Genomic DNA, 576,716 nt, shown 5'->3' on the forward strand with positions numbered 1-576,716 from the left:
CCTTTCCACAGTGCAGGGAGAAGTGCCCTGAAGGGCTGCTTACTGTGCTAGCCGGGTGCTCCAACCACAGCACAGGAACTTTCTGCTTTGCATCTCTGCACTGCATGAGTTTGGTGGTCCACCTTCACGTCCACTCACACTCCCTCACACACTAGCTCACATACTCACCCTCCCTCTGGTCCTGCCCGCTGCCATCTTCCCCTTGATTAACTTAATTTTTACCTGTTCCAAGATTGTGGTAGATAAAGAATTATTTCCATTTTGTAGGAAACAAGATTAACATTTAGCAAGTTTTGTTGTCTTGCTGAAGGTGATTATACTAATAACTGGTAGAGCTAAGACTTGAATGGGACTTCTGATTCTGCATCCAGGTGCTCTCTTTTCTACACAGGACTGCTTTCTGGAACAAATAGAAGTAAGTCAAACATTTCTTATGTTGGGATTTTACTTTTGGAGTATTGTCAGTGTGTAGACCATTTACACAATAGGCTGAGTTGGAAGATTAAAGACATTGTGCAAAATAGACTTACAACAGTGTAAATTAGACCTGGAAGAGATCTTAAAGATCATTCTCTAGGGTTGTGTAACCCATTTATTTTATAAATGAAGTCATAAATTCCCAGAGCAGGGAAGTGAGTACCTGGCTTAAAGCTGCAATGCCCCCCCCCCCATTTTTTGTTTAGATAGAGGGGGAGGGAGAGAGAGGAAAAGAGAGAGAGAGAAATATCGATGTGAAAGGGACACATCGAGTGGCTGCCTCCGGCTGCCTCCTGCACGCAGGACCCAACCAGGGCTGGGGACAAATTGCAACCGAGGTACGTGCCCTTAGTGGGAATGGAACCCGGGTCTCTCTGGACCGCAGGCCGATGCTCTAACCGCTGAGCAAAACCGGCCGGGGCAAAGCTGCATTGTTTGAGATTACTTTCTCCACCTTGATAGAGGGGAAAGGTAGGTGAGACTGTAAAAGTCTTTACCATTTGTGAAGTTTGCCCTGCTTTATTTTCATCTGTCCATGGTTTAGTTGAGGAAATTTTTTAGTGGCTGCGGTTTTGTGTTTTCACATGAAATGCAAGAGGACAATGAGATAATGAGATTATGTTTTGAACTTTGAAATATTATATGAAGTCAACCTAAAGATAAAGTTTTAATGGATAAATGTGTAAGTGATTCTATTTTGATGGTTGTATGACAATTTTACACAATCTGTAATGGTTAGGTAACTGATTTATCCATCAAGTGACCAGAAAATCCTGCCAATCTCTGTCCTTTATGCATGGTGTGACTTTTCTCTAATTACTTTTTCAAAAGTCCTGACTATGATAGTTGGGGCCCAGTAGTTGAAAGAAATTTTCACAATTTCTTATGTGTAGGTAGTATTTGATAAGGGTACTTTAAAGTCAGGTTATCAGCATTTGGAGGACTCCTGCATTCATATTAAGAAGAACAATCTCTGCCTGGCTAGTGTGGCTCAGTGGTTGAGCATCGACCCATTCACCAAGAGGTCACTGGTTCGATTCCTGGTCAGGATACATTGCCCAGGTTGTGGGCCAAATCCCCAGTGTTGCAAGAGGCGACAAATCGATATTCTTTCTTATTGATGTTTTCATCTCTCTCCCTCTCTCTCTCTTTAAAATTAATAAAGGAAAAAAAAAATCTAGGTACTGTACTTAAAAAAAAAAAAATCTCTTTTTTTTTTGTCGAATCTTTACTACCTGGAATTTGAGTAGATCATTGGTTAAGGGTGATGAGGTTGGATGGTATAATAGAAAAGATATCAAAATTAAATGAGCTGCCCAGGGAAAGAATGTACTAGTTATCCAGCTGTTCAGCATTTTCTGTTTAGTGCTCTTACTTATTTCTAAATTTTCTCTTAGGATGTTCTACTTAATAAACTCCTAGGAATTTCATGTAATGTTCCAAGGATTAATGAGATAGTAACATAATATAAAGTAGTATGAAAAACTTCAGCCTGTCACCACCATTTGTGTTTAAGATAGCCTGGCCAGTGTGGCTCAGTGGATTGAGCATCATTCAATGGCCTGAGAGTTCCTGGTTCAATTCCTAGTCAGGGCAACATGCCTGTGTTGAGGGCTCAATCCCCAGTGGGGGCGTGTAGGAGGCAGCCGATTGATGTTCTCCTTTTATATGGATGTTTCCTTTCCCCTCTCTCTAAAAATAAATAATTAAATAAATAAAAATAAGATAAATGGGGTTTCTTAATTACAATTTTTGGGATGGACTTAAGCAGGCAAAAATGAAGTTTCAAGTGGAACTAATTTTATAAGTTATCAGTGCTTTAAAGGAGCTACAGCAAAAGTCAAGTATATTTAGATTGATCTAGAACTTCAGGAAAATATCCATATATGAGAAGGATGTGCATACAGATATTTAAGTTGTAGAATATATAAAGTTTGGAAGAATTCTGGTCTTTGTTATATTGATTACCTTCTCTCTGAAGCTGGCCTGTGCTTCCCATGAACAGGAGCGATGTCTTCTGCTTCTTAGGGCATTCTTTGTAGTGTATATGTTATCTTGCACCAGGTCCTGTGTAAGCACAGACCTATTTTGATTTAAACTGTATAGACATAAAAAGTCCGGATGACTCGTGTGGCTTTTATTAGTAAGTGGAAAGAGAGCTTGGAACAAATAGTATGAGGGTGAGGTGAAAAGAATGGAAGTTTGGGATTTTTTGAGGTTGTCATTCAGTAACTGAACAGTGGATGAGGCCCAGAGGTCCCAACCCTGCTGCTGACTAAGGTGGCCTTTGGTTGTGGTCTCAGGAAAATGAGAGTGGCCAACCCTACTGGAGTGAATCACTTAGCATGCACATAGTACTAGAGTAAGATCTCACTATTTTGATCTTTATACATTTGGATAAAGAAAAATAATTCAAATTAGAATAATATGAGGATGATAAAGTTTAATTTATGTATCTCACTGTTTAGTCATAAGTAATATAAGTTAATGGAGCTTTAATATTGCAGGAGGTTGACTTGCATACAATATAGATTTTAAGTCATTGAGATTAATTTATTGAAGCCAGCACTATGTCGTTGACATAATCAAGTAATACTTTTCTTAGAGCTATAGTTGTACATTTCCTAGAACTTTAACGTGCAGATGATGTTTCTAGCTGGATTGTTTCTTTTGGTTAGGATTCTTTGCAGTGGGCTTGTGTTTTACTTGAGTTCTTCTGAGGTGTTCTGTGGACAGAATGGAAGGATGTTACCATTATCTAGCAATTTGGCTTCTAGGCTTAAAGAAAACTCCCCACAAATATCCTTACCTTACTAGTGCTATTGAAAACATTTTGACTGAATAAAGAGTTAATTTATTAAAACTCTTTTGAGAAAAGTGTTGAGTGGTCTCGACAAAATTCATTAAAAGAACCACCTCACTCATATTTTTGTACCCTTTATTTCATCACATCTGCTGAATTCCATTGAATTTTTGCCTCATCATGCATAATATTAAAATTCTGTAGTAAAAATGCTTACTGAAAATGAGTAGAATACCCATGCGATTTTCAGCAAACACATTTTTCTTGGCTTTAATCGTGGTCTTTTCAACGTTGAGGTTTTAGAGCTACCTCATGAACGGTGGGTTTTGTTGATATGTATTGTGCTGTGAGTTATGTCAATGGCAGCTAGTCACTATATTTTCCATCATAATTTTTCAAGTATGTGTTTATTAGAGGTGAAATATGTGGAAAGTTTATGAAACAGAATCTGTGTGTTTAAAAAGATACTGCATTAAGTGGTATTTGTGATAAGTTATAATTTGCATTATGTTTTAGTTAATTTATTAGTTTATTCTAGAAGGTGACAGGAGATATTTTGCTTTTGAAATAAGAATCTATGTAAACTCTGTATGGTATTTAACTATTCTTTAGAAAGATGTGAAGAACAATTAGGAGAAAATGAAACCTAAGAAGAAAAATATTTTTGATAGTTTAAAATGCCAAACAAAGTCTGTTTTTAGTTTATTCCAGCTTTGAGCTAGCAACTGTATCTTTAAAAAAAAAAAAAAAAAAAAAAAAAATCAGCATGTAGGAAAGGAAGTGAACAGATGGAGAAGTTTCATCATCCGTGATACAGCTTTCTTGTGCATTGCATTAGCAGAAGCAAGGTTACTCTGCCTGTATCCTAACTTTCAGTAGAGTCTGTGGTTCAAGTTGTTCTGGCCTCTGCCTTGGGGAAGGCAAGACTCACAATATGGGAAATTACTTAGATGTTAGGGAGCTACAAATGATAAATGGTCACAATATAATTCATATTAATCTTACCAACCACTTTTCTTTATTTTTCCAGATCAGAAGATAGAGCATATGATATGGAAGTTTTCTTAGCTACTATGAGAATATTTACCTTCTCTTTTTTATCATAATAAGTTCTCAACAAATTGGAATGAATAATAATATTTAAAATTTATTGAGTGCCTACTTGTGGAATGGACTGTTCTAGGTGAATACACTAACTAATGGATATATAGTGAGCCAGAGATTTGATGCATAAGGTTGAGCATATTTGATTTGGATAAGAGGATAGAATTACAAGGGGAATGAATGATTGTGATGCGTTGGGATCTTTTGTTGTAAACTCTAAGTGAGCAGGTGCTCTGAATTTTGAGAGATTTGGAGGCGAATGCTTTGAGGCCTTTGCTCATTTTAAAATTTTGTTATTGTTAAATTTTATGAGTTCTTTACATACAATTTATTCACTGTAGTTGCAGCAGTTTGTACAGTGACTGGAAAATCATAGATGCTCAATATACCTTTTCTTTTTAAAAATAAAAATTTAAAAATTGTGGTAAAATATACAAATTATAAAATTAACAGTTTTAACCATTTAAAATTTATAATTCAGTGGTATTAAGTACATTTACATTGTTGTGCAACACTAACCACCATGCATTTTCAGAATTTTTCATCATCCCAAACTGAAACACTGTGCTCATTAACTCTTCATTACTTCCTCTCCCAGTTCCTAGTGACCATCGTTCAACTTTCTGTCTCTATAAATTGGACAATTCTTGACACCTTATTTAAGTGGAATCATACAGTATTTGTCTTTTTGTATGTGGTTTATTTCATTTAGTGTAATGTTTTCAAGGTTCATTTATTTTGTAGCATGTGTCAGAATTTTTTTCCCTTTTTAAAGCTGGATACTATTCCATTGTGTGTATATACTACATTTTGTTCATCCATTCATCTGTTAGTGGACATTCAGGTTGTTTCCATCTTGAAGCTATTGTGAATAATGTTGCTGTGAACATTGTTACACAAATTTCTGTTTGGGTCTTGTTTTCATTTCCTCTGGGTGTATAACTAGAGGATCATAAGGTAATTTTACGTTTGAAATTTTGAGGAACCTCCTCTCCTCTCCCCTCCCCTCCCCTGCCCTCCCCTCCCCTCCCCTCCCCTCCCCTCCCCTCCCCTCCCCTCCCCTCCCCTCCCCTCCCCTCCCCTCCTTCTTTCCTTCCTTCTCCTTACCCAAGGACATTTTACATTTCAGTTAGAGCAGGAGGGAGAGAGGGAGGAAGAGAGAGAGAGACACATCAACTGGCTGCCACCCACACAACCCCAACTGGGGCCGGGGACAAACTGCAACTGAGTTATGTGCCCTTAGTGGGAACCGAACCCGGATCTCTCTGGTCCGTGGGCTGACGCTCTAACCACTAAGCCCAACCGGCCAGAGCGAGGAACCATCTTTCTGTTTTTCACAGTGGCTGTGCTGCTTTACATTTCCACCAGAATTGCACAAGGCTTTTCATTTCTCCACATTCTTGCCACACTTACCTTCTATTTGTTTTTATAATAGCCATTCTGCTGGGTATGGAGTAGTATGCCATTGTGGTTTGGTATTTCCCTAATGATAAGTGATATTGAACATCTTTTTGTATTCTTACTGGCCATTAATGTACCTTATTTGGAGAACTATCTGTTCAGATCCTTTGCCCATTTAAATTTTGTTGTTATTGTTAAATTTTTTTTTTTTTTTTTTTTTATCCTCACCCGAGGATATTTTTCCATTTTTTGTACAGATAGAGTGGGAGGGAGAGAGAGGAAGGAGAGAGAGAGAGAAACATCGACGTGAAGGGACACATCGAGTGGCTGCCACCCGCACGACCAACCAGGGCCGGGGACAAACTGCAACTGAAGTACGTGCCCTTAGCGGGAACCGAACCCGGGTCTCTCCAGACCGCAGGCCGACGCTCTAACCGCTGAGCCAAACTGGCCAGGGCTGTTATTGTTAAATTTTATGAGTTCTTTACATATTCTGGATATTAATCCCTTATTAGATATATGATTTGGAAATATTTCCTCCCATTCCACAGGTTATCTTTTCACTCTCTTGAAGTTTTCAATTTTGTTGGTTTCATCTATCTATTTTTTTCTATCTATTGTTGCCAAATCCAGTGTCATGAAGCTTTCACTTATAGAGTTTTATAGTTTTATTTGTCATATTTATGCCTTTGATTCATCTCAAGCTAATTTTTGTATATGGTGTAAGGTAAGGGAACAGCTTCATTCTTTTTCATGTGGATAGCTAGTTTTCCAGGATCATTTGTGAATCAACACACTTATAACCATACTTTCTATTGAGCAATAAAATATAAAAAAATTATATATGAAAGAATACAGCTCAATAGGCCGGCCCGTGCGGCTCAGTGGATTGAGCGTCTTCCCATGGACTGGAGAGGTCCTGATTCAATCCCTGGTCAGAGCACATGCCCAGGTTGCAGGCTCTATCTCCAGTAGGGGGCATGCAGGAGGCAGCCGATCGATGGTTCTCTCTCACATGGATGTTTCTATCTCTCTCTCCCTTCCCCTCTCTCTAAGAAAAGTCAATAAAAACATATTTAAAAAGTGCTAAAACAAAACAAAAAGAACACAGCTCAATAGATTTTTATAAAGTGAGCACATGAACATCAGCACCCAGATCAAGAAATAGAACTTTACCAGGACCCCAGAAGTCCTCTTTTTACTCCTGTTAATCCCAAAGCACAATGCCCATCTCACCAATGATTACTCTTTATAAGTTAGTTTTGCCTATTCTTAAGCTTATATCAGTCAAATCAGACAGAATGTATTTTTTCATGTCTGGCTTCTTTTGCTTAGCATATTGTCTGTAAGGTTCATTCATGTTCTATTTAGCAGTAGTTTAAAAAAATTTATGTAATATATATTGTATGAATATACCATATTTTATTTATTCATTCTCCTATGAGTGGACATTTGATTGTTTCTGGTTTGGGATATTAGGAATAGTGCTGCTATAGACAACTTGTACATGTTTTTAGGTAAATTCATTCATTTCTGTTATATATATATATATATACACACACACCAAAGAATAGAATGGCTAGGTCACAGGAGATGTATACATTCAGTCTTAGTAGTAGTTACTTCCAGATGGTTTTCTGAAGTGGTTGTGCTAATTTAAATGCCTGATAGTAGTAAATTAGAATTTTAATTGCTCCACATTTTATCTAGCAGTTGATGTGTTTTTCTTGTTCATTTCAACGGTTTTGGTGGCTGTATGATGGTAGCACTTTGTGATTATAATGGAATTTCCTTGATGACTACTGAAGTTAAGTATCTTTTCAGATGTTTACTGTTGATTTGTATGTCATTTTTTTTGTGTGAAACGCTCATTCAAAACTTTTGGCTATTTTTCTATGGATTGTCATCGATATCTTACTGATTTGTAGAAATTCTTGATATTTTCTGGATGAATCCTCAGTTTGACTTATGTGGTGCAGATTTCTTCTTCTGCTCTTTGGATTGCCTTTTCACGTTCTTAATGGGGCCTTTTAATGAATAGATGTTCTGAATTTTAACGTAGTCTAGGATATATACTTTACCCCTTTATGGTTGCTACCTTTTGTATACTGTTTAAAAAATCTTTACCTAAAGTCATTAGATACTTGCCAACATTTTTTTTTTTTCTAAAACCTAAATCATTTTACCATTTACATTTAGATATCTACATCTAGAGTTCCTTCTGGTGTATGGGTCAGGTAGAGTTGAAATACTCTTTTTATACCATATAAATAGCCAGTGATCAAGACCATCTTTTCTCTATTGTACACCCTATTGCAGTTTCTTATTTCAAATTGTGTCACCTTTGTCATAAATCATGTCTGTTTTTGAACTCTCTAATCTGTTCCAGTGATGCCTATTTATCTTTCTGTTGGTGTTTCCTGTCATATTTTACACTGTAGCTTTATTATGTCTTGGAATCTGGTAGTGTAAGCCATCTAGATTTTTTTCTCATTCTTAGACCTTTGTATTTCCATGTAAATGTTAGGATCTGTTTATCAATTTCTTTAAAGACACACACACACATATTAAAATTTTAATTAGATTGTATTGAATCTGTAGATCACTTTGGGGTGAGTTGTCATCTTTGTAATATTGAACTTCCCAATCCATGTTTTTATTTTCATTTACTTTAGTGTTTTACAATTATTCTCAATCATATTTTATAGTTTTCAACGTAGAGGTCTCATTTATCCTTTTTTATATTTAGTATTAGATTTTTAATATTAATTAATGCCACATAAATGACACTTAAAAATTTTATTTCAAAATTTTATTACTAATTTGTAGAGACAGAATTGATTTTTACATTGACCTGTATCTAGCAGTCTTGGTAACTTTACTGATTTCTAGTAGGTAGTGAATTCTCTTGAGTTTTGGTTGTGTGTGTGTGTGTGTGTTTGGAATTCAGTTGCCTACAAACAATGAAAGTTTTATTTTCTTTCTTTTCTGTCCTTATGCTTTTTATTTCTTTTCCTTGCATTATCACACTGGTTAGGGCATCTAGTATAATATTGATAGCGATGATAGTGGATATCTTTGTCAGCCGCATTGATTTTCTAAGCTAGATGTTTTGGGGCTTGTCTCTCTAGTGCAGCTCCCAAGGGTAGGGGTGTTAGATATGGGGCACCAACCCTTTGGTCCTTGGGGAGAAGCACCTGTCTAGTGAGATCCTTCTCTATTGTGGGTCACTGTGCTGGGGATAGCTATTATTATTATTTTTGTGTGAGAGATTGTCTCTCTGAGTCTTGTACCTGTTTCAGTGTGGTTCTTTCTTTTTTAATGTATTTTTTCTTTTCTTTTTTTTTAGAGAGAGAGAGGAAGGGAGAGAGAGATAGAAACATCAGTGTGAGAGATGTGAGAAACATCCATCGGTTGCCTCCTGCATGTCCCCTACTGGGGATTGAGTCCACAACCTGGGCATGTGCCCTGACTGGGAATCAAACCAGAACCTCTCAGTCCCAGGGATAATGCTGAATCCAGTGAGCCACACTGGCCAGGTTCAATGTGGTTCTTGTATCCTTTGTTGTGGATAGTAGTTCATTGTGTTTTGGAAAATTTTTGGCAACTTTCTCTTCACACATTGCTTTTTACAAGTTCTCTCATTCTTTTCTTGTGTGCTACATATCTTTTAAACCCCTTTTCTGTGATTTTCATTCTTCCTGTCCATGCTTCAGTTTCTGCTGATTTGTCATCCAGATTTCTGCAATGTCAATTTGCCATAAATCCATCTGTCAATGAGCTTCATACATTGTATTGCTCAGTTCTAGAGTTTCTGTTTGGTTCTTTTATTTATTTCAAATATTTGGTGATATACTCTATTTTTTCACATATTTTCCTGAACCCATTAATTATAGTTATTTAAAAATCCTTGGCTTTTAGTCCCAATATCTGTATCACCTGTTGTGGTATTTTGTTTTTTTGTGTGTTTTTGTTAAATTATCTTATATTTAGAATAAATAGTAATTTTTGATTGAATGCCAGACACTGTGTTTAAAAAATTATAAAGGCTTTAAATGTTATAAATCGATTTTATCTTGCTCTAGAGGGTGTTTATGCTTAACCTTTGCAAGGCGGAAAAATTGGGAATTGATAACTTTAATCTAGCAGAGTTGAAGTTTGCTTATAGTTTCCATAAATCTCAATCTGTCTCTGATTGGCCCCTGTTCTTTATGCATATTTCACCAGGGCTTTAACTGAGAATCTGTTGTGTTCATTCTTTCTCCTTATTGAGTCTTTAATTTTAATATTTGTCTTTACACTACTGTGAGAATGTAGAAAACTCTATGTTGCTTTCAGATGCTTATGGCTTAGCTTTTAACTCTTCACCTTGCTTCATATCAGAGTGAAATGGGTAATGTAATTAAGGGCCTTCAAGTCTTCAATTTTGACCCTGTAAGCCTCACAAGATCATGTAAACTCCACCATGGTTCTTCACACGTACAAATATAACTAGGAAAATGTTAATGAAGATCAACAGCTAACCTCTCTGAGGGTTTTTGTCATCTTAGCCTTTCTTGTTCTCTCTACATTTATACCTCTCTGATTTTTTTTTCAGTTTAGTATTTTATTTAGCTTTTCTTTATGTTACTCAACAAGGCACTGGTCTGTCATAAAGCATTTTAATCTATTTCAGTGTCATCAATAAATGTTTATTTGCAAAACTGAATGGCTTTTAGAAACACATGACATCACAGATCTGAACTATGATTTTAATTTAAGCCTTTAACATCTAAATTTGATTAATAAATTAATTGCAAAGTATTAGGAATTAAAGTAACTAAGGCTTTTTGAAGAATAACTCAAATTTGACAGAGATTTTTAAGGTATTACATTTGAGTAAAGAAACATGCATTAGTTTTAATTTGTAAACTTCTAATGATTTTAGAGAAGTCAGGAAACTCTAATACCCATTTCATTAATGTACTGTAGAAGCATATTATTTTTATCTCTAAGAGAGTAATTGATTTCTGAGTGCCTTGGTACCTGAGAAAGAGATTTTGGAGAGACAAAGGTAAAATGTTAATGGTTCAAGGAAAGGTATTAGTTCATGCTTTTTGGTATTGTCAGGGTTCTATTTTTCTTTCAATGATTTTGATTATGTCTGAACGGGGCATTTCAGAGATAAATGAAATGATCTTATTTAACCTTAAGCACAGATTTAGCAGAATAAATATTCAAAGACATGTCAACAGAGAGTTAAAAGTACATGAGCAATATTTTAAGGAAATCAGCCCATATCTTTTTGGTAATCACAAGTAAATATCCTAACCCCAGAACAAACCATACCTCCACAACTAGAAGGTAGATTTGCTATGTATGACTTTTCTAAAGAAACTACTCCATTTTATCTAATATAAGATACTATTGATTATAACCTGCTCTATTATTTTAAGGGCCAGAGTAAGAAAAAACAATGCTAATTAAGCAATTATATGGTATTTTATTGTCACTAAGAATTTACACTTTATTGAAAGAGATCTTCTATGCTTAAACATATATTTTAAATTATTTATAACATACATACTCAAACAAGAAAATATGAGTTTAAAAAGTTAGATAGTCTTTCTAAAACTTAATCACCTTCAGAATCCAAGGCTATTGAGTCAGTTTTGACTTACTCATTGTCATATTCGTTTTCCCACACATTATCACCCTGTGTGCCTTCAGGAGAGTACATGTTGAATTATTTCTTAGAAGAGTGTTTGAATATTGTCTCTGGGATGTTCCTCCAAGCAGTTGGCATACATTCGGAACATTTTGATGGTATTATCAAATGGTTTATCTGACGACAAGTAGGTCTCCTATTCCTTCTTCAAATAATCTACAAGTGTTTTTTTTTTTTTTTTTTTTTTTACCATCAGAGGGTTACAGTTGTTTTATCCATCTGCCAGGAGGTAGTCACAGCTGTGCACGAGCAGGCAGTGATAATTAGATAAGAGGTGCTACCTGGCTAGCAGCATTGCAAGAACATACTGATTTCAGGTGTGTAAATATATAAAATGTATTTTGTTAGCAATCAAATATGGCATACATTGGTATGTGTTATTGCCACTTAATAATGCCTACTCTATATATATGTGTTCTATGTCTTCTGTCAGAATGGAGAGAAAGGATGAGTTTAGTACACTGCTTGACATTAATATTTGATATTTAGGGGTTATGGGAAAGATCATTTTAACATTATTGAGTGACTAGGAACATAAAGAGGCACAGGATACTCTGAAAGTAGCTGAGTAAAAAAAGATGACTTGTTTCTATTAATTTGCCTGGGAGATTTACATGTCTCTTCCCACCCTACCCTTTTCCTTCCCCCACATGCTAATCTCTTACTCATAAACGAGGTGTTTTGTTTTTTTTACATCAAAATCTCACCTGTTGCCTCTGCATTTTCAAAAGCCATTTATTATCACTAGTATTGATTCCTACTCTTTTAAAGCTTTAACTGAAACTTTTTTTGTGTGCTATTTCATAATTTCCCTAAAATTTTAAATGCCATATTTTCTTAAATTTCAGATTGAGAGCCTTTTTGTTTTGAAATTTTTCATAATTTTATGAGGTTTTTTAAGATGATTGGAAGAGTGCTAAAACATTTACAAATCCAGATTGAATTTACAGAGTATGCTAATGAGTTAAAGGAGTATGGGATTATAACCCAAATCTTCACTGGTGTTTTAAATTGTGGAACTATGTTGAGAGCAGTTGTCCTCTTGCTGTTGTTTCTGTCACTGCAGCATTCTTGCTTTTGAAGTGTTTAGTAGTCTAGACTCTTTTAGTGGCACATTACAGAAATCCAACTCAAACTGTCTTAAGCAGAAAGTATACATTATTAGCTAAGAAAACTAAGTCCTGGTGTGGTGTTGGATTAGATATGGCTGGACCTAGGGGTTTATCACTCTCAATGCTTGGTTCTGCCTTCTTCTGTGTTGGCTTTGGTCTCAGTGAAGCTCTTTTATGTGGCGGCCTCTGAAGCTCCAGATTCCTACTAATTTAACATTCTCAGAAGAAAGGTTCTATTGTACAGTATTTCCAATCAGAATCCTAGAATTGAATCTTTTTTAAGGTTGCATTTCTATTCCTGAAACAATTACTGTGTCCACAGTAACATATCCCTTTGTACATGTGTTAGAGTTTTTCTATCTATCTAGAAAGAGCTGGATCCAATTGGCAGTTATACCAATTTAAATTTAGCAGTATGTGAGTTACTACTGCAGCATTCTGTCTGACAATTTGCCAGTCACATTCATGGGTGTAAGAGGAATTATTTTTAATATGCATTTCTTTGTTTCTACCTGATTCTGCCACAGATGTTAAATCTCTGAGCTCTGGATATTCTTCCAGCACATGTCTTTTTGCTTATGAGAACCAGAGTCAGTCTCCCTTATTTATGATTTGCATCCCCATCTTCTGTCCCTGATGAAATTTCCTTTGAGTGGAGCTAGAAATGCTAGGGTTCAGCTTATGTCCTGTATCTGTTAAACAGCATGGAGGAAGCTAATGACCCTGGTTCAGTCACAGCCTCTTCCTTGAGAAGAGCGTGGTCTGACGAAGGTGGGTAGGAGCAACACATACTCTTGGCCTATCTGACTTTTGCTAACTGCACATAGTACATGCTCAGAACGGGTCTAGTGAGATTTTTTTTCTAAGTATAAGAGAAAAGCAACAAATCCTGTTGAGAAAGGGATTTAGAAATAGAAAAAATGGACTGTTCAGTTAACAGAGAAAGTATTGTGTCCATTCTTTAACCTCTGCCAGTTTTTCTCTTATATTGGGTGACTAGGGTGCACCATTTCAAATGCCTTAAAAATTCTATAATATTTTAGCCCTGGCCGGTTTGGCTCAGCAATTAGAGTGTCGGCCTGTGGTCCAGAGAGACCTGGGTTCGGTTCTCACTAAGGGCATGTACCTCAGTTGCAGTTTGTCCCGGGCCCTGGTTGGGTTGTGTGGGAGGCAGCCACTCGATGTGTCCCTTTCACATTGATGTTTTTTTCTCTCTCTCTCTCTTCCTGTCTCTCCCTCCCACTCTATCTGAACAAAAAATGGAAAAATGTCCTCGGATGAGGATTAAAAAAAATTCTATAATATTTTATATATACAAAACAACATATTTTATATGTCAGTTATGACACATAATAGAAAAAACATACACTTGTGAAGCCAACATTCAACTGAAGAATGAAAACATCACTGTACTGTTAATTTTCCCCTCAAACTGCTATGCTGAATTTTAGTATATGTGCTGCCAAAGTGAGCACAGTGCTGAATTTTATACTGGTCATTTCCTTGCTTCTTCAAAATAAGGTTCCCCTTAAGAATATATTGCAGGTAAATGTAGTACTGGCCTCCTCCCACAGCCACATCAAAATTACAACTAAACTACAGAAAAACCATCATTCAGAACTGTCTGAAATTGAGCTGAATGGAAGTTGTACAACTATGACAATAAAGAAGAGGTCACATTGAGACTGGTAGGAAGGGCACAGGTATGGACTGGCTGCTCCCACACCCACGTGTGGCGGATAAAAATCAGGAGGGACACCTCAGCCGGGAATGTCCTCCCTGAGGAGCAAAGGGTCCCCATCCCATACCAGGTTCCCAGCTCAGGGTTCCAGTGCCAGGAAGAGAAGTCCCCATAACTTCTGGCTGTAAAAACAGTGGGAACTGAGGCTGAGGGAGGCTGAAGCTTTTGGAGTCCCAGGCAGTTCCCCTTAAAGGGCCCATGCATGGACTTACTCAGACTTGCTCCCTCCAGGCTCCAATGTGGAGGAGGCAGCTCGACAGGTACCATAGACACTCTGGGAAGAACTGAGTTGTTTGGCCTTGGGGCGAGAGCTGTAGGGCAGCTTTCTCTCAGACAGATGTACTTGTGGAGGCCATTGTTTCTTTGATGAGCCCTTTCCCCACGGTGCCAGAAGGTGGGTGCCATATTCGGGACTCCAGCCACCTTGCTCACACTGTTTGTTCTGCCCTAGTGATTCCCTGAGGCCCTGCCCCACCCAACTTTCAGGCCCACTTAAGCTGTTTCCAGTGGCTTTACCATAGGATTGGCCTGCTTCAGATTTTCTTAAATTCTCTCAAACAAACAACGTCTGGCCTCAGCGAGCCCCATACCTCTTGCTAAGCAGCCAGCCTTGGTTTACAGCTTGGCTTTGCCTGGGCACCCCTAAGCCTAGCATAAGAAGCAGCCACCTGCAGATTGCTTTGTAGCTTAGATCTTGTGGCCCAGGGTAGAACACAAGCAGTGGCCTGCTTCACAAGCAGTGGCTGATCTTGCCCCAGAGCCAGCACACCCAGTGGACAGCTTCAGACCTTGTTGAAGCACCAATACCCAACCACCTCCATGAGTGACAAACTTAAAGAGAGGACTCAGTGCCCTGCTAAAGTAAGTCTTGCTCTGTGTGGTGGGCCCTGCTCTGCTGATCCTCCAAGTTAGTCAGAGGTCAGTGGGCACAGCTAGTCCTTGCAGCTGATCGGCCTAAGTAAATCCCTCTCTTGATATAACAACAGCAATCAAGACTCAATTACAGTGGATGGGTGCATAGTTTACACAAGGGGTGCAGCTCAAGGGCCCAGCTGGGGTAACCAGGGAAGCTGTGCTACTGAACCCTACAGGACATTTACTATAATAGGCTACCCTAGAAAGCCTAGGAGACAGAGCAACACTACCTAATACATAGAAACAAACACAGGGAAGCTGCCAAAATGAGGAGATGAAGAAACATGTCCCAAATGAAAGAACAGAATAAAACTCTGGGAAAAGAATTAAATGAAATGGAGATAAGCAATCTAACAGATGCAGAGTTCAAAACATTGGTTATAAGTATGCTCAAGGAGCTTAGTGAGGACCTCAAGAGCATAAGAAAGGACTAGAAATGAAGGATGCACTAACTGAAATAATAATTTACAGGGGATCAATAGTAGAGTAAGTGAAGCCAAGACGTAAAGCATAGATTTTGAATGTAAGGAAGCAAAAAACACCCAATCAGAACAGCAAAAAGAAAAAAGAACCCAAAAAGAGGATAGCGTAAGTAGTCTCTGGGACAACTTCAAGTGTATCAATATTCACATCATGGGGGTGCCACAAGGAGAAGAAAGCAAGAAATTGAAAACCTATTTGAAAAAATAATGAGAGCCCTGGCCGGTTTGGCTCAGCGGTTAGAGCGTCAGCCTGCGGTCCCGAGAGACCCGGGTTCGGTTCCCGCTAAGGGCATGTACCTTGGCTGCAGTTTGTCCCCGGCCCTGGTTGGGTCGTGTGGGTGGCGGCCACTCGATGTGTCCCTTTCACATCGATGTTTCTCTCTCTTCCTCTCTCTCCTTCCCACTCTATCTAAGTAAAAAATGGAAAAAAAAATGTCCTCGGGTGAGGATTAAAAAAAAAAAATAATGAGAGAAAACTTCACTAACTTGGTGAAGGAAACAGACATACAAGTCCAGGAAGCACAGAGAGTCCCAAACAAGATGAACCAAAAGAAGTCCACACCAAGACATGGCATCATTAAATGCAAAAGGTTAAAGACAAAGAGAGAATCTTAAAAGCATTTAGTTACCCACAACAAAGCTCCCATAAGACAGTCAGTTGATTTCTCAAAAGAAACTTTGCAGGCCAGAAGGGAATGGCAAGAAATATCAAAGTGATGAAAAGAAATGACCTACAACCAAGATTACTCTGTCCTGCAAAGCCATCATTTAGAATTAATGGATACATAAAGAGTTTCCCAGACAAGAAAAAACTAAAGGAGTTCATCACCACCAAACCAGTATTATGTGAAATGTTGACGAGTCTTCTTAAAGAAGAACAACAAAAATATGAACAATAAAATGGCAATAAATACATATCTATCAACAACTGAATCCAGAAACAAAATGAACAAGCAGATAGAAACAGACTCATAGATAGAGAACTTTTTGTTGGTTGCCAGATGGGAGGGGGATTGGGAGGATAGGTGAAAAAGGTGAAGGGATTAAGAAGTTCAGATTGGTTGTTAGACTGATGAACCTCAAAGGGAATGGGGGAGGAGGGCAGGAAGAGATAAACCAAAGAATTTATGCATATATGCATAACCAATGTACACAGACAATAGTGTGGAGAAGGCAGGAGGGGCACGGGTGTGGGGAAGAGGGGGTCAATGGAGGATAAAAGGGGGTCATCTGTAATATATTCACAATGAAGATAAGTTTAAAAAATTTTAAAAAAATATACATCAAAAAAGAAAAGCCCCAAGTCTTGCCCGATGTGCATGTGCAGTCTGAGTTTACCCGCTCTATAGAAATCTCTACCAAGTTATTAAGAAAAATTAGTCAGGACTAAAATTTTTCCAGGGCCCAGCAGGTCAAGTGCAAAACTTTGTTCTAGAGAAGCATGCACAGGGGCCCAGGGCCACAGAGGACAACATGCTGAAGAGGCTCGAGGTTACCATTTGTGGGCAATGAAAGGAAACGAAACACATGAGAGAAGAGCAAACAAGGAAAATGGCACTCCAAAAAACTAAAAAAGTACAGAAATAAGCAACCTGAGAGACATGTGGTTTAAAACTGGCATGCTTAAAGCATAGGGCACAACAGGGTAAGAAAATGAATTTACTAATATGAAAAAGAAGTACTTTCAGAAACTAAACTTTCAGAAACTAAAACACAGAGCAATTGAAATTAAAAATCAACTTGGTTGTCAGGAAGTTATAATCATTGTTGGGGAATTGTCCATGAAGTGGGCAGAGCACACAGGTTCCTTTTCTGTAGATACAGGTGACAAGAATGTGATCACCTGAGGATGGTTGGAGAGAGCAAAACACCCAGTGGGTGACCAAGCGGCTGTATTTCAGATGCTGATAAGGACACCCAACTGCCAGTAAAGTGCTTAATTCTTTAAAAATTGAAATAAAAACAGAAAGACATATGAACTACAAAAAAATTGTATGTATTTTTAAGGTATATATGAAGTGCTTTTGCTGGGTTTGTGTTTTAAAAATGTAGTTCTCTATATAGTCTTCTGGTTTGCTTTATTCATTCAACATTATTGCTAATATTTATGTTCTTGCATATTTAGTTGTAGTTCATTCATTTTCACTATGTAATGTTATACTTCATGAATATAATACAAGTTATTTTTTCAGTTTCCTGTACATAGGTATTTGGATATTTTTTCCATTTTTCCTTCTGTTAACATGAACTTATCTCCTAATAGAGTGTTAATTGCCGGAGTCCTGGGGTGATGGGATTTGCTGGACCATCTTCACCTTTCATGTTTATGTCAAACTGTTGTTTTCCAGTGGTTGAACTGGTTTATCTTCTGCCAGCAGAGTGTGAGAATTCCATTACTCCTCAACCTTGTCAGCATCTGGTATTGTCAGAGTTCTTAATTTTTGCTACTTTAATGGCCATGAATTGGTATCTTGTGATTTTATGCTTTAGTTCCCTTATTACTAACAAGGTTGAGAAACTTTTTATAAATTTCTGTGTGAAATACTTGTTCATAGTTTGCTCTCCCCCTCACCATACAGATAAAAATCACTATACAGATTTTTATATCTGACTGATATTGCTACCAAAAATATTGCATCACAAGCCATCCCAAAACTCAGTGTTTTAAAACAACACACATTTATTTTCACATTAATAAATCTTTACGTGATTTGTGATTGAGCTGATCTAGGTTGGTCTTGCCTGGATGGTTTTAAAAGGTTTCAGGCTCTTAGTATGTTGGACTTGGATGCAGGGTGTGAATAATGCTCAGGTGTGCTCTACTTGTGTTCATTCTGGGGCCCACTCTGAAGAAGCAAAGATTAATTAAAGCATGCTCTTTAAATGGTGCATAGTTGCAATGCAATGAGGTCAAGACTAGCCGTACAAGCACATTTCAGGTCTCAGCTCACATTGCATTTGCCATTGGCTAAAGTAAGTCATAGGCCAAGCCCAAGTCGAATGCATTTGGTCCAAATGGAAGACATGGCAAGAGTAAGGATGTTTACTTCTGTTATACGAAAGTCAAGAATTCTTACTGAGAAAACTGAAGGGATGGCAAAAGATATTCCATGTAAATGGTAACCAAAAGAGAACAGGGTATCTATATTTATATCAGACAAAATAGACTTTAAATAAAAAACTGTCATAAGAGCCCTAGCCGTTTTACTCAGTGGTTAGAGCATCGGCCTATGGTCCAGAGAGACTCAGGTTCGGTTCCTGCTAAGGGCATGTACCTCGGTTGCAGTTTGTCCCCGGCCCTAGGTGGGTTGTGTGGGTGGCGACCACTCAATGTGTCCCTTTCACATCGATGTTTCTCTCTCTCTCTTCCTTTCTCTCCCTCCCGCTCTATCTGAACAAAGAATGGGAAAATGTCCTCCGGTGAGGATTTAAAAAAAAAAAAAAAAACTGTCATAAGAGACAAGAGAAAAGGGTCAAGTCACTAAGATATGTGTGTGTGTGTATGCATACATATATATGTGTGTGTGTGTGTATATATATAACATTAGAGAACCTACATATATAAAACAAACTGATAGACATGAAGGGAAAAATAGATAACAATAACAGTAGTAGTGGGACATTTTAATACCTGACTTTCAATAATGTATGTAAGATCCCAGCAGAATATCAGTAAGGATACAGAGGACTTGAACAACACTGTAGACCAAATGGACCTAATGGATACATAAAGAACATTTTACTCAATAGCAGCAGAATATACATTCTTCTTAAGTAGATGTGGAACTTTCTCTAGGATGGGTCAGATGAGGTCACAAAACACATTTTAACAAATTAAAAGACATCATACCAAGTATCTTTACTAATCACAGTGGAATGCAAGGAGAAATCAGTGCATAAGGAACACTGGAAAATTCACAAATATGTGGAAATTAGATAATACTTTTTTGTTTTTGTTTTGTTAATCCTCACTCAAGGGCATTTTTTCTATTGATTTTTTTTTTCTTTAGAGAGAGGGGGTGTGGGGGAGGAGGGGTGGGAGGATAGAGAGAAAGAGAGAAACATCGATATAAGAGAGACACATGGATTGGTGGCCTCCTGCATGCACCCGACTAGGGCAGGGAATGGAACCTATAACCCTTTGGTCCATGGGCCAATTCTCTAACCCACTGAGCCACATCAGCCAGGGCTAGAGATAACACACTTTTGAGTAACCATTGGGTCAAAGAGGAAATTAGAAAATACCTCAAGACATGAACGTACAATGTACCAGAACTTATGGGATACAGCCAAAGCAGTACTAAGATGGAAGTTTATTGTGATAAATACCTACATTAAAATGAAGAAAAAGCTTAAATAAACAAGCAAAATTTGTATCTCAAAGATCTAGAAAAAGAAAAACAAAGTTAGCAGAAGGAAGAAAATAAAGATTAGGGCAGAAACATACAAAATAGAAATATCATAGGGAAAAAAAATGAAGCTAAGAGTTGATTTTTTTTTTTTTATCCTCACCTGAGGACATTTTTCCATTTTTTGTTCAGGTAGAGTGGGAGGGGGAGAGAGGAACAGAGAGAGAGAGAGAGAGAGAGAGAGAGAGAGAGAGAAACATCGATGTGAAAGGAACACATCGAGTGGCTGCCACCCGCACAACCGACCAGGGCCGGGGACAAACTGCAACCAAGGTACGCGCCCTTAGCGGGAACCGAACCCGGGTCTCTCAGGACCGCAGGCCGACGCTCTAATCGCTGAACCAAACCGGCCAGGGCAAGAGTTGATTTTTGAGACGATAAAAACAATATAATTGACAAACCCTTAACTAAACTAATTAAGAAACAGAGAAAATGCAAATAAATAAAATCAGAAATGTCAGAGGAAATATTGCAACCATTGCCACAGAAATAAAAAGAGCCATAAGAGACTACCATGAACAATTAACATCAACAAACTATATAACCTAGAAGAAATGGATAAATTCCTGGAAATGTACAACCTACTAAGACTAAATCATGAAGAAACAAAAAATCTGGAACAGATCTATAACTACTATGGAGATTGGTTCAGTAATCAAAAAAACTCTCAACAAGAGAGCCCAAGACCAGATGGCTTCATTGGTGAATTGTACCAAACATTTATACAAGAATTAATGCCATTTCTTCTCATACTCTTCCAAAAAAACCTGAGAGACTACTTCCAAATGCCAAACTCATTTTAAGAGGTCACATTACCCCAATACTAAAGCCAAATAAAGACACTACAAGAAATGAAAACCACAGGCCAATATCCCAGATGAATGTAGATGGAAAACTATTCAACAAAAGACAAGCAAGCTGAATCAAATAGCACATTAAAAGAATCATACACCATGACCAAATGGGATATATTCCTGGCATAAAAAAAAATGGTTCAGTATACAAAATCAATTAATGTGGTAAACTACATTAATAGAAAAAGGTTAAGAATCACATAATCTCAGTAAATGCAGAAAAAGCATTTGACAGAATTCAAAACCCTTTCATGACAAAAACTCTCAATAAATTAGTAATAGAGGGAAAGTACCTCAACAAAATAAAGGCCATATATGAAAAGTCCATAGTTGATATTATACCTCTTCTGATAATGAAGTTTCATATATACCTATTTCAGGGCTTTCTAATCTGTTTCATTGGTCCTTCAGCCTCTCTCTATACAAGTATCATACTGCCTTATTAAATATATCTTAAGATATTAGGATTTGATTAGAATCACATTAACTTATAAATTAATTTCAGAATTATTGCCATCTTCATAATACTGGACCAATTTATCTTTTTTGTCTTATTAAAAACAAATTAACTTTATTTGTTCCATGTTCTTTTCAGTGACATTTTCCAATTTATTTGCAATCTTTTTGACTATCCCAGTCTCAGTCTATTCTATGTCTCCAGTTTTCTTTTTGTGGTATCAGTAACTATATTTTAAAAATACCTTTATTGAAATATAATTTGGGTACCCTATGATTCACACATTCAAATCGTACAATTCAGTACTTTTTAGTATATTTTCAGAGGCATACAGCTAATATTGCAATTTTGTCCTCTCTGAAAGACACTCCATACCCATTAACAGTCACTTCCATTTCCTCTTCCCTCCCTCCAGGTCTAAGGAATCTGTCTTTATGGATTTGCTTAATCTGGACATTGCATGTAAATGCCGTCACACAATAATGAGTGGTCCTCTGTGACTGGCTTCTTTTACTTACAGTGTTTTCAGGGTTCATCTATTTATGCATTATTTCTGAATAGTATTCCATGTTTTTTATATATATATATATACACACACACACCACATTTTGTTTATTCATTCATCAATTGATGAACTTTGAGTTGCTTTCACTTTTTGGCTGTTATGAATAATGCTGCTTTGAACATTTGTGTTCATGTTTTTCTGTAGATACATGTTTTATTTCTCTTGGGTATATGCCTAGGAGTAGAATTCTTGGTTCATTTCATTTAATATTTTGAGGAACTGCCAAACTCTTTTCCAAAGTGGCTGTATCATTTTATACCAGCACTGTGTGAGGGTTCCAATTTCTCCACATACCTGTTACTCTCTTTTTGCTTATAGCTAGCTCAGAGGATGTGAAATGGTCTCTTATGTTTTTTTATTTTATTTTACATTTCCTAATTATTAATGATGTTGAGTATCTTTTTATGTGCTTATTGGCACATCCTACTTTTTTTGGGAAATGCCTGTTTTAATCCTTTGCCTATTTTGGGGGGTTATCTTTTTAATATTGAGTTGTAAGAATTCCTTTATATTTTGTAAAAAGATCTTTTGCAAATATTGTTTCCCATTCTGGAGGTTGTCCTTTCACTTACATTGTTGTAGACCAATGAGACAGACCAGACTCAGACTCCGAACTGGGTTCAAATTAAGAGAGCTTTATTAGCTGCGCAGCGACTGTCGCATCCTACGCAGAGGAGAGAGCAGCCCCGAGCTCAGGGGGTGGGTTGCTTATATAGTTTTCTTAGCCCCTGTTAAGAAATTGGGCTAAGGGTCTGCGAGCAAGCAAGCATGTAGAGAAGCGGGTATCTGCAGTTAGCCATGTGTCTGTGGGGTAAGCAGTTCTATTGCACAATATAGTGGTCAGCTCCGGTTGATGCCTATCTCTTTCCCTCCTACCTAGTTCCTGTAATCCTCTTAGGGTCCAGGGCAAGGTCTACCAAGTGGGAAATTTTTAACTACAAGTTTTCACAGTACTTTAGCTGCATGTTCTTTATGTTTTATTGCCCTATTGTCTGTCCTTCACAACTTGATAGTATTATTTCCAGCACAGAATGTTTAATTTTGTTTGAGTTCACTTTACCTAGTTTTCTTTGGTTGCTTGTACTTTGGGGTTATAGCCAAGAAACCATTAACTAACCTAAGGGCACAAAGATTTACTGCTGTATTTTCTTTTAAGAGTTTTATTGTTTTAATTCTTATATATGTCTGTGATCCACTTTTCATTAATATTTGTGTATTGGTGTGAGGTAGGAGTCCAACTTTATTCTTTTGCATGTGAATATCTAGTTGTCACAGCACCTTTTGTTGGGAAAACTGTTCTTTGCTCACTGGATTGTCATGACACCCCTATTGAAACATTATTTAACCACAGATACATGGGTTTATTTCTCGAACATCAATCTATTCAGTGGTCTGTATGTGTATCCTCATGCCAGTACCATATTGTCTTGATTACTGGAGCTTTGTAGGAAGTTTTGAAATCAGAAAGTGTGAATCCTCTAATTTTATTATCTTTTGTTCTTGATTGCTTTCTCTATTCTGGCTTCCTTGGATTTCCTTATTAATTTTAGGATTAATTTTTCAATTTCTGCAAAAACTAGCTGGAGTTTTGATAGAGTTTGCATTGAATCTGAGATCAATTTGGGGAATATTGATATTTTTAAATTAAGTTTTCAAACCCATGAACAGGAATATCTTTCCATTTATTTTCTTCCTCATTAATGTCTTTTTACAATACTTTGTAGTTTTCAGTTTACAAGTCTTGTACTCTTTTGTTAAATTTATACTTATTTTGTTTTTAAATCCTGTTGTAAATGGAATTGTTTTAATTTATTCTTAGCTTATTTGCTTGAGTATAGAAATACAACTGATTTTTATGTATTGATCTTGTATCCTGCAACATTGGTAAACTCATTTATTAGTTATCAATAGTTTTTAGTTGATTCCTTAGGACTTATTACATATTGTCATGTATCACATACCAATGTTTTGGTTAGTGATGGATTTACAAGATTATAATGAATTATAATCTTATAATTTGTTAGCAATATTAAAAGAAAAGACTGGGTTTGATTGCTAGTTGAATTTACTACTAGTTCTGGGTGGCTCAGAGCAAGGGGGACATCGGTCTGCAGACCGTAAAAGGCCCTGGAAATCAATACTAGCTAAGATCACACACCTCACCAAATTAGTCTGGCCACATATAGCAGGCTAATTTTTAAGTTGATACTTTTGTATGGGCCTTGAATGGTGTTATAAATATCCAAATGGCTGTTGGCAGCAAAAAGGTTCCCTACCCTGGAATAGACGAGGAAGTCAGCATAGTTTTATTCTTATAATCCTTTTGATTTATGTTAAGATCATTATTGATGTAACCTCTCTCATTCTGATTTTAGTAATTTAAATCTTATTTCTTATTTTGTTTGTCTAGCCAAAATTATTTCAGGTTTGTTTATCTTACGGGCTGCACTTTAAATTGCAAAGATTTCTAAGTTTTTCATATCCAACTTTGAGAAGCCCTCAGATATTACTAATTGTGAAATGCAAGCCATCCTTGACAGTGCTTGTGTCTTATGTAGGCATATTTTGCTAAAGGCATCAAGTCTAAGCTGTTCATTTGCATAGATGTTCAGACTATTACTGGCAGCTAGGCATGGTAAATTGTATTTAAATTTACAAAATGAATTTAGTAGGTAGGTACCTGTTTTAAGGATAAAAATATTATCTGACAAGAAGCAAATGGATATGAGGTAGTGTTTTTTGTTTTTGTTTTATATATGAAAGAAAAAAGGAAAGGAGTTGTTAATTTTGAGACCTATGCTCACTCTAGTCATACAGCATTTTAAAAGGAGTTATGTATGGATCAAAAACTAATATCCACTGTACCTAAGGCGTTTGAGGCTTCCTTGTAATTCAGAGACATGTTTATGCAGTTGGAACAAACACATTGAGAGTCTGCTGTGAGCCAAGTACTATCAAGAACAGTGACTTTCAACCTGTTTTTTATGGCACACAAAAACGAATTAATAAAATTTTGCAGCACACCAGAAAATATATTTTTTGCTTATCTGAAATAAAAGTAGGTATAATTTTGATTCATTCACACCAGATGGCTATTGTGTTGCCTGTTGTTATTTTTTAATTTAACAATCTAAGGGGGAAAAAGTCAGTGCCCCTGACTAAATAGTCAGGTATTGCATGTTTTAAAAATTCTTGTGGCACACCGGTGTGCTTGCTGAGACACACTTGTTAGAAATCACTGATCTAGACAGTGGAAAATAAGGATCTGTAGTTCACAATGTTTGTCATAAAGGGGAACATATCTACAAATAAAAACATAGTGTGAAGTGTTGAATTGTGGGACAAGGATAAATATAGATACAAGGAATTTTAAGTAAGATAACACTTGGTCCACAAGTAAGCAAGGAAGACTTTTCTCAGGGATATGAAGTATCTTAGTTGAGTCATAAAGGATGAGTAAGAGAGAGATGGGGAAGTTATTCCAAGGTTGAGAGACGAGCAAAAGTGTGGCTCTGCGAAGCAGCAGGCATGTTAAGTGTTCTAAAGGACTGCAAGACTAGTCCATTACTGTAGCATACGGTTGGAGGTGGTCAGGGAGTTAATAGGAATAGAGGGAGAAGATGAATTCAGGAAATGTTTAGTAGATTACGAATCAGCAGAACCTGGTTACATAGTGTGGGGTGGGGTGTGATGTAAAGGGTTAAATGATTTTAACTACTAGGTCTCTGGTTCAGGCAAAGTCAGGGTCTCCATTAGCCCAAAAATTGTCTTTGAATTAGAAAAAGATGCATTTTCTTCCTGGCAAATGTAATAACCTTGTAGCAGGGGAAATGGCGTGTGTACAGAGCTCAAGGTGGATTTCAACTTCCATTTGCTCCTTAGCTTGGTGCTCCTGTTTAGTGCACTGTATGAACAACTGTAAGGGGCAGATAGGGGTAAATGAGTGGCCAGTGGTGTCATTAGTGCAACTAGGAGGAGAGAGTAGAACTGGAAGGAAGTGAGAGGGGACATGATGAGCTCAGTTGTGAATATGTTCAGTTTGTAGTATTTAGGGTCATTTATTCAGATGAAGATAGGGAAGAAGTTGGATATATGATTCTAAAATATTGGGGACTATAGATGATAATTAAACTTAAAAAAATTACATGTCAATTGTAGTTAAAATTATTCAGAGTGAATGACTTTTTGAATTATATAGCTCGAATGATACTTATATAGTACTTACTAGTGGTTGGTTCTTCAAAATGGTTCACCTGCTCTATCAAAAAACTCATTCCAAATAATTTGTCTGAGAATGTTTACTACTGTTTATTAGTGCACTGAAGAATGATTATGATAAATTGGATTGGTGAAAATTTTTTCATTTTCTCTGTTCCAGATTGCTGTGCTGTGCCTTGTAAGACTAATACGTCTTACCAAGAATACCTTTGCTTTGACCCTTGATGACAATCAGACCATGTGAGTACAGAAGTTGTACAAGGAGATTGCAGCAAATCCTAATTGGTTAGGTCAGCTAAGTAACAAATCAAAAAGGCCATGAGAAATTAGACCAAAAGAAATAATACCATTTCCGGTTGAGATGGCGGCGTAGGTAAATGCAGTCTCGCCTCCTCCCACAACCACATCAAAATTGCAACCAAACTACAGAACAACCATCATTCGGAACTGCCTGACATCGAGCTTAATGGAAGTCCTACAACCACGAAATTAAAGAAGAAGCCACATTGAGACTGGTAGGAGGGAGGCGAGGACGGGCTGGTCCCACACCCATGTATGGCGGATCAAAATCGGGACTACCTTGGCTGTGAATGTCCTCCCTGAGGAGTGAGGGGTCCCTGTTCCACACCAGGCTCCCTGCTAAGGGTTCTACTGCCAGGAAGAGAAGTCCCCATCACTTCTGGCTATAAAACCAGCAGGAACTAAGGCTGAGGGAGGTTGAGGCTTCTGGAGCCCCAGGCAGCTCCTCTTAAAGGGCCCATACATGGACTTACTCAAGACTCACTCCTTCTGGGCTACAGCATTGGAGAGGCAGCTTGAAAGGCATCAGAGACATATGGGGAAGAAATGAATTGTTCAGCACTGGGGTGTGAGCTGGAAGGGCAGCTTTCTCCTGGGCAGACTTGCTGTGGGAGGCCTTTGTTCCCTTGGTGAGCCCTTCCCTGGGGCAGCAGAAGGCAGCCTATCTGGGACTCCAACAACCTGGCTCACACTGTGTGCCCCACCCTGGTGATTCCCCGAGGCCTTGCCCCATTCAACCTTTGGGCCCATCAATGCTGTTTCCAGTGGCTTTACTATAGGATTGCCCTGTTTTGGATCCTGCTTCAGATTTTTCTAAAATCTCTTAAACAAGCACCATCTGGTCTCAGTGAGTCCCATACCTCTCATTAAGGGGCTACAGGCCTGGCACTACAGGCAGCCAGCTTTGGTTCACAGCTTGGCTTTGCCTGGATACCTCCAAGCCCAGCACAAGAAGCAGCCATCTGCAGATCATTTTGTAGCTTATGCCAGTGGCCCCAAGTAGAACACAGGCAGAGGCTGACCTTTCCCCAGAGCCAGCACACTCAGTGGACAGCTTCAGACTACATCAAAGCACTACCACTCAACCACCTCCACAAGTGACATATTCAAGGAGTGGACTCAGTCAGTACCAGAGCCCTGCTGAAGTACATCTTGCTCTGTGTGTTGGGCCCCTACACCGCTGATCCTCCAAGGGAATCAGAGGTCAGTGGTCAGTGGGCACAGCCACTTCTTGCAGCTGATCAACCTGGGTAAATCCCTCTCATTGACATGCCAACAGCAATCAAGACTCAAATACAACAGAAGGGTGTACAGTCCACACTAGGGGCGCACCTCGAGGGCCCACCTGGAGTGATCAGGGAGGCTGTGCTACTGGACCCTACAGGACACCTACAACAAACAATAGGCCACCCTAGGAAGCCTAGGAGACAGAGCAACTCTACCTAATACATAGAAACAATCACAGGGAAGCAGCCATAAGACCATCAGCCAATTTCTCAAAAGACACTTTGCAGGCCAGAAAGGAGTGCAAAAGATATTCAAAGTGGTGAAAAGCAATGACCTACAACCAAGATTACTCTATCCTGCAAAGCTATCATTTATCATTGATGGACATATAAAGAGTTTCCCAAACAAGAAAAAGCTAAAAGAGTTCATCACCACCAAACCAGTATTTTATGAAATATTGAAGGGTCTTCTTGATGGAGAAGAATCAAAATATGAACAATAAAATGGCAATAAATACATATCTATTAACAATTGAATCTACAAACAAAATGAGCAAGCAGAACAGAGACAGACTCATAGATACAGAGAACTTTTTGTTGCTTGCCGAATGGGAGATGGCTGGGGGGATGGATGAAGAAGATGAAGGAATTAAGAAGTACAAATTGGTTGTTAAACTGATGAACCTCAAAGGGAAGGGGGGAGGGAGGGCAGGAAGAGATAAACCAGAGAACTTCTATGCATATATGCATAACCAGTGGACACAAACAATAGTGTGAGGAAGGCAGGAGAAGGGCGGGATTGGGGAGGAGGGGAACAATGGGGAAAAGGGGGGGCATCTGTAATACAACAACAAAGATAAGTTTAAAAAAAAGAACTAATACCTGTTCTCTTTGTGATATAAATTCTGGATGCGGTGGAAAACTCATCTCTTTTCTCCATTAATGTATTGTTACTCTAGAGGCTATAAAACAAACAGTGAAATTTTTTCTAGCTCATTTATCAGAGTATTTATGGCAGACAGTTGTAAGAACTGTAACTGAAAGCATGTTTTTTGTTTTTGTTTTTGTACTTCTAAAGGAACAAAATCCTGATCTTTTTATGTGGCACTGTTTTGCAGAAGACTGATAAAGAGTGTTAAAGTGGCAATGAAACAGCCCAACAGGAAGAGGAAGCTTAGTATGGATTCCAAAGAGCATTTGAATCTGGATGGATGCTTGGTAAGATGTCAGTTTCTGGACCTTTACTTATAGTTTGTGCTCAGTGTGGGAATTCACCCTGTAATTGTATAGTTTATATAACCACAGTGGTGGTGTTTTTTTCAATCACTCAAAACTGGTTCTTTCTGGTTGAGTTTTATGGATAGTGGTATAAAATATAACTATCATTATAGTCTGGTATATCTAAAAGGTATTCCTCATTTTAAAAGTGAAAGGAGACCTTTCCATTAGATAGAATTGATCACTGTCAAGTAATGGAAAGAGATTGTGAACTGCAGAGAAATAGATTGAGTAGGAATAGTTGGCAGTCCTGTCACAATTGCTGTTCACCATTCCTGCCCCTACTTGATAATGATGAAGTATATGGGTAAGTGTATGTGTATGTATATCTCTCTCTCTCTCTCTCTCTCTCTCTCTCTCTCTCTATCTATCTATCTATCATCTAGAGAAAGAAAGAAATACTGAGATTTATTTTACTCATGAAATTCTGGGGGCTATCAAGTCTGAAATCTACAAGGCAGGTTGGCAGGGTGGAGACCCAGAAAAGGTGATGTTGCAGTCTATACTCCAAGGCAGTCTGGAGGCAGAATCTCCTCTTCCTCAGGTGAAGTCAATCTTTTTTCTAATAAAGCCTTTCACTGATTGGATGAGGTCTATCCACATTGTGGAGGGCAATCTGCTTCATTCAGAGTCTAGTTTTAAAATGTTAATCTTATCCAAAAATACCTCACAGTGACATCTCAACAACTAGAGTGTATCATGTCCTTCATGCCTCTAGTTATCTGTGCTGTTTCTTTCTGACAACTTTTTGTATTCCTACAAATTTCAAAGTGGCCAGAAGTGACCCGGAGACCTCTGTGGTAACTGTTTTGGGATTAGTGGGCCATTAGAGCCTTTTCATTATGCATGGGCTCTCGTTATTTATTTTTATATGAGTTTGGGAGTCTTCATGTGGGTTGTGGTTACACATTTACACATTACAGCTGGTGAAGTGACACAGTGTTATACATTCTTTGGTTCATTGCCAGGTTGGGTGTGGTGTGATGAACTCCACGCATTAAATGAGACATGTCAAGCAATTATGTAGTCTGGGTTGGTTTTAAAATGTTAAATATAGGTCTGTGTCAAGCTAAAGAGCTGTTTTTTCAAGATCAGGTTCGCTCACTGGGAGGTGGGGTGGTTATGTGGTGCTGCGGTCCATTTCCCCTTGAGTCCAGACTGGTTTAATCTCAGACTAGTTTCATGAGAGTTGAGTATTCTAAATGTATCCTGGAGAGCTTACTCTCTAAAAGGTTGCTTGGACCAGATTTGGGAAGGCCTACACCTATGTCAGGTTTCTGAGGATGCCATTCTTCTTAGTACTTTTGGTTTGCTGTGTCATGCTCTCTGGAGAGTCAGGGTATTTGATGTGTTCCAAGTTATTTTTAAGTAGTGATTCTCCAGCTGTGGTCTCCAGATCAGTAGCATCAGCACCCCTGGGCATTTGTTAGAAATGCAAATCCTTGGACTTCACTCCAGACCCAGTGAATCAGATACACTGGGGATAGGGTTTACAATTTATAGTTTACCCTTCAGGTGACTCTGATACATGCTCATGTTTGAGAAACACTATCCTAGGAAAATGGCTAGACATATCTTATCTACTAATAGTGCTGTAGTTATAATTTATAATGGCTGCTGCATATTTATTAATTTTTAAAAACATTCGAGACCACCTCTCCTATCCAACATATCTTCTACCTTTTCTTAGTATCATTTCTCTTTAAATTATTACTGCCCCTTCTCAGCACTTCAGTTATCTTGCCTTACAACATGAATATGTAACCTTCTGTCTCTTCTGTATTGGCACAAATCCCAGTATTCTTTCATAGCCCAACTCGGTTTCTGACTTAATGCTGATGGTTTTATCATTATTTTCATCCCAATTTGAGATTTTTCCCTTTTTTGAACTCTAGAACTGCTTAGCACTTAATGTAAGTGCTGCTGTAGTGTGATGCCTTGCATAACTGGATTTCTAAAAGTACCTGTTGAATGATGTTCCTGGTGTTTAATGACATCTTCATGCAAATGGACTTCTTTGATTAATAACAAGAAAATGACAGTTCAAAGGACCATATTACTAATTTGAGTTTTGAGGTATTTAGAACATACAATTATTTTAAAGGCTGTCCACATAGGATAATTGAAAAGATACACATTTAAGAGAATTCTGCATTACACTGTCAGTTTGGGCCTCATTGCCAGTTACAGTATACATTTTCATTAGGTAAATTTAATAGTTTGATACAGTAAGCAGGTTCACATCTGTGGCTGCATTCACTGTGGAGAGAAAGGGGTTCAATCTTATTTGAGTTCTATCACTATAATCTTGTTTGAATTTTGACTGAAATGTCAGTAACATCCTTTACTTTCTGTGTAAACTTTTCATATGATTTTATAAGTGACATTTTCAGTCAACCAAGCAAAATAGCATGGCAAATTAAATAAAACATCAAACTAATGAAAAGTTGGGAGCTTTCTAAACATCTACTTTTAAGGCAATAATTTAATATTTTGGATATCAAGTAATTTTCATATGCTGATATTAATATCTTTCAATGATATCTTCCTAGATAATATTTTCTCTGTATTTCTTCATTGAGTTTCAAAAGTATTTATTTGTAACTTTCAATGTATGGGGACATAGTTAAAAAATCAAGTAGTACACAGGTATTAAAATAATAATGTAAGTTCTTTGTACCTACTAACACATGTGCTAAACCCCCAAATCTTTCCCTAAATGTGTGACCACTGTTTACATTTTCTTGTGTATCTATATAGGAATCAAAGACAAAAAAAGAAAGCTAAAAAACCCCTAAACTTTTTTTTTTTAATCCTCACATGAGGATATTTTTCCATTTATCTTCAGATAGAGTGGGAGGGAAGGGAGTGGTGGGGTGGAGAGAGAAACATCAATGTAAGGGAGACATCAGTTGTTTGCCTCCCGCACAACCCTGACCAGGGCTGGGGACCCAACTGCAACTGAGGTACATGCCCTTGACCGGAATTGAACCCGCAACTCCTTGGTCCACAGGCCGATGCTCTAACTGCTGAGCCGGTTGGCCAGGAGAACCCCTAAACTCTTTATGCACATATTTATACATATGTACATAATATATACACATATACACATGTCCAAATGGATTCACATTCTACTTCTTTCTTGTATCTTGCTGTTTTGCACTTGAACATGTATATTTTGGAGATTCAGATGTTGTTTTCAGAGATGCACAATATTTCATTCTGTGAATGTACTATATTTTATTTAAAGAGTGAACTGCTGTAAACATTTAGGTGATTTTTATTTTTGTTGTTACACACAATGTTATAACTGTTTCTTCATATGTCTTGACATACTTTTGTAGTTGACTCACAGGTAAAATCTTATCAGTAGAATTGTACTGAAGAGCATGTACATCTAAAATTTTGATGAGCCTCTCATGTCATCCTTCAGAGAGGTGATCCCATTTATACTTTCTGTGACAGCATCTGCTAGAGTGCCTCTTTTCCTTAAGATTTCTTAACGTTTGTTTTCTAAAATTTACTGTATGGGTGAACTTCCGTTTACTGTGCTTGTCTCTGTAGTGCGGCTGCAGTTCTGCAAAGAGGTGTTGCCCTGCTTCTGTTACACTGTGTCCCATGTGCTTTTTCACAACATCCAGTACAGACACAAGTGTCATTTTGGCACCATTTCCTCACCTTTTTCACCCTCCATCTTTAGAACTGACTGGGAAAGTGCAGGCATATGAAAATGGGGAAACTAATCTTTCTGTTTTTTTTTCAAGGTGATTTCATAGATGTTTGCTGTGAATGTGGGTGTTCTGGGCATAAAACCCCAAAGTATATGTAGGCTATAAAATTGCAAATTTCCTAAAATGCAAGTTCCCCAAATAAAAAAGGAAATTTTATTTGACTCTACAAGTATAAAATATGTAGTCCCTAGTTGTGTATATAAATATCTGATACTGAAAACATGTTAGCAAGCATTCTTCCTCTCCATCTGAACCTCTTATAATCTATGACTCTATATTTAATTAGTGAATCATGAGCTTTGAGAACTAGAAATATAAGACATTATATTTTGTCTAAAGGATCTTAATATTGTTGAATAAAAGAGCACTAACTTATCTAGAATAATGCAATACAACCAAGTACTTTGTTCTAGGGCACATGCATCCTTCAGAAAAAGGGGGGATCACTGGGGACTTGTGTCTGACCTTAAAGGATGAAGAGTATATAAGATGTACATGTTTAATGCTATATTTAATTTATTAAATAAAAAATATTTATCTAATGCATATTTAATTCTGTTGTAACAAACGGCTCTTAAATCTAACTTGGTAAAATGTAGTATGAGAGAGTACAACTTACTTGCACTTAACATCCAGTGTTCTCTTTTGGCAACTAACCTTGAGAGATAAGAAAGTTGAGGGTTATAGTGGGGATCATCTGGGTAAAGGAGGCAGCATGAGCAAAGGTATGGGGTTGAAAGCAAATATGACATATGTGATATTTGACAAGAATATAATGACTTGTGTGACTGAGCAGATGTTGCTCTTGGCAGTATTGTAAACTGAGCATTGGGCTGGGGGCATCAAGATATTTGTATTTCAGTTTTTGGCTCTGGTGATAATTAGTTCTGTGACCAAGGACACATCTTTTACCAGGCTGGAGCTCAGCTTCTTTGTTTATAGAACAAGAGTCTTAGATTAGAAGATCTTTAAGGGTCTTGCCATTTCAGTAAGTCTAAGCTGTGGTACCTAAGAGATAGTAAAAATGACTGTGGTGAATCTGGGTGGCTGAGCTTAGAGGATGTTGAAGTCAGACCAGAGGAAATTATACTTGTTATTGTGGCTGCTGGACTTGATATACTGACAAGATGGGCCATGATTGGGCAGAGTGTAATGAATTTTGTATTATCTTTAAGTAGATATTGAGAAAATGTTTAGCGTGGGATAACTTTGGTTTCTTATTTTCAGTAGTTCTAAATTTTTTCAGTCATTTTTTTGCCCTGCACATGACTGATAATAGTTTGCATCAGCCAATGAAATGCAGTCATATATGGAGGAATCATAGGAAGATATTTAGAAAGCTATTTTAGAAATTTTTTTCCTTTGTTGTTTTGTATAAGTCAGCAACTACTGTTTTAAAATATATCTGGGATTTTGTTTATATTCAGATATAGTGAGCAGATCAAGAGACAATAGCTATTGAAAAGAGAGTTTGTCACCCTCAAGAGGAGGGGCACATTGCACCACGCAGAACCCTGTGTGAAGGACCAAAGTTGACCAGGAGGCAGAAGGAGTGAGGGGAAAATATGGGCAAAAGCCTTTATTGTGTTTTTTTTTGTTTTTGTTTTTTTTTCATTCAGACAGAGTGGGAGGGAGAGAGAGGAAGAGAGAGAGAGAAACATGGATATGAAAGGGACACATCGACTGGCCGCCACCCACAGAGCCCAACCAGGGCCGGGGACAAACTGCAAGGGAAGTATATGCCCTTAGCGGGAACCGAACCCGGTCTCTCTGGACCACAGGCCTACGCTCTAACCGCTGAGCCAAACAGGCCAGGGCTTTATTGTATTTTTTAAAGGAAGGAATGGGCAAGGCAGGGTAAGCAAGCTAAACCAATTTAGGATTGTCTGGTTTGAATAATTTCCTTGGGCTTTAGCTATAGGGGTTGTTTTTGTTTGAGATGATTTAGGGCAGAAGGATAGTGTCCTAGATTGCAAGAGCCTGATAAAAAGAGGCAAATGGGGTATGGGCTCTGGATTGGTTGATTTGCATATGAAAGGCAGGAAACAGGCAAATTGTTTGCTATCTCTAGGAATTAGGTCTTTCTGGGAGGAAGAATCCCTCCCCGTCCCAAAGCCTTCAAAATGTCAGAACATCATAAAATATAGAAAATAAAAAACATGATTAATACAGATACTATAGAGTGATTTCATTTAGCGACCGTAGCTATGTCATTGAGTGTTTGAACAAAATGAGAGCGTTTCCTTCTCTCTCTCTTTGCATCTAAATTCCAGTAGGGCAATGGAGAGTAATCCGTTCCTGAATTTGTATTTGAAAGGTTAATTTCATTTATCTTCAGTTTTTATCCCACATTGGATCACACCAAAAGAGAATTTGAAAAGTGGACTTGAGACAGCAGGTGAAATTCAAAGGTAGTTTATTACTGGAGTTATTAAATAGGATTTCAGTGTATTCTATAGTTCAGGAAACCAGTAGCTATCACACTCTGATCTATGGAAGAGGAACAGCAGGGTGCTCCAGAGCCCTTCAGTGCTCTTTGCTGACAGTGTAGGAAAGGAAGGGGCATTTTCTGAGGGTTCTAAGGTGATGACTTGAAGCTGTCAAACACAAATCAGTGGGTGAAAACTTTTTGTTTCACTTGGTTGGAATTTATAGTCAGGAAAATAAATGATTAATTAGAAAACAACACTGTAACTTGTAGTTAAGCATATGATGCTTCCAGGACCATTTTAGTGATTCTCCCATCTCGTGATACTCTCTTCCAAAATGATGGATTTAAAATTGGCAGATGCAAATGTACCACAGCAGAGACTTAATTTTATGTTTCTTAAATCATTATCTCCTATTTTTCAGAGCACTCTTTTTTGTTTCCCTCTAAAACTTTATTTTCGGTTTTCAGAACTAAAGTTTGAAACCTGAGAAATCATAGTAATGGTTTTATTCATATTGATTTCCTTAAATGTTCTGTCTGGGAGAATTAGGTAAACTGCTAATATTTTCTTTTGTTTTTAAAAAATTAATTCTCTATTACATTTATGAAATAATTAGCTCAGACAGAAGCAAGAATATTAAAGCTAATAGGAGCTTTGGGTAACATTTATTTTATAGACAACCCCTTTATTTTACAGACAAGAGAAATAAGGTCTAGAGAATATATGTCATTTTTTCATCAGATTCAGGGAATACATAGTACTTTATGGGTGGGTTTGGGATTTGGCCTAGTTTCTCCACCCAAACTGAGCATTTTTCTGCTCAGTGTTGTATAATATTAAATAATTTTTATTTACAAAATTCAAAAACTAGGTCAGTATATCATAAGAGAAATGTAAATTTATTCTGAAATATAAAATTATGATATGGTGTATATATGTGGTGTATATAGATATGGTGTATATATCTGTAATCTTGATACATTTAAAAAACATATGAACATAAAGAACTTGGGTAATTTAACTCTGAAGTGAAAGGTAATTTATTTTGTGAGGAATATGTTTCTTCTATCTAGGCAGAATTTCAATAGCGAATAAAGAAGTGTGAACCAAACATTCTAATCTACTAATGGAGTGACAGACAGCATATTACATATTTCTTTTCATATTTGAATGATACAGTGATTATAAAAATGCTTCAGTAGCTGTGGTGCTCACATAATCAACTCTTGAATACTGTTTTTTGTTACCATTTCAGTTCTTTGCAGTAGAACCTTTATGAGAAGAAACTTGCATTGTTTTGAATTATGTAAATTTCCTCTTTGTTGAAAAGATAAAGAGGGATGAAATTAGGGTATAGATCTATCATAAAAAATGAGATCTGATTCAGTTCATCATTTTGCATGCAGTAGAAGAGAGGTGGATAGGATTGGGTTATAGCTTTCCCATGCTCAACCCCTACCTGGTAAGTGGAGGCTGTGCAGCTCATCCTGTGGCTCACAGACCTTCAGCAGTATCATCAGCTGGGGGCTGGTTGGAGACTCATAATCTCAGGTCCCACTCCAGACCTATTGAACAAAGATCTGCATTTTAACAAGATTCCCAAGTGGTTCACATGCATGCTGAAGATTGAGAAGCACTGGGTTATATGTTTTTATCAGGATGCTACCTTGTTAGTTGCACAAAGATATCCACAGTAACTGTGAATGTGGAATCTGTCAGGCAGAACATACTATTCTTGTACCTTCAATTCATGCCTTTATTCAGCAGATATTTGTTGAGCTAGACTAGGTGTTAGGCTGTGTTTTGGGGATAAAACATTAAGACACTGTCTGCTTTCAGTAAGTTTATCAAGGCAGATGACATCAGTAGGACAGATGATGGTAGTGCAATGTAATAGGCCCAGTAATAGACCTTTGTATAGGATATTTCAAGGCTTCAGAAGGTTACCCAACTTTGCATGGGGGAGAAAACAGGATTAAAGAAAGCTTTTTGAGCTGATTCCTATAGGATAAATAGGCCTGTAGTAGTTTTGTATTGCTGCATAACAAATTACTACAAACATAGCAGCTTCAAATACTCATTTATTGTTGCCTCACCTAATCTGTAAATCAGACATCCAGGCATGGCTTAAATGGATTCTCTGCTCAGGGTCTCAAAGGGTCAAATCAAAGTATTGGCCTGGCTGAGTTAATTTTGGAGTTCAGAGGCCTTTTACAAGCTCTCGTGGTTGTTGGCAGAATTCTGTTCCTTGTAGTTGTGGGACTGAGTTTTCTGTTTTCTTGCTGGCTGTCAAGCAGGGGCCACTCTTGGTTCCAAGAGGCCCTGTAGTTCCTCTCCATGTGGCCCTCTCACAACACAGCAGCCCACCTTTTCAAGGACAGCAGGGGACCCTCTTACTCCAGTCAGCTGAAGTACAGTTATACATTGTAATGCAATTGAGAGGGTGACTATGCCTTTATCTTTGCCATATTCTGTGGTTTCAACCACAAGTGACTGGTTTCACCCCCACTCAGGGGAGAAGATTCTACAAGAGCATGGTTCATTAGGTATCATCTGAGAATCCTGCCCACCAAAAGGGGATTAAGCTGGTGGAGGAGTAATTGTGGGTAAAAGAAGCTGCATAGTGAGTTCAGGGGACTTTGAACAGGGGATGAGAAGAGGCTTCTAGTATAAAATGATGAATTAATTCATTCTGTAATTATTGAGTTTCAGGAGCTTGTAGAGCATTTAGATGAAGCTGCGCCCTGGACTTTGGATCTGTACATTGGACATTTGGTGGAGGGAGATACGGATACACTGGTTGTCATGTTTGTGCAGCTGAGAGTGGGCTGGATGGTGGAGAGGAGTGACTGAGACAGAGAGAGGGTGGGTGAGGTGGAACCTCAGAAGAGCAGCAGTGGGGACTGTGCTCAGGGACAGGCACTGAGGCAGGAAGGCAAAGGTGAGCCCAGAGCAAGGCAGTGAGAACAGGAGGTGCACTGTTATCACAGCAGGGGGTGAGAATGTAAAGGAGCAGGGAACAGCAGAGTAAACTCAGCCTTCATTTTGTCTCCATTAGTCATTTAGCAGATGCTAACCTCCTGTTAAATGATGGCTAGTCACTGCACAAACACGGGAAATTGTATTTTATGTGTATCCTTAAAACCCAGCATAATTCTTGGCCTATAAAAACATTTAATAAATGCTTTGAAATAGGTAATTAACTTGTTTAGGGTTTTAAGATTTTTCTTTACTTTTTTCATAGATTTCTTCTTTCATATATATTTGCCTATATGGGCAAATGGTAGCCTGATGCAGTCATTTTCAAATTTGTTGGTTTGCTTTACCCATCAATAAAGAAACTTTAATCACATATCTTGATATATGTGGTTTATTTGAAAGTTATATAATTTACTACTACACAAATTGTATTTTGTACCTTAAAGCCATAGACTGAAAACGAAACTAAAAAAGTATAATATAAAAATGAAATTAATAGTATTTATTTTAACTGTTAAAAATGAGTTTGCACTCAGCCAACTATTAATATGCATGATTCTTTTTTGAAAACCTAATTCAAATTTTGTGTTATCATTATCTGAAGTCTATATTTTTTAGATTTGGTTTTAATGGGTGTCATAGCTAAAGATGACTGACCATCCTGGTTTGTCTAGAATTGGGGGCGTTCCCCTAAGTGTGGGACATCAGAACTGTGACCAGGTCAGTTCTGAGCAAACTGAGATGGTCAGTCACCATAGTCGTAGCTTAAAAAGACATATCCCAAAGATATAGAGGAATAAACTGAAGAGATGATTGTCGGACAAGATTACTAAATCATGATACTAATTTTCCAGTGTCACCCATCAGTAATACAAAGTTTTTTGTAGATTTCAGTTCTGAATTTTTACCTTCTCTGGTGACAATCAGTTTTTCCTGGGAGCTAATCAAAGTATTGCATATTTAGGTTTCCAAAACTGAGTTGAAAATCCACCAAAGCCCTTCATTTGGAAGATTTTTAAGTTGGGAAAACTGTTCCCCAATTTTAAAGTTTATGATTATTATGAATTTTTATAAGGGGCATACTTTGTTTATGGCCACAAAATTATGTAAATAAAATACCTGCCTGGATTCCCATTAACAGATGTTCTTTGCTACTGTGAGTATCTTTCAGAATAGAAGTGATTCCCTTAGTCTTTGCTAAATGGCCATCTGTCCTTTGAGACTGCCATGAAAGTGTGCCTGAGGAGTTGCTTGCTCCATGGAGAGAAGCTCTGCCATGTTCTTGTTGGTTATTCTTATTGTTCTTCATGTTTGGTCTATGGTTTCTTCTCAAGAGTCTTTGAAGTTATTTGTCCATTTTGTTAAGCCTTACAAACTGTAGTAGATCCTGGTGGACCGAAGGCAAAGATAGGAGGGAGGATTTGGCTCTGGTGTGGGACTTGCCATTCCTGTTAGCCTCCCTCTTGTATGCCTGTCAGACCCAGGGATCTCGTGAGGGAGGCGCTCTTGTCCATATGAACTGTCAGTGACCTTACCTTCTCTTGTATTTTAGCCAAGAAAAAAATTAAGACAATGAGTGGTAACAGAGTTTTCCACCCCCAAATATGCCTGGTTATTTTCAAGAAACAAAAAGACTCAGGAAAAACCTTTGACCTTCCCTTTAACTGATCCCCAAAGTTTAGATAGAGGACCTGCTCTCTTTCTATAGTTTAATATGAACTGGTGTGATAGGGGGGAACCTAGCAAGGCACCTTTGAAAAAAGTCCTTCCTATTTTCACTGTTAAAGATGGTCCAGCAAACAATAAATACCAAACATTTTCTTTCCCATTTCCACGTGAATTGCCTTCCTGCCCTTTGAAGTCCCAAACCACAATCCCTCTACCCCTTTCTCTTTAGCTCAAGATGTATATAAGCCTTAACTGGCCTATCTGTCCTTGGGTCTCCAGTTTTTACGGAAACTCTCTCTCTCTATATATAATACATTTGGTTATTTTTCTCCTATTAATCCCTCTCCTATCAATTTGATTATTGGTCCTACCAGAAGAACTTAGAGGAGTAGAAGGTAATATTATTTGTCTTCTCCACAACAGTAATAAAGGGTTCCTTTCATGTCTGAATGGATTATGGTATGTCCCTCCTGGGGTTTGTACACCCACCTGGAGGGCACTGACTCCTGATACAGTGTCCCCTTCATTACATTGATTTTCATGGTGTGGCTTCCTGCAAACAGAAAAGTTAGTTTTCAGTGTTTCAAACAATAATCAAAAAATGTGGTCTAAACCATGTTTTCTGTGTTCTAGGAGCAAGCTGAAGAAGGAAGGCCCAGGGATGGTGCAGCTCCTTTGAGTCATGGTAAATATCACCACTGTTTATAGTTTTAGTTCAGCCCCAACCAGTTTGGCTCAGTGGTTAGAGCATTGGCCTGTGGTCCAGAGAGACCTGGGTTCAGTTCCCGCTAAGGGTGTGTACCCTGGTTGCAGTTTGTCCCTGGCCCTGGTTGGTTGTGCGGGTGGCAGCCACTCAATGTGTCCCTTTTACGTCAATGTCTCTCTCTCTCTCTCTCTCTCTCTCTCTCTCTCTCTCTCTCTCTTTCTTTCTGTCTTTCCTACCCTATCTGAACAAAAAATGGAAAAATGTCCTCGGGTGAGGATTAAAAAAAAACCCAAAACATTATAGTTTTAGTTCATAATGAACAACTTTTAAATGAAACTCTTATTAGATTGCTTTAGTTGCCTTAGGTTTATTAATTTAAGTCTAGAATACTAGTATTAGTTATCAACAGTGTGCTGCATACTCTTCTGTAGACTTTATCAATGTCATCTAAGATTTTCAAATACTATGTACATAAAAAAATTGAAGTTCTTATCTTTAAAACAACTTTTGATTTGTAAACTTTCCCTGTGAACAAGAAAATAAGAAATCTTACTTAGTTTATTTATAATTGTTTGCTTAAACTTTTCCCAAATTGGTTTACTCTTCTAATGAAAGCATTTGTACTCTTCTATCGAAGCCATGTTTTAGAGGAGATTGTACATTTGCTCTAAGACAACTATCCCTTATTTATAGTTATTAATACAGCATTTGAATATTCAACTAATTCTCTGATGCTTTAAATTTAAATAAAAAAATGTAGATGCTATTTCCCTGGAATATATATTTCATATATTTTGTGATTATTACTATATAAGCAGACAACTGTTATTAAACTTTCTGTAAAATGTAGTTGAATGTTTAACATTTGTGCTGTTCTCCATGGGAAGAAAGTACGTATATAAATTTGATAATTTTTCTTTAATGATCTTTTAAAGTACCTTAAAGGTTTGTTGAGCAAGTTGTTCTTGTTTAATAATGGAAAAAACTAAAAATACCTTGAAAAAATGACAAAAAATAATTTAGTTTTTTTTTTTAATCTTCACCCAAGGAGATTCCTTCATCTTTTGTTCAGATAGAGTGGGAGGGAGAGAGAGGAAGAGAGAGAGACAGGGAAACATCAACGTGAAAGGGACACATCGAGTGGCTGCGTCCCACACAACCCAACCAGGGCTGGGGACAAACTGCAACGGAGGTACATGCCCTTAGCAGAAACTAAACCCGGGTCTCTCTGGATCACAGGCCGATGCTCTAACTACTGAGCAAACTGGCTAGGGCAGAATTAGGTTTTTAAACATCATTTTATATCGCTTAGTCTTGGGACATAATATTGAAAATTTGTTGACTTCTACTTAAATGATTTTTAAAATAAAATTTTTTTTATTATAAGAAAAAATATGCAACTTTAAATTTCTTTGCTTGCTGTCACCTCAGTCCCATCATGTTTTTGCTAAAACAAACAAACACACAAAACAGAATATGGTAGTTTGATAATTATGTAACTTAATGTTCAGCTTCGTTGAAATATACTTCAGTTATGCAACACTGTAATTCCAAAAATAAATTGGACTGTACCTGGCCCTAACAGCAGGGTGGTGTTGTTTTTTTAAAACACTTATTTTCTTCTTAGAGAGAGGTTGTGATTTATTGTGCCATTGCTTATTCCCTGCAGCTATATTGTCACACTAATATAAATTGTTTTAGATTCTCTTATTCCATGGTTGCAGCATTGATTCTACCAAAAGAAAAGCAGAGTTAGGCCAACCATTTAAAAATGTTCATTCTCCAAAACTAAAATTTTTTAGTAATTTAGTATAGTTTCATTATAGCCAACTACATGTTTATCTTAAATAGTTTTTCAGTTCTAACAGAAAGTAACTTTTGCTATTGTTTTTCCATTGACTTGTTTTATAGTTAGTGGTTCATTCTCAAAAGTTCCAGTGGTTTATTCTTCTCCAAGTCTGATATTGTTGTTGCTATTTTCCCAGCTGTAGAAAATAGATAGCTCAATGTTCAGAAGAAGAATGAGATTTGGTTTATGCAGACAGACGTTACATACTGCTAGTTCAAATGCACAATGAATTATCAGAGGGGCATTTGAGGTACTTTATGTTTTTACCACTTTTAGTGAGATAAAGGGAACTATTCCTTCTATTGCCTATTGTTCTAATATTAAACTGGGGATTTTCTTATAGTTTTCTTATAGTTTGCAAGTGGCTTTTCTGTAAGCCACTTGCAAAATAAGTGATTTAATCATTAATCTTATGTCTTAAAAATAATAACAAAAGAAAAACAAAACTATTTACACATACATATTTATATGTGAACAGAAAATTATACTGAAAAACACAATTCTTGGTAGTGATTTTACAGGCAGCAAGGCATGTCTTTGGAAATCATTACAAAATAATTTATTGAATGATCAATCTGTGTCATTAACATTGACCCATGTGTTACAGATGATGAAGCTTTGAGAGGTCATTTGATTTATTTTGGGTAAACTTTGCTAGTTAGTGGTGGATCCAGGATTTGAATCCCCATTTAGCAAATTCTTTTTTTTTTTTTTTTTTATCCTCACCCGAGGACATTTTTCCATTTTTTGTTCAGATAGAATGGGAGGGAGAAAGAGGAACAGAGAGAGAGAGAAACATCGATGTGAAAGGGACACATCGAGTGGCTGCCACCCGCAACCGACCAGGGCCGGGGACAGACTGCAACCGAGGTACGCGCCCTTAGCGGGAACCGAACCCGGGTCTACTCAGGACTGCAGGCCGACGTTCTAACCGCTGAGCCAAACCGGCCAGGGCCCCATTTAGCAAATTCTAAAGCCTATGCACTTATGGTTTGTTTGTGAACTTTCTACTTTAACGTTCTCCCTTCTTTGTACTTATTAAAACAAAGATAGAAAACACTAGAATCTTACTTAGAAATGGTATGGGGAAAGTAACTGCCAATAATTAAAATACTAATGCTATAATATAGCATGTTTCCTTGGGCACTGCCTGGAAGTAGATTTTTCTTGATATAGTCATGCCCTAAAATTGATTATTTTTAGTTCTTTTGGATAGTCTCTGAGCTATCCAAAATCCTGGTCAGTCACGAGGTAATTCCAGACCTCTGCATTTGAAGTTTCCAAAATAAAAACAACTGATTTCTTCAATTGGATAAATGATCTGGCTTTTTCCCTTCTAAATTTTAAGTGCTCTTTTTAACTAATACCAATATTTGTTTGGTTAAGTGTTAGGGCAGTGAGATCTTTATAAACATAAAAACAGTAGAAGAAATAATAAAATAAAGTAAGATGTATACACATTCAAATTATACAACAAAGAACATCATAATGAACAAAATTAAAATGGAAATAGCAAACAAAATAGCACATATTTGCAACAATTACAACTGACAGAAGGTTCATAATATATAAAGGAATAAGAAAAAATAATCAGATACCCTAAGATCTCAGGGTAAAAATGGGCAAAGAGCATGAGCAGGTAATTCATGGAAGAGGAAATAAAACTGACTAAAAATAAATATATTAAATATATTTAGTCTCACTAGAAAACAAAAATATACAAATTTAAAAGTAATGTTGAACATTTTTTAACGTACCAAATAACAATTTAAAAATGCTAATACCTTTGGCTGTCAATATACTGGTCTATTTTTTGAGGATGTGTTGAAAGTATTTATTAGAAGTGTTAAATTAGCATTTACTTCAACTCAGGAATTCCACTTTTTGGAATTTCTCTTAATGCAGTATGCGTGAGCATTCAATTTATGCATATGATATTCATGGTACTTTTTATAAATGGAGAAAAGTTGAAAGTAACCTAAATGTCCAATAAATTTGGGATGGGTAAAACACTGTGGTAAAATTGTTTGTAGACAACTATGTAGTCACTGAAGTACTTTAGAAGAACTTTAAAAGGGGAAAACTTATGATAAAAAATTAAGGGAAAAAGAAAACCCAGGGGATTAGTCTCAATGATAGTTGGAAAAAAATCACATATCTATTAATAGAAAGATGTTGAGTTGTGAGATAAAAAGTATATTTTTATATTTTCCAAGTATTTTTATACAATTAGTATGTAATTGTATTACAGTCAGACAAATTAAAAAAAAGTAAATTCAGAAATTTCTAAACATTAAAAGTTTAATATTTGGAATAGAGGGTAATTGTTGGAATATCTGTTTTTAGTTTAGTTTTGTTTTTTGTAAGTAGACTTTTATTTTGGAATGATTTTAAATTTAGAGAAAAGTTGCAAACATACTACAAAGATAGTTCTATACACCCTTCACCCTCTTAATGTTAATATCTTTTACGACCATAGGACATTTGTCAGAACTAAGAAATTAACATTAGTACATCAATATTCACTGAACTGCAGTCTTTATTTAAATTTTGCTAGTTTTTTTAGTGTCCTTTTTCTGTACCAAGATCCAGTCCTAAATATTACTTTTACCATATAGTCTATTAATCTTATTCTCTCCTGGCCAGAAGTTGCCAGTAGCTTCCATATTTCTTGAGAGCTACAGTATTTCCTCACTTGTCATCCACTCATCATGTCCCCACCAGGTGGCATCTACACTCAGTCATTCCCCTGAAACTGTTTGCTCAACTCACCAGTGTCTGAGAGTCACTAATATTTTCTTGATTGAATGAAATAAGTGACCTCCTCCGTCATTGGAAGCTTTCATGCTCTTATTTGTCTTACTCTTTAGATTTCACTTAGTCAGTAAACTGAATTCGTCTTTGTTCCCTTTGTTCAATCTCTCACTCTGTAGTCAGTTAGTCTAGAATCCTGGAGACATCCTTGATTTCTTGCTCTCATTTACTGATGAACCTAGCCAAACAATTATGAACTGTACACAACCTTCTTGGTATCTCTCAGATATAGTTCCTAACTTAGAGTTGTCCCTGGTCACTTTTCATCCACTCATTCTTTTTATACGTGCTCTTCCCCAGCTAAAATTTCTCTGAAATTTCTCTAGAATATCATTAGAGGCTTCTGTAACTTGCCACTTGCCCCCCTTCCCTTGTTTTGCTCCAGGCAAATAGAACAGTCCAGACTTTTTTGTCTGAAGGATTGTTTCTTTGGCCTGGAGGGTTCTTCTGGCTTTATCCAAGTTGTTGGCTCCTTCAGAACCTCATTATTTCCTCTACATCTCCTTATTTTGTAGTAGTTCTTTTCCTATTCCATTTTTTTTCTCAGCATATCGTAAGACAGCTGGCATTTAAAAATACAGTTATATCATATGCTCTATCTCCCACTTTGTTAGACATCTCTTAGAAGTCATATAATCAGGTCCAATCCGTTCAGTAGGATCTGTTGTTTAGTATACTGGAATAATAATTTACTAAAGCTCTGAAGCATTAATTAGCTAAATGGCTTACAGAAGAATTAACACAGCTTTTAAAAGTGCTTAACTTACTTTTAGGGAGTAGTTTCTGTGCTAGGGGATGTAGCTTAGTAAGTGATTCTAAAAGACTTAAAGATGGCCCCTTGGGCATTATTCCTGTGGTCTTTTGTTAGAGAAACTAGTTTACTTTCTGAGTGTAATAACAGACGTGCTTTCTTGCAAAATAATCATATGTCAGCAGAACTAATGTCTGCATTTTTTAAACTTTGTGAGAGATCTGTTCATTCCCACCAATGTAATTCCTTACCTAAGAATGGATGTCAACATCAGAAAGGGAAAAACCAGATCCACTTACTTTAGTCAGATGAATTTATTATCATTAAGTCACAGTTAAATATTTAGGTATTCTGATACTTTGAAATTAAAGAATTACATTTTCACTGAGCCATGAAACTGTCATTGAGGATAAGCAGGAGAATTCTTTCTTAAGAAACAAACATTTTGTGGGGGAATTTCAATAATTGAAGCATCCATATGCACGTTAATAAAATGCCACTCTGTAACAAATAATTGTCAGTATATACTTTAAAATAATTTCTTTGCTCTTGATTATGACTTATAAAGGTAATCTTTGAATTGAATCAATTTAGTTGCCATTCCTCTCCTGTAGTATTCTGTCACTTCTGGGTGAATTCATGGTGGCGTGAAGAATATATGCTTTCACCAAGGAAAGGAGCACATTTGTTTTCTTCCTGGAGTCAGTCAGTAGATAATGTCAGTGAATAAAACTATATAAAGCACAAAGATAGGGCAAGAACCTGTATTCATATACCCTGTTTTATAAAGACCACTTTAATGGGCCATGCTGAATTATTTATTTTGAAAGCAGACACTTTATTAAAATTTTTACCTCATTAGAAGACTGGCTGAGAAGCCTTTGATTGTTTATGCTCTCACACTGTCCTGCAAAGGAGCCATCTAAAGGCAGCACTAAATCCTACTACATCTGTCGATAGAGGTCCCTGGTGGATAATACGAGTATTGAACTCTGAAAAGGAAACAGTACTCTGATATTTAGATTGATTTAGCAGAAGAAAATGTCACTGAGCAGCATTTTGTTCCAGTGGAGACTCCTGTTGAGCCTTCACACAGAGTTCCAAGGAGGGCCTGGCTGCCAGCAGCTTCCACAGCTCCTGCCCTGTGAAACGCCCATTCCTGCATGCCTTCCTCATTCTGCTCGGAACGCCAGAGACTTGTTGCATTTTGAGGTTGAACCAAAGGGTTCTTTCTGCTAACGTGCTTTGCTCTTTAAAAGCATATTTGGTCTTTGGTCATCATAATTACTTTATGCTACTGAGATGAAAGTTGCTACTTAGGGAGCATTTTCGTATTTGTTTCATGTGAAATATTTTATTTGGACTGTGCGCTTATTGACTGACATGACTGTTGTAGTGGCTGCTTCATTTCTCTGTGTTGTCTTAGCACTGTAGAGCGAACGCATTTTTCTTTTTAAAAATACATTTAAAAAGAACCTGTAACTATATCAAACTTAAGGAAAAGTTTAAGTACAGTACTAAGAAAAATTTTTCCTGAATTAGAGAGTAAGTTGCCAACCTGATGCCTTATCATTCCTAAATATATTAGTATGTATTTCATGCAGACCACAACGTGCTGCACAACTAAGGTGTAACCATTTAAAGTGGGAAATAAACATTCATACATTACTGCCATCCAAACTTCAGGCCACATTTAGGCTTCACCAGTTATCCCGATGATGCCCTTTATAGTGAAAGGATCCAGTTGAGAACACGTGGTGCACTTAGTTGTCCTGTCTCTCTAGTCTCCTCAGTCTGGCCCAGTTTATCAGCCTTACCTGGAATTGTACAAGCTTGACACTTTGAATATTACAGGCCAGTTAGTTTGTAAATGTCCCTCATTTTGGGTTTGTCTGATATTTCATCATGATTAGATTCAGGTTATGCATCTTTGGGGGAATATCACAGAAGTGATTTTTTTTTTTCTTCTCATCCTGTTATCTGGGTGGCACATTATATTGATTAGTTCCATGTCTGATGATAAATTTGATCTCATGATTAAAGTGGTATCTGCCAGGTTTTTCCACTGGGAAGTTATAATTTTTTCTTCGGAATTAATAAATCATTTATAAGAGGCGATTATAAGCTATAAATATCTTATTTTTCACTAACTTTCCTCTTTTCCTCTCTTGCAATATGGACTCATTATTCCTTGCTTTATTCATTAGATTTAAATCAATTTCTTTGATTATTTTGGTGCTTAAATTGACCCTACTTTGGCCAGTAGGAGCCCACTTTCAAGTTGGTTGTGGTGTCTTTTTTATAAGTCTCTTATTCTTTGAGTACTAACGTATTTCCTGCCTTTCTCACCCTATAAATGTACTTTTACACTCTGCACCAGGCTGCCCATTCAGGAGGTACCTTCCTTGCCCCATTTGGGCTCTAACTCCCCAAGGTGGATGCCCTCAATGCTGTTTCAGATTAATCCATTCCCTGCTCAGTGTCATTCTGCCACCTGTGGTGACACTTCCCTTACCCTGCTGAGTTGTGATACACTTTGGTAAACTTCCCCATGTGTGGATATTTTCTTCAAACCACACCCCTCTTTCTCCCATGTGGATGCCTACCTTATCCTGGCCCACATGGCTATAGAATAGAGTTGTTCAGAAGGGGAAAGATAGGGCAGAAAGGGAGAAAGAAGGGGAAGGAGAAGGCCAGGAGGATGAGGAAGCACATGATTTTATTCTTGAAGAGGAGAACAGAAGGAAAGAAAATTACTGAGTGGTGAGGAGTTTGATGTGGGGTCCTACTTATGTCTCCCAGCTGTCTGTTCCTTCCTTCAGGGTGAGGGATGTGTGTCAGTGGATCATAGTTGAGGCTTCTATGCACCAGGGTAATTACTTTGTTAGTAGTCATCTGACAAGTCCGCCTTTCTGTGTAAGTGGTACTTTTTCATTTCACTGTCTACTTCAAACCTGAATTCAACTGTGAACCCTCATTGACCTCCCAGGCCCCAGTGCTGACTTTCTTCCATTGCATTTTTTATATAAAGTTCAAAGTTGTGAACACAGAGGTAAGTCACATATGACAGTTGTGTTTGGGTCTAGATGCCCAGGACAAATGTGGGTCTGATACTGGAGCCTATAAAGAATGTCTGTGGATTTCTCTCAAAAGCCATAAAGAGATGGGGAGTGGTGATGTGTTCTTGCTGCTTTGCTAAAGTTGATACTTGTTTTAGTGCTTAAGGGCAAAGCTGTATTTGCACGGTAGCTCACTGTATAGAATAGACATTCACTTGGCATATTCACAACCAGAATCTTATTTTTCTACTGATTTCTATATGTATAATTGAACCCTATATTAAAAAAAAAAATAACTTCCCCCTATCATAGCATTTACTTCACAACAAAGACATTACAGTACAAAACACAGAAACTTTCCTAATGTTCAGGCCAGGGACACTTGGGCAGATAGATAAGGACAGATAGCCCAGGCCTTTGGTATTAGGCCATAGTTTTGTCTTGAGCCCAGGGTACATGTTATCTTTTAGAAGTCTAAACTTTTTATTTATTTTTTATTTTTTGGTACATGCCCCTCGCGGGAACCGAACCTGGAACTCTCTGGTCCAGAGGCTGACGTTCCAACCGCTGAACCAAACCTGCCAGGGCTAGAAGTCTAAACTTTTACTTATTCTTTCTGAACAATGACTTGATATTTTAAAGGAAGTATCAAACAGACCTTGTTTAAATTTTGATTTTTCCAGTCGACTGGCTGCTGACTTCCAATAAGCTTCAATTTTCTTCCTTGTGAAATGGTAGTAATAGGTGATATTTTGTCCAACTTTAAAACAGAAAGGTAAGTGGTTTAGTGAGAAAAACTAAGTTTATTTGGGAATAGTATAAGAAATACAGTTTGGGACAAGCAAACTATGGCTAGCCATAGACAAGTCTGGAGAATAAGGGGAGGAACATGTTTTTATAGAGGTGGGGAGGAGGATGGGAAGGGTGATTTTGATCAAAAGTTTATTGGAGGACAGTGAGAGTTTGGGGTTGTGGCAGCTTCCCATTGGCTGAGTTGTTGTGAGGCAAGGAGAAAATCTTTCTTCTTCCTGTAAGGGTACATAAAGTAAGCTTCTTCTGGCTGAAATTTGCAGAGTAAGTTAAGATGTGTGGTATGTGCATGAGAGCCCTTTCATGGCTCTTGACTCCATTCTGAATAAAGTTTTCTTTTATTTATTTTTACAATTTCTTCATAAACTCATCAGGATCAAATGAGAAAATGTTAATGATTTATTTGGCTCTTGGTAGATACTCAACAATGTTATATTCTTGAACAGTTTATATAGGAAATTTATGTATTAATTTTTTTATAATTTTAGGGTCTTTTTGGTATAGGCTGTCATATTTTACTTGAGGTGCCTAAAGAACTGCTGTAAAATTTTTACTCTAGAGCATATTAGCATTGGGTGAAGAAGCATTTTTAAAAAGTATTTTTAACCTAATGAAGAAAGAACTTATTTTTCTTTGAGGAACAGATAGATAAGTTAAACCTTTAAAAAGTCATTTGGATAATGAACATGACAGTCTGAGGAATGGGGTAGTCCCAGAGATGTGGAAGTGGGGTACAGACTGACAATCCCCAGAAGAGGGGGGGTGGGGGAGAGATAAACCACAGAACTTATATGCATGTATGCATGAACAGTGGACATGGACAACAAAGCTGGGGACAGGGCAGGGAGGGAGGGGGAGGGGGGAATCAGTGTGGGAAAAAGGAGAAACATCTGTAACAAAAATAAATTAATTAATTAATTTAAAAGTCATTTGGTTGTTCTTTTCACACATAACTGGAAGTGAGTGGCACAATATGTTTTTGACAGCATTTCCTGAAAAGCTTTTTTTGGGATGTAGCTACCTACAGAAAATAAGTTTTTGGAAAGGCATTTTGAGTGATAATAGACGATTATTGCAAATATTTTGTGACTATTCTGATGAAAATGAAGAGCATGAGAAAATGGTAGTGGCAAAGGTTTGATCTTTAGTAAGTTGAGCAGTTTTAAAAGGTATATAGCTCGGCTGGTGTGACTCAGTTGGTTGAACATTGTCCCATGCACCGAGAGGTCACTGGTTTGATTCCAGGTTAGGGCACATGCCCAGGTTGCAGGTTGCAGACCCGATTCCCAGTAGGAGGATGAGCAGGAGGCAGCTGATCAATGTTTCTCTCTCATTGATGTTTCTATCCCTCTGTTCCTCTTCCTTCCTCTCTCTGAAAAAATCAATAAAAAACATATTAAAAAAATAAAAAGTATATAGATTTATAAAAATGTACAAATGTTTAGACGGCTTGAGAAATATACTAATTATTTGGGGATAAAAGATATTATATTTGATTTAAAGTCATTCTCATTTTAACAAGGCTCAGACCTAGCAGTTCTAGAGATATGAAGAACTCCCTGGTTTAGCAGCTGGCCCACCCATCATATGCCCAAGCTACAAATTGGATGACCATCTCGACACGTTATTTTTTTCACTTCCCATGGGCATTCTGTCATCAGTGCTTCTGCTTCTGGACTGTTTCTTCAGTCTTTCTACTCTTTTAATCTTTCCTGCTACCATTTGAGTTTAAGCTGTCATTCCTGTCATCTCTTGCCTGGATGTCCCAAGACCTACTCTTGAGATGATCTTCCAGTCTCCACAATACAGCTGCATTGCTCGTTTTAAAACACAAGCCTGACATCCCTATATTTTCTTTGCTTAAAACTGTTCAAATGCTTCCTGGATAGGATATGAGCAAATCCTTACTAAGGCCTCTAAAACCTGCAGAATCTGGCTCTTTCTTGTCTTCTTGGCCTTATAGCCAGCCACATGCTCATTTGTGTCCTGTGTTTTGACAGTACTGGTGTTATTTAAAGTCTGGCTGCAATATGCCTGTACCTACTATGCTTCCTGTCTAGAATGTCCCTCCTCTCTTGTTAGGAAACTTTTCTCTGATCTCCCAGGCTAGGCTGGACTGTCTGTTCTCTACTCTCAACGTGCTGTATTCTGTGAAATCACTTAATATAGTTTATAATTATATTCTGGGTTATTGGATTCTTTCCCACTAAATTTTAAAACTTGTGAGTGAGGGTCATATCTATTTTGGTTCACTATGTGATCATAGAGCCTAGCACATGGTAGGTCCTTCATAATTATTTGTTGAGAAAGTGAAGAGAGAAAGTAGTAGATGAGGGTAAAAGTTGGTATGGGTCAGTGGAGAAGCACCCTGTATGCTGTGCTTAGCTGGTTGGACATTGTACAATAGTTACTAAAGAGATCATGAAGCTTTGGGCAGGAGAGTGATAGCCTGTCTTGTGGAGAGAGAACTCCAGGGAGATCTCTGGAGCAGGATGGGGAGAGGTTTTAGGCAGAAGATGAACTGAGATATCAATGTACTACCAAGAACTGATGAGATGGGCCTGATCATCTACTACAGAGCAGGGAGTGGCTGAGAGGAGGAGATAGATTCCAAAGCTATGGCAGGTAGGAGCCACAGGACCTGGTAACTGGCTGAGTGCAAGGGTTGAAGGAGGGATCACCGGATCTAATATAGATATCATTCACTGACTTAAGGAACATGTGGACCACATTTGAAGGACAATGCTAGGTTTTTGCGTGGAGATTGAGGACCTTCGGAACATTTGAAAGGTCTGGGTCAGAAGCTGGTAAGAGGAGTCTAAGGAACAGGTTTGGATTTGGTGGTCTTCAAGTGTGTGGGTCCTAGATGAACCTGTGAGTTCAGGGAGACCTCTCTAGGGGAGCAGTTAGCAGAGGCTGAGGATAACCTCTCAGGTGGGGAAAGGAAGAGAAGCCAGCAAGAACTAAGGTGGAGTTTTCAGAACCATGAAAGGAGCACTGGGTGGGCAGGCGCCTTGGGGCGTGCGTGGTGTGCTCTTCTCTGCATGCCCCAGGACCTGGCACTGTGCTCTCTGCCTAGTCGGGACTAGAGCGAACCTGTCTGATGACAGAGATTTTGAACTAGAAAGATCCCTTCCTACGTAAATAAGCATGAAATTATATAAAGGAAGGTTTTAGAAGTTTATTACACTGCTATTTTAATTTTGCTATATGGCGAAAAGTATTCTACCAAATATAAGCCATGGTTTGCCTTTTTTTTTTCCCCTGGGCTTTTAATTATCTGTAGTTGTTTTCACAGTGCTTAGTATCCTAGGATAAATTATTTTTCTCAGGTAGTTGGCATAATTTTTTTTTATAATAGCAAATATGAATTCAGTTCAGGATTTAATTTGACAAGGAAGCTGTATTTTATTGATGATTTTTAAAATATAGAAAGGTTCCTTGGGAACTGAAACCAGTTATTTAAATTAGTGTACATTTATGGCTTATCAAGGTAATGGGTCCATGAAATAAAACATTTATGATAAAACTAAACCTTGGGGAAATAATTTCTTTCAGCTTTAAAATGATTAGCTGATTTTTTAGGTGTCTTCTAGCCCTGAAGTTTTATGACTATATTTAAAACTGTTTTGGAGAGTTAACATCATAACCTTTCTGTATTTAAAAAAATGCTAAGGTAGTTAAGAGTGTTTGATGCTGTCTACATGTGCTATTAGAAATTAATTCCCTGAACATCAGCTTAAAGACACAGAAGAATATTAGCTATGGTGCATTCTCTTAATTATTTTATAATTCTTGTATTATCTACAGTGAACCTGTTTGAATGAGAATGCAGTACCTACTATGTGGTAACTCTTGTCCAAGCTAATTTATTATTTGTGGATTTTGACTTATTTTTTAAGCAAATTAAATATAATAATTTGGTCCATTTTCACAGTTACTAAGCATTTTGAAACTTTATGGTAGTAAATTTGAACTGTTTACTAAATATTACTTATTATTTCTAAGGCACAGTTCTGTATTTTCCTGTAGGCATGACTTAACAACTCCAACAGCAGAAATATAGGTTAGAAGTTTGACATGGGTTGCTCTGGGCTAAAGGAAACACGGGGAGGGCTCCATTCCTTCTTGAGATGGTAGGGGGAGGACCTGTTTCTTTGCCTTTTCCAGCTTCTAGAACACATTTCACTCCTTGGCTTGTGGCCCATTGATCTTCAAAGCTGGCAACGTAGCATCTCCCTGATCCTTCTGTTGGAGTCACATCTAATCACAGCTGTGAAAACTTCTCTACTTTTAAGGACTCCTGTGATTACTTTGGGCCCTCCTGGGTAGTCCAAGATAACCTCCTTATCTCAAGGGCTTTAATATATCACATCTGCAAAATCTTTTTTGCTATATGATATAACATAGTCACAGTTTTTAGGGATCAGAGTATGGACATTTTGGGGATGTCCAACCATAAGTTCTGCCAACCATAAGTTCTAACTTACAGAATCACATTGGACTTTTTGAAGGAAATGGGAATTATTTTGTACTTATTGCTAAGAGAAAAATGCCATTATTCATCTCCTTTAGCACACAGTTTAGGATTTGTTAATCATCAGATCTATAGTTATTGCACTTTCTTGTTGCATTTATACAACATTATAATTCAAGTCAGGACTAAAGAGTTCTAAAGATCTCGGCAGAGAAGAGGCTGGGGGGGACTATTGGAATCTCCAGCTGATGGCTTTGAATGCACTTTCTAGGATTTTAATTTTATGAAACTATTTTAGATGTTTTAAAAACTTTTCTTTAAACAGTGCTAATTTGTCTTTCAGCTAATGAAGCTACTCTTAGTTGCCCTAAATGGTCTGCTAGTGAATAGAAACAGTCTTCTTTTATGGTTTTTAAATTTACATTCACTGGGAATGCTTACTGTTTTAAAAGGTTAGAGAAGTTAAGATATAATTTTGGAAAATAATTTATTTAAAAAACCTTTAGTGTAAAGAGAAAAAGCAGTCTGTAATAATATTTGAAGTATGTCCATTAATTACAGTCTATCTTGAATAGAGGAAAATCTAAATTCTGATAGAACTAATTAAATTAATGAAAGTAGCAATAACAACTGGAGTTACATTATATTTAACAGATTTCATTAGATGTCTCTAGGATACACAATGAAAAAGGTCAAGGGAACTAAGTTGTTAATCACTTTCCAAAGAGAATATTACCATCTTATATAGACATACGCTAATTTGATGATTTACAGAATGGTGTTCATAGGAGAGTATTTTAATATCAACCTATAATTATATGGATCTTCTTTAAGGAATCTCAGTGATGAAAATTATTTTCATAGACCTTCCTGCCCCACATCAAGGGGGTGGAAATCAGATAACATTGGGAAATCTGCATATAAATGTGCTCTTTACTGTAACCTTCACCTGAATATTTATTCTTTTAAAATTTATCTTTATGCTTGAAAGTATTACAGATGTCCCTCCTTCCTCTCCCAGTGATTCCCTCCACCCTGATCCTGCACCCTCCTCAGGCCTTTACTGCAATATGGTCTTATTTCAATATTCAGATTTTTTTTCAGATTCCATAGTTTTTTACACTCTTCTAGTGACAGAACTAGGCCCACTCAGGAATCCTGATCTTCATTCAGTCCTGTTGTTAAAGTGACCCCTTCATCTATTTGACAGTTTCTTCTTGACTTCTTTCTTCTGTTCCATATTCATCTATCAGAATTGATCTCTCATTTGAGGTGTTGACTATTTCTTCCTCTTTACCACCTTCTTTTTCTTCTCCATCTACTCTTCCTTCACTTCTTCTTTCTCCCCCACCCAGTCCCTTCTCTTCCTCCTCCTTTGTTCTTTCTTTGTATTCTGATACAATTTGTTCTAGTTTGTATGTCTCTATGCTTTCTCTTTTATTAGTTCTTTATTATTGATTTTAAAGAGAGAGAGAGGGAGAGAGAGATAGAAACATTGATGAGAGAGAACATCGATTGGCCACCACCTGCATGCCCCCCACTGGGGAGCCCGCAACCCAGGCATGTGCCCTGCCAAGAGTCAAACCAGTGACCTCTTGGTACATGGGTCGATGCTCAACCACTGAGCCACACCGGCCGGGCTCTTTTTATTTGTTTGTTTGTTTATTTATTTATTTATTTATTTATTTATTTATTTATTTTTGTTACAGATGTTTCTTCTTTCCCCCCACTGATTCCCCCTCTTCTTCCCTCCCCGCCCTGTCCCCAGCTTTGTTGTCCATGTCCATTGTTCATGCATACATGAATATAAGTTCTGTGGTTTATCTCTCCCCCACCACCCTCTCTTCTGAGGATTGTCAGTCTGTACCCCACTTCCATGTCTGTGGGACTACCCCATTCCTCAGACTGTTATGTTCATTATAGTTAACAAATAAGTGAGATCATATGATAACTTGTTTTTCTCTGTTTGGCTTGTTTCGCTTAGGATAATACTTTCCAGGTCCCTGTCATCTCAAAGGATAAGAGATCTTTGTTTCTTGTAGCTGCATATTACTCCATTGTGTATATTACCACTACTTTTTTATGCATTCATCTACTGATGGACATTTGGGTTGTTTCCAGATCTTAGCTATTATAAATAGTGCTGCTACGAATATGGGGGTACATATATTTTTTTCTGATTGGTGTTTCAGGCTTCTTAGGGTATATTCCTAGAAGTGGGATCAGTGGGTCAAATCAGCCGGGTTCTTTTATTAGTTCTTTATTCTCTACCGTCCATTAAAGTGTTGCGATTCCCCTGTGTTTCAACCACGATTTTCTTCTCATTTTCCACTTTTTCTCCTGGTGACTTCTGTAAATTGCTGTCACAATTTACCCATTCTCCTAAAGCAGAAACCTTCCATATACATGTTCCATGTGCATCTTGACCTTAATTACTAAATGAAAAAAGAAAATTAAGTAAAGATGTGGGAGAAGTTTTGTAAAAAGTAGAAGTGAGAGAGAATAATACATATAACACATTTGAAACTCTGGGGGAACTAGATAATTTCCTAATAAACTATTATCAAAATATACTCAAGAAAAAGTTGAATATTTAAATCGGTCATACAGTAGAAGAGACTGGAAGATGAGGTGCAGCCAGAGTCACAGCTGAACTATTCTTCACCTTTAAAAGAACAAATGTTCAAACTCTTCCAGGTCATATAAAATGATGAAAATATGAAGCCAGTATATGAAATCTGAGAAACATATTATAAAAAAACAGATCTGTAGACTAAATTCATATCACATATAAATAAAAATATGAAATTCTAAATAAAAATGCTACCCTGTTATCAAGGAGGATATACTATTCAGTAATATAAAATTTAGCAATGAAATAGAACTTAATATTATAAAATCAGCCAACATAATTCATACATGAACAAATTAAAAGAGAAAAGCCATATAATGTTCTTTAACACTGAAAAAGGCTTTTGATAAAATTGAACTGCCATTCCTAATAAAAAATCTGATATAAAATATGATTAAATATACTTTAAAAATTATTTAGCAAATTATAGTAGCAAACATACTAGCAAAACATCAAAACCATTTCTGTTAATCTCATAAAGTGATTTTACTGTCATCATTGATATTCAATATTGTCTTGGAGTTTTTACTGAATGAAATATAAAAAAAATAAGTGGCATAAGCTTTAGAAAGAAGAGATAAAACTATATACATAGTTCTGCAGATGATACAGTTTTATACTTAGAAAACCCAGGAGAATCTAATTATAGGCTGTTAGAATCAATACAAGAATGTTGAAGAGGTTTGATGTATGTCAGTTATCAGCACTTGGAAACTGAAAATGGAAAAATATTGCACCATAAAAGCAAAATGTATAAAATATTTAGAATAAATTGAATGAGAAAAGTGCAGGGTGTCATATGAACACAATTAGAAAATCCTATTGGTACATATAAATATTAAAAAGTGAAAAAAACCTACCACAAAAATGTTAATTCTTCCTAAATTAATATTTATTTCAATTCCAAAATAGAATTTCAACTGGTTTTAATTTAATTCAAATAAAGAAATTTTATACTGAAATCCCCAACATTCTGGTTGTATAGTAGTAGTCTAAGAATCTGTGGAACAGAATAGAAAAACCAGAAATAGATGTCAAAATTTAATATATAAGAAGGATGGTAAATACATTCAGGTGGACAAAGCATAAATTATGCTTGCCAAACTGTCTATCTACCATAGGGTGTCCCAAAAAACATATACACATTTTTTTTTTTAATCTTCACCCGAGGACATTTTTTTGCATTTATCTTCAGATAGAGTGGGAGGGAGAGAGTGGGGAAGAGAGAGAAACATCAATGTGAGAGAGACACATCAACTGGTTGCCACCCACACGACCCCATCCGGGGCTGGGGACAAACTGCAACCAAGGTACATGCCCTTAGTGGGAACTGAACCCGGGACTCTCTGGTCCATGGGCTGATGCGCTAACCACCGAGCAAAACCGGCCAGGGCCGTATACACAATTTTGAATAATTATAAAGCCAGTGTTTATTAAAATACATTTCATTTTCAAATGTAATAGAATCTACAGGCACCCAGTATACATATTTTTTGGGACACCCTATATAAGAACGAATTCCAAATAGCTTAAATACTTAAATGTTTAAAGGAAAAAGGAAAAGTTTTACTAGAGTTTTTTAGGAGACTGGAGGAACTATCTAGGTGTGAGGAAATATTCAGTCAAGAGTGGAAACTGTATTCTGTAGAAGAACTGATAAACATCAAAATCAGTTTTTATTAAGTCTAAAATTTTGTTTTTTTTTTCACTTTCATTTTTGGGTGGATGTTTACATTCGAGGTATAATTTTTTTATTTGACAGTTTTATGGCTTTCAGTGCTTTAAATATATCATTTAATTGTCTTCTTGCCTCTTGTTTTTGTTGAGAAATCAACATATGTGAAAATTACAGATCCTTTCCTGCTCATACTGCCTAACCCATTTCTCTGCTTTATTTTCTCTATATTATTGCCATCTGATATGCTATGTATTTTACTTATTTATCTTGTTTATTGTCTGTCTTTGCACACTAGAATTTATGGTGTATAAAGGTATTAGAAGCATTCAATTAATATTTGTTGAATAAAAAATGAAAACTGAATGGCGTCTTCAAGACAATGCTGATTGTTCTGTCCACTTTGTTCTCATAGCTCTTAGTTCATGTCTGTGCAGTTGGATTTTCCTTGTTGTATAGTAGTTATCTGCTTCCCCACTAAGCTGTAAGCTCGTTAAGGACAAAACTCTCTCGTATGCTTCTATGAATCGTTACTATCTAACACAGAGTCTGTGTCATAGACCTTGTTTGTTGAGTCCATGATTCACATTGTTTTTCTCTGTCTTGTCATATGTGACTCCTCAGTCACCATTATCTCATGGCTCTATGAGCTTGTCAGTTCTGGAGACAATAATTTCCATACACAGTTCCATAGATGTAACTGTGAAAGGTGTTCTCATCACAAGGTTGGACTATTTTTCCAGCCTTTTCTCTTGATCATCTCCAGATCTCCTTGGACCAGCACCTATTCCTGTTTCCTCATAGAAACCATCCTGAGATGAAACTCACTACCTGTTCTTGATCCTGTTTCTTTGTCCAGCTTCAGATCTCTGCTTTTTCCTCCATCTTTAGTCAATCACTGTACTCAGAGTCTCAGGTAAAGACCACTAATATCCTTCCAGTTACTAAATTCAGTGGTCTTTGTTCTGTCCTCGTGTTGTTTTACATTTCTATCAAATATGATATTGAGTACTCTTTATTCTTGAAAGTATTTCCTCCCTCATTTATCCTGTTTCTCTGGTTGCCTCTTCTCACTATCCTTCTCTGATTGTTGTTTTTCTACCCACATCTTAAACACTTTAGTTCCCTAGGCCCGTTCTGGGCCCTGCCTGCTTCATGCCCTGCCTACGCTTTAACCCCCTGTACAGTGATTGCCACTAAATCCAACTTTCCAGTCCCAAACTTTCTTCTGAAAATCCTGTTATTAATGCCTTGTAGACAGTTCATCCTAATATCCTTTAGATTTCTTTAGATTTCAGAGATTCAGCATCTCTGCAAAGGTATTCACCTTGCTCTCTAAGCCTGCTCCTCTAGTTTTGTCTTGCTTAATGGCAGGCATAATTATAAACTCAGTCTCCTAAGCTATAAATGCCAAAGTCCTCTCTTTCCCATCTCATTGTCCAATTTGGTCAAGTCTCATTTGAAAATCCCTCTGAATTCTTTTGGCTTCTCTCAATCCTCGTAGCAGCTTTCTCAAATCAAGATCTAATCATCTTATGCCTGCTTGCTGAGATAGCTTCCTTTATGATATCTCTATTACTAGTCCTCCCTCCTTATTCTATTTTATCACCTCTAAAAGAGCCACTAACAGTGTGTTTAAAACAGTGTAAACCACAAAACCAACAATGGGAAGGGCAGAAGAGAATTAGGTCCAAAGCGTATTTTGGTACTTGTCTGCTTAAAAACCACTGGCTTCTCAGCACACAGATGCTCAAGACTAAAATTCTTAGCATGGTGTTTTAATTTGAGTCTTTCTTTTGAAAGGAAAACAAAGGGCTGTACTGTCAAGATACATTTTGGGGGAGGATGGAGACTCATAGAAATTCAAGAACAAGCTTTGATCAGAGCGTTCTCATTCTGCCCCTGTCTTTGGGGCCATCTGCAGCTGGAGTCTGGCCCTCAACCTAGGGCAGTGTTGTTTTGTTTTAAATTTTTTAAAAAATTAAATTTACTGAGGTTACATTGTTTAATAAAATTATATAGGTTTCAGGTGTACAATTGTATAATACGTCATCTGTATATTAAGTCAAGTCTCCTTCCATCGCCATTTATCCCTGCTTTACCTTCTTCTGCCTGTCCCACCCCCTTCCCCTCTGGCAGTCACCACACTGGTCTCTCTGTGAGGTTTTCAGACATTAGCTGCATTAGAGTCACCTGGAGGGTGTGAAAAGAGATTGTTGGTCCCACACTTGGAGTTTCTGTCATTAAGCCTGGGGAATGGCCTCTAAAATTTACATTTCTAAAAGTTCCTAGGCAATGACCACATTTGGACACCACCAAACGAGAATAACTTGCTTACACACACCTTTTTTCTCTGCTAAACTTAGATTTTCAATGTTATTTTTTTGCATTGTTCTTCTGTCAACTTGTTGCAGCATCTGAGCTTAGGATATAGATGTATGTTGAATAAATTGTTGATCCACCAAATTCTGAAACCCTTTTCTTGATCACACTCTCATAACACTCAGTTCTTTTCACATCTTCAAATCTGTGGAAGCTTTTAAAAAATAATCATATTTTGTATTTTCGATTTTCCATTGCTTCTTGTTCTCTTGTCAGTTGTTTTCAGATGTCATATGCCTCCCAGGCCAGTTGGGGTCCCTTAAACATTTTATCCTATGTTCTCCTGGCTTAGAGTCTCTCATCCACTTGGCCACTTCCTCATCAGTTCCCAGCTGTCCGCAAACTTCACCATCTGCTCCCATTTTTAGACTGCCAAGAGCTGCTGGAGAAAGTCCCTCAGTGCCAATAGCCCCTCTGCAGAATCTCCAGCTTGACTGAGTGGGGCTCTCAGGACTGCTTTGTATTTTTTTCAGTCCTTTTTGAATTTCTGTAACTCTTCATTTCCTAGTGCTCCCAACATAACCACTATAACCTTGACTCGTAGCAGACTATCATGTTGTCATTCTCAGTCTTTTTAGTCTTCATATCTCACATCGTTTCATCCTTACCTGGCACTGATTAGTAAGTTCTAATGATATATTTTACTACTCAGCAGTCTTTAATCGTTTTCTATGCCACCAGAATAAAGATCAGACTCCTCAAGCAAACTTCCAAGATCTTATTTTTGCTTTCTCCCAATCTGGTGATCCAGCCTTCTGTCTGTGTATCCCTGTGAGTTTTATGTTAATGCTTACTAAATAAGGCTCTAGTATTTGTAGGAGGTCTTCCCTTTCCAGCCTCTCTTGCTTTGCTCCTGCTGTTCTTCCCCAGATTCCTGGATTCTCTGTTAAATTTTTGTTTGTCCCAAAAAACAATGGCTTCTAGGAAGCTTTCTCTGTTCAGAATTAATCTTTCTTCATTTGTTCCCAGATACATTGTTTGGGTTTCTTAACTGGTGCATATTAGAACTCTTGCCTGTCTGTTTATTCACCAAAACATTGAGTCCTATCATATTAGGTTAGGGGTGACTTTATCTGCACTGTATGTCTCTCCTCTAAAGTAAATGCCATATGAGGACAAGAGTTAAATTCTCTGTTTATTTCCCAACATTCAGTACCTGCTTTGACTAAGATGAGCAGTGCATGTTTTTTAAGTTCAGTTATACTGAAATGAGAAGCAGCCTGAATGTGCAAATGAAAAGTGTTTTGGGAAAAGTTCTTGTTACAGTGAGAGTTTGAAAAGTGAGGTCTATTTAGGGAGCTACTACTTCAGGGGGTTATTACCCAGCAGTGATAAATTGTCAAGATTAGGAGAATTGTGTCATTTCTAGTTGGTACCACCAAAGAAGGCATTATTTATATAAGAATGTTGTAAAATCTGTTGGTTGCTACCACAATTGATTTTTCTCACATATTCTAAGGTGTTAGTTGAAGGTGTCATATGCAGTGTAACTTTTGAAGTTAAGTTGAAATATTGATGTGAAGAGTTGTTTTTACAGCACATGGAATTGGAAAGGTATTGCTCTGAGATATGAGTTTTAAGATTACATGGTTCTATCCTTAAGAAAAATAGGCCTGCAGTCCCGAGAGACCTGGGTTCAGTTCCCGCTAAGGGCATGTACCTCGGTTGCAGTTTGTCCCCGGCCCTGGCTGGTCATGTGGGTGGCAGCCACTTGATGTGTCCCTTTCACGTCGATGTTTCTCTCTCTCTCTTCCTCTCTCTCCCTCCCACTCTACCTGAACAAACAAATTGAAAGGTGTCCTCGGGTGAGGATTAAAAAAAAAATAATAATAATAATAATAATAATTTTGTCCGGCTAGTATGGCTTAGTGGTTGAGCATCGACCCATGCACCAGGAGGTTGCCGGTTTGATTCCTGGTCAGGACACATGCCCAGGTTGTGGACCCAACCCCCTGTGGGGGGCATGCAGGAAGCAGCCAATAGATGTTCTCGCTTATCAATGTTTCTATCTCTCTCTTTCTCTCATTTTCTCTCTTTCTGAAATCAATAAAGGAAAAAAAAATTTAAAAAAAAAGAATAATAATTTTGCTCTGGCCAGTTTGGCTCAGCAGTTAGAGCGTCAGCCCACAGACCCAAGAGTCTTGGGTTTGATTCTGGTCAAAGGCATGTACCTTGGTTGTGGTTCGTCCGTCTCCTGCCCAGGGTCGGAGTTGTGTGGGAGGCAACCAATCGATGTGTCTCTCTCACATCAGTGCTTCTCTCTCTCTATCCCTCCCTCCAACTCTATAAAATGGAAAAATATTCTCAGGTGAGAATTAAAAAAAAAAAAAGATAATTTATTCTTCACCCTCTGCCATTTTTAATTTTAGTTAGGAAATTACTAATAAATGGTATGCAGTTTCCTAGAAGTGGATGTTCTTTTTGCCAAAGTGAGACATTTGTACTTAGTGATGTTTAAATCTGTGCTCTCTGAGTGGGCAGAGTGTGAAGTGACCAGACTAATTCCACTTTGAGGCTTCTCAAATCAGAGCTCCTCATAGGATATCTTTGTAAGTAAAATGAAGTCATGCTAGAGAAGAATTTAAGGTTTGAAAAAAATATCATAGGACTAGGTGACAACTAGGTCTCTTTACATATTTAAACAGTATGCCATGCTTTTTATGTTTTATATTTTTATAAGAAAGTTTGAAAACAAAAATGCTAGTGTACACATATGGAAGAGTATTTATATCAAGAATTGAAATACAAAGTAAAAGATATTTACTAATTTAAGTAAACTTAATTATTCAGAACTTCACATCTGAAGTAATAAAATAGGATACAACTGTGGTTTACATAATCTAAAAAAATTCCCTCATGATTAAGGGGTATCTGGTCTGGGATATGTCATACTGAATATGTGCGCTCCTTTTACAAAGTGGATGTTGCTGCCCAGTCCCATTAGATATCGTGAGTGCTTTATAAAAGGAATACTTCCAAGGGCTAAATCTCTGTGTATCTCAGTGCTCGGTTGTCTATAAGTGCATGGTCCGGCTCGGGGAAGTGTGGCAGTACATTCATCAAGTAATGCCCATAAGCACACATGCTTAAGAAAATTAGTCAATGCCCAGCCTTCAACCCATCCAAGCATGGAACCTGCCCTTTCTTGACTTGTGTTTTGCTGAACTCCTTTGTTTTGCCACACTGGTAGATTTGTTTTTCTTAGCAATGGGTCCTCTTACTGTACTGCCAAGTCTATGGTTGAATTTTCTCTCTTCACACTGCACAGCTTGGACCATTATTTATATAGTTGATTCTCACTGTGAATGGTCTGGAGGCAGCTCTGGTTCCAGTTCTTCTCATCTACTCCCTTTCTTGATAGTTTCTGTAGGCCTATGCCTCAGGGGGTTTTAAACCAGAAAAATAATTATGGTCAATGGAGGACGCTGGTTCATGGCCATGTTTTTTTTTTAAAGGTGTGCTGCAGAAATGTGACATGTCTATGGTGACATGAACTCTTGGTAGTAGAAATAGCATAACAAGAAGCTGAGCACTTAGAAGCAATTTGTTATCATATCGTAATGTTGCTTTGGTCAATAAGCTTGGCTTCTACCATCTTGCTTTCTTGACATTTTACTTTGGCTGTCTATGCCATGTTTTCTTATGTGTTCTTTGCTTTTAATTTCTAGACTTCACTCTTGCTAGTCTGATGCATAGTCCAACAAATCTCAAGGTGTGTGTAGAAGAACAAAGTAAAATTCAGTGAGTGGTAAAGTGTAAATTTATCATCCTGTCATTTCACCAGGCACAAATTGCGACTTTTTGTGAAAGAAGTTGTAGGTCTACAAATTTGGCTGAGGCAAAATAAGCCAAATACCTCCATCATTTGAAGGACTCTTTCTTGCTTTTAGAGGAAAGGAAATACACACACACCCTACCTCATATTGCTCAGAGAAAAGAAATAGATGGCCCTGCCTATTTCAACACAAGGGAAGGTGTTGTATTTCTATTTTTTTAAAGCCAAAACCATCCATCCACTTTTGTAGGGGAATGGCTCTACCATGGTGTCCTGATAACGTTGCACATATCCAAATATGCCAGGTAGACAAGGCTTACCTGCAGGTGGTCTAAGTCTTAACAGAATGCCCTGTGATCCTCCTGGAACATGAGAACTTGGAGCTGCTGTAGGTCAGTTTTCACTTGCCTACCAGCCTCCTCGAGGAGTTCATCATGAGACAGTTTCTCATTGCCTCCTGGGGTTCTGATGAGATGGAGGCATTTTGCTTCACATCCCACCTTCTGCCCCCTTAGAATGCAACTGCAGACTATGAAACAGCAGAGCTGCAGCTTGCAATTGGCTCCTCAGGAACAGGGTAGCTGAGCGTCTACATTGCAGTATCTGGTCCCTTTTGTTCCAGTGTCACCCTCTGCTGGCCCCTCTAGCTGCTTTTGCTTTTTGCTGTCTATGTAAGTAATAAACTAAATATAAAAAAGGGCTGGGTTCTTGACTGGCCAAATCTTCTAGCCTTTGTCCTGCATTGCTGACACATCTCATCTTTAACTAGATACCTTCATTTTTTTTTTTAATAGTTTTTATTCATATGTAAACATATACTTTCTAATGCTAAAGTCCATATAAACTGCTCTAATTGTGCTTAAAGTAACTGTATTTACAAAAGTCATATTGTGTGATCTTCATAACCATAAATTATTTGGCCTCTGTTGGATATTTAGATGCCCCCCCCCCCCCGAAACTTTGTGCTGTTGTAAAGGCAGCCTTTGTTACTTTTGTATATATTTTTTAGAATATAATGTTAATGTTGGGATGAATAGATCAATGAGTATTTACACATTATTTTTGGCAATAAATATGTATTATCGATGTAACTTTCAAAAGTTTTACTTAAATTTCCAAAGCCACCATCAGTGAGTGACCTTATTAATTTCCTCACAGTCTTGATTTTATGATGCTATTAAGCATCAAAGTTATTAATAAACATTTCTGCTACATCTTGACTATGTATGCTAAAGTCAGGCAGTGTTACATAGTGTGCATGGGCTAGAAATGTTAAATCCAGACTTTTCTAGATGTGTGGCCTCTATAAGCCTCAGTTTCTTAAAATTATAAAATAATGTTATAAATACACTGTTGTAAAGGATAAATGGAAACATACAACACACATAAATGCACGTGTGCGTGCGTACACACACACACACACACACACACACACACACACACCCTAATTCGGCACCTGGTATAGAATAGGTGTCTATTAAGTGATGGATAATATAGAATCTAATACATTTATCTATTAGTAATGTTTGACAGAAGAGTAATAATTGAAATACTTTGTTGTGGCCAGTGTGTATATTGAAAAGAAAAGGAATTTAGGATTTACAAACCTGTATGTATATCCAATATTCTATAAAACAAAGGTCATATTTGTAGTATATCTGAGAAAACTGCATAAAAAAAAAAAGAGTAAGTTTGGTACCTGAAGCAGTGCTGTGTCATAGTTGGTTTCTTCCCTCCAGGAAATTGAGAAATGAGTTAGTCAAAATAAATATCTTTGAATTTATTTTATTTACTTACTTTTTGATTTTCTTTTTATTGTTGACACTATTACAGATGTCCCCCATGAAAGCCAAAAGTACTATTCTGCCTGCCTGTCTTGCCTTTAATTCATTAAGCAGATATTTATCATGATTATAGCTGTAGGGGCACAATGATGATCAAGACCAAAATCTCTTGTTTTTAGGATCTTACATTCTAATTCTAAATAAGCAAACTAGTTCATTTCTGCTAATGTTAGTTTCAGATAATGTAATCCCCATAGAAAAGAATGAACAAGGTGAAAAGAGACAACAGGGTGACAGAATAGTTTAGAACCACTGACAAGCGAAGGGCTGTGTACAGGCTCCAGGAGCAGGTGAACCTGGTATTCCATTTGCAGGCACTATATTGCTGAGTAGTTCTCTTGCTTTACAAAAATATTTAATTCATTGAAAGTTGTTATTGTTTGATACTATATTTTCCTGATAAATTTTAAAAGGTTCATTGCTTACTTATGTGATCATAAAAAAAGGTCTTAGATATGGTTTTTTTCTGGTGAAAATGATAATAAACAACAATTGAAAATATGATAATTTGAGAAATTACACACAATCTTTTTAAGAACACAGCTGTTTTAGAAAATGAGATATCTACATTTGCGTTAGAGCCAACACTGCTATAATATTTTTGTAAAGCATATAATTGTAATGTAGTAAAATGTTTATGTGAAAATAGGGATGTTGAATAATCTTAACAGATCATCTTCAGGGTTTGTAAAATTGCTTTTTCTGTTTAGTAAAATAAAATATTTCATGTTGTAGATATAGCAGCAAATCTTTAAGTGGTGTAATGGGCCAACAGACTGAGCTGTGATGGAAATCACACTATGATATCTTACTGTTTTCAAACAAAACGAGAGAAATCATTGATGGCAATTCTATCAGCCTATTTGACAATTAAAATAAAAAATTCTCATGCTTTAGAAAGTATATTGCTTAGTTATAATACCAAGTTAGTATATTGTGACTGATATAGAGTAAATATTATGTTAATGTGCATGCTCTGTTGTGTCTATTTTAAAACTATAAATTGGTATTATTTTTTTATCACCTGACTATAAAGTATTCTCTTTCTTGTTAATGATATATATAGATGCCAAAGGAATAATAATATATATTATTTATTTAGTTTTCATTTATTAGAACAGGACAGGGTTATATTTTTATTCTAGTAGGCAGCATATTTCTGGGCACATTAAGAGGAGCTCAGAAAATATTTTTTAAATTATTAAAAGTTTACATGAATTTTTCCTGCACAGCTTGGTGGATTTTTATGTTTGTTATTCCGTCAGGTTGCTTTATTATCTTGAGAGGTTTCAAATGTTTGACTCAGAGATGTATCTTACCACCTGTCACCACCAATGCTCTTGCAGATCTGACCCTCTACCTAAAAGCACCTTCTGGAGCATTTTGCAGAAAGATAAATGTAAAAATTTTGATCAGTCTTCTCCAAGGATGCATGTATGTGTATGTGTGTGAGTGTGTGTGTGTGGAAGGAGGGTTAATTAGTAATACTGGTAGATACTTTTAAAACTATAGAAAGTAACAAATAAGAGAAGAATATTTACATTAATCTCACCGACCAAGTATATAGTCAGTATTTTGCTATTTCTTTCCAGTTGCTTTTCTATGAGTGTGTTTGTATATGTGGACACACATATATGCATAGTATCTTTCAAAGAGAAGGTGCTTTATAAATATGTTGAATAAGTGAAAGTTTTAATATATGTAATTTTTATTTTAAAATTTAAGGTTATATTAAATATACCATTTTATATTCTTTTTATTTAAATTTTTGTTTCTTTATTGATTTTAGAGAGAGAAGAAGGGAGCGGGAGAGAGAGATAGAAACATCAATGAGAGAGAACATCGATTGACTGCCTCCTGCATGCCCCCCACTGGGCATTAGTCCCATAATCTGGACATGTGCCCTGACCGGAAATTGAACCAGTGACCTCTTGGTGCATGGAGTCGACGCTCAACCACTGAGCCACCAGCCAGGCTAGCCTTACTTTTTTTAAAAATTAATTTATTTACTTTTGTTACAGATGTTTCTCCTTTTCCCCCCACTAATTCCCCCCTTCCTCTCCCTCCCTGCCCTGTCCCCAGCTTTGTTGCCCATGTCCATTGTTCATGCATACATGAATATAAGTTCTGTGGTTTATTTATCCCCCACCACCCCCTCTTCTGAGGATTGTCAGCCTGTACCCCAGTTCCACGTCTCTGGGACTATCCCATTCCTCAGACTGTTATGTTCATTATATTCCACAAATAAGTGAGATCATATGATACTTGTCTTTCTCTGTTTGGCTTGTTTCGCTTAGGATAATACTTTCCAGGACCCTCCATGTAGTCTCAAAGGATAAGAGATCTGTGTTTCTTGTAGCTGCATAGTACTCCATTGTGTATATGTACCACAGCTTTTTTATCCATTCGTCTACTGATGGACACTTGGGCTGTTTCCAGATCTTAGCTATTGTAAATAGTGCTGCTACAAACATGGGGTATGTAGCCTTACTTTTTAAAAAATTATCTTTATTGCTGAAAGTATTAACAGATGTCCCTCCTTTTTTCCCCCATTTACACCCTCCTCCTTGCTCTCACCCCCAACTGCCCTCTCTAAAATGTCGTATGTGTTCATTGGTTGTGCATATATGCATATAAGTTGTTTGGTTTATCTCTTCCCATCCCCCACCCCACTTCCCTCTGAGGTTTGTCAGTTTGTTTCCTACTTTCATGTCTCTGAATCTATTTTATTTGTCATCTTATTTTGTTCATTATATTCCACAAATAATTGAGATCATGTGATACTTATCTTTTTCTGACCGGCTTATTTTGCTTAGCATAATACTCTCCAGGTCCCTCCATGTCATGTCAAAGGCTAAGAGATCTTTCTTTCTTATAGCTGCATAGTATTACATTGTGTATATATACTACAGCTTTTTTATCCCCTCATCTACTGATGGTTATTTGGGCTGTTTCCAGATCTTAGCTATTGTAAATAGTGCTGCTATGAACATAGGGGTGCATATATTCTTCCTGATTGGTGTTTCAGGCTTCTTAGGATATATTCCTAGAAGTAAGAACACTGGGTCAAATGGCAGTTCTGTTTTTAATTTTTTGAAAAAATTCTATATTGTTTTTCTCAGTGGTTGCACCAGTCTGCATTCCCTCCAGCAGTGTACTAGGGTCCCCTTTTCTCTTCATTCTCACCAGCACTTGTTTGATGATTTGTTGATGGCAGCTATTCTGGCAGGTGTGAGGTGATACCTCATAGTCATTATAATTTGCATCTCTTAGATGATTACTGATGCTGAGCATTTTTTCATGTCTCTTGGCCATTTGTATGTCCACTTTGGAGAAGTGTCTATTCAGGTTCTCTGCTCATTTTTAATTAGATTGTTTGTCTTATTTTTATTGAATTGTATGAGTACTTTATATATTTTGGATGTTAACCCCTTATCTGATGTATCATTGGCAAATATAGTCCCCCAAAGAGTGGGTTCCATTTTCATTTTGATGCTGGTTTCTTTTGATGTGCAGAGGATTTTTAGTTTGATGTCCCATTTATTATTATTATTTTTTCATTTGTTTCTCTTGCCCTGAGTGATATATCTGAAAATTTGGTACATGAGATGTCTGAGATTTTGCTGCCTACATTTTCTTCTAGAATTTTTATGGTTTCATGAGTTACATTTACATGTTTTATCCATTTTGAGTTTATTCTTGTGTATGGTGTACGTTGGTGGTCTAGTTTCATTTTTTTGCATGTAGCTGTCCAATTTTCTCATCACCATTTATTGAAGGGACTGTCTTTAGTTCATTGTATGCTTTTGCCTCCTTTGTCAAATATTAATTGAGCATACTGTCTTGGGTCGATTTCTGGGTTCTCTGTTTTGTTCCATGGCTCTATATGCTTGTTTTTGGGCCAGTGCCAGGCTATTTTGATTACAATGGCTTTGTAGTATAACCTGATATCTAGTATTGTGATTCCTCCAACTATGTTCTTTCTCAAGATTGCTGCCTTTATTTGGGGTCTTTTTTGGTTCTGTATAAACTTTTGGAGTATTTGTTCTGGATCTGTGAAATATGCCATTGATATGTTAATAGGGATTGCAGTGAATCTGTAGCTTGCTTTGGGTAGTATGGATGTTTTAATGATGTTGATTCTTCCAGTGAATGAACATGGTATATGCTTGTTTGTATCTTTCTTTATTACTTTTTTTAATGCCCTGTAGTTTTCTGAGAACAGATCTTTTACCTCATTAGCTAAGTTTATTCCTAGGTATCTTAATTTTTTTGTTGCAAAGGTAAATGGAATTTATTTTTTAGTTTCTCTTTCTGTTTATTCATTATTGGTGTATAAAATTGCCAACGATTTTTGGATGTTGATTTTGTATCCTGTTACATAGCGGAATTAATTTATTAAATCTAGTAATTTTTTGGTAAAGTCTTTAGGGTTTCCTGTGTACAGTATCATGTCATCTGCAAATAATGAAAATTTTACTTCCTCCTTTCCAATTTGGATGCCCTTTATTTTGTCTTTTCTAATTACAGTGGCTAAGATTTCCAGCGCTATAAGAGTAGTGAAAGCACCCATCTCAGTCTTCTTTCTGGTTTTATGGGAAATACTTTTCATTTTTTTCCCATTGAGTATAATGTTGGCTGTAGGTTTTTCATATATGGCTTTATTAGTTTGAGGTATGATTCCTCTATTCCCACTTTGCTGAGAGTTTTTATCAAAAGTAGGTGATGGATTTTGTCAAATGCTTTTTCATATGATCATATGAAATTGGTACGATCATATTTAAATCTTTCATTTTGTTTATGTGGTGTGTCAGATTTATTGATTTGTGAATACTGTACCAGCCTTGCATTCCTGAGATAAATCCCAGTTGGTTGTGGTGAATAATTTTCTTGATATATTGCTACATCTGATTTACTAATATTTTGTTGAAGATTTTGGCATCTGTGTTTATCAGGGATACTGCTCTATAATTTTTTTCTTTGTAGTATTTTTATCTGGTTTTGGAATTAAGATTAGTCTGGGCTCATAAAAAGAGCTTGGAAGTTTTCCTTCTTCTTGACATTTTTGAAATAGTTTGAGGAGAATAGGTGCTAGTTCTTCTTTGAATGTTGGTAAAACTGCCCAGTGAAGCCATTTGGACCACAGCTTTTGTTAGCTGGGAATTTATTGATTAGTGCTTCAATTTCCTTAGTTGTTATTCGTCTGTTTAGATTTTCTGACTCTTCCTGGTTGAGTTTTGGAAGATTTGATGAAGCAAATCAAATCATAGTATTTTCTTATAATCCTTTGCATTTTTGTGGTATCAGTCATTACTTCACTTCTTTTGTTTTCGAGTCATTAATTTGGTTCCTCTCTCTTTGTTTCTTGGTGAGTCTCGGTAAAGGTTGATCAGTCTTGTTTATCTTTTCAAACAGCCAGCTCTTGGTTTCATTGATCTTTTGTATTGTGTTTTTTTCTCTATGTCATTTATATCTACTCTGATCTTTATTATTTACTTTTTCCTATTAACTCTGGGTTTTTCTTTTTGTTCTCTAATTTTCCTTTAATCTTCTCCTGAGGATATTTTCCGACTGATTTTTAGATAGAGGGGAAGGGAAGGAGGAAGAGAGAGAAACATTGATGTGAGAGACACATTGATTGGTTGCCTCCTGCATGACCCCGACCAGGGCCGGGAATCAAACCTGCAACCAAGGTATGTGCCTTTGAATGGGAATCGAACCTGTGACCCTTTGGTCTTCTGTCCAACACTCTAACCACTGAGCCAAAGTGGCCAGGGCTCTTTCTAATTCTTTCAGTTCTAGAGTTAGATAGTTTATTGGAAATTTTTCTTGTTTCTTGAGGTAGGCTTGTAGAGTTATGAACTTTCCTCTCAAGACTGCTCTCACTGTGTCCCGTAGACTTTGTGTTGTGTGTTCATTTTAAATTTGTTTCCAGGAAGCTTTTGATGTCTTCCTTGGTAACCCATTCATTGTTTAATAACATGCTATTTAGCCTCCATGTGTTTGAATGTTTTTGAGTGTTTTTATTGTAATTGATTTCTAGTTTCGTGCCATTGTCATCTGAGAAGATGCTTGATAGGATTTCAGTCTTCTTGAACTTGTAGAGATTTAGTTTGTGTCCTATCATGTGGTCTGCTTTTTAGAATGTCTCATGGGCACTTGAGATGAATGTATATTCTGCAGCTTTGGGGTGAAATGTTCTGTAAATATCAATTAAATTAATCTGATCTAGTGTGTTGTTTAGGGATGCTGTTTCCTTGTTGACTTTTTTTTTTGTATAGAATATCTATCCAGTGATGTCAGTGGGGGTGCTAAAGTCCTCTACTATGATTATATTGTTGTCAATCACTCCCTTAAAGTCCTCCAGAAGTTTTAAAATATATTTGGTGCTCTTGTATTGAATACATATATGTTGACCCAGGTTATATCTTGTTGGATCAATTCTTTTAATGTTATATAGTGGCCTTCTTTGGCTCTTGTTATGACCTTCATTTTGAAGTCTATTTTGTCAGATATGTGTATTGCAACCCCAGCTTTTTTTGTTTGTTTGTTTTCATTTGCATGGACAAATTTTTTTTCATCCCTTTACTTTCATCCTGTGTGAGTCTTTTTTTTTTCCTGAGGTGGATCTCTCTTAGACAACATATATATGGGTCATGTTTTCTTATCCATTCAGCTATCCTTTGTCTTTGATTGGAGCACTTAAGCCATTTACATTTAAGGTTATCATTGATAAGTACTTATTTGTTGCCATTTTTATACTTTATGCCTGTGTTGCTTCTTCTCTCTCTCTTTTGCTTCTTCTTCTTACAGCAGTACCTTTAGGATTTACTGCAGTGCTGATTTGGTGGTAGTAGACTCCTTTAGCCTTTATTTTCTTTGGTCTTTATTTCACCTTCAATTTGAATAATAGCCTTGTTTGGTAGAGTTGTCTTGGATTTAGTCCCTTGCTTTCCATTACTTTGTATACTTCATGCCACTCCGTTCTGGCCTGCAGTGTTTATATTGAGATATTAGCTGACAGACTAATGGGAGCTTCTTTGTAGGTAACTTTGTATCTCCCTTGGTGCCTTTAAGATTATTTGTTTGTCTTTAACATTTGCCATTTTAATTATGATGTATCTAGGTGTGGGTCTCTTTGGCTTCTTCTTGATTGGGACTCTGTGTTTTCTGAATTTGAGTAATGTTTTCCTTCACCAGTTTAGAGAAGCTTTCTATCTTTATTTCTTCAGCAGGTCCTCTATTTCTTGCTCACAGTCTTCTCCTTGTGGTACCCCGGTGATGTGAATGTTGTTACATATCATATTGTCCCAAAGCTCTCTTAAACTCTCCTCTTGCTTTTTTAATATTTTTTTTTCTCTTTGCTGTTTTGATTGGATGTTTCTTTCTATTTTTTATTTCAGCTATGCCATTCTTCACTTCCGATTGGTTCTTATATATTGTTTCTATACCTGTTTTCATGCTGATGAAGTTTCTACTAATTTCAATGTACTTCTTACAAAGTTGTTTGAGCATCCTTATAACCATTACTTTGAACTCTATATCTGATAAATTGCTTGCCTCCATTTCATTTAGCTTTTTTTCTAGAGATTCTTCCTGTTTTTTGTTTTTTTTTTTATTTATTTTTTTTATTTTTTTATTTGGGCCACTTTTTTTATTTTTCCAGTTTTGCTCTTTGTGTGTGTGTGTTTATGTGTATTAGATAAGTCTGCTCTGCCTCCCAGTCTTGATGGGGTGGACTTCTTGTGGGACCAAATGGAGTAGTCTCCTTGATCTTCTGAGCTGGGTGCTCTAGGAATGACCCCTGTGTGGGTTATGTGAGCTCTCCTATTGAATTTAGGTCTTGTTTGCTGTTACCCATTTGTGGGTGGGCTAAGTCCTCAGGGTTGTAACTGTAAGTCTTAACTCTGACCCTTCGTGTCAACTATTATATAGCTTCTGACAGAGCAAAACAAGGCAAAACTAGACCAAAACAAAAAGAAACCTGGAAATAATATTAGCACCAACAATAATAAAAGCAACAGCCTCAACAAAAAGATGAAAGACCAACAAGCACACAAAACACACACACACATGCATATACACACAACAAATACTAGAATGCGCAAGACCAAAATAATTAGAGGAGGGGGGAAAAAAGAATAGTAAAGCAGTGAAGGCAGAGACCAGAAATAGAATAAGTATAAAAAATAGAAGGTAGATAATTAATGAAATAATTATTTAAAAATCATGTTAAATAAAATAAAATATAGAATAGGAAACTAAAACATAGGAAAAGAAAAATTGAATTAAAAATAAAAATTAGCCCGGCTGATATGGATCAGAGATTGAGCATTGACCCATGCACCAGGAAGTCACAGGTTCAATTCCTGATCAAGGCACATGCCCAGGTTGTGGGTCCAGTCCCCAGTGGGGGACATGCAGGAGGTAGCCAGTCAATATTCTCTCTCATCGATGTTTCTAGCTCTCTCTCCCTCTCCCTTCCTCTCTCTCTAAAAATAAATAAATAAAATAAAATTAAAAAAAAATTAAAATTAAAACCAAAACAGCCAAAACAACAACAAAAACGTTGGAACTGCTATTTGTGGAGCTCACTGGATTTTGCTCCAATGTTGTTGTATCTAGCCACTTGGTGTGTGAGTTCCTACCCTTTTGGGCAGACCAATGTAAATTGCTGCCCCTGGGAAACCTGGCTGAATCCCTGCAGGGCAGGACCTCAAGTAGTCCAGTGGGTGGGGATTCCCTAGCCTGGAGGCTGGGTCTGCTTCAGAGCTTGCCCCTGGAATGTACTTGTTCTGAGTTGCTTTCCCTTTTCTCAAGGAACTGAGTTCTAAGGGGTATCAGATTTGGTCAGGATGGTTCAAACAAATTTGCATTGGGGGTGGTGCTTGTAATTTACAGGAGGGGCAGTCAATCACTTCCTCTCCTTTCAATGCCTCTGCTCTGCATGGGTTGCAGGCACCCCCTGATCACCACCCTAAGTAGGGGAGGATAGAATTTAAAAAAACACGAAGGAGTAAAAACAATCCTGCTAGGCTCTAATCTTTTAGCTCTGCAGGCTTTCTTCACTGGGTGGGACTTCCAGTAAGGCTTCCACCAGGCCAAAAGTCTTAGTCCCCAGTGCTGCCAGGCCTAGCCACCAGGGTGCTGATTTCCATCCCAGAGCTGTTCCACATGTGGGTGAGGGGTGCCTCTTCTTCATCCCAGGTAGGGAGGCTTGTGCCTCTTTCCCAGGGCACTCTGACTATGCCCTGTCAAAGTTCTTTCAGTGAATAATTGGCCCCTCGGATTCACTGCTGGGTGATCTCCTCACTCTGACCTCTCCACAGATCCAGAGATCTGCTTATTGACTCCCCCCCCCCCCCCCCCCCCCGCCACACACACACACACACACACACACACACAAGGTGATTATAGTCAGCATGAGCTTCCTTGGCTGACTGTAGCCATGGACTCACTTTTAGACTGGGAGAGTCTGTCTGAGACCCCGTTGTGGGTCGAATCACCTCTGATTTCCACTGTCCAATGCTATATGGGTTCCCCTTACCTTCTCTGTTGCTCTGTTTTGGGGATCCCTGTGTGGTGCTGAATCTCCCGCTCCCAAGGGACAGCAGCTTCCCTCTGTCTTTCCAGCAGTGCTGCGCAGCTGCGCAATTTGGCTCACCCACTTCACGTCTTTTCCTGGCCCTTCTCTGCGCTCTCTGCTCCTGGTATTTCCAATCAGCTATTTTCAGGTGATTTTTCAAGTCCGGTGTTCTACAGTATAACCTCAAGTCCGTTCCGGTGCTAGGAGCAAGCGGACAGAATTTCTTTAGGCTTCAGCCAACTTGTCCCATGTTCTGTATCTTTATTTTGATTTTTACTTATCACAGAAAATTCTCAAGATATTTTATTTAAAAATATGGATTTTGATAACGTCATAATCATATATTTATACATATGTGCCATAATTTATTTAACCTTTCTCCCATATTAATTTTGCTTTGCATTTTTTCTGTAATGTTAAGTACATTTTACCAATAAGTTTTATCATGACTACTTTCTTAGCATGTGCTAATCATAGAGGAGGAATTACTGGGGCATAGAATATAAATTTAAAACAATTATTAGTCCTTTTGCCAGAGTATCATTATTTACAGATATTTTATTGAATTATAATGGATAGGTATTCATGTAGAAAATTTGGAAAGCAGAAGAACAAAGAATATTGGGAAGAAATTTTTTATAATCCTGGCACCTAAAGATGACTTCATTTAAGATTTCTATTTATATAATTTTAGTATTTTTATTTCTTTTACATATTTTATGAAAAAGGATCATTTTGTTTTCTAAAATTGTTTTTCCCCAACTTAGTTGTGTATTATTAATATAGCCTTCTTCTGCCATTAAACAATGTGCTACAATGTAATTTTACAGCCAATTACTAAAATAACATGTCTTTACAATGCATTTTATTAACTCTCTCTTAGTGGACCTTTAATTTGTTTCCAATGTTTCATTATTATGAAGAGTTCTAGGATAACAACCCTTGTTTGTCTGTTGAGCACATTGACTGTAATTGTATTAAGATAAATTCCTAGAATTTCTGGTTTCACCGATATGAATAATTTTTAAGGCTTTTGACATATGTTACACATTGCCTTCTGATAGGTTGTACTAATTGACATTCACACCAAAAAGAAGTAAAATTAAAGGAGATTATAAAAAATGTTCTGCAATCATTCACCTTAAAATGAACCATATCATCTTGTAGAGAACCTATACCTATTCACTCTTCTGTGAAAGGAGTAAGGGGGTACCTATTTGAAATGTTCTTCCTGAGGGTGGGATATGTTGAGAAGCCTGTTCTAAAACAGGAAAAGCTGAATATGGAGTAGTCAGCTGATTTTACTCAATGCTCACAGAAAGTGAGAGAGAAGGCTCTTATTGGTTTCTTGGTCTTCCAATTACCAAGTTAATTAATTACTCTGCTTCATGGGTTTATCTTCAATTATATTTTATTATTTTTTTCTGTTGTTAATTGTTTTAAGAAAATCATTGTGTTTTTTTCTCCCCCTAGTCCCTTCAGCGGCTGCACAGGACACGTGGTCTTGGGGTCAGTACTTGAAAGAACAGAAGGCTATAGCAGCACCCGTTGAACTGTTTTCCCAGGTGAACTACTGAAGATCTTATATTTTGCAAGCAATCAACACTTAAGAGAATTAATTAGAATTAAATTGTTTGTCTAGAGAGCACACAAACTTACTTGATTTTTAGGTGCTAGAAAATGACGAAACCAAGTAAATCAAAGCCTTAGTGTTTCGGAGTGTGTGCTCTAGAGCTGGACTCCTGGGTTTGAAAACCAGTACTATTACCTACCAGCTCCATGACCTTGGTCAAGCCATTCAGTGTCTCTGTGTCTCAGTTTCCTCATCCATAAAGTAGGGAACAGTACTTACTTTCTTGGGTTGTTGAAGGATTAAATAAACTATACACGTAAAGGACATAGGATACAACATGCACAGGACAAACACTCAATAAGTGTTAGTCTTTCTTTTTTTTTTTTTAGCTGATATTACTTGCATATATCCACCCAAGGATCAGGCTAGAAGGATCTGTTTTGATATGGAGGTGGAGGGTCAGGTAACATGTGAGAGGAGACAGTGAGATCCCTGAATCATGTCCTATGTGACTGTAAAGATGTCCAGAACTTGACCAAGTGACTACTGGTGCTGGGGACTTGTAGCTTTAAGGGATCATCTTTACCCAGATTCCAAACTTTGTATTGCCCTATTCTCAGTCTGTGTTTTCAGTATTTCAGGGCTAATTTATATTTAAAAATCACATCAGATTTGCATCATTATATTGCATTTTAACTAGCAGTGAGAAGCTAAAACTTTGTATTTGCTTTTTTTTTCATGACATCTCTTGAGTTAAATCTAGTACTTTTTGTTATGTGAAAGGGCTAATAATTATAATCCTAGACATGGCAATAGAATAGGAAGAAGAGGTGGCTCAAACAGGGAAAGGGAGCCCAAGTGCTAGCACCTCACATTTAAGAAACACTAAATATCCTTACTGAGTGTGAACCCATTCTTCACATCAGGTACTTTTGTGCAACTTTGCATAACACAGATGTGTGGGTATTCCTGAGACCTACTAGACTGGAACTTCAAAGGTGGAGCCTGGAAATCTGTAGCTTGAGAACCTCCTCAGGCTTGTTGCAGGGTAGAGGTCTGCTGTGGCAGGTTTTAAGAACTGTGCAATTCTCATTTGAGTCAGGTCCCTGCTACCTTACCTTGCTGTCACTTGATGAGACTTGGGGTCTTTGTTCCATCAAAAGTATATGAATTCCATAGGAAAGGGATCTTTTCTTCCTTTTCTTTCATGTTTTTTCACAGTGCCTACCTGCTCTTTTCAGTGATCTAATACGATCAGTCAATGTTGAATGACTTCCGTGGACCCTCTTCTTCTAAGTACAGTAGGTCTTTAAATGGCATTTGCAATGACTGGGGTAGGCCAGTGTAATTCTTGGCCACCCTTTTCCTCTCCCCTTGTATCCATCCTGTGACCTTGCTGCAGTGGCCACTGCTCAGCAGGAGGGTAGAGTGGGCCAGACCAAGAGCTTGCCAAAGTTGGTCAGGTACCATGACACCTGAGGGCACATGTAGCCTAGCCAGGGTTTGAGATGCAATTTCACCCAGAGGACAGAGGTCAGGCTTGAATGGAATCACTCACTGTCCAGGGCCTCAAGGCAGCCAGAAGCCATGTAGGAACAATCAGTGACTTCAGTTAGAACTTATATATAACAAAATTGGCCACAAATAATGCCGTGTCTTAGGAATTACATTATGCTGTGTCCTCAGATCAGAATCCTAGGACACAGATCCTCTCTTACCTCTACCCAGGATGGAATCTGATATTTGCGTATTAGGGATGAAGTTTATTCTAATTTCCATAGCAAGGCAAGTTTTGGCTGATGGCAGTGAAGTGTTAGATTCTCTGACTAGCTCCTGCATTCCCCCCCTCAATTCAGCCAGTCAGTGTGTTAACATTATCTGTTCCTCCTTTAAGATCCTTTAAGGTTCATTAACTAGTATAAGAACACCTACAGAGGAGAGAATTTCTCCCCCAGATTTTCTCTTGTGATCTGGTGCTAACTAAAAAAGCCACCAATGGGAAAATGTGGGATTTCTGTTCTTGAAATAAATCTTTATGGCAATATTGGATGCTATGTATTGGCTCTGGGTCATATAACATTTCTCCCTTGACTTTATAGACATCTGACCAAAGAGGTACAGGAAAGCACTGAGTGAAAGGACAGTCTTGGGACATGTAAAGACAGGAGTGGGTTCTCTTTGGAGGATGTAAACAGAGAGCCTGTGAGACTGTACATTGAGTGGAGATGAGTAGCGAAGTGGGGATATGGTCTTTGATGATTCCTTGGCTAATAATAATGACTTAAAATATGACTTTCTCAAGCTTTTGAGCTCTGTCAACTCTGATGGTGACAGTGTTAGTACATGACAAAGCAGACATGTCTGCCATGCTGGAGTACCATTCTCTTTATTCATAATTTAACAGTCAAGCTACTCACGTTTTTAAGGATGTGTGTGTGCAAAGCACCATGTAAAACCTAGACTAAAACACTAAGGAATTTATGAAAGTCTTGCCGTCTATTTGGGATATGAGGTATGTCCACAAAGCATGATAACAATATGAAGTAGAATGTTAATAGTGGAATGTACAGTAATGAGTTTACTAGGTATTCCATGGGGAGAAGGGACCTCATCCAACCCTGAGTGAGAAGAATGTAGGCACTGATTATTATCTCTGGTTTGTCCTGATGATCTAAGTAGGTGCTTGTTTTCAAGTATTGTGGTAATTTAATTCAACATTTATATTCTAAGACAAAAGTAAGTGTGACTTATAATTGAAAATAGGTTTCAATAGGATCAAAAGGCAGATACCAGCCTTCCAAGAAGCATCACAGTGAACTCAATTTTGTATGGACATTGTACTCTTGACTATTAATGTCCATTTGATTGTGTAAATATTATAATAATGGTGTTCAGGTCAGCTGAAATGGAACTCTTCAGCTTTTGAAATGTTGAAAATAACACTTAAAATAGTTTGCATATCCTGAATGGAAAACTATCAAAATACATTAAAGTATTGCTTTACTTTTAATTTATAATTTTCATACTAATATTCAAGTTTACACACACACACACACTGATCAGTTTCATCATGCAAATCAGATATATATTCTATCGAGAAAATGTGTATTTCTGTTAAGGAGAATGCTCTTATTTTATCTATATTACTTTTATATGAACTAGTTTTTACATATCTACAGGTCTGTTTTAAATTTCTTTTTGTATAAGAGAAAGTAGATTTTTTTTAATCCTCACCCCAAAATATTTTTTCCATTGATTTTTAGATAGAATGGAAGGGAAAGAGGGAGGGAGGGATTGAAAAAGTGAGAGAGAGAAAAACATCGACATGAGAGAGACACATTTGGCTGCCTCCCACACGACCCAAACCATAGCTGGGGATAGAATCTGCAACCGAGGTACGTGCCCTTGACTGGGCATCCAACTTGTGACCCTTCTGTCTACAAGCCAGCGCTCTAACCACTGAACAACTCGGGCCAGGGCAAAAGTAAAATGTTTTATATTTTATAATTCACTTTACCATCTGGGATAATAAATATACAAGGATATAAACACCTTCTGTTGACAGAAAATTTAAAACATTTTCTCTTCATTATTAGTGAAATGTGCCTATCTTGATTTGATGTAAACTTGGAAATAATTTTTCTTTTGTTTTGATATTGGTATTAAAATGTTTTCTCTCTTATCTCTCTCTGCCCATCATCTGACCATACACTGTAATTTTCTAAGGCATTCTTTTCACCCTGTTGTCCATGACATCAAGTTCAAATATGTCAGCCTGGAATCAAAGGCCCCAGTTTAACCCCCTCTGCAGAAGGGCATCAGCACAGAGCTTCTTTCATGCTTGTCAGAGTCGTCCATGCACTGGCTGCTGCTTGTTGTTGCCTCCACTTCACATTTCAGTTTCTGTCTGTGGTTGAAGGCCTCTGTCTCTTCTGAAGCCCAGATGCCTACTCCTAGTGTTGCCTGGCCGGTAGCAGACCCACATCTTCACCTCTACCAGCCCTGCACTCAGGGCGAATCACCTCTGCAGCATTGTCAGGCCTCTGCCGGAGGGAGCACAGCTTGCCCTAGCTCTAACCTGTCTGCTCTGGTGACAGCAGGTCCCCCCAACTGCACATACCTGTTGTCCTTGGTCACTGGCCCAGAAGGCTCTGCTTTTCATCTCTAGGCAGATGTTCCTCTCTCCCCTCTCACCCCAGCCAGTGTTGGATTGCAGAGTGGATATGCTAAACATGTGCTTAGGCCCCTGCAAAGCAGAGACACTTCCACACTTTTTCAAAATAACTTTGGTATTTCAGAACAAAATAAAAGTTATCATGAGAAAAGTAGAAGCTTTCTTGGGTTTATTCATATATTTTTTTATGGTTTAATAATATAGTTTTAATTTGGATTCCATATAGCTAAGGTGTTATGTCAATTTCCTTTTGTTGCTGTAACAAATTACCACAATTTTAGTGACTTAAAGCAACACAAATTTGTTATCTTAAAACTCAGAAAGTTAGAAGTTGCAGCTGGGTCAGCAAGGCTTGTTCCTTCTGCAGGCTGTGGGAAAGACTGTTTCCATGCCTTTTCTAGCTTCTAGGGGTCCTATGCATTCTTCTTTGATTTGTGGGCCCACATTACTCCAACCTCGATTTTCATTGTCATTTCTCTTCTGATCCTTCTGCCTTCCTCATATAAGGACCCTTGTGCTGACATTGGATACAGAATTTAAGGTATTCTCTCCATCTCGAGATTCTTAATCACAACTGCAAAACTCTTTTTTGCCACATGAGATACAATATTCACAGGTTCAGGGATCAGGACATGGATTCCTTTGGGGGCTGCTGTTCTACTGACCCACAAGTGCCATATCCTTTCCATTGGTGGTGCTGGCCTGCCCCTTCCCTTGGCCCGAATGACTTCTCATGGGGCGTCATCCTCCCATATTCTCCTGTGACCTTTGCAGTCTCCTACCCTCACCTGTGGTAAAACAAATGTGACACCCTCAGCAGCTCAACATATTGGTCCCTCCTTTCTCCAGCCAGACTGCATACCTGCTCCCCCCTACCCTCTTGGCCTCTGCTGCCTGAGAGCCCATAGTCCAATCTACCGGACCTACTTCTCCATCTTCTAAGGTCAGCAGGCATAGCATTCTAGTAGCTCAATGCAGGCTCATTATTTTCCTTTCATGGACACACCCAGCCCTCCTTTGAGGTCTGTGCCATCTCATCAACACTGTTTTCATTCTTAGAAATGTGTGTGTGTGTGTGTGTATGTGTGTATGTGTGTGCTCACACCACTACCCTTCTTGTGCCTCCCCTCTTCCCTGCCACTCTGCTCATGCCCCCCATTGTGTTCTCATCCTTGGACATTCCTTTGCCCACGTAACAGTCCACCTGACTCCCTAGTGTCCTGAGTGCCTCCACCCAGGGACGTTAAACTCCTCTTCAATTCTGTCTATCCGCTCCATGGTCTCACTTGTATAAAGCAGAATTGAACCTCTTCTGCAATGTTGAACTTTAAATTTCAGCATCTGATCTTGTCCACTGTCATTGCATGACACCAGTTTTTCTTTTAAGGCTTGTAGTTGTTGAATTCTTCCTTTTTCTCCCTTCTTGCTTTATATCTGCCCCTAGCCAGTCTAGGCCCCCTGGTTTCCTCATTTCAGCCATTCTCTTGCCAGTATCTTCAACTCTCGTCCCCCAGTTATCTTTTCCTAATATATGCCTGCCTAAATCTTGGCTGTGAATGAATCATGTTTGCCTTTAAACTTTCGTACTGAGGCCGTCAAGCACTGCTGGTGAAGAACCACAAAGCGCTGCAAATTAGGAGCCCTGCAAACCCGTGGTTTCCACCAAGGTTGACAGTGCCTGGCCATGCTTCTGGTTTGCCTGGCTGTCTTTTCCCTGTTTCCTAGGAAGGCAGTTCTTTTAGCTGTTTTCTGTTCGTCCCAGCAGAAGCTAGTTATTCACTCCTGTCACTCCTTTAATGGGTAAGGTGAGACCCTCTTCTGCTTTCTCCTGCAGACTGCAGGTACCACACCTACTCTCGCCCCTTCCCTGTTGTACTGGAAGTAGTGCCCTGCCCCTGCCCCTCATCTCTTTAACTGTGCTCTGGATCACTCCCATTTCTGATTTTCTAGAGAACTCAGTCCATTAATTATCTCATGTCCTGATTATAAGGTAACTTTGTTTCTCTTCTGGGCCTTTCCCTTTATTATTTATTTATTTATTTATTTTTAAAACATATTTTTTTCCCTTTATTGATTTTTAGAAGAGAGGAAGTGAGAGGGAGAGAGAGATAGAAATATTGATTGGCCGCCTCTTGCATGCCCCCCACTGGGGATCGGACCCACAACCTGGGCATGTGTCCTAACTGGGAATCAAACTGGTGACCTCTTGGTGCATGGGTCGACGCTCAACCACTGAGCTACACCGGCCAGACTGAGGCTTTCCCTTTAGAATACAAATATACTTAAGTCTATTCTATCTTTAAGAAAAAATACTGCCCATTTATTCTGCATTTTTTTCTCTAACTCAGGGATGGGGAACGTCCAGCCCACGGACCATATAAAGCTCGTGAAATCAGTACCAGTTAACATTACACAAACCTCATCAAATTAGCCTGACCAAACACAGCAGGCTAATTTTGGTTGGTAATTTTGTGTGGCCTGCGAATGATGGTATAAATATCCAAAGGCCCTTGGCAAAAAAAGGTTCCTCACCCCTGCTCTAACTCATCTCCTTAGTAGACCCAACCAGCTTCTTGAAATTTTAGACTATATTTTCTCTTGATTTTTTTAACCTTTTCTTCCTCCAACTCCTGCAGCCTGGTCTTTATTCCCACCATCTCCCGAAATGGTGCCCATGGAAGTGACCTCGGATTTCAAAGCGGACACATGTTTGGTTTCATCTTACACTCCTTCCACTCCAGAACTCTGTCCACTGTCAGTTTCTGATTGTGCTTCTACCTGGCCACGCCTTGCCAGGCTCTTCTGAAAGGTCCTTTTTATCTTCTATGATTTAATCTTAGAGCCCTTTTCTCCATGGCTCCCCTATGTCTCCTCTATCTCCTTAACTTCCATTCCACCCAGGCACAATGGCTTTCCTAATCACCTGGATCTTTCTCTTGGTCTTCTTCCTTACCTGGATGCCACATAGCTCTTGACACTCAGTACATCCAAATCAGACTCATCTTCTTCGCCCGTTTCCCTGAGTCGACTTCCCGGGCTCCTTGTTCCTGGGAATGGCTGTCTGTAATCGTCCCTTGGTGGCCAGCTTGAGCCTTTTCTCTTTCTTTGCTCTGTTTGAAAATCTAGTCTGCTCAGGTTTTACCTCTTAATACTTCAGTTTCTACTGTCTATTCTTACCACCACTGCCATAATTTTGGAATAATCTCTTGCTCTTTTTCATATCAGTTGTAGTAAAGGTTTCTTAAATCATCTCTCCGTCCAAGCTGGCTCCCCCTTTAACCATTTCTGCACACTGTTGCCATAATGATCTTTGTAAATTGTAGTTCTGTTTATCATTTTTGCATTTAACATTTTTGACCACTAATTTTTAGGCCATTCTGTGTGATTACCTGTAAGTGCATTTTGTTTCTTATTAGAATTATAATCTCCTTGGAGACTGACTGTGTTTCCTTTTTTTTTTTTTTTTTTGAACACCTACTATTTGCTTGGTGCTTTTACATATGCTGCCTCACTAAGTCCTTCCAGTTACTTACCCTTACTTTATAGAAGATGGATTCTATGATGCATTTCTCTGACCCTTAGTTTGTTTAACTGAAAATGACAGATGGTATCACTCACTTCTCAGGGACAGTTGAAGAATTACATATAATGTAAATGAAGTATTTGGCATACTATAGTATCTGACATAGAGTTCACTTTGTTAAATGCAAACAATGTTTAAAATTACTCTTCTCTGAGATCCTAATCCTTTGCTGTCCCCAAAACTTCCTCTATGCCTTCTTGAGAGCATTCATTCAGAACACTAGCCAGGGCCAGGACTCCCTGAACTGCATTGTTGTCAGAACTTGTCTTGGTTTGACCACAGTAATGCTCCTGCTTGTGACCTACCAATTGAGGGAATTTGATCTTGGTTTTATGTTCTTCTGTACTTCAGGGTCAGTGCCTAGTTGGAAAACCACCCATCATAGAGCTTCATCTGATATCTTAATGTTGCAGACATTGACATTCCAACCTTTCCTTCTCTCATGTTATTATTCCTCCTGCCTTCACAACTTGATAACTTACTGACTTTCTTCATGATGAAAACAGCGACATCTCTGCATTTGACTTTCTTCCTCTCCTAAAACAAGGCAAAACTGTTAATACAGACTTTGGTGTTTCTACTTTTCTTTCCCTGCTTCATCAGTGTCATCTTAATCTGGGATATTCCTTACTCTGTTCTTGTATCTTACTCCATCTCTCTTACCTCATTAAAATCTATTCTAATCTGTTATGATTTAGAAAGAATTATTTTGTGTCCCGATAAGGAAATTCCAGCCACTTGTGGGATGATGGGGCTGGGAATACTTGGGAATTTTTGGAAGGGGCTGGGAATACTTGGGAAAGAAAGACACCTTCCTGATTTTACCTCTTAATTGACCAAGATGGAAGAGAGCCTTATACTGAACACATTCCTGTTCTCTCAAGCTTCCTTACTTGAAATCAAAATGAAAGGAATAGCTCCCTCTCTCTTTCTAAACATAACTTCTTCATCTAGACCTGAATTTTATTTTTAAAAAATCTGATTTTTATAAACATACCATTACATTAAATAGAATTTGGAAAACCTCTCTTCTCTCTCTCTCTCTCTCTCTGTTTTGTTTTTGATAAAATCTGGATTTGTACTTACCTCTGCAGGTACAGCAAGATGCTACTATGAAAGTTCGTGTTTATTATAACCCCCTGTAAAACTGTGAGACACCTAGAGCCTTTCCAACCAAAACAGTGCAGTCAGATGTCAGGTTATTTGTGCTTTTATTGATAGATAGATAGAACATTATCTTAGTTTTAATATAGATCTTTAGACAGTACTTTAAATATTAATCATGAAGCCACATGAGCATCATGCATGGCTTTTTTCGTAGTTGCGTGAACTATAATGAAATCCCTCATTTATTATAAATTCTGATATGCTTAGAATTAAATATAGCCTCAGTCTAAATTTACTTTTTACTTGTCTAAAGGGTTTGCTTATTTGTTTACCTATTTATTTTTGTCTTCTGTATTTGTTTTGTTGTCTTCAGTTTTAAGATAACTTCATGGATGTTTAATAGTTCTTCCTGTGTGTATTGTTTGTTTTTTTTTTTTTGAAAAACTACCGTGTATTATATTTGGATGTTTGGCTGGGGTTTAAATCAGAAGTCATATCGAGGGCAGACAAGGAAGTGTGTTTTAAAACTAGAATGTGGCCTTACAATGTGAAGTCATTTAAGCTGATTAATTGCTGGGACCCTGAAGAACAGAGCAAATTCCCATTCATGTTTATTTTTCATATTCTCTAAAGCTGTAAATTCTGGGGCAAAACTGAAGATACCTCCTGATTTTATAGCTCAGACACTTTACCACTTCTCTGAAATGGTGTGATTCAAAGTACCAGGGGGACTGTGAAATGGTTTAGCAGATTTGGAGTAGTGGAGTTGGACATCCAGGTCAGGGCTGCTCTTTTCTTCTTGGGAAGGGGGGGGGAGGGGGCTTGCAACCCCTGTAAAGGCTGCTCATCTGCAGTTTCAGCGGGAAGCTGGGTGCTATGTTCGGAGCTGTTCATAGGAAGAGAAATTAAAAGAAGAAAATAGTGAAATTCATAATCAAGGAGAGATAGTTTTCATAGCTTTTCTTCTGTAGTTAAAGGAAATTTATATTAGAAGTATCCTTGCCATTTTTGCCTGGGAGGGTTTAGTCCTTCGGTAAAAAATGTGTGGGTTCAGTGTTTTAGATGCTGGACTCAGAGGTTTGTGGAATCCACTCAGTGATGACCAGTGATGTATCAGACAAGTTTTTAAGTGATTTTTAAAAGTTCTATTCGTGCAGTTTTTTATTTATTACTGTGTGGGTTCTTTTTCTTTGTTCATGAAGATCTGTGTTGGTGTAAAGATGCCAAAATTCAATAATATTTCACCCACTCTGGTCTCTGTTTTTTTTGTTTTGTTTTGTTTTTAAGACTATAATTCAGTCAGTTCTTAGGTTCGGATGACTGGATGTGTGTGTGTGTGTGTGTGTGTGTGTGTCTGTGTGTGTGTCTTACTATTACTATTAATAGGTCATTAGGTTCTGGAGAAATGAGAATTTTTGAATCTGAGGTTGTAGTAGAATAGATTTTGAAACAACAGTAGTAATTACATTCACTGGCTTGCCAAAGTGTACTTTTGTTATACTATGAATTCTCTGTTCTCTCTATTTGTAGAATGCTTCTTGGTATAATTTTGGCAGCAGTTTGGGATTCAGAATTAATTTATGAAAAATGTTCAAAATAACGAGGAAGTACTCTAAAATGAGAGTTTAAAAATACACAATCAGCCATAGTTCGCTGCCACCTTAACTGAAGCTTTGTAGGGTTTTATGTTTAATTATGTAGGTGATGATTTCTCCCCATTATGTTAACAAATGGCAAGATTAGGCGTCACTTGACAAAAGCAGAATTTGGACATGCCTTGCTGCCTGGTGAACAGCTGCAGGGAACTGCTGTGTTCTACTTATTGGCGTCTCCTACATATGTTTAGTCAGTGGATTGATTGATGACAGATTCCCTGAAGGAATGACCACGTGGTTCTTAATCTTTTTTTGGGTCTTAGGTCCTTTTGAACATCTAATGAAAGTTATTGGCAATCTCCTTAGAGAAGTGTTCATATCCATTTGCATACAAATTTTATATAAAATTCAGGAGGTTTCTGCAATCCCTGAAGAAATGGGGTCCCACCCATTTCATTATTAAAAACAGATATATTAAGGTGTAGTTTAAACAGAAATAGAAAAAAAAGTATATATATGTGAATGATGTGTGCTGTGTATTTTAAGTTCTTCATTTTCTCTGTGATTAAATTAAGAGAAAGCCAGAAAGAGTTCTAATATTCTTGGTATATCCCACTGTTAGCTCAGGTGAAATCCTAAAGCTTCTTGATGGAAAAGCAAGGAAAGTATTTTATAACCTCTTGTAGTTTTCTAGTATTTTGCAGTGAATAGACGTTATGATGAAAGATTCATTGCAAGAGACCTGGAGAACATGCATCAGAAAGTTGGAATTGAAAAGTAGGTACAAAAATATAGTTATAAATGAGCTGTCCATAAGGTCCTTGAAAGTATCAGTAGGTTTTGATAACATGATAAAAGTAAAATAATTACATTATGGAAAATTGGAATTTTTTTCTAAGCCTCAGAGCGGGTGTCAATTTAAACTCTCCACCTTCTTCATCATCGGCATTCAGCTAGTCATTAACTACTGCCCATTTTACCTCCTAAATAGCTATTGAATCTGGCCTCATGCCTCCATTCCAGTTCTTCGTGCTCTGCATTGGTTGAGCTCCCCATTGTCACGTGTCCAGACTCTTGCAATGTTCTGGAACCTAATATAACTTTGCAGTTAAGCACACAGAGCAGGTTTGAATTCAAGTTCTAGGTTTTTACTGACTAGTTGTGTAATGGGAGCATTTGTGAACTCCTCCTCCCCTTAGCCTCTGTTTCCTCATATGTCAAATAGAGATTGTTATAGTTCCAATACAAAGGATTTTAAGGCATAAATAAGCTGAATTTAGATGTTGTACATGGCACATGAGAAGTTCTCAATTATTGGTAGATATGAAAAGCCTTCTTGGCCATCAGTTCTATTTCTAGTCTTGCTAATTAATTCTCCACACTGCCAGTAATACAATCTTTATAAAATGCAAGGATGGTTTATTTTTCTCCTCTGCTTAAAAGCTTTTTCTAGTATTTGATCAACTAAGAATAAAATAAAAGGCCTTTATCAAGACATGTAAGCTTTCTTGTGACCTATGTCCTGCCTACTTGTGTAGCAGCATCATCAGTTGATTGCATGTGTTGATTAAAAAAAAATTACAATACCATTACAATTTTTTAATGAGACAGAAGAGTATAAAAGTAAAAGAGCTTTCTTTCTGCAGGTTTCCCTTTCTGGGTGAACCACTCAAAATAATTTTATGTGTGTACTTCCAGATCTGTTTAAAAGGTTGTTATGTAGATATGTGAATAATGTTCATGTAAATAGTTGTGTTTTACTGGTTTAATGCTCGATTTGTATACATCAGTGTATCATGGCTATGATGCCACTTGAGCAGAACCAGGTCTGTGTCTTGCTCTTTTTTGTTGTTGTTGTTAATCCTCACCTGAGGGTATTTTTTCCATTGATTTTGAGAGAGAGTGGAAGGAGGAAAGAGAGAGAAACATCAGTGTGAGAGAGACACATCGATTGTGTATGTTCCAGTCGGGGCTGGGGATTGAACCTGAAACCCAGGTACGTGACCTTGATCAGGAATAAACCCAAGATCCTTTAGTGTGTGGGCTGATGCTCTAACCACTTAGCAACACCAGCCTTGGCTGTCTTGCTTTTTTTTTTACTTTTTTTTTTAACGCACCTTTATTTTTGAATGTATTATAGATGTTCCCTTTTTCCCCCCCATTAAATCCCTCCTCCCCAATTTCATCCCCCCTCCAGCCTTCCCCACATTATTGTTGGTGTCCATTGTTTATGCATATATGCACAGAAGTTCTTTGGTTTATCTCATCCTGCTCTCCCTCTCCCTTCCCCTTTGAGGTTCATCAGTTTAACAACCAATTTATACTTCTTAATTCCTTCACCTTTTTCACCCATTTTCCCAGCCCCCACCAATCTGGCAAGCAACAAAAAATTCTCTGTCTCTATGAGTCTGTTTCTGTTCTGCTTGCTTATTTTGTTTGTAGATTCAATTGTTGTAGATATGTATTAATTACCACTTTATCGTTCATATTTTTTATCTTCTCCTTCAAGAAGACCCTCCAACATTTCATATAATACTGGTTTGGTGGTGATGAACTCCTTTAGCTTTTTCTTGTCTGGGAAACTCTTGATATGTCCACCGATTCTAAATGATAGCTTTGCAGGATAGAGTAATCTTGGTTGTAGGTTGTTGCTTTTCATCACCTTTAATATCTCCTGCCACTCCTTTCTTGCCTGCAAAGTTTCTTTTAAGAAATCAGCTGACAGTCTTATGGGAACTCCCTTGTAGGTTACAGACTGCTTTTCTCTTGCTGCTTGCAAGATTCTCTCTTTGTATTTAACCTTTGATATTTTGATGATGATGTATTTTGGTGTGGTCCTCTTTGGGTTTATCTTGTTTGGGGCTCTCTGTGCTTCCTGGACTTGTATGTCTGTTTTCTGCAGCAAGTTAGGGAAGTTTTCTGTCATTAATGTTTCAGATAGGTTTTCAATTTCTTGTTTTCTCTCTTCTCCTTCTGGTAGCCCCAAGATGTGAATATTGGCATGCCTGAAGTTGTCCCAGAGACTCCTTAACACTATCCTAATATTTTTGGATTCTTTTTTCCGTTCTAATTGGGTGTTTTTTGCTTCCTTATATTCCAAATCGATGGTTTGCTTCTTGGCTTTACCTACTCTAGTATTGATTCCCTGTAAATTATTTTTTATTTCAGTTAGTACATCCTTTGTTTCTGACTGGTCCTTTTTTATGTTGTTGATATTCTCACTAATTTCCTTGGAGGTCTCCTTAAGTTCCTTGAAGGTCTCACTAAGTCCCTTGAACAACCTTATAACCTTATTTCCGAACTCTGCATCTGATTGCTTATCTTCATTTTGTTTAATTCTTTTTTTGGAGTTTTGTTTTTTTCTTTCATTTGGGACATGTTTCTTTGTCCCCTCATTTTGGCTGCTTCCCCGTGATTGTTTCTATGTATTAGGTAGATTTGCTATGTCTCCTAGGTTTCGTAGGGTGGCCTGTTATTTTAGGTGTCCTGCAGGATCCAGTGGCACAGCCTCTCTGATCCACCCAGATGGGCCCTCAAGGTGCACCCCTAGTGTGGACTGTTTACAGTTTACAACCCTTCTGTTGTAATTGAGTCTTGATTGCTATTGGCATGTCAATAGAGGGATTTACTCAGGATGATCAGCTGTAGGGACTGGCTATGCCCACTGACCTCTGGCCTCTGACTACCTTGGAGGATCAGCTGTGTAGGGACCTACCACACAGAGCAAGATTTACTTCATCAGGGCTCTAGTATCCACTGAGTCCACTCATTGAGTGTGTCACTCGTGGAAGTGGTTGGGTGGTGGTGTTTCAATGTTATCTGAAGCTGTCCACTGGGTGTGCTGGCTCTGGGGCAAGGTCAGCCACTATCTATGTTCTATCCGGGGCCACCAGGCTTAAGCTACAGAGTTATCTGCCAATGGCTGCTTCTTGTACTGGGCTTGGAGGTGTCCAGGAAAAGCCAAGTTGTGAACCAAGGCTGACTGCCTCTAGTGCCAGGCCTTGGCTACTTAACAAGAGGTATGGGGCTCGCTGATTCCAGATGCTGTTTGAGAGATTTTAGGAAACTCTGAAGCAGGATCCAAGACAGGCCAATCCTGTGGTAAAACCTTGGGAACATCTTTAGGTAGGCCAGAAAGTTGGGTGGGGTAGGGCTTCAGGGAATCACCAGGGCTGGGCAAACAGTGTGAGCCAGGTTGCTGGAGTCCCAGATATGGCAGCAGTCTTCAGTCTCAGGGAAGGGCTCACCAAAGGAACATTAGCTTCCGCCAGCAGATTTGTTCAGGAGAGAGCCACCTCTCCAGCCCTTGTCCTGAGGCCAAGCAGCTCAGTTCTTCCCTGTATATCTCTGGTGCCCCTCAAGCTGCCTTCCTTCCAAGCTTACAGGGTGCATGTCCAAGTAAGTCTGTGTGTGGGTCCTTTAAGAGGAACTGCCTAGGGCTCCAGCAAGCAGAGCCTCCCTCTGCCTCTGTTCCCCCTGATTTTCCAGCCAGAAGTGATGGGGACCTTTCTTCCTGGCACTGGAACCCTGAGCTGGGCTCCTGATGTGGGACAGGGACCCCTCACTCCTCAGGGAGGACCTTCCCAGCTGAGGTGTCCCTCCTGATTTTTATCTGCCACATGTGGGTGTGGGACCAGTCTGTCTGCGCCTCCACTCCTCCTACCAGTTTCAGTGTGGCTGCTACTGCTTCTTTAATTTCATAGTTGTAGGACTTCCGTTCAACTGGATTTCAGGTGGATCTGAATGAGTTTGTGTTGTAGTTTAGTTGTAATTTTGATGTGGTTGTGGGAGGAGGTGATACTGTGGTTACCTATGCTGCCATCTTGACTGGAAGTTTGTCTTGCTTTGTAATAGCTGCATTGTATTGTCTATTTTCTTTCCATTTAAAATTATTTTTATAAAGAAGAGCGCTTGGGAGAGATGGCGGCAGGCAGGACAAGAGGTAGGGTGAGTGTGTGAGAGAGTGAACTAGTATGTGAGAGAGTGTGAGTGGACGTGAATGTGGGTAACAAAACTCGTGCAGTGTACACATGCAGAGCAGAAGGTTCCTGTTCTATGAATGGGGAGCAGCCAGCCACCGCGGTAAGTGACTCTTCAGGGTGCTTCTCCCTGCTCCGTGATTGTCCCACCATTTTGGAAGATCCCAAAATGGAGGAGGAAGTGGGAGTGGCTAGGGCCAAGTAACCTGAGCCCACAAGTGCAACTGGCACCATCAGACCAGTGGACACCCTGTGTCAACACAGACCAGTGCACAGTAGTGGAGCTGCCAAGGTACCAGTTGCAGAAGCCGCAAATGGCCGGAAGTCCAGCACCATCCCACACAATAGCAGCCCAATCAGAGTTGAGATATATTCCCAGCAACAGAGGCTGGGGAGTAGACATCTATCCCCAGGCAACAGAAGCACAGACCAGCAGCCGAGACCCATCCCCCAAAACTACAGCAAGGGCTGAGCAGGAGCTGAGCCCCACGGGGCAGCAGCTCTCACCAGCTGTCAGCAGCAGGATCTGGGGCCCCACAGAGGCCTGTGCGACCCAGTAGCCCACAAGAATGGTGGGAAGCTGGGTCTCGAAAGGGACCAGTGCAATCCAGCTGCCCACGGGACCTGCTGGGAGCTGGGGCACCAGAGAGGCCTGTGCGACCCAGCTGCCCACAAGATAGGCGTGGAGCTGGGTCTCCAAAGGGACTGCGTGATCCAGATGCCCGCCAGACCTGCTGGGTGCTGGGGCACCAGAGAGGCCTGTGTAACCCAGCTGCCCACAAGATAGGCGTGGAGCAGGGTCTCCAAAAGTACTGTGTGATCCAGCTGCCTGCGGGATCAGCGGGAAGTCTGGGCTCCAACGGGGCCTGTACAATCCAGTTGCCCACAAGATCGGTGAGGAGCCAAGGCTCCAGTGAGGCTTGTGCAACAAGCTGCCCACGTTAGGGGCAGGGAGCGCAGCTCCAACAGGGTCTGAGCTATACAGCTACAGGTGGCACCAGCAACCAGCTGGGAACACAGCTCCAGAGGGGCCCACATGATCCACAGCAGCACCTACCAAGACACACCAATACCAGCCCCCAGTAGTCAATCCTCCAGGATACGCAGCAGGCAAGAAGCAACACACAAGAAAACAGTCTGGGAGGCACAGTAGCCTTATTTGATATGCAGTGAACAGCCTACAATCCAAACATCCCTCACTGGGTCTAGAACTACCAGACGGCTAAAATGAGGAGACAAAGTAACAACACCCAAAATAAAAGAAAAAGAGGAATCACTAGAAAAGGAACTACAGGAAATAAAAAAAAAGCAACTTGTCAGATACAGAATTCAAAGCAATGATTTTAAGGGTGCTCAAAAAATTTGGTGAGAACTACAAGCAACTTAGTAAGAATTTTGAAGAGCTCATTGGGGAACTACTTCAGCTTAAAAAAGAGGTAGAAGCTATGCATAAAAATCAAGAGGAAATAAAGAATGACATAATGGTTTTTAAAAATACCTTAGAAGGTTCAATAGCAGATTAGAAGAAGCTGAAGACTGAATCAGCGATTTAGAAGACAAGGTAGAGAAAAATACCCAAATAGAGCAGCAGATGGAAAAAAAAAAATTAAAAAACAGGAAGAGAGTTTAAGGGAGCTGTGGGACAACATAAAATGTAACAACATTCACATTACAGGGATACAGGAAGGAGAAGAATCAGAGAAAGGAATAGAGAGCGTGTTTGAAGAAATAATGACAGAACACTTCCCTAAACTGGTGAAGGAAAAAGCCACACAAATCCAGGAAACACAGAGAGCCCCAAGCAAGATGAATTCCAGAAGACCCACAGCTAGACACATCATAATAAAAATGGCAAACATTAAAGACAATGAATCTTAAAAGAAGCAAGAGAGAGACAAAAATTTAACTACAAGGGAGCTCCCATTACACTGTGAGCTGATTTCTCAATAGAAACGATGCAGGCCAGAAGGGGGTGGCATGAAGTATACAAAGTGATGCAAGGCAAGGATCTGAATCCAAGACTACTCTTTCCAGCAAGGCTGTCATTCAAAATTGAAGGAGAAATAAAGAGCTTCATGGGTAAAAAAAAAGCTAAAGGAATTTACTATCACCAAACCAGCAATGCAAGAAATGCTTAAGGGACTGTTGTAAGAAAAAGAAACAGGGAAGGGGAAAAAGAGAGACGGGGGGGGGGGGGGGGGGGGAGAGAGAGAGAGACAGAGAGACAGAGAAACACAGACATAAAATTAAAATGGCAACAAATAACAATCTGTCAATAATTACCTTAAATGTAAATGGCTTAAATACTCCAATCAAAAGACATAGGGTAGCTGATTTGATAAGAAAGCATGACCCATATATTTTATGTTGTCTACAAGAGACCCACCTCATAACAAAAGACTCACACAGGATGAAAGTGAAGGGATGGAAAAAAATTTTTCTAGCAAATGGAAATGGAAAAAAAGCTGGTGTAGCAATATTCATATCTGACAAGATAGACTTCAAAACAAGGGCCATTATAAGAGATAGAGAAGGTCACTACATAATTTTTTTTTTTTTTCATCCTCACCTGAGGACATTTTTCCATTTTTTGTACAGATAGAGTGGAAGGGAGAGAGAGGAAGAGAGAGAGAAAGAGAGAAACATCAATGTGAAAGGGACACATCGAGTGGCTGCCACCCGCACGACCAACCAGGGCCAGGGACAAACTGCAACCTAGGTACATGCCCTTAGCGGGAACCGAACCTGGGTCTCTCCGGACCACAGGCCGATGCTCTAACCGCTGAGCCAAACCTGCCAGGACACTACATAATATTAAAAGGATCAATTCAACAAAAGGATATAACCATGCTAAACATATACGCACCAAATACAGGAGCACTATAATATATTAAAAAGCTTTTAGAGGGCTTCAAGGGAGAGATCAATAGCAACATGATCATAGTGAGTGATTTACTTTTTTATCCTCACCCGAGGACATTTTTCCTTTTGTTTAGATAGAGTGGCAGGGAGAGAGAGGAAAGGGGGGGGAGAGAGAGAGAGAGAGAGAGAGAGAGAGAGAGAGAGAGAGATATTGATTGAGAGAGAGAAACATCAACGTGAAAGGGACACATCAAGTGGCTGCCACCCGCATGACCAACCAGGGCCGGGGACAAAATGCAACCGAAGTACGTGCCCTTAGCAGGAACCAAAACCGGGTCTCTGTGGACTGCAGGCCGACGCTCCAACCACTGAGCCAAACTGGCCAGGGCCATAGTGGGTGACTTTATCACACCACTGACACCACTGGATAGATCTTCTAAAGAAAAAATTATGAGGACATAGAGTCCTTACAAGACAAACTAGATTAGTTGGACTTCATTGATATTTACGGAACATTTCACCCCAAAGCTGCAGAATATACATTCTTCTCAAGTGCACATGGGACATTCTCAAAGATAGAGCTCATGTTAGGACACAAAGCAAGTCTCTACAAATTCAAGAAAATTGAAATCATATCAAGCGTCTTCTCAGATCACAGTGGCGTGAAACTAGAATTCAATTACAATAAAAACACACAAAAACATTCAAACACTTGGAGGCTAAATAGCATGTTATTAAACAATGAATGGATTACTAATGAGATCAAGGAAGAAATTAAAAACTTCCTGGAAACCAATGAAAATGAACACACAACAACACAAAATCTATGGGACCTGGTGAAAGGTGTTCTGAGAGGGAAGTTCATAGCACTATGGGCATACCTCAAGAAACAAGAAAAATTCCTAATTGACTTTCTAACACTACAACATAAAGAACTAGAAAGTAAACAAAAAGAGACTTTCTAACACTACAACATAAAGAACTAGAAAGTAAACAAAAAGAAAAACCAGAGCTAGGAGGAGGAGGGAAATAGTAAAGGTCAGAGCAGAAATAAATGACATAGAGACTAAAAAAAAAAAAAATTCAAAAGATCAATAAAACAAAAAGCTGGTTTTTTGAAAAGATAAACAAGATCGATGTACCTTTAGCCAAACTCACCAAGAAACAAAAAGAGAGAATCAGGTAGACAAAACCAGAAATGAAAGAGGAGAAGAAACAACTGACACTACAGAAATACAAAGGATCATTGAAACATACTATGAACAATTATATGCCAACAACCTAGGAGAAATGGACAAATTTCTAGAAACAAACAGTATCCCAAAACTGAACCAGGATGAGATAGAAAACTTGATCAGACCAGTAACAACAAAGGAAATTGAAGATGTAATTAAGAAATTCCCAGCAAACAAAAACCCGGGCCCAGATGGCTTCATGGGGAAGTTTTACCAAACATTCAAAGAAGATCTAATACTCATTCTCCTCAAACTATTCCAAAAAATCCAAGAGGACGGAACACTTCAAAACTCATTTTACGATGCCAGCATAATACTAATTCCAAAACCGGATAAAGACACTACAAAGAAAGAAAACTACAGGCCAATATTCCTGATAAACACAAATGCCAAAATCCTTAACAAAATATTAGCAAATTGGATCCAGCAATACATCAAAAAACTTATTCATCATGACCAAGTGAGTTTCATCTCAGGCTTGCAGGATGGTACAATATTCACAAAACAATAAATGTGATACACCACATAAACACAAGGAAAGATGAAAACCATATGATCATATCAATAGATGCTGAAAAAACATTTGACAAAATCCAGCACCCATTTCTAATAAAAATGCTCAACAATGTGGAAATAGAAGGATCATATTTCAACATAATAAAGGCCATATATGAAAAAGCTACAGCCAACATCATACTCAATGTGTAAAATCTATAAGAATTTTTCTTAAGAACGGGAACAAGACAGGGATGCTCACTTTTGCATCTCTTAATTAACACAGTACTGGAAGTCTTAGCTACAGCAATTAGATATGAAGGAAAAATAAAGTGGATCCGAATTGGAAAGAAGGAAGTGAAAATGTCATTATTTGCACATGACATGATATTGTTATACATAGAAAACCCTAAAGAATCCATCAGAAATCTACCAGACTTAATAAATGAATTTGGCAAATTGACAGGATACAAAATTAACATCAAGAAATTGACGGCATTTTTATACACCAATGATGAAATCACAGAAAGAGAAACTAAAAAAACAATCCCATTTACCATTACAGCAAAAATTTAAGATATCTAGGAATAATCTTAACCAAAGAAGTAAAGGACCTCTTCACAGAAGACTGTAAGTCATTGAAAAAAGAAATACAGGATGATATAAAAAAGTGGAAGCAGATAACTTGTCATGGATTGGAAGAATTAATATCATTAAAATGTCCATACTACTCAAAGCAATCTATAGATTTAATGCAATCCCCATCAAAATACCAATGACATATTTCACAGAACTAGAACAAATACTTCAAAAGTTCATATGGAACGAAAAAAGACCCCAAATAGCCACAGCAATCTTGAAAAAGAAGAACAAAGTAGGAGGCATCACATTACCAGATATCAGGTTATACTACAAAGCTACTGTAATCAAAATAACCTGGTACTGGCACAAGAATACCAGATAGATCCATTGAACAGCAAAGAGAACCCAGAAATGGACCCAAGGCAATATTTCAATTAATATTTGACAAAGGTTGTAAGAGCATACAGTAGAGTGAAGACAGTCTCTTTAATAAATGGTGTTGGGAAAATTGGACAGCTACTTGCAAAAAAATGAAGCTATACCACCAACTTACACCATACATGAGAATAAACTCAAAATGGATAAAAGACTTAAATGTAACTCGTGAATCCATATAAATTCTAGAAGAAAATACAGGCAACAATATTTTAGACATCATACGCAACAGAATTTTTACTGATACAACACTTAAGGCAAGAGAAACAAAGGAAAAAATGAACACATGGGACAAACTCAAAAGTTTCTGCACAGCAAAAGAAACAACCATCAAAACTGAAAGGGATCCCACTATATGGGAGATCATAATAACAAATGATGCATCAGATAAGGGTTAATTTCCAAAATATATAGAGTGCTCACACAACTCAACAAGAGGAAGACAAAGAACCCAATTTAAAAAAATGGGCAGAGGACCTAAATAGACACCTTTCCAAACAGGATATACAAATGGCCAAGAAATACTCGAAAAAATGGTCAACGTCACTAATCATCAGAGAGATGCAAATTAAAACAACTATTTGATATCACCTCACACCTGTCAGAATGGCCACCATCAACAAATAAACAACAACTGTTGGCTAGGGTGTGGAGAAAAGGGGACTGTAGTACACTAGTGGTGAGAATGCAGACTGGTGCAGCCACTATGGAAAACAATATGGTGTTACGTTAAAAATTCAACTGCCATTCACCCCAGTGATCCCACTTCTAGGAATATACCCTAAGAAACCTGAAATACCAATCAGAAAGAATATATGTACCCCTATGTTCATAGCAGCACTATTTACAATAGCTAAGCTCTGGAAACAACACTACTGTCCATCAGTGGATGAGTGGATAAAAAAGCTGTGGTACAGAAGAAGATGGCAGCGGGCTGGACCAGAGGGAGAGTGAATGTGTGAGCGAGTGTGTGAGAGAGTGTGAGTGGATATGATGGTGGACCGCCAAACTTGAGCACTGCAGAGCCACAGAGCAGAAAGTTCCTGTGCTGTAGACTAGAGCAGCATTCTACCATGGTAAGCGGCCCTTCAGGGATCTTTTCTTTGTACCACGGGGAGGTTCCACCGTTTTGGAAGATCCTGGGTCTTTCCTGGGAGGAGGCAGTGGGGGCCACTAGCGCCCAGCAACCTGAGCCAACCAGCACACCTGGCATCATCGGACCAGTGGACACTGTGTCAACACAGACCTGTGCACAGTAGTGGAGCTCCCAAGGTGTTGGTTGTGGAAGCCTCTGACAGCCCGGAGCCTAGCACCATCCCCCTAGTAGCAGCCTGATCAGAGTCAAAATATACCCCCAGCAACAGAGGCTGGGGAGCAGACATCCATCCCCAGGCAACAGAAGCACAGACCATCAGCTGAGACCCATCCCCAAAAACAACAGCAATAGCATAGCCAGAGTTGAGCCCCATGGGGCAGCAGCACTCCCCAGCCAGCAGCTGCAGGACCTGGGGCTCCACAGAGGCCTGTGCGGTCCAGTAGCCCACAAGAGCAGTGGTAAGCCAGAGCCGGAGAGACTGGTGCAATCCATCTGCCTGCCCGTGGGAACTGCAGGGTGCTGGGACACCAGAGAGCCCTGTGGGACATAGCAGGGACATTACAATCCAGTTACTCCTGAACCTGCAGGGTGCTGAAGCACCAGAAAGGCCTGTGCGACCCAGCATGGACTGTGTGATCTAGTTACCCATGGGACCTGTGGGGTGCTGAAGCACTAGAGAGACCTGCGGGACCCAGCAGGGACTGTGCCATCCAGTTACCCTCGGGAACTGCGGGGTGCTGAAGCATCAGATAGGCCTGTGCTACCCAAAGGGATTGTGCGCTCCAGATACCTCTGGGACCTTCAGGATGCAGGGGCACCAGAGAGGCCTGTGAGACCTAGCTGAGCACAAGATAGGCTTAGGGGATGTGAAAATGGAGGCGGAGTGAATGGAAGCTGCACAGATGATCTTCTAAGACCAAACCGGAATTACAAGTAAAATAAAGACAAATCCTTGGTAAAAAGCAACAGAAAAGCAGTAGGGCAGGACCATATAACCAGGGACACTGGTAGGATCTGCCGAGGCATGAGAGGGTGGCGGGCTGGGAGCCCAGGGACAGCAGCAGTCTTATCTGTGAGCAGCACCCTTGGGGAATAAAGACCAAGCCCACTCCACAGCGCAGAGAGCCTAGACAGAGTGCTAAAATAGCCACAGCCACTCACCTGGGGGCTACAGCAGAGGGAGGGTCGACTGGGTTGGAACTCTGTGGGAACACCCATAATTTGGAGGGCACGCAGAGTTTTTGCTGAGTTGTGGACACAAAGGACGGTGGCCAGTGTGCTCCTTCCCTGAGCTGTGGGGAAAAGCAACAGCCTCCCACTCTCACAGATTCAGCCTTTCCCACATGAGGCAAAGAAATGCAAGTTGAGGCTCATTAACAATCAGCATCTATCCCACCCTCTGGAAATCCTCTTATGCAGAACACCAGGGCTACATTCCAAGGCACTGAGTAACTGAGACAACTAGCCACCAGGAAAAAGCTAGAGATAACTGAACCTTTCCTGTGCTTGCAAATCTATCCAGGAAAGTAAGAATTGACAGTGGTGTTTAATCTGGGCCCACCCAGGCTCATCCAAACCCAGTAGAGGGAATCAAAAACAGCAGAACACCAACACCCACAGGGAAAATTTGGCAGGATCCAAAACCTACTGAGAAAGCCAAAATGGTGAGACAAAGAAACAAATCCCAAATGAAAGAACAAGAGATCTCTATCAAAGATGAGATAAATGAAGATGAGATAAATGAGATGCAGTTAAGCAAATTATCAGAGGTATAGTTGAGAGCCATGATCTTGAGGAAGCTCAAGAGCAGAAATTAAGAACACATTGGAAGGACTAATCAGCAGAGTAGAGGAAGCTGAGGACCAGATCAGTGAATTAGAAGACAGGGTAGAAAAAATCAACCAATCAGAAAACCAAAAGGAAAAAAAAAAAAAAGTTAAAAAACAGAATGACTGCTTAAGAGAACTGTGGGACAAATGGAAACGTAATAACATTTGCATCATAGGAGTCCCCGAAAAGGAAGAAAATGGGCAATGGTTAGAGAATATATTTGAAGAAATACTGACAGAAATCTTTCTTAACTTGGTGAAGGAAGAAGGCATTCAAGTTCAAGAAGCACAGAGAGCCTCAAGTAAGAAGAACCCAAATAGGCCGACACCAAGACACATAGTAATTAAAATGCCAAAAAATAAAGACAAAGAGATAATCTAAAAGGCAGCAAGAGATAAGCAACAGGTTACCTACAAAGGAAACCACATAAGGCTTTTAGCTGACTTCTCAACAGAAACACAACAGGCCAGAAGGGAGTGGCATGAAGTACTCAAGGTCATGAAAAACAAGGATCTGAATCCAAGACTACTCTATCCAGCAAGGCTATCATTCAAAATAGAAGGTGAAATAACGAGCTTTTCAGACAAAAAAAGGGCTTAGGGAATATATTAACACCAAACCTGCACTGCAAGATATGCTAAAAGGACTGCTGTAATTAGTAGAAGAAATTGGAAGAAAAATATAACCACACTAAACAAAAATGGCAATAAATAAGTACATATCAGTTGTCACCTTAAATGTGAATGGTTTGAATGCACCGATAAAAAGACAGAGTAGCTGACTTGATAAGAAAGCATGATTCACATATATGTTGTTTACAAGAGACCCACCTCACAACCAAAGATTCACATAGATGGAAAATGAAGGGATGGAAAAAAATCTTTCAAGCAAACGGTAAGGAAAAAAAATCTGGGGTACCAATACTCATATCTGATAATGTAGATTACAAAATGAAGGCCATAACTAGAGACAAAGAAGACCACTACATAATATTCAAAGGCTATATCCAACAGGAAGATATGACCTTGATAAACATATATGCACCCAATATAGGAGCATGAACATATATTAAAAATCTTCTGGCCCTGGCGGGTTTGGCTCAGCGGGTGGAGCATCACCCTGTGGTCCAGAGAGACCCGGGTTCAGTTCCCACTAAGGGCACGTACCTCAGTTGCACTTTGTCCCCAGCCCTGGTTGGTCGTGCGGGTGGCAGCAACTCGATGTGTCCCTTTTACGTCGATATTCTCTCTCTTCCTCTCTCTCCCTCCCACTCTATCTGAACAAAAAATGGAAAAATGTGAGGTGAGGATAAAAAAAATATATAATATATATATATATATATATATATATATTCTGGCGGATTTCAAAGGAGAAATCAACAGCAATACAATAATAGTGGGGGACTTAAATACCCTGCTGACATCACTGGATAGATCTTCTAGAAAAAAATTAACAATAAAATACAGATTCTAAATGAAGCGCTAGATCAAATGAATTTTATACATATCTACAGAGAATTACACCCTTAAACTGCACAATTCACATTCTTCTCAAGTGCACATGGGGCATTCTCAAAGATAGACCACATGTTAGGGCACAAACTAAGTTTCTACATGTTCAAGAAGATTAAAATCATATCAAGCATCTTCTCAAATCACAATTGCATGCAAGTAGAAATCAATTGCAACAACAACATGCAAAGACATTTGAAAACTTGAAGGCTAAATAGCATGTTATTGAGAAATGACTGGGTTACCATGGAGATCAGGGAAGAAATTAAAAACTTTCTGGAAACCAATGAAAATGAACACACAACAACACAAAATCTATGTGATGCAGCAAGAGCAGATCTAAGAGGGATGTTCAGAGCACTATAGGACTACCTCAAGAAGCAAGAAAAAAATTCTAATAGACTATCTAACCTCACAACTTAAAGAACTAGTAAGCAAACAAAAAGAAAACCCCAGAGTAAGTAGAAGGAAGGAAATAGTAAAGATCAGAGCAAAAATAAATGACATGGAGACCAAAACAACAATTCAAAGGATAAATGAAACAAAGAGCTGGGTCTTTGAAAAGATAAACAAGATTGATAGACCCTTAGCTAGACTCTCCAAGAAACAAAGAGAGAGAACCCAAATACACAAAATCAGAAATGAAAGAGTAGAAATAATAACTGACACCACAGAAATACAAAGGATTGTTAGCAAATATTATGAACAATTATACGGCAACAAATTCAACAATCTAAGGTAAATGGACAAATTTCTAGACACACATAGTCTCCCAAAATTGAACTGGGAAGAGAGAAAACTTCAGCAGACCAATAACAACAAAGAAATTGAAGATGTAATCAAAACTCTCCCAGCAAACAAAAGCCCAGACCCGGATAGCTTCATGGGGAAGTTTTACAAAACATTCAAACAAGATCTAACACCCATTCTCCTCAAACTATTTCAAAAACTTCAGGAAGAAGGAAGACTTTTAAACTTGTTTTATGAGGCCAGCCTAATTCTAATTTCAAAACCAGAAAAAGACACTACAACCAAATAAACCTACAGACCAATATCACTGATGAACATAGACGCCAAAATTCTGAACAAAATACTAGTAAATCGGATGCAGCAATATATCAAAAAAATTGTTCACCACGACCAAGAGGGATTCATTCCTGGGCTGCAACGCTGGTACAATATTTGCAAAGCCATAAATGTGATACGCCACATAAACAAAATGAAATATAAAAATCATATGATCATATCAATAGATGCTGAAAAAGCATTCAACAAAATCTATCACCCATTTTTGATAAAAACGTTCAGTAATCTGGGAATAGAGGGATCATATCTCAACATAATAAAAGCCATATATAAAAGACCTATATATTCAATGAGCAAAAATTAAAAGCATTTTTCTTAAGAACAGGAACAAGTCAAGGATGCCCACGTTTGCCACTCTTATTTAACATAGTACTGGAAGTCTTAGCCACAGCAATCAGACTGGAAGAAAAAATAAAAGGGATCCAAATTGGAAAGGAGGAAGTGAAACTGTCATTGTTCGCAGATGACATGATACTATACGTAGAAAAGCCCAATGACTCCATCAAAAAATTACCTGACTTAATAAATGAATTTGTCAAAGTAGCAGAATACAAAATTAATGTCAAGAAATCAATCGCAACTTTACACACCAATGATGAACTCACAGAAAGAAAAACTAAAAAAAAATCCCATTTACCATCACAGGAAAAATATTAAGATTCCTAGATATAAACTTAACCAAAGAAATAAAGGAACTATTTGCAGAAAACTACAGGACATTGAAAAAAGAAATAGAGGAAGATGTAAAAAAGTGGAAGCATATACCCTGTTCATGGATTGGAAGAATTAACATCATTAAAATGTCCATACTACCCAAAGCAATCTACAGATTCAGTGAAATCCTCATCAAAATACTAATGAAATACTTCACAGAACTAGAACAAATACTTCAAAAATTCATATGAAACCAAAAAAGACCTCAAATAGCTACAGCAATCTTGAAGGAGAACAAATTTGTAGGGATCACATTACCAGATATCAGGTTATACTACAAAGCCACTCTAATCAAAACTGTCTGGTACTGGCACAAGGACAGGCATATAGACCAGTGGAACAGAACAGAGAACCCAGAAACGGAACCAAGGCAATATGCTCAGTTAATATTTGACAAAGGTGGCAAGAACATACAGTGGAGTAAGACAGCCTCTTTAATAAATGGTGTTGGGAAAATTGGACAGCTACATGCAAAAAAAAAAAAAAAAATGAAACTAGACCATCAACTTACACCCTACACAAGAATAAACTCAAAATGTATAAAAGACTTAAATGTGACTCATGAATCCATAAAAGTTCTAGAAGAAACTATAGTCAACAAAATTTCAGACATCATACATAGCAGAATTTTCACTGATACATCACCTAAGGCAATAGAAAGAAAGGAGAAAATGAACACATGGTACTACATCAAACCCAAAAGCTTCTGCACAGCAAAAGATGCAATCATCAAAACGGAAAGGCTACTCACTGTATGGGAGAGCATAACTGCCAATGATATATCAGATAAGGGGTTAATTTCCAAAATATATAGAGTGCTCATACAACTCAACAAAAGGAAGAACAAAAACCCAAGTAAAAAATGGGCAGAGAAACTAAATAGACACCTCTCCAAACAGGACATACAAATGGTTAGGAGACATATGAAGAAATGCTCAACATCACTAATCATCAGAGAGATGCAAATTAAAACAACAATGAGGTATTACCTCACACCTGTCAGAATGGCCACGATTAACAAATCATCAAACAACAACTGTTGATGAGGGTGTGGAGAAAAGAGGACTCCAGTACACTGCCAGTGGGAATGCAGACTGATGCAGCCACTATAGAAAACAATATGGTGTTACCTCAAAAAATTAAAAATTGAACTGCCATTTGACCCAGTGTTTCCACTTCTAGGAATATACCCTAAGAAGCCTGAAACACCAATCAGAAGGAATATATGTACCCCCATGTTCATAGCAGCACTATTTACAATAGCTAAGATCTGGAAACAGCCCAAGTGTCCATCAGTAGATGAATGGATAAAAGAGCAGTGGTACATATACACAATGGAGTACTATGCAGCTGTAAGAAAGAAAGATCTCTTATCTTTGAGATGACATGGAGGGACTTGGAAAGTGTCATCCTAAGTGAAACAAGCCAAACAGAGAAAGAGAAGTATTATATGATCTCACTTATGTGTGGAATATAATGAACATAACAGTCTGAGAAATGGAGTTTCCCTAAAGACGTGGAAGTGGGATACAGACTGACAATCCCCAGAAGAGGGGTTGGTGGGGGAGAGATAAACACAGAACTTATATGCATGCATGCATGAACAATGGACATGGACAACAAAGGTGGTGACAGGGTGGGAGTCAGTGGGAGAGGGGAATCAGTGGGGGGAAAAGGAAAAACATGTGTAACAAAAATAAATTAATTAATTAACAAAAGAAAAAAGAAAAAAATGTGGTGGTACATGTACACAATGAAATACTATGCAGGTGTAAGAAAGAAAGATTTCTTATCCTTTGAGATGGCATGGAAGGACCTGGAGAATATTATGCTATGTGAAGTAAGCCAAGCATAGAAAGACAAATATCACATGATCTCACTTATTTGTGGAGTATAATGAAGTAAAGAAATGGATGAAGAAAATGGAACCAGAGACATAGAGGTGGAGTACAGAATGACAAACCTCAGAGTAGGGGAGGTTGGCAGGGGGGAGATAAACCACAGAACATTATATGCATGTATGCGTGACCAATGGATATAGACCACAAATCTGGGGATGGGGTGGGCAGGGGATGGGGAGGAGGCTGTCAGTGGGGGAAAAAGAAACATCTGTAACAAAAATTAAAAAAATAAATAAAGGAGAAAAATAAAAAAATATATATTTTTATAAATGCTGTTGTGATAGAAATGTAATTTCATTTTTCTCTCCAAGTGGATAACCATATGTCCTAATGCCATTTATCTAGACTCTCCTGACTTACAATGCCACCTTTATTTTGTATTAAATTTCCTTGTATAGAGGTATGCACTTTCTTTGGCACTGTTTTCAAACTTCTGGCATCCGGGGATCATTTATCGTCATAGACCACCAATACTCAGATCACCAATTCTGGATAATTAAAAAACTCATTCTAAGTTTTAACTATAAAATAAAAGCTTAAAAATTATGAAGTCTTTAGTCAATGAGTGGGATAATGTTGTCCTTAACCTTTCATAACAATCTACCAGAGTAACTAACAACCCATATGCTAAAGCCAGACACAGTGGTGTCTCAGCACATTACATAACCTTTTATGCCCCAGTTTTATCATCTGTATAATATATGTAATAACACCTATTTCATAGAGCTTTTATGATTATTTAATGCGTTGATACTTGTAAAGTGCTTAGAACAGGATCTGGCCTAGATTTAACTGCTTCATAAATGCTGGTTGGATAATAGTCATCTTTATAAAGGTTAGCTCAGGCTCAATAACCATTTCTTCTTATTCCTTATTCTTCATTTCTGTTTAATGAAAAAATTGTATCTAACTATTATAGGTTGTCAATATGAGAGTAAATGTTTGGTGATTCCTCAGATAGATCTGGATCATCCTGAGTATTCAGATCAAACATAAACCAAGACTCTTTTTATTTCATCAAATGCCAAATCAAGAAAAATATCACGCTCAAAACTGGGTGGGCTAATTTTGTCTACTATAGAGAGAGCTGCAGATGCATTCATAACTTTCTCTTTGGTTGTATTTGTTTCAGAAAAAGGTTTCTTTATGTTCCTTTCTGCGGTAATTGGATTAGTTTTAGGCTACCAATAACATGATTGATTTTTTTTTTTTTTTTTTTACACGAGTAGAGAAAATCATCAAGTGTTGACAGAGTTAAATTCTCTGTGGTCAAGCTGTTTCTTTCACAGTTTGCTTACATAAGACTTCCTGATACTCTCACCTTTTACATTTAAAATTGTGACATTTTAGCCCTGGAGATACACATTGAGACCATTTGAGATTCTAAAGATGTTGCTGAGATTAATCATTTAAGAAGGCCACTAAACTCAAGGCAGTGGATTTTGGTGTTACAAGAAATTTTGTTCTTAACATCTGCATATCAAATTCCTATGAACATCTTTCCCTTTGACAGCCATTACATGAAGGTTTGGAAACCTGTGGTACTTGCCCAGTTTTTTGCATAGCATACTAAAAATATGTACCTCAGTGATTGTGATTCCATTCCATGCCCAATTTTTTTCATTTATTTCAATATTGAATTAAGATAAGGAAAATATTGTTGACTGCCAGCTCTTGCCTGTGAATAAAATAGCATGCCTATGGGCATTCAGATAGAATCTTCTACTTAGCATACTGACACTCTTCTGTAACACACCTATCTGCTAGCTATGATGGCCACCAACCTCTTGTAGTCTGTATAATGGCTCAAAATAATCATTGCAAGTATAATCTCTCTGCTCTTGTAATGGGGTTCTGAGTGGTAAACAGGTAAGATGATGTTCAGAATTTCTCACACCTGTCTGTCAGGTGTCTGAGAGCTGTTCATGCTGTACGTGTGTGCCTTGGTCCCCCCATGGGCCAAAGATCTGCTGGCACACACACATGATAGTAAGTGCCCTTATGCATTATAATTCATAAAGGAATTTTGCCAATAGCCTACCTGGTTTACTCTTGGCATGGTGCTTTGTTTTATATATTTTTTCTTAATGTTCTGACTCATTTTTAAATAATAGTATATAATTTGTACCTACTCTTGCTCTGAGGTATGGAACATTGAATAATCCTTCTCCATTATTAGTGACAAATTTATCAATTTTATACTAGAAAGCATTATTTTGCAACAATTCTTGAAAAAGACGACAAAACAGAACACCTTAACTTCTGTACCTGAGAGCACATGGCGCTTCCTTGGAAAGGTCCTTGAGGCCTTCCATGGCCTGGAGCCACATTTTGTTTTGCCTGTGTTGTTGCCCTGGCTGTCTTCTTATGTGGAACAAATGGTGGTCAGGCTTTCAGAATACTTTGGTCCTCAGTGATGCTCTGCTGCCAAACTGGCTGTGTGGCCTTTAGAAAGTCACTTACCTCTCTGGGCTTGAGTTAATTTATCTTAAAAGTTTTAGTCAGGTCTGCAAATCGTATGATTTTTGTGACTGAATAAACTTAATTGTTTGCTTTAAGTGTGTGATTTCAGTTTCATTTCTTCATCATAAAATATAATTTTATAAATACAACTATCAAATTATGTTTATATAATATAAGATTTTTAGAAGGAAAAAACCCATTAAATATCCTGTGAAAAAAACATTTATCAGAAAGGAGATGGATGAAGGCAGTGCTATTTCTCACTAAATATTGTCTTTCAGATTGTTAAAAATGTTTTGTTTTTTATTTGAAATCCTCAAAAGAATGCTCTGTCTGTTTTAGCCATATAGTATTCCTTGCAACATTATATAAGGCTCCCAGATGTTTAATTGAGAAACCATTTTGAAATGCTGACAAGGGTAATGTTGATTATTTTAACTCTCAGCTATGAATTATTGCCAGTGTTTTGAATTTGTTCATATGTGATGAGAAGGTATAGTCTGCTCAATACAATACTGGTTTCAGTTTTGTATCAATTTTGTTGAAACATGAAAAATGTTCTCTCAATTTCTACAGCTTCTTAAATTTTTCTTCAGCACTATTAATATACTCCCCCAGAGTTCTCCTCTTCCCTTTTGCTTTCTTATCAGTGTTGTGTGTATATTTATGTATATGTGTATGAATGGATATGTGTGTGTGGTGCTTTTGAAATTAACTGAGAAATTTCAAAGCAGTGATAGGAAAGAGTAACAAAAAACTTGTTAAATACAGTCTGCTGGAAAACAGAGTAGATTTGAGAAGAAGGCTGAGAGAGTTAAACACACAAATGACATTTATTTTTGTAGAAATAAAATGTTCCTGAGAAATCACTCATTCTTGTTATTTCATTTTTGGGTTTTGTCATCTTTGAGGTTTTTTTCCTTGGAAGCTTCTAAAATAATCTGTGAATGTAAGAAAATTTTAAATGACATTTTACAAGCCAATTCATAAATATTTTAAAACAGTTTCAGTTTCTATAAAAAAGGCATGCACCCAAGTATAGAAGGAGGTTGAATAAACTGTGGTACCTACCTGCAGTTGAGTACAATACAGCTATAAAAAGAATGTGGACAGTTGTTGTGATCTGACATGGAGTGGTTTCCAAGGGACATTAGAAATAAAACATCATGTATGGTGTGCTACCTTTTATAAGAAGGAAGGGAAAATTACAAAAATAGTAACTTCTTATTTTTACAAACAGTAACCCAGGAAGGATAAACCAGAAACCAGCCAGGTTGGTTATGCACAAGAGGTAGAATGGAGTGGATAGGATATGGGAGAGAGAGAGACACTTCTTTGAGTACCTTTTTATATAGCTTTAACTTTTGGAAGCATGTTAATATTCTACATATTAAAATATAAAAATTGTTAGGTACTGAAAACAAATGGAAACAAATGAACTCAACTGTATTTCAAATGAATACCATAACTGCATTGAAGAAAGAAAGAAAAAAAAGAATATACCTTATTTGTAGATGACAGGAGAGCAGGGAGGAAAAATTGCAAACAAATCCTGAACTCTTTTGTAGGTTTATTTATTGTAGTAGTGTGGGTAAAATCATTCTGAAACTGTAATAGATACATTATAGGATTTAGCACATGAGTAAGTGTGCTGCCCTTGTTATAGGGGAAATACAAATATGGATAGAAAAAGGCAGAACAAACCTTTTGAGGATGTTTGGAATTAGATGGATCTGTTTGAACTTACAATTTATAAAAATATATATGTATGCATAGATTTACCTACATGTATACATGTTTATGTATGTATGCATGTGTATGTGTGATCTGCATGTAACTGTATAGTGAAGGAATTGGACAACACTGTAGTGTGATCAAAATTAACATCACTAATGAGGGGACACACGAGCATCATGTTGCTCCAGATGTGATATCCTGAGAAGGACACATCATCACCTATGTAGTCTACTGGCAAAAGAATGCATAACCTGAAACTAATCCTAAGGAACCATCAGACAAATCCAAAATGAGAAACCTTCTATTTTAATAAAATGGAGGAGGAGAAAGACTATGCTGTTTAAAAATATCAGTGTTATAAAAGACAAAGAAATGCTATGGAAAATGTTCCAAATTAAGGAAGACTAAACAGTCATGTCAGCTAAATTTAATGTCTGACCCTAGAATGAATCCTATTCTGGATGAGGAAAAATATTGTAAAAGTCATTTTTGGATAGATCAGATTAATTGGAATATGAATGGAAGATTAGTTAAAAGTGTTGTATAAATATTAAGTTTACAGAGGCTGATAAATTAGCTATTTTTGTGAAATGGAATGTTTTTATTATTAGGGAAAGTACACAGCTCTTCAGGAAAAATATTTAGTATTTAGAGGTAAAGGACCCATGAATGATTCAGAAAAAATCATATGTACATATATGTATATGCATATCTGTATATCTATTTCTATATACACACAGACATGAGAGCGAGGGAGCAAATGGAAATGATAAAGCAAATGAGGTGGAATGTTAACCTAGGAAAAGACTATAAGTATTCTCTTTATTGTTTTGTTCTTGCAACTTTTAAGTTTGATATTTTCAAATGAAAAGTTTTTTTTCTTTTTAAGAATAAACTTCACTTTAAAAATAGGCATTCATATGTTAAGCAGTAATAAATAGTAATAGCATTACTGATTAGAAAGGTCCACTTGAACTAGATTTTAATCATCATTTTCAATTAATGTACTTATAAGTTTATTTGCAATTAAGAGTAAATTGACTAGTAATGCTGAATCTGCTTGAAACTGTCTGCTCAAAACTAATAATAATTCAACAAGACTGTGGGAAATAGGACCAGTATTATACTGAATAATAGTGAATGAGAACAAATTAGAAAATCTATTATGAATTAGATTTCATTTACAATAGCAAAAAGTACTAAAAGGTACACAGAAATAAGCATGACAAAGCATTTTTGTAGTCTGTGTGAAAATTTAAAATATCTTGGACAAATCAAATGATTAAATTAAATGGAGGACAAGTTATTGAATTATAAAACTCAATGTAATTAAGATTGCTCTCCAGATAGACTCATTATATGTAAATAAGCCAGTGAACAGAATAAAAAGGCCAAAAATAGACCTACAAATATGTATCATAGAGATAACTTTGCAGGTCAGTGGACTATACCAAATATTTTTGTTCAATACTTGTTTTTCCATATGAAAAAATAGACCCCTACCTCACACCATTAAAAAAAAAAATTTCAGTTGCATTTAAATATGAAGAACAAAATTTTAAAAGATCACTAGGAGAATATCTGTATAAGTTCAGGGTTGCTGGGGATTTCATAAGCTAGATGTACAAACTGTACAGGAAGTAATTGATATTTTTACTATATTAAAATTTTAAAAAATTCTCCTACAACAAAATCATCATAAAAAAGTGAAGAGCCAAGTCACAGACTGGGAATAGGAAATAATTATGATCAACAAAGGATTGTTTCCAGAGTAGGAAGAACTTCTTCAAATCATTAATGAAAAATGAGCAAAAGGAATAAATGGGGAATTTACAGGGCATAAGTTTTGTAGATGACCTATTTCAAAGCACATAAAAATGATCAAACCATCTTTCAGGGTCATGTAAGAGCATCTTCTATCTTTAGCTCTAGTAGTGAGTTTCCAAACTAGTACAGTAAATTCTTAATTGTATGTATAGCCACATCGAGTGTTTTAATATCAAATTGTGAATATATTTCAGTGGCTAATGTTATATCATGAAATTTCATAGGACCAATCCTTTCCAGAGTACGAAAATGGTTTTCAGGTTGGAATGAGATTAGAAGGCATTGACCCCCGACATCCATCTGTATTTTGTGTGCTTTCTATAGCTGAGGTAAGAGATGGTGTTATCATCTTGAGCTAATTGCACAGTGAAGTGACAGAAGAGAATTTTCTAGAGAATAATGAATTGAGTACTTTCTGTTCTAAACAAGTTTTAGTACATTATGGATTTATTTTAGTCAGTGATGGGTGAAATATGTTTCTTAATGATTTTTCCCCCTGAAGATTAGTTTTTTAATAAGTTCTTCATCCCTAGGAGGTGGTCTTGATTTAATTGGCAAATAGTTTACACCTGAGGATGGTAACAACCAGTGAATTCCATGATGTTACTTTTGTCTATTAAAGGAGACATAATTATTAAAGATTTAGCTGAATTAATGAGAAATGCATATGAAAATATACATGCATATGAATTATATATTTCTATAAATATATGCATTTTTTGAAAATTACATAAAGTGAAGAGCCATTGATGAAAGTAAATGGCTTATAAAATGTGATATTTACTAAACATTTTATGTTACTAGGTTGATAAAAGACCTGTATATTTTTAATAACATCAAATGTAGAACACACTATTCACTTAATTTACTGATTGATTATAGCTATTAAACTTATATAGCAAGATGTATTTCTCAGACTATTTTATTATTTCATATATTAAGTATGCTGGAATTATATGTTAGAATTGAAATAAGGCCACATCCATTTGAGATTTGCTTTGTACTTTAACTTATTCTATCTTGAGATATGACTCTAAGCCAGACAGTAGGAGATGGGGTTTCTGAAAGGAATATTTGACAGGTATTGAGTCAATAAATAAACACATTGATTAATAGACATATATATTGACCTCAGATTCCTAGACTGAGTAAAACGGTAATTATTTTGGCAGAAAATGTTTTAGGTACTTGAAAGACAGTGTATTTTGTCAATGTTTTGTCTTCTTTAGATGTTGTCTATAAACTTGTTCTTTAATACAAACACATTATATGGATGGATTGGTTCACATATGTGCATAGCATTGACAGAATGTATGAATATTTTGTTAATTTTTGTATACTTCAAATACATGACACAATGAATGATTGCAAACATTCCGTTTTGCAGGTGTGTGGTTATCGTCTAAGGCTTCATTTTGATGGTTATTTAAGCTGCTACGATTTTTGGACCAATGCTGGTTCCCCTGACATTCATCCAATAGGGTGGTGTGGAAAGACCAAACATGAATTGCACATCCCTAAGGGTAAGTGAGGATGGAAAGAGTGAGTTGTTACTTCAATTTTATTTTAACAACATTTCATGAAATAATGAGAGCCTGGTATGATATGGTTTCCAAAATGTAAGTTTCATCCTCAAAAAGTAGTAAATCTGTGAGGATACAATTCTTAGAAATAAATGTCTTTAAAAGAAAAGCATCAATGACTACTTGAGCCATATATTCTGATAAAGCAACTAGGGTAGAATTAAAGTTTTATGAAAGCATTTTATTTTACATAAAGTTTATTAAGCCTTGCAGGGAGTGAAGAAATGAATGTTAAGTCATGATTGAAATGAAATATCTCAATCAGTGATACTGTCCAGTTTGGAAACTTGACTCACTGTCATTTGTTTCCAACAGAAATCTTGGAGAACAGGATATATGAGTGAACACAATTTCACTGTTTTGTTTTTGTTTTTGGATGAGAAATAAAAATCTCATCTTTGTCTTTTGTTACATGCTAGAGGAACCTGGGACTGGCAAATGTGACTAAAGGCTTTTGTATTTGTTGTGTGTAGTGAGGTGAGGATTTGACCAGTTGAAATGCCAATGGTCTCATTTCTTTGCACAGTAAACTTCTGTATAAGTTCTCCTGCTTGGATATGAGATGATTTAGTTACCGTGGAAAATTCTAGAGTTAGTATCTAGTTATCTTATTCTTAGTAACGAACTCAGGGTATCCTTGGGGATCTGTCACTGAGTCTGTTGGCAGAGTTCCTTAAAATTGCCGAATTTCATGGAAGCTGGTAACAGGCCACACATAGGCTCATTCATGTGGTAGGTATTTTGGGAGCCCATACTCTGTGCAGGCACTGGGGATATAGCACTGAATAAAATAGACCGTGTCTGTCTTCATGAGGCTTTCTTTCTTCAGGGATGAGGAATAATAAACAAAGATAAAGATTCATTGTCAGGCAGTAATGGGATGGGAGGATTAAGAACATCACAGGGACACTCTGTAACCAAGTGTGGTGAAGAAAGGCCTGAGAAGGTGACATCTGATAGATACATGGGTAAAATGAGAGTGAAAGCAATGTGGCCACCTGGGTAATAGCACTTGTCACAGAGAAAACCAAGAATAAATGTGCCAAGGCCAGAGTGTGCTTGGTACAGTTGAGGAACCACAAGGAGATGAATGTGACTAGAACAGAGCAGCAAAGGCGAGAAGACAGGAGATGAAGTTGGAGATGCAGCCACAGCTTTGACGTCTGTAAAAGGAGTTTTGACTTTTATTCTGAGTATAACACTGACTCAAAAAATAGTTATTGAGCCCATTTTATGTGGGTCAGCACCCTGTGAGCCACTTAAGGGCACATGGATGGGAAGATAATACGTTTTTGTTTTGTTTTTTAATGGGAAACTTATAAAGCTATGGATCAGAAAGCTGGAGCTGCTGAATGGTCTTTGTATTGTGAAAGTGTTTCTGTAATTTACGCCAGGTGTCTGGCACCCAGGATTGTTACACCATCAGGACCCCTGATGGCCTCAGTAATAACATGGTTTCTTCAGGGGTGATGATGAACTCAGGAACTTTTGTAACCTTCCTTGCCCATTTTTAAAAGTCCTAATGGGAAAAGAGACACCCATCAAGCCACCAGAGTACCAACTCCATATCTTAATGAATTAAAAAATATTTGTAGGGAATGATATGCATGATGGGAAAACACACTCAACAGATTTGAATTTCATATAATAAAAATATTGCAAGAATATAGGGGTTTTAATTTAAATATTTTATGTTCTGCTAAAGGACATTTAATTTATGGAAGAAGACTGAATAAGAATTATATATTTAGTATGCATATGGTTATATCTTGTGGGTATCTTGAGTAACCCATACATTTTTTTAGGTTATAGAAAAGATAAATTTGTTTGGATGAATTATTTGAAGGCTTGCAAACTGCAAAATGCTCCCAAGAAATTATTCAGAAACAGAAGTCCTGTAAGTATTTTCTGCCTCAGTATAAATTAGATTTTTCCTTGAGCTTAAACTTGTAAAAATTCACTATATAGTTTGTTGTATTTTAATTTTTTAAGAATTCTTAGCTTCCTGTTGACTTTTCTCATTTAATATGTTAGTTTCTTATGAGCACATCTTTTTATTCCCTTTAAATATATAATTAAATACTTTCATTAAATGGAGAGAGTTGAAAACTATATATAAAGCCTACTAAAATTTAAAATGCCTTTAAAAAATGTTTTTTCTTTTTTCTTTTTCTGTGTTTCCAGTGAGGTAGTCATTTAAACTTAGTTTTGGTGTTTTGAGATGAGTAAATACCCAGGTAGACTTTGAATATACCCATCCTAGTTGGATTTATGTGTAATGACAATGAGGGTGACATTATATACAGATTCAAGGGGTATATGACAATTTGGGTAGAACACACTTATACCATCTGTGTTCCCAGAAACAGAACAAGTCTTAAGGACAGAATAAGGATAAGTTGTAGCCCCGCCTCCTCTGAGCCCATGGGCCCAGCTGTGAGGTCACACATCAGTAAGAGGGGTGCAGAAGTCAGAGTCAGAGGTCAGCCTTGCCCCCTGTGGGTGTGCCCCTGTGTAGGACAATCACCCAGCCTTTCCAAGCTTTAGTGTCCTGATCTCAATATCAGTGTTATACAATTTCTCTATGTGGTTCATAGATTGTATCAAAGAAAGAAATGAGAACATTCTTTGAAAAATGTAATGTGCCAAAGGAAAACAAAAATTAGGGATCAGTATAGTTAGTAAAGAAGTAGAGAAAAATAAACCTCTTCTAGTTCCCAGATATTGTATGTATATTTCCTAAATCCCAGGGCTGGCTAATTATAGCTATACAAAAGTGGAGTTTTGTCACTGTAATGTTATTGTAAATCATAGTCCTTGGTATTTTTTAATACTAAAAATGTGTGCAGATAATAAAAAAGCACTTGGATTTTTCAACTATAAATCTATTTGTGAATTAGTATGTGTGTTCCTTAAATATTGAAAAAGCCACTATTTTCAGATCTTATCAAAGCAAATAGTTTTGGTGCTAAAGAGCATATCTTTAGTACTTTTCCAAAACAATGGTATTTGGAAACTATTCAAAAACCTATAGGAAGCAGAGGAAATTGTTTGATACTAATATATTCAGTAAATATAATATTTTTAAATTAATCCAAATTACTCTAAAAACTGAAGAAGAGGGAAAAGGACAACGATAAGGGAAATAAAGCCTACCTGGACAAAGAAAGACAATGTAAATGTCACTTTCTTGACCTTTGTTCTGAATGTAAACTTCCGAACAGTTTGTTGGATTATTTTTACTGGCATTTGCTGGCTTCGTTCAGGAGGGTAAGTGTTGACGTCCATAGACTTTTCTGATGCTAATGTCATAGAAGTTTTGACAGTGGCTCAGTCCTGTTTGGTGTCCTGTTTCTTTTTGTGCCCCTCTCTCCTGGTGCTGTGTTAGAACGGGCCAGTACCTAAAGAATTTCAGGTTGGAATGAAGCTGGAGGCCGTCGACAGAAAGAACCCTTCATTGGTGTGTGTGGCAACCATAGCAGATATTGTTGAAGATCGCTTACTAGTGCATTTTGACAATTGGGATGATAGTTACGATTACTGGTGAGACACCACTGTGCGTTTTATTTTTGTGTGTTCATGTTTGGTGTTAAGAATTCCTTTTCATTCCAGTACTGTCACTGCTTTTACTCTTCTTAAAGTTATGAACAACAGGAATTCAGTGGCTGAGAGAGTACCTAATGAGGCCTCATCTGAATTAACATGATCATTTCAGGGCACTTCACTGTATTTTTGTCTAGTTTGTGGGGGAAACATTTTTGTGAAGAGGGAGTTAAGAACTTGCAGTATTTTTTTCCCCATGAAAAATGTTGAACTAAACCCTGTCATATTTTTAAAAGGAAGATTCAGGAAGAATGGAGTGAATTATTTGAAAGCCTTTGGGGAGCAGAGAATGCTACATTGCCATTAAACTAACATTGTACGAGTTAAAGGGTTTTCTGGGAAAAACCTAAAATATGAAAGAGGGCATGGCAAAAATAATTTTAGTAGCATTTCTTCATAGTATGTCCTGATACCGGAAAAGTCTCTGCCTGAGGCTGTGGTTATTCATGTGCATGATGGGTCCCTGTTTTCCTCTTTGATCTGTGAAGCAGGGCCAAGTCAATTGTTGCATGGGTCTTAGGTAGAATCGCCTGCATTATTTGAAAAGGAGACAAAAGAAATATGGCATCATGGAGTCTGATTGGGCTGCCCATAAATTTGGGTTGGCCTATTAATACTTTTTCTTGCTGCTAGCAAGAAGTGGTAGAAGAGGTTTATTAAAATGTCCATTCTTTAGGCAATTCACTGGCAGTTTCTGACCTAGTCAAATACTTTTTATTTTATATTTTTAAATTGCAAGAAGGATATATAAAAGAGAAGTTTGGATGCTCGGCTTAAAAAATATAGTACTAAAATTACTTCTAATTCTCTTTAGCTGTAAAATAATGTTTTAGCTATGAAGTAATATTTTCCATGGTATCTCTTAATATCCAGAATGTTCATTACTCTTGAATTCTTTCTCTGGCCTTTAGTAATATGGAATCTAAATTGAATCCTGTTTTTGCAGGTGTGATGTAAATAGTCCTTATGTCCAGCCAGTTGGTTGGTGTCAGGAGAATGGAAGAACTCTGATAGCACCCCAAGGTGAGTAGACTGACTTAGTGTTCTTTGAGATCATCGTGTGGGAGTGGCAATGGCCATTCTTGTTTTCATTTATATAAACCACATTTAAATACAAAGTGTATGATGATATACTTTGCAAAGTTCTGTTGATCACCAAGTAACCCAAATGTCTGAAATCTGTACACCCTTCCCCATAAGGAAAATAGACTGTGTTTATAAAGATGAATTAGGCAGTCATTAAAAAAAGTTGCTAAAATGTTTTAATCCAATGAAATGTGTATCATTGCTCTGTTTCAACATTTAAAACAAGAAATTTCTAGCTACATAGTTTATCTTATCACTTATGTTAATTTATTAATTGAACCTCAGATTATTAACTATACTTAGCTTTGGAGTTGAATATAAGAAATCTAAGAAGTGAGAATTAACAAGGAGTCTCCAGGCTTGCCAGACCCTTCACCAACCAACTTAATGACAGCTAAATATTGAAATAGGGACTCTCTAGTTATTATATGTTTTTTATTACAGAAATATTAAGAAACATTATTTAGAGATTTGCTGTATCAAATCCATCATTCTTTTATTAAATTTATAGGGATGACATTGGTTAATAAAATTATATAGGTTTCAAATGTACTGTTCTAAGGTACATCATCCCTATGTTGCATTGTATGTTCACCACTCAAAGTCAAATCTTCTTCTATTACCATATACTTGGCTCCTTTACTCTTTACTCTCATCCCCTTCCCTCTGGTAACCACCACACTGATGTCTGTGTCCATGAGTTTCCGTTTTTCTGTTTGTCCTGATAATTTACCTGTTGCTTTCAGTTTTATATTCCATATATGAGTGAAATCATATGGCTCCCAACCCTCTCCATCTGACCTACTTTACTCAGCATGGTATTCTCAAGATGCATCTAATTTTTAATTTTAATTTTAGTCTTTAATTTTAAAATGACTTAGATATGGTGGCTGTGGAATATTAACATTTTTATAACAAGTGTTCCAGGAGAAACCTATTTTCTTTTAATAAAAATTTGTACAGAAAGAAATACAGAGTAAGGAATATGCCAGAACGGAGCAGATGTTTGCCTTTTAATTTGAATGATTCTGGGTTTTGCTATTTTTAAATATTTTTTTTCCTCTTAAATATAGGAAGATATTAGGATTCCTCATCAGTTTCTTGAATTTAGTGAGAACAGTTCAAGAACTAAAGATAATCAACAAGCCAAGCAAAACAAACAACCACAACATATTAAAAAATATTCAACTAGTCTCTAAAGGTTTTATAAAATATGTAGTATCTTTTCAATATCTTATTTTGATTCACAGATAGTTTTAGACTTGTTTGTCTTATTTTTCTGTAAAATTGGCTAAAGCTAACTTTAGATAGAGTTCTTTGAGATCTTTGAGATGGGGTGAAATGTTGGTCAGATCTCAGAATGTGGTTTGTGTTGGTGTGCCTGCAGACCCCTGTCCGTATTCCTCCAGGGACATCACTGCTGTGCTGCTTGCAGCTTGCTCTCACTAGACTTCGCCGATGGACTCGGTGTTTAAGTCCCTCACCCTGTCTCTTGGCGTGTGTGAGTCTAGGAAGGGTCTGGGAAGCATGTTAAGAATTAAAGGTCCAGAATCCTTCTGTCATTAACATGTACCAAGGACTGAGGGGGAGCAAACTTCCCACACCCCAGGTGAGGCTGAGGCATAAGGCTCTGATTGGATGTGATGAGGAGGCTATTTTGTTCCTGAAGTCAATAAAGTAACAGCACAACTCAATCTAGGCTTGTAGTTTTTACTTGTAGAATTAATTGCTTATTTAAATATTGTCACCATGCTGAAATCTGAGTGACAGTTTTAACCACAGACTAATTTAGTGATGGAAATTTTTCCCTGCAGGATCAAATTATCTTCTCTAAGAGTTCTTAAAATTCTGAGGATTTTTTTGTCCTGACATACAGTGTTTAAGCAGAATCTTACAAATAACCTACCTTTAAACCTCACGTACTTGTTAGTTCTTCTTTTACTAATTAGAATATTTTTATACATTCAGGTACAATTTTCTGTGCAGACATGTCTTCATTTCTCTTGAGTGTAAACCTAGGAGTGGAATTGCTGGGTCATATGATAATTTTACCTTTGCTATTTTGAGGAACTAAACTGTTTTCTGAAGTACCTGTGCCATTTTACATTCCCACTAGCAATGTATGATGGGTGCTGTTTCTTAACATCCTTGTCAACATTTGCTATTTTCTGTTTTCTTGATTAAAACCATCCTACTGGATGTGAAACAGTATCTCTCTCTGCTTTTGATTTGCTTTTCTCTAATGATCAATGATGTTGAACATCTTTTTATATGGTTATTGGCCATTTGTACATCTTCTTTTGAGAATTATCTATTCAAATTATTTGCCCATTTTTTAAATTGGGTGGTTTTTTTATTATTTAAAAATTAGTTAAGTATTATATTCATTTACTATTCATTATTATTAATGTAAGAGTTTTAATATATTCTGGGTATTAAGCCCATATTGTATAAATGATTTGCAGGTGTTTTCTTCCATGTAGATGTATTTTCTAAGTTTTAATGTTTTTTTAATTTTTAAAATAATTTTTTCTTAAAAAATTTTTTTTTCTTTATTGATTTTAGAAAGAGAGAAAGAGAGAAAGAGAGAGATAGAGAACATCCATTGGCCGCCTCCTGCATGCTCCCCATTGGGGATTTGGTCCACAACCTGGGCATGTGCCCTGACCTGGAATTGAACTGGCGACCTCTTGGTGCATGGGTCGACCCTCAACCACTGAGCCATACTAACCAGGCATAATTTTTTTATTTTTTCAATTACAATTGACATAAAATATTGTATTAACTTCAGATGTTCAACATAGTGATTAGAAATTTACATAACAAGTGATCATCCCATAAGTTTACTACTCATCTGACACCATACACAGTTATTACAATGTTATTAACCATATTTCCTGTGTTGCACCTTATGTCCCCATGACTATTTTTATAACTGGCAATTTGTACATCTTAATCTCTTCCCTCTCTCACCCATTCTCTCAAACCCCCTCCCATCTAGCAGCAATCAAAATTGTTTTCTGTAGCAATGAGTTTGTTTCTGTTTTTTTTAAATGTACATTTACTTTGTTCTTTAGATTCCACATATAAGTGAAATTACATGGCATTTGTTGTTCTCTGTCCAACCCATGTCAGTTAGCATAATTCTGTCTAGGTCCATCCATGTTGTTATAGATGGCTGAGTAATACTCCATTGTATATATGCACCACTTCTTTATCCATTCATTTATTGATGGACACTTAAGTTGCTTCCATATTTTGACCATTGTAAACAATGACACAATGAACGCATATGTCTTTTCGAATTAGTATTTTCTGTTTCTTTGGATAAATAGCCAGAAATGGAATTGTTTCTTGTTATAGACTTTGTTTTAAAGTCTATTTTGTCTGATATAAATATTGCTACACCACCCTTTTTTTTTTTACTGTCATTTTTATTTTCATGAAATATCTTTTTCTATCCCTTTACTTCTGGTCTGTGTGTGTCTTTCGATCTGAATTGGGTCTTTTTTAGGCAGCATATGTATGGGTCTTATTTTATTATTTATTCAGCCACTCTATGTCTTTTGATGGGAATATTTAATTCATTTACATTTCAAGTTATTATTGATAGGTATATATTTATTTACAGAGTTTTCTTTTGTTCTTTCATTTGTGACATGTTTCTTTGTTCCTCATTTTGGCTGCCTCCCTGTGTTTGTTTCTATATATTAGACAGAGCTTTTATGTCTCCTAGTCTTGGTTAGAGTGGCCTTATGTAGTGGGTGTCCTGTGGGGTCCACTGGCACAGTCCCTCTGGTCACCTGTGCTGGGTGCTACAGATGTTTTCTTTGTGTGGGTTGTGTGTGCCCCTCCTGTTGTAATTGAGCCTTGATTTCTGTTGGCACATCAATGGGAGGGATTGACCCTCAGGCTCATTGGCTATGAGGACTTGTTGTGACAACAGTGGAGGAGCTGTGTATGAGGGCTGACCCTGAGGAGCAGGATTTGCTTTAAGGGGCTCAGGTGCCAAGTTTGCCTTTTGGGTGTGCATTTGTGGAGGGGGTTGAGTGGTGTCTGGTGTGGTCTGAAGCTGGCCATAGGGTGTGTTGGTTCTGGGGCCTCTTGAGAAGGGCTTTGGTACAAGCCAGGGTCAGCCACTACCCCTGCCATGCCTGAATCACCTGGTATGTACAAAGTGATCTGCATATGGTTGCCACTTATGCTGGGCTTGTAGATGCCTGGTAGAGGCTAAGCTGTGAACTAGTATCAGGCTTGGGGCTCCTTAGCAAGAGGTAAAGGGTACACCAAGATTGCCTGTTTGGGGTTTGTGAACCTTTGAGAGATTTTAGGAATGTTTACAGCACTATCTAATATAGGCTGTTTGTATGGAAAAGCCACTGGAGGTGGGTTCGGTGGGCCTGCAAGTTCTGTGGGGCAGGGGTTCCGGGAATCACCATTGCTAGGCAAACAGTGTGAGCCAGTTAATGGAGACTCAGACTTGGTGCTTAGCAGTGTCTGCAACAAGGAGCAGGGCTAAATAAACTAAGTATAGCTTCTGCCATCTCTTCTTTCTGGGAGAAAGCTGCCCTTTTAGTCCTTTCCCTGAAGCCAAACAATTTACTTTCTCCTCATATGTCCCTGGCTCTTTTCTTGCTGTGGCCCCAGTGCTGGAGCTCAGAGGGAGGGAGTCCCGTACTGAGTAAGTCTATGCAAATGCCTGCCACTCCAGCAGCCCTGTTTCACGCAGCCACAACCTCTTCAGCCACAATCCCTGCTGGTTTTCATAGCTAGAAGTTATGGGGACTTCTCTAGCTGGCACTGGAACACTAAGCTGGGGAGTGGGGAGCCTGGTATGGGGCTTGGACCCCTCACTCCTCAAGGGGGGCCTCCACAGTGGAGATATCCCTCCCGATTTTTATCTGTCACATGTGAGTGTGGGACTAGCCTATTCTGTGTCTCTGCTCCCCCTACAAGTCTCCACAGGACTGCTTCTGTATATCCTTCATTATAGGGCATCTATTCAACTAAACTTCAGGTGGTTCTCAATGATGGTTTTTCTGTAGTTTAGTGGTAATTTTGATGTGGTTGTGAGTGGAGGCGAGGACAGTGGTTACTTATTCCCCTATCTTGACTGCAAGTCCGCCAGTAGATTGTATTTTCACATTATTGACAATGTCCTTTGATGTACAATAGTTTAAAATTTTGATGAAGTCCAATTTATATAATTTTTCTTTTGTTGTTTGTACTTTGGTGTTGAATTTAAGAATCCATTGCCAAATCTGAGGCCCTGAAGATTTATTTTTTTGTTGTTTTTCTCTGTGGATTTTATAGTTTTAGCTCTTGTATTTCTGTTTGATCCATTTTGACTTAATTTTTGTATGTGAAATGAGGGAGAGGTTCAACTTTATCGAATTTTCCCAGAAGCATTTATTTTATGTTATTATGTATGTATGTATGTATGTATTTATTTAATCCTCACCCTAGGACCTTTTTCCATTTTTTGTTCAGGTAGAGTGGGAGGGACAGAGAGGAATAGAGATAGAGAGAGAAACATCGACGTGAAAGGGACACATCGAGTGGCTGCCACCCGCACGACCAACCAGGGCCGGGGACAAACTGCAACCGAGGTACATGCCCCTAGCGGGAACCGAACCCAGGTCTCTCTGGACCGCAGGCCGATGCTCTAACTGCTGAGCCAAACCGGCCAGGGCTATGTTATTATTTATTTATTTAAATTTATCTTTATTGTTGAAGGTATTACAGATGTAACCCTCTTTTCCTCCTACTGACCCCCTCCTTCCTGTTCCAAGCCCCACCCCTCCCGTTTTCATTACACCATGGTCTGTGTCCATTAGTTATGCATATATGCATACAGTTCTTTGGTTTATCTCTTTATATCCCCCCTCCCCCCAAGAGAGCATTTTTTCCCCCAGCAAATGGTCTTGACACTATTGTTGAAAATCAACTGGTCATAGATGTTTAGACTCATTTATAGATTCTTGATTCTATTATGTGCCTGCCACACTGTTTTTGTTTTTTTAATCCTTTATTCTTTTAGAAAAATTCAAAGTTCACAACAAAATGGAAGGAAGGTACAGAGACATCTCATATACCTCCTGCACCCACACATGAATTCCCTCCCTAATTATCAACATCCTCCAGTACAGTGATACATTTGTTACAATTGTTGAACCTAAATTGCCACATCATTATTATCCAAATGTAGATCATTTACTTAGGGTTCACTATTGGTGTTGCATATTCTTTGGGTTTGGACAAATCTATAATGATATGTGTCCATCATTATGGTATCATACAGAGTATCATCACTATCCCAAAACTCTCTATGCTCTGTCTAGTCAATCTCTCCCATCCCCAAACCCTGGCAACCACTGATCTTTTTGCTATTTTCATAGTTTTGCCTTTTCCAGAATGCCATGTAGTTGGAATCACACATTATGTAGTTTTCTTAGATTGGCTTCTTTTACTTAGTAATATGCACTTAATGTTTCTCCATGTCTTCCCATGCCTTGATAGCTCATTTCTTTTTAGTGCTGAATAATATTTCTTTGTTTGCATGTACCACAGATATTTATCCCTTCCCCTACTGAAGGGTATCTTGGTTGCTTCCAAGTTTTGGAAATTATGAATAAAGCTGCTATTATAAACATCCATATACCGGTTCTTGTATGGATATAAGTTTTCAACTCCTTTGGGTAAATATCAAGGAACATGAATCTGGATTATATGGTAAGAGTATGTTTAGTTTTGTAAGTAACTGCCAAATTGTCTTTCAAAGTGGTTGTACCACTTTACATTCTCACCAGCAATGAATAATAATTTTTGTTGCTCCACAACCTCACCATCATTTGGTATTGTCATTGTTTTAGGTTTTCAGGATTCTAATAGGTGTGTAGTGGTATCATTGCTGTTTTAATTTGCATTTCCCTGGTGACATATAATATGAGCATCTTTCCACATGTTAGTTTGCCATCTGTGAATCTTCTTTGGAGAGGTGTCTGTTAAGGTCTTTGGCCTATTTTTTAATCAGTTTGTTGATACTATTATTGTTGAATTGTAAGAGTTTTTTATATGTTGAATAAATCCTTTGTTATATATGTCTTTTGCTAATATTTTCTTCCAGTCTTTGGCTGTCTTTTCATACTTTTAACAATGTCTTTAACAGAGCAGAAATTTTTAATTTTAATGATGTTTATCTTATTAAGTTCTTTCATGGCCATGGCTGGTTTGACTCAGTGATTAGAGTGTTTCCCCATGATCAAAGTTGTGGGTTTGATTCCTGGTCAAGGGCACATACCTATGTTTCAAATTTGATCCCCAGCCCCAGTTAGGGTCGTGTGGGAGGCAACCAATTGATGTGTGTCTCTCACATTGATGTTTCTTTGTCTCTTTCTTTCCCCGCCCCCCCTCACTCTATCTAAAATTCATTGGAAAAATATACTTGAGTGAGAATTAACAACAAAAATTTCTTTCATGAATCATGTTGTTGGTCTCATATTAAAAAGTTATCACCACAGCCGGTGTGGCTCAGGGGTTAAGCATCAACCCATGCACCAAGAGGTCTCTGGTTTGATTCCCGGTCAGGGCACATTCCCAGGTTGTGGGCCAAATCCCCAGTGGGGGGCATGTTAGGAAGTGGCCAATCGATGTTCTGTCTCATCGATGTTTCCATCTCTTTCTTCCTCTCCCTTTCTCTCTCTCTCTAAAATCAACCAATTTAATTAATTACTTAATTAGTGAAAAGTTATCACCAACCCAACATGATCTAGTTTTCTTCCTATATTATCTTCAAGGAAATTTATAGTTTTGCATTTTACATTTTAGATCTGTGGTTCATTTGGAGCTAATTTTTATGAGGAGTGTAAAGTCTGTGTATAGATTTATTTTTTTGCATGTGGATATCCTGTTATTCCAGATCTATTTGATGAGACCATTACTCCATTGTATTGCTTTGCTGCATAGTCAAATATCAGCTGAATGTATTATATGGATATATTTCTAGGCTCTTTATTCTCTTCCATAGATCTCTTTGTCTATTCTTTCACCAATACTACATTATCTTGTTTACTGTAACTGTAACTGGTGATGTTTAAACTTAGGTGATATCAGTCTTCCAGCTTTGTTACTCTCCTTCAGTATTGTGTTGGCTGTTCTGAGTCTTTTGTCTCTCTACATAAACTTTGGAATCCTTTTGTTATTATCCACAAAATGATTTGCTGGGATTTTGATTGGGCTTTCATTGAATCTGTAGACCAATTTGGGAAGAACTGCTATCTTGACAATATTTCATTTTCCTATCCATTAACATGGAATCTTTCCATTTATTTAATTCTGTGATTTATTTCAGCAGACTTTTGTGTTTTCTCATGTAGGTCTTGTACATATTTTTTTGCATATTATATTTTATTATTTTGGGTGCTAATTTAAATGATATTGTGTTTTTAATTTCAAATTTCACTTATTCATTGCTGGTTTTAAAGGAAAGTGATTGAGTTTTATATATTAACCTTGTAATTTATAACTTTGTTATAATTGCTTATTAGTTCCAGAAATTTTTTTTTTTATCAGTTCTACTGGAGATCCTACACAGACAATCATGTCATCTGTGAACAAGTTTTATTTCTTCCTTCCAAATCTGTATACCGTTTGTTTCTCTTTCTTGTATTATTGCACAAAGCTCTCTGTTTCAATTACTGTAGCTTTGTAGTCAGTTTTGAAGTCTGAAAGTGTGAATCCTCTAACTTTGTTTTCCTTATTCAAGATTATTTTGGCTATTTGTGGCTCCTTACAGTTTTATATAAATTTGAGCATTGGTTTTTCTATTTTTGGAGAAATGATACTGAGATTTTGATAGGATAGCAGTGAATCTGTAGATTACTTTAGAGAGGATTGCCATTGTAACAATTTTAAGTTTTCCAGTTCATGAACATGGGATGTCTTTATACTTTTTGAAATATCTTCTTTAATTTTTCTCATCAGTGCTTTTTAGTTTTCAGTATATAAGATTTTTTTTAATCTCTTTGGTAAAATTATTCCTAGGTATTTTATTCTTTTGTAAATGAAATTGTTTTATTTATTTTCTTTTGGAAATGTTTATTTCTGGTATAGAGAAACACAATTGATTTTGAATCTTATAACTTTACTGAAATAATTTATTAGCTCTTATAGGTTTTTCATGTGGATTTCATGGTATTTTCTTAAATAAAATTGGGCAATCTGTCAAAAGAGAAAAGATTCATATTTCCATTTTGAAGGCCTTTATTGTTTTGGCTAGGAATGTTGAATGGCTGTGGTGAAAGCTGGCATCCCTGTCTTTTTTTAATCTTAGGGTGGAAAGATTACAGTCTCTCAACATTGACTAATGATGTTAGCTGTGGGTTTTTGTTTTTTGTTTTATAAATGCCCTGTAGCATGTTAAGAATGCTACCTTATATTCCCAGTTTTTTGTGTTTTTATCACAAAGGAGTGTTGACTTTCTCCAATGCTTTCTTTTTCTTTTTGCATCTATTGCGATGACCATGTGGGAATGATTTTCCCTTTGTTTCATGGCATATAATCTTTTTAATGTGCTGTTGGGTTCCATTTGCAACTATTTTGTTAAGTTTTGTATATTCATAAGGTATATTAGTCTGTAGTTTTCTTGTAACATCTTTAGTCTATATTTTTTATGCTATTATAAATGAAATTTACTTAATTTCATCTTTGAATTGTTATTTGTTAATAGAATAAGTTTATTTTTGAACACTGATTTTTTAAATTAATTAATTTATTTTTGTTACAGATGTTTCTCCTTTTCCCCCCACTAATTCCCCCCTCTTTCTCCCTCCCCGCCCTGTCCCAAGCTTTGTTGTCCATGTCCATTGTTCATGCATACATGCATATAAGTTCTGTGGTTTATCTTTCCCCCACCACTCCCTCTTCTGGAGATTGTCAGTCTGTACCCTACTTCCACATCTCTGGGACTACCCCATTCCTCAGACAGTTATGTTCATTATATTCCACGAATAAGTGAGATCATATGATACTTGTCTTTCTTTGTTTGGCTTGTTTCACTTAGGATAATACTTTCCAGTTTCCTCCATGTTGTCTCAAAGGATAAGAGATCTTTCTTTCTTATAGCTGTATAGTACTCCATTGTGTATATGTACCACTGCTTTTTTATCCATTCGTCTACTGATAGACGCTTGGGCTGTTTCCACATCTTAGCTATTGTGAATAGTGCTGCTATGAACATGGGGGTACATATATTCTTTCTGATTGGTGTTTCAGGCTTCTTAGGGTATATTCCTAGAAGTGGGATCACTGGGTCAAATGGCAGTTCAATTTTTAATTTTTTGAGGTAACAAACACCATATTGTTTTCCATAGTAGCTGTACCAGTCTGCATTCCCACCAGCAGTGTACTGGAGTCTCCTTTTCTCCACACCCTCACCAACAGTTGTTGTTTGATTTGTTAATGGCGGCCATTCTGACAGGTGTGAGGTGATACCTCATTGTTGTTTTAATTTGCATCTCTCTGATGATTAGTGATGATGAGCATTTCTTCATATGTCTCTTAACCATTTGTATGTCCTGTTTGGAGAGGTGTCTATTTAGTTCCTCTGCCTATTTTTTACTTGGGTTCTTTGTCTTCCTTTTGTTGAGTTGTATGAGCACTCTATATATTTTGGAAATTAACCCCTTATCTGATCTATCATTGACAGTTATGCTCTCCCATACAGTGGGTAGCCTTTCCATTTTGATGATTCTATCTTTTGCTGTGCAGAAGCTTTTGGGTTTGATGTAGTCTCATGTGTTCATTTTCTCCTTTGTTTCTGTTGCCTTAGGTGATGTCACTGATCTTTTTTAAAAAAAATATTTTTAAATTGATTTTTAGAGAGAGAGAAAGGAAGAAGGGGAGGGGGTAAAACATCAATGTGAAAATGAAGCATCAATCAGCTGCCTTCTGCATGCCCCCCACTGGGTGTGAAACCCACAACCTGGGCATGTGCCCTGACCAGGAATTGAACCAGCAACCTGTCAGTACATGGGACAATGCCCAACCACCTGAACCACACTAGCAAGGGCTTGTACATTGATCTTGTATTCTGAATTTTGCTGATTTTGATTTATTAGCTCTAATAGTTTCTTTTATATACATATGTGTGTGTGTATTTCTTAATATTTTCTATATGCAAAATTATGTCATCTGCAAGATGAGATACTTTTACTTCTTTTTATTTTTGATGCCTTTTACTTTTTCCTTAATTCCTCTTGTTAGACCTTTCAGTACACTGTTGAATAGTAGTGCCAATATCAGACATCTTTTTCTTGTTGCTGATCTTAGAAGAATGCTATCTTTCCTCATTAAGTACAATATTTGCTGTGGGTTTGTTGTAGATGCCTTTTATGAGATTGAGGAAGTTCCCTTCTATTCCTAATGTGTTTTATCATCAAGGTATGGTTCTTTGTTCTGTTAATATTGTGTTATTACTGTATGTTGATTGCTTTTCTTATGCTGAACCAATCTTGTATTCCTGAGATAAATCTCACAAATTTGTGTGTGTGTGAGACACACACATATTTCCAACATGTTGCTGCACTTGGTTTGCTAATATTTTGTTAAGGAATATTGCGTCTATATTTATAATCTCATCCACTTTTTAAAATGTTCCTATTCCTGATAGAGTATCTAAGGCTGCTGGGAGTGCTAATGAAAAACAGTACGAAAACTGTGTCAAAATTTTGGCTATTTATAATGTGCATCCACAGTACTTGTCTTTATGGGGGACTCAGCTGTGTCATAAAGGGGTTTCCCCTTATGGTGTTGACAGGGGTTGACCCTTCATGGTATCTTTCATTGTACCCCAGGGCACTTCCCATTTGATATGGTGATATGTAAAGTGAACAGGAGAGTAGAATATAATGAAAATATATGCAAAGGAACTATGAGCAAAAATTGAGTTAAAGCAAAGTTTAGCAATAAAAAATTTGTTTAAAGCTTGTGATGAGTTATGATTATTCTGGTCTATATGTTTATATGAAAATATTAGTGCACTGCCTGGCTGGTGTGGCTCAGTGGTTGAGCATCGACTCATGCACCAAGAGGTCGCCATTTTGATTCCCAGTCAGAATACATGCCCCAGTTGTGGGCCAAATCCCCAGTGAGGGACATGCAGGAGATGGCCAATTGATGTTCTCTCTCATTGATGTTCCTGTCTCTCCCTCTCCCTTCCTCTCTCTCTAAGATCAATAAAGAAAACAAAAAAAAAATATATGAGGGCACCAAAGATGATACGTCCCTATTAACTGGAAAAGAAAGGAAGAATGTGAAGTCATAGATAGTAGAAGGATCCGTGAGGCAGGTTAATAGAATGCCGTGTACATAAGTAGTTTACTATATTTTTATATATAGTAAAAAATAAAGAGAAATTAATATTGCCTGTTTGAATTATTTGTTTCTGTTAATAATTTGGCTCTAAAATTTGTTAGCCATAGTTATTTTAAAGTGAATTTATATTTTAAACATCATTTATGCCTATAGATTATTGCATTATATTTTATTTTATGGTTTTATTGCTGTCAGAAAAAAATGTATTTGCTATATTCGTCATTGTGTGTGTGTGTGTGTGTGTGTGTGTGTGTGTGTGTGTGTTTGTGTGTGTATGTATAATTGCACTTCTGAGAGCAGTTAAGGCTTTTGAAAGTAGAACAGCATGTGTTATTCTGTATAGTTGCCCCTGGTGTATACTCAGGTTCTCATAGATTCCAGATTAAAGAGCCTCTTCAGAGATAAAGAGGAAGAAAAAGTCCACTTCTTCTATAAATTATAAAATGCAAAGGTGCTTTTCACTGATATAAATTTAATCCAAGGTGTTACATACTCTATTCAGTATCTTTCTAGAGAGGGCTAAAAACTATGGCAGGGGCTTCTCCTCTTTCAGAATCAATCTCCTGGAATTTTAGCTGAAGTTACAAAATGACAAAAATGTATTAGGTAGACATATAGAAAACCCTAATAACATAAATGTTAGTATTTGAAGAAGAGAAGCTCCTCTCTAGAAGGGTTGTTGGACCTCATAGGGAGATCTTGATTTTCATTTGTGATGGGCAGGTGACGACTAGTTAAGAATCACCTCCTTACACATGTGGGTAAATCTGATCCTTATGTTAAAGTAAAATCTAGTAGCACAGTTTTAGGTGGTACATAGTATAACCAGCTCTGTACAGTTAAAAATCAGGTCTGTCTATTAAATAATATTAAATATTTGTCAGCTGAAAGTTGCATTTTTTGCTTTTTCAGTTTTTATGAATGGCATTGCTATTTTAAAACTAAGTCAGATTGCTTTATATGTGTATTAAATTTCTAGTTCTGTATACTGCAGTATTGCTTGGAGTGGCTTGTTTACCAATAAACACAGTGTTACAAAGACTGTTTTACTGGCATTCTTCCATGTGTGAAAACCTGTTCTCTAGTCAATGATGAGTCCTCCACCCCAGACAGCCTCCCTCTCGATCTGGACAGGTGGACAGGAAGCCCTGCAGAACCATGATGATTGTCAGGGCTCGTCTGACTGATAGCAGGATCACGTCCCTTAGGAAGGATGACATTCTTGCATAGAGTGCCTTTCCAAATGTAGATTGCTGTACACATTTGAAGTGTTGATTTCACCTAACTTTAAATTCAATTCAATAAACATTTCCATAGTGACTTCTGTGTTTATAGAGGGAGGAACCAAATAAGAATAAAATATGATGCTTGCCTTGAAGGAAGGAATCATTTATGTTTTTATAAAATCCTTTTTTGAGATGTAATTCACACACTATACAGTTCATCCATTTACAATGTACAATTCATATTTTTTTAGTGTATTTACAGAGTTGTGTAACTATTACCACCATCAATTTTAGAATGTTTTCATCATCCCCAAAAGAAACCCTGAACTATTTAGCTATTATTTCCCAATTCCCTATGCCTCCAGCCTTTGACAACCATTAATTTACTCTCTGTTTTTATGTATTTTCCTAGTCTGAATATTTCATGTAAATAAAATAATAAAATATGTGGTCTTTTGTGTCTGGCTTCTTTCACATAGCATAATAATGATTTTAGAGTTCATCCATGTTGTAGCATGTACCAACATTACTTCTTTTTAATTGTAAATAATACTTTATTATATAGGTAAACCACTATTTATTTATCCATCAGTTAATGGACATTTGGATTATTTACATTTTCTGGCTGTTTTAAATAGTGTTGCTATGAATCTTTGTGTACAAGTGTTTGCATGAATATATTTTCAGTTCTCTAGGGTATAAATTTAGGAGTCGAATTCCTGGATCATATACTAATTCTACATTCAACTTACTGAGCAGCTGTCAGACTCCTTACCACAGGAAGTGCACCATTATACATGCCCACCAGTAGTGAGTGAGGGTTGTAGATTCCCTATATCATTGCTAATACTTGTCTGTGTTTTTGTTTATAGCCATTAGATGGAGTATAAAGTGGAAATGTAGTTTTGTACCTCATTTTTTTTATATTTAAAAATGAAAATATTTTTATTTCTAAGTTATTTGGTATATATTATTTTTTAAATTTATTTTTTTATTAATTAATTTTTGGTACAGATATTTCCCTTTTCCCCCCACTGATTCCCATCTCCCCCTCCCTCCCTACCCTGTCCCCAGCTTTGTTGTCCATGTCCATTGTTCATGCATACATGCATATAAGTTCTGTGGTTTATCTCTCCCCCACCACCTCCTCTTAAGGGAATTGTCAGTCTGTACCCAACTTCCACATCTCTGGGACTACCCCATTCCTCAGACTGTTATGTTCATTATATTCCACAAATAAGTGAGATCATATAATACTTCTCTTTCTCTGTTTGGCTTGTTTCACTTAGGATGACACTTTCCAGGTCCCTCCATGTAGTCTCAAAGGATAAGAGATCTTTCTTTCTTACAGCTGTGTAGTACCATTGTGTATATGTACCACTGCTTTTTTATCCATTACTGATGGACAATTGGGCTGTTTCCAGATCTTAGTTATTGTGAATAGTTATGCTATGAACATGGGGGTACATATATTCTTTCTGATTGGTGTTTCAGGCTTCTTAGGGTATATTCCTAGAAGTGGGATCACTGGGTCAAATGGCAGTTCAATTTTTAATTTTTTGAGGTAACACCATATTGTTTTCCATACTGGCTGAACCAGTCTGCATTCCCACCAGCAGTGTACTAGAGTCCCCTTTTCTCCACACCCTCGCCGATACTTGTTGTTTGATGATTTGTTGACGGCAGCCATTCTGACAGGTGTGAGGTGATACCTCATTGTTGTTTTAATTTGCATCTCTCTGATGATGAGCATTTCTTCATATGTCTCTTAACCATTTGTATGTCCTGTTTGGAGAGGTGTCTATTTAGTTCCTCTGCCCATTTTTTAATTGGGTTCTTTGTCTTCCTTTTGTGGAGTTGTATGAGCATTCTATATATACTGGAAATTAACCCCTTACCTGATATATCATTGGCAATTATGCTGTCCCATACAGTGGGTAGCCTTTCCGTTTTGATGATTGTATCTTTTGCTGTGCAGAAGCTTTTGAGTTTGATGTAGTCCCATGTGTTCATTTTCTCCTTTGTTTCTATTGCCTTAGGTGATGTATCAGTGAAAATTCTGCTGCATATGACGTCCAAAATTCTGTTGTCTACAGTTTCTTCTAGGATTTTTATGGATTCATGAGTCACATTTAAGTCTTTTATCCATTTTGAGTTTATTCTTGTGCATGGTGTAAGTTGATGGTCTAGTTTCATTTTTCTGCATGTAGCTGGCCAATTTTCCCAGCACCATTTATTAAACAGGCTGTCCTTACTCCACTGTATGTTCTTGCCATCTTTGTCAAATGTTAATTGAGTATATTGCCTTGGGTCCATTTCTGGGTTCTCTGTTCTGTTCCACTGGTCTATATGCCTGTTCTTGTGCCAGTACCAGGCTGTTTTGATTACAGTGGCTTTGTGGTATAACCTGAAATCTGGTCATGTGATTCCTTCATCTTTGTTCCTCCTTTTCAAGATTGCTGTAGCTATTCGAGGTCTTTTTTGGTTCCATATGAATTTTTGAAGTACTTGTTCTAATTCTGTGAAGTATGCCATTGCTATTTCGATGGGGATTGAATTGAATGTATAGATTGCTTTCGGTAATATGGACATTTTAATGATGTTAATTCTTCCAATCCATGAACAGGATATGTGCTTCCACTTTTTTATATCGTCCTCTATTTCTTTTTTCAATGACCGGTAGTTTTCTGCGAATAGGTTCTTTATTTTTTTGGTTAAGTTTAATCCTAGGTATCTAAATTTTTTTCGACGCAATGGGAAATGGATTGTTTTCTTAGTTTCTCTTTCTGTGAGTTCATCATTAGTGTATAAGAATGCCACCGATTTCTTGACGTTAATTTTGTATCCTGCTACTTTGCCAAATTCATTTATTAAGTCTAGTACATTTCTGAAGGAGTCTTTGGGGTTTTCTACGTATAGTATCATGTCATCTGCAAATAATGACAGTTTCACTTCCTCCTTTTCAATTTGGATTACTTTTATTTTTCCTTTCTGTCTGATTGCCGTGGCTAAGACTTCCAGTACTATGTTAAATAACAGTGGCAAACATGGGCATCCTTGTCTTGTTCTTGTTCTTAAGGGAAATGCTTTTAGTTTTTGCCCATTGACTATGATGTTGGCTGTAGGTCTTTCATATATGGCCTTTATTATGTCTAGATATGATCCCTCTATTCCCACATTGCTGAGCGTTTTTATCAGAAATGGATGCTGGATTTTGTCGAAGGCTTTTTCGGCATCTATTGATATGATCATGTGGTTTTTATTCTTCATTTTATTTATGTAGTGTATCACGTTTATTGATTTGTGAATATTGTACCAGCCTTATATCCCTGGGATGAATCCCACTTGGTCATGGTGGATAATTTTTTTGGTGTATTGCTGGATCTGATTTGCTCATATTTTGTTCAGGATTTTGGCGTCTATGTTCATTAGGGATATTGGCCTGTAGTTTTCTTTCTTTGTTGTGTCATTTTCTGGTTTTGGAATTAGAATTATGCTGGCTTCATAAAACAAGTTTGGAAGTCTTCCTTCTTCTTGAATTTTTTGAAATAGTTTGAGGAGAATGGGTGTTAGTTCTTCTTTGAATGTTCAGTAAAACTCCCCCGTGAAGCCATCTGGGCCTGGGCTTTTGTTTGCTGAGAGTCTTGATTACATCTTCAATTTCTTCCGTTGTTATTGGTTTGTTCAAGTTTTCTATCTCTCCCTGGTCCAGTTTTGGGAGACTGTGTTTCTAGAAATTTGTCCATTTCACTTAGATTGTCGAATTTGTTGCCATATAATTGTTCATAGTAGTTGTTAATGATCTTTTGTATTTCTCTGGTGTCAGTTGTTACTTCTCCTCTTTCATTTTTGATTTTATGTATTTGGGTTCTCTCTCTTTGATTCTTGGTGAGTCTAGCTAAGGGTCCATCACTCTTGTTTATCTTTTCAAAAAACCAGCTCTTTGTTTCATTGATCCTTTGAATTGTATTTTTGGTCTCTTTGTTGTTTATTTCTGCTCTGATCTTTACTATTTCCTTCCTTCTACTTGCTCTGGGGTTTTCTTTGTGTTTGCTCTCTAGTTTTTTAAGTTGTGAGGTCAGATAGTCTATTAGAGATTTTTCTTGTTTTTTTGAGGTAGGCTTATAGTGCTATGAACTTCCCTCTCAGAACTGCTTTTGCTACCTCCCATAGATTTTGTGTTGTTGTGTCTTCATTTTCATTGGTTTCCAGGAAGGTTTTGATTTCTTTCTTGATCTCCTCGGTGACCCATTCATTGTTTAATAACATGCTATTTAGCTTCCAAAAAATGTCTTTGTATATTCTTCATGCAATTGATTTCTTGTTTCATGCCATTGTGATCTGAGAACATGCGTGATATGATTTCAGTCTTCTTGATCTTGTAGAGACTTAGTTTGTGCCCTAACATATGTTCTAACTTTGAGAATGTCCCATGTGCACTTGAGAAGAATGTGACTTCTGTAGTTTTGGGGTGGAATTCTCTGTAGATATCTATTAAATCCATTTGGTCTAGTGCTTCATTTAAGGTCTCTGTTACCTTGCTAATTTTTTGTCTAGTGGATCTATCCAGTGATGTCAGTGGGGTGTCGAAGTCCCCTGCTATGATTGTATTGCTATCGATTTTTCCTTTGAAGTCCTCCAGAAGATTTTAAATGTATTTTGGTGCTCCTATATTGGGTGCATATATGTTTATCAAGGTTATATCTTCCTGTTGGATAGATCCTTTCAATATTATGTAGTGGCCTTCTTTGTCTCTAGTTGTGGCCTTCATTTGAATTCTATTTTATCAGATATGAGTATTGCTACCCCAGCTATTTTTTTCCTTTCCATTTGCTTGGAAGATTTTTTTCATCCCTTCACTTTCAATCTATGTGAGTCTTTTGTAGTGAAGTGGGTTTCTTGTAAACAACATATATGTGAGTCACGCTTTCTTATCCAATCAGCTACTCTGTGTCTTTTTATGGGAGCATTCAATCCATTACATTTAAGGTGATTATTGATATTTACTTATTTATTGCCATTTTTGTTTAGCGTGTTTCTATTTTTTTCCCATTTCTCCTGCTAATTACAGCAGTCCTTTTAACATTTCTTGCAGTGCTAGTTTGGTACTAATGTATTCTCTTAGCCTTTTTTTGTCTGGGAAGCTCTTTATTTGACCTTGTATTTTGAATGATAGCCTTGCTGGGTAGAGTAGTCTTGGATTCAGATCCTTGTTTTTCATGACCTTGATTACTCCATGCCATTCCCTTCTGGCCTGTAGTGTTTCTTGTGAGAAGTCAGTTGAGAGCCTTATGGGGTTTCCTTTGTAGGTAACCTGTTGCTTATCTCTTGCTGCTTTTAGGACTCTCTCTTTGTCTTTAATTTTTGGCAGTTTGATTACTATGTGTTTTTGTGTGGGCCTGTTTGGGTTCTTCTTACTTGTGCTTCTTGAACTTGAATGCTTTCTTCCTTCTACAACTTAGAGATTATATTCTCTAACCCTTGCTCATTTTCTTCTTCTTCTGGGACTCCTATGATGCGAATGTTACTACATTTCCAGTTGTTTCATAGTTCTGTTAATATGTATTCCTGTTTTTTAATCGTTTTTTTCTTCCTTTTGGTTTACTGTTTGGTTGATTTTTTTCTACCCTGTCTCCTAATTCACTGATCCAGTGCTCAACTTCCTCTATTCTGCTTTTTAGACATTCCAATGTGTTTTTCATTTCCGATATGTCATTCTTTATTTCTTCTTTGTGGTTTTTAATGTCCAACTGGTTAATTTTCAACATTTCTATGTCTTTACTCATGGTGCTCATGTCCTTACACATGCTGTTGAGCTTTCTCAAGATCATTGCTCTGAATTCTAGTTCTGTTAACTTCCTTAACTGTACCTCATTTATCTAATCTTCGGCAGAAATCTCTTGTTCTTTCATTTGGCTTTTGTTTCTTTTTTTCACCATTTTGGCTATGATAGTGGGCTTTGGAGTCTGCCAAATTTTTTCTGTGGGTGTTGGTGTTCTGCTGTTTGTGGCTCCCTCTCCTGGGTTTGGATGAGGCAGGGAGGACCCACTTTAAACACCACTGTCAAGTCTTAACTTTCGTGGTTAGAGTTGCTAGCTCAGGGAATGGTAGTTATCCTCTAGCTTTTTTGCCTGGAGGCTATTAGTAGAGGTCACCTGAAGAACCTTGGTTTTTGAGTTGCCTGAAAAACTCCCTCAGGTGCTCAGTGTAAGAGGATTTCCTGAGGGTGGGGCAGCTGCTGGTTGTTAATGGGCCTCAATTAGCATTTCAATGGCCACTGTGTGGGGTTGAATCTCCAAGGGAGGGGCTGCTGCCTCTCCCCAGAGCCTTAGGAAGGAGTAAGATGACCACAGTCCTGGGTGGCTGCACTCAGCAAAATCTCTGAGCACCCTCCAAAACCCGAGTGTCCCCACACAGTTCCAGTGCAGTCTGCCTTCCCTCTGCCGGAGCCCAGGGTGAGTGGCTGCTGCCAATTTAGCCTCTGTCCTATTCTGCATCGTGGACCCACCTGGGACTTTAACCTGAGGGCACTCCTACCTGCATAGGGCGACCAAGGCTGCGGCACCAGCCGAGGGCGTAGCACCCAGCCGAGTTTGCAGGACCCAGCTGAGGGAGTAGCACCCAGCCCGGCCACAAGACCCAGCAGCGGTCGCCAGACGCAGCTGAGGTGGCAGCAGCTTCCAGCAGAGGCAGCTGGACCCAGCCGAGATCGCAGCTTCTAGCCGAGATCGCAGCTTCTAGCCGAGTCCCCTGGTCCCAGCCGAGTTTGCTGGTCTTAGCCCAGGCCGTGTGGACTGTGGGCTCCCTGCCCCCTCTCGCATCTTTGCAAGCCTACCAGGATTGAGTCAGTGTCCCTGGTTATGTGGTCCTCCAAGCTGCCTTTCGGTTGGCCCTTCCTGATGATTTGTCTTTATTTTCGTTGTAATTCCAGTTTGGTCCTGGGAGATGGTCTGTGTAGCTTCCATTCACTCCGCTGCCATTTTTTCTCCCCTCATTTTTCTTAAATGACCTGTATGACTTCACACATTTAACTGTGTTCATGGCAACTTTGTGAAGTTTTGGTCAATTTTTTCAGTTTCATAGTTGAAGAACTGAGGTCCAGAGATATCATGGACCTCTCATGTTGCATGTTGGGGATTTGGTAGTAGGCCCTGTTAGTTGTCTTCAAGAACTTCTTTGCTGTTTCATCCTCACTGTGCTGATTTATGTCCTGTTTGTGATTGTAATGGAAGGAAACTTTCAGTAGAGCGCTGAGAACACAGGAGGAGGAGACATAAATTTCAACTTTATACGTGGACATCTTGATATTGGAAGCAGTGTTTGTAGTAGAAGGATATGCAAAATCTTCACTGAGATGTGGGGTGGAATAGAATATGTAGAAGTGACAGTATACACAAAAGCAAGATGGCAGGAATTTCCTGACAAACAGGATTATGGGCATTTTGAGTAATGTGCTGGGCTGCAGAAGTGACTTAGAACATTTGGCTCAGACTGAGTTATGATTTGGTGAATGATTTTACTTTATGTAAAATTTGAAATCATTTTAAAGAATCAGAAATTATAATAGCAAAAACAAAACAAAAACTTAAAGCAAATCATTTGAGATGAAGTTGCCAACCTAAAAGTCTTTTCAGTCACCTAATAATATCCTCTATGAACAAACAAATAAGAATACAGAAAAATAAGCAGGTTTAATCTGAGGCCAAATATTGTATTTGTCATGTTCCTGTAGTGTCCTTCAATCTGTAACAGTTCTTTAGTCTTTCCTTGATTTTTATGAACTTGCCACTGTTGAAGAGTAGAGGCCGGTCCTCTGGTTTTTCTGATGCTTCCTCGCATGATGCACCTGAAAGAGCAAAGTCTCAGAGCGGTACTGGGTTCTCTTTGCATCCTTTCCATGGTGCAGGATTTCGGGCTGCTTAATTCCTGCTAATGTTAACTTTGGCACTTGATTCAAGTGCTGTGGCCAAGTTTCTCCACTGTAAAATTACTCCTTTCCTTTTGTAATGAATACCTATTTGCCGGAGAGTTATGTTGAGGTTATGTAAATATTTTATTTTTCATTAAACTTTCACCCACTAGTTTTTAGCATATGTACATGTTCATCAGATGAATTATTAGTACGACATTTACCAAATGGTGATTTTCTAAATCCATTGTTCTTTCTATATTTATTATTTTATAATCTGTTTCTATCATTATGTAGGACTTTGGTGTGGGAATATGGGATAGAAAGGTCGGTGAGCAGCCTTCCTTGAGCTCAGGGAGCTGAAAGTCTACTAGGGACTCTTTGGTGTGTTTATAAATAACTGTTATAGTCTGGCCATTGTGGCTCAGTGGTTAAGCATCGACCTATGCACCAAGAGATTGCCAGTTCGATTCCCGATCAGGGCACATGCCCAGGTTGTGGGCCTGATCCCCATTGGGGGGCATACAGAAGGCGGCCAATCAGTGTTCTCTCTCATTGATGTTTCTATCTCTCTCTCTCCCTCTCCCTTCCACTCTCTCAAATCAATAAAGGAAAAAATATTTTAAAAATAACTGTTATAGATGATAGCAAGGAGAATAGTTAAGAGCATGAAGTGCTTCATGGAGAAAATTATATGATTGTGTACTGCTTGGTAACAAATTACCACAAACTTAGTGTTAAAACAACACAAATTTATAATCTTATACTTCTGGAAGTCAGGAGTCCAAACTGTTTTAGAGCATTAATAAAGAATTAGTAGGATGGGTATATTGAGGCCATTTTATAAAAGATCTTTAAAAGTGAGAGTAGGGAGAGGATAGTGAAATCTCCGCTGTAACCATGTTTAGCGAGCATTTATTTGACAGTAGTAGGTCAGGTTCGCAAGGTGGATTAAAAGACTACTAGGGAGATTCATGATATGTGAAAATAAGGTATAGGCCTTCACCAGGGCTGTGGGAATGAGGCTAGGAAGAGGTAAGATGCTTTACAATGGCTACTTACTTGATTTGGCAAGTGACTGAATGAAAGCATGAATATGCTCTTTATTCACACTTTCTTGCCATCTGGAGGGCTCTGAATAGATGGGCCAGGGAAGTAAATTTGGTTCCTGACTTTGCAAGGATCTCTGTTCTTGTAAATATCATGTTCTATAGTAAATGCAATTTACTGTGATAACAAAAAGGCACTCAAAAGGAGAAAACAAATTAAACTTGCACATTTTAATAAGTGTGGGACCGTTGTTTTGTGGCCATTTGATACAATGTGCAATATTGTTTTATGTTATGTATCTATGCCTCAGGTAGTCATTCTACCACCCTAGTCCCACATGATATTACTGAGACCCCATCAGTAAGTGATCCTATTGTTGCAGCACAAGTTATCATTTCTTTTCTCTTGTTCTTTAACTTGATTGCAAATCATAACACCATTTCCCCAAGGCATCTCACGCAGAGTGAATTCCCAACACATTAAATAGTCTCACTGTAAAAGGATAGCATTCTCTTTTGCTGTCAAGAGTGCTCAGTCAACTAAATTCTACTCTTTATGAATCAAATTTTGTTTTAGCATTGAATCCTATACATAATGACCAATGAAGTGAAGCAGTGCACTTCTTATAATTAAACATTTTTAAAAATAGGTTAATTATATAGTTTTATTATTATAAAACTGTAGGAAATGTGTAAAATAAGAAATGGTATAATGAACAAATTAAAATATTAATCTCACCACTAGACAGAGCTTGTCATTATTATGCTCTTACTATTTTTCAGTGTACATTTTACTTGACCATATATACGTATAAAAATTAGAATTGTGATCTTAGTATTCATACCGCTTTTAAGCCTTTTCCCCATTTTACTTGAAAATACAACTTTCTTTAAATAGTCTTTGAGAACTTAGCTGTCAATGATTGCATACTTATTTATATTATGACAACAATACAATTTATTTAGGTTTTTCCTTTGTATTGAACATTAACTTTTTCCAGTTCTTAAATCATGATGGAAGACATACTTTTAAAGAAATGGTTATATATATTTGCTATTTCTTTGTGGTTGTAAGTGGAATTATTGAATTACAGCGTATAGAAAAAAAATTTAAGCATTTGATAAATATTTTTATATTGTCCTCCATGAAGTTATCTCTAACCATGTTACAAAATTCAAATGTGAAAAATTAAAATTAAACAAGACCAGATTTCTCAAAATATAGGCAAAGTTTTCTGTGAATATGATGTTAGCATAGACTGTTTATTTTGCTCACATTTTATCCACAAGTCTTGGTATATAAAAATATACAATAAATGACATTTCTTTTCAAAAATATTTCAAATAAAATAATTTATATATACAGATTTAATTAGTAATAAATAATCCTTGGACTTGATGATTTCACTCGTCAATTCTATTAAATACTCAGTACCATGAACTAACTAGCATAGCAAACTGCTCCAAAAATGTAGTTTGATTGTAGTGCCTTGACACATTAATAATTGATTTCTTGCTCCTGTCATAGGACAATGATGGTCAATAGGGATTAGTTCTGTTCTATGCAATTATTCTGGGGCTGGGTTTTTTCCAGGTCCTCTGGAAACTTTCAGTTAAGTCTAAGACTGGGCAAAGAACTTCTCGTTGCACAGGGGAGAGCTTTAGGGGCCAAAGTCGAAGTGGCTTCTTGCATCATTTCTACCTACATACATGGGCCAGAACTTAGTTACATAACTGCATTTCATGGCACAAGGGTCCAGGAAATGTAGTTCAGCTATTTGCCCAAGAGAAAAAAGGAAAATAGTTTGAACCACTAGACATTTTATGCTATACATATTTTTTTAATTCCCATACAGTTGCATATATATATACACATACACACTCATACACTCATATGTTCATACACTCATATGTTCCTTTTTAAATCCTTGTTTGTGCTATAAAATGAGATTATATACATATTTTTCATCTTTTTAATCTTGTTTAATTATGTTTCATTGCATATCTCTTTTAATTTATTTAGTATAGTTCCAATTATTTTTTAATAAAGACTACACAATTTTCTATGATGTGTTGTATCAAAATTAATTTGGCATTTTCTCTATTTATAAGAAATTACTTAAAAATGTCTTTATTGATATTCTGGTGGCAATTTGAAGGGAACAGAACTAAATATTTATGCTTATCTTTACATTTTAAAAAAATTTTTATTTATGTAATAATTTTTTTCTCTTTATTTTACAGAGAGAGGAAGTAAGGGGAGAGAGAACTAGAAATATCGATGAGAGAGAACATTGATTGGCCGCCTCCTGACCAGGGGGGATCACCCACAACATGGGCATGTGTCCTGACCAGGAATCGAACTGGCAACCTCCTGGTGCATGGGTCGATGCTCAACCACTGAGCTACACCGGCTGGACTTATCTTTACATTTTAAATGGGAAGTCTAGCATTCAGATTTTTTGTGAATGACTGCCAAATGCAAGTTTAGTTTCACAGAATAAAGCTATAATAATTAATATTTTGGGAGGTAATGAAATGTATTTTGTAGGAACAACAGCTATTATTTTTTTTAGATTTTCTAGACTCAATTGGCTGGACATACTTATCAAATATTCTAGATGTTTGATGAGGACACAGAAATATTTTAGCAAACTAATGTTTTGATAATTTAACTTTACTTAATAGTTTCCTTGCAAAGCTAAATTACATTAGCAAAATTTATAGTATAAACATTTTATTTAATTATAGCATTAACTATTAAGTTTGTTTAGGCACACAAAGAATTACATATTTTAAATGGCATTGTGCTATTTCCTATAGAAAAATTCTATTGACATAAGCAAGTAGGAGTTCAAAGAAAATTATAAATTACTAATTAATTAATTGAACAGATATTAACTAAGTGCCCACTAAGTGTGAGGCACAGCTAAGAGCTGAGGACATAACAAAGAATAGAAAAGACAACATATGAAGATCTTTAAGTTAGTCATAGAAATTTCTCAGTGGAATGTTATGTAGTAAGTGAAATTGAGAGAAAATTAGAAGCAAAATAACCAGTATGTTTTTCCATACTGTTGGTTATTGATAGAGAAAGAGAGAGAGAAGCAGATAATCACTCCATCACAGACGCTTGCCAGTTCCCAAGCATTGAGTTATATTAGGTAGTGTAGGTGCCATGACCTTTTCAAAGACAGTTCTGCTCAGAGCTCAGCCATGTAGCACAGATGGTTGATTTCTGGTGATTTCACTAGACATAGAAGAGACTCTGTTTCCATAGTCTGTTCTGAATACTCCTCATTACAGCCATATTTTGAGCAAAGTAATCAATTACAGAATGAGCTCTTTGGCAAGTGTCTGAGATACTGATAGTCCCTAGATCAAAGAGTTATTCCTGTGCTTTCAGACCTGATTTATGATCAAGTAACAAACATGACATCCTGTTATAAATATTAAGGGGTCTGACTTGTATTACTTTTCCAAAAAGAATATTTTAACTAATTGTGATGAACTGAATATGACTCCAAAACTTCTGCCATCTAAGGTACCATAAATGTGAGGGCAGTTTCTACATATCTTTTTAAAAATAAAATTGGATAGACCTGAATTAGGCTTAACAGTGGTTAAAATAACTGGTTGTCCTTTTATATTTCTTCTGTCTTGTACTAAATAGTACACCACCATCTAACATAGAATAATTAGTGATAACTTGATGCTGAGATCATTTTCATAAAGAGCCTCTCTGTGTGTGCAGAACCTCCAGAGTGGAGTGCAACATACCATCAGTGGGAACTTTCCTAAATCTTTATCATGGGGAGGCCTGGATTTTTAGATGAATTACTGCTCTGCCTGGAGAGAGCTACCCAAAACAGAAAATAATTTGTTTCTGAGGGGCTTTCTTAGAAAATCCAGGCTCTTAAAATATTGGAAAAACTAGTGAGAGCTTCACTGGAACTAATTGGCCCTCATTTCTCTTCTGATGCTTTCTCTTGGCCTTAGAGCCTGGCAGCCTGCAGAGCACTCACTGAACATCAGAATGGATCTTTAGAAATCTTGATTTCTAAATCAGGTTGCTGGTCAGAAGACCTGCGTTCTAGTTTTGATTCCATTATTAGTTATCTTGCCTTGGACAATTTACTTAAAATGCCAGGTCTTACTTTCCTCATAAATAATGAGTTAGATGAAGTGTCCTCTTAAGTCCATATAGCATGTGTGTTTATGATCCATATTCTGTCTATTCTGATTGAACTTTCTTCTCAGTAAGATTCTTATTAGATCCCTTTTTATTGCTGGTTATTAAATGGGACTGTTGTCCATTACTTAAAAATTGCTTGTCCTAGGACACCCATGATTTTTGGTTTTTGGATTGGCCACTGGTATAATTACGATTGTCATGCTTCTTTGGGTTCCCTGAGTTAGGTTGCCCAGACCAGGATGTCAGGAACTTAAGGACTTGTGCTATTTATTCATGATCCCAGATCTTTAGAAATAATGTTCCAGTGGCAAAATTATGTTTCTGCTTACGTTATTGTTTCTGGAGGGGAAATAATGGAGGATGTTGTTATAAGAAGAGCTTATAACCAATCTCACACTTAAGTTGGCCGGTCTTATATGGAGCAAACAGTTGAGGAATATACATTTGCCTTGCACAGATGCCACAGATCAGGTGGCCATCTCTTGGCATTATCCAGTCTTTAGTGGTGTTTGGAACCTTAGTGAGTTTTGATATAGGAGTATCATCTTGTTCTAATACCTCTGAGACCACCAGCACCAGCAGGCAAACAACTTTATATCATAGTTCAATTCAATATTTTGAAACTAGACCAATATCAGTTTGGCTCATACCTCTTTTCACTGTTGACCACCACAATGTTAAATGCAAACTTTTTAGGAAATACATTTTTTTCATTCAAAAATATTTACCAAATATTTATGGAGTGCCAACAATCTGTGAGGTACTAGGCTTAGAGGAAATAGTAGTGAAGTGAACAGACATATTTCTTTCTTTCTTTTTTATCCTCACCCGAGGACATTTTTCAATACTTTGTTCAGATAGAGTGGGAGGGAGAGAGAGAGAGAGAAACATCGAAGTGAAGGGGACACATCGAGTAGTTGCCACCCACACGACCCAACCAGGGCCGGGGACAAGCTGCAACTGAGGTACATGCCCTGAGTGGGAACCGAACCCAGTTCTCTCTGGACCACAGGCCAATGCTCCAACCGCTGAGCCAAACCAGCCAGGGCCAGACATATTTCTATCACAAGGAAGCTTGTGTTTTAGTAGAGTAAGAGAAACAGTAAATATGTAAAATATGTAATACATTTAGTGGTGATAAGTGCCATGGAGAAAAGTATGGCAGGTAATGAATTTAGGAAGTGCACATATATTCTGGAAGGGGAGAAGAGGAAGGTCCTATATTGTCCAGGGAGTTCAAGGAAGGACTTACTGAGAATGTGACATTTGCACAATGACTTAAAGGACATGAGGTAGGGAGTCTGGTGGATCCACAGACAGATCTTTCCTGGTAAAGGAATAGCAAGTGCAAGAGCATGGGGAATGAAACAGTCTGCTGTGTTCTAGTTAGAGAAGGAGTGGAGTGAAAGGGAGGTGAGATCAAGGCAGTAATGGCCACATTTTGTAGGGGCTTGCAGGTCATTATAAGGACTTGCTATTTCCCTGAGTGATACTGAAATCCATTGGAATGATTTACATTTAACTTGGTATTGTTATGACAGATTTTTTTACTGTCGTAACTAGCTAGCTAATATTAATAATAGGAAAGGAGCAAAGAGGGGAGGCCAGATATTATAAGCATGGTCCTCTGGGCAGCTGCACCAGGAAGATGAAACTTTATGCTCCACAGGGAAACCACCAGTCCATTCCCTGAAAATCACTGGGGGAAGGAGTGCAACAAAGGGAGAAATGATGCATGTGCAGTGAAGTCTGGATGACATAGGAAAGGTGCTTGCCTGTCAGTCTAATCTGGGAACAAAGGTCATTGGCTAGGAGGGTGGATCCCAATGAAATCCTGCAAAAAATTGGGAACACATAATCTCCAGAAAAAGGAATTCATGTTCTCTTATTCCTCTTGCTTTTCTTCTGCTTTCTTGCACTTGTTTTATGACCCATGCCAGCCTGCTGTGTGGCCCTGGAAGCTGCATGGCCCATGGCCATGCTGACCCCACACACAGTGGACTGAAGCTGGGAAGACAAGCCAAGGTAGCCAGAGGCTGGATTGGACTGTGCCTCACATGGAATGGAAACTGTTGACAGTGGCTTCAATCCCAGCTCTGCTGAAGACAAAAGGGGACTTTTCCCATGGACATATGGAGGGAAATGGGACCCTGAAGGGAAACCCCTTTAATGTTACATAATCAGTAAACCTTTCCACAATACCTCATCCTCCCATGGAAGCCTAAGGAAATTCTTGTTCCCTCGGCACCCCAAGAAGCCAACTTCCACCAGCAACAGGTAGGGACATGGAGGACACCTCATTGATAACAGTTTGACCTTTAGTTTCTTTTTTTTGTACCCACCCCACATTTATATCCTGTTTAAGGACATTTTCTTGACAATAAATTCTTTGAACTCAAAGCTCTGGAATTGGCTTTTATGTACCCCAGATTTTTCACACAGGGCTCCCTCTGTGGCCCCTCTTGAGGCCTCCACTTCCCTCAGCCCATGAATAACATGGCATATTTGCCATAGCCCAAGTAGTCCCACTGCTTTTTCTAAAACGGTTCTCAGCTGTTTAGAAGGTTCCACCTCTAGAAGCTCTTCTACTCCACCACACCTCATCTCTCCTCTTGCTGCCATCTAGTTGCCTTCTAGTTATTCTCTGACATGAAGGAAGATATTTGTCACTCAGATCTTTTTCTTCTCCCAGAGAACTGCTGGCACCATGGGGAATTACAGGGGCTGCCTGGCTGATGCCCTGCTTTGTAGTTCATTGATCCCAGTGCCTGACCCTTTTCCCTTGTTTGGTTTAGCTACCTGTGCCCATGGCTACAGCTTGGACTTCATTTTTCTTTAGATATTCTTTATTTCTGCAGTTTTAAACTCTAACCAGTGTGGAATGAGGTAGGACATGAATAAATAGGTTTACACTTAGTATAATGCAATCTCCAACCCTCTCACCCTGTAATACTATGTGCTGGCCTCCAGGGGCGCTCATACTCAGTCCTGAAATGCAGAAGGGATAGATCACTTTGGTTCCGGGATGCTGTAGGTTATAGTACTGGGGGTAAGCAGTGATTAAGTATGTAGGTAATGGAGTCAGATTTAATGGTTCAAATCCCATTCTTTCTACTTAACTGTATAATAGTTGGAAAAATGCTTAAGCTCTCTGAATCTCACCTATAAAATGAGGATAAAAAGATATACCTCACAGGTAGATGTGAGGAACAAATGACATTGTAAATGGAGTACTTAATACATTGCTTACCAATAAATGGAAGCCAGTTAGAGGTTGCTTTTCTTTGAGACAAATGAAAAGGTTAAAGGATATTGTTGTTCCATGTATTGGTCTCATATATATATTTTTTTGTTTTAAGTAGGAATTTAAATTTTTAGAATTTGAACTTCTCTTGTGGTATTGCCATGCAGCTGTGTGAATGGGTCTGTTCCCTAGCCCTTCCTCCATTTCCCTTCTTTGGCCCCACTAAATCTAGCAGAACTCAGGTCCGAGGCCAGGAGGAAGAAAGCGAGAGTAGATGACTTTGCAAACCTCCTTAGGCTATAAGACATTTTCCTGTTCCTTGGGTTCATTGAACAGGGAATATATACATAACACATGTTTTGCCTTTTTTACACATGCACAATTTTACACAATTTCTAGAGATTATATAAAGGCAATTATTGCTTAAGACTTATTTGAAACAGCCACAGCCTTGTATTTTTATTTATTGATGACAAAAATTGGAGAAAAGGATACCGTGGCTGGTTTGGATGAGCGGTTGGAGCGTTGGCCTGCAGACCAGAGAGTCCTGGGTTTGTTTCCCACTAGGGGCATGTACCCCCCAAAAAAAAATGGGGAAAAGGATAATTCTCATAGCAGCATGCTAGAGCAGGACTAATTACTTCTTCTTTTACTGACTTTGCATTTATTCCTTAATGCACCACACTGTTTATTTTCCCACTGTTCCATTGAATCTACTAGTCAGGCTCCTGAGTGAGAAAGCTGGAGCAGCAAGGAAGAGACCCCATCACTGAAGGGGCAAGGTATGAGCATATTTAGAACCTATGCAGACATGTGGAGATTCAAAATACAACAATTGAGATTGGACAACTTTTTAAAAATATGAGCTATAAAAATAAATGCAAGTGCAGAAATAATTATTGAGACATAAGGAATATAACATGACTCATATAAAAAAGGACAAAAAAGCAAAAGAAACCCTGAGAGCTTTCTAAAATAAATCTAGCTTAAAAAATGATTACAGAAGGTAGATAAAATAAATCAGTTAGGAAACTAAATGTAAATGATTTTTAAACTCATTTAGAAGGTGTTATAAAAGCTACACCTGGAACAAAATAATATGTAAGTAAAAAAGAAGGGCAAAATTTTATCAGGTACACATAAACAGAAAATAACAGGATGGCATTTTTAATAAAAGGAATTTGAGGCAAAATGTAATAAATGTCTTCAAAGGGAAATTCTCTCTATAAAATACAAAGTGCAGTTAATAGTGAACATTATATGTGCTTTTAAAAATTCTTTATCTTTATTATTGAAAGTATTACAGAGGCCCCCCCCCCCCCATTGATACCTTCCTCCCTGCTCCTACCCCTCAACCTCCACCCCCGTACCTTCACTGCTCTGTTGTCTGTGACCACTGGTTATGCATATATACATATCAGTTCTTTGGTTTATCTCTTTCTGCCCCCCACCCCCCTTTCCCTCTGAAGTTTGTCAGTCTGTTCCCTACTTCCATGTCTCTGGATCTATTTTGTTCATCACTTTAATTTGTTCATTAGACACATGTGCTTTTTTTTTTTTTTTTCCTCACCCGAGGATATTTCTCCATTTTTTGTACAGATAGAGTGGGAGGGAGAGAGAGAGAGAAACATCGACGTGAAGGGACACATCTGGCTGCCACCCGCACGACCAACCAGGGCCGGGGACAAACTGCAACCGAAGTACGTGCCCTTAGCGGGAACCGAACCCGGGTCTCTCCGGACCGCAGGCCGACACTCTAACCGCTGAGCCAAACCAGCCAGGGCGACACATGTGCTTTTATATGCTAAATAATATAACATCAAACTATGAAACAAAATATCCCATGATCCAGCATTCATTCCAACCAAAATCTATATTTCTGGTCACCAAAGAGAATTCTTTAGGCTGTTCATAGCAACACTTTCCATAATAGCCCCCAAATAGAAACTGCTCAAATGACCATCACCAGTAGAATGGATAAATAAATTGTGAGACTCACTAATGGACTACTGTACAACAATGAAAACAAATGTTCTGCACACAGCAGTCTATATGAACCTCACAGTCAGAATGTAGAACAAAACCCATCAGTGCCTGTTGTTTGATTCCATTTATACAAAGGAAAAAATAGAACAAGCAGAACTGATCTCAAAGATTAGGAACCAGGATAGGAGTTTCTCTTTGAGGAAAGTGGGCTTGTGGTTGCACAATAGGAGGGTGTGTCCTGGGTCCTGGTGACACAGGTATGCTAATTTTGTGAGAAATTTTCATGCTGTCTACTTGGTTTGTAATTTTTTCTTTAAATATGTTTTATTTTAGCAATGTTTAAATATGAAGAAAAAGGATCAGAAATGTTGGAGAACTGTACAGAAAAATTATTTCAGCGATTTTAGCATACCATTTCAGGCTTTTGGCTTCCATAAGAAATAAACAGATTTTTATATAATATAGCTATGTAGATTGAATTATGCATGTTGATATTATACCTTAAAACATAGATACCTTCAATATGTTTAAATGTTGTTCCTATATTACACCAAAAAGAACTAAGGTCTTTCAAACAGATTGTACAGCCAGTGTCACATTCTGAAACTGCCATGTGAAAAACTAGTTATTATTTTAAATATTTTACAACCACAAAAATTTAACATTTGGGATATCTCCTAAGTAAATATCTGGTAAATCATTAAATCTAGATGACAAAGATTATAATTGGTTTTTAGAAAGTAAAAGAAAAATATTTTTTGTAAAAGTTTGTCTAAAGGTCTAAAGCTGTATTCGGGGACAATGATGATAAGTTCGTAGTCTTAAATGACTCTTTTATCCAAAAAAAGAAAAGAAATTATATTTATAGTTCAATTTGGCAAGACAAGTATAAAATAAACCTAAGGGAAACAAAGAAGGAAGGAGTAAGAGTAAAAGCAGCAATGAGATAATTAGAAAAGACAAAGAAAACAATGGAGCTGATGAATAAATCTAAGTACTTATTTCTTGAAAGGAAAGAGAAAAAAACACAACAATGTTGACAGTCCCCTGGCAAATGTAATTAGGAATAAAATGACACAAAAATAGAGAAACAAAAACCCAATTAGATGGAAATCTTTAAAAACAATAAAGTGCTTTATACAATTTTTCACCTATACATCTTTAAATTGCAAAGATAATAGCAAACCTTGGAAATTATAATTACAGAGATTTAAATATGAGAATAAAACCCTAATAAATGGAGCATTATTAGAGGAATTAGATTTTCAGTTCATGGTTTGATGTCAGACTGGGAGTTTTTTCACACTTGCAGGAGGCCTTCTGGATGTGCCCTGGCTCTGCCAAATACTCACATCACCATTTGGTCTTGGCCAACGTGTCTCACCTTGTTGAGTGGATGAGTGCCCATGTGCCTCAGTGGGGCAAAACAGCCCTCTCAGAGGTCATCACAGACTTAGATTAGGTAAATATGTGATATTCTTAACATAGGGGCGACTAAAAGTGAGCATTCAAATAACTGTAAGTGTTAGTATTATCAGATGTCTTATAGTATATGGGAATCAAAATACCAATGAGTAATCTTTTGATATTTATATATATTTTTCAGGTTATCCTGATCCAGAAAATTTTTCCTGGACAGAATATCTGGAAGCTACCCAAACTAGTGCTGTTCCTGCCAAAGTATTTAAAATGGTAAGTTTGTATCCATTTACATTCTCAACTTTAAATAATGTCCATGTTGAGTCATGCCCTTATTTGACAGTTTTAAATTATTCTAGATTTTTTTTTAAAACTGAAGTGTTATTTTTATGACCAATTTACCTTGTTTTAATTTAAAATTACAAGGGAGGTGACTAATTTACTATTGTTCCGGTACATAAATGTAGGTGACAGTTTCCCTCCTTCAAAAACACAGGAGTGCCACACTAGTGCCTTTGTAAGCCCCTTACCAACCTCTGATGAGTGGGTCCTTCATTTCCGGTTTTATAAGTCCACAACTTTCATGTCCTGGGAATTGTTGGAATGTCAGTGGTGTCATAATAAAATAGAGGAATTGTTTGTAGCCTGAGCGTTACGTTTTATGCATTTTGAGGGAAATATTGCTGTTAGAATTTGTTAGAATACCGATTTTTAAAGTTCAAATTTGAATTTGCTTATTTATTCCAGGATTGACCTAAGTATAAATTACAGTTCTTTGAAAAACAAAGTGCATTGATAGTATAGTTAGAAAAATATACTTTCTTCACCAGTGGTTTTCAACCTTTGTTCCCTTTCAACTCTAATGGTGTATTCCCCAGCTTGTCTTTAATCAGAATTTTATATAGCAAGCTTCTACATGAGATTTCATTTACTGAAAGTTTCTGGGGATCAAAAAGGGTTTAAAACAAAATGCTGTTTCATTTTTTTAAAAAAATTGATTATACTAGGCTGGATTTGGGGAAAGAAGTATAATTAATTTAAGAAGGCTAGAGGTTCTGGAGTATTAGAGAGGGTTTTAAGAATTCTAAAAATTAAGTTAGCAAAAATACCAGTTGCTTGTAGTTTCTCTCTCTTGCTTTCTGTCAAAAAATTCATTTTTGTTTTCCAAAAGGAAAATTACAGGAAAATAAAATTATGATAAAATTTAGCTAAAAAGGCAATTTCCAGACTCTGGTATTATTTTGGATTTACCTCAAACTTTAGCATCTGCAGTACAAGCGACATCTTTGTTGTCAGGCCAGTGACCTTAGGAGAACAGAAACATTTTCAGGGATCAGAGACCTAGTTAAGTCAGTATACTGTTTAGTAGATTTGATAATGCATTTTAGAAAGAAAATGTGTTTTCACAAAAGCTGGAGAGAAAAAAAGAACAAACAGATATTGAAGAAAGATTTAACTGTTTATTACTCACATATTATGAGGATTTTATTTTACTATTGCTATTTCTAGACTTAACGAATTCAGTACATTTTTAGTTTTAATAAAGTCAACTGAGCACCTTTATGTTTAGTAGCTTTCAAGTGAAACTTTTTGCCAGCCTATAAATACTGTCAGAGATGTCTTTTGACTTTGATTTCGTTAAATTTTCTTAGTTTCAGTATAAGTCCTGGTATATTTTTTCTGACTCGATTTTCTTTGTTATTGTCTGAGTGTTCATCATTATAGACTCCTGGTTCCTGGCATTTTAAGTCTTGGAAGAAACCTTAAATTAATAAAGTTTAACATACATATATCACAGATAAAGTAACAAAAGTATACCTTTTGTATGGCTTTAAATTACATTGTGGTATGATTTTATATTAGTTTGACAGTTGAAATTATGAAGGTTTTATCTAAATATTGTTTCAAAATTTAAATTTATAAAGTACTGTGGTTATCCTTTCTAAATACTTTTCCCTTCTGGGAAATACACTCTGCAACTAGGTAGTGAGAATAGTCAATAATTTATTAATTTATAAAGTTAATTTTTGAAAAAAAGACTAAACCAATAGATAAACTATGATAAGATCCTTTTAGAACCTTGGTGTGATCATTAGTGAATTTATTATTTAATCTGTCTTTGTCTTTTTAGCTGTCTTGAAAATGATCAAAAAATTCTTTCTCCTCACTGGATTTTATGAAACTGGATTAAATAATATGCATAAAGTCCTATGTGCTCTTAAAACTAAATTCCATTTGTACTAAAGATCTGAATGTAAAACTAGAGAATTAGTATTTTAGGAAAAATTTAATAGTATAACTGAATTGTTGAAATTTGCATGACTTGTTGAACTTGTAATGTTACAGCGGTTGCCTCATGGTTTTCTGCCAAATATGAAACTTGAAGTTGTGGATAAACGAAACCCCAGGTTAATTCGCGTTGCTACGATTATAGATGTTGATGACCAAAGGCTAAAGGTACATGTTTTAGATTATTACATTATTACACTGGCATTTCCCCTCATGTTTTCTGCCATGCTGGCTTCGGAGGCTCTGATTTCTCGGCACAGTCGAAGAATAAAACTTCGACTGACTTCTGTAGTTAAATGTCTTTGGTTAGAGAGATTTTCAGCTGAGGTGTCTTGTAATATGGAAAATCTAAGATCAGACACAACTAACTGACTTTGAGAGGGATTCTAATACGTTCCTGTTTGGATTGAATGTTTAGACTTTATACGTTTTTCTCTTTTTTATTTCTTTTTCTTAAGCTCCTTTTTGCCAAGATAGGATTTTTCTTGAAATTGTTGTCATTTAACAGCTTGTCAAGAACAATTAAGTCTTTGTTGTCAGATCAAAAATAAGTAAATAAATATATTTAGTTACTATAACTAAAACAAAAGGTTAGATTTTGAAGTAAGGATTTGATTAACAGAATTCTATACTGTCCTTTTTGTGACATCTGTTTTTATAAAAATACTTATATCTTCAAAATTTTCCTAAAATTAAAGCTTTTTCATATTTTTTTGTACAGAGAACTAAAAAGCATTATGGAATTCAATAAATCTTTTACAGCATATCATAGTTCAAAAATTATTTTCTATCCTAGCACAATTTCACAATAATAACATGATTGAAGTGAACTAATTTTAATCGGTACTATCAAGAAAGGTGTATACAAGTTTGAAATAATTTAAAAGAAATCTCATTTGCTATGTGCCTACTTTGAAAACCCTTTTTAATTCATATCATAGAGAATAATTAGTTCATATATTTTAGTAAAATTTAGAGATGAGTATTTGGCTTGGTCATAGATTATCAACAGCAGATATTGTCAATATCCTTTATTCTTCTGACAAGTGAAAACAAAAATGTGCTAAACACTATTCAGGAATAATATGTTATAGGTGTTTTCTTCTATATACCTTGTTATTAATACTTTATTTTAAATTTAATTTTAAGTATATTGCTTACATTTTTATATATGTGTTTTGTTTTTTGTTTTTTTCTGTTCTGACTCTGATGACACCTATTGTGGGAATAACTTTTGGATTGCAATTACTTTATAAATTTTATTATGGAAATTAGCATCAGGGGTTTTTTTCTCTGAATTCTCGTTTAATTCTTTTTTTATTTATTTATTTATTTTTTATTGATTAATTTTTGTTACAGATGATTCTCCTTTTTCCCCCCACTGATTCCCCCCCTCCCCTCCCTGCCCCTTCCCCAGATTGTTGTCCATGTCCACTGCTCATGCATACATGCGTATAAGTTCTGTGGTTCATCCCTCCCCCACCTCCCCACTACTTAGGGGATTGTCAGTCTGTACCCCGCTTCCACGTCTCTGGGACTACCCCATTCCTCAACTGTTATGTTCATTATATTCCACAAATCAGTGAGATCATATGAAATTGGTCTTTCTCGCCCTGGCCAGTTTGGCTCAGTGGTTGGAGCGTCGGCCTGCGGTACAGAGAGACCCGGGTTCGGTTCTCGCTAAGGGCACGTACCTCGGTTGCAGTTTGTCCCTGGCCCTGGTTGGTCGTGCGGGTGGCAGCCACTCGATGTGTCCCTTCACATCGATGTTTCTCTCTCTCTCTCTTCCTCTCTCTCCCTCCCGCTCTGTCTGAACAAAAAATGGAAAAATATCCTCGGGTGAGGATTAAAAAAAAAAAAGAAATTGGTCTTTCTCTGTTTGGCTTGTTTCACTTAGGATGATACTTTCCAGGTCCCTCCATGTAGTCTCAAAGGATAAGAGATCTTTCTTTCTTACCGCTGCGTAGTACTCCATTGTGTATATGTACCACAGCTTTTTGATCCATTCGTCTACTGATGGGCACTTGTTTAATTCTTATTATAAAATTATTGCATTTATTTGAAAAGCTCAATCTTGAGTACATCAAATCTTATTTAGAATTTTAATGGACAGACTATTTTCTTGTGATTCCTAAGATGAGTAAAATAGTATCCAGTGGTTGTTGCCAGAATGTTATGTGATATTGGATTAGAATATCACCTTAAAATATCATTTGAAAAACTTTAGCTATTAAAGTGAATTTATTATATTTACTTACCATCTCAGCATTGATCTTTTTACATCTCCAAGATTATAGCTGGTCGTTCCAAAGATATATTCCATGTATCTACTTCTTAGTCTTTTTCTTTTTTGTTAATAGCTTTGTCCTTTATTAGAGGAAGAAGAGTTGAAAAGTATCCTGTACCTCTGAACCATATGAGTTACCTCTGTGGTTTAGACATAATGGAAATCCCTCTAGGATTTTAGGGCTTAATTAAGATGTGTTTATGCAAATGACAATCTCTACCATGTGAAACAGTGCTTCATAAAATGTGAAATGAATTGCTTCCACATACCATTCCATCTGTCAGAATATATCAGTCTTGAATGGACAGAAATATTTTAAGGCTTGTGGAATACTTGAGGTCTCACAAGCAGCTTCTGCCCTTTCGAAGCTCATTCCTGGGAGATCCTGCCTTGGACTCTCCGCTCTCCGCTCTCCACCCTTCCCTAGTCATTTCTGCAGTTGGGTAAATGCTTGTCCTGCCCCATGAGGAAAAATTGTCTGTGGGACAGCAGTTTTCCTGAATAGCACAAACTACAGAGAAGATTTAGTAGTATGGCTTAAAATTTCATCCATCAGTTTTCCCAAGGAGAAAAAGGCAATGAGAATGAGCATCAGGTTTTTTTATCTGAATTCTTGATTAAGGAGGTCGAAGGTAGTAGATGGGACTATTGGGCAAGCAGCTGATCTTTTCTTATATCCTCTTTGCCCAGTAAATTCATCTATTTATTTATTAATGTGTTAGATATATACGTGTGTGTGTGTGTATATTTATGTATACACACACACACATATATAATTGTTGAAGTCTTTTAACATCTTTAAATATCTTTGAAAGACTATTTTTTATCACTGGCACATAATAGATGCTTATTATACTTGTAAATGAATGAGTGAATGGCATTAAATGTATTTTGGCATTCTGTTATTTGATTGTGTGGAATGATTATGCTAGTCAAAAAGTGCCCTTCCCTCATTTTTTATTTATTTCCCAATTACTCTTCCACGGGAAATAATTTACTGGAAAGTGCTATAGGACAAACTGATCTGGTTTTGAATTCCAGCCCTAGCTCTTATTTAACTGTGATATTAACTTGGTGGTTACTAAATTTAATTGAATGTTTCTTATCTATAAAATGATTGGGTTAATAATGCCTACCTCATAAGCTTGTTGTGAAAATTCAGTGAAGTGATGTATGTAAAACTTGAAACTGCCTGACTCTTTCTGGGCACTTCAGTGGTAAATGCTATTATTAGTACAAATGCCCACTGCTGCTCTCCCTGGGTGCCTTTATTTTCTTTGTTATTAAAGGGGCCTCATGGAGCTACATGTCATCAGTAGATGGAGAAGGAGAAAGTCCATACTTCTTGGTGAACAAAACAGAGTTTGGAATTCCCCTGGGGAAGGCTAATCTGAGCATATGTGATTGAAAGGCATGGTGGTGTTTGACCATTGAGAGTAGAGTTAGTCTGTTCAACAATATTGATATTAGTAATGGTGATATAACTGTGGTAGCACTTAGTTTCTTCAGACACTCTTCTAAGGGCTTTACATGCATGGTGTATCCTCACAGCGTTGCTGTAACATAGGTACTATTGTTATATCCAATTTATAGTAGAGGAAAGTGAAGTCCAGAGAGGTTAAGTAATCAGTCCAAGGTGACACGCTAGTATATCGAGAACAACATTTTAAACCCTGGCTTTTAAACAGAGGTTTTCAACTTGAGAGCTTATAGTCTTCCTACTCCTTCTACCCTTCTACTCTTATGTTCTCATTTTTACTGTAAATATACTACTTCAGAGTGAGATAGCAGATGTCTGGGATGGCAAGCAGAGTTCACTTGTAACCTTACCTACTTTGTCTTTTGTGCTGAACTGCATTGCTCATTCTGCCTGTACGTTTGTGGGTGGTACTGGCACTTCCTGGCAGAGAATAGCATATCCAGTAAAGACTGACTTTATTCCTTTCTGCCATTCTCCAAATATATAGTTGCCCTTATGTGATTGACTAATTATATTTTTATAACAGCTTTTTGGGGAGTAGTTTGAGAAGGATAGCTGTTAGTTCTTTAAATGCTTGATAAAATTCCCTTGTAAATCCATCTGATCCAGGGCTTTTGTTTTTTGGGGACTTTTTTGTTTGTTGTTTGTTTTTTTTTTTTAACTGCTGCTTCATTTCACTAATTATAATCTGTCTATTCAGATTCTCTGATTCTTCCTGATTTAGTTTTGGAAGATTGCATGTTTCTAGGGATTTATCCATTTCATCCATATTGTCCAGTTTGTTGGCATATAGTTGTTTGTAATATTTTCTCACAATCCTTTCTATTTCTTTTGTGTTAGTTGTTACTTCCCCTCTTTCATTTCTGGTTTAATTTATTTGAGTCCTCTCTCTCTTTTTTCTTCGTGAGTCTGGTTAAAGGTTTGTCAATCTTATTTATTTTTTCAAAGAGCCAGTTCTTGGTTTCATTTTTCTTGTGTATTGGTTTTTTTTTTAGACTGTATTTCATTAATTTATGCTTTATCTTTATTATTTCCTTTCATCTATTTACCCTAGGCTTTGTTTATTGTTCTTTTTCAAGGTTCTTTAAGTTTGTTTGAGCTTTTACTTGTTTTTTGAGATAGGCTTGTGGTGCTATAAATCTCCCTCTTAGGACTGCTTTCCTTTTATCCAACAGATTTGGGGTTGTTGTGGTCTCATTTTCATTTGTTTCCAGGAAGTTTTTTATTTCTTCCTTAATCTCATGTTAACTAATCCATGGTTTAGTAACATGTTATTTAGCCTCATGTCTTTGTGCATTTTTCTGTTTTCTTCTTGTGACTGATTTCAAGTTTCATAGCATTATTGTCAGAGAAGATGCTTATTTCAGTCTTCTTAAATTTATTGAGACTTGTTTTATTACTAACATGGGATGAAATGCTCTAAAGATATCAATTAAACCCATTTTATCTAGTGTTTCATTTAAGGCTGCTGCCTCATTGTTGATTTTCTGTCTGGAAGATCTATCCATTGGTGTCAATGGAGTGTTAAAATCCCCTACTATAACTGTATTACTGTCACTCTTTTCCTTTGTTTCTATCAAAATTTGCTTTACATATTTAGGTGTTCCTATGTTGGATGCATAAATGTTGCAAGGTTGTTGAATTGCCCCCTTTATCATTATGTAGTATCCCTCTTTGTATCTTACTATAGCCTTGGTTTAAAAGTCCATATTGTCAGATGTAAGTATTACTACTCCAGTTTTTTTTTCCCTTTCCAGTTACATGAAAAATATTTTTCCATCCCTTTACTTTTAGTCTGTGTGTATCTTTCATTCTGACGTGGGTCTCTTGAGGACAGCATATACATGGGTCTTGTTTTCTTATACATTCAGCTACATTATGTCTTTTGATTAGAGCATGTAAGCCATTTACATTTAAAATGATTATTGATCGGTATGTATTTATTGCCAATTAATTTTTTTAACTCTGTTCCTCTGTTGTTTCTCTTCTTCCTTACAAAGCCTTTAACATTTCTTGTAATAGTGGTTTGATGGTAACAAACTCATTTAGCTTTTTTCTTGTCTAGGAAGCTCTTTATTTTTCCTTGAATTTTAAATGATAGCCTCACTGGGTAAAGTAGCCTTAGATGTAGGTTCTGGCTTTTCATCACTTTGAATATTTCATACCAATCCCTTCTGTTCTGAAGTGTTTCTGTTGACAAATCAGCTGACAATCATATGGGAATCTCCTTTTAGGTAACTGGCTGCCTTTGTCTTGCAGCGTTCAGGATTCTCTCTTTGTCTTCAACATTTGCCATTTTAATTATGACATGTCTTGGTGTGGGCCTCTTTGAGTCCATCTAGTTTAGGACTCACTGCGCTTCCCGGACTTGTATGTCTTTTTCTTTCACCAGGTTAGGAAAGTTTTAAGTCATTATTTCTTCAAATAGGTTCTTGATCCCTTGTTCTCTTTCTCTTCTACTTCTGGTACCCCAATGATGTGGATGTTGTCACACTTCATACTGTCCCAAAGGTTCCTTAAACTTTTCTCATTGTTTAAAATTCTTTTTTTTTTTTTTAATCCTCACTCGAGGACACTTTTCCATATTTTGTTCAGGTAGAGTGGGAGGGAGGGAGAGAGAGAGAGAGAAACATGGACGTGAAAGGGACACATTGAGTGGCTGCCACCTGGACGACCCAACCAGGACCGGGGACAAACTGCAACTGAGGTATGTGCCCTTAGCAAGAACTGAACCCGGGTCTCTCTGGACCACAGCCCAACGCTCTAACCACTGGGCTAAACCGGCCAGGGTAAAAATTATTTTTCTTTATGCTGCTCTGATTGGGTGTTCTGGTCTACCTTGTCTTACAAGTTGTTGATTCAGTGTTCTGCTTCATCAAGCCTACTGTTTATTCCTTCCACTATATTCTTTATTTCAGATATAGCATTCTTTATTTCTAACTTTTTTTTTTTAATATGGTTTCTTTGTTCTTTTTATGTTGTTGAGCACACTTATAATCATTACTCTGAACTCTCTTATCTGATAAATTGCTTACCTCCATTTCATTTAATTCTTCTTCTGGAGAATTCTTTTGTTCTTTTGTTTCTTTGTCTCCCCATTTTGCTGCCTCTTTGTGTTTGTTTCTATGTATTAGGTAGATCTGCTATGACCCCCTGTCTTGGTAGGGTGGCTCCATGTAATAGGTGACCTGTGACACCCAGTGGTACTGTTTTCCTGCTCACCTGAACTGGTGCTTTTAAGAATGTCCCATGTTCATGTTATGTGGCCCTGTCTGTTGTAATTGAGGCCTAATTTCTATTGGCCCATTTGTGTGTGGAATTGACCCTCAGGCTGGCTGACAGTGAGACTCAACCCTCAACACCACATTTAACCTGCTGTGCTCCTCACATGAAATGGAATTCCCCATAGCAGGGTTTGGTGCCTGCCAAGATCTCCTTGTGGATATACTTCTTGTGAAGCTTATTTGATATTGCTCTGTTTTTGTATGAACATGGCCATTGGGAGTCTTGGTTTGGGGCCTCTTCAGAGGGACTGTGGGTAAGGCCAGTGTCAGACACTGTGTGACTGGCCCTGGGAAACCTGTTTGGAGCCAATTTATAGTTTGTGACTCTTTTTTCTGGGCCTGGGTATATGTGGGAAGGCCCAACCTGTGCAGCAAGGCCAGCTTTTACCAGCACTGGGCCCAGGGGCAGGTCAGCAAAAGTCTCAAAGCACCCAGAGATCCTTCTCTGCCTTCAGGCTGTTAGTCTCAGTCATTTAAAAGCTTTGGGCTGTACTCCTCAGCAAGGCTTAAACTCTGCAGGGTGGGGTAAGAGGGATTCCAATGGATGGGCTATTGTTTCTCCAAAGGCTGATACTTCCGAAAGGAGAATGCTCTGCCTGAGAAAGATGGCTTCTGCAGCTTGGGGGAATGGTTCAACATGGGTATCTTGGTGGCTGACCCTTCAGCTTTCTCCCCAGAGCCACCAACCCTAGATTCTCTTCACACAGTTCTAGTCTACTCTGCTGTCCCTCTGCTGGAGCCCTGGGTGAGTAGCTGTGAATAAAACTTCATGTTTTGGCTTTTAAGAGGATGCCTGCATTTCTAGCCATCTCTCCCTGGTGGACAGAAACCCTGATGCTTTTCACAGCCAGATGTTGTGTAGGCACCTTTTCCAGTTCTTGTGTTCTGGGCTGGGGAGCCTGGCTTAGGGTTTAGACCCCATACTTCTAAGTGGGAGTCTCCCACAGCCAATATATCCTGCTGGAACTTCAGCTGCTGCCCATGAGTGCTTGAACATCCCTCTCATTCCTCCACACCTGCTACCCATCTCCATATGGCCTCCTCTTTACGTACTTATTTATAAGGCTTCTCTCTAGCCAGTCTTCAGACAGTTATTCATTATAACAGCTTTTCTGAGATATAATTCAGACATTATAAAATGTATTGATTTTGAGTATATTCCCAGAGTTGTGCAACTGTCACCACTATTTAAGTATAGAACATTTTTATTCTCTCCAAAGAAAGCTTGTATCCATTAGCAATCACTCATAAATGTACACTTTCATCCAGACCCTGGCAATCACTAATCTACTTTCTATTTTTATGGATTTGGTCTTCTGAATATTTCACATAATAGGGCATCTCTTGTATCTGGCATCTTTCACTTAACATGTTTTCAAGGTCCACTTGTGTTGTAACATATATTAGTGCTTCATTCTTTTTTATTTTGGGATAGTACTTCATTGTAAGAATGTACCACATTTTGTTTATCTTTTTATCATTGATAGACATTTGTGTGGACATATGTTTTTGTGTGGATGTATGTTTTTATTTCTCGGGTATATATCTAGGAGTGGAATTGATGGATTATATGGTAACTCTTAAACATTTTGAGGAACTACCACAGTGTTTTCCAAAGTGACTGTACCATTTTACATTCATACCAGCAGCATATGAAGGTTCCAATTTCTCCATATCCTCCAATAACATTTGTTGTCTGTTTTTATTTCTTTTTAATTTTAGCTATTCTAATAGGCTTTGCATGTTCAGATCAAAGAGTCCAAGTTGTTATAGTTTATATGTGATCCCTAATAATATCTTGGCCAACAGGAGTGGGATGCAGTCACTTTTGCTTAGTGCTTGCAGTGGTAGAGGTATTACCAGTAGTCGATGTAGTGTTGCAAGTCTCAAATCACAGAAGTAGAAATAGTAGAATAAGAAGACCACATTACTATATATTGACTTTGTTCCAGGTATTTAGCTAACTGTGTTATATATTGCAACTTTTCTTAACAATAGTTCTTTTTTTAATTTATATTTTGAGATTCAGTTGACATTTAACATTATATTAATTTCATTTGTACAATATGATTCAGATGATCACTACAATAAGTCTAGCTACACAACAACTCTTATAGGGAGGTGTTATTTCTTCTTCACAGGTGACATGGAGAATTTATGTAGTTTTACCAAGGTTTTACAACCAGTAGTGGAAAAGCTGGGTTTTAAACAGAGGTAGTTTTAAATCTAAAGCCATTGATCTCTTATTTTAGCAATTACCGTATAACTGTGATAATCCATTGTAATTAGTGACTGTGAATTGTCAGTGTTGGGATGTGGAGCAGAGATAGTCTGATGCAAGATATTCTACACTCTAGCTCTCATAAGTCCACTCGTAATAATCAGGCCAGATATTCTGATGTTCACAATGAAAATATTAATTTGGTCCTGTATGTTTCATTGGTAGGTGAGTTGTGAAGTTTTTTTTTTGCCACGGCAGGGTTTTAATATGCTGTTTTTCCCCTGTGTTGATTACTGTGTTTATTATTTACCATGGTTACTCTCTAATAAATATTTATGATGACTCAGCATGCATCTTGTTTAATTTATAGCCAGCTATTATGTTTAATACTTATTCTTTTGTTTGGTTGCACAGTGTACTCTGTATATCTGGAAGCCTATTACTGTCACCTTATCAGGAAATGTACATTAAATTACAATAGATGGATGAATGCTTTTAGGAAGTTTAGCATTTATTTGGAAAAAAATTTATTCTTCTACAAATAAATATTAAGATAGTAACATTTGATAAATATTTGCCATGTGGGAACTGCAGCTAAGATGTGAAATGAATTATAAATGAATTCCAAATTGATGCTTTAGGAAGTTCTACTGAATCATTAATAAATTGAGTCTCTTTAGTGACTCTTTTTATACTTAATGCATTAACTGGATATATTTGTGGCATTTCTAAATGAAATAAGAGCATCATGACAAAGAGGAATTGTCATGATAAATTGTCTACTTGTACGACTATAAGCTACTTGGAATTTTAACTCAGACTAAAAAGTTTAAAGCTTTGGTTGAAAAAACCTGTAGGGCCCGGCCACTATAGTTAGAGTGGTTGAGCATCGACCTATGCACCAAGAGGTCACTGGTTTGATTCTTGGTCAGAGCACATGCCCAGGTTGTAGGTCAAATCCCCAGTGGGGGGCATGCAGGAGGCGGCCTCTTGATGTTCTTCTCTCTCACCAATGTTTCTGTCTCTCTCTCCCTCTCTTTTCATATCTCTCTAAAATCAATAAAGAACACACACACACACACACACACACACACACACAGACAAACCCTGCAGGTGGATTAGTACAGAGCAGGTCCAAATGCAAGTCATGAATGAATGTTGTGCTTTCACTGACTTGTGTCAGGGTTACGGTGCTTCAAGAAAGTCACTTGACCCTCAAGAGTCCTAGTTTAGTTATCTGTCAAAAAGGGAACCAAATCTGGAATATATCATTTACTTGCCACTGTCTCTAACCAGGATGCATTTTTTGAAATCATTTTTATTTTTCAACTAGAGTTGACATACAATATATATTGGTTTTAGGTATACACTCCAGTGATTAGACATTATATAACTAAGTGATCATCCTGAGAAATCTCATACTCATCTGACACCATTCGTAGTTTTTAGAATATTATTGACTATATTCCCTATGCTGTATTTTACATCCCTGTGACTGTTCTGTAACAACCAATTTGTACTTCTTAACCCTTTCCCTTTTTCACACGTCTCCAGTCTTTCTCCCATCCAGCAATCATCAAAATGTTCTTTGTATCTATGAGTCTGTTTCTGTTCTGCTTGTTCATTTATTTTGTTTTTTAGATTCAATTCTTGATAGATATGTTTTTATTACCATTTTACTGTTTCCATTTTTTATCTTTTTTTTTCTTCTTAAAGAAGACCTTTTAATATTTCATGTAATACTGGTTTGGTGGTGATGAACTGCTTTACCTGTTTTTGTCTGGAAAGTTCTTTATATGTCCTTTTTATTCTAAATGATAGCTTTGATGAGTAGAGTAATCTTGGTTGTAGGTCTTTGCTTTTCATCACTTTGAATATTTCTTGCCACTCCCTTCTGGCCTGCAAATTTTCTGTTGAAAAATAAGCTGACAACCTTATGGGAGCTCCCTTGTAGGTAACTAGCTGCTTTTCTCTTGCTGCTTTTAAGATTATTAGTCTTTTAAGATTATTAACCTTTTGCATTTTAACTATGATGTGTCTTGGTGTCAGTCTCTGAGTTCATCTTGTTTGGGACTCTCTATACTTCCTAGACTTGTATGTCTGTTTCCTTCACCATGTTAGGGACGTTTTCTGTCATTATTTTGTCAAATAGGTTTTTAATTTCTTGTTTTCTCTCTTCTCCTTCCAGCACCCCCATGATGTGAACGTTGTCCCAAAGGCTCCTTACACTATCCTCACTTTTTGTATTCTTTGTTCTTTTTGTTGTTCTGATTGGTTTTTTTTTGCTTTCTTATATTCCAAATAACTGATTTGATTCTTGGATTCATCTGCTCTATTGTTGATTCCCTATAAATTATTCTCCATTTCAGTTCATGTATTCTTTATTTCTGACTAATTCTTTTTTTATAGTTTCCATGTGCTTTTTAATGTCGTTGAAGTTCTCAATAAGTTTCTTGAAGTTCTCTTGAAGGTCCCTGAACATCTTTTTTTCTATTGCTTTGAACTGTATTTGGTAGTTTGCTTGCCTCCCTTTCTTTTAGTTATTTTTCTAGAGACCTGTGCTGTTTTTTTATTTCGGACCTCTTTCTTTGTCTGTGCATTTTGCCTGCTTCCTTATGTTTATTTCTACGTATTAGGTTGAGCTGCTACGTTTCTTGGACTTAGTAGAATGGCCTTGTTTATGTGGTAGGTGTCCTATAGGGCCCAGTGGCACAGCCTCTCCAGTTACTCAAGCTGGCTGCTCCAATTGCACTCCTGTGTGGGCCATGTGCACCAACAGGTTGTAGTTGAGCTTTGATTTCTGTTCACATCACTGGGAAGGATTGACCCCCTGGCTGATCACCTGTGAGGACCAACTGTGACTACAGTGGAGGAGCTGCTGTGCAGGAGTCGACCTTACTTGCTTTAGTGGGGTTTTCATGCTCACCGAGTCCACCCCTTGAGTGTTTTACTTGTGGAGGTGGTAGGGTAGTAATCCAGTGTGGTCTGAAGCTGCCCAGTGAATGCACTGGCTCTGGGACCTCCTGGGAGGTGCAAGGTCAGCCACCACCTGTGCCCTGGTTGGGGCCTTCCACATGAGCTACAGAGCATCTGCAGATGGCTGATACTTGTGCTGGGGTTGGATGTGGCAAGCTGCAAACCTAGGCTGGCTGCTGCTAGTGCCATGCCTGGAGCCATTTAGCAAGAGGTATGGGATATGCAGAAGCCAGATGCTACTTGTTTAAGAGACTTTAGGAAAGTCTGAAGCATGAAGCAAGAGAGGCCATTTGTATGGAAAAGCTACTGTAAACGGCTTGGGTGGGCTGGCAAGTTGGGTGGAGCAGGCTCTCAAGGAATCACCAGGACAGGGTGAATAGCCAGGTTGATGGAGACTTAGATATGGTGCTTACCCACCAGCCTGTGGGTGGGGGAGTGTCTCAGAAAACAGTGGCCTCTGCCAGCACTTTTGTCTGGCAAAAAGCTTCCCCCTCAACTCTCACCTTGATCCCAGATAATTCTTGTATGTCCCTGGTACCTTTCAATCTGCTGCTCCAGCACTGGAGCTCAGAGGAAGTGAGTCTGAGTAAGACTTTGTGTGGACCCTTTGAAAAGAACTGCCTGGTACTCCAGAAGCCCTCTGTCTCACTGAGCCACAATCCCTGCTGGTTTTTAATAGCCAGTAGTTAGGGGGACTTCTCTTCTTGGCACTGGAATCTGGGGCTGGGAGGCTTGGTATGGGCCTGGGGCCCTTCACTTCTCACGGGGGATCTCCACAGCCAAGATATATATCTTGATTTTTACCCACCACATGTAGGTATGGGACCATGTCTCTGCTCCTCCTACCGCCAGTCTTGTGGCTTCTTCTTTATGTCTCTACTTTTAGGACTAGATTTTTAGGAGGTTCTGAATGACAGTTGTTCTGTAGTTTAGCTGTAATTTTGATGTGGTTGTGGGAGGATTTAAGTACCGTATTTACCTATGCCACTATCTTGAACGGCAGTCCAGGATGCATTTTTTAAAATGGTTTTGGAATATGAGGATAGGATAAGATGTCTTTCGAACTAAACTTTTAAATAATGGTCATTCCAGTGCCACGGTGATTGATTTTACTGTTTTCATTTTGGAAGGAGACTGGGACAATTTTCAAAAATATTATGACTAATTAATGGAAAAATAATTTTTAGAGTAGGTAAAAGTATGAATTAGTGTCAGCCATGATTTTTAGGAAAATACATGGTAGAATGCTTTTCCTGGTACAGGTTCATTAATATAATTACAGTAACAATAAACTACAGCAATAATTATAATATCAGTGATGACTAATTTGAATACGGTACCCACATGCTGCTGTTTTCATGCTTTATATATTTTCTTACTCTCTTAATCCACTCAGCAACTCTATATGGCAGGTATAGGTGAAGAAACAGGGGCAAACAGCTTAAGCAACTTGCCAAGGTCACACAGCTTGTAAGTGGTTGAACCAGGTGGGAACCAGATGTCATGATTCTTCATCCTGAGCTCTTAATGCATAGGACAGCATGCTTTTCTCTAAAGGGCCAGAGAGTAAATGTTTCAGCCTCTGTGGGCCATATGGTCTCTGCAACAACTGGTCAGTCTGTGGTTACACCCCAAAGTAGTCATAAACAATATCTAAACAGATAAGTGTGTCTGTGCTCTTATAAAACTGAATTTCATATAATTTCCATGTGTCATGAAATACTCTTCTTTTAATTTTTTTCAGCTGCTTAAAAATATATACCATTTTTAGCTAGTGCGATGGTCCAAAACAGGTGGTAGGGTTTTATTTGGCCTGTGGACTATAATTTGCCAATTCCTATCTTCATAGACACACTATACTGATTAGATTCTGAGACGAACTTATTAGGTTGTTACCTTTAGTAGAAGTTGTTTTGTATCCTTGCTTTATTTTTTCTAATATTTGATTTTTGAACTAAGCCACATTTATATTTAATTTTCACTTTTGTTTTAGATACTTAGTAAAAAGAAGTAGAAGAGATGACACCTACCATATAATTAACAGCTTCTAGAATTAAAAAAATAATGTTTTCCTAGTATTAATTGATTACCATCCATTCATTTGATTTTCATTGTGAATGTAGTCAAGCCCCAAAATGATGTATGATCTTTCACAGAATAAGCTTCTTTGGGTTTAGGTTGTATTCCCCAAAAACTGTAAGTGGAGACTTACCTCTTCCATTTTTTATAGTCAATATATCCAGAACAGAAACACAGGCCCACCAGCACAGCAGTGAAAAACAGCCTTGGCGATGAGTCAGATACCCTATTCTGAAACCACTGCTGGCAATCCTTAGGTAATCTTTACCAGCCCTCCGATTACCAGCCTGACTTGTGTGATCTGATGGGATCCTGACATGCGATTATTTGGCTGGAGGCATTGGTTTAGTCAAGAACTAGATATACTAGAAATAGAACATTTCACAGTTTTCATGCACAACACTGTCTGTGTAGAAACCTCTTTGATAAAAGATGACTGTTGTAGAACTAGTTGTTCTTAACCCTGACTTTGGGGTTATGTGTTTCTTTGAGTGTCTGAACAATGCTACAGACTGCTCTGCTGCAAAATGCACTTACATGTTATACAAATGCTAAATTACATTTGTGTTTCAGGAGTTACAGGACTTTTGAGTGCGGACTTGATCTCCATACTCTTGTCACTTCATTCAAAGCTTTATATTTACTCAGAAAGTATGATATCCTTTCTTGCTGTTATAAGGAAGCCCCTGGTTTCCCAGACCTTCAGTCAGATAGTATAATATGGACTGACTGTCTTATTTCAGAGCTAACAAGTGAATCTGTTGAATTTTCTTAGCTTTGGAGAGACATACACATTCTCTGCTGTTTCCTGAACAGAAGTGAACTATTTCTGACCAGCTGCAGATTTGACATTCCAAATGCCCTTACTAATACTGATACTTGGCTAATTATGCTGAACATCATATCTTTTCCTTGTGTTCTGCTTTATAGGCACTCTCTTTTTACCACTGGAAGTATATCTATCAAAAATAAATCAGTGAATGAAAATATCCCAGAATAAATTGTTCCAATGTCTATGTCATTTCTTATCATATAAGAAAGGGTGGTGGCCCTGGCCGGTTTGGCTCAGCGGTTAGAGCGTCGGCCTGCGGTCCAGAGAGACCCGGGTTCGGTTCCCGCTAAGGGCATGTACCTCGGTTGCAGTTTGTCCCCGGCCCTGGTTGATCGTGCGGGTGGCAGCCACTCGATGTGTCCCTTCACATCGATGTTTCTCTCTCTCTCTCTCTCTCTCTCTCTCTCTCTCTCTCTCCCCCTCCCGCTCTATCTGAACAAAAAATGGAAAAATGTCCTCGGGTGAGGATAAAAAAAAAAAAAGAAAGGGTGGTGGACTCAGGGAAAGGAGATTCTTCAATGAGAAGGGAATGAGTAGATCTTTACATCATATTAATTTATTTCCAAAATATAATTGTATTATTTTCCTTTTGCTACTGTAACAAATTACCATAGATTTAGTGGCTTAAAACACACATTTGTTATGTTACAGTTCTTTGGGTCAGAAGTATCAACTGGGCTAAAATCAAGGTTTCAGCAAGGCTGCATTCCTCTTGGAAGCTCTGGGGGAGAATTCATTTCCTAGCCTTTTCAAGCTTCTGGAGGCTGCCTCTATTTCCATACTCCCCATATATAAAGCCAGCAGTGTAGCATCTTCAAACCTCTTTCTGACATTCCTGCCTCCCACTAATAATTACCTTGGACCCACTAGATAATGCAGGATAATCTCCCCTGTCTCAAACTTATTGACCCGATCATAACTCTGAAAGCCCTCTTGCCATATAAAGTAACATTTCACAGGTTTCAGGGAATGGAGCTGAGTAACCAGGAAGTGCAGGTTTATTGAGGGAAATACCTGTAGGGGTGCCTCCAAGTAGAGTGCAGCAGCTGGTTAGTACAGACTAAGGGTTTTTAAACTTAGGGCTGGGGTGGGGGGTTGCCCCGCCCAGGCGTCGCGGCAGTACTTGATTGGTCAGGGCTGGGGTCTTTCCGAGAGTTGTTCTTCTCGTCCAGCATCCAGCGGCTGTTTAGGTTTGGGTGGGGGTTTCAGGATACTGTTCCGCCTGGCCAGAGCGATAAGCTTTGGTTTTTTGGAATAAGGGGCATGGGGCGAGGTTAAACAATAAGAAGCTGGGGGTAGTAAAATGGAAGTTAAAGTTAACAAAAATGTGTGCATTTTTGAGAACCATCATTCTGCCTACTGCAGGAGTATTAGGTAAAATTAATGTATTTGTTAAAAGAGGTGAGACCTCTATGTAACAGACAGCTTGTATTTACTGAACATTCCTAAGGTACAAGAGACCATTTTGACAACTGTGAGTGTTATGATAAGATTAAGACTTAGAATTCACAAATCTAGTTGGGAAGATAGGTTAAATTACAGTTCAAAATATAATGTATGGCACAAACCAAAAGGTACTGTAAATATTCATTGAAAATACAGTCAGCTTTGAAAATACAGTCAGTAAGGATGGTGAGGGGCAGATGGCTTTTCAAGAACAGTTTCTCTTCTGTTAGAAAAAGTATATAACATGCTTTGTTTTATTTGCATTTCCAAACACCAAATGCCTTTATTTACTGTTATGTAGAGACAAAGGAGTCTTCCAATTTAATGTTTTATTATATGTATATGCATCATGTATGTATGTATGTATGCATGTATCTTTGGTTTAAATTGAAAGTCTCTTGGGCAGGTGGTCTATATAAGAGTGTATTTGGACATGTATGCAGAGGACTCTTGGGAAGTTGCAAGGCTGTAGGAAATATCAGGGCTTAGCTGTGGGAAACAGGGAACAGCAAGTTGTGGGCCTGCAGCTTAAACAGTTGTTATGGATCTTCTTTTTTCTACTAGAGGCTTATTTCTTGCACTTTCTATACCAGGCCTCCACGTGTAATGTAGGTGTCCTTGCTTCCTTGGCAAAACTAGTACTGGGCCATGGAACCATCAGGAGCAGGCCACACTCAGGGGGCTTGTCTTCCCTCAACCCTAAAGGGGCCTGATGGAAAAAGAAGGGCTGTGTGGCTCCTGTACACTAAGAGGATTGATTTGTGTTTCAGGGTTATAGGACCAAATGGGAGGAAATCTAGGTTGAACCAAAGATGGGGTCCAGAGGTGTAAACTGTGCAGGATGATAGCCCCAGTGCACAGGTTGATGATCTGGGAGGCCATCCAGGCACAAACTTGAAACAGGGAAGCTGAAAGTATTCAAGTAAGATTGCACATCCTGGCTTTAGGGCAGACTGGGCATGGCATTTTAAGGGTTTAGTAGAGGTGAGGGGTTTCTAGAACAGCAGAATGGAGATTTATCATCACCTGGGAGAAATGGAGACTCTCAGGCCTCACCCCAGACCTGCTGAGTCAGAATGTGCTTTTTAACAAAAGCCCCACATAGTTGTTCTCAAACACAAGCAAGGAATGCTTATTGTCCTCTGCCCTACTTTTTAATACCTTTATCCATATGGGTAGAGGAGAATGTTAGGTGTGCTGCCCTCCACATTGACTCTGAATTCAGCAAACATCAGATCATCAAAATCTTGGTGGTTCTCTGGGAATTCCTCCCACTTGTGACACTGTTGTAGGAAAACTAAGTCTACTAATTAACTCCTTGGAATGTATGCTTCCTAATTTGGTGGCCAATGCAAGGCTTTATGTCAGAGCATTGAGAGGCCAACGCTTGGTCTTTGGATTCCTAATGGCATGATCAGTGTTTCCCTGTCTGTCCTCTTCTTTTGGAGGATGTGGGGTATTATTATTGTAGGTTCTATGCAATTACATTTGCCTTGTTCTTCTCTGCTTCTTTGCTCCCTTCTAGTCTTCTCATTGGCTTCTCTTCCTAATCTCTTGCCCAAGGCTTGGTTCTTTTGTCTTTTCCTTTCCACACTGGTGGCTCTGAAGCCTGATTTACTTAAACCAGCATGGTCCTTTGTAAGCTCTCCCAGGTGATGTTAAATCTCTGCCTGGGCTGAGAACTTCTGTTGGGTTCTCTTTCCCTGAGTGAGCTCATCTGTTCCCTTGGTTGTCAGTATTTTTTATTTGCTAATACAGTGAAACCTTGGTTTTGGAACTTCTCCCATCTCCAATGGTTCGGTTCTGGACCAAGTTGTTCAAGGAAAAAATGTCTTGGTTAACTTTCATTCTCTACCTGACAAACCTTTCATGCTGACATATCAGCATGACAAAAAGTGTCCCTCAGGCAACAATGGAGAAAACGGGCCAATATGAGTCAGTTTATATTCGCTTGTTAACATCTCAGGAAATTGTGCTGTGAATATTTTTGTGTGTGTGTTTGCTTTTTTTGCTTTTGTTCCTGGCAAAATGAACGATTAGCACAATTTTAGAACATAAGGAGACCATCAATAGTGCTAATGTTGCTAAGGGTGTGAAAAAAACAATGATCACAAGCAATTGAAGAGGTGGAAAACTTGTTGATTTGGATAAACAAAAAGCAGTTAGCCAATGACAGCATTTTGAAGGCAAAGGTATGTGAAAATGCGAAGAGGCTGGATGCTGACTTCCTGAAAGATACCCCTGGAATGAGTATTGAAAGTGATTTGCTTAAGGCTCGCAGGGTTGGTTTGATACATTTAAGAAGTGTTTGTTCATGGACTAAACAGTAAATTAGACATGTACTGTATATAAGAAAGGTTAAAACCTATTTAGGGGTCTGGAACAAATTAATTAAATTTACATTATTTCTAATGGGGAAAAAAATGAATCAGTTTCGAACAAATCTAATTAAGTTTGAGAACTGAGGTTCCATTGTAATTTTCAAATTTGTGTCTTTTGCCATGGCCTCTCTTCAGATCTCCAGAGTTACATATTTAAGTGCTACTTGACATCTTTTGTATGTTCCATATTAACATGTCCCATACTGAACTCCTTGATACACAGACAAAACTTGTATCTTCTCTAGGTATCCTGAACTTAATAAATGTTAGCCTTATCCACCAGATTGCTCAGATCAGACACCCGGGAGTCATTTCTAAAGTTTACTCACCTCTGAACAACCACATATAGTCAGCCACTGTATTCTGTTGATTCTAAATCAAATACTATATCCCTAGTCTTTTTACCTCTCTCCATCTCCATGAAAGCCAAAATAGCCTCTCACCTGAACCACTACATTTGCCTCCTCGCCTGGATCCTTTGCATCTACTTGCGACCCTGTCTATCCAAGCTACACAAAATGCCAAACTGATCTTAAAAATGTGGCTGGAACCACATGACTCACCTGACCCTGCACTGTCTTTCTGTTGCATTCTGGTAAAAAGAAGAATCAACTCTTTTAATGTACCCTACTATATTCTGCATAATTTACTCTCAACTTACTCCTCCATCCTGCCTTATTCTGTCCTTTATCACATTCAGAGACCACTGTAAAATAGGGGGAAAAAATAGAAAAATACCAGGATTTGGCCAGTGATACTGATTTAGTTTTAACAGTTTCTCTTTTAAGTTGAAAATGATGCTTGCTTCATTCTCAACTTTCCGTAACTGGGTCATATTCTACCCTGTCTTCTGCTTTTGAAAATACCATAATCCTTTCTTGGAGAATTGGTTACACCTAAAATCATATGAACAATAACAGCTATTTCATTATTGTCTTCTAGAATTGGCAGCTGGCAAAGTTCTTAAAATTGATTGTAAGGTACATCTTGATTTTATACTTACCACCGTGGTACATGATAGAATGTGCATGATAGAATCGGGGAAATCGAAGAAATTTGTTTTTCACGTTTGTTTGTTTTTTTGTTTTTGTTTTTGTTCAGCAAAGCTTTGTTTTGTGATGTCAACAGATGGGTTTTTTTCTACTACATGGAAGTTGTATTCATTTTATGTGAATGTACCAAATGTATAAATGGGCAGTGAAGTCTGTCAACCAATGGCCATTGACACCATGAACACCAATAGGAATCCCCAGTTTGGGGTGTGATGAAGAAGGAAACTATTCAGTGTGAATAACTCAATTGTGATACAACACAGCTGTGAGAACAGCTCAGTAGTGTTACAGATAGATTATTAATTAGCAAGGCTATGGAACAGCACTGTAGCAAGGTAGCTCTGGGGAGAGGCCCCTGTCCATCTAGGCAGCTCTGTTCTGCTTCAATCTGCTCCACCTGCTCCAGTTTGGTCTGCCCCACTCCACCCTGTGCTGCTCTGCTTTGCTCTGCTCCTGCCTTGGTCTGCTCCACTCTGCTCCTTTGAGACATCTTTGGTGTTTCAGCTCAGCCAGGACACATAATCTTCAGTCCTGTGGAAAGGGACAGTGCACTTCCATAGCTAGAGGGGTGCTGAATTATATAGATGGAAGTCCCCACCCTAGGTCCGTGATTGGTCCATCCTCATGCAGCTGAGGACTCCAAGTCCTCAAAGTTTCATTGGTCCAAAAGGCACTGTCCTGGTTGGTCAGAATAGATCCACTGTGTGCTCAGTGAAAATGTTGATGGGGATATAGCTGCGCAGCTCCAATTGGATGGGGAAAGTCTTGGTCCTATTGGTTGAAACAGGATTCCAGGAACTCCTTTATAAGGGCTGGCTCAGATGGCAGATACATAGTCGGAGCAGGCAGGTCAGTGCAGGAGGCAGGTAGTTTAGTGCAGGCTTCTCCTGAAGTGCAGATTGCATGGGAGGCCCCTGTGTAGAAATGGCTGCTATGAGCTGTTTTTTAAAAAATTTGAGCCCAGTTAAGCCACTGAGAGCCCCTTAAGTAGGTATCTTCTTTCTCAGGGTTTACAAGTCTAAAGAAAATATGTACTGTATTTGTACATATGAGCCACATGTAGATACTTTTGAGGACATTCAAAATTAATAGATTTATGGGCTGACTTCAGAGGTTTTGCATAAAGAACCTCCAGTGGAGCAGCTAGTGTTACGTGTTTTCGACAAGTGCTGAGTAACTGCATTGGTTCCTCCTTCCGAATGGGCTTTCTCCTTGTGCTTCTGGTCCTCTAGCTCCTTACTTCATGAGGAATGTAATTTTTGCCCCTTTTCATATAATTTTTGTACCTTTTCATATAATTGTCTTTTTACAAATTTCTGAGGCCAAATTGAACCCTATGGCTGAAGAAAAATAAAGAGCCTGCCTGCCCTGCCTCCCTCCCTCCCTCCCTCCCTCCCTCCCTCCCTCCCTCCCTCCCTCCCTCCCTCCCTCCTTCCTTCCTTCCTTCCTTCCTTCCTTCCTTCCTTCCTTCCTTCCTTCCTTCCTTTTTTAACGTGCCCCTAGCGGGAACCGAACCCGGGACTCTCTGGTCCGCAGGCCGAGGCTCCAACCGCTGAGCCAAACTGGCCAGGGCCTGACTTTAAATTATTCTCCACAAATGTCCAAGTGAACCCAAAGTTGCTTTTTGTAATGTTAATGCTTTTACCAAACCAGTTCTCATTCCCATTCTACTAGAAAACTGTCCCACACATTCTCTCTCCTCACAGCCTTCTCCTCCTTCTCCTCTCATAACCTTGCTTCTCATTCACTGGAGAGATAGAAGAAATGCAAAATAAAACTGTTCATGTCCCTATGGCCAAATCTGCCTTTCTATCAATGTCTGAACACACACACTCAGAATTTTTTTTGGTACACGCCCCTAGCGGGAACTGAACCCCGGACTCTCTGGTCCGCAGGCTGACGCTCCAACCACTGAGCCAAACCGGCCAGGGCCAGAAGTTTTACTTATTGCAATGGGAACATTATTTCTGCTATCTACAGCATTTCACTCTCTTCTTACATGAATTTAATTTTTGTCATTGGATTAATGGCTTTTTTATGGTTGTGATCACATATTTGTTTGTTTCCTTATCTGCTTTGCCACCAGAATGTAAGCTAATGTAAGAAGCACTTTTTTCTCATGATTACCCATGTACTCCTGATATCCCCAGAACCTATACAGCAGTACCTAGCATTTCACAGGTGCCAAATAAATTATTGCTGAATGAATGAATGTGACCTGTCCATAAAAAAATGTACAGATAGGTTATTTATTGGCAGTAAATTACTGTTTATTAAGGATTACTTATCAAAACAAATATGCATTAATCCTTGGTATTAACTAGATACCCTCTACATATTCTCTTGCAAAACAGTAGCTATTCATAACACCACATGGAAAATTGGTTTCATTGGTGCTTCTGTATTACTTATATACCTTTAATAAGCAACATGGTGACTATAAACCTGACTAACAATGTTGTAGTGTTTAAATAATTGAAATCATGCATTGTTTCAATGTATGTAATCGTTTCTCTTGGAATATTGACATAATGAATCATGGCAGTTATAAGAGTGTCAAAGAAGCAAAGCTTGTCATGGGGCCATTATGCTAATAACATGACAAACAGTGAGGCTGTTGAATTGTAATGGATACATAATGGATAAAAAAAATGGTTAGAATTCGGAATAGCAATGGTTGCCAATGATTTTCTAGTAAAAATAATCTCTCTCTTAAAATGAATGTAACTTTAATATCAAAAACTGCCAGCAGGATGAAGGGTCCACATTGCTTTTGAGGGTGACCCACTTCACTTGGCTTAAGCCTCTCCATCCAGAAACCCAAGTTAATCTCTCTGTTTCTCAGCCTGTGAGGCAAGTTCCTCTGATAATCTGGGTCTACAGTATTAAAACGTCCCTCCACTAGTATTAGCATGGTCTATCTTAGTAAGTACAAAACCCCTAAACCTCAAATTGATATATATACAAAATATTGTTACGTCTTCTCCTGTGCACCACACTATTTCTCATGTGCATCAAGATTCCTGAAAGAACAAAGAACTTGACACCACGGTGTTCTGGGCTGTTTTTAGGAAACGTGCAGCCTTGAACTCTGCAGCATGCTTCCTGGTGTCCCGTTCACCATTCTGCACTGTCTCTGAGGTTCCATGGTGGCTTTGAGGCAGCTTTCTCCTGCCAGGGTTGTCCTTCACTCTGCTGGCATTCCTGCCTGGCGCCTTGCTTTCCCAAACTCTGAAGTTCTTTAGTTGCCTTGAGGCTCAAGTATTGCAGTGAGAGCCTAGAGACACATTTGTTCTGATCATTAATTATAATTCATCTATCACCATCCATGAGCCAATTTGATGCTAGAACAGTGATTCTCTTCTGTAGAAGCTCATTTTAATGTTTCCATTTCATTTGCCTCTAAAACCTACATTTATTCAAGGATAAGGTCATAGAGATTCATTCCCCTGTGACCCCAAGTGTCTACCCTTTCTCCTTCAGATTTCCCATTCTACTTAGAGCTGTGGAGAATGTGGCTGAAACCTCCCCTAATTCTGCAATTGCTCCCATTTCTTGGCAAAAGGGCTTAGTGTCCCTTTTTCAAAATGTAATTGCCCACTTGTCCAGATGGTAAGTTGTATTCCTGTTTACTCCAATAGGCACTGTGTGGTAATTAAATCATCTAGGGTAGCGCTGTCCAATAGAACTTTCCAAGATGATGGAAATGTTCTCTCTCACTCTCTTCAGTGAGGAAACCACTCACTACATGTGATTGTGGAGCACTGGAAATGTGGTGAGTGTGGTTAAGAAAGGTTAATTGACTTAAATGGAAATAGCCACACATGGGCAGTAACTGTTGTATTGGAAAGTGTAACTCTAGGGTCTTCAGTAGTTTAGCAGAAGAAGTTCCCTGCAGGGCAGAAGGGCTGATTAGCTGTCCCCAGGAAGCTGATTCTGTACTGGATTTGGGAATCATCCATATCTGATCCCTGCATCTTCTTTGTCAATTTGTATCTCAAGATGGGGATTCTGCTGTCTGTTTAACATTACTAGCAAATATCACAAACTTAAAAGGTTGAACAGATTTTTCCTGTTTTGGAAATCAGAAATATAATTTAGATGAGAGAAGAGAAACTGGTTAAACATTTGGCAAAATTAATAATTACTCAGTAATTAGTTGTCAAGCTTGAAAATTGCCTAAAAATTTAAATTGACCATCTCATTTTTACAGTAAAATAAATTTTTGGGATTGTGATCATAATAAATAGATGATACCTCACCAGACCAAGAGGATTGTGTCCATAGTTCAGGACTTTAATAATTATTCTTCAGTAGTACATGTGACCAGCCCAATGTTGTCAAAATTTATTTATTTATATATTTTTAATTAATTAATTAATTAATTAATTTTTGTTACAAATGTTTCTCCTTTTCCCCCCACTGATACACCCTCCCACGCCCTCACTGCCCTGTCCCCAGCTTTGTTGTCCATGTCCATTGTTCATGCAAACATGCATATAAGTTCTGAGGTTTATCTCTCCCTTATCACCCCCTCTTCTGGGGATTGTCAGTCTGTACCCCACTTCCACATCTCTGGGACTACCCCGTTCCTCAAACTGTTATGTTCATTATATTCCACAAATACGTGAGATTATGTGATATTTGTCTTTCTCTGCTTGGCTTGTTTCACTTAGGATAATACTCTCCAGGTCCCTCCATGTAGTTTCAAAGGATAAGAGATCTTTCTTACAGCTGCATATTACTCCGTTGTGTATATGTACAACAGCTTTTTTTTTTTTTTTGGTTTTTTTGTTTGTTTGTTTGTTTTGTTTTGTTTTGTTTTATCCTCACCCGAGGACATTTTTCTATTTTTGTTCAGGTAGAGTGGGAGGGAGAGAGAGGAACAGAGAGAGAGAGAGAAACATTGATGTGAAAGGAACACATCGAGTGGCTGCCACCCGCACGACTGACCAGAGCCGGGGACAAACTGCAACCAAGTACATGCCCTTAGCAGGAACCGAACCCGGGTCTCTCAGGACCGCAGGCCGACGCTTTAACCACTGAGCCAAACCGGCCAGGGCTACAACAGCTTTTTTATCCATTTGTCTACTGATGGACATTTGGGCTATTTCAACATCTTAGCTATTGTAAATAGTGGTGCTACGAATATGGGGGTACATATAATCTTTCTGATTGGTGTTTCAGGCTTGTTAGGGTATATTTCTAGAAGTGGGATCACTGGGTCAAATGGCAGTTCAATTTTTTTTTTAAACCTCACCCAAGGATATTTTTCTATTTTTTGTTCAAGTAGAATGGGAAGGAGAGAGAAGAACAGAAAGAGAGAGAGAAACATCGAGTGGCTGCCACCCGCATGACCAACCAGGGTCGGGGACATACTGCAACTGAGGTACGCGCCCTTAGCGGGAACCGAACCTGGATCTCTCGGGACCGGAGGCCATTGCTCGAACCACTGAGCCAAACAAGCCAGGGTCAATTTTTAATTTTTTGAAGTACTATATTGTTTTCCATAGTGACTGCACCAGTCTGCATTCCCACCAGTAGTGTACTAGAGTCCCTTTTCTCCACACCCTCACCAACACTTGTTTGATGATTTGTTGATGGCAGCTATTCTGACAGGTGTGAGGTGATTCCTCATTGTTGTTTGAATTTGCATCTCTCTAATGATTAGTGATGTTGAGCATTTCTCCATATGTCTCTTAGCCATTTGTATGTCCTGTTTGGAGAGGTGTCTATTGAGTTCATCTGCCCATTTTTTAATTGGGTTCTTTGTCTTTCTTTTGTTGAGTTTTGTGAGCTCTCTCTATATATTGGAAATTAACCCCTTATGTGATATATCATTGGCAGTTATGCTCTCCCATACAGTGGGTTGCCTTTCCATTTTGCTGATTGTATCTTTTGCTGTGCAGAAGCTTTTGAGTTTGATGTAGTCCCATGTGTTCACTTTCTCCTTTGTTTCTGTTGCTTAGGTGATGTATCAGTGAAAATTCTGCTGCGTATGATATCTGAAATTTTGTTGCCCACCATGTCTTCTAGAATTTTTATGGATTCATGATAAACATTTAAGCCTTTTATTCATTTTGAGGTTATTCTTGTGTGTGGTGTAAGTTGATGGTCTAGTTTCATTTTTTGCATGTAGCTGTCCAATTTTCCCAACACCATTTATTAAAGAGGATGTCTTTACTGTATGCTCTTGGCCCCTTTGTCAAATATTAATTGAGTATATTGCCTTGGGTCCATTTCTGGGTTCTCTGTTCTGTTCCACTGGTCTTGTGCCAGTACCAGGCTGTTTTGATTACAGTGGCTTTGTAGTATAACCTGAAATCTGGGAATGTGATCCCTCCTACTTTGTTCTTCTTTTTCAAGATTGCTGTGGCTATTGAAGGTCTTTTTTTGGTTCCATATGAAGTTTTGAAGTACTTGTTCTAATTCTGTGAAGTATGCCATTGGTATTTTGATGGGGATTGCATTGAATCTATAGATTGCTATGGGTAGTATGGACATTTTAATGAAGTTAATTCTTCGAATCCATAAACAAAGTATGTGTTTCCACATTTTTATATCTTCTTCTATTTCTTTTTTCAATGACATGTAATTTTCTGCAAACAGGTCCTTTATTTCTTTGGCTAAGTTTATTCCTAGGTATCTTAATTTCTTTTTCTTTTTTTTTTTTTTTTTTTCCGCTATGGTAATGTGATAGTTTTCTTAGTTTCTCATTCTGTGAGTTCATCATTGGTGTATAAGAATGCCATCGATTTCTTGATGTTAATTTTGTATCCTGCTACTTTGCCAAATTCATTTATTAAGTCTAGTAAACTTTTGATGGAGTCTTTGGGGTTTTCTATGTATAGTATCATGTCATCAGCAAATAATGACAATTTTACTTCCTCCTTTCCAATTTGGATCTCTTTTATTTTTTCTTCCTGTCTGATTGCTGTGGCTAAGACTTCCAGTACTATGTTAAATAACAGTGGCAAAAGAGGGCATCCTTACCTTGTTCCTGTTTTTAAGGGAAATGCTTTTAGTTTTTGCCCATTGAGTATGATGTTGGCTGTAGGTCTTTCATATATGGCCTTTATTATGTCTAGATATGATCCCTCTATTCCCACATTACTGAGCATTTTTATCAGAAATGGATGCTGGATTTTGTCAAATGCTTTTTCAGCATCTATTGATATGATCATGTGGTTTTTATTCTTCATTTTATTTACGTGATGTATCACATTTATTGATTTGTGAATATTGTACCAGCATCCCTGGATGAATCCCACTTGGTCATGGTGGATAATTATTTTGGTGTATTGCTGGATCCGATTTGCTAGTATTTTGTTCAAAATTTTGGCGTCTGTGTTCCTCAGGGATATTGGCCTGTAGTTTTCTTTCTTTGTTGTGTCTTTTTCTGGTTTTGGAATTAGTTTATGCTGGCTTCATAAAACGAGTTTGGAAGTCTTCCTTCTTCTTGAATTTTTTGAAATAGTTTGAGGAGAATGGGTATTAGTTCTACTTTGAATGTTCGGTAAAACTCCTCCCATGAGGCCAACTGGGCCTGGGTTTTTGTTTGCTGGGAGAGTCTTGATTACATCTTCAATTTCTTCTTTTGTTATTGGTTTGTTCAAGTTTTCTATCTCTTCCTGGTCCAGTTTTGGGAGACTGTGTTTCTAGAAATTTGTCCATTTCGCTTAGATTGTCGAATCTGTTGCCATATAATTGTTCATAGTAGTTGTTAACAATCTTTTGTATTTCTGTGGTGTCAGTTGTTACTTCTCCTCTTTCATTTCTGATTTTGTGTATTTGGGTTCTCTCTCTTTGTTTCTTGGTGAGTCTAGCTAAGGGTCCATCAATCTTGTTTATCTTTATCTTTTCGAAAAACCAGCTCTTTGTTTCATTGATCCTTTGAATTGTTTTTTTGGTCTCTATGTCATTAATTACTGCTCTGATCTTTACTATTTCCTTCCTTCTACTTGCTCTGGGATTTTCTTTTTTTTTTTCTTCTCTCTCTAGTTCTTTAAGTTGTGAGGTTAGATAATCTATTAGAGATTTTTCTTATTTTTTGAGGTAGGCCTGTAGTGCTATGAACTTCCCTCTCAGAACTGCTTTCGCTGCATCCCATAGATTTTGTGTTGTTGTGTCTTCATTTTCATTGGTTTCCAGGAAGCTTTTGATTTCTTCCTTGATCTCCTCAGTGACCCATTCATTGTTTAATAACCTGGTATTTAGCTTCCATGTGTTCAAATGTCTTTGTATATTCTTCTTGCAATTGATTTCTAGTTTCATGCCATTGTGATCTGAGAAGATGCTTGATATGATTTCAGTCTTCTTGAACCTGTAGAGACTTAGTTTGTGCCCTAACATGTGGTCTGTCTTTGAGAATGTCCCATGTGCACTTGAGAAGAATGTGACTTCTGTAGTTTTGGGGTGTAATTCTCTGTAGATATCTATTAAATCCATTTTCATGACCTTGATTACTTCATGTCATTCCCTTCTGGCCTGTAGTGTTTCTTGTGAGAAGTCAGTTGAGAGCCTTAGGTGGTTTCCTTTGTAGGTAACCTGTTGCTTATCTCTTGCTGCTTTTAGGATTCTCTCTTTGTCTTTAATTTTTGGCACTTTGATTACTATGTTTTTCGGTGTGGGCCTGTTTGAGTTCTTCTTACTTGGGGCTCTCTGTGTTTCTTGAACTTGAATGCCTTCTTCCTTCACCAAATTAGGGAAGTTTTCTGTCACTATTTCTTTGAATATATTTTCTAACCCTTGCTCATTTTCTTCTTCTTCAGGGACTCCTATAATGTGAATATTATTCCGTTTCCAGTTCTCCCACAGTTCTCTTAAGCTGTCTTCCTGTTTTTTACTTGTTTTTTCCTTTTGGTTTTCTGTTTGGTTGATTTTTTTTCTACCCTGTCTTCTAATTCACTAATCTGGTCCTCAGCTTCCTCTACTCTGCTTTTTGGACCTTCCAATGTGTTTTTAATTTCTGATACGTCATTCTTCATTTCTTCTTGGTGGTTTTTAATTTCCAACTGGTTGATTTTCAACATTTCTATGTCTTTACTCATGGTGCTCATGTCCTTACACATGCTGTTGAGCTTTCTCAAGCTCATGGCTCTAAATTCTAGTCCTGTTAACTTGCTTAACTGCACCTCATTTATCTCATGTTCGGTAGAGGTCTCCTGTTCTTTCATTTGGCTTTGGTTTCTGTTTTTCACCATTTTGGCTATCACAGTGGGCTTTGGAATCTGCCAAATTTTCCCTGTGGGTGTTGGTGTTCTGTTGTTTGTGGCTCCCTCTCCCGGGTTTGGATGAGCCCGGGAGGACCCACTTTAAACACCACTGTCAAGTCATAACTTTCCTGGTTAGAGTTGCTAGCCCAGGGAATGGTAGTTATCCTCTAGCTTTTTTGCCTGGAGGCTATTAGTAGAGGTTACCTGAAGAACCTTGGTTTCTGAGTTGCCTGAAAAACTCCCTCATTGCTCAGTGTAAGAGGATTTCCTGAGGGTGGGGCAGCTGCTGGTTGTTAATGGGCCTCAATTAGCACTTCAGTGGCCACCAGGTGGGGTTGACTCTCTGAGGGAGGGGCCACCGCCTCTCCCAAGGGCCCTGTGAAGGAATAAAATGACCACAGTCCTTCGTGGCTGCACTCAGCAAAAGTTCTGAGCACCCTCCAAATCCCGAGTGTCCCCACACCGTTCCAGTCCAGTCTTCCTTCTCTCTGTCGGAGCCCAGGGTGAATGGCTGCTGCCAGTTTAGACTCTGTCTAAACTCTGCGTTGTCGTGGAGCCGCCTGGGACTTTTAACCCTAGGGTGCTGCTTCCAGTGGCTGTGGTACCAGCCGAGGGTGTCGCACTCAGCAGAAACCACAGTACTAAGCCGAGGTTGCGGGACACTGCCAAGGTGTCAACAACTTCCAGAAGTTTTCCTTGTCCCAGCGTGTCCTTGCTGCACCAGCCAAGGGTTTAGCAGGCAGCAGAGTTCGCAGGACTCAGCCGGGGTTGCAGCCGAGGCGGCAGCAGCTTCCCGCTGAGTCCCCTGGTTTCAGTCAGTCCATGCAGCACCAGCTGAGGGCTTAGCATGCAGAAGAGTTCACAGGACTCAGGCGAGGTCGCAGCCGAGGTGGCAGCAGCAGCTTTCCACAGAGTCCCCTGGTCCCAGCTGAGTCCGCTGGTCCCAGCCCAGGCTGCTGCGGACCGTGGGCTCCCAGCCCCCTCTGGCTTCCTTGTAAATCTAACAGGATTAAGTCAGTGTCCCTGGTATGTGGTCCTCCAAGATGTCTTTCGGTGTTCCTTCCTGACGATTTGTCTTTATTTTCGTTGTAAATCCAGTTTGGTGCTGGGAGATAGTCTGTGTAGCTCCATTCACTCCCCCGCTATTTTTTTTCTTCTCCTGTATAAGAGGATTTCTAGAGGGTGGGATAGATGCTGGTTGTTAATGAGCCTCAATTTGCATTTTTTGCCTCATCTGGGAATGGCTGAATCTCGGGGAGGAGGGGGGGCTGCTGCTTTCCCCACAGCTCTGGGAAGGAGCATACTGGCCACTGTCCTTTGTGGCCACAATTCAGCAATAATTCTGAGTGCCCTCTAAATCCAGGTTGTCCCCACAGAGTTTCAGCCCAGTCTACCATAGCCCCCAGGCGAGTGGCTGTGGCTATTTTAACGCTTTGTCCTGGCTCTCTGCACTGTGGAGCAGGCTTGGGCTTTATTCTCCAAGGGAGATGCTCACAGGTAAGATTGTTGCTCTTCTTGGGCTCCCAACCCACCACCCTCTTGTGCCTCAGCAGATCCTACCAGTGTCCCTGGTTATATGGTCCTGTTCTGCTGCTTTTCTGTTGCTTTTTTTCTGAGGATTTGTCTTTATTTTAGTTGTAATTCTCGTTTGGTCGTGGGAGATGATCTATGTAGCTTCCATTTACTCTGCCTTCATTTTCACATCCTCTATGCCTATTATGTGTGGAGCTGGGTTGCACAGGCCTCTCTGGTGCCCCTGCACCCTGCACCCTGCAGGTCCTTTAGGTAACTGGATTGCACAGTCCCTTTGGGGACCCGGCTCTATTCCTATGTTATGGGCTGCTGGGTGGCACAGGTCTCTCTGGTGCTTCAACACCCCACAGATTCCGTGGGTAACTGGATGGCATAGTCCCTGCTGCATCACGCAAGCCTCTCTGGTGCTTCAGCACCCTGCAGGTCCTGAGGGTAACTAGATGGCACAGTCCCTGCTGGGTCGCACAGGCCTCTCTGGTGCCCCTGAACCCTGCAGATCCTATAGGCAGGCAGGAATCCCAGCAGTCCCTCTCAGGCTTCAGCTTTCCACAGCTCTTGTGTGCTGCTGGACTGCACAGGCCTCTGTGGAGCCCCAGGTCCTGGAGCTGGAGGCTGGGGTGTGTTGCTGCCCTGTGGGGCTCAACTCCAGCTCAGCTTTTGTTGTAGTTTTTGGGGCTGGGTCTCAGCTGCTTGTCTGTGCTTCTGTTACCTGGGCATGGGTGTCTACTCCCCAGCCTTTGTTGATGGGTGTATATCTGGACTCTGATTGGGCTGCTACTATGGGGGATGGTGCTGGGCTCCTGGCTGTCTGCAGCTTCCGTGACCGGCACCTTGGGAGCTCTACTACTGTGCACTGGTCTGTGTTGACACAGAGTGTCCACTGGTCCAATGGTGCCAGGTGCGTTTGTAGGCTCAGGTTGCTGGTCCCTAGCCGCCCCCCCTGCTCCTCCCAGGGATGACCCAGGATCTTCCGAAATGGTGGGACCTCCCCACAGTGCAGGGAGAAGTGCCCTGAAGAGCAGCTTACCAAGGTAGCCGGCTGCTCCAGTCCACAGCACAGGAACCTTCTGCTCTGAGTCTCTGCACTGCTTGGGTTTTGTCTTCCACGACATTGTCAAAATTTAAATTCCTTTTCAGTTAGACACTGGATGCCATGTTCACTTTGAAAAGGCTGAGAGACCTTTATTTAATATTTCTTACAACACATGATAATTTCTTTTCAATTTTGACTGATTTGTGGAATTATATAGAGTTTAGGCTTTTTTGGAATGTCATTGAATTTGCTGAAGCTGAAAGCAGGTGGGATCCAAGGGAGAAAAACACCAAAGAAAATATAAGCAAAAAGCACAATAGAAACTAATGTTTTTAGACTCATGGTTACAATCATTTCTATAAAAACATCTACTATATAACCAGTGGTCAGAGTATGACTCAAGAAGCAGAAATGAGGTAAAGATTCTGTTAGACTTGAAAAGTCAATAAAGATTACAATAAGTGAAGTATATTGAGAGTAGAGCAGAATTTCTGGGTTTTGAAAAAATGTATTATTTTTTCCTGATATCAGAAGTCTTATAAACAGAGTATAAATCAAATTACCAGGTGGGGAAATGAAATAGACAAATGTACATAACTGCTTTATTAATGTCAAGTGTGAATAGTTGCAGCCCTGAGGTAAGCTTGGTGCAGGTATTGTGTTATATCCAAGTTATTTTCCTTGCATTTTCATTGTGAAGGTATCTCTACAATGAATAGTATGATTTTTTCTTCAGCAATAAAATACCTGCACTGACAGACTGAAGAAAGATGAAAGCATTATTTACATTAGCTTGAGAGATCACAGTAGCATTAAGAAAAAGAGAGATGATAATCAAGGAAATAAGCTGAATTAAGAGGTACTGGAAATAATTTTTTCCTTTGGTTCTCTTGCCCTAGGTGATGTATCCATGAAAATTCTGCTTCATCTTATGTCTGAAATTTTGCTGCCTATATTTTTTTTCTAGGATTTTTATGGTTTCATGACTTATATTTAAGTATTTTATCCATTTTGTATTTATTCTTATATATGGTGTAACTTGATGGTCTAGTTTCATTTTTTTTTTTTTTTTGCATTTACCTGTCCAATTTTTTCAACACATTTATTGAAGAGACTGCCTTTACTCTATTGTATGCTCTTAATTCCTTTGTCAAATATTAATTGAGCATAATGTCTTGGGTCGATTTCTGGGTTTTCTGTTTTGTTCCATTGATCTATATTCCTGTTATTGTGCCAGTACCAGGCTGTTTTGATTATAGTGACTTTGTAGTATAACCTGATATTTGGTATTGTGACCCCTCCAATTTTGTTCTTTCTCAAGATTGCTGTGGCTATTTAGGGTCTTTTTTGGTTCCATGTAAACTTGGGGTTTTTTGTTCTAGCTCTGTGAATTATGATGTTGGTATTTTAATAGGAATTGCATTGAATCTATAGATTGCTTTGGGTATATGGACATTTTAATGATGATGATTCTTCTAATCCATGAGCATCATATATTCTTCCTTTTTTTATGTCTTCCTCTGTTTTGTCTTGTTTTTGTTCCCCTCCCCCCAATGTCCTGTAGTTGAGTAGGCACTGGAATAGGTGAATAGAGAAGGGGAAATAAGGTGATGTCACCCTAGACCTGAGCTCATCTGACCTGCACTTGATAATAGATGCGCCTGATGCATGCTCATTAGCATTGGAGCTTTACCTTCCTTCCTTCCAATACTAGAGGATAGCAGATGAATTTATACCTGTAGAAATTTGGATCTGGCTATAACCCTAAATGGAAGTCCGGGTCACTACCATGAAAAGACAACAGAAGCATCTTCAGTCTAAAGCTTCATAACCTGAGAAAGGCCAATATCAGCCACTTGGGACCATGAACGAGGTATTGTTAATACTGTCGAGCATAGTTTAAGTACCAGGACTTTCTCTACCAAAGTTAACTCTCAACAGCTGTTTTGAGGTCTTATTTTGTAGTGATATCTATAAGTTACCCAGGGCCCTTCTTGGCCATGCCTTTGGATGGAACTTTTAATTTTCAAGGGATTGCTTAAGTAATATATATTAAGGTTCCTCTGTTGCAAGTGAGATAAATAGAGGGCTAACCTAGCACAGGTTAAAAAAAGGGGGGCAGGATTTATTGATTCACTGGGATGGGCGGATGTATGTAGACCTGGTAAGGAGCATCGCTGAACCCAGTGTCTCAAACAACATTGTCAGTCTTCCTCCTGCTCCCTCACTCCTTTTCCTTCAGATCTTTTTCTCCAGAACTTTCTCTGTCTTCGTCTCCCACCTTTCCTTCCCAGTTCAGGTGTTAACCTTTCCTCCTGAAAATGGACTTTCTCCATTTAGAGGTGGCAGAGCTGCCAGCAGTCCCATCCTCACATTGTTCCAGCACAGTGACTCCCCCCACTCATGGCAATAGTCTTCCCTATTCAATCAGAGAGATCAGAAAAGTCATGGGGAGGGTCTGACGGGATCAGGAGCCAACCCCTAGACCCATCATTGTTGCCAGAATGTACAATCTTCTGAGTGGCCCATTGTTCCCTCTGGGGAAGATTTGGAATGGGACTGAGTCTTGCTATCTATTGTTGTAGAGGTCGAGACTTCCAAAGGAAGGCGGCTCACTGGTCAGATGAAATATTGTACAGTCACTATAGCACCACTCACCCTATTATTAGAAACCGTCTCTGTCTGTCTCCAAATCACCAGGATAAAGATCTGAAGTCAGAGCCATTTCTTCATCTCCACTGGGACATACTTGGGATGATGATGATGATGATGATGATGATGATGATGATGATGATTTTAATTTTAACACTTAGCCTAACCCTAATTTGGGCTTATTGTTGAGGCTGTCAAATGCTCAGAAGATTCAGACTTTGCATTTATGTCTCTCAACTCCTCTTTATGCATTTTTCACCTGGAGAAGATTTGATACTTAAAAGACTTTGAACATTTTCTTTTGGATAGATAGTTCCATAGGAGAAAATGTTTTTTGTAAATGATTTGACTTTTCTAGTGATTAATCTATTTAGAATTTGAACCTAAGACACAAATTTTAAGAGTAAGAATTATGTGTATTAAAGTCAAATTAAGATTCCAAGGTTTTATTTAGGAGGAGCTCCAGGTTAGGGACTAATTAGGGCATTTCTTGCACTTGGTGGAAAATAGGCATCGGTGAAGTCATCAGTGATATGGACATCGCCTATGTGTGCTAGGTGCTGTAGCTAGTGACTCTATGACTGGGGGATGGAGATGAGAGAGAAGTGTGCGAGCCAGGGAGAGGGAATGAGGGACGGCATGGGTAAGGTGAGTAGGGCATGGAATAGAGAAGACCAAGGAGCAGTGCCCTGGAGACTGGAAGCACATTGACTCTGCTTCTCATCTGCTGACCATCCATGTCCACCAAAATGTGTTATTACATTGTTGGGGTTTGTTTGCAAGGAGTTATTCAAAATTCCATTTTATTTTTCTAGCACTGGAAAACAATGAAAAAAATGACAAATTTTGGAAGTGACAATGACACAAAATTGTATTGCTACGGTGGGGACTAGCTAATAAGACCAATCAGATAAGCAATAGGCATCTGCAGAAGTTAAACTTAGCAAGAGTAGAGATTATATGGAATTTTTAAGAATGTTTTTTGCTAGGTACAAAATACTTTATTCCTAAAATAATGTTTTCATAATAAAAATAAATGTCTTCCATTTTTAACTGCAAAAATTTTGGAGAGGCTTTTCTGAGTTTGCCATTTGCATACATTTGTGTTTATGTTCCTCAGATAGTCTGAGACTTGTAAGAGACTAATTTTCCCAGTGTGTGAGTACCCCAAAATGGAATGTGTCACCTGATACACTGCAGCTGCTCTCAGCCACAGGTAACTCCAACACTGAACAGAAAACCCTGACAAATTAATTAGCTCTTAGTTTTACCAAGCAATTACGTAGTCCCCTATAGGGGATGCGATATTTGATGCCCCATATTTGGAGTGCACAGGCTCTGGAGACTTCCATGCAAGCAAGTGAAGGGAAATTCTGAGACCAGGTGAGAACCTGCCTCCCTTCTTTGGACCACCCACCACTGAGGGCCTGGACCTCCTAGCACAGCTCAGGAGGGTTTGCTGTCAGTGCCAGAACACACACTGATTGCTCATCAACGAGAACCTCCGACCATGGTTTCCTGAGGAATTGTATTGCTCCCACCATAGCAATACAATTTTGTGTCACTGTCACTTCCAAAATTTGTCATTTTTTTCATTGTTTTCTTTAAAATTTTTTTCTTTATTGATTTTTAGAGAAAGAGGAAGAAGAGGGAGAGAGAGATAGAAACATCAATGAGAGAGAACATCAATTAGCCCCCTCCTACATGCCCCCCACTGGGAATTTGGCCCACAACCTGGGCATGTGCCCTGATTGGGAATTGAACTGGTGGCCTACTGGTGCATGGGTCGATGCTCAACAACTGGGCCACACTGGCCAGGCATTTTTTTCATTGTTACATGATAATATCATCATTCATGATGGCCACTTACTGATGCCTCCTCTGCATCAGGCACTTCCATATGCTACAAATGATAGTTAGGAAACCTTGCACTTAGGCAAGTTTGGCATCATTACCTCCTTGCTATAGGTGAGGACGTTGAAGTTTAAGCTACATAAGTATCACACTCGGAGTCACTTGGCTAGCAAAAGGTGACTTGGCTTCCCTGTGTCTGTTTTGGAAGGACTCCGGTGTTTCTACCGCCCTGCACTGTGAGGAGCAGCATGTCTGCAGTGAGGGCTCTCCTCTGCCCCACTGACATAGGCAGGGCTCTAGTGCGGAATGGAGATCAGGGTTTCTCTCTAGCTCTCTGTGTCCACTGCATGTGCGTGCAGACTTTTTGTCTTGACCCCAGGAAGGAAAAGGTGCTAGGGCCTGTGCCCTTACTGACCCTTGGGCAGTCTCAGTGACTTTCAGTTCCAAGTTCTAGACCATAGCACATAGAGTGGGGAAATGGAGACTTTTCTGTTAGAAGTTCTGGTTTTGCTGGAATAATTGTGAAGTCTAGGCTGCAGAGCACATGGGCTATAATTAATTAAATGGGCCACTTCCTACTGTGCTTGCTTTTAAGTTGGTAATAACTATGATGCTATAGTTGTCACTTTACTGAGAAAATATTTGTAAAGGAAACAGCAAAGATGACTATGATGGTGGCATTTAGCAGCCTACATGTGGCATTTGTTCAAAATATATATGACATTTAGGCTAGTTTTCAGAGGCAGGTGGCTGTTGTGCCCGTCACGCACCCCCTTCGAGAGAGCAGGCTCATTCAGAGTTCTTCACTGAGTCACTTTCCTTAGCTGAATTGTGAAATATTTACCTATTTCAGGGCAATTTGGGCAAGTGTGCTACTGAATTTCATTAAAGCATGAAGCTGATCACTTTTTATTAGAATTTAACACTCACTGGTACTTAAAATTCTTAAAACTGCAGTTTCTTTGAATTTTTTCTGGTAGGAAGGATTTAAATAGGCTCAAATCTTTTTTCCTTTCCTGAATTTAATTTTGGAAAGCTTGACTGGAGGACATTTAATGGGGTATAGCTCTTCTTCCCTTCAAAATACTACAGTGAGCACCAAGAGCTCCAGCAGTGCTTTCCTGCCTATCTGCAAGGTTGGAGGACTTATTTGCCTTCATCAGTCCCAGGTGTGCTTTTGGCCAAACAGGAGGAGTTAGGGGCCATGCACTGAATTTCTGCTGTGAAAGAGTAGTTATTAAGTGTATTCAAGAGTGTCCCATATTCTGGGAATATGACCAATCTCCTCATTGTACCTCACCTTTATCCAAGAAGCCAAAAAGAAGGCTCGGTAACCATTCTTCAACCACCCCCCAATCCCCAAGCCTTGCCACTGCTCACCACTTGATTCCACCAGGAACTGTACTCTTCTTCTTCATTGTTTACGGCAGCTTGATCAAGAGGCCCAGATTCCCCAGTCACCTCTCAACGCGTCCTTATCCCTAATTGCCGGTCCTTGTTGTGTGCCCTCTGGAATCTGTTTTCTGAACATTCCCATCACTTTTCTACTTTAGACAAAATCTGGCTCCCTCTTCTGCAGGATTCTCCATCTGGGGGCCCCATAGGGACTGGAGCTGAGAGAATTGTGTTCTTTGCTTCTCATTGTTATTTCCAGACCTTCTCCTTTTCCCTCCAGCTTAGACTCTTATGTCATCAAAGATCTTTTCATCATTACTACTCACAGTTAGTCACCTACCAACGCCCCTTCATTTCTTGGTTATTTCAGCTGTCGATTTATGACCACTCTCACCAACGCTACCTCAGACTTTATTCTTCTTGATGGTTTCAATATACACATAGATGATCCTTCCAATACTGTCTTCTCGGTTCCTTGGACTTCTTTCTTTTCTAGGATTATCTTGTCCTCCACCCTACCTCAATCACTGGACCCTATTGTCATGCTTTAGTCCATGCTTTAGCACGTTATTGTTAATGACAATAATTAGTATATTTATTGTAATATTATCATATTTTAAGTAATTATAATGAATATTGTTAATGACAATAATGTGACTCTTATAATTACAATGTGTTTGCATCCAACTTTCTGACCACTACCATTTTTTTCCTAGGTAATTCCCTAAATACCTCAACTTCTTGCCACTAAATACCCTATCATTCTTGAAACTCCTCAGGGCCTATAATTCCTCCATCCTACCAGTTTTTCAGTGTCTCTCACTTTTTTATATTTTTCCCCCTCTTTTTTTTTATTTATTTTTATTTATTTTTTATCCTCACCCGAGGACAGTTTTTGTTCAGGTAGAGCGGGAGGGAGAGAGAGGAAGAGAGAGAGAGAGAAACATCGATGTGAAAGGGACACATTGAGTGGCTGCCACCCGCACGACCAACCAGGGCCGGGGACAAACTGCAACTGAGGTACATGCCCTTAGCGGGAACCAAACCCGGGTCTCTCGGGACCGCAGGCCGACGCTCTAACCGCTGAGCCAAACTGGCCAGGGCTTTTCCCCCTCTTTTAATAGCATGAATTCCACAGTAGTCTCAATGCAGCAGGCAGACTGATTCTTGTAAAACACGGTTCAGCTATGTTACTCTTCTGCATAAAACCCAGTACTTCTCTGTTTCTCCCAAGAGTAAAAGCCAAAATCCATAAGGCCTACCTGATATGGCAGCAATGTCACCTCTCTGACCCCAACCCTTACTATTTTCTATCTTGCTCACCCTGCTCCAGCTAAACTAGACTTCTTGCTAAACCTAAACATGGCAGGCTGCTGCCTAAGGATCTTTGCATTGGCTCTTCTCTTTATAATATTCTTCCTTATTTATCCAAATCTCTAATGCCTGTAACTCTTTTAAGCCTCCCTGTGTCACTTTATTTAAAATTGCAGTAACTCTCAACTGGCACGCTCCTAATCCCCTTAACTCTGCTCTATTTTTTTCCAGCTTTTACCACCTTTTAACTTGCTGAAAAATTCACTTATTTGATTGTTTCTAACTATCTCTACTGGAATGTAAACTTCAAAGGCAAGGTTTTTTTTTTTCTCTCTCTCTTTTGTTCACCGGTATATTCCTAATACCTAAAATAGTCCTAGAAATGTAGCAAGCACTCAGTTATTATTGGTGTATTGAATAAATAAATGAATGATTATTTTAGAGCTCTATCAATTCTGAATCTGTCTCATTATCAGGTTAGTAAGCATGTCTCAATGGAGTAAATATTTGTGGACCCATTCCTGTTGTTTTAAACTAAAGGATAATTTATCGAGAGTAAAAAGTACACATCTTAAGTATACAGCTCAGTACATTTTAACATATCTGTCCACCCTTTCTCTCTCATAAGGACATTATCCAGGTCAAAACAGACAGCATTTCTTATCACTCAAAAATGTACTATTAAGCTCCCCTTAATCAGTACCATCACCTCCTTCCATATATCTCTAGAGGTAAACATTATTCTGAATTCTATTTTACCAAGGTTAATTTTTCCTGTTTTTTGCTTCTTATAAATGGAATCATACACTGTGTACTCTTTTGTGTCAGACTTCTTTGATTCAACATTTTTATTTTCAACCTAATTCTCCTTATAGACTTAAGCAGATATATAACAGATATAAAATCAGAAATAGTTGCATCTTGCTTTCTATTTAATCTGGTAATCTCTGGATCTTTCACTTCATTTTCAGTTTGACTTGATGTGTATTTTTTGCTTTGTATTTAAAATATAAATACTTTCTTTGTATTTTACATGTTTGAAATTGATTCAGTTTCTTGAATATGTGGGTTGATGCTCAACATAAATTTTGGGAAAATCTCAGCCATTAACTCTGCAAATATTGATTGTATTCATTTTCTGTCTCCTTCTGGGATAACAGTTACAAATGTACTAGAATGAGAGAATCCCAAATCTCTCAAGATCTGTTTTATTTTTATTATATCTTTTTGTTCTTGAATTTAGATTTCTGTTGATCTTTTTCATATATCTTGTTCTTTCAACTGCTGTTTTTAGTCTGATGTTAAGCTCCATCAATGAATTCTTAATTTTAGATATGGAATTTTAAATTTTAGAATATTTATTTTGTTCTTTATAGATAGTATACTTTTCTGTTGAATTTCTCCATCTTTTCTATCCATTTGCTTACCTTTTTTTCTATATCATTTAACATATTTAAAGTAATTACTTTAATGTCCTTAACTGCTAATTTCAGCTCCTGTATCATCTGTAAGTTTGCTTTTATTGGTTGTATTTTCTTTTGATTATGAGTCATATTATCCTGTTTCTTTATCTATCTTACAGATTTTCATATATGCTGTATGTTGTGTATAGAAGAATTATAGAGACTAAATTATTTTCTTCCAGAGAGGCCATGCTTTTTCTTCTATTAGGCAGCCAGTGTGAGGGATTTTAGTGTATTAAATGGTAGCCCCCAAAATGATATAGCCACCTCCCAATCTCTAGAACCTGTGATTGTGACTTTATTTGGGAAAAGAGTATTTGCAGATATAATTATGTTAAACATCTTGAGATGAGTTTATCCAGATTGTCCACATGGGCTTTAAATGTAATTACAAGTGTCCTTATATGAGAGAGAAGATGCAGAGACAGTGGAGTGAGGCCAAGGTGAGGAACACTTGGAGTCATGGGACGCTGGAAGAGGCAAGGGATGATTTTCTCCTAGAGCTCTCAGAGGGATCGCAGCCCGGCCAGAACTGCAGTTCCAGACTTCTGGTCTCCAGAACTGTGAGAGAAGACATTTCTGTTGTTTTAAGCCACCAATTTTGTGATAATTTGTTATGACAGCCCTAGGAAACTAATACAGGGACTGATCACTTTTATTTTGTTAGAAATTGAACTGGGTTTGGGACAGGCTGCAGGGTTAGTTTTAGTTCATGTCTGGTTTCAATGTACTGAAAGATAACTCTTCCTTGTATGCATTACAAGGCCCTGTCTCTAGTGATTTGGGACCAGGAGATTGCAGGAGATCTCTCTGCTTTTCCAGCCCTCCCCAGAGCCTCCCATTCCCCAGGCAACACTCAGGTTCCAGAGAACCAGCTCTGGGTCTAGAGTTCTTCCAGACTCCAGTCCACTTGGCCAGTTCACATGCTTCTAACAGCTCCACTGGCTGCTTTTTCTTCCAGCCAAATCCTGTCACCTATATTAGGTTTGATCCTCTCCTTCTCTGTGAAGCCTCTGATGATCTCTGTTCACTTAGGAAGGGGCCCTGCCTTGTCAGGTATTTAGATCATTTAGACTTCTTTGCATCTACAGTTGATTAAACAAGTATGGTTTTATAGTTTTGTAGTAGTTAGTTTCTAGATATTTTCTAGTTGTAATACTTCTAATTGACCTGTCCTAATGTATACATCCTCCCCAGAAGCAGAACTCCCTAACATACCTATAGCAGTTTTAAATTATTAATTAATAAATAATTAAACTTTTGATAATATTATATTATACAGTATATAAACAAATGATACATATACATGTATGTATAATTATGTTAAAATATATTTGTACATAATTATACATGTAATTCAAAATATAATTAGTTTGTTATTAATACCCTTGGGTATGATCTGTGTTAGTGGGACTGTTAGTGGACCAATAGCTGCTGATTTCACATTCTAGGCTGTAGTCTTTTAAGATGGAAAAGTGGGAGAAAGGTATGGAATAAATGGATAGGCATAAATACTTAGGAACATATGTACTGAAACATTGGAAATAGTTTCTGGCTGAATAATAATGATATTTTTTGGTTTTTATCTAAAATAAGTAGAGGACTAGTCCTAGATTATTAGATCTTTGTATGATGTGTTTAATCTTCATTGTACTTAGCTGTCATGACATGCCAAAGTTTAGAGGGCAAAAGCCAGGTTTTGACTAGTTTTATTTTTTCTGTACCAATTATTTCACCAGAACTAATTTAGGCTTCTGATATTGAATTATGAACCAAAATGTAAGAAAACATTAGCAAACATGTTAATTACAAACATTCATTCTCCTCTGTTGTTTGAAAGGTATTCACTAGCTTGGACATTATTTATTTTTTTGAGAAATTTAATCCATTTTCAGAATGCATTGTTCTGGTTGAGATAATTGCTCAGTTAGACATGAACAGAGAAAGCTCTTGCAGTCAACTGGATGAATTACCTGTTTCAGAAGGCATGGTGCATGAAAACATGAGCAGTTTATTCAGAATTTTAAATTCATAACATGATTTTGAGCTCCATCTTCTTGTTTGTTAGAAGCAATATTTTATTTTATTTTATTTTAATGACGGGATGTACTTCATAGGGCATAATATAATCATTATGTAAATGAAATCTACTAAATATAAGATATTGTTGAAATAAAACCAAGATTTTCGTCTATTATAATTTGACTTTTTAGATGAAAATCTTTGAATTGGGTAACGTTGTAGTGAAATACAAGATTTGTTTCTTAAAAAGAGGCTAAACAGTTTATTTTGTTCATTAGCTTTCACATATAAGTGAGATCATGTGGTACTTGTCTTTCTCTGGCTGGCTTGTTTTGCTTAGCATAGTATTCTGCAGGTCTCTATCCATGCTGTGACCTGAAGCAGGGAACAGACTGACAAACCTCAGAAGGAAGGGGGATGGGATGAGATAAATGAAAGAACTTACATGCATATGTGCACAACCAGTGGACATTGACAATAGTGTGGTGAAGGCGGGGTAGGAGGAGGTGGGGATGAGGGGGTCAATGGGGGAAGAAAGGGGACATCTGTAATACTTTCAGTAATAGATGTGAATTTTAAAAAAGAGGCTAAACTATTATAAACAGTGATGCCTCCAGTATATTTGCTAAAAATAAGCATCCAGGTTTGACAAGCACTTACTCTAAGTATGAATAGGTGGTAATTTAAGTTTTCTAAGTGGACTTCTGTTTTCACCACGTCATTGTAACCCACATTGGATCAGAGAAGGCAAAGACTGCTGATGCCAAAATCTTGAGTATCATCTACTTCCTGCCCCCTAATCCCATGTCTACATTTTGGGCTGTGGCATCACACATAACAGCTTCCTTTTTAAGATTTTAAACTCTTGAATCACAGTTGCTCATCAGAACCTTGTATCTGTTTAGCTTTCCCTGTTGCTTCTTGCACTACAGCTTCACCCGGACCTCAGTCCCCTCACTGTCCCCTCACCAACTCTCCAGGTCTGCCAGCCTCCCGGGGCTGCCCTCTCCAGAGCACCCTGGGAGCCCATCATTCAGGTGCTCGCCTATGACCTCTTGGGTCTTTCTCAGTGCAGTGTCTGTTTGAACCTTGCCCTTCCTCAGACTTTATCCACAATAAGAAGAAAACTTCAGCTCAAAGAATAGTGCCTTTGCCAATTTATAATTTGCTCTCCCAGCTTGCCTTTCTGATCTTGTACCACCCTCTATTTCAGCTGATGACTTTACCTCTGATTTTCCTGAGAAATTAGAAACCACCTTGTGTTAAAATCTCAACTTCTCATTCCTCTCGCTTTGCCATATTGTTTGTCTTCCATGCTTCGGAGAAAGCAGCCACTTTTTGTTTCTGAGAAGGTTTCACTTGTTTATCTCATCCACTCCCATCTTCAGTCACTCTCTACAGGGTATTTCATTTAACCTAGTATTGTTTCCGTAGTCCTAACCACCTCATTCCTGAGGAAGCTCCACCACTGTTCTTACCATTGCCACAAGATTATTAAAGTGTGTTTTACATTTGTTTCCCTTCTTGCCACCTCATCAGTCCTCAGATTGAGCCAGTCAAGATTCCGTTGCCCTGTGCTGTTGCTGTGGTTACCTGGGCTTTTTAAGTTCTCTTGTGTCTCTTCTGGGGCCATGGCACAGTTGACCACATCTCCCTTGTTGAAATAGCCTCCCTTGGCTTCTTGACCATTCTGTCTTCATTATCTACCTTGTTATCTTTTTTTCCCATTGATTTGAGAGAGAGAAAAACATCAATTTTTTTAATTCCACTTATTTATGCATTCAGTGGTTGATTCTTATATGTGCCCTGACTGGGGATTGCACCTTCAACATTGATGTATCAGGACAACACTAACCAATTGAGCTACCAGGCCAGGGCTCTACCTTGTTTTCTTAAGGGATTTTTATTGTTTCTCATTCTTCCAGTTTTGTAATAAAATTCCTCAGAATTACATGGTAAACTTATTTATCAATCAGGGTCTTGCTAGAAAGAGGTGGCACATTGTACATACCATAGTAGGGGGCTCTTTATGACATCTTGGGTAGGGTTGAGAGAAACCAGTGAGGAATGAGGCTGGGCACACCTGGAGAGAAGGGGAGCTGCAGGAGAAGCTCTAGGGCTGGAGCATGGCCTCAGGTAGGGAACTGACAAACAGCTGCTGCCAACATGCTCTCTGGTAGGAAAGGAGGCCTGGGAATAAGCCCCTTACCTGTCTTACCTATCTTCTTTAACTCTGCTGCTGCTTTTCATTAGCCAAAATTCATCTATTAACCTAAGGGCAAAGGACATTGATGCCATCTACAAAGGTCAGTTTCCTTGGCACAATGTGGATCTGGAGGGAAGAAGAGAATATTCTACCTAACAGTACTTATTTTCCTATCCATTTTTCACTTTGCTTCTTTATCAGCACATATATTCCCATGGCTTCACCTGCCAACTCTGTGTTTGTGACTCCTAACTCTGTGCCTTATCTTTCTCAACCAAGATCTAGGATCTAATTTTCATTTGTCTGTGAGACTTGAATATCCTGTAGTCACTTCAAATTTAATATGATCAAGATGGAATTTATTATATTCCCCCTTCAAGAAAAGTAAATCAACACAGAATCCAAACCCTGTACCTTTCCCTGCATTCCTTATGTTGCAGTGACACAGCCATTAACCAGGTTGCCTATATTAAAATCTTTGTTTTTATTCTTTTCAGAGTTATACTTACACAAAGTGAAAAAAGTTTTGTTATAGAACACTTGTCCCAGGACCTCCTTCTACCACATTTCTCCTCTGTAGAGACAACCACTTTTATTTATTTTAGCTAATTGCTATGGAGTTTATATCTGTGACTCTAACATAAGCTTGTTGTATAACGTAACTTCTGTGTGGAATTCTCACTATGTGAATGGAATTCTCTTCCCCCCATTTCCTGCACATATACACGCTCTTCACCCCATCCATCTTCTCAGTATAGACAGATCACAATTTTAGTTAGATCAGAATTTTTATTTACCCATAACACATTGGTTATTATAACCAGGAGGAACATGTGTCCACTTTTGTTTTCTAAAAGAAAAAATGACTTAAAGAATTTCAGGCACTTTCACGTGTTTCTATATCTTATTACTTGGAAGAAAAAAAAGTTGGCAGTTTAGAATATAAATCTGTAAAATAAATGGGTAAATTAGTAGATTTTGGTTAAAGTTAAATGAGTCCTTTAGATATATTTGTTTGATAATGTTTACATACTTTAAATGGGCATATTTGAATTCATCATTAATTTGCTTGTTCATTTGTCCAACAAACAGAGTTCTGTGCTCCAAATATCATCTGGTTCTGGTGACAAAAAATTAGTAGAGACTTTCAGTTTCCAGTTCCACATGTAAGGAGCTTGGAAGTCACCACTCCATTCCCAACAACAAGTAAAAAAGCTGAACAGACTGAAAAATTGACAACTCTTCTTGGATCTGATAGTGAGGGGAGTTCACAGGGAAAACCACTGCCCGTAAACTGGAGGGACAGATGGGAATACAGAGAGTTATGGCTGACAGGGACAGAGACTCGGGAGCAGAGACCACTGTGGGAAGAAGCTGCTGGGTAGGCCAACCTAAACATCAGTCGATGAATTGTTGGAGGCTCCACTCCATAAGGAAAACTCAGAGTTAGAACTCTAGGGCACCCATTCATAAAGAGGTCCCCCACAATATTGTGAGATTTAACTATAGCAGGTTCAACCAGGAGCTCAACCATAGTACATATCAGAAATCTTCTTTCTTATATCTGTCTGGAGGTAGGAAAAAGAAACCATTTTTAAATATACTGGAACTCTACCTTCTTAACAAACCTGCCCCCAGGAGAAAGTAGTGAATGAGAGCCTGGGTTTTTATCAGAGCCTAACTGATGAGGGTAGGGGGGATACCTAACTCTAGCCAGCTCTAGCCAACCTATCCTACCCAAGGGAGGAGGGCAGAACTGCAGAGCTGAGAAGTACTTGTGAAATTCAGTCCAGAGGCACAGGCTCACTGGAGAATGAGATCTAATCACAGGACTGTAGAATGTGCTCCCCCCCCCACCCCCCACATGCTCTCTCCACACACTACCACATTAGTAAAGGACTATTTACAGCAGTTCCTTTTACCCTGTACCTCATAGCTGGCTATCAAGAAAAAAAGTTATAATGCATACTAAAAGACAAGAAAAACACATTTGAAGAGACAGAACAAGTATCAGGACCAGACATGGCAAGAATGTTAAAATTATCAGATTTGAAATTTAAAACAACTATGGCTAATAGGCTAAGGATCCTAATGATCCTAATGGATGAAGTAGATAGCAGAAGAGATGGAAAGTCTAAGAAAGAACCGAAAAGAAATGCTAGAGATTTTTAAAAAAACCCTCAACATGGTAACAACAATGAAGAATGCCTTTGATGAGCTTATTAGTAGACTGGACATCTCTGGGCTAGAGGATATCTCAATAGAAACCCCCATAAATGAAAAGTGAAGAGAACAAACAGAAAAAAAGAACAGAATATGCAAGGTTACAAAAGATGTTAACATGTGCATAATGCAAATACTAGAGGAAGAGAGAAACAGAAGAACTATTTGAAACAAAAACAACTGATCCAGGAAACACAGAGAACATTAAACAGGATAAATTAAGAAAACAAAAACAAAAACTCCAATGAAGCAACTAAGCATGTCATTTTCAAACTACAGAAAATCAAAGTTTAAAAAAAAGTTCTGAAAGAAACCAGAGTGGGAAAGAAATACCTTATAATAGAGGAGCCAAGAATGATATCCAGCTTCTCTTTAGAAATCAAGCAAGCAAGAAGAGAATGGTATTAAATATTTACAAAGTTAAGAGAATAAAACCACCAACCTAGAATCCTGTGGTATGCAAAATTATCCTTATGAAACAAAGGAGAAATAAAGACTTACTCAGACAAACAACTATTGAGGGAATTTGTAGCCTGTAGACTTAGTAAGAAATGTTAAATTCCTTAGAGAGAAAGAAAGTGATAGAATTAGAAACTTTACATAAGAGAAAGGAAGAGCATTGAAAAAGGAATAAGTGAAGATGAAATATAAACTGGTATTTTTCTTATTCTTTCTTAAGAAATGTGTTTTTATTGATTTTTATTTTATTTTATTTTTTAAGAGGGAGGAAGGGAGAGATAGAAACATATATATGAGAGAAAACATCTATCAGCTGCCTCCTGCACGCCCCCTACTGGGGATCGAGCCTACAACCCAGGCGTGTGCCCTGACCGGGAATCAAACCGGGACCTCTCAGTCCTTGGGATGATGCTCGATCCACTGAGCCACACTGGCTGGGCATATTTTGCTTATTCTTAAATGATCTGACAGATTATAGTTTGTTCAAAATAATAATAGCAACAATATATTCTATTCTGTGTGTTCATATACATGTTTATGTATGCTTATATATAAGTCAAGTGAATGACAGTGATGATATTGGAGATAGGAGCAAGGAATTAGTATTATGTTCTTATTATCAGGTACTCACATTGTCCATGAAGTGGTAAAGTATTATTTGAAAGTGGACTTGGATTAGTTTTAAATGTATGTTGTAAATTCTAGGTAGATCAGTAAAAAGGTTAAAAACAAAATAATTGATATGCTAAGAAAGAAGAGAAAATGGAATCATATAAAGTGCTCATTTAAGTCTACAAAAGCAGAGAAAGTGTGAAAGACTAAAAGAGGTACAAAGAAAAAAACAAAAGATACAAAACAATTAATATGGTAGTTATCAATTCACTTATATCAATAATTACTTTAGATGTCAATGGTCTAAATACACCAATTAAAAGATAGAGATCGTCAGTGTAGATCAAAAAACATTACTCCAAATATATGTTGTCTACAAGAAACCCATTTTAAATATAAATACATGTAAGGATTAAAAATAAATGTATGTACAGCCTGACCAGTGTGGCTCAGTGGCTGAGCATTGACCCATGCACTAAGCCGTTGCTGGTTCGATTCTGGGTCAGGGTACATGCCCAGGTTGTGGGCCCAATCCCCAGTGTGGGGCATGCAAGAGGCGGCCAGTTAATGTTTCTATCTCTCTTTCCCTTTCTCTTCCTCTCTCTCTAAAATTAATAAAGAAAAAATTTAAAAATATCAGACATCATACGCAGCAGAATTTTCACTGATACATCACCTAAGGCAACAGAAACAAAGGAGAAAATGAACACATGGGACTACATCAAACTCAAAAGCTTCTGCACAGCAAAAGATACAATCATCAGAATGGAAAGGCAACCCACTGTATGGGAGAGCATAATTGCCAATGATATATCAGATAAGGGGTTAATGTCTAATATATAGAGAGTGCTCATACAACTCAACAGAAGGAAGACAAAGAACCCAATTAAAAATGGGCAGAGGAACTCAATAGACACCTCTCCAAACAGGACATACAGATGGTTAAGAGACATATGAAGAAATGCTCAACATCACTAATCATCAGAGAGATGCAAATTAAAACAACAATGAGGTATTGCCTCACACCTGTCAGAATGGCTGCCATCAACAAATCATCAAACAACGAGTGTTGGTGAGGGTGTGGAGAAAGGGGGACTCTAGTGCACTGCTGGTGGGAATGCAGACTGGTGCAGCCACTATGGAAAACAATATGGTGTTACCTCAAAAAATTAAAAATTGAACTTCCATTTGACCCAATGATCCCACTTCTAGGAATATACCCTAAGAAGCCTGAAACACTAATCAGAAAGAATATATGTACCCCCATGTTTGTAGCAGCACTATTTACAATAGCTAAGATCTGGAAACAACCCAAATGTCCATCAGTAGACAAATGGATAAAAAAGTAGTGGTACGTATACACAATGGAGTACTATGCAGCTGTAAGAAAGAAAGATCTCTTATCCTTTGAGACAACATGGAGGGACCTGGAAAGTATTATCCTAATCGAAACAAGCCAAACAGAGAAAGACAAGTATCATATGATCTCACTTATTCGTGGAATATAATGAACATAACAGTCTGAGGAATGGGGTAGTTCCAGAGATGTGGAAGTGGGGTACAGACTGACAGTCCCCAAAAGAGGAGGTGGTGGGGGAGAGATAAATCACAGAACTTATATGCATGTATGCATGAACAATGGACATGGACAGCAAAGCTGGGGACAGGGTGGCGAGGGAGGGGGAGGGGGGAATCAGTGGGGGTAAAAGGAGAAACATCTGTAACAAAAATAGATTAATTAATTTAAAAAAAAAGAAAAAACATTAAAAATAAATTTATGGACCATGCTGACACTAATCAAAAGAAAGCAGAGTAGCTTAGCTATATTAATTACAAACAGAGCTAACAATTCTTAATATGTGTGCATATATGCATATAACAGCAGAGCATCAAAATACATGAGACAAAAACTATAGAACTACAAGGGGAAATAAATGAATCACTATCATAATAGAATCACTATCATAATTGGAGACCTTAACATCCCTCTTTAAGAATTGGACTGATCTGGCAGGCAGAACATCAGTAAAGGTGTGGTTGAACTCAACCATCATTCAACTGGATTTCACCCAACAACAACAGAATACACATTCTTAAACTCACATGAAATATTCACCAAGATAAGACCACATTCTGGGCTATAAAACACACTTAAAAATTTAAAACAAGACAAACCATACAATATCTGTTCTCAGACAATGTGGAATTGAACTAGAAATTGAAAGCAAAAAGATAACTGGAATACCCCCAAATCCATGGAGATTAAATAACATACTTCTAAATAATATATGGTTCAAAAAGGAAATCACAAGAGAACTTTAAAAAAAAACATTTGGAACTAAATGCAAATAAAAATACAACTTACAAAAATTTGTGGGATGCAACAAAAGCAGTGCCTAAAGGAAAATTTATAGCACTGAGTGCATGTATTAGGGAAGAAGAAAGATATAAAATCAGTAATCTTAAGTTTCTACCTTAGGAAACTAGAAAAAGAAGAGCAAATTAAGTCCAAAGTAGTAAGCATAAGGGAGGAAAGAATAATTAAATAATAATAAAAATGATAATAGAAGTCAGTGAAATTGAAAACAGGAAATCAGTAGAAATCAAGGAAACTAAAACCTATTTCTTTGAAAGATGATAAAATCGATAACCGTCTAACCAGTCTAAGAAAAAGAGGAAGGACACAAATTACTAATATCAGAAATGAAAGAAGGTACATCATTATAGATCCCATAGACATTGAAAGGATTTTGAGGGAATAATATAAACAACTTTGTGCCCACAGATTTGATAACCTAAGCCAGCTATAATGTACAAGGTAAAAGGAACTGCTATAAATATCCCTTTACTAATGTGGTAGTGAGATGTAGGAGAGACATGATCTGCCAAAACTCATGCAAGAAGAAATAAACAATCTGAACAGGCCTATATCTATTAAATAAATTGAGTCAACAATTAATAACCTCCAAAAACAGGAAGTTCCAGGCCCACATGTGTTCAATAGTGAGTTCTACCAAACATTTTAGAAAGAGATTATACCAGTTCTCTGCAATCTCTTTCAGAGGATAGAAGAAGAGGGCATACTTTCTGACTCATTCTGTGAGGCCAGCCTTAGCCTTAATACCAAAACCACACAAAGACAAGAGAAGAAAACTACAGATCAGTATCTGCCATAAACATAGATGCAGAAATCATCAACAAAATATAAGAATATCAAATCCAACAATGAATAACAGAATCTATACACCATTATCTATAGGATTTATCCAAGCCATGCAACTCTACTAAACATTAGAAAATCAATTAATGTAATACAGCACATTAACAGACTAAAAAAAAGAAAAATTACGTGATCATTCAATAGATGTAGAAAAACCATTTGACAAAATTCAACACCTATTCACGATAAAAACTCAGTTGTTTATACGACTAATTCAGAACTTGCTGTTAATAAAACTGATGTACTAATTAGGTAAATTATAAGAATGGGTAGGATATATATATAACCTACTCATGGTTTCAGAAACTTTAGAAATAGTGGTCATTTCCTAAATATACCTGTATGTGTGTTTATATTTACATTTTCGTTTTGCTGATCCCACCCGTGTGGGTTGTGTAGTTACATAAATCATCTTTCATACACTACATCATGTTGTCATTGTGTTCTTCAATGTTCCTATATAAATGTCTGTACAATTTATTTCTATAAGTGACAATTTTGTAACTTTAGACTAACTAGTGTGTTTTTTTCACATTATAATTGGATTTGTATAATATTTTCCCTTTGCCATTGGTTTTATGGGAATTCTTTATTTACAGCAATCATCCTTAAACTATCAAGAGTAATTAAATATCAATGACCTACCTGGGATTAGTCCTGGATTATGCCTATTGTAATTGTGTAATCATTAATAGTACTCTCTCTTATCCTCAAAAATGTCCCATTTGGACAATATATTAAATAGTCCTTCAAGATATAATCAGCCTTCTTTTTCATATGCTTCATGTCCTACTATTATTTAGAAATTCTATCTTCGGTTCCTGTAAGCAGCTCAAGTTCTTTTGAGTTGGTGGTTTATCAATAATAAGTATAGCCCTGGCCGGTTTTCTCAGTGGTTAGAGCGTCGGCCTGCGGTCCAGAGAGACTTGGGTTCAGTTCCTGCTAAGGGCGCGTACCTCAGTTGCAGTTTTTCCTCAGCCCTGCTTGGGTCGTGCGGGTGGCAACCACTTAATGTGTCCCTTTCACATCAATGTTTCTCTTTCTCTCTCTCTCCCTCCCACTCTATCTGAACAAAAAATGGAAAAATGTCCTTGGGTGAGGATAAAAAAATAAAAACAATAATAATAATAAGAAGAAGAAGAAATCATGTATGATTTAGTAGCAAAACCTCAATGACTTGATGAACTATCCAAAGTGGAAATTCAGAAAGTGAGGAGATATGGAGAGCACATGTTGGAACAATGTCTCCTGCAAGCGCCGGTGTCCTGAATGGAAGAGGAGAGCAGCAACCTGGTGAATACTCAGAAAGGAACTGGCCTTCCTATTAACAGTGATTGTGTAGCCCATGCTGCTTCCATGCTTAACACTCTATAAATCTTACGGCAGAACTTATGAAGATATTTATGTTAGTTATAACTATAAACTGATTTTGAGATTGTTTGTCCTCACACTACTTATGAAGAAAGTTTTTCTTCCCAAGATATTACCCACAGACATGTGGCCATGGAGCTCTGAATGTGGCTATTATTATGCCTAACTCTGATAAAATATTTAAGGATTTCTTAACAAGAAGTAAAGCCCTGGGGATTCTGTTAGAAATGTGGAATTTATATTTCTTGTGGGGATCTTTATGGGGAAAACATTTCTTAAGGGAAAAACTAATTGCATTTGCTATACCAATAACCATAGAAAGAGAGAAATGGAAACTTATTTAGACATATTTATCACAAATGGAAACATTTGGAGTTGAATGTTCTCTGTATTAGGCTTTCAACCAGGTTTTTCCTTAGGCTCATTGTCTTTCAAAATTAAAAAAGAGCTGATTTACACCTGGTCAGTGTGGCTCAGTGGTTGAGCATTGACCTGTGCACCAAGAGGTTGCTGGTTCGATTCCCAGTCAGGGCACATGCCCAGGTTGTGGGCCCAGTTCCCATTGAGGGACATGCAGAAGACAGTCAATCAATATTCTCTCTCATTGATGTTTTCCTCTCTCTCTCCCTTCCTCTCTCTTTAAAAATAAATTTAAAAAATTTTTTAGAAAAAGAGCTGACATAAAAAAAATAAGTTAGGTTACTCTTGATTGCTTTATATAGAACTGTGAATTTGATGGAAAGTTCATTTAACAACCTTGTTGCTATGGCAGTAACCTAAAGAAACATTTCAAACAGTTTTATCTGAAAACCACTTTCTGCAGAATAATCTTAGGATGTATAGTTTAAAAAAAATGTAATTTCCAGGCATCACTCTGACACCCCCGCCCCCTTCTCAAAGAATTAGAATCCTGGTGGTAGCAAGGTATGGTTGATATTTTGCTTACTAAATTTTGAAAACATTGCCCAAGAGATATGATTAATTTGGGCAGTAATGTTGAAAAGTGAAAATAATTTTAGAATAATTGTAGTGAATACTATTAATTTTCCAATTTAGAGATTAAAAGATATTTTTTCTAAAATACTTATAGGAGTGGACTAGAAGGAAGACAGAGCAATTGTATTTGTTGAAAGAGCAGATGGGCTTTTGGGTAGATTAACAGGGAAGGAGAATTGATATAATTTACCGAGTGGGTGTGGAAACAGTGGGAAGGAATGTGGGGGCCTTCAGTTCCAAAACTGTAGGCTCATGGCCGGGTTTTTAAATTACAATGACTTGGAAATGGCTGCACATTTTTCAATCCTTCCTGTCTCAGTAGCTTCATATGTAAATGGAGATAACATATGAAAGTAAAATTTAAAAGTATATATACCCTTTTCTGTTATAATTTCTTTCCTTTGTGTTCTCTCCTCTTCTGTTCTTGCCTGGATAGACTACATGTAAACAGATTGACACAATGTGAAATTCATGTTTAATATGCAAAGTAGAGGTAGTTCTGGAATGCAGTCTTGTGTTATTCCATGTTATTTTATTTTCACTAGGAAAATGCCTTTTTGTATTTAAAAATGTAATTTATCTCTGCTACATTAGATTCTTAGATGTAGTAGTCCCAAATATCTTCACAGGCTAGCATCTTGTATGGCTTTCTTAGTAAACTGTTTTCAGCTTAAGTCTGGTTTTGCCATTTACTGGCTGTGTGATTTTGGCAAACCTTTAAAAAAGTTACTTTCATCATCTATGTAAACAACGTATTGTAGACATTAAGTGAGAAATACATATATTTTATTTTTTTCTTTATTGATTTCAGAGAGAAAGGAAGGGAGAGAGAGATAGAAACATCCATGTGAGAGAACATTGATTGGCTGCCTCCTGCATGCCCCCCACTGGGGATCTGGCCCACAACCTGGGCATGTGCCCTGACTGGGAATCGAACTGGTGACTTCTTGGTACATGGATCGATGCTCACTCACTAAGCCACACTAGCCGGGCAGAAATACATATATTTTTCAACTAAGCCTGGAATGTTAAGCACACAATAAAAGTGAGTCCCCCTGCCATACCCAACATTTGCTCTTGGATTGTGGTGGTATTTTATGAAGGTATGACCTACAGCTGAACAGATGTCTGGCTTCAGTACTATTCCTGGATCCCCCCCCAACACCATCCCACAATAGAGCCCTGCATCATAGGAAAGAAGATTTACCGTTGTCTTATTAGCACCAATGATTATGAGTGAGTGGTGTTGGGATAACATATAAAGGCTCAGTTCGTCATTTTAGAATGAAGTTTAAAGCTAAGTTTAATTAATGGAAAATGTATTCAATTAAATCTAGAAGAGTTCAGGTACAGTCAACCCTTTTTTAAATAAGTTAACATCATATATGTTCTTATAATGCTTTCACCATAAGCCTTTAAAATAGATGGGAGGCCTCTGACAGTAAGATACACATATCCAATAATCCTGATAAATGGAAATTAAAATGTTAAAAACTATATAGGCGGAACAAACAAGTGTACTAATAACTTAAGCCAATAAAAGTGTTGTTATTGAGCATTAAATTTAGCTTCAGTGTTCCTAGATAAATAACTGCATATTTTCCATCTGTCAAAAGGAACAGCAAGGAGTGATGACCATTATGCATCTTATTGAGCCAATGGTTTTTGAAGTCTGACTATGTAAGCCACAGTGCTAAGAATCATGCAGACAGCAAAGATGACTCTGGCAAAGTGGTAAAGCTCACTGGAAAGAAAGTTCCTGGTGTCAGTGTTGATCAGTAAATAGGACAAAACAAGAAGGAGTCAGTCCAAAGGATTGACAGCTTCAGATTTACACTAAGGAGTGTATCTTGGCTTTTTATATGCTGATCTAGTTCTTAAACGTCTAAGTTTTTTCCCAGTCATTAATAACTCATACATATAATATTACTACCATCAGGAAGCATCACTGTCCACTGAAGGATAAAAACTTGGGACAGCAGTTAATTGTTATTTAACCTTTGCATTCCAGTTTATCAAAATTTGAGCAAGAAGGATCTATATGTTAACTCAGGTTTATTCAATCCTAAATATGAGAAAAAATATATAAATATTATGAAATACAGTGCTGGAGACGATTTGGTTTTCAACATGATTCTTTGCTTTGAAAAAGGACTCTGTAAATATTCTTAAAATGCCAATCTTCTTTATTAACTTGACCATCTGGTTAGAATTCTCAAAATTGGATTTTCACCCCAGAGATATAAAAATTCTAAGATAGGAAAATATCTTTCATAATGCTCTATCTGGGTATGATTTGCATTATACACTGCAAGTTTAGATTGCATTTGCTGGAATGGGGAGCATCTCATTGTTGGATTAAGGGGATATTTTTAATTCCCATGCTTTCATTGTAAGTAGTTAAATACAGCTTTGGAAAGGACAATTTAATATTTCTTAATGAACAAAAGGAAAAATGTTGAATGGAGTACATAAAAATCTTGTATCAGCTTTCAAAAAAAAATTTAAGATGTTATCTTTTTACTTTTTCAATTTTAGACTCATTTTTACAGCAGGATTCCCAGGAGCAGGCTCTGTACCTGAAATGAAAGGCCTTGCTCTAGAAGCAGAATCTTGCTGGACCATGTGGCCCATCTTGTTTGTGCTTACAGGGTGCTTACTTGCTTGCTTTTGAAATATAAACAGTTGCACTGCAGACTCAAAAGAGAAGGATATTGAAATTAGATAGGTTGAAATTTTAAAGCTTGAGAAATTTTTCTTACACCATCCATTATACAAACTTACATCAACTTCTTTCTTTTGGCAAATCCAAAGCAACCAACATTTTTCTAGAAGGAACGCAGGTTTTGCCTTTTCACAACTGGAATATTTAGTTGTCTGGTAATATGAGGCAGGTGGCTATATCTAGAGTGCTGAAACATCATAATAACTAAAATATAGTAATAGATCTGAAAAGACCCATATGAAAGCAGCTGAATGTAGAAATGTTTTATTTTATTTTTTAAATTAATTAATTTATTTATTTTGTTACAGATATTTCTCCTATTTCTCCCACTGATATGCCCCTCTCCCACCCTCCCCACCCTATCCCCAGCTTTGTTGTCCATGTCCATTGTTCATGTATACATACATATAGGTTCTGTGGTTTATCTCTTCCCACCACCCCCTCTTCTGGGGATTGTCAGTCTGTACCCCACTTCCACATCTCTAGGACTACACCATTCCTCAGACTGTTATGTTCATTATATTCCACAAATAAGTGAGATCATATGATACTTGTCTTTCTCTGTTTGGCTTGTTTCACTTAGCATGATATTTTCCAGTTACCTCCATGTAGTCTCAAAGGATAAGAGATCTTTCTTTCTTACAGCTGCATAGGACTCCATTGTGTATATGTACCACAGCTTTTTTATCTATTTGTCTACTGATGGACATTTGGGCTGTTTCCAGATCTTAGCTATCGTAAATAGTGCTGCTATGAACATGGGGGATACATATATTCTTTCTGATTGGTGTTTCAGGCTTCTTAGGGTATATTCCTAGAAGTGGGATCACTGGGTGAAATGGAAGTTCAATTTTTAATTTTTGAGGTAACACCATATTGTTTTCCATAGTGGCTGCACCAGTCTGCATTCCCACCGGCAGTATACTAGAGTCCCCTTTTCTCCACACCCTCTCCAACACTTGTTGTTTGATGATTTGTTGATGGCAGCCATTCTTACAGGTGTGAGATAATACCTCATTGTTGTTTTAATTTGCATCTCTCTGATGATTAGTGATGTTGAGCATTTCTTCATATGTCTCTTAACCATTTGTATGTCCTGTTTGGAGAGATGTCTATTTAGTTCCTCTGCCCATTTTTTAATTGGGTTCTTTGTCTTCCTTCTGTTGAGTTGTATGAGCACTCTCTATATATTAGACATTAACCCCTTATCTGATATATCATTGGCAATTATGCTCTCTCATACAGTGGGTAGACTTTCCGTTTTGATGATTGTATCTTTTGCTGTGCAGAAGCTTTTGAGTTTCATGTAGTCCCATGTGTTCATTTTCTCCTTTGTTTCTATTGCCTTAGGTGATATATCAGTGAAAATTCTGCTGCATATGGTGTCTGAAATTTTGTTGCCTAGAGTTTCTTCTAGAATTTTTAGGGATTCATGAGTCATATTTAAGTCTTTTTTCCATTTTGAGTTTATTCTTGTGCATGGTGTAAGTTGATGGTCTAGTTTCATTTTTCTGCATGTAGCTGTCCAATTTTCCCAGCACCATTTTTTAAAGAGGCTGTCCTTACTCCACTGTATGTTCTTGCCATCTTTGTCAAATATTAATTGAGCATATTGCCTTGGGTCCATTTCTGGGTTCTCTGTTCTGTGCCATTGGTCTATATGCCTGTTCTTGTGCCAGTACCAGGCTGTTTTGATTACAGTGGCTTTGTAGTATAACCTGAAATCTGGGAATGTGATCCCTCCTACTTTGTTCTTCTTTTTCAAGATTGCTGTGGCTATTCGAAGTCTTTTTTCATTCCATATGAACTTTTGAAGTACTTGTTCTAATTCTGTGAAGTATGCCGTTGGTATTTTAATGGGGATTGCATTGAATCTATAGATTGCTTTGGGTAGTATGGACATTTTAATGATGTTAATTCTTCCAATCCATGAACAAGGTATGTGCTTCCACTTTTTAATATCTTCCTTTATTTCTTTTTCCAATGACCTGTAGTTTTCTGAGAATAGATCTTTTATTTCTTTGGTTAAGTTTATTCATAGGTATCTTAATATTTTTGCCATGATGATAAATGGGATTGTTTTCTTAGTTTCTCTCTCTGTGATTTCATCATTGGTGTATAAGAATGCCATCGATTTCTTGATGTTAATTTTGTATCCTGCTACTTTGCCAAATTCATTTATTAAGTCTAGTACATTTCTGATGGAGTATTTGGGGTTTTCTACATATAGTATCATGTCTTCTGCAAAAAATGACAGTTTCACTTCCTCCTTTCCAATTTGTATCTCTTTTATTTTTTCTTCCTGTCTGATTGCTGTGGCTAGGACTTCCAGTACTATGTTAAATAATAGTGGCAAAAGTGGGCATCCTTGCCTTGTTCCTGTTCTTAAGGGAAATGCTTTCAGTTTTTGCCCATTGAGTATGAGGTTGGCTGTACGTCTTTCATATATGGCCTTTATTATTTCAATATATGATCTCTCTATTCCCACATTGCTGAGCATTTTTATCAGAAATGGATGGTGAATATTGTCGAAGGCTTTTTCGGCATCTATTGATATGATCATGTGGTTTTTAGTCTTCATTTTATTTATGTGGTGTATCACGTTTATTGATTTGCGAATATTGTACCAGCCTTGCATCCCTGGGATGAATGAATCCCACCTGGTCATGGTGGATAATTTTTTTGGTGTATTGCTGGATCCGATTTGCTAGTATTTTGTTCAGGATTTTGGAATCTATGTTCATCAGGGATATTGGCCTGTAGTTTTTTTTTTTTTTTTGTAGTGTCTTTTTCTGGTTTTGGAATTAGTTTATGCTGGCTTCATAAAACGAGTTTGGAAGTCTTCCTTCTTCTTAAATTTTTTGAAATAGTTTGAGGAGAATGGGTGTTAGTTCTTCTTTGAATGTTCAGTAAAACTCCCCTGTGAAGCCATCTGGGCCTGGGCTTTTGTTTGCTGGGAGAGTCTTGATTTCATCTTCAATTTCTTCTGTTGTTATTGGTATGTTCAAGTTTTCTATCTCTTCCTGGTCCAGTTTTGGGAGACTATGTGTTTCTAGAAATTTGTCCATTTTGCTTAGATTGTCGAATTTGTTGCCATATAATTGTTCATAGTAGTTGTTAACAATCTTTTGTATTTCTGTGGTGTCAGTGGTTACTTTTTCATTTCATTTTGTGTATTTGGGTTTTTTCTCATTGTTTCGTGGTTAGTCTAGCTAAGGGTCCATCAATCTTGTTTATCTTTTCGAAAAACCAGCTCTTTGTTTCATTGATCCTTTGAATTGTTTTTTGTTTTGTTTTGTTTTTTTGTTTTTTGTTTTGGTCTCTATGTCGTTTATTTCTCCTCTGCTCTTTACTATTTCCTTCCTTCTACTTGCTCTGGGTTTTTTTGTTGTTGTTGTTTGCTCTCTTGTTCAAGTTGTGAGGTTACATAGTCTATTAGAGATTTTTCTTATTTTTTGAGGTAGGCCTGTAGTGCTATGAAGTTCCCTTTCAGAACTGCTTTTACTGCATCCCATAGATTTTTGTGTTGTTGTGTGTTCATTTTCATTGGTTTCCAGGAAGTTTTTAATTTCTTCCTTGATCTTCTCGGTAACCCATTCATTGTTTAATAACATGCTATTTAGCTTCCATGTGTTCAAATGTCTTTGTATATTCTTCTTGCAATTAATTTCTAGTTTCATGCCATTGTGATCTGAGAAGATGCTTGATATGATTTCAGTCTTCTTGAACTTGTAGAGACTTAGTATGTGCCCTAACATGTGGTGTATCTTTGAGAATGTCCCATGTGCACTTGAGAAGAATGTGAATTCTGTAGTTTTGGGGTGTAATTCCCTGTAGATATGTATTAAATCCATTTGGTCTAGTGCTTCATTTAAGGTCTCTGTTTCCTTGCTATTTTTTTTGTCTAGAAGATCTATCCAGTGATGTCAGTGGGGTGTTGAAGTCCCCTGTTATGATTGTATTGCTATCGATTTCTCCTTTGAGGCCCTCCAGAAGAATTTGTATATATTTTGGTGCTCCTATATTGGGTGCATATAGGCTTATCAAGGTTATATCTTCCTGTTGGAAAGATCCTTTCAATATTATGTAGTGGCCTTCTTTGTCTCTAGTTGTGGCCTTCATTTTGAAATGTATTTTATCAGATATGAGTATTGCTACCCCAGATTTTATTTCCTTACCGTTTGCTTGGAAGATTTTTTTCCATCCCTTCACTTTCAACCTATGTGATTCTTTTGTTGTGAGGTGGATCTCCTGTAAACAACATAATGATGAGTCATGCTTTCTTATCCAATCAGCTACTTCTTGACTTTTTATAGGAGCATTCAATCCATTTACATTCAAGGTGATTATTGATTAATTTATTGCCATTTGTGTTTAGTGTGATTCTTTTTCTCTTCCCATTTCTCTTGCTAATTACAGCAATCCTTTTAACATTTCTTGCAGTGCTGGTTTGGTGCTAATGTATTCCCCTCGCCTTTTTTTTTGTCTGAGAAGCTCTTCATTTGACCTTCTATTTTGAATGATAGCCTTGCTGGGTAGAGTAGTCTTGGATTCAGATCCTTGTTTTTCATGACCTTGATTACTTCATGCCATTCCCTTCTGGCCTGTAGTGTTTCTTGTGAGAAGTTAGTTGACAGCCTTATGGGGTTTCCTTTGTAGTTAACCTGTTGCTTATCTCTTGCTACTTTTAGGATTCTCTCTTTGTCTTTAATTTTTGGCACTTTGATTACTATGTTTTTCGGTGTGGGCCTGTTTGGGTTCTTCTTACTTGGGGCTCTCTGTGTTTCTTGAACTTGAATGCCTTCTTCCTTTACCAAATTAGGGACATTTTCTGTCACAATTTCTTTGCATATATTCTCTAACCCTTGCTCATTTTCTTCTTCGGGGACGCCTATGATGCGAATATTATTCCGTTTCCAGTTGTCCCACAGTTCTCTTACGCTGTCTTCCTGTTTTTTAGTCGTTTTTTCCTGTTCGTTTTCTGATTGGTTGATTTTTTTCTACCCTGTCTTCTAATTCACTGATCCAGTCCTCAGCTTCCTCTACTCTGCTTTTTAGACCTTCCAATGTGTTTTTCATTTCTGATAGGTCATTCTTCATTTCTTCTTGGTGTTTTTTAATGTCCAACTGGTTGATTTTTAACATTTCTATGTCTTTACTCATGGTGCTCATGTCCTTACACAAGCTGTTGAGCTTCCTCAAGATCATGGCTCTGAACTCTAGTTCTATTAACTTGCTTAACTGCACCCCATTTATTTTATCTTTGGTAGAGGTCTTTTGTTCTTTCATTTGGCTTTAGTTTCTGTTTTTCACCCTTTTGGCTATCACAGTGGGCTTTGGAGTCTGCCAAATTTTCCCTGTGGGTGTTGGTGTTCTGCTGTTTGTGGCTCCCTCTCCTGGGTTTGGATGAGGCAGGGAGGACCTGCTTTAAACACCACTGTAGAGTCTTAACTTTCCTGGTTAGGGATGCTAGCCCAGGGAATGGTAGTTATCCTCTAGCTTTTTTGCCTGGAGGCTATTAGTAGAGGTCACCTGAAGAACCTTGGTTTCTGAGTTGACTGAAAAACTCCCTCAATTGCTTTGTGTAAAAGGATTTCTCGAGGGTGGGGCAGATGCTGGTTGCTAATGGGCTTCAATTATCATTTCAATGGCTACCAGGTTGGGTTGAATTTCTGAGGGAGGGGCCCTGGGAAGGAGTAAGTGGACCACAGTCCTGCGTGGCTGCACTCAGCACAAGTTCTGAGCACCCTCCAAATCCCGAGTGTCCCCACCCAGTTCCAGTCCAGTCTGCCTTCCCTCTGCCGGAGCCCAAGGTGAATGGCTGCTGCCAATTTAGCCTCTGTCCAGGCTCTGCGCCGTGGAGCCACCTGGGACTTTAACTGGAGGGCGCTGCTCCCAGCTAAGGGCTGCTGAGGCTGTGGCACCAGCTAAGGGTGTAGCACCCAGCCGAGGCTGTTGCAGCATCCAGCCAAGGAAGCAGCTTCCAGCCAAACCCGCTGGCCCCAGCTAAGGTTGCAGGACTCAGCCGAGATCGCCGGATCCAGCCGAGGTGGCAGCAGCTTCCAGCCGAGGCCACTGGACCCAGCCAAGGGTGTAGCATCCAGCTGAGGTCGCAGGACCTAGTTGAGGCGGCCGCTGGTTTCAGCCGAGGCCACAGGACCCAGCCAAGTCCTCTGGACCCAGCCGAGTCCGCTGGTCCCAGCCTAGGCCACTGCGGACCATGGGCTCCCGGCCCCCTCTGGCGTCCTCGCAAGCCTACCAGGATTGAGTCAGTGTCCCTGTTTATGTGGTCCTCCAAGCTGCCTTTCGGTTGCCCCTTCCTGACTATTTGTCTTTATTTTCGTGGTAAATCCAGTTTGTTCCTGGGAGATGGCCAATGTAGCTTCCATTCACTCTGCCACCATTTTTTCCTCTTGTAGAAATATTTTAAATAAGTGAACTTAAATGAAATCTAATTTACAAATGATAAAATATACAGATTTTATGTGTCCATTTTGATACATGTAAATCTTAGAGAACCATTACCCCAATCAGGATTTGAAATATTTTCACACTGCAAAAGTTTCCTTAATGTTCTTTGTAGTTAGTTCCACTCCCCACCCCCTCCCAGATAACTATTTATCTAATTTTTGTGCCTGTTGTTAAATTTCATATAAATGGAATCATAGAGTATTTATTCTTTTGTGTCTGCTTCTTCTCAACATGGTCTATTTTATGATGCATGTTTATGTAAGTATAAACTATTTTTTTAAATTGGTGAGTAGTATTCACTTTATGCATATTGTATACTTGTTTGTAAATGGGTATTCACCTGTTGTTGGGCATTTGGTTGCTTTGGGGTTTGGCTATTATGAATGGAACTACAAGGAACACTTGCTTACATAGCTTTATAATTTCATTTCTTTTGGATAGAATGCTAGGAGTTATAGACTTGGCACATATTTAAATTTATAATGAATTAGCAAAACACTTTCTAAAGTGGTTGTATAATTTTACAGCCTCCCTCCTCAACATTGTATGAATGTTCTGGGAGCCCCACAGCTTTACCAATAATTGATATTGGCAGTCATTTAATTTAAGTCATTTGAATGGGTGTACAATAATGTCATATTTTAGTTTCTTTGATGAGTAGTGGTGTTGACAGTTTTAAAATTTGCTTATCGACCATTTATGAGCCTTCTGGTTTCAAAGAATTTATCAACCTTCCGCCTATTATTTGTTGAGGTTTTTTTTTTTTCTGTCATTTTTATTTTATATATTTTGCGTTTCAGTTCTAGAACTTCATTTGTTTTTCTTTATAGTTTTTATATTTCTGCTGAATTCACTATTCTGTTCACTCATTAAGACCATTTTTCCTTTTAAGTCCTTGAACATATTTTTGTCAAATACATTACAAATGTCTTTGGCTTGCTTTTCCTTTTTAAATGATAATTTGAAGAACACAAGTTTTTGATTATGAGGAAAATTGAATTTATCAGTTTATTTTTATATGGACAGTGCTCTCTATATGTTTCGATGTTCTCCTTAAGCTTGCGAATTGGCTTTTTTGGCCAAAATAGGGAAATTTTTTTACATTATTCCTTCATCTTTTATTTAACCTCTATTCCTGCTTCATTCTTCTTCTTCTTGACTCCAGGTACCTATACATTAGTCCAGTGGATATTAGCTCACAACTCCCTGAAGCTCTGTTCATTTTTAAACTGTTTTATTGTGTGCATTTTATATTTATTTATTTATTTATTTTATTTTATTTTATTTTTTATCTTTACCTGAGGACATTTTTCTATTTTTTTTTAGATAGAGAGGGAGGGAGGGAGGGAGGGAGGGAGGGAGGAAGATAGAGAGAGAGAGAGAAAGGGACACATTGAGTGGTTCCCACCTGCACGATCCATCCAGGGCCAGGGACAAACTGCAACCGCGGTACGTGCCCTTAGCGGAAACCGAACCCGGGTCTCTCTGGACTGCAGGCCGATGCTCTAACCGCTGAGCCAAACCGGCCAGGGCTATTGTGTGCATTTTAGATTAATAATTTCTGTGAATCTATTTTTATGTTCACTTACTCATTTCTCTGTCATCTTTAATCTGTTTTTAAGCCCATCCAGAAACATTTTTTTTTATATATTTTGCTTTTCAGTTCTAGAACTTCATTTGTTTTTCTTTTATAGTTTTCATATTTCTGCTGAGATTCACTATTCTGTTCACTCATTAAGACCATTTTTTATTTTAAGTCCTTGAACATATTTTAAAAGCTACTTTAAAGTCCTTGTCTGCTGATTACAACATCTGAGTTGTCCTAGGGTCTCTTTCTATTGACTGTATTTTTAAGTTTTTTTTAATGATTATATTCAATATAATATAACAATAATAATAAATTATAATTTAATATCTTTTAAAAACTTTTTTCCACTGCATAAAATCGTGTTGAATTGCTTCCCTTTTCCCCTTATATACTCTTCATAATGATGTATGATTTTCATGGCCACAAGATATCCTTTCATTGGATATACTATAATATAAGATAAAGACTATTATTTATAATATTATTGCTTTTAAAGTTTTATTTTGTATAAGTTAAATTTTATTTTGTTTAAAACCTTAAAAGCTGTAAAAATATAAATATACATCACATTTTTGACAATTGATGCCTCTCAGCATGCAATTCAACTGGTACATGTCTCTCTGTTTTCATAACTGCTCAAAGGCTGTGAAGAACCAAGGAATTAGACACTGCACCGGGATACTGCACTGGCATTTCAGGTTTTATCTCAAGGGTCCGCCTGAAAGTGACAGCATCTATACTGTCACACATAGATAACTGAGTCTGCTTGTGAAGTTCACATGCTGAACTTCTATAAGCTGTAAAACAGAGTTGATGGGTTTGACTGCATTTAAAAAAATTAACTATGGCTCACATTTACCTGCTTATTTGTGTGTCCAATAAATTATTATTCTTTATTAGACATTATAAATGACATAGTATACATAGTTGCAAGTATTTGCCTTCCTTTAAAAAGGGAGAGTTTGTTTTATCAGACAGTTAATTATTGGGAATTCTTCTTAATCTTGTTGAAGCTTGATTTTAGCCTTTTTAGGGCTGGTCTACAGTAGCTCTTACAGTGGCGTGGTTCCTACTCCAAAAATATGACCTTTTTGGTGTCTCAGTCAAATTCTCAAGGAATTATTGAGATCTTTACATCCTAGTCTCTCTATTCTTCGAGGAATGTGTGACCTCTAGTATCGTTGTTTTACTCTCAGCTCTGCATCAGGTGCTCTCTGCTTGGCTTCACCGGGTCTTTCCTTAAACATGTGTAGTCCAGTTTTTGACCAGGGTCTTATGAATAATCTTCATAGACTTTTAGATAGTAGCTCTGTCTTCTCTATACTTTGTCCTCCAATTTCCAGCTGCTTCATCAGCTCTGAACTGCCATCTCTGTCTTCTCAACACAACATAACTGCTTTATTTATGCTTTTCTTCCCTGTGCTGTTATCAGGAAATTGTCTCCATGCTGATATTCTGAACTCATCTGGGATACTTAGGGATTATATTTATGTGCTGCCTATTGGCCAATATCTAAAAGCAGTCACTTCATATATTTTGTCTCCTTTTGTAATTATTACTATGAAAGAGCACTCTGTCATGTCCAGAAGCCTAAATTTAGTGGAAATATTCTTTTGAAAGTGATTTCTAAGATCATTGGTTCTCAAACTTTAGCATATATTGTATTCATCTGGAGGACTTGTTAACACATAGGTTGTTAGGTCCCACCATTTAGAATTTCTGATTCAGCAGGATTGAATTAGGGCCCAAGAATCTGCATTTATAACACGTGCCCAGGTGATGCTGATGCTGCAGGTCTGGGAACCACACTTTGAGAACCACTTGCTTAGAAAGAGGGATTGTGAGAGAAATTTTGGGACTTAATACACACTATTTTGTTTCTTTCTTTCATTGCTCTTATGCCCTACATAACCAATTTATATTTCAGTTGGTTTATTATAATGCTAGACATCTTTCTCTTTTTATTCAAAGTGTGATCTTCTAAAAGTTTTGAGTTTTTGTCAATTGAAAAAAATAAGCTTTTTATTTGTTAGTCAGAAAAAGAATATATGAAAATAAATAGATAAAAAAATAATGAAATATTATCATTCTCATTTTTTGTCTGAAAAAATAAATTTTTAATCCAATATGAATTTTCTAGAATGTGGAATTTGATAATTTTCAAAAATAAATATTGGTTTTTGGTTTCAGAAATTGGATTTTATTTTAATTTAATTATTCTCAGACCTGTATCTATATGTGTGTCATGGGTGTACATGTGTGTGCATATTTTGCAGGTAAGATGCAAAACAGTGATAACCAGTAGGATTGCTGGACCTGGGCCTTACCTCTTCCTCGGGTTTTCTGAAAGCATATGCTTTGGGGTTTTTTTGTTTTTTGTTTTTGTATGTGCCCCTAGCGAGAACCAAACCCAGGACTCTCTGGTCGGCAGGCCAGTGCTCTAACCACTGAGCCAAACCGGCTTGTACTGATGTCAAATGGTGACTCTTACTGATGATGTTGACATGGCTCTTGCAGGGGCTTCCAGGACAGGGAATATGCTTACAGTATTTCTTCGTTAAGAAAATGGATTGGTCTTATTTCTTCAAATTCTGATCAATCCTGACAGATTCTTTTCTTTACTAATTTCTTTAAATTCTTGGGGGAAAAAATGGTACAATAGCCTTTGGTGGCTAGAGTAGAAGGCTGTTTGATAGCACATTTTAAATGTTGTTTTGGTATAATGTGTGATTCATAAAATTTCATTCTCAGTTTTAGAGATCTGTTTTCCATTATTTTGATACAGGGTTAGTGAAACTAATTACTACATACTAATTATTCAACAGGTTCATTTTGATGGCTGGGACCACAAATATGACTATTGGGTGGATGCAGACAGCCCTGACATTCACCCAATTGGATGGTGTGATGTCACAGGGCATCCGCTAGAAGTGCCATATCGTGAGTATTTTGTCTTTGTTGTTGCTTTTAAAGCATTTGGCCTGAATTCCTACCTTAATGCTGTTGTTTTATGTCATTATAAGTACTTGAAAGCTAAATATCAGAAAGGTGAATTGATTAATCATCACTACAGCTACACTGAAAGCCATTTACTCCCAATTAAGCTTCAAAGGGCATGCTTCATATAAATCAAAAGTTATAATCATTAAGAAATAATTTTGATAGTGTTGTCTAAAAGAATCTTTATTTTTTACATTTTAGTTTGGAAAATGGAGCCAGGTCTAAACCCATGTAATTTTGGCCATTGCTTTTAGCTGAAGTATGTTTTGTTTTGTTTTTAAACATTTTATCTTAATTTTTTTTTATAAAGTAGACTTCAGATTGTTTTAGAAAAAACATATTTTAAATTTCAGCAATTAAAAAATAGTAAAAATTTTATAAAATCTTGATTTTATTGGTATGTTTATTATTTGTCTTTCAAGCTACTTAAAGTTAAGGAGGAAATTAATCATTTTAAATTCTAATGAACCTTGAACTAAAGTATCTTAATGTTTTGTGTGAAGGATTCTTCTGATCAGAACAGGCTGCTGTGACTATTCCCTGGTTTTAGACACATGTGCAGGCACTCTCCATTCCTGCATGTTTTGTTCTCTCACTGCTTCTGCAGCCCTCCTTGTGGCTTCTTGGGATGAAGCTAGTAAGTTATTCTGTTAATTAAGGTATCTTACATTGAGCCAGCCCAATGATGCTTGAACTTTGAAAAAAATTTTTTCTTTATTGATTTTTAGAGAGAGAGGAAGAGAAAGGGAGAAATAAATAGAAACATCGATGAGCGAGAACAATGATTGGCCTCCTCCTGCATGCCCCCCACTGAAGATCAGGCCCACAACTTGGGCATGTGCCCTGATCGGGAATTGAACCAGCGACCTCTTGGTGCATGGGTCGATGCTCAACCATTGACCCACACCGGCCGGGCGATGCTTGAACTTTAAATCTAAAAGGACTAACTATATCTTTGAAATAATTTTCTAACTTTTTATAGAAATGAGAAGAATCCCTGAAAATATGACAGGCATTTTTATGTTTTGCTAGGTTCTTCCAAAACCACAAAGTTAGCAAGGTGCAGATCTTCCGGTAACTTACAGTGCTTTGTCAAGCACAGGGTCTGTACACAGGGAATGTAACACAGGGAGCCATGCTTAGTACCAAGTTGGGAGAAGAAGCATTTGTGCTTTGTAGTTTCTTTGATCCTACTTTTTATTTTAGCAGATTTCGCACTCTAGCATGCCAGGGAAATGGTTCTCATTTTATCTAAACCTCCCCCGCCACACACACACATGCACACCTCAGTCTCTCATCCCAATAACTTTCTCAAATAGGAATGATTTAAACAGAGGTAAGGATGGATCAGCATTTCAGGTATAGGGACAGCTTTCTTCACTCCACCTCATCCATTGCCTGCTGTTTTGTCAAGCTGATTAACTGACTTCTTGACCTGAATGTTTCATAAGCATCCCGAAGCCTACAGGATGCTTATCCCAAACCTGAACATCATCACAGACCAAAAACTTGCTTTTCTGTTGTTATTCCTACTTGCTTTCAGAGCTCCTACTTCTTATTCAGAGTCATTCTGGACTCCGCTTCCTCCTTATTCCTTCCTCACCCCACACATACAACCAGTCATTACTTCTTGTGGATTCTGTTTTTTCTCTAGAATCCATCTCTGACCTGCACTCCTCCCTCCCTAGCACCATTGCATTAGTGCCACTCTTATTATAGAAATGATTGTATGGATGAGTTGCACAGATAATTCCAAAGAGCCTAGAATGGACCTAAAAATACAAGTTCTAGAGGCAATATAGCCTAGTCGTTAAAAGTGTGAGATGTGAAGTCAAAGTACTTGGATTTGAATGTAAGTTTTACTGCTTGTAGAGCTGTGTGCCTCTCTGGGCCTCATCTATAAAATGGAGATAATATAAGTATGTCTATCTCATCTATTATAATAATGAAATAGGATAAATATATACATAACACTTCAAAAACTACCTGACCCATAGTATGTGCTCAATTAGTGTTAGCTACTATCAAGAAATTGCATAACATTCCATAGATTATCATTTTTATATAAAACTTTGGAAATTATTAAGGATCACAAAATTTGAAATTATGCTAAAATTAGTGTCTGACTAGAATTTTCAAAATATTTTAATTCATTATTTTCTGAAGTTTGACTTCCATTTGTTGGCAATATTACATGATTCCTGTTTTGTGTACTCACAATCGGGATAGGAATACCTATAATTTGGGGGGAAGATAACTTGTACTTGGCTGTCTTCAGTTGGTCATGATATTCTGTTAGTGCTGTGCTTGCATTTTTGTTATAAATTTGTTTAGGTTAATCGTTATTAATATAGTTTATTATACATTGTTCAGTTAATCCTATGGTTTATAATTGTTCATCATTAGTCTTGTTAATGTTTAAAACTTTAAGACATTCTTGTAATATGGTTCAATATATATTATCAGTGCAGAAATACACAAAACTACACATACACAAACATACCCCCACACCCCCACACACACACGAGTTCTCCAAATTTTATTTATTTGTCACTGAATTATTTTCCCACTGGAAAGTAGAAACAAATGGTTGGTCTAGGTACTGCAACAAAACAGAGTTTGAAAGTCTAGCATTGACTGTTGTAACAAGTTTATGACTGCTTTTCTTGTTTCTTCCTTATAATAATTTTATATAAAATCCAATTTTGTCAATAATCATAATATTCAATAATTTATAATATTCAGTCACTAAGGCCTAAATATAGAAGTTTTTGAAATAATAACTGGTCACTGTGAAAGCCTCTTAACCATCAAAACTTGAAATGTTCTCCTTCAACTGGAAGAACACCAGTTTGTATGGCCAGGTGGTGACAATTTCCTCTTAGCTTCTATTCCCAGCCACTGATGCTCACCTGCAGGTCGCCCTGTATCCCATAGCCAGGTGAAACTGTCCTGTTCTCATGCCACATGGGCACAATTTCTCTCTCTCTCTCTCTCTCTCTCTCTCTCTCTCTCCTTCACAGTGGACCTTTTCTACATTTAGAATCAAAATTAAATACTTAAGGTGTAGCACTATTAAATTGTCAAGATCTTTCTATCATGCTTTGCATTCCATGAGTATCTTTAAAAAGATATAAAAGTATCGGAACCAAAAAAGCCATGCTTACATTGGTCATCTACTTAATTCTTTTGTGATAATCTTTTTAGTCACATCATTTGGAAACTGTGATCCCACTCACATTTGATGTTAAACTTTTTGACATAGAGCACATTTCTTTTTCTTTATTGTTAGTTATCCACCCACTTCAATGGGCACTAGGATGTCCAATATCTCTTGTTTTGGATATTAACCACGCTTGAGAATGTGATTGACTTTGGAGTTAGAAAATCTTGGATATAAATTCTGTTCTGTTCTGACTGACTTTGTGCCTTTGGGACAGTTACTTTACCTCTGGGACTTGCAGGCTTGTGAGATCAAATGTCTGAATGGCTGCCTTTGGTTACTGGAGACACAGTGGCCCTTCAGTAAATAGTGGGGCTGGGGAAGAGCGCAGGAGCATTGGCTGCCCATACCACCGTTTGTTTTCATTGATCCAGAAAATTGGGAGTTGACTTTATTTCCTAGAACTTGCACAGCTAGTGTGGCTTTTTCCTAGGTACTTGTTATAATCGTGCTATACATAAAAGAGTTGCTGATCTCTGAACAAATATTGAATAACATTTAGGACATTTCAAAACATTTAGAATTATTGATTTAAGCTTAAGATAAGCAGGCCCCATTAAACTAAGAACTAAAGAACTATATTGTTCTTTTAAAAAAAAATCTGAGTATATCATTGCAATTCTGTATGGGTTTTTCCTCACACCACGAAGTTCTCTGACACCAGCTGGATGTCCTACAATTCAGGTCCATTCTGATGCTATCTACCTGAAGACAGCATCAGATTCCACAGGTGAAGGGTTCAGTGTCACAAGACTGCCTCCACTTCAGATATCAATCATAAGTCCAAGTTGTTACCTTTGCTTGTGAAAAACTAACTCTAAATCATAGGTTTCCATGACACCCTTCTTGGCTTCAATTAGTTTGCTTGAGCAGCTCGTAGAACTCAGGAAACCATTTATGAAAAAATACATAGGGTGAGGTCCTGAACAAAGGAGGCTCTGTCATGATGTTCAGGACGCAGCATGGTGGCACATGGGTGCATTCTGATTCACTAACCCTGTCCTCCTGGGTTTTTATGGAGGCTTTATTATATAGGTGTTATAAATAAATTATTGTCCACTGGAAATTGAACTCAATCTCCAGCCCCTCTCCCCTCCTCAGAGGTCTAGGGTGGGGCTGAAGGTTCCACCCCTTTAATTACATGGTTGACTCCACAGGCAACCAGCACTCATTCTTAGGAACTTTCCAAAAGTCATCATCTCTTTAACATAAAAAAGACACTTATTACTCTCATCACAGGAAATTCAAGGATTTTAGGAGTTCTGTGCCAGGATGGGGATATATTTCTTATTAAAATAACAATATCACAATTATAAATATACCACCAGTGAAATAAAGTTATTCTCAGTGAATCGTTCAGTGGCATTCTAGTTGTCAGATCAAATAGATATAACCCGTTCTAATAGGAGCCTTCTCTGTGAAGCACAATTTACTGTTTCTTTCTCCCTGTTTTAGGCAGCAGTACTTTTCTTGGGCTCCTTTTGCCTCTCCTCTGAATCCATACTGAGGGCTCCTCTGCCTCTGGGTACAGTGTGTTTTCCCTGTGCCTAATCCTTCTAGCATTTGGGCTAAGAAGATGAAGTCATTTGCAGTTAAGAGTCACCTGGTCTCCAAAACTCTGTTTGATGTCCTCAGGAGATGACTTTTCTCTTTATCCTCATCATCCTACAGTATTGTATTCTCACTTCTTCCTTTTGTTAGAGGTACTTTTTTTGTTGTTTGTTTGTTTTTTGCCACTCTTGTGCCCAGAACCCTCCAGTGGTTTGTTCCAAAGATCTTCCTTTCACCCAGTGGCCCTCAGCAGTGGCCCCGAAGCTCCTGGCGAGGTTTTGTACTCTTGTCCTTGCTCACTCAGGGCGGCAGCACCCCCCTGGCGCTCTCTCCAGCACCCAGCATGCTTCCACTTCTGCTTCTGCCCTCCCGTTCCGGGACTTGGAGCCATGTGATCCCAAGTCTTGTCCCGCGATGCCTTCTCTGTCGAGCTGTTTACAGACAACCGCCCTGCCATTCTTTAGCTCTTTCAGCTGCCTTGTGTTTCTGAATGGCCGTTCTACAGGTGGACATGATACAATAAGTGTATTTGTTTCTGTGCTCACCCCTCTCCCGTACTGGAGTGCTTCTGCCATGGTGACCGGCACCTTGTGTGGCCCACTTCTTCCTACGGGCTGCGGGCTAAGCCTGTGCTCTCCACAAACAGCAAGCCCTCGGCGAATATTTATTCAATATGCTTGTTTTTCTAACTTCCTACATTGTATAAATGTAATTTGTCTATATTTATTTCACCCTACCTACCCCTTCAGCCCTTGTTTTAAACACACTTTTATAAATGATAGTTATAAAGAATAAAATATTCGACTGCATAGAAATGTTTTGTTAATGTTTTCAGATAGGGATAGAATAATAAAAATATGACAGGCCCCGCCCTGGCCGGTTTGGCTCAGTGGTTAGAGCGTCAGCCTGCGGTCCGGAGAGACCCGGGTTCGGTTCCCGCTAAGGGCACGTACTTCGGTTGCAGTTTGTCCCCGGCCCTGGTTGGTCGTGCAGTGGCAGCCACTCGATGTGTCTCTTCACGTCGATGTTTCTCTCTCTCTCTCCCTTTCTCTCTCTCCCTCCCACTCTATCTGTACAAAAAATGGAAAAATGTCCTCGGGTGAGGATAAAAAAAAAAATATATATGACAGGCCCCAGTGCCTCTATTAAGGGAGATATAGTAAGAGACAAAAAAAGAAAACAGAACAAAACCAGAAAACAGTTTTTAAATTGAATGTAGACTCAGGTGCATCACTTGGTAACTAATAGACTTTTCTCATCAGGTGTGTGTAGAGTGTTTTTTCTGAAATGGCAAAGAACTGACGTGAAATGACAAAAGCTGGTGGGGGTGAGGAGTGACATAGTGGACTGCTCAGCCCTCCAGGTAGAGCACCCCATGAAGGTGCCATTTGTCAGAGGAGCCTGGCCTGCCCATTTGTGCCATGAATACCAAGCATCACATACTTGAGAGCAGCAAACTGCTCTTTCAGCTTAGGTATGAAAATAAGTAGATGTAAGAGAAAGGATTTGATTCATATTCTTGAGAAGTCCAAGCCTACCTTTATCCTTGGGAGACACCAAAGACGTGGATGTTGAGCATAAAACTGACAGAATCCTCTGAGCTCACCAGGTCCCAACATGTCATTCAGAAACATATAGGCATAGTGTTTGCCCAGCTTGTTGGAGGCAGAGGTGAGTCTTAGGCCCTAGTCAGAATGAACGTCCTGATATGCCAGGACCGTACAGTGTGTACATACTTTTATAATCATGTGAGGCTACTCTGTCACCCCTTTTTAAACAGAGAGGTGGGTGATCCAGCTGGTATGAGGTTCCAGCCTTGGAGAAGCCTGTGGAAGTACTGAGTCTTGGCTTCCAAAAAGGGGTGGCACCTCTATTGTGCATCATTAGCAGAGTTGCATGAGGCATGATGGGAAAACGGTATGAAAAAATTAGGTAACATTGCAGCACAGCCTCATGCCAAGAGAGTCTGAATTAACTGCACATCATTTGTACTGATTAGCAGCTCACAGGGTGCACAACAATTTTAGGAAAAGGGCTGATTGAGCCTTACCTTTCCATACAGAGGAATCCTTAGTGGGCCTAGGAGGAGTCCCCTGGGTTCATTCTAAAGATAGTTCCCCCAAGTTGGGTGGTCCTAGCTGTTTGCTCTAGACCCCAAATTTCTCTTTAAGGGGCTTTTGTATCTTTGACCTTAGGCTTTGCCTTACCTATCAGTCTTTTCAGAGACCTCAAGTCTCTTACTGAGGCACAGAAGAACTTCTGATTCCTTCTGGGTCCCATGCAGTTGTGCCGAAGCAGAAGTATAGCCACGGGCTCATTGACTTGGCCACTGGCCACTGCTGCGTCATCACCTCCTGCCATGTGGGATCTAAAGGAAGCAAAAAGCTGGTCCCTGCCCCAGCCTCATTTGGAGGCTTCTTCTTAATAAATAAACGACCCCCTCCAATATTATCCTGAAGAAGGGGGTGATGAGAACAGAGGGAGAAATTCAACAAGAGAGGAAGAATGTGAATACACATACCTTCGACCTGTGTGTCTTCCTTTCACCTGACAGCTGCTTCACACACTCCTTTCAATTTCTTAAATGCAAATTTCCTTCCACTCAGGGTCTTTGCCTATGTTATCTTTGTCCAGAATGGTCTGTGTGCTCTTAGAGAAGAGGACCTTTTTCTCACCCTGTAGAGTTCATCCCAAATAGTTTCTTCTGAGGAAGGAAGGCCTTCCCGGGGCACATTATCTAAAAGTAGCCACCACCATTATAATCCATTTCACAACTGCCTTTTCTCACAATATGTAACTATTTTAATTGTCTGTTTCCTAGCTTTTTGACTGTAAGCTTCATGAGTGGAGGATCGATGAGTGTTGTGTCTGTCATCATTTCTCTAGTGTTTGGCTTCCAGTAAATATATTTTAGTATATTCATTTCTCTATCTAAGAGCTGGTTCATCACTTATGCCAAAACATGCATCTCTAGAGGCCACTTTGGACTCTTGCCTGTGACCTTTATGGAATGAATTCTTGAGTAGTAGCTATTGAATTAGTCTAGTCAGGACTAGTAGTAAAGATGTGGGCCAAACACTCCTCATTAATTACTGACAAAGGAAACTTTCATAAATAAAAAGTTGACAGGCAGAAAAAGGAAATTTTCTAGCTGGCTTCTGTGTCTAAATAATTTGGTCATTGTGCTTTCTATAGCTTCTATCTGATTTGTATTTAGAACTAATTATGATGCTTGATTACAAAGTAAGTTAAATGAAGCATTATTATGAAGTTAATGTATATATTAGTATAATAGCAATAAAAAGTAAAATAATATACATAGTTTTGATAATTAAAGACTTTGAGAACATGGTCCATTTATTTAACTGTTAAACATAAAAAGTAAAATAGAATATAAGTTGATAAAAGATAGAGTGAATTTTTATCTCATTTGTTTCTTTACACAGCAGATGTATAATAGAATGATTTGTAAATATACCCTATGACCTAATACATTGTGTATCCTGTTAGGTGAGATAAAATTCATTCATCTACATTAAGAAATGAATAATTAATAAAGCCCTCTTTGATGAACATTTGGGATCCTGTTGAATTAGAAAAGTTTTATTCCATCAGAGATGGAAATTCACCTAGATTATAAAATAAGAGTCGATTTCTTACAGCCTGGATATGGAATAATAAATATGATGGATACCTGTCATTCTAAGGAAATAAATGAAGATTAACTTAGTCAGATAACAGCACATTTTCAATTTTGCTCTATTTTAAAGACAATTTCATAAGGAATCTTTAGTACTTGTTCTTTCAAAATACAGCAAGCACATAATCAGCAGTTTTAAGAGTCCCTAAGTACTCATTGACTTAATAGACAATTACAGCACATTGTGTTTTTAAAAAAGTTAGCTATTTTAGAAGTCCCTAATTACAGATTTACATGATAGACTTATCAAGGAAAAATAATACATTTCAAAATGTACTTATAGTCTTAATGATATTATCTATTTTAAATAGCCCTTGTTGAAGTGCTTATTCTGTGCACTCTGCCTTATGGAGGTGTGAGGGCAGAATTCATTTACATTGTTCTAAAACAGTCTTTGAGATCCTGGTGGCAGCTCAGAACAATTTTACAGATTGTTTTCCCATCATAGCTAGATGACTTTGTTCGCTGCTGGTCAGTTGAGGTGTAAAAAGGTGGCTATTAGCCCTGACCGGTTTTCTCAGTGGTTAGAGAGTCGGCTTGTGAACCAGAGTTGTGGGTTTGATTCTGGTCAAGGTCATGTGTCTCAGTTGCAGTTTGGTCCTCAGCCCTGGTCGGAGCGTGCGGGAGGCAGCCAGTTGATGTGTCTCTCTCACATTGATATTTCTCTCTCTCCTCCTCCCACTCTATCTGAAGATAAAAGAAAAAAATATCCTCAGGTGAGGATTAAAAAATTAAATTAAATTAAATTTTTAAAAAGGTGGCTATTCATCTTTCCATTACAAACATTGGTAAATTGTATCTAAACAAGGTTTAGTTCTGTGCATAATTATAGACATTTTAAACAAATACACACTAACTTCTACAAGTCTCAACTAACTCAGTAGTTTGACAATTAGCTGAAACAGGTTCTTATCCTGTCACAGTTTTGTGGCTGGACATATCTGGCCAGATTTGTAGATGGCAGCGTGTGGATGTCCAGTGGAGATCCTGGGTTGGGCAGGAGACCTTTCAGGATTTCTCTGTTTTAACCTTATTCAGAAGACTATATTACCTTCAAGGGAAGGGGGAAAGGATGAGATGCGATTAGTATACTCCTGCCCCTACATTCCTGTACAGGTTCTGATTCATGGAAACCTTGAGTGATCCACTGAGGGCCTGAAAATAGTACTTGAGAGGAAGGGTTTTACCATCTTGGAGGGTAGTGTTGCTGTTGTCATTGAATAAAGATTTACTTGGTATCTTGAGTATACTGAGCACTGTGCTTTGGACTTAGAAAGTCCTGTGGGGCTTTCTGCATTGGTGACAGTGATGATGGAGCTTGGAGAGAGAGATGGCCCTGTGGACAGGCACTGAGGAGGACCTTGGTGGAGGTCATGCAGACATCAAAAGACTGCTCCTGGTGCCACAGACATCCCCAAGATGCTCTCTCCTATTCACACTGAGCTCTTCTTTCAAACTTGAGGATTGGAGTGGGAATGGAAAGTTAAGGAAGGCAACTCTGGGTGTTGCTTTAAAGACAGGCTTAGCTATATTAGTTTCTTAAAGATATTTTGTTCATCTGTTTTCCATGATTTTAGAAAGATTAAAAAATAATTGTCAGTTTTAATTTATAAATAGTTATATCCTTAAGTGACTTTCTGGAATGAAGATAGAATCAAATATCAAATATTTTATTGTAAAATAAACATACATTTGCATAATGAAAGAAGCTGTTTCTCTTTTTTTTAGAAAGATTTTTTAAAAGTGGACTTTTAGAAAGAGAAGAAGGGAGAAGGAGAGAGAAACATTGATGTGAGTGGAACATCGACCAGCTACCTTCTGCATATCCCCTACCAGGGATTGAGCCCACAATCTGGGCGTGTGCCTTGACCTGGAAACGAACTGGCAACTGTTTGGTGCACGGGACTACGCCCAACCAACTGAGCCACACTGCCAGTGAAAAAGAAGCTCTTTCTAGATTTTTTTTTAAACTTTTTTCTTCTTTATTGATTTTAGAGAGAGAGGAAGGGAGAGGGAGAAAGAGATGAAAATATTGATGAAAGAGAACATCGATTGGCTGCCTCCTGCATCTGCATGCCCTTCACTGGGGATTTGGCTCAAAACCTGGGCATGTGCCCTTACTGGGAATCAAACTGGCAACCCTTTGGTGCATGGGTCGATGCTCAACCACTGAGCCACATTGGCCTAGCTGTTTTGTTTTTTCACTTTGGATTTTAAGCAACCAAGAATCAACAAGTTGAAAATATACACAAACCTACAATTCAGTGAACACTGCAAATGGCAGACTTACAGAACTGAAAATTTTGTAGCATATTTAGGAGCTGAGACTCCTTGGCTTATATGTTACTTTAAAAATATTTATATATAACATGTAATATTTATTTATATATTATATATATGTATATGTATATATATATATATATATATATATGTGTGTGTGTGTGTGTGTGTGTATATATATACACACAGAGAGAGAGAGAAACATTCATCTGTTGCCTCCAGCATGTACCCTGTTCAGGGATCACACTGGCAACCTGGGTTTGTGCCCTGACCAGGAATTGAACTTGCCACCTTTTGATGTATGGGATGACACTCCAACCAACTGAGCCACACTGAGCCAGGGCATTTTGTTTCACTTTTTATACATGCTTTGCTATTATTTCAAACCAAAAAGTAAAAGTTAGAATTTTTTTTCTTACCAAAACAGAAAGTTTCACTTCAACATATGAGATTATAGTGAGGGCAGAATACCATGCACAAGTCTTTGGACTAACAACCCTGCACCTACACATACAACACCAATGACCATAGATCTTTCCTTCATGACCTGCTCACAGGTGGACATATTTTAGAGCTCCTCACCCTAGGGGCTGCAGTTGCAAAGCCAGAGGTGCTTGGACCAGTCAGAGTAGCTCCTCCCTATTATATTTGAAGGGCTGCTGGACTGTCTTCTGCTGCATCTCACCTGCCCTGCAGCATTCTTTAGAACACTCCTAATTTTACTTTAATCGTCCCTTCACAAATCTTCTCTCTATGTAATGTTATTTCTATAATCATCAAGTAGTTGAAAGCCATTAGTGGTAAGAACACAGTGCTGATAGCATACTAAACTGGCACATGCATCCAAGTAATACATACCTTCTACATAACTGACTACTCCTGACCATTGAAGTCTTTTATGGCCTAAGGAACTGTAAAACAGAGTAAAAGAAATACAGTTTTTGCATGTTTTTCTTCTCTTTTTAGTTTATTTTATTTACTAAAATTAGCATTGGTTAATAAAATTATATAGGTTTCCACTGTACAATTCTATAACACATCATCTATATATTGCATTGTGTATTTAGCACCCAAAGTCAAGTCTCCTTCTGTCACCATTTATTTTGCCTCCTTTATATTTACTACCTCCCCCAATCACCTTTCCCTCTGGTAACCACCATACTGCTATCTGTGTCTGTGAGTTTTTGCTTGCTTATTTGTCTTGTTTGTTTATTAATGCTTTCAGTTTTATGTCCCACATATAAATGATATTATATGGTTCTTGACTTTTTCCATCTGACTTATTACACTTAGCTTGATATTCTCAAGATCCATCCATCTTCCCTGACTTCAGATTACACTACAGAGCAGTAATAATCAAAACAGCATGGTATTGGCAGGAAAGCAAATTTTCTTTCTTTAATGTGCAACTTGTATAATATCCCCGACTAAATTTTATACAATGCCAGGCTGCCATGGAAACTTTAGCAACAGTGGGGTCACATCTTAAACTAGAGTTAGCTTCTGAATTTAGCAAGGAAGGCAAAAAATGTGTTTAATCACAGTTACTGAAAATTGTGTCTCAGTAAGCCCAACACAGAGGGTTATCCGCTGTCATTGAACTAAACAGTCAGCACGTGTTCAACATTAGGTGATGTGATGGCAAGTTGAGGGTCATGCTATATGAAAACAATATCGTATTTGAAATATTAGGACCACCCTGGCTGGTTTGGCTCAGTGGGTAGAGCGTCAGCCCATGGACCAAAGAGTTGAGGGTTCAATTCTGGTCAAGGGCATGTATCTCAGTTATGGTTTGGTCCCCGGCCTTGATCAGGGTTATGCGGGGGGCAACCAATTGTTGTGTCTCTCTCACATTGATGTCTCTCTCTCTCTCTCTTTCTCTCTCACCCCTATTCTATCTGAATATAAATGGGCAAATATCTTTGGGTAAGGATAAAAAAAAGAGAGAATAAATAAATATATAAATACTAGGACCATTGCGAGCTCAGAGATCTACTCCCATTGGGAGGAGCACATGAGGACTGAGGAGAGGAGTGATAGTCTCTGACTCCGTGCACATGCTTTTTACCATGTCCATTGCTGAGTAGTGTGATGGCATCACCCAGACTTTATTCTGTTTATTGTGCATAGTTGACTACCTTGACATTCATGGCTACCCTTGCATCCTTTAGAGTTAGAGTAGTGGATTAAGAAATTTGTGTACATAGCCCTGGCCAGTTTGGCTCAGCGGTTAGAGCGTCGACCTGTGGTCCTGAGAGACCCGGGTTCAGTTCCCGCTAAGGGCGCGTACCTCGGTTGCAGTTTGTCCCCGGCCCTGGTCGGTCATGTGGGTGGCAGCCACTCGATGTGTTCCTTTCACATCGATGTTTCTCACTCTCTCTCTGTTCCACTCTCCCTCCTACTCTACCTGAACAAAAAAAATGGGAAAATGTCCTCGGGTGAGGATTAAAAAAAATAAATAAATAAATAAAAATAAGAAATTTGTGTACATAGACATATAAAAGTTTCAATTATAAGCAATTATAGCTTATTGAATAGCATAGCCAAGTGAAAAGAGCACAAATTTGCAAGTTAGGAACCTTGAATTCTTGTGCTAACCACTAAAATATGATTTATGATCTGGCACAGATTATTTAACCTTCTAAAACTTTATTTTCTTGTTTGAAAAAATAAGTGGATGGACTAGGTAAGTAGTTCCCAAACTGCATGGGTACTAGGTTTGTTGGGGTGATCACTTAGTAAGTTATATAATGTCCAATCACTCACTGGATTATACACATGAAACTAATGTAATATTATATGTCCACTGTAGTTGAAAAATAAAGATTACATTAAAAAAAAAATAGAAATGAGATTCATAAGCTTACCTCCAGAATTCTGATTTTGTGGGATCTGAAAATTTATATATTTAAACATATTTGAGTCCTTCCTGCTCTGTATGCCAGTCACGGGACCTCTCTCCTTCTTCCAGTAGACTCTCAGGCTCCCATGTCCTCTGGCTTTGCAGAGCCTGGTCTATTGCTGTCCTGCTGCTTTGGATTGGACTGAAATGGCAGTCCATGGGGTCCATGCTACTCTTGGTGTCACACAGTCATAGGCAAGTTAATATTTAGATGGTTTGTCCCTATGATGGGAGCTTTCCCTGAATGGGGTACCTTTATTCTGTGATGAATGTGAACATTGTTATTTGCCGTTTTGGTCAGGCAGCATGTAGGTAATGTAGTCTGTGGTATCTCCCTGCATGGAGTTCCCTCGGAGCAGCACTAACCCTTATACTCAGGCCTTGTCTTTCTCTCTAAAGTCCATTCCAGACTAATTCAAAGCCATCAGTGAAGAAACTGGAGGGAGAGTGATCTGCCCCTTTCATTTCATCCAAGCATTTGTTACAGACTTTCTTCCTGTTAGAAATATAGCAATTCAACCAAAACTATTTAAACATCATTCAATATGGGAATGCCATTAATTGTAGAGTAAGGTTTAGAGTAGAAGCCCAAAAAAATGTAATTATTAATTTTATATACAGGTTGGGACAAAAGTACATTTGCAGTTGTGTGTATGGAAAATAATACAATAATTAATAAAGAATAATGCAAGAATGAACTATTTCATGTACTCACAACTGTAAACCTACTTTTGCCCCACCCTGTACACACCACACACAACATATATATATGAACTTCTTAAGCAACTGTCAACAGTTTCTATTAAGAATGACCAAAAGATTATTGGTAATGAAAATTCTTAATATGGCTATGTCAAGGCTAATTTGAGGGGTATTATGAATGTCATAGGTTCTGCTTTAGATGTAATTTACAGGCTGTTGGAAAAATGTTATAGTCATCTATCCCACTTAAATTTTTATATTTATATATGTTGTGTTAGGAGGACAGATGACATTTTTGTCAGCAACTAATTTGATTTTTTTTGTCAGCAAATTATATGTAACACTTTCAATGAAAATTGAACTTTTAACAGAAAAGCATTTTAAGGACTGGGGAACCCCAAAAACAATTCATAAGGGACCATGATATACTTACAGTATTAGGACTGTCCCTTATCTTCCTTCATAGGAATAAGAAAAATCCTAGGAATAAGAAAGTACTAAGTTGCCATAGTCTTGGCTTCTATTTAATATCATGTTGCATGAGGTAAAGTGGGAAGGAGGGAGAGTGGAGGAGAGGGAGAGAGAGAGAGAATGATTGAGGAGAGTTAGGGTGGTTTTGCAGCATTTTCATTTAAATTAGATGGGGATAATCTATTTACATAAACCTAGTACCAAATCAGTCATTTTTTTTTTTAAAAAAAGTTGATTTTATATAAAAGACAACCTATATTCATAGCAGCACTATTTACAATAGCTAACATCTAGAAACAACCCAAATGTCCACCAGTAGATGAGTGGATAAAAAAACTGTGGTGCATGTACACAATGGAGTACTATGTAGCTGTGGGAAAGAAAGATCTCTTATCCTTTGAGATGACATGGAGGGACCTGGAGACTATTATGCTAAGCAAAACAAGCCAAGCAGAGAAAGGCAAATATCACATGATCTCACTTATTTCTGGAATATAACTAACTTAACAAACTGCTGAACAAAATTGACCTAGAGACATAGAGGTAGGGTACAGACTGACAAACCCCAGAAGAAGGGGTGTTGTGGGGGGAAGAGATAAACCACAGAACTTATATGCATGTATGCATAACCAATGGACATGGACAACAAAGCCAGGGACGGGGCAGGAGGGATGAGGTAGAGGGTGTCAATGGGGGGGAAAGGAGAAACATTTGTAACAAAAACAAATTAATAAAAATAATAATTTAAAAAAATTGAACTTCCATTTGACCCAGTGATCCCACTGCTAGGAATATACCCTAAGAAGCCTGAAACACCAATCAGGAAGAATATATGTACCCCCATGTTCATAGCAGCACTGTTTACAATAGCTAAGATCTGGAAACAGCCCAAGTATCCATCAGTAGACGAATGGATAAAAAAGCAGTGGTACATATACACAATGGAGTACTATGCAGCTGTAAGAAAGAAAAATCTCTTATCCTTTGAGGTGACATGGAGGGTCCTGGAAAGTATTATCCTAAGTGGATGAAGCCAAGCAGAAAAAGACAAATACCACATGATCTCACTTATATACGGAATATAATGAACATAACAGTCTGAGGAATACAGTAGACCCAGAAACATGGAAGTAGGGCACCTACTGACATCCCTCAGAAGAGGGGGTGGGGGGGTGGGAAGAGATAAACCACAGAACTTATATGCATGTATGCATGACCAATGGACATGGACAACTAAGCCGGAGACGGGGCGGGGGTGGGGTAGGGAGGGGGGTGCCAATGGGGTAAAAATGGTAAAATATCTGTAACAAAAAAATAAATAAATAATTTATAAAAACAAAAACAAAAAAAACAACCTGAAGGAGGTTCAGAGCAAAAGAAAGTAGTTTTAGGTGGTTGTGGGTTTTTTTTATGATCTTTGAGACAGAATTGTATAAAAGTTAAAGTTTAGGAAAAAGTACATCTGTTTTGATTTCTTTTTTTAAAATAATGAAAAAATGAGATAAGACAATCTAGTGAAATAGTATTTGTATTAATTACTTTTAGATGCAATATTACTCTCAGTTTCTCACAATAAAGTTATCAGTTAGATATAGGTTCAATTCTATTTAGTTTAGTTACATGTAAACCAATTTGTGTGTGTGTGTATGAGCCAATAATCCCTAAAGTGTTTTCTACTCTTACAGTTCTGTACTTCAGCATTATGTCTGTGGACCCCTCCTAGTTTTTTCTGCATAAATTAGGAGTGTTGTTTTCCTGATTTTTTTTTTTTAAGTTTAAAAACTGGGCAACAAAACAGATTGGCAACTTATGAAGTCCTATTCTATTTAGTAATATAAAAAGAGCCCTGTTTTTTGTATTTAAATAATTGTGGTAAACTTGATGGTATAAATCCCTTACTTTAAAATGCTAATATGACATGTTTGAATGAGAGATATCTCAGTTTAGATCTATGTTTCTTCTTTTCTGCTTCATTGTCATTACAAACATATATTGGTTAGCACCATTCACGCATTTCTCACAGTCTTGTTCCTAGTCCTTACAGTGGCTTATACAACCAGATCGAAGATGTTTTGTCCAAATACCCAGGTTGAGTCATCCCTTTTTCCAGCAAACCTTTGATCTCTCTGATAGTGTACCCATATTACCTATGAGGTGCTCTTTTTCTGGGATCCTTGTATAATTATCATACCCACCATATTATTCTTTCTCTGTTTAAATTTCAATGTATGATAAATGCATTTTATCATATTTGCTAAAAAAAAAACCTCTTTGACAGCTGCTCTGCTGTCTTTTTTTAAATACCGAGGAAAGCCCAATATACCATGTTTCACTTTTTATCATCACTGCCCAGAAGCTCTGTCCAATCTATGGAAGGGACATCTAGAAAGCTGTCCATTGCTTTTGGACTCTTTTCTTAGTATGTTATTGTTTCTGTGTGGTGGAATTAGCATCATTTTTGTATTCACTGGTCCTTCAGGACTCTAGCACATTCCTAAATATTTTCCTCTGTTAGGTAGATGGTCAATTTACCTTCCTCTACTAATGTCTCCATTGCTATACTTTAGTGGTTTTTCTGTATAATCACATAAGTATAACATTCACATTTTTAGTAACCTTTTAAAAATTGTTTTTCATTTTTATTTGAGAAAGTAGTTATTCTATTTTATCTATATATCATGAAATCTGACAACCTGAAATCTAGTACAAGCAAACATGGTGTTTAGTTATACTATTTCTTTCTGCTTTTGAGAAACTCATTATGGTATCACAATGGGTATTTATTGTCCCTAATTTTATTAGGAGATGGAGAATAAGCATGATTAACCTATAATTTTAGTTTGAAATATATGCTTATTATTCACATTCTCAAACATTCAAGGGTAATTATTTCATTAAATCTTCTTAACAAACTATAATATAAATTTCCTGAGTGCGGGGTAGAAAAGAAAACAGGATGCTAATCTAAAAATTTCCAGTTCAAAACAAGATAGTGAAACCTTAATTATTTGAAGTGAGAACATATGCATGTTTGAATAGTTTACTTACTTATTTTTTATTCCTAAGTTTAATATTGTTGCATTCCTTGCTTTATTCTTAGTCTCAGATGATGCTCTTACTGCCTATTTTGTGAGAAAATAAAAGCTCTCAGGGGAGAAATTGGTCACCCCCACACACACACCCTGATCGACTTGGTACACCCTCCTCTGTACACATGTGCTTTGCCTCCCCTGCCGCAGGCGAGAGTCCCTGCCCTGTCAGAAGTCAGTCCGGACTGCCCACCAGCCTATCACTTTGGGGCCATTCAAGGACCTTTTCCTATAATTTCACCCTCTCTCTACATTTTCAAATTTTCTTTCAACTGAAACATTCCCATCATCACACTCAAACATAAACAGTAATAAGAGTGTCCATCAGTTAGACGAGTAGATAAAAAATCTGTGGTACATATACATAATGGAGTACTATGCAACTGTAAGAAAGAAAGATCTTTTATCCTTTGAGACACCATGGAGGAACTTGGAAAGTATTATTCTAAGTGAAACAAGCCAAGCAGAGAAAGGCAAATATCACATGATCTCACTTATTTTCTGGAATATAATGAACTAAACAAACTGATGAACAAAATAGACCCAGAGATATAGAAGTAGGGTGCAGACTGACAAACCTCAGAAGGGGGGGAGAGGAAGGGATAAACCACAGAATTTACATGCATGTACGTATAACCGATGGACATAGACAACAAAGCTGGGGACAGAGTGGGAGGGGATAGGGAGGAAGGGAGTCAATGGGGGGAAAAAGGAGAAACATCTGTTACAAAAATAAATTTAAAAAAAAACATTTGCTTGATGACAAACCCACTTCTATACCACCTTTAATATAAAAAGCTCCTCAGAATAGTTTACGCTATCATTTTCCCCTTTTTCCTCTGCCATTCTTCTTTGAATGTCAGTCAGGTCTATTCAGGTCTGTTCAGTGAAAATGTTCCTATTCCAGTCACCCCACCCTGCACACTGCCACCCCCAGAACCACTGACACCCTGTCTTTATGTGCTCCTCCATGAAGGATGTATTTTTCTTGGCTTTCCCCTCGCTGCTCCTTCTTGGCCTCCTTTTTCATGCTTTTTAGTCTTTACATATTGTGTTTCCCTGAGTGCAGTCCTCAGGCTTCTTCTTTCCCCCATTGACACTAATTCACTATGAGAGCTCATCTAGTCCATGGCTTTAAATAGCAGGTAGGAAGTCATCGCTACATTGGCACCTCTAGTTCCAGCCACAATGCAGAGCCTGTCTTAAGACCTTTACCAGTTTCTGGTAGAAGTAAATGCTTGTCAAAGGACAGGACCCCAGTATTTCCTCACTGATTCAGTCCTTCGCCATACTTTCCAGTGTTCCCACTCTGACCCCTATGATCTCATCTCTTGCCCCTCTCCATTGCCAATGGGGCTCCGGCTACACTGGCCTTCCTTCTGTTGTCTGTTGTCCCAGATGTCTCATGCCTTCCCTTCGTGTAAGATCCTGTTCAAATGTCAGGACTTTTTCCCCGACTACTCTGCCTTAAAGAGCATCCCATTCCCCTCTCGTCACTTTCTCTTCTTCACTCACTTTATAGATCTTCCTACAACCATCACTGTCTGACATTACATTCTGCTTCTCATTTCATTGTTTATTTTGTCTTTTGCACCAGAAGGTAAGCTCCAAGGGACGGGGCTTTCTGTTGGGTGTGCTGCCATAATCCTAGCACTACTGTCTGGCATATGACAGGCACTTAATATTTCTTTAAAAGAGTGAATAACCCTTATGGTTATTTTTTAAATAATAACAATAAATCAATTATTTTAACTTATCTGTTATCAGTGACATTTAAATTTGTTCCACTTTTCTGTTATGTCCTCTAGACACAATGCGAATGACATTTCTCTATAAAACACTTCCTAAATGAATCAAGTTGAACTGAATGCTTTTTCAGCAGAGGGTAAATAGTGTTGAAATAAGAATGCTGCTGCTGCTTGGTCCTTATTTTCTGATGCTGATCAACACCAATCTGAAGCTCACATAGTCTATCTTAATTTGCTTCAATCAGTGTTAGTATTGTCATTATGCTCTGGGTCAGCTCTCTACCAAATAAAATAACAATTATAAGAGGAAACTGCTTTCTGCTCAGAAGCAAGGAGATGATCTCAGCTTCCAACACATTCTGGGTGGGATAACAGGTCTTTCCATACATATCACTCATAGTTGCCCGTTGGGCCATGTTGAATAGACAGTTCACTTTCTTATTTCCTGGAGAGGAGTGCAGTCTCTTTATTTCTTGATTTGCCCTTGATATCTTACAGCATCTTCATATGACAATAGGTCTAATACCCACATGCACTTCTAGTCTTTGTTTCAGAACAATTACTTGATTTTACAAAATAAAATTGCTCTTTCATCATAATGGTTTAATAAAAAAGAGTTATTTTTTATCCATGACAGACACGGATGTGGGAGGTTCCCCCAGGCGTGTCTTGGGTTCAGGCTCAATCTTCCTTTATTCTCTGCCTTCTTCAACACTTCTACGTTGGTCCTTGTGCGAGTCACCTCGTGAACTCTTACATTTGTGTTCTGAAAAGGTCAAAGAAGGAGGAAATGGGCAAAGCAGCACCAGTGTCATCTCTACCCTTTTAATAGGAAAAAAAAATCATTTATAGACATCTTCACATTGCCTTTCCCTGAGGTCTTATTATCCAGGACAATGTCAAATGACTATGTCTGGATGTGAGAGAGTCTGGGAAAGCCAACATTTTTAGTAAGGCACATTGCTGCCCTAAATCAAGTCAGGGTTCAGTCAGCAAGAAAAGAGGGAATGGACGTTGAGTGGGTAACTACAGTGTCTGTCCTGGCTGCTAATGGCAACCGTGTAGTTCCGTGTGACGGGGCATCCATGAGGACATTTTACTACAGTGTCATGTTAGTGTGAAGCATTGTTCATTACTCAGATAATTTCCAATTTACAAGCATATTTTCCATTTCTTTGTTGTCCTGGCAGTAAGAAGTCTGCAATTAGATTAACTCCTGCCTGAGTACAAATTTTATAGAAGACCTGGAATAAATTAGAATTTATTCATGCTGCCTGATACAGTGAATAGCTCTTAATATTTTGAAATAGAAAACCAGATTGATTTTAGGCATGCTAAGGTCTGAATGAGAATCAAGTAGTGATTATTTCACAGCATTCTGGTCAGGATAAGCCAAAATAATACCTACAAGTGTTAATTGTTGTTGTCTTTCTGATCTTTATTCATTCCAAACACATACTTATTCCATATCTCTTATGTGCCAATTACTGCTGTGGTTGGTGCTGGGAATGCAATGGTAAACAAATTAGATAAGGTCAATGCCCTCACTTTCATGAAGGGAGACAGGTGATAAACTGGGAAAATAATTTCTAATACAGTGGTAAAAAGAAAACAAGAAAGGGGACTATGGTCAGGGACAGTCTCTCTGAAGAAATGATTTCAAACATTCTCAGTGAAATTCAGTTATTTTCTGGAGACCTATGATAGAAATTAGTTTTATTTTATTTCCCTTTATCCTAGAGACAATAGTATGAAGGATTGTAAAATTTACAGGTTTCCTTTTCCCACAGATGGCTCTCAGTCTTATTCACCATTGAGTTAACCTATTAAATTTCATACAGACTTTACCAAGGAAATTGTTAGATTCCATGCATTTGTGTAGCGTATTTTTCTTGACTCTTTTGTTATGTTCCCTTGATACACTTTTAATGTGATAATTCTCCCAATAGTTGAGGTCATACCTCTTCTTACAGATCTAACAGAGAGAATCATGACATCCATCAGAGCTTTGGATAAATATTTAAAAGATCACTTTAAACCTTAATTTAATCTAAAATAGTCTAGAAAAAAAAATGCCAAGTAGCATTCATTGAGAATTTACTGGAATATTGTTCGCACAGAGTGACATCTGGGCTGGCTGATGAGAAGTCTTTGTCTGTTGTTTGTTCTGTTTATGGGTTTAATGTTCTAGGCCTTTGTGATGGTGGGCTTGGTAGTGTATAATGAGGTGCAGTTTGGAGAAGAGTCTGTTTATATCTATCTATGTTTCTTTTCTCACAGATTCTTTTATTTACTGACTAACACAGGAATACTCCTCAACTAGGGACTTGTTTGCAATTTTTAAACATCAGTTCCTTCGATTAGTTTAAAAATTGATTTTTTAAAAAGCAGTTTCCAAAAGCTACCTTTGAATCAGGAAATTACTATTTCTTTATATTTATCCCTCAAGGTATTTTGTGAAGTTGTAAGAGAAAAAGTGTGTACGATATACTTTTCTTATTTTTTGATAAATTTAATAAAAAAATTTTCTGATATTTATTCTAATATCACCACACAGTGGGACCCAGTTTCAGTCAGTATTTTTGTTCAACATAGTCACACTATAATGCAAATGTCTTGGTATTTTTCTTAATCCTCACCCAAGGGTATGTTTTTATTGATTGAGAGAGAGAAACATCGATTGGTTGCCTCCCACTCGCACTTGAACTGGGGATCTGATCGCAACCTTGGCTTGGGCCCTAACTGGGAATAAACTTCAGTCTTTTGGTATACAGGACAATGATCTAACCAACTGAGTCAATCGGCCAAGGCCAATTTCCGGTTTTTACATAAGATTATTTTCTTGACCAAGAGCATCTTGAGGGAAGGACTGTGGAATACTCATATGTTTATTTAATAAGCATTTCTTGAGCACCAACTATGTGTCAGACTAGGTCTGATGACACAAGAATGAAATATCAGGCTTACAGCTCATATTCTAATAACAGAGATAAACATTAAACAAATAATCATTCAATTTGTAGTTTGGGAAATGTTATATAAAATGGGAATCTAACATACTCTGGGAAGGTAGCCTGAGGAAGTGGAATACAAGCTGTGGCCTGAAAGTAAATAGGAGTCATCCAGGCTTAGAAATAGGAAGGTCATTCCAACACACACATGCCCTACCTTGTGGAAGAACCTGGTAGGTTCAAGGAACAGGAAAAGACAGTTTCGATGTAGAATATTGAATATGGAGGAAAATCAAGTGAGCTAATATGTCTGACGAGATAGGAGTCAGATCAGGTAGGCCAGGCTGAGGAATTTGGACTGAATCCAAACAATGAAAACTCTTTCATGGTGCTAAGAGGAAATGATTAGATTTGTACTTTGAAAATGTCACTCTGATTGCAAGAAAGAGAATAGATTGGAATGAGTAAAGAATGGCTACAGATGCCCAGCTGGTGTAGCTCAGTAGATTGAACATCGTCCCATGCACCAAAGAGTTTGCTGGTTCGATTCCTTTCAGAATACATGCCTGGGTTGTGTGTTCAATCCCCAGTGGGGGACATGCAGGAGGCAGCCAATCAGTGTTTCTCTCTCATTGATGTTTCCATCTCTCCATCTCCCTTACTGTCTCTCTAAAAATCAGTATTTAAAAAAAAAAATGATGTGTCCTCCCAAATTCTGGGAAGATTAAAAAGAAAAGAATGGCTACAGAAATTCTCCAAGGAGAAGATGATGACTTGGGTTAGGGCAGTCACAGTAGTGATTTAAAAAAATAGGCAGTATTTAAGAGATTGAGAGTCAATAAGAAGTTGAGGCAGAGTGCAATTGGAGAGAGATGTAAAGAATTACTTCCAGGTTTCTGGAATGGAGTGTGATGTGATTTATTGGGATGAGCATCTCTAGCAGAAAAGAAGGTTGGGGGACAAGATGATGACTACAGTTTTGAAAAAGTTGTGTTTGAAATGCCTTTGAGAGATACCATTGGAGGTGTATTGAAATTGAATATATCGAATTGGAAGTATTGGTCTGTAACATAAAAAATTTCTGGGCTATAACCTATGAGCATCTGTAGCATACAGTTGGTAAATAAAATGTTGAAATGGATAGCCCAAGAACAAAACATGGGGCTCTCACATTTTAAGGTTAACTAGAGGAGGAAAAGCTGGCAAGGAAGATAAGAGAATGCTCATATGCAGCAGGGAAATTGTCAGAGTATGATGTCACCAAAGCTGGTGGACAATAACAATTCAAGGAGGAGACAGTGATTGATAGTACCAAGACAGCAAATATGATGCATACTCTGCAGTGCATATTGGGCTTAATGCATAAAGGTTATTACTGACCTTAGAAGATAGACTGATGTGGTTTGAGGACTGAGATGTGAGGAAATAGAGACATCTTCTTCAGAAGTTTGGCTATGAGGGAGAAAAAGAGTGAACAGCAGTAAAGGGAAATGTGGATTTTAAGTAGAGTTTTAAGCTTTTGTTTTCTGTCTTTGTTTCTTTTTATAATGTGGGAGGCTGGAGTAGGTTTAAATGATGGTAGAAAGGATTTAAAAAGTCCAGGAGTGATAAGAATATCCCATAGCCTAAAGATGCTGGAGAATGAAGTAGCTAATACCCCAACATAATGGTGAGGGGTTTGCTCTGGAGAGGGAATTCTCCATGCGTTGTGATGGAAGGAGGGAAGGAAATGATGGTGCACAGGGGAGAAAGCTCCTGTTTTCTCAGCAAAGGAACAGGTACGTGGCATTCCTGAGAGCCAGTCATTGGAGCTGGGTGGAGAGTGTAGAGGAGTTCAGGTGATATTGAAGACAGTAAGTAGTTTTGGTAACAATCTGCACTGTTGTGTAATTTTTTCCCCAGGAGAACTTAGTTACACAAAACAGAGCAGCAGGATAATACATTTGATCCATGGTTGGCTTCACCCCCTCCCCCCATAGCCACTTAAGATAAAAGATCAGAGAGGAAAGGGAATTGAAATTATTTGCAATAGAGGGTCAAACACTGGTTGATGGACTCTAAGACGAGGGAAGAGTTATGGCAAGAAGGGACTGATGACTGATGGTGAGAAAAGAAGGGAAATCAGTGGCCTGGAAATCCCAGTGATGTTGGGAACATCATCAGGAGTTGGGTGGGATACCTGAGCAAGCAATCTGGAAGGTCGGGATTCTCTAGTCTGAGGGGCTGTTTGCCTAGTGATTTTAGAAGCAATGTCATTTTGGTGATGACAAAATCCAGAGGCTCAGATGGATTCAGGGAAGAAGCCACTGGAGATGAGTTGGTTCTGTGAGGGCAGCGTAGTGGACAGGAGGATTGTGTGGGTATTGAGGATGCCTTGGGTGTTGCTGGAGTTGGGTCAGAGTGAAACACAGTGAGTGAGGGCTGAAGCCTTTTCTGGGTGACAGGGGTGACAGAGGCAGATGGGTGCGAGCAATGAGAGGGCCAGTGCTGAGGATGCCCCATGGCATCAGCCTCAGAACAGGAGTATTAAAGAATAGGAAAGAACTGTAGTCTAGAAGAGATGCTGTGAGGAACAGCGGGCACTGACTTCCCGGCCAATTCTGAGATATGTGGGGTGTGAGAAAATGAACAATTTCTCTTGAAGAAAGCTGCAGAATGCCTTCTCTTCAACTGACTGCCAGATTAAGTTAGTGCTAGAAAATGGAGAAAATATTGAAATGAGGGCAGGAAATAGGAAGTTTGCACAGGAAATGAAAATGAGAGAGCTGGGGAGAGAGGAGGAAAGTGTGGGATTGTCAGGGAAATGGGCCCAGACGGTATGACAGTATGGGATAGAACATTCTAGGAGCTGCTGTTGATGGGGAAAAGGGAAAGTGAGGAAGAGCAGACTGAGGAGGATCACAGAACAGAGAAGGGGGTTTAAATCTTCATGCACTTTGTAGATGGATTGCCTCTGGTGCTTGATAGAACCCATCTTTGGCTGGAAGTGGTTATCCGTGGTGTGGGGGGTGTGGTATGCATGTGGTATGTGGGGTGTGTGGCGTGTGTGGCGTGTGTGGCGTGTGGCAGGCAGTGCTTTCTGCAGCTGGCTTTGACAGCTGAAGAGGAAGCATGGGCAGGGCATGCTCACTGTCTTTGGCATGCCCAATTACTAGCCCAGTTTCTGTCCAGTATTTGGGGGGACCTTGCTGTGGTTTAGTGGGAGTATAACGGGAAACTACAACCCACACTTCACCCCCTCACTTTCTCACTTCATGGCTGTATTGCTTTTGCCAGTATTATCTTCTGAAAGAGATAAGTGAATATTCTCATATCTGTTTTTTTTTTTTTTTCTTCAATGTTGATTTATTTTGCTCTGCTTCTGGTATTAGTTGCTAATGGTGTTATCTATTACAGCAATGATATTTTCTGCTAAATCATCTTATAAAACATCACAAGTACTCAATAAGTGTTTGTTGGTGATAATTTGTTTTCAATTTGTAAAGTCTCAATGAATATCATTTACAGATTTTAGTCTTTCCAGTTCGTTTTTACTAAAGGTGTTTTCAAGTTATATTCTTTTACTTCCTGAAGGAGCAAATGATGTGAAAATCCTGCCAGGTCAAGCTGTCTGTCCTACTCCAGGGTGCCGAGGAATAGGCCATATCCGTGGTCCACGGTATTCAGGACATCACAGGTAACTTTTTTCTTTATTAAATTACTTCAGGAATAAATTAAAACATTGTGCAGATTAGCAGCTATAGGTAGCATCATACATTACTTACTTGGAGCCAGACCTCTCCCTAGCGTACTGCCTTCTCTGTGCCCAAAGCCTTCCCTGACATTACTACTGTCTGCTCACCTCTGCTTTCCTAGAGCCTCTGGGACACCTGCAGCCCTGCCCAGACCCAGGTCACTTTTCAGGGCTTCTCCTCTGTAACCATTTTTTTAAGTGCACCTCCATAGGCTACACTTGCCACTCTAGGTCCCACCCCGTCGTGAATTTTCTCCACATAATTGCTGAGTCTTGCTTTCTTTAGAGAAATTCCAGAACCTCTTGCCTTTTTCCCTCTTGTTTTCACCTTGCCCCTATTTCTTTTTCTGTGTTTTTTATTCACTTGGAGATAAGTCTTTGATAGAATAGAAAATAATAAGTGTGAAGTTATATTTCAGAATATACCTGTGTTTTAAATATTTGATAACAGTATGGGAAGTATAGTGCTTATAACAACAACACAAAACAAATAAGTACAAAAAAAAGGTATATAAGCTCTTAATGCTTTTTTTTGTCCCATCAATTGGTAAAATGATAGATAGATGAATTATTTATATTGGTAATCTAGTTATAGAATATATAAATTTAGATATCTCCAACAAACAAATATTTTGTCTAACAAACAAATATTTTTAAAAACATCTCAGAGAAGTATGAAGAGAAAATAATAAATCATATAATGTGTGAAGCAAGAAAACATTTGTTTGAATAAAAGAAATCTAAATAGAAGTACTTGTTTTATCAGGTGGTTGCAGTTCTGGAAACCTGTATTTGGAACAGTTCCTAACAAATCAAAACAAGTGTTAGTATAAAAAATAATAGTACACACTCCCAAATAGCATACAGGAATGTTATATATGTAAATTTATATTAACATAAAAAAGAAGAATATAGTATTCATAGGAAGAAATAAACTGAAGACATGCAGACACCTTGCTTATTTGTGCAAAGGCGTAGGAGTTGTGGATGAGAGTGAGGCTGGACCTGGCGGAGACTTGCAGTGCTTTATGAGGGAAGGAGGAGAAGAGAGGAAAGGACCTGTAGAGGATGAGAAGGAGAGAGGAGTGATCACCTCACTGGCAGAGTGGTCTGTATTAGGTGAGGACCCTGTTGGACTTGATAGAACCACTTTCTGGACCACAAGGGGTATGTGGCTACAGATACTATTTCTCAGGCTTTTACTGTGTGTGTGTGTGTGTGTGTGTGTGTGTGTGTGTGTGTGTGTCTTTGTTTTCTTTTGTTTTTAAATTTAAAACTGCAAAGTCCAGTATGGTAGTCACTAGTCACGTGTATCTCTTTAAATTAAACAATAATTAGAATTAAATAAAATTAAAACTTTAAATCCTCACTTAGTCACATTTCAAGTGCTCAATAGCCACATGTGGCTAGTGGCTACCATACCGGAGAGCACAAAAAGTTCCCCAGGACAGCTCTAAGGGAGTTTACCATGTCTACCTTCTCATGATAGATTTTTTGAGTGCACGTTTTTCCAGATTAAATAACTGTTTATCTTAGTGCCTCTTCAAAACTTGAATCTTATCCTCAAGGTTAGCCACACCATAATGCTTCAGTTGGCCTGTCCATTAGCACTCTCTGGAGTTTCTTCTCCGGTAGCACTGGACCTGAAATAACAATAGCATCTCCTTAAGAGTGCCCAAGTAGCTCACTCAGGGCCCCTTCTTCCACTTCACCACAGCCGGTTTGCCCCACCATACTGCTCTTGTGTGTAGCTCATTCTCCTTCACCTGCTTGGATTCTGAAAACATTGTGAACAAAGTCACAATGGGCATGTTCCACCTTGTTCCAGCAGCTTTCCTGAACTTTTCTTACCCAGTATAAGGTCTGACTGCTTATACTTATAGTATCTAATTATGAATAATATTGAGATTTTCTGATATGACTTTTTTTTAACCAAGTGGCCTTTAATGGTTGACCTCAGAACTTCTGAAGAAACTAGAATGTAAAAATAAAGAACAGTTTAAAGAAAGGCATTCTATGACACTTAGGAAAGAAAAGGAAACACCAGACACATGTAGTAATGGGGAGAATGGGACATTTTAAGGGAACCAGAAGGCAAAAGGCATTATATCTCCAGACCTCATGATTCACAAGGCTGCTTGAGGTGACACCTCTGTGATTCGGGCATGGCTCCCCCCTGTCCTAGACTTTGCAGTGATATAGAGCAGGGCTCATGTAAGAAAGAGGCCTGTGGAACTCCTTTGGGCTCTTGACTTCATAGACCATCTTCTGTCATTCTTAGAAGTAGCCTTTTCTCTTCAAGAATAACATCTCCTCCTTCCTCCTCCTGCTTTTCAGATGGTTTTGAGAGACTGCTCTCTCATTGCATCAGTGCAACCTTGGAACACAAACTGCTCCATCTTACTTCTGACCATTTCAGCCCCGCGCTGAGGCAGGCTCAGGCTCCGGCTTAGCTATCACTCAGCTCTTCTCAGCTGCAGTCGGACAGATCTAGTGGTCCAGTAACCAACACCTTTCCAAAGCAGATGACCCTCCTGGAGCCTTCTGTCCTCATTCCCCCGGTTCCCAGTCTGAACTGGCAATTTCAATGCACAAAAAGGCTTGTTCTTCCTTATTCATTCTTTGGTTCAATATGGAAACTCACGTCCTTTATTCTATATTGTTTCTTCAATATGCCCTCTTTCCTATTTGCTCTGCTTTTTCACACTGATACTTGGATTTTCTCTCCTAGCATTAAACTTCTTATATTTTCTTCTCTTCTATGGAATATTTTCTCAATATTTGATTGGCATTTTTAATTATCCTATGATTGTATTTTCAGTTTCTGAAAATGAATCCTTATTCTCTAATTTTTCATTGAATCTGGTTCTTATTTGATTAATTGTGTCTTTTCTTAACTCTGACAATTGTTGAGGCTTTTGTTTTTCTGCTCCCTGGATCAACCTTTTTACCAGGTACTTGTGTTTTTATTTGTTTTTTGTTGTTTGTTTGTTTTTGGTTAAGTTGGTCAGCTTGTTTCTATCATATTAAAGGCATTTCTTAAATCCTGGCATTCTTACTACCAGAAAGCTGGTGGTACATTTGGGTCTGCCAGTTTGTGAGCTTCATGGATTGTGGTCAGGCAAGGGACCTGGCCATCACCAAGGATCTCCTAGTCCCCAGTGATAGGCCTCTTCTTCTGAGTAAGCTCTATTCAGCAGAGTTGATCTTCCAAATGTTTCCTGTTATATCTTTATGGCATCCTCTCTCTCAGACTCTTGCCTCTCAGCTTATCTTATCCATTTTCCAGTTTCAAAAGTGTGTTGAATTATTGTTTCTGCTATCATGTCTTCTTTCATGCTTTGTCTTTATGCATTTATGCCCTTTCCTTCACTTATTTATTTTTTAATAGTAAGACAGAGGATCTTTTATTAAGGAGAAAGAATAAGTTCATATTTCCAATCTGCTAAATTTTCTCTACCTTATTTTTAAAACTTTGTTTACCCAAAAATAATAATTCAGTTAATAGCATATTACTTTATGTCTGATTCTCTGCAGTTCTTCTAATCTACCTCATAATAGCAACTTGTTGGGAGAAAGCTCTAAAAGTCTAAATTCAGGATTGATTCTGAAGAACTAACATGTGGCCTTATTCTAATTCATAAGAACTTTAATAAAAGAAACTTACATACACAGGCGAAGCAGCTGCACTTCCAGTCATGAGCAGTAGGGAAGAATCCACCCCCTCCCAGGACAGGGTCTCTTTTTTCATAGAGGATTAATAGTAAAACCATATGTTAGGTAGTCACATAGATCACCAGAAAGAACAATGCATTCCTAAATTAACAGATAACATCAGGCAGTTATTATACTCCATACACTCATTAACCTCCTTCCTGGGAGCATGATGTTTACCTTTGGACAGCTTTCCTGAGTAGTCAGCCAAGCCTGAGGCTACAGAGAGTTCAACAGTTACAGAAGGTTAAACAGAGGGTCCAACATTTCCAGACGACTTTGGGGGTGGAGCCATATTGCACCTCTAAGTGAGTTCCCCTACACACCTTCTTCCTAATATACATAGAAAATAAAAGATTTTGTGTAATGACTTGTTTGTTTAGTTTGGCTCTGTAAATTTTATGAAATTACAATGGCTGATTGGAATACTATGTTGAAAGGATTCTCAAAGACATGGTTTTCATTTTATATTCACAGTACTTCTTAATTTATTTCATCTTCAGTTAAAACTTTTAGTGTGCCAAGAGGGTTCCTTAATGACATGTGTTCACATTTATCTGATTTCTTTGTCATTTGGCCTGTCATTTTTTTTGACATTATGTTACCACATAGTGAAATTGAACTGGGTGGAAATTTAAAAATAAACTTGCAGATGTATTTTTACTTTAATAAGTCAAAGGAAAAAGAGTATCTGACTTCAGATAACACTTTTAATTCTCAAAATGACATGATTAATTACCCAATTTAGTAAAAGCTTTGATGAGGTAACAAAAGGCCAGCCATAGGTCTTTAAATCACTTCTACCCTTTACTATAAAATTCTTGAAGGTTAATGTATATGTCTGATTTTACTGAACTGGGAAATAATAATGTAAGAATTCTCAGGGTTTTCTTTTTTCCTACCTTTAAAGAAGATTACATATGGAATGCTTAGTTTTATAACAACTGAAGTGTTCATTTTCAAAGACACTATGTTCTTTGACACATTCTAAGGATTTTCCTAAGTACAAAATTCCAGATTACAAGAATTTCCAAGACTGTAGAAGCCGAAACTTATTTTGGTGAAAGCAGATGTGACTTTGGTTAATGTCTGTGTAAGAACAGTTTATAGCAATTAACTGGAGGCCAAAATGATATCTTGTAATTTTAAATCACCTTAAAAACCAAAATCAAAGTAAAATATAAACCAAGAAAATGTATTCTCTTAAAAAGAAGAAATATTGCCCCGGCCTGTTTGGTCCAATGGTTAGAGTGTTGGCCTGCGGACCAATGAGTCATGGGTTCAATTCTAGTCAAGGGCACATACCTCGGTTGCGGTTCGTCCTGGCCCTGGTCAGGGTTGTGCAGGAGGCAGCAAATCGATATGTCCCCTCTCACATTGATGTTTCTCTCTCTCGCTCCCTCTCTCCCACTCTATCTGAAGATAAATAGAAAAATATCCTTGGTTGAGGATTAAAAGAAGCAGAAATATTGCCCTGGCCAGTGTGCTAGAGCGTCAGCCTGCACACCAAATGGTTGCAGGTTCCATTCCCCGATCAAGGGCACGTACCTTGGTTGCAGGTTTCATACCTGCCGCTGGTTGGGGTGCCTGAGGGAGGCAACCAATTGATGTACTTTCTCGCATTGATATTTCTCTTTCTCTCTCTCTCCCCCACCTTCCTCCCTTCCACTCTCTCTCTAAAAAAAAAAAAAAAAAATGGAAAAAATATTCTCAATTCAGGACTAACAAAAAAAAGTAGAAATATTACCATGTACATTATTTAAAAATTGATACTATTTTATTACAAAATTAGTCTATGTATGGTCAATAATAAAATTTTGGTTAATATTTGAAGTATTCAAAAATAAATAAAAAGCACTCATACTCCAACTACAAAGTGATATGCTTTAAATCTGTTTCATTTTTCAGGCTTTTCTCCCACATATATACGTTATATTTTTCCACAAGTAGAATCAGACAGGACATACAATTTTTTGTTATTTGTTTTCAATAAAATATGAAGTAGTTTATTGTCTTGTATTTTTCAGATACATAATGAGATATTATATGGTTGATAAGTTTCATGACCTTGAGCCTATGTGTTATGGATTCTATATTAGTTAGAAATGACTTTTACAGTATCTTAATTTTTTTTTATCTCTGCCTTGTCTCATATTAATAATGGCAAACAGATTTTTTTTTAGTCTTCCTAAAATCTTTGCCTATTCCATTCTTTTTAGCTTTTCATGTCATTTTATTTAGGTATTCTTTATGTCAAAAGCATGTAAATCTCTTTAAAATAAAATCCCATCTAAGAGTCTTTTCCTGTTTATAACACAGTGACCCATTTGTAATAATTGCTATAATTATTATATAAATTGTACATATTCCAACTTGTTTTATTCCTTAAGCATTTTGTTTTTATTTTTTTTTTTGAGGGTAGTGGGCAAGGAAGAGGACCTTACTTTTACTCTACTTCCTTCTTTCCAGAACATTTTGTTTGTTGATAACTTCTAGTTAAGAAGGAAGGCTTTTAATTATTCTAATGATTATTCTAAAGTTTTTCTGGATGCATTTGGAAACCTACATTTACTTAACTATCAAAGCCATTAGGAGAACATTAATCTTTGGCTTTTTTTTGTGTGTGTGACACTTGAAATGCTAAATATCCCCCCCACACACACACACCCATGTATCATACCCACTTGTATTAATTGAATTTGAGGTTATAGATCTTATGATTTGTTTCTTTCCACTTTGTTTGTTTGTTTGTTTGTTTGTTTTCTCACCCGAGGGTATTTTTCTATTTATCATCAGATAGAGTGGGAGGGACAGAGAGAGACAGAGAGAAACATCAACATGAGAGAGATACATCAACTGGTTGCCTCCCGCACAAGCCAACCAGGGCCAGGAATGAATTATAATTGAATCCATGACTCCTTGGTCTGTGGGCCGACACTCTAACCACTGAGACAAACCAGCCAGGGCTCCTTTCCAATTTTTAAGCAATAGAGATCTACGAGTTTTGGAAAGGAAAAAAAGGGGGAGGGCAATTAATTTGGCAAACATGTCTAAAACAACAATGCAGGTTATATATATTTACTGGTCCTACTGGTAATCTCAGTATTTTCCAGCCACAATTCCCTCGTTTTTTGATTTAGTATCTCTCATTCCTTGTTCTGACACAGCTGTTTACAGGTTTGTTTTCATTTGTCTATGGTGCCTGCATATTATATTTTAAATCTTTGCATATCAGAAAATGTATCTCACCCATTAGGTATTTGAGAGGAGATAGATGTTTTAAGTCTAGATTGAAAGGTAAAAGTTGGTGGTTCGGTTCACCAGCAGGCTAAATAGCAATCCCAGACAACAGATACAAAATCAGATTTATTTAAAGTAAAGGGGGCCCGCCCCGGCCTGCGGACCAGAGAATCCTGGGTTTGGTTCCTGCTAGGGGCACGTACAAAAAAAAAGAAGAGACTTTTTGCCCTGGCCGGTTTGGCTCAGCGGTTAGAGCGTCGACCTGCGGTCCAGAGAGACCTGGGTTTGGTTCCCACTAAGGGCACCTACCTCAGTTGCAGTTTGTCCCCAGTCCTGGTTGGTCGTGTGGGTGGCAGCCATGCGATATGTCCCATGTCCCTTTCACGTTGATGTTTCTCTCTCTCTCCCTCCCTCCCTGCCTCCCTCCCTTTTTTTCCCTCCCACTGTATCTGAACAAAAAAATGAAAAAATGTCCTCGGGTGAGGATAAAAAAAAAAAAAAGTAAAGGGGGCCCTGGCCAGTTTGGCTCAACAGTTAGAGTGTTGGCCCATGGTCCAGAAAGACCCGGGTTCAGTTCCCGCTAAGGGTGCATACCTCAGTTGCAATTTGTACCCAGCCCTAGTTGGGGTTGTGTGGGTGAAAGCCAGTCGATGTGTCTCTCACATCGATGTTTCTCTCTTTTCCTCCCTTTTTCCCTCCTGCTCTATCGGAAGATAAATGCAAAAAAAAAAAAAAAAAAAAAATTAAATGTCCTCGGGTGAGGATTAAAAAATAAAGTAAAGAGGTAGGGGATGGGGATATCCAAAGGGAAGTCTACACAGCACTGAGCCATGGGGTGTTGGGTAGATGATGGCAGCCCCTAGGAGCTGGAGTTTCATCCTTATATGCATCCCCTGGTGGGGAGCTTTTGTCAGTCAGTGGGTTTTGAGGTCTTGGTTGGTGGGTTTGGGCAGGGGGTTTGGTCTACAGGAATGCGGATGTGCAGTTGGGTACATCTTTGGTTCTTGGTGTCCAGTGGCCTTTCCTGTCTGGCCAGGTCTGGCGGGAAGTTTGGTCTGTGTTCTCCTGTGGGGGGAAGTTTAGTCCTAAGGCCATTGGGAATTATATTGCTCTATAAGTCCCCAAATACAACTTTTTCTTTCAGAGTTTCATCCTCATCCCTTCATATCCTTTCCTAGTTTTTATTGTAGTGTTGGCAAAATCTAATGCTGGCCCTACTTTTATTGAGGTTCCTATTAAGTACTTTTATATCTCTACATATACATGTGAAATCCCCTGCGTATGTCTAGATACAGTTTTTTTTTTCTTTGAGTTTACCTGTAATTCTATATTCTCACAGTTTTTAGGCCAAAGTCCTCCACATCAGGTAATTTTTTTCTTCAAATATTTTTTAAAGGTTTTTTTATATTCTAACTATTCTTTTCTTCAAAATTGTTATAAAATGACATTAGGTCCACTTCATCTGTTGCAGGAGAAATAATTGGGCCAGATTTCCCCATTGCTCATGGGAGTGAGGTTCTTGGGGCACTGCTGAAATAAGCATTTTCAGAAGCCTCATGGGAGAATGAGATGTGGTAAAAGATTTTATTTGTATGTGCTACATTCTTTGGGTTGCAAAGTCCCATGTCCCTTAGTCCAGTTCTGGAAAAGGGGCAGCTGTGGATTCAGAAGAGCTAGAAGCAGGCCATTGTCCAGAGTTTTTGTTCCATGTTGCAGCCAGGTCCAGTACAGCATTAGTCCATTTTATGGATGGCCATGGGCCAGGTAGGAGAATGCAGGGTAATGCTCTTCCTACAGCTGGCGAGCCAGGAGCTCGGGCAAGCAAGAGAAGGAACCAAACGCGAGAGCTGAAAATTCCTTTGTCTGGAAGTTAAAATACTCAGGTTTTGCTTCCTTGCAGTGGCAACGCCTGTTCTGGCCACTTACCTGTTCCCAGGAATGATTGACAAGTAAGCACCTTCCTACATCACCCACATCTTATTGGGCATACATCTAAATTGCCTTTGTTTAGTCCCTTTCCCCATCAATTTGCAGGGAATAGACCTGGAGAGAGATAAACTGCAGCTTTCTAGCAAAGCTGTATAAATGGCAGGCCTATACCATCTAGTCTTCCCTCTGCTCCTTTCCTGTTAATAATAACCAGGTTATTACAATGCTAGCACTTCTACACCTCATGCCTCTCCTCTATTCTCTCATCATTTTCACTTTTCATCCTTTCCATCTGGCTACTGGGGGATTGCTTGAAGATGTGTTCTAAATGGCTGCTTGGGTCTTCTGCGCCTCCCCTGAGCGTCTTCCCCATGGTGATCGCATCACACTTCCTTGCAGGCTTTCCTGACCTCTCATTTCTTGCTGTCGCCATTTACTACTAAGCAGATAGCATGAGAGATTCTAGAGACAAAGGTCTTGGTCTATCCTAACACATAAACATCCCTACAGTGGAAAGTATCATTTCTCCATTTATTTTTTTCAAAATAAAAAGTTTCAAGTGGGCTTAGCCCTTAATTAAAAGGAAGTTAAGAATATTCCTTGTAATTTCAGGTGGATGGACAAGGATAAGTTTATATCATCTCTGGACCTCAGAGATGATATAAACTTTGCAGATTTTTCATTTGCAAAATACAATGATTAGACTAGGTGATTTTTTATTTTCTAATTAGATACAATATATATGATATTGTTTAAGAGATACATATGAACGTAATTCTCTTAAACTCTATAGCATACTTCCTGCACAAAACTTATTTCAGTTGCTGTTAACTTACCCATATGTAGATTATACTATTTATTAAAATTTTCAGGATCTATATTTCAAATGTAAGGTCCATAACTGAAAGACTGATGCTAGCAAAAGGAACTGAGTTGGAACATCCCTGTTCCTGAAAATACCTCAAAAATCAAGATGAACAATTCTTCCATTATCTGCTAGACACAGGAAAAAATTATAATTCTATAATTAACTTGTTGTTAATTATCTGGAGTTACTCAAATTTTTGAAGAATTTGTCCTAACTAATCCAAATGCATAGGGACTCAGTAATGGAAATTAAAATTGATTAGTTTTCCCAAGAGGTAACATCCTAAGCTTAGAAAGTTTGTCACTCTCTATACAGTTTTTTCTTATTTACATATTAAACTTAAATATATCATTATTTTGGAGCCTCTGTTTTTAAATTTTTTAAGTAAATATCATTATTAAAAGGTGATGGGTAAAATCCCAGCAGATAATGGAGTGAGGGCCAGTCTGCCTTCTGTGAATGAGAATAATGTTGATAGTACAATTTACAGTCATGGGTCATGTAACAACGTTTCGGTCAGCAAAGGATCACACATATGATGGTATTCACATCAGGTTATAATGGAGCTGAAAAAGTCCTGTCACCAGGTGACATCATAGCAATTATAACGTTGCAGCACAATGCATTGTTTCATGCGAGGTGCAAACACACCTACTACGCTGCTAGTTGTGTAAAAGTATAGTATATACATTATATACAAGTAAATAATATTTGATAATGATAAACAACTATGTTACTGGTTTATGTATTTACTGTATTATACTTTTTATCATTATTTTAGAGTGTACTCTTTCTACTTATGAAAAAAGGTTTGCGGTAGAACAGTGTGCCATGTTATGCCAGTGGCAGCTTAATTCATCTCATGTTTACTATGTCTTTTCATTGCATCATTTCCTCGTATGCTTGTTTATATTTTGTGTTGTTTTGCAAAGTAACATACTGTACAGGCTTGTAGCCTTAGAGTAATAGTCTCTATCATGTATCAGGTATAGCCTATACCAGGTATTTGGCTATATCACCTGGGTTTGTGTGGTATACTCTGAGGTGTTCGCACAATAATGAGATCGCTTAATGGCACATTTCTCAGAACGTATCCTCATTGTTAAGTGGTGCGTGACTATTTTCAGAAGTTACTTGTAGACAGACAATAGGGTAGACTAAGTTTGATACAAAATTTTAATGATTTTTTCTTTTTCAAAGAGTCTTTTACAAGATAACAACAATCATAGTATGTTTTATTTTCATACTATTTAACCAGTTACAGAATGTTTTCACATGCATTATCTTAATATACAGAGCAGCCCTACAATATAAGTTTTAAAATCTGCCCTGGCCAGTTTGGCTCAGCGGTTAGAGTGTCGGCCCGTGGACCAGAGAGTTCTGGGTTCGGTTTCTGCTAAGGGCATGTACCTCGGTTGCAGTTTGTCCCCGGTCCTGTTTGGGGTCACGTGGGTGGCAACCAGTCAATGTGTCTCTCTCACATCGATGTTTCTCTTTCTCCCTCTTCCCCCCTCTCTCCCTCCCGCTCTATCTGAAGATAAATGCAAAAAAAAAAAAAAAAAAAAAAAAGTCCTCGGGTGAGGTTAAAAAAATAAATAAAATCTTTATTTTTTGAATCAAAAACAGTGAGTCTTTGACAAATTGTATCTTTTCATTACAGCACAGTTAATAAGTGACTGATTTTAAAGACAATGTCTTCTAATTATTTGTCTGGTGCTCTTTCTTCTACTGGCAGAAAGATATGTGTCAGAAAGAGAAATTGGTACTAAACTACATACAAGCCTGTTACACCTGGATAAGCAGCTGATAAGGAGACTATAAAGAAAAGTTTTCTCACTTGTGACAGAGATATTACAAAATGATCTTCAGGATTCATTTCAAACTACACACTTTGATTCCTAGCTCCAAAATAAATGAGAGAGAGAGACTCTGTAGTTCTTACTCATAATTTGTTATAGAAAGTGACAAAGAAATAAGTTACCTAAATGTCTACTTCCACTTGGGTATGTAGACCTGTTAAAGTACATCTTGTGGAACATGAACTGTCAATAAAAAGCCGACAAATACTCTAAGTGAAATAAATCAGAGAAAGGCAAGACCATACGATTTTACTTATATATGGAATCTGAAACAGACAAACACACAAACAAAACAGACCCATAGATATAGAGAACAAGCTGATGGTTGCCAAAGGGGAGGGAGGTAGAGGAATGGGTGATATTAAAAAATAAAATAAAATAAAATAAAAAGAGCCTTACAAATCAGAAATCTGAAATAAAAGCTTTAGTTATGAAAATATGAGGTTAGGTATGATAATTTTTATTATCCCTTGGTCTCGATTATTCTCATTTTGATGATATAATACAACATCATATTCCAACTTCTGCTGTTATAATCAGAACCCACATATGTCAGTTTTAACATTTACTGCCTGCCTTTATATGGAGCCAGATGGAAAGAGGTGTATTACCTGTTTATAAGAACTAGCTGTTATTACTGAATATTCCAAATACCTCAGTGATAATGGTGCAGTTGAAGATGGTTTAGAATTATATTATAAATTCCAGAGCAATAATGCAAAGTAAATAATGTGGTACCATGTATCTACAAACCATCATGCTGATTATTAAGATAGGTACAATGGCATTGACTTAGTTATAATAATACATGCTTCAGAAGGTTCAAGTATGAATGGAGAACCAATAATTATGCATGTAATAAATGGATTTTTGTCTTAGAGACTTTTTATAGAATGTTTTAAGCATAAATTATGTAGTACCTACCTAAATTTACTTAGAACGGTATAGCAATTCCATTCCAAGTTAAATGCCCAATAGAAATGTATGCAAAACTTCACTAAAAAACTTGTGCCAGAATTTTCATAGCAGTACTACTTATAATAGCCCAACCTGAATCTACCCAAACACCCATCAACATCGAACAGATAAATTGTGTCATATTCATACAGTGGATGCCAGCTACACAGCAAAAACTCTACAGACAATACTGGATGGAGCTCACAAATGTAGCATTGGCTGAAACATTTGAGCCAAACATAAAGTAGTAAATACTGAATGATTTTTTTAAAAATGGGGCACAAAAACAGGTAAAATTTACTACTGTATAAAAATTCAGGACTCTGGTTATCCTATGGGAGTGACTGGAAGAAAGGGAATGGAGAGGTTTCTGGGGCAATATTCTGTTCCTTGATCTGGTGCTTGTGCCGAGAATGTGTTCAGTTTGTGATAAGTTTTAATCTGTGCATTCTGTATGTGAAGTCTACTTCAATTAAAAAAAGTTTTCAAAAATTTAAAAGGGTGTTGAAGTAGCCTTCCTACAAATTTAGTAGACCAAGCAGCAGTCTGACACGACACCAAGCCAGAAGGAAGCCCTCCAGTCTCACTTGCCTCTCATGTGCAAAGGCCGTGAATGACCACAGTCAGGCCACTCTGTGGCCTCAGAGTCACACACTTCAGTGAGGTTCAAAATGTACCTGTGCTATTTTAAGCCATTGGGGTTTCACAGTCCACAGTACTCATTTTAGGTTTTAATCTGCCTTGCATGCCTCTGTCATGGATTAAAAATGAGCGAACAGAACAGAGTAAAATGATGACATTTCCCTTCATTAGGAATTAGGATCTCTCACTTTTTAGCCTTGTGTGCTGGAGTACATTTTCCAGCTGTCGGCCTGTTTTGCTCCCTTTGTATTTAATGTTGGGTAGGTAGAGAAATGGCTTTTCCTTAGACAAGACAACAAGTCACAGGTCTTACAGAGAGGCATATCAGGATAATTAAAGCGACCTTAAATTCCTTCCAGTAAAATTTATATTTCATGAAAAACCATGGTTTTATCTTGGAATTAAGCATACACCTCCCACACACATGAAAGAGGCATGTAGTCTTCTGTCAGGTGGCACTTGGCTGGGCTTCTGTACTATTTAAACCAGCCTGTGACACGGATGATAAAACTGAAGGAGGATAAAGTAGCCTGTACCACTACTTTGAGTATTGCCTGAACAGTGAACTGCAGGCTCACAGGCTGGCCCTATTTCTTTCTCATCCCCGCCACCCGTATGTTTATCTGAGAATTTTTTGCTGGTAATTCAGACATGAAAAAAAAAAAAAAACTTTTAAAAAAAGAACTAGAACGATGTTTTGCTGAGCAGCAAACTGCGGTTATACCCCGAGCCTGAGGAGATTGCGGCTGGCGCAGCACCTCTGTGGCCGCCAGCGTATGGTCAGCGATTCCATGGCCCTGCAGCTGTTGCGGCTATAGCTCCTTGGGACAGTAGCTCCAAACAGGTCCTAAATTTTGTTCAGAGACATAAGTACTAAGAACTTCAACACAGTATCCCTAACTATCATATTTCTAAAAAATCAAGCAAGCTCCTGGTGGCAAAAGAAAACCATGTTCTCTCATTTTCTGTGACTTCATATGACTAATATTGTTAGTAACTGGCAGAAACTCGGTGATAGGCTGGCTGTGTGCCACCGTTGGACACGTGCAGACCAGCCTCATAAAGAAGGTGATTTGAAGAGAAGGATGTTATTCTGGGAACAAACCAAACTGTGCCAGATTCATTGGAAAAGACTGGATATAAATTTAGATATGTAACTGTACCTTGATGTGAACATTTGTGTCAAGAGTCCTGCTCTTCTGTAACACATGGAAACAAATGGAAAGCCCCTAAAAGAACAAAGCACTTGGTGTTCATTCAATCAATTACTTCTGGTGTTATTTTTTATTTAAAATAAGGCCATATAAGTAGCCAATAAAATTTTTGTGTCTTAGGGGTCCTTGTGAATGGAATAGCTAGGAACTTCAAAGAAAAACACTCAAAATTTATAATTTAAAAATAGTTAAAACTTTGCATTTGTGTCTGTAATTAAAATAATTATTTGTCTTTAACAAAAATATATCACTTAGATCCATAGGATGGCTTATGTTTCTTTTCTCATACAGTTCTCATCCTTTCATGAACAAATACATACTGAATGCCTTTTATATGCCAAGCATTGTGCTATGTATAAGATCTATTCCTGTTTCTAGAAGCTCACAGTCTGGGGAAGGAGATGAATAATACCTATGCTATTAATTAAATGGCATGAGAATGGTATGTTTGAGAAGCTATGTCTGAGTGGTCATATGAGGGGTCTTGATCTAGTCTAAGAGTTTCAAGAAGTTTTCAAGAAAAGGTGATATCATCTCTGACTGCAGAAGGATGAGTAAGATTTAACCAAGCAAAGGGGGAAAGGAGGGAAGGTGCAGTAAGAGAGAGTAGCTAGGACATAGAGCAGCGTGCATGAGCGCGTGCATTCATGTGCGTGGTTGCACTTAACTGTAAATACCCGAGCTTGGAGTTGGGTGGTGATAATGGGGGAGGAAGGTGACAGATGATGCCGATGAAGTGACCAGAGCTTCTCCCACTGTAGTCCTAAACCTTTCTAGCCTTCCTGGCAGCGCCCTCATAGCTGCTCATATAGGAGTTGAGAGGACAGATATACCATCTTGCATTCATGTCTGAGCCTGTGCACCCCTGTGGTTGACTTTTTCTCAGCTGCCTGTGCTGGTGGCTGACTGATGTTCTTTATAAGTACATCTGATATAGCAAATGTAAGGGCTAGATTTTTCTTCCAATTTATTAAAACAGCATATTAGACATTCTTTCCATGAGTATATTCAGCATTCTCCAGCTAGTCCAGGATGTGGACATGGAGAATACATCTTTTGTAGCAGTGCAATTGTGGTATAGCAGTCTCATTGTTATTCCATTGAGAACTTTTTATTTTGATTAATCCTTACCAGAGAATATTTTTTTCCATTTATTTTTAGAGAGAATGGAAAGGAAGGAGGGAGAGAGGGAGAAATAGAGAAAAACATTGATGGGAGAGAAACACACCAATTGGTTGCCTCCTGCACACTCCCCAAGTGGGTCTGGAGAACTGAAGCTGCAACCCAGGTACATGCCCTTGACCGGGAATCGAACCCATGACACTTTGGTGTGCAGGCCAATACTCTAACCACGGAGCTACATCAGCTAGGGCAAGAACCTATTTTAATGACACTTCAAAATTGGGTTTCTACTGCTGTGTGCCAAGATATTTATATATGCTGTATGTAATTATCACAACAAATATTTTGTAATAGATATTATAACCATATTGTAGATGAGGAAATGGGTTGGTTTGGGAGGATTAGCTATCTTACTGGCTACCAGTAAGTGGCAGAGCCTAAGCTTTGTATAGGTTGTTCAAGCTCATCATTGCACAGTACTATCTCCTTCCCCTGATGTTACTGAGGACACCTGTAGCTGCAGAAGGACTTCTTACCCAGGTGGTGTGTCCTCACTGCCCTTTATCTCCAGACTCTGGGGGCTGCATTCAGGCCCTGCCGCCCCTGCCCAGGCTCAGCGCTGTCTGGGAAGTCTGGGAACTCCCCTAACAGTAGCTATTTCATATACTTTCTATGTTCCCTCTCTTCTCTACTCCTCCTCTTCTGCTCTCTTCTCCAAAAAGAGAGCTCCTACCTCACTGAAAAAATAGCCACCTGGTTGTAACTATTTTCCTCCCACAGGACAGAGGAATCCTTCTCCTGCTCACTGCTCCTCTCTGAACCCCACCCACCCTTGTTACCGCATCTGTAAATCAGTATTCTCCTTTCTGAATGCATCTTCCCCGCAAGACCTGAACATACCCTTAGAACGTCTATGTACAGGAAAACTAAAGAGCAGAGAAAGCGGGCAAACCACAGTCAGATACAATGACATAGAAGAATCTCACAAGCACCATGTTAAGTAAAGAAGCAATACCAGCAGCACCGGTGGCCTGACACCATCAAGTCAGGTTCTGCAGCCGCAGAGACAAGCGCTGCGAGGGGCTGTGCTGGACCCTGCACTGTTCACACAGGCAAGGAAATGAGGGCAGGAGGAAGGGGCAGCGCACACCAAGAGGTCCCGAGTGGCAGTGAGGGTGGACATGCAGCCATTTGCTTTATATTGTGTTTTAAATAGATTATGTATGTATTTTTCCCTTATATATAGGATATATCCAACAAAGAAAAATTGAAATATACCGTAATCTCTTACATTAAAAAAAAATCTTTTTGCAACTCAAGTCCCTCTATAACTTTTTGCATATCGCCCCTCCTGCCTTTCACCTGAGACATCCTGTGGCACCATGTGTCCCCTGCCCTTCACCTGAGACACTCTGTGGCACCATGTGTCCCCTGCCCTTCACCTGAGACACCCTGTGGCACCATGTGTCCCCTGCCCTTCACCTGAGACACTCTGTGGCACCATGTGTCCCCTGCCCTTCACCTGAGACACTCTGTGGCACCATGTGTCCCTGCCCTTCACCTGAGACACTCTGTGGCACCATGTGTCCCCTGCCCTTCACCTGAGACACTCTGTGGCACCATGTGTCCCCTGCCCTTCACCTAAGACACTCTGTGGCACCATGTGTCCCCTGCCCTTCACCTGAGACACTCTGTGGCACCATGTGTCCCCTGCCCTTCACCTGAGACACTCTGTGGCACCATGTGTCCCCTGCCCTTCACCTGAGACACTCTGTGGCACCATGTGTCCCCTGCCCTTCACCTGAGACACCCTGTGGCACCATGTGTCCCCCTTCCCTTCACCATAAACACCCCAAGGGGTGGGGTGCCCTTTGCCAGCCTTTCAGCACTCCTCAGTGCCCTGTCATGTGGCTTCTGGCCACAGTGTCTGTCACCTGCTGCCCCCTTGCTACTGAGCCCTGTGGTAATTTCTAAACACAGGTTCTGCTTTTCCACATCACTTTTGGTATCAAGTTCTCTCCCATTTCACTGCTCCATTAGTTGTTATTGACCTTTCCTCACCTAGTGTCCATGACGTTACCTCCTCTTTTCCTTTTCTTTCTCCTAGTCTTCCGACAGCTTCTTAGGTGACCTACTCCTAAAATGCTCTTCCTTTGGGCCCTTCCCAGGACTTCCTCTCTCCCCACTTCACTGGTGCAATATAATCACTCGGTAAGCTTTGTACAAACACTTGATGCCTGGGCTCCGCTTCCCAGAGATTCTGACGTTACCGAACAAGGTAGACCCAGGTGTCAGGGTTGTTTGATAGTTCTCCAGCTGGTTCTGTGCACAGGGCAGAAAACCACTTCTCTTCTGCTTACTCAGAAAACTCCTTGGGTCATTTCATGGATTTGTGTGTTACCATGACTTCAATGACACCTCAATACTCATGGCTTCCAATAGATAACCTCCAGCCTAAGTCACTCCTGAGCAAGGGCCCCAATATCCATCCATCTGCCCCATGAACATCAACTCTTGGAAGCTTGCTCGGCTCCTCAGTCTTGTCACAGTCAAAGCTGAACTCATTGCCCCACCAAAATTTTAGTGAGTAAGTAGTATGATCATTTATCCAGTTACCCAACCTATAAAGTGAGAAATAATTCTTAACCCATTTCCCTTCTTTCCTTCGATCACCCAAGCTTATTAATAGATCCTACTTCCTGAATGGTCTGGAATGTGTCTGTGTGTCTCCACTTTCATTGCTACTGTAGTATAGTTCATACCATTTTTCTCAGTGAATCATTCAGTACCCTCCTAGTTGGAGCACACTCTGTTTCCCTCGCTGTAGTCAGACTGGTATTTCCCAGATGTGAAGTTGACTGTCTCACCTCTCTGTTTGAAGCACCACTTAGTGGCTCCCATTTCTTGCAAATACATTAAAACAGCCCATCTGAACTTCAGGTGTATACAGAGCCTGGCCTCACAGTGCTTCTCCTGCTGTTGATCATCTTCTTGCAATCCTGTTCCCAAATACACTTCACCTGGGTGAGCCCCATTCATTGTAACACAACTTTGATACCATTCTTAGATTTCTGTGGTTTCCCCTCTCTGGTGGGACCTTATGTTTACTCCCAAAGCATTGTGTCCCCAACCCCCAGTATACCAGTGACACCCTTGCAGGTCCATTGGCCTGTCTTCCACTAGCACTGGACAGCATCCCTGAAGGTGAGCACTGTGTGCTGACCACCACTGGGCCCTGTCTCCTAGCTCAGTGCCTGGCACGCTTGTGATGGGAAGTAATAAGATAGCTTTCAGAATTTTTTTAAATTTAGAGTTACAATATAAAATAAATAAATAATAGAAGAAATTTTCTCTAAATAAAACAGCAAATATTTATTGAGCATGAGAGATGCAATTCTCAAAATGCAATTTTGTTCAAATGATATCCTTTACTGTCTTAGTCTGTTCAGGGTACTATAACAAAATACCACAGACTGGGTAGTTTATGAATAACAGAAATTTATTTCTCCTAGTTCTGGAGGCTGGAAGTCCAAGAGCAGCAGAGTCATGTTCTGGTGGAGGCCTTCTTCCTGGCAAGAGCCAGGGCCTTCCCCTTGTGTCCTCACACGAGATGGACAGGGAAGCTCCGCGAGTGTCTTAGGAGAGCATCAGTCCCATTCTGGAGGCCTCCACTTTTATGACCTAAGCACCTCCCAAGTCCCCCCTCCTAATACCATCTGGCAGGGATGTAAGATTTCAACATATGAAGGGGGGATGGGCACAAACATTTAGTATGTAACATTGACTAATTATTTATTCCAGAAACATTGGCTGAAATATGACTATGTCCAAGGACTATAACAGAAGCCACAAGAAGTAATAAAAGGAGAATATAGATTCTCAAGGAGCTTGTAGTTTAATAAGGTTGAACATATATGAAATATACGAATACAGGTGATTTAATACAAAATAGAAAATGAAGACTATCTTAGAACAAGCACAGATAAGTACCTAGGGTTTGGGCAGAGGGAGGGATTAATCTGCAGTGGCACCGTGGCAAAGTGATGTTCACACTGTCCAGCAAGCGCACTGTGTGGAGGAGGAGGACAAGGAAAGGAAGTGTCTGGGTGAGGGAAGGCTTGGCTTGTCCCTTCCTTCCTTGGAAGTTACCTTGGTGAGGACACACCCATACACGTGTGTGCACGGATGTGGTATTGTTCACTGCAGTATCTTCAGTGCCTACAACAGTTTCTGGCATATGGTAGGTATTCAATTAATATTTTGGGAAGGAAGTAGGGGAGAAAGGAAGAGAGGAATTCACATTCGAATTTGGTTTTAATCTCTGAGCAGGTAGATTGTGGATCTTGCAGAGGTGATGCAAATGTACTCCAAATGGCGGGACCGCCCCCCCCCCCCATACTTTGCTTAAGTGTACATTGGACCAACTTAAAACACCTTATTTCTCCCTGGCTGGTTTGGCTCAGCAGTTAGAGCATCGGCCTGCGGTCCAGAGAGACACAGGTTCAGTTCCTGCTAAGGGCACGTACCTCAGTTGCAGTTTGTCCCCAGCCCTGGTTGGGTCGTGCGGGTGGCAACCACTCAATGTGTCCCTTTCACGTTGATGTTTTTCTCTCTCTCTCTTTCTCCCACTCTATCTGAACAAAATATGGAAAAATGTCCTTGGGTAAGGATAAATAAATAAATTAATTAATTAATCACCTTATTTCACATTTACCTTTATCCAGGATTTAAATATTTGGTTTTTGAAAAAATAATTATGACAATAAACTCAAGCTGTCTTTGAGTTGTCCATTATTAGTAGGACATGAAGAGAAAATTGTCTAGGCATGGAGCAGAGGAAGGCAGTGGGTTGGTACTCTTGAGACAAGTGAATCAGTGAATGTATTTGAGCGATCCTTTTACATTACTATTGTCTACATATACCAAACTAAAAAGTAACCATTGGAGGACTCCAGGCAACCAAGGCAAGCCACTATTAAATACTTACTTGTAATTCTTTCAACATTTTGGAAGTAAAGTGTTATATAAGTTCAAGGTAATACGCTTTGCTTTTTATTTGCTCTTTTCCCACATGTCCCTCCAATTACATGGTTTTACTTTAAATGCAACAAAGCTTCATCAGTTTTTGTGGTTACACAATATAGCTTTATGAACTCTTTTGAATATACTCTTTTTTTTTAAGTCTTTGTTCTCTTCCCTCACAGTTTCTGAAAACAGAGAAAGCAGTTTCCATTTTCATGTATGAGTATGTTAGCCTTCAGTACCAATCAGATAATACATAGACATGAAGAAAACTGGAGAGTAATTTTTATTTCTCCAAAGACTCCTATCCATATCCTTTGTTTTGTTATCAGTATATCCAGTTCTGAAAAGTATTTTCTCATAATTTTATGTATCTTGACATTGCTTTTTGGGAAACATTGAGTGAAAGATGCAGTATGTAAACAAATTGCATAAATATAAAAAACAGAAGATTTGGACTCTGTTCTTCTGATGTACTATCAAGTTAACCAAGCCCAGATAATTAACATTAATGGAAAAACTCATCACTTACCATGTGCATTCTGAGATATTGTAGATAATTTCTCCCTCTAATTTCTACATAACTTGATTATTTTTAAATGTACTAAAATTTTAAAAAGCTATTTTGTCAATCATGCATCTTAAAGATTACTTCTTATTAATTTAAATTTGAATTTGATTAAGAACAGATGTTCTTTCCCCAAACCATTGTTTTTTTTCATAAATACCTCTGTGAAATCCTAGACATTATATTTTTCTTCAAGTTTCCAAATGAGAGTACATACCTGCCATATTTTTGTTTCCAATCCTCACTTGAGGATATATTTTTATTAATTTTTTAGAAAGAAAGGGAGAGAGAGAGAGAGAGAGACACCAATGTGAGAGAAGCATTAATCAGTTGCCTCCTGTGTACACCCAGACTGAGGATCAAACCCACAACCTAGGTATGTGTCCTGACCAGGAATTGAACCTGCAACCTTTAGGTATATGGGACCATGCTCCAACCAAATGAGCCACCCAGCCAGTGCTACCTGCCATTTTTTAATATAAATTACATTTTATTGTATTTTAAGTACTGCTCAAGATTTTTTTAAAAATTGTTTTTCTCCATTTCATTCAGTAATCTTTATGGCATAAAGATTTCCAAAGGACATTTCCTCTATATATGAAGATAGGTTATTCATCAGCTCTCTCTATGTGGAACCAAGTGAGAAAGAGGACATAGCAGGGAGAGCCTTATATGTAATCAAAGAGCAACCATTTCCAGAGTGGAGCCATGAGTTAATTTACTGTTCCATCATCAAGTGTCACTTTATTTTATTTTTTTCTTTATTGGTTTTAGAGAGAGAGGAAGGGAGAGGGAGAGAGAGATAGAAACCTCAATGAGACAGAACATAGATTGGCCTCCTCCTGCATGCCCCACACTGGAGATCGGGCCCACAACCTGGGCATGTGCCCTGACCAGGAATCAAACTGGTTACCTTTTGGTGCATGGGTTGATGCCCAACCACTGAGCCACACTAGCCAGGCGTCATGTGTCACTTTAAAAAGTGGCCCATCACTGATCTACAAAGAAATTGATCATTTATCAAAGACAAGCCAGTATGTAATACTACTGAGAAGAAGATTTCATGTTGTAGACTACAAAGAAATCCTGATTTACCTCCACCAAGTTTCCTTCTTCAGGTCTCTCCAGACATATACATGGGGCATAGATTCAGTCCCTTGAAAGCCTCACTACACCATAAAAGAAGTTGGGGATGTTCTCCCAGAGTCTCAGAGGAAAGGAGTGGAGCAGCTGGTGCTGCTGAGCCCCCACGCTCTAGAAAAGCCCACCTGCCCTGAAACTGACTCAGCTTCAACTAGTTCTCACGGATAGACTCCCAACCTATGACTCTGGCTGTGAAATCCAGTTCTGGAAATCACACCGAGAGAGATTTATGGACCTGAATAATCCATGCTCCTGCAAACTAGACTTAGTTTCAGCTTTCTTAGATTGCAAAACTAACACATCTGGAGAACTGAAAATGCCAGCTTATCTAGGTAGATTTGCCAATAAAAAATGTAAAACTGGAACATTTTTTTGAAACCATTTTGGTACGAGCAAGTTTTCTTTTTAATGGTAATTGATAAAATTAAAGACAAAAGAAACTTTTTCTACCTTTTTGAATTTTAGTTACCCTCAGTGCCACACCTGGAGTCTCCCCTGCTATACCAGTGATGCCTTTCTTGTCTGAACAGTGCACCTTATCACGAGAGCACACATCCTTGTTCCGTTTTCACCTCTATGAAGAATGTCCCCATCTTTTACAACTGCAGGCCAGAGACCACCACACAGGGTGCTCCTGCTATACCTGGCATAGCAAGTGGGGTGCGGAAGGGCTGAGGGTCTACCTGCTCACACCGGAAGTCCTACAGTGTGATGAGTGATGTACAGGGTGGGAAACCTGTCACATCATGTCCTTCTCTTTGTCATGTCATGAGATTATTTGGGGGGTTCAGTGGTTAATCCAGTGACCCAAAAGAATTTGTCACCAGGCAAAGTAAGCAAGGTGAAGTGGGCAGTGTAGACAAAACCTTTGGAGATTTCCAGGCAACAATGGGATTTTTCAGGCAACATTAATGGATGCACAAAACGTAAGCAGCAGACAGTGTGTGTATAGGCTGAGCCATGGAGAAGGCATCCATCCTCAGTTTAGGTGGTGCTCTTAAAGTCACCTTCCGGTCTGACTTCTCACTCTGGGTGGTGTCTGTCTCTGCTCATCTGCAGAATTGTACTGTCAGTCATGCAGTTTACAATGTTAGAAACAAAGTACATTGTCCTTCAAGGGAGGAAAATTTTAGAAAGTAAAAAATAAAAAACAAAAAACAAAGTACATTGTCTGATCCCTTAAATCAGCAACTCTACCTTACCCAGCTTTATCACCACACTTAACAAATTTAAACTTCAGTGTTTCTTTAATAATTACCCAATTTAGTAAGTCTTCAAGTCTCACTGATAACTTTTCTACAATATGTGTAGGAAGGAACTTCTCTGTTCCTGCTGCTCACATCCAGACCCTCATGCCTGCTGTCCAGATCCTGCCCCTGTCCCCCCTCAGGCCAGTCCTGTTGGCCAGTGCTGCCACAGTGGCCTTCCAGACCTTTATCTAATGCATTTCTGGATTCACCACCCACCCCAATCATGAGCAGGTGTTGCCCACAGTCTTGCTCCCAGCCCAATTGGTCTTCTCCTGACATCTTTTTGTCTGTGTCCCCACCCCTGGGACTGAGGCCAGTCCTATTTCAAGAACTTGCCCCAATACCACCCAGGGTTCTAATTTAAGAAACAGTAACAGCAATAGCAAACACAATTTTCTGAAAACATCCCCTTTCTAGATTTTATTTATTTTTTGAAATAATGCATGTAATGTGATACATACTTATCATAATGCCTGGTTACTATATTAAATGTTTGATAAGTATATATTTCAATTTCTATAATTATATCATTGTATATAAACACACATATATACAGTAAACCAGAACATTCACTAATTTTGCTTTGTATGTTTTTAATTTGCTTGCTTGGTTTTGGCCTGGGAGGTTAAAGACCTTTGAAATAGAATCTTTGCTATAATTTGGGTTACCATAGTGCCTATAGAGCTGTGCATGGTCACATTCTGTAAAGATTTGTGGATGGAATTAAAAGGCAGCAGCTTTTGCAGACTACTCCTGGCCTCCACTAAAACAGGACACTAATTGGATGCTTGTGTGGCTGTAGTGGTAGAATGGTGCATTTGACCCAGTCGATACTACCTTAGTGTGTATATATTTGGGAATGAAATATTTAAATTCTCATTTAAAAACATGCTAGGATGGAGTTTTAAAATATTTTCTTGGCTAAAAGTCAAGACTATCTCTTCTCTATTTTCTTGTTCTTTCTCACAGTCTTATAAATTACAGCTTTTCCCAATAAAAAAATTATCCAGATGGCCAGTTCTTCACATTACATTTTATTCCATGCAGAGAATGCACCTTTGTTTCTAAAGAATTCCTTTTTTGCCACATGTTCTACTTTTGCAGCAACTCAATCAATTTCAGGATGAAATTGAAGAACATGGCCTGGCCGGTTTGGCTCAGCGGTTAGAGCATCGGTCTGTGGTCCAGAGAGACCCAGGTTCGGTTCCCGCTAAGAGCATGTACCTCGGTTGCAGTTTGTCCCCGGCCCTGGTTGGTCATGCGGGTGGCAGCCACTTGATGTGTCCCTTTCACGTCGATGTTTCTCTCTCTCTCTCTCTTCCTCTCTCTATCTGTGCAAAAAATGGAAAAATGTCCTCGGGTGAGGATATATATATATATTCAACAGTTTAAATTCTTTCAAAGTATTCTAATTTCCCTGATTGGTCTTCTCTCTATATAATCAACATGGCCAAAGAGGTTATATAAATATACCATTATCATCAGTATCTATTTGGTAAAGCATCTAGTATGTGCAAGGTATTATGCCAGATGTTTCATCATTTTTATTTTCTCTAATGTATTCAAAGAAAACTCTAATCCAGAGGCATTTGGGCATAATATTTAAAAGTCTGGACCCCCAAAGTCAGGCTACCTGAGTTTCAATTCCATCTCTACAACTTCTTAGCTATGTGACCCTGATTGACTTATTTAACCTATCTACCTCAGTCTCTTCATCTGTAAAATGCAAATTATAATAATACTTATTTCATAGGGATATTGTGAGAACTGAATGATTTAACATAAGAGAGCTTAAATCAGGGTTTAAAACAGAATGAAAACTATAGATGCATAACCTGTTATTGATAATATTATGAATATTAGACTAATCAAATTGTTTTGATGGCATCTCTCTTTAATTTTTAAAATAATTTTACTACCTAAATTTAGCAGGATAAAAACTTTTGTATGAATATTTTAGATAGCCCAATCATCTTTTATATAATATTTTACATGTTGATTCTCAACAGTTGGTTAAAACAAATGACTTGAATAATATTTTAGAATAATTTATGGTAAGAAAAGTAGTTCTGATCATATTTTCTTGAAAGACATTTATTTCTATCCACAATTACCCTGATGTCCCAAGTCTTTAATATCTCAGGGTTGTTTACTAAAAAAAACCAACCAACCAAACAAACAAACAAACAAAAACCCACACGTTTTAAACAGCTCCCTTCAAGATTAAATGAAGGATTCCTATTATTGGTTATTTCTAATTAGGATAATATTGCTTTACACATGCTAAATTACAGTACACAGCCTTTGGGTGTTAACTAATTTAGAGGAAAGAGAATTAGCAATCAACTTCTTTAATAGAAAACCTGCCTATACATATTTGAACCTGCAAATGAGTTTTTATTCGCAGACTTGTAAAATGATAAAAGGCCACCTCTATCCAAATGTATGTTTCTGTAGTATTGCAAAAGACTCCCTAGCACATCACTTGGTGAGGAGGAAGGGATAGTAGGACTTCTGTAGACCCTCTTTTATCTGTTAGTGTTTGGGACTGCTTAGCTCAGGCAGCTGAAGGATGCTTTACTATTTGACCTGGGCTGGTTAGGTTTTCCTTTTTCATCACACAGACTGTAGTCCTAATCTTAGCTCATAGGTTGGTCGAGTTGACTGTGAATTTATTACTTTAAGAAAGAATATCCCAAAACAACATCTAAGTGCCCTGTTGACATTGGGTCATTATTAACATTTAACACAAGGGTTAGATGTTTTGGGGTATATATTAATATATAAATATCTACACATATCTTTATGCATATCCAGATATATTTTTGCAATATTATTTAAATTAAGTATATTGAATTTAAAGTCATCTAAAGATGGATTTATTTCATTATGATCCATAGCCAAATAAATGTATACCTTTAGCCTTTGATTTTAAAAATTGTGCTTGGAGCATTTTTTACTTGAGTTTTTCTCCAGGTGCCCTTTGGGCAACTGTCCAGAAAATGCTTTCACTTCTGAGTGAAATTTTGTTTTAAAACAATGCATATTTATAAAAAGGTGAAAATATATTTTAAAGACCTTTGCAGAAATTAAGGGTATTTCAAGCTAGAATATTCTAAATAAAAATGCACTTGCCCATTTAAGTTATAAAATTCTCTATGGCATGTTCATACCACTTTACCAAAATGTTAAAATTAAAATGGTGAAAACAATTTGTACATAGTTACAAAAATGTTCATTGCAATAATATAAACATAGTTATTACTGCAGTTTTGTTTTGATTGAATTAATAATGTAGCATATTAATTACTTTATTTGTTTAATTTACTGCTTAATGTTAACTATGTAGAGAGTATGCTATTAGAAAATTTAAAACTGCAGACTCTATTCATCAGATCTTATCCAAGCATAGATTATACAAATTACTTACTTAGTATACTAAGTTGGTTTCAGCATAAAAATTTAAAGGTCATTAGTGTGCTACTCAGTATACTATCACATTTCCTCAGAATAATTTATACCTTAGAAGTTTCTGGTAATCATGCACTAAGATACTTGGCAGTGGTTCTCAACCTTCCTAATACCGCGACCCTTTAATACAGTTCCTCGTGTTGTATGTGGACGTATCTGCATGTGGGCGGACCCGCCTGGAGATGGATAGAAGAGCGGTGTCCCAGTTCCTAAGACCATCAAAAATATGTGTTTTCCAATGTGTTTTCCAAAGGGGTCACGACCCACAGATTGAGAACCGCTGCTTTAGAGGAAAGAGTACACACACACACACACACACACACACACACACAACACATAAAAACTTCAGCCTTTATTCTTGATGCATTTTTTTTTCCCTGCATAGTTTCTGAAAATATTACATATAACAGAATAATAGTTCAGATAACATTTTGTACATGCTCAATCAAGGAGTATCTCCTAGTGCATACCTAGTAAATGTCATATGTTGGATTTGACTTTTTGATATTAGAACAGACATTAATGAAATTACACTAATAAAACAAAAATAAATAGAAATTGCATTTAATTATTTTCTATTTCTGTGTACACCAATAGAGTTCACATTTTTGGCATGTGTTCTAGTCTTTATCAGTTTCAAATTTATGAATATTTTGAAAACCACATCGGAATCCTAGTAGATTAAATTGTGATAGGAGCTAAATCTCCAGGAAGGGGCTGGGTCTCCACCTCTGCAGTTGGGCCTTTATTGTGTCATCTAAACAATGGGTAGAGATGGCAGAAGGTAAAAAAGGCTAAACTAATTTTTCTATAAGGAGGAAAGACTCCATCTGGGAAAGTTAATTAGGATGACTGGAGACAGAAGAGCCCACTGGGCTGAGTTTGGGCACATGTTCTATGCTGATTGAGATAGTCAAGTCTTTTTTCTGGGGTTTATGCCTGAAATCCAGCTTGGCATCAATCCAAGTGATATCCATAAAAGCAATTACATGTAGGATATATGACTATTATTATGACTGTTACTTCTTTAGAAATTGGTATGCTGCTGAGGTCCTGAGATTCAAGACAGCCAATTTTACTCAGTTCACACTGATATGAACAATTATGGCCTTTGATTTTAAGAAACGTAAAGTATACAAGATAGATATATACAAATAACAATATGATGAGACAAGTATTCATAAAACTTGAAAGTGTGTTTTAAATCCAGAGAGCATCGCCCTGGTCAGTTTAGCTCAGTGGTTAGAGCATCGTCCTGCGGTCCAGAGAGACCCGGGTTCGGTTCCCGCTAAGGGCATGTACCTCGGTTGCAGTTTGTCCCCGGCCCTGGTTGGTCATGTGGGTGGCAGCCACTCAATGTGTCCCTTTCACATCGATGTTTCTCTCTATATATATTCCTCTCTCTCCCTCCCATTCCACCTGAACAAAAAAAAGGAAAAATGTCCTCGGGTGAAGATAAAAAAAAAAAAATCTAGAGAGCATCAATTGTTCTGATGTAACCAGAGCTTAGGTTCTGTGGGTAGTGAAGCTGGAGATGACTTGAAGAAGGCAGCTAGGGTCAGATCGAGGGGTTCTCTGAATGCCATGCAAAGAATTTCGGTTTGGCTCTAAGAGCATACAGTTATAACAAGTAGAAGGAAGGAAAGAAATAATACCTTCGTTTTCTAAAATTCATCTGCAATGTGAAAATTGAACTCCTATAACTAACAGAGTATTATGAATTATAGAGAGATAAATTAGGATTAGGAAGAAATAGCTTTTATTGAATGTATGTAGGCCAGGTATTATACTAGCATTCTGCATCTAATGTAATTTTTACCTTGACACAGTGAGTAGAACTCACTAGAAGAAAAATCAGGGAAAAGCTCCTTGATATTGGTCTTGGCAATGATTTTTTTTGTCTATGACACTACAAATAAAGGCAACTAAAGCAAAAATAAGTAACTAGGACTACATCAAACTTAAAAGCTTCTGTACAGCAAAGAAAACCATCTGCAAAGTGAAAAGACAGCCTATGGAATAAAAGACAATATTTTCAAACCATATATCTGATGAGGAGTTAATATCCAAATATATAAAGATCTCACACAACTCAGTAGCAAAAAACAAATAATCTGATTAAAAAATTGGCAAAAGACCTAAATAGATATTTCTCCAAAAAAGACATACCAAAGGCCAACAGGTACATGAAAAAGTGTTCAACATCACTAATCATCAGGGAAATGCAAATTAAAACCACAGTGAAACATTACCTCATGCCTATTAGGATGGCTGTTTTTTAAAAGTAAATAAATAAGGGTTGGCAAAGATATGGGGAAAAGGGAACCTTTGTGCACTGTTGGTGGGAATGCAAAATGGTACAGCCACTATGGAAAAGAGTGTTGAGGTTCCTCACAAGTTTAAAGATAGAACTACCATATGACCCAGCAATCCGACCGTGGGTATGTGTCCAAGGGAAATGAAATCAAGATCTCGAAGAGATAGCTGCACTCCCACACTCATTACAGCATTATTCACAATAGCAAAGATATGGAAACAATCTAAATGTCCATGAATGAATGGATGGATAAAAAAATGTGACATGTACATATAGTAGAATGTTAGTTACTTAGCCCATAAAAGAAGGAAACTCTGCCTTTTACAACAACATGGATAAACCTGGAGGTCATTATGCCAAGTGAAATAAGCCAGACACAGAAAGACAAGTAATGCATACTATCACTCGTGTGTGGAATCTAAAACAGTCAAACCTATATAATTTTATTAACCAATGTCACCCCAATAAATTCAATAAAAAAATAAGTAATTTGTTAAAGAGCCATTAGGACCATCATATCTAAGGGATATCTTTGACACACAGTAAAAATGTCTTTATTAGGAAAGGATGCAATAAACTTCTCTTCAAAATATAAATTAATTGGTTAAATAGACTCATAAAAGCCCAGCAGAAGGGTGGATGCCAGGGTTTGCGGGGAGGGGGTAATGGGAAGGCGATGGTCAAAGAGCACAGAGTTCAGTTATGCAAGATAAGTGAGTGCTGCACATCTACCATGCAGCATGGTGTCTGTAGCTAACAGCACTGTTTTGTAGACTTAAAGTGGGCTGAGAGGTAGTTCGCAAGTGTTCTTACCACTGAAAAGTAAATAATAAAGGAGGACACTTTGACAGGTGATGTATGTATTTATGGCCTTGATGGTGGCGATGGTTTCACAGGTGTATACTTATCCCCAAACGTACCAAATTGTATATATTAAATATGTGCAGTTTTTTATAGGTCAGTCATATAACAATAAAGTGCTTTTTACTATGCACATTAAATTTTCTGAAACTTTAATGACAATTAAGTGAAGGTGGCAGCTATTTTATGGACAAAGTTACTCAGAATCAGAGAAAATGTATCCTTAATATATTGGGAAATCTCATTTTAAAGTCACAGGAATTTGAAAAAAGTTGACCCTGAGACCTTATAATCTCATATGTACCAATTGGGTTTTGCCCATCTCTGTGTTCAAGAACAATATAATAAAAATTGTGTTACATCCTCAGTAGATATTAAAATACTGTGATGCTTCTTCCTTCCTGGTCTTTATTTCAACATGTATCATTTGCACTTGCTATTAATCCTTTTAGAAGTAAAATCAGCAACAATTTAAGTCACATATTAGCTTTTAAAAATTTATATGAAAAGTATTATAGGTAATAGCAATAATCTGCATTTCAGTATTTATTATGCCATTTAGTACTATTTGGCCAATCAAATAGCTCCTAAGAATAGAAGGTGTTTATTTAACATTCTTATACTGTGTAAATTTAGACTACCCACATATTGACTGCAAAGGAGTGAGTTATACTTATAAATTTAAATGGCAATGAGAACAAACAGTCTTCAGTCTACTGGGAACCAACATGGGGTGAGGGGAGGGTGCTGCTTTTCTTATGGGACAGGTGTCTTATGATGTGGGCAGCAGCCAACAGGATGGGGCTGGTGTTGCCATTAGGGCCTAAGGCCAAATTGCAAGGCAGGCAGCATTTATTTATCTTTTTCTCTCCCATTTTCTTGCTTGAATCTCTTTCTCTGTGGAGTCTCAGCACCCTCTCTTAACGATCTCCCAGAGGTAGCCATTCAGCACTTCATGAACTCTTCCAAATGAGACGCCTGCACCCACACCCTCCAGCAAGTGATTCTTTGTGCTTTTAAGAAAGGTGAAGAGATTTTCCGAATCTAACCTCACAGCTAAGATATGAATCTTCTATGTCATCTTGTCTAGGTCTTAGAAGAAAAGGAATATAATTGGTTTGTAAAAAAAACTGAGACTAGAATATACAATACATCAGGCTTCATCAGGCTGGGTTAGGTGCATCAGAGAAGAGCTCAGAGTCTAACTGTATTCCTAACTTCAGGCTATATGAGAGCACATTCCTAGATCAAGGATCCTCCTGGGAGCCACTTGCCTATTTTGGGTGACTTCACTTTTCAGAACGAGGAGAAAGGTTGTCAATGGTTTGACTCTTCCTGAAATACTACTGATCTGTTTATTTTTATTTTTTATTTATGTTTTGACATATAGCACTCAAGGGGCTATTTCACATTTGCCATTCTGCTTAAATTTGTAATGCTTCCTAACCTTTTAAAGTCCTGTCATAGAGAGAAAATGATAATCAGTAAGGGATTTAAAACCTGGAGGGGGCTGCTGAGGCTAGAAGGACTGGCCTTCGACTCTGGTGCCCCAGGCTCCTCCTGGCCACCCTGAGGGCGTAGCTGTAAACTGATGGGAAAGCTACCATTAGGTATGTTGTGACAATTTAGGTATAAACCTTGGGGTCCAAACTGTCCATCTCTTAGGATTTGACAGAAATGGCCTATTAGTTTCAGTAGAGCAGGGTAGTTAGAGAGGAGGAACCAAATTTGCTGCTTGGGTATAATGAACATGTTAATTATACAAGATAATAATATAGATGTGTGTGAAAAATGTGGTGTCCAAGGGGTTTGGCAAATTAGAAAAATGCAAGAAGGAAGGGATCCCAATTAGTGGGCAAAGTGCAGTAATAGGGAATAATTCAGGATGAGAAGCACATGGCAGACTGGCCAGCTTGTATCTGGGAAGTGGACCATTGCTTCCTAGGTTGAAATTAGGAGAGAGAGGTCTTGTCATAGGAAGGGGCTGGCGAGAACAAACTAGGAACACAGAGTTTCCATCCTAGCAGGGCCCTGAATTCTAGTCATGCCAGCAAACGGCATTTAGGAACAAGGACTAAGGCAGATGCCAAGCTATAGGCCCTGCAGCCTACAGTGCTGAGTAGGTCTCATGAACAAGGCATGAGCACAGGTGTCCAAACTGGGTACTGCTTCAGGTTTGGACCTTTGGGCTTTAGAATGAACAAGTGGATTTAGCAATTTACCTCCAGCCTCAGATCAGATTGGTCCTGGGAATATGGGGAAACTGCACCAACCTAGAGAGTCAGGTTTCTTCCTTTCCTTCCCTGAAAGGGAGAAATGAGCAATCAGAAGCTGGGCCTGACCCAAAAAGCAAGGGATTCAGTATCACCTGTTCATACCACTGCCTCCGGCCCCAACCTTATCACAACTCGAACGCGGAGCATCAGTCAGAAACGCTGTGCTTCAAAGGAGGAATACAGGGCAGATTTTTAAGGAAAAAAATATACTGACAGTTTACTTTTACTTTTCCATTTATCCTCAGATATTAAAAAGTATACTAAATATTCTGAAAAGCAAAACCAATATTTTTAATTGCAGTCATTTTTATGTTTCCTTCTATTTATGAAGTAAGAGGGCTATTAGGATCTCCGTTTTAGGATCTGTCAAAAAATCTCTTAAAAAGTTTGCAACTGTCTCGAAGCTTTTTGCATTTACCCTCTGTTCTCCTGCTTTGCTACTGATGAGCTTGGGGCTGACATTGTTAAATAAATTATTCAGTTGAATCATATGAAATTCCTGGTATTTTACTGTCTCAGACTTTTTTAAACTACAATTTTATATGGGTCAACATAATGGTTCCTGCTGTCTCTTCTTTCCTTGAAAACTACAAACAAGCTGAATTAAGGAGAGATAGGAAATGGTGTGCTCAGTCCAAAGAACCATGCCTCCCACAGGACATTGCTGCTCAGGACTTCAGCCTGAAGTGTTTACACTTGCTTGTCTCCATCTATAATGAGTGCAATTTGAATATGCTATTTCTTTCTTGGTCAGAAATTGACATTTTACCTTGATCGACAGAGCTTTAAGTCATAGAAATTTCCACTTATGTCATCAATTTTCTAAAGAGATGATGTCTTTAGAACCATTTTCCCCAGTATTTGCCTAATAAATTAAAAGTAAATTTTAAATGATGTATCACACCTAGGAATATAACTTCAGTTGGGTTTTTCTGTGTATAGATTTATGCAGAATCACGCATGCTCTTCCATGCGTGGGCAGATCACATACACACAAGGGTCTGCATTTGCAAGGTCGGGCAAGTGTTTGTAGTGTTCTCTTTAACACAACTCTGTCTGCAAAGAATGCAAGCAAGCACAATGTCACCATACAGAAACTTGTTCACCACAGACCCAGCCTGAAGCCTGCAATTATATCTGAAAGCCTCCTCATCCCCGCTTCTTTTGTACATTCTTTTGTATCCCATCATTATCTTCTTTTAAGTTCTTTTCTAGCACTTCTTCTGAAAAATAAGTTTTTATCATTTAATATATTCTTTTGAACTTTACACTTCATTGTGATTCATATAATCTGGAGATAATGTTTCATACCCCTTGCCTCTCAGCCTCCGGGAATATTCCATTCTAGTGATGCTGGGAGAGTTCCATCTAGTTTTCATGCCTTAGCACCCAAGTGACAAAGAGGAGCTAGAATGAAGTTAGGAAATAGGCGAGTGATTAAGTGATAAAGGGGCTGATTTATGAATAAAGGCAAAGGCAACAAAATATCTCCCAACTTAAGCAAGTCCTGAGCAAGAGGATCTATGGTAGCAGTCTGCAGTACGACAGACAAGCCCTAGGGAGAGACAGCATTGGCACCGTGCAGCACGCATTATGTGGGGTGATGATATGGAATTACGGACATTCACAGTTAATGATCATTTTAAAAAATCTCAAATTGAGAGTATATTTTATATGGTCAGCAAAGTTTCTGAGTAATAATAGGGTCCCAATGAAAGTTCAGCAGGGCTTCAAATAAACATTTCTCAATCTCCCTTAGATGAGTCTTTCAACTTTTATCGGCAGAAAGTTCTTTCTAAAATCTCCCTTAAGTCTTGTATGCTGCATCTTAACCAGATCACTCCTGCTCTGTTGTTACTGGAATTAGCACTTTCTCATATCTCCACTCCTCACAGAGGACTAGTATATACTGTCATATATCCCTCTAGCCATGAACCATGGCAAACCAAGTACTTGCTTTACTCTGTAAATACCTGCCTCAGCTCTCTTTCTACAAGAATTATGCCACAGTTTCCTTTATGTTCTTTACTTTAATTTTTGGTGGTGTTAAAGAACTCATCCCACTTCTGGCCGCCTGATTGGTGCTAATAATTAAGTGATCAGTATTAGGGCTTCCCAAGAATGTGCCAGGAATTTTTAGGAAAGTTGCTTATGCTGTTTGAGCCTGTTTTGTCACCTGTAAAATAAACAACATTAACACCATCTTTGGGTATTTAGTAATGAATTTTAGAAATAACATATGTAAGACAAATTGCGTTATAATGGACCTATAGTATACACTCAATACGGATAACGTTTTTTTTTTCTTATTATATATTGTATTTATTGGTATATTATTCTTTTCTTTGCTAGATTCATATTTTCTAAAGTGCCTAGCATGTAGCAGATGTTCATTTAATGGGTTTTTGAATCAATAAATGAATAAACTAATAAATCATTGACAGTTATTACAAGTGATAGAAAATGCATGTAAAGGGGCACTTCTCTCTGTAGCCAAGGCTGCTGATCCACTATGATGTCAGTACAGATTTCCCCAGACATGATGGGCTCCTCTGGTGCCATCCTAACCGATTCATCCCAAGTTCCAGGTATAGGTTGGTACTCCAATCCCTCTGAAGCTAGGTTGATTATAGACCTTCCCTGGAAAACTCAATCTACTTTATAATAGAGGAAAACTGCATTTGTCCCTGATTTTATCATGACCTTAAAATAACAAAAGAAAACTTTCACACATTCATAAAGAATTTATTATGCACCATGTATCAGCAAATTTACAGTAAATAGGAAATGAATTCCTAAAAAAGAACCAACTGTCTAAATATTAATGCACTTAACATTGTGCTTCCATAGATGTGGATGATAACACTGTGATAATGATAGCAGCTACCATAATGCTCTATGTGTGGGGTTAGGGGAGGGGGAGAGATTTATGGTCACAACAACTGTAATGAGTTGGATTCAATTTTGTTTCACTGGAGAGAAACTGAAGCCTGAAGCCCCAGCAGGAAATATTTACCGAGGGTTGTGTGCTGGTGACCTCCTGTGGCACCTGTGCTTTCACTGACAGCGGAGGGCCCCTCCTAACAGCAGCAGAGGTTTGGGGCCTCTTTGCAGACAGGGATGTGCACACAGAAATCTAACAGGGACAGTCAATCAGCCTATAGAAAGAAACACCATTTGTCCTGGCCGATCCTTCTGCTCACGCCTGCCGTTAGGCTCCAACCACATCCAGGGTTCAGGATTCAGCCTTGACTCCAGTCTCTCCTCTTTCACCTACAGGCACCCCTTCCCATTCAAACCCAAAACATCCTAGCGAGTTTCAGGAGGATTAAGCATAATCCAGATATAATATTTTTGGATATATGAATGTTAAGAAACAATAGCATAATATTCTCTGATACTGGTAAACATTTTAGTTACCTATAATATTTTGTGATATGAATATTCAAGTTGGGGCTTACATATTGGAGGAAACTTTGAGTCATGTTTATATAATATTTTCATTGCTTCATTTGAAGCACATCTTTATATTATTCTTAAATTTTTAAGTTTCCAAAATTATAAAAACTATATATTCTGATGACTCTACCTACAATACTCTGCTGACCAGTGTCTAGAATCTGAAAATTTTCTCCAGACCGCAGGCTAATGCTCTAACCACTGGGCAAAACCGGCCAGGGCTAGAACCTGAAAATTTTCTCAAAGGACAATATGAAAAGGAACTTATTTGAGTGTGTTTAGTGAAAGAAGAATGTCTACTCAGTTTTAAAATACTGGATGTAGGTCTGTTCCAATGACATTGGTCACTGATTTATCACTATGAACTGACAACTGTGCCCTCATTTTATTACAAACTAGTGCTTTTGGCTGCCCATATTCGGACATGAACTTGAAAAAGGAGGCAACGCTCCATGATCGTCTGAGAGAACAAACACAGGCAAATTTGGAACCAGACTCTTCACATTTAAAACTGAAAAGTGTCTGTACTTTGAACTTCAACAGAAAACATGAAAAGGCAAACAGTCAGCCCAGGTAAGGAAGTTTTTGAAAATGTGAAGCAGAAAGTAAACCATGTAGAACAGTAAAAGAACAAATTTATTAATAGTAATAATTTGTTGTATTTCTTTGAAGTAATTATTTTTTATTTCTGGGAATTATTATGATCACTGGCTCATAGAATTCATTTAAGCCTTGATCTTCATTGAAAAAATATTTTGACTACTTCATCAAAAATTTGAATTTATTTTTATGTAAATGTATATATATTATATGTAAGCAAATAGAAAGCATAGCTCATTTGTAAAATTTTATAAGATTTCCTTTTACCTTGAAAACTTCTTTATTCTTTGGAATCATTTTGTAGAAATTATTCTTTGGGCATATGGCCGAGTATCTGTATCCAGCCAATCATATCAGGGTTTTCTCTTTACCTGTTAACTTGTCTCTGTCATCTTTAATCCAAATGTCTCTCAGATACAGATTTCTCCTGACTTTGAATAGTTTCCAATTTGATTTTTTGATAGCACAGCATCCTTTTGTAAAGGATGTAAATGTAAATTTACATTTTAATTATCAGGTAACAATGTTTATTTACATATAATCATTTTCTAAAGAGCTGCAAATGCAACTTTATTTGGTCTTTTTTAGCCTAAATTAGTAAATATTCTCAATAACATCTTTTCTATAAAAGAGCTTGATTCTTCATGCTGTGAAGAATAAATACAGAAAAATCTAACACTAAGTAAATAATCGGAGCCCAGACAAAGACAGAGCCAAGAAAAGCTTCACACTACAGATAGATAGAGAAGAGAAGTGGTTGTTTTTCGGACCCATCTGCAGGCAGAAGGCAGTCATATTCAAGCCCTTGAAAGACACTAGACCCTCTGCCAGCTTTGACAGAGCTGCTGCTTGAGGGCAATTGTATGTTCTCAACCTCCAAAGCCTTGCCCTTTTCATTTGGCAGACGCGCAGGGAAGATGTGCGTGCTTCTCTGTGGGAGCAGAGTTTGCATTGGAACAACTTTATGCCCATTTACTTCTTCGGTCCCAATAAGGGCACCCCTTTACTCCCAAGGGGAGACCTATTCATTGGGAGGGTACAGTTTTCACATGGATTTTATATCCAGCAGATTTTTGTTCATTTTTTCTTCATGAAAATGTTATACAGCATATCATTTTTGTTAAATAGCTTATTTTGATTTTTTTAAATTGATTTTTAGAGAGAGAGGAAGGAAGAGGGAGAGAGAGAGATAGAAACAATAATGAGAACATTGACTGGCCGCCTCCTGCATGACCCCTACCGGAGATTGGGCCCACAACCTGGGCATGTGCCCTGACCGGGAATCAAACTGGCGACCTCTTGATGCATGGGCTGATGCTCAACCACTGAGCCACACCGACAGGGCAGCTTATGTTGATTTTGATGGTTGTGCACACGACTGTGCAGATTTGCTCTCCTCCATTGCATGATCTATGTCCTATGGATGTGTACAGTCGTCCCTCGCCACTTTGCGCTTTGACTTTCGTGGCTTCACTCTATTGCGGTTTTTTCAAATACTATACTAAAAACTGCGATAGAGTGAAGCCACGAAAGTCGAAGCGCAAAGTGGCGAGGGACGACTGTATAAATAAAGAATCCTACTTTGCTGAAATTCATTTATCGCCGTAGAGTCTGGAACTGATTAACCGCAATAACAAGGGCCAACTGTATGCCTCTCTGTTTCTGTAGCTGCAGCTTGTATTTTTATTATTTTGTACACACCCACTATTCTTGTTGAATCTTCACAAGGTCTAGTTGTTCTTTCCTGGGCTTCACACCCACACTGTTTACAACTCTAAGTAGCTGAGAGTGTGAACATCCTTTCCATTTCCTTTTTGAGGGAGAATTTTTTATATTATTATTATTTTAAAATATATTTTAATTGATGTTTTAGAGAGAGATAGAAACATCGATGTCAGAGAAAAACATCAATCGGCTGCCTCCTGAACACCCCCCACTGGGGATCAAGCCCACAACTGGGCATGTACCCTGATTCGGAATTAAACCAGGACCTCTCAGTCCACAGGATGATGCTCAATCCACTGAGCCACACTGGCCCCATGAGGGAGAATTGTTTTAAAACTTTTCTAAGGAACAATGTTTGTTTATTTCCATACATGCATTTGCCCTTACCCTTGCTGTTCTGTTATCTTTTTTCCAAATAAAAACTCAGTCTCTCTTGTAACTTTCATCCTCAATGCCAAAAGTCATAGAGACTAAGCAGATCTTTGAACTGCTCTAAAAAATGATTACATGGTTGTATTTCTCAGAGGTCAGCTAAACTTTTCTTTTCAGCACAAATATATGGCTTCCCCTGCCTTGAACTTCTCTTAGGAATGTGCTCTTTTCAATATACTATTATGGGCTTTATCATTTTAAAGGGGCTTTGCATTGAAATGTATCAGATAAACATAATTACTATAGATAAAAAGAGAAAGGAGAGAAGGTGAGTTGATAATTGAGCAAAAAGTCACACATGATCCTGTTCTATCAAATCCTATTTCCTGTATGTACAGAACATGCAAGTTGCTGGATGGGGAGGGAAGTCACGGCACACGTCTTGAATTCTTAAACTTTCTTTTGCTTTCAAATTTCAGGCCCAAAGCCATCATTGCACTCCAGTCTCTATCCACTTCTATTTTGAACCAATCATCACAACAGTGTTTAGATAAGTAGTACTGGCAGTCGTGCCCACTTTGTACCCCATCTCCATGACATCCTGTTCACGGTCTAGAATTCCAGTGGGAGGTAAAAAGAGGACATCAACAAAGAATAACACGTCTAATTATGAGTAGATGAAAAGTTTCCTTGTACTAATTTCCTGAGTTTGCCTTTCCCCTAATCCAAATCTTGACTCTTAATCTTATAAGATATCAGATACAGGTAGAGAGAATATTTAAATCCCATCTGTTCTACATGATAAGAAAAAATAATTTTTACTTGATTCATGTCCAATCGTAAGCATGGTGGCTAAATTAGTGTAAACTAGATTTATAATTTCCACTGGCCTCAACCTATCCCTCCATCACTGGCTCTAGATAGGCCTTTTGTAATTTCTTACACAAGCAATAATTGTCACCTTAGAATCTCCAGACTTCTTGCAATTCATGTACAAAATATAAACTTCACTCTTGACATTCTTCCAAAATCAATTAGATGATGCCCGACAATTTTAGGAATTTTGTCTTTTTCTTAACTGCATCCCAGTTTTGTGTTTATTTTTAAAAAGTATGTTTGTTCTTTGAAGAGGGAATTATTAGTAAATATTTAGCCTCCATAATTTTGTAGTAGAAATAGTCTATTTACACTCACGTTTTCTTAGTAGAGAGTCAAATTTTAAACTTGAGTGGATTATATAATGATAGATGTTTAGAAAATTAACCTTCATAGTAGTAAGATTACATATTAATACAACTTTGAAGAGTCAGGTTCACAATAGGTCACCATTACTGAAAAACTATTTAGATATTTATTTTCCCTTGTACAATAGAGTAGTAGTATGTTTATGCTGCTTTAAATAGAGGTATATGACCTTCTACTTGAGTGTCCTTCACTTTGGTATATACTCTAGAAGGGAAAAAAGCCTTTAATTTGTTTAACAGTGTATAGTTTGCAGAAACATTACCTTTGGAGCTCCCATAATCTTGTGATTTAGGCAAAGCAGAAACTATTATCATCATAGTGTTGCCATTAATAGATAAGGAGTAGAGATCCTTACCAGTAGCTGACCTGGGACCCAAACATAGGTCTTTTTATTAAATTCAGAACATTCCTAGTTCAGTAAACTAATAATAATAACACCAAAAATAGCAACAATAATAATTAACTAATATTAATATTATACACTTACGTTGTGCTAAACAATTTCTATACATCATCCTGTTAGTTTTATTTCATTGTCACAACCACTTGGTTAACTCTGATTTTTATAATGTGGGTACCTTAAGATTAGAGAGGTTAAGCAAAGTGTTCGAGATCACACAGATAATCAGTAGAAAGTTGGAATTAGAATCCAGAACTGCCTGACTCCAAAACCTATGCATGTTTCAACGACGTTAGGCCAGCAACGGAAACATCAGTTTAGGACTTGGAAATGCATGGCTGAGTTTATAGGTGGACTGTTTTCTATAGCTGTCTAGGATTCTCAGGGTCATCTCATAGGCATGGATTTCTTATTTTGTGAAAATAGAACTACTGAAGGGGAAGAATCTTACTTATGTTTTCACAAAACTGTTCATTCTTATTTATACTATATATATTCCACATTGAATATACTAAAGGCTTTCATTTCTAATAAGGGAATAAAATTATACTCATTAAAAGTTTTATCATAAAGAAAATTACTTTGAAATGCAACTCTTCCAACTTCCCCCTGTATTCTGTTAGCTAGCTTCTTCAGGCCAAAGTAGGACATTTTTTTTTCTGGCATTTCCAACCCACATAAGTATTCTTTAATAACTTCTTTTACCTCTCTAAAGCAGTGTTTAATATATTTTAATTCACACAATTGGTAGAACCATCATTAGTTAAAATACCTGTCATATTCAATCATTACTATTAAGAAAATCCAAGAAAATGCCTAATAAAACTTACTTTGTTTTTCCTAATGCCTGCCATAATATTAACTTTATGCACTTCCCTAAGGCCTATATTGATGATGAAAATGGCTGGGGAAAGTTATGGTGATCAGAGAGAATTGCATGTAGTGGAATCATTCTTTAATGATTCTCATAATAAATTGCACAGCCCTGCCACGAGCCAACTAGTTTATTTCCACTACTCAAATTAACTGCAACATAAATACCTTCTTATGAGGTCCAGTCTCAGAATTAAAATAACGTTAGTGGGTCGTTCCACATTAACTTTCCAAGTTATAAAATAGATTTTTTTAACCTATCTGTCTTTTCTCTCACTCCTTCTCACATAAATTCACTGCTTTGGGGATAAAGGCTACCCAGTGTCCCGCTCACCCCTGTCATCATCACAATGTGGATTTTATTCCTGAGCTGGTGCCTTTGTTCCCATTCCTACCTCGTTTATTCCTGCCTATATCTTCTCCATTCTCCAAAGCTTGTCTCTGTCTTGAAGTTTTCTATAGCAGCTCCAACCCATGTGAGCTTCTTGAGGTTAGAGATTGTGTTTTGCACGTCTCTATATTTCTAACACCGAATATAATGCCAGACAGCTAGTAGGCACTCAGTACGTTAGGTAGTTTGAGCAACGGCTGTGTGCCAGGGACTGTGCTAGGCCCTGGGATATGGATCAAGTAAGAGATAATCTCATTTCTTGTTCATAGTTTATGTATGTGTGTCTACATGTGCCTTTTTAATACTTGTTTAGTGTGTGCCTTGTTTTCTCAAAAAAGATTGGAGGCTGGGAAAGAGTAAGAACCAATTTCCATTTTGCTTTTGTTTTTTTCTTCATTAATTTTCCATTATAGTCTTAGTAAATCTTAGTTGACTGATTCAGATATATACATTAGTTTTCCTCTTAGAATCTCAATTTCTTCAACTGTAAAGATAAAATATGAGGCTTAGATTTTGACTACAGGTATATAGATATAGATAAATATAGATATAAGATAGTATAGTTGTATAACTGGGCCTGGCACATAGTAGAGACTGTTTAAAGAGTAGTTACATATCTTTTTTCTTTTTATAAAAATTGTTGATTTTAAAGCCTTGCAATTTGATCAGTTCTAATTATATATACATACCACACATCTTTACACCAAACATAGAAATTCAGACCTTTATTTATCTGTAATATTACTCAGCATCTGGAACTACATTAAACCCTTAATCAGCTGAGCCGTGATCAAAGTACGAAGACACCCAGGCTCCTCCTGAGCATGTAGAGGACTGTGGCTGGACAGAAAATCTGCAGGCCATCCAGACAAGTTCCCTCCCTGAGGACCCTGAGGAACCTCTAACCAGGTGTGACAATCCTGGAGCTTAGCAATGGGGAAGGACCCAAAAGGTTATCTAATCCAGCTTTTTCAACATAGAAATAAGGATATCAAAGCTAAAGAATTCATTTTCCTGTTGATACTGTCATTAATTTCAACGTTTCAAGCCCTCTGACTTCCAGGTCATTGCTCTGCTCACTATTTTGTACCTCCTCCTACCCCAGAATTAAGATTCAGCCAGAAAAGATTGATTTATGGCATGTGAATACCTGAATGACACCTACCTTGCTGAATTCAAGATTCTGACCATAGCCAGGTTCTAAAATTGAACCCATTCATCCATTCAACATTTATCCATTGAACAAATATTTAGAAAGGTTCTATTCCAAGTCCTAGTGATACAGCAGTGAACAAAACAGACTAAAATCCATGTCCTTTTTCAGCTTTCACTTAGTGATAAGAAAATCACCCCAAGCTAGAAAGTGACAGAACAGATATTTGTACTTAAGCAAGATGACTCTAATCCCTGCAGTCTTGGCAGTGGGCGTGTTGATTCACTCATTGCATCAGCATTCATTCATTCATTCAGCAGATACGTATGGAGCTTCTACTGTTGCCATGTGGTATGTCAGTGGCAGGAGATATGGAAGTGAACAATATAGTCCCATCCCTGCAAGGAGTATATCTCAGGTAGAGAGTGAAATACAAGTAAACCATAATTAAAGAGAAAAATCACAGATTGTAATGTGTGCCATGAAAGAAGGAGAAGGGTAACACTTAAAATGCATTCAGCCATTACCCATCTTAAAGTCCTAGGGACCATAAGCAGATCCAGGCCATGAAGAAAAAAGGGGGCAGGATTCTGTTGAATATTTTGCAGATTTAAAATGAAATGAGGGCCCGGATGGTGTGGCTCAGTGGTTGAGTGTTGATCCATGCACCAAGAGGTTGCTGGTTTGATTCTTGGTCAGGGAACATGCCTAGGTTGTGGGCCAAATCCCCAGTGGGGTATATGCAGGAGGTGGCCAGTTGATGTTCTCTCTCACCGCTGTTTCTGTCTCTCTCTCCTTCTCTCTCCAAAATCAATAAATAAAACAATATTAAAAAAAAAATGAAATGAGGTGTGTCAAGATCAACTCAGGAGTGTAGACAGAAACCGTGATGAGGAGAGTACCGGGCCCTCTTTCACGTCCACTTGTCTTAGTTCCTTTGACACTTCCATTATAGCCCTGTGGTTCCTAAACAAAGTTACCATTTTGCTGAAATGTTATAAACTAACCAATGTATGCCTTAAAAACTTTAAAAAATACTTTTCTGAACTGATTCTCTTAAGGCATTTTATAATTTATTGTGAATTTCTGGATTTCTGGAATCCTGGGTTAGCCCCGGCTCTTAGTAATCAAATCCTATCTACTTCTGTAGAACAGTGTGCTAAAATATTCATGATTCTTTGCAAAAGGAAACATTGGTGTTCTTGAACCCCAGATAAACAAAAATTTGTCAACCAAGCACCAGTGGATATTTTTTTCTCATCTACATACTTAATCTAGCTTTACAGTAATTATTTCTCATTTATTGCAAAAAGTAAAGTTAGGACATTTAACATGTTTTTTTCTCCATAAGTAAAGCAATGCTTGTGTATTATAGGAAAATGAGAAAATATAGATTAATATAAGTAGAAAAATTAAAAATATTAATAATACCCAGACCTTTTCCTATCAAATAGCAGAAGTTAAAGGCTTATAAGAATATGACAAAATTCCTAGCAATAAATCAGGTAATATAGAAGTTTTAAAACAATAATAAATTCTCACTCCCCACTCCTCAACTCTGACGCCACGTCCTGAGATTATATGTGTGAATAGATTGTCATGTTGTCTTTTACACTTTTTCTGTATGTATGGATACATACAGATATGCAGAAATACACTCATTCTTTTTGTAAAAAATTACATTAATTTTCTGTTAATGCTTCTTGGAAGGTTAGCTTGAATCGCTCTGGGTAGATTATAATATAACCATGTTAAATATTGGGAAAGATGCTGCATCGCTGAAAGGGTAACATGAGAACAAATCTTGAAAGGACGCTGACATTAAATTCTGAGGCTTTAATAAAATACACACACATTTTATTCCAAGTGTATAATGGTAGACTAAATGAGGCACCCGTGAGTAAATCCACACTTCTGACCAGAAGAAACATAATCTGGTCTTGGACTTTTATTTTTATATGGAAATGTTGTAAAGACATAGACAACTAAGTACCCACAAAGAATAAGGAAATTTGCCTTATCCCTTATGGACAGCCTGTGAAACCGTTGTTTGCTAGCTCAAAGAAAATCTGACGATAAAAGATATCAGCTAAATATATTTCATCTATTTAACAATACATTGTAGATAATTTGCTATAGCAATACAAGTGGATTCAGTGCATTATTTTTAATAACTGTATCATATTCCATAGTGTGGACATACCTTAACTTATTTTACTCATTTTCCTATTGACAGGTATTCAGGCTGTTTCCAGTATTTTTCCTCTTATAAATAATGCTGCAGTAAACATTTTCATATGTGTTATTTATTGATACTTTATAATACAGTGTTCTTCAAAGTTTAATTACTTTTTATTTACAAACTAATTATATTGTATGAATCCTTCTTTAGATTGATAGTCTTACAGGTCCTTGATCCATTTTGCTTTACTATAAATACATTCACATATACAAATATACATACATACAAGCATGCATGCAGTATGTATATCTGTAGGAAGCTTTTGCAGCCTTCGTAATCTGCCCCCAGCCTGCACATCTGCCTCATCGCACACCACGCCCCATTACTAATTCTTCTCACCCCTTCCTCCACATGTCTGTGCCTTCGCTTTGTGCCTCTCAGTACTTCCCATAGTAAAATTTCTTTTGAGGTTCAGTTCAGACTCATTTTCTCCTGAAAGGTTTTTGTAATCTCTTGACTTTGAAGCAGAAAATCCCTCTCCTGTTTGTGATCCCATAGCACCTTCTGCATTTCTGTGTTGTTGCCCTTTTCCCAGCCTCCTTCGTGAGAACGCTGGCAGTGCACACAGCTGTGTCCTGTTAGATGCTCAGTCTCTTGACACAGGCTCCATCTTGGCTGAATGCAACGCCTACATGTAGGAAAAGCCTAAAGAAATGTTTATTGGACTTGGACAATGTACCTAAATGTCAAAGGTGGTCAAACCCCAGTATTTGCCTTTTAAGCAAATAAGTCAATACAGTTATTAAGGCAATTTTGGGGAAATAGCAAAGTAAAACATTGACATGTGGGATGTATATTCTGGCCCTAGGGACCTTTTACTTTACTTCTAGAACAGGGGTCAGCATACTTTTTTTGTAAAGGGTCAGATAATAAGTATGTTAAGCTCTGCCAGATCTCTGCTACAATTACTCAGCTTGACTGTAGTGTGAAAGCCGTCTTGGGCGGTGAGTAAATGAATAGACATGGCTGTATTCTAGTAACCCTCCATTTACAAAAACAGGCAATGGACAGGATCTTATGTGTGGGCTACAGTTTGCCAACTCCTACCGTAGAAGGAGTCTAGCTACATTTACACTGAGTTAAATTCAAATTCTGGCTCTCTTACTTTGACTCGTCTGCTTATTATGTGACTTTGGGCAAGCCATTTACGCTGTCATTTTCAACACATAAATGTAAGGTTCATAGTACTTCCTACATGTTAGGTATCTAGTTCAGGGCTTATCATTTACTGAACACAGAAATGGTAGCCACTAATTTGCCACATTCAAAGTAGTGGAAGCATAGAAAGAGGGTCGGAGAACACGCAGTCTCTCTTCTTTGTTTTTCATCTGAAAGTAGCAAAATCCTAAGGAAAAGACAAGAGGAAAAACAGTGGTAGCAGAGATTATCAGATGATGGTGGCAGGTCTCACCAAAAGAAGCAGTAATCCTCTAAGTCATATATACTCTAGAATGCGTCAGGACAGACAGACAAGTAGCTTGACACCTGCTGCAGCAACAGCAATACTATTAATAAAAGATTTTGAATATTGCTTAGAGTGCCTGAAGCTCTGAAAACTATACAAAATGTATAAGCCAGGCTTCAAGAATTGTTGGTAAAATAGTGATACCTGCAAATTTCAATGATACTATCTTTTTAGCTAAAATACAAACATTTCAACTGACTATATGCAGTAGGCTTTTATGATGCAACACTTCAGTGCCTTTTCCCACTGCCATCAAGATAAAGCCCAGACACTTGAGAACAACATGCAGACCTCTCCACAGCTTGTCTCCAACTTATTCTTTCAGCCTCACTTTTGATCTTTTCTTTCCTTGCACAGCACAGATGCTTCATCCAAATAAGTTGATTAGCTTATTCCCGTCTCCAGAACACTTCCCCCTCCCATTTTGCTTATGCTCGTTCTCTTCCAGTCTAATTCCCTAGACTTTTGCAAACCCATCAGTCATCCACATCCCCATTCTTTCTGGACCAGATACAGCTGAGTCCTCTTCAAAGTAATCCTACTAGTCTAGTGCCAAGCAATATCCTCCCTCCAGCTTCCAGGGACATTCTTATTATTCTCTCTCCTTTTCTTTTGCTCTGCTTGTGACATCTCCTTGAAGCCTTCTGTAAATGCTCAGTAAACCCTACATCGTGTGTCCACTAGAAAGAAACTTGGAATTTGGAGTATGAAGGCTTCAGTTTATGTCCTGGCTCCACCATCATCTCACTGTGTGCCCAAGATGGGCAACTGGTTTAATATCTCTGAGCCTCAATTTCTTTATTAATAACAAAGGTCCTATACCTACCTTATAGTTTTTGTGAGAATGAAATGAGGTTAAATGAAATCTAGAGTTCCGGGAGTGCTTGGAAGGTACCTACCTCATTCAGGAAATGTAACTGAATCTGAACTGTTTGCAGGGTTTGCCTTGGTTTAGCTCTATAGCAATGTCATAATTTTGGAAGCACAAACTATATCAAAACATATTTGTGATTAATTGCAGTACCTGGCATATTAATAAAAAGCCACTCAATACATTTAGTGGATTTATTTTTATGTTTCTTTTTAAAATCCCCATCACAATTATGTAAGGCATACTAACTTCTATCCTTTAATTTTGTAATCTAGAACCAAGCTCTTCATCAGCATATATTGCAGAGGGATGCTTTAAGATGGTCTAAAAATCAAATCAGTTTTATAAAATGTTTAAAGCTTGGGGGAAAATTACCAAGGTTTTCCAGAAATGTGTGCACAGAGCTAAAATATTTTTCCACCTTAAGTTTTGCAAAATTACTACTTTGTGCACATATTATGCCTCCAGCATTCCATGTTGACTAGCTCTCTCCACCAGATGCTCACTGCTTAAATTTAAGCCCTCTTTCTGTAGTTTATATTTTTCCTTTAAGAATGTAAATAAATCCTGATGATATACACAAAGAGAATATAATGAAAATTATCTATAATGAATTAATGAAATTATTCCACACATTTTTATGCATGTCCATGATGCATAAGAATTTGTAGCCTATTTTATAATATATTGCTTCACTAATTGTTCAGAACAAACCCTGTAAGGCAAGTACTATCTCCATTTTGCAGATTGGGAAGCTGAGACCTCTAGAATTTACACCTGCACCCTGGGTCACAAACTTAGGACACAGGTACTAAGCCATGGAGCCAGGTCTTCCTACACTAAGTGTGCTGCTCTTTGCACTGCACCACAGGTGATTAACTACCCGGAGTTAGTATGCTCAACAGTAGCTATGTAGAGCCTCCTCTTAAAGCCCCAAAATGGGATTTCAGTAATTATTTTTCAGTTTCTTGTTGTTGTTTTTATGAGAAAGTAACAACAACAATAAAAAAGTCTTAATTGTTAAAACAAATCTAACTGATAAATTGAATATGTTTCTATCATGATATACATGTTTATAGAACATATAGATAAAATTACCTCAAATATAGTACAAGTCACTTATATTTCCATGTAAGGTTTTAGTAACTGAATCAGATTCCTTGTCTAAATCAGAAATGGACACAGTGCAGGCATGTCTGCCTACCTCAAAGGCTTGTCTGTGAGCATGAGCCAAGAGAGTTGCTCTCCAAGTGCAATCACAAAATATATTTGCAAAGCAAGGTATTATAATTTTCATTAAAATCCTAAATATTACAGATAAGTTAATCAACTATCTTGAGTTCGCTCTAAAATTAATTATTAGTTAATTAGCAACATTGGGAAAGTTTTATTTTAGAACCTACCATATCCATTACAAACTATGAGCCTCAAATTTTTATGAAGTTCCATGCAAGTTACAAAATTAGTCCTTACTGCATACTGAAACATTTAAAAGTTAATTAACTCTCTGACATTCAACAGTGTTACCAAACTACTTTATACAGTTGTTCGAGCACAATGTATATAATCTTCTGATTAAAATAAGGGCTAAAATTGTCAGTAGCAATTATATACCCACCTACAGTCCCTAATAGCTCCTCCTGAGAATCTGAAGAGATTATTCTCCAGGGAGTTTTACAAACATTGGCAATAATAGAAGAGAGAGGGCCTTTTAAGTTTTGATTTCAGAGTTAGAGTTTCTGAACAAAAATGTATTGTTAAATATTAAATTGAAGAAGTTTTCTAACAATTTTCTGTGGAGCAAAATACTAGCTAATTCACCATTGTTTACTCTGTGTGTTTTTTTTGTGTGTGTTTTTAATGTAAGTTGTTTATTAATCAACCCACTTACAAAGCAGGTGGCTTAATGCAAGCTTATTGACATCTTCACATATAATCCATGGGAACATGTCTTCCATATATAGACAGTGATGTTACTGACTGATGCATTTGCAATCTGGGACATATTAAGCATATTTAAACAAATAAAAGTAGGCTATCCTGTATATAAAAGTATCTTGATAATATGCATCCTAAAGTGAATTAAATCTTTCTCCAAAGGAGAAATGTTAGTATGTTAACTTAACCTTATATTCTATATGTGGTTTCCATTTAAATGTGTGCTGCTGTCATGATTTATTCCTGCCTCACAGGATAATCAATCTAAATTTTATTTCTGTTCTTTGTCCAGACTTGTACAGCAGGCAAAGTGTTTGAAAATCAAAGAAAAAGAAGATCTTGACTTAGACAATCTCTTCAGAGGTAAAAACAGACTATACTTTTTGTTGTGAAGATGTTTTATTTGTTTGTTTGGTTGGTTTTACGGTTGCAGTGGGGGATGACGGGAAGAACCTGCCTCTAAGTCGAGAGACTTGCGGTCTAGTCCCAACCTTAGGAATAATAAGTTCTGTCACTTCACTGCTCTGAACCTTAATTTTCTCATTTTTAAAGTGAAAGGACTGGGATTTCTGTGGTACTCACTCATGATAGGACAAATCTAAACCTGTGGAAGTAAAAGTCTCAGTGGTAAATCTTTTTCTGCCATCTGCAGAGGGCACAGAGGGAAACCAGAAGTGTCTCATTGAACTTTTATAAGTCAGCGGACCAGGAAATGTACCTCATTAGTAAGACAGGCAAGAAGATTATTGTAAAAAAGTTTAATTATTAAAAGCTGGGGGATTATTAGAGTATAGGAAAAAGAAGTACATGTTTTCATTTAATTATGTTTCTTTCCAATTAAGGCTCAATGTAGACAAAAATTTCATCTATAATTTTGGGATTATATTGTAGCAAGCCAAGGAATAAATTTTCCCTTGGTTGTGTTAATTTAGTGCAACAATTTTTATTTGGTCAGATTGAAACATAGGTAATTTTTAATTAGTATAATTATGCCTTTAGCCATAGTAGTTTCATAGGTTTGTATCTCCCAAAACATGATAGGAGGTCTGTTTATCTTTTAGAGAAAAAGGAAATTAGTGAGTTTTCTGCTGACTTGGCCAAAAGTACAACGAATTAGCCCAGTTTGGTAGCACTGCACGTCATCTCCATTGCAATTACTCATTCTACTTGTCTTAAGGGAAAAGAGTATACTTGGCAGTCATTGAACAAAAGGGCTGTGACTTCCATGAGCAAAGCTAACCTGCTCAGCTTGTGGTTGGAAGAAATCAGCCACAAAGGAAGGAGTCATCTTTTCCTCAGAAAATAGAGGGCAGTTAAGTTACTTTGGTTTCCTTGTGCATCTACACATTTCTTCCTAAGCAGAGGAATCTCTGTGTGATGTAACTGGTTCTGAACAGCACTTTGCAGAAAAGAAAATAAATAACTGATACTTCAGAAACCGCCTCATACAAATGTAAACAACATCTTTTGGAATGCTACATGGAGCCCTAAAAAAGTGTCAGTGTGTTAATTCATATTTTGACACTTTTGAAAATATCTCCACAGAGTAATTATGTATATGTTCCTGTTAAAACAGATACACAATTTTGTAGTTCACATAGTAAAAGTAGTAATGAGGATCATCCATGCAAAAATAGAAAATATCACTAGCAAAATGCATGTGCATGATATGAAAGATGAAATCCCTAACTTGTTTAATATGCACTTCTTGTTTTCTGCATCATTTTTTTTTATATCCTCACCCGAGGACATTTTTGCATTTATCTTCAGATAGAGTGGGAGGGAGAGAGGGAGGAAGGAAGAGAGAAACATCAATGTGAGAGAGACATCGAGTGGTTGCCACCCTCACAAACCCAACCTGGGCTGGGAACAAACTACAACTGAGGTATGTGCCCTTAGCGGGAACCGAATCCAGGACTCTTCGGTCCATGGGTCGATCCTCTAACGGCTGAGCCAAACAGGCCAGGACTGCATCATTTTAAAAAAAGATTATAACCACATACATTTATTTATTCATGCATACACTGTGCTTTTTAATCAAAACATTTTGATTTCCTCACGGTAAAAGTCTCTGTTCACAGATACAGAGCAGTAATAACACAGGAGCCTTCCCGGAAGCACCCTGCCTGATGCCCAGCACACAGCTAGCTGCCTGGGGCCCATAGCCTCTCTTGTTGAGAAAAGGCCTTCAGGGATCTACTCTAGCCCAGCAAAATTGACAGGATGTATTTAGCACCTGCTTTCTCTTCTAGCCTTTGTCACACAAACTGGTTCTTCCTCATATTGGCCTAATCCTCATTATTATAACTAAGCTCGTTTTCTCTGTTTGTAACCTGCATGAGACAAAATAATGAGAGTATATCACTGTTGTGATATTAAATGATTATTTAATATTTTCCTTTTATTTTTAGTAAGTCCATAAATCTAAGTATAATTTCTAAATCTTTGCCTTTGTTTTTTGTGTGTTTGTTTTTTGATCTGGTATAGATTTGGATAAACACCTTCTTAATTCATTAGGATTATTATTATTATTTTTTTAAGGAAAATGGACTAAAATTTGTTCTCTATTTTTCCCATGAGGGAAAATAGTATACCTTTGATTTTTAGAGATTGTATACACATGTATACACAAACACAGGTAGCTTATAGATTTCATGTGTTGGGTATCTTTTCAGTTTTTGGAAACATTTTTGTTGTCTAAATTATTATATTTAAAAATATTAAAAAGTCTTTAAAAGGCTACCTATTATTTTTAAGTATTTTATAAGTATACTTCATAGAGATTCAACATTGTTTCTTTCTCATAACAATGAATAGAAGTAAAATTGGATGACAGAAAGGTTTTATTTTAATATGTTTTTATTGATTTGAGAGAGAGAGAGAGAGAGAGAGAGAGAGAGAGAGAGAAACATCGATGAGACAAAAACATGGATTGGTTGCCTCTTGCACATCCCCCACTGGGGATGGAGCCGAAACCCAGGCACATGCCCTGACTGGGAATAGAACCAGGGACCTCTTGGTGCACGGGACGACACTCAACCACTGAGCCACACTGGCCAGGGAATAATTAATTTATAATAATATAAATTGGTTGAGGAAAACATGATTATTTAAAGGCTGTTTAGTAGTGAAATTGGAAGAAGTAAGTTGGAATTTGTCTTAATAAAGGTTTACAGGCAAGCTCATTGAGTGTCACACCTAAGACATGGCAAATGGTAGTTATCCTTTGTGCCTTCTGTTCAGTAAATAATGCATGAACATATAGTTGACATGTTTGGCAGTACCACGTCTCTTCTCTGGGATTGAGCTGGGCATCTGTGCAGTGGCCTTTCAGGTTTTTACCTTTGCTTAATGAGTGTTCCACAGGGACTTCACAAAATTTCCTTTGAACATGAGTGAGGCTAATGAAAGTGATTTACATTAAGTATAAAGGACCTGTTCACCTACGTGATCTGCCCTTATGCCCGCCAAGAGAACTCTAGAACCAGAGCATCTAAAACTCAGCCACTTGGTACCACAGACAGTAATGCTGTCAGGGCTAACACGTTGTGCCACCCCAGGGAACACCTTTGGAAGTGTGGCATGGTTAACTAGAAAACTGTTTCTTTATTACTATTGGTTATTTTGGACTCAAATGTGTAACTAATGCTCACTTCCTTAAAAATACAAAGTTTTGTAAAACAAAAAATGAAAGAGATAAGCATTGTTAATAAATGGCTTATAGATTTATTTTGGATGTAATAATTCACCTTTTTGTTTTTTCTACCAATATAGAATCATATTATATTTGATAATCTACAATTCACTTTATTTTTCTACTTGCTGATATATCATGGTTAGCTTGCTGAGTCAGCACATATACACTGCTAGATTCTTTTCTTTTCTTTTAAGTAAAAATTGTAGCCAAGCACACAACAGATCACACTCATTTAATCATCACTTAGGTCATGAAATACAAGCTGACTGGACTCCCACCTCATGCCTTGCAGTTTCTGCCTCCTGCCAGGGCAATTATTCTTCTGATTTCTGTCACTATCAGTTACTTTATCCTTATGCTGATCATTTTATAAGTGAGATCATACATTATGTACCCTTTTATGTCTGACTTCTTTTGCTAACATTATGTTTGTGAGATCCATTCAAAGCATGGTTTGTTTATTCTCATTACTGTATATCATTTAATTTTATGATGATATAAAAATGTATTTATCCATTTTAATGTTGGTTGTTTGTGCAGTTTTGCCCTCTATTTTACCAATGTTACCACTAGGAACATTCTATTATGTGAGTTGGTGGGTATGTGTATGCATTTCTATAGGGGATATACTTAAAAGAGGAATTTCTGGGTCAGTGGGTTTGCATAAATTCAACCTCAGGATTTGGTGTCAAATACTCTAGCAAAGTGGCTGTAGCAGTCCATTTCTCCCATCATGGATTATAGATTACAGGCACTCTGCATCCTCACCAGCAGTTACTTTTTGTCAGTCTCTATAGTTTTAGTCATTCTTTTGGGTTTACAATAGTATTTACTTATGCAATTAATTTTGCATTTCCCTGGGCTTAATATGCTTGAACACATTTTTATGCTATTGCTATTTGAATATCTTATTTTATGAAGTATCTTTACCATTTGTCTTTTAGGCTTTTTTTTCTTATTGATAGTAAGGAATTCTTACTATCTATAAATGAGTCCATTGTTGGATAAATGCATTGCAAACATCTTCTCCATTCTAGGATTTGCTTTTTCATTCTCTTAGTAGTGCCTTGTGATGAATAGAAATTCAAAATTTAAATATAATTTATCAATCATTTCTATTTTGGTTAGCACATTTAGTGTTCTGTTTAAAAAGTTTGCCTATTGCATGTTCATGAAGATACTTTGGGTGTTTTTTTAATCCTGGAATCTTTATTGTTTTTTTTGTTGTTTTTTTTTACACTTAGATTGAAAGTGCATCTAGAAATTATTTTTATACATGATAAAACATAGGGGTCAAGATTCACTTTTATATGAATATTCACTTAATCCAGCACCATTTATTTAAAAGGCCTTCCTTTACCCAATTGCTTGTCATAAATTAAGGCGATCAGCACTGTCCTTATATTTCAGTATGTCTTTTGTAATTGGCATATGATATTAACTTTTATATCCAATCTGGTGATAGTAGTCTTTTAATTTGAGTATTTATTTATTTATTTATTTATTTTTCTTAAAATTCTCACCCAAGGATATTTTTCTATTTATTTTCAGATAGAGTGGGAGGGAAGGACAGACAGGGATAGAGAAAAAACATCGAAGTAAGAGGGACACATCGACTAGTTGCCTCCCACATGACCCCAACCAGGGATGTGGACAAACCACAACCAAGGTACATGCCCTTGACCAGAAACAAACTGGTGACTCATTGGTCCATAGGCCGATGCTCTAACTGCTGAGCCAAACCCAGCAGGGCTAATTTGAATACGCAATACATTTGTGTGCAGTGCTATTGCTGTTAAGTTGGGATTATAGATATCATTTTAATAACTGTTTTCTATTTTTCTCAACAGTTTTGTGTTTGCTTTTATATTTCTTGGTTTATTTTTATTAACCAAGAATTTATTTTATTATATTATTTTCCACATATTAGCTTGTTGGTTATGCATGTTAAATATTCTTGTAGTAGATATTATACCTAGTATAATATACATCATTGTACAGAATCATCTTTTTTCTCTGTCTGAAAAACTCCTTTTTGTATTTCTTTTAGAGTATCTTCTGTGTTTTTAAAAAGTTTTTCTTTGTCCAGAAATGTCATTCTTTTGCCTTAACTTTTGAAGAATATTTTTTTTATGGTTATGGAACTCTGAATTGACAGTTAATTTTGTTGCAGGCCTTAAGGATGAATTCTCATTGTCTTCTGATCCAAATGGTTTCCTTTGAGAGGTCAGATGTAGCTTTATTGTGTCTCCTTTGAAGGAACTGTGTCTTAGAGTATATCTTATGTTCTCTGCCTGCTTATAAGATTTTACTATTGCCTGTTATTTTTAGCAGTTTTACTATAAAGTGCTTAATGTACATATCTCTATATTTGTCTTTTGGGGACACATAATGCTTCTCAAGTTTATGTGTATGTATTGTTCTTTACTTTGAGATTTTCTTGACCATTATCTCTTCTACTATTGCTTATGCTCTGTTCTCTCTCTCTCTTCTCCTTTTTTGAGACTCCATCTACAAATATATGAGACTTTTTCTTGTTTATTTATTTATATACTATATTCTATAATTTTATTCCTTTTTAAATTTTTTTTCTTTATTGATTTAAGAGAGAGAGGAAGGGAAAGGGAGAGAGAGAGATGGGAACATTGATGAGAGAGAACATCGATTGGCTGCCTCCTGCATCCCTCCACTGGGGATCGGGCCCACAACCTGGGCATGTATCCTGACCAGGAATTGAACCAGTGACCTCTTGCTGCGTAGGTTGATGCTCAACCACTGAGCCACACTGGCTGGACTAGTTTTCTTTCTTTTTTTAATTTTATTTCTTAACATCAACATTATTTTGTATTAGTTTCAGGTGTGCAGCATAGCAACTAGACAATTATATACTTTACAAAGTGTTCCCCCCAATATTTCAAGTACACACCTAGCACCATACATAGTTATTACAATATTATTGACTATATTCGCTATGCTGTACTTACATCCCCATGACTATTTTGTAACTACCAATTAGTACTTCTTAATCCCTTCACTTTTGTTACCCAGCCTCCCATCCCCCTCTCCTCTGGCAACTATTAATCTATTCTTTATATTTATAAGTCTTTGTATTTTGTTTGTTCATTCATTTTGTTTTTTAGATTTTACATATCACTGAAATCATATGTTATTTGTCTCTGTCTGTCTGGCTTATTTCACTTAGCACCCTCTAGGTCCATCTGTGCTATGGCAAATGGTGAGATTTCAATATTTTTATGGCCGACTAGCATTCCATTGTGTGAATGTACCACAGCTTTTATCTACTTGTTTATTGTTGGGCAGTTGGATTGCTTTCATATCTTGACTATTATAAATAGCACTGCAATGAACACAAGGATGTGTATATTCTTTTGAATGAGTATTGCAGGTTTCTTCAGATGTATACCCAGAAGTGGGATCACTGGGTCTTTGTTGGGAATGCAGATTGATGCAGCCACTGTTTTCCTTCCTTTTTGAGAACTACCTGCTTCAATTTTGATTTTTGCTACTGACCTTTTTTCAAGATTGTTAATGCTCTCTTTATCTTTACTTAATATGGAATTGAGTTTGATGAGGAGTAAGGTAATTTTATAACAGCTTATTGTTATTTTTTAAAATGTTTTAATACCATTTTAAAAATAATTTATTTTTTTATACTAATTTAAATAATCTCTATATAGGAAGTTCTGTTGTATACTTGAAACATAAAAGTTCTGTCATTGATGGTATTATGTGTGTGTGTCCAAGACTCTCTTCACACCTAGAGCTATGGTGCCACCTTCTTCTGGAAAGATCTGAATCCAGTGGAGGAAAGACAGTGCTGTGGTATCATCAGAAAGTTAGAGTCAGGAGAAGCTGAGGAAAATAAGAGCAAGCAAATAAATACTATCAAACTAACAGGAAAAAGAAAAACTATAACTAGGGAACCAAAGAATGAATACAAGATGGGTTTAAGCATTATATCAAAATCCACATTTACGGGCCTTGTCTGTAGGTTTAAAAGGTAAAAATCTTGGACATCTTTTTATTTCACTTAGTTCTCTGTGGCAGGTGAGTTAACAAAAACCTACTAATTTTACACACATGTTAAAAGCCCTCTGGGCATCTAATTACCAGGAATATTTAATTAATAGAATTATGATGCAAGTCTATGTGATGGTAGAAGTTAGTGCTTTCCGTTGTATAGTATATCACAAATGTTTCTGTGGCTGCTTAAAGATCTTTAATCACCATTGAATTAATAAATTGTTGCTACTCATCCTGGAACATGCTACATAGAGTTACCTATGAGAGAATGAGGTTAGTTACAAATTGATACCTATATCTGCTTTTGGGGGTTGTCGGGGGAGACTCGTTTTTGAAATCAGTGCTTTGTCTGTCCAAGGAGTCTATCTTACTCTGTGTGGCAATGACTTCAGACAGGTGATGACCCTGATTGCAGCTCCCCAAGCAGTGATTGCCCAGCTTTTGGAAGGGCCTCATGATCCCCAGCAATGACCCTCGGGCTTACTGTGTAATTTCTCCCTTAGGGGAGAGTCTGTCACTGACGTGTTCTTTCAATTTGCTGAAAATACATTCTACCATTTTTAGTTTACATAATAAAGAATAGAGAAACGTGGAAAATTATGAATGGTCACACTATGTACTATGTTATTTAGAAAACCGACTTATGTTACAACCTATATGTATACTGAATTTTAAGGGCCTTTTCAGGGCTTATGTCTGAAGGACTTGCTCTCACAGGGAACTGAGGCAAAAAGGCTTTGTGCAGGCTTCTTCCTGACATCATTTGCTCATGGGAATCATTCAGTTAAAAAACGAATGTTGGTTAGGATTCTGACATGTAAAGAGTTTGTAAGTCATCACTTCCATCCTCACAGCAGGAAAAAAGCTGAAAAAACTGAAAATCAGCCACTCTTCTTAGATACGTCAGAGAATCGAGGTCCTGCCCTCAAGGGAAACTACTTTACCAGGAGTGTGTCCTCTGGGAAAGGCAGTCAGATAGCTTCAGTGCCCTTCAGCCATATATCTCACAGTAGGGAAGGAAGAAAGAAAGGCCAAGAAACTCTTCTGAAGTTCACAGCCAGGGACTCAAGCCTGTTAAAAAGAAATTGGGTTTAATCATAAAACTCTAACATTTCCCCTCACCAATAACCTTGACCTCCACATCAGTTAGGGCCCCAATATAATAACAGTATATTGTAATAGAGACACAGACTCTATTTAAGAAGGAGTTCATTCTTAAAATTAAAAATTTTAAGTTTCTTCAAAAATTTAAAAGTTGAATTGCCATTTGACCCAGTGATCCCACTTCTAGGAATATACCCTAAGAAGCCTGAAACACCAATCAGAAAGACTATATGTGCCCCCATGTTCATAGCAGCACTATTTACAATAGGTAAGATCTGGTAACAGCCCAAATGTCCATCAGTAGACGAATGGATAAAAAAGCGGTGGTACATATACGCAATGGAGTACTATGCAGCTGTAAGAAAGAAAGATCTCTTATCCTTTGAGACGACATGGAGGGACCTGGAGAGTATTATCCTAAGCAAAACAAGCCAAACAGAAAAAGACAAGTATCATATGATCTCACTTATTTGTGGAATATAATAAACATAACGGTCTGAAGAACAGGATAGTCCCAGAGACGTGGAAGTAGGGTGCAGAGTGACAATCCCCAGAAGAGAGGGTGGGGGGGAGAGATAAACCACAGAACTTATATGCATGTATGCATGAACAATGGACATGGACAACAAAGCTGGGGACAGGGCGGGGAGGGAGGGGGAGGAGAGTGTCAATGGGGGAAAAAGGAGAAACATCTGTAACAAAAATAAATAAATAAATAAATAAGAAACTTAATTTTAATGCAATCAAAAAAAAAAAAAAAAAAGGAAGGAGTTCCTAAGAACTTTCTTTAGGAAACTCAAAGACAACAGGGAAAGGTAAGAGTATACTAGAGGGAACTGAGGCCTCTGATACCTGAAGGCATTGTGCATTTGTCAGAACTCCTGGAACGACACAACACAGAGGGTGAATCTTAATGCAAACTGTAGACTTTCGTTCAGAGTAATAATATGTCAACATTGCTTTATCATTTGTAAGAGCTATGCCACACTAATGCAGGATATTAAGGGAAACTGTTGGGGAGGTTGAGGAGTAGATCGGGTATGTAGGAACCCCTCATTCTGTCTGCTCAATTTTTCTGTAAACCTAAAAGTGCCCTAAAAAATAAAACAGGAATTTTTCAAGCACCTTTGTAATGACTCAGCGGTATTTGGTGCAGTAACATGGGCCATATAGAGAGACGGAGATAAGCTGGAGTTTTTAGGAAGAGGAAGGAAATTATTTGCAGTGGGCTAAAAGATGATTCTAAGGGCAGGAGCTTGGTACCCACAATTAACTCAAGGAGAATAGTCTGACAGTTAAGCATAAGGAGACGGATAGCATAATGAAAGTATGAGATAAATAGTCTCAACTGTAGTCTAGAAAAATATCGATAGCCCTGATAACATCTGTAGTGCCATAAGACAACATACAAATGTGCTGGTTCTTGTTGACTGTAGAGACTGCCTCAAGGCTTATAATACCTCCATGCAGGCCCTCTACTATTTTCTCTAGGTGTCAGCTAAAATATTAATAGTAAGACTTTTCAAGAAAGAATAGAATAGAGTAAACATTTCTCATTAAAAAGGAGTTAACTTTATTTTGCTTAAAAAAATAAGTGACAAAGAACTTTATCCCAAGTTAGAGGCTGGCTGAGATTAGGGGTGTAGAGTTATAGATTTTGGAGGTGCTGAGATTTGAATGACTAGTTTATTTCCCTGCCGGATGCTCTAAACACCTACGCCCCCAGGCCTGCTGGAAGCTGCCATCACGTAGCCCATAGGCTCTGAGAGTCTAGGGAGTGAGTGGAGGGCTCTGGGATGCCTGTAACTTCCTTTCTAGGGTATCTTGAGTTTTTGGGTTTTTTTTAGCTTGGTGTTTAATCTATATTATCTTTCCAAAAATTCCCTTTGCCCTTCTTTTCATGTAAACTGTTTTTCTGTTAAATTCCAGGAGAACATGAAAGTGAGAGAGCCAGTTTTCTTGTTGGAATTAAGGCATAGTTTATAGGTTATGGATTTTGAAGAATTATAAGTGTTATTGACAAAATATTTTGAAAATCCAATTGTAAAGAGAAGTAATAGTGCAAGAATGCAAAAGTCTAAATAAAAATAAATCTGCTTTAATGAGTAGGTACTTATTTTTAGTTATAAGTCTTGAGGGACTGACAACTCTGAAAACTAAATTCCGCAGCACCAAGCCTGGTGCAGTGTGGGCAGCCATGCCATCAGCTTCCTCAGAGTATTCCAAAAGTAACCCTCTTGAACTGGAACCTGCCTCTGACACATCCTCTTCTCCACACTGACACTGTCTCTGGTGATATCAGAATACAGCTTTACCTAGTTAAATCACTTTAACAAAACTTTGTTAAAGGATAGTGGCCAGACACCTGTGGCTACCCTAAGGGTCCTCTACTTGTTTACTGTTCAGAGTTGTGGAAGAGTGGACAACCCAGAGACAAGAGAGAAACAGATCATTTTTCTGGAATAGAATTAAGCTTTGTGTTCCAATACTGCACAGTATTCTTTGGGACCAAAATGGGATTCCTAGATTTATCATCCCAGGGAATGTTCTAGGGAATTCTAATAATTTCAGCTTCTTCCCATTGTCAGATCTGAGGAATGTGGACATTTCCCTCTTAAAGTCTATCAACATGTAAGAATCGTGTGGGTGTACAAGGGTAGAGTGGTTCCCCAAAAGTAAACCATTTCTCTCCTTTATTCATAATTTCTCCCAGGGCGTTGCCAGGTTTCTCTTCCATGTCTCCAATTTAAATGCTAGTGGGAAATACCTCAGACTACAGCAGAGAACTTTTACCTCCAAAATGTACCCAGGATCAAAGAGAGGGAGCCCCTCTTCTCTCCAACAGGTCAATGGTGTAAGACACTTTTTTGTCTTGATGATAGGTACCGAGGACTTGGGGGAAAAAAACTGCCCTAATACTCAGTATTCTTGGAGAGAACATGCCTGTTCTTTGAGAACAGTTTTTTTAACTTGGGAATTACACTCCATAAATATATAGTCAGTATAGAAGAGCTCAGGGATTGTTCTAAAGGATACAGCAAAAGATTGGATAGAAGATTCAAAGGACTGGAATAATTGAGAGAATGAGGGAGTAGAATTTGTTTTCTTAAAAGGTCTTCAGCCAAAGACTGTCTGGATTTCTCTACCCAGACAACACTACTATTTTGATATTCCATTATTGCAGAGAGAGAAGATTTTTAAGTAGGAGTGTCAAACACCTTATTTCTAAATAATCAGGATTTGATGTCTTAAATATATGTAAATGATTCTTAGCTATTTCATTGGACAGTTGTTTTGTTAGATGTCTAAACCAAAATTCTTCAGACTTAAAAGGCATTAATGAGAAGTAGGAAATGAGTGTTGTTGCTGATCCTAGTACACAGGTTATTTTTATAAGTTATGTTTATCTACTACATAATTTGGGAGACACAGAAATTTTCATCCCTTTATAAATTAAAGGAGTAGCTACTAAAGTGAGTAATTTCACATAAATAAGGGGCATAAAATAATTTAGTATCATAAGAAAATATACATGAAATATATTTAATATATTAATTAGGTCTTTGGTTGAGTGACTCTGTGTACATTGCAACTCTTCTTGTTGCCACAGTTACCATTGCCTTATGGGGGTATATCAGTATCATTTTTGTCTTAGACTTTATTTATTAGCAAAGACAACAGTTTTTTCTATTATTTATATATTTCTCCCTCCCTCATTGTTTTGTTATGCTTTTCTAAATTGATTTATTTTTCTCTTTAAAATAATTTTATTTTATTTTTTTATTTATTAATTTGTTTTTGTTACGGATGTTTCTCATTTTCCCCCCATTTTTTAGATGATGCCATTTTCCTTCAACATTTGACTGCCAAGTGGTTTTAATATGCAGAAAATCAGATTATAAAATAATTATGAGGAAGTAAATAATAAAATAACAAGTATTTAAGGAAACTAGAAACTAAAAATACAGGTGAGAGTATTGAGTTATTCTGGATGTAGCTACTCTGATAATACTGGCATCAAATACCTATTTTATTAATGTGCTCCCTATGATAATGATAACAACATATTCATCTAGCAGCTCCCATATTATAAAGCAGATTCATATTTACTGGCCCATTTTCTCTCCAAAGGATTGTGGTTACCATTTTCTTGCTGAGGTGGTTGAGTTGCAGGATAGGTAACTTGTCCAAGGTCACACAGCTGTTACAGCTTAAAGATACAGTTTAGATTTTTCTTGCAAATTCAAAACTTTTTCCTTTGGAAGCACTATTTTGTCATGACACGCTCACAGGCTCAGTCACTGTGTGCTTCAGTTGAAGGTACCATTAGAAGAAGAGCTGGGCCCTGACGCGGTTAAAGCGTCGACCTGCGGTCCTGAGAGACCCGGGTTTGATTCCCGCTAAGGGCCCGTACAGTTTCCCTTGGTTGCAGTTTGTCCCCGGCTCTGGTCAGTCGTGCAGGTGGCAGCTGCTCAATGTGTTCCTTTCACATCGATGTTTCTCTCTCTTCCTCGCACTCTACCTGAACAAAAAATGGAAAAATGTCCTCGGGTGAGGATTAAAAAAAAAAAAAGAAGAAGAAGAAGAGCTGGGAGACCTGTCTCTAAGCCCAGCCACAAACTCGCTGCCTGATGGGGCTCAGCCATTTAGACTGAATGGAGACCATTTTTCTACCTCTGAAAGTGGCAGTTGAGAGGGTCAGAAGAGAGAATTAACATGAAAGGTTGTTAAAAATAAAGCAATATATGAAGGTATGACCATACTCAAACCTTTCTCTGTAAATTCATCAGAGGTGGATCAAAAACACCTTAAATTTGACCTCCGGACTTGGGTGGTGGGTGTGTTATAGATGCTGTGTGACTTGCTTTCTCTCTGACCATTGCTAAGTTCTCATTTAAACATGAAAGCAAACTTGTGCAGAAACTTTGGTAATTTTGCTTTGTGTTGAAAAGGTTGGCATTGAAGTCTGAAATCAGAAACCATGTCAGTGTCTCTGACATTCTTATTCTGTGTGATGACAGTCTTCCTTTTGTTAAGAAGAGTGCCTTTCTTCTTGGCCAGAAATTTCTCCTTGGAGATGACAGAATTGCTGTCTTACCATGAATGAATTTTACAGCCCGAGTCTTTTTTATTTTAAAGAAATATGGACATATCTACCCAAAACCATGCTTTAGTACAGAAATAGGGGAAATTGCTGCTTCCCTAAAATACCAAGGTGTTTCAGCCTTGCTGATAAGTACACCTCCAGATAATCTCCTTCTGGCCACTTGCAGAAGCAATTACTTTCACAGTTTATATTGGAATGTTTAAAAAAAAAAAACCCACAGAGTTGCCGTATACAGAGAAGAGGCTGAAGATAAAATTTAGTCATCTGTGTTTCACACACACATTCTGGAATGTAGCGGAAAGATCCTTCCGGTGTGTCTGAGAATCTGGGTGTGGCCACCATTTTCGTAGCCTCGGGCAACACCCCCCCCCCCCACACACACACACACACACACATCTGTCAGATGATGGTTTGCATTTGGCTAAATTGCAGGGGCTTATTTCATCATTGGGTCTCTATCAGTTATTTTTTCTCCTGTCACCATAGGTGTTGAGGAATAAGAAGCTTTCAAAGCAGGCCTTGCTTGAGTGCCATTTACTGGTTAGCTTTAAAATTAAGAATGTTTTCTGAAAATCTAAGTCACCTCTGCCTGCCCCAGTTCTGCATCTTGAACACACTATCAAGTGTGCTTGCTCACGCAGTGGTTTACTGGGTATGGCAACATGGAGTGAGCTGCTTAGAATCCTACACCTCCAGGCAGTGCTTAGCAACTGTGAAGCCTAGTAATTTAAAGATATGGGTGAAATGACCATAATATTACCAGATGTCACTAATCAATAGAAATTAATCTTAGAATGAATGCCAAAATCCTAGAAATTTTCTGTGGGGGCTTCATTCCAGCAAAGCTCAAAACCTCTTTAACTACCTCTAGAAAACTCCTTAGAGAAGTTGAAGTATTTAAAATGGTTTCTTTCATGTAAATATTAGGGTGAGGTAACTATTCACTGAAAATAGAGATGTGCGTTTTGAATTGTATCTTCAATAGCAGACAGTGTAGAGCTATCTAGTCAGATTGTCTCATAGATTCCTGAGGTAAAAAAAATGTAAGTCCTTGGAAAGAATTTTGAAAACAAATAGTTTTTAAACTATATTTTAGTGTCTTCCAATGGAGTCATGAGGGGAGAGGGGTAACCTAGAAGTAAACAAATAAAAGCCGAGCTGCTGGGAGGGGAAAGAGGCTGAAGCCTACCCACGTGGGGCTGCCTCCCTAACCGTGCAGGGGCCTTGAGGCATTTCCACAGAGCCGCTTCTTGGTGCCACACCATGGTTCATTTGGCCATTGAACACAGTCTTTGTGTATGCCCAGCATTAGACTAGGCCTGAGGGGACCACAGTGGACAAGAGCAGAGCTGGTCTTAGTTGTTATGGAGCTCAGCTGTCCTAAGTGCCAGGGAAGAGCAGTATGGGATGCCAGAAGACCATTGAGGACTTCTCTAAGGCAATGATGCAGGGGCCCACATCTGCAGAGTGAGGAGATGTGCATCGGACATCGGGGAGGGCAGGGCAGAGGGCAAGGGGAAAAAGAAGGCTGGCTGACTGTATCCATTAGCTTACAATATGAGTACTGTGTGTGCTAAATCATTTACTGGGATTACCTGGTATAAGAGTCTTAGTCCTATGTTGGAGGTTCCCTGTTTTACAGATGAATGGACACTAAGGTACAGGAATTGAATCATGTACCCTTAGGTTCACAAGTAATGATGATGGAGCCAGGGTTTGAACCCAGGTCTTACTTCAGAGCCCACACCCTGGGCTACCTCCCTGTGCTGCCTCCTAACATGAAGGAGCTGGAGTGAGACAGTCTGTTCGCCGAAAGGGTCATAAAGATGCAGGCTAGTCAGGTGCCTCAGCCCATCACTTCTCACTCTGAGATGCACAATGCTGTAAAGATGGAGTTTTGAGAGCCGTTAGTGGGAAACATGTCGCTAAGAATGGACAAACACAGTGTAGCACTGAGAACATTTGTCTCCAAGGTCGGGAGAGAGCAGGGACTTAAGGAGCAGCATCAGAAATGAGGCAGTGCCTTTGCCAGAGGTCCCATCAGACAGGCATGAGTGTGTGAAGGACAGGACTAGGGGGGCCCGGCAGGCAGACTGTGCAGGGCATTTGCACGTGTGCTTCCTCCTCATGGCTTCTTGCACAATGCTGAGTTCCCTGCCCTTATTGTACATGGTTATGTGCCCGCTAGACTTTGAACTTCTCATAGGCTGGGAATCTGCTTATTTTTGCATTTTCTGGGCCTTGTGCCAGTTCTGCAGTGGACACTCAGTACTGAATGAATTTTGTAGCATTTCTGAAGCCATGCTCCTTGCCCCTTTCTCTACAGTGTTTATTGCCTTATCAAATTTATATTTCAGCTATGCAAGCAGGTTTATTACTAATACACATAAACAAATTATAGATCATCTTAACTATCTCAGCATAGTATATTTGAAAGAGCTCACACCAGCTGGAAATATATAAGAAATCCCTTTATAACATTTAAAAATAGGAGGACATAATTAGCAAGGATAGGATGATAATCACATGTTCAAACATTGGACTTGTTCTTCCAAATATTAAATTTGTTGTGGGGAGTATAAATTGACAGACTGTGTACTGGAGTTGTGATGGTTTCTGCCTAGCCAGTCTAGTATGTGCATCTGGGCAGTGAATTTGCATAGCCCGGTTTGGGGCTATTGCTGTACATTTTCCAGTTTGTTGAGTTGTTCTTTCTCTAAAAACTAACGATGTCAGAATTCTTTATGCCCATTAGCCTACTTGCTCACTGACTCTTGAGACAGAAAATTCTCCACTATTGGCAAAGTAAGAAAAGAGTCAGCTATTTGCAAAACTGAAATTGAGATTCTCTTTTGCCTCAGAAGGTCAGATGTAATAAAATACATACGTTTTCAACCCACTGCCCTTTCAGCTGCAAAGCTCAAATAAGAGTGTTTGACCTTTTTATTCTTGCCATTGCTTAAATGTGTGGAAATTGGTGTTTATTATTCCACAAGAGGCATATAAAGTGGAGTCCACCCTATTGTTCATTTTGACCAGCATCTGGCAAGGTGTAGGCATGATTCATATTATTGTAACTCAATATATTAATTAGTTGAAAGTTAGCTATATGTCAACTGCCATACTCTGTATATTTTAATTAATTTGATACTGAAAATATGCTAAACATATTGTATTGCTTTATGATTCAGAAAGCACTCCAGAAACTTTATAAACTTTTGAGCCATTACCTAACATCATTTAAAATTCTGTTGATGTGATAGTACCAGTTAATAGGAATTTCTGATCAATAACATGTTCTCAGTATCTATAGTTATTATTTTTAAAACAAAACATCAAAGAAAAATTGTTTATGAAATTGAATTAAAGAAAAATTTTTAGTCATTGCCAGATGTTTCTCTAGGTTCTTACTTAGTAAGCTTTGAAACTACCTCCAATTGCTTTCCAAAGAACTCCCAAATAGCCATTGAACAGTGTGGTATTTGAGAAGCTACGAGGGAAGTCCATCCATAATCTAGCACAGAGTTCAGTGGCCAAATACATACCCTCAACATTTAATGAGAAGAGTGGTTAACTGATTGGAAATATTGTAATACCCCTCTGGGAATTCTGCGATACCTACTGCCACTTTTAATTATCCACACTATTAACACTTATTCTGCAAAGCCAGGAATTTTTAATGTAATATACTGGAAGCCATTGTGTGGCATTCCTCAGGAAACCTTTCATAAGCACAGGTGCCAAGTCCTTCAGACTCCCAGCAAAATACAGTAGTCCCCTGTTATCCATGGGGGATACCTTCCAAGACCTTCAGTGGTTCCCTGCAACCTCAGATAGTACCAAACCCTATTTATACCATGTTTTTTTTTCTCCTATAGATACATACCTATGATAAAGTTTAATGTATAACTTAGGCACAATAAGAGATGAATAACAATAACAAATAATAAAATAGAACAGTTATAATAGTATACTGCAGCAAAAGTTACAGGAATGTGTTCTCCCTTTCAAAATATCTTATTGTACTGTACTCACCTTTTCACTTAAATGAAGCACTTTATGGCTTCTCTTTGGCACCTCTAAATAGCCAATATCACTCTTCTTTCACTTTGGGGTCATTATTAAGTAAAATAAGCTTACCTGAACACAAGCACTGCAATACTGAGACAGTTGATCTGATAACTGGGATGGCTGCTAAGTGACTAATGGTCGGGGTGTGTACACAGTGTGGAAACGTTGGACAAAGGGGTGAGTCACACCCTGGGAGAGAGATGGTGTGAGATTTCATCATGCTACTCAGAATGGTGTGCAATTTAAAACTTATGAGTTGTTTATTTCTGGAATTTTTAATTTAGTATTTTTGAACTGCTGTTGCCAAGAGTAACTGAAACCACAGAAATGGAAACCTGGATTGGGGGAACTACTATACAGGAAGATATTCTGCTCCCCGGGATGAGGGTCAATGTCTCCATCAAAGTTACAGAATAAATTAAATTCACTTCTGAAATTTTCAAGAAACAGCTGCATTCATTCACTGAATCCATCCTACCAAGAAAATACACCAGGATTTCTACACAATTATTTTTTTATTTTTTTATTGATCTTTTAGAGAGAAAGAGATAGAGGGAGAAACATCAGTGTGAGAGAGAAACATTGATTGGTTGCCTCCCTCACACACTCCTACTGGTGATCAAGCCTGAAACCTTGGCTTGTGCCCTGACTGGGAATCGAACTGGTGACCTTTTGGTGTGTGGGAATATGCTCAACCAACCAAGGCACACTGGCTAGGGCTCTACACAATTCTTAAAGATACTGTGTAGACTGTGATGGCCTCAGTGACATCTTACTGCTCTAGCTAGAACCAGTAAAATTTTAATCAGAATTCTTTTACTCTGACAACCAAATTAGTTTGGGGCTGTGCATTCTGCTGACTGGTATATATTGAAGATGCAGCAGGAATAAGAGCACAAGAAGTTCCACAAAGGACACTTGTGCTGTGTGGCAGGTGAGAAAGAGGCCCCAGCTCAAAATCAGGGCTCTCACAGCCAAACCCTGAGCCCAAAGCAGTTGCCACCACTTCCTTTCATATCTGCTCCCTGGCCCCCCACTCTGAGACCTGAGGCAGAAGAATACATGTCATAGCATAGATGGAGACCAAATAGGTTACCAGCTGTGTTGATGTCACATGGCCGTGGTTCTTTAATATGAAGCATATTCAGAATTTAAGAGCAAATCAATACACGTTCCACAACAAATTTGCTTTTAAATTTTTCCCCTTTATGAACAGATCACCTACTGGGAGAAAAAAAAATCCTTCTCTTTCCTTTTTTTCTCCCTTTCCAAAGCTCATTTCAAATCCACTGCACTGTGAGAAAAAAAAATTCCATTAAAAACCAGAAGTTCTACCCTTCACAGCAGTAGCCCATGTAGCTACTAGGGGACAAAGTGGAGCTTATTCGAATAACAAATCTGAGCACTATTGTGCACACTGAAATCAGATTTTATTTGCATTTTGGAAAATATTAGGCATTCATTTTGTTGAGTTGCTTAAAATTAGATACTTTAGAAATTAGTGTGCACAGGTATTAATGATAGCATCCTCATTTATAATGACTGAGGAACTTTGCTCTTAAATCGTACAAATTGCACAGTGACATTGTTAATATTTTTATCATTTTGAAGACTACAGGTTTATTACTTTTCAGAGTGGTGAAAGTAACTAGTTTTTACACAGTTTCTACCTAAAGAAAAAGGCTAAGACTAGATGAGCTAGGATTTTACATGTTTCTAAAGAATTTCTCTGACATACTGTAGGGAAGCATGTGGGGAAAATAGGATTTGGTGAGAGGTTAGATTATGCAAAGTTCTTTATCTAGAAGAAAAGAGTATAGAGAATTAACTTTGAGCCCTTCTTTTGACCTCCAAATATTGCGTTACTTTCTATAGCACTTATTAAATAATGTCCTGTCTACGCACTTTGTAATGACCTTTGAAGTTTGGTCTCTTAATAATTATTTTATCAAATTAAGTGGCGTGAGTGCTGTCAATAATTGTTTTTAGCACTCAAAATATTGTATTTACTGTGTTCCTGAACTGATACCTCTGGTTTTTTACAGCGTTTTGCTAGCTAACATCTTGAACAATTAAAAAGTTTTTTTTTAATCTTTATTGTTGAATGTATTACAGATATTCCTCATTTTTCCCCCATTGACCTCCTCCTCCCCACTCCCACCCCCACTTCTGCCTTTTCCCACACTATTGTCTGTGTCCATTGGTTATGCATATAAGTTCTTTGGTTTATTTCTTCCCAGCCTCCAACCCCTCTCCCTTTGAGGTTTGTCAGTCTAGCAATGAATTTGTACTTCTTAATCCCTTCACCTTTTTCACCCAGTCCCCCAACCCCCCTCCCATCTGGCAACCAACAAAATGTTCTCTGTATCTATGAGAATGTTTCTGTTCTGCCTGTTCATTTTGTTTGTAGATTCCATTGTTGATAGATATGTATTCATTGCCATTTTGTTTGTTCATATATTTTATCTTTTTCTTCAAAAAGAACCATCATCATTTCATATAATAACAGTTTGGTGGTGATGAACTTCTTTAACTTTTTCTTGCCTGGGAAAGTCTTTATATGGCCATCAATTCTAAATGACAGCTTTGCAGGATAGAGTAATCTTGGTTGTAGGTGGTTGCTTTTCATCACTCTGAATATTTCTTGCCACTCCCTTCTGGCCTGCAAAGTTTCTTTTGAGAAATCAGCTGACAGCCTTATGGGAACTCCCTTGTAGGGTAACTAACTGCTTTTCTCTTGCTGCTTTCAAGATTCCCTCTTTGTCTTGAAACTTTTGCATTTTGATGATGATGTGTCTTGGTGTGGGCCTCTTGGGGTTCATCTTGCTTGGGACTCTCTGTGTTTCCTGGACTTGTATGTCTGTTTCCTTCACCAAGCTAGGAAAGTTTCCTGCCATTATTGTTTCAAACAGGTTTTCAATTTCTTGTTCTCTCTCTTCTCCTTCTGGCACCCCCAAGATGCGAATGTTGGCACGCTTAATTAAAGTTGTCCCAGAGGCTCCTTACACTATCCTCATTTTTTTGGATTCTTTTTTCTTTTTGCTGTTCTGATTGGGCATTTTTTGCTTCCTTATATTCCAAATCGATGGTTTGCTTCTTGGATTTACGTACTGTACTATTGAATCTGTGTAAATTATTCTTTATTTCAGTTAATGCCTCCTTCATTTCTGACTGTGCATCCATCATTTCTGACTGGTCCTTGTTTATGCTCTTGAGGCCCTCACTAATTTCGCTGAGGTTCTCACTAAGTTCATTGAGCATCCTTATATGCAGTATTTTGAACTCAGCATCTGTTAGGTTGCTTATCTCCATTTCACTTAGTTCTTTTCCTGGGGTTTTGTTCTGTTCTTTCATTTGGGACCTGTATCTTTGTCTCCTCATTTTGGCTGCCTCTCTGTGTTTGTTTCTTTGTATTACTTAACGAGCGGTATGGGGCTAGCTGAGACCAGATGCTGCTTGTTTGAAAGAATTTATGAAAAACCTGAAGCAGGATCCAAGACTGCTGGTTAATCCTATGGTTAAGCAAGTGGCAACAGCTTGGGTGGGCCTGAAAGTTGGGTGGGGCGGGGCCTCAGGTGATCACCAGGGCAGGACTACCAGTGTGACCCAGGTTGCTGGAGTCCCAGATATGAAGGCTGTCTGCCGCCCCAGGGAAGGTCTCACCAAAGGAACAAAGGCCTCTGACAGCAAGTTTGTCCCGGAGAAATCCCCCTCGCCAGCCCTCGCTCCAGTGCCAAGCACCTCAGTTCTTCCCTGTGTGTCTCTGGTGCCCCTCGAGCTGCCTCCCCTCCAAGCTTAGAGGGAGTGAGTTTGATAAGTTCGTGTGCAGGCCCTTCAGGGAGCTGCCTGGGGCTCCAGCTGAGTCAGCTTCCCTGAGCCTCAGTTCCTGATGGTTTTTCCAGTCAGAAGTTATGGGAACTTCTCTTCCTGGCACTGGAACCCTGAGCCGGGCACCTGATATGGGACAGGGACCCCTCAGTCCTCAGGGAGGACCTTCCCAGCCTAGGTGTTCTCCTGATTTTTATCCGCCACATGTGGGTGTAGGACCAGCCCATCGCGCCTCCGCCCCTCCTACCAGTCTCCATGCAGCTTCTTCTTTAATTTTGTAGTTGTAGGACTTCCATTCAGCTTGATTTCAGGCGGTTTTGAATGATGGTTGTTTTATAGTTTAGTTGTAACTTTGATGTGGTTGTGGGAGGATGCGATAACCGCATTTACCTACGCCACCATCTTGACCGTAAGTCCCGATTATAAAGTTTTATTAACAAATATAGAACATAGTAGAATTACATAGGTGTTCTGTATAATTACAAATTGGGGTTATTGTGCAATATTTTTTCTGTAGCCACTTTAATAATACAAGATGAAAAGTTTTTATTGTTGTTTTTGCTCCCTTCTTTTCCAAAAAATAATCAGGATAATGGATAAAGAAAAGATGCAAAGCTTGCCAAGCTACAGTGTGGTTGTCAGCTAGATCTGCTGCAGGTGCTCTGGGGGCTTATTAAAACTCTTAGAAAGTCTTCTGGGAGGTGTAAGTTCAACTCACAGGCAAAACTATTGTCAAGACAAACTGTAAATATATATATATATATATATATATATATATATATATATATATATATATATATGTAATTGGAAGCAAAGCCAATTCTGTGTTCTTTCTGTGCAAAACTTACTCTTCTGATGAACCACTTAAAAATGGAAAGAAACCCAGCTGGTGTGGCTCAGTGGTTGAGCATCGACCCATGCACCAACAGATCACTAGTTTGATTCCCAGTCAGGGCACATGCCCAGGTTGTGGGCCTGATCCCCAGTGGGAGGCATGAAGGAGGTAGCCAATCGATGTTCTCTCTCATTGATGTCTGTCTCTCTCCCTCTCCCTTCCTCTCTCTCTAAAATCAATAAAGAAAAATTATTTAGAAAATAAAATGGAAAGAAGATTGGGTGAAAACGAGGAGTGATCACTGTGTGCCAGGTTCGAGCAGATACTTCTCTCACTCCCCACAATATTATTATTATTATTATTGTTGTTATTTATAATTATTGAGAAAATGCGACACACAGAGTATAATTAACCTTCCCAGGGTCACACAGTTAACAAACAGCTAAGTGGCACCAGCACTAACTTGGTTGTTCCCCTGAAGGCAGCATGGTGGGATAATGTCCTGATAAATAGTGTGGCAGCAGAGGCTGGGATCTCCAGCCTGTGCTAAATCTGCATGAGAAACACCTTCCTGTGTGCCAGTTTGAAAAACAAGAGATGGATTGGCCAGCTCCTCACCACATTTATTTGTGGTCTTAGACTCAACTGAATTATGTGTGTATTTTCATCAAAGGTTAATGAACTGGCAAAGTGTGCTCACTCTGCTTTACAGAACTAGTGCCATATGTAAGTATCAGTGTTCTCATATTGCATTCTTATAGGGATTTTTCTTAGCAGCCATCCGAGCCCCTGCATTCCAAACACGTTGAAAATCTTGCCAACTCTAAGCATCATCTAAAAACAAAAGCACTTATCCCTTACTAGTGCTCTTGAGGAAACATCCAACTTTGATTCAATGACAGTCAATTATAATAGAATGAACAAACGTTGTATGGAGCAATTACTCTGTGTCCAGCACTGTGAGTTTCCAACAGTCAGCCAAGCTGTGTCTACATCAGAGGAAAGAAATACAGAAGCAAGTAGTTTTTTAGTTAATAAGCTCTAGAAAATCCTGATTATTTTGGAAGTGAGATCAAAGAATTTACTGTTCTGTAATTTAACTAAAAAACGTATATTTCTATTTGTGTTATAGTTAACAGCACAAGTATTAGAATTCATTAATTTATTTAATAAACATTTATAGATAGTCTACTGCTTAACAGTCATTGTTTTAAACATTGGAGTACATTGCTTACCAAAACCAGAATCAGTTCCTACCTTCACTGAATATTGCATTACATTCTAGCTGGGAAGGCAGAGTAATCAGATGACCATATTTTAAAAATATCAACCTGTACTTGTGGCAAGTTCTATGTAGAAGAATTTATATGAGGCTTTTATTATAAGAAGATTTGATGTAACTGAGGAAACAAGATGACGTTACTGAAGAAGGGAAATTTCAGCGAAGCAGTAAGAGATGAGCAGAAGACAACACGGCTCAGGGAGGGAAGAAGGAACAAAGCAGCAGGGGCAGAACAGGAGTACCGGGGCCTGAAAGAGAGCCAGTGTAGCTTGAGTGGCGACAGTGGGTGGTTGTGAGGGCAGCATAATTTGAGATGATCCTGGAGAGGTAGGATCTGGTTGCAAGGCACTGGTGAGTTTAAAACAGAGAGTGTGTTATAGGGAACTGGGCAGAGTAGATACAAGATTAGTTGGAAAACTGCTGAAGTTCCCAGGATGGAGATGATAATGGCTCAGAGCTGTGTAATGGTATGGAAGAGATGAAGAGAATATATTAAAGATGTATTCAAGAGGTAAACATTCACAGGCCTTGGATATTGGGGATGAGATGGGATATTAAGTACAACTGAAAAGGTAGTGGCTCCTTTCACTAAAATTAGGAAACTTAAAAAGGACCAGATTTGGGATTTGAGGACAGTAGGGGCAGGAGTGAAATGTGAAGTTGTAGAATGTGGAGTTTTGAGTGTGCCAAGAAGAGATGTCAGGTAACACATAGATAGGTCTGGAGCTCAGAGGTGACATTCAGGCTGCAGATTCACCTTTCTGGGTAGTGTGGAAGAAGGACTCCCAGCACTGAATATGCTGAGGGGTCAAGAAAGATGAAGACTGAAAAATATATATGGGACTTATGATAACGTTCCTTAGATTGAATGATGTTGAGGTCATTGAAGGCACTAGTGAGAACTGTGGTGGAGTCAAGGGTGAGATTCAAGTGCTTGAGGAGTGAGTGGAGGACTAGAAATGAAGACAGCGGGTAAGACCACTTATTCAGGAAGGTTGGCTGAGAAGCTCAGGAGGGAGAGAGGGTGAGGACTAGAGACAGATGAGGTATCTGTTAGTTGTTTCATGTGTGTGTGTGTCTTTTTAATGAGAAGTGCTTGAGATTGTTCCAGAGCCAGTGGAAGAATCCTGGTGAGGCAGAATGAATTTACGGGAGGCAGAGGGATCACTGGTCACGGTATCTGAGAAGGCTCAAGGAGGTGGGATTAGCCCCAGGTGGGACTAGAGACTGCTTCTGTAAACGCAGGTTGGTGAAGACTAAGACATTCCAGTTTGTGGCTTCTATTTTCTCTGTAAAGTGGGTAGCCAGATCATCTGATGGGAAGGTTCAGGGATAGGCAACAGTTGGGGAAACCTGAACAGGAGGATGTAAGGAAGTGGAGGTTTGAAATGGTGTTCCCAGAAAGTGGAAAAGCACGTGAGCCAGAGTGCCGTGGGCTGTGGGCAGTACTGAAGGCTTCTTTGAGCTTGGTGGTTATGAATCTACAGTGGAACCAATCTACCCTATTAGGATGTCTCTGAAGGCATAGGAAAAGCAGGTACCATGGTTCTTCCCAGTTTTGACCAGATGGTTGTAATGAAAAGGCAGAGAAAAAAATCAGAGTTTGCAAGACATAAAAATACAGTGTCTACAAAATCTAAGCAGAAAAAGGAAGGAAGTGAAGAAAGAAGGTCAATAAATTGGGAGAAATTAAGGGAATGAATTATTTGAAGATCCTTATGAGGTCCAGGGGCTCACTTGTTGGAAGCTGATTGATATAAAAGAGGGGTGACAGGTTTGATGGATGCAGTCCCAGAACTCACAGAAGCTGGTTATCCCTGAGGCTCATGGTTGGAGAACTGTCCCTCTCCCCTGGAGCATGACGCTGGACCCAGAAGACTCGGGCTCCAGAGGCTGCACCCACAGGACAGGGACCCCATGGTGCAGGCTGACCTTCTCCCTCGATGGCAGTGGCCTACGAGTTCTGCCGTTTATGACCAAATATATGGGGCAAACTACTTTACTTTCACCCCAAACCTCAGTTTGCTTATCTGAAAATCGGGATTGGCAATGCGATCAGTCTATGGCTGGGAGGACAGAGTAAACTTAGGGGTGTAAAATAGCATAGTACCTGACTCTTGATTAGGAATCCATAAAAGGTGTCAGAAGCTACTACTTTTTTCTTTTTGACACATTTTCTAGGCAGACCACAAGTTTTGTTGTTGTTTTCTTTAATTCTAGAAGTCAAGGCAAAAAGGCATTTTGAATTTTATAGAAATGGTGTGATGTGTAACGATACTATTATGTCGACTTACTCTTTTCAACTGTGACTGTGCAGCTGCAAGTTGAAAGCCAGCAGAGCATCTGTGGAGGTGCCAGATGAATGTCAAGCTGACCCTAAAATAGGGTGTCTTGGGTGCTTGCTAGCCTTGGGTGGCTCTCTTTTAAAAAAAAATGTTTTCATTGATTTTAGAAAGGAAGGGAGAGGGAGAGTGAGAGAGAAACATCAATGAGAGAGAGAAGGGTGGTTCTCTTTTTCAGACTAGACTAATTTAGGTTCTTTTCATAAACCATAAAATGAAACTTTCAGGCACTGAGTGACTTAGGCCACTCAAAGGATTCCTTTTCTCAAAAGAGATGTAAGTAAAAGTTCATTCATTTAGAGTTATTTGCTTATCTGTAACCCACAGATAAGAGCCAGGGTCACAGTTTTAGTGATTTAAACTTTTATTGGCTTCCCTCTAAACTCTGTTTAACATTCAGAGAGAAAAAAAATGCTTAAATTGCAGAAGTTTAAAATTACCCAGTTTAAAATATATGGACTATTACTGTAATACTGAGGCTGAGCATGTTTTACTGTAGTCTCATTATCTGAAAATTGGTTATCTTGTGAGGAATGAAATAATTTCCTTTCTCCTGTAATGTCATGCTCCTATGTGTTACTCGCATGAACATTATTTACTGTGGGGCACTCATGGCACTTAAGACTCCTGGGTGAAGAAGTGCTGATCATCTTACTTTTATACAATTAAATTTAACACAGGGTGAGGAAAATCAATGCGAGAAGTTATGAGTTTAAACTTAGCTCAGAAATCAGTTTGTTGTACAACCCTTGGCAAATTATTTAACCCCTCTGCTTGGATATTTTCAGTTTTTGGATGTGACCTTTCATAAATATTCAATTAATATTAAATATTATTTAATATTAGATATTCAGCCACTTATTTGTAATCATACTCTGCACTCATTATTATGAGACCTCACTGAACAGCCCTTGTGTTGGTATTCCTCTTCACTGCGGTTACTTGTGGTCCCAGTATGGCATTTTAGATGAGGAAACGGGGTGGTTTTCATGACTTCTCCCAAGCTCCTTCACACTGCAGGAGCAGCTAGGGTAAGACCCCACAGCTGTAAGTTTTTAACCAGCTGCTGCCTTTAGTTTACCACAGACCCACCAGACTGCCTCCTTGCATTGTCTACCACCTTCTCAGAAAGTTGATAAGGGTTGACTCTTGCCCCTTGTTAAAGTCAGTGCAAATTGGGCAAGAATATAAATACAAATAACCCTCCTAGGGATGAGACCCTGGCACTGAAAAGCACTGTGAAGGTTTACAAAATACTTTAATTAAGAAAAGTAAACCCTATTTAAAATAATAGTCAAAGGGTGCACTGACCAAGACTTCCTTTAAATTATTTATATCAAGTCTTTTCCTTTCCTCTAACCAAGCACACTAGTATTTGTCTCTTGTGTTAGCTGTATTTTTTTAAAGCTTTTTTATTGCTCTTCAGTGAGAGAGAAAGGGAGAGAAAGAGAACTATCAACGTGAGAGCTGAACATCCATCAACTGCCTCCTGCACACCCCACACCAGGGATGGAGCCCACAACCTGGCATGTGCCCTGACCGGGAATGGAACCAGTGACCTTTCAGTGCACAGGAGGGCTTTTTAAATGGTGACCTATTTTCTACATCCCCTTCCAAGAGTAGAAAGAAGTCTATTGCAGAAAGGGCAGTAGGAGGAAAAGCCTGTGACTTACTGAGTTTGTGCTTATCTGCAGCTGCTGTGATTTAAGTAACCAGCAGTGGGTGTCCTCCCAGACATCAGGCAGAACGTCCACCAACACTTAGATACGGAGAAGTCTTGAAAGTCCTGATGAGCAGAATGGAACTCCTCATAGTAAAGGTGTAGAAGAGGAGATGTTTTTAGAAATAGGAGAAACTGGAATATAGGCATATGCAAATGGGCTAATCAGACACTGACAGCATGAAAAGATTTAGGTTTGTCTTGAAGTTATGGTTCATTTTGAAAAGACCAGATGCAGCTTGGGTTCTATTAGATGGGTGAGGGCTGTGGGGAGGGGGCACCGACCAGTGAATGCCCTGTCTGAATTTAGAGATGCCCCCCTCCAAGGAGATGCAAAGCTACGCTTGTTCTTTTCTTAACCAAGCAGCAGTGCGTTAAGGTGGATTTGTTTTTCAAATTTACCTGAAAGGTCAGTGCCGCAGATATCCAGTGATGCTTAGCTAGATATTCTAGTTCTGGAATGTCATTTTTCTGGGCTTTTGTTTTATTTTGCTTTTTACGAGAGTCAAACCAGAATTTTTGTTTTCTGATGCCCTCCACAAAAGTGTAACATTGCTGAGGCATTGGGAAGGATCCCATAAGTATGATCACCCAGAAAAGAGGTGCTTTTTTTGTTGTTGTTAATCCTCACCTGAGGATATTTTTTCAGGTATTTTTAGATGGAGTGGAAGGAAGGGAGGGAGAGAGAGACATTGATGTGAGAGAGACACATTGATTGGTTGCCTCCCACTTGACCCCAACTAGGGACAGAGATCCAGCCTGCAAGCCAGGTACATGCCCTTGAGTGGGAATTGAACCCGAGACCCTTCAGTCTGCGGGCTGATGCTCTAACTATTGAGCCAAACCAGCCAGTGCAAGAGGGCTGCTCTTGGTGGGCAATCATGAGTAAACAGGGACAAGAAAAGCCATTTGGAAGAGTAGAAATTATTTTTAAGCTCCCTCTGTGATTATTTGGCTAAATGTAAGAGGTGGACTGAACTTTGTTTTCAAGTATGTGACCTTTCCACAATCATGAGCTATATGCTGGAATGTGCCACAAGGTGCAAAAGTTTTAATTAGCCACCCTATCATATAAAACCAACAACCAAACTGATTATGAGGGCTTTTTAAAATACCCAATGATTTAAATAATTAGAAAAAAGAATTGTAAGCAACAGTCTTCAGCTGAGCTTATCCTGGCCTTTTTCATTTTAACAAGAGCAGAACAAAAAAAAATTCAAGTTATACTATTTGGCTTCATTTCTTAGTTGAGTAAAAATGACTATGGCCAGCACTAATTAATTAGCAGAAGTGCTGTTTAAGTAATGGCATCTTTCAGCCAGTGTACCTTTTAAGGGGAAAGGTAGGCGGTTTGTGTTATTTTGTCTCTGTGAACTTTAGTGACTATAATTTAGCAAGGCAATATCCTGGAATATATTAGGAAATAACAATGCCAGATTTATTTTGTATTCTGTGCCCTGAAAAGCCATTTTTGTAAATGTAAATGCTATATTTGTGATATAAAAATACTTGGAAATTGCTAGCTGCTCAGTCAGTGTTTGTGAGATGATAGGAAAGGGAAAATTGGGAATCCCCTACGGTGTTGTAATTAACTCTATATTAATAATGCATGCTATGCCCCATTTTAAGGAATTCCAATAGGTGACCATCCAAACTTCAAAATAAATAAATCAGGAGAGTTGCAAGAAAGCTGTCAAATAAGAAAACAGCAGGAACTTACAGCAGAGAAACAACAGTTACAAATTTTATATAAATGAGAAGTTGAAGAGTTAATCTCTGAAAAATCTATGGTATATAGCAACAAAAAAATAGCACTCTATTAAGAAAATGTTGATTTATGGACAACTTGTCAGGGATACATCTATTGCATAAAGTGGAGATACGTTTATTTTTAAGCTCAGTATGACTTTCTCCAATGTGGGAAATAGGATATAAATAAACCACACTGGTGAGTTTTTAAAATGAGAATAGCAGACTTTTTAAAACGGCAGTAGTTACATATTTTCATTGTATTGTGTGGGAATGGAGAGCACTCTGCGTTCAAGTCATACATCTGCCACTTTTAAACAACATAAACTTGGGCAAGTTGCTTGAAGCCTTTGAGCCTCAGTTGCCATGTAGTAAATAAGTGATAATCACATTCCCTAGCGTGACTTACAGCCAGTGAAATAGGTGAGGTCCAGTAGAGCACTCAGCAAACAGTTTATTGTTATCATCGTATATGAAAATGGTTTTCTGTTAAGTATTTCTTCCAAGCAATTGTAGTAAATTACAATCTCTCCTCCCCAATTTTAAGTATTTCCCATAATGTCCTGTATAGCTCTTGACAAAAAGAGGTACCTAATAAATGCTTGTAGCATATTGAATTATTTACCTCCTCATTTCTTAGAAAGTGAAATTATTTCACAGACTATAAGCCATTTATATCAACATTTTTCACTGGAATCTTCCCCATTGTATCAAAAGGAAAGAGAAGCTGACTCACTTTCTGTAGATTTTTACTGTCTTTTCTATTTGAGGCTTAAGGACTACAAAGCATGGAGCTTTCTTTTATCTTTCTGCACATCTTGAATCTCTGCACTCAGCTGCAAAGACCATTTCCCACTTTAATCATCTTTTCCAGTTTTTATTGTCATCCCCAAAGCTAATAAGAGCAATTGTTCCAGTGTATTCTCTCCCACGGAAGTTAGTATGGCTAGCCACATAAATGATTTCTTTTAAACTTTCAGTATAGCCACACCTTTGCCGGCAACCAGGAAGGTAGCAGGTCCAGAGTCCAGGGAGTGACCTTACCTATCTCAAGGCTTGACCACCTATCAGGCATTGCCACCTAAGAACTTCACATCTGTAATCTCTCTGAATACTCAAGATATCCCATATGATCCGGTTTTGCTGGCAAGTAACTAGAGGCCTAAGGGGTTCAGAAATGGGGGCACTATCACCAGGCCAGAAATGAGGATGGCAAGAGTCCAAACAAGCAAATGTCTTAGGAGTCACTGCTGTGCATAGCTGCCTTGCAGTGACAGCTACACTCTCCCAACAGAAGGCACATGTGTTGACTTTAGAGAAGTGAAAAACAGTAAAATGTTGTATGTGAAATATATACGCTCTGTGTTTGTTTGACTCCTGGCTTACTGTAGCCCAGTGACCCTAAGCCAAATCACTTAATCTACTTGTTCCTTAACTTCTGCAAAACAAAAAAGTTTGGTACGTACCTTACAGATATGTTGTTGGGATTAGATGTGACAATCCATACAAGTACCACAGTACCTGGCACACAGTGGATGATGAGGTTGTATTGATTTTTAAAGACCTTTTGAGCAATGCTAAAGAGCTTCAACTATAACCTATTGACAGTTTATAAACTTGCAGGAATCACTGAAAGTTTATAAACTTCTTCAGGAGACACATGATCAGGTTTGTGGTTTCCACCAATGAGCTTTAAAGCACTATGGAGGATTTAGGAGATTCCAAAATGGTGGAGAGTGAGTGGAAACTACACAGACCAGCTCCCAGGACCAAACTGGAATTACAACTAAAATGAAGACAAATCATTGGGGAAAAAGCAACAGAAAAGCAGCTTGCAAGGACCATATATATAACTAGGGGCACTGACTTGATCCTGGTAGGATTGTGGAGGCACAAGAGGGGGGCTGGGAGCCCACAGACAGCAGCAGTCTTGGCTGTGAGCAGAGCCCTCGGGATTAAACTCCCAAGCGGCTCAACAGCACAAAGTGAGGACAAAGCACTAAAATAGCCACAGCCACTCACCTGGAGCTCCGGCAGAGGGAGGGCGACTGCACTGGAACTGTGTAGGGACACTCGGGATTTGGAGGGCGCTCAGAGCTTTCGCTGACTTGTGGTCAGCAGGACAGTGGCCATCATACTCCTGCCCAGGGCTCTGGGGAGAGGCAGCAGCCCTTCCCTCAGAGATTCAACCCCACCTGGTGGCCATTGAAATGCAAATTGAGGCTGAATAACAACCAGCATCTGCCCTACCCTCTGGAAATGCCCTTACTCCAAACACCTGAAGGAGTTTTTCATTCAACTGAGAACCCAAGGCTCTTCAAGGAACCCCGACTAATAGCCTCTAGGCAAAAAGCTACAGGATAACTGAACCATTCCTGGGCTTGCAACTCTGCCAAGGAGAGTAAGACTTGACCAGTGGTGTTTAACATGGGTCCTGTCACACTCAACCAAACCTAGGAGAGGGAGCCACAAGCAGCAGAACACCAATACCCACAGGAAAAATATGGCAGGCTCCAAAGCCCACAGACATAGCCAAAATGGTGAAACAAAGAAACAAATGCCAAATTAAAGAAAAAAGACCTCTACTAAAGACGAGATAAATAAGGGGCAGTTAAGCAAGATAGAATTCAGAGCCATAATCTTGAGGAAGCTCAACAACATGAGTAAGGACATCAACATCAGGAGTAAAGACATAGAAATCTTGAAAATTAATCATTTGGAAATTAAAAACCACCAAGAAGAAATCAAGAATACATAGCAGAAATAATACATTGGAAGGTCTAAACAGCAGAGTAGAGGAAGCTGAGCACCAGATCACTGAATTAGAAGAAAGGGTAGAAAAAAATCAACCAATCAGAAAACAAAAAGGAAAAAACAATTAAAAAACAGGAAGACAGCTTAAAAGAACAGTGGAACAACTGGAAACGTAATAATATTCGCACCAAAGGAGTCCCCGAAGAAGAAGAAAAAGAGCAAGGGTTAGAGAATATATTTGAAGAAATAGTGACAGAAAACTTCCCTAATTTGGTAAAGAAAGAAGGCATTCAAGTTCAAGAAGCACAGAGAGCCCCAAGTAAGAAGAACCCAAATAGGCTCATGCCAAGACATATAGTAATTAAAATGCCAAAAATTAAAAACAAAGAGAGAATCCTAAGGCAGCAAAGGATAAGCAGCAGGTTACTTACCTACAAAAGAAACCCCATAAGGCTCTCAGCTAACTTCTCAACAGAAACAGTACAGGCCAAAAGGGAATGGCACGAAGTAATCAAAGTCATGAAAAACAAGGATCTGAATCCAAGACTACTCTACCCAGCAAGGCTATCATTTAAAAAGAAGATCAAATAAAGAGCTTCCCAGACAAAAAAAAAGGCTAAGGAAATACATTAGCATCAAACCAACACTGCAAGAAATGTTAAAAGGACTGCTGTAATTAGTAAAAGAAATGGAAAGAAAAATAGGACCACACTAAAGAAAAATGGCAATAAATAAGTACATATCAATAATCACCTTAAATGTAAGTGAATAGAATGCTCCGATAAAGAGACACATAGTAGCTGATTGGATAAGAAAGCATGTCTCATATATATGTTGTTTACAAGAGACCTACCTCACAACAAAAGACTCACATAGGTTGAAAGTGAAGGGATGGAAAAAAATCTTCCAAGCAGACGGAAAGGGGAAAAAAAGCTGGGGTAACAATACTAATATCTGATAAAATAGATTTCAAAATGAAGATGATAACTAGAGACAAAGAAGGCCACTACATAATATTGAAAGCCTCTAACCAACAGGAAGATATAACTTTGATAAACATATATTTACCCAATATAGGAACACCAAAATATATTAAAAATCCTCTGGAGGAATTCAAAAGATAAGTCGACAGCAATACAATTATATCAGGGGACTTCAACACACCACTGACATCACTGGATAGATCCTCCAGACAAAAAATTAGCGAGGAAACAGAGACTCTAAATGAAGCACTAGACAAAATGGATTTAATACATATCTACAGAGAATTACACCCCAAAACTACAGAATTCACATTCTTCTCAAGTGCACATGGGACATTCTCAAAGATAGACCACATGTTAGGACACAAACTAAGTCTCTACAAGTTCAAGAAGATTGAAATCACATCAAGCATCTTCTCAGATCACAATGGCATGAAACTAGAAATCAATTGCAACAAGAACATGCAAAGACATTTGAACACATGGAGGTTAAATAGCATGTTATTAAACAATGAATGGGTTACCGAGGAGATCAAGGAAGAAATTAAAAACTTCCTGGAAACCAATGATAATGAACACACAACAACACAAAATCTATGGGATACAGCGAAAGCACTTCTGAGAGGGAAGTTCATAGCACTATAGGCCTACCTCAAGAAATAAAAAAAAATTCTAATAGACTATCTAACCTCACAACTTAAAGAACTAGAAAGCAAACAAAAATAAATCCCCAGAGCAAGTAGAAGGAAGGAAATAGTGAAGATCAGAGCAGAAAAAAATTACATAGAGACCTAAAAACAATTCAAAGGATCAATGAAACAAAGAGCTGGTTTTTCGAAAAGATAAACAAGACTGATGGACCCTTAGCTAGACTCACCAAGAAACAAAGAGAGAAAATGCAAATACACAAAATCAGAAATGAAAGAGGAGAAAAAATACTGACACCACAGAAATACAAAAGATTGTTAACAACTACTATGAACAATTATATGGTAACAAATTCAACAATCTAAGCGAAATGGACAAATTCCTAGAAACATATAGTCTCCCAAAACTGGACCAGGAAGAGATAGAAAACTTGAACAGACCAATAACAACTAAGGAAATTGAAGTGGTAACAAAGAATCTCTCAAAAACAAAAGCCCAGGCCCGGATGGCTTCATGGGGAAGTTTTACCAAGCATTCAAAGAAGAACTAACACCCATTCTCCTCAAACTATTTCAAAAAATTCAAGAAGAAGGAAGAATTTCAAACTCTTTTATGAAGCCAGCATAATTCTAATTCCAAAACCAGAAAAAGACACTACAAAGCAAGAAAACTACAGACCAATATCCCTGATGAACATAGATGCCAAAATCCTGAACAAAATACTAGCAAATCGAATCCAGCAATACATCAAAAAAATTATTCACCATGACCAAGTGGGATTCATCCCAGGGATGCAAGGCTGGTACAATATTCACAAATCAATAAATGTGATACATCACATAAACGAAATGAAAGATAAAAATCATATGACCATATCAATAGACGCTGAAAAAGCATTCTACAAAATCCAGCATCCATTTCTGATAAAAACGCTCAGCAATCTGGGAATTGAGGGTTCATATCTCAACATAATATAGGCCATATATGAAAGACCTACATATTCAATGAGCAAAAATTAAAAGCATTTTCCTTAAGAACAGGAACAAGACAAGGATGCCCACTTTTGCCACTCTTATTTAACATAGTACTGAAGTCTTAGTCACAGCAATCAGACCAGAAGAAAAAATAAAAGGGATCCAAATGGGAAAGGAGGATGTGAAGCTGTCATTATTTGCAGATGATATGATACTATATGTAGAAAACCCCAAAGACTCCATCAAAAATTTACTAGACTTAATAAATGAATTTGGCAAAATAGCAGGATACAAAATTAACGTCAGAAAATCTATGGCATTCTTATACACCAATGATGAACTTACAGAAAGAGAAACTAAAAAAAAATCCCATGTACCATTGTGGCAAAAAAATTAAGATACCTAGGAATAAACTTAACCAAAGAAATAAAGGACCTGTTCGAAGAAAACTACAGGTTATTGAAAAAAGAAATAGAGGAAGATATAAAATAGTGGAAGTACATAACTTGTTCATGGATTGGAAGAATTAACATCATTAAAATATGCGTATTACCCAAATCAATTGTAGATTCAGTGCAATCCCCATCAAAATACCAACGACATACTTCACAGAACTAGAACAAATATTTCAAAAGTTCATAGGGAACCAAAAAAGACCCCAAGTAGCCCCAGAAATCTTGAAAAAGAAGAACAAATTTGGAGGGATCACATTACCAGATTTCAGGTTATAATACAAAGCCACTGTAATCAAAACAGCCTGGTACTGGCACGAGAACAGGCATACAGACCAGTGGAACAGAGCAGAGAACCCAGAAATGGACCCAAGACATTATGTTCAATTAATTTTTGACAAAGGAGGCAAGAGCATACAATGGAGTAAAGACATCCTGTTTAATAAATGGTGTTGGGAAAATTGGAACAGCTACATGCAAAAAAAATTAAACTAGACCATCAACTTACACCATACACAAGAATAATCTCAAAATGTATAAAAGACTTAAATGTGACCCGTGAATTCATAAAAATCTTAGAAGAAAATATAGGCCACAAAATTTTGGACATCATACGCAGCAGAATTTTTACTGATACAACACCTAAGGCAACAGAAACAAAGGAAAAAATGAACACATGGGACTACATCAAACTAAAATTCTTCTGCACAGCGAAAGTTACAATCATTAAAATGTAAAAGCAACCCACTGTATGCGAAAGCATAATTGCCAATGATACATCAGATAAGGGGTTAATTTCCAAAATATATAGAGTACTTGTGCAACTCAACAAAAGGAAGACAAAGAACCCAATTTTAAAAATGGGCCGAAGAGTTAAATAGACACCTCTCCAAACAGGACATACAAATGGCCAAGAGACACATGAAGAAATGCTCAACATCACTAATCATGAGAGAGATGCAAATTAAAACAACAATGAGTTATCATCTCACACCTGTCAGAATAGCTGCCATCAATAAATTATCAAACAACAAATGCTGGCGAGGGTGTGGAGAAGAGGGGACTCTAATACAGTGTTGGAGGGAATGCAGACTGGTGCAGCCACTAGGGAAAACACCATGGTGTTACCTCAAAAAATTAAAAATTGAACTTCCATTTGACCCAGTGATCCCACTTCTAGGAATATACCCTAAGAAGCCTGAAACACCAATCAGAAAGAATATATGTACCCCCATGGACGTAGCAGCACTATTTACAATAGCTAAGATCTAGAAACAGCTCAAGTGTCCATCAGTAGACGAATGGACAAAAAAGCAGTGGTACATATACACAATGGAGTACTATGCAGCTGTAAGAAAGAAAGATCTCTTATTCTTTGAGACGACATGGAGGGATCTAGAAAGTATTATCCTAAGCGAAACAAGCCAAGAAGAAAAAGACAAATATCACATGATCTCACTTATTTGTGGAATATACTGAACATAACAGTCTGAGGAATTGGGTAGGCCCAGAGACATGGAAGTAGGGCACAGAATGACAACCCTCAGAAGAGAGGGTAGTGGGGGAAGAGATAAACCACAGAACTTATATGTATGTATGCATAACCAATGGACATGGACAACACAGCTGGGGATGGGTGGGAGGAAGGGGAAGAGGGTGTCAATGGGTAAAAAAAGGAGAAACATCGGTAACAAAAATAAAATAAAATAAAAATAAAAAATAATAAAGCATGATGGAAGATTTTTGGGCAGGAGAAAGATGAGAAACAAGGACATATGGTTGGAGGCTTTTCTGTTATCCAGTCAAGATGGAATGCAAGTTGGAAGTAGGACAGGGTGGAAGAAACTGGTGGGCAGACCCCTAAATACTCGAGGGGTTTACTTGAAGGGATTGCATTGCCAGTTTAACATAGGGTAACGAAATGGACTAGTTGTGTGTGTCTTTGAGGACTCTCCCAGCCAGGTGCAGGGTGATATAATTCACCAAAACTAGAAAATATTAAATGAGAAGTAGATTTTGTGGTGGAAATAAAAATGATAGTTTGGGACATCCTGAATTTTTTATTTTTTACCAAAATATCTGAGAGAAAATGTCCATCAGTAATTGGCTCAGGGGTTCAGAGCTACATCTGAGACATGGGAGAGGGTGGCAGATGTACACCCGGAGTAAAGAACCACCAGTTGATCTTCTTCAATTGTAAAATTACCATCCCACTATACAGCTCTTAGGAGGTGGTCAGTAAATCTTCGTAGAAGAAAAGGCAGGAAGTAGGAAGGGAGTGTCCAGAAAGAGAGTGCAGTGCCAGACAAGAAAGGGCCGGGAGAGCAGAGAGAGGTGGGGTTGGGAGTGCAGTCAATAAAGATGGTGGAGAAGCTACACTCACAGGAGAAGAGAACCAGGAATAGCAAGTGCCAGGGCAGGCTTTGCTCTCAAGTTACCTCCATTTGTCTCTGTTGAATGAGATTTTACAGATACCCTAAAGATCAACGTTTTCTCCTTTGTTCACACCTCAGAAATAGTCCCAGTACTGCTTTCAGTCAGGGAGTGCCATGGAAGGCAGCATCTCCCCACTGGAGAGGAGCTCCTGTTGCAGGTGACAAAAGGGAACTGCAGGTAAGGCACTGTGCTTGCCAACAGATGGTCTTTGAAAATAAATGACTCATAGTCCTAGCTTTTTGTCTTCTTTAGTCCAGTTTTCCATTGTCCTTTTCTGAATTTGCTCACCAAGCATAATTCTACCGTGCAGATAGACCTGTTGGCAGCATCTCCCTCAGCTATGTGGAAATACGTTCAAAAAGATGAAACGGAAGTTTCATTATAGTCTGTATTTCATTAGGAGACCTGGGTTCAAGATGCATCTTTGCCACTGACGAGTTCCTCCCACTAAGTCCTCAGACCGCAGTAGACTGGCTTCCAGTGTAGCCGTGGCCCTGGCACTGTCTCCTCCAGGTGGACACTGACCTCCTCATTGTAAAGTCTATTGAACATTCCAGGGCTTCACTTACTTGACAAAAGAAACGGGGTTTGGCTCTGGGAGACCAATCCTACCTTCTTGAAAATTTCTGCTCTGGCTTCCAAGACATGTCCCTCTCCTCATTTTCTTCTCTCAGGCTTTGCCTTCTTTACCAGATCCTTTGCTGCCTCTTTTTTTCTCTGACTTTAGGTATTATTCCATAGAACTCTTTTCTCCACTGACCTCTGACTAATCTCACTTACTGATGGCTGATGACTTCCAAAGTTCCATCTCCAGCTCATAACCCACTCTTGACCTCCATCTACTTAGCACATCCACTCCATACATAAAACTGCTCCATGACTAAACTTACCCTCCGAGCTTAAATCAGAAAGTGGCTTCACTGTCTATCTCCTTACCCAAGCCAGAACCCTAGGACCATCCCTGGCTCTTCTGTTTCACTAATTACCTATATCTAATCAGAAACCAAACCTATGGATTCTGCGTCCAAAGTCTTCTCTTCTTCTATGCTGCCATCACCCTCATCCAGCCTCCAGAATGTCTCACCTTGACACCAAGACCGTGTCTTCCTATCTGGTCTTCCTGCCTCTCTGCTTCCTCCTCCACGTTTCATTCTCCCCTTTGCAGTTAAAGTAACTTTAAGTCCAATCCTACTACTCAAAGCTCAAGTCCCTTTTGTGGCCTTTCCAATAACCTTACAAGAATAAGCTTTCAAGGACCTTCACGGTCTGTCCTTGCTCATGTTTCCAGCACCATCAGTCCCCACCACCTTCCCTCTTATTTTTTCTTTCACCTTTTGATTTTGCACATACTGTTTCCTCTCCCAAGAACCACTTCTTTCTTCTTCTCACCTCCACTCAACACCTCATTAAATTAGAATCAACTCTGTCACTTCAACCGAGACACCCTCACTCTAGTCACTACCACCACTAGCTCCTTTTCTATGCTTCCTTCACCCCAGTAAAGCAGGTAGCCCTGCACTTTAATCTCACAAACCCTGTAATCCCTGTGCCTTTCCTATTATAGCATTATTATACTCTCATTTTAATTGCTTGTTTAACTGTCCATTTGTCGCCTAGAATGGCCCCTTTATTCTTCTGTCTGCAGTCCTAATTTAGTGTGTAGCACACAGTAGGCATTCAAGGATGAGGGAATAAGGACTGCTCCCTGGGATTTCATAGATGGTCAAGATGATACGACTCTTGTCTTTAAGGAACTCATTACCTTATAAGGAGGAAAGCTTGTAAATAAGTATCACATAAAAGCTACAATCAATAGAAACGATATACCAACCAAATTAGCACAGAAAAGGGAAATACTAACTTTGTCTAGAAGACTTGAATTGGTCTTTCAAAACTGAAGGATGGCCCTGGCCAGGTAGCTCAGTTGGTTAGAGTGTCATCCTGATACATCAAGGTTGTGGGTTTGATCCCCAGTCAAGGTGTGTGTGTGTGTGTGTGTGTGTGTGTGTGTGTGTATGAATCAGCCAATGAATGCATAAGTAAGTGGAACAACAAATCAGTTTCTCTCTCTCACTCTCTCAAATCAGTAAATAAAAATAAATAAAATAAAAACTGAAATGAGCCCTGGCCAGTTTGGCTCAGCGGTTAGAGCGTCGGCCTGCGGTCCGGAGAGACCCGGGTTCGGTTCCCGCTAAGGGCACGTACTTCGGTTGCAGTTTGTCCCCAGCCCTGGTTGATCGTGCGGGTGGCAGCCACTCGATGTGTCCCTTCACGTCGATGTTTCTCTCTCTCTGTCTCCCTTCCTCTCTCTCCCTCCCACTCTATCTGTACAAAAAATGGAAAAATATCCTCGGGTGAGGATAAAAAAAAAAAAAAAAAAAAAAAAAAAAACTGAAATGAGTCAGCAAAAGATGCTTCACCTTTGGACTTAGCTCTGCCACTAATTAGCCTTTTCATCTTGGTTAAATTACCCATCTTCTCTGAACCCAAATTTCCTTCTGTAGAAAAGTGAAAATAATAATACCTAACTTTGCAAAACTATAGGGAGGATTGAAAACATGGCACCTAGTAGGTACTCAGTAGATAGTAGCTGTTTTATTATTTGAATTAATTGAAATGTGTTTATTCAATGCTTATTGAATGAATATACCTGAAAATGAATGAGAAAAAAGGAACCTATTTCTTTAATGTGACTAAAATTACAACTTCAGCCTGGGTCTACATGAGGAAAGTTGCTGAACTATGGCCTAATATATAATTTATCATTTGCCTCCATTAAACTGTAATAAACTATTAAGAACCAAAGGGCAGCCTTTATACTAGAAAACTCCTTTTAATACAACTCCAGGGAATCATTTGCATTTGTGCCTTCACGCACAGAGGAGTTTACTGGCACTGGGTCGCCTTTATCCATCCACAATTTTGATTCTACATAATATTATATAATAAGCTCCTCTTCCCTGGACCTCAGCCTTCCCAGCCTTGGATATTTAGGGATACTTTAAAAGTATAAAATCTGTGGCTGTCTCCTTAACAGTAAAAATGCATTTAAAGTCATGTGCTATGAAATACAGTTCTGAGAAAAAACTGTAGGTAGTATCCATGTATTACATTTTCTTTCCTTGAGGAAATAACTGTGTCCTTTAAGTGTATTCTGTATGTTACTGGTGATCTAAAATATCTGAGTACTTTCTAAGAGATAATATTACAAAATATCAGCTGCTTCCACATCACTTTAAGAATACCAACAAGCCCTGGCCAGTTTGCCTCAGCGGTTAGAGCATCCAGAGAGACCTGGGTTCGGTTCCCACTAAGGGCACATACTTTGTTGCAGTTTGTCCCTGGCCCTGGTTGGGTCATGTGGGTGGCAGCCACTCAATGTGTCCCTTTCACATTGATGTTCTCTCTCTCTCTGAACAAAAAATGGAAAAATGTCCTTGGGTGAGAATTAAAAAAAAAAAAAAAAAAGAATACCAACAAGTTGCCCTGGCTGGTTTGGCTTACCGGTTAGCAGTTTGTCCCCTGCATCATGTGGGAGGCAACCTGTCGACGTGTCCCTCTCATGTTGATGTTTCTCTCTTTCTCTCTCTCCCTCCCACTCTATACCAACAAGTTGATTTCTGTTAGTTTGGGGGTCCCTGAGATAAGATGTAATCATTAATTAACTTGAATAGGTTTAGGCAGCTTTGCAGGAATCCTTGCAGTGGTCTCTTTTGCTCTGCTAATCAAAATCTTTGTTCTCAGGGTTTTTCCCCCCCAAAACCTTCACTCTTTTGGAGAGCAGGCAGGCATTGGTTTGAAGTTCTCTAAAGAAATTATCCAGTTATCTAAGAATTAGTTTTCTAGTTAAATGCTTAGAAGGGTATTTACAGGAAGAACAAATTCCATTTGCCTTCAGAATTCAGGGCGAGAAAGAAATGGTAGGGTCTTTTCTTGTTTTAGCACTTTTTAAGAACTGCATTCCATTCTCATCTCTCACTTTTAGGTATAGTAAATGGCACTGAAATTTTTATGAACAGTCAATGGCAATTGCCAGTCTAGAATCTGCCAGTATTCTGTGTCAGGACTTGTATTTGGCTGTCTGTGGAAAACAGAAGGACCTGGATCTGATCTTTACTTTGGAATCTCCGTGGTTGTACGTGGCCTGTGCGGTGGTACGCACCTGCTGTCAGTCAGAGTAATCTTTGTAACCTTTTTAAATGCACATGCTCATGCCTCAGCCCCAAGGAGACTATAATTTGGAAATTTTGGAAAGGGAACTGGACATGTATGTATTTTTCACTTCCATGGGCAATTTGGAAATGCAGTGAAGGTCAGGAATCACTCCCTATGCCAGAGAGTCAAGGGTCTTTACAACCAGCCTTCAGTCCCACTCCCATCTTCCTCTGCCTCTGTGCATCTAGGACTTCACCATATCTGTCCCTTCCACATTTCCATCTTCCTGGTCACTAGACCCCAATTCCCTTTACTCATCTACTGAATTCCTACTCCTCTCTTAAATGGTGGCTCCTGAACCGTAACGTCCATAAGAAAAACCCTGGAATGTCTGAAAAAGTCCTGTTCACAACACTCCCATCCCAGAGATTCAGACTCAGTAGGGCTGGAATGGAGTCCAAAATGGAGCATTTTTTAAGCTCTCTTCTGCTCAACCTTTCCCTGTTCCAACACTCAGCATCAATTGCTCCTCCACTCCCACAGCCCTCGACCCATCCCACTTATGTAGCCTCTGCATGGTATCGGGCTGTTTTCCCAGGTCTGTGTCGGGCAAGGACCGAGTCATCTTCACCCTGTGTCCCTGCCCTACATTCTGTGCCCAGCACAATTCAGAAAATGTGTGTTAATAGACACTAGTGTTTTCTGACATACATGTATTTGTCATTTAAAACTATAGTGTAAAATCTATAAAAAATGAACAAAATCCACAGCTGCTGCTCCGTGACTCGGTTTTTCCTCTTGTTGGGGCTGCACAGGGCCAGTGTCACTCACTGTCACTTCTCCAGGATTGTTCCATCACCGGAGGCCCAGAGCTGTTTTCACTGAAACTGCGTTTAAATCCATTTTACATGTGTCTTTCAAAATCAGCTTTTGAAATATTTTTCTAGAGGGTGGGGGAATGCTATCTTCTGATGAGCACATCAAGTTCTTGTCATTTCTTTCTTTCTTCTTGCCTAATTTCTAGTATAGGCAGGACTAGGATTCGGCTCAGAGTGTGTTTTCACCTTATACCCCATGGAATCAGTGGGCTTCACCCCCCAGATAATAACTCAGATGTGCTCTTTGCCCCTCTATCCACACTGTGCCTCAGCTCTGCCCAGGGGAAAGTGGGAGGCGATAGAGACCCCGCTTAGCCTGCCTCTTCACACTGCAGCCCCTAACTGCAGATTGCTTTACAAGAAATTAGAGTCATAATCACATGGATAACATTACACAGATAAGAGCTGAATGGTGTCCAACGAGTCACAATTATAGTTGGCTTCCATCATCTGTGGCTTAAAGTCCAAAATCCCAGCTGTCTTTCAAGAACCACCTCCACCTGGACCCTTCAAATGCTCTAGCCATGTCCCTTGCTGTTCTCCTACAAGAGTCCCCTTTTCCAACCATGTGATCTGTTGATCTATTCCTTGTTTTCCAGATAAACTATGCTGAGTCCCATTTCCACACCATTGTGCCCACTGATAACCCTGCCTAGAGTATACACCTTATGCTGTTTTTCTAAGTCAAACCTCCTCTCAGTGAGGCCTCCTCTGACTGCCCCAGAGGAGCACTCCTGTGACATTCATAGGACATGCAGTGTGAACTTCACTCAGTATAGTGTTGTAACCCAGGAGATCGACCACACTCAGACTCAATCCTTTAGATTTGAAGGTGCTTTATTATGCTAAAGCCTGCATGCAGGGTCTGCTGTCTACGGACGCAGCCGAGAGCAGCAGCCCCGAGAAGCTAAAATGGCTAAGTTTTATAGGGGGCTTGTGGTGCAAATTGCAAGCAAGCAGGATATACAGAAGCAGATATCAGAGGTTAGCTGGCCTTGCAGAAGCATTCTTGGCATGTACACCCTGCAGATGGTTTTCTCAAGGCTCAAGATGCTCTCAAGATGTCCTTGGAAAAAAGCTAGGAAAGGGAGGAGGTTTAACTAGGAGACAAGTGGAAAATTTTCTTTGGCCCTTTGTTTGGCCGTGAAGGTCTCTGGGAGACTCGGGGCACTCTCAGACTCTAACAATAGGTATGACTTATTTTTACGTAAATACTCTCTCTTCTCAAGGATCGTACTTTATGTGTTTTCTAATTCCCAATGTTCAGTGTAGATGATAGCATCTCAGAAATTCCAGAGCGGGGCAAAGTAGGTTGACAGTTGTGAGTACATGAAAAAGAGTTTATTCTTGTATTATTATTCATTAATTTTTGTATTGTTTTACATACAAATAACTGGAAACCTACTTTTGCCCAACCATGTATTTGGAGATGGTGGTCACTTCTGGCTGGAGAAGTCAAGGAATTCTCCCAGAGGACACAACATAAAGGAAGGCGTTAAGGGTGCCCCATCTCTCCAGGGATATAGAAATCCAAGTTCCACATTTTTGTCACAGTGTTTAGAAACACACCTTGCTTTAGATCTTAGTTCTGGGCCGCCCTCAACATGATTTATACCCCACTCCCTTGGCAGCTTTATCAGCACCAGCTTTTCCTGGCTCCCCTCCCACAAGACCATCACCAGCCCCTCAAACTTCCTTACAGAGTCATCTTCCTCTGCCCCTCATTAAGGTTCGAGTTACTCAGGGCCCTCTCCTTTTAAAGGATCCCACCTCTCCTTTCTTTACACATTCCCTCTGAGGAATATCATCTATTCCATGGCTTCAGTTAGCTGTCAATGTGTTGAACACTTTGAATCTACCTGTGTCTTCAACCCACATCACTCTCCAGACCCAGAAATGTAGCTGTTTGCTGGACACTCCATTTGTATGTCTCTGAGAACCTACACATTCTCACTGCTCCCCAAAGAGCCGCTCTTTGTCCAGGCTCTGTGTCATATGGCATCCCCTTCCACAAATTGAAGCCAGAAGCCAGAAAAATAGCAGTGCTTTTTCTCCCTTTTACCAATATCACCCTATTGTTTCTGAGTCCTGTTCCTTTTTACATCGTCCACTTCTCTCCATTCCTACTGTGACTTCCTGAAACCAAGCCTGATCACTGCAAGGGCCACTTGTTGTTCATTCTGTTTTCACCATGGCCCCCGCTAACCCATTCTTGACACTGTAGACCAAAATCATATTTTTGAAAGTCAAATGTAATCATGTAATGTTTCTACTTGAAGCTCTTCAAAATTTCCTCATTGCTTTTAGGATAAAATCAAGCTGTCTGAATAAAACCCTTCATCATCCATTCCCTTCTAGCCTCTCCCTCTCCCTCTCCCCTCTCCCCATGTCCTTTCCCTGCTCCCACCAGCCCTTCTGTTGTAGATACCTCTCTGCTCCTCTCCCCTCTGGGCCTCCACATTTACTTCTGTCCAACCCCACCCACCACCCTCTTTGCTGTCACCTGCATGCACACCCTTCACCTACTAACTCCTGAGTCCAGATTTAGAGCTCAATTTTGACTTTACTTGCCTGGCAGCCTTCTCTGACCTCATGGTCTGGCCGGGGAACCCTTTCCTGCTGTCATGGCAGCTCCTACTTCTCCTCTCATTGTACTGTATTGTATTGTTTGTGTTACTTTGTGCTCACTAACCATTTTCCTGGAGGGTGGATGGGTGGATGGATAATTTGTTTACTGAAAAGGTAGCTTCTGTGAAACTATATCTCCTTTAAAGAGAAAGAAACTCATTCAAGGGAATTTGGTAATGGTATGAGAAATTATAAAAGATGGTAGAAGTTCCATGAAGTGTTTTATTTTCAAAATGCACTATATTTGTGTAACCATATTTTTATACAGCACTTTTAAAGATAAATTTTGCCACACTAACAGTCTCAGATAAGTCAGTAGTCCTATATGAGGCAAAAGGAGCAAAAGCTTCATTTATTAAAGGGGAAATTGAGGCCCAGAATATTGAATTCTGTCTCTTTAGGTCACACTGGATTTGTAACCAGTGACTAAAAGAAAATCTACTCAACTGGCTCATAGACCACTACCCCAGGCTGCCTGCTCTCAGGCTAGTTTTTTGGGTTTGTTTGTTTGTTTGTTTGTTTGTTTGTTTTTAAGTCAAGGAAAGGCCATTGCTCCCTGTTTAAACAATGGCCTGAGCTGCTTTTCCAATTCCCATTGCTGGTAAACTTTGCTTCTGGATAGAAAACAGAGTAAGTCCCTGGCTGGTGTGGCTCAGTGGTTGAGCATCGACCCATGCACTAAGAGGTTGCTGGTTCGATTCCCAGTCAAGGCACATGCCCAGACTGTGGGCCAAATTCCCAGTGGGTGGCATTCTCTCTCATCAATGTTTCTATCTCTTCTTCTCCTTCCTCTCTTTCAAAAATCAATTCAGAAAAAATAATTTAATAAAGAAAACTGAGTAACCTTCTTTTCTGTCAGGAAAGTCTTAGAAGAAAAAGAGAATATGGTTCAGAGAGCATATCATATATATATGACTAATCCCTTTTATTTATTTAGCCATTCAGCAAATATTTCTAGGTGTTTAATATGTGCCCGATGCTAGGAATTGAGTGGTGGACAAAAATGAAAGCCTTGTCTGCCTTATGTACTTAGAGTGGGAGAGGAAGACTAATAAAAAACATGAATACAATGTGAAATGACAGCTGTGGAAGAGCTATGGAGGGAAGGCGTGCATGTGCTTCAACACCAGGTGAGGGGGATGTTTGACCAGTTCAGGAAGGTTTTAGACACAGCGTGGACCAATGGGTGTTTACTGTGAAGGGTGGGCCTAGAGCTGGGAAAGGCATGAGTGAAAGGTGGGGGTCAGACCCTGAGCAGGAATCACTAGTTGCTTGGAAGTTTAAGGAGCAGAAGAAGAGCACAGATCTTCATCATCATGGAACAAGTAAGGCAATAAAGTATTTAACTTAAAGGTTTTAAACACTCTGTTCTGAGTTAGTACAAGACTGATGTTCCAGCGAAGTGTAGCTGAAAAAGTAGATGAAAAGATAGTGTTAAGAAGCTGGAAGGAGATAAAGCTGGCACAGAACAAGAGCAAATGAATTTTCTCTCCACTATTATGTTCAACCTTTAAAAAACTGCCTCCTGTTGCCAATAGGCAGGTGTTTGCCTGCCACTACCTGCCTCTAGGTACTCATTGAAAGTCAGCCCAAACTAGGACATTTGCTCCTAGCATCTGAATTGAACCTACAGGGGCCCGGCGGGTAGTGGCTGCGGAAGGTTTGCTGATTTGGTTCCCCTTAGAAGAGTGAACGTGTACAGAAGTGATCCACTTGATCACTCTGATCCTTTAGGCCTGAGGGACTGTGCAACAGTGAAGGCCTCTGGCTGCCCATTGGATGAAAAGATGGGAGGAGGGGAGTCCAGTGCTGGGAGAGTGGGTTAGAGGTGGGACAAGAGGGACAAGCCTGCATGAGAAGTAGAGTGCAGCTTATCTAACAAAGTGCACAGATCCCCGAGGGACTGCATGTGTTCTCATGGGTTTTTAGAGTTTAAAGTGAAAAATGCCAGGATTTTAGTGTTTAGTATTTGCAATATATTTTTATTGGCATTGCACTAATCAAAAGAGAAAAATGGTCACTCCTATTGATTTCTGGCAAAACTGACTTCAAAATCAGATGCTTGCATATCTTTTCAAAACTTATTTTCTATGCTAGGGGCTTGAAATCTGTGTTTCTTTTTTATTACCTTTCTGACAGTTTGCCTTGTTTCACGAGGTTTCCTGTCTCCTCCCTGGCAAGTAAATATAACTTGAAAAGTCCCAGTGCCCTTGCCGTGTCTCTTCCATACAGCTCTTCAGGATAGCTCTTCCTCAACTCTTTTTTTTTTTTTAAATCCTCACCCGAGGAAGTTTTTCCATTTTTTATTCAGACAGAGCGGGAGGGAGAGAGAGAAACATCAATGTGAAAAGGACACATGGAGTGGCTGCCACCCTCACGACCCAACCAGGGCCAGGGACAAACTGCAACCAAAGTACATGTCCTCAGCGGGAACTGAACCTGAGTCTCTCTGGACCGCAGGCCGGTGCTCTAACCGCTGAGCAAACCAGCCAGGGCTATTCCTCAACTCTTCATCTTTATTCCTTTATGATCTCGACATCGTGTTTTTGCCTCTTCTGTCACGTGTATCTAGTTTATAGATGTTAGTATACCGCACTGCAATGCAGGCACCTGAACCAGCACCTGCAGTGTCCACCTGCACACATGACCAACATATTCTGTTTTAAAGGAATACTTGATTTTAATGTGCTTCAGGCTAAAGGACCAAAAAAGAGAGGTTTCTATCCAGAAGCAAAGTTTACCAGCAATGGGAATTGGAAAAGCAGCTCAGGCCATTGTTTAAACAGGGAGCAATGGCCTTTCCTTGGCTTAAAAAAAAAATTCTTTAACAATTCTCCTTCACCCCAAATTCTGTTATTTTGTACTATGTATTTGTGTTATCACAAGAAATTATGAACACAGGGAAATAGTGTGGCCTCTGTTTTCTCTAAGGGGTTCATTGAATTTCTAAAAAGCCACTGTATTGAGGTTGTGCAGTCTACCAGGAACTGATGGGCACTTGCTCGCTGAAGATGGTGGGGTGTGGCAGGGGTACCGATGGGTTCCACCTTCACAATGGTAAATAAATACTGGCCAGAAGAGAAGGGGGAGACAGTGGTTCATTTTGAATAAATTAAGTAGGAAGTTAAAAAGCCTTGGCGACCAGGAAATATGGAAATGGATTAAAGAACAATTCAGATGTAGATCAGTCAGAACACAAGATCAACTTGTCACCTGTCCCCTCCGAATTTTCTCTGAAATTATAAGAACGATCTTTGTGAGGTTTCAGTCTGCAGAAACTTTGACCTCACCAGCAAATATGGCAATTATTTTGAAATGTCAAAAGAATCTACTACCACCTCTTGATCTTTCCAATTTCTTATATCTTTCCGAATATACAATTATGGCTGACAGACTAAATGAGGACTTGTCATATGCCACTTTAGCTTCTTGAATATTTTCAGCCAACATTAAAAACACATATAGTAATAATTAAGTCTTCTTTAGAAATCATTTTTTACTGGTAATGTGCTCTTAAGTTCCCTCAATGAGACACCATAATTTGATCAATTCCTCTGTCAGAAGCAGTAACAACAGAGCCTGCATAACTGAAAGCCCTTCCCGTGCTGGTACTTAGCAAAGTGATTCACCAGCCCGAGTACCTCCCTCTGGAGTAAGGAGGCCAGCATGAGCAGGTTTCAGAAACAGTCCTCTGTCTTCTGGGAGGAGTCACTAGGCACTTGACAAAGAGGCTCTGAAGGGACGGGGAGCCCTGGAGAAGCAGCCGTGTGGCTCTGGTGCCTCAGTTCACACTGCTTTTACTGCGTTGGGGTGGGCATGAGGCCCTGTTGGGTTTAAAGCTAAAGAGAACATCCTAAGTTTCCCTCTGCAGTGAAACATTTTGCATTTACTTCCATTTTGTCTTTTTTCTAAAAAACTTAGAATTATTCAAGGAAAAATATTATATAAATAAAAGGAGACAGATGGGTTAAAGGGGGGAAAGAATATTTCCATTTTAGCTCAGCTTTGGAAATCTAGGCCAACATTGATAAAAATTGAAGACACACAGATTGAAACCAGATTTGTCTTGCTAAGGAAATGGCACAGAGTTAAGACTCCACAACACAAGCGACTGACTAGTGACACCATTTTCACAGGCTTCAGAGAGGTTGCTTTCCAATTACTTGTGCGGATTTGATTTTTTTTTTTAATGATTTGAGTCATTACTGATCAAAATGAATCACAAACTATTTGTTATGTAAAATTCGGAGGACATTTAAAAGGCATAAAATGGATCATATCAGAGTTGCTTGACACTCCACATTCATCCTGTGTTTCTTATTAGATTAGCAACATTTTAAAATCTAAACTCTCACTTGGTGACATTTTCATTGGTACATCTTATTTCATGTTCCGGCTTTTAAGTTTTAATGCCTGTCTTATAAAAAAAGAGAGAGTAAAGGTTTCTTATAAGAAATGTATTACCTTCAGTTTACTATCTTAAAAAAATCGTGTTGAATAGCTAATCATAACTATAATTCAGATGAGGACAGAAAAGGCAAATACAGATTTTGAAGAGCCACAAACAAGAACTGTAAAGGGGGGGAGGGGTAGGCTGAAGTACGTTTTTAAATCCTAAATAAGAAACTAACTAAAATATGATTCGTAGGCCCATGGCTGAGTCATATAAGAGATGGTAGTCAGCTTTGTTCTTCATTTTAGTTAAAAATAGAAGTAAATGAAATAAGTTTGAACATTAAAGATAGAGGATGCACTAGGAATCCTTGTGTACCTGTACTTAAACTGGCTTCTAGAACCTTGACTTGTCTGCGCACTTTGGAAATACCAGAGTTATAATTTCATGAGTTAGAGAGGCCTGGAGGACGGGGAAATTGGGAGGCTCCTGGGGAGGTCTATTTGGCCTTGACCCCAACTTCTTCACCCAGTCCATTTTCTTGCTCTGGGGAATTGGGGGCTGGCCTCATACTGGGCTGATTTTTACTCCTCTAAAGCACACACTGCTACTGACAGCCTGAAGCTTCAACCCTGAAATCACTCTGCCACCCTTCACTTTTATTTTTTTTATTTTATATTTTATTTTATTGTATTGTATTTTATTATTTCTTAAAATACCTTTCTTTATTGATATTAGAGAGAGAGCAAAAGAGAGAGAGAGAAGCATCAATGTGAGAGAGACACATCAATTGCTTGCCTCCCTTAGGACCCTGACCAGGGCCGGGGATCAAACCTGCAACCCAGGTACATGTCCTTGACTGGGAATCGAACCTACAACCCTTAGTCTGCAGGCTGATCCTCTAACCCCTGAGCCAAACTGGCCAGGGCTGCCACCCTTACTTTGTAAGTTGCCCAGACCTCCAGTCCTTGACTGCCCAGTGGCCTTTCTGTAACCAGAGAATCTCCCCAAGCTCTACCAGGTCCCCATACTTGCCACACCTGTATGCCATCCCAGTGTGCCATCCCTGCCCTAGAATTTCTGCTAAAAACAATCACTAATGTTTCTGGCTGTGCAAGAAGGAATTCCCAGCCCCCTGAGAGCTGTTAAACCCTGAAATAGGTTCCTAAGGGGTCTGCAGAAACAGGAGAGGTGCTTGTGTGTCGGAATGGTTTCTGTCAGAGAGTACACAGACTAACTTGTGCCTGGTCCTTAGAATTAGTAAACTTCAGGTTTTATAAAGGCATTGGCAAAAGAGAAAGGCAATTGTAACAAACAGTACCTAGTTTTGGAATTTATGCAGAATCCAAACCCTTGGATAGAAATTTGCCTCACTTTGTATCCTTTTAATTATCTGACATGTCTGTGTCATATACAGATGGACCATCCATTAAGTGTCCCCTGCCCTTGATATACCAGAAACCAAACCTAGGGCAAGGCCACAGACTTCCTGGGAGGGAGAGGAGGCACATGATTACAGAGAAGGAGCAGTGTCCCCAGAACCCCAGTTAGAAAGGTTTTACCTATTCCATGAGATAATCCTGCTATGTTTTCTTCTAGTACTTTCATTGGTTTTTATTTTTTACATTAAATCTTGTATTCATTTGCAATTTACCTAATGTGTCATGTCAGCTATGAATTTAACTTTATTTTATTTTATTTGGTTTTGATTCAGAGGGCTACCCAGTTGATTCAACACTGTTTGTATTATTTCACTAATCTGAGATGCCATTTTAGCATGCACTAAATTTCCATAACTTTGGTCTATTTATAAGCTTCTTACTCTGTTCAATTAGTGTGTCTGTTAGTGTACCTGTGTCACATCATTTTAATTATTGAAGTTTTATGATATCTGGTTTGTTAATCAAATTTCATCACTGTTCTTATTTGTTTGTTGGTTTTATTTTCCATATGAACCACAGAATCAGTTTGTTGGTATTTTTATTGAGTTCTAAAATGTATGAGATTAATTTAGATAGAAATAAGAACTTTATGATGTTGATTCTATTTATACAGAAACATGCTGAGATTTTTAAGTTCTCTGGAATCTTCTTTTGTGTCCCACAGTAGTGTTTTAATTTTTTCTTCATATAAGTCTTAACACACTTCTTATTAAATGTTTTCCTAGGTATTTGATTATTCTAAATGGGCTTTTCCATTATATCTTCTAACTGGTGGTTATCTGTGTATATGAGCACTTTTGATACAGTGTTTTACCTTTGTACCATGCTAATTTACTAAATTTTCTTATTTTTTGTTGGAATTTGTTACTTGATTCTCATGTTTTTCTAGGTTTACAATTACACCATCTGCAGTAATGATGGTTTTAACTTCTCCTTTCCAAGGTTACTTCTCTCATATCTTTCTTTTGTCTAAATGTATTGGTATAGCCCCCTGTAGGACAAGTATGCCTATAATGAGTAATATTGGTGATAGGAGGCATCTTCCTTGTCCACATATTTGTTTGAAATTATTTTTAGTGCTTTGTCAATAAGCATGAAGCTAAGTTTTTAACTAAAATAGAGATATTTTATCATATTAAGCAACTATACCAGTCAGTTTCTTTATTGAGTGTTTTTATCAGTAATGGTTGTTGAATTTCAATAAATTTAGCCTTTTAAAAATCAAGCAAAATAAGCCAGTTAGAGAAAGACAAATAAATATCACAATCTAATGAACAAAGTAAATTAACTAACAAAATAGATCCAGAAACATGGAAGCTTAGAACAGATCTCAGAGGGGAGGGTGTGTGTGTGGGGGGGGGCAGAGAATAACCAAAGAACATATATGCATATATGCATAACCCATGGACACAGACCATAATGCAGTGAAGGCCTGGGGTCAGACAGGAGCCAGGTGGAGGGGGCAAAGGGAGGCAAATGCAGGACATCTGTAGTATTCTCAACAATAAAAATAAATTTAAAAAATAAAATGAAATGAAAAAATTTATAGAGATAATCATATACTTTTTCTTTTTAGACTTGTTGATATGAATAAATTTCCTGTTTCTGCATTCTTGGGATAAAGCTCATATTGTCATGGTACATGATTTCGCATGCTAATAATTTATTTAGGATTTTGGCTTTGATATTGATAAACAAAAATGGTCTGTTGTTTTCTTTGATGTGTATGTGTGTGCAGTCCTTGGCAAATTTGGGGATCAGTATTATAACACCTTCATAAAATGAATGTGGGAGTTTCCCTTTTTCCTGTGCTCTGAAGGAGTTTAAATAGCACTAGAACATTTTGCTCTCTAACCACTTGGTAGGAGTCCCCTGTGAAACCACCTGGGTGGCCCTGGCCGGTGGTTAGAGCGTCGGCCTGAGGTCCAGAGAGACCTCGGTTCGGTTCCCGCTAAGGGCATGTACCTTAGTTGCAGTTTGTCCCTGGCCCTGGTTGGGTCGTGCGGGAGGCAGCCACTCAGCAGCCACTCCATGTGTCCCTATCATGTCGATGTTTCTCTCTCTCTCTCTCTCTCTCCTTCCCACTCTATCTGATCAAAAAATGGAAAAATGTCCTTGAGTGAGGATTTAAAAAAAACACCACCTGGATAGACCTTTTTAAGTACACAGATCAGTGACCTGGAGCACTTGTGAGAGTGTACTGTGAGGGAAGATTTTCAGTACTTTTGTCTCTTTCATCTATGAAGAAAATACTTCTGTTTAAATTTTTTATTTTCTCTGGGAGCAGGTTGGAGAAATTATATTTTCGCAGAAAATTATCTATTTAATCTGCGTTTTAAATGTATTTACAGACTTGAAATAAGTAGTTTTTTGTAAATTAATTCTGTTTCTGTGATTACTCCCCCCCCCCCCCAGCATTTCTTATTTTCTATTATCTACTTAAAGTCTTTTATATATGATCTGGTTGCTCTGACATTTTCATATGTGATTTTTTCAAAATTAAACAAGATTTGGTTTTTAAATGCTCACTATTATAATTTTAAATTTATATAAAAATTTTAGCTTTCTTTCTCTTGAAAGGACGTCTTCTACATGTTTCCTACTCTAAGCCATAAAAAATCAATGTTTACTCCTCCTCCCCTTCACACCAGATTTTAGTCAGTAATATTATCTTAACTGATATTTATCTTTGTACTGTTAAACATGTGTGTACTTCTATTACTTGATTTATTGTCTTTAAGTGATATCCTTTGACTCACAGTTCTTATACACCTAGCAAACAAAGAACTTATTCTACCTCTTATCTTATTCCCCCTTCCTTTTCCAGTGTTTTCTACTGTCTAGCACGTTTTATAAACCATTCCATCACCCTTATCCTCTTTTAGATCTAAAGTTAAATATAGGTGTGGCTCAGCACCAGTCCTTTGATTGTACTTTTCCTCTTCTGGTGACATTTTTAAGAAGAACTAGTGGGAAACATATTCCCTGAGTTCTTGCATGTTCAAAACTGTCTATAGCCTGTATATTTGAAGGACACTTTAGTCAGGCATAACATACTTTCCTGGAGTGTGTCATTGATGTAGCTCCACTATAGTGTTTAAAATTTTTATTGTGATAAAATATACATAGCATACCATTTATTGTTTTAACCATTTTTAAGTAAACAGTCCAGTGGCATCAAACATGTTCACATTGTTGTACAACCATCACCACCATCCCTCTCCAGTAATTTTTCATCATCCCAGCCTGAAACCCTGTACTCATTAAATAACACCCTTTCACCTCTCCCAGGCCTCGGGTAAACTGTTCTGCTTTCTGTCTCTCTGTGTTTGACTACTCTAAGTATCTCAAATAAATGGAATCATACAATATTTAGCTTTGGAATCCAGCCTATTTTACTTAGCATAATGTCTTTAAGATTCATCCATGTTGTGGTATGTATCAGAATTTTGTTTTTTAAGGCCAAATAATATTATACTATATATATACTACATTTTGTTTATCCATTCGTTTATTGTTGCACAATTTAGAATTTCTTTAGGGTTTCTATATATAAATTTTTGTTGTCTGCAAACAGAGATAATTTTACTTCTTTCCAATTTAGATGCCTTCCTATGAATTAGAAAGTATTGCCTCCTCTTTAAGCTTTTGTGAAAGTTTGAGAAGAGTTTATGTAAGATCTTTCAGTGTTTGATGGAATTCATCAGTGACACCATCTGGTTGAGGGGTTTTGATTACTGATTTAATCTCCTTACAGTTATAGGTGTATTCAGATGTTCGATTTCTTCATGATTCAGTCTTGATAGGTTTATGTTTCTAAGAACTTTTGTACTTTTCTGTGTTTTTCAATTTGTGGGCATAGTTATTCATAGTACTTGATTTTAATTATTTTTATTCCTATAGAATTGGTAGTAATGTTCTCACTTTTATTTCTGATGTTAGTAATTTGAGTTTTCTCGTTCTTAGTTAATTTAGTTAAAGGTCTGTCAATTTTGTTAATCTTTTTGAAAAACAAGCTTTTTTCCTGCTTGCTTTGAGTTTAGTTCACTGTTATTACTTCCTTGTTCCTTAAGTTGTAAAGTCATTGTTGATTTCAGTTTTTTCTTCCTTTTTTAATGTAAACATCTACAACTATAATTTTTTTTTAGCGCTGCTTTCACTGTATGCCGTAAGTCTCAGTATGTTGTGTTTTCATTTAAATTTGTTTCTAAGTATTTTAGAATTTCCCTTGCAATTTCCTATTGGACTTCTTGAATGTCTCAGAGTATGTTTTTTAATTCCACATTTGTTAATTTTCCAGTTTTCCAGCTCTTACTGATTTCTGATTTCATCCTGTTGTAGTCACCAAAGATACTCTGTATGATATTTATCTTTTAAAATCTATTGAGATAATTTGTGTCCTAATATATGGTCTATCTTGGAGAATGTCCCATGTGCACTTGAGAAAATGTATATTCTGTTGTTGAGTAGCATGTTCTGTATATCTCTGTTAGATTTAGTTGATTTATTGGGTTATTCAAGTATTTTCTCTACTTATCTTCTTATCTGGTTGTTCTATCCATTATGGAAACATTGGTATTGAAGTCTCCCACTGTTATTTTAGAATTGTCTGTTGATCCCTTTAATTCTGTCAGTTGTTGTTTTATATATTTTGAGGGTCTTTATTAGGTGTGTAAATGTTTATTTTGCTATGTTTTTTGCTGTATTTAACTTTTTATTAATATATAATTCTTATTTTTCTCTTGTTAACTTCTTTAATATAACGTCACTTTGGTCTGGCAATAGTCTGGCTACTCCACTTTCTTTTGCTTACTATTTGCATAGACAATGGTTCTCAACCTTCCTAATGCCGTGACCCTTTAATAGAGTTCCTCATGTTGTGGTGACCATGAACCATAAAATTATTTTCATTGCTACTTCATAACTGTAATTTTGCTATTGTTATGTCTTAGGCGACCCCTGTGAAAGGGTTTTTCGACCCTCAAAGGGGTCGCGACCCACAGATTGAGAACCGCTGGCATAGAATGTCATTTCCCATCTTTTCACTTTTAACCTATTTGTGTCTTTGGATCAAAAATGAGTCTGTTGTAAACAGCATATAGTTGAATCATGTGTTTTTATTAATTCTGATGATCTGTCCTTTGATTAGGGAACATTTAAAGTAATTACTGATAATAAGGGACTTCTGCCATTTGCTATTTGTTTTAATACCTTATAGGATTTTTGACCCTCATTTCCTACATTATTGTCTTCTTTTGCGTTTAATTGATTTTTTGTTTTGAAACATTGTAATTCACTTTTCATTTTTCTTTGTGTATACTCTGTAGCCTTTTCTAGTTACCATCAGTATTATATTTAACATTCTAAAGTTATAACACTCTAATTTGAATTTATAACAGCTTACCTTCAATAGCATATAAAAACTCTGCTCCTACACAACTTCATCATCACGACCTTTTAGTTCTTACATATATATATATATATATACACACATATATGTATATATTTGTTGTTGAAAATATTACAGATGTCCTCCCCCCCCACTGACATCTCTTTCCCTGCTCCCATCCCCCCTCTCAGTTCTCAATATCACAAATTACATCTTCCTGTATTCTGTGTCCAAAAACATGGATTAATAATTGTTTCATTATGTGTTAGTTTTTTAAATCATATAGAATATAATTAGAATTAAACCAAAATTACAATAATACTTATTTTTATATTTGTATTTATCTTTACCAGAGAACTTTATATTTTTGTGTGCCTTTGAGTTACTGTCTAGCATTATTTTATTTCAACTTGAAGAACTCCTTTTAGCATTTCATGTAGGGCTGGTTTAGTGTGTATCCCTTCAACTTTTGTTTGTCTGACATTGTCGTAATTTCTCCCTCATTTTTGAAATACAGATATGTTGGATATAGAATTCTCAGTTGAGTTTTTTTCTTTCAGCTTTTTAATCCATCATACCACTGCCTCTATCCTAGGTTTCTGCTGTGATATCTTCTGATAATCTTCTTGAGGAGCCTTTTACATAATGAGTTACTGTTCTGTTGGTACTTTCAAGATTCTCTCTTTGTTTTGGCTTTCAGTAGTTTTATTAAAATGTGTCTTATTGTAGGTCTCTACTTGGAGTTCAATGGGATTCTTAGATTTGTAGGTCCTTGTCTTTCCTGACATTTGGGAAGCATTCAGCCATTGTTTCTCTTAATAAAATATCTGCCTTTGTATTTCTCTCTTTCTCTCTCACTTTCCTTCTTTCTTTCACTTCCCCCATAATACATATGTTGGTCCACTTGATGCATCCAACAGATTCCTTAGACTCTATTCACTTTTATCTTTTTTCTTTCTATTTCTCAGTTAACAATTTCAAGTGTCCTACCTTCAAGTTTACTAACTCTTTATTTTGCCTACTCAAGATGTTTTTAATTACTTTAGTGAATTTTTTATTTCAATTATTATACTTTCAGTTCCAGAATATTTTAGTTCTCTTTTTATGATTTCTGTCCTTTTATTGATGTTTCAGTTTGTTCATATATTCTTTACTTGACTTTGTCCACATTTTCTTTAGCTCTTTGAGCATTTTTAATTTATTTAAAGTCATTGCCTAGTAAGTCTGCCATATGGTGTTTCTTAGAGACCATTTCTATGTGTATTTTTCTGTTGAATAGGACATAGTTTCCTATTTCTTTGTATACGTTGTGATTTTTTGTTGAAACCTAGACGTTTGAATCTCATAATACAGTATCTCTATTAATCAGGTTTTCCCCTTTACCACAGTTTTGCTGTTTTGTTTTTGTTATTGTTTTTAATTGTTGTAAGGTATTTCTGTACTAGGGATCAGCCTTAAGTATAAACTTAAGGTCTTCTCAAGTCTTTTCTGAGCCTGCATATTTCCCTGGGCAGTGACTTTCTAAATTCTCCTTTATATACGGTTAGTTGCTCTAGCTTGTCCTAATCCTCAATTCCTGTCTCCAAGAGGGGAAAGGGAGAAAATTAAGGTAAAAAAAATTTAAGGCACACTCTTTAAATACCTTGGAAGTCACTTCAGCCTGTGGGGATCACAACAACAAAAGTGGCCTCTGTTCCTACACCTCCACAGTCAGAAGCAGCAAATAGCAATAAAATCATTTTCTTGATATTTGAAGGACAAAGTCCTTATTACCTACTTTCAGCTCCTGAGAGTCACATGCAAGACACTCCAGGAATGTTGGCACAGCTGCCTGCCATGGGGCTGGTGGGTGGGAATGGATAGCTATTGCCATGGTAAGAGCCAAAAATGACCAAAATTAACTGTGATGTAACCTTCTTCTGGAAGCTAGAAGCCTTAAAATAGAGTCCACAGTTCCAAAGTAGTTACATCAGACAGATTCTATCAGTGCAATTGCTGTGTATAGAGGGAAATGGATTCCTGGTACTTCCTATTCCTGACATAACCCTTCTGTTCTGTTTTTGAAGGTTTTGAGGAGATACCTGAGGCATGCCTGGCTGCCCAAATGAGTGTTATCTTTAAACTCTAATAAATTTACTAAGATATTTCTCATTATTGAATTATGATTCACCTCATGTGGTACATGGTCTACCCTTTCAATATATAGATTCAAGTATATTCAAGCATATACATTCAAAATGTTCAAGAAAGGATTGTTTTTATTGTTTTTGTTTTGTTTTGTTTTGTTTTGTTTTGTTTTTGTTGTTTTGTTTTGTTTTTAAATCCTCACCCGAGGACATTTTTCCATTTTTTGTTCAGGTAGAGTGGGAGGGAGAGAGAGGACTAGAGAGAGAGAGAGAGAAACATCGACGTGAAAGGGACACATCAAGTGGCTGCCACCTGCACAACTGACCAGAGCCGGGGACAAACTGCAACCGAGGTACATGCCCTTAGCGGGAACCGAACCCGGGTCTCTCAGGACCACAGGCCGATGCTTTAACCGCTGAGCCAAACTGGCCAGGGCTGTTTTTATTGTTATTTAAATATTTTGTTTCAGTGTTTTGTTTTTTCTCAGAGATGCTCTATGCATTTGCTGCATCATTTTCTCTAATTTTTTAAAATTCTTTTTTAAATTTAAATTTCATTTTGCCTGCATTTCTCATTTTTCATCTTTTATATTCCTTGCTGTGTATTGTACACAATGTGTTATCCCTTTTTTGTTCCTTTCAATGTCATCTCCATTCCTGTGATGGTTTTCTTCTTTTACTTCTTTCTTGAGTCCTGCCTCTCTTCCTGTCAACTTGCTATATCTTCCTTGAATTATTGAATTTCTATATTGTATCCTTCATTCATAGAGCTAGGTCTTTCACTAAGCTTTGTTTTGTGTTTCTAAATGCATGTCAACACATATGATCACTCTTTCTATCTCCTCAGTGACAACATATTTTCAGGGTGCATTTTCATAATAGATTATGCTGGTCTCTTCTACATTTTTCTCATGACATTTTTGCACAACAGCATATCAATTTCTTTTCTTTTTTTCTTTTTGTTGTTGTTTGTTTTTAGATCACTTATTATAGATTGTGTTAGATTTTTGCACATATCTGCAGAGTGATGGGAATGGGCCCAGACTTCACACTAAAGGTTTTCTCCCTCTTGCCTGACACAGACCAAATAATTCCTGCAGATACAGCTTGTCTGGATTATCCTTTATGTAGCTCTGACTCCTCTAACTGAAACAAACTAAGTCCAGGAGGGCATCTTCCACTAACCCTGCTCACCCGTTTCTGCCCCCATTTTTAGAAGCAAGGAATATGTTTGCATTCCAGAGTTGGGTGATTACAGAAATATGCCACCACTGGGTCTTTCTTTTCCTCACATTTCTTTGTATAACTTCTGGCCAGTTAACAGTTGCTCCTGGCCCCTTTGCAGATATATTGGAATCTAGGGAATATATCTACTTCCTGGTGTCACTGAAAATGGAATTTGAGGTGTTTTGTTTATTTTCTTCATTGTTTTTGTGTGATTCTAGGAGGTTAAGAGAAATGCTCACAGCCATATTCCTTACTGATTAGCATGTTTTAAATGACTGTAATAAAACCATATTTTATTTTTTTCTTCATTTCATTCAGCACATTTCATTAAATGCTGTATCTTCTGTTAATACCATGGGGAATATACAGGAAAAGGAGAAGTTGTCCTTTAGTGAGGTCCCAGAAGGGGAAACAATTATTACAGACACAACGTAATATGTGATAAATGCTACTTTCACAGGTTCAAACTAATAGTTCAAACTAATTCTGGAAGAGGGCAAAAGAGTCTTTCTCTGTGGGAATCAAAGAAATTTTCAGGAGGAAATAGAATTTGAACTGGGTCCTAAATAGTGGGCAAAATGTCAACAAATATAAATATGAGAAAAGAGATTCCTAGAGAGAGAAAAAGTCATGGTGAGGCAGTCAATGGGGTCATGAGAGCCAAGGGTCCTGAACACACTGCTAAGGAATGTTTACTTCATCCTAGACTTAATGGGAGAGAGTTTGGGAATTATTTTAATTCAGCATATTGTTTGAATTTGTTTTTATTTTAGGAGAGTGACATTATTAGATTTATGCTGAAGAAATTCCTGAAGCGGGTTGGAGGAGATTTAGAAATAGAAGAGCCTGGAGGCAGAGGCCATCGCCTGCACTGCAGGAAGTAGCTGGGTAGGAGGTGACAGTGAGGACAGAGAGGGGACAGGCACTGCAGTGTGGACTTTCTTTTCACCTGAGCCCTGTGCTCCTGGGAAACAGTAAAGCTAAGAACTCTCCCACACTTTGTGTCCTGGGAAACAGCTTACAGCAAAGCACCGCCCTTTGCCATATGACTTAGAGAGCACTCACTCATGGGTGCCCCAGTGTTCACATATGACAAGGCCATTCCCAGACCCACCAAATTCCTATGATTGCCTCATAATGGATTAGTTGAATTGGAAGCAAGAGGCTTGTGAACCAACCTTTGGAGAAGTTTCTCTCAGTCCCCAGGCCTCTAAACTATGGGTCACCCTCAGCCTGAGCCAGCAGACAGCCCCTCCCTAAGGGCCCTCCAGGAAAACGAGCTGAGCCGCTAACAGGTCCTGTGGTCCTTCCATCCCACCTCTCCACATCCTGTGCCTCGTATAATCTCTTTTAAAGAAAAGCCCTTTTTGCCTAGCCTTCAAGAGCTTTATACCCTTTCAAATAATCCTTTTGAATAAAGTCTCTTTTTGTTTTTATTTGACAGTATCAATCATTTAGGATGAAGCATCAACCCAACCTGGTCATTGATTGGATAAGAGGAGTTTAGGGCAGAGGAATTAAGCAGGGCAGAGATTTGGGGCCAAGATAGCCAACTGGGAGAAACACGCCTTTGCCTTTTTGTTGCTGTTTTGTATCTGTGGTTTTAATTTTATTTATTTTTATTTTGTGGGGAGGGATAAATTCTCTATTTAAACTTATGAAAGAAATACATAACTGGGGAAAAATATTTCTAAAATCTGTCCCACCTAGGTTAGTAGTTTTCCTTCCCATCTTTTAAATCTCCATTTACCAAGCATTTAAATGAGTTTTAATCAGGAGGGAAAATAAAATATTATGAGCTGTTTATAATATTGGTGATGTTAGCTTTATTTCCTTTTATCCATTTAAAAGATTCATGAATTTAATATCTAAAATAATGTCGAAGTCCTATTCCTTTAAGATATTCCTCCTACCCACAGTACCCTCCCCTCAACACTCTGCTGTCCCCAGTGTGCTTTCTGAAGCCTCCAGATTGTTAATCAGTAGTCTTTTTTGACAATTTAGAATATTTTAATCTTAGAATATTTTAATATTATATTTATGCAAGACTATATAATATTGAAAATTTACTAATATGCTAAATTATATTAACTGAAATTTAAGATTTCAATTAACTCTTTGTTTTGTTTTGTTTTGTTTTATCCTCACCCGAGAACATTTTTGCATTTATCTTCAGATAGAGCAGGAGGGAGAGAGAGAGAGAAATATTGATCTGAGAGAGACACATCAAGTGGTTGCCACCCACACAACCCCAACCAGGTCCGGGGACAAACTGCAACCGAGGTATGTGCCCTTAGCGAGAACCAAACCTGGGACTCTCTGGTCCGAAGGCCAACGCTCTAACTGCTGAGCCAAACCGGCCAGGGCTCAATTAACTTCTTTAATTAATTTTTTTTTTTTATTACAGATGTCCCTCCTTGTTCCCCTGTTGACACCCTCCTCCCTGCCTTCATCGTACTGTTATGTGTGTCCACTCCCCTTGCCTCTGAGGTTTGTCAGTCTGTTCCCTACTTCCATATCTCTGGATCTATTTTGTTCATCAGCTTATTTTGTTTATTATATTCCACAAATAAGTGAGATCATGTGGTATTTGTCTTTCTCTGATTGGCTTATTTCGCTTAGCATAATACTCTCCAGGTCCTAATCAATGGTCTTGAAATGCTTAGCTCTTAGCATCTTCAGTGTGCATCATAATCTCTACTTATATTAATCCATAGCTACTGGACACAGTCAGACTCAGCCATTTCAGGTAGAAAATTTCCTGGCTTCATTTTCAGGATGATTACAGACAGAGCAAGTGCATGGGGCCCAGACCCCAGCCTGTGCCTGAGAAACCTGCAGTGGCAAGTGTGCCCAACACCTTCACTGGGCTCCGTTCCAGGTCCGTGTTTCCCATGGTGTTTTAACCTTGACATGTGTGATACCCAAGAATTTCTTCCTTAATGGGGATTCAGAATAACTGAAACAGCAGTGCTCGGAATAAGAGGTACCACTGGATGCCCCATGCCTCCCAGCCCCTGCACAAGCCCTGCACATTATATGTTTGTTCCTTAGCTCTGCTTTCCTGTCGCTGCCCTGGTTCTTACAACCCTGAAATCTGTCTTTTAGGTTCTCCCTCTGCTCTCTCTGCCCAGCTGTGTCTACAGACATGTGAGGTGTGCCCTAAGTGACATGGGAGAGATGAGTATTCAAACTTCAGGGAAAGTTATAAAAGCAAAGCTAAGATACACATCTAGATTTTATAACAATGCATTTCCTTTATCTTCACCCTTGCTGAATTCTGAGTTTCTATTTCTCTTAGTTTCATAAATAAGAAAAGCCACCCTGTAAATAACTTTTCAAAAATAGCCTCTCTGTAATGTGTTGAATTTTAAAAAACCAAGTCTCAGGTTTGGCCTTCAGCATTCACTCCTCGTGGTGGTGAAGCTGGAGCCTGGTGGAACACACAATGGTGAGACGCTGGATTTAATCAAATCCAGGGAGCCTGCTGCGGTTTTGTTTGAGAAGTCCTGAATTGTGTCCTCGCCCTGCACATCCTGCATGGCCCGGTTGCCCTGTGGAAAGCGCAGATGGTGACAGTCAGGGCCTTGCATCAAACCCACAGCCCCCTGGATACAGCCATTTCTCTAGCTGGTGTTCTCCATGTGGCTATTTTCCTACCATTTTGAAAGTTAGCCTTACATATATTTTTGAAAAACCACATTTCTCAATGCAGCCTCTTCTAATAATAGCAGTTTCACTAAATCAAGATGATGAAAAGGAGGCTTATCTCAGCTTTGGGGGAAAAATCTGAGTTGTGAGCTGTTTGTAAGGGCATACAAAGGTGTGACATATACATGTACAATAAGATCATGATTTTATATGTCGAAGAGAAAATGGACTATTTCAAGGCAATTCCCAAGAGCACAACTGGGACTAATGGATGGAGGTATAAGGATGCAATTTTACTTCAGCCTAAGAAAGCTCAGCCAGCATACCCAGCCAGGCTTCATCGCAGCAATTTACCTCATGGGCTTGATGTTGTTGCTAGGGTGGCTGGCTGGAGATGGCTTCTGCCTCAAGAGAAACCCCAGGTCCCTTTCCCTGCAAGAGGCCAGCACAGCAGAGTGGGTGCCCACCCCAAGTCTGAGTCCACACTGCCTGGCTCCAAATCCTGTTCCTCCTACTGTGACTGTGCAACCTTGAACACATTACGTAACTCCTCTCTGCCTCATTTTTCTCCCCTATAATGGGGTTGGTCATTTTGAGGAACTGATATTAGGAAAAAAATTATTAGACTTAGAACAATGAGTGACAGGTACAAAATAAGCACCATGTAACTGTTTGTTAAATGTAAGTTAGGAAAATATTTTCTAAGGTGTCTGAGAGTCTCCAGAAAATATCTTTTTGAGCACCTCCTTTGTGCTAAGCAGTAAACCAGAAGGACTCAGGCTCAAACTCCACGCAGTTACAGCTCATGCTGGACAGAGAGACAGGTGGCCAGGCCGGGGCCTGGAGTTGTCCATGACAAAGGAAGCTGGGGCAGGGGGCTCCCATCTGTGCGTAGTACTCAGAGGAATTACTGTGGAACAGGGAGGGAAGGAGATGGTGGGAAATGTTTCTGGAAGAGGAAGAGGCATGAAGCCAAGGAGCTGGAGCCTGTGATTCTTCTCCAGGTATCCTAGGCTGCTTCAGTCACTGGGAGGCTCTGCTAATTTCTGTTAGGTCCAAGTTTGTTTCGTTTGTTTGTTTAATTAATTTATTTATTTTGTTGCAGATGTTTCTCCTTTTTTCCCCACTGATACCCCCTCTTCCTCCCTCCTCGCCCTGTCCCCAGCTTTGTTATCCATGTCCATTGTTTATGCATACATGCATATAAGTTCTGTGGTTTATCTCTTCGCCCCCACCCCCTCTTCTGAGGACTGTCAGTCTGTACCCCACTTCCACGTCTCTGGGACTACCCCATTCCTCAGCCTGTTATGTTCATTATATTCCACAAATAAGTGAGATCATGTGATATTTGTCTTTCTCTGCTTGGCTTGTTTCACTTAGGATAATACTTTCCAGGTCCCTTCATGTCGTCTCAAAGGATAAGAGATCTTTCTTTCTTACAGCTACATAGTACTCCATTGTGTATATGCACCACCATTTTTTATCCATTCATCTACTGATGGACATTTGGGCTGTTTCCAGATCTTAGCTATCGTAGATAGTGCTGCTACGAACATGGGGGTACATATATTCTTTCTGATTGGTGTTTCAGGCTTCTTAGAGTATATTCCTAGAAGTGGGATCACTGGGTCAAATGGCAGTTCAATTTTTAATTTTTTGAGGTAACACCATATTGTTTTCCATAGTGGCTGCACCAGTCTGCATTCCCACCAGCAGTGTACTAGAGTCCCCTTTTCTCCACACCCTCGCCAACACTTGTTTGATGATATGTTGATGGCAGCCATTCTGACAGGTGTGAGATGATACCTCATTGTTGTTTTAATTTGCATTTCTCTGATGATTAGTGATGATGAGCATTTCTTCATATGTCTCTTAGCCATTTGTATGTCCTGTTTGGAGAGGTGTCTGTTCAGCTCCTCTGCCCATTTTTTAATTGGGTTCTTTGTCTTCCTTTTGTTGAGCTTTATGAACACTCTATATATATTGGAAATTTACCCCTTATCTGATGTATTATTGGCAATTATGCTCTCCCATACAATGGGTTTGCCTTTCCATTTTGGTGGTTGTTTCTTTTGCTGTGCAGAAGCTTTTTAGTTTGATGTAGTTCCATGTGTTTATTTTCTTCTTTGTTTCTCTTGCCTTAGGTGATGTATCAGTGAAAATTCTGCTTCGTAGGATGTCTGAAAATTTGTTGCCTACATTTTCCTCTAGGATTTTTATGGGTTCATGAGTCACATTTAAGTCTTTTATTCATTTTGAGTGTATTCTTGTGTATGGTGTAAGTTGATGGTCTAGTTTCATTTTTTTTTTCATGTAGTTGTCCAATTTTCCCAACACCATTTATTAAAGAGGCTGTCTTTACCCCACTGTATGCTCTTGCCTCCTTTGTCAAATATTAATTGAGCATATTGTCTTGGGTATATTTCTGTGTTCTCTATTCTGTTCCATTGATCTATCTGCCTGTTCTCGTGCCAGTACCAGGCTGTTTTAATTAGAGTGGCTTTGTGGTATAACCTGAAATCTGGTAATGTGATCCCTCCAACTTTGTTCTTCTTTTTCAAGATTAGTGTGGCTATTCAGGGTCTTTTTTGGTTCCCTGTGAACTTTTGAAGTATTTGTTCTAGTTCTGTGAAGTATGTTGTTGGTATTTTGATGGGGATTGCATTGAATAAAAATACGGAACACTTCACGAATTTGCTTGTCATCTTTGCGCAAGGGCCATGCTAATCTTCTCTGTATCGTTCCAATTTTAGTATATGTGCTGCCAAAGCGAGCACGGTCCATGGTTTTTATAGCTCCTGACTCATTCATTCATGTATTCACTTAACTTTACTAACAGGTAAAAATCTAGACCTTCTCATTGCAAAGATGTTATTTTTAATTACCAATAAGAATTATATTTAGTTAGAAGTATACATAAGTGTGTTGAATTATTGCAAATTCTATTCTTGTGCTATATGAATAAAACTACTGGGGGAAAAAACAGTATTTATTCACATTGTGTCCTTATAGGAAAGAATGGCTATAATTACAATTCCACTTTTTAATTATTTTACTGCAGGGTTTGAAACAACCAAGAGAATTGTATAATTATTATTATAATGCATAATTTTATAAAATTTGTGTTTGAAGGATCTCATGGTGGAATTATTTTCTTTGGTGAGCTACAAAAGGTACTCATTTGGTGTAATTAACAGCACTGATTGTGCCTAATCCTAAGAAAATTGAAAATAAAATTTAAAAAAATACAAACATTTAATGCTCTCAAAGAGCTTATCCAGGATGGCTTGTCATTACACTGTGTATGTGTGTGTGTGTGTGGGGGGGGGGGGTATTAAAGTTTGGAAATAAAGGGTGAAATATCAAAAGCTGTTTTCTTACCCATGACAATGGGCATATTCTTTTTCAAATTCAATGGAACGTCCTGAAACCCTATTAGTTCAGTTCGCAGAGACCTGCCACGGGCTCTGTGCAGTCAACATGTGGTTGTCCCTGGATTTACCTGCAACATTCATTTCATTCAGAAAGACAAAGGTATCTATTTAGAAAGCACTGCTCGGAGGCCTGGAACTCTCTAGTGAGAAGTTTATATGGAGATGATGTAGTATGGGAAACAGAACCTTGTCATGAGGTCTTCCTTACACATCACAAATGTCCTAAAACAACTTTGATATGAAAAGCAGTAAAGAGAAAAAAGCCCTGAGGCCTCCAGAGCACCTTTCTCAGAACTCTTAGACACAGTGGACTACCTAAAATGCTCATCTGCTTTGTTTCACAGTCCTTCAACCCATACCCTGTCCTCAGAGTGACCTTTCCAGAACCTAAATCTGATAAGAGTTCTCCATGCATAAAACTCTGCCACAGCTTCCCAGGAGCTTCAGGGAAGTGTTCACAGTGCTAATGTGGCTTAGGGGGTCTTACTGTCTGCACACACTTTGCTCTCCAGCCTCATATCTCATATCTTCTCCCACATCAGAGTTCACTGTTATCATATCAACTTATGGTGGCTCCTCAAATATGACATGTAGTTCTGTATCTCCTTAATGGAGCCACATGGCCCTCTTTCTGGCAGGCCCCAGACCCCTCCTACCTGGTGAGTGTCTGTTGGCCTTAAGACCCAATGTGAGCGTTTCCTCCCATGACCCGCCATCATTCCTTCTTTGTCTCATCCTTGAACTCAGTACATGACTCTGTCATTGCATTTACTGCACTATCTTAACTAATTCTTTGCAGCCCTGCCTTTCCTATTGATTATTAGTTTTGAGGGTGAAAAATTATTCTGGTGTATTTTTGTCTTCCAAGCGCTTGGCATAGCTTTGGATGAATGAATGCATTGTTGATAAAAATCTAGTTCCCACGGTTGCAGTTTGTCCCCGGCCCTGGTTGGTCATGCGGGTGGCAGCCACTCAATGTGTCTCTTTCACGTCGATGTTTCTCTCTCTCTCTCTCTTCCTCTCTCTCCCTCCCACTCTATCTGTGCAAAAAATGGAAAAATGTCCTCGGGTGAGGATAAAAAAAAAATCTAGTTCCCAGAAGCCCCTGGATAAAAGGAAGGGAAAGGAATAGAACTATGAGAAAGTGCCCTGCAAATAACATGGGAAAAAGCAAGCCAAGGATGCTCCCCTTCCCATCTCTCAGGGTGGCCAGCTCTACCCCAGACTGAGATAGCCAGTGGTGAATAATATTTTACAGATGACATAATATTTTACAGTTAAGTAGGATTCCAGTCCCAAAGCATTTCCCCAAAAATTCTAATGTGACTAAAGTTGATACTTTAAATTTTTATTACAGAGATTTTAAAGGTGGGCTAGCTAAAAATAGGGCATTGTTATAATTCCTTGCTATTTTAAATTTGTTAAAACAATTTTTGACACGTCTGGCTGTGTATCTGTTATTGCTTTACTTCTGTCTTCCTCTTTCCCCTCTCTAGTTATAGTAGTTTAATATGAGAATAAGTAAACAGGTAAAAAGAATGGGCAGCTCTGGTGTAGACAAAAGATATAAATATCAAATAACTAATAATGTGACTTGTGCAGAGTCATTTAAAGTCAGCCAGCAGAACTTTTAAATGTCTATTAACCAAAAACTCCTGTACATCTTGGGATACAAATGAGAAATAGACTCTGTCCTAGAAAATCTTAATATTTATTCACTCATTTAATATGTATTTTTTATTTTTTCATTGTTGACTTTATTACAGATGTTTTCCCATTCCCACTCCCTTTGCCACCCTCCATCCTGCCTTCACCCATCCTAAGTCTTCACCACACTATTGTCTATTTCCATGGGCTACACATATACACATGTATATTCTTTGGTTGATCTCTTCCTGTCCTCCCTACCGTTCTCTCCTCTGATAGTTGTCAGTCTGTTCTATTTATCCATGCCTCTGGTCCAATTTTGTCCTTTATATTCCACATATAAGTGAGATCATTCAATGTTTGTCCAGATGTAAGTGAGATCATGCAATATTTGTCTTTCTCTAACTGGCTTATTTCACTTCACATAATACTCTCCAGGTCCATCCATGCTTTCTCAAAGGATAAGAGCCCCTTGTTTCATACATCCATGTAGTATTCCATTGTGTAAATGTACCACAGCTTTTTTGTCCACTCACTTACTGATGGACATTTAGGCTGTTTCCAGATCCTGGCTAGCATAAATAATGCCGTTATAAACATAGGGGTACATATATTCTTTCTGATTGGTGTTTCAGGATTCTTAGGATATATACTCAGAAGTGGGATCACTGGGTCAAAAGGCAGTTTCACTTTTAATTTTTTGAAGAAACTCCATACTGTTTTCCACAGTGGTTCGACTAGTCTGTGTTCCCATCAACAGTGCACTAGGGTTCCCTTTCCTCCACATCCTCGGAAGCACTTGTTTGTTGATTTATCGATAGTTGCTGTTCTGACCAGTGTTAGATGATACCTCATTATAGTCTTAATTTGCATCACTAATTATTAGTGATGTTGAGCATTTTTTCATATATCTATTGGCCATCTGTATGTCTTCTTTGGAGAAGTGTCTATTCAGGCCATGCCTTTATAGTCAATTTTTATTCAACAAAGGAGATAAGAACATACAATGGAGTAAAAACAGTCTATTTAATAAATGGTGTTGGGAAAATTGGACAGATACATGCAAAAAAAATGCAACCAGATGACCAACTTACAGCATAAAGAAGAATAAGTTCGAAATAGATAAATGACTTAAATGTACGTCACAAAACCATAAAAATCCTAGAAGAAAACATAGGCAGCAAAATCTCAGATATATCTTTCTCAGAGCAATATTTTTTTGTTGTTACATGCCCTTAGCAGGAACCAAACCCAGGACTCTCTGGTCCACAGGCTGTCGCTCCAACCACTGAGCCAAACCAGTCAGGGCATCAGAGCAATATTTTTGCTATGTCTCCAAGGGAAAGGGAAACACAGGGGAAAATAGACAAATGGGATTACATAAGACTAAAAAGCACCCTTGCTGGTTTGGCTCAGCAGTTAGAGCATTGGCCTGCGGTCCGGACAGACCCAGGTTCAGTTCCTGCTAAAGGCATATACCTCGGTTGCAGTTTGTCCCCGGCCCTGGTTGGGTCGTGCAGGTGGCAGCTACTCGATGTCTCCCTTTCACATTGATGTTTCTCTCTCTCTCACTTCCTCCCACTCTATCTGAACAAAAAAATGAAAAAATGTCCTCAAGTGAGGATTAAAAAAAGAAAAAAAAAAAAAAAGACCAAAAAGCTTCTGCAAAGCAAAAGAAACCATCAACAAAACGAAAAGGATTTCAAAATGGCGGTGGAGTGAATGGGAGCTACACAAACCATCTCCCAGGACCAAATTGGAATTACAACAAAAATAAAGACAAATTGTCAGGAAAAAGCAACAGAAAAGCAGCTTGTGAGGACCATATTACCAAGGACACTGATCAATCCTGGTAGGATTGCAGAAGCACAAGATGGGGGCTGGGAGTTCACAGACAGCAGCAGCCATATCTGTGAGCAGTGCCCTTGGGGTTAAACTCCCAATCAGCTCCACAGTGCGGTGCAGGGACAGAGAGCTAAAATAGCCACAACCATTCACCGTGGGCTCTGGCAGAAGGAGGGCAGACTGGATTGGAACTGTGTGGGGACACTCAGGATTTGGAGGGTGCTCAGAGCTTTTGCTGAATTGCGGCCACGCAGGAAGGTGGTCATCTTACTCCTTCCCAGGGTTCTGGGAAGAGGTGGTGGCCCCTGCCTCCGAGATTCAACCCCACCCGTGGACCATTGAAATGCAAATTGAGGCCCATTAACAAACTGCATCTGCCCCACTCTCAGGAAATCCCCTTACCCTGAACACCTGAGGGAGTTTTTCAGTCAACTGAGAACCCAAGGCTCTTCAAGAAACCTCCACTAATAACCTCCAGGCAAAAACCTAGAGGCTAATTAAACTTTTCCTGGGCTTGAAATTCTACCCAGGAAAGTAAGACTTGACAGTAGTGTTTAATGTGGGTCTCCCACATTAATCCAAACCCAGTAGAGGAGGCCACAAACAGCATAACACCAACACCCACAGGGAAAATTTGGCCCACTGAGATAGCCAAAATGGTGAAAAAAAGAAACAAATGCCAAATGAAAGAACAAGAGACCTCTGCCAAAGATGAGATCAATGAAATGCGGTTAAGCAAGTTAACAGAGCTAGAATTCAGAGCCATGATCTTGATGAAGCTCAATAGCATGAGTAAGGACATCAACACCATGAGTAAAGACATAGAAACACTGAAAACCAACCAATTAAACATTAAAAACCACCAAGAAGAAATGAAGAATGACATAGCAGAAATAAAGAACACACTGCAAGGACTAAACAGCAGAGTAGAGGAAGCTGAGGACCGGATCAGTGAATTAGAAGACAGGGTAGAAAAAATAGACCAATCAGAAAACAAAAAGGAAAAAAACAATTAAAAAACAGGAAGACAGTTTAAGAGAACTGTAGGACAACTGGAAATGTAATAATATTCGCATCATAGGAGTCCCCAAAGAAGAAGAAAATGAGCAAAGATTAGAGAATATATTTGAAGAAATAGTGACAGAAAACTTCCCTAATTTGGGGAAGGAAGAAGGCATTCAAGTTGAAGAAGCACAGAGAGCCCCAAGTAAGAGAACCCAAACAGGCCCACGCAAAGACACATAGTAATTAAAATGCCAAAAATTAAAGACAGAGAGAGAATCCTAAGGCAGCAAGGGATAAGCAACAGGTTACCTACAAAAGAAACCCCATGAGGCTCTCAGTTAACTTCTCAACAGAAACAGTACAGGCCAAAAGTGAATGGCATGAAGTAATCAAGGTCATGAAAAACAAGGATCTGAATCCAAGACTACTCTACCCAGCAAGGCTATCATTCAAAGAAGAAGATCAAATAAAGAGCTTCCTAGACAAAAAATGGCTAAGGGAATACATTAGCATCAAACCAGCACTGCAAGAAATGTTAAAAGGACTGCTGTAATTAGCAGGAGAAATGGGAAGAAAAATAGAACCACTTATCAATAATCACCTTAAATGTAAATGGATTGAATGCACAGAGTAGCTGATTGGATAAGAAAGCATGACTCATATATATGTTGTTTACAAGAGACTGATCTCACAACAAAAGACTCAGGTTGAAAGTGAGGGGATGGAAAAAAATCCTTGATCTGTTCGGTAACCCTTTCATTGTTTAATAACATGCTATTTACCCTCCATGTGTTCAAATATCTTTGCATGTTGTTGCTGCAATGGATTTCTAGTTTCATGCCATTGAGACCTGAGAAGATGCTTGATATGATTTCAATCTTTTTGAACTTGTAGAGATTTAGTTTGTGTCCTAACATGTGGTCTATCTTTGAGAATGTCCCATGTGCACTTGAGAAGAATGTGAATTCTGTAGTTAAAAACTTCCTGGAAACCAAATGAAATTGAACACACAACATCACAAAATCTATGGGATGCAGTGAAAGCAGTTCTTAGAAGGAAGTTCATAACACTACAGGCCTACCTCAAGAAACAAGAAAAATTTCTAATAGACTATCTAACCTCACAACTTAATAACTAGAAAGCAAACAAAAAGAAAACCTCAGAGCAAGTAGAAGGAAGGAAATAGTAAAGATCAGAGCAGAAATAAATGACATAGAGACCACAACAGTTCAAAGGATCAATGAAACAAAGAGCTGGTTTTTCGAAAAGATAAACAAGATTGATGGACCCTTAGCTAGACTCACCAAGAAACAAAGAGAGAGAACCCAAATACACAAAATCAGAAATGAAAGAGAAGTAACAACTGACACTACAGAAATATAAAGGATAATTAACAAATAATATGAACAATTGTATGCAACAAATTCGACAACCTAAGTGAAAGTGACAAATTCCTAGAAACACATAGTCTCCCAAAACTGAACCTGGAAGAGATAGAAAATTTGAACAGACCAATAACAACTGAAGAAGTTGAAGAAGTAATTAAGTCTCCCCCAACAAACAAAAGCCCAGGCCCAGATGGCTTCACCGGGGAGTTTTACCAAACATTCAAAGAAGAACTAACACCCATTCTTCTCAAACTATTTCAAAAAATTCAAGAAGAAGGAAGACTTCCAAACTCATTCTAAGAGGCCAGCATAATCCTAATTCCAAAACCAGAAAAAGACACTACAAAGAAAGAAAACTACTGGCCAATATCCCTGATGAACATAGATGCCAAAATCCTGAATTAAATACAAGCAAATCAGATCCCGCAATACATCAAAAAAATTTTTTACCATGACCAAGTGGGATTCATCCTGGGATGAATGGTACAAGAGACCGACCTCACAACAAAAGACAATATTCACAAATCAATAAATGTGATACACCACATAAACAAAATGAAGAATAAAAACCACGTGATCATATCAATAGATGCTAAAAAGGCATTAGACAAAATCCAGTACTCATTTCTGATAAAAACATTCAGCAATGTGGGAATAGAGGGATCATATCTTGATATAATAAAGGCCATATATGGAAGACCGACAGCCAGCATCATACTCAATGGGCAAAAACAAAAAATATTTTCCTTAAGAACAGAAACAAGTCAGGTATGCTCACTATCGCCACTCTTATTTAACATAGTACTGGATGTCTTAGCCACAGCAATCAGACATGAAGAAAAAATAAAAAGGATCCAAGTTGGAAAGGAGGAAGTGAAACTGTCATTATTTGCAGATGACATGATATTATAGATAGAAAATCCTAAACACTCCATCAAAAATCTACTAGACTTAATAAATGAATTTGGAAAAGTAGCAGGATACAAAATTAATGTCAAGAAATTGACGGCATTATTATCCACCAATGATGAATTCACAGAAAGAAAAACTAAAAAACCAATCCCATTTACCATCATGGCAAAATAATTAAGATACCTAGGAATAAAATTGACCAATGAAGTAAAGGACCTATTTGCAGAAAACTACAGGAAATTGAAAAAAGAAATAGAGGAAGATATAAAAAAGTGGAAGCACATAACTTGTTCATGGATTGGAAGAATTAACATCATTAAAATGTCCATATTACCCAAAGCTATGTATAGAGTCAATGCAATCCCCATCAAGATACCAACAACATACTTCACAGAACTGGAACAAATACTTCAAAAGTTCACAGGGAACCAAAAAAGACCCCAAATAGCCACAGCAATCTTGAAAAAGAAGGACAAAGTAAATGGGATCACAATACCGGATATCAGGTTATACTACAAAGCTACTGTAATCAAAACGGCCTGGTACTGGCACAAGAACAGGCAGATAGATCAATGGAATAGAATAGAGAACCCAGAAATGTACCCAAGACAATATGCTCAATTAATATTTGACAAAGGAGGCAAGAGCATACAGTGGGGTAAAGACAGCCTCTTTAATAAATGGTACTGGGAAAATTGGACAGCTACATGCAAAAAAATGAAACTAGACCATCAACTTACACCATACACAAGAATAAACTCTAAATGGATCAAAGACTTAAATGTGACCTGTGGATCCATAAAAATCTTATAAGAAAATGTAGGCAACAAAATTTCAGACATCATACGCAGCAGAATTTTTATTGATACCACACCTAAGGCAAAAGAAACAAAGGAAAAAATGAACACATGGGACTATATCAAACTGAAAAGCTTCTGCACAGCAAAAGATACAATCATCAAAATGGAAGGCTACCCACTGTATGGGAGAACATCAGTTAAGGGGTTAATTTCCAAAATATATAGAGTACTCGTGCAACTCAACAAAAGGAAGACAAAGAACCCAATTTAAAAAATGGGCAGAAGAGCTAAATAGACACCTCTCCAAATAGGACATACAAATGGCCAAGAGACATATGAAGAAATCCTCAACATCACTTATCATCAGAGAGATGCAAATTAAAACAACAATGAGGTATCACCTCACACCTGTGAGAATAGCTGTCATCAACAAATCAAACAACAAGTGTTTGCGAGGGTGTGGAGAAAAGAGGACTCTAGTACACTGCTGGTGGGAATGGAGACTGGTGCAGCCACTATGGAAAACAATATGGTGTTTCCTCAAAAAATTAAAAACTGAACTGCCATTTGACCCAGTGATCCCACTTCTAGGAATATACCCTAAGAAGCCTGCAACACTAATCAGGAAGATTGGGTCGGGGGGATGGGGAGGATGGTGTCAATGGGGATAAAAAGGAGAAACATCTGTAACAAAAATAAATCAATAAAAAAAATTTTTAAAAAGAAAAGGAAAACCAGTGTAAGGGAGAACATATTTGCCAACAATTTATCAGATAAGGGATTAATCTCCAATATATATAAAGAACTTGTACAATTCAATACTAGGAAGACAAACAATCCTATAAAAAAAAAAACAGGTAGAGGGCATAATATGTATTTATTAAGCCCTTAGTGTGTGCAAGGCACTGGGCTAAGCACTAGGTGTACCGTAATAGTGAATACAGATATACACATATTTAAGTATAAAGTATGAGTATAAGAATAAAGAGGATAATATATTATCAGACAAAGTGAAAGCAATGTAAAGGATTGAGAAGAACTTAAATTATATTTGGGAGTCAGAAAGGGCCTGCCTGTGGAAGTTCCATTGCATCTGGTCTAAGAGTTAGCCAAACAAAGAGAAGGGTGGGGAGCATTCCAAGAGGAAAGGGACTGAAAGGTCTTCTGTAGCTGGAACATGGGAGCAAGGTGAACAGGGGTATGAGATGAGGTCAGAGGCAATGAGATGATTAAATTATGGAGAAAGAAAATACTATTCAATCCTAGCTACCATGTATTTTATACATATACTTCCTTTAATCTTCATGATCACCCTTTACTGTTACTATCATGTAAAAAGGTACCGCTGGTGGATAATGGAACAGAAAGGTACATCTTTATTCATTGGAAAAAAAATAAATAAATAAAGTGAGCCCGGCCTGTATGTATCAGGGATTGAGCATTGATCCATACACCAAAAGGTTCCCAGTTTGATGCCCTGTCAGGGCATATGCCCGGGTTGTGGGCACAATCCTCAGTAGGGGGCATGCAGGAGACAGCCAGTCGATGTCTTCCTCATCATCAATATTTCTCTCTCTCTCTCCCTCTCCTTTCCTCTCTCTGAAATAGAGAAACATACTAAAGACTGATAGGAATTCTCATGGTATCTACTGGATTTTCAGGACTCAGCTGTCTAGGTTGAGGTGATGACTATCTTTGCTGTCTCAGAGGAAATGACATTTTATAGAGAAAGAAATGTGAGGTTTTGAGAGGTTAAGTGACATGCCCAAGCTCACACAGCTTGACTCTGGAATAGCTGGAATTGGAACACATATCTCTTTGACTCTGAAACCTATGCCTACTCTTACCACAACAATATGCTTCAAACAAAGTAAAATAAGTATTCATTGTTGTGGCAAAACAGAAAGAGTTACTTTATTTAAGCAAAGAAAAAATAGGATAGTGTTATAGGACCTTCATTACAGTGAAATGAGTGGGGCAGACAAATGGTATGTTAGCTCCTTCTACCTCCAGAAAGCTGTGGTTTTGTGAAAAGTCCCTCTGTCCTTCTAAAGGCAGTGGCTCTGGCTTATATTGTTCATAGCTCTACTTGAGTTCATTTTTATTTAATAAATTTGATAAATTACTATATATGCCCATAGACAAAATTTATAATGATAGGATGTAGGGAGTAGGACATGTTTCTTAATAGCAGCTCTTTTTCATAGGCAAACAGCTAATTCTGGCATTTTGACTAAATTTTATTTGTTTGTAGATGAAATTGCTCAGTTTTACTAAAGGTAAGTTGCATTTATTCTACAAGATACTTTCAGTGTATCCTGAAGTCTCTCGTGTGACTTAATAGCAACCAAATATTGCCTTTTCTTTTTACTATTGTTTTTTTTCAGGTTTAGTTCTTGTAAGGAGACATAGATTTCTTTAGGTAAAAGATTCTCTGGAATCTATAACTAGGCATTTAAGCAAGAGCAGAGTTACAAAGCAGTTTCCATTTTATATTTGTTTTCTGTAGCAGGAATGGAAAATTGATGGCACAGCAGCTAGCAGGACAAGTAACCTTTCTACTATAATACACTTGATTTCTAATCTAAGGGTGTCTTCCTAGCAACCCTCCATGGATCACTATCAAAATAATCTGCTTAAAATCTTTATTTCATCCTCTTACTTCCCATTTTAAGAGCCTTTCATGCCTCCCTATAGCCAAAGGGATAAAACCCAAACCCCCCTGGTTGACATTCGAAACTTCACCCTTGAGCTTCCATTTATCTTTCAGGTGCTATCTCTGATGGCTCCCATGTTAGAAACTGCAAACTGAACTCACCTCCACTTGTCTGGATGGTGATAGTTTTTCCTCCAAATGGACTGTAAGATCTTCTTTACTTGCCTGTCTCCTCATCCTACCACACCCACCTCCTACAGCATCTGCCCAGCACTTTGCTTGCCCTGTAGTAGGAACTATCCAAATTGATTGTTCACTGAGATGTTCAGCAAGTGTTTATTGAGCTCCTAATATGTGCCAGGCATAGTGAAAAAAAGGCTGCTGCCTTCAGGGAACAACTAATCTTATTGTTTGGTAAGTCATGTGATTATGGTTAGCCTATGTGATTTAAGGCTTTGCTTCTCAAAGTATGGTTCTTAGGCCAGTTGTATTAGCATAATCTGCGAGCTTGTAACAGTTGTAGAATCTCAGCTCTCCAACCATCCATTCTCTATTAGCAAGATATCCACATGATCTTCATTGCACGTCAGAGTATGAGCTCAGCTTTAAGATTCACAGAGAGAGGAGAGGCAGTCAAATTAGTGAAGATGCTGAACTCACCCCCTCTCATGGGCACACAAAATTAAAACTACATATAGAACAACTATTGCTGAGAAAGACCTGACTACTAGCAGAACAGGTTTTTTACAACTAAGGATATAATGAAAAAGCCATATTGAAATGGGTAGGACTGGCAGAGATGCAGTCTAGTCAGGATACATCACTCAAGTGTGGTGTTCCACAGGCAAGAGGGATATCAAAACCGCAGAGTTACTTCCTGAGGATAAAGGTGTCCAAGGTTCACATTCGGCTACCTAGCCCAGGTGGCCTGCACCAGGAAGAGGAGCCACCACAACATTTGGCTTACATCCAGGAGAGCTGAAGGCCTATACGAAACTTAGAGTCTGTTCTTAAAGGGCTTATATATAAGCGCACTTCCTCTGAGTCCCAGCAAAGAGGCAGTAATGTGAAAAGCTCTAGGGTCATACATGAAGGAGATGCAATGACTAATTTCAGGGTGAGTGCCGGTATCTTGGAACTTTTTCCAGGCATGGAAGTGCTGTCAGGCACTTTTTTTTTTTTACTTTTTTTTTTTTACTCTTCTTCCATCTATCTGGCCTGGTGCTAGCAGATGCCATATTTGACACTTTCCATTGACCTCTCTAACACTATTTTCCCTGCTCCAGTGTTTTACAGAGATCCTGCCCTTCTCAAGACCCTTCCAAAGTGGTCTTTGCTTCACCACACTCAGTAGGCTGCCTTGGCAAGGAGTGGTGCCTCCCCAGGTAGATCCCACTCTGGGGGACCAGCCCCACCCACCAGTACACTTACCATTGCAGCGGGGCCTCCCAGTCAGCCTGGGAACCAACTGTACTCACCAGTACACCCAGAGCAATTAAAACTTATCCACAACAGGTGGGAGTGTTCAGTCCACACAGGAGAAGCTCCTATAGCACCTGACTCGGGTGACTGGGGGACTGAGTCACTGGGCTCCACAGGACACCTTCTGCATAAGGCCACTTTTACAAAACTGGGAGACATAGCTGATTTACCTAATACACAGAAACAAACACAGAGAGTCAGGCAAAATGATGAGACAAAAGGGATTTATTTCAAAAGAAAGAATAACACAAAACCCCAGAAAAAGAACTAAATGAAACGGAGATAAGCATTCTACAAAATAAAGAGTTAAAACGTAATGGTCATAAAGATGCTCACCACATTTGGGAAAAGAATGGATAAAAACAATGAGAACAACAAAGAGATAGAAAATATGAAAATGAACCAACCAGAACTGAAGAATATAATAACTGAAATGAAAAATAATAGAGGGAATCAATATCAGATTAGATGATACAAAGGTACAGATCAGTAATCTGCAAGACAGGGTAGTAGAAATCACCCCAATATCAGATTAGATGATATAGAAGAACAGATCAATAATCTGGAAGACAGGGTAGTAGAACCCAATCAGAACATCAAAAAAGAAATGGATTTTAAAAATGAGAATAGTTAAAAGGACTTTTGAACAATAAGCGTATTAACATTTGTATTATAGGAGTCCCAGAAAGAGAAAGAGAAAGGGGACAGAAAATCTATTTGAAGATGTAATGGTAGAAACTTCCCTAACCTGGTGAAGGAAACAGACATTGAAGTCATGGTAGTACAGAGAGTCCCAAACACTATGAACCCACAGAGACCCACACCAAGAGACACAAAATTCAAATACTAAAAGTTGCAAATAGAGAGTCTTAGAATCATCAAGAGAAAAACAACTAGTCAGCAGAAACATTAGAGAACAGCAGGGAGTAGTGTGATATATTCAAAGTGATGAAATCGATAAACCTACAACAATTAGTAATCTACCAGGCAAGGTTATCATTCAGAATAGAAGAAGAGACAGAGTTCCCCAGACAAGCAAAAACTAAAGGAATTCTATACCACTAAATTGACACTACAAGAAATGTTAAAGGGACTTATTGAAAGGGTGGGGGGGAGTCCAAAACTAGAAAAAAGAAAATATATGAAAGAAAAATCTCATTGATAAAGGCAAACATAATAAAGATAGATCAATGACATATAAAGCTAGCAGGAAAGTTAAAAGACAGAAGTAGTAAAATCATCTCTATTTATAATAATTAGTTAAGGGATATGCACAAACACAGCGAAAGTATATAAAATATGACATCAAAACCTAAAATGTTGGGGGTGGGGAATGTATTGCTTTTAGAATGCATTTGACTTAGGTGATCATCAACTTAAAATGGACTGCTATGTAAATAAGTTGTTATATGAGAAATTTGTGGTAACTACAATAAAAAATCTTGTTTTAATTTTAATTTTTGTATTTGTTAATCCTCACCCAAGGAGATTTTTCTATTTATTTTTAGAGAGTGGAAGGGAGGAAGGGGCGGGGGGCAGGGGGAGAGAGAGAAACGTCGATATGAGAGAGACACATCGATTCGTTGCCTACCACAAAACCCTGACCAGGTCTGGGAATCGAACCTGCAACCCAGGAATGTGCCCTTAAACTGGAATCAAACCCATGACCCTTTGGTTCACAGGCTGATACTCCAACCACTGAGCCAAACTGATCAGGGCAATCAAACACCTTTTATAATAGACACACAAACTGTAAAGAGAAAGGAATCCAAACATAATGTTAAATAAAATAATTAAATTACAAGGAAAAGAGCAAGAAAAGAAGAAAGGAACAGAGAACTACAAAAACAACCAGAAAACAGTGAACAAAATGCCAATAATATATATCAATCATTATTTTAAACTGATAAGCACAAATACTACATTTGATCTTAACCAAAACGCTGAGAGGAGATCAATAATTGTTTCAAATGCAAATGGACTAAATGCTGCAATAAAAAGAGAGAGGGTGGCTGAATGGATAAAAAAAAAAAAAACAAGACTGATACATATGCTGTCTACAAGAAACTCACTTCAAATTTAGACTGAAAGTTCAAGGATGGAAAAAAACATTCCATGTGAATGGAAATGAAAAGAAAGCTGAGGTAGCAATGCTTGTATCAGACAAAATAGACTTTAAAACAGAGACTGTTACAAAAGACAAAGAAAAGCATTCATTACATAATGATAAAGAGATGAATCCAAAAGAGGATATAACACTTATAAACATCTATCCACCCAACATAAGAGCACCTAAATACATTAATATTAACAGACATAAATGGAGAGATTGACAGTAATATAATAACAGTAGGGGACTTAAATACCTCACTTACATTAATTGATAGATCATCCAGAAAGACAATTAACAAGGAAACATTGTCATTAAATGTCACATTAGATCAAGTGAACTTAGTAGATGTATACAGAACATTCCATCCAAAAACAGCAGAATACACACTTTTTTCTATTGCTCATGGAACATTCTCCAGGATACATCACGTGATAGGCCACAAACAAGCCTCAATAAATTTTAAAAGATTGAAATCATATGAAGCATCCTTTCCAACCACAACAGTATAAAACTAAAAGTCAATTATAAGAAGAAAATTAGAAGAAAAAAAACAACCACCACAAAGGTGGAGGCAAAACAAAATACTACTGAAAAACAATGGGTAAACAAAGAAATCAGAGGAAATTTAAAAAAATATCTTGTGACAAAGGAAAATGGAAGCATCTTTCCAAATGGAACACAGCAAAAGTAGGTCTAAGAGGGAAGTTTATAATGAATCAGGCCTACCTCAAGAAATTAGAAAAATCTTAAATAAAGAATCTAAACTTGCACCTAAAGGAACTAGAAAAAGAACAAAAACAAGGCCCAAAGTTAGCAGAGGAAAGGAAATCATAAATATCAGAGGAAAAATAAATGAAATAGAGACAAAAATAGGTAGAAAAGAATAATGAAACTAAGAGCTGGTTCTATGAAAAGATCAACAAAATTAAACTATTAGTCAGAGTCGTCAAGGAAAAGTAAAGAGAGAGGGTTCAAATAAATAAAGTCAGAAATGAAGGGAAGTTACAGCCAACACCACAGAAATACAAAGGATCATGAGAGAATACTATAAACAATTATATGCCAACAAATTGGACAACCTCACCATTATCTCATTTCCAAAAAATCCCTAGATAAATCAATTATACAATCTCCTTCAGGGTCTCGTTCAAGAGAGCCCCTTGAAGAGAAAGATGATGTCTTGTAAAATGTCCTACCCCACTCAGTGCTTGCATAGTACATTATCCCCACTGGGTAAATACAGTCTGATATTTAACAACTGGGTGGTGTGTAAGAGGCACTCAATAAGTATTTATTGAATAAATAGAGGAAAAATAACAATGTACTTTTTTAGAGCTAGCACAATCATTCATACTTCAGCATAAACTGTAAAGACCCGGTGCCTCTTGTACCTATAAAATTATCTTTCTTGTATTTGAAGACCCTACTGAAGTCAACCCTTAGCCTTCTCTACGCTGGACTAAATCCCCCTTCTTTTAGTCCGTCTCCATAGGTTTTTAACTCTGACATTTTCTAATTTTGCCTCTACTGTTAATTTTTTTCTAATCTTTATTTCCAGTTAATCACAGTCTTACCTGTCCTTATCTGGGCCTGCCTGGCCCCTGTAGACAGTGGGGTCTGAGAGCCCACGCTAGGACCTGCCTCACGGAGTTTGCCCCTTTATTGTTACCTTCAGGGTCTTTGTACAGAAGCAGCCCCCATGAGAGGAGAGAAGGGAACATACCTTTTGTGAGGACAGAGATGAGCCTAGGCTAGCGATTTTCAACCCTGCTGACAGGAACTTGTAGAAGTACCAGTGCCCACTCCCCATCTGCATCCCCCAGGAATTCCAACTTAATTGGTATGGGCATTACCAGATTTTAAAATCTCCACAGATGATTCTTATCTGACTTAAAAACCACTGATCTAGCTCATCTACATGAAAAGAAAGTGAAACACAGCAAAGGGCAGGGGAATGTATATATACATGGTGGGGCAAAAGTAGGTTTTCAGTTGTTCCTATGGAAAAATAATACAGTAATTAATAAATAATAATACAAGAGTAAATTCTGTGTTTCGCATACTCACAATTGTATACCTACTTTTGCCCACTCATACACACACACACACACACACACACACACACATATATATATATGCATGTGCATAGATACATACACTGACAGGATTTACACTGAAGCCTCATTGCTCTGGATATTGGTGATTCAAGATGTATGATAGATAGTTTTGTGTAGTGGCCTAACATTCACCTTTCTCATCTACAGAAAAATGAGTACTATAAGCAAGATTGTTTTAAAACATTTTATAGAAACTACATTGTTTTACTAAGGATTTAAGTTCAAATGCTAACTTAAGCTAAATACAATTTACATTCCCTATTACAGAAACAAAAATTTGGAAGACACCAGCAAATACAGTGAATGTATCATACAGAGCCCCTCCTCTATCAATCATAGAATTGCTTTTATTACCTTGTCTATTATCACATATACTAAAATTTTATTAATACTTTAATTACTTTAGAATAATGCTTGTTACTGTTGGAATTCAGCTGTTTATGCCATAGAATTGTTCTTACAAGGACATCATTAGAAGATAATTTTCTCTAATGCAGGGCTTCAGTAGGACCACTGTCCCTCCCAGATCCGCAGATTTGCTGATGCATTACAGCAGCAGGTTTCAGCCTTTTCATCTCCTGGCACACAAACTCATTATTAAAATTCTACAGCACACCAAAAAATATATTTTTGCCAATCTGACAAAAAAAAATATGTATAGTTTTGATTCATTCACACCAGATGGCTGTTGTAGTGTTGGCTGTTGTCATTTTTTATTGGACACTGTAAGGGAAAAGAGGTCAGTGCCTCTGACTAAACGTCAGGGGCTGCATGTTGTAAACTTCTTGCAGCACACTGGTTGAGAAGCGCTGCGCTGCAGTGTTCTGGCAAGTGAAATCCTGCGTGTTTCGGGGAGATTCTCTTGATTAGGGGTCTGACAATCACCAGAGTAATTTATGTGATGGCTTTATGTAAAAATATTTCATTAATTCTAATAGCTTACAGTAGTTTAATAGTTTAATGTAATTATGCTTAATTTTGTATTGCAATGTGGCTTGGCTAGTCTTTGGATCTGGGTCTGCGTAAAATACAGCTAATGGAAAATTTTCCTCAGGTTTTCTTAAACAAGGAATTAAGTCTGAAAGTGAAACTGAATGCAAATCTAACAAGCAGTCTCTTGCCAGAGAAAATATTGGCATAATTATATTTAAATTGCCTAGTATATCAGTTCATTTGGCTAAATCCCCACATCCCACAGTGTTTTAGAATTATTTTCAAAGTTCTATTTCTCACCTTTCCACTAACCTACTTTTAGTAATTTCTGTTGTGTTGGGTGAAATTTTACCAAAAGGCAGCCTGAGTGAGGGAGATGTTGGGAAACATATCAAATAATGTTATTTATTATGATCACCATTAAAGGTAGAGAGGAGGAGGGAGTTGGAAGTAATGGCCAGGATGAGGTTTGGGATTTCATTTATCTGTGTTGCCCATTGTGGTTTGATGCTAAAGATGGACATAAATAGCAAGAACTAAAATATAGCTCACTTCTAGTTAGTAGGTCCGCTTGCTGCTCAGCTGTAATGCAGTGCTTCTGATCACATTTCCACTCTCCTGAGGTTTGTCTGCAGTCAGGGCCTGAGTGGGAGGGCAGCGGGGAAGTGTTCAGGTTAATGTGAATTTGTTAAGGCTTAAATTTCATTCCACTTTGAGAAATAAACCAATTCTATAGGCCCTCCCCTCTCTGCTCCCTTCATTCCACTTTTCACTTCATAACACCTTTTCTCCTCCCCAAGGAAGTCAAGACAGACTGAAAGAAAGGGGCCACATGAGGGCCACTCAGACACCTCCCATCCTGAGCCTTTCTAGAAGCACGGAGGCAGCTGCTGTGCAAGGGCCCCCTTGAGGTGTGGTTACCTGGAGCCTGACAGCGGACATGTAGGCCTCAGCAAAGCACAAGATCTCTAAGGCGTCATAAACAGACAGTTCCAACTTTCCACTTACGGGTGGAAATACCTACTTCCTGACCTGGAAGGGAATGTAGAAAACAAAAAAGGGCGAGAAAATTCCTAACATTTATACGGTGCTATCCCATACAAGTGATTTAATTCCCTTAACAATCCTTTGTTACTAACTCTATTTTCCAGTTGAAAAATGGAGGTTCTGAGAAGTTTGACAACTAGATGAAGTTTACATAGTGAATGCACAGTGCAGTCCGAGTCTGACCCAGTCTTCTGCCCACGTCCAAAGTGCTCCCCACTGCGCCACTGCGTCACAGCAGCCGGAAGCACACTCAGGGTTCCCCAACATGGGACAGGCTCTCTGGCACAGCACTGCTCATTTTGCTTTTAGCAGAATCTAACGATGCCTATTTTGAAATCTTTCTTAAGGGCACATATTAAAATTTAGTCAAGGGAAAAATACTTAGCTACCAGAGGTGAGGCAGGGAGATAAAACCTCCCTCTGGGTCTATTAAATGTTACCTCATGTTACGACGATGTTGAATGTGAACACTGACATGACACCTCATAGAGATAAGAAAACAGCACTAAGTTAATGGAAAGCGCAGTGAGATGGGAAGTCAGGTGCGGGTTTGACTCCCACCTCTGACATTTGCTAGCTCTGTGGCTTGACAAATCGGATGAATCCTAGGCAACCTGCAGTTCAGGAACAAGGGTATCTCACAAGATTGTTGTGGAACTCAAATGCCATAGGATGTGAACTGCACTGAACCTGTAAAAGACTTTACAGGTAGAAGGTTTCCTCGTTTGTATATATTTACTGGTCTGTAGTCAGAGTAGAGCACGCTATGGACCAGTAAAGGCATGCCTCTCTGTCTGCCTCTCTCAGCACCTTATTATATTCCCAGGTGACCTAGCTGCTTCACTTGTACAGTCTTTGTGGATTGGTTGCTGTCTTTGACCAGGTCACTCTTAGTTGCAGACCTAAACCAAGACTACATTATGCACCCTTTTGTTCTGGCTGGTCCTAGCTATGCATGCTCAGTCACTCTCACACTATGTCCCGCTCCAACCCTTACCATCCATCCCCAGACCCTAACTACAAAGTCTGTCCACTGAAATAGCCTGTCTCCTGGTGTGCCATCTGTAGTGTCCTCCCACCCCAATCCCCTTACTCCATAACCTGCTGTCTGTGTTCTGTGTCCTAGTCCATGGGCTCTAAACTCCACTCCGTAGATACCGTACCTCAAGGCCTGACTCCTACCTCCCAGGTAGGTAAATAACTCTTCAGCATGTTATCTTCCTAAACCCTCATCTCCAGACCATTTGCTGCCTATATGTTGACTATATTTTTTATAACTTAAATACCCATAAGTTCCTTAATAATAGCAGTATAATATAGTGGTCAAGAGCACAGACTAGGAAGCCAGACAGTCTAAAAGATTTCTTAGGCAAATTCATCTCTCTCTCTCTCCCCCCCCCCTCCTCCTCTCCCTTTCCCTCTCCCTCCCTCATTTGCTTCACCTAAAAGATTAAAAATAGTGCCTGGCACCCAGTAAGTACTACATGAGTGCTGGGCCTCAGGACGGGCTCATCTTGGGAAGGCAAAGGGAAAGAGGACTAGATTTTCATGGTAATCAGGAACAGAACAAGCAGAACATGTTACCCAATAGTTAATAACACACTCTTTACCTGTAACGTTATCCTCCCTCCAAGGCTGTTTCAGCTCAACCTTGACTGAGATCCATCTTCTGGTTTCCCACTGACTCCCTAGTTCCTCTTTGACATTGTTGCCTTTGGTTCGATCCATTATGTACTCCGTCCCAGCTTGTGTTGCTCCTTTGTGTCTTCACTCATTTGTCTTGCTCTCTCATTTGAACTTTTAGTAGGTAAGAGCTTTTTACTTAAATTTCAAAACAGTTTATAAATAGGCTGCTTGGTTTCAGCCAGCAGGTAAAAGCTCTCATTTAATTGTTCCTCCTTCCCGAAGTGCTGTTATCTGAGGCTCCCAGAAAGGAAGAGTTGAGGACGTTTTCCTAGTCATTAAGGAAGCAGTTTTGAGGCTCAGCTGCAGTCTTCTTTTTCCATCTAGAACTGACCAATATGATTTTGACCAGTAATCTACACCTATACTTTCTTTTCCTCTGTGGAAAATTCTCCTGAAGACATCTAGATCGCTAACCATGATTCAGGGAAGCCGGAGTCGAAAAATAATTCAGAAACAAGGTTCAGATTCACTGTGCAAGCAAATTATTTTAGTATCAATTAATTTTCTCACCAAGAAAGAAATGGGAACACAATCAGCAATAGCTAACTTTGATAGAATAAATTAAATGAGGGGTATGGGGACTACCCATAAACCTCCCTTTTCTGCTCAAAATCTGAAATGGAATTACCTCAGAAATATTTTGAAATCACATTTCTGATTTTTTTTCAAATATTCAATTATATCAAGTATTTCTTGCATTGTTGCAGTTACACAATTATGTTTAACATTTTATTGGGAGATGTATTCATCTCTCATCATCTTCAATTCCTAATAACAGTGGAAACCACTAAAAAGAGGAAGCCACTAAAACGACTGAAGAGACACCATTTTTAGTGGTATGTAAGAGTTGTAACAATAGATTTGTGGTGGAGAATGTTCTAAAATCAGGATTCATCAGTACCATCATACTCAGAAATGCAGCCACAATCATTTTCCTTGCATTCCCCCCAAAGAATTACACTAGTGTGTCCTAATAAATTCATATGGCCTTAAAAATGAGTTTCAGATGATCTTGCTATTTCTAGGGTAGAAGAAAATTTGATACCATGAAGCCTCACTATGTAATTGGGATATTCAGTCTGAGGTTATCAGCCCTAAGGAAGACTGGAAAATGAGGGCAGTCTCATTCCCTGAAAATTCACACGTTCTCAGGAGGGGTTGTCTGGCCTCAGAAACTAACTGTTTTTTTATTTATTTCAAGCACATTTTTCATTGCTGCCACTGTATTCCATCACCATTCCAACTTTTTCTCAATGTTTTCTCTTTCAAGTGGTTGATTAGAAGCTCTGTAGAATGTTTCTAGAATTACCCGTTACAACAAACAGGGTTTCAAGAGGGTGGTGACAGCTTACCTGAGGCAGACTTTTTCAAACACTGGCTTCATTACAGTTCTCTTCTTTTCAAACAGTTTTTTTTTAACCCCCACTGACCCACACACATGCACAGACGTTAGCAGCCTGTCTCTTATAGTTGACAGCGAAGAAGAGGGTTTTGTTGTTGTTTGGAGTCTGCTCCCACCATGCTCCTCTAACCCACGGACAGTGGTCCAGCTCTCTCCTGACTGAAGAACCCTTCAACATGACCTTGTTTCAGTACTCCACTTCCACAGAGGTGTAGAACAGAGTTTTATATACAAATATAATTTACTTCAGAAAGAGGCTTACTATGGAAATAAAGGCCTCAATTTACAGAAGTTTGTGTTTCCTTCTGATGTGAGAACATTGAGGCTCCCAGCAAAGTCCTGTCCATTTTTCCTTTCATTATAGAAGTGCAGAAAGAAGTAAAAAACCCAAGGAAATTATATTTCTGCTGAGGTGATACAGCCTTCAGCCCATTTCCTCAACTTCCCCTTAATTGCTACTTGAATTTCTGATAGGATAGGTTTGAAGTGGTTATGAACAAGTTACCTGGAAATTTTAGTAGTTACATTTACTAATACTCATAAAAGTGTAATTTCCAAATTTCACATCTTTTGATATATTTACATAAATGAGAAACAATAGTCAACTAATTCCAGGATAAGTCATACTATATCTTACCCCACCACATCCCCACCCTTCCCCACGTGTGTGTGATAAGTGACAGCTTCTATCCAATCTCTTGCATTTTTTAAAAATGGAAATTGGACTGTCATTTTTGCAAGATATTATGAATGTGTAAAATTGGCATCTGAATCAAATATGTACTGTAAATATGAGAGGATCACAAACTTAATTCCTCTGAGCTTTACTTTATCCTAGTTGGTTTTTAAAACTGCGCAGAGCCTATTTTTCTATCTGTATTTTCGAAAAGCTTGCTGATGAATTGTGAGCTGGGCATTTTCCATGATGTACGCAGCCTGGTTCCTGAATGGTTTGGTGGTAGTTCCTCTGGTCCCACAATTCCACACAGAATCCCAGTGGAAGGATGTGAATTTCAGGCAACAGAGATACTGCTTCAGACTAATTCAATGTTCTCAGCTCCTTGGTAACATATATCATCAAGGAACAGCCTCTGACTGTTCACAGCTCAGCGAATCTGAGAAGTCAGCTCTACACTGAGCAGAGAACCCACTGGCTAAATGAAAAGAATAGATTGCTCAAGGCAGGTCTTCACAGGGCATGTCAGAAAAATGTGAAAAGGGCCGGGTGGCAGAAAAGGACCACGGTGCGGAGGGTGGGTGCCTGTGTGGGAAGAGGGCTGCATGGGTCTTGCTAAGCTGAGAGTTGATGTGTCCATCACCCAGATCCCGACTTTCAAAGGCAGGCTGGAATGTGGAATGTGGCGGCTGATTTGATTCCTTCATTTTCTGTTTGCTTAGTAATTTGTTTTTAATTTGGGCCATATACTTGTTCCTGCCATTTAAAAATTTGGAGTTTTTTTTCTCCTTTCCATTTTTTTTAAAACACACACACACTGAGAACAGCAAAAGCTTCTATTTTCTTGAACGCTAATAAACTGGAAGAGGTCAGATATGTTATCTGTTTGTATTGGCATCACGTGATGTTTTAGGAGAGAAAATAGATGGCTGAGGAGAATAGGCTTAGAACCCAGTTTCTCACAAGACTTGAATCATGTAACAAAAAGTATGGTGTCTTTGCATGTCTTATATCGATCCAGGAGTCAGTTTTCTTAAATGTAAGTGTAATTTAGCATTTTCAACAAAAGAAAGGATCACAAGTAAACAATGTGGTAAACACCTAATGTGGGTGCTCAGTTTGAATTCATGAGGGGCAACCTAGCTTTCGCTAAGTCCTGCCTCTCCCAGGCCCCGGACAGGATCCCCAGAGCAGGAGGGGAGGCACCAGCAGGGCTGTACTGTGCTGGAAGAGTTCCCCGGGACCATTTGCAAGCAGGAACAGCTCCCCTAGGGCGGATGGCGTGCCCAAGCCTGTGAAAACATGTTGGCTCCCAGGACACATAGCTCAGTCACTCCTACCTCAGGGCGTCCCATGGTACAGGATGCTTTCTCTAATCCTGTGAGCATGTCGGCATCTCCATGAGCAGAGTTTTTGGCACTGCCTGAGAGCCAGCATCTGTGCTGAGCTCCTTGCCAAGGGAGGAAGCAGCTTTCAGTGCCAGGGTTGAGGAGAGCTGAGCAGCAGCGCTGTGTCCCAGGCCCTGCTAGCACCCTTGGGACCTCTGCTTTCTCCCCCTGCCAGGCCCAGCGCAGGGTCCCTCTTCTTTCCTGAGCCCACAGTGCTGCTTTGGTCAAGTCTGCGTGGGTCCCAGGCTGAATCCCTGGAAGCATGTGTACTTGGAGATAAATCTGATGGTACTTCCAAAGATCTGCCTGGGTCATAGAGGCTTTCCTTATTAAAGAAGAGGCAGCTCCTTCTTTCCTGAGATTATTAAGCCATACACAGCCCCTACCCCCATGTGTCACTCTGCCTCCAACCCTTTAGACAGCAGTGTGCAGGCAGCGAGGGAAAGAACCCACCCTTGGAATGCCCCCAGCGTGGTGGCCGCCGGGTTCAGCCTCCAGCCCTTCCCCTTGCCGAGTCACTTAGTATCTCTGAGACCACTGCATTATCTGTACAGGAGGGCTGATACCACCCCTTCTGAAGACATGTGAAGTAAAATAAACAGTAAGAGATGCCTAGTAGACATTTGTCCCCTTGGTTTTCAGCTAGCCCGGAAGTCCAGACGCTGCCGGCAGGGCTGTCTGAAGCCCCTGTGGCACTGGCCGCTGTGCGTGTTCCATTTGATGCAGGTCTCATCACTGGGGTCGAGTGCTCCTGGCTGGCAGGCACAGTGCTGTACCCTGGGCCAGCTGGGCCTCACTGAGCCTAGGAAGCCGTGGGTCTTGTGATTTCTCTGATCAGGTCGAGCACCCAGACTCCTTGCTCAAAGAATGTGTCCAGTGGTTGGGAACAGGGCCATTGTGAGAAAAAGGAAGCACAATCCAGCAAGGCACGAGCACAGTGGGGAGCTTCAGGCCTTTCAGGAGGGATGCATTCTTCTGCCCTGTTGTTTGTCAACAAACAGCTGCTGAGCACTTCCTATGTACCAGGTGCAATATGGGGAGACAGGGGTTGAAAGATAAATAACATGGTGTCTGCTCCCCCAGAGGTAGGCTGTGTAGGATTTTAAGGGTTATGACTTGTATTCATTCACTTGCTCCTCCCAAACACTACATTAATGGCTGAGCAAGTTAAGAGCCTGACACACAGACTTGTCTTGGCTTCTGTACCAGTCACGCTGGGTGCCCACACACTGCCCTTAACTCAAAGGGATTTGCTTCCAAATCCATTTGCTCAAAGATGGAATGCTCCTTCAATTTTTAACCCAGTACCACCATCCAAATGCTGGAGTTAATGTAGAATTGAACTGTTTTTTCATGCCTGGTGGTGTTTCCATTTGTATCATTGGCACATGTAGAGACGGTAGGGCCTTTCCATTTGTGACTGTTGACCCAAACATGGCTTGTTTTCATAGAGCTGCATGTGGAGAGCCAGGACGGGAAGTGACTAGGGAGAGGGGCCCGCCTTGAGAAGAGCTACTCCAGTCCCTAGTCAAGTTGACTCTGGTCTTTGTTCAGTTACAGTTTCCCTTTCACAAGGGAAGAAAATGGTCTTGCAGAGGATAGAAAATACATGCTGGGTGATTGGTTGTGGGGTTCACTCAAAAGAAGGTAATTAATGATGTCTCAAGCTGTGTGAAGCAGATATGAAACTGAAAGGCTACTCTTTAGCCATTAGAAAACATTCTGCACTCTAAGTCTTTCATTAGATGACTAATATATAAAAAGTTAAAATGGATGTTTTTGCATTTTTGTTAAAATGAAGCCAGAGGATATCTGCCTCTTGAGTATCAAATCGAGTAGTCAGATTCCATGTCATAAGCAATTCCCAGCCTTTTCAGGAATAAATGTATTTAGCAAACGAGAGCCCACAGCATGGAAACTCACTGTTTCACGGGCATGGACTGAGTGAGCATTTCCACCGCATTATTGGTCTCTGCGGTGCCATTGCCCAGGTGGCTCTGCGGCCAGCGGGCGTCACGCACCTGCACTGCGCTGCGCCCCCACTGGGACATGAAGGTGGACTGGAGATGGCTGCCCTGAATTTGTACTCCACTGACAGAGACTGGAGCATAGACAGACAGTTTCAGTAAAGGGCAGCAAGAGGTGGGGGTCCCATAGGAGCCAGCCTGAGAAGGCATGGCTCACCCCCGATGGGCTGGAGAGGGCTGTAGCCATGATGAGGCCTGAGGGCCTCTGCAACAGGGAACCCTGAGTCCCTGGGTTTGGGAACCTGCTGGATAGGTGCCTGGGATTAGGGACCCCTTAAAAAGGGTATTTGTTGAAACTAAAGCCCTGCCCTCAGGAATAAAAACTGGAGGCGAAACTGCTTCACGGATTAGGAGACTGAGTCCCATTCTCGGATGTGTGGGTTATTTGCCATTTGTCCTGATTACTAAATGACTTAATTCATTGTTATCCTGTTGTGTTGGGGACTTAGGGAGCTCCCATGAGGAGGCAGCAAGGCAAGGGAAGCCGGGAAGGCTGTGTCCCTCAGGCCAGCAGGCATGGGGTGGGTAGAGAAGCACCCTGAGGACCAAGGGACGTGGGGGCAGCCTGAAAGAGAGAGGAGCAGGCTGACGGTCCTGGGGGTGAGGACAGAGGCATGCAGGGGGGAAATGAAATAGCCTGGTTTCTAGCAGGGGTGTGGATAACCCTTGGGTGCCCGCCAAGTAGGGGCTGTGAGGGAGAGGCTCCTCCTCAGGAAGACCAGCGGCAGGCTGCGGGGCCAGATGCTGCCCGTGAGGACTGAGGAGCTGTGCTTCTGGGCCTTCAGACACAGGACTGTGAGCTGCAGCAGGAGGAGAACCAAGGGAAGGCGCCCACCTCTGTGGGGGGCACATGGCCCAGAGGGAAGGCACTGCTGGAGTTGAGAGGGGCCATGGGCTGGTTCATTCATTCTTCACTGAACGAAGGAGCATGTACCTGAGAAGGGGTAATGAACTGTAAAGCCCAGAAGGAAGGGACCTCAAGGGAGGCCGGGCTTTTCCTTGATTGAAGAGGACTGCATGGAAAATGGCAACAGGGAGTCTAGAAACGTCAGATCTTTTGTTGCCTAACTCCTCCCCCTGGTGCTCAAGCCTTGGTGAAGAAAGAGAGCAGCTGGGTTGCCACGAACCCCATTAGGATTTAGTGATTTGAGGGGGTGAAGCGACACTGTCAGAGAAAGTGGCCCTAAATCTAAATGGTTCCCAATCTGATTTTGAAAGTCATTCTTTGCTTCCACAGTAATCAGACAGTTCCTGCTTTCCTGACACAAGTGTTCATTCTGTCAGTCACGTGCTCATCCCCTCAACAGACATGGACGGAGCTGTAAGTGCATGCCAGACAGACTGTGCAGCTCCACAGCTAATCAGCTGTGGAGCTGACATGAGAGCTCAGGTAGCCACGATGGGCTGCCCAAGGTCCCAGGTGTCCCTGTCCTCTCCCACTCTGGGGTTGCAGGGGCTGTGTGGAGTGCAGACCACCGGAGCCACACGGGCATGGGAGTCATGCTCATTGGACCAGCCACCTCTGGAGAGAGGCCATGGCCCAGCACTCTCCCAGACCATACTGCCTGATAGAAATACAACTCTAGCCACATACAGAACATCACATTTTTCAGTAGCCACATTTAAAATAATAGAAAGATGACCAAAAGAAATCCAGAATCATGGAAGTAGGGAACAGACTGACAGACCTCAGAGGGATGTGGGGGGTGAGAGGGGTGGGAATAGATAAATCAAAGAGCTTATACGCATGTATGCACAACCAGTCGACATAGACATTAGGTTGGGGAAGGCAGGAGGGGGTTGGGGGTGGGAATGAGGCGGTCAATGGGGAAAAAAGGGGGGATATCTGTAATACCTTCAACAACAAAAAAATAAAAGTGCTTGGTAAACTAGAAAAATAAAATTAAATGATAGAATGAAACAGGTAAAATTCATTATAATGATATTTTATGTAATCCAATATATCCAAAATAACATTTTAGCATGTAAGTCAAGATTTTTTAACGATTGAGATATTTTACAATTTTTTTTTACTAACTCTTCAAAATTCAGGACATATTTATACTTACAGCCCGTTTCAGTTTGCTCTATTCGCATTGCAAGTGCTTCTGGCTACGCATGGCTGCTGGCTGCTGTGTTCTTCATTCAACTTGTGATTCTCTTCATAGCCCCCCGGGAAGTTCCTGGGGAAACCTGTCTCTATTGTGCTTCCATCTCCCACATTTAAATAAAACCAGGAAGAAACAGGCTTGTGATGAAGGGTAATTAATAGCTACAATCATAAAGCACTCTATAGATGTTAATTTTGAATTCCAAGAGATACGGCTATGAGAAAATAAAATGCAGCAGAGCAAACGAGTCACCCACTAGTTTTGTTATAGAGTGATGGAGCATGTAAGAACCAGAAGTGTGCCAAAGACTGTAGGCTGGTCTCATGGAGCCATGGAAAGTTGTCTTCCCATAATGTTTGCACTGCTTGCTATCTTTCACTTTTGTTTTGAGGAACGTAGAGGGGGAAAAAATGAAAATAAGGACAGGACTAAGTCCAAACCCATCAAAATCAAGAGAAGATGATGCAGCATAGAAATGACACTCCAACCATATTAAGTACGAAGACTTTGAAAACAGGTAATCGTGGGAAGAAAAAACATCACCCAGTGCAAAGCCTGGTCTGAACATTGTCTTGCTTCACCAGCAGAATTCGTTACTGGATTGTAGCACCGCCAACAGCATAACTTTCCAGTAAGTGCTGCATAGTGATGACAGTCAGTCAGTGACTGTCGCAGACTATACAGCAGGCAAGAAGAAATCACATAACTGTATATCGGAACCGACTACATTTTTATTTTTTTCCTTTTTTATGTTTGGAGCTGAGGACAGCAGAATCGCTACCCCTTTCATTGAAAGGAATGTTACTTGTGAAATGGGTCTCCATTTTTAGTGGGATTAAAAATAACTCGAGGCCCACTCATGAAGTCTCTGGTTAGCATTTATGACTCACTTGCTTCAGTTTTGTTGCATGAATTTTTGTGAAGAAACAGCCATATTTTGAAAGAACATTTCCTTGAAGGATTTGTAGAGTATGTGTGGGAAGGACAAGTGAAAGGGCTGGCAGAGAAGAAATCTGGGACCTACTTTCATAATTTTCAGGTGAATTAAAGACCTTTAGTAGCCAAATGCTTTTTTAGTCTGTGGCATTGGGAAGCAGAGGGTCCTGTACACCACTTGTTTGGCTATTTCACCTGAAGGCAGCCCCAGAATCACATGCCACCCATAAGTGGCCCAGCCTGGCGGTCCCAGGGACTTGGAGAATATGGTCTGCATCTGGCCGGGGTTTTCCACATTCAACCGTGGACCCAGGCAGCACTTACCACTGCAACTGACATCAGGGAGTCAGTTTGGTTCCAACAAGTTACCGCCCTGCAAGAAAGATAATGACATTTTTGGAGATGAAACTATGTATTTGCTCCTCTTTGAACAGACTGAACAGACTCAGACCTGTGGCAAGCCTCCGGGTGCTCCAGGCCAGGGCCTCCGCGGGTCCTGGAACTAGTCACGGGCTGAAGACCCGCCTCGGGAATGTGCCAGTGCTCCCGCTGCTCTCCGCGCCGGACTGAAATCGTTTGACACTTCATCCTGGTTTTACAAGGTATGGAAGCCAAAGGAAATGCCCAATGAGAGAAAAATCACAGCAGAAGAATTCTTCCAATAAAACTATTCTACAAAAGGCAAACCACAGAGGTGACAAATATTTTGTGTATTATTCTGTTTTCTGGAAGGATAAAGCCACTTTCGATGTAGCGATAGTCATTAATGTCACTCTCGCATTAGTGTTAGAGGCAAAGCCAGGAGTATATGCGCATTTCATTTTCTGGCCCAAAAGGCATTTTTATTAATTAAAACATTAAAACTTCCAGTAGAAGGGCTGCTTTTACAGGCTAAATTTCCTTGGCCAACTTTTAGGGGAGCTGGGTCAGAATCATTGCTGTAGTGATGCAGCATATCTAAGGCGCAGCTCGTGTCCCTCGGCTGTGTTGGGTGGAACAAATACAGAAGTTACCCAGCTAAAAAGACCCTTTCTGCTCTCTGCTCGTGGTAGATATCCTTTTCTAATCTAGAAGACTCTGTTTATTTAAGGTGTCCCAAGATAGAATAATCTGATCCTTTTGGTTCAATGAAAATGGTTTCTGAGAACAGTATACCCCTTCATCAAAGGCTTATGCTGTTGAATTCATGAAAAACTATTTAGCGAGATCTAAATAACATGAGCTGTGCTGGCTTGGTAAGAATTAAAATCAGTGTGTTCACATTAGATGAAAATGTATACAAAAATTTAAGTGGATAATTTCAAAAGTCTAATTTTGTGCACAGAATTAAAAATAATGCAAATCATCCCACATTTTAGAAGTCTTCAAGAGCCACAGAATTTCAGAGCTGGCAGGCTGAGCATGTTTTAACCAGGTTACATGGGTGCTGCATGTTGGCATCTTCTGCCTGGGAAACAGATGCCTTGCACTGCATTGGCTTCGCCCTGTGAGTTCCCTCATTTCCTTCTGCTGAGCCTTCTGCAAATGATTTTGGTGACCACTGCACAGTCATTCCAGGACCACTTGGGTGTGAAATCTGAATGCGGCCGTGGAGATACCAAGTTTTAGTCTGAATTTCACTGTCATGAATTTTAGGCCAGTCTGGCCACACTGGCTTTGGAAATAGTATATGTTCCCATATTCACTATTGTTACAATTTACAATATCTGTGCATCTTATAACAGTAATGTAATATTTAACATGGACTGAACACTATTAATGTACCAGGAGCTGTTCTAATCCCAACCACTCACTGAGGTATAATATTATTACTGCATTTTAAAGATGGGAAATCGTGATACATAGGAGTTAAGTATTTCACCCAAGGTCACTCAGCAACTACATAGGGACCAGAATTCACAACCAGGTAAGCTGGTGTGGATCTCCCCCTACCCCTGGTGGCACAGTCTTTCGAGGGAAGCCTATCCCAGCGTTCTTTCAGCCAAACCTGAAGATTTCACCCCAAAACCATTAGCTTTGGAAGAAATTACGCATAGTAAATGATACAGAGAAGGCACAGCATCCACTATGAAACACTCTCCAAAATGCATTCCCTTTCTTTGTTATTATTAGAAAATTAGTCTTGCATTGTGTTAATTTCTAATTAACCCTGACCTCAAGGAGCTCACAGGCAAGGTTAGAGTAGCACCTACTATTTAAGTGGTTACAGTATGCTGGGACCACACTGAGTAAGCCCTTCTGCACATTCTCCTCCCCCCTCTCACCAGTCCTGCTGGTAGGTATTAGCAACCCAGGCATGTCTTAGAGATGACATACTGGTTATCAAGACTCCCTACTCAGGGACTCTCTCTAACCTAACTCAATCTTTCTGAGCAGAAAAACTCAACTTTCAGGCTTTCCATCTCATAAATTTGATACAATAAAATTGATAATAATTTAAAAAAATGATTTTCATGTTCAGTGCTGACAAGCATTCCCCAGAACCTGAGGTTGCAGGTAAACAGACCTGGAGAACTTGACACCAGGCAGGAGATCTGCAGTTTAGCAGGTGGTTGCAGACCTTTCCCCGCTGCCCTTAGCAAAAAGGGCCTGTTCCTGCTAAGTTCTCTTCATCCTTTGAAAACTCTAGATTTCACCTTTATTTAAAAAGATAGTTTGATTTAATAAAGGACACAGTTAACAGAATTCGGAGCCATAGAAAGCACAGAGCCAGCCTGAGTTCAAGTGTGCAGCATGAAGCTAGAGCTCCCAACTTCAGTTGTAACCTAAAGGTCATCTTGCTGCTTGTGCTGACTGAAGTCCCTGGTCTCCCAGAGCTCAGTTTCTTTCCAAGTGAATGTCTCAGCAGCCAAGGCAATTTGCTTCCAAAACTATGGTGTGGAAAATCTTATTGCTTGGGAGCATAATGGTTTTATCACATACTTTCAGCATTTATTTGTGAATTATTAGAATCTTACCATCATCACTCGACATTTCTGTACCTCCACAGCACAAGATTCATCAATTGTGTCTTTTCAGAGTCCTGTACACTTTGATACTATACATAATTGATTTACAAAGGGCATGAGTTAGAGATACCTACATGATTTTTTTTTTTCTTTTAAGTCCATGTTATTTCAGCCAAAACAACTGATTAGTTGATTGATACAGTGATTCTTTTCCAGAATAAAGCCGGCTTTGGCTCAGGTCTTAATCCCTAAGAGTACATAGCTTTAACTCTTGGTTCCCCAGGAAGGCCCTTGGTAAATCTCCTCCTTGGTGGTTCTGCATAGCTGGGGCTGCAGACTGCTCTGTGACGCTCCCACCCTAGGTTTTCGGGGCTTGTTTTGTACTTGCTCCTTTTCCAACCCGACAGCGTCATTAAAGAACTTTCACATTTGTAAACATGCTGGCGTTTCGAAGATGATGTGATGTTTCCCTTCAGAACCTGCAGCCTTGCTCTGTTGGCTGAACTACACTACAGGGATGGAGATATCTATTTACATACTAAAAAGGTCAGTGTTGGACAATCAGCATTTAGAGACAAATTTGCTGCTCATTGCAACTGGAGCATAAGAATCTGGGAGGAGGCCGAAATTTTGCTGTCTCTATCTGTGTAGACAGCAAGCCTTGGTAAATATGCAGGACACCTGTGCAGGGCCCAGGGCGGGGAAGGAAGGCCCAGGGAGTACAGGCACTCTCTGGTTACCATCAGATACCTTGCAGAGCGCAGGTCAGCCTCACCTGCTAAAAACTGTTAACTAATTTGAGATGGAAATTTTTGCATAGTAGCTTTTCAGACTCTGTTAGTAAAACACAAATAATCAAAAGAGACTTGAAATCATGTGGCTATTGCTTACTTAACCTTCCATTTGCATTAGGAAAGGCAGGTGTTTAGAGGGCTTAAAGTACTTCTTTTTGTGGTCTTTCTCTTTAAAGTCTTTTAAAATATCAACAACTTTATTTTGCATTGAAAGGATTTTAAAAAATGTATTAAAGGCATGTGTTTTCTCTGAAATTACTATAATGTATAATGTTTTTGCTCCTTACCTATTTGTACATTCAAAGCAAAATAATAAGGGAATTGAGACCCATGGTGCCACCTAAATGTTGGATATAACATAAGAATAGTCACCCTTGAAGGTGGAAAACAAGTTCAGAAAGGCTGGGGAGAAGTATGAGGCGAGAGGAAGTCTGTCTTGTTGGTGACAGCAGCCAATCGGGCAAGCAGCAGCCATTGCTCCTCATGCCATAGGCCCAGGCGGGCCGGGCGGGGGCAGGGGCACAGCTTTGCTCTGGAGAGAGAGCGGCCTCTAGGGGGTGCCTGTGCCAGGGCAGTCACTGCCCTGCTTTCCCAGAGTCCCGGTGAAGTCGCTGTGGCTGAGAGCTACAGCAGCAGCTGCCCCCAGGTTCTCAAGGGGACCCTGGGCTGCAGTTTCCCCCAGGGGACCTGTGAGGCCAGATGTGGACCTGGGCTTGTTCCTTCTTTGGAGATATGTGAAGCAGCTTCCAGGTAGAAATCCTGTGTGTGCACCTCTGTGTGCCCATCCTCTTCACAGTCACATCAGCGAGGCTCAGTGCTCCCTCTGACCCCTGGTTTAGGGAGGGAGAAGCCAGTGGCAGTGGGAGCCTGGCTCCTCGTTGGCATCCAACAGCATTTCGTGGACATTCTGCGAACTTGTTTAGCCACAGTCTTTGGGGCTGCGCTCGGACCGCTGGCAGTGCTGCTGTGTGGCCAGTGACCAGGCTCTCCACTGGGTCTGCACTTCGTGGAACCTGCCTCTGGCCTCTGCGACGGGAGGCTGACCTAGATGCTGGTCACTAATTCGCCCTTTCTGTGCTTCCAACCCTGCCTCCCTTAGAGTACTCGGCGGAGCGGACGCAGCAGGCGCTGCACCACTCGGTCTTCATGACGTCCTTGTCTGCCCAGCCTTTCCGGGACCTGCCCCTCGGCAGGGAGCAGCACTGCAAGCTGCTTCCCGGCGTGGCAGACATCCAGGCCGGCCAGGTGGCCCGATGGACCGTGGACCAGGTGAGTGGAGCTGCCCCGTGGCCCCAGGATAGACGTGCCCAGCATCTGAGAATTCCTCTTAGGCTCTGGATTCACGGTATCAAATGTAAGATCCACATTTGAGGGAGAAGACAGCATGATTTTGAGGAAATTTGGAAATTTGCCCTCCTCTCCCCAACCGTATCTCAGCACCACAAGCCCTGTGCTCATTCAGCAGAGGGGCCAGGCCTCCAGTCCCACCCTGCAGGTGGAATTCGGGGAAGCCCAAAGGTGAGCCTGTCAGCCTGGGGTCCTGACAGCCCCTGTCCTCAGCAGCATCTTCCCTGGGAGAGCGCCCCCACAAGGCCCTGAGGATCCGGTGTTCTCACCACTGAGCAGCTCTGTGCTGCCCACTTGGCCATCCAAAGTCACAGATTTTAAAGTAAATTATATCACAGCATTGCACAAGATGCTGTGCCTGAGAGGAAACAGGCTGGTTTTATATCAACGTGCCTTACAGTATTGGTTTTTAGTAAGGACCAGGTAAGCCCATCGCTTACTATAATGCTGTAGAAATGCTTTGCACTAAAAAACAATTATCATTTGAGGAAGATGATGTCTTGGAATGACATTCCTTTTGATAAAGGTATCATTTTCACTAGTCAGGCCTTAATTAATTTTTATAAATAAAGGAAAATCCTGATTACTCTAAGAACAAGATTAGAGTCCTGCCAGTTTGGCCCAGCGGTTAGAGCTTTGGCCTGTGGACCGAAGGGTCACGGGTTCTATTCTGGTCAAGGGCACATACCTTGGTTATGGTTCAGTCCCTGGCCCCAGTCAGGGTCATGCAAGGAAGCAACCAATTGATGTGTCTCTCTCACATCGATGTTTCTGTCTCTCTCTCTCCTTCCCTCTCTCCCTTTCCTTTCTTTCCACTCTCTCTAAAAATCAGTGGGAAAATATCCTCAGGTGAGGATCAACAATAGCAACAACAAAAAAACAAGATTAGAGCAGGAGTTGAATGTGTCACAAAACGCTCATTGAGCACTTAACTGCAGTCAGCCTGACTTATCTTGGTGTAATTCTTGCTGTCCAGCCTTGGACAGTCGGTGGGTGGTGAAGGCCTCCCCGATGTGGAGGTCTGGAGTGCGCCCTGCTCCCTCCTCTTTTTCCCAGGCACCTCACAAAATCTGCCCGGTGGGTTCCCCCTGCCCAGCATTCCTCCTCCACATGGAGCAGAGGGGCTGACGTTTTCCCCAGCACTCCCTGCCTGCCCACCTGTCCACCTCGCCTCCCACTCCTTGCCAAGGGCCCCGTGCTCCTGGTAACCGGGGGTAGATTGAAGGCACCAGGAACTGGCCGGGTGCTTGGGGAAATGACTAAATGTGATCCTGCTGCTTCAAGAGTATGCAAAGTATGGCCCTCTACCCTCTTTATGAATTTTTACCAGTTTACAAAGCATGCGCCAACTTCATGACCAAGCCAACTGAATTAACATCTATTGCGTCTATAATCAAATCATGTACGGTTTTGCCCTTGAAACAACACTGAACACAATGGGGAGTTCAGCTGAGGACATAATGGCAAGTTATTCGTTCCTGCCTTTCAAGCTATTCATCTGAAGTTTTACCTTTTTCCAAGACTGAGAGTGGCTGTGCTCTGGGCCCCTCATGCCGCCACTGTCCTGCTCAGAAAGATGTCGTTGGGAGGGCAGCTACCTGGATCCAGCCCCAGCCCTACTGTGTGTACAGAGCAACTACATCCTGAGAATAAATGAGTGAGGTGGAGAAAGAATTCCGGGTGTGTCTCTGCCCAACTTAAAACAGGCCCTGGCTCCCTAGCAACCTCTTCTACATATTCTAAGCCCTGCATGGTCTGTGCTTGCCTGCGTTTTCAGTCTGACCTCCCACCCTGGCCCACGTGGTCTTGCCACTTGGGGCTACAGAATCTGCTCCTCCCCAGCCCCTTTATGTTGTTCTCATATTTGTCGTTGCTACACTGCCTCAAATGCCACTCCCACTCTGCCTGCTGCCACCAGCAGCCAGCAACTCAGTGCCCACTTCCTGCAGAAGCCTCTGGGCTGGGTCAGATATCCTCTGTGCTCCTGTTTCATCTGCATCTTCTGTCTGCCCTGCATTGCTTGTCTGATCCATGCCCACGTGAGTAGAGACCTGAGTTCACTCACTCAGTGTGTATCTTGAGAACCTCTTGCTACTTCCAGCACTTAGTAAATAACACAGTAAATGTTTGTTGAGTGAATGTTGAATGACAAGGGCACTATGAACTAGATTTAGAAACCAAAAGTGAGATATAGCTAAGCAGAAAAAGAAGGGAAACCATTCGGGCTCCCATTCCAGGAGGTTGCATGGGAGAGAGCAGGCCACACCAGGACTGCCGGTACACACACACCCTGTACTGACACTGATAATGGTAGCAAACAGCATTAATGTAATGGTAGTAAGGCAAGTAGTCTTATTTTGCCCATTTTACAGATAGGGAAATTGAGGCAGCAGAGACTAAATAACTTCGTAAGGTCGCATAGTGAGAGTAGGTCTGCATCTGATGTGTTCCCTGCCTTGCACACTGCGGACTGGATGGAGAACCAAGTGACCCAGGAGGGGGAGATGGGCCTGGCCTCAAGCCTGGGCATGTGTGTGTCAGTGGGCACTCTGAGCTGTCATGGGTTCGTACACAGAAAGTCATGTTGTGAAGATGAGAATGTCAAAGATCTGCACAAAGAATGAGAGAGAGACGAGGCCAAGGAGAGGAGCACAGCCAGAAGCCACTGCCATGCTCCCGTGTGGAATCATAACTGGGACCTGGACTGCACACAGCCACGAGAGGATCCACCCAGATCCAGTAGACATTGGAAAGTCAAAATCATCAAAACCAGCGATCGATGCTGAGATGACGAAATGAGCCAGATGAGATTCCATTCAGTCTCAGCACTACTTAGGACCTCATTAGGATAGTAAGGTGTGAGAGGACAGGGCCCGAGAATCCATCTGAAGGAACAGGAGATAGTTCCTCAGAAGAAGTGAAACTTCGAGAAAAGGATCTAGTTGGGGGCAGGAGGATACGGTGATGAACTTAATAGGGACAGTTTGAGGTAGAGACCCCTGCGGATGCACCAGTGGATGGAACAGCTGTTCAGTGGCACAAACACAAGATGACCGGGAATGCTCGCCCAGGAGGTGGCCGCCAGGGAGCCACAGGAGGGGGCAGCAGGACCAGGGCAGGAAGTGCAAGGCGAGCGTCTGGAAAGGGTGAGTCCAGAGCACACAGGTCAGGGGAAGCCCCTGGGAATGTCCTATGCCTGGGCTGTGGAATTGGGCCTCAGGATTTGGAAAAAATTTTGTACAAGGTATATTTTTCCCCTTAAGAAGAGGGCCAAAAATAATAACAGTTTTATTAATGTTTTGAAAAGAATAGGAATGACTGTGTGAGGAACCCTAAGCAGTGGATAGGACTCTGCAGCGGCCGCGCTGACAGCTGCGAGTCGCACTGGACAGGAGCAGCAGGTGAACTGGTCCAAGGGCAGGTCTCAGGTTAGAGAGGCTGGGAGGAGGAGGCTCCCTGTGCCCTCGGGGACCTGGGAAGAGGAGGGTGCCGCTCCTGCATCTCTAATGGGAACATATGGAGCCCCAGCCCTTTCTCTGGAAGAGCCCTCAGAGATTTTCTAGGTTAAAAATGAAACCACCATCAAAGAGGCTGTCTTCACTAAGTGTTCCTGCTCCTGATTCTTCCCTACCGTGGCCTCCTGTGGAGATGCATCCCGGAGAACACTGCTTGGGCAGCTTTCCAATTCATAGATCTCAGTCTTGACAGCTACCTAATGAGGTGCTCTTGAGGGCCAGGACCACATCCTAAGTTTATTCACTATCCTTACACTCTGTAACCCACTTCCTGGCCCTGGCCAATTGGGTTCAGTGGTTAGAGCGTCAGCCCAGGGACTGAAGGATCACAGTTTGATTCCCAGTTGATGTGTCTCTCTCACATCAATGTTTCTCTCTCTGTGTCTCTCTCTCTCTCTCTCTCTCCCTCCCTCCCATTCTCTGTAAAAAAAAAAAATCAATGGGGAGAAAAATACACACACATACATATAGCACATTTCCTGGCACCAAACTAGGTCCTCAAGAAGAATCTGACGAGTGGGAAGTGGGCTTTGTGATGGTTCTGTGTGTGTCATTGAAAATCAGGCAGTCCTCAGAAGGGAGCTCACATAGGGGCATTCCAGAGGCACCCACAGCCAAGTGCGCGGCTGTTGTATACTACATTAAAAATGGCGTGCAAGGGCCCTCGCCAGGCGGCTCTTAGATGGAGGGTCCCACACACCAAAAAGTTTTGGGTTCAATTTCCAGTCAGGCACATACTTAGGTTGTGGGTTCGATCCCTGGTCAGGCGGTCAGAGGATGTATGGGAAGCAACAGATCAATGTCTCTCTCTCCTTTCTCTTCTCCCTCTCTCCCCCTTCCTCTCTCTCTAAAATGATGAGGATTTATAAAAGAAAGGGCATGCAGGGTAGTGAAGACTTGAAAAGGCAGTTCAGGCTAGCAGGGGAATGGGAGGAGGGGTGTTTGGAGCTCCGTCCCCACTGGAGAGGAAGCCCAGCAGGCAGGGGCAGGTGTGTGGAACTGGACTTGAGCGTCTGTGTGAGGGCCATGCGGCCAGGCTCAGGGAGGGTGCTGTCCATGCTAGACGGTGAAGCAGCACATTCCCTTCTGTCTGCCTTCCTGGCCAGGAGCAAGGCCTCCGCTCTGCTCCGTCACCTGTGACGAGACCCAGCCCTGGCAGGGCCTTGTGACATTCTCCAGAGCATGGGAGCTGGCTTTTACCTCCTTTGTCACTGAGGCTGTCTCTGCTGGAGTGGTGCTTGTCAAAGCACAGGTGGGCTTTCAGGTCAATTTGGTGGTTCTGAAATGAAAGACAGGAATAGATGAAAGTGTGTAATTGTAGGAAAGGTTATTGTTTTGTGAGACCTTTATTAGACATGGGTGGGTGTGAGCACAGACTCAAGATATGGTCAGTGTGAAGTGTATTTCTTACTCTGGATCATGGAAATATTCTGTAGAACACTATAGGTGTTTAAGAGTAGGACTAAAATATCTTTATATCTTTTTACATTTTTATAGCAAACTGTCTTGCCCAGATTAGGTGTCTGACAAATGAGTGAGTGAGTGAGTGAATGAATGGGCAGGTAAATTGTATGCAGTACCCTCCTGCCAGGTGTCTGTGGCCACACGAAGGCTGCATGTGACATGTTACATGCACATTGCACCCCCCAAGTATCACTCAGGTATGTTTGGCTCACATATGGGTACTTGTATTTCTTATTTTCAAAATGCTTTTCGGAGCAGCAGCATAAATCGCACCAGGCTCCAGTAAGTGTTCCCTTAATGTCCATTAACTTTAAAGATGGCCATCTTTACACAGGAGGGAGTGTTCTGAAAAATTCAGGGTATTGCTAACTAAGCATAACAGCCTTATACCATCGAGCAAAGAAGGGGGGGTGGCATATAGCAGCTCCTCTGTTAAAAACCGAGAGCCAGTCTGGAAACACGGTCCCCAGTGGACTCGGAGCCGGTGCAGTCAGGCCACGGCTGCAGGCTCAGCAAAATGGAAAACACCACCGCTTGGGCAGGTCTAGGGAAGCTGCTCCCCACCGAAGAAAACAAGGCTGCTGGCTCCAGAAGGATGCCAGGAAAGGAGGACACTGGGGGAAGTAAGTCGGGGGAAGTGAGGGGCTCATCTGAGAGCCTGCAGTGTCATCCTTTGTAGTCTCTTCCAGGCTGCTGTGTCATCCTGAGAGGCCCTTTTTCACTCGGTGTCCTTCACAAACGAGCTGGGGCTCGAGCTGTGGGACCTGCTCTCAGGACCTCAGGGAGCCGCCTGCAGGGCAGCACACACCAGGTGTGCTTCCCGAAGCCACGGCCAAGGTCCTGGCCCACTCCAGCAGAGCTGCCATTCCCTGGGAGAAGCAGACAGGCCCACACAGCCGTCTTGGGTGGGTGCCAACGGATGGCAGCTTCCTCATTCACGGAGGTCACGCCCATCTCTGAACCATTCTCCACATTGACCACAAACCTGAAGGAGAAAAGTTTTTAAGGAGAGACTGAGAGGGAAACTCTCCAGTACTACTCTGTGGTGTGTTTAAGTTCATCACTTTACATTTGGAAATTTGTAGCAAAATGGGCTTTCTAGTAAAGCTTAAAATAGAACTTCCTCTTGGGAAACTAAATACTGACTAACAATACTGAATAATGACACTGAATAATGATCAAGGCCTTTGGATAGTTTAAAATTCTGGCCAGAAAAATCTGCCCCAATATCTTTCATGGAACTTGTTCTGCACTTTGGAAAAAGAAAAACAGAATGAAATCAGAATCTCTTTGGAAAAGACAGAATTTTAGACACTTGGTAAAGCAAACTAGATGCCACTGCTGCTGACTGAGGCCGGCTGAGTGAGGGCAGGAGGTGGGACAGGGAGAGGTACACCAGTGCCACCCTCAGGGCCACCTTGCTCAGGAGCTCTGGTCTGTTGACTCTGGTCTAACACATCATTCATTCCCATTTCAAAATACTATCTTTAGCCCAAGTGTCCATCAGTAGATGAGTGGATAAAAAAGCTGTGATACATATACACAATGGAGTACTATGCAGCTATAAGAAAGAAAGATCTCTTGTTCTTTGAGACGACATGAAGGGACCTTGAGAGTATTATGCTAAGTGAAATAAGCCAATCAGAGAAGGACAAATACTACATGATCTCACTTATTCGTGGAATATCATGAACAGGGTGGGCTGATGAATGAAATAGACTCAGAGACATAGAAAGGTGTATGGTTCAGACTGACAAACCTCAGAGGAGGGAGGCAAGGGGGCTGGATGAGATGAACCAAAGAACCTATCTGCATATATACATAACCAATGGACATAGACAACAATGCTGTGGGGGTGGGAGGGCAGGATGGAGAGGTGGGTGTCAGGGGAGGGGAGGAGAAACATCTGTAACAAAAATAAATAAAAATCGGAGAGAAGAAAATGAATAAATAAAACTACAATCTACTTTTGCCAAGGACAATTCTTTTTTGGCTAACAATACTAAGAAGAGGAAATGTGATCCTTTATTTGTTTGCTCAGAAAAGGACATTTTAACCTATGCAACCTGTCAACATGCAACTCTTGTGTTGTGAGCAGAAGTTCCTAGAGTGTGTATTTAGAGGCCATCTCTCCATGCACTTCCCTTTGCCTGTAGCCCAGGTGTGGTCAGTGGAGACCCATCAGTGGCTCAGGGCTCCCTGGGACCTGCTAACAGGAGCTCAAAGGTACTCTGGAGACCACAGCCCTCACGGCCTTTCCTGCCTCCCCTTCTGCTCTGCAGCTGTAGCCAAACTGGACTATGCTTTTGATGACACACAAGCCAAGCCATGCACCCTGCTTGTGACCTTGGTCCTGTGATGCTTAGTGCCGAGGTCTCCTCTACCCTGCCACCTCGCATTGCCCCATGGAATACCACACAGCCAGCAGTGCCTGTCTCAGCTGCCACCTGCTGGGGTATGCCGCTGAGTCCCCACCTGAGACGCCATCTGTCCCTCCTAGAAGCCCATAGCCTTTCCACCTCCCTCCTGGATGTCAGCGTACTGGGCAATGCACACGGTGACTTGTAAGTCATCCTTGACTAGCATTTTCCCGCTATCCTCCCACCACTAATCACACTTTAAACCACTGAAAGCTCAGACTCCACCTGATTACAGGCCCAGCCTTCCCAGAACCCAGCAGAAGCCTTGCAGGAAGCTGTGGTTGGGACATACTTGGCCAGAAGAATAGCCTGGGGAATGAGGGGACTACCCCTCAGTGTTCCGAGCCCCAGAAACACTGTAAGCCCTGCCATCTCCTGCCCCAGTGTCCATGTGTCTCCAGCTTGACCATCAGTATTCCAAGTCTTCCCTCAGCTCCCTGAAAAATGCCAAACACGTGCTCCATGCTTCCAGTCTGTCCAAGAACAAAAAACCGTATTAACTCAGCAAACAGACTGGGTTTTCCGGGGGCCTGGACTGCCAGAGCTCTGGACGCAGGTGCAGTGGCTGGGGATTGTGAGAACAAAGGAGGCCAGATGAAGGCCCACTGACACCTCCCGGATGCCCCTAAGGCTTAAAGATGCCATTGTATGGCAGCAAAGTGGCTGGTTTGAAAAGACTTTTTATAATTCTCATCATCCCACACTTTAGGGTGATCATAAATGACTCACGATAAAATGTACTTGCAGTATCAGAGGTAAGCAAAGCAGATGGCAGCATGCTGATGGCCCCTAAAGAGAGGTTCTGAAATCTTCACATTAGACTGACTAAACATCGCTGTGACGCGACAGGAAGAGCTCTAGGGAGCATGCGCATGGGTGTTGGGCCCCAGGTCACCCTGTGTGTTGGCCTGGGCCACTCTGTAAGCTGAGAATAAACCAACCCTACAAAGCGTGGGGAGGGGCCATTCTGGCTGTCAGGAGTCTACACTCCACCACATCTGTTCAGTCAGCTCCCCAAAAGTATCACTTGGGAACACTCAATGGCTTCCTGAACTCTTAGCCAGATCTTTGCCTAATGGCTCTTATTAAACAGGGCAGGGGGCAGGGGGCAGGGGCGGGAGGAGGGTGTCAATGGGGGGAAAGGAGAAAAATATGTAACAAAAATTAAGTAAAAGTAAATAAATAAAAATAAAAAAGAAATTAACAGGGCATGTGTGGATGGAGGAAGAGGGAAAAGGTAAGGCTGGGAAATTCAGCCAAAGAAACTAATTTTTCAAAACTCTGGGTTAGGAGTCAGAAAACTTGAGTTCCATTGGGTTTGGCATTTAATGGCCATGCATAACCTTGAGTAAGTCACTGAGCCTCTTTGGGATTCAACTTCATGGTTATTTACGTGGAAATTCATTTTGCATAGATTCCTTTTGTGGGCCAGGTGCTGGGTGAGAAACTGGACACTTGGATGAATGAGATGGGACCTGAGCCTCGGGTCTGCCCAAAGGCCAGATTAAGACCACTGACACCTCCCGGATGCCCCTCCCGGATGTCCTCATCTCTGACAGCCATCCGATGAGTGCCATGCGTGGGCCCCTCCCTCCTGCCCTCCTCTCTTACCCCACAGGATGGACAGGAGGGTCAGATGAGAGAAGGTTCTAGAATGCCAGAGCTCCTCACAGATGGAGACTGTCATTGTCATCATGTAGGTCAGCCTGGAAATAAGAGGCCAGAAAAGATACTAGAGGCTGATCTAATTTCTGAGCTGGCAAATGCTACTGTGGCTCGATAGTTATTATTTAAATCCCAAGAGTCTGCGGGATTTGAAGTATGTTTCAGCCCAGTGTTGAATTATAACCCAAGAAAGTGCATGTTTTAAGTCGGGCTTTCACCTTGTGCTGCAGGTGGCTGAGTTCGTACAGTCTCTGCTGGGCGGTGAAGACCATGCAAAGTGCTTTAAGAAAGAGGTAAGAAATGTAAAATTATATATCTATTTCTGTATTTCTAGACCTAGAAGGGTTTTGTTTCTGTTTACTTAAATATAAATAATAGCAGTTTGGGAGGCAAGAGAAAGGGGTCCCGGCAGGAAGGAGCCCAGCAGTACAGCGCAGCGGGCCAGCCCCTGGCTCTGGCTCGCGTGTATTTGCTGTGCTCTGGCTCACGCAGCATGCAGAAGAAATAGACGATTTGAACACGTTAATGAATACTCACAGGTGTCCTGAAGCCTCTGCACTGTGGCTATACTGGGGGCAGGGAGGAATCCCACCTTGTGACTGCCCCGGAGAGGAGAGGGGCTTGTCTGCTGCAGAGTGAAGGTGGGACCACCCTGTGAATCTGGGTCTTCGGCGGCTTCAGGGGGAATGCAGAGAAGCTGTAAAATCCTCCTGCAGGGCTTCTCTTCCTGCTTCCTCTCAACAGAATATACCAAACTGCTTACCATTTGTCCTGGAACTAATATTTATTGCTCCAGGGGCCGCAGCAGAGACTGGACCAGCTACAGAACAATAATGCAAATAGCAGTGACAATTATTTCTTCCGTGGGCTTGCCACGTGGCAGCCCTGTGCACACCCAGCGCAGCCATTGTCCTCGGGTCCTCACAGCTCTCAGGGCAGTTCACCAGAGACGAGCCTGAGGCATCAGGAGGAAAGGGCAGCCAGGGTCCAGCCCACATCCATCTGATTCCAGAGTCTCCATCACTGCTCTAGAACTCTCCAAGAAAACTGCATTCCTGGAGGCTCTGGGAGGCAACACACTCTCTGTATCTAGAGTTCGGGGGCATGTATGGCTTGAGAAATACTCTTTGCGTTTGGGGTCCTGGACCCCTCAGAACCCAGCAAGCCCTGTATTTCCAGAGAACTCAGCATCTGTGTCACTAGGGTGTCAGTCTGGGTAACTGCTAATGGCAACCTCGGCTTTTCCTGGTTCTGCCTGAGCCCAGAACAGTGTGGACATAGCTGGCCCAGCCTCACACAGACAGGCCACTCTGCATTGAGCAACACACAGGACCCACCATGTCCATACAGCTCTCTGCAGGTCAAGTCACTCAAGCTCAGCACTTATGACCAGTGGTGTCACCTTTGTAAGCACGGAGTTCTGTGAGGGGCCTTTAAGAATTAGGATTAGTATGTTTACAGTACCTGGCCCAGCTCTTGTCCCAGAGTTGGAGCTTAATAAATGGCAGTGATATAGACCAGTCTCCTCTGGAGACCAACACGCCCTGCCTGTGAGCCCAGCATCGTCTCTCAGAACCTGTGTGACCTCAGTCATCAGGCTTTTTACCTGCAGGTGTTCTCGCCCACCTTATGGGGTGTTAGACAAGCACGTAGAGGATATTAGAGTATAGCTCCATACACATCAACTCTTATTGTCATCACCATCACCACCATCGTTACCTTATTCTTAGTGACTATTTGGCCAGTAGGTGTTGCCTGAAAATGCTGGAGCTGAAGCCAGGTTCGGGTGTAGAAGTAGGGAGCTCCTTTTCTCTACTGTCGGAAATACACTTGGGAAAGGTGTTCCATTCTCTAAACGGATAGTTTTTCATCAGGCAATACAGCATACATGCACAGGAAGCTTTTCAAAACTTTAACCCTTCACCAGGGATTCATGGGTGACCCCTTCTTCAGTGACACAATAATACCAGGGGTTTGTTTCCTAATTAAAAGGAGTTAGAACCAAGCTAGGTTCTTGGAAAGATGTTACTGTAGAAAACCCTTTCATTCTGTCCTCTTGGTTCTGGGACCAGTACTCATTCTGAGCCAGTCTGTGTAACTAGGTTACCTGGGTGCAGGACCCGCCCGGTCTCCAGAGGTCAACCTCAGGTCACACTGGGCCCCTGGAAGCTGCGGGGAAGCAGCTGGCATGGTGGCCACTCGCTGTCACGTAAATTTCAGGAAAGCTATTACATCTCAGACCACAGTATGCTTTAAAAGCAAAAAATAAAACATTTATATGTATTCATACTGATTATGCCATTAATCATTGAAAAAATTAAAATGCAAGAAAGTTAAAAGGCAAAATAAAAACCATCCACTATTCCACCAGCCAAGGATAACTTCCCTTAGCATTTGGTACAAAGATTTTAAGTAGTTTAACTATGGATATGTCTACATGCGGTCATGCACATTTAACTTTACAAATTAAAACATATCTTTTTATATCATCATATCATGTTCTGTGCTTAACAAGTCATGAAAAATATCCTAAATCATTAAGTGTTTCACTGAAACATGAATTCTGGTAACTACCTAGTACCTAGTCCTAGGTGAGACAAAATGTGTTTACTTCAGCTACTTTGTGATGCTGGGCTGTTTTCAGTAACTCACTGTGATGAATAACACCAGCGCGCACACATTGCACCTTGTTCTCTCGGGGAAATTTCTGGAGATTTACTTGGTGGATGAAAATGGGTTATTTTTAAGGCTCTTGATACAAATTCAGGCCAAGATATTTAAAATGTTACAATAGAAATTCAGCCTGGGAGCAGTTAGTGTATATTGAATTCATATTTAGCAGAGTGAACCCCTTTTTCATTGAATTTAGCTTCAGAGTCCTGGGGGAAAGGGGCTGAGCAGTGGCCGGACCTCAGGCTTGTGAGGGCGGCCTTCACTGCCGTGGCCGAGCTCTGCAGGGAGGCCGAGGGCTCAGGTCAGAGTGCACAGCTCAGCACCCAGCGGTCCCTGCAGGGCGAACAGGCTTCACGGGCTCTCACTGTCACTTCTGTTTATTATTTACCTGCAGCAGATTGATGGCAAAGCCTTCCTGCTTCTGACACAGACAGACATTGTCAAGGTGATGAAGATCAAACTGGGCCCAGCACTGAAGATTTATAATTCTATCCTCATGTTCAGGAGTTCCCAGGACTTCACTGAAGAAGATGCTGTCTTAGGCCAAGAAGCCAGAGGCTAACCGCACCACCCAAGCTGCCGCCACACTGGGACTTGGTTCTTTCAGCAATAAAGTTGGCCCACATTGATTGGATTTTAATGTCCCCATGGTCATATCCATATTTAATCTGGACCTTTTAAATGGCTGTGGCTTATACACATAGAGGATTTTGATGACTGACCAGTGCCAATGACACAGAGGCCCAGGCACCTGCGTGGTCTGTGTCTTTACCCTCACGGGGGTCATTTCAGCTCTGATGTGTTGCCACAAACAGACCAAAGAAGGCCACACATACCCCTTTATTCTTCTCCCTCCCATAAAAGAAGCCATTTCCCAATTTGAAATCATAAAATTCTCAAGTGGTAAAATGTTAGAAAAATAGAATTCATAAATACATTGCTAATGTTTTCACCAGAACATCTGAGCTTGGCTCAGATTTGCCATCTGGGTACAATGAGTCTAAGAGACAGGCCGGGTGCTTTAAATAGATTTCATGAGATTTTTGTGTACTTGACTCAGGAAAGTGTGAATCTTTAAAAAATAATAATAATAAGCACATGTTTTCATGATTCATTAATTCTTCTTGTTCCATTAACCGAGTCTTGGTTGTGCTCCCAGGAACGCAGGAGAGCAGCCTGGGCGTTTGGCAGAAGCTGGCCAGGCCCTCCACCAGCTGTGCCCTCCAGGCTGTGGGGCTGCGAGGAGACCTCGTCCTGACAGCGGCACTGGCTGGCGGGCCAGATGCCCACCTGCACCACAGTGCTCCTGGCCGGCCGGCACTCTGAGGGCTGCAGGAGAGCTGGTGTGTCCTGCAGTCTGTCTGAGTGAGTGTGATAAGGAGCTGAGGCACCTCTGGGCCTTGTGTACCTCTTTCCAGGGACACATCATTAAAAGGGAAGATCTCTAGTGCAGGGAGCCTGCTATCTATTATTTGTTTGAACTATACTGATTTGTTATCAGACCTTTGTTTTGTGTAAGTGACTATATCTGGGACTTAAGTTACCCACTCGGAGCCAGTCCCACAGTTTTAAAGACAGCGCCTCTTTGTGTACACACCTATAGTGAGAGCTACAAATGGAAGTGGAGCACCATCATCTTTTTAGTGGGGAGAGGAAAGAAATGGATAGAAAAGACTCAGTTATGACCATACCCATTTGGTTCGTTAAGAATCTTATGGTTTAAAAAAATTGTTTCTGCTTGGAGAATTTCTGAAATTGTAGGTCGCTGAAAAAAAATCTTCTCTAAGAGGTGTTGCAGATATTACATTTCTTTAGATCTTTACTCAAATGGGATTTTAATATATTATTGGTTGATGTAAATTTTTGTTTTTGTGGAGCTTTGTTTTGTTTTCGTTCTGTAGACTACCGTTCAAATTAAAATTCTTGCTTCTCTATGTTAAAATTTTAATATATTTTAAATGATAATAAACAGATAAAATAAAACCTTTACCTCCCTGCCTTAATGAGTATGTATTGCAGCCTGCCCACGCCTGGAGGCTGCCTTCACCCTGGCTGAGTGGCTGTGCTGCCTGCTTTCGCCGCAAAGAAGGTGCCATTGTTTAGCACTTGGGGTATATTTCCTTAGGGAAGTAAATTTAGCTGTTAATAACTTGAGAGATTTAATTTAAAACACTCAAAATTGCTCATTGTAGAGGTTCCATGGAAGACACAAGATTTGGATTTGTATACTTAATACACGTCATTTCAACAGAAGGATCTGATACAGAACAGTAGCAGCCAAGCCAGATTAGGGTAGAACTATTGTGCTCCCAGAAGACGTGATAGAAAGAGCTTGAGCCAGGTATCTAACTACCTGCTGGATTTTCTCACTTTGTCACCCAAAACCTTAACCTTGACATCTTCCAAAGGCACCTCAGATGGCCCTACCCCAGTACCCCTCACCTGGGTGAACATACCATCATCACAGTAGTTGCTCAAGCCAGGACACTAAAACCGTTGGTACCTTTGTCAATTTCTGAGCTATAAAGTCTTCTACCAAGACGACACCACTGAACATGGAGACAGAAGAGAGGTGCCCAGTCAGCTTGCAGGCGGTTCTGCTGGGCCCAGCACCCTGAAGGCGATCATGCCTTGACTTCCCGCCTTTCCTCTCTCGATCTTTTCTCCACACTCACCTTTCTCTTGGGCCCCTCTCACCTTTGTACATGCTGATCCCTCTGGCTGAGGTGACCTCTCCCACTCCCCCCTTCTTCAGTAGTCTTAACAGCTTCACTGTTAGGCTCCCACTTCCTGGCCCACAGCAGCTGAGCCTCCCCATCTTACTGCTCCTCACTCTTCATTGTTACTGCTTGCCTCTTCCCATTAATCCAGTGAGGCTGTGAGGACAAAGACCATGGCCATCTTGTTACCACTTAATCATCTGGCACTTTATCGACATATGATAAGTTGTTAGATCAATAAATGAAACAAACCAATCCAACTCAAAGCCAAATCTCAGCTCTGCAACTTCCTAAACAAGGGTAACTTCTCTGTAAAAGAAAGTAATTCTTACCCCAAGGGGGTTTTTTAATTTTATTTTGTGGATGTGTGCATGTATGTAAACGTAACTGACATAACACGCATGTAAGGTGCCTGATGCTTTATGGTAGCCATTAAATAGGTGTCAGGAAAAGAACAGCAACAGCACTCCATTTCTTGAATGTTCTTCTAGGAATCCAGCATATAAACCCTGTTCATGTGCATCAAACTTGACCCCAAGGGGCCCACTCTTCTTAGTGTGTCTATGTCTTAGGGGGCCCAGGAGCATGCAAGGCAGACCCTGGTTGGAGGTGTGGGATTATTGTGCTGACTCAGCTTTTCATACCCAGCTTCCATGCCACCCTGCTCCCTTCCCTCTCCCCATGCTTCCAGAAAGACTTGGAACACTATTAGTTGAAATCTTTGGTTCAGAAGCCAGGCAGTATCCAGAAATGCCCCAGATAGTGTGCAGGCCTCGGCTGCCCCTAGGCACCAGCCTCAGCCTTTTAAAAAACTCTCCTCTTTTCTGATTCCCACCCGTGGAATATGAGTGAGTTGGAGACAAAGTAAAATAAACTTCTGAGTTATTAGAAAGAGTTCCCCCAAAGGACAATACATCATAAGTACACATCATGATACTGGAAATGAGATCATTAGCAAGAATCCTAAGGGAGCTTAGGACTTCTGAGACCATTGTCTGAATGCTTGTAATTTCAAACAATTTTTGCAGAAATAAATTTCTCACTTTCAACAACCAACATTCCAGGAAAAATCTGTCTCCATCAGCTCTGAACATCTGTTTTCTCCCTCTGTGCTGACCTTATGTAACCCACATCCATACAGTTTCCAGGAATGACAGTGCAGGAGAACTGTGGGCCGTGACATCTTTCCCTTGCTGAGTGTCAACTCTCAGACATCCCCGGGAGCTCCTGGTCAAGTCGCCTTTGTCTGACATCTCCATCTGCGGAGGGAGGGTGGGAAGCTGGGTTGTGTAGGGGAAAGTGCCTGGGTTCACAGTGAGGCCCAGCTTGGATCCTGAGGCCTGTGCCTACCCAGGTGCCTAATATTCATTCTTCATGAATATTATCTCTTATAAGTAAATTATTTTTGAAAACTTATTCTCCACATTAGGAGAATAATAAATTTATTTAAATTTAAATGTATAAGGAATTTATTCATTAATGGATCTTTGAATATTCAGAATCCTTATATATTCTTCCTATGAATAAATATAGTAAGTATATAAATATTCACAAGACATACTTCTTTAAAGACATATCCTTGCTATACTCTCCCTGCCCTTCAGTTTAGCTGCAGCAGGGAGCCGGGACGTCTGAACTCCTTAATGTGCCGCTGGGAAGACAAAAGGAAACCTGGTCAAGTGAACCGAGTTACCTGAGTAAACGAGCTGACTGGGCCACTTGCTGAACTGGAATTCCCAACTTGGTTTCTCAGGGAGGGTGCCTGATCCCAGTCTCTGCACCCTGATTCCTTGTAGGCAGAGGATGAATTTTGAATCCAGTGATCAATAAGGCACAGCCCAGCTGCCACTGCCGAGTGAGTGCCTGGGTGCCCGAATGCCCGGGCCAGGATGCACAGGAAGTCCAGAGGGCCTGCTGGCAGCCACGCAGACTCAACTCCTGAGTGATGAGGGCAGAGGGCTATGGGCACATTGACAGAGGCATCGTCCCTCCCTTGGGGACCTCTGAACGTTGAGGGACAAAGCTTTGATATCCTGATCCCTGCTTGCTGATTGTGGTCATAGGAATAAAACAGAGATGGAGAAAAGTGAGGCAAAAGGATTGTGGGGTTAAAGAAATAAAAAAGAACCACCATTAAATAACAGAAAACAAGAGGTGCAGAAATGAGACTTGGAGTTTTAAATATTGAGAGTTTATCCTCCAAATAGTTTTTTCATGGGATCAGACTAGTTGAGTGTGTTTTTTCCTGCAAGACATCACCCATCAATTTCCCATTTACTTCAGTTTGAAATTAGATTGTGTTCCGTTTGTTTGAGGAATCTAGACATCAAGGCAAATTGATGCAGGATGAACACAAGGTGCCAAGAAATCCCAGGTTGAACCTTGAGCCCAGATGTCCCCACAATGGATTTTCACAATCGTTGAACAGCAACTGATAACAATTGTATTAAATACCCATGGGGACTGTTTGGAAACACAGGAGCCTGTATTTATTGTGAAATGCTGGGGCCTCAAAGGTCTTTTAGTAGGAAAATAATGTCAAGAACTACTGGTTAGTATGAGCTCAATTTGATTAAAAAATAAAAAGTGTGTTTATAGGGTCTGTTCTCCAAGAGGCGTGAGCTGCTCCACCAGCTAGTAGTGTGGATGGTGGGGTGTGTGACATGTCCCTCCGTGGAGGCGGCTGTTTCTCTACATGTTCCATGATTTGAGGTTCGAATCTGCTCTGACAGTTTGCTTTAGAAGGCAATGAGGATTTGGTTTGGTTTTGTTCTTTCCAAGAAGTCGAAAATCAAATTTTATTTGGCCTGGCCTCTCCAACAACAACAAAAAAGTTAAGCCAGTAAAAAATTAGTTATTAAAGGAAAACACAGTCCAATAGGTTACTTGGTATTGGTGATGGATTCTTTTTTCTTTCGCTTTTCAGCCAATTTGCGAAGTTATCCTCCAGAACAAATAGTTTACTTTATTTTTTTAGAAATAGATTTTTTTTTTCACAAGCCTGTTTAACTATTAGTTTGAAATCAAAGTTGTTCTTTCTGGGATTTTAGGCTGGGAAAATTAAGTCTATGAGTAGAAGGAAACAGATCACAGATACACAAATCCACATTGATTTGTAAATTTTCTTCAAATGAGTCAGCAAATTCACCAGAGCAAATGTTCTTGTCTTTGTCCATTGTGGAAATGACTAAATCTATTCATTCAACAAATATTTATTGAGAGCTCAGTGTGTGCCAGATACTATGGCCATTTTAGAATGCATCAGTGGATAACTAAATTAAAATATTTCTTTTTGTGGAGCTTGAACTCAAGTTTGTGGAGACAGAGAATAAACCATAAGCATAAAAATATGAAGATGAATAGGAGGGGATAAGGGGACAAAAGTCAAGGGTCTCGGTAGTGGAAGTGTGACCTTGCTGGTTACAGATCTCATAAATAACCTGGTCAGGTGGTACCGATGGGGGAATTCTCCTGGCATGTCGGTGTGGCTCACAAGGCACATACTTGCACAGGTGTTGCTGTGATCTTTCTACATCTGTGTTCTTGCTCTGTCATTGCAAACTGCAGAGACGGTCTCCTATCTCCCCACTGGACCTAGAGCAGTCCTCTACCCAGGGTTGCTTCCATACATATTGCAAACTGGCTGGCTCGAGGTTGGGAAGGTTATTTTGACAACCAGCTTGATATTGGCAATTTAAAAATCTGTTACCTGGAAATTTCTGGACTTTTTTACCTCTAGATTCTATGTAAGGTTAACCCAAAGTAATCAGAGATACTTCTAATGTAATTAAGTAAAATTGTCATCGGGCAGATAATCGTAAATATTGCCAGGCTTTAAATACAAACTCATTGATTTTAGCTCAGTCATGTTTTAATATTTATTATACATAAATAAATTTTAAATATAAATAATTTTCACATTGCTATGCTAAGTAATCCTGCCACCCCCAAATTTTATTTAACTAATAATTCTAGCAGCAAAAGATGAATAATGTCATTTGCTAGTGCCATATTGAACTAAAAGGCCTAATGTCTTGGTGAAACATGTCTGATAAAAAGGTGGAAAGACCTGAGCTTTTGTGAGTCAACAATATCACCTACAGCAGGTTTTGTTACAGTGTTTTAGGTGCCTCCTAATGAGCAAATTTTAAAAATTAATCATCTTGGTACATTTTAATTTGGAAATTAATTAGCCTTAAAAGATACACACTTTTAAGAAAAGTAATATTCATTCATTCATTTATTCAGCTCTGAGTAAATTCTCTTAAACTGAAAAGTCTACAACAGTCTTTTCAAGATCTGAAGGTGCATGTCTGGGTGGCTGTGTGAAGCTTCAAGAGTCATTGGAAACGTGTGCTCACTCAGCAGCCTGGGACTGAGAAACTTAGCTCATAATCAATGTATATCCTTGCAGGCAATTATATTATCTTCCTTCAGAAGGAAATAAGAACTCACTGATTTAAAAACATTAAACTCAAACTTATGTACTCAATTTATTAGTAATATTAAGCTGGTACAAGATATTTGTTCCCACAAATCCTTTTTGCCTTCATTTTCCATTTTCTGTAACAATAAATAATTACACACACCATCATCAGAAGCAACTTTATAGCTTTCTCAACCTTGAGAAAGATCTGAAAATCAAATAATAGATAAATAGAGAATGACTTGAATTGTTTGGTCACGTGATTTTACTTACCTTCATTATCCCATTTCCAAAAATCCCTAGTTAAAGCACTTACACAGTCTCCTTCAGGGTCTCATTCGAGAGAGCCCCTTGAAGAGAGAGCTATGGATGAAGTTCAAATAAACTCATGTTTACAGGACTGAATCTTCCTAAGAATATGATAGGTCTTTTCACTTATCCAAAATTATTTTTTATGTCCTGAAAGAAAGTTTTAGTTTAAAAAAAAAAATCTAGATCTTGTACATACCTAAGTGTTTTATTTTTATTTTGTTTTTTAGAGAGAGAGGAAGAGGAAGGGAGAGCGAAACATTGATGTGAGAGAGAGACATCGATCAGCTGCCTCTGCCACACATCCCAACCAGAGATCAAACCTGAAACATGTGCCCTGGACATGTGCCCTGACCAACTCCTTTCAGTGTACAGGATGGCGCTCCAGCCGGCTGAGCCAGCACACCAGCCAGGGAGTGTTTTATTTTTACACAATTATAAATGAGATAGTTTGCCGTATTATGTTTATTGAAATGCTACTGAATGTGGATATTAACCAAATTATTGTCTGTTGTTAATGAAACTCCCTCACATTGATTCTTTTTTATTTTCTTTGTAAATAACTACATTGTCTAAAAATAGTCATAATTTTGTGTCTTCATATTTTTCTCTTATCTAATTGCATTGACAAGTACTTTCAAAATGAGTTTTAACATGAGATAATTCCAGAAAGTAACATCTATAATATTAATGACTGATAGCTAAAAATTATGCACAAAATATAAATAAGCATTGTAAAACAGAAAAATACAGAAAACTTGGTAAAATCGCTTTCAATCATTTTTTTCAATTACTTTTTTCATCAAAAGTTTGTCAGTTTTGAGGAAAAATGTCATTCCCCTATATCTGTTAAAATCACTGTTAGGTTTTGTCATGTACATTCCTAACAGATAAGCCTACAGTTTTTTTACTATCATCAAATTTGTTTTCAGTGTGTTGCAACTTTATAAAAATAACTTAGGAGCTATTAATCTTCTCTTATGTTTTGGAATAGTTTAAGTAGAATTTAAAGTACCCTTTGAATTAGATTTGTATCATTCACTGAGGACATCTTAACTCGGTTTTTCAGCCTTTGACAAGTTCATGTTTCTCCTTGGATTTATCTGTCTTAATGGAGCTGCCAGATAAAATGCAGGACATAAAATTTTAAATTAAGTTTTAATTTCAGAAAACAACCACTAATTTTTTTAGTGTAAGTATTCTAAACATTGCATGGGACATGCTAAAAATAATTCTTATTTATCTGAAATTCAAATTTAAGTGAGGTCCTTTTTTTTTTTTTTTTTTCTCCTCACCTGAGGACATTTTTCTATTTTTTGTTCAGATAGAGTGGTAGAGTGGGAGGGAGAGAGAGGAAGAGAGGGAGAGAGAGAAACATTGACGTGAAAGGGACACATCGAGTGGCTGCCACCCACACGACCAACCAGGGCCGGGGACAAACTGCAACCGAGGTACGTGCCCTTAGCGGGAACCAAACCCGGGTCTCTCTGGACCGCAGGCCGATGCTCTAACCGCTGAGCCAAACCAACCAGGGCCTATTTTTTAATTTGCTAAGTCTGCTAACCCCAGTTATTAGAGTCTCCTGTGGTGTTAAAGTTCAAAATAAACATTTTCCTAAAAATTTAATTTTTTGTTTAAGTTTTCAGAAGGGTAGACAAGCTTTAAGCAAAATGGCCTCTTGAAATATTTCTTATTTTTAATTTTGTTTTCTCTATTGGGCCAGTTAATGGTTTATCTATTTGGTTAAATGGAAAACAGTTCAATAAATCATTATTTGTTCTCCTACTTTTCCAGTTAATAGATTAGAAATGTTTATGTTGTTATCTGTAGATTCATTCCTTGTCATTCTTTTGGTAAATTTTCCCACTCCTTGGTTAGGAGACATTCAGGCTGGAGAGGAAATTATGATGTTCCCAGAATATACACAGTTAACACCTGCTGAGTGAGTAAGAGCATGAGAAGAGAAGGGGACCGAAATCCCAATATTTACAGACCTGGTAGAGAAGATACATTTCAAAAGGAAGCCTGAGGAGCAGGCAGATGAGTCAGGAGAATATTAAATTTCAATCACTCGAAGTCTCAACTTATTCATTCATAAAATGAGAATAACATTATCTGCCTCACAGTCTTAATGATGCATGCAACATTTGCAACACATAGTAGGTGTTCAAGTACGATTATTAACAGCCAGTCCCTCCACAGTAGAAATGTGATCTTCTGGGGCCCGCGTCCAAGTCTGAGTCCTTTGTACTTGTCCTCACTCTCCCTGGTTCTGACCTTGTTTTGCTTCTTAGTTTCAGAGGTTCTCTGACTACACTCTGCATTTACTTACTTAACGCTCCAGCATTATTTCATAAGGACCCACTATCCTTGGCTTAGAGGGTTCATTACTGCAGCTGCTGCCCTGCTCTTGGCCATCTGCACATTTCCCTGGGGCTCACTGGCCATGAAAACAGCCTTATGACCACTCCAGTGTTCATTCCAATGCTCTGTCTCTTCGGGCTCAAGGGCACTCTCACTCACCCGAGGTCTGAAAACGTCCCGTAGTCATCACTTCAGAATCCTAAAATACAATTTTTATCCTACCCTGAGATTTGGGAGCTGAAGGAAGGGCTTCTAGGTAGAAATATTATTTATGCTAAGAGAGAACGTACTTTTGTGTTCTGATGTGGTCTTGACCTCTTTCCTCTTTAAGAGTAGACCACTAGAACTTCCGGTCAAGATGGCAGCATAGGTAACCGCGGTATCACATCCTCCCACAACCACATCAAAGTTACAACTAAACGACTGAACAACCATCATTCTGAACTGCCTGACATCGAGCTGAATGGAAGTCCTACAACTACGAAGTTAAAGAAGCAGTCATACCGAGACTGGTAGGAGGGGCAGAGGTGGAGGGGCTGGTCCCACACCCATGTGTGGCGGATAAAAATCAGGAGGATTCCTCAGCTGGGATGGTCCTCCCCTAGGACTGAGGGGTCCCAGTCCCACACCAGGTGCCCCGCTCAGGGTTCCAGTGCCAGGAAGAGAATCCCCGTAACTTCTGTCTGGACAAACCAGTGGGAACTGAGGCTCAGGGAGGCTGAGGTGGCTGGAGCTCCAGGCAGCTCCTTAAAGGGCCCGCGCATGGATTTATCAGACACACCCCCTCTAAGCTTGGAGGGGAGGCAGCTCAAGGAGCACCAGAGACATACAGGGAAGAACTGAGCTGTTTGGCATTGGAGCGAGGGATGGAGAGGGGGCTTTCTCCAGAATAAATGTGCTGTCAGAGGCCTTTGTTCCTTAGGTGAACAAAGGAACTTCCCTGGGGCAGCAGACAGCCGCCATATCTGGGACTCCAGCAACCTGGCTCACACTGGTAGCCCCACCCTGGTGATTCCCTGAGGCTCCGCCCCACCCAACTTTCAGGCCCACCCAAGCTGTTGCTAGTTGCTTCACCATAAGATTAGCCTGTCTTGGATCCTGCTTCAGGTTTTCCTAAATTCTTTCAAACAAGCAGCATCTGGTCTCAGCTAGCCCCATACCACTTGTTAAGTAATACATAGAAACAAACACAGGGAGGCGGCCAAAATAAAGAGTCAAAGAAACAGGTCCCAAATGAAAGAACAGAACAATACTCCAGGAAAAGAACTAAGAGAAATGGAGATAAGCAATCTAACAGATGCTGAGTTCAAAATACTGCTTATAAGGATGCTCAATGAACTTAGTGAGAACCTCAGCGAACTTAGTGAGGGCCTCAAGAGCATAAAAAAGGACCAGTCAGAAATGATGGATGCACAGTCAGAAATGAAGGAGGCACTAACTGAAATAAAGAATAATTTACACAGATTCAATAGTAGAGTAGGTAAAGCCAAGAAACAAACCATCAATTTGGAATATAAGAAAGCAAAACACACCCAATCAGAACAGCAAAAAGAAAAAAGAATCCAAAAAAAGAAGGATAGTGTAAGGAGCCTCTGGGACAATTTCAAGCATGCCAACATTCACATCTTGGGGGTACCAGAAGGAGAAGAGAGAGAGAACAAGAAATTGAAAACCTGTTTGAAACAATAACGGCAGAAAACTTCCCTAACTTGGTGAAGGAAACAGACATACAAGTCCAGGAAGCACAGAGAGTCCCAAACAAGATGAACCCCAAGAGGCCCACACCAAGACACATCATCATCAAGATGCAAAAGGTTCAAGACAAAGAGAGAATCTTGAAAGCAGCAAGAGAAAAGCAGTTAGTTACCTGCAAGGGAGTTCCCATAAGACTGTCAGCTGATTTCTCACAAGAAACTTTACAGGCCAGAAGGGAGTGGCAAGAAATATTCAGAGTGATGAAAAGCAAGAACCTACAGGCAAGATTACTCTATCATTTAGAATCGATGGCCTTATAAAGATTTTCCCAGACAAGAAAAAGTAAAAGGAGTTCATGACCACCAAACTGTTATTATATGAAATGTTGAAGGGTCTTTTTGAAGAAAAAAATAAAATATATGAAAGAACAAAATGGCAATGAATACATATCTATTGACAATTGAATCTACAAACAAAATAAAGAGGCAGAACAGAAATATTCTCAGATACAGAAAACATTTTGTGGGTTGCCAGATGGGAGGAGGGTTGGGGGAATGGGTGAAAAAGGTGAAGGGATTAAGAAGTACAAATTAATTGCTAGACTGACAAACCTCAAAGGGAAGAGGGTTGGGGGGTGGGAAGAAATAAACCAAAAAACTTATATGTAACCAATGGACACAGACAACAGGGTGGGAAAAGGCAGGAGGGGGGCGGGAGTGGGGAGGAGGGGGGTCAATGGGGGAAAAATGAGGAACATCTGTAATACATTCAACAATAAAGATAAAAAATAAGTAATTAATTAAAAAAAAATAGGAGTAGACCACTATTCTCACAGCAGAAAAATGAAGCAAAAAGGTCATCCCAAATATTCAAACAACATAAGTTTTGGATATGTTCTTCTTCCACTGCTGTGAAAGACAGACGTTGCTCCCCGGACTTTCAGACCTTCTCCTTCCCTGTGCCCCCCTGTGTGGATGACACGCATTCAATCAACACTAAGCATGCGTGCCACCCACAACGCTGCTCTCCACACCAGCCAGCACTACGGCTACTTAAATGTAATTAGTTAAAATCTAAAAGTGGTTAAATTAGTTTTAATTTACTTAGTTAAGTTTAAATAACCCAGTCCTCTGTCACAGGAGCCACGCCTTCGGTGCCTGGTGGCCACATGCGGCTAGTGGCTGCCATGTATTCAGCACATCTTAGTCATCAGCCTCATCGTCACGGAAATTCTCCTGGGCAGCGACGCCCGAAGCTACTAAGGTGGGCAGCTGGACAGACATGAGCAGGGCAAGGACGATGGACCAGGTGCAGAGGTCATCAGGGTGGAAAGCCTTGGGTGCCTAACAAAGGACAACTGTAGGGTGGGACCTCAGCCCCAGGGTGACCTTTCATATCGCTAGTCATGCTGTTTGGACCTCTGACCTTTCCACCCTAGAGATAACATCTAGGCTTCAGTTGTATGTCAGCTCCAGGCCCAGAAAAGTAGCAAAACCAGACAAGTGACCCTATTGCTGACCTCAGGACCAGCTGCATTGACTAATGACCTCCTGCCCTCTCACAGACCAATCAATCAATGGAGACCAGACCCTGAAAGAACACACCTGAAAAGCTGCTGAATATTCTTTTGAGATCTCCCCCTGGGACCTTCCCTAAACTCTCCACCCTTAAAACCCCTAGGACCGAGGACCCAGCATTCTCTCCCTCGGGAGGAGAGCCTTCTCCCTCCCCCTCCTCTCTCTTTCCCCTCTCCCTCTTCTTCGCCCAAGCGAGTTATCATTACCTTCCTCACTCCCAAGCTCCAAGGGCCCTTCCATTGCCTCTATAAGTTGTTTTCTAAGCCCATTTCTTCTATGAATTACTTCTTCCACCTCTGTGACTTTATAAATAAATGTTCTCTTAGAGTTTGAGTCTTGGCTCTGCACTCTCTTCTAGCCAGAACTCAAGCACCGAGGTTGCTGAACCCAGGTCCAGTCTGACCCCACCGGTCTAAAACCTGGTGCTGTTCCTGCCACCGCCAACAGTATCACTCTGGACATAGAACCAAGAACTTCACAGTCATCCCTGAAAAGGCAAATCAGGCGAATTAATCCCCTGGGCGCTGCTCTTCCCATTTCCAGGAATGACAACAGCTCACTGCCACTAGACATTAGAGAAACACAAAGATGTCAACCCAGAAAACTCATCTTTTACTTAAAATATTTTTGCGTGGTAAGAAAAAAATCACATGGTGTCTAGATCATGGTTTCAGGGTTACTTTCATATTTTAAAAGAAAAAAACAGAGGAGGCAATCATTACTGTTTTCTTTCCATTTTCCCCCTCGGTCCTCACTGTGAAACAGGGTTCAGAACACTGCTCTTTTCTCTGCATCCTGCTCACCTCCCAGCTTACAGGATGGGAGGGAAGGACAGATGGAAACAAGACCAAGTCACCTTATTCCTTGTGAAATACTCGTTTAAAGCTATATAGACCACATGTCCACAGCAAGGTTGCGCTGAGAGGCAGCCCCGCCAGACTGGGCAGGTCAGTGAGGCCACTCCTCCAAGGTGGGAGAAGACACCGAGTCCCTTTGCTTCCCTCTCGCCTCTCTCCTCTCTCCTCAGTTCCCTCTTTTGCAGAAAGCTGACAAAGCTCCCTCTCTCCTGCCCACCAGTTCTTCCTCCTTGGAGCTAGACAGCATCACTGTGCTGCGGGGAGGGTAACCTCTGTCCCTTTAGGAAAACAAAAATAGCAAAGTCCCTGTCTATGCACGAACAGAGTCACCATCTGCCTCCTGCCTGGGACCAAGAGACTTCTCTGGGAAGTTCAGGCTGTGTTGATTCACAGACCAGAAAGCAGAGCTGTGACTGCCTGGAGTTTTACAGGGTCCTCCGCCTTCCCGTGGAGACCCCATAGGACTTGGTGGCTGCTGCTGCCCCTGCCACTTCATAATAATAATAATAGTAATAACAAAAATAATAATAACATAGCCCTTTTCACTCATCGAATTCTTTAATTCTCACAGAACTCTGCACAGTAGGTACTTTTACTATTCTTATTTCACAGATGGGAAAACTGGCCCAGGAAGGTTATTTCATTGCTCAAGGTCACACAAGTAGGATTTGATTTGAATGCAAGTATTCTGGGTACATGGGCCACACCACCCAACAACTATGTCAGCAACACAGCAGCAAAGTGGCACTGAAGAAACAACAAACAGACGGAGAAAAACCACCAGATTCGCCACTGCCCTCATTCTGCATTCCAAATTTTTTTCTGATGATCTCATCCAGGTAGTTGCTAACACACCCTTTCGGGATCAGTCAACCTCGCAGAGTGACCACATAAAGAGACATCCATTGCACTGCCCTCCCAGCCTCACCAAGTAACGTCCCCTGAGGTGGGACAGCGTACGGAAGGTGTGGTCCAAACCCTTGTGCTATTAGGGGGTCGTGAAGTGCACACCGATGAATAGTACAGTGCTTGGTTTCAGAAAAGACATCCAGGTCTGTTCCTGTGTTGACAAATATTGGTTGAGCACTCAGGATGTATGAGGTCTGGTGCTGGGATTTCTGGGTAAGGACAGCCGTTTCCGGTGACCAGGTGCTGGTAGTGAGCCTTGGTGCAGGTCCCTGCACACCTGTGTGAATTCAGTCCATGGGCCTCTCATCTGAAGGTTCTTCCCAGCATGGTCTCTACAATTACTTCACCCAATCAAACCATGTCGAGCTCTGGAGCAGTGACAGTGAATCGCACAGGGTTGGTGCTCAGTTAACAATTTCAAAATAAATGAATGACTAAGTGAGCAGCAATGGCTCAGTTACCTCCATCGTGAACAATAGTGCCCCAGGATTTTTTGGTAGCAACTACACTGCCGTCCATCACCACCCATTCTCCTCCCACCACGATGAGCTGTGGCGGAGCCTCCGCCTCTTGGCTTTGAGAACTGCAGAGCACCTGGAGCTGCTCCCCCCGCACCACATTCAAGACAGGAAGCCACAGGCATCCAAGTGCGCCTTTGAAGGGCTGACCACGCTGTCAGTCCTGGGCCCAAGCAGCAGGTGATGGCCTTGTGGCTTTAAAGATTCCATGGCCTCTGAGCCCCCAGGCCTGTGTCTGAGCTCTGTCTGTGAGCCTCCCTGCCTTTTCCGCAGGGCACCCCCACCCCTCCACAGCGGTGTCCGTTGGCACTGGGCAGTGTGAAAGCCAACACTGTGATGATTTTCAGCTGTGGGATCGCAGCGAGCCTTCCTCCCTGCCAGGGGATGCTGGTTTTCCAAGCCGGCTGGGCGTCTGCAATTGTGTTCTCATAAACCTAGTACCAAGCTGTGTTCACACTGGTCCCTGGGTAACACCCCCTGGCCCGTAGCTCAGACTGCTGCTGCTCACTTCTCTGTTAAAATGCAACAATCCACTGGAAAATTTTATAACATAAAAATAAAAATAGTATTATATGTTAAAAGCAGTGATAAAATTAACCCTGGAAAACATATTTACTCCCAATATAAATGCGAAGAGGTTATGATATATAAATATCTCTTCAAAATGAATAAGACAATAATGAATAGCATAAAAAAATATGTCAAAGGGCATCAATAAAAGTAAAAGTATGCCCTGGCCGGTTTGGCTCAGCGGTTAGAGCGTCGGCCTGCGGTCCCGAGAGACCCGGGTTCGGTTCCCGCTAAGGGCACGTACCTCGGTTGCAGTTTGTCCCTGGCCCTGGTTGGTCGTGCGGGTGGCAGCCAATCGATGTGTCCCTTCATGTCGATGTTTCTCTCTCTCTCTCTTCCTCTCTCTCCCTCCCACTCTATCTGAACAAAAAATGTCCTCGGGTGAGGATAAAAAAAAAAAAAAGTAAAAGTACACATAACCATAAGAGAAAATATTCAACATTACTAGTAATCAGATAAAGGTTCGAAGTTCAAATAAGACAACACCGTATTTTGATTCAGAAACATTTGCAAAGTGATACACAGGCCATGGCTCAGCGGCAGTGAAGCGGCGTGTTCCCACTCGTCGCCCCCACAGGAGGGGAAGCTGTTGGAGGATATGTGGGCCTGCCTGGCTTTCTTTCCTCACCCCCATAATACATGTTGACACCGGCGGTCTGGCATTCTCCCTGACATTTCTCAGAATCTGTGCTACCAGACACGACCACACAGCTCCTTGTGGTTAAACTCAATGCAAACTCTTCTGTCATCATTTTGCCTGATTTACCAGCTGCTCTGTGCACTAATACCAACCCCTTAGTTTTATGCCTGCATGCCTTCTGCCTCCCTGGCCACCCCTTTGCACCCACTTTCTCTGCCCATGTGTTCCAGCCTCCCCACCACCCTGACCACAGAGAATGGCGCTGGGTCATCTCATCAACCTGGATGGCAGGCTGTGTTTGAGGCATTTGCTGCAGGATGGCTACCGATTGGCGCCTCTTCAAACAAAATACTCACTAAAAAATTGTCCAACATTTATTTAAAGGCAAAGTTTGTATGGCCCACACAGAAAAGCCAAAAACCCTACAATTGATCAGACATCCTCTTCAGAAAAACTGATTGTCAGAATATTCCTCCCTGATTAGAGTTTGTGCAAACTTAATTGTTCTCTATCTTGTTGGCCGTGTTGAGCCCTCTTTCTGGGTTGGGGTCCTGGATGACTAACTATTGACTGCCCCTCAGTCCACCTCAGTGATTTCTGAACCTGTTGTCTTCAACCTATTTTCATGCAGACTATGGATGTGAGAGCTCACTTTGCTTCTACTTGTATTTCCTCTTTAAATTCAGGATACCCCAAACTAAGCTTAAGGCACTCAGTCCCTGCTCTCTGCCCACCTCCAGCCAGGCCCTCTGCCCACAGACCCTTTCTACCTGGCTGGCACCACCACCCACCCAGTCATACATTGTCAGACAAACTCAGGACCTTCTATCTGCTCTGTACTCATCCACTTTCCCTGTGTCTAACCGGTGACTGAATCCTGTTGGTTCTACTCCCTATCACCTGGGAATAGTTCCCCCGACTTTCACTGCTACTCTCTTAAACAAAGGACATTTTCTCACCTCGAGTACGTGCACAGCCTCCAGGCTCCTCCGCCTTTCATATGCTCTCCACCTCGAAGCCCCAGAAACCTTCACACAGTACAGATTTGGGCACTTCCCTCTCCCACTGAAGATACTCCTTTGGCTCTTTATTGTCCCCAAGATAATGACTAAAACCCTCAAATGACTTAGAAGATTCTTGTAATATGGCCCTGCTGGTTTCTACAGACTTCTCTCTCTGATACCTTATAACCAGCATTATCGTGCTCCCTTCCACAGTTTTCAGTAACTTGCAGGCACTATTCTCTCTCCCCAAAACTTTCACACCCCACTTCACTGCCATACAGTCTGTCTCTCCCACTGCCCAGTGCTCCCGATGCTCCTTACCATCCTCAGCCTGAGCTTGCACATCTCCCCTTCATCAAGTCTTCTGGCCCCCAGTGCAGGGGTAGGAGCCCTGGCTGCTGTGCTTTGGCAACACCAGGACCTTCCCACATCTTGACATGTGGGGCACCATGTTCTAAGCACGTATCTCCCTCTGTTCCTTGTGAGCATGTGAGCTCCCCAGGGTTTCTGTCCAGTCCTTCCTCCTTCCTCAGTAGACACAGAACCAGTATTCACCAGAAGGTTAGAAGAAATATAAAACAAACTACTAAAATGTGCATGTGCTTCAAAGAATCTATAAAAGTCAGAAATATGATTTCTGTTTTCTGCACAAATATGTGTGTTTAAAAATTATAATAGAAAATATGGGTAACAATATAAATGCACAACAGAGGAAGAATGTTCAAATTAATTGTGATAAATCTATGTTAAAAATGCTAAGTAGCCATATTATATTTCCTTTCATATATGTGAAGGGAAGAAAAAAGTAGGGTAAAATTGTACATTGCAATTGAGTAATATTTCAGATCTGTATAAGAAAAGACAGAAATGGTATTTGGCAAAATGTTAAGTTTTACCTATAAGTAATGAAATTGTGGGTCGTTTACATTTTCTTCTGCATACTTTTCTATATTTTTCCAACTTTTCCAATGGACACTCAGGCATGCAGGCTCCAGTATCTAAAGCTCCAACTCAATGGGTAGAACTTTGGATCCCACTTTGCTTTTGTTGTTTTATCCTCACCTGAAGACATTTTTTTTTTTTTTGCATTTATCTTCAGATAGAGCGGGAGGAAGAGAGAGAGAGAAAGAGAGAGAGAAACATCACATGAGAGAAACATATCAAGTGGTTGCCACCCACATAACCCCAACCGGGGCCAGGGACAAACTGCAATTGAGGCACCTGCCCTTAGCAGGAACCGAACCTGGGACTCTCTGGTCCACGGGCTGACGCTCTAACCACTGAGCCAAACCAGCCAGGGCTAGGGTCCCACATTGAAAGTAACTGCCAAGGGCCAGCTGTGATGCTGCAACAGGACGTGCCCACCACACCACAGTTCTGCCGAGCACCTTCTCTATCAGTATCTTAATCCATCCCTATGCACCTGAACACTGAGGGCCTCTGTCCCTTCTCACAAAACCTTCCTCCTCGTTTCCAGTCAGCCTCATCCAATGTTCCCCAAGTTCTCAGCCTTCTCCTAAATCAGACATGCCTTCTCATCAGATTTTTACCTTTTGGTTATTCCTTATGCACACAACCTTCTGCCCTGAATCTAATAATAAGTAGCTAAACTGTGTGGCTGGCTAAGGGGAGAAGACTCTGAGAGCTAAAAGATCATCTGTATCAATCCCCTATCTTATAAACAAGGGCGTGAAGGCCACACACACCTAAGAAAGAGCAAAACTTAAGCCAGGACAGGTGTCTGGGTCATATCTGCTGACATAGTATGTAATGGTTTTACAAGGTCTCTATGTTTCCTTTGGAAAGTTATGTGATTATTTTAAGAACTAAAACTTTAACATATTGATGAACTGTGTGTCATTAACTCAGAGAAAAATGGAGTATTTCAGGGCACTCACACTGATGTTACAGTCTACAAAGACATTCATAAAAAAGACATGTGTGGCCCTGGCCGGTTTGGCTCAGCGGTTAGAGCGTCGGCCCGCGGTCCAGAGAGACCGGGGTTCGGTTCCCGCTACGGGCATGTACCTTGGTTGCAGTTTGTCCCCGGCCCTGGTCGGTCGTGCGGGTGGCAGCCACTCGATGTGTCCCTTTCACGTCGATGTTTCTCTCTCTCTCTCTCTCTCTCTCTCTCTGTTCCTCTCTCTCCCTCCCACTCTATCTGAACAAAAAATGGAAAAATGTCCTCGGGTGAGGATTAAAAAAAAAAAAAAAAGACATGTGTGGAAAAGCCTAACCGGCCCCCCACCCCACCCCACCCCGTCCTCTAGAGGCATCCTGGGACATTCCCCATGAGTTCTCTTGGTTAGTCTGGGGCACTGGCCTTTTTTTGCTTCCCAACTCCAGGTTCCATCATGCAAACCGTCAGTTACTCCTGCTGTGCCTGCCAAAGGCACCAGCTGCCAACCAGAGCCAGCACCCTGCGAGGTCTGCCCGGCCTGCCCTGATGTCTGGTACACAGTGTGTCTCATGTTGAAGCAGGATCTCCTGTCTCAGCAAAGCTGCTGGCCCAGCTCTGATCCCTTCTTCTTCCATTTTCACCTGTTCTTTTATCGTAAACTGCTCTCCTCAGGATTCCCACATGGGTCCAAGGGACCTGGGTCAGGGGGCAGTGCAGAGGCAAATATCCTGTCCTATTCAGAATCACCCCACCCCTCCAAAGCTTTCCTGGTGATTCCCATCAATGTGTCCTGCTCGATTCTTCCTTCTCTCTGCTTTTCCAGGGTTCTCCTTGGTTCCTCATACAGTGACATTTAGCAGTTCTCTCTACTCCAGGACTCCAGCCCCAGGTATGTTTAAATCCTGAAGTGATTCAAGAAAGAATTCTTGCTGCATCGTTATACCTGTGATGAGTCAGCGTTCTAAGTGCATGCGCGTCCTCACATCCCCCTCACCTTCTAATAAGGGCTCTGGCACTCCCACCAGGCGCACGCTCTCCACCGGCCCTCTCAGGAGAGTTCTGCTTTTGCCAACTCTGTCCTTAACCTTGTGTGATACAGAATAAGGAGAAAGGGGACAGAAAAAAGGAGGCATCCAGGTTGGAACTGCAAAAAGCTTATTGATGGTTGAGAAATGACAAACAAAAATTGTTGCTGCAGGCATGAGTTATTTTAAAATATGTTTGTTATCATGGTGTGTTTCTTTATGGGAATAATCTTTCATATACTGGGTCATGAGTATTCTGTGTGGATCATGGCTTCAATAGGGCTGCATTGAAAACAATACCAGTGAATACAGGAAATGGTTTACCCCTGTTTCTTTCTTAAAATGTATCTGTCAAAGAAACATAATAATATGCCAAGTCTACAAAATTATCTGAGTTTGAGGGAAACATATTAGAAACTAGGGTAGAATGAATAACCTTCTTTTTAAAATCCCTAACCCTTTTGCATGTTAATCATCCTAAAAATGCTACACAATATATCTGAGAATTGAACTTTGAGGCCAGCTCCTGGGACCAGCATGTGGTTCAATGTGGTCTTTTTATTCTCATCAGTCAAGAGGATCCAAGTCATTAATAATTACATAAAGATTTCCAGTTTCCAAGTGATTTCTTACATACTATTTAATCTCGATGTTCAGAACAGCCTGGGAAGACATGGAATGTACCCTTAACTCAATTAAGACCTGACAAAACTGAGGTCCGGGAAAGTATTAAACAACTTGCTCAGGGTAATGTGGACAGAAGGAGCTGTGGCTGATGATGGAAAAAGTTGTCATGAATCCAGATGAGCCAAACATCCCTGAATCCCTGATGAGGTTTGGTTGAATGATTAAAGTGCCTTTTGATACTGTCAGAGTGAGAGGACTTATTGGTTGTTAGCAGGAAAGAAGCTATTTAGATTATTATAGATGTTCAGGCCCAAAAGTGAAGGAATCAGGTTGCTGTTAACTTAATGACTTCATACTGTGATTCCCTAATACTTTGGACTCCCTGTGTCCCAAGCTGACAGCTCTATCATCACAAAGACATAGGAAAGTGTGAGGATCACTGAAGTAACTTTCGTTCTTCATAATTAATGACTCATAATGGTGGAGCAAGACTTCCAAACTTACCAGCCAGGCTGGAGGAGGAGGAGGCTCAAGATTCTCAAGCCAGGAACTGTGCAAAGTTGTCAACAATAGAATCTGCTGCTGAATTGCCTCTCCACACCTAAGTCATTTGAATTTGCATTGACAGGAAGAGGAAAAACTGTTCTAAAAATTTCTCTAGTTGATTGATACAAAAATGCAAAAAAATACCAGTGAATGTGGTAGCTGATGGTTGTGATCTGATCAGCCTGACAGCGCCACTGTCCCATCAGTTATTAAGGTTCATGCATAAAACTGTGCGCAGCCAGGAAAACCCATGCGTATCTTTTCTCCAAATACACTGTTGTCTTAGAACTATTTGGAAAAACTTTTCCACTAAATACATTGGCAGTTAGATCCCTGCTTAAGATCCAAATATCTGAGGACCCTACTTTATACTAACTTGAAGATGTGTTTAAAATCTATCTGTCCTTAACTCCGTCTACAGGAAACACGGATGACTCCTCCTCTTTGGGGAGAGGACACAGTGGTCAAGGACTAAGGGTCACTTTGATAATGATAACCTATAAAGCAAGAGATAGTTATCTGCATACACCCGGGACACTGACTGCTCCCTTCACTGGGTGACTGTGAGCCCACCTCCTAGACTTGCCAGAAACAGCACAGGTGAGAAAAGCATCCCACCGGTCCCTCCGCCTCCTGTCTCTCCATTCTGAGAACTTCTCTTCACTGTGACTCTCACTGAAGCTTTTCCACCCCCAAAATGATCTTTTTGTCTTTCAATTTCCTCTGAATCTAAAATTCCCTACTCCTTACCCCGATTTCAAATGTTCCTTATACTAGATGAATAGTTTTATTTGTGGTAGAAGCACATGAAATCATATGAATTTACAACCTCTCTCTCCTTTCCCTTCTAAGGAAAGTTGATCTCCCAAAAGACCTTTGTTTTGTCAAAGAATCTGGAGGGTGGGAGTGTACCATCAGCACCTGGTCTGAGAGAGGAGGATAAAGAAAAAAAGAGCAGGAACAGGAAGAGGAGAGGCATAGATGAATACTATGAGAGTATAATTCGGGGAAAGACAAAAAATAATCCAAAATGATGTTTAGAAAATTATACTTTATGGTGTGAGATATAATTCCTGCCTCTGTTTTCTGGCATCCACCTTTCAGAAACCTTTAATAAGAATCTTCAAAAGAGGTGTGTGTGTGTGTGTGTGTGTGTGTGTGTGTGTGTGTGTGTGATGTACCAATGTCTTAAGACTGACCTTAAGATGAAAACTTTCTGGATACATTCAAATTATACAGCATTACAGAAATTCTGTTACATAACTTCTCATGTGTTCATGTCTTGCTTCTCTAAATTATATACTTCTTAAAGATAATAATTTGAGGTTCTACAGTTATTCTCTGTATCTAGCATATTACTTATTACTGTCTTACATATGATAAATACTTATTAAATACTTTATTCTTTAATTGACAGGAAAAGCAAGAATTTTTATAATTTGATGTGGTGAGGAACCAATATTTTACAATATGAAAGAATCAAGATCTTGGGTAAAAGGACACATTTTTGTTAGGATTTTTTTTTTTTAAGATACATAACTGTGTTCACATTAACCTTGAGATATAAAGCTTAGTACTCAGTCTACGCTAAGAGAAACATGAATGCCTATAAGCCACTATATGCAACTGATGTCATTATTTTCCAGTCAAATTATTTCCAGTAATTGTTATTACTTTTCATCAACTTTCTAAGCAGAGCAGTCCTTCAGAGAACCCTGCCTCAGGCTTTGGAAGGTTGTCTTATAGGAAATAAACCATGGGCTAAGAGAATTCTGAGCAGTGGAATGCTGATAAATCTTTAACAACTGGCTTCAGGAAAGGGAAAAAAAAAAGCCCTGGTCTGTAGTGTGTAGTGTGTGCCAATTTCCATGGTGTAAATACTCTCATCATGACAGGTTTCAGTCTACCAACCTGACTTGGCTGAATGAGGAACCGGAAAGAGATGTGGAAAAGCAGCTCTTCCGAGCCAGGACAGGGCAGCCCCAGCAAACCACGGATTCTGAGGCTGTCTGTCCCCTCACGGACATCCAAAAGCAAGTCTGCAAACTGCAGGGGAAGGTGGGGGTTTGTGTGTTATTTTTCTTTCAGAAGCATGAGGCCAAGACTCAGAAAAGTTGCACAAGGAACCAAGAATTGTTTTTAAAGCATGACAGAAAAAAACAAATATATGGAATACAAATATAAGGCAATCGACCTGCTAATAAAATACAACTCTTTTTTTTTTTTTTTTTTTATCCTCACCTGAGGACATTTTTCCATTTTTTGTTCAGATAGAGTGGGAGGGAAAGAGAGGAAGAGAGAGAGAGAGAGAAACATCGATGTGAAGGGACACATCGAGTGGCTGCCACCCGCATGACCATCCAGGGCCGGGGACAAACTGCAGCCAAGGTACGTGCCCTTAGCGGGAACCGAACCCGGGTCTCTCTGTACCGCAGGCCGATGCTCCAACCGCTGAGCCAAACCAGCCAGGGCTAAAATACAACTCTTATAGTGTTATTTTTCAAAGACTTCTCAAATTTTATCACCACCAGACTACTGTTAAGTGTACCAAGAGAGCCAGAACATCAGAATTACAGACAGTTAAGACCTTAGCGATCATTCAAATAGGTACTTCGAGGCATGGACTTCATTCTGATAAGTATGAAACAAGAAATGCTCCAGCATCTGAATTTGGGTCAACCATCTGAAGATTTCTCCTCTGCTTGGCCCCAATTCTTTTGCATCTCATGCTGCACTAGAACCTCTTCTGTGCCCTGTTTCCCCAGGATCTACCTTAGATGCAATAACATACAGTGCTCTAATGACCTACAAAACGGAACAAGCTTGAAACACCCAAGAGCTCGTGACAAGTCAATTTAGTTTGTATAAATCTATCTCTTTCTGGTATGTGTATGACAAGTGGTGTAAGTGTGTGAGCAGGCACTACCCGCCACCTGCTCTCCATTGTCAATGCCTGGCTACTCCTCCTCAACCCTGAGCCTAATCCCTGTACCTACCACAAGGAGAAGAGCTGGGTTGGCTATGAGTTCTTATCCGTTCCAATCAACTGAACCTTTTCTAGTTAATTAGTTAATGAAAATGCCTACCCTAAAAGTTTATAAACACCTAAATGCTAGGACTCATGCACAATAATAATTCTTATGAAAGCTGCAAAAAAGCTTCCAGATTTGTGTGCATTAACCTGGTGAAGTACACAATAATGTTCTTTCCATTTAAGGCAAGAGGTCATGGACTGAGCTGAGTGAGGGGAAAGTGCTGTACTTGACACGCTCATTCTATTCACATTTCCAGTGAACGCTGTTCGCCTTACCCCAGGTGTCGTTGATGGAGAACTTGTTGGATTGTCAGAGTTCAGCCTCTCAGAGGAGAGATCTTGATCCTGGAGCTCTAAATGAGCTACTAATGAGCATTAATAACAGTACCAAGGGGTCACACTGGATGAACGCCTACAGTTTACACACTTTCATTGCAGTCAGTTGAATAACGTAAGCAATGTCAATCTTGTGTCAGAAAGAAGATCCAGAGCAACCCGCTGCCTTTGACGCTGGAACAAATTTAATAGAAGAGTTCGGTTGCCCTCTTTTAATTATAACATTTTTAATTAAGAATGTTCAAAAACAATTTTTAAATGACAAATTTGGCTCTCTATTTTATTTATCTAACTGAATTTTGTTGACCGAATTTATTTTTTTCAGCCAAGATATACCGTATCGGCCAAATTTTAACACTAGTCATAAAAAAACATAACTTCCTCGTAAGTCTGAACTTTAAAAGTTCAAGAAGGTGCTTAGCTAAGATTGAATAAAATTTACTTAATTGAATAAAAATAAAGCCCAAGGACATAGTTTTATAAATACTAATCATGCCTTTTTTTTCAGCCCTAATATTTATTTATTTTCAATGTCCTGTAGTTTATTTATCTTTATTGTTGAAAGTATTACAGATGTACCTCCTTTTTTTCCCCATTAACACCCTTCTCCCCACTCATGCCCTCTACCCCTCACCTTAACCACTCAGTTGTCTGTGTCCATTGGTTATGCCTATATACATACAAATTCTTCGGTTTATCTCTTCTGGCCCCAAGCCCCTTCCCTCTGAGGTTTGTCAGTCTGTTCCCTACTTCCATGTCTCTGGATCTATTTTATTCATCAGCTTATTTTGTTCATTAGATTCCACAAATAATTGAGATCATGTGATACTTGTCTTTCTGACTGGCTTATTTTACTTAGCAAAATATTTTCCAGGTTCATCCATGTCATGTCAAAGGGTAAGAGATCTTTCTTTCTAACAGCTGCATAGTACTCCGTTGTATAAATGTACCACATATTATTTATCCACTCATCTACTGATGAACACTTAGGCTGTTTCCAGATCTTAGCTATTGTAAATAGCACTGCTATGAACATAGGGGTACATATGCTCTTTCTGGTTGGTGTTTCAGACTTCTTAGGGTATATTCCTAGAACTGGGATCACTGGGTTAAATGGCAATTAAATTTTTAATTTTTTTTTTAATACTCTCCTGAGGATATTTTTCCATTTAACTTCAGATAGAGTGAGAGGGGGAAGGAGAGAGAGAGAGAAACATCGGTGTGAGAGAGGCACATCGACTGGCTGCCTCGCGCACGACTCCGACCGGGGCTGCAGACCAAACTGCAACCAAGGTACATGACCTTGACTGGAATTGAATCCGTGACTCTTTGGTCTGAAGGCCGATGCTCCAACCACTGGCCAGGGAAAATTTTAAATTTTTTAAGAAAACACCAAATTGTTTTCCATAGTGGCTTTACTGATCTGGAATCCCACTAGCAGTGTACTAGAGTCCCCTTTTCTCCACACGCTCGCCAGCACTTGTTGTTTGAGGATGTGTTGATGGCGGCCATCCTGGCAGGTGTGAGGTGACACCTCATAGTTGTTTTAATTTGCATCTCTCTGATGATCAGAGATGTTGAGCATTTTTTCATATGTGTCCTGGCCATTTGTATGTCGTTTGGCGAAGTGTCTATTCAGGTCCTCTGCCCATTTTTTAATTCCATTGTTTGTCTTCCTTTTGTTGAGTTGTATGAGTACTCCACATATTTTGGATATTAACCCCTTATCTGATGTATCGTTGGCAAGTATGTTCTCCCAGAGAGTGGGTTCCTTTTTCATTTTGATGCTGGTTTCTTTTGCCATGCAAAAAATTTTTAGTATTACATAGGCCCATTTATTAATTTTTTCCTTTTTTTCTCTTGTCCTAGGTGATATATCAGTGAAAATTCTGCTATGTAATATCTGAGATTTTGTTGCCTACATTTTCCTCTAGGATTTTTATGTTTTTACAGCTTACACTTAAATCTTTTACCCATTTTGAGTTCATTTTTATGTATGGTGTAAATTAGTGGTCTAGTTTCATTTTTATGCATATACCTGTCCAATATTCCCAACACCATTTATTGAAGGGACTGTTTTTTCTCCATTGTATGCTTTTGTATTCTTTGTGGAATATTAATTGAGCACAATGTCTTGGGTCAATTTCTGGGTTCTCTGTTCTGTTCTATTGATCTGTATGTCTTCTTGTGCCAGTATCAGGTTGTTTTGATTACAATGGCTTTGTTGTATAACCTGATATCCAGTATTGTGATCCTTCCTACTTTGTTCTTCTTTTTCAAGATATCTGTGATTATTTGGGGTCGTTTTGATTCCATATACACTTTTGAAGTATTTGTTCTAGATCTGTGAAATATGCCGTTGGTACTTTAATAGGGAGTACACTGAATCTATAGATAGGTCTGAGTAGTATGAACATTTTAATGATATTGATTTTTTTCGATCCATGAACATGGAATATGCTTCCACATCTTTATATCTCCCTCTATTTTTTTTTTTTCAATGTCCTGTAGTTTTCTGAGAACAGATGTTTTACCTTCTTGGTTAAGTTTATTCTTCCATATCTTAATTTTCTTTTCTGCAGTGGGAAATGGGATTGTGTTTTTACTTTCTCTTTCCAAGTGTTCATTATTGGTGTATAAAGATGCTATCAATTTCTGGATGTTAATTTTGTATCCTGCTACTTTACCAAATTCATTTATTAAATCTAGTTTTTTGGTGAAGTCTTTAAAGTTTTCTATGTACAATATCATGTCATCTGTGAATAGTGACAGTTTCACTTCCTCTTTTCCTATTTGGATGCCTTTTATTTTGTCTTCTTGTCTGATCACTGTGGCTAAGTCTTCCAGTACTATGTTGAATAAGAGTGGCAAAAGAGGACATCTCTGTCTTGCTCCTGTTCTTAAGGGAAGTGCTTTTAGTTTTTTTCCCATTGAGTATGATGTTGGCTGTAGGTTTGTCATATACAGCCTTTATTATGTTGAGTTATGATGCCTCTATTTCCATTTTGTTGAGTTTTTATCAGAAATGGGTGTTGGATTTTGTCAAATGCTGTTTCAGCATCTATAGATATGATCATATGATTTTTATCTTTCATTTTGTTTATGTGTTATATCACATATATTGATTTGCAAATATTGTACCATTCTTGCATCCCTAGAATAAATCCCATTTGGTTGTGGTGAATATATATATATATATATATATATATATATATATATATATATATTGCTGTATCAGATTTGCTAATGTGTTGTTGAGGATTTTGGCATCTACGTTCATCAGGGATTTTGGCCTGTAATTTTCTTTCTTTGTAGTGTCTTTATCTGATTTTGTAATTAGGATTTTGCTGGCCTCATAAAAAGAGCTTGGAAGTTTTCCTTCTTCTTGAACATTTTTTTGGACTAGTTTGAGGAGAATGGGTGTTAGTTCTTTGAATGTTTAGTAAAATTCCCCTGTAAAGTCTAATGGGCCAGGGTTTCAGTTTGCTGGGAGTTTATGGATTACTGGTTCAATTTTCTTAGTTGTTATTGGTCTGTTTAGGTTTTCTGACTCTTCCTCAATAAGACTTAGAAAACTGTATGATTATAGGAAGTTTTCCATTTCACCTAGGTTGTCCAATTTGTTGGCATATAATTGTTCTTAGTATTTACTTACAATCTTTTGTTTTTCTGTGATGTCAGTTGTTACTTCACCTCTTTTGTTTCTGATTTTATTAATTTGGGTCCTTGCTCTTTGTTTCTTGGTGAGTCTGGCTAAGGATTCATCAATCTTTTTTATCTTTTCAAGGAACCAGCTCTTGGTTTCATTGATCTTTTGTATTGTTTATTTAATCTTTATGTCATTTATTTCTGCCCTGATCTTTATTATATCCTTTCTTCTACTTTGGATTTTTCTTTTTGTTCTCTTTCTTATTCTTTAAGTTGTAGGGTTAGATAGTTTATTAGACATTTTTCTCTTTTTTGAGATAGGCCTGTAATGCTAAGAACTTCTCTCTCAGGACAGCTTTTTGCTGTGCCCCATAGATTTTGTGTTGTGTGTTCATTTTCATTTAGTTTCCAGAAAGATTTTATTTTTTCCTTGGTCTCATTGGTAACCTATTCATTGTTTAATAACATGCTCTTTAACCTCCATGTGTTTGAGTGTTTTGGAGTGTTTTTATTGGAACCTATTTCTAGTTTTATGCCATTATGATCTGAGAAGATGCCTGATATGATTTCAATTTTCTTGAACATGTAGACTTAGTTTGTGTTCTAAAATGTGATCTACCTTTGAGAATGTCCCATGTGGACTTGAGACGAATGTATATTCTGTAGTTTTGGGGTGAAATACTCTGTAAATATAAATTAAATCCATCTGGTCAAGTGCATCATTTAAGGCCCCTGATTTCTTATTAATTTTTTGTATAGAATATCCATCCTGTTATATCATTGGAGTATTAAAGTACCCTTTTCGTGATTGTACTGCTATCCATCTCTTTCTTAAAGCCCTCCAGAAGCTTTTAAATAAATTTTGGTATTCCTATATTGTATGCATATAGGTTTACCAGGTTATATACTCTTGTTGAATTGGTCCCTTCAATATTACGTAGTGGCTTCCTTTGTCACATTTTAAGGCCTTCATTTTGAAGTTTATTTTATCAGATTTGAGTATTGCTAGCCCAGTTTTGTTTTGTTTGTTTGTTTTTTATTTCCATTTGCATGGAAAAATATTTTTTATCCCTTCATTTTTATCCTGAGTCTTTTGTTCTGATGTGGGTCTCTTGGAGACAGCATATGTGTGGGTTATGTTTATTTTTTTGTTTTGTTTCTTTAATAAATTCATCTTCCCTATGTCTTTCTATTGGAGCATTTAATCCACTTACATTTAAGGTTAGTATTGATAGGTGCTTATTAAAATTTGCCATTTTTATTCATTATACCTATTTCTCTCTGTATATTTCTTATTATTACTACAGCAGTCCCTTTAGCATTTCTTGCCATGGTGGTTTAATAATGATGGTGATAAATTTTTTTATCCTTCTTTTATATGGGAAGCTCTTTATTTCACCTTCTATTTTCAATGGATAGAGTAGTCTTGGTTTCAGGTACTTGTTTTTTATTACCTTGAATATTTCATGCCATTCCTTTCTAGCCTAGAGTGTTTCAGTTAAAAAATTAGCTGACAGCCTTTGGGAGGTCTTTTGTATGTAATCTGCTGCTTTTCTCTTACTGCCTTTAAAATTCTCTTTTCATTTTTAGCATTTTAATCATGATGTGTCTTGGCGTGAGCCACTCTGAGTTCTTCTTGCTTGGGATTCTATGTGCTTCCTGAAGTTGTGTGCCTTTTTCTGCACCAAGTTAGGGAAGTTTTCTGCCACTATTTCTTCAAACAGGTTCTCTAACCCTTGCTCACTTTCTTCTTCTGGTATTCCTTTGATGCAGCTGTTGTTATGTTTTATATTGTCCCTCAGCTCTCTTAAACTGTCCTCCTGTTTTTTAATTGTTTTTCCTTTTTGGTTCTCTAATTGAGTGATTTTTTTCTACCCTGTTATCTAATTCAGTGATCCAATCCTCAGCTTCCTCTAATCTGCCGTTTTTTCCTTCCAATGTGTTCTTTTTTTCTGCTATAACATTCTTGATTTCCGAGTGGTCATTTTTCATTGTTTCTATATCTTTTATCACAGTGTTGAGCATCCTTATAATCATTACTCTGAACTCTATATCTTATAGCTTGCTTATCTCTATTTAATTTAGCCCTTCTGGAAAATTATCTTGTTCTTTCATTTGGGGCTTATTTGTCTCACCATTTTGGCTGTGTGTTTGGATTACATAGATCTGCTATGGCTCCCAGACTAGGTGATCTTATGTTGTAGGTGATCTGTAGGATCCAGTGGCACAGTCTCCTTGATCACCAGACCTAGATGCTCTAATAATGTTACTTGTGTGCTTTTTATGGGTCTTCCTGTTGTGATAGAGTCTTAATTGTTATTGATCCATTTATGCACGGGCTAGACCATCTGGCTGGCTGACAGTGATGCTCAACCCCTAATACAGTGAGTAGCCTGCTGTCCAGTTGCTATCACATGAAATGCAGTTCATCTCATGAGGGTTTGGAGCCTGCCAAAATCCTCCTGTGGATATCAATGATGTGCAGTTTGTGTCTCCCTCTGCTGAGGCTGGATATGCATGGACCAGACCAAGCTGAACACTAAGGTCTAGTTTTACTCTCCCAGGACAGAGTCCAGTCTCAAGCCCATCAAAGATTTAAAGCACTCAGAGATCAGTCTCTGCCTGAAGTCTTGCTGTTCATTTCAGTCACTTAATGCACCTCAGGTTTTAGTCCTCCTTTAGATATAAACTCCACCCAGTGGGCAGGGTGAGAGAAATTTCAACAGGTGGGGCAATTGCTCCCCCCTGGGCTAATGCTACTTTGAAGGGAACACTCTGCCTGGGAACGATGGCTTCTGCATTTTGAGGGAATGACTCAGCACAGGGCTCCTGGTGTCTGCCTTCCCAACTCACTCTCCAGAGCCCCAAATCCCAGACTTTCCTCACACAGCTCTAATCCACTTAGCTCCCCCTCTGCCAGAGCCCAAGATGAGTGGGTGTAGATGATTGAGTGTGCTGGCCCTTCAAGAGGGTGCCCTGTTTTTAGTCATCTCTCCCTGCCAGACAGAACCTCTGGTGCTTTTCACAGCCAGATATTATGTGGTTTCCTGGTTCCATCACTCTTGGATGGGGTGCAAAGCTTGAGATTTAGACCCAAGACTGCTCAGGGGGAACCCCCCTGCAGGTGAGACATCCCTTGGGAACTTCAGCTGCTGCCTGTGGGAGCCCAGCCAGCCCTCTTGCACCTCTGCAATTTCTATCAAACTCAATGTGAGCTCCCCTTTTTATCTTCGATTATAAGGTTTCTCTCCAGCTGGTCTTCAGTTGGTTATTCATATTGGTATTTCTATATTTTAGTTGTAATTCCAGTTTGGTCCTGGGAGAAGATCAGTGTAGCTTCCATTCAATTGACCACCATTTTTTAAAAGTCATTTTTCTTTGTTGATTTTGGAGAGAGAGGAAGGTAGATGGAGAGAGAGATAGAAACATCAATGAGAGAGAACATCAATTTGCTGCCTCCTGCATGCCCCCCACTGGGGATTGGGCCCACAACCTGGGTATGTGCCCTGACTGGGAATTGAACCAGCGACCTCTTGTTGCATGGGTCAACGCTCAACCACTGAGCCACACCGGCCGAGCACAGCCACCATTTCTCTCTCTCAGCCCTAATATTTATATTTAAAACTTCACAATTTTTACAGTTTTGATGTCTGATTATATACTTTGCTGCTGGTATATTCTTTAATGATTTTTCCCTTAAATTCTATTTTGCCTAATAGTAATATAAGTATAATATTATACTAGCTACAGCATACTTGCTATCTTTTAAATTTGGGTTAATAAATATTTACCTGATGTATTATTTTTCTTGTCTTTGTTCTCTACATAGCTGTATCATTTTGTTTTATTTATGTCTCTTGAAGGCAGAATATTGTTGAACTTTGATTTTTACTCATTCTAATAGCCTCTTCCTTAAACTAATAGGTGTTATCATACTTGTAATTACTCATATTTGAACTAGTATCTGCATCTCACATTGTGGTTTCTTTTATTATCCTTATTACCCACTTCTTCATTTTCCTCCTCCTATCTTCTACTGCATTGATAGAATTTTCAGTATCTCCAACTTTTGTCTGCCATGGAAAGTTTAGAAACAAGATATTATATTTATGTTATTTTTTATAGTTACATTTAAATATGTAACTATAAAACTTCACTGAACATACACCAAATAGTATATTTGTCTATTCAGGAAACATTTTTTTGCCGTACTAAAATCATACCCCTGCATAATCTATTGTTAGTTTTATTTACTAATATATTTTATTAATCCCTGTATTTTTGTTGCATTTTTTTTCTATCTCATGTCTTTCCTCGACTTTTCTTATCTTCTTGATAAGATGTAAACTTTAACAGTGAAGGTCTATGACTTCTGAAGATCTATGTCTTCATATGTCTGAATATTGTATTTAACCCTGAATGATAGTCTAGATGGGTATAAAATTTAAGGCTAAAAATGATTTCCATCAGTATTAGAAGGCCACTGTTTTCTGAAATCTATCAAAGTCCCTCTCATTGCCATTCCTTTGCCAAAAATCAGTCTTTTCTTCTTGTCCATGAATTTCTTTTTGTTTTTGATATTCTATATTTTTGCTCTGATGTCAAGTCATAGATTTATTTCAATTTACCTTTATGAGCATTTGGTGAGTACTTTCAACCCAAGGAAACTTATCTTTCTTTAGTTCTGGAAAGTTTTTAGATCTATCAGTTTATCCACCATGTATCTGAACTTTTGGCATTCTGCTGTAATTCTTCAGTACTATCCTCCAGTCCATTATTCTCTTTTTGTGTCCAGTCTACTATTTAAATTACTTATTAAGTTTTTCATTTTAATAACATCTTTTATTTCTGAAGTTTTAAATTGATTTTTAGTCATATCTATACATGACCTTGTATTTCCGCCTGATTTTGTTTCATATTTTTAAGTTTCTTATTATAAATACCATTTCTGTATTTAACTCTTTGAGCATTCTAAACATGCCTAATGTTAATGTGTTTCCCAGACTGAAAGCCTATTTTAACTCCTGAACTTCAATCATGCTAATTATTTATTTTGCTTTCTTTCTTACTATCAAATATCTTTTTGGGTTTTATAAACAAACAAACAAACAAACAAAAAACCTTTTACTCCAATAAGTTTGCAGGATAATTTTGAAGCATTTATTTGTTTGTTTGTTCTGTTTTTATTTCTCCCTTCTTCTGTGTTCCAGACTCCATGTCCAGAAGTTTGGGTGCTACCCTCATCCATCTGCCTGCACCCACTGCGCAGGGTCAAGTCTTGTATTATTTTTAGCCCTCTGCCACAGTGAGATGATCTTAGCCTCACTGTCTCTGTCAACAGGGAATCTCATGGGGCTCCTTGCTGCCCCACCATTTCTGCTCTCCCGTGGTCTACAACTTTCTTTGTTGGCAGAAATTTTCATGCTTCTTCTTATAAAGGACAGCTTAGTACTGTGTCGCTCGCCCCAGGCGTCAAGCGGCAAACCTGGTATGGGCTGCTCTTGCAGTGGGAAGCTTTAGTTTTCTTGCTCTTGCAGGAGCCAATCTGCCTCTGCCCTTGCCTACCTCCAGTTCTGGAGCTCCACTGGCCCACATCTCTAGCCTAATCACTGATCTGCATTGTTGTTACATTTCTTGTCTGGGGGGAGGTTTATACTGAATGTTAAGCCAGCTGTGGTTGTTCACTTTCTTTTCTTTTCTACTTTATCAATCATTACTGTATGCTTGGAGCATGTTAGTACTTCAAAATGTGAATTTACTGCACCTTCCTGTCCATTTACAACAATAACAATGCACATTTGTTAAATACTTATGTGCCAGGGAGTCTGCTAAATACTCATAACTTACCTCATTTAACTCTTAAAATACTTCCATGAGGCTGGTGCTATTCTGGATCTTTTACGCAAGAAGGAATCAGGACTCTCTGGAGTTTCAATAACCTGTTCTGTGACATGTACTCTGGCAAGTAGCAAAAATGGGAGTAGAATTCAGGTATGTCTGACTCCAAAACCAGAGCTCTTGACCTTAAAATGGTAGAAGTAAGAAAATGTAACCTGATATTACCAGCTTTGTGATCCTAGAAAAGAACACATAGGAGGAGGAAGGGTATGGACTGGGGTTCTATGGTAGTGGTTTCTAGTTAGAATTATTTTACTAACAACCAGAGTAACATTGGGAAGTCACTGAAGCAACATAGGTCTTTATTTTATTCATAAAATAGAATAATTAACAATTGATCTTTCTTTGTTTCTTTATGAAGGTAAAAAAAAAATAGTGGATCAAAAATATCATTTTAAAACATAAACTATTATAAGATTTCAAACAATCAAGAGGTGCCATAAGCAAACTTTGTATTGTTTCCTTAAGCATATTGCTTTACACTTGCCATGCTAGAGCTCATTTGCTATTTCTCTACCCACACATGAACCCTCCTGAGATCTTACTATGGTTTATTTCTGTCAGTTTGACAGTTCACTTCCATCTTTAATTTGGTAGATCTCACTGTGTACTCTCCAACCCAATTCACTTATAAAACTATTAAATAAACTCAAAAATTTTCCATCTGGAGCAGCAACTATTTTCATCTACCTTTTTATTTCCTGTTATCCAATTTTTTTATCTACAGCAAAACAAATACTACTCCACTTCATTCCCTGACTCCTGGTGACCGTGTTGCTTGTTCCACAATTTTTGATCAGCATTCCTTCTTTTATCAAGGGGGAAACTTCATACAATGGAAAGACCAGATTATAAAGCGAACTCACCTGCTTGGCATATACAAGGAGCCTGACTGGGCCAGTTACTTAGCATCCTTGAGCTGCAGTTTTCTCATCTTTAAAGTGAAGGCAGCCTATCAGCCCTAAAGAGAGAATGCATTGATTTTATAACATCACATATACCAAATGCCAAGTACAGTATCTGACACATAATAGCATTTCAATAAATGCAAATTATATTTATCAATATTAGAAGCCCAAAAGCATTTATTTGCAGCAAACTTGTTTCTTAAAAAAATAAACTAGATTAACCATACTCCAGTGATACAAATAATCTGCTTTTTTTATTGTTTTAATCTTTTCTTAAGCATATGTTTATTGATTTTAGAGAGAGAGGAAGGGGAGGGAGAGAGAGAGATGGAAGATGAAAGAGAAACATTGATCAGTTGCCTCCTGTATGCACCCTGACCAGAGATACAACCCAGGTATGTGCCCACCCCTGGAATTGAACCCACAAATTTTTGGTGTATGGGACAATGCTCCAACCAATTGAGGCACCCAGCCAGGGCTGATTTTTCATTTTTATTGCACTGTCAGATTCAATAAATCAGAAATATGCCTTAATGTTCAATGTCAATAGATAATAATGACTCATTTCAAACTCCAACTAGCATGTAGGCTTCATTTTCCAGATAAGTGGTGATCCCTTTCATAGCTACTCTGAAGTTTTTGCGAGGAAAGAAGTGTAGGGTCTTGAGCAATGATGCTGAGTGTGATGAAGCCTGCAGAAGTGTTAATTTAGCTCTGGGTGCATCAGAGCTGTCCTTTACAAACCATGAGCAAGCTGTTTGTGTGAATCACTGCAAAGTGCTGTCCAGCCAAATGCTATTCTATACCTGAGAAGTCACTGACCTGCTCCACCTGAGAGGGACAAGTCATTGGGAATGAGTTTCACACCCCTTTGCTGGCATGTTTTATAACCTGTGGCTCCATGGGTACTAGACAGAGAGTTTCAGTGTGAATAAAACTTAAGAAATCTCTGAGGTTTCCTAGGCTGTGTAAATGCAGGTGTGTGTGTGTGTGTGTGTGTGTGTGTGTGTGTCCAATTAATTAGAGATCGTGGAAAGACAAGGGAGGGAGGCGTGTAGAGAGGGGATTAGCAGGGAGTCTCATCACTGTCTCCATTTACTTCCATCTTAAGCAGTGTACCCACCACCATATATAAGCTACCTTGCTAACTGCATCTTTCCAGAAAGCTACACTGTCAGGATCAATAAAGCAACAGTATTCTCTAACTTTCAATGTTGTTAGATAATGATGACTCATTTCAAGCTCCAACAAACACGTGAGCTTCCTTCTTCACATAGACAGTGGTCCCTTTTAAAACTAACGATCTAACTGCATATTTCTAAAAATTTTCAGAAAGTCATACAGATTCATATTATTGTCATTGTATATCATAAGAAGTAGAATGATTTCTTCCTGGAGGAAAAGAGATACAATTGCAGCCTAGTCTTTTGTAACTATGTTTGTTTGCACAGTAGATTTCTCTCCAAGTAACTGAGTCATATCTTCCCAGACAGAAACTTAAACCTTCTTTTCTTTTATCAGGAGAATGACATTCTAATATAACATTTCATAATAATGTTTTCAAAGGGAACATTTAAAATATATGAAATGTATGTGAAATAAAGTCATTGATAACTGGAGATATTACAAGCCTCAAGCTTGTCTGGCTTCATAAAGAACCACAGTACTTTACAGAATAGAAGTTCAGACTAAAGCCTAGAATGACGTATCTCTCCCACTTTTCATGCAACTGAATTCTAATATTTTCTGGTGCTGCCCCAGGAAAAAACCTTTAAGCAGATTACTTCAAAACTGTTTTATATTTTCAAAACTATAAAAGAGTGTAGTGTGAAATAAATAACATTAAATTTAAAATATAATGACTTCATATTTGTTATAGCTGCCGTTCATACCACTTTGAGTTTGGCATAGTGCCAACAATTCCAACAAGTGCTTGAAAGACTAATACCTCTGTGTTCAGCACTTACTGTTATTTCTCAAATGATTGTGAAACCTTGATCCTATCACACTACATGTTTCTTCAGTGAAACTATTTTTATGTTTCCATTATCCAGAACATATTCACAGGTAAGAATTTTGTAAAACTATAATGAAAACTGTTTTGGTATTGGTGTGCAGCATTAAAAAGTCTGTTCTCCAGATAATGACGTATAAAACAATAAGAGAAAAACTATGGCTTCCCAGATAAATGTTATTCTCAGCCAAGCACCAGCAACTTTTATTATTAGACTACACTAAAACAAGTCCTTCACTACTTTCTCCCACCACAAACCCCTGGATGCTTCTAAGGAGTCATAGCCCAAACGTCACCACGGCTGTCCAGACTCTTAGGGACTCTATCAGATTAGGTTGAACTCCTTGTGGAAGTATAAGCCAAGAAACCTATGAATTCCTGAAAGTTTTATGTTCTTGTGAGCACTTTTTCATTTGTTTTGCTAAACAGATGTGAAATTCAGCTTCTTCCTCAACACACACACACGCGCACACACACACACACACACACAAAATGCTGGCTTTATTGAAGGTTGGAGGATCATGAGAAAAAGTCACATATTCAGCCCTGGCCAGTTTGGCTCAGCGGTTAGAGCGTCGGCCTGCGGTACAGAGAGACCCAGGTTCAGTTCCCGCTAAGGGCACGTACCTTGGCTGCAGTTTGTCCCCGGCCCTGGTTGGGTTGTGCGGGTGGCAGCCACTCGATGTGTCCCTTGTCCCTTTCATGTTGATATTTCTCTCTCTCTCTCTCTCTCTCTCTCTCTCTCTCTACCCCCCCCCCCACACTCTATCTGAACAAAAAATGGAAAAATGTCCTCAGGTGAGGATAAAAAAAAAAAAAGTCACATATTCAGTGTATTTCAAATGGCAGTGCATCTCACAGTACATATGTCTGCCCTTGCCCTTAAATATATATCTTTTTGGCCATAATTTGTTTACCCTCTCCTATCAAGTTTTCTCACTGACCCTTTCCCCATGTAGTCCCACCCTCCTCTCTTCATTCCACTCCTGTACTTCCGGGACCTCCCTTTGCATTCTTCTCCCGATGTTCCCTGCAGGTTCGCAGAGCAGTTCGCTCTCCCCGGGTCCTCCTCCCAGATGTGCTGATGTGCTAGACAAACAATAGCACCACTGGGTCACGGGGATCCCTCCTAGAAAGACAGTACGGTTATGCACATTTCCCCATCACACAGTATATATTTTTTCTACATTTTGGTTTTGACATTCTACATCTTTTTCACTTTCTGTCAGAGATCATCAAATATTTTTGCAATTTATAAGGTTTCAGTCTCACATTTTATTGATATAACAAGTACACTTATTTGCTCTCCAAATGGAAATTTTAGAGAATACAGTCTCTTTCACAATGTGAGTGGTAGTTAACTAGCCTGCAATAAGACTGATAATAATGTTTTTTTCTTTACAGCTCCTGATTATGTTGCCATGCTTTCTTAAGTCCTGGTGAATAAATGCAGCTGTGTGTGGCTTTGAGAAGCTTAGAAAATCAGGTTCTCCCACATTTCCAGGACAAAGAACTACCATTAATTAATGCCTAACTCTGCCCTAGGTATTTACATCATTATAACATTAAAGTCACTATGCAGTTAGTTTTGAGAAATGTTCTAAACATATATGTTTAATAACTATGTCAGGATATACTAGTGGTATCATATTTAGTATCAAGTAGCTTTAAAAAAAAAAAAAAAAAAAAGTAAGCGCCCCAATTTAACGGTTATTTTTTCTTTCATACTGGAATTCATCCTTTTTGCAACTTCAAGTATCAGGATCAAATGTTATTGTCAAACACTTTTATGGACCACTGTTAATTAAGAAAAAAATCCAAATGACCAAAACTTATTATACCCTTAGCAACATTTTCAAATTAATATGCTTTTTGTTGCTCACAGTGCTAGTTACAGCCTCTGAAGATGGGATTGTTAAGAGAGGCCTCTGCGGAGGTGACTGCCGAGCTGAGGCATGAAAAGGCTGGCACGGGAGGATCAGAGACATAGCAAGTAGAAAGGTCTTGAGGTGAACACGGGCCTGGGATGTTCAAAGGAGGAAAGAGGCCAGTGTAGCCGGGTATAATGAGCAAGGGTCAGTACTCAAGAGGCTCTCAGAGACCAGACACCACAGGGCTTTGAAGTCAAGGTAAGAAAACGGGCCCGGATTGTAAATGTGTCGGGAAATCGTGGAAGGATGTAAGCAGGGATTTGCACTGATCTGATTTCAGTTTTTACAGGATCGCTTCAGCTGCTACGAAGAGAAAGATTGTAGGGGCCAAGGAGAAAACAGATGCACTGCCCTAAACCAGGTGAGAAATGATGGGGCGTGGCCTAGAGTAGGAGAGAGGAGGGCAGAATGGGGCATATACCATACATATGTGTACCACACAAACCCGGTACCAGGTTTGTACCAAAATAATACTACATGCATGGCAACAACTATGCATTGGATGTTTTTGGTTAAATGTATGGAAGCACCATGGCTTTAAGGTACTGCAGTAGAGCCTGGCTGGTGTGGGTCAGTGGAAGGCTCGTCCCCAGCAGGGGCCATGCGGGAGGCAGCCAATCGATGTTTCTCTCTCTCCCTTCCTCTCTAAATAAATCAATAAAAACATATTCTAAAAAGTAATAAAATTTTGCAGTAGAATGTCATATCAGGAGGGGGATCCCTGAGTTATATAGTTGATATAATATTGAATGTCAATTGTTACTGAAAGGTAAAATTTTTTAACTAAAATATTGCAAAAGGCATAGTGGGAGACGTTTCCTCCTTTACTTCATTAGGTGAACCTTTGAAGTATCACATGAACTATTTTCATCTGCAGAATATTGGAGATAATGCTTTTCCATCAGTGCCTGATGAGGCTTAATTAGTTAATACTTACCGGATGGTGAAAATGAAAAATAAAAAATGTTTAAATGTCAGCTATGACTCTAATTGTATTGTAAGCATTTAGTTTCAAAGCTTGCTGAGAATTCCCCTTCCAGCCGACAGCTATTCTCTGGGGATGGTAAGAAGGCAGAAGCAGCCTTTCCAACTGCAATAAAAAGTCCATCTATCACTTCACACCATTTTCCAGAAAGCATATAGGAATCAAGTCCCACAGAGAGGTCCTTAATTATCTTCTAGAAAAGCCACGTCAGAGGCTGATCTTTATGAGAGGAATAGACTTTTTTTTAAAAACACCGCACTATTCAATATCATTATAAATAAACCTTTCCCGATAACTGTCTACCTTGAAACATCAAATCATTTTTATTTTAACTAATTTTGATAGTTATCTGTCTTGAATGTAGAGCTCACCTCCCTACATTAGGCGTGACAGTCTTTTTCCACATTTCAGGGTGGTGATTCAGTGAGTGTCATGCTCTGATGTAACCGAGTGATACCTCCAGGGGCTGTCACACCCTTGAGCATCTGGTTACCACTAGTTTGCCTCCTGTGACTTTCCTGTGTGTTTTCTTTTTTTTTTTTCACAGGCAAGGCATTCATTATCACATACTGTAGCTGTCATTATTTGTGCTCCAATAATTTATCTTTTGTTATTTTTAATCTACTGTAGGCTGATAACTAGTTAACAAAGATGGGAGGATTGTTAGTAAAATGAAGAGTGAGGAGATTCTAAGTGAGAGAATGAAGTGGGTCTGTTTTGAGCTACTGTGCTATGACTTTCATGACCTCTATCAGGACCAGGCAGATGACTTTAGAACACCAGCGTACTTCACAAATGGAAAGGAAAACGGAGAAGGGATGTATCTTTGCCACCCACTCTCACTGTACTAGTTTCCTATTGCTGCTGAAGCAAATCACCATAAACCTATTGGCTTAGAAGAACACGTATTTATTATCCTAGCATTCTGGAGACCAGAAGTCCTAAACCATCAGGGCTGGCTCTTTCTGGAGGCTCTAGATTAGAGGATAGTCTGTTGCCTTTTCTGGCTTCTAGAAGCTGCTGTTTTCCTCAGCTCATAGCTTCCTTCCATCTTTAAAGTCAGCAGCAAAGCATCTTCAGATGGCTCTCTGACTCCCACACTTCAGATGGCTCTCTGACTCCCACACTCTGCTTTTGTCATCGCCTCTCCTTCTCTGACCCTTACAAGGACCTTTGTGACGACATTGAGCCCATTTAGATAATCCAGGATAATCTCCCCATCTCATTGTCCTTAATTTAACCACATCAGCCATGAAAGGTAACCTATCCAAAAGTTCTGAAAGGCATTAGGCATTGAGGCTGCATTATTCTGCCCATCACATCTGCAATATGGGTGGGTCTCCTTAGTATTGTGTTAGACATGTAAACTGGTTATATATATATAACCAGTTTTATTAGAGCTGAAAAGGACCTAACCATCTAAACCACTTAAGGAAACGGAAAGGCTGATTTCCTTCATGTTTAAGTCAGGATGGAAGAATTCACCTACACTTCCTGTCAGGACTAGAGATTCACCTAGGTTTTCCATTAGGGTTTAGGGACATGGAGGGCTCTATTACATCTTTGGAGGTCCACTCAGGGAGTCTCATCTACACACAAGTGGCCATCGTGCTGTTTGGAGTGGATCCCAGAAGCACAGCCTTTACTACCTGCAGAGAGAACGGCACGCTGGGCATGTGCTCCTTCCTTCAGATGATCAGCTGGCTAGAGGCACCTGCATCCTTCTTTCAAGTGATATATGGCACCTTGTTATATCCACATGTGGTACAGAGACAGAATGTGCATACCTGTGTTAGTAACCTTGTTAATTGCAGAACGAGATTCTTTTGTAAGTTGGGTACTTAAATAAAGAGGTACTTCAGATGTACTCAGAAAGAGGTCAAAAATTCAGTTACACAAATTTAAAACTACACTTTCATTCATTCACATATTTGTGTGCTGGGGAAATAGAGATGAACCAGAGAGATGAGCTCTCTACCCTTAGCAGGTTTCTAATGTCAGATGGAAAGGCAGACTCAAGTAAGCAAAACCAAAAACTTAAAAAATGCTGTTGGAGATTGCCATCAGGATCATGAAATAAATAAACACGTTGGGTTGCTGAGTAGTTGAACTTCAGGGAGAGCCTCTAACATACGGCAGTTACTCAGCTCTGAAACACCAGCAGACAACCATGTGAAGAACTAGGCAGACTGTTCTAGGCAGAGAGAAGAGATGCAAAGATCCTGAGGTAGAAAGGAGCTGAGCACATTGAAACAATGATTAAAAGGTCAGTTTGGCTGGAGGATAGAGGGTGATGGGGTAAGGGTTAAGGGCAAGTGGTTTTTGCCTTATTTTTATTGCCTTATATTGTTGGTTTCAGTTGTATTTGCAGATAAATAAAAAATCATTAAAGTTTCAGGCAGATGAATAATATGAATAAATAGGAAATCATTATATAAATAGCAAATCATTAAAGTGTCAAGAAACTGACGTTTTTCTATGGCCACACTGCCTGCTGTATGGAGATTAGACAGACAAGAGCAAGAGGGGAAGCAGGAAGGCCACACAGGCAGCCCACGCAGACCCGGGGAGACGGCGCTGGCGCCCGTGGAGACAACCTGAAGGGGATGTAGCCAAGATCCTGTCCTAAAGGTGGAACTGATGAAAATGCTCATGAATTAGATGTGGTGGGTGGAAAAATGGAAGAGTTCAGAATGATTTCTCCTTCTTTTTGGCTTATACACTGGATGGATGGTGATGCTGTTTATCGAGAAGAGGAAGATTAAAGGGAATGCAGTTTTGTGAGAGAAAGTGAAGAATTCTCCTTTGGAGGCTTATTATCGCGAAGCCTGTTAGACACACAAGTTGAAGTGTCATGCATGTTGGTGGACACAGCCCTTAGCACAGGAGGAACCACAGACAAAATAGTATCTGCTATGACCCTGTCTCAAGTTCAAGTTTCTCCCCAGTCACTCTGCCTGGAGGAGCTCCTAACAAACTTTTCCCTTTCTTGGGGTGACTGAGGTTGCTACTTGATGAGGAAATATCCCCGAATGTTCAGAATCTATTCGGTGTTTGGACCTCATTGTCTGTATCAGTCACCAGAATTAATGAACACCCCAAACCATCATTGGGTACTTATGTATACAGTACTTAGAGTGCAACCAGAAGAAACTACCGAGTCCCTCGCACAGAGGTACATAAAGGCTTGTTGAATGATTTTCTTTATTTTTTATTAGAGTGAGAATGAGATTAACAAGCATAAGTCTAATTTCCCTCAGTGGGGAAAAAAGCTAGTTACCAGTTGCTAGACCAGTGCTTCTCAGCCCCTAATGTTCTGTGAACCAATGGGGTCGTGTTGAAACGCAGTTCTGACTCGGTCAGTTTGCGGCGGTGCCTGAGATGCTGCATTTCTGACAAGCTCCCAGGTATTCCTGGAGCAGCTGGCTCTCGTGTCACACTGTGACTAGCAGGGGAACATAATCAACCCAAGTTCTGCGGTCTCACCAGGCAAACTTTCATGGAACGGACAAGATTTAGTGGGCAAGGCTGTCGCTACCAAGCATGACCAAACGGCTGCTGTCTCCTGTGGCTTTCTATAGCAACTGTTTTTTATTTTATTATTTGACACTCACTATTTATTGCCTTAAATTGCTAGTTATCATTTTATGCTATCTGTCTTATTTTCCAAACAAAACTAAAAGTGCCTAGAGATAAAAAACAAAGCTATATAATCTTTGTATAATAGCCCCAACACTCAATTTCCATTTGTTGACTAACTAATGGACTTTCCTAGTAGGAACTATGGACCCATTAGCTTTAGTTAGACTTATACAGAGATGGCAATATGGCTTTTGTCTTAAGGCTTAAAATTGAAATCAGATAGGTTTATAGTTATATTTACATGCAATACAGAATGGATATGTCTGAGTTAATAATCTGGGTTAATTACATAACAGGATTCTTCTAAAAGTTGGTAAATTGAATAAAAAAGTATTTCAGAACACCTGAACCTCTAACTGCTTCTCAATTACAAAAGGATTACATAAAACTGTACATCCATATTAAAAACAATTAAACAATAATCATGAATATTATCCGAAATGATAACATAACAGTGAATAGCTGCTTGAAGTGAATTATCAGGAACATTTTCATGATTGTTCTTTAATTAATTGCTCCATAATCTGAAAGCTTCTCTGTCTCTCAGTACACATGGCAACATAATATTGTATTTCCTTCCCCAGAACTCACTAAGAGCTGAACAGTTTATTTAGTATAGTATGCCACTGAAAGGAACATTTAGTTATATGGAAAAGTTATATGTGGCTGCCACTTGGACTTCAGTACTGAATTACAGACTGCAGTTAATATGAATGAAGAGCATTGTCTGAATGACCGCCATCTCTCCAGGGGCCATCACTCCTCCTCTGTGCCCACTGGAAGAGCGTTCTGGGCACAGATGCAGAGCAAGGCCACTAGAACTCTGAAGATGGCCAGCTCTGATCTCCGTCCGCAGCATATCTCAGAGATTCTGCTCTAACTGGTGGCCCCGTCCCAGTAGCAGCCGAGAGGAAATGTAACCACAGCTGACTTTTCATTTTTCAGAAGTGTCAATTGCACAATAGTCATTCTTTCATAAACCCTCCTAAAGCAGATCTCGGTTAAGTGCTGTGCTTGGCTCTAGGTAAAGATACAGGGATAGGATCTCTCTCTCTTCATGAGCTTGCAATCCACAAAAATGTATCTCTGAGAGGGCTGGGCCTTCATCTGGCTTGTTCGCCCTCTATCCTCCAATCCAAGTGAACGCTTGGCTTATAATAGGTCTTCAAAAATATTTATCCAGTGGATAGATGGATGGAAGGATGGGTTTAGTGGGGAGTGCAGACACACAAATAACTTTTGGTTAGTAAAGTACTTATATCAAGTTATACCAAAGTTAAATTTTATAGAGTTTTCAATAAGCCATGTGCCAGGCACTGTCCTATGAACTCTGCCCATTGACTATTGTAATCCTTACAGTCACCTCTGAGCAGCTGTTGAGTATCACAGCATTGCATGTGTGAGGACACGGTGTGAAGAGCGCTGTGCACTGTGGCCGAGCTCGCTCTGCTCTGTGTTCCTGATAAAGTGAAACACAGGTTCACGGCACTATATGTCTCTCTCCCCCAACTTGCAAAATAGCCAGGAGTTTCTGAATTGTGGGTCCAAATATCAACAGGAAAAAGGCAAAACGGCGAGTAATTTTCTGCCATGAGACACGCTAAATGTGATAGCAAAAGCAATCTTTATCCTGTTGTTAGATTGCTCTACTTTCCTCAGGGTTTTCCTACGGCTGAGCATGAAGAAGAGGCAGGAAACAGACCTGAGCTGACTCATCCATTGGTTGGAAGAGTCACGATGACAGAACTTTCCTTGGAGAAAATGCCTATTTTCATCCGCAGGCTGAAGTCAAATGGTATTCCTTCAAGACATGCCACAGTGGAAAACTTCACCAAGATCACCTTTTATTATCAAGAATCTGCTACTGATAGCAAAATTAGAGAATGGTGGGAAAAAAGTCAAGGTTTTTAAGAAAGTCATTTCTCAATGCAGTAATTTCCAAATACTGCAACATACAATCCGGTGTTAAATGACAAAGGAAACAAATATGCACACCATAAATATTTGAATGCATCACAGACTTTACATCTTTTTCTTTATTGATTTGAGAGAGAAGAACAGAGAGATAGAAACATCAATGAGAGAGAACATCAATTGGCCACCTCCTGCATGCCCCCCACTGGGGATTTGGCCCACCACCTGGGCATGTGCTCTGACTGGGAATCGAACCCGTGACCTCTTGGTGCATGGGTCAGCACTCAACCACTGAGTCATATCGGCCAGGCTACAGGCTTTAAATTTTGAGAACTTACTCTTCAGAGTACTTACCCACCACTTAGTGTGGGAGGTGATCGTGGAGCTGTGGGTGTGTTGGGGAAGGTCTCTGTGGAGAGCAGACCTTGGGGACACTGAACAGTAGGAGAACCCCCAGAGTGCTGAGAACTTGGGATGGCAGGGAGATGAGAGATGGGACAACATCCAAAATGAATTAATCTCTCTTAAAATTTTGCTAAGGACTAACCAACATATTTTTTTAATCCTTTTTCTCTACACTTCTAAACACATGCTAAGGCATTTCCCACATTCTGTTCAACTCCACACATTCCTCTCCTGAAGTGGAATGGCAAACATTGAGGAGTGTGTCTCTCAACACTGTATGATGGACCAGGACCGGCTGTGCTGGGGAGCAGAAGACGTATTTAATATATTTAATAAAAACAGTTTGGAGCATTGGTTCTCAAAGTCATTCCCAGATCAGCAGCATCCACTAGCCCAGAGGTCTGGTAATGTTTTCTGTAAAGGGCAAGAGAGTAAATATTTCAAGCTTTATGGACCAAGAGGCAAGATTGAGGATATTTTGTAGGTACTTATATAACAAAGGAAATAGAAATTTCACAGTCTTATTGATGAAATTCAAACTATAATAGTATAATTTTCTTTAATACAGACCTACTGATGAGAAGAACGTAATTCTTTTTGCTAAGAACAGCATTTCACTTAACTGGGGCACAAAGTTAGTGTTTTCTATTATGGAATCAATTGCAAAGGTTCTTCTGTAGGAACTATTATTAGCTTCAGGCCTTACAAAAACAGGTGGCCACAGAGATGTAGCCCTTGGCAAGACCTGGGGACTTGTTAGAAATGCAAATCATAAGGTTCCACTCCAGACCTACTGAATTAGAAAACCTGGAGGTAGGGCCAGTATCCTGTGTGTCAGCAAACTCTCTAGGGAATTCCCATGCACCTAACATTAGGCCAGGACTAGCCCCGCCCACACTGTTATCACCATAGTAATGGTCATTTCCCAATCCTAGTCTTCAACCCTATCTTCCTACTGCCATTATTTTAGTCAGTTTGCATATACATTTTTATTTCAAAATAACCTTGTAGGTCTTAACCAACTCGTTTAAGAAACATGGCACACCATGTCAGCTCCCAGATTTCTAAGTGGAGGGGCAGGTACGCCTCAGAAGAGGCTGGAGGTCTGCTGAGAAAGAGCTTACACCCTGGGCCAGAGGCTACACTCAGACACCTGTTCTCACTTGGTAGCTCTGGAGACTTGGAAATGAAAGTTGTGACTTTTCACCTTTTTAATTGCTACCTCTGGCCAATGGAAACTAAAGGGGGCTATAGCACAGGTGCTGTTTCTTGACCGAATCAGTGGTCTCGGTGCTATAATCACTTCACACAGTTCATAAATAACATTTTTTAAACAAACTTAGAGGGAAGAAATATGGAGACTGTCCCTGGGTTAATTTTCACTCTCATTAATCTTTTTCTCTTTAAAATGCTGCCTCAATTTCTCCATGTGTACAATAGAAATAAATCAAACCCTACTGACAGGGTTGTCTTGAAAATGAACTTAGTTTTGCGAAGATCTCTGCGGTTGACAAATGCTGAGAATTATTATTAGATATTATTGTCCTAACAAACTGACAAGATGATGTTTATGCTGACAAAGAGAGTACAGAGAAGCCATTATTCATGCACTATCTCTCCTGGGCTAAACAGACTGCTTCATTGTCCTCTGGCACCTCTCAGGCATACGAAATTTTTTGCTAAAAATTCAGATAGGTCTTTAGACCCAGGATGTCTCTGCAAACTTTAAAAATAAATCCCCCAGCAGCCTGACCTCATCTATACCCACCATCTGAAATTCAGATCAGTTGAGTCACTGTGGGGATTAGACTGCAAAAGAAGCAGCAGGAGGGAGGGGTGCTGTCTCCAGGGGGCCTCGATAAATCTTCTAAGAGCAGTGGTTCCAGCTGTTTCCTATTAGTGTCAGTTAATTGATCAAATTAGCTGGATGACACACCTAGAAAGTCATAAAGAGGCAGATCTAAGGATTTTAACTTTCCTGTTTTAGAATTACGGGATAAAACCAGAAGGCTGTAATGTTAGAGGAGAGCCCTGTTTCTTCTACTTTTAAATTTTTGCCTAAGACAAGCAAGGCACTCAATGTATTCTGCCCCCTGAGTCTTACTCAAGCCCTAGCTTTAGTGCAATGGATGCAAAGGAAAGATGCAGACGCCCAAGTGTGCAAGTGATGTTGGTGGGTTGGTTGAAGGCAGTGTTTGTTTGTTTGTTTTTAATCCTCACCCAAGGACATTTTTTCCTTTTTTCCTCAGATAGAGTGGGAGGGAGAGAGAGAAAGAGAAACATTGATGTGAAAGGGACACATCGCGAGGATAAAAAATAAAAAGAAAGGGACACATCCAGTGGCTGCCACCCACACGACCGAACCAGGGCCTGGGACAAACTGCAACCGAAGTACATGCCCTTAGCGGGAACTGAACCGGGGTCTCTCTGGACCGCAGGCCAATGCTCTAACTGCTGAGCCAAACCGGCCAGGGCTGAAGGCACTTTTAAAAGAGATGGAACAGAGGAGGTGAAGAGCTTAGGAAATGCATCCTGAACCAAGTATTCTGCTCTGAGTCTACTTTAAAGATCAAAATCAGGCCTGGCTATTGTGGCTCCGTGGATTGAGCATTGTCCTATGGACTGAGAGGTCTCTGTTCGATTCCCAGCCCTGGATGCAGCTGGATCCCCAGTGAGGAGGCAGCAGGAGGCAGCCTATCCATGTTTCTCTCTCATTGGTGTTTCCATCTCTCTTCTCTCTCTCTCTAAAAATTAATAAAAAACATATCTAAAAAAAATCAAAATCATAACAAGACAACTCTTATTTTTAAGAGGACAACTCATTTTAACTCACAATGGAGCATAGAAGAAAACAATAGGAAAACGCATTGATAATGGGAAGAAAGCAAACCTTGTAAAAACTTCATAGAATCAAGAGGACCATAAAATACTTAAAAACAAAAAAATAAAATGTGTATGGGGATGAACCTATAACTGTCTCAAAAACCTTTACCTTAATTCTTTCTAATCCTCACTTCAAGTAGTGCTTGGTATTTGGATTGTTTGTAGTGTTGTGGTTGTTTGTTTGTTTGTTTGTTTTTAAAGAATAGAAGCATGAAAGCATGAATGCCCTCTCTTTGCCTTGGTATGGGTGGTTGGGAGTGGCTTCTTTTTTTTTTTTTCTTGGTACGTGCCCTTAGCAGGAACCAAACCCGGGACTCTCTGGTCTATAGGCTGATGCTCCAACCTCTGAGCCAAGCCGACCAGGGTTGTTGTGTATGTTTTTTATCTTCTATTATTTCATTATGAAGCCAATCATTTTAGAAGAAAAAAAATACATCAGTCTAGTCCTGGAAGTAATCCAGGTGGCTTTTAGATGTTAACTTACTGAGGCCAGTTCTATCAGGTTGTAAATGGTTCTAAGACTCTCCCAGCCCTGAGCCTCAGGTAAGCAAAGCATTGACCATTGACAGATAATAAATGATGCATTTGTCCTAACTTATTTTCAAGTGGTGATAGAGACACTGGTTAGAACTAACTTCTAGAAAAACGCTTTTGCTGGAACTTCTTCTCTAGAAATAAGTTCTAAACACAAGACAAGTAAGCGTTGCTTCTTTCCCAGCTTCAGAATCCTAAAAGGACTTGGACTATATGACAAAGTTTTATGTTCCTCCATTTCTTTTTATTTATTACTTTTTTAGGTTTTAAAGAATCTTTTTATTTTTAAATAATTACAAATTCACAGGAAGTTGCAAAGAAATGTTTAGAAAGATTCTGTGAACCCTTCCCTGGGATCCCCCCAATGTTAAACATCTTGCATCAGTATATTATGACTTCAGAACCAGGAAACTAACATTGGTACAACGACAGAGCTTATTTAAAGTTCACTGGGTGTAGATGTACTTACGTTTGTGTGTAGCTGTACGCAGTTTTATCACACATGTAGCTTCAGGTAACCACTATCACAATCAGCATACTTAACTCCACCTTACCAGAGGTTCCTTTATCCCGCCTTGTAACCACCCTCATCCCCACCATCTCTAACCCCTGAAACCACCAATCTGATACCTTAGAAAGAAAAAAGCCCTGTCAGATTTTTACTGGAATTGCGTTATGCTAAGGGAATAACTGGTATCTTTACAATATTGAGTCTTTACATCCAGAAAAATGGCATGTTCCTGCATTTATTCTAGAGTTAGAACCCCCTTCTAATTCTTCTACTTATATAGGCTCTTTGGTTAATGAGAGGCTGTCTAATATTTCTAATTTAGTTTTGTATACTTTCCTTTTGCCCATTAATCCATTCACTGTATGGAACATGGAAAGTGTGTGATAAATCTTGCCAGAAACTTTCTTTGGGGTTCAGGATGCTATATTTCTATAATTATGTCCATTTCATCATTTGTAAATGGGTTTGTCATTTCATATCTCATAATTAGTTCAAGAATTTCTTTACAAAATATATGTGTATACACACACACACACACACACACACACACAGGGTGGAGCGAACGTAGGTTTACAGTTGTGAGTACAGAAAACAATTTATTCTTGTATTATTATTTATTAATTATTGTATTATTTTATTTTTATCTTTATTGTTGAAAGTATTACAGATGTCCCCCCTTTTTCCTCCATGTATTATTTTCCATACAAACAACCATAAACCTGCTTTTGCCCCACCCTGCGTGTGTGCATATATATAGTATAATTACACAAAGTATCCACGGAAACTTTGGAAATGTTTAACAAAAAAAAATATGCAAAGAGAATAAGTAAAATAATATTAGCAGTGAAGTTCCACCACTGAAAATATAAGTGCTGTGAGAATTTGACACTCTTCTCTTTGTTTTCCTCGATTCTAGTCTCTGGCAAATAGAAAAGTGAAGTCCTGAGAAATCAGTATTTATCCAAGGCAAAATTCTGAATGTACAATTTCCTTCCATTTTGTATGAAATAAGAAATGCTTTTGGATGCACCCAACTAATAATGACTTAATCATATTCGGAATTTTTTGCTTTTGTTTTTCTCACATATAGGACATTGGCAGGGTAGAACTGGGACATTGGCTCAGGGATGCACCAGGGACTCGGGCTCTTTTTTGTGCTCCACTATCCTGAGCAAGTTGGATATGATCCCCAGGCTTGTAGGTATCCTCTCGTCAATAACATAAAAGCTTCCTCGCAGACCATCCTTCATAGACTTCTCCTTAACTCCTTTCGGCCAGAACTGGGTCACATAGCTCCATGCTGTAAACTGCAATGATAAATACTTCTCTCCCAACTTCTAGAGCAAATACAGCAAAAGGAGTTTAACAACAACTTTGAAGAGGGAGACAGCAGTCTCTGTTGCACACTTCTATCGAGTTCCAAAATCATTTGTATTTGTATATGTAAATTTACATATATATTTAAAGTTCTCTCCTGCTTTTTTCACTTTACTATAGTATGAACAGTTCAGATCAGAACTGTAATGTAGTTACTCTACAGCAGAGGTCAGCAAACTGTAACCTGCAGCTAAAGCCCACTGCCTGTTTTTGCAAACAGTCCCTGAAGCTCAATCACACGCCTTCCTCTGACTACTGTCTCCTGCTGCTTTTGCGCTCAACAGGCTTGACTGCTCTGACAGAGACCATGGTTGGCATGACCTAAAATATTTACTCTTTGGTCTTGACAGAAAAGTTGCCAGCCCTAACTTGACTGCAGCATTATTGATGGATGCTGGTTTTCCACACAATGATGGATAGCCCCTAAACCCCTACATTATCTAACAAAGTCTCTACTTTCTAATATTGAAGTGGTTCTAGTTTTCACCATTTTATTTTATTTTTGTATCCTCACCAGAGGACATTTTTCCATTTTTTGTTCAGATAGAGTGGGAGGGAGAGAGAGGAAGAGAGAGAGAGAGAGAGAGAAACTTCGACGTGAAAGGGACACGTCGAGTGGTTGCCACCCGCATGACCAACCAGGACCGGGGACAAACTGCAGCCAAGGTACATGCCCTTAGCGGGAACCGAACCCGGGTCTCTCTGGACCACAGGCCGATGCTCTAACTGCAGAGCCAAACCGGCCAGGGCTAGTTTTCACCATTTTAAAGCAAACACCGATGAACATCTATATACTTATTTTTTTTTTATCCTCATCCTAGGATATATTTACTGATTTGAGAGAGAGAACGGAGTGGGGGGTTAGAGGAAGAGAGAGAAACATCTATAGGCTCCCTCCCATATGCACTGGGAATTGAACACACAACCCAGGTATGTGCTCTGACTGGGGCATGAACCTTTTTGGTATATGGGATGATGCTGCTCCAACCAACGGAGCCACCCGGCCAGGGCATGTACTTAATATTTGCATGTATCTCTAATTATTTTTATAAAAAGAGAGGAAGTATACTTTTTTACTTAACAAACAGCATGTTCTCTGGAGCTTGACTGCTGTGTTCAAATCCTGGATTTAGCAATCGTTGCTATGTGACCTTGAGTAAATGATTTAACCTCTATGAAGCTCAGTTTTTTTATCTGCAAAACGTACCTTAGGACTGTTGTGAGAAGGTTACATGAGTTCATGCACGGTGCTCAGAGAAATGCCGGGTATGTAGTAAGTGTTGTATATGAGCTGTGTTGTTGTTGTTGTTGTTTTGGCATTATTATCATTAGTAGTAAATTTAATCCCTAAAAGTTGAAATGCTCAATCAAAAAGTAACAGATTTTAAAACATACCACACTGCATGCAAATATGTTTCCCTCATTTCTGAGTAACAGTGCATATTATCTTTTAGAAAAAAGATTTCTTTTGCCATTTTCATAGGTGAATAATTGTATTGAAATACAATTTTTATTCTTATATTTGCTATCCTTTCATTGTTAGTGAAATTAACCATTTTCTTGTCTATTTGATATTCGACCTTCTTATTTTATGAATTGAGATTTTTTCCCTCCATTTATTATTTCTTCTTTTTTTTTAATCCTCACCCATGGACATTTCTCCATTTTTTGTTCAGATAGAGTGGGAGGGAGAGAGAGGAAAAGAGAGAGAAAGAGAGAGAAACATCGACGTGAAAGGGACACATCGAGTGGCTGCCACCTGCATGACCCAACCAGGGCCGGGACAAACTGCAACTGCCGTACCTGCCTTTAGCAGGAACCGAACCCAGGTCTCTCTGGACTGCAGGCTGATGCTCTAACCACTGAGCAAAACTGGCCAGGGCTATTATTTCTAATTAAGATTTTTTAGGTATTGAAAACATTGTTATACATTAAAGATTTCAACTCTTTGTTGCCTATATACAATTTTTTCAGTTTTTGCTTAAAAATTTTTTTATATTCATTAAATACAATGTTTAAAAGTTTTTATGTAGTGCAAACTATCATTTTTTTCCTTTATGATTTTGACCTTCGATTCCTGGCTGGAAAGAGTTTCACTATCCTATGATCAAATATATATTCACTCATATTTTCTTGACTTTTTCTAATGGTCTCAATTTTTAACTTTTAAATGTCGAATCCACCTGGAATTCATTCTGGAGTGTAGTTAAAAGCAGGAACCTAAGTTAATTTTTTTTTTTTCAAATTAAATAGCTAACCTAGCAAGATTTATTTTAAAAATCTGCCCTTCTGACAAAAATGATCACCTTGACATGTTAAAATCTCTTTCATGATTTACCCATCTGTATATTTTTAATTATTTATAGTTTTTAAATTAAAACTTTAATAATTTACTCTAATTATTATATGACATTTGTACCGGTATACTTTTTTTTTTCTTTACCAATTTTTAAACTTTAATTTTTAAATAATTGTAGACTCACAGGAAGTTGCAAAGGTAGTACAAGGAGGTTCCATGTACCTTTCACCCAGTGTTTCCCAGTGGTTACAGTTTGTACAACTGTAGTACAATATGAAAACCAGGAAAATGACATTGGAACATTGTGTGTATCCCATTTTATCACACGTGTAGATTTCTGTAACCACCATTGTTATCAAGTTGCAAAACTGTTCTATCACCACAAAGATATCCCTTGTTCTACCACTGTGCTTTTAAACCCAGCTCCCTTCCTCCCCATCATCCTGAATCCAGGCCACCATCTGTAACCCCTAAAACCACTTATCTGTTTTCCATCTCTATAATGTTGGCATTTAGAGAGTGTTATGAATGGAATTATATAATATGAACCTTTTGAAATTGATTTTTATTTTCATTCAGCCTAATGCTCTTGAGACCCATCCAAGATGTTGTGTCTATGAATAGTTTGTTCCTTTTTATTGTTGAGGACAGGCATGCCTCATTTTACTGTGCTTTGCTTTATTGTGTTTCACAGGTGTTGTGTTTTTTACAAATTAAAGGCAAGACCCTCCACCAGCAAAATGGTTACAACTCTCTTTATTGCTATACGTGCTTTATTATGGTATTGTTACCAAACCGTCAACATCTCTAAGGTATGCCTGTAGTATTTTATGGTAAAAATGTACCACAGTTAGCTATTCACCTCATGAGGCACATTTTGGTTGTTTCCAATTTTTGACTATTACATATAAAGCTACTATAAACAATTGTGTACAGCATTTTGTGTGGATATAAGTTTTCTTTTTTTCTGGGATAAATATATGGATGTGTGAATGCTGGGTCATATGTTATGAGAATGTTCATTTTTTAAAAGCTGCTAACTTATTATTTTAAGAGTGACTATACAATTTTGCATTCCCAACAGCAATGTATGAGAGACCCTATTTCTCCTCATCATCACAAGCATTTGGTTTTGTCATTATTTTTTTTTAAATTTCACCTGTTTTAGTAGAAATGTAGTTAAAGCTCATGACTGTGTGTGTGTGGTGGGGGGTGTAGAAGAAGGCATAAAGGGAATAAATGGCGATGGAAAAAATAAAATAAAAATGTTCGTAATTTGCATTTTCCTAATGGCTAGTGATGTTGGACATCTTTTTGTGGGCTTATTTGTCATCCATACATCCTCTTTGGTGAAATGTCTGTTCTTGACTATTACCCATTTTAACTGGATTTGTTGAACTGTTGAGTTTGAAGAGTTCTTTATGTATTCTAGCTGTGAGTTGTTTGCCAAATATGTGGTTTAAAAGAATCTTCTTACAGTCTATAGTGTTTGTTTTCATCCTCTTAATAAGATCAGTCTTTCAAAAAACAGAAGTTTTTCATTTTGATGAGGTCCAATTTATTGACTATTTTTCTTGTGTGGATTGTACATATTTAAGAACTCTTCACCAAGACCAAATCTGTCCCACAAGTATTTTTATATATTTTCTTCTCAACATTTTATAATTTTACAGTTTACTTTATAAGCAAATATATATTTTGGTTACTTCGTATTTAAGGTGTGAAGTTTTGATCCAGGTTTGTTTGTTTGTTTATTATGAATGTGGACTCATGGGCTCTTATTTTTATTAAATTATTGTTATTTATTTGTGTATACCTTTTAATCCAGAAATTCTTCTTCTAAAACTTTTCCCAATGGAAATAGTGTCTCATCACTACTACTTTTTTGTTTGTTTGTTTCAAAAATGCCTTGATTTCTATAGCTCCCTATTCTCACTTGTAAACTTAACCTATTGTGCTTTATTGAGATATAATTTACATAGCATAAAGTTTATCTATTTAAGTGTACAATTCAATGTTCTTTTAGTATATTTACAGAGGTGTGCAACCATCACCACAGTCTCATTCAGAACATTTCTATCATTCCACGAAGAAATCTTTGCATATTTGTAATCACTCCTCAATCCCATTCCAAGCCCTGGGCAACCACAAATCTACTTCTCTCTGTGGATTTGTCTTTTGAGACTTTTCATATAAACGGAGTGATGGATTACAATATAGCATCTTTTGTGGCCCATATTTTCACTGAGCATAATGTTTTTTTTTATAGTTTGTCAGAACTTTTTTCCTTTTCAGTGCTGGATAGTATTTCACTGGATGTATGCCCCACATTTTCATTATCCATCCGCAAATGATTGGTATTTGAGTTGTTTCCATTTTTTAACTATAATAAATAATGCTGTATGAACATTTTTGTACAAGTTTAACGTGCAACCATGTTTTCATGTCTCTTTAGATCCGTAAAATAATATTGATACATTAAAAAGCAAATCACAGGTCCAATTTTTATTGGAATTGCATTATATTAAGGGAATAATTAGAATCTTTACAATATTGAATCTTTACATCCAGAAAAGTGGCACGTTCCTGCATTTATTCTAGTGTTAGAACCTCCTTCCAATTCTTCTACTTATATGGGTTCGTTGGTTAATAGGATGCTGTCTAATATTTCTAATTGATTTTTGTATACTCCCGTTAGTCCATGAATCCACTCACTGTATGGGACATGGAAGGTGCATGATAGATAACTCGCCAGTCACTTTCTCGGAGGCTCAGGATGCAGCAGTGAACGAGACTAAGTAGCTACTCTCAGTGGGCTTACTTTCTAATTGAATGAGGAGACAATTTGCCTGATATCTTAAAATAGCTGATAGAGTAGTAGAGCGGTGACAGTATTCAGTGAATGAGAATGAGAAATGAAGTAATAATGCTCCAGGTTGAGTCCAGGGCCATTTTTCCAACCTGCAATGTCTGTGAGATGCAATGGCCCACCTTTTTGAAACTAGCATGCGCCTAAGACTCTTCAGACCTGTCAGACCGGTGTGGCTAAGTGGTTGAGTGTCGACCCATGCACCAAGAGGTTGCCAGTTTGATTCCTAGTCACAGCACATGCCCAGGTTGTGAGCCAAATTCCCAGTGGGGGAGGGAGGCATGCAGAAGGCGGCCAATCAGTGTTCTCTCTCATTGATGTTTCTATCTCTCCGTCTCCTTTCTTCTCTCTCTAAAATCAATAAAGAAAAAAATTAATAAAAAAAGACTCTTTAGACCCACAATGCTGAGAAGAGGGGTTATGACAAAGAATGGATCTGTGCAGTCATTCCTAATTGTAGGAAAGGAGGGGGGAATGGGTGAGACATATTCTCAGAAATAAAAGAAATCCAATGAGACTCCCATTTATGGTATTACCAGATTATAAGATCCTGTTATTTCTATAAATTCCTCAGATATACATATTATGCAGGCTATTGGCCCATGTGATTGACAGCATAACTCTGAAAATTGTTGGTGCATTTGTTTGAAGGGTATGAGAAAGGTAGTAGACAGAAAGAGACATCCCATTCTGAGGATGAGTTTGGGGAGAGAAAAACCCGAGGAGGAGATAGATGGTGGTGGTGGCTCCTAAGAGAAGGCAAGTGGCATCCCTGGGGCCGCTGAGAAGAAACAAAGTAAAGCCTGGAGAGGCTGTGTAGTGAGGGAGGGACTCTGGCAGCGGAAGGAGAGCTTCCCTCCGAGGCACAGGGCTGCTGACCCGAAGCCTGACCCTCCCTATGCGAGTGGGGGAGGGGTGGAGGAAGGATCCCCCTGGAAAGCCTCCTACAGATTTTTGCAAACAGCCAGTTCATCATTATCAACTTCACACAGAGATACTATGATGAAACATTGTTAGATCATTTATTGAATGAACACTTTTGGTCCAATGCCAATAGAAATACAGAGAGGTCTTTGAATTCAACATAAGCTTATTTATTACCTGATTTATGTGAAAAATAGTTTATAAAATGTTTTTTCAAAAGTGAACTCAAAGTGGGTTGAACACTTTTTTCTGTCTTAAAACAAAACAGGCTGCTAGGTATTTATCCCTTTGAGGAGAGTGAGGGCTTAAATACAAATAACCAGAAGAGAATTCCCCTGGTGACCCTGTACCTTCTGCGAGTTCACTAATGATGAGAAGGGAGTAAACAGCACCCTAACCAATGGTGAGACAAAATGAGGAGGAGTCATAGACACCCATAAGGATAGAGACATGATAGCAAAGAATTTGCTTAGAGAAGTTACACTAGGGAAAAATATGTGAGTCAACTGAGGGAAAGTGCCAACTAATATCTCTGGGGTATTGCCCAGAGAATCAAGGTAGTTAATGAGCTACAGAAACCTGAAAAGCAGCATTGCTCAAAGAGGCCAGGAAGAGAGAGAACAAGAAGACAAATAAGTGTTTGCAATGCGATCCAGATCAGTATGTCAAGTGGCAAAAGCAAAAATGATGGCCGAAGACAGAGATTCTTAGCTACCTAACCATCATGATAGCTAGGACCACGTTTTAAAAATGATACTTTTTTTAATGTACAAAATTACTTATTGAAACATTTTAATGAGAAAAATAAAAACACCCTGAATACCTACAATAAAGATTTGACTAAATAAATCAAAGAATGCTCATTTGGTGGAATCTGTACCTCATTAAAAATTCTTTTAAAAATTATATTCTGAAGAATATGGATGTTCCATAACTAGGTCAAGGTGTGTCACGGCTCAACTGAATGATTGTGTTCTTTTCCAATTTGTAGGGGAAAACTTAGGTAAAGGTTCATAGTTTTAAGGTGTTCTTCCTTAAATATTCCTGAAATATTTGATACTCACTATATTTCTATGTAAGAATCTCAATCCAAAACCATACATGAATTTATTTTAAGTTCGGTATTTCAAAATGTTCCAAGAAGAGCTCTGAGATTTGAAAACATCCCACCTCCTGAAGAAGTTTAATAATCACTAATCCAAGTGAGGGCAAAGTTTAGAGCAGTTATAATACCAAACCCAATAGCTTCTCTATGCTTTGGGATGCTGTCATTTTGCTTTGTTTTGTATAAACCAGTGTTTCTAATTATATAAGTGAAGTAGAAAACAAAGTGGCCTAATAAACATTATGTAAATGACCTATCCCCAGTTCCCACAGTTTTAAATGAGAATACTAGAGCTCAAAGACAGGAAGGAATCTTTAAAAGTCATTTGTAGTTTCTTTGATCACATCATCCAATACCAACTATTTTGTGTCACTTAAATAGTACATTAATATGTATTGTGTCCAAGAGGTTATGCAATATGTCTTTAAGGTTTTTATGGCTGCAAAAACAAAAAGGGAATCAAATTATGTAGTTTGACTTTCTACATCCTCTAAATAAATAGGACAACTTCAGACTCCAGCTCACCTGGTGAGGTGAAACATCACTCAGGAAAGAGTACAAAAACTATCATTTGACATCGTTTAGAACCCACCTTGCTCAGAGACAGAGAGACTAACTGACTTTTGGATGTCTCTACATGCCAGTAGAAATGGACACAGAAAATCAGAGAGCGAGTTCTTTTGATGGAGTCCTGGAGCCTCGTAGCTACCTCCCAGTTGAGAAGCATGATTGCTTACCCCACCAGACCAACACCCCTCACCTATGCCCTCAGCTTTAGCAGGTGCCTGGAGGAATTCCTCTACTGCCTATAAAGGTAAGCTGCAGATATTCTCTGATATCTAGCACTTATACAGCAAGCCATTAAATATACACCCTAATATGTAAGCTCTTCCTTAACAATTTTTTCTTTATTGTTGAAAGTGTTATAGGTGTCCTGCTTTTTAAAGCGACTGCTACTAATTACCATCTTTTCTAATTCTCCTCCCTTGGGTGTGGATTCTCAGTCTTGATCATAATATATTTATCTCTGAAAATGGGAAAAACATCATTTCCTTGGCAAAGAAAAAAAAAAGTGAAGCTGTAACATTGATTGATACTCAATTTCCAGAAAGTATAATTTCCTATCATTTCATTAATATTAATGTCATCAAAAGCCAGACATTATAAGTGATTGGGAGGAATTTGAAGGAACTATAACAGCTTCACTTTTGCGAGGTGAATACATTAAGCTCTTAGATGATTCGCTGTAAATACTTAGAGCCCTACAGATTTTTCTGCAGCCAAACCCTGATCCTTGGAAGAGTAGCTTCAAAGAATAAAAAAAAAAAAGGACTATTTTGAAACATTATCTCTGCTTCTTCTGTATATCAATTTCCAATATACCATACCAATATTTCACCTCTATAAGAAGCTGTGTGATCACTTTACCTGTCAAGAAGTAATGTTTGCATCTTTCTCACTGAAAAAAATAGATCTGTAATGCTTTTCTGATGTGATGATACTTCAATCTGCTCCTGTACAAAGAAGCCAGCTCAGATTATTGTCAGTAAGATTTTATAGAAATTCAAAATTAAATTTAGTGTGCAAAATGCTGTGCATATTTTCTCTTTAGAAAAATATTATATTAATGTTACTTTGAGCCCATTTTAATCATGTAACATCTTTCGTGGTTCTGATATGATCAGAAGAGTTTCATTGGGTAAAAATATGCTATTAGTGTTGATTTGTTGGTTTTATGTATTAGACATAGTTATGCTTTGTGATGGTAATTTGGGGGAGGCAGGTTTTTTTTTTTTTGTTATGACTATTTATACCCATGAAGAACATAAATGTATTATAGATGTTACTATGGGATCATCCGAAAGGTGTGTGTAATAAAACATAACTGGGTGACACCCTTTTCAAATGTGTCGTTAATTACTCTTTATGGTCCCTTGGCTCCTAACAATCTTGAGCTCCAAACATTAAGATTCTATAGTTACATATTCAATAATTCAGCAATCAGGATTCCGAAACATTGTGCGGTTATGAGACGCCCCACCACTTGAATTCCTAAATAGTGGAGCAAATTGTGTGACTGACATGATGATCCCAGTAGCATGAGATTGAGGAAACTCAGGCTTACTTCCAAACATAATGAATCTGTAAGAGTGTCACAACTCAGAAGATAAGGACGTGAGGAAGTGGAGATCAGGAAGCCACTGCCACCTAGCTGGGACTCACTCAGAACTACAAAGCAGTTTGGGGAAACTCTTCCTGTCTCCTGGATTGGACTTCATAGGTCGCTTTTGCCTTCCCTTGCATCTTCGATACCCAGCCTAGTGCACACAATGAGCACTATAAATATTCACCACGTTTATCACAACCACTAACATCTGAATCATGTTGTACAGGCCTCAGTGCTTGTACCCCAAGCAACACTACAGTAGTGGCTTCAAAAGTTTTAGCACAGGCTTAGGAAGAGTGATGTGGTGGGATGGGGAACATAGCAAGTACCTAGTCTTTACTTCTATATGTCCATTCAGGGGGACTTTTTTGGATGGTGGAGTTGATGGAGTACTAGATCACCTCTCCCGCACAGCTACTCCTTCAGCCACTGATGATGAGCCCATTTCTCCCTCACAACTACCTTACCAGAGAGAAGTTATTACTCATCCTTTGTAGACAGTACAACTACATGCAGGCAAATAACTTGCTCAGTATCACATGGCTAGAAGGACCAAAATACTTGAGTATAAATGGTCTGAATCCCAATAGTAACCCAAGAGCAGAGTAAATTAATTAATTAACTAATTAATTAATTTTTATTGTTGAAAGTATTACAGATGTCCCCCCTTTTTCCCCATTGACCCCCTCCTCCCTGCTCCCACCCTCCTTCTGTGTCCCCAGCCTAGTGTCAGTGTTGATTGGTTGTGCATAAATGCATGTAAGGTTTTGGGTTTATCTCTTCCCACCCCTCTCACCCCCATCCCTATAGAGTAAACTTTATCTTTTAAAAAACTGCATTCAGAATTCAAATCCACCAAACCCATTTCCTATACAGATGCATAAACCTGCAAAAGGCAACCAAGTTTTAATTTTCCTCTTCTATTTGAACTAAAACCCATGCTGCTGCCTAGGTAAGAAACATAGATTTGGCCACAAATATTATACACTTCTGGGGCCACTATTTGAAACAAACAGTTAAAAATAATTTTTTTTCTCTCTCTCTCTTGTGCATGCATGCAAAAGATGGAGATCAGGTGAATTCTATTCTTTCATTTCCCGAATGAGAGGATTGGACTGGAGCATGGTTTTCAAGATTTAACATGCCACAGACCATCTGGCATCTTGTTAAAATGCAGATTCTGATCCAGCAGGTTTGAGTGGAGCCTAAGATTCTACACAACTAACAGGCTCCCAGGTGATGTTGATGCTGCTGGTCCTCAGACCACACATTGAAGGCCCCTTCCCATTCTCAGCATCTTAACATCCCTGTGAAGGTCATTGTTGGCCCACTACTCCCTGGGCCTCTTACACCCATCAGAGAGGTTATGTCCACATCATTACTGCTCACGTGCCCAATTCTGTGCCTGCACACCACATATCCAAATCTGTTCTGGGCCAAGGGTGGGATCCACATCCATGAGGTATTCCTTAACAGTTGACCCTTGAATAACACAGATTTGAATTGTGCGGGTGCACCTGTACTCGAATTTTTTTTCAGTTGACCCTCACAGCTCAAAGCCAAGTTGTTCAAGGGTGAGCCAGCTGGCAGTTGGGAATCTGAGTATGTGGAGGACTGACTTAAGTTATAGGAGAATTTCGACTTTGGGGGTGGTCAGCACCCCTAACCTCCTATTTGTTCAAGAATCAACTGTAGTTTTCTCTCCCCACTGGTCATTTTATTCCGAAGTCCTCTAGTACTTAGAGATTAGCCTTCTGCCTTGCATTTGGTCACTATTTTAGTTAGATTTATTAAAATCTAACTAAATTGTAGGCTAATAAGGCCATGTTTCTTCATTCTTTTCTATTCTCTGGAATACTTTCAAATGGTCAGCTCCTTTTCAGTCATTAGTTCTCAATGCACATCACTCCTTGGTGAGAGCTTCCTGGACCACCCAATATAAATTATTCCCTTTTGCGACCCCTCTAGCCAGGCGCAGCACCCTCTTTTAATGTTTTCATATCACTTATCAAATTTTTAAATTTTCCTGCTTATTCATTTACTTGCTTGTTATCTGTTCCCTCGTGTGAGAGGGACTTTGTTTATTCTGTTCACCACTCTATCTCCAATGTCTAGAATGGTAACTAACATAGAAGGTACTCAATAAATATTTGTTGAGTAAATAAATGCAAGAATCAAAGAGCTGGGTATACAAGAGGTGCTTAATAAAATGCTTATTAGATGACTCAGACCTGTCACCCAAGCATTAATCTTGGAATCTTTTGTTTCTTTATTTTTGAAAACTAGTTGCTTGTCTGTGTGTTTCTTCTTTCCTGCTAGGTACTCACAGCAGCTCACATCACAATTAATTCTGAAAGGAGATCAGACATGTGAGTTTCTATTAGTTCTCAGTAGGACAAGTCATTTATCCCCAGTGCCTGTAGATTTTAAGGAATAATAGAAGCGACCTAAGTGTGGACATAGAGCAAATGTAGCTGTGGGTCTCCTCTTGGCTCTTCCCTTGATGGAGCCCTCTCTGCAAAGCCCTTCCCAAGCTCAGCTTGATCTGCTTCAGGCCTGCCAAGGAACCCTAGTTTCTCATCTCAAATCTCAATTATTTTATAAGGCGCACAATGTAGCTTTGATGGTGTACATAGAAAATGGCAGAAAAATGAAAGCTACACAGGAAAACTGAATGTACAAAAACAAACTCTGATCGGTCTCTAATTGGGAGCCAGGTGATTTGTAGTATAAGAAAGAATGGGGCTGAAGGCAGAGGTGAGGGCTGTCTTGGCCACATGCCATTTATCTGGAATGGAGGTAGAAGCCACTTTCTGATGTGTTCTAAGAAAGGCTCTTCAGATTTTTCATCATTTCCTTTCTCTGTGGTAAAAGCATTTGGGCTTGTACTCCTTGACACCTTTGAGAAACACAAGAAACAGGCTTGATCATGACCATGACACTAGCATGAGTTTACCATTCATTTCCAAGCTGAAGTTCTTGAAAATGATGCTGAATTCCACCTCTTACAGGTTCATTTGTGGGACCCCAGGGAGTGGAGGCACCGCCGGCGCCAGCCTCCCTTGCATGGCAGTGTTCCACGGGGAAGGGCTGGAAACACCAACCATGTGACTAACCTCTAACTATGAGAAACCCCAAGGCCAGCGTGGCTCAGCTGTGAAAGTACTGTTCTTGGACTTCTAAATTCTATTGCTCTACCCAGGTTCTGCTCAATGTTTGTTTGTTTTTTTTCCCTTGCCTGTTCTGTTCCAAAAGAAATTTAATGAGGTCTCAATCCATTGTTGCATTTCTTATTTTCTGGTTTTTTTGTTTGTTTGTTTTGTTTTTTCCCTGCTGTTTTGATCCTTTACATGTACCATGAAGAATTGTAAGACCACCAAGGTATATTGTGGTAGGGATGCAGATAAAAGACAGATGCCTAGTGAAATCTGAATTTCAGGTAAACAACAAATCATTTTTCAGTGTATGTCCCAAGACATTATTTGCTGCATCTAGTGCTTAGTTTTTTGTTTTCTTTTGCCATGTTTTTGTTTGTCATGTTGCTATTTTTGTTGGTAGGAGTACAAAGGAGTAACAATGTAAGAGGAGGAGAGAAATATTTTATGTTCTGTTTTCAACCTTGGAATAATGGTTTCCTTCTTCTATTGTAGAGATGTCATAAAAAGGGTTGAGAGTCCTTCCTATGAAATCCTCAAACCTTCAGTCTAAAGAATGTCCTCTTGGTTGTGTTTTTGCAAACTTCTAATTTGACTGGAGAGTGACATGAGTTTGAAATCTGGGTTCTCCAGCACACTGAAATTAAAGGGCCTTGGTGAATTGCCAAATGAGTGAAGTAGCATATACCATGTGGACAGGCACAGTTCAATCATAGCAGCTGATCCGGTCACCTCATTTCAGAGAGGTTAAGTACAAATGGTCCCACATAGATCCTGGCGAATATGAACAGAATGGGAGAGTGAGGATAACAAGCTGGGAGAAGATGTTAGGACTAATAAGGACTATAGCTATATTTAATGAGCTACATTACATGAACTAAACTGATGTACTCCTCACAACAATGCTGTGGGGTAGGTATTAGTGTCTTTGTTTAATTACAAATGGGGAAACTAAGGCAGGTAAGGTTAAGTCATTTACTTACTTAAATTGAATGGAGGATACACACTGGTTCCAGAACATGCTAAACTACTTCTGTTTCTGCAACCTGGACAACCCGAGCGCAGGGCATATGGAGAGGGCAGAGCTGCTGAGCTGCGGACAGAAGTCTCTCTCCCACTGCATGCTCTTGGAGACCAAGAGGCCTGAGTGGGCCCACAGTGGCCGCTGTCTCCTCCTGAGCAGCCCTAAGAGCACAGGCAGGTGAGCCAGACAAAGTGATCAGGGGAAGTAAATGGATTGTGAATAAATTATGAAACTGATAAATCACATACGGATTATTTTTAAGAAAGAGCAAATGAAAGGTTTCAGGTCAGAGTTTAATCCAACTAAAGGAGCTGATCTCCCCCCCCTCCCCCAAACCCCAAGGCCTTCATTGTTGTCTTGCAAGGACATGTTTGGAATGCTGTCCTGAGCTCCGGGTGCCTGAGACACTAGTGAATTATTATAATTAGGTGACCTTAGCCCTTTGGTTCTCAGCAGGATGAAAATGGGTGTCCCATAATCACAGAAACCTTCCAAACTGAACAGCCAGTGAAACTAGAAGGAAAATAACTCCAGGAAGGCCAAGAGCATTACTGTTCCTTTCAAAAGAATTGTGTATAACTTGGAAACCCCCGAGAATGTATGTTGTTACTATGTTATTATAGAGAGCATACAGGACTATTGGAAACAGATATGATCTATCTGATTTTTTCTGATACCCTGAGCTGAAAACAAAGAAAATTACTGAAGGTGCTAACACTCTGGTTAAATAGAACAGTTCAAAGTTCCAAAGAGCTCAGTTTGGAAGGAAGCCTTTGATTAATAAACCATAAATCTTATTGTAGTCATCAACATAAGAAAAAAATAGCTCTGTCCCAAAGCTTGTTTGTCTAAAAAAGAATTATTTTCTTCTCCAAGTCCCTCCAATGAGTTTTAGATGTGCAAGTAATGGCTATAATTTATGCAGAAATTTTAAGCCATCAGTGGCTTTATTCACCTAAAATCCTAATGAGGTTCTGCAATATTCTTCCAATTTTTACAGGTCAGTAAATAAAGGCCCACAAAGGATATAAGTTGCCATCTATAGCCCCTGACAGCCAGCTGTGTGATGAGCTCTCAGATTCCATCTTTGTATAAAACACCAGATTATTACTGGGATTCAAGAAGTCTGGAAGCTCTGAGAAAACACACACACACACACACACACACACACGCACGCACGCACACACACACACACACACACACACCCCTTTAAATATGACCACAAGACGCAGTGGTTTTTCCTTTGCAGTGATTTCTCTAAAAGGAAACAATCCAATGAGGGATTTACAACTTTCCCTTTATGTGGCTTGTTTTCTAGGCTTCTGCATCTGAGTAGGATGAGGCAGGTGGAAGGAAGGGGGTAGTGAACACCCTGATCCTCATCCAGATTCATAATTGGCTTGGAAAGGGTGACAGGGACCACTTTTCAAACAGGCAGGTGCAGGGGTTCCTTTTGGGAAACATTTCTCCTCCATCCCTTCCTGTCTCCCCACCACCTCCATCCCTACCTCATATATTATTGTCCACATTTATCTCTTTCAATTTGCAAATGTTTGTGTTTTAATTGTTCTTTTTTGAAAAGTGTACACTTTAGCCTTAAACACAGGTGAATTCTGTGTACATGGAGGAACGATCTTGTGACTGGAACTGTGGTCACCAAAGCCCTCCTCCTGTGTGGGTTCTGTGGCTTCTTAAACAGCAAAACTCCGAATATACAGCAGACATTCCTCACACACATACACCAAGATATTTCTGTCTGGACCCCAAAGTTCACACAGCACTTGCTTCATCTGCTCTTCTGTTGCTTCTGAATCCTGGCTGCCTCGTTTTAATAGATGATTGAAATCTTTCTTACTCTCTCAATAACTCCATGGGGAAATTCCACTTTGAAATTCTCGTTTCCTTGTCATTTTTACTTTACAATTGAGAGGCCAGGGATGATCTGGGAAAGGATCTCTCTCTCCCGTTCTTAAAATGACGTAGGGAGTTTGGACATCCTCCCTACCCCCACATCCCCTCTTTGATTCTAACCCTGATTCCTGCAGAATTAAGGTTTTCCTTTTAATGCTTGCTGATTACTGCGCGCGGCCGGAGCAGGAGGGGCTGCCCAAGGAAGAGCCCAGAACAGATTCTAACCTCGGATGAGCCCCAGCCGCCCGCGCATAGCGGGGAGGCCGAGGTCCCGGGGTGGCCGGTCACAAAGCCCGGCTTCACTGAAACCTGGGGACAGGAGACAGGCTGCCATGAGTCCCGCAGGGGTGGCTCCACTCCGGACCTGAGTTTGCTGGGGGACAACTTACTGTGTTCGCTGCGCGTCCACACTGCAAACTCCCAAATTGGGGCGGGGGGGGGGGGCGGTGCTCAGCAAAGGCTGAGCAGTATCCAAGAGTAGAAGCAACAAAAGAGAGAAGAAGGGAGGGAAGGAGATGGGGCACTACCCCTCTCTCACCCAAGAGCGTCCCTTGGATGCCGGTGGGGAGACCCTCGGGAGTGGCGGCCCTTTCTCTGGGCCCTCTCCGGTCCGCTGCTCAGACAGGTAGTTGGAAGAAAAAGAACAAAGCTCCCGGCGAAGGCGAAGGCGGTCCCCGGGAGCCACGGGGGCGGGGAAGGCCGAGGCCGGGGCGCCCGCGCCCTGTGTTCCCCGCGCGCGTCCTCCGACCCCGGGCCCTCGTGCCCAGCGCCGGCCCCCTCCTCTGTGTGCCCTCGCGCCTTCGGGTCCTTGGGGAAGCAGTTCTTCCGAAGGGACGCGCGGCGGGTGAAGAGAAGTGTGTGGTTGAGTGGGGTGCGGAAGGAGGCCGGGGAAGGGGGGGCTCCCGGGAGGAGGCGGGGGGCGGGGCGGGGGGCGGGTGCGCCCCTGATGGGCGAAGTCGGGCCGGGTACCGACTGCCATCCTGCAGCAATTTCCCTGTGTCATGGCTCCGGTCTCTTAGCAACAGCTGCCAGTCCGGCCGCCCCGAGCCGCGAGAGCCGCCTCGGGCTCCACTCCACCCGGCGGAGCCCGGCGCGTCGCAGACACACAAAGAGGCGCTGGGGCGGCCGCGGAGCGCGGCAGGAGGGCACGCGCGGGGGGCGGAGGAGCGGCGGCGGGGAAAACGGCTCGCAGGCACGATGCAGTATGCGGAGGACCTGACACTTCTTGGAAACTCTTGGAAATGGCTCCCGCCACAGCGCCGGAGGGGGCTGCGAACCTGGAGTGGGCGCTCACCCCCGCGGGGCTGCTGAGTCGCGCTCCGATGCGGGGCCCCACGGCGCTGTCCCTGCGCTCTGAGGCCGGTTCGGACTGAAAAAGTTTCTCCATGGTTCCTTTGTGTCGCCTGAGCGCTCGATCGCTGGCTCCGAACTGCCTCAGTCTTACCGGGTAAGTGAGTGATATTGTTTGCTTCTAGTGCTGCCATTTTGAGCAATTCTGTCTGTCCTCAGCCCCGAGCTGCCCCTTCCCACCACTAATGCCCGGAGCCTGCACCCCCGACCGGTGTTCGGGGAGAGTCATTTTCCTGGGCGGGCTATTCGGGATGCGCTGCCCAGAAAAAGCGAGTTCAGGATTGCCCTCACTTCTCTCCTGCCTGTCTTCTTTCCAGAGGCGGACTCCCAGCTGCTGCACTCATGTGACTCCAACATAAATAAGCAGACAAAAAAGAAGGGCAAGGGGCTCGCTGCCCTGCCAATGAGGGAGCGGGGGTCGAGGACCTGGGTTGAGTCCCGGGCAGGGCAGGGCGCTCCCAGCCTGTGGGCTCTGAGCCTCTCACACAGAGTGGGGCTTAATCCATCATAAGCCCAGAACTTGAATGTCTCTTGGAAGCAGTTGTATTTTTAGACATTTCCCTATCCTACATTTCTTAACCATGGAAAGACCAGCACCGATTTCGAGGGTAACCATCCTCGACTGCTAAGTTGGCTTTCCTTCATCCAGCCTCAAAGGTGGATCTTCTGTGACATCTGACCCTCGTCTATATTGCATGTCAGGGGATGGTACATTAGAAGAGTTCAGCCTCCAAAAGAGCTGAGGAATAATAAACTAGGGAGTTAATTAAACTCATTTTAAAAAAATCTTCTGTAAACGATGACAGAAATTTATTCCCGTCTTCCTTACACTCTACCCAGAGCCAATGCTGATTTCTGAGGACAAAAGTCCTGGGGGCCTTCCTCCCCCAAATGCCCAGCATCCTGGTGCACCTTACCAATGCCCAATAAAATGTTAGCCATTCTCTATCTGGGAGAGCCACCTGCCAACTGAGTCCGGTTTTGTTTCTAAAATGTCTGGCTCCTAAATCCTTCTTAAAATAGCTACAGATCTTCAGATAAGATGATAGAGTCTAGAGATCACTTAGAACAGCAGTCTCTTTGTTACAACCACATACTAAACATGCTTACTTAAGGGGGTGTCAGATGGACAGTAAGCCACTTTTTTTTTTTTTTTTGGTAACAATCTTGTACTCACTGGTGCAGCTTCTTAAGAGAAAATTATAAAGGGCCATAGATGTATTCTCTCTACTGACCACTCTCTAACCTACATAGTATTTTTCCTTACTGAAAACCTACTAAATTCCAAGGAGATAGTGATTTGCAAACATTGTAAAAAGCTGATTACCATTTGTTTTTCCTCTGGTGGAGAAAAGGTCCTGCCTATATTGATATCATGGAGGGAATTGAGGGTCAAAGCTCTTCACCCAGGCACCCATTAAGAGCAAAATTCTACCTAAGTTGTCCCACATTTTGAAAGGGTAATTAATTCTAAAACATGAATTATTTTGTAAAGGATAAAATGTCAAAAGGCTTGTGAGTGATATCTAAGCCTTTCAAATTCATGCAATCTCCTTAATTTTATCATCTCTATTATAGGAAGGAACACTATCAGTGGAACAAAAAATGTCTAACTCTGGGGATCCAGAGGGACTGAAATTTTTAGAAGCTAACAGATATCCACAAAGACATATCTGCATTTATCTAACTTCAGCTTTATTACAAACAACTAAATTTCCACAGATTGTTGTCACCCTCCCTTCCTAAAAATGACCTCATGAGAAAAAGATGAAGAAAAGAGTTCCCACTTGGGGAAATGTCATTTTACAAGGCATCATTATTATGCTGTACCTAGTTAATTGCTTACTCATTTGAATTTTGGGATTCTTAAAAGTGTTGCACATTAATAAGGGGTCAGAAAGCTATTATGGCAGACGGGTAAAAAAAAATTTAAGGTCGTAATTTTCCCACAAGAGCAAGAGATCTTTCTCTTGGAGTCTAGGACCTCTCAAATTCCCTGAGGAGATCTTGCATATGATACTTATAAGGGAGTTCCTCTGAGGGAGGAGAGGAGGCCAGAAGGAAGAGCTCAGTTACATAACCAGTTACCTCAAACTAAATATTCCACCCCAAGAAGCTGTCCAGATGTTGCAGAAAAGAGATGATGAAAGGCTGTGAGAGGGATCTGCTTGCCTTTAGCTGTAGGAACAGTAATAGGTGGAAGACGACTTTGTGCAGCTATTTATTGTCAGAACATTGGCACATCTCTCTGGTGTTCTCCCAGCAATGGACTCTCTATTAATTACCTGAGGTAAATAAGCTGTCTGCCTGCCAGCATATGTATGACCTTTAATTTTCATCCAGTGCAATGAATTCCTTTTGTCTTTATACCATAGTAACTTTTGTAGCTGTTTTAGTGACTTTGGACCTAACCTTGACAAATTCTTGGCTGAGGCAGAGAGTTGAAATGCCTGTGGCAGCTCCCTTGGGCATTTTCTGATTCTAGTAGGACAAAGGGAATGGCTTTTGCCTGGAAATTCCTCAACGACTACTTTGAATCCCCACATTTAGTTTCTACTAATGGTCAGAACTCTGTTGGCAGCCAGCAAGGAGGGTTTGAAATGGACAAGCTGGAATATTACCTATAGAGTGTGTGTGAATGGAGCCATGGGGGAGAGAAGGAGGCTTCTCTCAACGTGTTTTTATCACTTCCTATCAATTGTTGCTACAAAGCTTCCCTTTCCTAGTCCATCTACCCCACCCTTGGTTTCTCTATGCCTCACTTCGTTAGTAGGTGGAGGCCCTGGGGTAGGGGACACACTTGTGGAGGAATGGGGGAGCGGGACAATTGCAGCGCGTGGCATGTTGCTGCAGCCAAGTCTATACCCTCTGACTGTCTTCCTCTGCTTTGCAGCAGGAGGAGGTGGCGGAGCAGCTAGTGGGCAGCTGGCACCCCCCCTGCACAAGCCTCCGCCCTAGGGGCTAGCTCCGCACTCCACCGGCTCGCCATGATCGCCACCGGCGGCCTACTGAGGATTTCCGCCAGAAAGCAGGATCCCCTCCGCCCCCCTAGCCAGGTTCCCAAGCGAAAGCGGAAAACCAAGAAGAGGCGCAAGAACGATGTGGTGGTGGTGAAAGGCAAGCTGAAGCTGTGCTCGGTCTCTGGGCTCATCGCCCTCTGCGGGATCTTGGTGCTGCTGGTGGGCATAGCTATGGCAGTGGTGGGCTACTGGCCCAAAGCCAACGGGGCCAACAGGGAGGAGGGCAGGCAGCTGCTGCCCTCCAGCAGCGGCCACCGCGTCCCAACCGCAGCCAATAGCAGCAGCAAAAACACGTCTAAGGGCCTCCTGGGGCCTGTGGAGGGTGTCAACTCCAGTTCCGTGGGCGTGCCCAGGAACACACCTCCAGCGCGTTCCACCGCCCCTTCTCCATCTTCCTCCAAGTCGGTGAGTTTCTTCTTTAGCGTCTTCTCTGGCTACCTGAACTCTGACAAGCTCAAGGTCTTCGGGCCCCTCATCATGGGTATCGGCATCTTCCTCTTCATCTGCGCCAACGCGGTGCTCCACGAAAATCGAGACAAGAAGACCAAGATCATCAACCTGCGAGACCTCTACTCCACGGTCATCGACGTGCACAGCCTCCGAGCCAAAGACCTGGCCGCCGCCGCCGCCGCAGCCGCTGCTGCTGCCTCCTCGTCCTCGACCCCCGCCTCGGCGACCGCGGGGGCCGCGCCACTCAATGGCTTCCTCAGCTACGTGCAGTCGCGGGGCCTGGAGCTGAAGCCTGGTAGCTGTAGTGGCGCTGGGGACGCCTTCGGGGCGACAGCGATGCTAGCCAGGGGCTCGTGGCCCCACCCCGCAGCCCTGGGCGGCGGCGGCGGCGGCAGGGCCAGGGACCTAGTGTCCCCATCAGACCTGGCCTCGTCCTCCCGCTGCCTGCCGGAGCCCCCGAGCCTGGCAGAGGCCGTGTACAGCATTTACCGCGAGCGCTCATGCGTGGTCGGCCGTCGCCGGGCTGCCGCCACCGCTGCTGTGGCCGCTGCCACCACCCCCGCCGTGGCTGCCAGCAGCAGCAGCACTCCAGGGCCCTCCAGCCCACCCGAGAGCTGGGGGCGCCAGAGCACTGCCAGTTCTCTCGTGGACTCCTCCTTGAGCGCCTTCGCGCTGCTACCCTTGCAAGGGAGCCGCGACGGGGACGGAGACTCCGAGGGCGCGAGCTGCAGCTGGCAGAGACCGCCTGGGGAGCGCGGCTCCCGAGAGATTCCGCGGGGTGAACTCGACCTGAGCTTGACCGACCTCCGCGGCGACCCTGGTGGCGCGCACTGGGCGCCCAGGCAGCTGGAAGAGCCCGGGGGGCAAGGCGGTCAGCTGCCCAGGACTGGCAAGTATGGGGCCCTGCGGCGCCGCAGCACCAGTGGGCTCCCCGACTACCGCGCGCCGCTGTCTCCGGAGCCCCCGCCCTCTCCGTGTAGCACGGACTTGGATTCGAACCTTCTGGCCAAAGCTGCCTCCCCTTCGCCCCCACTGCGACCAGCGGACTCGCCCCCTACCAGACTGGGCTCACCCAGCTCTCAGTCGGATGACCTACCCTGCAGCAATAAGGGCTACACCCCGCTGCGGGAGGCCGGCACGTCCTTAGAGTCGATTGTGGACGCAGTAGCCAGTAAGAGTCAAGACTGTGAGGCCACCTCCTCCCAGGGCGCAGAGGAGCAGAGCCCTCCAGAGAGCCCCCCGGAAGATCCCAGCCAAGGGCCACCCAGGGTCCAGCCATCTCAGACAGTGCAGAGGCAGTTTACAAACAAGGAGAAACTCTTCATGATTTCCAGGTCTCATGCCATCGGGGTAGAGGACGGAGAACTGGAAAGTACTGGCATTTAGGGAAAGAGGGAGCCGGGAGAAGGAGTGGGATAATACTTCCACCTGAATCAGTGGATTTAACAGTTCCCTCTTTCTTTGTGGACTCATCCTAGGAAATCATCTAATACCCAAAGAGCTGCAGAATGTTATCCTTGAATTGTGTTCACAAGATTCCTGTAGATAACTCCAAGCAATTTTTTTAAAAAAGCAAACTAGTCTTCTATGTCCGATGGTGATTGTATGTTCCATGAAAACCAAATGTATTAAAAGGTCAGCAATCTAGTTCATTAGATAAAATGCTCTTACTTTTCTTAGAATCAAAATAATATATTTTTGACAGTAACTGCACTTTAACTTTTTTTGGAATCCCTAATTTCCTCAACCCTGTACTCTGCTGCTGGTTTTGTCCATAGCTGCTTGTGAATGACAAGCTTTTTTTCTCCTATGCTTTTGCGGGTCATAGAAGGGTTTGATTCAGTTCTCTCAGAACTGATATTACTAGATGAAGTCAAAGCCAAAAGCACGAGTATGTCAGGAAAGAGCACTTTCCTTGCCCCATCCCATTCTGCTCATCCAACTGCCCAAAGGCCTCTCTATTTTTTAAAAGGATATTTACATTTTGCTACTAGGGTTGCTAATGGAGAGGGAGGGAGCCAGCATCTAGGTGGACTGTTACATTCCTAAATTCACTATATCAAGTACACAATACTTTATTGAGTATTATCACACCTGTATTGAAAATGGCATTAATATTAAAAATCTTTTTTAATAAAAAAAGTTTCAAAAAAAAACAGTTAAATATAATGTTGCCTCATTTTGCCTTGGAACTAATGCTTCTAACACACTAAACATTTAACAGTTTAGCTAATAAATCTAAAATATTTTGCTAAGACACTGCTACTATGATTTTAGTTATTGTCCCCAAAGTGCTCAGTGCCATCATCACTCAAACAATTTCCAGTATATTTTTAACTTTTAAATATAGATAGTATTAACCATTTAGGAATGTCTCTTTCTAATAGAACTAAGCATTAAATACATCGTAATTTTTAATAATACTTCCAGTTTAACTCAATGTATTAATTTAGAGAGCACCAGGCTTAATATTCCATTTCATCCTCTTTGAGTTGACTATTTTTTATTTTTTTATTTTAAATTCATAATCTTGAATCCATGGTCTACAAGGGCTAAAAGATAATGTTCTAATAAGTTAGTAGGTTCTTACACTTGATTTTATTAAAAGTCAGTGAATTAATTTTCAAGAACGATAGACAAACAATGTACCATTCTGATACCGTCTTCCTTTGAATGCAAGCTAATATTGAGAATGGTATTATTATTATTTTTCAGCCACTTGGATACAAGTTCTGCAGTTGCACACAGCAAGGCTATCATTGCAAGAGGTTAAAATACTGATTTCAAAGGAAAATCCATCACAGCTGTGGCCATGCTGGTCCCTGTGGGTGAAGCAGTGGGTCCAATGAAAAGAGTGGAGATGCAGGGGTGAGATGGACCCCAGCTTTCAGCATTTGCTAGCTGCATAGTCTTGAACAAGTCGCAATGCTGAGTCTCATTCATTTGATCTATGAAATGGAAACAACTAAACATGCCTCACAGAGCTATGAGGTGGGGGCCAAAGAGTACTAAGTACAGAGCTGAGCAGAGTACTTGGCTCAGAGTGTGTACTTAGTAAACAGTGGTTATTATACTAATTATCATAATCTGTTGTCTGAATGCATGCTGTAGAAGAGTGGGACCACCCTCAATTTGAGCTCAAGAAAGCCTCTGCTAAACTCTGGACTATCCACTTACTCTATATAACCTTAGTCAACTCACTCAATCCCTCTGGGCCTCTGATGGATGATATCTCTATAATTCCCTTCAGCTCTGGAAGCTTTACCTAAACACCTAAAGGGGTTTGTTTTGTCCCGGATATAATCATATCATATTTCTATACACAGCTCTACAAAGTGAATATACTTAATAAACTACTATTTACTGTAGCATTCTATAATCAATTTAAAACACGTACTTCATCCCCAGATTGAATCTGTAGTAAGCTAATAACTCTAAAGCTATGGATTAATTTACTTGGCTCTTCTATATAGCAAAAGTGAGTTTTCCCTAGTAAAAGTGACAAGCAAGTGTAATCAGACTTCCAGGTGGTGTTAAATTTTAAGTCTCAATTATTTTATTCCAAGTACAAAAACAATTCAAATTTCCTTAGTCTTTCTTCTATATTACCTTGCATGCTGGGTAATTTATATACTATATGATGAGTTGTTTAAATTACTGAGTAATTAATATACTGTATTGATGAGTTGTTTAAAAGGAAAAACAGGTTCTAATGCTCTAAAATGCTGTTTACAGTCCTCAGAAAATATACTGTAAAGACATTTAGTAAATAATAAAACCACTACCTCTTTAACTAAAGAGGAGGACACATTAAATCTATCCCTTACAAATGCTAGAAAATCCAGTCCAACCAATAGACTAGACTTAATGATACTGATTGCCTCATTAATTTAATCATGTTAAATAAAAACTTCTAGCTCATATTGATCTTGTGGACACAAGCCCTCTGAAATTAAATAATTCACCAAACTAATATAGTTCACTATCAAGTCATATCTATCTTTACCATTGAGTAATTTAAGTGGATTTTTATTTTTTTGCTCCTGAAGATAAAAAGGATTAACCCAATTTTCCAAATCTTGGAAGACTGGGCTTTCATTAGACCTTAGAAGAAATCCTCTACAACTATGACAATAGTTGGAATTCATAATTTTCCCCTTCTTAGGAGAAAAGGTCTTCTGCAATAATAATGCTAAATTTTTACTCATTACTTACCGTAGGTCAAGGACTGTTGTATATGCTTTACACATTATTTTAATTTCTCCTCACAGCAGCTCTACTGAGGTGGGATTATTATTATTCCCATTTCATAGAGAAAGATGCTCAGAGCAGAATGATGGCGGACTTGCCCAGGTTACACAGCTGTTGAATGTTGGAGCCAGGAATTACAGTGTGGATGATTATCTGGACCTATTGGCAGATGCTGAGCTGAAATTGGCACCTCTGGAGATCAACAAAATAATTTCTGTATTTGTAGCTTACTGCTAGATCCTTTTCCTGAAACCATTCTTGGAGATGATGCACAGTGTTGGAACATATAGCCAGTTTAAACGCTGCGTTTAAGTCTTCAGACAGGCATAAACAAGATTTTTTTTCTATGTGACTTTGCAGAATTTGTTGTAGCAAATCAACAGGAAATATTGGAAGGAATTTTAGAGTTCATGGAATCTTCCCACTGCCACCCATTATTTGTAAATGAGGTGGCTAAACATTAGAAAGATGGAATAATTTGTTTGAAGGCAAACAGTAATGGTAGAATGTTAAAATAATTGCAATAATTTACATATGCATTCCACACACACACTCACCCCTCAATTTTTTTTTTCTATTGCACTAGCTGGGTGATCATGGGCAAGCTACTCAACCTCTCTGTGTCATAATTCCTTCCCCATACGATGGGAACAATAATAGTACCTACCTCACAGGGCTGGGGCAAAGAGTAAATGAATTAATGCCTGTGTAGAGTGCTTACAACAGGCTTGGCACATAGAAAGTGTTATAAAAAGTTTTCTAGTTTTATTGAAAATAGAATCAATTGCTAAACCAAATCATTACACATGGCCTTTCTTTTTATTAAAGGAATAATGTTAGGTTTAAATCTAAAGTATAAGGCAGCATAGCATAGTGGTTCAACGTGCGACTCGGATGCCACTGTACCTGGGTTTCCACATTTGTTAAATGGAGAGAATAATAACATCTGGCTCATGGAATTAATTATTTTAATGAAGACTAAATAAATTAATATACTTAACTTAGAACAACTTCTGTGAAAAATAAGCCTTCAGTAAATGTTAACTCCTATTATTAAGGCAAAATACAGGAAAGTAATTAGTAGGCTAAATTTACTACTCAGTTTTTAGAGACTACTATAAAAGTTCTGCACTGAAAAGTTTTTATAACTTAAGTGTACTAGAGAGAAAAAAAAAGACCTTAAAAATGAGGACTTAGGCCGCCACAGTGCCCCCAATAGAACATGGAACTAATGAGAGCTAGATGTATGTTCCCCATAGTCCCATAATCTAAATACTATAATACTGAATGACTGCCCAAGCTGGCCTGGTTGGCTGTATTTGGCCATGATGATTCCATTCCCATTTACTGAGGCTGGTCACGGCAGGAAGGCCAGGCTAACCCCTAGATCCCAGCCCCTTTCTGCCAGAGGAGCCAGGCAGAGAGAAAGGTTCTGCGGAGACCTGAAGTGAGGAGCAGGTGCATGTTGATTTATTTAAATTATCTGGACAAAAGGGTTTTTGTTTGTTTTTTACTAGTTTTCTCTTTAGTCATTTTGGGGTCTTTTTAAAGAAGCAATTCTGAAAATATTTTTGAGTCAGAAAACTTAAAAAACACCCAACAACCTAAAATCAAAACAAACTAAGCATATGCATTTGTATTTTGATCAGAAAAGTATTTTTTGTCAAGATATAAAAATAATTTTACAGTCAAATAAAGAATAGAATTGATAGTTGTAGAGTTTGTATTCTATAGACCCAGACTATTATTTTATTTATTTTTATTTTTTTTTGCTAAAAAACCATTGGATAAATATGTAGATTGAGTTTTCAAATGACTAACACTGAAGAGCATTCTAATCATTTTCAAAATTAATGAATTTAAATGGATGCGAAAGTTATGTTATGTTATTTATTTATTTTATTATTATTATTTTTTTTATCCTCACCCAAGGACATTTTTTGCATTTATCTTCAGATAGAGCGAGAGGGACAGAGCAGGGAAGAGAGAGAGAGAAACATTGACCGCCTTCCACCTACACGACCCCAGTGGCCGGGGACAAACTGCAACTGAGGTATGTGCCCTTAGCAGGAACCCAACCCAGGAATTCTGGCCCACAGGCCAATGCTCTAACCACTGAGTCAAACTGGCCAGGGCAAAATTTTTAAGATTTTATATTAAGTCACCACACGTTGGGTAGTCCATTTGCACCAACAACTTTAGTCAACAACTACCTGCCTCTCTCCAAATACCTGATGAGCAACTTATTTTGTGTGTGCCATCTATTTTTCTCTGATATCAGAAAAGCACTGGTCCCTATGGGTATGAACCACAGTAGAAGTATCAATGGCTGCCACCTTGGAAATTAAGCCTTCACCTCAAGCAGGAACACTGTAGAGTTTCTACATCTGAACTATATTTATTCAACTTTAAACTGGCTCCCAACCCTTACTCCATCAACAATGCTAGCCTATGGTGTGGCCCAGCATGACAAGCAGGGTGTCTAGCTGATCCATTATTAAGATAAATTTTTTCCATCATAAAGTTATGGTTAGCAGACTCAAAAAGCTTATACAGATTCACCAGGAGTATCACAAAGCATGTGTCTGTCTCAATAACCCCTACTGGTTTACCTGTGCTTCTGACTCCATACTGCCACCGGTCCCATCAAAGGCAAGAAGGTTGACTGCCAATCACAAGAGAGGAAAACAGGGTACAGACCCAGAGGTGGAAGAAACAGAGAATCCCTTAAAAAGAGACAAAAGATTATTAGGCTAGAGTTGCTAGGGAAGCTTTTAGCTTCACAAGTGAGCATGGGGTTACTCATATTTCCAGATGATTTGTATGTAGACAGGTGTCATAAAATGAAACATTGCAGTAACTTGTATTCCTTAGAAAATATCCTTTCAGAAAATGCATGGTTGGACATTAATTTGTATCTTTTTCAATATTTAAGAAACTTAACACAACAGTGTATTATTGACACAAATCCACTTGATACTACAAACTGCTAACCATCAATAATGTTTACATAATGTAAAAGAATCTTATGGGCAAATTTATAAAGAATTACTTTTATGTTGAGAAACTCAAATATTTTTAAACTATATACTTTGAAAGGAAGAAAATACATGTTTATTAGTCATAACTGTTGTATTAGGTCAATTGAAGCAAGACAGGCCAAAAAACTACTTTGTCTCAATATAGGATTTTGGCCATTTTTTTTTTTCTTTCCTTTTTTTGAATAATTGCCTTATCACTCCATTTATTTATAGATAGAACCTAAAAGAAAATAATTTCACGTGTATGAGTAAACATCTTTAGGTGAAGCTGCTGTCCTCTTGGTAAAATAGATCATTTATTTGTAGATTAGTTCAAGATATACTTTTAATTGCCTACTGTGAGTCAGGTAGGCGGAAGGGATTAAACTATGAGCAAGACACAATTCCAGGCCACAGGATCTTACAGTAGTATTGTTGTTGATATAGGCACATAACCAAAAATTTCAACAGTGTAAAAATTATGAGAGAGTTATGATATGGATCCTGCAGCTGAACTTCAGAAATGAAGAAAATGTGAGCTAGGTACACAAAGGTGGCAAAGGCATTTTGAACAGTGAAACCAGCACAAGCAACCACAGCAAGGCAAACAGTTTCACAGGCTAGATCGTCGTAAGACAACTTCTATTTGTTATTTTTTCTAATATCCCCACAATTGCAGATAAAGTGGGGTGTTTATTTTGAAAAAATGAAACACACACAAATAGCTGTCATCTATCTATTTATCTATCCATCAATAGATAGGTATCTTCTTTTATTAGTAATGGAAGCATATTTGAAATTAAGATTAAAATAATTTGGTCATTAAAATACTCAATATATATTCTCTACCATTATATATTTAATTATGCCCCTTTTATAACTGACCTCAACTAGCAGAATTTAACTGAGACGTGTCAGTACCCTTTGAAGTACTAAGCTAACTTTATGAGCAAGAATGATTTTTGCCGAATTATTTATTGCTTTAAAATAAGTATTTAATCTCTATATGGGATATGAAGGGATAAAACTAGGCAGAAATCTGCCACTCGACAATGCTGTTTGTATGTTCCCAGCATGGTGAATGATGTTGTGTTGATTTCCCATGCTATGAGGATTTATTAGGATGCAGGGTACTTTTACAAAATACAAAATGTGGCCTGGCTGGTGTGGCTCAGTGGATTGAGCGACTTCTCATCGGCTGAGAGATTCTAGTTTGATTCCCAGTCAGGGAACATGCCTGGATTGTGGGTTCCAACCCCAGTAGGGGGTGTGCAGGAGGCAGCCAATCAATGTTTTTCTCTCACAACAATGTTTCTATCTCTCCCTTCCTCTCTCTCTAAAAAATCAGCAAAAACATATTAACAAAACAAAATACAGAATGTATTTCTACAATAATTTGTAACAATTTATATCTGAGCAAAATAATATATCTTTGTTAATAAAGCATCTCATTCTTATTGTTTCTCACATCCATGTGTTCAAGGCAAAAGGAAAGGTTATTTAGCTGCAAATATGTATGAGAAATGTACAAGTATTTTTTACCCACTGGCAGCAAAGACTATGATTTTTAATTTCTAAATAGCCAGTCATTCAGGGATCTTCACTGAGACCAGATTCAGCTAGAATACTTGTTTGGCACGATGTAAATGCATGCTACACTTCTTTTACATACGAAGGTGCAAACTAAAATATAGGACAAAAAAAATCTACTTTTCAAGAAATATTTTCTATTGAAGTACAAAAATTGTAATATTCTGTTTTCTTGAATGCCCCACAGTTTGATTTCTTTGAAATTGTCTTAGTGCATATACATAGTCAAGGCAAAAATATAAAATGTATTTTTCTTTTTTTTAATCCACAAAGGTGAGAATTTTGCAAAAGCACTTTTCATTACAGATAAAATTCAACAGATTATGAACTGCAGTTTTACTACCACAGCCACTAAATAAACCTTTCCAAAGAGAGACATTTATTGGTAAGAAGTTTAAAATTTGGAAATACTGGTAGATAAAGTGCTATGGGTAACATGACATGGTAAATTGTGCCAGGTGGCAAATAGAATCCTTGACAGAGCAAGCAAATTCAAGACTAATCTAGTGACCTAAATACTAATACTTCTGCATATATAACCACACATTTCAATGTGTTTGGAGCACAAAATATTACTTCAGTGTTTGTACATTTGATAGTATAATTTCTTCCATTTGTAGACCTAATTTCATTTTAGCCTCATGCCTGAGAACAGTTTTTAATTTATAGTCTTCTCAGGATTACTACTTAAGAAAAAATTAGTTCATTTATAAAAACAACAACAATAATAATAACAGGGTTAAAGGAGACCAAAAGTAATTTGAGTACTTTACTAATGTAGTAATTGTTTGCCCCCCATTTTTAAATATCTTTTCAAGTAGAGAGTAAATTGAATGATATCTTCTTGAAACATGTGCTTCCAAAAAGCCAAACACAATTAAAATTCATGTTTGCAAATCCTCATTCCTTAAATCCCATGGATGTTGGACACTAAAAACTTGCTTTTACTTTTATGGTATATTCTGACTAAATTGAGATATGGGAATAAATGCTTTCCAAGATTTCTTTTGTTATAAAATGAATAAAAAAGAAATTTAATGATGCTATAACTTATTTTAAAAATGCCAGCTTTGATTTAGTCGATGGCAATTAAATATGACACAAATAAATTGAACAGAGCATCTGGCCAGCCTGTAAGTATGAATCATCTTCAATGGAAGTACCAAATTATAGTACAATAAATAAATAAGTAAAGTGATATGAAAAGAAAAAACTTATTTCAGGCATGATTAGGACCATGAGTAAAAATAATTCAAGTTGATGTGTGGAAATTTCTAACGCAACATAATTTTAGAAAATTATTTAGTGGTTGTATAAATGTGACATGTCTGAGAAATGTTAATTAAACTGGTTTATACAATGGTTGAGATGTATAATTATTTAGCCATGCTCCCACATTGAAGAAAATTGTAAGTTCCAATTCTAATAAACTGTTTTGAATTCCAGCCCCTGGAGCTGGTGGTTGAATGCAGAGCCTTTTCTATCCACTGAAAGCTACACTGTCCCAGAAGTGCCACAGTCCTGCCTCATCCTTCTCTGATTTCATTCACGCACGTTAGGAAGACCAACTTCAACAGCAGGAAAGATCTATATTTTAATGCTTTCCTCCTTTTGCCCAACATCATTTAGCATACTTTCTTCATGGAAGAAAATGATAAGATAATAGGTTGAATCTCAGAATGAATAATCCAGCCATTATATCTTTTGATTTGTAAGCACTCCATACAATCTTAAAAGCAGGAGAAGGGGAGATTGTTGAGATGAACTGGAGGGCCTCTTAAAATCTGGACCATTTTTACCATAATGTGCTGAAACTGATATGAGTGCCTGGGATTGATTTCTGTGTCTCAGCCTGGAAGTACAGATTTGGGAATCAGGCTGGTGAAATAAAAATTAGGATTGATAATGGAAGTAAGTAGTAAGTGGAAGGATACCTGGGACTTTGTGTTTCCATTTACTGACCAGAGATCTGAGATGTGTGTTTAGTGTGTGCACATATGTGCACCAGTGAACCCACTGAAACGTAAAGCAAGATCATCTTTACAGCTTACTGCTTCGGTGTGAGGTTTGTGAACAAAAATAGCACAGTGTTAAGAAAGCATAGCATAGTAAGGAAACTCTTGCTTCAAAGTAGGTCATAGTCATTATGACATAAACTGCAACCTTAAGAAAATCAACAAATACCAAAACTTAATTTCAGTATCATAAAATTTGATCATAGCCCAGGCTTAGGAATAAACTTGCTCAAATGACTATTTCCATGGTCATTTTTTATATTGTATTTTGCGTTTCATATCAAATAGTACATATTCTCATTATGCCTACTATTATCAATATTATGAGCATATGTGAAGAACTGAATGTTTTGGAGCTCTGGGCCTTGCCAGGTGGGCTTAATGAGACTGGAAAAAAAACACAAAAAAAGCTCTGAAAATGAAATGAACCACACAAATGTCAACTTTACAGGCACTGGAATTAATTTCAGGCAAAATTTGCATACTTAAATGAAAATAAAATAGGAATAATTCATTATGCAACTAAGTTGTTCAGTTTGACAATAAAGGCTGCCTTCCCCCTCAATGCTAACTTAAAAATTCAGAGATGGTCAGAATGATTTTGAAAAAGCTTATGTTTGTTCTGATGCCAGTTGGGGTATTTTTAAGAAAATATTTTCTATGGAGAGTATTTAAATAACTCTTGTCAAAGTTTAACACCATCAACATTTGTTTGTAGAGCTGTCTGTCATACACGTGAAGTGAACTTGATTTTCTCTGGTCTTCATAGAACTAACATATGAACTTGTTCTTGAATTTTAAGGCAGAATATAAGTCTTATTCACAAAACAAGCAAACTCATAGCAATAAACATGGCAAAGTTTATCTTGTTACACTGTAGTATGTCTAAAATGTTTATACAAATAGTATTATTTAAACAATATTTTCACTTCTATCTTGGTTTTTCATAGACCCCAATGAAGGGTTGAAGCCTGTGTCTAATTAGCATATGGTGGGAATTTTACCACTGTCAAAGGACGAACCAGTTAATTTAAGTTAAAGACAATGTACTGTTTTTTTTAATCTTCCTTGAACTGTGAGCTAGGATGCTACAGCTCTAGTGAGCAATTTCAAAATTATTTCAAATAGAAGTCAGCATTTAAATACATCAACACCCCATTTGCAGACTGCTTTGTGTAAAATCACTTTCTCATGCTTTTATCCCTAGATGATTCAGACATCCGTATTTTTCGTGTTCTAATATTTTAGATTTCCCTGCATCTTGCTCCCCCTATTGTTGAATAGATATATGTACTTCTTAAAGTAAAAAAAAAAAAAGGCTACGTTTCAAGATATCATATTCCCAAAAGATGAATACTCTCTCAGACTGCCCTTTTCCCCAGCCCCCAGTCAGTGTGTGAGTTAATCTAGATAATAAACCTTCTTTTCTATCACCATTATTCCCATCAATAGCATAAGCTCAATCTCTGTTGTTTCTGAGTTCTTTCATGCAGCCAGGCCTATATCCTGGAAATGTGAACCAATGTCCATTGCAAGAGTCAGTGCCAATTTCTCTCGACCAGAAGTACTAATGCTGGCCACATCTCCAACCACTGTTTCTTTGCTTTATCCATTTATTCAGCTTATTATTACTACTAGCCAATAATGGCACTGTAATCATAGCAATTATCTAGGTTTCCTGGAGAAAACACTCTTCCTTCAATCACTCACTACTCAAAATACCTTCATTTGCTTTGATATAGCATTTAAATTAGTCAAGGTCCAATCAGAAAGGAGAAACACTCAGTTATGCAACATGGGATTTAGGACGGGAATGGGACCTTGCACAGTTGTAGGTTGGAGCTGGGGGAAGCGAAGGTCCAGGAAGGAATTTGGAGTATCAGAGAAAGAGACCAACCCAAGAAGCCACGCATGTCCAGCCATGAAGGTGGGACTACAAACTGAAGTCTCCCACTTCTGTGCACTACCAGCTTGGTGGGTCTACCACGCTATGGGTGTGGGCCTGGGCTGCGGCTTTCCCAAATGGTCATCAGTCAGGAAGGAGAGCTGGATGTGGGATGGAGGACAGCAAAGGCGAGTTGGACCCCCTGCACCTCTGTGTCTGCTTCAGCTTCACCTGACCTTCCAAGAGCCATCACTGCTGCTTTGCTTCCTTCTTCTTCACATTGGACTTTGGGCCAACTTTAGCTCAGAATCATCGAGGGTACTGAGAAAAGTAGATCCAGCCTAACTAGGTTAAAATAAACTCTAGAGTCCATCTGCTGTCAACTTGGCATCCATATACACCCCATAACCATATTTAACTTCCAAATAGAGAAAATCATGCTTCTACCTAATGTGTTACAACTATCTCTCACACAATGAAAAACACACTAACACCCTCTCTCCAAAAGAAAATATAAATTCAGTGTATTCACCTTTTAATGATGGTTATTCCTCTTATAGCTAAGTCACATTCAACCTTCTGCCATTCTGTATCTTAAACATTGAGGTATAATAATGTTAACCACATTTTTTAAAAATGAAAAAAATTTTTTTTCTTTATTGATTTTAGAGAGAGAGAGAAGGGAGAGAGAGAGATAGAAACATGGATGAGAGAGAAGATTGATTGACTGCTTCCTGCATGCCCCCCACTGGGGATCATGCCCACAACCTGAGCATGTGTCCTGACCAGGAATCAAACCAGCGACCTCTTGGTACATGGGTCAACGCTCCACCACTGAGCCACACTGGCTGAACTTAATGACTTTTAATGTATCTTAAGTTAGATAAAAGAAGGGCTGGAGGGGGAATAAAGAAAGAAAAAGTTTTCATATTTTATATTCCTTTCACCTTCAGCCAACACATTGGCTGATTGTAATTTCCTTCTTGGTGGTGACCCAAAGCTTCATTTCTGAAAAGTCTATGCCAAGAACAATCTTGCTTGTCAGGTCGTTGTAATTTTTCATTATAAGACATGGGAATTCCAGCAAGAACCATCAGGATCTCTTTCCCCCATGGTGTAGTAGCAAACCTACTTCCCCTCGGCAATCAGAATGAATCACATCAGTGAATGCAGTAGCTCTTTTCTTTGCCTGTGCGTTCACTGGCACACATAACCTAAAGAGGGCACATGGCAATCTCACCTTTCAGCTTGATGAAACACTGTGTCCATTGGTGGAAGCATTCCTTCCTTGGGAGGATAAGATCTTTACACCAGCAGAGCCCAATGCTGCAGTCTACTGGAAGCAAAAATTTTACTAGTAAGTCATCAGGGATAATAGTGAGAGGAACTACTCCCCTTTCCATCCCTTGATTACTGGACACATGAATCGTGGCTATGGGAGAACGGCAACACGTGTTGTTTGTTGACTCAGAATATACCACATTCTAGAGAACAATGCACCAGCCTGGCAAAGTGTTGCTACACAGCAGTGCCGTGGCTTAGTCTTCAGAAGACCAGTTTACTGTTCTATCAGGCCAGCTGTTTAGATGACTAAAACTGGTGAATTTGGGGTGTGTGAGCTACATTACGTTTGCTGTGAACTTAGTTATATTGTCAGAATCAAAACTATGGAATAGCCTAATGGTGGAAAAAGCCCACAAATAGTGGCCTGGGCAGAAGCAGTTTCAGTAGGGAAGGCAAATCTATATCCAAGATAAGTTTCTATTTCTGTGAGATTAAAACACGGTTCTGCTCATGACAAAGTGGTCCAATTTAATCCATTTCCCACCATTTGAGGGGCTTGTTGTCTCTGCTGTCATAATTACTTTGTTCATTAGCCCACTGGACAATAAAGGCAGCAAAGAAAAGAACATGACTAAAATTTACAAAATAGGTCATCTTGTCTACCTGATTATTAAAATCTTCCTCTTCCAAGCCTGTTCTTTGGTGAATATTAATATGGGACACAAATATCTTTACCTTCTGTGCTCATTCAAATAGTTCTATTAATAACACCTCTTTGCCAAGACCCCTGGTCACAAATTCTCCAAGTATGTTCTTTCTAAGTCCTGACACTTAGCCTCTGAGTAAATGCGGAGTCATACTTCCGGGCATTCCTCCTCCTGGGCAAAATAAACACCTGCATGTACTCTACCCATAGGAGGATTTCCTTTCAGCAGTATTCTTCCAGGACACCCTGGAGTGGGGCAATATTGCTGCCTTTCAGCAAAGTTTCATTTTATACATTCTTACTTCTTTTGTTAATTCCTAAGTATTTTATTCTATTTTTTATGCTATTATAAATGGAATTGTTTCCGTAATTTCTTTTCTAGGTTGTTCATTGTTTGTGTGTGTACAGGAAAGCAACTATATTATTTGTGTGTTGACTTTGTATTTTGCTTCTTTGTTAATTCATTTACTCTAATAATTTTTATAGAGTTTTTAGGATTTTTAACAAACAAGATCATATCTGCAAACAGAAATCATTTTACTTCTTCCTTTCCAATTTGAATAACTTTTATTTTGTTTTCTTGCCTAATTGCTCTGGCTAAACTTCCAGTACTACATTGACTAGCAGTGGTAAAAGTTGGCATCCTTGCCTTATTTCTGATCTTAGGGGGAACACTTTTCTGTTTTTCACCATTGAGTATGAGGTTCACTGTGGTGGGTTTTTCATATATGGCTTTCATTATGTTGAAGTATTTACTTTCTATTCATAGTTTAAGTGTTTTTATTATAAAAGGATGTTAAATTTTGTACAATTCTTTTTCTGTATCAACTTAGATGATCATATGGTTTTCTCCTTTGTTCTGTTGTGTGGTATATTACATTAATTGATTTTCAGATGTTGAATCATCCTTGCATTCCTGTAAAAATCTCATTAGTCGTTTATATTTCTTTTAATATGCTGCTGAATTTGGTTTGCTAATATTTCATTGAGTTTTCTTTTCATCAATGTTTATAAGGAATATTGGTCTGTAATTTTCTTGTAGTGTTTTTATCTGGTTTTGTATCAGAGTGCTGATGGCTTCACAGAATGAGGTAGAAAGTGAACTCTTCATTTTTTTTGAAAAATGTGTTAGAAAATGGTATTATTTCTTCTTTAACTGTTTGGTAAAATTCACCAGTGAAGCCATAAGGTCCAGGATTTTCTTTTTTGGATCATTATTATTATTATTATTATTATTATTATTGATTCGATCTTTTTACTATTTATTGGTCCGTTCAGATTTTCTATTTTTTCATGATTTAGTCTTGGTAGGTTTTATGTTTATAAGAAACCCTGCAAACTTTTGTATTAAATCTGTATTGTAATTTAGCTTCCTGAAAGATTAGACTTTGAGTTTGGTTTTTAAAAATTCTAATTCTGCAGTTAAAGGAGACAAATGTTTCTTTAAGAACACCCATAGCTCCTTAAAAAGCTGGAAACAAACCTAAAGTCTTGAGCTCAATTTTCTTTTCTTAAACTCTCTAGCATGCTTAAAACAGCCAACAAACATTATTATACTCTTTATTTTTACTAAAATGTTTGATGGCAACTGTTATTTGATCACCTAAAGCCTTGTCTGTTAGAGGCAATTGATTACAGATGATTACAAGTGATAATTTAAGTAACTGCTTTGACATTGAATGCTGTGGACTGCCAGTGCCCTCTTTACTTCTAGAAACATGTCATTAATTTCTTTAAATCTAATGCAGTCAGAGAACCTGTTTCCGACTCCCATCCTTTAGGTTCTTTTCTCCTGAAGCCTTTTCAGTGCCAGTAATCATCATTCAGGGTTTGATCAGAGAGCAGAACTACCATGAGTTACAGAACAAAGTACGTGTGTAGAAATTAGATCTTATACAATGTGAGAGTAGTTGGGGGGAGTGCACTTTAGGAAGTAAATTAGAAGGTCGGAGGAGGCACCACCCTGTCAGTCCGAGAAACCAGGCATTTCCAAATGCCGCGATGGGACTCAGAGGGGAGCTGTGCCTCTGTTTAATTACTACCTCCGTAGGTCTGTCACCAACCACCCGGGGCTACTATTGGACAGTGAGGTCAGCAGTTGGAAAGAGAGCCGGACAGGTAGTGGAGAAAATCTGTGACAAACTGGATCCTGCTCACATCTTTAATGATCTTTCACGAGTGGTGGTAGATGCTTCGCTTCTGCACATGGGTCTTTAGGCTGCTCTGACTTGAGCCATGCATGGGAGAGAATCCTAGAAATGTAATTCCAGTTTTACAAAAGTGACATACTACTAGTTTGTGATCATGAAGATAGTTCTTACTTCAGACCAACTAAAAACTGAATTTCAAACATTGTACCAAGTTGACCTCTTTTGTCTTAGGACATTTGTAGGTTTGTTACCTTTTCCAGGAGAAGAAATAGTCCAAATTTTTCAAGAGCAATTAGAGCACTGGCAAGAACCATTCCTTTGCCATCAATCATAACACACAGAATGAGTCAATGAACAGTCTGAAATATTTTCTTTTAAAAAGATTCTTTTAATTTTAAAGAAAATTTACAAAGCATTTGGTTACTATGCAAGAAAGAAGGAGCTAAGTGAGTAATAATTATACAGTAAAAAAGTTGTAATGTATTCTCACATGAAGATTATAAATGATCAGATAAAATTATTTTAGGTATCTTGATCTATTTGAATCTTTTCTCCCTTATGCCATAATTGTAGTGACAAAAGAAATCCAACTACAGTAAGGCTGTGTTACCAGTTGAAAAGTATAAAAACAAGCATATGTAGAATACACAGCCCAAAGAGATGGAATAGATAGTGGGTGGAAATAATTGGCAGCAAAGGAATGTTTAATTCTCTTATTTCCCTTTCTCCTCAATTTGTCCCGAAATTTCATGACTTGAGATAATTTTCTCTGACTTAAATTGACACACTTAAAAATATATTAAGCAGCCCTGGCCGGTTGCTCAGTGGTTAGAGCGTTGGCCCATGGACCAGAGAGACCTGGGTTCAGTTCTGCTAAGGGCACGTACCTCGGTTGCAGTTGGTCCCAGACCCCAGTTGGGGTTGTGTGGGTGGCAACCAGTCAATGTGTCTCTCTCACATCCATGTTTCTCACTCTCTCTTCCTTCCTCTCTCCCTCCCACTCTGTCTGAAGATGTATGCAAAAATGTCCTCGGGTGAGGATAAAAACACATATATGGCATGCACCTATTGTCATGGCAGAATTACTCACAATAGCCAAAAGTTAAAAGCAACCCAAATTTCTATCAACAGATGAGTAGATAAACAAAATGCAGCATATACATACAATGAAATATTATTCAGCCTTAAAAAAAAGTACATTCTGCCCCTGGCTGGTTTTGCTCAGTGGTTAGAGCGTCAGCCTGTGGTCCAGAGAGACCCGGGTTCTGCTCCCGCTAAGGGCATGTACTTCGGCTGCAGTTTGTCCCCGGCCCTGGTTGGGTCCTGCGGGTGGCAGCCACTCGATGTGTCCCTTTCACTTTGATGTTTCTCCCTCTTTCATTTCCTCTCTCTCTCCCGCTCTATCTGAATAAAAAATGGAAAAATGTCCTCGGGTGGGGATTTTAAAAAAAGGACATTCTGAGACATGTTAAACATGGGTGGACCCTGAGGACATTGTTATAAGTAAAATAAGCCAATCACAAGAGGACAAATAATATGTAATTCCAATTATGTAAGTTACCTAGTATAGTCAAATTCATACAGACAGAAAGTAGGTTAGAGGTTAGTAGGGGCTGGGGAGAGGGGTGTGGGGAATGGGAAGTTATTGTTTAATGGGCAACAGAGTTTCAGTTGGGAATGTAAAAGAGTTGTGAAGATGCACAGTAGTGACGGTTGCACAACAATGTGCATGTATTTTATGCCACAGAACTGGAAACTTAAAAATGGTTAAAATGGGCCCTGGCCAGTTTGGCTCATCAGTTAGAACATCAGCCCACAGACTGAAGAGTCTTGGGTTCGATTCCTGGTTAAGGGCACATACTTCAGTTGCAGATTCGATCCCCACTCCCCACCCTGGTGGGGTTTGTGAGGGAGGCAACCAATTGATGTGTCTCTCTCACACTGATATTTCTCTCTCTTTCATTCTCCCTCCCTTCCACTCTATCTAAAAATCAATGGAAAAATACACTAAGGTGAGGATTAGCAACAAAAAATAAAAGCACCCAGGGATTGTCTTCACCTTCGTAGCAAAAAAAGAAGAAAGAAAAAGAAAAGGTTAAAATGGTAAATTTGTTATGCATATTTTACCACAATTTAAAAAATAAACATATATTAAGCAAAGAGCTATCAGTTATTTACTTCTCAGTATTAATCAATTCAGATACATTCTTATAAGTACTGAGCATTAGAAATGGCAGTTATGAATGAACAGGGGAAACACAGTTTGCAAAACCTGGAGCAGGACTGTAGAAATGAATCTTAAGGAATGTGTCATTTATCAAAGATTATATGGAGAGTCTTGGGGAGTAAAATGAAAAAGGAGTATAGTAAATTCCACTTGAGCTAGCTACCTGACTTAACAATTCCACCCACCATAGGAACATCCCTAATAGTGGGGGGTCCCCAGTGTGGCTTACTCGACGTGACATTGATTTCCTGGCCATAGCTAATTGATCCAGGGTAGATGCCTGTCCTGAGATTGGCCAGTCAGATTCTCTGTTGTGAAGGAGGAGAACCAGACAGGAGCCAGCCCTAGCGGTTGGGTCACCTTGTTATCAGTGGCGCTGTGGACAGAAGGCGCCAGGAAGTGTGGTCCCTGAAGTTCCCTGGGCTGCCTTGACTCCTGCTGTGTTAAGCCTGTTTTGTTTTTTGCTTCTTTTGTTTTGTTTGTTTTTTGAGTATTCCAGTTTCCATTCCTCTCATTATCTGTTTTGTTTTATGTTTGCTAGTTAGCTAGAGTTGGCTATTGTGCCAAAGACCTTCTACTAACACAGGGAGGTTCAGAGGCCTCTGTGTGCACCGCCATCAGCATCACAATGTCAGGGGGGACGAACACATGGTGGAGACAATGTGTAGACTCAACTCCCAGTTAACAAGAATTTTTGACAAATTGATACCGCTAATCTTTATAATGAAGTTGTTTACTAATATATTAAGTATTTTCACAAAAATTCCTTCCCAGCAGAATCAATGATCATTGAGTTAGCAAGTGATATATAACTCTTATAGAACAAAATAGTTTACACAGTCATTTCAATTTTACTTGCAATAGAATTTGACCCTACTGGCTCTTTCTTTGTCTCAGTAGCTCAACATGTTAAATAGTTATATTTTGTGGAATAGATACCCTATATAAATTAAACTATCATCGTTAGCTTATAGATACACACTTTTCTTCTTTAGGTTTATATCTATACATAAAGAAAAAAAAAGTAAATAGCATATTTGTAGATCACTTATCTCAAAGAGAAGCTCTCACTAAATGGAATTTCAGATTTCTTCATACTGGATAGGGCCAGCCCTCTCAGCAACCTCACTGAGGGAAATCTAATCACAACAAAGTAACCTTTTTTGGTATCTTTTTTTTTTTAATTGTTGACACTATTCAGATGTCCCCCAGTCCCCTCCCCTTTGCCTACCTCTACCCAGCATCTGCCCCTACTCCCTCCGCCTTCACTACACTGTTGTCTGTGTCCATGGGCTATGTGTGCATATATGTTCTTTGTCTAATCCCTTCACCTTCTTTCATCCAGTCCCCCAAATCTCCTCCCCTCTGACATCTGTCAGTCTGTTCATGTATCTAGGCTTCTAGTTCTGATACCTTTTAAGATATATTCTACCTCAACAGAATTCTAATTTAAGGTATAGATGTATTTTTAAATAATATGTCTATTCTCTTTGCTGTGGTGAGCAAAGGTAGCTGAGACTAGAGCCAGAGAATGAGATGAACTAATGATTAGTTCCTTTTGTTTCAGTGCCTTAGATCAATGGCTTTCAAAATATGGGCCCAGACCAGCAGCATCAGCATAGCCTGGAAAGTTGTTAGAAATGCAAATTCTCAGCCCCAGCCCTGTCTACTGAATCAGAATCTGTGGAGGTGGGGCCCAGCAACCTATGCTTTGACAAGTTTAACAACACTTCCGGGCAATTCTGACACCTGCTCAAGCTTGAGAACCACTACTCCAGACTCTACTATTAATTCTGGTTAGTCACCTTTTAAATATATTTTCCTTTGGTTCTAAGGAGGTGCAGACAAGAGAATGTGCAGGGATGAGGAAATGGTCACTCAGAGAAGGAAATAACAAAGCCGAACACGCACACGTTCTCAGGACAGAGGGGCAGTTGTAAGGGGGAAGGAAGGGAAAAGTTGGAGAGAGAGAGACTACTATTAAATCACCCACCCTGGCTGGTTTGGCTCAGAGGTTGGAGTGTCGGCCCGCAGACCAGAGAGTCCTGGGTTTGGTTCCCGCTAAGGGCATGTACCTCGGTTGCAGTTCGTCCCTGGCCTCTGTTGGGGTCGTGTGGGTAGCAGCCACTCGATGTGTCTCTCTCACATCTATGTTTCTCTCTTCCTCCCTCTCTCTCTCCTGCTCTATCTAAAGATAAATGAAAAAAAAAATTACCTGAATTCCAAGGCACCTTATTATTCCCATCAGGGACTCAAGGGAAACGCAGACTTACCTGAAGTATAGGCCAGAATGCTAAGGGATTTGAGATCATACCTACCTTCTTGCTTCAAGGTTAAGAACCACAGCCTCATCACAACCACTGTGAGTAGCCTTCTTCTCACTGATATTCATCACCCTAAGTGTGCCAATATACAGTAGACCATGCCCAGTATCTGAGTTTGCTAGGGCTTCTATTATAAAATACCACAAACTGGGTGGCTTACACAACAGAAACTTTTAATTCTCAGTTCTGGAGACTGGAGGTCCAAGACCAAGGTGTGGACAGGTTCGGTTACCTCTGAGCCTCTCTTTGGCTTGTAGATGGCTGTCTTGTCCCGGTGTCTCTACAGGGTCTTCCCCGAGTCCCTCTCTGCCCAAACTCTCTCTTTTCATAAGGATACTAGTAAGATTGGTTTAGGGCCTACCCAAATGGCCTTATTTTAACGCAATCACCATTTTCAAGGCCCAATCTTCAAATACAGTCACATTCTGAGGCACTGGAGATGAGAGATTCAACTGTGAATTTTGGAGAAACACAAATCAGCCCATTGCACTCAGAGAGAATGAAGTTCTGTTTGGGCCACCTTCAGTAAAGTCTGTTCTCAACCAACTTTTTACTCCAGGCACCAAACTCTTCCCTGTCCACATCACATATTTGTTAAAACACCAGCAGGAGCTCTAACTTGGGGCTTCACAAAGACAAAAGGTAGAGAAGAATTGATCTTATTCAATTCAATGAGAATTAAATAGACTTTCCAGTTTACATAAGTATAGTTACATATATGTATACATTCTTACATATACACATGTAAAAGTGTTATGTGATAAAGGTCCAGTTTAAACACAACCTAATAAAAATAGATGAATCTTGAAACATTTGTGGCTAAGTGAATGGTTGCTCTCTGGGTTCTGTTTCTCATTATCCAGGTAGAGCTTCCAGCTCTCATTGTCTGTTGGCCATGCCTTTTGTTAGGGTCTCCTCTCCACACTGGGGGAGCACCTTTGGGTGTACCATGGCTCCAAGCACAGCTCACTGCTAGGAAGTTTTATTTTACCAGGAAAATGCTTATTCTGGTAAACAGAATGCAAAATGCCTGCATCAGTTGTTTGTTAGCCAGAGAGGGTGCCCCTCTGTTTAGGTGTTCATCTAAACCCTTCTCGGGCTTTGTAATGCTGTAGGGGTGAGAGGGTCATACAGCTCAGAAACTTCAGTTGACTGGGTGACTATCGTGGCCCCGGTAACCCCGTGAAAATAGAGACAAGAAAGTGCATACAGATCCTTCATTGCCCACAACACAACTGCCCTCCCAGCTGAGGCTGCTGCTCTGAGCACCCTGATGTGCAGGTTCCGGAGAATTGGCCTCACCTGCCCAAGCATTAGACTCCTAACCCTTCTAAAGGCACAAACTGAAAACTGAAGACGAGGGCTCCAGCTCTGCCTGAATATCTTTAAATGTTAAATTATGTTCAGTTAACATATTCTCACTGGCACTGGTCCTCAGGTTCTCCAAATATTATAAGATATATGTGGCTTTCAAGCAGCCAGTCTTAACCCCCGGATCTAATGTGACCCCTGATCTCAAGGGCTTGCAGTTGGGGTAAATAACATGTGCATACAGCACACAACCTCGGAGGAGGTGGAGAACACCCGTGTGGTGATGTCAATGATCTAGGATGCTCCTGTCCCATAGAAAACAAGGACTTACACCAATACGTCACTGAAAGTGGAATTCTGAATTATAGACACCAGAACTTTTAAAACCTAAGGCAAACTATACCATAGCCCAGCAATGAAGAAAAACAGAAGTGAGCAAATACAGCATTGACAGAATTACAAACCTCGTTTATGAGACAGTTTGGGGTACAAGGAAGCAGGGATATGAACCAACAAGAAAAGTTGATAAGGAGTAAACAGAAAAGAGAGAAAGGAAAGATAAAAGACTTTGCAGCTTTCCAAAGGAAGTTCTTATTTGCTGTCACTATTTCCATAGCTGCTACATTTCCTCTGTGTTGTGATTATTTATAGACAGTCAAAAGAGTCTCTTTTTCATGTGTAGGTTCCAATTAAAATCTGGCAGCAATTCAGCAAACCCGTGAAGGCAAGGCTGCAACTGTGTTAGCGTGCAACCTGGCTCCACTTCCCCAAAATCAGATTCTTTTCCAAAGAAACACATTTTTTTGGAGTTCTTTATCTCTAAGGTAAGCAGTGAAAGGGCTTAGCCATGGGATAAAATATTTCAGCAGAGTCTCCATGGTGGTCTTTACTCTTGGCTTCTCCATGTGTCCAGTCCCATACGCAGAAAGGTCTACCCAATAGTATGCTCCTTCTTCACTGAGCAAAAATATATTTTCTGTGAAATATGAATTTCCGTCAGCTTCTCACAGTTCAGTGATTTCTGGCAACATCAAAGAACTGAGATGACAAAATGGGATGCTTTCTGAACATAAAGATGCTGGGTCCTTCAGTCTCTTTCAAGAAATAATGGTGTCAGAAACACCTCTCAGCTGAGATTCTCACCATCACAAACAGCCCTGATGAGCTGGAAAACAACCTGGTTGTTAGGGTATGGGTACATGTGCCCCCTTTTAAACCAGAAACACATCCAGCTTGTGGAGATGTTAAAATTTCCTGTTATTTTGCAATGATGACTGCAGCTCTGATATAAGGGGGAAGGAACACTGAAGTATAAGAAAACTGAAAATTAATAATAGCTTGGGAAGAAATGACTGTTGAGATAATAAAGAGTAGCCACAAGAAATGCTACTTCACAAATATTTTCCCAAAACTGTGACTTAGGAATGTTGCAGGTAGTAGATTTTTCGTTTGTGTGTGTGAACAAAAGGGAAGTAACTCAGGTCCCAGTGAACGGTAGAATGCCTCTCCTGTTCCCATCCACACACCGAGCCTCTTCTTCCTCATCTTTGAAGTGGCCATCCCTGGCCTGTCCTGGCTCCACAGGTCCCGACAACAGTCAGTGCATGTGGCTGTGGATTGCTTCCTAATGCTTATGAATGTCACGTAGGATGACGTACTTCACGTTGCTCAGGAGGGTCACTGAATGCGTTCACAGACTGGCATGTGAACTCATTGTTCCAGCCAAAGGAGCTATTCCAGATGGGATGTTCATTTACACAAGCAGATCTGAGTCAGTGTTGTTCCCAAAAAATAGGTGCTGATACTAAGTAACAGAAAATTCTCCTTTAAAAAAAAAAAAAAAATCAACTCTTGTAGCAGATCCATGGTTCTCTACTGGTGGCAACTTTGTGCCCTTAAGGGACATTTGGCATGTGTAAGAATATTTTTGGTGTTGAGTGTGCTCCTGGCATCTAGTGGGTAGAGCCCAGGGATGCTGCTAAACACCCTATTTGCACAGGACAGCCCTCTCTGCCTCCTCTCCACCCCACTCAACAAAGAATTAATTTGCTCAAAATGTCAATTGGTGCCCCGGATGAGAAATGCTGTGATGTATTAAATATGGCCACAGATGTTTTGCCACTTCTTCCATCAAGAGATGGTCTGTTTCCCCACCGGGGACTTGCCTTAACTAACTGAGCACAGAGGAAGGAATTTCCAGGTTCTAGAGCTGAGGTTTCCAGGGGTCTTTTTGACTCTGCCCCTGTTCCCTGAGCCCATCTACCAGGTCATCTCAGGATGCTGCCCTCAGGCATCCTGCCTTGAGAGATCAAGTAGCTACGAAGACCCAGTGGTCTCAGCTGCTCCAGCAAGGTGAGCAGACAAACCCCGGTCACCACACAGCACCGTGAGAAATAGTAAATGTCTGTTCTTAGTGACTACGGTTTGGGCTGGTGTCTATGCAGCCACAGGTAACTGAACCACTTGGTAAGAGACAGTTGGTGTGGATAGTGCCAACTTTCCCCAGTGTTCTCCACTTTGGACCCACAAATCTCTCTAACAGGCCTACTGGAAGTGGTCCCAGAAAATGTGGCATCTAAACCTATTTCTCTACTTCTTCCAGCGACACAACCAAATCAATGAAATTCTGCAGAGATTCCTGGGGAAATCACCCTTTACTAGTGAAAATGCTCTATCACTGGGCCTGCTTTCTCTTCTTGCTGTTTGAGTCAGTAGCAGACAGAATATGTTGAGGGAAAGAGAAGAAGATAAGGAAAAAAAAATAACAGTCGAGATAGGAGAATCCCTGTTAAAAATTATGTGGTTTTTATTTTATTTTTATTTATTTGCACTCCACATGTGGCTCTCTGTAAAACCCAGGAGAGACTGCGGTTCTACTCTTCAGTGCTAGTGGAATGAGGGGATTGCATTCCTCAGGGTGTTGTCCTCTGTCGTCACGCACACCAGGTGTAACCTCAGCAAGATGCCAAGACCGAACCAGCCAGAATGCACATGAGGGGCTTGGGGATGAAGATGAGGAAAGCCCAGCCAGTCTTCTCGACTCTGTTGGCAGAGGGAGAGGGCCCGCAGGAGCTGGTGACCTCACTCTCCATCTTCACCCTCACTTCTCTCTTCTTCCTGCTTCCTGAGCAGTCACACTCTCTAAGCCGGCCTGCCTGCCCCAAATTGTGGAGCACAAGAACTCAGAGTGCAGGGGTCCCCGTCTAGGCAGTGTTCTCTGCTGGGCAAAGCAGGGCTTGTTGACAACTGGCTGTTCAGCAGTCAGTGGGCAAGGCACTTGCTTCGTTAACAGGACTATCCTCCAGGGCTGGGGAGTGGCAAGAGGAAGCCTCCTTACGTGGAACATCTCATAAGGAACTCGTGAAACATCTGAAGGAGGCAAGGTCGACTGGTCTGTGAGGACGGTGGGCCCTCCAGGTCCCCGCTGCCCCCAACCCCACCCCCCAGCTCTGTGTTCCCAGCTGATGGAGGAGACCAGGCAGCCTAGGGCCTTCCCAGAGAAGGCGGAGGAGGGCCTGGGAAAGGAGGGACAGGGGATCACTGATGTGGAGTAGGTGACAGACGAGGGCCCACCACTGCAGCTGGACCTCGTCTCTGAGGGAATGAGAGCAGCAGTCATACCTCCTCTCAATCCCTGTGGCGCCCGAATTGCTTTCAGTTTCTTTACGCATCCGGATTGTCAACCCTGGCTGCACATTAGAATGATCTGGGAAATAAATATTTATTTTTTAATGCTGAGTCTGATACGAATTGTGTGGGATGGGATCCTGGCACCAGTAGCTCCTGATGTGCAGGTATTTGTTCAGGGACTGGAAAGTACTATTTTTTTTTCTGTCTATGGGTTTAGGCTTTTGTCTCCTTCAGCCCCTGGACAGCTCGTTGTGGGTTCCACCGTCAGCGTTAGCGCCCAAAGAAACTCACAAGCGTCAGCGCCCTCTGCTGTCAGCCAGGACGCTGCACCGTTCCTAAGGAAAACATTCTGATAGGCAGGTCAGAGCTGTTAAAGAGAAATGAGAAGATACACATGTACAAGAAGAAAAAAATATGTAAATAACCTGCACTCTTCAAAGTTAACAATTTGTCTATATATTCACAGAATTTTTTTGGTAAATTTTGTTCTTTACAAAAATAGAAGTAGGCTGTATATGCTGTTGATTGCATTTTGATGCAAATAAATTGAACTTGATGTTATTTTAATTGCTTGTATAATTGAATGGTATTTCACATGCAATAGTAGTAAAAATATCTAATATTTATTAAGTCTTAATATATGCCAGAAACTATGGGAAGTATTTGGCACTGATAATTTCATTTTATATTCACAACACCCCTATAAAATAGGTATTATAAATATTCCCTTTTTATAGTTAAGGATATTGATGTTATAGAGGTTTGACAATGTATCTCAGTGGTGGAACCAGAATCAGACATAAGTGTTTTACTCTGTATTTCCAGGTATAAGATATGAATTAAATCCATTCCTTATTGTTACCATATTATTGTTTCTCTCTCTCCTCTCTTCAATAAAGTTACATGGAAATATGTTAACTTTATTTTTTTTTCAATATTACTATGTATTTATTTCAAGTATATAGCATGATGGTCAGACAATCATTATATTTTACAAAGTGTTCCCTCTGATATTTCAAGTACCCACCTGGCACCACACATAGTTATCACAATATGATTAACTATATTCTTTATGCTATACTTTATATCCACATGACTATTTTGTAACTACCAATCTGCACTTCCTTTTTTTTGTATTTTTTAAATTCATTTATTTTTATTTAATTAATTAATTTATTTTGTTACAGATATTTCGTCTTTCCCCCCACACTGATTCCCCACTCCCCTTCCCTCACCGCCCTGTCCCCAGCTTTGTTCTCCATGTCCATTGTTCATGCATACATGCATATAAGTCCTCTTCTGGGGAATGTCAGTCTGTACCCCACTTCCATGTTTCTGGGACTACCCCATTTCTCAGAGAGTTATGTTCATTATATTCCACAAATAAGTGAGATAATATGATACTTGTCTTTCTCTGTTTGGCTTGTTTCACTTAGGATGATACTTTCCAGGTTCCTCTATGTCGTCTCAAAGGATAAGAGATCTTTCTTTCTTACAGCTGCATAGTACTCCATTGTGTATATGTACAACAGCTTTTTTATCCATTCATCTACTGATAGACATTTGGGCTGTTTCTGGATCTTAGCTATTGTAAATAGTGCAGCCAAAACATGGGGGTACATAAATTCTTTCTGATGGGTGTTTCAGGCTTCTTAGGGTATATTCCTAGAAGTAGGATCACTAGGTCAAATGGCAATTCAATTTTTAATTTTTTGAGGTAACACCATATTGTTTTCCATAGTAGCTGCACCAGTCTGCATTCCCACCAGCAGTATACTATAATCTCCTTTTCTCCACACCCTCTCCAACACTTGTTGTTTGAGGATTTGTTGATGGCAGCCACTTTGACAGGTGTGAGGTGATACCTCACTATTGTTCGAATTTGCATCTCCCTGATGATTAGTGATGTTGAGCATTTCTTCATATGTCTCTTGGCCATTTGTATGTCCTGTTTGGAGAGGTGTCTTTTGAATTCATCTGCCCATTTTTTAATTGGGTTCTTTGTCTTCCTTTTGTTGAGTTGTATGAGCACTCTATATATATAGGAAATTAACCCCTTATCTGATGTATCATTGACAATTATGCTCTCCCATACAGTGAGTTGCCTTTCCATTTTGATGATTCTATCTTTTGCTGTGCAGAAGCTTTTGAGTTTGATGAAGTCCCATGTGTTCATTTTCTCCTTTGTTTCTGTTGCCTGAGGTGATGTATCAGTGAAAATTCTGCTGTGTATGATGTCTGAAATTTTGTTGCCTACAGGTTCTTCTAGGAATTTTAGGGATTCATGAGTCACATTTAGGCCTTTTATCCATTTTGAGTTTATTCTTGTGTATGGTGTAAGTTGATGGTCTAGTTTCTTTTTTTTTTTTTTTTTTTTTGCATGTAGCTGTCCAATTTTCCCAACACCATTTATTAAAGAGACTGTCTTTACTCCATTGAATGCTCTTGCCACCTATGTCAAATATTAATTGAGCATATTGCCTTGGGTCCATTTCTGGGTTCTCTATTCTGTTCCACTGGTCTATATGCCTGTTTTTGTACCAGTACAGGCTGTTTTGATTACAGTGGCTTTGTAGTATAACCTGAAATCTGGTAATGTGATTCCTCCTACTTTGTTCTTCTTTTTCAAGATTGGTGTGGGTATTCAAGGTCTTTTTTTGGTTCCATATAAACTTTTGAAGTATTTGTTCCAGTTCTGTGAAATATGTCATTGGTATTTTGATGGGGATTGCATTGAATTTATAGATTGCTTTGGGTAGTATGGACATTTTAATGATGTTATTTCTTCCAATCCATGAAAAAGGTATGTGCTTCCACTTTCTTATATATTCCTCTATTTCTTTTTTCAATGTCCTGTAGTTTTCTGCGAATAGGTCTTTTATTTCTTTGGTTAAGTTTATTTCTAGGTATCTTAATTTTTTTGCTGCAATGGTAAATGGGATTATTTTTTTAGTTTCTCTTTCTGTGAGTTCATCATTGGTGTATAAAAATGCCATCAATTTTTATGTTAGTTTTGTATCCTGCTATTTGCCAAATTCATTTATTAAGTCTAGTAAATTTTTGATGGAGTCCTTGGGGTTTTCTCCTTATAGTATCATGTCATCAGCAAATAATGACAGTTTCACTGCCTTTTTTCTAATTTGGATTCCTTTTATTTTTTCTTCCTGTCTGGTTGCTGTGGATAAGACTTCCAGTACTATGTTAAATAAGAGTGATGAAAGTGGGCATCTGTCTCTTGTTCCTGTTCTTAAAGGAAATGCTTTTAGTTTTTGCCCATTGAGTATGATGTTGGCTGTAGGTCTTTAATATATGGTCTTAATTATGTTGAGATATGATCCCTGTATTCTCACATTACTGAACGTTTTTATCAGAAATGGGTGCTGGATTTTATCGAAGGCTTTTGTGGCATCTATTGATATGATCATGTGATTTTTATTCTTCATTTTATTTATGTGGTGTATCACGTTTATTGATCTGCGAATATTGTACCAGCCTTGCATCCCTGGGATGAATCCCACTTGGTCATGGTGAATAATTTTTTGTATTGCTGGATCCAATTTGCTAGTATTTTGTTCAGGATTTTGGCATCTATGCTCATCAGGGATATTGGCCTGTAATTTTCTTTCTTTGTAGTGTCTTTTCCTGGTTTTGGAATTAGAATTATGCTGGTTTCATAAAATGAGTTTGGGAGTCTTCCTTCTTCTTGAATTTTTTGAAATAGTTTGAGGAGAATGGGTTTTAGTTCTTCTTTGAATGTTCGGTAAAACTCCCCCATGAAGCCATCCGAGCATGGGCTTTTGTTTGCTGGGAGAGTCTTGATGACATATTCATTTTCCTTTGCTGTTATTGGTCTGTTCAAGTTTTCTATCTCTTCCTGGTCCAGTTTTGGGAGATTATGTGTTTCTAGAAATTTGTCTATTTCACTTAGATTGTCGAATCTGTTGCCATATAATTGTTCATAGTAGTTGTTAACAATCTTTTCTATTTCTGTGGTGTCAGTTGTTACTTCTCCTCTTTCATTTCTGATTTTGTGTATTCGGGTTCTCTCTCTTTGTTTCTTGGTGAGTCTAGCTAAGGGTCCATCAATCTTGTTTATCTTTTCGAAAAACCATCTCTTTGTTTCATTGATCCTTTTAATTGTTTTTTTTGGACTCTATGTCATTTATTTCTGCTCTGATCTTTACTATTTTATTCCTTCTACTTGCTCTGGGGTTTTCTTTTTGTTTTCTCTCTAGTTCTTTAAGTTGTGAGGTTAGATAGTCTATTAAAGATTTTTTTTGTTTCTTGAGGTAGGCCTGTTGTGCTATGAACTTCCCTCTCAGAACTGCTTTCGCTGTATCCCATAGATTTTGTGTTGTTGTGTGTTCATTTTCATTGGTTTCCAGGAAGTTTTTAATTTCTTCCTTGATCTCCTCAGTAACCCAAATGTCAATAAATAAATACATATCAATAATCACCTGAAATGTAAATGGATTGAATGCTCCCATAAAAAGACACAGAGTAGCTGATTGGATAAGAAAGCATGACTCATCTATATGTTGTTTACAAGAGACCCACCTCACAACAAAAGACTCACATAGATTGAAAGTGAAGGGATGGAAAAAATCTTCCAAGCAAACGGAAAGGAAAAAAAAGCTGGGGTAGCAATACTCATATCTGATAAAATAGATTTCAAAATGTAGGCCATAACTAGAGACAAAGAAGGCCACTACATATTGAACCAATCTATCCAACAGGAAGATATAACCTTGATATCCATGTATGCACCCAATATAGGAGCACGAAAATATATTAAAAATCTTCTGGAAGACTTCAAAGGAGAAATCGATAGCAATACAATCATAGCAGAGGACTTTAACACTCCACTGACATCATTGGATAGATCCTCTAGACAAAAAATTAGCAAGGAAACAGAGACTCTAAGTGAAGCACTAGACCAAATGGATTTAATAGATATCTACAGAGAATTATACCCCAAACTACAGAATTCACATTCTTTTTAAGTGCACATGGGACATTCTCAAAGACAGACCACATATTTGGACACAAACCAAGTCTCTCTACAAGTTCCAGAAGATTGAAATCGTATCAAGCATCTTCTCAGATCACAACATGAAACTAGAAATCAATTACAACAAAAACACATGGAGGATGAATACCATGTTGTTAAACAACAAATGGGTTACCCAGAAGATCAAGGAAGAAATTAAAAACTTCCTGGAAACCACTGAAAATGAAGACAAAACAATGCAAAATCTATGGGACCCAGTGAAAATAGTCCTGAGCGGGAAGTTTGTAGCCTTACAGGTCTACCTCAAGAAACAAGAAAAATATCTAATTGACTTTCTAACCCTACAACTTAAAGAATTAGAAAGTAAACAAAAGAAAAACCCAGAGCAAGTAGAAGGAAAGAAATAGTAAAGGTCAGAGCAGAAATAAACGACATAGAAACTAAAACTCCAAAACAAAACAAAGCAAAACAAAAGATCAATGAAACAAAGAGATGATTCTTTGAAAAGATAGACCAGATTGATGGACCCTTAGCCAGACTCACCAAGAAACAAAAAAAAGAGGACCCAAATACACAAAATCAGGAAAGGAAGAGGAGAAGTAACAACTGACACCACAGAAATACAAAGGATCATTAAAAAATACTATGAACAATTATACACCAACAAATTGGACAACCTAGGTGAAATGGACAAATTTCTAGAAACACACAGTCTCCCAAAATTAAACTGGGAAGTGATCGAAAACTTGAACAGACCAATAACAACTAAGGAAATTGAAGATGTAATCAAGAAACTCCCAGGAAACGAAAGCCCAAGCCTGGACGGCTTCATGGGAGAGTTTTACCAAACATTCAAAGAAGATCTAAAACCCATTCTCCTCAAACCATTCCAAAAAAATCCAAGAAGATAGAAAACTTCCAAACTCATTTTATGAGGCCAGCATAATTGTAATTCTAAAACTATATAAAGACACCACAAAGAAAAAAAAACTACAGGCCAGTATCCCTGATGAACATAGATGTCAAAATCCTGAACAAAATATTAACAAATCACATCCAGCAATACATCAAAAAAATTATTCACCATGACCAAGTGGGATTCATCACAGGGACGCAAGGCTGGTACAATATTTGTAAATCAATAAATGTGATATGCCATGTAAACAAAATAAAAGATAAAAATTATATGATCATATCAATAGATGCTGAAAAAGCATTTTACAAAATCCAGCACCCATTGTTGATAAAAATACTCTGCAGTGTGGGAATAGAGAGATCATATTTCGACCTAATAAAGGCCATGTATGAAAAACCTACAGTCAACATCATATTCAATGGGCAAAAAACTAAAAGCATTTCCCTTAGAAACAAGAACAAGACAAGGATGCCCACTTTCACTACCTTTATTTAACATAGTACTGAAAGTCTTAGCCACAGCAATTAGACAAGATCCAAATTGGAAAGGAGGGAGTGAAACTGTCATTATTTGCAGATGACATGATATTATACATAGAAAACCCTAAAGACTCCATCAAAAATCTACTAGATTTAATAAATGAATTTGGCAAAGTAGCAGACTACAAAATTTATATCAAGAAATCAATGGCATTCTTAATATACCAATAATGAACCCACAGAAAGAGAAACTAAAAAAAATCTCATTTACCAGTGCAGTAAAACAACAAACAACAACAACAAAAACCAAAACCAAAAAAAAACCCCTAAGATCCTTAGGAATAAACTTAACCAAAGAAGTAAAAGACCTGTTCTGAGAAAACTACAGGACATTGAAAAAAGAAATAGATTAAGATATAAAAAAGTGGAAGAATCAACATCATTAAAATGTCCATACTACCCAAAGTAATCTATATATTCAATGCAATCCCCATTAAAATGCCAACATCTTTCATGGAACTAGAAAAAATTCTCCAAAAGTTTATATGGACCCAAAAAAAGACCCTGGATAACCACAGCAATCTTGAAAAAGAAGAACAAAGTAGGAGGGATCACAATGCCGGGTATCACTACAAAGCAATTGTAATCAAATCAGCTTGGTACTGGCACAAGAACAAGCATATAAATCAATGAAACAGAACAGAGAACCCAGAAATTGACCCAAGACTTTATGTTCTATCGATATTTGAGAAAAGTGGCAAGAACATACAATGGAGTAAAGACAGCCTCTTTAATAAATGGTGTTGGGAAAATTGGACAGCTACATGCAAAAAAATGAAGCTAGACCACCAGCTTACACCATACACTTGAATAAACTCAAAATGGATAAAAGACTTAAATGTGACTCGTGAATCCATAAAAATTCTAGAAGAAAATGTAGTCAACAAAATTTCAGACACCATATGGAACAGAATTTTCACTGATACAACATCTAAGGTAAGAGAAACAAAGAAAAAATTACGTGGGACTACATTAAACTAAAAAGCTTCTGCACAGCAAAAGAAACAAACATGAAAATTGAAAAGGAACTCACTATATGGGAAAGTATAATTGCCAACAATCAGATAAGGGGTTAATTTCTAAAATATACAGAGTACTTATACAACTCAACAAAAGGAAGACAAAGAACCTAATTAAAAAATAGGCAGAGGTCCCAAATAGACACCTCTCCAAACAAGACATACAAATGGCCAAGAGACATATGAAGAAATGCTCGACATCATTCATCATCAGACAGATACAAATTAAAACAACTATGAGGAATCACCTCACACCTGCCAGAATGGCTGCCATCAACAAATCATCAAACAACAGATGTTGGTGAGGGTGTGGAGAAAAGGGGACTCTAGTACACTGCTGGTGGGAATGCAGACTGCTGCAGCCACTATGGAAAACAATATGGTGTTACCTCAAAAAATTAAAAATTGAATTGCCATTTGACCCAGTGATCCCACTTCTAGGAATATATCCTAAGAAGCCTGAAACACCAATCAGAAAAAATATATGTACCCCTATGTTCATAGCTGCACTGTTTGCAGTTGTTAAGATCTGGAAACAGCCCAAGTGTCCATCAGTAGATAAATGCTGTGGTACATATATATACAATGGAGTACTATGTAGCTATAAGAAATAAAGATCTCTTATCCTTTGGGATGACATGGAGGGATCTGGAGAGCATTATGCTAAGCAAAATAAGCCAAACAGAGAAAGACATATATCACATGATCTCACTTATTTGTGGGATATAATGAACAAAATAAGCTGATGAACAAAATAGAGTCAGAGACATAGTAGTAGGGTACAGACGGAAAAACCTCAGAAGAGGGGGATGAGGGGAAGGGAAGAGACAAACCAATGGACTTATACAACAATGCTTTGGGAAGGGGGGGTGTGGCGGGATCCAAAGGAGGTTGTCGATGGGAGAAAACTGAGAAACATCTCTTACAAAAATAAATTAATAAAACATATATATATATATATAAACAAAAAAAGTATCAGCTTTAATTTCTAATTTAATTTCAACACACACACACACACACATGCACACACACACACACACCTTTTGATGGTCTCAGTAATCTTGAGAGTGCAAAGGATTCCTGAGACAGAAAAGCTGTTCGAGTATGTCTCTGTGAGTGGTGCTCCATCATCCCCAGCTCTTATCCCTCCTTTTGGTCCATGGACTCTCCCTTGGCTGCCTGGCCACTCTCTCCCTTTCAGTGTTTTGCATTTTCATGTTTATCCCTCCCTCCTTGTGTCAAACCCAGGGATTCTGTCAGCAGTTGGTCTAAATTCCATGTGTGCTGCCATACCTATAGCAACCATGTAGTCCAACATTTCCAGAAAAAAACCTGTTCCACCCCCTCCATTCCTCCCTCTCCTGCCCCAAGAATTCTGTGATGGGGCACCTGTGTCATGGGATGGGAGACAGTGCTGTGCAAAGAGAATTGGTTTGAATATTACCTCTCTTTGATATCACTGTAGTTAAGTAGCTATGGGTAAGTTATTTAACCTCTCTGATCTTAGTTTTCTCATCCATAAAACATGAGAACATTACCTATGCTTTTAGGGTTCTTAAAATTAAATTAAATAAATTAAGTAGAGTATCTAGTACCAAGCTTGGCAGAGAATAGGAATTTATATATGTATAAAACTTTTGTAAATAGCATAAAACTATATTTAAAATGTCCAATATGATGATCTCAGTCCATTTTGAGAATTTAATTCATTTAGATTTGTGATTCTAACATTGTTGGGATTTATTCCTTTAAATTTCTAATGTGAACTATGCCACATATAAAAAGAATATAGAAAACAAATCTGTATGGTTAACAAATAATGAAATCATGTGCTAAGTACTTGGGCGAGTAAAGTGAACTTGTCATTACTGCACATACCCCCACCCCAACTGCAACTCTCCTTCCCACCTCCCCTGGTGACCACATCATTTTTGTTTAACCACTGACTTGCATTTTTTTGTTTGTTTGTTTTACCACCTATGCGTGTATGCTTTTTCAATATATTGTTTAGTCTTGTGTTTTTTAACTGATAAAAATGCAATCACACAGAACTGATTTCTTTATAAATTTGCTTCTTGTAAGCACTCATCATTATGTTTTTAAGATCATCCATGCTATTATGCAAAGATACAGTTTATTCAGTTTCTTTCATCTTGTGAATATATCAAAATGTATCTATTCGTTGTATTGATGGACATTTGCATTACCTTCAGCATTTGTTTGAGCTTATTTATCTATACATTCATTTATTCATGCTAGTATGATCAATGCTCCTATGAGGATGTCTTCCAGTGCACATGTGCAGAATTTTCTCAGAGTAGAATCACAGCCCACAATGCACAATCGTGTTGCTTGACCAGGCAAGGCCACGCTGCTTTCCAAGGGGTCATACAATGTTCACCCCCATTACAATTGCTGGACGTTCCTCTTGCTCCTATTACTTCCAATTTGCCTGATTAATAATAAGGTTGAGTATCTTGTCACTTGTCCCTGATCTTTTGTATTTCCCTTTTGGTGAAATGTTTGTTCATGTCTTTAGCCCATCTTTTTAGGCATGAGCTAAACATTCTGGATAATCTTTTTTTTTTTTTTTGGTCTATGATGTATGCGGGAAATTTACTTTTACAGTCTCTGGTTGGTATTGTCACTCACTTTTTGATGTCTTAACAGAGTCAAATTTATAAATCTTTACAGTATCTGTTTTATATAAGGCATTCTTCCCTATAAGTAGATGTTTTCCTATATTATCTTCTCAATATTATATAGTTTTAACTCACTCATTTCAGTCTTTAATTCGTGTGGAAATTATTTTGTGTTTGGGGATCCAATTTTGTCAATGTGGATAATCAGTTATCTTCCCATCACTTATTGAATAGCCCATTACCGTTCTCCATGGACCTGAAAAAAACTATTTATGTAGGTTGTCTTTAACATTTTTCAATAAACTTTTATAATTTATCCACATATTTTTATACATATTTTATTAGATTCAATGTAAAGTATTTTAATTTTACTATTATAAATTTTAATATTTAAAATTTTTATTTTCTGATTGCTGCTTATATGCAGAAATACAATTAACTTTCATATATTGATGTTGTACCTAGCAACCTCCCTAAACTCTTACTAATAACAATCATTTCTGTAGATTATTTTTAATTTTCTTTGACAATGCTACCACCTGGAAATGAGTTTGTATTTTCCTTTTCAAACATACGCATTTTTTTTCACTTGCCTCATTGTATTCATTGGACTCTCCTGTATAATGTGGAATATATGACAGAGGGAATTTTTGTTTTGTTATTAATTGTAAAGAGAACCTTTCCAATATGTCATTAAGAATGATATTTCCTACAGGTTTTTATTTTTCAATGTCCATTATCAGGTTATAAAACATTTGTAGAACATTTTGTCATGGAAGTAAATTTTTTGAAATATTTTTTTAATATATTTTTTTAGAGAGAAAGGAAGGGAGAGAGAAAGAGATAGAAACATCGATGTGAGAGAGAGACATCGAATGGCTGCCTCCGGCATGCCCCCTACTAGGGATCAAGCCTGCAACCCAGGCATGTGCCCTGATCAGGAATCGAACCTGGACCATCAATCTATGGGACAATACTCAATCCACTGAGCCACACTGGAGGGCAAGAAAGTTTGTATTTAACTGCTTTTTCCTCTGTCTATTGAGATGGTGATAAGATTTTCTTCCTTTCAATTGTTAATAAGAGGATTTCAATGAATTACCTTTCTAATGTTAAACTAACCTTGTGTTACTGAAATAAACCCATCTAGGTCATAATCTAATATTTATTAATGATTATTTATGCACTGTTGGATTCAGTTTGATAAAATTATTTTAAGAAATTTTTTCTTTTTTTTCCTTTTCTTGTAATAAGGTTTTGGTGTCAAGATTATACTAACTTTTACTTTCTGGAAGAGTTTGTGTAAACTTGGAATGAATGTTCCTTGAATTTACCTATAATGTTGAATGTGCTAAAATTTCATTTAAAGAAGATTCTTGTCTACTGATTTCATTTCTGTAGTGATTATGAGAATATTCAGATTTTCTATTTCTTCTAGAGTCAATGTGGCAAGTTTTATTTTGAAAATTAATCAATTCCATCTAAATTTTTAATTAATGGGCTTAAGATTCTTACTTATTAAATCTCTGAAGTATCTGTAGTTGAGTCCTCCTTTCATTTTAATATTTCTAGTCTTCTCTCTCTCTCCCCTCAACTTCTGCGGAGGCTCATTTGTTCTATTCATCTTTTTCAGAGAACTCATTTTTTGGCATTAATTCTCTTCTTTATGTTCGTTTTCTATTTAATTAATGGTGGCTATTGTTTTTATGATTACATTCCTTCATTCTACTTCCTTTCGGATAAATTTACTGGGCATTCTTTTGTTTTTGTTTCTTATGTTGGATGCTTAGTGTCTTAATTTTGATTCTTTTCCTCTTAGATGAAAGCATTAAAGATTATAAATTTTCCTGTTAGTACCAAAGCATTTCACCATTTCTGACACAGTATTTTTGTTTCTCCTTTGACCCATGACTTGTCTATAATAATTTCCAAACATGGAATTCTTTTAGTTTTTATTTATTTATTTATTTATTTATTTATTTATTTATTTATTTATTTTTGTTTTTATTTTTAACTTAGTTGCATTTTGGTTAGAAAATATGGGTTCTGTGACAGCAGGCCTTTGTTTCTGTTGAAGTAGATTTATGCCTCTGGGCAGTCAATTTTTGAAAATGTTCCCAGGTGTTTAGAAAAATATCCATTCTTTTATTGTTGCATGCAATGTCGCATGCATCTAATCTTGTTAATCATGCTTTTTACACCTTCTATATCATTATTCAATTTTGTCTGCTTGAACTATTAATTTCTGAGAGAGATGTGTTCAAATCTACATGTATTTGTTTTCTCCCTGCAGTTGTATTTAAAAAAAATTAAATTATGCTGTTACAATTTTGACATTGCATATCTTCCTGATGAATGACTTTCTTATCAGTTGGAAGAGAACCTTTACCACTAGTAGTGGGGTTTGTGTGAAGTGTTTTTGTTTTGTTTTTTTCCACTAGCTATGTCAACTCTCTTCTGGCATATTTAATGAAATTTTACATTTTTGGTTGATAAATATCTGATATGTCTTTTTCTATTCTTTGCATTCTTGTTTTTGTTATAAATAATGTATAGCCAGACTTTCAAAAATCGACTTAAATAATTTTTTTTAGTGTTTATTTTAGTGAGAGTTTTTGCTAGAAAACCTGGGAAAACATCAGTTTCAGTGTTTTGTTTTGTTTTTAATTTTGCCTTTAGCCTTGAAAAACGTTTTCTGTGCATATAAAGTTTCAGGTGGTCCGGTCTCACCACCCCAGAGCGATTGTCTCACGACCATCTGGCACCACTGTACTGGAGAAGCCAGAGTCAGTCCAATAGCCAGTTCTCTGTAGGCCTTAGTTTTACATTTTCTCTCTGGCTTATTTAAAATTCTCTTTTTGATATTCGGAAGTTTCATTATATGTCTAGATGTTTATTTTGTCTTTTAAGTCAAATATCTTGTTTTTTTCCACTGGATTTCCTGGATCTGATATTCTCTTCCCAAAGAAACGGACAAATACAATGGATTGTTGCTGAGTTACAGAGGTTTCTGAATCAGCATTTTCAAAATTGGAATTAGGTTTATATAATGCAAACTTGTCTTGACACAACTGCCATTTCAGATTCGAGGGACAGAATTTGGTAGAGGAAGCTGCACACACTTGAATGTTCTCCACCGAGGCTCCAGCGATGCCCCTCACGCGCTGCTTCTGGGCAACCGCCCTGCCAGTTCTCATCAGAACACCCCCAGCGTGAAGGGGAGCCGGCTCTGTGGCTCCCAGGTTATTTTCTTCCTCTTTCTTCCCCTCCTTTCTTCTCTTGACAACTGACAAAATTCTATCTAGATCTTAAAATTAAATTCCAAAGGAGTACCAACCATTAGGAATTGAAAGGGATTCTTGTCCAAGACTCTTAGGCCCTCCAATATCAGAAGTTTCTGAGGCAGAGAAAAAAAGAACATGCCTTTTTAGTAGGAACTAGGCCGTTTGGAATTGTTTTCTAAGTGCTAGAATAAAGAATCCATTTGATGTCCTCATAATAAAGTGTGCCTTCTATTTTCACTTCTCTAAGACATGAATTATTAAAGACTCATTGTTCCTCTGTAAGTCTTGTATATAATGGAGAACTCATCTTGAAAAAAAGGGAAGAAAAGAAAAACTGGAAGTAGCAGAAAACAATGTATCTCGAGCTTATGATTCTTGCCAAGAGTAAAATCATTTCTTGTACTTTTGTTCAAAAATGTTTTCTCTATATCTTATTTCCACCTTGTGCACAAGGTAATTACTCTTCTGAGGCACCTATAGGGAGAGGCTATGAGAATGTCTGATCTTTTTTTTTTTTTTTATCCTCATCAGAGGACATTTTTCCATTTTTTGTTCAGATAGGGAAGGAGAGAGAGGAAGAAAGAGAGAGAGAGAGAAACATTGACGTGAAAGGGACACATTGAGTGGCTGCCTCCTGCACGACCCAACCAGGGCCAGGGACAAACTGCAACCAAGGTATGTGCCCTTAGCAGGAACTGAACCTGGGTCTCTCTGGACCACAGGCTGATGCTCTAACCGCTGAGCCAAACCAGCCAGGGCATGTCTGATCATTTTTAACATGTTTGTCTCTACATTTTCTTTCTGACATTCTACTAAGTAAGCACATCTGCTGTGGAACATCAGCAGAGGACGACTTTGTTAAATATTCAGTGTTGTTTTCTGCCATAGCAAGTGTTTGTCCCGTACAAATCCTCCAGTAGGGAAAGTGCATAGGGGGGCAACCAGACTCTTTGTGAACCACTGACTGCTCCTTGCAAAAGGCAGCCCACTGATACACTGTTGGCTTCTTATGAGCAGTTAGCCACCTGCTATTTTCCACTTTGAACAATTGCTCTGAACATCCCTAAATTACTGCTTTAATGGAAGCTTGAGACAATATATTTGTGGATTAGAAACAATCTTCAAGATTTTTAAAACTCATTTGTTCAATAGTCAATAATAATTCAACATGAGAGAAAAAGCAGAATATATCATAAACCTTAGTCTGCCTTTTCCAAAATCGGTTCCTTTGCTTTTCCATATGTAATGGAAATAGAGTTTTAAAATTTGTTTTTACATTCACTCTGAAGTTTACCCTTCTAGACTCTAAAAACCTGAAGACTGCTGGCTTTCCCGCTGGTGCCATCTGCTGGTTCAGACACCCTGGCTGCTTTGTAAGCTTCAATGTCTGAAGGAAAACTTCGAACAGATTTGTAAGGCAATAACAAATCTTCACTAAGAAATTTTGTTTAAACATTTTTATTTCACATGCCCTTGATATTTGTCATATTTGAATTCACAGATCTTTTTTACCCCCAAAGCTATAATTACCATGCTTTCAAGTCATTCATATATATATATATATATATATATATATATATATATATATATATATATAATATATATATATATAATATATATATATAATTTTACTTTGTATTGTATGTAAAAAGCTGACAGGTTGACGTTTCTATTTCCCTTGATAGTTAAGAAATTTTGGAATCTTAACATTTATGTTCAATTATATGATCTCTAGGAAGAAAATGTCAAAGCTACAAGATAAAAAATTGATTATTTGAGCATTTTATGTGTGGTTTAAATGAACTCTTGCCACCCTCAGAAAATAACATTTACACTTATTTCAAGCACTTTAAAGGGGTCGATTTAGAACTTGTGAGTCTTGGATACTTTCTTACAAGTATCTAGTTATATAGATATTTATACCTAGTATAGATATATTAGTCATATTTAGATATCAGCAATTTTTTTCCTTCTGGTTGTCTATAATCCATGATTAATGTCTTCCAATATCCAAAATGTTCATTAATTTTATTTATTGTGTTGTTTCAAATAGATTTCTATGCATGATTTGTAATCCAGATGGCTTTCTGACAAAGGGGCACCTCTCTACCTTTGTACTTGCATCCAGCGCTGAACGATATCCAGAGGTTTGCTTGCTGTGCTTTGGCGCGCTCACCACCTCAGTGGTTAGCCAAGCGTTGGAACACATCATTTTCTCTTCTCACTGATGAGATATAATTTATGTTGATTCAACTCTTCACAAATTGCCATCTGTCAGCTTTGCTTTCTCTATCCCTCATCTCCTTCCTTGACTGCATTTGGTTGAACTGGCAGAAGCTCGGGTATTGGCTTAGAGCAAAGTCTCTCCATCAATAATAAAGATCTCATTTGAAACTAACAATCTCAACTGTAACAATATTTTCATTTGACTTTTCATTGTCCCCTGCTACGCAGGAAATAGAGTGGCAGCACGCATTGACATTTCTGGCTTCTGGGACTGAATTGAGAGGCACTTGGGCATATCTTTTATATCTTCCAAATAATCTATCTTTGTTGGTATTCTGTGGCCTTGCTTTATGCTTCCAGGAGCTGGATATATGAAATATTCACAGCGATAGTACCCAGATTCCTGACTCTTCTTGTGCCTGGAGCACAGATCAATTTTACTGATGATTTCTCTTCCAAAGGGACTGTCATCATATTCTTTATATAGATCAGAGCAAATCTTTTTATAGCCATGAAATGTAGAAAAAGCTATTTAATGCTAATTAAAACGTAGGCAAGCATTATTTAATTAATAGGAATATTAAAGCATGATGAAAATCTCTATGTAGACAGAGTAAAATTAAGCATAAGTAAGAAAACCTTAATGTTTTTAGAAGTGCTATCCCTAAATCAAGACTTCTCAACCTGGACACTACTGACATTTGAGCCAAGCATTTCTTTGCTGGGGGTGGGGCCTCACGTGTGGTCTGGGATGTTCAGCAGCGTCACTGGCTCCTGTCCTCTGGATGCCAGCACTGCTCCTGTCCTCTAGGTTGTGACAACCAAAAGTACCTCGACATTGCCTTGTACCCATGGAGGACCACAGTCACTACATATGAAAATTAATGTAAGAAAAACACTAAAATGAGAGCCATTATCCAGAAGTCCAGATGGTTTTAAATAGCTTGCAAATGATCTCACTGTAAGAGAAATGTCAAAGGAACTCAAACATGACACAAAAACATAGAACTTAAAACTGGAGGGAAATATGAAAATGTCAGTGGAGAGCTAGGGTGTAGCTCACGATCATGGACTCTGGACATTGTCCCAGCAATGGGAGAGAACAGAGGCCCCAAGTGTCAAATGTTCTGTCTGAGGTGTTCCCCAGTTTCCATTTCTATCTGACAGGAAAGTAGGAACCTGAGGAACTTTCAGGGATCACTGCTAGTGGCTATCTACTTTCTGACCCACTGATCTGATGAGTAGATTCTGAGCGACAATAGGAGGGGAAAGTCTATAATGAGCTATGTTGTTATGGTTCTTGGCCATGAGCCTTCTGAATATACCCTCACTAAGGGCCTGTCTGTTCTTGAGCAATAAACATTTCCTGGAATCTCTATTTCCTGAGTGCCTATGCTCAAAGTATCCATCAAACTATAATATATGGTAGCTCTGTTGCATACAATGTTTTTTTTTTTTTTTTAATTATAACACACTTTCCTTGTTTCATAGAGTGGGGTACACCACAAGCTAAATCATGCCCCTAAAATATGAAAAAAAAAATACAGTAAAAATCTAATATAACATGGTTAGTTCTGAAACAGAAGTATAAGTTCAACCAAAACCTTTGAGCTGTTAGAGAAATTACATTTTATACAACCTCTCAGGCTGTATGCCAATTACTTTAAAAATGCCTGGCTCTGCCCGGCTGGTGTGGCTCAGTGGTTGAGCATCGACCCATGCACCATGAGGTCACTGGTTCAATAATTGGCCAGCGCACATGCCCAGGTTGCAGGCATGATCCCTAGTGGGGGGCATTCAGGAGGTGGCCAATCGATGTTCTCTCTCATTGATGTTTCTATCTCTCTCTCCCTCTCCCTTCCTCTCTCTTTAAAATCAATAAAGAAAAAATATTTTTAAAATGCCTGGCTCTGAAATGTTGGGCTAATGGAATCAATGCCCACCATGGTGGGTAAAGGCTAGATGTTATTAACATGGGTGACAAAACTTTGCTAAACCGCAGTTTCTACATCTATAAAATGGTGGGTAATAATAATAGTTCCTGTGCCTCCTAGGTTTGTTTTGAGGGTTAAATAAAATACTACATATGAAATATATGGCTTACTATTTGGTCCACAGCAAGAACTCAATCACTCTTAGTGGCTAGTACTTTACTATATAGTTATACAACACATATTATCATTACAGGGGCTACTAGTGAGAATGGTACTCTCTTCTACTTCAATAGAGTTTTCTTAAAAGTAAAACTTGAAAAATTTACCCTGAAGAAAAGAAGTTAGCTGTCCTAGAAGTAAGTCAAGAAATAGTAAATGCTTGATAGAAGAAATTGGTGCCCTGGCCAGTTTGGCTCAGTGGTTAGAGCGTTGGCCTGCGGTCTGGAGAGACCTGGGTTCGGTTCCCTCTGAGGTCACGTACTTTGGTTGCAGTTTGTCCCCGGCCCTGGTTGGTCGTGCGGGTGGCAGCCACTCGATGTGTCCCTTCACGTCGATGTTTCTCTCTCTCTCTCCCTTCCTCTCTCTCCCTCCCACTCTATCTGTACAAAAAATGGAAAAATGTCCTCGGGTGAGGATAAAAAAAAAAAAGAAATTGGTAAATTCTAATTGGGATAACAGTTACTACAGTTATGTAAAGAAATGTGATTTAAAAGAAAAGGAATCAACATATTATATTCTAACCTGAAAGACCAACAGAACAACCAAAGTCATCTTGAATGAGAGAGAGAGAGAGAGAGAGAGAGAGAGAGAGGAGAAGAAGAAAGGCGGGGGAGGGTAGGCTATATAGCATGGATTTCAGTTTCTTTCTAATAGTGACCAGGGGTCAAAGTGCCTTAACAAGCACACAGGCCATTTCACATCCCTCTGGAGGGCAGACAGTGTACCAAATGACCATAGCTCAATTATTGAGTTGCTAAGATCTGCTGGCGTTTCAATTCCTGCTTGCCAAGTCATCTTCTGAGAATAATCTGACTTTCCATGTCGATTTCCATCTGGGAGAACATGGACTGGCACAACCAATACGTGGTCCACCCGAAAGCTATACGCCTCACTGTCAATGCCACCTTTGATGCTTCGAGGGTTTGGTAAGTATGAGACAGTTTGGCAAATGCCTGAAGAATGAGAAGCACATGCAAAACTAAGGAGTGGGCCTATGAAGAGTGAAATGCCTTGATGTACAGCTGGCTGCTGAGCAGGACAACTGAATTTAAACGATCTGTCAGTGCCTAAATACTTTGCTCTTTGACACTTGTTTGAGATTCTTCTATGCTAGTCTAACTTGCTGATAACTATAATAATTCACTTATTTAGTGAAGATTTTTGGTTTCTGAATAGGGTTGGCTCTCTCCCTTAAACAGTAAAACACTTGGTAATTAATAATTAAAAATATATATAAATCTGCATATAAATTCAATGCATTCCAGGAGAACTGTGAGAAAATTCTCTGTCTTCAGAAGGTGAAAGTTCCTAGAAGTATCAAAAAGCTATCTGAATGATTTTTCTAAATCATAATTTTACTCCAGTACACACTTATAAAATCACTTTTATAATTAAAATTATAAACTTTTATTAATTAAAAAATTAATTAACTTTTATTAATTTTTTAAAAGGTTGTCCTGGCCAGTGTTCTCAGTGGTTAGAGTATCAGCCCATGCACCAAAGGGTCATGGGTTCAATTCCTGGTTAAGGGCACATACGTGGGATGCAGGTTTGATCCCTGGCCTCCGGGGGTGGGGGGGGGCATATGCGAGACGCAACTAATTGATGTGTCTCACATTGATGTTTCTTTTTCTCTCCCCTTCCTCCTTCCCTTCCACTCTCTCTAAAAAGCAATGGAAAAAATATTCTTGAGTGTGGTTTAACCAAAAAAAAAAAAAAGGAAAGGAAAAGGTTTACCACAAAAAAGGTAGCAGAGAATATAAAAAAATATTTTGAACATTTTGATAATGAGAAAATTAATATAAAATAGAAATGTAGGAATTACTAGTTGTTAATCCAGAAGAAAGATTTATATAATGTGTATTGTTATTAGAAACTGACATGGAGATTTTTAAATTTAATTGTTTATTTTTATTGAGTCATAATTCAGATGGCATAAAAATATTCATTTTAAAGTGCACAGTTCAGTGGTTTTTAATGTATTATAAAGATTGTACAACCATCACCACTATCCAATTCCAGAATATTTTCATCAACCAAAAAGGAACCCATGCCCATTGATGGCCACTTTCCATTCCCCCACCCCCTACATTCCTGTCTCTAGTTCGCCAACCACTAATCTACTTTCTGTCTCTATAGATTTGACTTTCTGGATGTTTTATATAAATAAAGTATGAAATATGTGGATTCCATTCATTTATCATATCAGTACTGCATTCTTTTAATTGCTGAGTAATAGTCCATTGTTTGGATATTACATATTTTGCTTAGCTATCTTAGGTTGATAGATTATTTCTACTTTTGGCTACCATTAGCCATCACTTAAAAAAAATCACTAAAGGTCCCACTTGTCATCAATTTAAAGTAAGTCCAGTCAGCATTCTTATGCATTTTTCTTCAGTTGTTTGATTTGCTGGGGAGAAGAAATGTACAAAATATGTATTCTGATTTAGTCCGCTATCAGAGGAGATGTGATGAGACCAGAATGGGGTCAAAGAGTTGAGTGCATGGCACATAATCACGGTAAGATGGAAAATAAACTATGAAAGGGATGAAGGACAGTAGAAATAGGGTCAGATCAACAGTTTCGATGTACCTCATTGTGTTAAAGCACTGAGATTTGGATTGGTATCTTTTCTTGTAACATAACTATAATTATTTCCCAGAAACTCAGGGCCTATAGAGTAGTCTGGCATTCTTCCAGAAGTATGTTGGTCTTAAAAGCAAAGTCATTATGTTAAAAAACACCCCAAAACTTAAGAATTTACTGGTAGCCTAAAATGAGGCCAAAATTACCTACGTCATAGGTCAAAGAACATTTGTCTCAAGACTTCAGCCGAAGTCAAAGGAATAGGGGGCTGTCACTTGATATTCTTCCAAAGGTTGCTTACTGCCTTAAATTTTGGGAAAAAGCAGAGCCTGAAGACTAGGAGAGGGTCGAGCCAAGAGGATTTCCGTCTGGCTACACATTACAGGTTTTAAAAAACACCAGTGCTTGGAGACATCCACATCCAGGCTTTACATCCATGGAGCGGCCGAAAGAGAGGGGTAAGGAGAGACGAGCTGTAAGTCTGCTGGGGTTTCCAGAACAAAGTTCCATATGATGGGTGGCTTAAACAACAGAAATTTCCTCCTAGTTCTGGAGTTCAAAGTCTTAGGTCAAGGTGTTGGCAGGGTTGCTCTCACTTTGAGACCTCCCTCCTCTGCCTTCAGATGACTGTCCTGCCTCTGTCTTCACGTGCTCTTTCCTCTGCACAGACATGTCTGTGTCCAAATTTTGTCCATTTATAAGGACAAGTTGAATTAGATTAGGGCCCACTTTAAGGACCTTATTTTACCTTAAGTACCTCTTTACAGTCCTCATCTTCAAATACATACACTTTCTGAGATATTGCATGTTAGGGCTTCAACATACAAATTTTGTGGGAACAGAATTCAGCCCATGACACCAGTCCAGTTCTTAATGAACTTTTAATAACCACAAGTGGGCAAATTTACATAATACAAATTCCAAGAGTCATGACCACAGAACAAAACTTTCCCCACCTACAGCTTACTTTCATAGGTCTTCACTGAAAACTCGGTGGTCGTGCACCTATTTCCTGTTGCTGCAGTAACAAATTGCCACAGAGTAATTAGCTTCGAAGAACACACATTTATAGTTCTGTAGGTCAGAAGTCTGACACAGTCCTACTGAGCTAAAACCAAGAAGTTGGCAAGACCGCGTTCCCTTCTGGAAGCTCTGGGAGATAGTCCATTTCCTTGCCCTTTCCAGCTTCTAGCGGCTGCCTCATTCCATGGCTGGTGGCATCTTCCTCCACCTTCAAAGCCAGCAGCCTCTGCCTCTCTCTTTCACTTTTAAGGACCTTGTGTTTATACTGGGTTTGCCTCGATAATGCAGAATAAGCTCCCTGTCTTAAGGTCACTTGACTGGCAAATTTAATTCCACATTCAATCACAATTCCCCTTTTCTATGGAACTTAACATATTTGTGGCTTCTAGGGATTAGGATGTGAACATCTTTGAAGGACCATTATTCTGTGCACTATAGGTAGTATGTCAAAGACTGTGGCAGTACCAAAGAGCTGAGAACCATACTCTTGAGACATGAAGTGCCTCCCACAAGTACAAGGCAGTTAGTTGCCCACCAAAGGAGATGGAGGGCAGGGAGCTGCGGGGAACTCCTCTAAGGCATGGGAAGCCTCTGCAGAGTTTGAGGTGGCACTAGGCAGCATGGCAGGATTGCTCTCCAGAGGTGCAGAGTATGTGTGTGAGGGAGGCATGGCTGGAGAACAGAACCTCCCCAAGGATCCAGTTGGAACAGAAAGCAAAGAAAAGCCTCTTACCATCAAGGAAGCTGGTGGTTCTGTTGTCAAGGAAAAGAGTTCTTCAGAATCCCAGCAGAGCTTGTGTTCCAGGCCCTCCAGAAGAACAAGCCCTGGTCCTGCATTTGAAACTGGTGATGCACTGAGTCAAACTAAAGCTGCCACATAATTCAGACTCAGCTCAACTCCAGACCAGACTGAATCAACTACCCCTCTCACTCTAGCAGCCCCACCCAGGAGGAACAAACCTTTTTATCTCAACCATTCTGTTATTAAAAGTATTAAAATAGCCTGGCTGGTGTGGCTCAGTGGTTGAGTGTGGAGCCATGCACCAGGAGGTCACTAGTTCGATTCTCAGTCAGGGCACATGCCCAGGTTGTGGGCCAAGTCCCCAGTGGGGGGCATGCAGGAGGCAGCCAATCAATGTTCTCTCTCATCGATGTTTCTATCTCTTTCTCTCTCCCTTCCTCTCTCTCTCTAAGATCAATAAAGAAAAAAAAATTTTTTTAAGTATTAAAATAAAAACAAATATTTTAAGATGTACAAAGGGGCAAAAAACTGTGACGTATTGTCAAAAATAGGAGCAGACTCAAATGTCCCAGACTTGGAATGGCCAGATAGGAGCTTTAAAATAGCTCTGCTAAAAGTGCAAAAAATAAAGACACAAAGCACAGCACAAAAACACTGAACTCTGTTGGTTTCTCACGGGGTTGACTTTTCTTCAACTTCACATGGGCACTAGGTTTGAACAAATAAGAAAATATATTGCAGATAATGGGAGTCAGGTTGCTCACTGTCAGAGAAAGATTTCCACACTAGGACAGTTAGGAGGCGAGAGCGAGCCTGGAGGTGTTTGATTAGAGTTGGAGACCTGGGTACAGTGTTTGTGTGCATTAATGTGTATTTGACAAATGGATGTGGAAAGTAGAGAGGGACATGTATGTGGGGTTAGTACACAACAGCTACTTCCAACTATCCACTGAGGGGCTGGACACCATGGGCCGCAGCTGCAGTGAGCATGCCCAGAGCCCAGAGCTTGGCTGCTACACTTCATTCTTGTAGGGAAGGAGCCAGGGCTTCTACCAGAACAGATGGACTCCAGAGGTGGGCGGGGAGATACCAGATAAAACTGGAGCATCTTATGAAAAAATGTTCTGGAAAGAGGATGGGATATGTCAGAAGGTATAGACACCAACATGAAAATGTTCCTAGTGACCAAACAATTTGAGGGGAAAAAAAAGATAGTACTTGGTTATAACCCATAGAACAAAATAAACACTCATGAATCCATACTGACATAATAAATAATGAAATAAATAAATGGGGAAGAAGATGCAGCTCTTTTTTACAGAATTCCAATTCATAAATGTAGAAAAATAAGAGAAATATAAAATTATGCCCAGAAAACCACAGCTAGTATCGTTGCAGGGAAGATTCACGCTGGTCGCTAAAATTAGCACATAAGTGTTTGAGGAAAAGTAGGATATTTGCATAGTCTCAGTGTTTCTCACCAAAGTGTTTATTAACTACAAAGGGAAGAATAATAACTTCAAAGTGGAGAAACCCAGAAGACACCTCCTTTACCAAGTGATCAAGGTTAACATCACCAGCAATGTAAAGCATATCAACATTATGTACCCCCTGTTATAACATGCTGCGAAAAGCTCATCACTTCTGTAGTGTTTGCTAAAAAGGCAGAATGTCAATCTAATGAGACAAAATCTGACAAACCCAAATTGAGGGACTATTTACAAAACCCCATAATCTTCAAAAGTGTCAAGATCTTGAAAAACAAAGGAAGGCTGAGGAACGTCACAGGGTGGTGAGACTAAGGGACATGACAGTTAAACACAAGGTGAAATCCTAGATTGGATTGTGAAACAGAAAAAAAAAAATGATTCCTGGAAAATCTGGTGATATCCACAGAAAGTCTCTAGTTTAGCTAACAGGTACATGCCAATGTTGACATTATGGTTTTGCTCATACTGTGGTTTTGTGCAATGGGAACATGAGAGGAAGCAGGCTGAAGGGTTTGCAGGTTCTCTCTGTGTTGTTCTCTGAACTTGTCTGAATGTCTAAAATGATTTCAAAATAAAATTAAAAAGAAAAAATGATGCCCAGTGATCTAGTGGAAAAGGTTAACAACATACCTAAAGAGAAAGACTACTACAAAGTCTTAGAAACTGTTAAAGGAACCAAGTGTAAATGTCAGAACCAAAAGGAATGCACCTGGGGCTTACACAACTGAAGTCCTAATTTAGTTGTTCTAAGGCAGAACTCCTGGAGAGGCATGTGTGTGTGTGCATGTGTAATTTCCCAGGTAATTCTAATTTCATGATTATAGCCACGGTTAGGAACTACTGGGCTAGCCTAATCAAATTATCATTAAAATATAAAGAAACTATATAGAGTGTGTCAGGGGTTTCTAAGACCACCCCCACGTTTAGAGAGTCACTAGAAGGACACAGGAAATCAGCATATAGTTTTATTTAGGGCTAAGATGATTTGTAGCCAAGATATACAACCAGTTGTTAAAAGACAGTAGAGTCAGGAGGAACCCCTGCGCAGGCTCTCACCCTTTGTCCTCCCTTGAGGGGGCACACTTGAGCATGTTCCCTTCTCCAGCAACAAGTGTGTACTGTTTCTGCCCAGGAAGGTTAGAGAATGCAAAGTGCTCTTTAGGAAAGTCTAAGGTTTTTGCTGGGAGCTGGTCACGTGGATACCCTCTGCTTAATACAAACCAAAATTCCAGACTCCCAGAAGGAAAGCAGGTGATCCACACAAAATCACATACTCGTACAAACAACTGAGGCATAGTGAGCCACTCTTGTCAGTTCAGAAGTTTTATATCATTGTCAGAAACTGTTTACCAGTCAAGTTCCCAGCTATGAGCCGGGAGGCCACCTTGCAAGCAAGCCTTCCGAAGGACAGCAGCCTCGGGCCTGCACACGCAGTGACCCAGCCCATGGCTCATGTTTGCTGAGCTCGCTGAACTGGAGGTGTACACACATCATCTCATGTGATCCTTCCGACAGTTTGCGAGCTCAGTTTTGTCTTCATTTTACAGCTGAGAGAACTTGATGCTTAGAGAATTTTCACCCCAAGAGATAACTTACCCCAATGTCACGCAGCCAGTTAATAGCTGTCATCCGAACTCCCAGTTCAGTTCTTAAGCATTCTGTTCTGAATCTTCTCCTCCACCCCCCTGACATTGGAAATAAATAATAACTCTCTCTCTTTACCATAGAACATTTTTGAGGATAAATGATAATGCCTCTAAAAGTACCTAGAAATAAATGATATAAATTCTGTGGTTTTTCCATTGTTAGCACCAACATAAGAAATTTTAACAAAAAGAAGGGTCTCGAGTATATCAATAAATGTGGCATTTGAAAAATGACCTTTAGGGGTTTCCTTAACTTCTTCCACATTACAATAGTATATGAAAATATCACTTTACCAAATTCTTATTAATTGGCTTATTTGCCTTTCTTTTCTTTTACTTTACCTTTTTTTAAAAAAAATATATTAAGACAGATGGGTTTTTGCATTTCATATATTTCTGACTTCTTCCCTTTTTGGATCCTCCTATCCTTGGACCATGTGAAGTTTTTGGTAAGTGATCACACTATGCACAAATCAAAGCTACTGACACCTCACCAACTTATTGCAAACATGGGCCTTGGTAGCCTCTCTGGAAGTTCCAGTTCAGTAAACATTAAGTTTAATTTTATTACTGTTCCTACATGTATTTCAGCAGGTAGAAACCACAAGGTGAAAGAGAAGGCCCCTCTGCCCTGTTCAGGAACAAAGCCCCCTTCACTATGCCGTAGAGGGCACCATGGAGTCCACTGGGAGCCCAAGGGCAGGCCAGCCTGGGTTTCCCAACCAGGAGGCTGTCTGTGCAAACTGAAAAGGGCAGAGGCAATGGTCTTTTCTTGGTGGACTGGTCACTTGCAGGGCAAGCTATGGCTGTTGCAGCGTTTATGCTGACTGAGGCAAAGATGCTGATCTAGAACTTGAAGCAAAATCTAGCCTTAATGAAATAAAGAATCTACATTTCTAGAACAGGAGTAGGCAAATGTTATGTCAAAAACCCATCAGTAAATATTTTAGGGCTTGGGGGCTATACAGTGTCTGTCTCAATGACTCAGTTCTGCCTTGCAGGGCACAAGGAGCCTTAGGCAATGTATAAACAAATGGGCACGGACATGTTCCAATACAATTTATTTACGAAAGCAGGTCAGGGTTGGATTTTGTTTGCAGGCTGTAGTTTAACAACCTCTTGTCTTAAAACATTAGCAGAATTTGCTATATGTAGTTTTCCCTCTAATTTAAGATACTCAGGAAACTTTAACTCTTATTCATAATGCACTTTTTTATTCTTACCTAGAGCATAAGTATAGGCTCCATACTCCAATGCTAGAATTTACAGACGTGAAGTGCATGTATATTTGACTTTCTTTATACTAGTTACAAGTACTAATCATTATTAAATATAGAAATGCAGATGGAGCTAGTGTGTGTTAATCAATGGCACAGAAGCCATCTTAGTAGGCACACTGCCACAATCTATATGAAGAACAGTTAGGATCTGACTGGTTTTTGCAAAATATACTAAGGTACCATGACAAAAAACTATATCCAGATGCCTGTACATGATACTTCATCTAGAAAGAAGGTAGTTTGTAGAATCCATAGCAGTCAGATGGTCCAACCACACAGATATTCCTGGGAAACCATAATTTACATATATGAGTTAAAATCTAAGCAAGCTGTTAAGTTCACAGCAGCTTTTTTCTAAATGGACTCTGATTTTAAAAATGTACCTATGCTTATCTAGTGATTGGTTTGCACAAAATGACTCTGTGAACACCATAAAACACTGTTTGAATTTTAGTGATAGGATCCTGACCATTCCCCCTCTGCATGGCCAGTTGTGTCCAACAGTAATTACAACCAGTAGATGGCATCTAATAGCTAGAGAATATTTTAGATCTATTTTTAACATCAGACTTGCTGATTTATGAGTGTTCACCCTCTATGTTATATATATTGGATCCTTTAAATGTTTAGTCCTACTCATCACAGTTGAATTTTTAAATTTCCACTTAATAAATTCATATAAAGGGCTAAAAAGACCCCAAAAGAGTGCCCCAATTTGAACCCAAGGGTTCTACTGCATTTCCACATAACAGGCAGGCTAAATATTTTGAATATTAAAAATGGATATATTTAAAGACATTAAACACTCAACACAGACATTTCTGATAGAGTTAGTTCTTTATGATTAAATAAGGCCAAGTTGCTAATTGCTAACCCAGTACCAAAAGATAAAATAAATGTAACACCAAACACACTCTAATTTGGATAAATTCCATGAGAATCAATTGAGTTTAAAAGTTCCACAAATAATTAAATTACTGACTAGGATAGACCAGAAGGAGAAAACCAATAGATTGAATTCTGTTCCATAAAGCTCAATTTGCTTTTTAGCCAACTATATTTAGCTATTTGCAATAGCAACAAAATGAAGTCATTAAAAATCCATCCATTTTCTTATGCAACCGCAACAGAGCATCAATGGATTTTACCACATGTAGATAATAATACTTTTTAAAGAGACAGAATTTGCAAGTCTCAACTCTTTCTTTTCCCTGCAGTGCTTATCAAAGTCAATAGCTTAGATTATAAATAATTTTGGGTAAAAAAACAAACAGAATATTTCTTTTTATACATTTTCTAGGTTGTGATCTACATTCTGGTGTTTGAGTTAGATTGATTGCATAAATAAGATAGGATTCTTGGAAAAGTGAAGGGCAGGGGTCTGCTGGGGGAAAAGAATAATCTAATCAGAGACTTGTTTCTGACTTTAACCATGAGCCATAAAAACAGCCAAATCCCACGTCATGCTGCAGTAAAAGTTACATCCGCACTTCATACAATATTTATAGTGTAAATGAAAGAAGCCCTACAGTCCTATGACGTTAATCTTCCTGCTCTCTTTATCACTTACCACCCCGCCCCGCCCCACTCCACTCCTACCCCTCCCTGCAGTTAAATGTGTGCCCTGGGGCCATTCTGATAATGGAGGTAACTAACAATAGAAAATTGATGTAACAAGAAATTCAGGCCACTGAACAAACAAAGAATCATAGTGGATCCTAGGGAGGTGCCTTTAAGGAGGAGAACCAACCATCCCAGTTTGCCCCAAACTGAAGAGTTTCCAGGACAGGTTGGTGAACTCATTTTGAAGAGGCATATGGGCACTCACTTGGGCAGCACATATACTAAACTTGGAACGATACAGAGAAGATTAGCAGGGCCCCTGCGCAAGGATGACATGCAAATTTGTGAAGCGTTCCATATTTTTCGGTTGCAGTTTGTCCCTGGCCCTGGTGGTGTCATGTGGGTGGAAACCAGTCAATGTGTCTCTCCCACATCGATGTTTCTCTCTCTCTTCTTCCCTCTCCATCTGAAGATAAATGCAAAAATGTCCTCAGGTGAGGATTAAAAATAATAATAATAAAGAGGCATATGGCTTTAAGAAAGCTTCATTCAAAAAATATTTATTACATTGTCATCATATAAGAAATTATCATGGGTCAGGCATGACACTGGGCTCTGCTACTTAAAGCCTGCTGCTACTGAGACAAAGGTCAGGGTTTCATTCCCACAAGAGCCAGAGCACTTTTCTGTAATCCCAGACTTCATCCTTAATGTCAATCATCTAGGCTCCTAAGCTTAGGGAGGGTGGCACAGGGCTTTAGAGAGTTAATAATTCCAGGAACTCACTACTATTTGGAACAGCATCTCAAAGCATAGATCATACTGGCACTCTTTTTTCTGTGGTATTGCCCATTTTGTAATTCTCAAAAGAATAAATCAAAGCTGCTGAAAAGGAGCTCAGTCATAATGATTCAATCAACTTGATTATCATTTCTCTGCACCAGGCTGCTCTGGATAGCTTGAGGATTGTCAGGTGGGATGTAAAGCCTTCGCCGCCTGTACCGGCTACATTCAATGAAAAGCTCTCTCCAGGACTCCTGGTAAACAAGTCATTTACAAACAGTTACTGAAATGGGGTGCAGGGCTGTAGGAACACATTTATTCCAACCATCTAGGCAAAGGCAACCTGATTAGCAATTGAATAGCCAAAGGTATTGAAAGGGCCCCTTGATTATGTACACTGAAAAGTCAAAATTAGCATTGCTCTATTTAGTATCAATAGTGTCACATAGAGTGACTGTTATATCACCTCTGATTAAGGCATCCTCACCTTATAACATGTGGAGAAAGCAAAAAATCTCCCCTTTAAGTCTTTATCACATACCAGGTACCCCATTTCTGCATTCTTGCCTTACATTTCCTCACCTACCATCACTAGCCTTCCTCAAGATCAACACCAGTTCAGGGACTTTTGCTCACAAGTGTTTTATTGCTTCTCAGTTACCTATTCTTCAGATGGCACCCTTGAGTATCTCTATTTTTCGTGAAAAACCAGATTGTGGGACCCCCAGCCCGCGCTGTTGTGCACACCTGGCCTCGCCAGTAGAAGCCGCAGGCTGGCTGTGTAGGCAGAAGTGTCATGGAACATGCATGAGTTGTGTGCAGCAAAAGAGGCTTCTAGGTTCAAAACCAGAAATTCTACCCTGAAGCTAGCATTTTTTAAAAAGTAGATAGAAAAAGGTACAACAACAAGTTTTTCTTATGAAAAAAATGCCTCCCTCCTAACAAATCTGAAGTTTCTACAAGCAATAGGTCAATGGTGTCTTCTTAGAGAGCCTTCAGTAGTTTGAGAAAACATTATCCTGCAAAGGTAATGAGTAGCAACTTATTACATATAGTTATTTCAGAGTTCAAAGGAAAGATAGAACAGGTGGATAAATTTTGACTTCAAGTTGATATAAATAGGTATTTTAAAATAGTCACAGGTAACTGACTACAAGGAGATTGTGAACAAAGATACAGGTAATGGACCTCACAATCTTATCAAAGGTCATCAGCACTCTTTCTCTCTTGCCTTTCTTCCCTGTAAGAGATGGGAAGGGCTGACCCTTGGTATAGACTTGCTAGTCATGCTGCCATGAGGACTTAAAACAAATTGTGCCCATCACTTATCTGAATCTATTTAGAAGACAAGGAAAGTGTTTAAAAATGGCTAAATACTACCAGAAATTTTTTTTTTTATCCTCACCCGAGGACTTTTTTCCATTTTTTGTTCAGATGGAGTGGGAGGGGGAGAGAGAGAGAGAAACATCGACGTGAAAGGGACACATCGAGTGGTTGCCACCCTCACAACCCAACCAGGGCCGGGGACAAACTGCAACCGAAGTACACCCCCTTAGTGGGAACCAAACCTGGGTCTCTCTGGACCATAGGCTGATGCTCTAATTGCTAAGCCGAACTGGCCAGGGCCCAGAAATCATTTTAAACAAAGACAGGACTCATAGATTTAGATACCTGCAAAGAAGATATTTGCAGTCCAGTAATTTTAAAACCAATCTACCAGACTCTTACTTATATTTTTTTAATAGGAGAGAAGGCATTGTCATTCACCCTTTCCAGAAGTTAAACCACTTAATGAAAGAGGTACGGTGGAATGATTAAGAATTTAGACTCTGAAGTCCTATCCAGAGTTCCAATCCCAGTTCCACCATTTGTTAGTGTTTGTGGCCCACAGCTATTTATAATTTAGTTTGTAAGATAGAAATAACACTATGGTGGTTCATACAAGCTAGGGTTGTTTGAGTAGGAGTCAATATGTGCCTAGGTATAAAAATTCTTGTTAGTTGTACTAATCATTTTTATTAAAATCACTACACTTTCTGAATTTGGGTGGAAATTTTTGCTAAGAAAACAAGAGAAAGAAATATTCCTTTATCTCAGACCTGTCAGAATGGCTGCCATCTACAAATCATCAAACAACAAGTGTTGGTGAGGTTGTGGAAAAAAGGGGACTCTAGTACACTGCTGGTGGGGAATGCAGACTGGTGCAGCCACTGTGGAAAACACTATGGTGTTACCTCAAAAAATTAGAACTTGAATTGCCATTTGACCCAGTGATCCCACTTCTAGGAATGTACCCTAAGAAGCCTGAAACACCAATCAGAAAGAATATATGTACCCCTATGTTCATAGCAGCTCTATTTACAATAGCTAATATATGGAAACAGCCCAAGTGTCCATCAGTAGATGAATGGATAAAAAAGTGGTGGTACATATACACAATGGAGTACTATGCAGCTGTAAGAAAGAAAGATCTCTTATCCTTTGAGATGACATGGAGGGACCTGGAAAGTATTATCCTAAGTGAAACAAGTCAAGCAGAAAAAGATAAATACCACATGATCTCACTTATTTGTGAAATATAATGAACATAACAGTCTGAGGAATAGGGTTAGACCCAGAGATGTGGAAGTAGGGTAAAGACTGACAACCCTCAGAAGAGGGGGTGGTGGGGGAGGAAAGAGATAAACCACAGAACTTATATGCATGTACCGCATAACCAATGGACATGGACAACAAAGCCAAGGACGAGATGGGGGGTATGGGGAAACGGGTGTCAAAGGGAAAAAAAGGAGAAACATCTGTAAGAAAAATAAATTAATAAAAATAAATTTAAAAAAATTAAATTAAATTAAAATTAAAAAATTTTTAAAAATCTTTCTTATTTCTGAAGGAAGGAGGAAATGAAGCCGCAGTAATTGTGTTAACTGTCTTGAGTGGGAAAGTCTTCAGTAAACGGATGTTGTACAAGTCATTGGCTATATTTATTGCTTCAGCGACAACAAATCTTAGCTTTTCTGGGATTATTTTTTTTGACATATTCTATTCCTATATTGTGACAAACTTCTGGAATTTCTCAGAAGTTCCAAAATTATGGCATCTTCCTGATGGCTTTTTCAAAAACCAAATTCCTGTAAGCCCTCCTGTTCTGATTTTATGTTTAAAATGTGGTCACCTTAGCATTTTCAATTCGCACCTCCCTGGTCTCTGGCCAGCTCCTTTTTTTTTTTTTTTTTTATCCTCACCCGAGGACATTCTTTGTTCAGACAGAGCCGGAGGGAGAGAGAGGAAGAGAGAGAGAGAAACATCGATGTGAAAGGGACACATCGAGTGGCTACCACCCGCATGACCCAAGCAGGGCCGGGGATAGACCGCAACCAAGGTACATGCCCCTGGCGGGAACTGAACCCAGGTCTCTCTGGACTGCAGGCCGATGCTCTAACCGCTGAGCCAAACTGTCTGGCCAGCTCCTTCTGAGTCACACAATTCCAGCTCATTCTGATGAGGAAACTGTGCTCATATATTCTTAGGAAATTGAAGTCTATTTCTGGCACTGAGTAAGCACAGAATGTTGGATCTTTGTCAGAAAGCTTCTAGAACTAAAACTAACTTCAATAGAACATTCACAAAGGCAAAAGAATAATTTCAAATGAGATCATAGTGTGTCCATATGGAAATATACTACTTTGTTTTTATTGATTTTAGAGAGAGAGGAAGAGACAGAAACATTGATCTGCTGCCTCGCGCACACACTCTACTGGTAATCAAGTCCACAACCTGGGTATGTGCCCTGACCATGAATCAAAAAAGCATCCTCTTGGTGCATGGGATGATGCTCACTCAACCAACTGAGCCACACCATCCAGGGATATACTGTACTTTATTCAAGACCTAACCGAAATGCCATCTACTTCATTAACCTTTCTCAATTCCCCCCATCATTTTGTTCCCATGTTGAAGTTGACAGTACTCTAGTAATACTTTCATTATGGCATTTGTCATGTTGTAACTGATTTATGTACAAGTCCAACCCCTTTCTCCTTTCCAAACCCCCTTTTTTCCCACAGTGTATGTGTCCTCCAGATAAGAACTCCCCTTAATAGTCTCAGCAACTACTACAACTTAGCACAGAGCCTATGTCCCAAGCGCTTGTTAAAAACAGCAGACCTTAGTGCTCACCTACATCAGGTTCTTCGCTCCTCCTCAGTACACAGAAGACCATGAATCCTAGACCACTTGGGCACAGTTCTTCCTAGTCAATTGGGAGCAGAAGTGATGAGTGTTGCTTCCGGTTGATACCTAAAATGTGTGAGATCCCAACATTGTGGCAAACACTCCACGTCCATGCGGTTGCACCTCCAGCAGCCTTGTTTCTGGAGTGAGCTGCCTGCTGCTCAGTTGGGAAATGATTGAAAAATAAACCTTTGTGGTTTAAACCACTGAGATTTAAGAGGTTTTGCTACCAGAGCCTGTCCTACCCTATCCTGACTAACACACAATGATGACAAATATTTTAATTTCATTAGATTCAGACATCAGATTGGAAGCATCACAGTGTCAAGAAAAAGCACTCCATTAGGAGTCAGAAAATAAGATGTGTACATGCATACATGTTTGTGTTTTAACCACTGACAAATTCTCAGTGATTTTACTCCCTTGGGTGTATAACAAGGGCACCGAGCTATGATTTGGAGGCCCATATACTATGATTCCATGGGTTTGAAGAAGTGATAATGACCTGCTGGGTCGAATGCTCAAATTTAAGAAATTATTGCTGCATGGGCTATAGGCCAGAAAAGGTCACTGTTCACTACAAATCTTGAGTGAAATCTCATTTATACTTCAGCCAAGTGTTTTATAGGTGCTTAATAAGAACACTTCCGTGTAAGAGCCACTTTCAGAAGATAATGATTTCTATACAATTATATCTATTCATCTGAATTATCTGATGATTAAAGACAGATTTTTGTCTACAATTGGCATTGCAGAATCAAGAGCTCCTAAGAGGCTCCTAGGGTTAACCTGAATAGAACAAACCATCAGAAGGAACATATCAGCTATGGAGAAGAATGAGATTGTAGTCCTAGCCAGTTTGCTCAGTGGTTAGAGCGTCAGCCCTTGGACCAGAAAGCCCTGGGTTTAATTCCCACTAAGGGCACGTACCTCAGTTGCAGTTTGTCCCCGGCCCTGGTTGGGGTTGTATGGGTGGCAACTGGTCGATGTGTTTCTCTCATATTGATGTTTCTCTCTCTCCCGCTCTATCTGAAGATAAATGCAAAAATGTCTTCAGGTGAGGATAAAAGAAAGAAAAAAAAAAAAAGAATAAGATTGCAGGTGTAACTCAATGGGCAGGTCTAATGTGGCAGCTTTTCATTTAAGCAGGTGGCTTTGAAGTGATGCAGGCAAACCTGTGAACTCTGAGCTGAGCTGATGAAGGCCCATTAAATGCATTTAAGCTCTGGCACCTTCTCTGGATATTTGCAGTGTTTACACCAGGGGTAGCTGAGGTTAGGATCCCTCCTTCACTAGGGATATGCTCACTGAGGCATTTCACCAAGTAAAAGAGCCAGGAACTCACCATTGGTCTCATGGGAACAATGCTCATCACCCAGGAAGTATGCCCAGGTTCTGAGCTGTCCTTGACTTGTTCTTTGGAAGGCAGCAATGAAAAGCAATGGAGCAATCCTCTACTTGCTTGGTATAGACATGGCCCATTGTCCTGCTGAAAATGAGATATTCTCACTACTTACCCTGTGGTTCCCAGCTGGGCTGCTCACCTGAAACCACCTAAGGACCCAACCTGAGCACTGCATTGAGCAGGCTGGGAGGGGCCTGGGTCTCTGTATTTCTTTCAGCATCCCAGGGTTGAACAGTTGGCTGAGTACCAGGGATTTGCTCTATGGTAAGTTAGAATAACGCCCCTTGTTTCCCTGCTCCAAGTTACCATTAGGGTAAGCTATGAATAAGCCAGATAGAGGCTGTTAGCACTGAGGCTCTCTTCTCTTTTTAACAGAGGGAGCTTCAGTAGCATTTTTCATTCTTGGGGCCCCAGGGCATAGTTTTTGCAGAGACAGCTGCAGCTCTGGGTATACACCAGTACCGTTGTGGCCTCCACACAGGCAATAGCTCCTGGAGAAGCCAAGGAGCTTGGGTCCCATGTGCCTTATAGTCCTGAGTGCTGAGGAACGCATCCACAAAACCTAAGGCAAAAGCCAAAAACCTAAGGCTGCTTCTGACCACCTTCAACAATGTCTAGGGAATTGGGATCATGATTTAGTTGCAAAAGTATTTGTTTTTTAAAAAGGAACCTTTATTTTATTCCCTAACAATTTCAAAAAGACTTTTCACATTGTTCCACCTCTTGATAATAAAATTTGCCTCTGGGTCTCTCAATTTTGGGTACATCTTGGGGCTTAGAGGAAAGAATAAAGCTATGCCTATGGTCTGGACCCAGCTCCCAAACCTTAGCCACCTCACCCTGCAGCCTGCACATATTCCCATCACTCAGCACTGTCCTGGGGAGGCGAGTGTGGCTAAGGTATTAATACAATCATCAAGTTCATTTACTGGGCATTTGCTTTGAGTCAGGACTAATCAAATTTAATCTTTTAGAAATAATCAAATTTAATCTTCACAATGATCTTTATGACAGGGGAAGAGAAGGCAGCTCAGAGAGTTTAAGGAGTTTGCTCAAGTTTGCTAGGAGGTGGTGGAAATGAATTCACACCATATCCCACTGACCATATCCATTGAACCCAGGGGTATTCAGATACAAGCTGTGGCACCCTATACATAAAGCAATAGGGGAGCAATACTGTAAACACAGTTCAACAATATGTGAGACTATTATCCATTCCATTTCAGAATGGGCAAGGGTAGTGGTTAGGCACTGAGGACTGAGGGACTCACTGGTTGACTCTTCCCAGTTGCTTCTGACTTTAGGGCAATTCATTGGACTGCTTGTTTCCATTCATGATAGTTGGTTTTTTCTTAATGGTGTGGGGGCAGGTGCAAGGAAAACATTCCATTGTAATGTTTTTCATAGATGAGATGGCTTTGGAGACACCAACATGTCAACTTTATTTATTTATTTATTTGTTTTATTTTTATTTTTTAATCCTCACCTGAGGATATGTTTATTGACATTTTTTTAGAGAGGAAGAAAGGGAACGAAACATTGATGTGAGAGAAAAATATCAGTTGGTGGCCTCCCATATGAGCCCTGACCAGGAAATAAACCAGCAACCTAGGTATGTGCCCTGAGTGGGAATCAAACACACAACCCTTAGGTGCATGGGATAATGTTCCAACCAACTGAGCCACACTGGCCAGGGCACAAACATGTCAACTTTAAAAAGAAAATTCAGATTAAAAATTACTAGAATGTAAGCCTTGGACACAACTGATCATTTGTGGTAAAGATATTGAGAACCTGTTTCAACAAACCCTCCTGCAGTGCCTGAGATAAGGCCTCAACATGGTGGCCTCTCCAGCTCTGGGGAGAAACTGGTCCCTCTGAGTAAAGCCAGCCTGCCTCATGGACCTCCTGGGGGCTCTGCATGGCCACTCCCTAGAATGCCCATTTGAGGCTCAGTGTTGACAGGTGGAAATATAACTTCCTGTTAAAAGTCATCCCACTATGTGACTTTAATCATTTGAGTTTGGAAGCCAAATATTAGAAGAAGTTTTTTTTCTAAAAAGAAACCTAATATACACATAACAAAAGAGGCAAATGTGAGGATTAACTTGTGAGGAGAGATGCTGAAGAGAGGTTAAGAGAAATGATCTTTATTATTTTAAGTGCAAAACTTCCATGTGGCATCTTTTGCCCTTGAGTATCTCCTTCAGTGCCAAGGAGGTGAAGGCACAGAAGGCCCACTGAAAATCAAGTTCTGAATCTGGAGCTCAGGGCTATGTTCCAGGAGGATGAAAAGGAGCTGGAAGAAACTGTACTTGAGCCATAATCTTTCCTCTCTTCTTTCTCCTGTACCAACTTGGCTTAGCCTGGGGTTTGTCTTTGATGCTTTAGGGGCAAGAAGAAATAATGTCAAGAAATGCCATGGTGGTGATATATTATCTTCTCTCTCCCTACAGCCTTATAAGTGCCCATCTCATAACCCAGAGCCCATCCTGGGACGGTGTTCTCGCCAGTGTGAACTGAGGACCAGCAAAAGCAAACGTTCTCTGTTTATCTGCTTTGGAGCCACAGCTTATCCTGAGAATAAGCCTTCTGGAAAGAAGAGGTGGATGAACAGCTTGCCCATAACTTCTGGGAGCCACTCATTGGAGTCCTCTAAAGGAGATTTGGGTCGTACTTTCTACTATCCAGATGATGAGTCCAAGGTACCAAGTAGAGTTCTAACTTACTTCTGAGGACTGTTTTAGTCCCATCCAATATAGCTGCTCCCTGGGGCATTAGTAGCACAAACCTACCCTGATGTTCACTAACAGGATAAAAAAAAATCACTTCCCCTCTCTGTGGGGTAGGTGGCTATTTAGGGAAAACAAATAAAACATTCCAAGTTAATTATTCACTCTCAAAACAGTAAGCAGCTCTAGGAGAGTAAAATGTGAGTCACTGCACCCAACTAGCAAAAGGCTTTCTCCCTCAGCTAAGTGGCTCTTCAGAAGCCCATGGACAGCAGCCTTCACAGAAGGTGGCCAAAAGCTGGATTTCTCTGGCTTTTGATTTCTCCATGGATGGAAGCTCTGAGGGATGGCCACGACCTGAAGTGGTTTCCACAAGGAAGGGAGGGGAGGGGAGAGGAGGGGTGGGGAGCATGAAGATCCACAGTCAGCAGCATCTCAGGTAATTCCCCAGAACACTGGGGAAATGGACAGCTCCCTTCTGTTCCCTATAAAGATACCTTAACTTTTTTCTCCAGAATGAATATTACATAAGGGCATGATCACCAAAAAATATTTAAACATATTTAAGGTCATAGATGAACCAAGACTGACGCTGCAGTTGACAGCGCAGTGCCAGGCACGCTGCCTGCAGTCCTGCCAGTGTCTGCTGTTCTCCAGAAGCCTTCGCATATCCCACTCATTTGGGAAAGTGGCCCCCCCCCATGATGTCATATTAACTAGTTTACCTTGTGAAACCCCATCTGCTTTAGTTTTGCTCTGTTCCAACTCCAAAACAGCCCTGGGGAAAGACACATACCAAAGGAGAACCATTAGATATCTGAAGGCTATCAGATTGCCCTTCCTTTCTGGGAGACAAAGAAAAACAAAAGCTCATTAAGGTCCCCAGGGCTAAGAAAGGAGTTCTTATCCTTAGAGAATTTATGAAAACACCCAGTTGTAATATTGTGAATATGCCCAAGAACAGCAAGTCCTCTTGCCTGCCATGCCCAAGTCCCCTGTCTTCGATGTACAGTGTTTCACTACAAATACTGCTACCTTCTCCAAAGAGGCCAGCTGCCATTTGCCTATTAGTGAAAGGAGGCGCAAGTCACTAAAGACTGGAGATAGACCAGGGACAATATTTTCTAATCAGAACTAATCCCTGCAGGCATATAGCATTTGATACAGCAAAAGCTTAGTGTTTGATACTTCAAAGACCTTCTCAGTAATTCTTTTGAGGACTCAAAAACTATGCTAATGAATATATGAGCTCTGTAGTTTTAAATACTAACTTTTTTCTGGTTTGGGATAAGCTTTTCATAGCTTTATTTATTGAGAAAGCATCTGCTTATGTGCTATGATTTAAAATAATCTCAGAGAAACAATTGCTACCAAACAACTTCCCTGCCAGTTTGCAACCCCTATATTAGTGAATCTCTTAGGTTACGTATTTGAGGACCCCATTAAAATACATGTTGCCCTAGAGACAGAATGGATAAAATGCAGTCATCCACTAATATGCTAGAATAGACTCGTTTGTCCAATTAGTTCATCTCTTGCTTAGGTGGCATCAAAAGGTTGGGCCCTAAACAGATACACTCTGATGGGCTTGATGGGCTGTAGAGGGGTTATTACTTGGGATTTTGGTCACTGGAATAAAGCAAAACACCCAAGGAAGAAGGAACAAAGAAGGACAAGAGGAATAGGATTGCTGGAAGCAAGATCCTGAACTATTCTTCACAGGATTCTTGATTTGAAGACTGAGAATAGGGTTTTGAAGGAGACCTACCTTTTCTCCACCCACCCTAATTATGCTGCTGAGTGTCAATCTAACTCCTCTGGGCTCTAGGTTCATGTCTTCCATAAACTTTGTTACAACACTAATTATATGGCATCACTCCTTTTGTTCACGTGACTACCCTCTGCTGCCTACAGTGTAGGAAGGACCCTGTGGTCTCCCAAGCACCCAGTCTAATGCCTGGCCCTCAGGAGGCCCTCAAAGTCTTTATGAATAAATAATTATTCAGTGAATTCATAAATCCACACAGGACTGAGATGATTTTGATCTCCCTTCCATTTCAACTTGAATGAGGGTGACTTCTTTTTCTTTGACAACAGGGGCTTCTCAGCCAGACCTCCACCTGCATATAACATGCATTTATTGAATTGTACCTCCTGGGTGGACAAACAGCAAACAGATGCCCCTTTCCTCCTATCACGTGGTATGGCCAGTTGAGGGTTGGATGGGTTTCAGCCCACACACTTCCCCCGCTGGGCACTTTTGGACCATGTGCACTATGAATGGTACACACAGCCTGCCTCTGGCTCACCTGTTGCATTGGTTCATAAAGAAACCACTAATCATCTACCAGACCACATTCAGTTTCACATAAACCCCTGAAGAGTTTTACCTATATCCTTTATTTATTTATTTTTAATTTAATTATTATTTATTTATTTTTGTTACAGATGTTTCTCCTTTTTCCCCCATTGACACCCTCCTCCCCCTCCCTCCCCACCTTGCCCCCAGCTTTGTTGTCCATGTCCATTGTTCGTGCATACATGCATATAAGTTTTGTGGTTTATCTCTGCCCCCACACACCCTCTTCTGGGGATTGTCAGTCTGTACCCTACTTCCATGTCTCTGGGACTACCCTGTTCTATAGACTGTTATATTCATTATATTCCACAAATAAGTGAGATCATATAATATTTGTCTTTCTCTGCTTGCTTGTTTCGCTTAGGATAATACTTTCCAGGTCCCTCCATGTTGTGTCAAAGGATAAGAGATCTTTCTTTCTTATGGCTGCATACTACTCCATTGTGTATATGTACAACAGCTTTTTTATCCATTCGTCTACTGATGGACATTTGGGCTGTTTCCAGATCTTAGCTATTGTAAATAGTGCTACTATAAACATGAAGGTACATATATTCTTTCTGATTGGTGTTTCAGGCTCTTAGGGTATATTCCTAGAAGTGGGACCACTGGATCAAATGGCAATTCAAGTTCTAAATTTTTGAGGTAACACCATATTGTTTTTTATAATGGCTGCACCAGTCTGCATTCCCACCAGCAGTGCACTAGAGTCCCCTTTTCTCCACACCCTCACCAACACTTGTTGTTTGATGATTTGTTGATGGCGGACATTCAGACAGGTGTGAGGTGATACCTCATTGTTGTTTTAATTTGCATCTCTCTGATGATTAGTGATGTTGAGCATTTCTTCATATGTCTCTTGGCCATTTGTATGTCCTGTTTGAAGAGGTGTCTCTTTAGATCCTCTGTCCATTTTTTAATTGGGTTCTTTGTCTTCCTTTTGTTGAGCTGTATGAGCACTCTATATATATTGGAAATTTACCCCTTATCTGATGTATCATTGGCAATTATGCTCTCCAATAGAGTGGGTTGCCTTTCCATTTTGGTGGTTCTTTTGTTGCGCAGAAGCTTGTAAGTTTGATGTAGTCCCATGTGTTCATTTTCTCCTTTGTTTCTGTTGCCTTAGGTGATGTATCAGGAAAATTCTGCTGCGTATGATGTCTGAAATTTTGTTGCCTACATTTTCTAGAATTTTTATGGATTTACAAGTCACATTTAAGTCTTTTATCCATTTTTAGTTTATTCTTGTATATGGTATAAGTTGATGGTCTAGTATAATTTTTTTTCATGTAGTTGTCCAATTTTCCCAACAACATTTATTAAAGAGGCTGTCTTTACTCCATTGTATGCTCTTGACACCTTTGTCAAATATCAATTGAGCATAATGTTTTGAATCCATTTCTAGGTTCTCTGTTCTATTCCATTGATCTATGTGCCTGTTCTTGTGGTAGTACCAGGCTATTTTGATTGCAGTAGCTTTGTAGTATGACTTGATATCCAGTATTATGATCCTGCCTACTTTGTCCTTCTTTTTCAAGATTGCTGTGGCTGTTCAAGGTCTTTTTTAGTTCCATATGAACTTTTGAAGTATTTGTTGGAGTTCTTTGAAGTACATCATCAGTATTTTGATGCAGATTGCATTGAATCTATAGATTGCTTTGGGTAGTATGAACATTTTAATGATGTTAATACTTCCAATCCATGAACAAGGTACGTGCTTCTACTTTTTATATCTTCCTCTATTTCTTTTTTCAATGTCCTATAGTTTTCTGGAAATAGGTATTTTACTTCTTTGGTTAAGTTTATTCCTAGGTATGTTATTATTTTTTTTTTTTTCTGCAATTGTTAATGGGATTTTTTTTTTAGTTTCTCTTTCTCTAAGTTCATCATTGGTGTATAAGAATGCCATCAATTTCTTAATGTTAATTTTGTATCCTGCTACTTTGCCAAATTCATTTATTAAGTCTAGTAGATATCTGATGGAGTCTTTAGCATTTTGTATGTATAATATCATGTCATCTGTGAACAATGACAGTTTCACTTTATCCTTTATAATTTTGATCCCCTTTATTTTTTCTTCTTGTCTAATTGCTGTGGCTATGACTTCCAGTGCTATGTTAAATAAGAGTGGCAAAAGTGGGCATCCTTGTCTTGTTCCTATTCTTAAGGGAAATGCTTTTAGATTTTGTCCATTGAGTATGATGTTGGCTATAGGTCTTCCATATATGGCCTTTATTATGTCGAGATATGATCCCTCTGTTCCCACATTGATGAGCTTTTTATATCATAAATGGGTGCTGGATTTTGTTGAATGCTTTTTCAGCATCTATTGATATGATCATATGATTTTTATCTTTGATTTTGTTTATGTGGTGTATCACATTTATTGATTTGTGAATATTGTACCAGCCTTGCATCTGTGGGATGAATACCACTTGGTCATGGTGAATAATTTTTTTGATGTGTTGCTAGATCTGATTTACTAATATTTTGTTCAGAATTTTGGCATCTATGTTTATCAGGGATATTGGCTTGTAGTTTTCTTTCTTAGTTGTGTCTTTTTCTGTTTTTGGAATTAGAATTATGTTGGCCTCTTAAAATAAGTTTGGAAGTCTTCCTTCCTTTTGAATTTTTTGGAATAGTTTGAGGAGAATGGGTATTAGTTCTTCTTTGAATGTTCAGTAAAACTCCTCCGTCAAGCTGTCTGTGCCTTGGCTTTTGTTTGCTGGGAGAGTCTTGATTACCTCTTCAATTTCCTTAGTTGTTATTGGTCTGTCCAAGTTTTCTATCTCTTCCCAGTTCAGTTTTGAGAGACTATATGTTTCTAGAAATTTGTCCATTTTTCTTAGATTGTCGAATTTGTTGCCATATAATTGTTCATAATATTTATTAACAATCCTTTCTATTTCTGTGGTATTAGGGTTTTTTTTTTCCTCTTTCATTTCTGATTTTGTGTATTTGAGTTCTCTCTCTTTGTTTGTTGGTGAGTCTAGCTAAGGGTCCATCAATCTTGTTTATCTTTTTAAAAAAATAGCTCTTTGTTTCCTTGATCCTTTGAATTCTTTTTTTGTTCTCCATGTCATTTATTTCTGCTTTGATCTTTACTATTTCCTTCCTTATACTTGTTCTGGAATTTTCTTTTTGTTTGCTTTCTAGTTCTTTAAGTTGTAAGGTTAGGTAGTCAATTAGAAATATTTCTTGTTTTTTGAGGTGGGCCTGTAGTGCTCTGAACTTCCCTCTCAGAAATGCTTTCGCTGCATCTTATAGATTTTGTGTTGTTGTGTGTTTATTTTCATTGGCTTCCAGGAAATTTATAATTTCTTCCTTGATCTCCATGGTAACCCATTCATTGTTCAATAACATGCTATTTAGCCTCCATGTTTTCAAATGTCTTTGCATGTTAATTTTGCAGTTGATTTCTAGTTTTATGCCATTGTGATCTGAGAAGATGCTTGATATGATTTCAGTCTTCTTGAACTTCTAGAGACTTAGTTTGTGTCCTAACATGTGGTCTATCTTTGAGAATGTCCCATGTACACTTGAGAAGAATGTGAATTCTGCAGTTTTGGGGTATAATTCTCTGTAGATTACTATTAAATGCATTTGATCTAGCGCTTCATTTACAGTCTCTGTTTCCTTGCTAATTTTTTGTCTAGATGATCTATCCAGTGATGTCAGCAGGGTGTTGAAGTCCCCTGCTATGATTGTATTGCTGTTGATTTCTCTTTTGAAGTCTTCCAGAAGATTTTTAATATATTTTGGTGCTCCTATATTGGGTAGATATGTTTACCAAGGTTATATCTTCCTGTTGGATAGATCTTTTCAATATTGTGTCTCTAGTTATGGGCTCCATTTTGAAATCTAATTGATCAGATATGACTATTGCTACCCCAGCTTTTTTTTCCTTTCCATTTGCTTGGAAGATTTTTTTTTCATCCCTTCACTTTCTTTTTTTTTTTATCCTCACCCGAGGACATTTTTCCATTTTTTGTTCAGGTAGAGTGGGAGGGAGAGAGAGGAACATAGAGAGAGAGAGAAACATCGATGTGAAAGAAACACATCGAGTGGCTGCCACCCGCACAACCGACCAGGGCCGGGGACAAACTGCAACCGAGGTACGCGCCCTTAGCAGGAATCAAACCCGGGTCTCTCAGGACCGCAGGCTGACACTCTAACCGCTGAGCCAAACCGGCCAGGGCCATCCCTTCACTTTCAACCTATGTGAGTCTTTTGTTGTGAGGTTGGTTTCTTGTAAACAACATATGTGTGAGTCATGCTTTCTTATCCAGTCAGCTACTGTGTCTTTTTATCAGAGCATTCAAACCATTTACATTTAAGGTGATTATTGATATGTACTTATTTATTGCCATTTTTGTTTAGTGTGGTTCTATTTTTCTTCCTATTTCTTCTACTAAATACAGCAGTTTATTCAATATTTCTTGCAGTGCTGGTTTGGTGCTAATAATGTATTCCCTTAGCCTTTTGTTTTTGGTCTGGAAAGCTCTTTATTTGACCTTCTATTTTGAATGATAGCCTTGCTGGATAGAGTAATCTTGGATTCAGATCCTTGTTTTTCATGACCTTGATTACTTCATGCCATTCCCTTCTGGCCTGTACTGTTTCTGTTGAGAAGTCAGCTGAGAGACTATGGAAGTTTCTTTGAAGGTAATCTGTTTCTTATCTCTTGTTGTTTTTAGGATTCTCTCTTTGTCTTTAATTTTTGGCATTTTAATTATTATATGTCTTGGTGTGGGCCTGTTTGGGTTCTTCTTACTTGGGGCTCTGTGTGCTTCTTGAACTTGAATGCCTTCTTCCTTCACCAAGTTAGGAAAGTTTTCTGTCACTATTTCTTCAAATATATTCTCTAACCCTTGCCCATTTTCTTCTTCTTCAGGGACTCCTATGATGCAAATGTTATTATGTTTCCAGTTGTCCCAGAGTACTCTTAAACCATCTTCCTGTTTTTTAATTGTTTTATCCTTTTGGTTTTCTGATTGGTTGATATTTTCTACCCTATCCTCTAATTAACTGATCCAATCCTCAGCTTCCTCTACTCTGCTGTTTAGTACTTCCAATGTGTTCTTTATTTTTGCTATGTTATTCTTCATTTCCACTTGCTTAATTTTCAATGTTTCAACCTCATTGTGTTGATGTCCGTACTCATGCTGTTGAGCTTCCTCAAGATCATGGCTTTGAACTCTACCTCTGATAATTTGCTTAACTGAATTTCATTTATGTTATCTTCAGTAGAGTTCTCTTGTTCTTTCATTTGGGATTTGTTTTTTTGTTTCACCATTTTGGCTATCTCAGTGGATTTTGGAGCCTGCCAAATGTTCCCTGCGGGTATTGGTGTTTTGCTGTTTGTGGCTCCCTCTACTGGGTTTGGATGATTGTGGGTGAACCCACGGTCAACAGCACTGTCAAGTCTTACTTTCCTGGGTAGATTTGCAAGCCTGGGAAAGGTTCAGTTATCCTCTTGCTTTTTGCCTGGAGGCTCTTAGTCTCAGTTACTCAGGGCCTTAGAATATAGCCCTGGTGTTCTGCGTAAGAGGATTTTCAGAGGGTGGGACAGATTTTGGTTGTTAATGAGACTCAATTCACATTTTTTTGCCTCACCTGGAAGGGGCCGAACCTCCGAGGGCGGGGCTGCTGCTTTTCCCCATAGCTCTGGGAAGGAGCAAGCTGGCCACTGTTCTTTGTGGAGGAGACTCAGCAAAAACTCTGAGTGCCCTCAAAATCCCAGGTGTCCCCACAGAGTTCCAGTCCAGTTTTCCCTCCCTCTGCTGGAGCCCCTGGTGAGTGGCTGTAGCCAATCCAGTGCTCTGTTCCAGCCCTCTGCGCTGTGGAGCAGCCTTGGTATTTTATCCCAGAGGGCACTGCTCACAGCTAAGGCTGCTGTTGTCTGTGGGCTCCCAGCCTGCCACCCTCTCGCACCTCCGCAGATCCTACCAGAATCTCTGGTTATATGATCCTGTCCCGCTGCTTTTTTGTTTCCTTTTCTGATGATTTGTCTTTATTTTAGTTGTAATTCTCATATGGTCCTGGGAGATTGTCTTGTAGCTTCCATTCACTCTGCAGCCATTTTCCTCTTCCTTACCTATATCCTTTAAAATATGTATTTTAAAGACTTTGAAATAATATACTCTATATATGAATCCATGTGGGGAAAAGTATCAGCAAGAAAAAACACTATGGCCCTTCCAAGTTTAAGAGCTCATCCCTATAAACACATAACCATCAGAACAGGCTCAGATAATAATGAATTATAATCTGTGTATGTTTTAATAAAAATACTTTGGGTCATGAGCATAGTGAGTCCCAGAAAAGCCCTCTTTTCTGTAAAAACATCTGGAGGCTGATGAGATCTTTGCCCCAGAGCATAGCTCTTCTTTCACTTATCTACCAAAGTAGAGGGAAATCAGAAAGGATTCCAGTCTAGGTTTCCCAAGATGCAAATGTTTGGTATTTGAGGCTCAGTCATCCAATGCTTCTGACCCTTGGGCAACCCATCTCTAGAAACCCCCTGCATACTGAATGGAACAACCACACAAGACCTTGACTTGTGCATCCACAGAGGTCTGATGGTCTCCAGAGAGGATCCCTGGCCTCTGATCCCAGAAAAGAGGCATAGTTTTACATTCTCATCTTAATGCTCTTTATGTCTTGCTTTGGTAGACTCTTTTGCATGTAGCAATGTATCTGATCTATTATTGCTTAAATGTATTGGGTTCCACTTACATTTTTTCCCATGATTTTTTTGTAATGGCAAAAAGTTGTCTACCAAATTTACTTATGGATGGAGGAAAACTATTCTTATCAAACATTTACCCCTACTGTCCCCTAAGTATATCACCCTGCCTTTCTCTATCCCAACTAATGTGGTCTATTCTGAATCCACAACACTATTTGTAAAAAAAAAAAAAAAAACACCACCAGCAACACATTTGTCACACATCTGTTCTCAACCCTTCACAAGCTTTAATCATAGCTCTCCTTCCACTTGAAAGCCCTTCTCATTACTCTCTCAAGTGACATAAAACTAAAATTTTGATTTAAAGTTCACTCTGTGGAAAGCAAGGACAGATAGGTGAAAAACACTTCTCTCATTTATCTTCTATAATAGGGCCTGCACAGATTTTGGGTACTAGCACCGAGTCAACATGAGGCCTCTGGCCTATTTAGACAATCAAAATTATTTCACAATTCATTTAGAAAGTCCAAGGACCTAAAGATGTCTTAATAAAATTAGACCAGGATATTGAACTTTAAAAAGGAATAGTTCAGCAGAACTGGTTTTCTCTGAAACACTGAATGACCTATTTCAAGTGGAAGCTTCAAGAATTTCATGGTCACTATTTTTTCTTGGCATTTTGTCTCAAAATGAGTATTGCCAAAAATCCCCAACCTCATGTATTAGTAATATATACTGACATTCACATTATTGTGAATTCACATTCATATTATTGCTCCAAGATGAGTATAAGTAAATAAATAAATAAATAAATACCCTGCAAAGTTGATTACTCATTGGTCATTAACTTTTCTCATATATTAATCAAATGCATTGATCACCATTCTTCCTCTTTCAACACCAATAAAATGAAGACTTCAGTCACATTAGGAAGGAAACATCTGCTTTGACATATTATTCTTTATTGAAGCTAGATGGGTTTCTTTACTCTTAATCTTGTTGCTTAATTGGCTAATGCCATTGACATTGACAACTGATACTAAATGGCAGGTAGAGTAACACAAATATGAAGAAGTCTCACTGAGGCAGCTCTTTGTAAACTAGATTAATGGCCAAGGGAACACAATGTTTTGCCATGTACTGTCCCCTAAGTCCCTAATTCATTGGTCTAGTTAACTATTTTCTGTATGTTGAAGGTTCAACCCACCCATATATTTCATTGCCAACTTTTTGCTAAATAGACAGGCATAAAGAAAGCAATTTGGACCCAAAGATTTCATAGTAATAAGTATCTGGTTTTTCTTACTTTTTATACTATACTTCACTTGTGTCCACAGTTAGGCATATACAGCTCCCTGGAAGATATTCTGATTGTGAGATTTTTGTTCAGCTGGGTTCTAAATATCATGCCAAAAATGAAGGGGAGGAAAGGGTTATGCCTAAATGTATTTTTTCAAATGGCTTATTGAAGCAGTTGAGTTGGGAAAACATAAGTGCAACTAATTCATATATAGTTAAAAGAGTTCTCACTTTTGACCATCAGTCTTGAGCTGAGTGATGATAAAGGGGACAAATATCTGCTTTGGGGTCCTGATTGTATGAGTTTCCAAAGTTCTTAATCTTACCTAGAATCTACAGTCACTCAGGGAAAGATAATCTACTTTGCTTTAGTCACAGAGTATGTTACATGATCAAGACAAATTTTACTGTTTTCTAGATTAAAGCAAAGGTGAACAGGCATTGATTTACCTAGGAAAAGCAAATGGTAGAAATTCAGGGACTAGACAGTAGCAATGAGGGCTTGGAAATCCATAATAGGAAGGAAGAACCCCACTCTGAATAGTCAGACACGTGGGGAGATTTTTAGGCTAGCTACCAGTTTCTGCAAGACACAGAGGAAGAACATAGATATGGAGAACAGACTGAAAAGGATACAGGAATTAAGAAGTGCAAATGGGTAGTTACAAAATAGTAACAGGGATGTATAGCAAGGCATAGGAAATATAGTGAATAATGTTGTAATAACTATGTATGGTGCCAGGTGTACTTGAAATTTCTGGGGGCTCCCTTTGTAAAGTATATGATTATGTAACCACTATGCTGTATACCTGAAACTAACTCAAAATAATATTGAATGAAAACTGTAGTTGAGAAATAAAAAAAAAAATTTGTTAAAGGCATAGCCAGTGTCCCATCAGATCAGGGCTTAAAAGGTAGGGAAACAGATGGACAGCCCTCCACACTCTCATATGGAATGTTTGAAGACACTTATTGTGGGACCTGAATTTAAATGTAAGTTGAAATGGGAAGCTAATCAGCTGCCTTTCCTGATAATTCTCTTTGTGCTTTCAGTAGAAACCACAGGGTGGTTTTTCACTGTGAGGAGCAGAGGGAGCGGCCACCATTTGCTGTCTGCATCTCCTGGAGTATTGACCTTCACATCTCTGCTTCTCGTTTGCTCAGCAACAACAGTCATTCCAATCGTGTAAAGGTGGACTCCTTGCAATAGCACTTAGATTTCAGGGGCTGATTTTAATGCCTGCATGAATCTGTTTAAAGCAGCTTGTTCAAAATTTGCCTGCAACCTGTGCATATAATCTTTTCCTGAGAAAAACCACCTCCATTTAACAGAGGCAGCTGTGGACACAGGCAGATGGATCGCTGTCTAAAATTTAGAGAGAAATAGAGCTCCTTGGCCCAAATATTATACCATTTCCAAATCTGACTCTTTCAGCTCAAAGCCCTTTATTTGAGTTAAAACAACATCTCCTAAAGGCTTAAATTAAAATGCAAATATATACCTGGGAGGCGAAGTGCTCTAAATTATTCAAGTTTACTAATGAATTAGCAGGGATTAGTTTTTCTGATTAAAAAAGTATATCCTTCAAAAGCAGTGTCCAAAAAGACTAGGATATACCCTAGTCTTAATAGTTTGTTTGGAAAGGGGGAGAGGGAGAGAAAAGACCCAGCACCCAAGATTTTAACCAGAGGATGAATGGAACATCAGCTGAACATGTTCTGAATGTTGGGTGCTTTTATTTATTTTAGTTAATTTTCAGAATAAGCTTATGAGATAGGTTTTAGCATCCTCAGCTTACAGATAAGAAAAGTAAAGCTCAGATATTTGAAATAACTAAGTGGAAGCAGAACCAAGAGTTAAGACCTGGTTTCTTAAATACCAAAGCCAATATTCTAGCAAATGTCTGAGGGATCTAAGGGCTACTAGTGAGTATATCAATCAATAATAGCCTCTGCCCTTCTCATTTCCAAACACCAAAGAGGAAGGAGGCAAAGTGAATATACCTGCAAACTCTCAGACAACTTGGGCCACCGTAGGTCTGCATAGAAAAAGATACTGTTGAAAATTGTCAAGATACTGTTGAAAATTGTCATATGACTTTTTAGAGCAACAAAAATGTACATCTAAATTCAAATGCTGGTTATACATTTGTCACTCATCTAACTGTACATTCAGGATCTGTGTGTTTGGCAGCACCAAATTATAATTTGAAAATAATTTGATACTTAAATCAAACCACTTCCAGGACCAACTTCAAGAGCCTATGTTAGCCCTTACTTTCCTTTATGATCAGAGCAGAGAAAACAATTCCCTCATTTAAGAGACTAAGATAAATCTTTAAGACTTGTACAGAGCTCCACAGATATAAAGAAAGAATATTTTTAATAGGGTCCATGGGATTTGGTGTCCCTTCTGATATCTTACACATGAACCTAATGACAAGCATGACAGGACTTCATGGGGGAAAAAAAGTCTCTGATGATGGTCCTAGATTATAAAGAAAATCAATGTTAGTTTGATAAGCATTAATTTATAATCCAACATACAAAGTAAATTCATGCATCCCTTGAATGTCAAATTTATTTAAAAATAATGCTAATCTGATTCTCTTCTAAAAATCTAAATGTACCAAAATAAGACTTGTAGTGCAATGCTGGTAGAACAATGTAATCATTATAGTCTTCATACAGTTGCCTGCTAATTGACTACTGAAATTGAAAAGCATTTCTATAATTAATCTCATGCCATTTTCCAATTATAAATTTGATAGAGTGAAACTGATGTATCTTCAAAAGCAACTTAAGGTAAAAGCTTGTTTTGGGGAATGAATATTTTCTGAGACAATCCAGGATAGTTGCCTAATCAATACTTAGCTTTTTGAAATCCTATGCACAGAGAGAGTAAAGTGAAAGCAGCATGAAAATATTGTTTCAAGCTCATCTTTGAATAAGTTAAAAAAGATGAAATTTGGGAGGAAAAGAACTCAGGGCGATTAGATACACTAGAGTTTGTCCAGACAGCTCAAGACAAGCCCTGAAGCTGAACAGCATGTCAATTGCCACAGGAACTCTTTACTCCTCAGTGTGTGACATTTGTCACAGACCATCCAAGATGCCAAAGTCTTAAGAATAAACAAAAATATGGTGACTAGCACTTGGCAATTTGAAGAATACTACAATGACTACCATTTTACCTAATGACTCTATGCCCTTTAATTGGCCAGAATGAACCACAGAAATGATAGGTCTTATTTAATTCTCCTAAGGTAGACACTCAAAAAGCCCAGACTCCTAGGAAAGGAAGAGGGAGTAGAGGACTATTACCACAAAATATTACCTATCACCTATTAAGGAACAAATTAGGTAATACAGTTTTGATCATCACCGTGGAGCCACGCTGGGCTCAGAGAGAAGGGGACAGGAAACTTGTGAAGGAGAGATGCAGAATCAAAGAAGCAGTGCATAAAGCACAGGGCGCTGTCCAAGCTGCAGCATGAAACTTTGATCTGTGCCCTTGGAGTGTTATAAGGTCAATGTAAAGGATACTGGAAAGGGGAAAATTAAGAGATGCCCGATTTTACTTTCAGAAAGGGTTGGCCTTTGAATTTAACATGCAGAAAATGATAGGCAATGTTTGGTTTCAAGGGCAATGCTATTCACAGTATCCCAGTTCCTGGCAAGCTAGACACAAGGTACAGAGTCTAGGAAATGAGACTTGTTTTAGATTTGCTACTATACTATTTGACTCTGAGCATTTTGCTTTAACTCTGAAGACTTCAGTTTCCTCTCTATACCATAAGATATGTAATTAGATGATCTATCAGGATCTTTCTACTTTAATATTGAATATTTATTTCTTTTCTCAAAAGATAAGAAGATGGGCCCTGGGATAACATTGGAGAAATGCAAAGATAATTTTCACCATCAATGTTCACTATTCACTTCCTTTCTTCTTAGGCTATTTATTTCACAGATTCTCACGTACCTTGTGATGAGTTTAATTGTGCCCCTCAAAAATTCATATTTTGAAGTCCTAACCCCCAGGACCTCAGAATGTGACCTTATTTAAAAAAAATTCATTTCAGATGTGATTAGTTAAGATGAGGCCATACTGAAGCAGGGTGGGCCCCCTAATACAATATGACATGTACTCTCATGTCAAAAAGGGCAAATTTGAAAGCAGAGTAATATGCACACAGGGGGAATGCCATGTGAAGATTGGGGTTAAGTTGCTGCAAGCCAAGGAACTAACAGAAGCTAGGAGAGGGGCCTGGAACAGATCTTTCCTAGTACTTTCAGAGAGAACATGGCTATTGGACTTTTAGCCTTAAAACCAGTGTTGCTCAGTTGTTGGAGTGTCATCCAGTGCACCATAAGGTCGTGGGTTTGATTCCTGGCCAGGGCACATACCTAGGTTGTGAATTTGATCCCCTTTGGGGCATGTATAGGATGTATTTCTCTCACAGCAATGTTTCTCTCTCTCCCTTCCTCCCTCATATATATATTTGGTAAGCCACTCGGTTTATGCCACTCTTCTGGCAACTCCAGCAAACCAACACAACCCTGCCTCCCCTTTGCTTCTACACACGTCACTTCCCTAATGACTTTTCCAACAGTTCTCATTCAACTTCTCTCACAACTCGGGCTTTCACTTCCTCCTTCAGGTCAAACTCAATATTCAGTGCTCTTGCCAACTCATGAGACCTTTTCCATAAATTTGGATGGCCTCTTGCTGTTCAATTTTAGTAAGCAGGGCATAGGGTTAAACCACTAACTTCTCTATTCAATCATGGAAATTAAATTTAAGTACCCCCACATCCATACTCTCTTCCATTACCTAATATGCAAAATTTGTTTAAAACATTACAGCCATGATGGCAGATGAGTGAGTAGTAATAAATAAGACATCCTGGAATAATCATAGGACATTACAACATTTCCAGTACAAACCTTTTTCCTCTCAAAGATTGCTAAGTGTTTTCTGTTAGGCTCCATGCCAGCTCCCCTTAAAGAATATTGAACTGAATCTGTTGAGACTTAATGTGCCTGTCCATTAGATTAGATTTTGCACCAACCACCCTACCCTACAAGGAAGTGTCAAATCCAACATTACTTGTAGAAATTTGGGGTGAATTCTGAGACAGAGATTATGTCAGCCACTTACATTAAAAAAACAACTCCTAAATAAAAATATAAAGCAGAAGAGCTTAAAAAGAACACAATTAAATTTATAATTTTTGGTCTTATAATATATAGAACAATTTTAAAATCACCCATGCTTGGGTACTCAGAGAGAGGGAACCTCTTCTTGTTACACAGAATGGGTAAATACAAATATAGAGTTTGAAACATTGTATTACATTATAGTGACAAATCTGAAAATAAACTCTCCCAAGTTAGTGCTTCTCAAAATTTCATACACAAAAGAACGTGTTGAAGTGTATTGAATTGTGTTAAGGTGCATTCCCAGACATTCTGGCATATTCTGAGAAGAATCTGCATTTTAACCTGCAGGTAGATTCTGAAGCAGGAAATCTAAAGATAACATTTTCAGAATCAGTAATCCCTACTCTATATAATGTTCTTTCCAATAAAATATGATTCCTTAACTGTCACTTTTTATAATAACCTTTCCTTTTAAGTCAATATTCAAATCAGATACTATGTTCTGATTTTTGGCTTAGAATCAGTGGTCACTGGCAATTGTAGTAAGTACCATCTCAATCTAGTAAATCACAGAAATTTACAAATAATCTCAGTAGGGTCAGAACTCACCTCTGCCCTTGCAAGAAAAATAAGCTTTAAAACGGCCAAAGCAAGAAGGTCTACAGGATCAAGTACCACAACGAGTGCTTCAATGGAAACCTCAAAGAGAGCGGCACCCAAAGCAAGTGTGATGCCGCTTGTGATGGAACAAGTTCAGGAACTGATAGAGCAGCCGCACCAAGGCCAAGAGGGGGCCATGCCAAGAGTGATGCAAGGGCAATTAAGTAATTTCTGCAGAATGTCGACTACCTTTTTTTTTTTTTTTTAATAATTTTCTTGTCTCATCACTGTATTTTTAATTAATTCTTCCTCTTGAATATTGAAGAAACACCTTTTCTCTGTCAAATCTGTCCATGGCAATGTGCTGTTGCGTTGGGTCCACAATGTTTAGAATCTCATTGTTCTAGTATCCATCATTTTTTTCCCCTCTAACACAGTTGTCCATTGCTCTCTCCTGAAGACTCTCTTTCTTCTGGAAATTGTACTTCTAGCCCCATGTTAACCATTTTTATCAGTACATGGTGCTGGACAGATGAGTAGCCACATGCAAAAGAATGGAATTGGACCTTTACCTCACACAGCATACAAAAATTAACACCAATGAATCAGGGACCTAAAGGTAAAACCTAAAACTATAAAATTTATAGAAAAGTCATAAGGGTAAATCTTCCTGAACTAGGATTTGGCAGAGGATTTTTAGATATGACACCAAAATTATGAGCAATAAATAAATAAATAAATAAATAGGATTTTATTAAAATTAAAAAGTTTTGTGCTTCAAAAGAAATCATCAAGAAACTGAAATATTTGCAGAATGGGAGAAATATTTGCCATGTTTCTGATAGGCACTTGTATGTAGAATATCTATCTATCTATCTATCTATCTATCTATCTATCTATCTATCTATCTACCTACCTACCTACCTACCTATCTATAACTTCTTACAACTCAATAATAAAAAGACAAACATTCCAAATTTTAAAAAAGTGCAGCCCTGGCCAGTTTTGCTCAGTGATTAGAGCCTCGGCCTGTGGACCAATGATTTGAGGGTTTGATTCCGGTCAAGGGCACGTACCTGTGTTGCGGTTCTTCCCTGGTCCTGATCGGGTCGTGTGAGAGGCAGCCAGTCAATGTGGCTCTTTTACATTGATGTTTCTCTCTGTCTCTCTCTCTCTCCCTCCCTCCCACTCTGTCTGATGATGGATGGAAGATATCCTCAGGTGAGGAGTAAAAAAATTTTTTAATTAAAAAAAAGTACAAAGGATTGAAATATGTATTTCTCCAAGAAATATATGCCAATAGCCAATACTCACAGGAAAATATGCTTGACATCATTAGTCATGAGGGAAATGCAAATCAAAACCACAATGAGATACCACTTTACATCCCCCCCAAGATGACTAGAATCTAAAAGTCAGCTAATAAGTTTGGTGAGAAGTGAAGAAATCAGAACCCTCATTACTGCTGGTGGAAATGTAGAATGGTGCAGCCATTTGGAAAATGGCTGATCCTCAAGTGATTAAACTTAGAGTTACCATGTGACTCAGCAATTCTATTCTAGGTATATATATCCAAGAGAAATGGAAACATATCTACATACAAAAACTTATACACAGATGCATTGTTTACTATATTCAAAAGCTGACAACAACCCAAATGTTCAATAGAAAAATGGATACACAAAATGTGATATATCTATACAATGGAATATTACTTGGTCATAAAAAGGAATCACACTGATCCATGCTACAACATGGATGAACCCTGAAAACATTATAGTAACTGAAAGAAGATGAGAACAAAAGACCGCATATTACATAATTCCATTCATATGAAAGACAGAATAAAAAACTCTATAGAGACAGAAAGCAGCTGGTGGTTGGTTAGGGCTGAGGGGCTCAAGGAGTGGGTAGGGGAAGGTGAAAGCTAAAGGGTACAGAGTTTCTAACTGAGGTGAGAAAAAGTTCTAAAATTGGCTGTGGTGCCCTGGCTGGAGTGGCTAAGGGGCCAGAGTATTGGCCAGCACACCAAAGGGTCACAGGTTTGATTCCTGCTCAAGGACATGTATTTGGGTTGCAGGTTCAATCCCCATCATGGTTGGGGTACACGGGGGAGGCAACCAGTCAATGTATCTCTCTCACGTTGATCTTTCCCTTCCTCCTTCCCTCCCTTCCACTCTCTTCAAAAATTGATGGAAAATATATCCTGGGGTGAGAATTAACAACAACAAAAAATTGGCTGGGTGGTAGTTATATATATCTGTGAATATGCTAAAAATGATTGAGTTGTGCACTTTGAGTGAATGTACGGTGTGTGAATTATATCTCAATCAAACTATTTATAAAAATATGTAAAGTGCAATTCAAATGGAAATTAATATTCTTTTATTTTATCTGATTTATATGACATTTAAAAGGTTAATTATGCAATGTCATCATGATACTCAGAAATCAACGTTTTGAATGCTTTAAGAAATTATTAAAATTGTACATTTCATTGACATATTTGGATGGCAGGGAATTTTCTTGTATTATTGTTATAAACAATTATTGTCTTACACAGAATGTGTTATTTAAAATTAAGTGAGAATTGGTTCTACTTTATTGAAAATTTATATTTTTCATATTAGCCTTAATGGTTTTTTTTCTCAGTATCAAGGTAATTTTAAAGTATGCCCAGCTTGAGGTTTGATTGTCCTCGTAAATGTATTCCAGTTTGGTATACTTTGCTTAGGTCATCTTCTAAATGTACAACATTATATAATATTTATTCTTTTCCAAGTGTGAGATGAAATCATTTTTCAGAAATGAGAGAACTTTTACATGGGGTTGGAATTGTAGTCAGAACTATAGAAAAAATATCTTCCTTGTCTATTGGCAAACTTAATAGCTTTCCCCCCAATCAAAATATTTTGGTTTTGTAGCTGACTTTAAACCAAAATGAGTGTTTGTTCCAGAACAATGATGCCCAAAGAAGAAATGAGGAAGAGCTAGCACAGAAATGGCTGGATACATATAGTTAGACATTTTCCTTTCAGTATCCATAAAGGAAAACTAGTCATCATTCTCCTCTTGGTCCTGATACAATTAATAACCTGGTTATCATTCACAGGAAAGGAGTAAAGGGGAGACAAGATAACATAAGCATGCCATTTATACAGCTTTGTCAGGAAGCTGCAGTTAATACCCTTCAAGTTTGTTCCCCACTGACTGATGGGGAAGAGACTGGACAAAGGCAGTTTGGAAGCATGTGCAGTAAGGTGTGGGTGATGTGGGAAGATGCTTACCTGTCAATCACCCCTGAGAACAAGTCAGTGGCCAGAATAGTTGTGGCCACTGCAAGGGGGTGAAATCTGAAATATTTAACTCCTAAACAAAGAAAGTTCTCTCTGTTGGCTCTGGGTTTTTGGTTCTCTTGGCCCTCTTGGGAGTCCTATTGCGGGGGGGGCTGGGGGGTGCTCACCTGCATTGGCCCACATGGCCCACAGCCATGTGACTCCACACAATGGACTAATGGACTGAATCTAGCCTGATGTTACATTGCACCCAGTTTCACCATGGAATAGAAACTTTGGACACCAACCCTACTTCTAGCTCTACTAAATTCCCAGCTATCCCTCTTCCAGGACCAGACTAAGAGATTTGGGACTTTACAATCCAAGGTATAAAATTCAACACACGTAAAGTCTTTTACCACATCTCATTCTCCTGTGGGGGCCTCCAGAAATGCTTATATCAGCAGCTCCCCAAGAACTCCACTCTCACTAGTGACTGGGAAATTGGACCCGCCCATTTCTTTAATAACAGTCCATGCTTATCTGAAAATAAAAGTGATAAAATCATACTCAAACTGGTTTTCTAGAAGGATGTCCCAGGTAAAACCATTTAGTACTTTGGGATTATAGTCTGAGGAAAGGGTAGAATATTCAGTGGAGATTTATTAAAAGAAATATTACATGCTGCTTATAGATAAGAAGTCTGAGAAATAATTCTAAATTATTCTGTTTTTGTTGTTGTTGTTGTTGTTCCTGAGTCATGCACCAGTGCTTAACAATGCCCAAATGAAACAATATTCAAAGGATTGAACAGATATTTGTACAACACTATTGATAACAACATTATTCATGGTAGCCCAAAGTTGGAAACAACCTAAACCTCTGTTGATGGGTAAATAGATAAACAAAATGTGCTCTCTACATACATTAGAATATGATTTAGCCTTAAAAAGAAAGAAAATTCTCATACATGTTACAACATGGATGCACCACAAGGATATCATGCTAAGCCAGTCACAAAAAGCCAAATAGTGTATGATTTCCACTTATATGAGGTATTTAGAGTAGTCAGATTCATAGAAACAAAGTAGAATGGTGGTTACCAGGGGCTATGGGAAGGAGGGAATGAGAATCTATTGTTTAATGGATGGAGAGTTTCTGTTTGGGAAGATGAAAAGTTCTGCAGGTAGATGGTGGTGATGGTTACATAACAACCATCGTTATACTTCATGCTACTGAACTGTACACTGAAAAAATAGTTAAAATGGTAAGTTTTATGTTATATATATTTTACCACAATAAAATACATTTTAAAATATATATATTAAAATGTACATACATACATATTCTACATAAAATTTATTTTTAAATTACATAAATATGAACATTTTAATATATATATATATTAAAAATATGTAACAACAACATTTAAGGAGCTCATCTCAACTGAGGCACTGACCCTGTCCCCATACTATTCTGTCAATTTAGAAATGGGATAGTTCAGATAGAGAATAATCACTAACATAACAATACCATAAATAGTGGATTCCAGATTCTACCAAGTTACCTGCTGCTTTTCTTTTCCTTGCCTAAAACACAAGCTGCTTTCCTTTTCTTTGGCAATTGAGGTTTTCCGGAACTTATTGCATAATGACTTTTAACATATGTGGCATAATCTAAAAGAAAATAATCAAGGAGTCTTCCTAGTCCCTTAAGTAACCATATAGCCAGGGTTAGGTGACAGTGCAAACTACTGACGTGCTGATGACACTCTAGAGGTGGGCTTCCTGAGAACCTGGCCCCAATACATTGCATAGAGAACATGGAAAACTGGCATTCGAGCTACACAGGTTAGGAATGAGAGCCATCTCTTTAATCTCCTCTATTTTTGGCTTTGGGGAGTGGCCTTTTTGCTTTATTCATAGATGGAAGGAAGATGCATGGTGAGGCTTCTGTCAGGACACAGGACAAACTTCAGGGATGCTCTCCTGCAAGCTCTTTCCTCACTTCACACCAGCGCTGCTCATCCTCTCCTTCCTCTGTATAGTCTCCCAGGAGCACCTTCAACTGGCTCTGTTTGGGGGGATGAACAGGTGTCCCTTGTGAACAGAATGCAATCTCCTTGGCAACACTGGAGTTAGATAGAGAGCCCCAAAGGGAACCATTTGTAAAGAAAAACTATGTTCAAAATATGCTCAAGGAAAGCAGGCTTGTTTAATTTAAGGAGACATGGAGGAGTTTGTTTTATCAGGAAAACACCTGAAGGTATTCTGCTCCTACTTAAGTAGTCTCCAAAACTTTATACCGGGTGCTGGTCTAGCTCAGCTGCTGGAGGTGATAGTTTGACAAGTCCAGGGAAGACATTTAACACAATTTTGCAAGGTATATTTATTAGGCCCATACAACTTCTATTTCATCAACTCCACCTACATTTGTGGGTTCTTCTTCATCTTCTACTCTGGGGTTATTATCACTAGGTTTGATAAAAATTTCTTTATATAGCTCTAGTAAACCTACATTATAATGCTATTTTTAGTCTTAATAATCACTTTATCAATTTAATTATTTTATCAGTTATCTAATTAAGCTATATTGTACTTTAATGCCATATTTGTGGCCCTGAAAACCTTATATCCTGAAAAATTACATGCTAAAATCTATAGAACTTGTGGAAACAATAAGGTTAAAGTAGAACACTCAAAACCTATACAACTTTGTAATCAACAAGGTAACAAAAATAACAGCAACTCTTTTTAAAAATAGTAGGAAATAAAGTTTTATACCATATCTCATCCTCCCATAGGAATCTCTGGAAATGCTTATTCCAGTGGTTCCCCAAGAACCCCATCCCCAGCAGCAGTGAGGGAGATGAGGCATGCTCCCCTCGCTAACACTTGGACTCTGGGACTCACATTTCCTCCCTCAAGATGTAGGTCCTTTAAAGACATTTGCACTGATAGAGACTAGTGGCGTCAACATAAAACATAATATGGAGGTAGCCTCTTCATCAGTCAATATTTGTGGACGTCAGAAAAAAAGTCTTTGTATATTCTTCATCCGCATTTGCAGCTTCCCCAGAAAGTGTAACATATGCACTGGTTCTTAAAGTGTGGCCCTCAGATGCTTAGCTTCATGAAAACATTTGTTAGAAATGCCAATTCTTAAGCTGTCCTCTAGACCCACTGAATCCTAAAGCCCTGGCAGGGGTAGGGGGTGGGGAGGAGCCCAGCAATTTGTGTTTTAACAAATTTTCCAGGTGATTCTCATGCAGTTAATGCCCCAGAACAATGGACATTGGAACATGTCACCATTCTTGAAGCCACTATAGCAGCCACTATAGAAGGTGTTTCTGCACGACTCCAGCATTTTCATTAAGGTCTTACACTGCAAAGGCTTTTATTTAATTGTGAGAAAGCTGGCTCCTGATTTTGTCAGAACATTATCACAATGGGAAAGTCACCTACTTACCAACATAATGTGTGTCTTAAATTGCTGTCAATTCCCTATTGGTCAATTGCATAGAAACTGAGTCATATTAAAGAATGTCATGTTGTGACCTCCTCGGTTTTTCTCAGTGGTTAGAGCGTTGCCTACGGACCAATGAGTCGCAGGTTCTATTACGATCTAGGGCACGTACCTTGGTTGTGGTTTGGGGTCGTGTGGGAGGCAACCAGTTGATGTATCCCTCTCATGTCGATGTTTCTCTCTCCCTTCCTCTCTCTCTCTCTCTCTTCCTCTCTTCCACTCTATCTGAAGATAAATAGAAAAATATCCTCAGGTGAGGATTTAAAAAAAAAAAAAAGAGCCCTGGCCGGTTTGGCTCAGCAGTTGGAACATCGACCTGCAGACCAGAGAGTCCTGGGTTCATTTCCTGCTAGGGGGATGTACCAAAAAAAAAGAATATCATGTTGTGTTAAACAGACTGTGGTAGACCAGAAGTGTCAGATATAGTTGGATGAGCATTGGCTCTAGAGCCCAATTGAACTGAGTGTGAGAAGTCACTTAGTCTCCCAGAACCTTTTCTTTTCCTTCTGCAAAATGGGTATAGTAACCCCATATCATGGAATAGCACTGTATATAAATGAGACAATGTATCTTAGCCACAGCAATCAGACAGGAAGAAAAAATAAAGGGGATCCAAATTGGAAAGGAGGAAGTGAAACTGTCATTATTCGCAGATGACATAATATTATATGTAGAAAACCCCAAAGACTCCATCAAAAATCTACTAGACTTAATAAATGAATTGGGCAAAGTAGCAGGATACAAAATTAACATCAAGAAATTGACAGTATTCTTATACACCAATGATGAAGTCACAGAAAGAGAAACTAAAAAAAAATTCCATTTACCATTGCAGTAAAAAATTAAAATACCTAGGAATAAACTTCACCAAAGAAATAAAGGACCTATACACAGAAAACTACAGGTCATTGAAAAAAAAAAAAAAAAAACAGAGGAAGATATAAAAAAGTAGAAGCACATACCTTCTTCATGGATTAGAAAAATTAACATCAATAAATGTCCATACTATCCAAAGCCATCTATAGATTCAATGCAATCTTCATCAAAATACCAACAACATACTTCATAGAACTAGAATAAATACTTAAAAAATTCATAGAGAACCAAAAAAAAAAAAAACCCGAATAGCCACAGCAATCTTGAAAAAGAACAAAGTTAACTTGGAGGGATCACATTACCAGATTTCAGGTTATACTACAAAGCCACTGTAAACAAAACAGCCTGGTACTGGCACAAGACCAGGCGGATAGATCAATGGAATAGAATAGAAAACCCAGAAATGGACCCAAGACAATATGCTCAATTAATATTTGACAAAGGTGGCTAGAGCATACAGTGGAGTAGAGACAGCCTCTTTAATAAATGGTGTTGGGAAAATTGGACAGCTACATGCAAAAAAATAAAACTAGACCATCAACTTACACTATACACAAGAATAAACTCTAAATGGATAAAAGACTTAAATGTGATTCATGAATCCATAAAAATCCTAGAAGAAAATGTAGGCAACAAAATTTCAGACATCATGTGCAGCAGAATTTTCAATGATACTTCACGTAAGACAACAGAAACAAACAAAAATAAATAAACACATGGGACTTCATCAAACTCAAAAGCTTCTGCACAGTAAAAGAAACAACCACCAAAATAGAACGGCAACCCACTCTATGGTACTGCCAATGATACATCAGATAAAAGGTTAATTTCCAATATATATAGAGTGCTCATACAACTCAACAAAAGGAAAACAAAGAACCCAATTAAAAAATGGACAGAGGAACTAAATAGACCCCTCTCCAAACAGGACATACAAATGGCTAAGAGATATATGAAGAAATGCTCAACATCACTAATCATCAGAGAGATGCAAATTAAAACAAGAATGAGGTATCACCTCACACCTGTCAGAATGACCGCCATCAAAAAATCATCAAACAACAAGTGCTGGCAAGGTTGTGGAGAAAAGGGGACTCTAGTACATTGCTGGTGGGAATGCAGACTGCTGCAGCCACTATGGAAAACAATATGGTGTTACCTCAAAAAATTAAAAATTGAACTTCCACTTGACCCAGTGATCCCACTTTTAGGAATATACCTTAAGAAGCCTGAAACACAATCAGAAAGAATATATGTACCCCATGTTCATAGCAGCACTATTTACAATAGCTAAGATCTGGAAACAGCCCAAATGTCCACCAGTAGACAAATAGATAAAAAAGCGGTGGTACATATACATAACGGAGTACTATGCATCTGTAAGAACGAAAGATCTCTTATCCTTCGAGAAGACATGGAGGGACCTGGAGAGTATTATCCTAAGCGAAACAAGCCAAACAGAGAAAGACAAGTATCATATGATCTCACTTATTTGTGGAATATAATGAACATATCAGTCTGAGGAACAAGGTAGTCCCAGAGACATGGAAGTGGGGTACAGACTGACAATCCCAAGAAGAGGGGATAGTGGGGGAGAGATAAACCACAGAACTTATATGCATGTGTGCATGAACAATGGACATGGACAACAAAGCTGGGGACAGGGCAGGGAGGGAGAGGGGTGGGTATCAGTGGGTAAAAAGGAGAAACATCTGTAACAAAAATTAATTAATTAATTAATTAAAAAAATAAAATGATGATGTAAAAAGTCTCGTATATTGTAAATGCGTAAATACATTCTAATTTCCTGTCCTTCATTGTTTTCCATATTAAGAAAAAAATGTTATAAAGAGAAAATTAAAAGTAAGAGCTAAATACATTTGTACAGATGTAATACCTGATTTCTTTAAAGATTGTTCTATTTTTTTTTTATGTGTATGGTTCTTGTTGGTCTTGGATATTAAAAGATATTGGGCTGAGATGTGCCATGTCAATCAAATTAAAAGTAAAACTTTAGTCTGACTGGTGTGGTTCAGTGGTTGATCATTGACCAATGCACCAAGAGGTGGCCTGTTCGATGCCTAGTCAGGACACATGCCCAGGTTGTGGGCCCAATCTCCAGTGGGGGGCATGCAGGAGGTGGCCAGTTGATGTTCTCTCTCATCGATGTTTCTATCTCTCTCTAAAATAAATCAATAAAGGAAAAAAAATTTTTTTATAAAAGTAAATATTCAACCTGACTAATGGGAGTGAGGGTGATTGTATCATTATCTACAAAATCACCAACAGATGTTTTAGAAATAAATTTAATAATTAATAAATAATAGTAACAATACAATAATATTAATCCAATATAAAATTCTATAAGAATAATTAATAATTATTTAATAATGATGATGTTCCAACATAAAACATGTCAATGCTTAAACAAATAATAATAATTTCTATTAAACATCTACCAATACTGCAGTAGTGGAAGTAGATGTTAAAGTAGGAGTCCTAATAATGTTAGTAGAAATACTTCATGTTATAACTATGAGAGCAGAAATAAGGTCTTTCATGGCCACAGTGATATTCCCAGTACTTGACACAGCACCAGGAATAAAATGTGTGCTCAATAGATATTTGTTGAATGAATAAATATCATATTTAAGTAATTCAGAGTAATTTCATCTTTATCCTCATAATGCCAACACTTCATAGGCTGAAAAGATTATTAACTCAATTATTTTTTAATCCTCACCCAAGGGTATGTTTTTTAAATTTTATTTTTAGAGAAAGAGGAAGGGGATGGGGGTAGAGAGAGAAACACTGATTGGTTGCCTCCTGTACATGCCCCAACCAGTAATGGAACCTGCAGCCTAGGTATGCACCCTGACTGGGAATAAAACCCACAACCTTTGTGTGGGATGGTGCCCCAACCAACTGAAACACCCAGCCAGGGCTTAACTCAATTTCCTAAATAAATAAGAAGACTTAAAAAGGTAAAATGATAGACACAGAAACTCAGAAAAATAGAGGTCAAAGTCTCAAAATTACTTATTGACAGCTTCCGAGTTTCACAACTTACTCAGAATCTACAGAGAAACAATCTGTTCTAAAATATTTAAAGTCTGTAGATGAGTTATCTTCCAAATATGGCTTTCTTTCTTCTCCTTGAAATTCATATTTGGTGCTACTGTGCAGATGGCTGCCAACATATGTTTTGACTAAAACACTGTGGTCAGAGGTCCCTTGTAGAAGCATTCAAAAGAAGATAAAAGATAACAATTTTTGTAAATAGGCTTAGTCAGAGCTAAACTTTTTGCCTAATATTATATTATTTTTATTTAAAATAAAGAATTCTAGAACTCTGGTAAAACAGATTTTTCTATGCATATTGTCATTCCTCTGTCCTCATGAACCTGTGATCTTAAGGGAAGATCATTTTTATTTGCTTAAGAAGTATCTGTGATGTCATTCATTTGTTAGACAAACCAGTAGTTTAAAGAAATACCAGGCTATGAGCAGACATTCTTTAATTTTTAAGAAAGTTTTTATCAATTTATTTTTGTTATAGATGTTTCTTCTTTTCCTCTAATTGACATCCTCCTCCCAATCCCGCCCTGCCCCCACCCCCAGCATTGTCAATGTCCATTGGTTACATATATATGCCTATAGTTTCTGTGGTTTATCTCTTTCATCCGTGCTGCCCTCTCTTCTGAGGTTTGTCAGTCAGTACCCTACTTCTATGTCTCTGGGTTTATTTTGTTCATCAGCTTGTTTTGTTCATTTTATTCCACAAATAAGTGAGATCATGTGATACGTGTCTTTCTCTGATGGTTTAATTCGCTTAGAATAATATTCTTCTGGTCTCTCCATGTCATTTCAAAGGATAAGAGGTCTTTCTTTCTTACCACTGCATAGTATTCCATTATGTATATGTACCATGGTTTTTTTTAACCCACTCATCTGTTGATGGACACTTGGACTGTTTCCAGATCCTAGTTATTGTAAATAGTGCTGCTATGAACATAGGAGAGCATATATTCTTTCTGATTTGTGTTTCAGGCTTCTTAGGATATATTCCTAGAAGTGGGATCACTGGGTCAAATGGCAGTTTCATTTTTAATTTTTTGAGGTAACACTATATTTTTTTCCATAGTGGCTGCATCAGTCTGCATTCCCACCAGCAGTGTACTAGAGTCCCCTTTTTAGTACAGATAAAGTATGTGTAACTCTCTTGATGAGAATAAGGCAATAGTTATGGATTCATGGGCAAGAACTAAACAGGAATTGAGGAACTGAGCAAAACCTGCTAGATGAGGAAATCCAAGAGGCATAGAATTAAACATTACTGAGTTAAGAAAACAGAAGCTGCAATTTTTAACCATACAACTGTATCTGGGTAGGCATGGAATATAAAACAGCTGCAATTTCATAGGTAATATAGGAGACAATGAAAAATGCATATAGATACTCAAGTAGAAAGTGTGAAAAAATTTTTATGCAGCTTAATTTAAAATGTTTTTTAGTGCTGGTAAAGATAAATCATAATAGCAAGTAAAATATGATTCCAGTATAGTGTAAAATTATATCTATGTGTAAATGTTTGCTTGGAACTTGTACCCAAGTATTCTATCTCCTTCTCTTTCTTTCTCAGATGTTTTATTAAAGTAATTTTATGTTATTAAAATTTTTATTTTTTAATCTTTTACTTTGACAGGGAGATGTAGTTCCAGCACAGAGACCTGAAGACTAAAAGGTCCGTTTGAGAGGGCCAGGCAAAATTCTGCTTTTGCTGATGCTCGTGGACTTGATTTCAACAGACTGAGAGAGCTGAAAATCTCTATGCCTTTCTGAACAGTTAAAAGAATTAGAAGTCATTAAAATTCAGAAACTGCATTAAATATAATGTATTTATATCTGAAACACTAGGAAGAATTTTTTGTTTTTTGTTTTTTAGGTAAGAGCTGAGCTTGTTGGATAGAAAAAAAAATAGAAAGTATTATTATCTCTCTCTCCAATTCATTTGAAGCTAAGAAAAATCTCATTCAGTTTCATTTGGATCATTTTCTGGTTCTGTATGAATGGTACATGCTATTTGAGAAAATAAGGGAGATGATCGCCTCTCAGCTAATAGCTCATGACAAGTGTGTGTGTGTGTGTGTGTGTGTGTGTGTGTGTGTGTGTGTGTCTTATAAGAGATGGCTTATAATAATAATTATTTTTAATCCTGACTCGAGGATGTATTTGTTGATTTGAAAGAGAGAGAGAGAAACATCAATGTAAGAGAGGAATATCAATCAGTTGCCTCCCCTACACGCCCCAACTAGGGACCGAACTGCAACCTAGGTATGTGACCTGACCTGGAATGGAACCTCAACCTTTTTTGGTGTATGGGACAATGCTCCAACCAACTGAGCCACCTGGTTGGGGCATAAATGGCTTAGTTTTGAAAAAGACCATAGTTAGGTTGTGGTTTAGGAGATGTCAATAATTTTATATTCAAGTTTAGTAGACATAAACTTAAATACTGATTTGTAGCACAATTATCATTTTGATTAATTTAGCCTTTCACTATCCTCTAGAGGTTGTGGGAAGGCCATGCTAACAGCCTTTTAAAGTACCGTTTCATGTTTTTGGTACTGGAGTTGAAAATTTCTCTTAAATCACTGCAATATGTCAAAGTCAAGTATTTTATTTAGTTTGGTTTCTAACTAACGTTAAAAGAGGGCATATCAGTCATTGGGAAGTAAGATATACATTGAACAAAAATACTTTTATCCTGAACTTTTGTTCCTGAAAATGATAAAAATTTGTCTTTAGAAAGAAATAGAGACTCTGCAAAAATCCTGCTGGTTCAAGAAAAAATTCTGGGGCAAGTGATGTATAATTTTAATGATTATTGTCTTTCTCTACCCTGCCCATGATCCTTTCCCAGGTCAAATCTGGGCTATTAGGATACTGCAACTGGGCAGCCCTCTGACTAACCAAGACCTTCCCTCTGCTGACTTACAGGGACCCTGTTAACCAGTTTCTTCAAATTCTTCATCCCCAGAAAGTTCTGTCTTTCCTTACATTTTCTAAAGTCTTACCCTCTCTACAATGGCAGTCAATCGATGTAGGGAGATCAGTTCACCACCTGGACAATTTAGCAGGACCCCAGGTAAAACCTTTGCATTTTAATTATATCTGCTCCCCCAAATATTAAAGAATATTAAATAATGCCTTTAGCTGTGGTAATATTTCCCATGTGTTTAGACATAAGAAGAAAGAAAAAAGTACAAAGCAGGAATGCCTTTCAGAAACTCTTGAGTTCATTCATTCATTCATTCATTCACTTACAATCATTTTTTAATTTTTTCATTCAACGAACTTTTCTTCAAATACTATTAGTTTCCTGCTATTGTTGTAACAAATTGCCACAAACTCAGTGGTTTAAAACAACAAAGATTTAGTCCTGGCTAGGTTGCTCAGTAGGTTGGAGCATCATCCCATATACCAAAAGGTTTTGGGTTCGATCTCAGCCAGGGCACATGTCTAGGTTGTGGGTTCTATCCCTTGTTGGGCACAGATGGGAGGCAACCCATCCATGTTTCTCTCTCACATTGATGTTTCTTTCTCTCCCTCCCACTTTCTTTCTCTAAAAATCAATAAAAACATGTCCTCTAGTGAAGATTAAAACACACATACACACACACACACACACACAAACCCCACAAATTTATGTTTATAGTTCTGGAAGTTAGAATTTCAAAGTCAGTTTAGCTGGTCTAAGGTCAAGGTGTCGACAGGACAGACTCTTTCTGGAAGCCTGGAGGGGAGAATCTATTTCCTTACCTTTCAGTTCAGTGGCCACCTGCATTCATGTCTTGTGGTTTCTTCCTTCATCTTCAAAGCACATCTCTCCTTTGTCTCATGGCTTTCTTTTGTGGCTCTGCCTCCTCCCGGCTTCCTCTGATAAGAATTGCTATGATTATACTAAGTCCTCCCAGATAATATAGGATAACCTAGTCTCATGACTCAATTACAAAGTCCATTTTACCATATAAGCTAA

General features: G+C 39.0%; 2 protein-coding genes and 2 non-coding genes across 4 annotated transcripts; 3 read left to right on the plus strand and 1 right to left on the minus strand.

The window, feature by feature from the left end:
- Nucleotides 1-28,917: 28,917 nt before the first annotated feature.
- L3MBTL4 (L3MBTL histone methyl-lysine binding protein 4) lies at nt 28,918-410,800 on the plus strand. Its single transcript, XM_036245527.1, has 17 exons — nt 28,918-28,989; nt 40,493-40,544; nt 77,693-77,784; nt 113,229-113,333; nt 114,392-114,527; nt 116,393-116,484; nt 117,976-118,130; nt 119,137-119,213; nt 152,864-152,949; nt 155,023-155,133; nt 222,181-222,295; nt 248,546-248,648; nt 285,017-285,190; nt 298,185-298,255; nt 398,254-398,423; nt 407,796-407,858; nt 410,633-410,800. The coding sequence occupies exons 1-17, from the start codon at nt 28,918-28,920 to the stop codon at nt 410,798-410,800; spliced, it is 1,842 nt and encodes a 613-aa protein (XP_036101420.1).
- LOC118619523 lies at nt 364,478-364,584 on the minus strand. The gene has a single exon (XR_004957282.1). It is a non-coding gene; the product is annotated as a U6 spliceosomal RNA (small nuclear RNA).
- A 67,916-nt stretch (nt 410,801-478,716) lies between the features above and the next one.
- Nucleotides 478,717-484,228, plus strand: TMEM200C (transmembrane protein 200C). The gene is made up of 2 exons (XM_036245454.1): nt 478,717-478,846; nt 481,643-484,228. The coding sequence occupies exon 2, from the start codon at nt 481,737-481,739 to the stop codon at nt 483,603-483,605; it is 1,869 nt and encodes a 622-aa protein (XP_036101347.1). The 5' UTR covers nt 478,717-478,846; nt 481,643-481,736; the 3' UTR covers nt 483,606-484,228.
- Nucleotides 484,229-536,993: 52,765 nt separating this feature from the next.
- On the plus strand, nt 536,994-537,100 carry LOC118619529. Its single transcript, XR_004957288.1, has one exon. It is a non-coding gene; the product is annotated as a U6 spliceosomal RNA (small nuclear RNA).
- The last annotated feature ends 39,616 nt before the right edge of the window (nt 537,101-576,716 follow it).

Source organism: Molossus molossus, unplaced genomic scaffold (genome assembly GCF_014108415.1).
Source record: "Molossus molossus isolate mMolMol1 unplaced genomic scaffold, mMolMol1.p scaffold_m16_p_6, whole genome shotgun sequence".
Lineage (NCBI taxonomy): Eukaryota > Metazoa > Chordata > Mammalia > Chiroptera > Molossidae > Molossus > Molossus molossus.

Bases quoted from the DNA above. Each gene is read 5' to 3' on its own strand.
- L3MBTL4 (XM_036245527.1), top strand. From the start codon at position 28,918: ATGAAACAGCCCAACAGGAAGAGGAAGCTTAGTATGGATTCCAAAGAG. The intron at 155,134-222,180 runs GTACATGTTTTA...ATTATTCAACAG, and splicing joins TTGATGACCAAAGGCTAAAG to GTTCATTTTGATGGCTGGGA. The intron at 222,296-248,545 runs GTGAGTATTTTG...TACTTCCTGAAG, and splicing joins TCCGCTAGAAGTGCCATATC to GAGCAAATGATGTGAAAATC.
- TMEM200C (XM_036245454.1), top strand. From the start codon at position 481,737: ATGATCGCCACCGGCGGCCTACTGAGGATTTCCGCCAGAAAGCAGGAT.